The sequence below is a fragment of the Haematobia irritans genome, chromosome 3, assembly GCF_050003625.1.
Source record: "Haematobia irritans isolate KBUSLIRL chromosome 3, ASM5000362v1, whole genome shotgun sequence".
NCBI lineage: Eukaryota > Metazoa > Arthropoda > Insecta > Diptera > Muscidae > Haematobia > Haematobia irritans.
Genome location: NC_134399.1, coordinates 149,209,834 through 149,705,131, shown reverse-complemented (window position 1 = coordinate 149,705,131; position 495,298 = coordinate 149,209,834). Strand labels below are relative to the sequence as shown.

The 495,298-nt window shown below is 32.7% G+C and overlaps 2 protein-coding genes across 2 annotated transcripts; both read left to right on the top strand.

The window, feature by feature from the left end:
* The first annotated feature begins 199,466 nt into the window (after positions 1 to 199,466).
* On the top strand, positions 199,467 to 204,207 carry LOC142231241 (uncharacterized). Its single transcript, XM_075301859.1, has 3 exons — positions 199,467 to 203,458; positions 203,522 to 204,136; positions 204,198 to 204,207. The coding sequence occupies exons 1-3, from the start codon at positions 199,467 to 199,469 to the stop codon at positions 204,205 to 204,207; spliced, it is 4,617 nt and encodes a 1,538-aa protein (XP_075157974.1).
* An 801-nt stretch (positions 204,208 to 205,008) lies between these two features.
* cac (calcium voltage-gated channel subunit cacophony) lies at positions 205,009 to 494,872 on the top strand. The gene is made up of 29 exons (XM_075299357.1): positions 205,009 to 205,320; positions 213,576 to 213,715; positions 226,964 to 227,064; positions 227,676 to 227,831; positions 228,069 to 228,289; positions 238,622 to 238,725; positions 248,605 to 248,720; positions 249,059 to 249,118; positions 249,200 to 249,304; positions 269,668 to 269,865; positions 270,048 to 270,561; positions 295,153 to 295,488; positions 300,542 to 301,105; positions 319,438 to 319,581; positions 319,822 to 320,023; positions 336,829 to 336,993; positions 339,218 to 339,328; positions 349,796 to 349,879; positions 384,199 to 384,381; positions 405,595 to 405,689; positions 414,049 to 414,327; positions 420,062 to 420,264; positions 432,866 to 433,077; positions 469,551 to 469,672; positions 474,586 to 474,725; positions 480,167 to 480,358; positions 481,983 to 482,131; positions 483,111 to 483,325; positions 494,722 to 494,872. Exons 1-29 carry the CDS (start codon positions 205,102 to 205,104, stop codon positions 494,870 to 494,872), a joined length of 5,481 nt encoding a protein of 1,826 aa, XP_075155472.1. The 5' UTR covers positions 205,009 to 205,101.
* The last annotated feature ends 426 nt before the right edge of the window (positions 494,873 to 495,298 follow it).

Below are 495,298 nucleotides of genomic sequence, written 5' to 3'. Positions count from 1 at the left end.
GATAATTTCCGCAACATTAAATTTAGAAGATAGACAGACAACTGACTATGTCCACCAACAAACTGTCGAGCGCCACAGATGGCAAACGAACAATATCAACAACTGCCGGATCAAAGGAAAGCATACGAATGGTGAGACTAAAAAAACCAAAACTAAATAATAAAATTCCAAATCCTCAAAGAACACGAAGAGTGAAAGACACAATTTGAAATGGTGAAAAAAAATGAAAATCAGATAGTAGCATTGTTGTGTCGGAATGCATTGTCCTCATCCGGTGGCTCAAAGGAACCATTTGCAATAGAGTACCGAATTGCATGGAAAAAAGATTAAATTGTGATTTGAATCATTGATGTTTGCTTCGTTTAAATCTTCATTTAAAGATTTACGATTTCACCTGTCAATGAAAGACCTTTGAGTGCATACACCCACAAAGGAGTTCAAACAGTGAATTCCATAGGTCAAATATGCACTGATATGGAATATATTAATGTGATGTGCTGCAATACACAGGATATCGAAAACGATAAATTGGTACACAGAAAGAAGAGTTTTATTTTCTGAGCAACAAGATTTTAGACAAGCAAAGTTTTTTTTTGACGCTACAAAATTTTTCTTTTAAGGTGGGTATTAAGTTCGAGGTTTGCCGCTAAGGTGAAAACTAAATCAGTAAAAACCAGTAAGGAAAGTCTAAAGTCGGGTCGGGCGACTATATTATACCCTGCACCACTTTGTAGATCTAAATTTTCGATACCATATCACATCCGCCAAATGTGTTGGGGGCTATATATATAAAGGTTTGTCCCAAATACATACATTTAAATATCACTCGATCTGGAAGAATTTGATAGACTTCTACAAAATCTATAGACTCAAAATTTAAGTCGGCTAATGCACTAGGGTGGAACACAATGTTAGTAAAAAAATATGGAAACGTTTAAATCTGAAGCAATTTTAAGGAAACTTCGAAAAAGTTTATTTATGATTTATCGCTCGATATATATGTATTAGAAGTTTAGGAAAATTAGAGTCATTTTTACAAATTTTCGACTAAGCAGTGGCGATTTTACAAGGAAAATGTTGGTATTTTGACCATTTTTGTCGAAATCAGAAAAACATATATATGGGAGCTATATCTAAATCTGAACCGATTTCAAGCAAATTTGCCACGCATAGTTACAACGCTAATTCTACTCCCTATGCAAAATTTCAACTAAATCGGAGCAAAAAATTGGCCTCTGTGGGCAAATGAGTGTAAATCGGGCGAAAGCTATATATGGCAGCTATATCTAAATCTGAACCGATTTTGCTGATATTTTGCAAGTTTTTTCGAGACTCATAAAATATTCGGATGTACGCCAATTATGACCAGATCGGTGAAAAATATATATGGCAGCTATATCTAAATCTGAACCGATTTTTTCCAAAATCAATAGGGATCGTCTTTGAGCCGAAACAGGACCCTATACCAAATTTTAGGACAATCGGACTAAAACTGCGAGCTCTACTTTGCACACAAAAATACATCAACAGACAGACAGACAGACGGACATCGCTAAATCGACTCAGAATTTAATTCTAAGCCGATCCGTATACCAGAAGGTTGGTCTATGATTACTCCTTCTTGGCGTTACATACAAATGCACAAACTTATTATACCCTGTACCACAGTAGTGGTGAAGGGTATAAAAAGGCATGAAATTATAAATATTTGTTGCAAATTTTATTATAATTTGATGGGGAATAGCCCAAAGTAAATTTTCACAAAGTTTGTATTCCTTAAAATGGATTATTAAAGAAAAGTAATCGTGAAAAAATGACTTTAAAGCAAATAAAAAATTATCAGAGACAATCGTTGAACCGCTTTTAACAAATTCGGGTTTATTTGCTCTAACCGAAAATTAATCTTTCTGTGCAATAAGCTCAAATAAATATTGTAATGAAAATTATTTACATTAAATGTGAATTTCGTTTGTCAAAAATTTCGTTCCGGAAAAAAGTATTTTTTCTTTGGGTGTATTCAATATTTTTAATGGCAGCATTTGTACACAGAAAAAGTGAATATTTCAGTCAAATATAAAATTTGTAATTTTAATTATTGTTGTATTTAATTTTCAGCTTATTATCATAAATCCAATTACCCAAATTGTAAGGTAGTAATAAAGTTATTTTCAAATAAGGGAATATTTGTGTTGGCATAAGGTGGTTTCAGGAAAGAGAATTGTAAACTCCCGAAACCACAATTCCGGTGAAAATCACTTTGGAATAGGCTTAAGTCAAGCGAACTCGTCAAACTAAAAAAACTCTCAATATTATAAAGCAGTCAGCGTATGTTAATAGGGTTGGATTAGTTTGCCTACAAGCAAAATAGTTTTTGACTTCAAGCAATCGACTATTCCGCGTGAAATTCTACAATATAATTCTACTTATATATATATATATATATATATATATATATATATATATATATATATATATATATATATATATATATATATATATATATATACATATATATATATATATATATATATATATATATATATATATATATATATTATATATATATATATATATATATATATAATATATATATATATATATATATATATATATATATATATATATATTATATATATATATATATATATATATATATATATATATATATATATATATATATATATATATATATATATATTATATATATATATATATATATATATATATATATATATATATATATATATATATATATATATATATATATATATATATATATATATATATATATATATATATATATATATATATATATATATATATATATATATATATATATATATATATATATATAATATATATATATATATATATATATATATATATATATATATATATTTTTTTTTTTTTTTTTTTTTTTTGGGAGCCACCGTGGTGCAATGGTTAGCATGTCCGCCTTGCATACATAGGGTCGTGGGTTCAAACCCAGTTTCGACCAAACACGGGAGCCACCGTGGTGCAATGGTTAGCATGCCCGCCTTGCATACACAAGGTCGTGGGTTCGATTTCTGCTTCGACCGAACACCAAAAAAGTTTTTCAGCGGTGGATTATGCCACCTCAGTAATGCTGGTGACATTTCTGAGGGTTTCTCTAAGTGCCACCTAACCTAACCTAACCTTCGACTAAACACCAAAAAGTTTTTCAGCCGTAGATTATGCCACCTCAGTAATGCTGGTGTCATTTCTGAGGGCTTCAAAGCTTCTCTAAGTGGTTTCACTGCAATGTGGAACGCCGTTCGGACTCGGCTATAAAAAGGAGGTCCCTTGTCATTGAGCTTAACAAAGAATCGGGCAGCACTCAGTGATAAGAGAAAAGTTCACCACTGTGGTATCACAATGGACTGAATAGTCTAAGTGAGCTTGAAATATCGGGCTGCCACTATATCTAACCTAACCTACTTATATTTGTATACACAATACCACACTGAAAAAAATATTGTCGTGAGGTCAAAGATTTCATGTATTTAAAATACGAGTGCAAATTTTGTTTAGCATAGCAGACGCATTTCTCTAATATAAAGCTTTTTTCCTTGTCAAAAAGTCGATAAACTTTTCAATGGATTCGTATTGTCCTTATTATTAAGTGATTTGACTTCAAAATGGGTATCATAACATGAAAGAAAAACATTTTGAACTAAAGCCAACTTGACTTTAATAATTCGGAATAATTCTTTAAAATTAATGAAATTGTCTTTAAATTTGTTATCTTTTTACATCATGAATACAAAGAGGTTTTTTACTTGAAACATAGCATAATTTCTACTGGAAGTCGAGTCTGAATTTGGAAAATAAAGTTGTCGTGAACTCGTTTTTAGAGGACTTTGGTAGCATTTGATGAAAAAGAGCTGAAAAAAAACAACAACAAAAAAATAAAATTTGCTTCCTAAAAAATTAAAATTTGCTTACTAGTTTTACATCTTTCATTTGAAACTTCATCTCTCTTACATCTCTTATTCGCAACTATTTGTGGTTTGCATCAGCGAATGCGTAGCTGCAATTTTCAAAATTTTTAATTAACTGGTTGGCTGATAAGTCCCCGGTCTGACACATAGATGGCGTCGCTAATATTAAATGCATATTATTTTTATATAGTACCAACCTCCAAATGATTCGTTTCAAAATTTGACGTCTGTAAGTCAATATGTTTGTGAGATAGAGCGTCTTTTGTGAAGCAACTTTTGTTATTGTGAAAAAAAAAATGGAAAAAAAGGAATTTCGTGTTTTGATAAAATACTGTTTTCTGAAGGGAAAAAATACGGTGGAATCAAAAACTTGGCTTGATAATGAGTTTCCGGACTATGTCCCCAAGGAAATCAACAATAATTTATTGGTATGCAAAATTCAAGCGTGGTGAAATGAGCACGGAGGAAGGTGAACGCAGTGGACGCCCGAAAGAGGTGATTACCGACGAAAACATCAAAAAAATCCACAAAATGATTTTGAATGACCGTAAAATGAAGTTGATCGAGATAGCAGAGGCCTTAAAGATATCAAAGGAACGTGTTGGTCATAAGATTCATCAATATTTGGATATGCGGAAGCTCTGTGCATAATGGGTGCCGCGCGAGCTCACATTTGACCAAAAACAACAACGGGTTGATGATTCTGAGCGGTGTTTGCAGCTGTTAACTCGTAATACACCCGAGTTTTTCCGTCGATATGTGACAATGGATGAAACATTGCTCCATTCCTGAGTCCAATAGACAGTCTGCTGAGTGGACTCCGACCGGTGAACCGTCTCCGAAGCGTGGAAAGACTCAAAAGTCCGCTGGCAGTAATTTTTATCGATTATCTTGAGAAAACCATCAACAGTGACTATTATATGGCGTTATTGGAACGTTTGAAGGTCGAAATCGCGGTAAAACGGCCCCATATGAAGAAGAAAAAAGTGTTGTTCCACCAAGACAACGCACCGTGCCACAAGTCATTGAGAACGGTGGCAAAAATTCATGAATTGGGCTTCGAATTGCTTCCCCAACCGCCGTATTCTCTAGATCTGGCCCCAGCGGACTTTTTCTTGTTCTCAGACCTCAAAGGGATGCTCGCAAGGAAAAAATTTGGCTGCAATGAAGAGGTGATCGCCGAAACTGCGGCCTATTTTGAGGCAAAACCGAAGGAGTACTACCAAAATGGTATCAAAAAATTGGAAGGTCGTTATAATCGTTGTATCGCTCTTGAAGGGAAATATGTTGAATAATAAAAACGAATTTGACAAAAAATGTGTTTTTCTTTGTTAGACCGGAGACTTATCAGCCAACCTGTTATATCTAAATCTGAACCGATTTCAACTAAATTTGGCACAATTAACGATACTATTAAACGTACTCCTTGTGCAAAATTTCAAAACTCTGGATTTTGAAGCCATATAAGTCAATATCGGACGAAAGATATATATGGGAGCTATATCTAAATCTGAACCGATTTCAACTAAATCAGGACAAAACTCTGGTTTTTGTGCCAAATCGGACGAATGATATATATGGGAGCTATACATAAATCTGAATCGATTTAGCTAATATTTTGCAGATTTTACAGGTCTGGCAAAACACTCACCCAAAAAAAAAGTGAACCTACCGTGGAAGAAAATGTAGGTTTATTTTATAAAATTTTAACTAAAATAGTTTTCTAATTGCAACATGTTATAAATAAGTTAATACTTTTGGTCAAACTGCAGAAATTTTTTTTTTTAAATAATAAATTTGTTTCTGTTGTTTAAGAAAATTTCATATGTTGAAAGAAAAAATTGGATTTAAAAATTGTTAAAATGTCTTTAGCGCTGTACGAAGTTCAGGACAGGTACAATTTTAGTAAAATTTAATCATTTTAGAGACTTATGAACTCAATTTATGGGAACTTCTGGCATTTTAGGAAAATATGAACTATTTCATTTTGTAGTAAAATTGTGCACTATATTTGTATACAACTTTTTTTCTTATTTTTAGTTCACGTCATTGAAGTTAGCAAAAAATTATTCAAATAAGGAACATTTACTCATATTGTGCAAAATTTAACTAAAATCAACTAATCTTCATGAACTAAAATAAAGTTCACTTAGTTGTTAGTACCTTCATTTTTTTTGTATTTATTTTCATAATTTATTATGATTTTAAATAAACTAATAATAATAATAATAATAATAATAATAATAATAATAATAATAATAATAATAATAATAATAATAATAATAATAATAATAATAATAATAATAATAATAATAATAATAATAATAATAATAATAATAATAATAATAATAATAATAATAATAATAATAATAATAATAATAATAATAATAATAATAATAATAATAATAATAATAATAATAATAATAATAATAATAATAATAATAATAATAATAATAATAATAATAATAATAATAATAATAATAATAATAATAATAATAATAATAATAATAATAATAATAATAATAATAATAATAATAATAATAATAATAATAATATTAATAATAATAATAATAATAATAATAATAATAATAATAATAATAATAATAATAATAATAATAATACTAATAATAATAATAATAATAATAATAATAATAATAATAATAATAATAATAATAATAATAATAATAATAATAATAATAATAATAATAATAATAATAATAATAATAATACTAATAATAATAATAATAATAATAATAATAATAATAATAATAATAATAATAATAATAAATAATAATAATAATAATAATAATAATAATAATAATAATAATAATAATAATAATAATAATAATAATAATATAATAATAATAATAATAATAATAATAATAATAATAATAATAATAATAATAATAATAATAATAATAATAATAATAATAATAATAATAATAATAATAATAATAATAATAATAATAATAATAATAATAATAATAATAATAATAATAATAATAATAAAATAATAATAATAATAATAATAATAATAATAATAATAATAATAATAATAATAATATAATAATAATAATAATAATAATAATAATAATAATAATAATAATAATAATAATAATAATAATAATAATAATAATAATAATAATAATAATAATAATAATAATAATATAATAATAATAATAATAATAATAATAATAATAATAATAATAATAATAATAATAATAATAATATAATAATAATAATAATAATAATAATAATAATAATAATAATAATAATAATAATAATAATAATAATAATAATAATAATAATAATAATAATAATAATAATAATAATAATAATAATAATAATAATAATATAATAATAATAATAATAATAATAATAATAATAATAATAATAATAATAATAATAATAATAATAATAATAATAATAATAATAATAATAATAATAATAATAATAATAATAATAATAATAATAATAATAATAATAATAATAATAATAATAATAATAATAATAATAATAATAATAATAATAATAATAATAATAATAATAATAATAATAATAATAATAATAATAATAATAATAATAATAATAATAATAATAATAATAATAATAATAATAATAATAATAATAATAATATAATAATAATAATAATAATAATAATAATAATAATAATAATAATAATAATAATAATAATAATAATAATAATAATAATAATAATAATAATAATAATAATAATAATAATAATAATAATAATAATAATAATAATAATAATAATAATAATAATAATAATAATAATAATAATAATAATAATAATAATAATAATAATAATAATAATAATAATAATAATAATAATAATAATAATAATAATAATAATAATAATAATAATAATAATAATAATAATAATAATAATAATAATAATAATAATAATAATAATAATAATAATAATAATAATAATAATAATAATAATAATAATAATAATAATAATAATAATAATAATAATAATAATAATAATAATAATAATAATAATAATAATAATAATAATAATAATAATAATAATAATAATAATAATAATAATAATAATAATAATAATAATAATAATAATAATAATAATAATAATAATAATAATAATAATAATAATAATAATAATAATAATAATAATAATAATAATAATAATAATAATAATAATAATAATAATAATAATAATAATAATAATAATAATAATAATAATAATAATAATAATAATAATAATAATAATAATAATAATAATAATAATAATAATAATAATAATAATAATAATAATAATAATATAATAATAATAATAATAATAATAATAATAATAATAATAATAATAATAATAATAATAATAATAATAATAATAATAATAATAATAATAATAATAATAATAATAATAATAATAATAATAATAATAATAATAATAATAATAATAATAATAATAATAATAATAATAATAATAATAATAATAATAATAATAATAATAATAATAATAATAATAATAATAATAATAATAATAATAATAATAATAATAATAATAATAATAATAATAATAATAATAATAATAATAATAATAATAATAATAATAATAATAATAATAATAATAATAATAATAATAATAATAATAATAATAATAATAATAATAATAATAATAATAATAATAATAATAATAATAATAATAATAATAATAATAATAATAATAATAATAATAATAATAATAATAATAATAATAATAATAATAATAATAATAATAATAATAATAATAATAATAATAATAATAATAATAATAATAATAATAATAATAATAATAATAATAATAATAATAATAATAATAATAATAATAACAATAATAATAATAATAATAATAATAATAATAATAATAATAATAATAATAATAATAATAATAATAATAATAATAATAATAATAATAATAATAATAATAATAATAATAATAATAATAATAATAATAATAATAATAATAATAATAATAATAATAATAATAATAATAATAATAATAATAATAATAATAATAATAATAATAATAATAATAATAATAATAATAATAATAATAATAATAATAATAATAATAATAATAATAATAATAATAATAATAATAATAATAATAATAATAATAATAATAATAATAATAATAATAATAATAATAATAATAATAATAATAATAATAATAATAATAATAATAATAATAATAATAATAATAATAATAATAATAATAATAATAATAATAATAATAATAATAATAATAATAATAATAATAATAATAATAATAATAATAATAATAATAATAATAATAATAATAATAATAATAATAATAATAATAATAATAATAATAATAATAATAATAATAATAATAATAATAATAATAATAATAATAATAATAATAATAATAATAATAATAATAATAATAATAATAATAATAATAATAATAATAATAATAATAATAATAATAATAATAATAATAATAATAATAATAATAATAATAATAATAATAATAATAATAATAATAATAATAATAATAATAATAATAATAATAATAATAATAATAATAATAATAATAATAATAATAATAATAATAATAATAATAATAATAATAATAATAATAATAATAATAATAATAATAATAATAATAATAATAATAATAATAATAATAATAATAATAATAATAATAATAATAATAATAATAATAATAATAATAATAATAATAATAATAATAATAATAATAATAATAATAATAATAATAATAATAATAATAATAATAATAATAATAATAATAATAATAATAAAATAAAGTTCAGTTGGCATTAGAGCCCCCTTTTTCTGGGTGTTCATATGTACGAAATTTGAAGAACATCGGTTCATAAATACGTGAATTATGATCAAATCGGTATTAAATATATATTTAGCAGCTATGTCTAAATCTGAACCGATTTTTTCCAAAATCAATAGCGATTGTCTTCGACCCGAAGAAAGACGTTATGTCAAATTTGAGGACGATCGGACTTAAACTACAACCTGTACTTTGTGCACAAAATTACATATACAGACAGACGGACATCGCTAAATCGACTCAGAATTTAGTTCTTAGCCGATCGGTATTCTAAAAGATGGGTCTATGACAATTATTTTTTGGCGTTACATACAAATGCACAAACTTATTATACCCTGTACCACAGTAGTGGTGAAGGGTATAATGATAAGGATTTGTATAAAAAATCTGTGTAAGTGCAAAAATTAAAAAAAATCAAAAATTTTGTCCACATGATAATAAACTATGTCTGTGGATTAAGCTTTCAATAAAAATTATTTTTTTCCAAACAATATTCCACGAATTTTGACCCTTTAAATCCTTTCGTAATATTAAGGGATTATTGTAAATGAAAAAGTTTTCGGAGAATTTCAAGCCAATTTAAATTCCAATCTCTCACCATTTTATCAATCAACCAATCAACTTACAAGGCTATTCATTCAATCATACTGTGATTAAATTAACAAAACCCAAAATGATTTTCATTTTATTTCTATGACCCAAACACAAAACGAATGATGTGAAATGTCTTATTGCCACATATTAGACTCTTGTCCATATGTTTTGTTGAAGTGGATTAAAATGGCAAACGACATGAAAACGTGACCGCATTTCTATAATAGGGTCAAAATCCTGTTAGCAGGAAAAGTTGTAACCTTTGCCCATTTGAAATGGATCATTATAGCAAAAGCATCATAATGGGAAGCACATTGAAAATCCAGCTGAATAATCAGAAATTGTTGTTCTGATTGTGGGGCTGGGTATGAATTTTCCAGAATGAAAAATTGAATGAATCCTCATCGGTGAAGGCGAAGATACCATAGTAGATAAGACATTGAATTTGTATCCAATAAAACTTCTATAAAATCATTTGTCTGAAGGTCTAGAAAGTCACTGCAGTGGAGAAAATATCAGATGTGTATTTTGCTATACTCTCGCCCCTGTCCCCAAATAAGCATGACTACAGGACTAGCAAATTATATCACAATGGACAAATCTATCTTCCTTCAATACCAAACACTTAATCATTGGTATCCTCTATTTCTCCGTAAACACCAACAACCCTTAGAACTTTAGATAAATAATAATAATAGCTACAAATTCAACATTTCCTTTTAATTCCACCTTTGGAACATTTTAAAATCTATCTCAAATGGCAAGGAAATGGTCTTTTGTGATTGTTAGTAAAACACAATGGAGGTGTTCTTTTTTAAAACTTTTTGAAATTAGTTGGTAAGAGGATAATGGATTAAGCACGTATCAATTGAGTGAATAGAATTTTCTAGGAAGTGGGTTTCAAGCAAGCTACAGCTTTTCAATAAAGGCAATTTTCCGTATATTCGTTTAACAAAATTTCTATATGAATGTCTGTGCGTGTGATTTTTTGGTGATTATTAAAATTTAATTAAAACTTTTGTTTATTGAGATGTAATTGGAAAATTTTGTAATTAAATTCAAAAACAAAATGAATATTTTCCATATTTCATCGTGTTGGACGTTTAACTTACAGCATATATCCAAAGTATGCAATTACCGTATGTAGAATGTGATAATATGAACAAGTATATACGGCCGTAAGTTCGGTCAGGCCGAAGCTTATGTACCCTGCACCATGGATTGCGCAGAAACTTCTACAGAAGACTGTCATCCACTCTCGAATTACTTGGGTTGTGGTAACACTTGCCGATTGCAAGGTATCTTAAAACTTCCTAACACCGTATTCTAAATTACAAGGTAGTCCATACGTAGTATATATTAAACTAAAAAAGGCCGATTAAATACGTATATAATTAAGTTTAAAGTTTCTATAGAAATAAAATTTTGACAACATTTTCTATAGAAGTAAAATTGGAAAAAAATTTTTATAGAAATAAAATTTTGACAAAATTTTCTATGGAAATACAATTTTTACAAAATTTTCTATAGAAATACAATTTTAATTTTTATTTATTGAAATAAAATTTTGACAAAATTTTCTGTAGAAATAACATTTTGACAATGTTTTCCATAAAAATAAAATTTTGGTAGATTATATTTGGCTCGAGTGGCAACCATGAATATGAACCGATATCGACCAATTTTTGTGTGATTGGGGATCGGCTATATATAACTATAGACCGATATGGACCAATTTTGGCATGGATATTAGCGGCGTTATACTAACACCACGTTGCATACTTTCAACCGGATCGGATGAATTTTGCTCCTCTAAGAGGCTCCGCAGATCAAATCTGGGGAACGGTTTATATGGGGTCTATATATAATTATGGACCGATATGGACAAATTCTTGTGTGTTTGTTAGAGACCACATTCTAACACCATGTACCAAATTTCAGCCGGATCGGATGAAATTTGGTTCTCTTAGAGGCTCCGCAGATCAAATCTGGGGAACGGTTTATATAGGGTCTATATATAATTATGGACCGATGTGGACCAATTTTTGCATGGTTGTTACAGACCATATACTAACACCATGTACCAAATTTCAGCCGGATCGGATGAAATTTGGTTCTCTTAGAGGCTCCGCAAGCCAAATCGGGGGATCGGTTTATATGGGGGCTCTATGTAATTATGGACCGATATAGACCAATTTTTGCATGGTTGTTAGAGACCATATACTAATGCCATGTACTAAATTTCAGCCGGATCGGATGAAATTTGCTTCTTTTAGAGCGATCGCAAGCCAAATTTGGGGGTCAGTTTATATGGGGGCTATACGTAAAAGTGGACCGATAGGGACCATTTGCAATACCATCCGACCTACATCAATAACAACTACTTGTGCCAAGTTTCAAGTCGATAGCTTGTGTCGTTCGGAAGTTAGCGTGATTTCAACAGACGGACGGACGGACGGACATGCTCAGATCGACTCAGAATTTCACCACGACCCAGAATATATATACTTTATGGGGTCTTAGAGCAATATTTCAATGTGTTACAAACGGAATGAGAAAGTTAATATACCCCCATCCTATGGTGGAGGGTATAAAACACTCGAAATTTGACCCCTAAATTCCACATACGACCGGCACTCGCACAGGTAATTAAGAAGCCAACGTTTGGGTTCTGCGTTTTGGTCTCGATGTCCTCTGGCATGGTTGACTGTATCCAATGGCTTCGATAGGGCCGTCCTGTGACACGTTATGGGCTGGTTCAATTTGCCTCCGATAGTTCAATCGCCACGAGGACCATCGTTTGACACAGCTTGGGCTGGTTGAGTCCCATAGTTATGTAGGTGAGGATGGGAAAATTCCTTATGCACCTGACGCTGCGTCCATTTGTCACTCCGTCACAGTTGACGATACCAGCTAAAAACCCATCCTACCTCACGGCATACCTTGCCGTGAGGCAGGAATCAAACCCACACAAGGTCGTGGGTTTGATTCCTGCTACGACCGAATACCAAAAAGTTTTTCAGCGGTGGATTATCCCACCTCAGTAATGCTGGTGACATTTCTGAGGGTTTCAAAGCTTCTCTAAGTGGTTTCACTGGAATGTGGAACGCCGTTCGGACTCGGCTATAAAAAGGAGGTCCCTTGTCATTGAGCTTAACATGGAATCGGGCAGCACTCAGTGATAAGAGAGAAGTTCACCACTGTGGTATCACAATGGACTGAATAGTCTAAGTGAGCCTGATACATCGGGCTGCCACATAACCTAACCTAACCTACCTCACCCCAGGGTATACTTCCCACCTCGAAAAAGCTTTCGCATTACTTCGCTTCAGTTTATCACATCGCTAGATCCATATTGGCCTTCTGCTTTTGAAGATCGTATTCTGCATATCTACTTACAACTCCCAGTGCCTCTCATTCAGTAACATTTTGTTGATTATATTTCGGGTGAAGATACGACCGATCTCATTCTCCACTTCCCTGCGTCGTTCTCTCCATCGGCTACATTTGAAAACTGTGTGTTCTGCAATATCGACAATCTCCTCTTCCTCGTATGTTATATTAACATAACATATACGTACTCCACTTTCCCATAGGGTTCAAATATTTACGAAAATAGCCGTCGCTGGATAGCATGTGGATAATGTAGTAGTTCACTTCGCCTTGTTTTCTGTCTCGCCATATTCGAATATCTGTTATAAGCCGATGTGGCCACCTGCTGCATCTACTTTAGTTTCTCCGGCATTCTTGCCATTCTCGTTTCTCGCTGTATGTCTTCTGTCGGGCCCTTTTAGTTAGGAAGAAAAATTTTCCTCCGCTTAATTGCCCGGTCTAGTGCGGCTTCTCCCGATACTGTGCCATATTTATGGTTGGCAGCTAGAAATTTCTACACAATGTCGGTGATGCGTAGTAATTCAAGTGTCTTGGCTACTGGCGAGAGAAATGAGATCGTTCTGTACAAATCGCACTTGCTCCATTCTTTGTCTGGCTTCAGCTGTGAAATCACCCTACCCATTTTTCATAAATTCGGTATAATAAGTGATTACAAGAACAACTTGAGGAGCCTGGTCAAGTACTTAACTCCCAGTATTCCCACACTGAAAGAAGAGTTTTCTTTCGATTCGATCAGCGGGTAAGAAGTGATCGGCTGCTGCGTTGATAACGACCGACCACACCCTCTGGACAACACGAAAATGGGAGGGGATAGGAGCTTTCCGAAACGGCGATCTATGCATTCTTTCAAGCCATTCAAGTTGGTTTACGTTTGATAGATGGACGTCCGGCGTTCAGAAATTATGAAATCGGAGGGTCAGTCAATGGCGAGAATTATGAGGAGGGGATCCAAGTTAAATGACGGGTTGCTATGATACGTCATTTATCAGCTAAAGATATGTCTGGCGATCTGGTGCAATATTCGTTCACAGTGCAAACTGCCGAATCATTTATCTGTTCTGCCAAAGCTATGCCCCTCTGGTCATTACCCAGGAGAGAATACCAAAGTCCATGGTGAGCATTAAAGTCTCCTAGAAACATTCCCCAGCAAAAAAACAAGTAAGGGAAGTCTAAAGTCGAGCGGGGCCGACTATATAATACCCTGCACCAAATTTGCTTCTTTTAGAGCGATCGCAAGCCAAATTTGGGGGTCAGTTTATATGGGGGCTATACGTAAAAGTGGACCGATAGGGACCATTTGCAATACCATCCGACCTACATCAATAACAACTACTTGTGCCAAGTTTCAAGTCGATAGCTTGTGTCGTTCGGAAGTTAGCGTGATTTCAACAGACGGACGGACGGACGGACATGCTCAGATCGACTCAGAATTTCACCACGACCCAGAATATATATACTTTATGGGGTCTTAGAGCAATATTTCAATGTGTTACAAACGGAATGAGAAAGTTAATATACCCCCATCCTATGGTGGAGGGTATAAAACACTCGAAATTTGACCCCTAAATTCCACATACGACCGGCACTCGCACAGGTAATTAAGAAGCCAACGTTTGGGTTCTGCGTTTTGGTCTCGATGTCCTCTGGCATGGTTGACTGTATCCAATGGCTTCGATAGGGCCGTCCTGTGACACGTTATGGGCTGGTTCAATTTGCCTCCGATAGTTCAATCGCCACGAGGACCATCGTTTGACACAGCTTGGGCTGGTTGAGTCCCATAGTTATGTAGGTGAGGATGGGAAAATTCCTTATGCACCTGACGCTGCGTCCATTTGTCACTCCGTCACAGTTGACGATACCAGCTAAAAACCCATCCTACCTCACGGCATACCTTGCCGTGAGGCAGGAATCAAACCCACACAAGGTCGTGGGTTTGATTCCTGCTACGACCGAATACCAAAAAGTTTTTCAGCGGTGGATTATCCCACCTCAGTAATGCTGGTGACATTTCTGAGGGTTTCAAAGCTTCTCTAAGTGGTTTCACTGGAATGTGGAACGCCGTTCGGACTCGGCTATAAAAAGGAGGTCCCTTGTCATTGAGCTTAACATGGAATCGGGCAGCACTCAGTGATAAGAGAGAAGTTCACCACTGTGGTATCACAATGGACTGAATAGTCTAAGTGAGCCTGATACATCGGGCTGCCACATAACCTAACCTAACCTACCTCACCCCAGGGTATACTTCCCACCTCGAAAAAGCTTTCGCATTACTTCGCTTCAGTTTATCACATCGCTAGATCCATATTGGCCTTCTGCTTTTGAAGATCGTATTCTGCATATCTACTTACAACTCCCAGTGCCTCTCATTCAGTAACATTTTGTTGATTATATTTCGGGTGAAGATACGACCGATCTCATTCTCCACTTCCCTGCGTCGTTCTCTCCATCGGCTACATTTGAAAACTGTGTGTTCTGCAATATCGACAATCTCCTCTTCCTCGTATGTTATATTAACATAACATATACGTACTCCACTTTCCCATAGGGTTCAAATATTTACGAAAATAGCCGTCGCTGGATAGCATGTGGATAATGTAGTAGTTCACTTCGCCTTGTTTTCTGTCTCGCCATATTCGAATATCTGTTATAAGCCGATGTGGCCACCTGCTGCATCTACTTTAGTTTCTCCGGCATTCTTGCCATTCTCGTTTCTCGCTGTATGTCTTCTGTCGGGCCCTTTTAGTTAGGAAGAAAAATTTTCCTCCGCTTAATTGCCCGGTCTAGTGCGGCTTCTCCCGATACTGTGCCATATTTATGGTTGGCAGCTAGAAATTTCTACACAATGTCGGTGATGCGTAGTAATTCAAGTGTCTTGGCTACTGGCGAGAGAAATGAGATCGTTCTGTACAAATCGCACTTGCTCCATTCTTTGTCTGGCTTCAGCTGTGAAATCACCCTACCCATTTTTCATAAATTCGGTATAATAAGTGATTACAAGAACAACTTGAGGAGCCTGGTCAAGTACTTAACTCCCAGTATTCCCACACTGAAAGAAGAGTTTTCTTTCGATTCGATCAGCGGGTAAGAAGTGATCGGCTGCTGCGTTGATAACGACCGACCACACCCTCTGGACAACACGAAAATGGGAGGGGATAGGAGCTTTCCGAAACGGCGATCTATGCATTCTTTCAAGCCATTCAAGTTGGTTTACGTTTGATAGATGGACGTCCGGCGTTCAGAAATTATGAAATCGGAGGGTCAGTCAATGGCGAGAATTATGAGGAGGGGATCCAAGTTAAATGACGGGTTGCTATGATACGTCATTTATCAGCTAAAGATATGTCTGGCGATCTGGTGCAATATTCGTTCACAGTGCAAACTGCCGAATCATTTATCTGTTCTGCCAAAGCTATGCCCCTCTGGTCATTACCCAGGAGAGAATACCAAAGTCCATGGTGAGCATTAAAGTCTCCTAGAAACATTCCCCAGCAAAAAAACAAGTAAGGGAAGTCTAAAGTCGAGCGGGGCCGACTATATAATACCCTGCACCACTTTGTAGATCTAAATTTTCGATACCATATCACATCCGTCAAATGTGTTGGGGGCTATATATAAAGGTTTGTCCCAAATACATACATTTAAATATCACTCGATCTGGACAGAATTTGATAGACTTCTACAAAATCTATAGACTCAAAATTTAAGTCGGCTAATGCACTAGGGTGGAACACAATGTTAGTAAAAAAATATGGGAAACATTTAAATCTGAAGCAATTTTAAGGAAACTTTGCAAAAGTTTATTTATGATTAATCGCTCGATATATATGTATTAGAAGTTTAGGAAAATTAGAGTCATTTTTACAACTTTTCGACTAAGCAGTGGCGATTTTACAAGGAAAATGTTGGTATTTTGGCCATTTTTGTCGAAATCAGAAAAACATATATATGGGAGCTAAATCTAAATCTGAACCGATGTCAACCAAATTTGGCACGCATAGCTACAATGCTAATTCTACTCCCTCTGCAAAATTTCAACTAAATCGGAGTTAAAAATTGGCCTCTGTGGTCATATGAGTGTAAATCGGGCGAAAGCTATATATGAGAGATATATCTAAATCTGAACCGATTTGGCTGATATTTTGCAATTTTTTCGAGACCAATAAAATATTCGGATATACGGAATTTGAGGAAGATCGGTTGATATACACGCCAATTATGACCAGATCGGTGAAAAATATATATGGCAGCTATATCTAAATCTGAACCGATTTTTTCCAAAATCAATAGGGATCGTCTTTGAGCCGAAACAGGACCCTATACCAAATTTTAGGACAATCGGACTAAAACTGCGAGCTGTACTTTGCACACAAAAATACATCAACAGACAGACAGACGGACAGACAGACAGACGGACAGACGGACAGACAGACAGACGGACATCGCTAAATCGACTCAGAATTTAATTCTAAGCCGATCCGTATACTAAAAGGTTGGTCTATGATTACTCCTTCTTGGCGTTACATACAAATGCACAAACTTATTATACCCTGTACCACAGTAGTGGTGAAGGGTATAAAAATTGGAAGTTCTTCCAAAGGCACAACATTAAAAACACTTCCAGAGGATGCACTCCCAATGATGTTCTTTATTTTAACTACCCAGGATGGTCTTTTCATTAAAATTTTTATAACATGCTTTTTTCATACTTTTACTGTGTAATTTTAACTTTTTTTGTTTCAAATAGGTTAAAAACAGGGTAAGAATTCATAAAATGGTACAAATCATTCAAATTTTGTTGAAAAAAATTCTAAATCCAATCTGAAAAAATTGTGAATTTTTGAAAATATTTGTCGTCAAACGTTTTCGACAAGCGTTAAAATCCATTAAAAATTATTAAAATTATTTATTTGACAAAATATCACATAATTTTTTAATTTACATCCAAACCATTAAATTCGGATCACACCTAAAGAAGTGAAGCAAATTCAGTGCAACGGCTGTTGAAATGGAGGACTTCCGTCCTATCCTATGGTAAATTCATGCTGGGCAGCAAAAAAAGCGTCGCGAAAAAAGTAATGAAAATGTTCGTTTTGGATCCGGAAGTGGTGCAAAATTGACGCAGAAGCGATGAATTTAACATGGGCTTGTCATAGTTACGGAGCGCTTGCCAGCAAGGATATTTTTTTAGATTTGGGAACAAGTAGAAGTCACTGGGAGCTAAATCAGGAGAGTAAGGTGGGTGGTCAAGCAACTCGTACTTTAATTCGTTGCTTTTAGCCATTGTTAAAACACTTTTGTGCGCGTTGGTACGTTGTCTTGATGAAAAATTATTTTTTGTGTTGTAAGCCAGGACGTTTTTCTCGAATTTGTTTATTTAATTGATCCAAAAGGTTGCAATAGTACTCTGAATTTGATGTTTTACCCTTTTGCAGATATTCGATCAATAAAATACCTTTAAAGTCCCAAAAAACCGATGCCATTACCTTACCAGCCGATTGAATTGTTTTTGCCTTCTTTGGGGCACTTCCTCCAGCGTCAGTCCATTGTTTGGATTGTTCTTTTGTCTCTGGAGTATAGTGGTGGATCCATGTCTCATCAACAGTTATGAAACGACGCTTAGAATCCATTTTATTTCGCTTAAAACGATCCAAACAAGCTTGAGAAATGTTCATTCTTATGCGTTTTTGATCGACTGTTAACAAATGCGGCACCCATCTTGCAGAAAGCTTTTTCATCTGGAGTTCTTCATGCAAAATTAAATGGACTCCATCATTTGAGATGCCCATGATATTAACAATTCCACGCACTTTTATTCGTCGATCATTTAATACCATATCATGCACTTTGGCTACAATTTCTGTTGTTGTTGCTGTTTTTGGACGTCCACTACGTGTTTCATCTTAAATGCTTGTACGACCACGTTTAAATTCAACAACCCAATTTTTTAGTGTTGCATATAAAGGAGCACTTTCACCTAACACATTCACCATATCATTATGAATTTCTTGTCCCGATAAACCTTTTTTATGTAAATATTTAATGACAGCACGCATTTCTAATTTTTTCATTGTAAAAAAATTGCCGATGCGTCTTTTTTTGACACCTGTTTCTATATGAAGGAGTTGCTAAATCGAAACAAAATTTAACAGGTGTTCATAACAGAGATGGAAGTTTCCAAAACACTTACCTTTTTTCTGTATATACCGCGCTTTGTGTGCTAGGCTAAGACGTTTTCGAACTGCCCTCGTATTTATTTCGTTTTGTACTTATTCCATTTCATTCGCTCTTTATGACAACAGCTCTCACTTAGATTGAAGTTGCCATACCATTAATAAAGATGTAAAAACTAATCGAACCTAAATACCAATACCAACATGCTTTACAAATATTATGTATATCAGCAACATCTGTTCAATGCGAACGAATATTTTCAGCAATAGGATAAATTATAAACGAAAGGCGAACTCTTTTCCCTTAAAGTCGGAAAAATAATTTTTTACATAGTAACTAAGAAAAAATTTAAACACAATATTTCAAAGATATATGTTATATTGATCTCTGAAAAATTGTCTAAATAGTTACGCCATTATCTAATCTAATTAGTCACAAAATCTTTATTATACAAATTAATGGCCAAGAAATTTGATTAAATTCTTTGGAATTTTTATGTTTTGCTTAAATTTAGGATCCATGCATTTAATTTTCTTGCGGAGCTGAAAGAAAATTTCAAAATATGGGATTCTTTGAACACTTTTCTTATCCAGATCCAAAAGGAGCTGCGAAACTAAATGATGGAACTAGTTCCTTTTTAGGAGCGGATCCGAAAATACCAATCACTTTAGTGAGCCGGGATCGCCCAACTCTAAGTGGGTTCGGTATATTGATAAGTACCATGGTCCGTGGTTTTCCTCTATTCCGAGAGCAAAAGGAGAAAGCTCCCTGGGATACACCAACAACACGCATACTCGTGTGGCACTCGCTGAACTGAACTCCTCGAAACAATCCGGTGCTGAGAACTTGCCGCCGTGGGATAGTTCCAATGCTAATTCTACTGAACGCAAAAATGTGTTCACAGGCAAACGGACATGGCTAGATCAATTCAAAGGCATCCCTGAGCATTTTTGCCAAAATCACCATGTGACAATCTCGTCTCCTTCTGGATGTTGCAAGCATATGCACTAACTTATAATTTTCAATTTTTTTGCAAATTGTCGAATTAACTGGTCATCAATAACCCCCCATTCTGAAGGAATTTTACTCCACTAAGCATGTGACCATAAATCATTTCTTGGAAAATATGTCAATTCATCCAGTATCCTAATATTGAATGTAATTTCATTTCATTTTTCTCCTTTGTTCGTAACCGTGTGAACAAAGGTGTGAACATATTTTTGCACATTTTTCCATTTATTCATAGTTATTCTAATTGAGACAAATAGCAAGAACATTGATTAATCGCTGTTTTCCTATCCTTATTCTTCAAAGAAGTGAATTTAAATTCGAAGTATTATTATCTATTGGATATATCATTAGGAACTAAATTGAATTAAAACAAATGCAAAGAGAGCCTTTATACATTTAAAGAAATTGGTTATCAGTTTAGCTAATGTATATACTACAATTGCAAAATTTCTCTCTAAGCGAGGAAAATCACGCTGAAATTTGAAATTGGTATTAAATGCCTGGCTGAACAGAATATCCCACCGAAAACTCTCCATACCAAATAATTTAGGTTTTTTCTTGGCTTGGTAATTGTCCGGAATTGTCTCTAAGGAAGCCACAAACCTTAAAACACAAACTTCTCCCTAATCACTGATTGCTGCCCGATTCTATGTTAAGCTCAATGGCAAGAGACCTCCTTTTTATAGCCGAGTCCGAACGGCGTTCCACATCGTAGTGAAACCACTTAGAGAAGATTTGAAACACTCAGAAATGTCACCAACATTACTGAGGTGGAATAATCCATCGCTGAAAAACTTATTGGTGTTTGGTCGAAACTGGGTTTGAACCCACGACCCTGTGTATGCAAGGTGTGCATGCGTGCAGAAGAAAGTGGGATTGCGGTTGCAAGCTAATGCGGAATGTAACGTGGCTTTCTCGTAGGCTGAGGGATGACCAGTCGCCTCCAGGGTGTTCATAAGAACCCATTAAAACTTTCAAATATGAGTATAAGTATTTATTTCTCTCGAGTAAAATATAATTTATTTTGGTTCTATTGATTTATTATAATCTACTTGTGTGATATATGACAATCTAACTAATATGATCAGGCTTTAATGGGAGAAGGAGAAGACATCGCTGAAGAATGCTCTTCATAGAAGATCGATAGGTTAGATGAACTTCGATTCATCGATGGCTTGATAATTGTTCTTCGATGAGAGATTCGGTTCGTTGATGACCAGTACTTGCTTTCGATGATCGGTAGTGTATGCGAACATCGGTTCGTAAAGATTTGGTAAATTATGACAAAAGCGGATTTTGATAATCGGTTGTCGATAAGAAAATGGGTTCCTTGATAATCGGTAGTTGATGAAAACTTCAGATCGTCTATGATCGGTGGTTTATGGTTCATTGATGATCAGAGAAATGTAGCTTTTTTTCTGAGTAGTTCGGATCCTTGACGCTTAAGGAGTTTTGTATTTTTCGATTTGAAGGTGAGCAGAAACTTGTTTCTTCATCGATTTGTAGGTGATCGGGAACTACTGATGAGATCTTCGAGTTCAGATGGTTGCTAGTGTTGCTACAGTTGATTGCTGTTGCAGCGGCGCGGTATCAGCAAACGTGCTATAGTCTTCCGGGGTCGGTAAAAGCTTCGATTCGGTAATCGGAAACGGTAGGTTTTAGTATTACTGACGACTACCATGCAAATTACTCTACTAGCTAATCCACGAGCCCGAAGATCTCATTGGTGGAATTGTAGATTCGAAAATCTCAGTGGTGAACGGTAGCCCCTAAAGGCTAATAGATCTGAAGGTCTCTGCGGGGAACAGAAGGTTATTTATTTCGCGTGTTCAAAGATCCGCGCGTAGAACGATTAGCACATATCTTTTTACAGTAAGATGCTGTTATTGTCCAATATCTCCATGAGTTACCAATCTGAGTCTCGCTTTGTTTGACAAAGACCAACAATATAAACAATATATATATATATATATATATATATATATATATATATATATATATATATATATATATATATATATATATATATATATATATATATATATATATATATATATATATATATATATATATATATATATATATATATATATATATATATATATATATATATATATATATATATATATATATATATATATATATATATATATATATATATATATATATATATATATGCCATCGAAAATCATCTTGGTGTAGCATCAGACAACCATTAATCTGTTCTTTCTGATGCTGGTTTATTAATGGCATATGCCTAGTGGTGGTTCGTGTGTGTGTTTGCTTGTTGGTTGACTGTAGGACGAGTAATATGCGACAAAATTATCTAAAACAATTTTGTCCCGTTACAGGATATAAACTAGTGCAAAAGCAATTGAACATGTGTGCAAGCGATTGCGGTCACAACCCAATGCGGAGGCAAGCTAATGTGGATGCAATCTAATGTCAATGTGGAAGAAATCGGCGTGAAGCGAATACGGTTGCAGCCTAGTGTGGATGCAAGCAAATGCGGATGGGGGTTGAACTTCTTAGGCCGTCAGCTTTATGGCAAAATAATTGCCTGGTTGTTGGAATTCTGTATATTGTTGCAAAAGTTGTAATTATTGAGAGCGTAATGTTAAAATGTGGGATTTTGTTTGCGTATATCAAATTAGTTATTCACAGACTACATAATGTTATTGGGTATAACAACAAATGCAAAGTATATGTAACAAACGTAACATTCCCTAAAGAGTGATAACGTTGACCCCATTGAATTCTTGTTACTACCCCACTTATATTAAGTTTTCGTTTAATTTAAGATTTCCCACTGGCTATATCGAGTTTTTTTTATTTATTGACTTTTAGCACAAAATGCCCTAAGATGCTTCATCATCTTCAAACTGAACAAAAAAAAAACATAATATTGACATATAATCATGCAGCAAACTTAAATCTCATGTGTGCAATATTTTAATATTTTCCAGTAAAACTAAAAGCATCTGAGAAATGGATAAGCAATATCGAATAAATACATTGCAACATAAATGTCACAAGCGACATTGTACACAGAGAATATAGATGATATTGCCAACCGAATTTATTTCCAACACTTACAGCTATTATCAGTTAACAATTGTGACACCTGACTAAATTAACCGACTGAATGGTATTATGATAGATTTTTGGTTCCATATTGTATGCCTTTGACCTCTTTACATGCGTCGGTGTTCGAGGAGTCGTATTTCTCGTTGCTGTTTCTTGCTTTTAGCGTTGTTTCATTCGTGGCGTTCAGGTTCAGTACTTTCAGTTTCGCAGGTTCGACTTCGTTGATTCGGCGTTGTTGGCTAGATTGTCAATTTAGTACGGTCGTTTTACCTAGTTTGAATTCATAGATTCGTACAGCTGGGTGGATATTGGCAACTGCGGTTACATATCCAATTAGCAATTAGTGCGGAAGGAAACGAAATTCCGAAGCGATTAGAGCAACAATAAGCTATATGCCTCAGCCATTAGCCCAGAAGTACGCTAAATTCCGAAGTATTTAGCGCGAAAGCAAGCATATTGCTGAAGATGAAAGATGCGTGCTTTCGGATGCAAGATTTCTGCTGATATCATGAATTGACATAAATAACAAAAAAAAAAAAAAAAACAAGAATACACGGCCGCAAGTTCGGCCAGGCCGAATCTTATGTACCCACCACCATGGATTGCGTAGAAACTTCTACGAAAGACTATCATCGACAATCGAATTACTTGGGTTGTGGTATCTTAAAACTTCTTAACATTGTTTTCTAAATTGTGATTTAGTCCATACATGGTATATATTAGACAAAAAAAGTTATGTATAGTTAAGTCTACAAATAATTACGAATCGATACGGACTTTTTGTACGTAGAGAGCCAGAATTGAAATATGGGGATCGCTTATATGGGGGCTATATACAATTATGAACTTGATATTGACCAATTTTTGTGTGATTGGGAATCGATTTATCTGAGGGCCATATATAACTATAGACCGATATGGACCTAGTTAGGCATGGTTGTTAACGACCATATACTAGCACAATGTACCAAATTTCAACTCTCTCGGATGAAATTTGCTCCTCCAAGAGGTTCCAAAACCAAATATCGGGATCGGTTTATATGGGGCTATGTACGATTATGGACTGATATGGACCACTTTTGGCATGGTTGTTAGTGATGGGCATTGTAGTTCAATGAAATGATCGCTCACTTCAGCTCTTTTTCGGTCAGTGAACTAGTTCGGTCAGTTAGTTCTCTAGTTCATTGTCGGCCAGTGAGGGGTTTCCAGTTCTTTTCTGGTTCATTTCAAATTCATAATAAATTACAAGTATATTGCGTTGTTTTATTCATCCCACAAAAATAAATACGAAAATAATCCCGAATAATTTATGTGCAACAAAAAGCGATATGAGTTTAAGGACTGAAAACTATGACAATGCCAAGGAAAGCAAAAATAACTGAGCAAACAAACTGTTTAGCTAGCTGAACTGACATGGTGAACGAAAAAGAACGATTAATGCGATCTAGTTCAGTCCGTTCATTTCAGTGATCCGTTCACTTGAACTAGTTCGTTCGCGAACTACCCAACTTTAATGGTTGTTAAATATCATATACTACCACCACGTACCAAATTTCAAGCAGATCGGATGAATTTTGCTTCTCCAAAAGGCACCGGAGGTCAAATCTGGGGATCGATTTATATGGGAGCAATGTATAATTATGGACTGATAGGAACCAATTCCTGTATGGTTGTTGGATACCATATACTAACATCACGTACCAAATTCCAACCGAATGGGAACAATTTTGCTCTTCTCTGGAGGTCAAATCTGGGGATCGGTTTATATGGGCCTATATATAATTATGGACCGATATCGACCAATTTTTGCATGGGAGTTTGAGGCCATATATTAACACCACGTACCAAATTTCAACTGAATCAGATGAATTTTGGTCTTCCAAGAGGTTCCGGAGGTCAAATCTGGTGATCGGTTTATATGGGGGCTATATATAATTATGAACCGATGTGGACCAATTTTTTCATGGTTGGTAGAGACCATATACTAACACCATGTACCAAATTTCAGCCGGATCGGATGAAATTTGCTTCTCTTAGAGGCCTCGCAAGCCAAATCGGGGGATCGGTTTATATGGGGGCTATATATAATTATGGACCGATGTCGACCAATTTTTGCATGGTTGTTAGAGACCATATACTAACACCATGTACCAAATTTCAGCCGGATCGGATGAAATTTGCTTCTCTTAGAGGCCTCGCAAGCCAAGTCGGGGGATCGGTTTATATGGGGGCTATATATAATTATGGACCGATGTAGACCAATTTTTGCATGGTTGCTAGAGACCATATACTAACACCATGTACCAAATTTCAGCCGGATCGGATGAAATTTGCTTCTCTTAGAGGCCTCGCAAGCCAAATCGGGGGATCGGTTTATATGGGGGCTATATATAATTATGGACCGATGTCGACCAATTTTTGCATGGTTGTTAGAGACCATATACTAACACCATGTACCAAATTTCAGCCGGATCGGATGAAATTTGCTTCTCTTAGAGGCCTCGCAAGCCAAATCGGGGGATCGGTTTATATGGGGGCTATATATAATTATGGACCGATGTGGACCAGTTTTTGCATGGTTGTTAGAGACACCATGTACCAAATTTCAGCCGGATCGGATGAAATTTGCTTCTCTTAGAGGCCTCGTAAGCCAAATCGGGGGATCGGTTTATATGGGGGCTATATATAATTATGGACCGATGTGGACCAGTTTTTGCATGGTTGTTAGAGACCATATACTGACACCATGTACCAAATTCTCGCAAGCCAAATTTGGGGGTCCGTTTATATGGGGGCTATACGTAAAAGTGGACCGATATGGCCCATTTGCAATACCATCCGACCTACATCAATAACAATTACTTGTGCCAAGTTTCAAGTCGATAGCTTGTTTCGTTCGGAAGTTAGCGTGATTTCAACAGAAGGACGGACATGCTCAGATCGACTCAGAATTTCACCACGACCCAGAATATATATACTTTATGGGGTCTTAGAGCAATATTTCGATGTGTTACAAACGGAATGACAAAGTTAATATACCCCCCATCCTATGGTGATGGGTATAAAAACAATTAAATAATACAAAATTCTTAGATGCGTATTACTTAAAAACCAATAATGATATAAATTATATTGATATCGTAAATGAATTTAAAGATGTAATTAAAAGGCCCGATGGTTTCACAAACGCTTAAAAATAATTTTAAAGAACATTTGTTTTCCAATTTGTATGAATTCGCAAAATATACTTTAACTTTACCTCATAGCAGTATTTATATTTTACGTTTTTTGTTATACCCTGCGCCACCCTGTGGAACAGGGTATTATAAGTTAGTGCATATGTTTGCAACACCCAGAAGGAGACGAGATAGACAAATGGTGTCTTTGGCAAAAATGCTCAGGGTGGCTCCTGAGTCGATATAGCCATGTCCGTCTGTCCGTGAACACATTTATGTAATCAAAGTCTAGGTCGCAGTTTTAGTCCAATCGACTTCAAATTTGGCACAAGTGTGTGTTTTGGCTCAGGATAGAACCCTATTGATATGGACTTATATGGCCCCAGAAGCCAGAGTTTTACCCTAATTTGCTTAAATTTTTGCACAAGAAGAACAATTAGTACTATAGTCAAGTGTGCCAAATTTTATTGAAATCGGTTCAGATTTAGATATAGCTCCGATATATATCTTTCGCCCGATATGGACTAACACGGTCACAGAAGCCAGAGTTTTACCCCAATTTGGTTGAAATTTAGCACTAGGGGTACAATTAGTAGTGTAGTCAGGTGTGCTAAATTTTATTGAAATCGGTTTAGATTTATATATAGTTCCCATATATATCGTTCGCCCGATTTACACTCATATGACCACAGTGGCCAATCTTTTACTCCGATTTAATTGAAATTTTGCACAGGGAGTAGAATTAGCATTGTAGCTATGCGTGCCAAATTTGGTTGACATCGGTTAAGATTTAGATAATGCTCCCATATATAGCTTTCGCCCGATTTACACTCATATGACAACAAAGACCAATTTTTTTTGCTCCGATTTACAGGGAGTAAAATTAGCATTGCAGCTATGCGTGCCAAATTTGGTTGACATCGGTTAAGATTTAGATTTAGCTCCCATATATATGTTTTTCTGATTTCGACAAAAATGGTCAAAATACCAACATTTTCCTTGTAAAATCGCCACTGCGTAGTTGAAAAGATGTAAAAATGATTCTAATTTTCCTAAACTTCTAATACATATATATCGAACGATAAATCATAAATAAACTTTTGCGAAGTTTCCTTAAAATTGCTTCAGATTTAAGTGTTTCCCATATTTATACCCTTCACCACTTCTGTGGTACAGGGTATAATAATTTTGTGCATTTGTATGTTTTTTTAATAACATTGTGTTCCATCGTAGTGCATCAGCCGATTTAAATTTTGAGTCTATAGATTTTGTAGAAGTCTATCAAATTCTGTCCAGATCGAGTGATTTTTAAATGTATGTATTTGGGACAAACCTTTATTTATAGCACCCAACACATTTGGCGGTTGTGATATGGTATCGAAAATTTAGATCTACAAAGTGGTGCAGGGTATAATATAGTCGGCCCCGCCCGACTTTAGACTTTCCTTATTTGTTTTTGGTATAAGTTAATAAAACAAAATGATTGCGCCAATTTTTTTCGACGTTTGCCATTTTTTGTGCCTCTTTTTGGAAATTCCCAATGGTAACACTGTTCCAAAGACATTATTGAAGCCCTGGCATTAAAAGGACCCGCATTTCGGCATTGGACAAGCCTAGTGTTGCAATCTGCTAAATGACAGCTCTATATTAAAACTTGACATTTTGAGGTTATACGGACTCAGAACGTTTTGACATTCGAGCGACATTTGTGTTGCAGAAAGCAACTAAAAAGATTAAACCCACCCAAAAAGTCGATTTAAATCGTGAACATTTTCGTGCGATTAGTGTTTAAAACTTTCGACGTGGATTAAATCCGGAAACCATTGGTATTTTGTACATGTCCCAATCGTATTATATAGTACTAGTATAGTTCTATATATATTCTATAGTTCTAGTATACTAGAACAATGCATAACAGTCAAGTCTGAGTTGTACACAACCATTTTTTTTTTGCAAGTTGTCTTCCAAAAAAATCAGAAACACCTCAGAGAAGTGTATATTTCATTTATGGTATAAAACATTTCATTCATTCGTAGCCATTCAAGACGAGTACTTTGTAAATTTATGAAATTTGTTCATAACATTTATGAATTCCATCATTCAAAAAAAAAAAAGTTTGTAAACACTATTAATAAAATAAACAAGTTATTTGTTTGTGTGTGTGTGGGTTTTTTAAGTGTATTTGGAAATTATTTACACCTGGTGCATTCTACTTTTTGCTGTTGTATCAATTATTACAGTTGGTTGTTTACACTAACAGCAATGTTTGCAAAGAAACAACGAGTCAGTGAAGTTATGAAATTTACATAAAAATTATTTTAAACAAACTGTTAACACTTTTGATAAACTTTTCTCAATTAGTTTACCAAACAGAAATTCTTCATTCTACTCTTATTCACAATTTCTTTCACGTACTTTTCTCTTGCATAAACTCTCCTTTGGACTACAAACTAACATTGTTGTTGAGTGTTGGACATTGTATCGGTGTGTGTGTGTGTGGGCGTGTGTGAACTGTGAGTACTTGAACACTCATACAGTTACAAATGATGGTTTCCGGGGAAATACTAGCTATTATGCCAGGCAATATTTGAGAAACTTGTTTACTTTGAAAATAAGCCAACAATCCTTGAACTATTTTGATGGAATCTCAAAACAAAATTTTTAACAAACGACTTTAGAGACTAAAGATGGAATGAAAATAAAGAAAGAAGGAAATAAATAAATTGTATGTGGTGAATTGCTCAATACTTTACTCAGTGTATAGTATATATGAAAGAGAAAATAACTGATAAATATAATTCATACACCCTCAAAAAAAATCGCTTCTGTAACATACGAGTATACCCCAAACACATTTTGCTGCAAGCATATATATTTTCAGGATTTGTCCAAACAAAATATTGTTTGTATTGTTTAAACATATTATGTTTCACCTTAGCCATACACTGGTAGAATAAAATCTTAATGAAATTTTCTATATTTTTAAGGCGCCAATTGGTTACTTCCATTCCTTTACTTGCAGCTTACTCTCTAAAGGGTGATACGGTCAAAATTTGGTCAATATAAACTTGACGTATTTCTTTCAATTTTGCATTTAAAAATCCTGAATACCCCTCATTTTGAAGGTGTGTGTGTGTGTAGAATGTTGCTCCTATTTTGATTTTGGAATTCACTCTTCAGTTGTCAAAATGCCTTCCAAGCAAGAAGAGTAGCGTATCAAAATTTTGCTCGCGCATCGCGAAAATCCGAGCTACTCGCACGCAAAGCTGGCAAAATCGATGGGGAACGTTTGTCGACAGCCAGGAAGTCTCTGTCGGGGGGAAATCGAAAACCGGAAGCCGCAGAGACGACAAAGAGAGTTGCCGGTAGTTTCAAGCGAAACCCTAACCTCTCTCTCCGAGATGCCGCAAATAAGCTGGGTGTATCGTCTACAACCGTGCATCGAGCCAAAAAACGAGCCGGACTATCGACTTACAAGAAGCTAGTGACTCCAAATCGCGATGATAAACAAAATACGACGGCCAAAGCGCGATCCCGGAGGCTGTACACGACGATGCTGACGAAGTTTGACTGCGTGGTAATGGACGACGAAACCTGCGTCAAAGCCGACTACAAGCAGCTGCCGGGACAGGAGTTTTATACGGCAAAAGGAAAGGGAAAGGTAGCAGATATGTTCAAGCACATAAAACTGTCAAAGTTCGCAAAGAAATATCTGGTTTGGCAAGCCATCTGTACCTGTGGCATTTTCATAGCTTCCTGGACTGTAAACCAAGAAATTTACGTGAAAGAGTGTTTGAATAAACGTCTGCTGCCTTTCCTGAAGAAACACGGCTGTTCCGTACTGTTTTGGCCGGATTTGGCATCTTGCCATTACGGTAAAAAGGCCATGGAGTGGTACGCCGCCAACAACGTGCAGGTGGTTCCCAAGGACAAGAACCCTCCCAACACGCCAGAGCTCCGCCCAATTGAGAAATACTGAGCTTTTGTCAAGCGGAACCTAGAGAAGACCAAAAAAACTGCTAAGGACGAGCAGCAGTTCAAGGCAAACTGGCTTTCTGCGGCGAAGAAGATGGACAAGGTGGCTGTACAAAATCTGATGGCAGGTGTCAAGCGTGAGGCCCGGCAATTCGGATTTGGAAAAGCGAAAGCCTAACTGAGTATTTTCCTGAATTTTATACTAATTGAACTTGAAAAAGATATTTAATTTGATTTTTTAAATAAACGATTTCACCGATTTACACGCGTTTTCCCTCCACCAAATTTTGACCGTATCACCCTTTACATGAACTAGTCAGCTTTATTGAAAGCTCACTATCTGTCAAAGAATACACAATCGTGGCGTTTCTAGACATCGAAGGGGCGTTCAATAATGTCCATCCGAGCTCGATATTAAATGGACTGACAACTCTGAACTTCTAATGAAGAGACGTATTTCAGCAACACTAGGACAAGCAAACATACAAAGGTATGTGAACAGATACACTCCCCAAGGAGGAGTTCTATCACATCTTCTTTGGAATGTTGCTATAAATAACCTTCTGATTGCCCTAGAAAAAGAAAGGATAAAAGTGGTGGCATACGCAGATAATGTGGCTCTAGCAGTCAGGGGAAATTTCCCATCCACAATCAGAGATATTATTCAGAGGGCCCTCCGGATGACTGAAAAATGGGCGAAAGACAATGGTCTTGGGGTAAAGCCTGCAAAGACAGAATTAGTCATGTACTGCAAAGATTGCAAAACTCCCACGGTTAGGCCCATTTCCTTAGGGGGTATTTAAATTCCCTTTGGTGAGTGTGCAAAATACCTTGGCGTTATTCTGGACAGGAAGCTGAACTTTAAGCTTGATATTGAAGAAAGGGCGAGAAAAGCCACGGTAGCTTTGTACTCGTGCAAAAAGGCAATAGAGAAAAAGTGGGGACTAAAACCAAAAATTGTGCATTGGCTATACACGGCAGTGGTTAGACCTATAATACTATATGGTGTTGTAGTCTGGTGGCCGGCACTTCACCAGCCAACAAGTTTAGACAAAGTTCAGCGTATGGCGTGTTTGTGTATCTCAGGCGCATTCAGCAAGACAGGAACAAATTCCCTTAATGTCATGCTACATCTATTGCCTTTAGACATTTTGGCCAAACAGTCAGCTGCAACAACGGCTGTGCGGTTGTGCGAGCTATCGCTGTGGTCGGAAAAAAGTTACGGTCACAGTTCGTTCCTCAAAATAATGCCAGATATGCCTAACGTAGTGGATTACACTTTGGCGAGGCCACTTTGCGACAAAAAGTTTGAGACTCTAATCCCCAACAGTGAGGCGTGGTGCACACAGACCCCGGGGAATAAAGAATATATAGATTTCTACACTGATGGCACCAAATTGGATGGGCAAGTGGGTTTCGGAGTATATTCTAATGATCTGGAACTTCGAATAGCGAAAAGATTACCTAATCACTGTAGTGTTTTTCAGGCTGAAATATTAGCAATAAGAGAGGTGGCGAATTGGCTGAGAAGTAATGTTCCAAAAAATGTGGGCATTAATATATACCCAGACAGTCAACCTGCAATAAAATCCTTCGACTCTGTGTTCCTCAACTCGAAAACGGCAATCGACTGCCGCAAATCTCTCAATGAGATGTCTGAGCAGTACAACATTCACCTAATATGGGTGCCTGGCCATAGGAAAATACCGGGGAACTGCGAAGCGGATGAGTTGGCAAGGCTAGGGACTACCTTACATATTCCAGGGGAACTAGAATCTGTTGGTATGCCCCTGGCTACCTGCAAGCTCATGCTGCGTGAGAAGGCTGTTATGATGGCAAATGTTCGATGGGAGAATTGCAAGGGTTGTAACAACACCAAGCAAATATGGCCCCATTTCAACTTAAACCGCACACTAGATATGCTAGTGTTCTCGAGACGTCAGATATCACTCCTGATATCTGCTATAACGGGTTGCTGCCTGATAGACGATTTTGCAAAAACTATTGGCGCGAAGTATAATGACTATTGTATGAGCTGTCATGATGCGGAGGAAAAGGAGTCAATTAAACACCTCTTGTGTGAGTGTCCTGCATTTTGTGTAAAGCGCAAGCAACTTTTAGGAGCATATGGCTTCAGATTACTGGCGGATCTGGAAAACGTAAACTTAAGCAGTCTGCTAATGTTTTTGGAACAATCTGGTTGGTTCAACGAAGAAAAATAATCGAGAAGGTTCAGCGGTTAAAACTAGATATGTAATAGGTACTTTTAGTTAATGTGGTATCACAATGGACTGAATAGTCTAAGTGAGCTTGACTCTTAATCGGGCGGCCACTTTAACCTAACCTAACCTAAACATGCTTCTAATACATATCTATCGACCGATAAATCATAAATGCCCTTTTCGAAGTTGCCTAAAAATTGCTTCATAAATATTTAAATGTTTTCCAATTTTTATACCCTCAACCATAGGATGGGGGTATATTAACTTTGTCATTCCGTTTGTAACACATCGAAATATTGCTCTAAGACCCCATAAAGTATATATTCTGGGTAGTGGTGAAATTCTGAGTCGATTTGGGCATGTCCGTCCGTCCGTCTGTTGAAATCACGCTAACTTCCGAACGAAACAAGCTATCGACTTGAAACTTGGCACAAGTAGTTGTTATTGATGTAGGTCAGTTGGTATTGCAAATGGTCCACTTTTACGTATAGCCCCTATATAAACGGACCCCCAAATTTGGCTTGCGATTGCTCTAAGAGAAGCAAATTTCATCCGATCCGGTTGAAATTTGGTACGTGGTGTTAGTATATGGTCTCTAACAACCATGCAAAAATTGGTCCATATCGGTCCACTTTCACGTATAGCCCCCATATAAACGGACCCCCAAATTTGGCTTGCGATTGCTCTAAGCGAAGCAAATTTCATCCGATACGGCTGAAATTTGGTACATGCTATTACTATATGGTCTCTAACAACCATGCAAAAATTGGTCCGTATCGGTCCATAATTATATATAGCCCCCATATAAACCGATCCCAGATTTGAACTCCGGAGACTCTTAGAGGAGCAAAATTCATCCGATCCGGTTGAAATTTGGTACGTGGTGTTAGTATATGGTCTCTAACAACCACGCCAAATTGGATATGGACAAATTGGTCCATATCGGTCCATAATTATTTATAGCCCCATATAAACCGATTCCCAGATTTGGTTTGCCGATCCTCTAAGAGAAGCAAATTTCATCCGATCCTGCTGAAATTTGGTACATGGTATTAGTATATACTCTCTAAGATCCATTCAAAAATTGGTCCATATCAGTCCATAATTATATATAGCCCCTTTATAAACCGATCCCCGGATTTGAACTCAGGAGCCACTTGGACGCGCAAAATTCATCCGATCCGGTTGAAATTTGCAACGTGGTGTTAATATATGGCCGCTAATAACCATGCCAAAATTGGTCCATATCGGTCTATAGTTATATATAGCCGATCCCCAATCACACAAAAATTGGTCCATATCGGTTCATAATCATGCTTGCCACTCGAGCAAAAATAATCTAGCAAAATTTTATTTCTATAGAAAATTTTGTCGAAATTTTATTCCTATAGAAAATTTTGTCAAAATTTTATTTCTATAGAAAATTTTGGCAAAATTGTATTTCTGAAGAAAATGTTGTCAAAATTTTAAATATTTTGAAAATTTTGTTAAAATGTTACTTCTATAGAAAATTTTGTCAAAATGTTATTTCTATAGAAAATTTTGTTAAAGCCGTATTTCTATAGAAAATTTTGTTCAAATTTTACTTCTATGGAAAATGTTGTCAAAATTTTATTTTATCTAAATTTTATTTCTATAGAAAATTTTGACAAACTTAATTACATACGTAATTAATCGGCCATTTTAAGTTTAATATATACCACGTATGGACTACGTGGTATATATTACGGTATTAGGAAGTTTTAAGATACCTTGTCATCGGCAAAAGTTACCGCAACCCAAGTAATTCGATTGTGGATGACAGTCTTCAGTAGAAGTTTCTACGCAATCCAAGGTGGAGGGTATATAAGCTTCGGCCTGGCCGAACTTACGGCCGTATATACTTGTTTTTACTAACATTGAGTTCCACCCAAGGGCAATCGCCGACTTAAATTTTAAGGCTATAGATTTTGTACAAGTCAAGCAAATTTTGTCCAGATCGAGTCAGATTTAAATATATGTATTTTGGACAAAAACCTTTACAATACATTTGACGGATTTGATATGGTATCTTAAATGTGGATCTACAAAGTGATACAAAGTACACTGAAAAAAGCATGCTCGGTTCCAAAGATTTTGTCTTTACTTAAAAAATGTTGGTATTGATTCCGAGCCAAAGAAACGAAGAATACAAATAAGGATACATTTAATACACAATTTTCTTTTAAATTTGGGTTTTGTGAACTTGCTTCTAGGAAGCAAATTTTAATTTTTCGTTTTTCGGCTTGTTTCTTTAAAAACGAGTTGACGATAACTTTATTTTCCAAATTCAGTCTCGACTTCCAGTAGAAATTATGCTACGTTTCAAGTAAAAACCGTCTTTAAACTAAAGTGTTGAAAAACGTGTCCTATATTTGAAAAAATTTTTGCTATGTAGTCAAGATGCAAAAAGACAACAAATTTAAAGACAATTTCTTTAATTTTAAAGAATTTTTCTGAATTATTAAAGTCAAGTTGACCTTAACCCAAAAATTTTTTCTTTTATGTTATGATACACATTTTTAATTGAAATCACATGACAATATTTTTTCAGTGTGCGGATCTACAAAGTGTTACAGTGTGTAGTATAGTCGTCTCTGCCCGACTTTAGACTTTCCTTACTCGTTTCTTCTATGAGAGGTTGTAGTTTCGTGAAGTGTAGTTAAAAAGTACACAAGGACATTAAATGTTCCTGATTTTAACAAAGCTTTGTGAAAATCTTAAAATATAGAGTACAATTTAATTCAATTTTCGTAAGAGGTACACTAATAGAAAATGTTTCGTTATTTTAACGCAATGTCTCATTAAAAGTAAGCCCATGAAACAAATTTGTTAATACAACGAAATTTTTCGTTGTTATGGCGAATTTGTTTTTAATCAACGTATCGTTTTGTACTATTAACGAATATTTTCATTGTATTAATGAAAATGTATATTTGCCTCTTTTAAATTGAGGGAGCATGTGTAAAATACCTTACTCGGATAATTACTCAAAAGTTTGCTGATTTTCAGCGAAGTACTTAAGCTGGGATTACTGCTGCTAAATCTGAGACGTCGATTACTAAAGATGGTTGAGAAAGCTCTTAGAATGTCGAACAACGGATGAAAATACTGCATAGGTTACATTGGTCGCAACTTTACAAATTTTCTCAAAATTGTTTTATATTGGTCCAAAATTCTATGAATTTCTAGGATTTTATATGGTTATAAAATATTATAAAATTGATAAAATTCCTTAATCATCTTTGTCCATATAGCGTGAATACAAATTATTTATAAATTAAATCATGCATTTGGAGGCTAATATGAAAAGTAACTAACGAAACAATGTTGAACAGTTTGGAGATGGGTTTCAATTCCCGACTCCCATCACAACTCAAGTATGATGGTTGTATTGATTTTATGACAATTTCTGGAATGGGATCATTGGTTAAGGTTTTATTAATTCGAAGTTATTTTTGTTGTTGTAATTTTTATAAAAAAAAAAAAAAAATATTTATATTAATTTCCCATTCGCTTTTGAGTTCATTTACATGTTTAATAGAAGTTTAATATTATCATGTATGTATGAATTCTGAATCGATTCATTAAAGCATTCTTGAATTCATATTTTAATCAAGATATGGACCCTACCCCTCAGCTTAATTTTCTTTTGTGGTTTTATGAGTCATTTTCATATTTTCATGAAATGCACTTTTTTGCTCATGAAATATCGTGATTACATGTTTGTGGTTCACCTCAAGGGTTTGTATCATGAAATTGGTCGTTGCAGTAAAGTCAAGTTTTGGAGTTTGCATTGGCAAAGTGAATATGGTTGCCAATACTGCTGTTCGTATTCGGTTTTTTGCAAATGACATCAATCAGTTCGGTAACATTATTACCTTCTGGTTTCATGTGGCAATTTAAAACACTCCCCTCCCATCACCCCAATGAGGTGAAAGTGCGTTTTAAACACTTAGAGGTGTGATAGCATGATGTGAATTTGACTTGCATAGGGAGGTTGGTTTTTTTATAACCTCCACCATAGGATGCCCTGGGATGACATACAATGTGAGTAAAAATAATATGGGAATTATTAAAGTCGAATGCAATTTTTAGGCAGCTTCGCAAAACTGCATTTATGATTTATTGGACGATAGGTATGTATTAGTAATATAGGAAAATTTTAATCAGTTTTATTAGTTTTCGACTTAGCAGTGGTGATAGAAAATATGGTTTTCTTTTTTTGCAATTTTTGACCAAATCCGAAAAACATATATGGGAGATATCTAAATCTGAAATTATTTCAACCAAATTTGGCATGTATAGAAAGAATATTCCAAAATCAATAGGGTTTCATTCTGACCCAAACCACATAATTGTAGCAAATTTGAAGTCGATTGGACTAAAACTGCGACCTAGACTTTGATCACAAAAATGTGTTCACGGACAGACGTACATGGCTAGATTGACTTCGCCACCGGCCCTGAGCATTATTGACATAAACATCATGTGTCTATCTCGTCGCCTGCTGGGGTGTTGCAAACATATGTTCTAACTTATAATACCCTGTTGCACAGTGTGGCGCTGAGTATACGAATTGCGGTACCGGGAAGCCCAATCAGAAGATCTGGCACCTGTTAGTGGATCTAAAGTAAAGGTAGATTTCCAATTTCAGACAAATCGGATAGAAAATGCTGTGTTTAGATACTCTAGAAATCAAATCGGGAGATCGGTCTATATGGGGCTATACCAAAAAAAAAAACAAGTAAGTAAAGTCTAAAGTCGGGCGGAGCCGACTATATTATACCCTTCACCATTATGTAGACAAACATTTGTGTTACCATCTCAACTACTTCAAATTTGCTGGGGGCTATATAAAGGTTTGCATTTCCAGATAGAAATACTTTTAATGGAAACAATTTTTTGTACTTCTACAAAAACTCTAGAATTAAAATTTAAATCGGCTAACGCCCTGGGATAAAACACAATGTTAGTAAAAAAATATGGGAAATATGAAGCGAGAGAAATTTTAATGCAATTGTACAAAAGAGATTTATGATTTTTCAGGCGATACATATGTATTCGAGATATAGGACAATTAGAGTAATATTTACAATTTTTGCTACTCAGCAGTGGCGATTTTACAAGGATATTGGTTAGATCTCGCCAAGATATGTGGTCAAGTGTGGGTTGTGATATATTATTTGGTCTAGTCGGGCGACTTGGAGCCTTAATTAAAACTCATCCGTTCTGTGGAAATTTTGGCATTGCAGTGTGTAGGATATGGCTATGATATGGGGAAATCATCACAGAAATTTGTGTAGATTGTGAGAATTTTGGCCATATTTGTATTCTCTGAGGAAACTATCCAGTCAATTGGAGGAAAATCCCTTTGAAAATGGGTCTAAAATATGAAACAGTTTACCATATTTCCCCAACTCTGGTGTACGTATATATGGGAGCTATATACAATTTGAACCAATTTTGACTAAATTTGACATGCATAGTTAGAATAATAATTCTGCTATCTATGCTAAATTTCACGTAAATGGGAGTATAACTTTGGCCGCCCTGGTCATATTAGTGCAAATCGGACGGGAGATATATATGGGAGCCATATCTAAATCTGAACCGATTTCAACCAAATTTGCCACAATTACCTATACTACTAAACGTACTCCTTGTGAGAAATTTGAAGCAAATCACGGCAAAACCCTGGATTTTGAGGCCATATAAGTTTAAATCGAACGAAATATATATATGGGAGCTATATCTAAATCTGAATCGATTTTGACCATATTTGGCACATACAATAGTATCGTTAAAAATACCGCTTGTGCAAAATATGAAGTAAGTCAGGGCAAAACTCTGGCTATTGAGACCATATAAGTCCAAATCGGGCGAAAGATATATATGTGAGCAATATCTAAATCTGAACCGATTTTAACAAAATTTTACACACTTAACGATACCATTAAACGTACCCTTAGTGCAAAATTTGAAGCAAATCACGGCAAAACTCTGGCTTTTGTGGCCATATAAGTTCAAATCGGACGAAAGATATATATGGGAGCTATATCTAAATTTGAACCGATTTCAATCAAATTTACCAAGCATTGGTGGAATGTCAATTCTACCCTCTGTGAAAATTTCACGAAGATCGGTATCTAAATCTGAACCGATTTGGCTGATATTTTGCAAGATTTTCGAGATTCATAAAATATTTGGATGTACGTTATTTCAAGAAAATCGGTTGATAAACACGATAACTATGACCACATCGGGGATAAATATATATGGCAGCTATTTCTAAATCTGAACCGATTTTTTCCAAAACCAATAGCGATTGTCTCTGTCCCAAGAAACGGCCCTATGCCAAATTTGAGGACGATCGGACTTAAATTGCGAGCTGTACTTTGCACAAAATTACATATATAGACAGACGGACGGACGGACAGACAGACAGACGGACATCGCTAAATCGACTCAGAATTTAATTCTAAGCCGATCGGTATACTAAAAGATGGGTCTATGACCACTATTTCTTGGCGTTACATACAAATGCACAAACTTATTATACCCTGTACCACAGTAGTGGTGAAGGGTATAAAAAGCACGATACACACCATATTCGGTACACCTATTAGTGGGCCTATATTACATCTAGATGTTCAAGTTGAGGTGTCTAAATGTCCTGACCATGTCTAAGGGTGTCTGGTTATATGGGCGCAATATAGGCTTGTCAGATGGCCGGTATTCGCCTGGATTGTCCCAGAATTTTGTCTCCAGAAAGTTTCCCGAATCTATCAGAAAATTTGCAAAAAAAATCCCGGAATTTCAATTACTTAACGTATACATTTAATTTTTCCGTTTTTCTAGAAAAGGATTTGAAATTACATCACTTTCAAAATTATATTAGGTTTTTGGATTTTCATACATTTTAAAGGAACATTTGACTTTCAGACTTTGTTGCACTTCATTCAATCTTATCACTAACAAAAACAAATTATTTTACCATCACTGTCGTCCGAATCATCAGCTGCCACTTGTGCAGTAATAAAAAAAATCTACCCATATATCTAATATCAGTTAAATTCAGTTTTTTTTGTTTTGTACATATGTATTTTTATAAATTATAATAATTAGTTCACAGTAAAGCTGCATTGCCACACTGAAAAAAGCATGCCCTGTTGCAAAGATTTTGTCTTTACTTTAAAAAATTTGGTATTGATTACGAGCCAAGAAGCGGAGAATACAAGTAAGGATACTTTTAAGACACAATTCTCTTTTAAATTTGAGTTTTGTGTACTTGCTTCTAGGCAACAAATTTTAATTTTGCACTTTTTCAGCTTTTTTTCTTCATATGCTATCAAAGTCCTTTAAAAGCGAGTTAATGATAACTTTATTTTCTAGATTAAGACTCGACTTCCGGTAGAAATTATGCTATGTTTCAAGTAAAAAACATCTTTAAAATAAGGTGTTGAAAAACATGTCCTATATTTGAACGATTTTTTGCTTAGTAGTCAAGATGCAAAAAGACAACAAATTTAAAGAAAATTTCATTAATTTTAAATAATTTTTTTTTTTTTTGAATTATTAAAGTCAAGTTGACCTTAGCCCAAACATATTTTCTTTCATGTTATGATACCCATTTTTAAGTGAAATCACTTAATTATAAGGACAATACGACTTCATTGAATAAACTTTATCGACTTTTGGACGAGGAAAAAAAACTTTATATTTGAGAAATGCGTCTACTACGCTAAGCAAAATTTGCATTCGTATTTTAAGGCCATGAAATCTTTGTCCTCACGACAATATTTTTTTCAGTGCAGCCAACATTTCAAAGTTTGAATTTATCTCCATCGCTAACATAGATTCTTATGTGACACTATAACAATCGCCAACTTTGATGTGAAATCTACAAAAAAAAAATAAATATCAAAACGTCAAATTCAAAAGATGTTGGCGGGTCACATTCAAAATTCACAGTATCGCTTGCCACCGCGAAACCAATGTTTGTTTACCATAACGTTAGCCACAACTAAGCTAACATACAACAGCCTGAACTGCCAAGTGGAATGGATCTGAAAATATATCCCGATAGTAATATGCCAATAAATATGAGATTAGACTTTCAACTATCCATCTGGCAAGAAAGCTAACAAAAAATAGGAATTTCCCAGTCTGTTGAAAATGATGGACGTTATAACGATAAAATAAAATTATTATATAAAATTGAAACTCAAATGTGACTATTTTTGCTTGTCCCGACAAATCCCGGAATGTATGGCGCCAAGTCCCCGATTTCGGCAAGCATCATCTGACAATATCAAAACCTATACCGATGCACACCTAAATTGTGGTGTCTAGATGATCAAGACCAAAAGTGGGGAAGTCGATTCAAACCCTAACCGATATAGCCCATCTTCGAACTTGACTTGCTTGCAAAAAGGAAATTTCAGAACGGAAGCGTCATTTCGGACGGCTGTAGCATGATTACAATAGACAGACATACGAACATGGTTATATAGTCTTAGAATTTCTTCCAGATCAAGAATATATCGGAAAACGATATCTTAGAATGACAAATTTATTATCTCCCTTCATGATTCTATTTTCGTTTACTTCCATCAAGGATAGTTTTGGAATCGGAAGGGGATTCAAACCACTTTTTCGAATTATCTATATGATGGGTAGTATCATTTGATCGCGCCCTAGCGACTTTAGTTCTTTCATTGGCTATTCTGAATAAGTTTCTGTATCATAAACTCTAAAGCTCACAAGTTTTATGATCTGCTTGGATTTTCTCTTGGAATTTACTTTATGGTAGATTTCTTAGCCCATAAAACTGTGACTAACAACAAACAAATTCTATATTATTGAGAGGCATACGACTAATTGACTTACATTTACGAACCTTTCAACTATGTTAAGTGAACAAACCAATATTACTCAGCCCATTCGATTATATGTGTGACAATTATTCCATTAGCCGTACTTTCTTTTTCTTAATTCCTTTGATGATGGTATGGATAGAAAATCCTAATTGCCTTCACTTTCGTACTTGCACTGAAATATGTGACATTCCACACAAAGTTAGATTATAGACAAAAACTGTACTCTCACTCAGGAATTGAAAACCAAACAAAAACAGCCTTTTTCAATAGAATAAGGGTCTTAATGTTGCTATCAAGGAACAAGTGTATACAGCAGTAAGTTGGGCCAGGCCGAATCTTAAATACACACCATTTATATCGAAAACAAAATCATGCGATTTATAATTGCTTGTTCCGGAAATCGCGCGAAATTGAAAATCACAAAACTTCAATTCCAAAATGTGTCATAGCTGCTAAAATCAGCTGTTGAAGAAAAAACATTTTAGTCCAGCAAATTTTTTTGAAAAAGAAAACAATAAATTTATCTCTAAGTTACAACGAATGGTTTTTTTGAATGCAATTGCCTGTTTCAAAATACATCGACGCCGCAAAATTACAAAATAATTATGGCACCACGCTACACAGTCACCTAATATGGGTGCCTGGCCATAGGAACATACCGGGGAACTGCGAAGCGGATAAGTTGGCAAGGCTAGGGACTACCTTACATATTCCAGGGGAACTAGAATTTGTTGGTATGCCCCCAGCTACCTGCAAGCTCATACTGCGTGAGAAGGCTGTTATGATGGAAAATGTTCGATGGGAGAATTGCAAGGGTTGTAACGACACCAAGCAAATATGGCCCCATTTCAACTTAAACCGCACACTAGATATGCTAATGTTCTCGAGACGTCAGATATCACTCCTGATATCTGCTATAACGGGTCGCTGCCTGATAGGCGATTTTGCAAAAACTATTGGCGCGAAGTATAATGACTATTGTATGAGCCGTCATGATGCGGAGGAAAAGGAGTCAATTAAACACCTCTTGTGTGAGTGTCCTGCATTTTGTGTAAAGCGCAAGCAACTTTTAGGAGCATATAGCTTCAGATTACTGGCGGATCTGGAAAACGTTAACTTAAGCAGTCTGCTAATGTTTTTGGCACAATCTGGTTGGTTCAGCGAAGAATAATAATCGAGAAGGTTCAGCGGTTAAAACTAGAAGTGCCCATATGTAATAGGTACTTTTAGTTAATGTGGTATCACAATGGACTGAATAGTCTAAGTGAGCCTGAATCTTAATCGGGCTGCCATTTTAACCTAACCTAACCTAACCTAACCTACACAGTGTTGCATTGAGTTTCATTCTCACCAGTTTCTAAATAAAATCGTAATATTTGGAACACGATATGCCAATCGCAAAACTTCGCTTCAGTAGATTGTGTCAAAATGGGTCGATCCAAAATATACGCGATTATTACTTTACAAGTACATTATTTCGAATTTTTTTCATTTACAGCCAAGATATATAGCAATTTATTGTTAAGCATATTTTATACAAGCTTCACAATATCTTTGACAAATTGATTAATTTATGTTGAATTCGCAGAGGCAAGTCTCATCGATTTGAAATCGGAAAATTGTTGCAATTTGCGATGACCGAAACAAGTATAATCGGAAAAATCGAAACCAAATTTTTTGCGATTACGATTATGGGAACAGGCCTGATAGTTTCCTTTGAAATTTCAGAAGGGTTTGATGACAGATATTCTCCCAACTAGAACAATTCCACTAGTAAACTTTCCGAAGATCTAAATCTAAAGATTTTACCTATGAAGACTATATCAGATTCTGGATTTATAATAACCATTTAATTAAGCAATTCAAAGCCTTCAAAAGGCCAAATTAACGAATTACAATGTACTTCTCTAATTATACCCGGTGCCACATTGTGGAACAGGGTATTATAAGTTAGTGCATATGTTTGCAACACCCAAAAGGCGACGAGATGGACACATGGTGTCTTGGCAAAAATGCTCAGGGTGGGCTCTTGAGTCGATATAGCCATGTCCGAGTATGTGTTTTGGCTCCGAATAGAACCCTATTGATTTTGACAGAAATCGGTTTAGATTTATATATAGCTCCCATATATATATTTCGCCCGATATGGACTTATATGGCCCCAGATGCCAGAGTTTTCCCCTAATTTGCTTAAAATTTTGCACAAGAAGAACAATTAGTACTACAGTCAAGTGTGCCAAATTTTATTGAAATCGGTTCAGATTTAGATATAGCTCCCATATATATCTTTCGCCCGATATGGACTAATACTGTCCCAGAAGCCAGAGTTTTACCCCAATTTGGTTGAAATTTTGCAGTAGGAGTACAATTAGTAGTGTAGTCAAGTGTTGCAAATTTTATTGAAATCGGTTCAGATTTAGATATAGCTCCCATATATATCTTTCGCCCGATTTACACTCATATGACCACAGAGGCCAATTTTTTGCTCCGATTTAGTTGAAATTTTGCACAGGGAGTAGAATTAGCATTGTACCTATGCTTACCAAATTTGGTTGAAATCGGTTCAGAGTTAGATATATCTCCCATATATAGCTTTCGCCCGATTTACTCTCATATGAACACAGAGGCCAAATTTTTGCTCCGATTTAGATGGAATTTTGCACAGGGAGTAGAATTAGCATTGTAGCTATGCGTACCAAATTTGGTTAAAATCGGTTCAGATTTAGATATATCTCCCATATATAGCTTTCGCCCGATTTACACTCATATGACCACAGAGGCCAATTTTTAACTACGATTTAGTTGAAATTTTGCACAAGGAGTAGAATTAGCATTGTAGCTATGCGTGCCAAATTTGGTTGAAATCGGTTCAGATTTAGATATAGCTCCCATATATATCTTTCGCCCGATTTGCTCTCATAAGGCCACAGAGGCCAATTTTTAACTCCGAGTTAGTTGAAATTTTGCACAGGGAGTAGAATTAGCATTGTACCTATGCTTACCAAATTTGGTTGAAATCGGTTCAGATTTAGATATAGCTCCCATATATATGTTTTTCTGATTTCGACAAAAATGGTCAAAATACCAACATTTTCCTCGTAAAATCGCCACTGCTTAGTCGAAAAGTTGTAAAAATGACTCTAATTTTTCTAAACTTCTAATACATATATATCGAGCGATAAATCATAAATAAACTTTTGCAAAGTTTCCATAAAATTGCTTCAGATTTAAATGTTTCCCATATTTTTTTACTAACATTGTGTTCCACCCTAGTGCATTAGCCGACTTTGAGTCTATAGATTTTGTAGAAGTCTATCAAATTCTGTCCAGATCGAGTGATATTTAAATGTATGTATTTGGGACAAACCTTTATATATAGCCCCCAACACATTTGACGGATGTGATATGGTATCGAAAATTTAGTTCTACAAAGTGGTGCAGGGTATAATATAGTCGTCCCCATCCGACTTTAGACTTTCCTTACTTGTTTTTTTGTTTGTGTGCAAGAAAATGATAAAATAACGCCTTGATTTGAAATCTAAAATCTGTAGATTTTCATCCCCATTATTTAAATGATTACGAGAATTATGGAGGCCTTACCAAATGGACCCAATGAGTGAAATTCGCAGATCGGTCTATATGAGGACTATACCAAAACATGGAATGATACTCACCATTATTGGCACACCTCTTTGTGATCCAGTTTCCAATTTCAGGCAAATTGGATAAAAACTACACTGAAAAAAATATTGTCGTGAGGTCAAAGATTTCATGTCTTTAAAATACGAATGCAAATCTTGCTTTGCATAGAAGACGCATTTCTCTAATATAAAGTTCTTTTCCTTGTCCAATAGTCGATAAAATTTTCAATGAAGTCGTATTGTCCTTATAATTAAGTGATTCAACTTAAAAATGGGTATCAAAACATGAAAGACAAAATGTTTGGGCTAAGGTCAATTTTGCTTAGCATAGAAGACGCATTTCTCTAATATAAAGTTTTTTCCTTGTCCAAAAGTCGATAAACTTTTCAATGAAGTCGTATTGTCCTTATAATTAAGTGATTTCACTTAAATATGGGTATCAAAACATGAAAGACAAAATGTTTGGGCTAAGGTCAACTTGACTTCATTAATTCAGAAAAATTCTTTAAATGGAATGAAATTGTCTTTAAATTTGTTGTCTTTTTGCATCTTGACTACAAAGCAAAAAATCGTTCAAATATAGGATATGTTTTTCAACACTTTATTTTAAAGACGTTTTTTACTTGAAACATAAATAGCACAATTTCTACCGGAAGTCGAGTCTTAATTTAGAAAATAAAGTTGTCATTAACTCGCTTTTAAAGGACTTTGATAGCATATGAAGAAACAAATCTGAAAAAGTGCAAAATTAAAATTTGTTGAAGTTCGGTCTATATGGGGGCTATATCAAAACATGGACCGATACTCATCATTTTCGGCACACCTCTTTGTGGTCCTGAAATACCTCTAGATTTCCAATTTCAGGCAAATTGGATAAAAACTATGATTTCTATAAAACCAAGAAATAAAATCTGAAGATCGGTCTATATGGGGGCTATATCAAGACATGGACCTATACTCACCATTTCGACACACCTCTTTGTGGTCCTAAAATACCTTTAGATTTCCAATTTCAGGCAGATTGGATAGAAACTACGGTTACTATAAGCCCAAGCAATAAAATCTGGAGATCGGTCTATATGGGGGCTATATCAAAACATGGACCGACAGGCACTATTTTCAGATACCTCTTTGTGGTTGTAAAATACCTCTAGATTTCCAATTTCAGGCCAATTGGATAAAATCTACGGATTCTATAAGCCCAAGTAGTAAAATCGGGAGATGGGTCTATATGGGGGCTATACCAAAAAATGGACCGATACTCACCATTTCTGGCACACCTCCTTGTGGTCCTAAAATACCTTTAGATTTTCAATTTCGGGCAAATTGTATAAAAACTACGGTTTCTATAAACCCAAGAAGTAAAATCTGGAGATCGGTCTGTATGGGGGTTATAACAAAACATGGACCGATACTCACCATTTTCAGCGCACCTCTTTGTGGTCCTAAAATACCATTATGGTGGCTACATCAAAACATGGACCGATACTCACCATTTTCAGCACACCTCTTTGTGGTCCTAAAATACCTTTACATTTCCAATTCCTGGCAAAGTGGATAGAAACTACGGTAGCTATAAGACCAAGACGTAAAATCTGGAGATCGGTCTATATGGGGGCTATATCGAAACATGGATCGATACTCACCATTTTCTGAACATCTCTTTGTGGTCCTACAATTCCTTTAGATTTTCAATTTCGGGCAAATTGGATACAAACTTCGATTTCTATAAGCCCAAGACCCCAAATCGGGAAGTCGGAGACTATCGATGTGTTACAAACGGAATGACAAACTTCCCAGCAAAAAAAAAACGTCGCCCAAAAAGTAGTCAAAATGTTCTTTTTGGATCGGGAAGTGGTGCAAAATTGGCACAGAAGCGATGAATTTAACATGGACTTGTCATAGGACGGATGTACACCATTTCAGTTGCCGTTGCACTGAATATGCATCACTTCTTAAGGTGTGATGCGAATTCAGTGTTTTGGATATGAATTAAGAAAATATGTTTTATTTTGACAAATAAATATATTTTAATTTTTTTATGATTTTTAATGCATTCTAACGCATTGGGAGCCATCGTGGTGCAATGGTTAGCATGCCCGTCTTGCATACACAAGGTCGTGGGTTCGATTCCTGCTTCGACCGAACACCAAAAGGTTTTTCAGCGGTGGATTATCCCACCTCAGTAATGATGGTGACATTTCTGAGGGTTTCAAAACTTCTCTAAGTGGTTTCACTGCAATGTGGAACGCCGTTCGGACTCGGCTATAAAAAGGAGGTTCCATGTCATTGAGCTTAACATGGAATCGGGCAGCACTCAGTGATAAGAGAGAAGTTCACCAATGTGGTATCACAATGGACTGAATAGTCTAAGTGAACCTGATACATGGGGCTGCCACCTAACCTAACCTAACCTAACGCTTGTCTGGAACGTTTGACATCAAATATTTTAAAAAACTCACAAGTTTTCTAGAATGGATTTAAAGTTTTGCTTTAGAAGAACTTCCAATTTTTTTGCTGGGTTATTATACCCTCGTCAACATTCTATGGTGGTGGGTACAAAAGGGCGATTTTTTTCATTATAGGATATTTATTTCTGTAGCCACAAAAAAATGGAAGTTGTTCCACCAACATTTATATTTAAGAGCATTCCGGGATCTTCCATCAACTTTTTCCTCTTCCGATGAGGTTTTTTTTTGGACCAGCCTTAGAAAATTAAAATCATTTTTTTTCATTTAAATCGCTTTAATCGTCGAAATGTGAACTTATTAATTTATAAGACATACGATTTCTCATGGAATGCCTGAAATACACTTGGCTTGGTATTTATTCGTTTGTCACCTATGTGAAATGCAAACATTTCTTCTTCCCATTGACAGGCATAAATAAATAATTTTGGTTGATGTGTTGTGCTATTAACACAACACATTGCCATGTTAGATATACACTTAAGCTTTTGATTTCGTTTGTAATCAAAAGTCCAACCAAGTCCACTTAAAGTAATTGCCAACAGTTAATAGAGAGTTTCGAACAAATTCTCGGGGTGTCCAATGATTCAATGCAATTGGTAAAAGAACTTTAATGTGGTTAATTTTACATTTTATTGTAAAGTCTAAGATACACCTAAAAAATATTTACTTAAACAAAAGAAATAATTTCTCACATTAACAAATTCTTTTTTAATTTGATACACAAAGCTAACATCTAAAATAAATGTAGATTTTTTTATCTACAATAAAGATCATTGAAAATTTGGTGTTTCTATTAAAGTTTTAGGTCTTTCAAAAAAGGGAACTTGTTTCTAATGTGCAATCGTTGTTGCCATTATAGGGGATATTTCCCCGAATTGCGGTTATTTTTATTTAAAGGGAACGAAATTTTTATGTTTGGGGACATGTGGGAATTTTTGTGGGGATTTTTTTTAGAAATTGGTTCTATATAATAAATCAAGTTTACATGAAATTCTTTTTATTTCTACTTTATTAAACAAGTAAGGAAAGTTATTATACCCTGCACCACTTTATATATCTACGTTTTCCGTACCACCTCAAATCCTTCAATGGTAACAAAATGAAATGGAAACGTTCACAGAAAACCAAAATGGAATGTTCTTTGGCAATGAAAAGTCTTGGTGCAATGTAGTAAGGCGACTGTTAATGCGTATGGAGCTGACAATCCACGTTCGAGTCACGGTAGCGGATTTGTTTTCGTAAATTCGTAACCATTACGTTTGGTTGTTATTTTGACAACGCATGGTGTCATTTTATCGTTGTCAGATTGACACCTTCTGTTCTCCTTTGGACATCACATTTGTGTTGATTTACTTTCATGAATGAATCGTTTTGAAACGTGCACGTCGTTCATGATTATTTCTATGGGTGCACATACATTTGACAAACATACTTTTCCTCTACTGGTTAAGCTACAAGAGTTTTGTCAACGCATGGTTTTAAGCTGAAAACAATAATTAAAATGTTATTTCCATAGAAAATTTTATTATCTCTTATTTCTTTGCTTTCAGCTTAAAACCATTCGTTGATCAAACTACAAGGGTAGCTTAACAACGTAGAAAAAATGTTATCAAAATTTTATTTCTATGAAAAATTGTATCATTTTTTTCTGTTGTTGTTGTTGTAACAGTTTTTAATGTAGTTTCATCCATTTTGTTCTATGCCTGTGTAGTTCAGCTGGTAGCCAGATCAAGGAACTCTGCGACAAGGATGGGGTGTGTCCAGAGTGATCTGGTAGGCTTAGCTGGGCAAGCAAAAAGGTGACGAGTGTCATGTGGTCATTGATTACAGATGGGACACACGTCAGCTACGCTGTTATCAATCACTGATAAGTATGAATTGAGGCGGCTGCACTTGTTGGGCCAAAACTACCCTTGTCTGCCGTGGGAGGTCTCTCTCCTCCGGTGCTATGGGCGGCGGTCGGACTCCGAGAACAGGATTAACCTTGTAGCTTCTCACCGCTTCAGCTACAGTATCCTCATGAATCCTGTTCAGACCTGTCTGGTATGCTGCCTGCTCTAGAGGCTCTCTTTTGTAACGCTGGATCTCCGGCTCTAGAAGGTGAAGATCAACCCTTACATTCCTGGGTGGAGGTTGTCTATCCACAAGATGGTGATTCGGATGACAACTTCGATGGTAACCCAAGAGGTACTGCTTTCACAACATGTAGTTGTGTCGACGCACTGCGATGATCTTGGTCTCCGCATAAAGGTGATCCAGGGTTGTACTGCGGAGACATCCTGTTGCGGTTCTAAGGGCAGCGTTCTGACAGGTCTGTATGTCATTTCACTGCGTATCGCTCGTTTGAGGTGTCCACACTGGCGCTGCATAGTTTACCACTGACCGGCCAATTGCCTTATATGTAGTTAACAAGGTTTCTTTGTCCGCACCCCAAGTGCTGCCGATAAGCGACTTGAGGACCTTGTTTCTACCGCGGAGCTTATCACAAATTGCAGTGGCATGGGCGGACGAATTATAAAGGCTGTCGAATGTGACCCCGAGAATCTTGGGGTAATTTGTTGTCGGAATTGTTTCGCCATCAACTGTGACATTCAACTACCTGCGTACTTCCGCCGTCCATGTAGTGAATAGTGTGGCTGAGGATTTGGTGGGATATATCCTCAGATTTCTTCCAGTGAAATAACTGGTAAGATCAGCGAGGTAGACATTTAATCGATCGCAAATGTCATCAACAATGGGCCCGGATACCATGATTGCACTATCCGGAAATGGAACAACAATATTGGGTGTAAGATGCTGCGGCGGAGAATATTGTTGTACGGGAGATGTCGGGGGGTCGCATAGTAAGACGACCCACTGCTGCTATCGCTGGCACAGCATCCTGCCACGTAGTCAGTATGACTATAATCCCGCAGCGATGTTAAGCCGGAGCAGTTCCGGTAACGCACCCACTCCAAGCACCGGTTACACCTGACCGAAACCGAACGGTGGTGGATCAGGTTTCGGCAGACTGAACAATACCATTGTCCGGGGTTCTCCTCTATCCCGGCTCGGACCAACAGCAAACGGAGAAGGCTCCCCGGGATGCATCTTCTCCAACACAAAAAGGCGGACGAAACAACACGTGCACTGATGTGGCACCCGCTGGCCAATGGATGGGGCCATCGGGTCAATCCGGCACACAGAACCCGCCGCCGTGGGATTGATTTTTTCTGTAGAAAATTTTGTCAAATTTTAATTTTTATATACATTTTCGTCAAAATTTTATTTCTGTATAAAATTTTATTAAATTTTTATTTCTATAGAAAATTTTATCAAATTTTTATTTCTATAGAAAATTTTGCAATATGTTATATCTATAGAAAATTTTATATCTAAAGAAAATTTCATCATTTTTTTTTGTAGAAAATTTTGTCAAAATTTAACTTTTATAGAAATTTTTGTCAACATTTTATTTCTGTATGAAATTTTTTCAAAATTTTATTTCTATAGAAAATTTCGTCAAAATTTTATTTCTGTAGAAAATTTTTCCAAAATTTTACTTATATAAAAAATTTTGCCAAAATTTTTTCTCTGTGGAACATATTGTCAAAATTTTATTCCTATAGGAATTTTTTTCAAAATTTTATCTTAATAGAAAATTTTGTCAAAATTTTATTTCTATAAAAAATTTTGTCAAAATTTTATTTCTATAGAAAATTTTGTCAAAATTTTTTCTCTATAGAAAATTTCGTCAAAATTTTATTTCTATAGAAAATTTTGTCAAAATTTTATTTCTATAGAAATTTTATTTCTATAGAAAATGTTGTCAAAGTTTTATTTCTATAGATAATATTGTCAAAATTTTATTTCTATAGAAAATTTCGTAAAAATTTTATTTCTATAGAAAATTTCGTAAAAGTTTTATTTCTATAGAAAATTTTGTCAATATTTTATTTCTTTAGAAAATTTTGTCAAAATTTTATTTCTATAGAAAATTTTCTCAAAATTTTATTTCTATAGAAAATTTTCTCAAAATTTTAGTTCTATAGATAAAACGAGTATTATCAAAATTTTATTTCTTTAGAAAATTTTGTCAAAATTTTATTTCTATAGAAATATTTGTCAAAATTTTATTTCTATAGAAAATTTTGTCAAAATTTTATTTGTATAGAAGATTTTGTCAAAATTTTATTTGTATAGAAAATTTTGTCAAAATTTTATTTGTATAGAAAATTTTGTCAAAATTTTATTTCTATAGAAAATTTTGTCAAAATTTTATTTCTATAGAAAATTTTGTCAAAATTTTATTTCTATAGAAAATTTTGTCAAAATTTTATTTCTATGGAAAATTTTGTCAAATTTTTATTTCTATAGAAAATTTTGTCAAAATTTTATTTCTATAGAAAATTTTGTCAAAATTTTATTTCTATAGAAAATTTTGTCAAAATTTTATTTCTATAGAAAATTTTGTCAAAACTTTATTTATGTGTAAAAAAAAATATTTCTAAGTGTTTCTTTAGTTTTTGCATAAAATTTTATCAAAATTGTATTTTTGTAGAAATTTTTGGTCAAAATTAAATTTCTGTATAAAATTTTATAAAAATTTTATTTATATTCAAAATTTTGTCAAAATTTTATTTCTAAACAAAATTTTGTAAAAATTTTATTTTTATAGAATATTTTGTCATTTTTTTTATATGGAAAAATTTTGTCTAAATTTTATAGAAAATTTTATCTCTATAAGAATTTTTGAAAAATTTTTTTTCTATAGAAAATTTTGTCAAAATTTAATTTTTATAGAAATTTTTGTCAACATTTTATTTCTGTATGAAATTTTGTCAAAATTTTATTTCTATAAAAAATTTGGTAAAAATTTTATATCCATGAAAAATGTTGTCAAAATTTTATTTCAATGAAAAATGTCGTCAAAATTTTATTTCTATAGTAAATTTCGTCAAAATTTTATTGCTATGGAAAATGTTGCCAATTTTGTATTTCTATAGAAAATTTTGTCAAAATTTTATCTCTATAAAAAATTATGTTAAAATTTTATCTCTATAGAAAATTTTGTCAAAATTTTGTCTCTATAGAAAATTTTGTCAAAATTTTATCTGTATAGAAAATTTTGTCAAAATTTTATTTCTATGGAGAAATTTTGTCAAAATTTTATTTCTATAGGGAAAATTTTGTCAAAATTTTATTTCTATACAAAATTTTGTAAAAATTTTGTTTGTACTGAAAATTTTGTTAAGATTTTATTTCTATATAAAATTTGTCAAACTTGTATTTCTATAAAAAATGTTGAAGAACTCTAGTAGGAGAGGAATATTTCGCAAAAACAAAACAGTAATGGTAGAATTCATCCAGTTTTCGTTCATAAATACATAGTGACCGAGCTTCTATGTGTGAGACAATCACCTGTCCCCTGGAGATGTGTTTCGAAATCTTGATCTTGTTGGAGCTGGCAAGCTAGTGTGCCACAAAACACATTTTTTTATTTACAGAGGCTATTTCTTTTTTTTATAAAACTTTGAAAAAAATCCAAGCAAAAAATATTTTATGTTCTTCTAAAGACACAACTTTAAAAGCACTTCCAAATATTTCGTCCCAAAGATGTTAATTTTTTGTTACTACACAGGAAGCTCTCTTAATTTTTTATAACCCGATTGTTTTCGAGGGTAATTTTAACGTTTTTATTTCAAATAGGTTAAAAGAATAAGAAATAATAAAATTGTACAAATTATATAAATTTTGTAGAAAATTTGAGTGCAAACCTTTCAGACGAACGTTAGAATACATTAAAAATCGTAAAAAATTATAACAATTATTTATTTGGTAAAATTTTTTTAATTCACATTCAAAACACTGAATTCGAATCACACCTTAAGAAGTGATGCAAATTCAGTGCAATGGATGTTTAAATAGTGGATAGCCGTCCTATAACAAACCCATGTCAAATTAATCGCTCCTGTGTCAATTTTACACCAATTCCTGATCCAAAAAGAACAATTTCACTACTTTTTGACAACGCGTTTTTCTTTGGATGTTAAGCCAATTCAACAAATTTTATATGAATTTACTTTTTTATTTTTCAAATAACAACTGATATGAAACTAATTTGAATTAATACTTCAATGTGGCAACCCTTTATTCAACTTAATGCAACTGAAGTCCAGCATTCATTTAAATGGATAAAGGGTTTAATTTTCTTTAACGTAAACATCGCCAAGTAAATTGAAACCTAACAAAACTACAATTTAATTTTTTTCAATTTATGTCAGCCCACTTATAGATCCTTCCGCAATTATACAGGGGATTTTGTGCGGAATTTTAATTTAACTTAAGGATTTTTAGAGACGAAAGCGTGGTTATTTGGAAACAAGAACCAGACTGTTTGGAGAATTTTTTTCAGTGTACATTGATCATACTTTTAACACACCACTTCAAGAACCATGCAAAAAATTATAAATTACATATTTTACACAAAGCATACATGATGTATGTCATAGCCAATTTAATAAAGGTCAAAAACATGAGGTTACAACAATGTAATCAAAGGTGCAATGAAAATTAGAAAGTCATTTTTAAATGTACGAGTGAAACATCAAAGAAAACCGCCTGCAAGGCATCTTCAAATTTAATTAACTTTGTTGCATTTGGTTTCCTTCGCCTGGATGAATCCTTTTGTATGCAATGCCATTGCAATATTGCATATGTACATGTCTTCTCATTTCAACCTTTGATGTCAATCTTTAGTCATTCATAGTACTAACTAGGATTTAATTTAGTTAGATTAAATGCCAGAGAATTTAATTATTTTATATGTCCCCTCTGTCTTTCTATTTTGCAGCATGCTGGGCGGTGTAGCTGGACGACATATGTCGAATCGTCGCCGTGGATCATCACCTATGGTCCGTCTTAGTGGCAGCATGTTAAATGCTGGCAGTCTGGATGGCAGCATAGGTGGTGAGGGCAGTGGTAATGCCGGAGGACCAAATGCTCAGTACATACCAAAAATACCGCCAAGGCGAAGACGCGCTGTCACCACCAGCGATCATAAGAGTTGTGCTCTAATACAAACTAGACTGAAATTGGGTGATATAATGTAAGTACTCTTAATTATAGAATTATTTTTAACTTAAATTAAAGCAGTATTGTTGTGTGAAAAAATTCTGTAATTATTCAACTTTTCTATTACAATTCCATACCCATCAATTTTTTTTATAAAAACTCAATGACATCAACTTTGCTATAAAAATTCGATGACCATCAAATATTTTATAGAAATTCCATTTTTCTATAAAAATTCGATCACCATCAAGTTTTCTATAAAATCGAATAACCATTAAATTTTCTATAAAAATTCAGTGACCACAATATTTTCTATAAAACTTCGATTTTTTATAAAAATTCGAAGACCATTAAATTTCCTTTCAAAATTCGATGACCATTAAATTTTCTAAAAAAATCGATGACAATTAAATTTTTTATTAAAATTCAATGACCCTCAAATTTCTTATAAAAATATTCTATAATAATTCTGTGGCCACTATATCTACAATGATCTACAAATTTTATATAAAAATTCGATGACCATAAAATATTCAATAAAAAGTCAATGACCATCAAATTAAAAAAAAAAAAAACGAATATATTCAAAATTCAACGACCTCCAAAATTTCTATAAAACATGAATTTTCTATAAAAATTTGATTTTCATAATTTTTTTTATAAAATAGAATGACCATAAGGTTTTCTATAAAAATTCAATGACTACAAGAAATTTTCATAAAACTTCGATTTTCTATTAAAATTCAAATTCGCCATCGAATATTCTATATAAATTCGATGACAATAAAATTTTCTTCAAAAATTGGATTACTATCAAATTTGCTATAAAATTTAATTACCATATAATTTTCTTAAAAAATTCGATGACCATTAAATTTTTTATGAAAATTCGACGACCATCAAATTTTCTATAAAAATTCGATGATCATTAGCTTTTCTATAAAAAATCGACGACGATCAAATTTTCTACAAAAATTAGATTTGCTATAAAAATTCGATGCCTATCGATCGAATGATCGAAAAATTGTAACAAAAATTAAATGACCACCAAATTTTCTATAAAATTTCGATTTCCATAAAATATTCTACAAAAATTCGATTACCATCAAATTTGCTATAAAATTTAATTACCATATAATTTTCTATAAAAATTCCATGACCACTAAATTTTTTATGAGAATTCGATTTGCTATAAAAATTCGACGACCATCAAATTTTCTATACAAATTCGTTGATCGTCAACTTTTCTATAAAAATTCGACAACCATCAAATTTTCTACAAAAATTCGATTTTCTATAAAAATTCAATGCCAATAATTTTTTTTTGTAAAATCGAACGACCGAAAAATTTTAATAAAAAATTCAATGACCAACAAATTTTCTATACAACTTCGATATTCTATAAAAAAAATCGATGACGATAAAATTTTCTATAAAAAATCGATAACTATTAAATTTTCTATAAAAGTCCAACGATCACCAAATTTTATATAAAAATTCGATGACCATAATTTTTTTATAAAATCGATTATATAATTATGACAAATATGACCACCAACAATTGCTATAAAACTTCGATTTTCTACAAAAATTCAAATTCACCATCGAATTTATTTTTATACCCACCACCATAGAATGGTGACGGGGGTATAATAAGTTTGTCATTCCGTTTGTAACACATCGAAATATCGATTTCCGACTATATAAAGTATATATATTCGTGATCAGGGAGAAATTCTAAGACGATATAACCATGTCCGTCTGTCCGTCTGTCTGTCTGTCTGTCTGTCTGTGGTAAACACGCTACAGTCTTCAATAATGAATCAATCGTACTGAAATTTTGCACAAACTCGTCTTTTGTCTGCAGGCAGGTCAAGTTCGAAGATGGGCTGTATCGGTCAAGGTTTTGATATAGTCCCCATATAAACCGACCTCCCGATTTGGAGTCTTGGGCTTATAGAGATTGTAGTTTTTATCCAATTTGCCTGAAATTGGAAATCTAGAGGTATTTTGGGACCATAAAGAAGTGTACCAAAAATGGTGAGTATCGGTCCATGTATTAGTATAGCCCCCATATAGACCGATCTCCCGATTTTACTTATTGGGCTTATAGAAACCGTAGTTTTTATCCAATTTGCCTGAGATTGGAAATCTAGAGGTATTTTAGGACCATAAAGAGGTGTGCCAAAAATGGTGAGTATCGGTCCATGTTTTGGTAAAGCCCCCATATAGACCGATTTCCCGATTTTACTTCTTGGGCTTATAGAAACCGTAGTTTTTATCCAATTTGCCTGAGATTGGAAATCTAGAGGTATTTTAGGACCATAAAGAGGTGTGCCAAAAATGGTGAATATCGGTCCATGTATTAGTATAGCCCCCATATAGACCGATCTCCCGATTTTACTTCTTGGGCTTATAGAAACCGTAGTTTTTATCCAATTTGCCTGAGATTGGAAATCTAGAGGTATTTTAGGACCATAAAGAGGTGTGCCAAAAATGGTGAGTATCGGTCCATGTTTTGGTAAAGCCCCCATATAGACCGATTTCCCGATTTTACTTCTTGGGCTTATAGAGATCGTAGTTTTTATCCAATTTGCGTGAAATTGGAAATCTAGAGGTATTTTGGGACCATAAAGAGGTGTACCAAAAATGGTGAGTATCGGACCATGTTTTGGTATAGCCCCCATATAGACCGATCTCCCGATTTTATTTCTTGGGCTTATAGAAACCGTAGTTTTTATCCAATTTGCCTGAGATTGGAAATCTAGAGGTATTTTAGGACCGTAAAGAGGTGTGCCAAAAATGGTGAGTATCGGTTCATGTTTTGGAATAGCCCCCCATATAGACCGATCTCCCGATTTTACTTCTTGGGCTTATAGAAACCGTAGTTTTTATCCAATTTGCCTGAAATTGGAAATCTAGAGGTATTTTGTGACCATAAAGATGTGTACCAAAAATGGTGAGTATCGGTCCATGTTTTGGTATAGCCCCCATATAGACCGATCTCACGATTTTACTTCTTGGGCTTATAGAAACCGTAGTTTTTATCCAATTTGCCTGAGATTGGAAATCTAGAGGTATTTTAGGACCATAAAGAGGTGTGTCAAAAATGGTGAGTATCGGTCCATGTATTAGTATAGCCCCCATAAGAAAGATCTCCCAATTTACCTCCTTAGGTTTGTAGAAACCGTATTTTTTTTCCGATTTGCCTGAAATTTTAAATATTCTGGTATTTAAGGCTCACAAAAATGTGTATCGGATTAAGTGTTTATCGGTCCATTTGGTAATGCCTCCATATAGACCGATTTCACTTCTTGAGAGTATAGAAGGCGCACTGATCGTGAAAATTGCTTGAAACTCTATGTAAAATTTCCAGATTTTATTTCTCGGGTGAAAATCTACAGATTTAAGATTTCAAATCAAGACGTTATTTTATAATTTTCTCGCACACTTACAAGAGATGTTAATGATTCCTCTAAAACTCAAACAGAAATGGTTCTTATAAATCCAGAATCTGATATAGTCTTCATAGGTAAAATCTTTAAATTTATCTTTGTGAAGTGTACTGGTTGAACTGCTCTGCTTGATCTGTCCTCAAACCCTCTGAAATTTCAAAGGAAACCCTAATATTGGATTCATGGTGGTGGGTGTTTAAGATTCGGCCCGGCCGAACTTACTGCTGTATATACTTGTTCTACATAAATTCGATGGTGAATTTGAATTTTAATAGAAAATCAAAGTTTTATAAAAATTTCTTGTAGTCATTGAATTTTTATAGAAAATTCTATGGTCATTCGATTTTATAAAAAAAAATATGAAAATCGAATTTTTATAGAAAATTGAAGTTTTATAGAAATTTTGAAGGTCATTGAATTTTGATTTCGTTTTTATTACAAAAAGTTTATGGTCATTGACTTTTTATTGAATATTTTATGGTCATCGAATTTTATATAAAATTTGTAGATTATTGAAAATTTGATGGTCATCGAATTTTTATAGAAAATTGAAGTTTTATTGAAAATATGGTGGCCACAGAATTATTATAGAATATTTTTTATTTTTCCATCAAATTTTCTATAAAAAATCCAACGATCACCAAATTTTATATAAAAATTCGGTGTCCATAAACTTTTTTATAAAATCGAAAATATAAAAATTCAATGGCCACCAAAATTTCTCTAAGACTTCGATTTTTTAATGGCCATAAAAATTTCTATAAAAATTCAATGACTACAAAAAATTTCTATAAAATTCGATTACCATATAATTTTCTACCATCAAATTTTCTATATAAATTCGTTGATCATCAACTTTTCTATAAAAAAATCGACGACCATCAAATTTCCTACAAAAATTCGATTTTCTATAAAAATTCAATGCCCATAATTTTTTTTGTAAAATCGTATGACCGAAAAATTTTAATAGAAATTCAATGACCACCAAATTTTCTATAAAACTTCGATTTTCTATAAAAAAAATCGATGTCGATAAAATTTTCTATAAAAAATCGATAACTATTAAATTTTCTATAAAAGTTCAACGATCGCCAAATTTTATATAAAAATTCGATGACCATCAAGTTTTTTATAAAATCGATTATATACAAACTTCGATTTTCTACAAAAATTCAAATTCACCATCCAATTTATGTAGAAAATTCAATGGTGAATTTCTATAAAAATTCAATTCAATAAAATTTTCCACAAAAATTGCATTGCCATCAAATTTGCTAAATTTAAATATTATATAAGTTTCTATAAAAATTCGATGACCATTAAATTTTCATTGAAAATTCGATTTTCTATAAAAATTCAATGACCATCAAATTTTATATAAAAATTCGGTGTCTTTTTTAAACTTTTTTATAAAATCGAATATATAAAAATTCAATGGCCACCAAAATTTCTCTAAAACTTCGATTTTTGAATGACCATAAAAATGTCTATAAAAATTCAATGGTGGCCATTGAATGACTATAAAAATTCAATGGCCACCAAAATTTCTATAAAACTTCGATTTTCTATAAAAAAAAATCGATGACGATAAAATTTTCTATAAAAAATCGATAACTATTAAATTTTCTATAAAAGTCCAACGATCGCCAAATTTTATATAAAAATTCGATGACCATCAAGTTTTTTATAAAATCGATTATATACAAACTTCGATTTTCTACAAAAATTCAAATTCACCATCCAATTTATGTAGAAAATTCAATGGTGAATTTCTATAAAAATTAAATTCAATAAAATTTTCCACAAAAATTGCATTGCCATCAAATTTGCTATAAAATTTAAATATTATATAAGTTTCTATAAAAATTCGATGACCATTAAATTTTCATTGAAAATTCGATTTTCTATAAAAATTCAATGACCATCAAATTTTATATAAAAATTCGGTGTCTTTTTTAAACTTTTTTATAAAATCGAATATATAAAAATTCAATGGCCACCAAAATTTCTCTAAAACTTCGATTTTTGAATGACCATAAAAATGTCTATAAAAATTCAATGACTACAAAAAATTTCTATGAAACTATAAAATTCGATTACCATATAATTTTCTATAAAAGTTCGATGACCATGAAATTTTCTATGAAAATTTGATTTTTATAAAAATTTGACGGTTAAAAAATGTTCTGTAAAAAATCGACGACCATATATTTTTTTTTTACAAAAATTCGACTACCATTAAATTTTCTACCACACATAAATTCTATGACCATGAGATTTTCTATAAAAATTCGATGACCATAAATTTTTTTATAAAACCCCAATTATCTACAAATTTTATATAAAAATTCGATGACCCTAAAATATTCAATAAAAAATCAATGACCATAAACTTTTTTTTATAAAATCGAATATATTAATTTGCTATAAAATTTAAATATTGTATAATTTTCTATAAAAATTCGATGACTATTAAATTTTCAATGAAAATTCGATTTTCCATAAAAATTTAACGACCACCAAATTTTCTATAAAAAAATCCAATGATTACCACATTTTTTATAAAAATTCGGTGTCCATAAACTTTTTTATAAAATCGAAAATATAAATATTCAATGGCCACCAAAATTTCTCTAAAACTTCGATTTTTTAATGACCATAAAAATTTCTATAAAAATTCAATGACTACAAAAAATTTCTATTAAAATTTTTATAAAATATTCTATAAAATCGAATGACAATAAAATTTCCAATAAATCATAAAATTTGCAATAACCATAAAATTTTCTACAAAAATTCGATTAACATCAAATTTACTATCAAATTTCTATAAAAATTTGATGACTATTAAATTTTCGATGACTATTAAATTTTCCATGAAAATTTGATTTTCTATAAAAATTCAATGATTATCAATTTTTCTATAAGAAACACGACTACCATTAAATTTTCTACAAAAATTCGATTTTCTGTGAAATTTCGACTACCATCAAATTTTCCATATAAATTCGATGACTATCAAATTTTCTATAAAAATCCAATGGTCACCAAATTTTATATAAAAATTCGATGGCCATAAAATATTCAAAAAAATTCAATAATCATCATTTTCTATAAAATCGAACGACCATAAAATTTTGTATAAAAAGTCAATGACCATCAAAAATGTGTATAAAACTTCAATTTTCTATAAAGTTCGAAAACTATAAAATCGACAGATCATGAAATTTTCTCTAAAAATTCAATGACCATCAAATTTTTTATATAAAATTGGATGGCCATTAAATGTTCTATATAAAAATCGATGGCAGCCAATTTTTAAATAAAAGCTATCACTTAACTTTTCTAGCCACTTTTGTTAAATATTTTAATATCATAGAATTAGCTCAATTATTGTCCTCTTTTGATTCGAATTTGCGAACTTTTCTTCTATATTCTTCTCACCAGCATTTTTATTAAAGGATAATCTTATTTTAATTGCATGTAATTCGTTTATTACTACAGTGAATTTGTTGTTAGTACCTTCCATGGCCGACAATGTGTACTAGTGTGTAAAGACAATGTATGGGCATGTTCGACATAACTCCTTGAGAGAAATGGAGTTTCTACCAAAAGCACTTAAAAGAACTTGCACACACAGCATTTACATTTCCTTCCTCTTTGTGTAAATTTAAATTGCAGTAATGGAAAATTTACAACCTGCATATAATCCAGGTGTTGGTTTTTGCCTTTTTCGAATTCGAGGGCAGAATAATTAGTAACAGGCGTGAGAAAATGCCCTATTAGTATTATGTTATTAAAAGAATTGCAAATTTATGCCAATATTTATAAACGTGGGGCTTTGCCTATATTTCCTAAATTATGACAATCAATCTATCAATCATTGTATAATAAACTCTAGCAGAATGCCTTTGCAAGAAGAAATTGTAAACACTTATTCCCAATAGTGAACATAAATAAGAGATACTTAAATTTCTATTCCGTTGGGTTCAAACAGGACGAGCAAGTAGATTTCGTACTCAAATTACCTGGTAATTGTCGACAACTACTTCATCTATTTCATGGCCTCTTAGTATGCCACTAGCTATCTGGAGCCCATACAACGTGAGTATCAGCTTACTCTGAAAAACACAATTTCTTTTCTCATAAACGAAAACGACAATTTTTCTTTTGTCCTTAAACAGATTCTGTAAGGAAAGATGAAATAGATTTGGGGCAAATATTACTAGGCATTGAACACATTTGGATTTATTTTCTCTTGCAGCAATTGTTTGACAGCTATTGAGAATTTCTTTTGTCTAAAATTTGGTTCGAGAGCTATGTTAAGTACGACGATGTTTTTACCTTTATCGTAGCACGGTTGCCAGGGGCATTACTCTATTTTGACTATTCGGTAGGCTCCAGTGAATCCATGACTCGCTGATTATTACGATGCTACTCATAAATTTCGACACCCATTACGACCGTAGCTTCTTCCAAGCCCAAAATTGCTTACTCTCTCCGCTATTTTCCATTCTGGCCAGCAAAAAACTTTGGAAATTGTTCTAAAGACACAACTTTAAAAATAATTTAAAATTTTGTCGAAAAAAATGCTAAATGCATTCTAGAACAAGTAAAGGGTGATACAGTCAAAATTTGGTCAAGGAAAAACGCGTGTAAATCGGAGAAACGCGTGTAAATCGGTGAAATCGTTTATTTAAACAATCAAATTAAATTTCTTTTTCAAGTTCAATTAGTATAAAATTCAGGAAAAATATTCAGTTAGGCTTTCGCTTTTCCAAATCCGAATTGCCGGGTCTCACGCTTGACACCTGCCATCAGATTTTGTACAGCCACCTTGTCCACCTTCTTCGCCGCAGAAAGTCAGTTTGCCTTGAACTGCTGCTCGTCCTTAGCAGTTTTTTTGGTCTTCTTTAGGTTCCGCTTGACAATAGCCCAGTATTTCTCAATTGGGCGGAGCTCTGGCGTGTTGGGAGGGTTCTTGTCCTTGGGAACCACCTGCACGTTGTTGGCGGCGTACCACTCCATGGCCTTTTTACCGTAATGGCAAGATGCCAAATCCGGTCAAAACAGTACGGAACAACCGTGTTTCTTCAGGAAAGGACGTTTATTCAAACAATCTTTCACGTAAATTTCTTGGTTGAAAATGCTGCTTTTCAAGCCACAGGTACAGATGGCTTGCCAAACCAGATATTTCTTTGCGAACTTTGACAGTTTTATATGTTTGAAAATATCTGCTACATTTACCCTTCCTTTTGCCGTATAAAACTCCTGTCCCGGAAGCTGCTTGTAGTCGGCTTTGACGTAGGTTTCGTCGTCCATAACCACGCAGTCAAACTTTGTCAGCATCGTCGTGTACAGCCTCCGGGATCGCGCTTTGGCCGTCGTATTTTGTTTATCATCGCGATTTGGAGTCACTACCTTCTTGTAAGTCGATAGTCCGGCTCGTTTTTTTGGCTCGATGCACGGTTGTAGACGATACACCCAGCTTATTTGCGGCATCTCGGAGATAGAGGTTAGGGTTTCGCTTGAAACTACCGGCAACTCTCTTTGTCGTCTCAGCGGCTTCCGGTTTACGATTTCCCCCCGAACCCAGACTTCCTGGCTGTCGACAAACGTTCCCCAAACACTTTAATTACATTTGTAACGGTTGATTTGGTAACTTTTAGCGATTTTGCCAGCTTTGCGTGCGAGTAGCTCGGATTTTCGCGATGCGCGAGCAAAATTTCGATACGCTGCTCTTCTTGCTTGGACGGCATTTTGACAGCTGAAGAGTGAATTCCAAAATCAAAATAGGAGCAACATTCTACACACACACCTTCAAAATGAGGAGTGTTCAGGTTTTTTAAATGCAAAATTGAAAGAAATACGTCAAGTTTATATTGACCAAATTTTGACCGTATCACCCTTTATATACAGCAGTTCGGCCGGGCCGAATCATAAATACCCACCACCATGAATCAAATATAATAGTTTACTTTGAAAACTCTTCGTCGTAGCGGGTTTCTTGATAATATATAAAATTTTAGGAGGTTGGCTGACAAATTTTCTCCCAAGCAAATCAGTTCAACCAGATTCTACCTATGAAGATTAGAACAGATTCTGGATTTATTAGTTTGACTTTTAGAGAAATTATAAACATATCGTTTATATGATGAAATAACGCCTTGATTTGAAATCTTAAATCTGTAAATTTTTTCCGCCATGATTTAAATGAATACGATGAGTAGAATCTGGAAATTTTACTTCCGTTTCGAGCAATTTTCATAATCAGTGCGCCTGTTATACCCTGAAAGTAGTGTTTTCTGTTCTGAGGAACGAAGATTTCCATTTCCATGCAAATCGGAATACCTCTAGCTTTTCAATTTCAGGCAAATCGGATAGAAAATACAGTTTCTAGACGCTCAACCCATTCAACCGTCGAACTGAACGGACGTGTTTTCTAATAGCGGAGTATTTCATCGTAATAAGTACTTATTACGAATTTCATGTGTGGTGGAAATAATAAACCACCATGCAGCGAAATTCAAAGTCATCCACTGGGTTGCTAACTTCAGGGCCCAGTGGACGGGTAACGACTGAAGTTATAAATTTGGGCAGCGACCAAGAGTCAGGCCCAATTAGTCGACCTGTAGACGGGTCGACTGGCGGTGACACTTTGGCAAGTCGAACCTTTTCTAAGGTGACGACATCAAAAGGAGGCAATCCCTCTCGAAAGAGATTCAAGGAACGAAGAAATGCTTTGTTTATCCTAAAGAAATTAGGATCAGTCGACCCAAGCACGTTGTCGGCTAAGCAAAGCGATTCCTTAAAATGGGCTCAAGGAATTCTTGAAGCTGGAAAAAGGGAACGATCGCCGGATGAGCTACCATCCTCTAAACGGGATCAAAGATCGTTTGCCTCAGTTGCAAAAGACAGCCTTGTGATGGCTATTATTAATAAAGGAGCATTGGACGGTATGATTCCAAAGCAAAAATGGGGGGAAATTGAGAACGCGATGTCTGGTGTCTACTCAGAGGTGCGAAAAAAGTTTCCCGGACCAAGTCCTCGACAGCAAGATGCTGGATGGTATCAAGGACGATATAAGTTAATAGCTTTTGCAGACCAGAGGTCTATGGATTGCTTTAAAGCTGCATTGATGCTAATTGGTGAAGTTTGGGAAGGAGCCGCTTTGGAGTTAGTCGATAAAAAAGACATACCGGCTAAACCTAGAGCACATGCATGGATACCGGCAAACCCTCCTGATCCTGAGTCAATACTAGAGAGACTAAAAGAATGTAACCCAGATCTTCCAACCGCCGATTGGAAGGTTGGTCGTTTGGATGAGGTGGATGGACCAAGACGACATGCGGTGTTTATATTAAACATAGAGTCGCTGCCACATCTAGCCCAGACCCAAGGACGCGTAAGTTATGGCTTTCATGATATCCATATGAAGGTATACAAAAGCGATCAGCCAAAGGATACCGAAACGGACAAGCCACCGGTAGAGTCAGCAGTGAAAAAATCTCCTAGCGAAGCCGAAGGAGACATAAAACCGGCAGACTATGGCGAAAATCATATGCGGAAAGTTTCTACAGGCTCAAGCCTCACCAAAGCTGAACCGCGGACTGTTGCGAGAGTCACCGAGATCTGTGAAGAGGAAGCCCTTGATGACTCAATTGAAGCGGCTGATGTGACGGTGGTTGAAAATTTGGATGGTTCTACGGTTCCTCCAGATAAATCTTCACCATTGTAAGGCCGCTTGTGCTGCCTTAAAAGTTCTCCTGATGAAAGGAGACATAGATATAGTTCTTATTCAAGAACCATACATATATAAGAACAAGATCTGTGAATTAAGCACTCCGGGTTTCAAACTTTTGCATAATACCGGTAACGATATAAATCGAGCATGTATAATTGCTAAAAACGAACTAAACTTGTTTCTGCTTCCTTCATTGAGCAATGCAGATACTGTCGTAGCCAGTCTAGAGATATCCACATGCAAATATTGGGTATCTTCGGTCTACATGGGACATGATAGGGATATGCCACCCTGTGCCGTTAAGACCTTAGTTGAGGAGTCACTAAAAACAAAGACAAAGCTCATTATGGGATGCGATGCAAATGCACATCATAGTATTTGGGGAAGTAGTGATACTAATGCAAGGGGAGAGTCGCTAATAGAGTTTATTTTGCGTACTAACCTGGTAGTTTGCAATAAGGGAGATGCACCAACCTTCGTCACCAGGAACAGACAAGAGGTTTTGGACGTAACGTTGACCTCTCCGGAACTGAATGATAAGATATCTGAGTGGCAAGTTTTGAGGGAACAAAGCTTCTCAGATCATCGCTACATCAGTTTCAGATTGGCTGTTCGTACTTCAAAGACCATATTTCCGCCAAATGTTAGGAAAGCTGATTGGAATAGGTATAGGGAATCGTTCAATTTGATGATACCGGAAATGCCGGAGACAAATATGAGCACTGTGCAAGATATCGAACAAGCAGTGGAGCGGATTACGAAGGCCTTCAACATTTCACTGAAAGCTGCTTGCCCTAGGGGAAAGCCAAGGGGAAAAAATCGGCCGCCATGGTGGACTACGGAGTTAAGTAATATGAGGAAATCCTGCAGGAAGCTCTTTAACAAAGCAAAGTCCACAAGAGCTCCGGAGGATTGGGACACTTACAAGATGAATCTGAGAGAATATAAACGAGAACTGAGAAGGTCTCAACAAAACTCTTGGGATGATTACTGTAGCAGTATTGAGAATACGTCAGAGGCTTCCAGACTACGGAAGGTACTAGCATCCACTAACACCGCTCCAGGTTTCATTAAAACATCGGAGGGAAATTGGACAACGTCCAGTGAGGAGACGTTGGAGGTACTTTTGGACACACACTTCCCTGGAAATCAGACGGTTGAACCATGTTCCGGCGGTGTAACAGAGGCTCGGCGATCACTTCCTATCGAGGAAATTGTGTCGGAATCTAGAATAAAATGGGCTTTAAATAGCTTTGGACCATTCAAATCCCCCGGACCTGATGGAATTACTCCGGCGGAGTTACAGGCAGTGGCTGAAAGAATTATCCCCTGGTTGACGGTGATATATAAACAATGTGTAAACTTAGCATATATTCCAGGGAAACAAAAGTCGTCTTCATACCTAAAGCAGGAAAAGCCTCTCACTCGAGTGCGAAGGATTTCCGACCAATCAGCTTATCCTCATTCCTACTTAAGACCCTGGAGAGGATGATAGACATGTATCTTAGAACTAGCGTGGATTCAAGTTTGCTCTCGAAACGACAGCATGCATACTCGAAGGGCAGGTCTACTGAGACCGCATTGCATGAACTGGTCAGCTTTATTGAAAGCTCACTATCTGTCAAAGAATACACAATCGTGGCGTTTCTAGACATCGAAGGGGCGTTCAATAATGTCCATCCGAGCTCGATATTAAATGGACTGACAACTCTCAATGTCGATCCAGGTATACTTAGGCTGTTAGACGAACTTCTAATAAAGAGACGTATTTCAGCCGCACTAGGACAAGCAAACATACAAAGGTATGTGAACAGAGGCACTCCCCAAGGAGGAGTTCTATCACCTCTTCTTTGGAATGTTGCTATAAACAACCTTCTGGTTTCTCTAGAAAAAGAAAGGATAAAAGTGGTGGCATACGCAGATGATGTGGCGCTAGCAGTCAGGGGAAAATTCCCATCCACAATCAGAGATATTATACAGAGAGCTCTCCGGATGACTGAGAAATGGGCGAAAGATAATGGTCTTGGTGTAAATCCAGCAAAGACAGAAATAGTCATGTACTGCAAAGATCGCAAAACTCCCACGGTTAGGCCCATTTCCTTAGGGGGTACTGAAATTCCCTTTGGTGAGTGTGCAAAATACCTTGGCGTTATTTTGGACAGGAAGCTGAATTTTAGGCTTAATATTGAAGAGAGGGCGAGAAAAGCCACGGTAGCTTTGTACTCGTGCAAAAAGGCAATAGGGAAAAAGTGGGGACTAAGACCAAAAATTGTGCATTGGCTATACACGGCAGTGGTTAGACCTATAATGCTATATGGTGTTGTAGTCTGGTGGCCGGCACTTCAGAAACCGACTTGTTTAGATAAAGTTCAGCGTATGGCGAGCTTATGTATCTCAGGCGCATTTAGTAAGACAGGAACAGACTCCTTTAATGTCATGCTACATCTATTGCCTTTAGACATTTTGGCCAAACAGTCAGCTGCGATAACGGCTGTGCGGTTGCGCGAGCTATCGCTGTGGTCGGAAAAAAGTTACGGTCACAGTTCGGTCCTCAAAGTAATGCCAGATGTGCCTAACGTAGTGGATTACACCCTGGCAAAACCACTTTTCGACAAAAAGTTTGAAACTCAAATTCCCAACAGTGAGGCGTGGTGCACACAGACCCCGGGGAATAAAAGATATATAGATTTCTATACTGATGGCTCCAAATTGAATGGACAAGTGGGGTTCGGAGTATATTCTAAAGATCTGGAAATTCGAATAGCGAAAAGATTACCTAATCACTGTAGTGTTTTTCAGGCTGAAATATTGGCAATAAGAGAGGTGGTGAATTGGCTGAGAAGTAATGTTCCAACAAATATTGGCATTAATATATACTCAGACAGTCAACCTGCAATAAAATCCTTGGACTCTGTGTTCCTTAACTCAAAAACGGCCATAGACTGCCGCAAATCTCTCAACGAGATGGCTGAGCAGTACAATATTCACCTAATATGGGTGCCTGGTCATAGGAACATACCGGGGAACTGTGAAGCAGATGTGTTAGCAAGGCTAGGAACTACCTTACATATTCCAGGGGAACTAGAATCTGTTGGTATGCCTCTGGCCACCTGCAAGCTCTTACTGCGTGAGAAGGCTGTTATGATGGTCAATACTCGATGGGAAAATTGCAAGGGTTGTAACGACACCCAGCAAATATGGCCCCATTTAAACTTAAACCGCACACTAGATATGCTAGTGTTCTCAAGGCGTCAGATAGCACTCCTAATATCTGCTATAACGGGTCGGTGCCTGATAGGCGAATTTGCAAAAACTATAGGTGCGAAGTATAATGACTATTGTATAAGCTGTCATGACGTGGAGGAAAAGGAATCAATTAAACACCTCTTGTGTGAGTGTCCTGCTTTTTGTGTAAGGCGTAAGCGAATTTTAGGAGCATATAGCTTTAGATTACTGGCTGACCTGGAAAACGTTAACTTAAGCAGTTTGTTAATGTTTTTGGAGCAATCTGGTTGGTTCCACAAAAGTAAATAATAGAGAAGGTTCAGTGGTTAAGACTAGAAGTGCCCATATGTAATAGGTACTTTTAGTTAAATGTGGTATCACAATGGACTGAATAGTCTAAGTGAGCCTGAAATTTAATCGGGCTGCCACTTTAACCTAACCTAACCTAACCTAGACGCTCAAGAAGCAAAAACTAGAGATCGGTGTATATGGGCGCTATACCAAAACATGGACCGATACGGACCATTTTCAACACACCACTTTATGGTCCTAAAATACCTCTAGATTTCAAGTTTCAGTCAAATCGGATAGTAAATACAGTTTCGGGAAGTCGGTTTATATGGGGACTATATCAAAACTTGGAACGATATAGTCCATCTTCGAACTTGCCCTGCCTGCAAACAAAAAACGAATATGTGCCAAATTTCAGGACGATAGCGCCATTATTGAAGGCTGTAGCGTGATTACAACAGACAGACAGACGGACATGCTTATATCGTCTTAGAATTTCTCCCTGATCAAGAATATATATATACTTTATATAGTCGGAAATCGATATTTCGATGTGTTACACACGAAATGACTTATTATACCCTCATCACCATTCGATGGTGGAGGGTATAAAAATTGCGAATTTTTGAAAATATTTAAGGTTAAACGTTTCACACAGGCGTTAGAATGCATTAATATATATATATATATATATATATATACTTTATGGGGTCTTAGAGCAATATTTCGATGTGTTACAAACGGAATGACAATGTTAATATACCCCCATCCTATGGTGGAGGGTATAAAAACTAGTAAGAGAGTTAGAATGTATTTTACTCTATTTGCTTAAAATTGCTGAAAAGTACGCGAACGACATTCAGCGTCCCAAACAACCTTAAAAACAATATTCAGTTCGTAATCACATGAACCATTGTTCCCTTGTGTAATCAATCATTCATCAAAATATATTAAATTTGGTTAAACTTAAATGAATATTTAAAGGAGGAATACCCTATTAAACAATCATTGTAAAATTCACAAATTCAAAAGCTCATAGAAAAACTTTAGATAAGCAAATTGTTTCTGGAGGCCAAAAAGGAAATCAATAAAATGTAACAATTACATAGAAAAGTCCACCTGTTGCTTAGGGAGCTTTAACATGGCTAAAGCTTTTTTAAAGTTTCGGCAAATTGAGCCAGGGCAAGAACCATACATAAGCAAAAAAACAACCAACAAAAAACAGCTGTTATGATAAGGAATGGGGGTGGTTTTTTTAATGTTTACAAAACAATTCAAGAGTTGTTTTTATCACGAATATGGAAAAACATTCGATGGTTTTGTTTACAGGCTACATGCTTCGCTTATTATCTCTCTTTAGATGTGTTTTCTATTTTCTGTGTCACTTTAAGCTTTCACTTTGACATTTACAAGGGAAAAATTCCCTTTTTTGGGATCAAAATGTGCACACACACACACACATTTGCATTCATGTCATTCTGGGCCACTAAACAATACTATCAGCGTATCTGTGTGAATGAAGTGAGGGTTGTTTTTTTTCACTTGCTCTTTTGTATCCCAACTGACACTATATGACAGCGGGCGAAACGACTATATATAGGCCTCGATAAATAAAGACAAATATAGTGGTACAGTCAGGTACACTTCATTTGCCCCCCTTACACAAATGCTTGTTAGTGGCTGCACATAGATTTATCCCATTTACACAAAGTAAATTGAAATTCTAAATCACACTAAGGTATAATGCCGTCATTCCTTTCCATTTTGACATTTCTAAGCTCAAACATACACCAATGCTAATGTACTCACACACACACACACACACACACACACCCATGTATATGAATCGCTTACATTTATAGAGTCGGTGAGACCTGAAGTTTGATTTAATGCAGAGCAAAGCTAAAGGAAGGAATACAACCGACACTAATACATAGGCAAAATATTTTAGAGTGAGCATGTGTGCGTGTGTGTGCGTATGAGATGGCTTTCATTGGTATAAGTGCAGTGCAAAGTTTTGAGAGCGATTCGTTGAAATTTTTTCCCCAAATGGTTAGACAAAAATCGCTGGTAGCGCTGTGAAAAATTGAATAAAAATTGGTAAAATCAAGTGAAAATATTAAAAATCCATAAGAAAAAGAATCCTTGCACACTAGCGCACAAAATGATATAGAAATTTTAACGTTCTTTGAAGAAACGCATCCATAAAAAGTGTAAAGTGAAAATTTTTCGGGGTCCCAGTGATGAAAAAAACGTAATCATGTGAAAAATGAAGGGAAGATGAAAAAAAATTTTTTTTTTTTTTGAAATGAATCTCCCAGGCATAAGAAAATAATTAAAACCCAAAACCAGTGATTTTATTAAAAAGTTTCCTTTCAGGGAAAAGTCAGTGTAGCTTTCTATTTGTTTGGAATTCGAAATTTAACATAAATTTTATTTTCTATGGTCTTAAAGGAAAATTCAATACACATGTATGCAGGTTTTTGGGTCAGGGGGCTGGTGCTGGTCCTAGAGCTGCTGCTGCTGCTGGTGCTGTTTCAACTACCGACACAAGTGAATCTCAAACAAAAGTAAACGAGAGCGGGTGTGCGCGGCCTAACAAGAGGTATAGGAAAATTCCTTATACCTACATGAAATTAAACGACACAAAAAATATACACATATCCCCTCGAATTTGACAAATTAAAGTGGATTTTTGTTTTTAAAAAACCAAAAAAAAAAAATGAGTAAAACAATTTTGTAGTTTTATAACGAAAATAGTTTTCAATTGGAATCAAATGAAATTTGTGTTAAAAAATGAAAAGAAAAAATCAAACCCCAAAAAAAAAATTCATGAGTTTCAAAAGTTTCTTGCAAAAGACAAGGCATGGAAAAGTATAACAAACCCGTAACCTAATTTGAGGCAAAGGAGAATTTTTTCTCCTCTCACCACTCTCGCTTTACAACAACGAAGGCTCAGTGCCCCGGCCCCTCATATGAACCCAACACAAAAACACGCAGTTTTTAAAGGCGAACGTTAATATTTTCTAGTGAAAAATAGTGTTTGTATTATAAAAAGAATGGGACTAAATAAAATAAACCTTTAAAAAATATTAATTTAAGAAAGAAAAACGTTTTGATATCATAATGAATTGTTTGTTTTTTGTACAGAATTGATACACAATTTTTTTGAAATCTTTTGAAAACAAAAAATATCTCTCATTTTTTTTATAAAAAAACCAATAATATTTAAAAATCCACAGCAAACCCATTCCCATTATGATATCCCCTTTTCTTTGGAAAAACCAGAAAATCTTTAATTTCTTTCCTCCATAAACGCCATATCGTCGCCTCAGCCAATACAATCGTGTCGGTAGTTAGTTAGTTTTCTTTTTTACTCTCCTTGTTTTCTTTCTTTCTGTTATTCTCTATGTCTCTTTTGTGTCCAAAAAGAAAACGAATGTGGTGGAAAAATAAAAATTCGGTCAAATTTTCCTTGAGCATGACCATAAATGTATGTGTGAGTGTAAGTAGCATGTATTTCATTGTGTTAGTATGCCATTTGTGAGCCAGAAAGTGGCCACATGAGTTTATTGGCATGTCAAACTGTGTATAGCAATGTAAAGAATTTCGTTTGTTTTTTTTTTTATAAAAGAAGAACATAAAATTCGCATACAACTCAATTAATGTAATTTAATAAAAAAATAAAATTTTAATAAAAATATTTCATTATGAAAATCTCCTTAAAATTCCTTTACACATTTCTAAAGGTAAAACTCTTTGGTGTATGTATTGGACATGTGTTGTCAGTGTCGGTATTTTTATTCTACCATAATTGTGACAATTCATACATTGACTCTTGTTATTGCTCTCACATCTTTTAAGAGAGAGAGAGAGTCTTACAGTTACATAGCCAACACCAGTGTTACAAATACAAAAAACAACAAGAATTTCACAAAATTGAGGCCAAATATATAATTTCTAAAAACTAATAATTGCAATATTAGTAAAATTTCTTTTTTATTAAATTTATGATTGTGCCATTAAAGAAAGTATTGATTATGCTGTGAAAACTTTTTAAACATTTTAAAAATAGAATTAAAACAAGCATACAGGCACGCAAAAAATAACTCTTTCCTCCAAAACGAAACATTAGACAAACAAAATTCGTTTCTCATTTGCTTTTTGGAAGGAAGTTTATTTGGAAGAAAAGTATATACTTTTTGTGATAAACGTTTATTTTTTTCCAGGATGTAAAAACAATTTCACAAAGACTAACTCAAACAAACAATATTATCTGGCTAATTGCATTTTCCCTCACATTTTTCTCACTTCCACGAGGTTTTTATACCCTCATTCCGTTTGTAACACATCGAAATATTGCTCTAAGACCCCATAAAGTATATATATTCTGGGTCGTGGTGAAATTCTGAGTCGATTTGGGCATGTCCGTCCGTCTGTTGAAATCACGCTAACTTCCGAACAAGCTGTCGACTTGTAACATGGCACAAGTAGTTGTTATTGATGTAGGTCGAATGGTACTGCAAATTGGCCATATCGGTCCACTTTTACGTATAGCCCCCATATGAACGGACCCCCATATTTGGCTTGCCGATCCTCTAAGAGAAGCAAATTTCATTCGATCCAGCTGAAATTTGGTACATGGTATAAGTATATGGTCTCTACGAACCATGCAAAAATTGGTCCACTTCGGTCCATAATTAGATATAGCCCCCATATAAACCGATCCCCAGATTTGACCTCCGGAGCCTCTTAGAGGAGCAAAATTCATCCGATCCGGTTGAAATTTGGTACGTGGTGTTAGTATATGGTCTCTAATAACCATGCAAAAATTGGTCCAGATCGGTTCATAGTCATATATAGCCCGCATATAAACCGATCCCCCGATTTGGCTTGCGGAGCCTCTAAGAGAAGCAAATTCCATCCGATCCGGCTGAAATTTGGTACGTGGTGTTAGTATATGGTCTCTATTAACCATGCAAAAATTGGTCCACATCAATCGATAATTATATATAGCCCCCATATAAACCGATCCCCCGATTTGGTTTGCGGAGACTCTAAGAGAGGCAAATTTCATCCGATCCGGCTGAAATTTAGTACATAGTGTCAGTATATGGTCTCTAACACCCATGCAAAAATTGGTCGAAATCGGTCATTAGTTATATATAGCCCCCATATAAACCGATCCCCAGATTTGACCTCCGGAGCCCCTTGGAGGAGCAAAATTCATCCAACTCGGTTGAAATTGAGTACATTGCGCTAGTATAGGGCCGCTAATAGCCATGCAAAAATTGGTCCATATCGGTCTATAGTTATATATAGCCGATGGCCAATCACACAAAAATTGGTTCAAATCGCCAAAGATAATCCACCAACATTTTATTTCTAGAGAAAATTTTTAATCGGCCGTTTTTGTTTAATATATACCCCGCATGGACTAACTTACAATTTAGAAGACGATGTTAAGAAGTTTTAAGATACGTTGTCATCGGCAAGTGTTACCGCAACCCAAGTAATTCGATTGTGGATGGCAGTCATTAGTAGAAGTTTCTACGCAATCCATGGTGGAGGGTACATAAGATTCGGACTGGCCGAACTTACGGCCGTATATACTTGTTGCATACTTGATTCATGGTGGTGGGCCGGACCGAACATAATGACGTATATAATTGTTTCTATTAGAGTAGTTGCTTTTTTGTTATACATTTATTATAATTTGTAATTATAATGAAGATTTTAATAAATAAATAAATAAATAAATAGTAACATAATCAGAATGAATTTTGGTTTTCTAAAAACACTGAGAAAATCATCTTTAAATCTGATGCTAAATTTAATCGCATGAGTTTCAACACAGCCTATTTTGGATTCATACATGCACGCAGTGGTGTTTTAAAGATCAAGAATAATGATTACAGGTCGAATTTTCAGAAAGTCATATCAAATTAGTTGATTGTTTTTAGTTGTTCAGTGATTTGATAGAACACGGTTAAATGAAACTAATGACATGGTTTTTCCGTTAAGTTTAAATAACACGACTCTACATATTTTGTATATCCTCCACCATAGGATCTTTCGCTATGTATATAACGCATCGATATGTTGGTCTCAGGCCCTATAAAATAAATATTCGTAGTAGTGGTGAATCCAATATAGCTAAGTTAAGGACAACCTCATCCTATATAGAGTTTTTATGTATTTCAAAAGATCAATTGATTTCAGTAGTTCGGATTTCATTTTCAGATGAGTCTATAAAAAATTATGAACCTATTGAACCATTCTCATGGTAATTAGAGGGCTACACATGAAATTTGCACCTGCAGTAAGTGTGGGAAATTATACCTGAGGATCGGTTTATACACCCAAAGAAAAAATACTTTCCTCAGGAACGAAATTTCAGACAGGCGAAATTCCCCTTTCTTATAAAGTACTTTCTTTAAGATCAAACAAACTCAAATTTATGATATGCGTTTCAACGATTGTGTCTAATTCTTTTAATTTGCCTCTAAAGAAAATTCTTTAGCGCCAAAAGAAAACTTTGCTTATCTAAAACTTCGTTCTTCAGAAAAGAAAACTCTTCTTTCAGTGTATGGGGCCTATATATAATTATGGACAATTTGTGCATTCAACCAGATTTCATGAAATTTGTTACTTCAAGAGCCTCCGCAAGTCAAATCAGGGTTTCGGTTTATGTGGGGGCTTCTGGTCCATATTAGATACTAACAAAATGCAGTCTTACTTATTTATTTTTGTGACACACAAAAAACCTCAGCTTTCACACAAAGTAAATTACGATGATATTTTTATCCATTCAAAAGTTGCAGAATTATTAAAAAAAATATTCTATTAAAAATAAAATAAAATAATAATTTTTCTAAACTTTTTCTATTTGTATTTCTACGTAAAGACGTTTTGAATAATTTTAGCAATTTCCTGGATATACTGTTCAAACATTTTTTGAAATGTTCATTATTATTTTGTTTATCCTTAATGTTTTTTATACAGAAAATTTAAATTTATTACGAAAACTGATAAAAAAAAATAACTTCTTTTGGAGTGAAAATAAAGTCCATCTCTCTAGGGCGTTAAACACTAAGAGACATATTTCAACACATTATTTTAAAGAATCTTTGTACTTTTGAATTAGGCGTAATTTCTACTTGAAGTCGAGTTTGAATTTAGAAATTTAAGTCGTCGTTAAAACGCTTTTAAAGGAATGAATTAAATTTTGTTTTCTAGAATCAAATACGCTCAAATATAAAAGAGAATTGTGTCTTACACGTATCTCCACTTCGTTGGCTCGGAATCAATACAAAAACCAGCAAGGAAAGTCTAAAGTCGGGCGGAGCGGACTATATTATACCCTGCACTACTTTGTAGATCTAAATTTTCGATACCATATCACATCCGTCAAATGTGTTGGGGGCTATATATAAAGGTTTGTCCCAAATACATACATTTAAATATCACTCGATCTGGACAGAATTTGATAGACTTCTACAAAATCTATAGACTCAAAATTTAAGTCGGCTAATGCAATAGGGTGGAACACAATGTTAGTAAAAAAATATGGGAAACATTTAAACCTGAAGCAATTTTAAGGAAACTTTGCAAAAGTTTATTTATGATTTATCGCTCGATATATATGTATTAGAAGTTTAGGAAAATTAGAGTCATTTTTACAACTTTTCGACTAAGCAGTGGCACGCATAGCTACAATGCTAATTCTACTCCCTGTGCAAAATTTCAACTAAATCGGAGTTAAAAATTGGCCTCTGTGGTCATATGAGTGTAAATCGGGCGAAAGCTTTATATGGGAGATATATCCAAATCTGAACCGATTTCAAGCAAATTTGGCACGCATAGTTACAACGCAAATTCTACTCCCTATGCAAAATTTCAACTAAATCGGAGCAAAAAATTGGCCTCTGTGGGCAAATGAGTGTAAATCGGGCGAAAGCTATATATGGGAGCTATATCTAAATCTGAACCGATTTGGCTGATATTTTGCAAGTTTTTTGAGACTCATAAAATATTCGGATGTACGGAATTTGAGGAAGATCGGTTGATATACACGCCAATTATGACCAGATCGGCGAAAAATATATATGGCAGCTATATCTAAATCTGAACCGATTTTTTCCAAAATCAATAGGGATCGTCTTTGAGCCGTAATTTTAGGACAATCGGACTAAAACTGCGAGCTGTACTTTGAACACAAAAATACATCAACAGACAGACGGACAGACAGACAGACGGACAGACAGACAGACGGACAGACGGACATCGCTAAATCGACTCAGAATTTAATTCTAAGCCGATCCGTATACTAAAAGGTTGGTTTATGATTACTCCTTCTTGGCGTTACATACAAATGCACAAACTTATTATACCCTGTACCACAGTAGTGGTGAAGGGTATAATTATTAGTGTAAAGACAAAGAACCTGGTATGCTTTTTTTAGTGTAGTCTCAACTATTCAAAACCCAAATTTCAAAGAAAATTGTGTCTTAAATGTATGCTTATTAAAAATCTTTGGAACTGTACAAGCTTGTATTTTTTAGTGTACTTAGATAACCTTTGAAACACTCTGAAATCTTACAACATTACTGAGAGGGGATAACATACGAAATTAAGGTTTAAACCCATGACTCTTTTCATACAAGGCGAACATGCTAACTATTGGCTCCATTGTTTTTTTTTTTTTTTTTTTTTTTGGAAGGTGTAATTTAGTTAGAAAGTATACCAGGTCATTACATTTTCCTTGTATTAGTAACGTATTGCCAAAATCTCCAAAAGTAGAGTAAAATTTAATTCAATTTTCGCATGAGGTACCTCAACTTTGCCACACTGAAAAAAATGTTGTCGTGAGTTCAAAGATTTCATGTCTTTAAAATACGAATGGAAATTTTGCTTAGCATAGAAGGCGCATTTCTCTAATATAAAGTCATTTTCCTTGTCCAAAAGTCGATAAACTTTTCAATGAAGTCGTATTGCCTTATAATTAAGTGATTTGACTTAAAAATGGGTATCATAACATAAAAGAAAAAATTTTTGAGTTAAGGTCAACTTGACTGTAATAATTCAGAAAAATTCTTTAAATTTAATGAAATTTTCTTTAAATTTGTTGTCTTTTTGAATCTTGACTACAAAGCAAAAAACCGTTCAAATATAGGACATGTTTTTCAAAACTGTATTTTAAAGACGTGTGTTACTTGAAACATAGCATAATTTCTACTGGATGTCGAGTCTGAATTTGAAAAATAAAGTTGTCTTTAACTCGTTTTTAAAGGACTTTGATAGCATATGAAGAAAAAAGGCTGAAAAAAACGAAGAATTAAAATTTGCTTTCTAGAAGCAAGTACACAAAACCCAAATTTAAAAAGAGAATTGTGTCTTAAACGCATGCTTACTTGTATTCTCCGCTTCTTTGGCTCGGAATCAATACCAAATTTTTTAAAGTAAAGACACAATCTTTGGAACCGGGCATGCTTTTTTTTTCAGTGCATAAAACAATTCACTTATTTTGTGTATAATGTCACTTATTTTGTGTATAGCATAAAATTAAAAAAACTTCTAAAATTCCTGGTATATAAACAAATAATTGATGGAAAAAGCCAAATTCATTGAAAACTTCAATTTGCCGCTGCGGTAAAACAAATTGAAAAGTCCTTAAAACCAAGAAAAATTAAAAAAAAAAAACAAACTATTCGTTGAGTTGGCCTCTGCATTTACATGACTTCACTCGTCCTCAAATAAACTTTCTAACACAACTTTCTTCTCTGAATCTCACACACACACACACACACATCTACTTTTTATACATGTGTATTATACGAGAGAGAGAGAGAGTAAAAAGGAGAGAGAAATTGTGCTTAATTTACAGTTGCTACTTTACTGTTTTCTTTTTCCATTCGTATAATTTTTTCAACCTTACATTTTATCTTAATGTTTATTAGGGGTTCTCTTTTCGTATCTGGTGTACGTACAAAGTCTTGACAGGTCGTTGTATCCCCAAACACAGCTGATTTTAATTGTTTAATGTATACTACTACCAACACATTCACAATAACTGACGTATGCACAAGTAGAAGCATATACATGGTAGAATATCATATCGAACACTTATTTCAATAGACCTACAGTTATTCGTGTGTCCCAAGGAGGAGGTGAGCATAAATAAAATTTCACTCACGTTCACCGACATTCACGAAGTAAAATGTTTACTCACTTAGGTCGATTCAAGAAATGAAATGGCCATACACACATAGAAGAAATATGATCACGTCAGACATATTTCAAGAGCAAAATGTTATTTTTGGATTATTTTTTATCACAAAATTTTTGTTTTCTCACCACACATATCACACTCAAAAAAAAGTGAACTCTCTATTTCACTAAAGCCAGTTAAACTTTAATTTAGATCGTGGAATTATTATGTTTGGAGAAAGTTTCGTTTACTCTAATAATTTTTTGCGTACGTTAGGTAAATGAACTACAAAACGGGAAAAAATTATACTCAAATTAAGCAAAAAGATTTACTAAATTCGCTTTTCTCACAAAATAGTTCATTATATCTTTAAATTTGTAAATTTTACCAAAAATGCTTTCATAATGAATTTCGTACGTCACTAAAGACATTCTTGCATTTTTTAACTCCAATTTTTTCTTCAAACTACAAAATGTTCTTTGACAAGTGAAAAAAATTAATTATGTGTAATAAATTTTCTTGCATTTGTCGAAAAATATTTACTTATTTTTGTGATATCGGTGTCATGTCAGCATTTGTAATACTGTTTAGTTAAAATTTTCTAAAAATATTCAAAATTTTCTAAAATTAACTAAAAATTTTCTTCCTGGTGGGTTCACTGTTTTTCAGTGCAGATACACAAATTTCGAGAAAATAACATGGTTGCGACAAACATTTTACATGTTCTCCTTTCCTCCTTTGAAGTGATCATATTCCTTCTCTGGGTGTACTAACGCATGTTGATGCGCGAATAGCTTTAAAAAATCAAGCACGATTTCCATTAATTCACCTGACTCGCAAAAAATTCCCACAACTCACGACATTTTCAAATAAGGGACTCAAATATGAAATTAATGTCGGTTATTCAAATAATAGATGTGATTGATATATGCACTGAAAAAACCTAGTCATGAGAACAAAGATTTCAATTAAAATACGAATGCTAATTTTGCTTACCATAAAAAACGCATTTCTCTGATATAAAGTTTTTTTCATTGTCTTAAAAAACGATGACCTTTTCAACGAAGTCCTTTTACGATACACATATAGTTAAGTGATTGGAGATAAAACGGGGTATTTTTATATGAAAGAAAATGTCGTTTGACTAACGTCGATTTGGCTTTAATAATTCTGAAAATATCTTTAAAATTATTGAAATCATCTTTAAATTTGTTGACTTTTTTATCCCGAGTACAAAGCAAAAAAGCATTCACAAATAAGATATATTTTTCAAGACCAAAAATCTACCAAATTTAAAACATTTTATCAAATTATTCCTTTCTTCGAAATAAATGTTTTATTAGTTCATATATACGATTATTTCAGTATTTGCAATTTTACATATTTTAATCCCTCCTATTAGCAAACCAACCAGAGAAAGGTACAACTTTTTAATAGTATGACCAAACTCGAAAATTAAATTTTTTAAAGATATTGACTTTATAGAAATTCGTCACAATTTTATTTCTCTAGATAATTTTGTCAAAATTTTATTGCTATAGAAAATTTTGTCAAAATTTTATTTCTATAAAAATTTTTGTCAAAATTTTATTTCTATAGAAAATTTTGTCAAAATTTTATTTGTATAGAGAATTTTTTCAAAATTTTATTTCTATAGAAAATTTCGTAAACATTTTTATATCTATAGAATATTTTTGCAAAATTTTATTATTATAGAAAATTTTGTGAAATTATATTACATGTTAGCCTGATACCGAAACAGGCAATTGACGTCCAAATGCATTATATCTAATTATACAATTATTTTTCGAGCTTTATGGACAGATATAGATTAAGGAACATGGTTAATAGAGCCATTGAAAAGAAAACGCCAGATACCAATCTATACACGCCTGGACTGTACATGTTTCGGTTCGGGCGAATGAACCTTTCCACAGCCTTTAGTATAGATCTGGCTGGGAGAGATAACTCAATTTTGGGCCCTTTATGCTAACTCCTTATGGAGAAAACATTTGGGAAATTTCCTCTTACAAATTGAATCATCTTTTCTCCCACTGTACATCATCTTTTCATATAACTTACAAGTCCCTTAATCTTATTTTTATTTCGTTTTGTTACATAGTAATGCAACAACACGAAATTTATTTTTAGAAAGCTAATTTGTTAGAATTCCCCTAAGTGGTGAACAGTCGAACAATGCTTATTGTTTCTACAGTCAACTACAACATATGACAATTAACAGAAACTGGTTTCCAGGATACAACAACAATTCTAACGCGTACATTAGTCGTGTTTTTCCTAGTTTTACGACGGGCTCATCGTTGCTTATTATATTACATGTTAGCCTGATACCGAAACAGGCAATTGACGTCCAAATGCATTATATCTAATTATACAATTATTTTTCGAGCTTTATGGGCAGATATAGATTAAGGAACATGGTTAATAGAGCCATTTGAAAAGAGTTAGGAGTTAGCATAAAGGGCCCAAAATTGAGTTATCTCTCCCAGCCAGATCTATACTAAAGGCTGTGGAAAGGTTCATTCGCCCGAACCGAAACATGTACAGTCCAGGCGTGTATAGATTGGTATCTGGCGTTTTCTTTTCAATGGCTCTATTAACCATGTTCCTTAATCTATATCTGTCCATAAAGCTCGAAAAATAATTGTATAATTAGATATTTTGTGAAATTTTTATATCTATAGAAAATTTCCCCAAAATTGTATTTCTATAGAAAATTTTGTCAAAACTCCATTTGTATAGGACATTTTTCCAAAAAGTTATTTCTATAGAAAATTTTGTCAAAATTTTATTTCTATAGAAATCTTTATCAAAATTTTTATATATATAGAATATTTTCTCAAAATTTTTATATCTAACATATAGAAAATTTCCTCAAAATTTTATTTCTATAGAACATTATGTCAAAACTTTATTTCTATAGAAAATTTTGTCAAAATTTCATATCTATAGAAAATTTTCTCAAAATTTTATTTTTCAAAATTTTATTTTTATGGAAGGGATACCAAGCATTATTTTTATACCCACCACCATAGAATGGTGACGGGGGTATAATAAGTTTGTCATTCCGTGTGTAACACATCGAAATATCGATTTCCGACTATATACAGTATATATATTCTTGATCAGGGAGAAATTCTAAGACGATATAAGCATGTCCGTCTGTCTGTTGTAATCACGCTACAGTCTTCAATAATGAAGCCATCGTGCTCAAATTTTGCACAAACTCGTCTTTTGTCTGCAGACAGGTCAAGTTCGAGGATGGGCTATATCGGTCCAGGTTTTGATATAGTCCCCATATAAACCGACCTCCCGATTTGGGGTCTTGGGCTTATAGAAATCGAAGTTTTTATCCAATTTGCCTGAAATTTGAAATCTAGAGGTATTTTATGACCATAAAGAGGTGTGCCAAAAATGGTGAGTATCGGTCCATGTTTTGGTATAGCCCCCATATAGACCGATCTCCCGATTTTACTTCTTGGGCTTCTAGAATCCGAATTTTTTATCCTATTTGCCTGAAATTGGAAATCTAGAGGTATTTTCGGGTCATAAAGAGGTGTGCCGAAAACGGTGAGTATCAGTCCATATTTTAGTATAGCCCCCATAAGAACGATCTCCCGATTTAACTCCTTGGGTTTCTAGAAACCGTAGTTTTTATCTGATTTGCCTGAAATTGTAAATATTCTGGTATTTTAGGCTCACAAAAACGTGTATCGGATTAAGTTTTTTCGGTCCATTTGGTAATGCCTCCATATAGACCGACTTCACTTCTTGAGGGTATAGAAGGCGCACTGATCATGAAAATTGCTTGAAACACAATGTAACATTTCCAGATTTTACTTCTACAGATTTAAGATTTAAAATCAAGACGATATTTTATTACTTTCTTGCACACTTACAAGAGATGTTAATGATTCCTCTAAAACTCAAACAAAAATGGTTCTTACAAATCCAGAATCTGATATAGTCCTCATAGGTGAAATCTTTAAATTTATCTTCGGGAAGTGTCCTCAAGTCCTTAAGCCCTCCTGAAATTTCAAAAGAAACCCTAATATTTGGTTCATGGTGGTGGGTATTTAAGATTCGGCCCGGCCGAACTTAGTGCTGTATATACTTGTTTTTTTATATTTATGTTATAGAAAATTTCCTCAAAATTTTATTTCTATAGAACATTTTGTAAAAACTTTATTTATATAGAAAATTTTGTCAAAATTTCATATCTATAGAAAATTTTCTCAAAATTTTATTTCTATAGAAAATTTTTTCAAAATTTTATTTCTATAGAAAATTTTCTCAAAATTTTATTTCTATGGAAACTTTTTTCAAAATTTTGTTCCTATAGAAAATTTTCTCAATTTTGTTAAAATTGCTCTCAAATACATTCTACTTTAAGCATATATATTTTCAGCATTTATCCAAACCAAATATTGTTTGTATTGTTCAAGTATATTATGTTTCACCTTAGGAATATATATTTGGAAGGCGCCAATTGGTTACTTATTTTTTTTTAGTTGCAGCAGAATACCATAAACATATTTGTTTTGAATTAAAAATAAAAAAATTATGTTTATAATTTATTTGAATGTTAACTTCAAATGTTTATTTATAAACAAAATTTAAAAGTCAACAGCAATCACGAACATTTACGTTTTACATATTCCTTCATTTTGGACTTTTCGCCTCACTTTAGTTTTCCTTTACACTCTCTCAGTCTCCCTTTCTAAAAACATATATGTTTATAGGCAATTTCTAAATTTATATATGATTGCATCCACACATATTATATTAAAACAAGTATATACGGCCGTAAGTTCGGCCAGGCAGAATCTTATGTACCCTCCACCATGGATTGCGTAGAAACTTTTACTAAAGACTGCCATCCACAATCGAATTACTTGGGTTGCGGTAACACTTGCCGATGACAACGTATCTTAAAACTTCTTAACATCGTCTTCTAAATTGTAAGTTAGTCCATGCGGGGTATATATTAAACAAGAAAAAGTCGACTAAAGATGAATATAATTCAGTTCGACTAAATTTTCTTTAGAAATAAAATGTTGACTACATTTTCTATAGAAATAAAATGTTGACATAATTTTCTATAGAAATAAAATTTTGACTAAATTTTCTATAGAAATAAAATTTTGACAAAATTTTCTATTGAAATAAAATTTTAAGAAAATTTTCTATAGAAATAAAATTTTGACAAAAATATCTATAGAAATAAAATTTTGATAAAAGTTTCTAAAGAAATACAATTTTGACAAAACTTTCTATAGTAATAAAATTTTTATTGTTGTTTTTGATCTCAGCTTAAAGCCATGCATTGACTAAACTACAAGTGTAGCTTAACCAACAGAGGAAAAGTATGCTTGTCAAATTTATTTGGGCAAAGCCCTATAGACTGCAAGATGGTTGGATGTACAGCTGTTTCGGAATTACCACATTCCTCATCAGCATCCTCTACTTGCAGCAAAACTATCAACCAATTATCAGAATAAAATCGGGTAATTCACTCAACCCCAAGTGAAATACACTTGAACCTTCCGAAAAAGGGTTTAATAGTCGGCTACTGCCTAAACAAATTTGCAAGCATATCTCTTTTCCTTTGCCAAACTCAAATCATCGATTTGTATTTAGTTGGCTGGGTTTGTTTTTGAGCGTGCTTCCTCTATCTTCATTCGTTTTGTTTGTTATTGTTGGCTTCTCTTCAATCGTTATTGTTGTTTTTGATCTCAGCTTAAAGCCATGCATTGACTAAACTACAAGTGTAGCTTAACCAACAGAGGAAAAGTATTTATTTTGACAAAATTTTCTATAGTAATAAAATTTTGACAAAATTATCTATAGAAATAAAATTTTTGTAGATTATTTTTGGCGATATCGACCAATTTTTGTGTGATTGGCCATTGGCTATATATAACTATAGACCGATATGGACCAATTTTTGCATGGCTGTTAGCGGCCATATACTGGCGCAATGTACCAAATTTCAACCGAATCGGATGAATTTTGATCTTCCAAGAGGTTCCGGAGGACAAATCTGGGGATCGATTTATATGGGGGCTATATATAATTATGGACCGATATGGACCAATTCTTGTATGGTTGTTAGAGACCATATACTAATACCACGTAACAAATTTCAACCGGATCGGATGAATTTTGCTCCTCTAAGAGACTCCGGAGGTCAAATCTGGGGATCGATTTATATGGGGGCTATATATAATTATGGACCGATATGGACCAATTTTTGCATGGTTGATAGATACCATATACTAACAGCACGTACTAAATTTTGACCGGATCGGATTAAATTTGCTCCTCCAAGAGGCTCCGGAGATCAAATCTGGGGATCGGTTTATATGGGGGCTATATATAATTATTGACCTATATGGACCAATTTTTGCTTGATTGTTAGAGACCATATACTAACACCACGTACCAAATTTCAACTGGATCGGTTGAATTTTGCTCCTCTAAGAGGCTGTGGAGGTCAAATCTGGGGATCGGTTTATATGGGGGCTATATATAATGATGGACCGATATGGACCAATTTTTGCATGGTTGTTATAGACCATATACTAACACCACATACCAAATTTCAACTGGATCGGATGAATTGTGCTCCTCCAAGAGGCTCCGGAGTTCAAATCTGGGAATCGGTTTATATGGAGGCTATATATAATTACGGACCTATATGGACCAATTTTTGTTTGGTTGTTAGAGACTATATACTGACACCACGTACCAAATGTCAACTGGATCGGATGAATTTTGCTCCTCTAAGAAGCTCCGGAGGTCAAATCTAGGGATCGGTTTTTATGGGAGCTATATATAATTATGGACCGATATGGACCAATTTTATGCATTGTTGTCATAGACCATATACTAACACCACATACCAAATTTCAAGCGAATCGGATGAAATTTGCTCCTCCAAGAGGCTCTGCAAGCCAAATCTGGGGGTCGGTTTATATGGGGGCTATACGTAAAAGTCGACCGATATGGCCCATTTGCAATACCATCAGACCTACATTAATAACAACTACTAACAGCGTTGCCAATTTAGCTTTTTTCCCGCTAGATTTGGCTTTTTTTGAAGACGTTTAGCGGGAAAAAAATGCATTTAGCTTTTAGCTTTTTTCTGGCTTTTTTTCATGACCCTTTTAGCTATTTTTGGCTTTTTTTATTTTCGACATGTTTCTATTGAAATATGGATAAATCGGCGTTTTTATCTAAAGGGCACCTTATACGGTCGGATAAACCCTGCGACACAACACGTTGCGGCGACAAATCCGGTAGTATAAGGCCATGTTCGCGTGTTGCAGGGACGTTTTGGTATAAAATCAAAACAACTTTGATTTTTTCCGGTTGGGAGGCACAAATCTTCACGTGTAAGGGGATGTTCGCCAAACATTAGCAAAAACAAATTTATTTTCATAATTAAAACAAGCATTTCTGGAATGAAATTAATGAGGGATCGCTAATTAGGCTTGGAATTTTTATTGTTTCTTCCATTTTTACTAAAAAATGGCTTTACACCTAACTTTTCGTCCATCTTCATTGTTTGTGTTTATGCTTCTTCTTATTTCTTCATGTTGTTATCATAATTGTTCGCACAGTGTGAGGGTAAAACTTGAACGAACACACAACAAATAGGCGAACCTCTGTCGTAGTGTTTATCCGACCGTCTAAGGTCCGCTTAAGCCTTGCTGCAAGTATAAGGGTTTCCACATATTTCAAAGCTCAGTTGAAACATTAATAATGAGTCCAGCCATTATGCGGGCATTTTTGTAGCAAATACACCTTGTTGTAAAGTTTTTTCATTATATACATAAAAGTTATCGTAAACTTTAAATCTACTATTACCATACAAATTTGTTAGATACTCTGTCAGTAAATTATTGGGAATATTATCATTTGAGTCGTTTATCCTTTTTATGTTATTATAATATTCTAAAGTTATTACGATATTACTAAATTAAAATAGTAGATGTGAATAGCTTTGTGCACTGAAAAAATATTGTCGTCTCCTTAAAATACGAACGCGAATTTTGGTTATAATAGCATTTGTGAATTTCTTTTATATAAACTGTTTTCCTTGTCCAAAAGACGATAAAGTCGTTTTGTCCTTATAATTAAGTGATTCAACTTAAAAATGGGTATGTTTCCATGAAAGAAGGAAGAATTAATGAAATAGTCTTTAAATGTGAGGAGTTTTTGCATCTTAACCACAAACCAAAATAGCGTTCAAAAATAGAAGATGTTTTTCAACACTTTATTTTAAAAACGTATATATACAATAATTTCTACTTGAAGTCGAGTCTGAATTTGGAAATTTAAGTTGGCGTTAGCACGTTTTTAAAGCACTTTGATAGCTCATGAAGAAAAGGAAAATGTTTTTACTGGGAAATGTAAACTATAGGTATTTTCTACAATTTAAATAAAATTAATGTATTTCGAATTTTTCACAATTTCAAATCCAAACTAAAATTTTATTTAAAAAAATGACAAATCATTTTTTTTTACCAAATCCAAAGCATGCTTAGATCATTTAATATTTTAAAATAACAAGTAAATAAAATAGAGGTGTTGGGAAGGTAGCTCCCACAAAACGAAGGACTTCCAGTAAAAAATTTGTGATAGTAATCAAAATGTATCGAATACTCAAACAGAGCTAATATGCCTTAGATATTGTTACAGTCTCACAGAAGTGGAATTAAAATGAAAATAATATGCATTGTAAGTGAAATAAAGCCTTTAAGTTTGTTAAATTTCAATCAAAAATGTGACTTTTGATACAAAAAAAATTAGCTTTTTTTCTAGCTATTTTTTAACATTTTTTAGCTTTTTTTTAGCTATTTTTTTGGGCAAATCTAGCGGTTTTTGGTGAAACAATTCTGGCAACGCTGACTACTACACCGAAAGAATTCTCTTCGTTAATTTTACGAAGAATTCTTCATTAACTATTCTTCCTGAATTCTTCATTAAAATAACGAAATTTTCATTCATTTTCGTAAATTTTACGAAGAACATTTTACGAATATACGAAACTTCTACGAAACATTCTACATTAACTTTTCTTCGTAAAAAGTTCGTACTTTTAACGAAACTTTCTTCATATTTCATGAATTTTGTGAGGAAGTTTTTACGAATATTTTACGAAACATTCTGCGTTAAAATTTCTTCATAAAAAGTACGAAACATTTTCTTTGAAATAACGAAGAAGTTTCATTGAAGTTGTAAAATTTCCGTTCGCGGCATTAAATTGTCTTTTATAATGTGCTTGAGTGTATTCCTTTATTCTATTTTTTATGCAAGTCCACGATACTTCTCATTTGGGTGATAGCGCGCTATGAATAAAAGTGAAGCAATAAAACTAAAAATTATTCAAAAACTTAAGATGTAAAGTAGTGATGTCATTTTTCACACTTGCAACTACAACCAAATGCATTTTCGACTATAAATTTTTTTTCTAAAAGTTCGAACATTTTTCAGAAAAAAGTACGAAAGTTTTTCATAAAAAGTACGAACATTTTTCATAAAAACTACGAAAATTTTTCATAAAAAGTACGAAACATTTTCATAAGAAGAACGAAATTGTTTCATAAAAAGTACGAAGATTTTTCATAAAAAGTACGAATTTTTTTCTTACAAACTACGAAAATTTTGGAAGAACTTTTCTTCGTAAAAAGTACGAAATATTTCGTACTTTTAATGAAAAGTTTCTTTGGTTGTAAAACAATGACAAATTTCGTACTTTTAACGAAATTTTTCGTTATTTTTACGAAGAAAATTCTTTCGGTGTAATGACAAGTTTCAATAGCTTGTTTCGTTCGGAAGTTAGCGTGATTTCAACAGACGGACGGACAAATCTCAAATCGACTCAGAATTTCACCACGACCCAGAATATTTATACCTTATGGGGTCTTAGAGCAATATTTCGATGTGTTACAAACGGAATGACAAATTGAATATACCCCCCATCCTAAGGTGGAGGGTATAAAAATGTTATGTGTCAAACATAATATGTTCCAACATATTAACATATATGTCGCAAACATTTAATGCTAGTTTATGAACATTATATGCTTGCATTTAAAAATAGTGTGCTAAAAATTGGAGTTGCAAACATATAATTTTTACACCGAAACATATGAAAAACAGTATTTTTCGTCCGTGCGTGGTATCAATACCAAAATCATTAGTGGAAATCTTTAGAACCGGGTATGCTTATTTTTTTTTTTTCAGTGTGACCAATAATTCAATCTTGACCCTGGACCTGATTTTCCCGAAATTTTATTCGCTCACATTCAGGAGCCGGCTTTCACTCACGCTCACGAGTGTCACATTTATTTCATCATTGACAAGAGTTTCTTTGAAGTATTCACGACTCACGCTCATACCTTTACTTTGACTATTAAAAAGTGAGTGGGTTACTGTGTGTGTGTATGCTCCAATAAACAACAAACAAACAAGAAAATATATCTCTTCAATAAACAATCCACCCTAAATTTTTCCTGTTTTCAACCGAATGTCAATTGAGTTCTAGTTATAGGTGAGTGTGTGTATGTGCGTGTGGGTATAGGAATGGTGGTTCTTTATTCGAATGTGTTTTAAGTGAATTTATTAGCTCTCTAGAGCACTCAACATAAATTGAGTACGTAGGTACGAACGTATGTGCGAGTTGTTTTCTTTTTCGATTTTCGCTTTTTTTACTTTCTTCGCTTTTGTTTTATGTATTTTATTTTTTAGTTGATTTGTTTTGTCGTTTTGAGTTTTACACCTCGACTCTCCGGTATTCGTCAATTGTTTATTCCCAATTTGTTTACAACACATCCATATATACATTCGTTCACTCGACCTGTGTTATTCTGTCATCCAATGTAAAACATTGGACTTGTTTATGAACATTCCCATGCCTCGTGAAGGGTAGTTTTATTTTGGTGTGTTCTGTTTATATTGCTTTGGTATACTTTTTATTTTGATTTGAGCTCTTGGATTCCACAAATTCAGTTCAATAGGGATACGACTTTACCAACTTTTGAAAATGTCAAAAAAATTACTTTTTCAAATTTTTTAATGTTTGGCATTTTTGTATTGATTTCGAGTCCACAATGCTGCTTCTTTGATATAAAACATTTTTATGAAGCTATATAGCTTTAAATCTAGGCTCTATAAATTAAAATATAGGATAAAGATGATATGTATTGAATTTTTATTCTTTGATTTCGATATATTAACAAAAATATTCTCATACAAATAAATGCCAGTTTCAACATCCATATTGTATACTTCAGAGTAAAAAAATTGTTTTTAATTTCTGGAAGGAGAAAATCTTTTTGAAACAAATATGCCAATTCCTCAATGATCCAAGATTATTTTATTAAATCAAAAATATTTCGCTTTATATAGATGACAATTTGTCTTACTTCAAAGGCACACGACCTAACGCAAGGAAGCAAATTTCAAAGATTCACGTCCCCAATTTAGTGAAGAAATTAAAAAGATATTTAAAATCATTTTAGTATTTATTTTTTATAAATAAATATACATAACAAATCTTCAATACTCTTTTCCAAATTTTGAAAATTTCGGAAAATCAATTTTAGCAAGCCGAAAAATCGATATTTCGACATTAGGTTAGGTTAGGTGGCAGCCCGATGTATCAGGCTCACTTAGACTATTCAGTCCATTGTGATAGTACATTGGTGAACTTCTCTCTCATCACTGAGTGCTGCCCGATTCCATGTTAAGCTCAATGACAAGGGAATTCCTTTTTATAGCCGAGTCTGAACGGCGTTCCACATTGCAGTGAAACCACTTAGAGAAGCTTTGAAAGCCTCAGAAATGTCACCAGCATTACTGAGGTGGGATAATCCACCGCTGAAAAACTTTTTGGTGTTCGGTCGAAGCAGGTATCGAACCCACGACCTTGTGTATGCAAGGCGGGCACCACGGTGGCTCCCCATTTCGACATTACAAACTGTACATATGAATTTACAAACTCTACATATGGATTTACAAATTGTACATATGGTTTCCGAAGCAAAGATGAGGATTCTTTGAAATTAAGAGTTTTGTATGAAGCTATTTTTAGATCTGGAATCCATAACATACATTCAAATTAGGATACAGAAGCAATGAATTTTACATGGGATCTACTAAAGACTGTCACACCCAGAAAAAAGTGACCACTTCTTTATGATAAAATGAACTCATTGTGAAGAAAGTTGAACTTCGTATAGCGCCAAAGACATTTTTATTTGTTTGAACGATATGATTTTCGTAGAAATTAGATAGAATGCATTCCATATATTAGTTAACATTTTCCTCTATTTATGTAACACTATACTCCAGGATGAAACTTTTTCATTCATTTGGCCAAATCGTACATATTTGTGGTAAACCTCTTACTTCAAAATTCGAACTGCTTACCTTCGTTTTTAAATACAATTTTATGTATTTATATAAGCAATGTTTTCTTCAATAAAAGACATATTTTATTAATATATTTAATATATTTATTTAGAATCAACAGCATCGACTGGCCTTGAAATATTAAAACACATTTTTTTCTTCTTCACTTTGAATAAGTTCCTGCCTAGCAATTTTGTCCACCTTTTACAATTTCAATACCTACAAATATAAACAAAAAATCCTAAACCAATTGAAGATTCCAAAATGAAGACGAATGAAAGGGTTGTTATTCTGCTGGTGTTTTCTTTTTTTACTTTTCAAAAAACGAACATTTTTTCTCACTAATTTAAAATAACAAATATTTTATATATTTTATTTATTTTTTATTATATTACTTTACTATATTATTTTTTAACAATCTCTCCGTATAACAACGCGATTCCAACTAAAAAAACAACCCACGCGCAAACATATCGATTACATCGATGGCAGATATCGATTACAGGTAGATAAAAGAAATGTAGGAACTTTTCCTATATTCTAACAAGTGTGTTTCCTTAAGTTTTGAAAGGATTGAATACTTCTTAGTACGAATGAACTAAAATATTTTTATATGCCAAATGTTATTCGTTTGTATGATAAGCTTTCTATAATAAAGGAAATTTTACTAAATTTGAGGAAACTTGGTTTTAGTTCGGTTTTTGTTTATTTTAACGAATGCTTTGTTATCAGTGAATAAAAATTTCTTCCTCAGTAGAAAATTTTATACCCAGCGAAGAAAACAGTATTAGTAAAATTCCATGCCTTATTCTATTTAATGAACTATTCCTAACTGCTTTCAGTTTAGGATTTTTTTTACTGAAACAAGTAAATTTTATTATTTCACACAAAAATTTAACTGAATGAAAATAAAATGGCTTAACTAAATTGATGAACATTTTTTCCTTTAGTTTCGAAGACACTTTTTTCTGGATGCATCCACAATCGAATTACTTTGGTTGCGATAACACTTGCCGATGTCAAAGTATCTTAAAGCTTCTAAACATCGTCTTCTAAATTGTGTATACGTGTATAATTTAGTTTGACCAAATTTTCTATAGAAATAAAATGTTGACAAAATTTTCTATAAATAAAATTTTGACAAAATTTTCTATAGAAATAAAGTTTTGACACAACTTACTACAGTAATCAAATTTGGACAAAATTTTCTATAGAAATAAAATTTTGGTAGAAGTCAAATCTGGGGATAGGTTTATATGGGGGCTATATATAATTATGGACCGATATAGAACAATTTTTGCATGGTTGTTAGAGACCATATACTAACACCAGATACCAAATTTCAACCGGATCCGATGAAATTTGTTCCTCCAAGAGGTTCCGGAGGTCAAATCTGGGGATAGGTTTATATGGGAGCTACATATAATTATGGACCGATATAGAACAATTTTTGCATGGTTGTTAGAGACAATATACTAACACCACGTACCAAATTTCAAACGGATCGGATAAAATTTGCTTCTCTTAGAGGCTCCGCAAGCCAAGTCAGTTTATATGGGGGCAATATATAATTATGGACCGACGTGGCCTAATTTTTGCATGGTTGTTAGAGACCCTATATTAACACCATGTACCAAATTTTAGCCGGATCGGATGAAAGTTGCTTCTCTTAGAGGATTCGCAAGCCAAATCTTGGGGTCCGTTTATATGGGGGCTATACGTACAAGTTAACCGATATGGCCCATTTGCAATACCATTCGACCTACATCAATAACAACTACTTGTGCCAAGTTTCAAGTCGATGGCTTGTTTCGTTCGGAAGATAGCATGATTTCAACAGACAGACGGACTGACATGCTTAGATCGACTCAGAATTTCATCACGACCCAGAATATATATACTTTATGGGGTCTTAGAGCAATATTTCGATGTGTTACAAACGGAATGACAATTTTAATATACCCCCATCGTATGGTTAGGTTAGGTGGCAGCCCGATGTATCAGGCTCACTTAGACTATTCAATCCATTGTGATACCACATTGGTGAACTTCTCTTATCACTGAGTGCTGCCCGATTCCATGTTAAGCTTGATGACAAGTGACCTCCTTTTTATAGCCGAGTCCGAACGGCGTTCCACATTGCAGTGAAACCACTTAGAGAAGCTTTGAAACCCTCAGAAATGTCACCAGCATTACGGAGGTGGGATAATCCACCGCTGAAAAACTTGTTGGTGTTCGGTCGAAGCAGGAATCGAACCCACGACCTTGTGTACGGTGGCGGGCATGTAACCATTGCACCCCCATCCTATGGTGGAGGGTATAAAAATATTGTCCAGAAGCCAAAAATTTCATGTCCTTGAAATACGAATACAAATTTTTCTTAGAATAGAATCGGTATTTCTCTGATATAAAGTTTTTGACCTTGCCCAAAAGTTGATAAACTTTTTAATGAAATCGTTCTCTCCTTACAATTGAGTGATTCGTTTTGGAAATTGGTATCTTGAAATAAAAGAAAATTTCTCTTGACTAAGAAAAACTTGGCTTTCCAAGCAAAAAATACTTCAGCAGTAAAAGTTTAGCTGCGCTTTTTGGTATATATACAAGGCAGTGCATCCATGAATCGATGGCAAAAACGTAAACGGGTAATCAAACCATTTATGCACTGAAAAAAATATTGTCGTGAGGTCAAAGAGTTGATGTCTTTAAAATACGAATGCAAATTTTGTTCACGCATTTCTCTAATATAAAGTTTTTTCCTCGTCCAAAATTCGATAAACTTTTCAATGAAGTCGTATTGTCTTTATAATTAAGTGATTTGACTTAAAATGGGTATCATAAAATGAAAGAAAAAATGTTTGGGCTAGGGTCAACTTTAAATAATTCAGAAAAATTCTTTAAATTTAATGAATTTATCTTTAAATTTGTTGTCTTTTTGTATCTTGACTACAAAGCAAAAAATCGTTGAAATATAGGACATGTTCTTCAACGCTTTATTTTAACGCTTTTTTTATGAAACATAGCATAATTTCTACTGGAAGTCGAGTCTGAATTTGGAAAAGAAAGTTGTAATTAACTAAAGTTGTACTTAACTAAAATATTAAAATTTGCTTCCTAGAAGCAAGTACACAAAACCCAAATTTAAAAGAGACCCAGCAAAAAAAGAGCTTCCAAAGAAGTAGTTTGGATCCCCAATCTGTGATCCGGAAGTAGTGCAAACTTGGATCATCTCCAATGAATTTAACATGGGCTTGTCATAGGACGGAAGTACTTGCTTTTTGGATCCTTTGCATTGCTTTAGAAGTTGTGCCCTGGAAGTTAATTTGAATGAAGGAATTTAAAAAGCGAAAAAAAAAATTCAACCAATTTCACTTTTTTTTCATCTATATGTTTTATTACACAATTATTTTGCTATTATCTAATTTTTACAATTTGAAAAACTTTTTCGCTCCGACCAGGGGTTGAACCTGGGTTTCCTGGCACCATAACAGAACGCCTTAGCACACTCAGCCACAAACGCCAGTGAACATATAGCGTCGAAAGGTCAATTCAAATGTTTGTGATATGATCGTAATACGACACCAAGGAATAATATTCTAATTGCTTCTCGAGATGTTCTTTATTAGCATGAACGAAAAAATAAGAAACGCAGGTTCAAATCTCACCAGCGGCAATTTTTTATCAAATATTTTTTTAAAAAAATTATTTTTTTATGTCATGCATCGTTTTTTATTTTCGGCATATATTTTCCTATAAATATATTTTTGGTCCATAAAAAAATCAACAAAAAATACTAAAAATTCTAGTAATTTGCAAAACCTTCTCAAAAGAACTTCCATGGAAGCGAAAAAGTCGAACGGCACAGGTTCAAAATTTTGAAATTTATTTTGTTATTATTTTTTTACTTTTTTTATTAATTTCTATTTTTTGTAAAATTTAATTGTACAAAATTTGCACTTCAAATAGCCTGATTGCATTCTTTCTAATACTTGTCCACAAGGACTGCATCGGAAGTAGAAAAAAATCATTGGGGGATCCCAAGATGCGCTTTAGAAGAAATGTTTGTGCACTTGCCCAAAAGGACTGCATCGGAAGTGGAAAAAAATTATTGAGGGATCCCACGATGCGCTTTAGAATAAATGTTTATGTACTTGTCCAAAACACACAAAATATTTTCACGATTTGTATCTGGCGTTTTCTTTTCAATGGCTCTATTGACCATGTTCCTTAATCTATATCTGTCCATAAAGCTCGAAAAATGATTGTATAATTAGAAATAATGCATTTGGACGTCAATTGCCTGTTTCGGTATCAGGCTAACATGAAATATAATAAAATTTTTCAAATTAAAATTTTAATTGAGTTTTAAAAAATATTCAATTAAAAATTTAATTGATTCAACAAATTTTTTAATTGAAACAAAAATCAATCACAAAAATAATAGTATCAATTAATTTTTTAATTGGATCAATTAACATTTTAATTGACCTTCAATTAATTTTTTAATTGATACTATCATTTCTATGATTGAAGACATTTCAATTAAAAATTAATTGGATCAATTAATTTCGTGATTGAATCAGAAAAAAAAAATTTTTGTGTGAAGGACTGCATCGGAATTTGAAAAAACTCGATGGGTGATTCTGGGATGGACTTTAAAAGAAATGTTTGTGGAACAACTTCCATTTTTTTTTGCTGGGGAACTGTGTCTTAAAAGTATCCTTACTTGTATTCTCCGCTTCTTTGGTTCGGAATCAATACCAAAATTTTTAAAGTAAAGACAAAATCTTTGGAACAGGGCATGCTTTTTTTTCAGTGTTTTTCAGTGTGATCATTCGTTTACGTTTTGGCAACCAATTCGTGTAGTATAGATGCATGAAAAGTAGTGCTGTTTTCCTTCATACCAACAATGCTATAAAATAGGAAACTCAAGATTATATATCACTTCTGAGCAATATTGCTATTAAAGTGCGATATGTAAAAGCTCCTCTAAATTCTAGTCAAAACGACTCCAGCAAAATCCAAGACTCCGGCTTCGAATCCTACTCCACAGCCCTGGTGCTTACTACAATATTTGTTTCCGTAGTTATACCATTTTGGTATTCAAAAGTCAATGACATTTAACCAGCCTATTTTTTAGTCTGGTCATACGAGGAAAATCAAGTAAACTAATGTATAATAGTATTTGGCATAATTCAATGTCACGCTCTAGTAATTCAGTTGTCTCAATGAGTGATGGTTCCCACATAGGCGAATCCAAAAGTTCAAGAATAATATTCGTGTACAACGACAATGTTGTGTGTCATTGATATTTCTTCTTTTACGTAGTTTTTTTTTCATACATTTGCGAATAAATTCAATTATTGGTAGTCAATTTAGGCAAATCATTACTAAAGTGATTACATTCACATACACACATAAGATGTCTATGAGTAATTACTAAAAAAAAAACAGCTACAGCAATTGGCCAAATGTAAACGATTTGAAATGAACTGAAACCCCCACCTCTGCCCCGAACAAACAAAAAAAAAAAAGTGAACCAAAAATAATAATCCATAAATACAAGTATAATTCAATTTAGACATTTGTAAGAGTCATTGGGTGGGGAAAAAATCATAACGCCAAGAAAGCCATAGGCAAACACTTGTTAGGGCACATTACAAGTAGGTTACACAGATATTGCACAGTGTACTCAAAAAAAAAAAAAAAAAAAAAAAAACAAAGAATGTGAACCCAATAGGAAGGAAAATTTTCGTTATTTGTAGAAAAATTTGATTAACTCAATTATATTACAAACGCAGATGTCCCGCCGATTTTACAGAAATACATAAATATTTTTCGACAAATTCAATTGGAGTTCAAGAATGTCTTCAGTGCCATAGGAAGTTCATGATGGTATCGTTATTGGTAAAATTTACAAATTTTAAGAAATTCTTAACTATTTTGTGGGAGACACGAATTTAGTAAAACTTCTTTAGCGATGCTTAATTTATGAATAATTTCCCCCTTTTTTGGTTAATTTAATTAACGTACGCAAAAAATTATTAAAGTTAAGTAAAATTTATCAAAACGTAATACTTCCATGAACTAAAATTGAATTAAATTGGCTTTAGTAAAAGTAAGTCTGGAAGCAGTTTTGCACTTTAAGGTTGAGTTACTTATCATGCCTTAATCCGTGCGTTAATGGAAGGGTTAATATTTTTATGTTTGAAGCAGTCTAACAAAACTGTTGCTATCAAGGAGAAAATTCAACTCTTCAACCAACCGACGCATTAACGCATACACTGAAAAAAAAAGCATACTCGGTTCCAAAGATTTTGTCTTTACTTTAAAAAATTTGGTATAGATTCCGAGCCAAAGTAGCAGAGAATACAAGTAAGGATACTTTTAAGACACAATTCTCTTTTAAATTTAGGTTTTATGTACTTGCTTCTAGGAAGCAAATTTTAATTTTTCGCTTTCTCAGCTTTTTTTCTTCATATGCTATCAAAGTCCTTTAAAAACGAGTTAACGGCAACTTTATTTTCCAAATTAGGACTCGACTTCCAGTAGAAATTATGCTATGTTTGAACTAAAAAACTTCTTTAAAATAAAGTTTTTAAAAACATGTCCTATATTTGAACGATTTTTTGCTTTGTAGTCAAGATGCAAAAAGACAACAAATTTAAAGACAATTTCATTAAATTTAAAGAATTTTTCTGAATTATTAAAGTCAAGTTGACCTTAGCCTATAAATTTTTTCTTTCATGTTAAGATACACATTTTTAAGTCAAATCACTTAATTATAAGGACAATACGACTTCATTGAAAAGTTTATCGACTTTTAGACAAGGAAAATAACTTTACTTTAGAGAAATGCGTCTTCTATGCTAAGCAAAATTTGTATTCGTATTTTAAAGACATGAAATCTTTGACCTCACGACAATATTTTTTTCAGTGTAGTATGTAACTCAACCTTTATGCATACCACGTTAAAATCAAATGTCTTAGTAATTAGCCCATAATCCTTTATTTAGCCCATAAATCCTCCTGCAAATGGGTCATATCGGTCCACTTTTACGTATAGCCTCCAATTAAAAACTGACCCCTAAATTTGGCTTGCGGATCCTCTAAGAGAAGCAAGTTCCATCCGTTCCGGCTGAAATTTGGTACATAGTGTCAGTATATGGTATCTAACAATCATGCAAAAATTGGTCCATATAGGTCCATAATTACATATAGCCCCCATATAAACCTATCCCCCGATTTGGCGGAACCTCTAAGAGAAACAAATTTCATACGATCCGTCCGAAATTTGGTACATGGTGTTTGCATAGGGTCTTTCACAACCATAAAAAAATGGTCCAAATCGGTCTATAATTATATATAGCCCCCATATAAACCGATCCCAGATTTGAATTGCGGAGCCTCTAAGAGAAGCAAATTTTATCCCATCCGGCAGAAATTTGGTACATAGTGCTAGTATATGGTTTCTAATGACCATGCAAAAACTGGTCCACATAGGTCCATAATTATATATAGCCCCCATATAAACCGATCCCCAGATTTGCTTGCGGATCCTCTAAGAGAAGCAAGTTTCATCCGATTCGGCTGAAACTTGGTACATAGTGTTAGTATATGGTCTCTAACAACCATGCAAAAATTGGTCCTCATCGGTCCATAATTATATATAGCCCCCATATAAACCGATCACCAGATTTGACCTCCGGAGCCTTTTGGAAGACCAAAGTTCATCCGATTCGGTTGAAATTTGGTACGTGATGTTAGTATATGGTATCCAACAACCATGCAGGAATTGGTTCTTATCAGTCCATAATTATATATAACCTCCATATAAACCGATCCCCAGATGTGACCTACGGTGCCTTTTGGAGAAGCAAAATTCATCCGATCTGGTTGAAATTTGGTACGTGGTGGTAGTATATGATATTTAACAACCATGCCAAAAGTGGTCCATATCAGTCCATAATCATATATAGCCCCCCAATATGAACCGACTGGAGTCTCTTGGAGGAGAAAATTTCATCCGAGTCAATTGAAATTTGGTACATTGTGCTAGTATATGGCCGTTAACAACCATGCCTAACTAGGTCCATATCGGTCTATAGTTATATATAGCCCTCATATAAATCGATCCCCAATCACAAAAAATTATTAAAGTCAACATATTTTCCATGAACTAAAATATAGTTAACTTGGCTTTACTGCCCTGGAGGGCTTACTGTTTTAAGTGCAGCAAGTTGTTTTTATACCCTTCACCATTGCATGGGGGTATACTAACTTTGTCATTCCGTGTGTACCAATAAAAAATAGGGGTCATAAGTTAGGTTAGATGGCAGCCCGATGTATCAGACTCACTTAGACTATTCAGTCCATTGTGATACCACAGTGGTTAACTCCTCTATCATCACGGAATGCTGACATCTTAACCTCAATGACAATGGTCCTCCTTTTTACAGCCGAGTCCGAACGGCGTCCCACATTACAGTGAAACCACTTAGAGAAGCTTTGAAACCCTCAGAAATGTCACCAGCATTACTGAGGTGGGATAATCCACTGCTGAAAAAATTTTTGGTGTTCGGTCGAAGCAGGAATCGAACCCACGATCTTGTGTATGCAAGGCGGGCATGCTAACCATTGCACCACGGTGGCCTTTAGACCCCATAAAGTATATATATATTGTACCCAAAAAAAAAAATTTGGAAGTTCTTCTAAAGGCACAACTTTAAAATCGCTTCCTCCCAAAGTAGTTCTTTATTTTAGCTGCACAGGAAGTTTTTTCATTTTTTTTTTAATGAAAAATTTAAAATTTTTTGTTTCAAATAGGTTAAAAATAGATTAACAATTAATAAAATGGTAAAAATTGTTTAAATTTTTCTGAAAAAAAAAAATACCAAATTCATTCAAAAATTGAATTTTTGAAAATATTTGATGCCAAACGCTCCACACAAGCGTAAGAATGCATTAAAACTCAATTTTAAAATTGTTTATATGTCAAAATATCACAAAATTTCTTAATTCACATCCAAAACACTGTAAAAGTGATGCAATTCCAGTGCAATAACTGTTAAAATGGTGGACATCCGTCCTATGACAAGCCCATGTTAAATTCATCGCTTCTGCGCCAATTTTGCACCACTTCCGGATCCAAAAAGAACATTTTCATTATTTTTTTGGCGACGCTTTTTTTTTGCTGGGTAGTTATAATTGATGTAGGTCCGTCACTGTTATCCATAGCCCTCTATAAACCGATCCCCAGATTAGTCTTTTGCGAAGGCTCTTGGAAGAGAAAATTTCATCCGTTCCGTTTGATGTTAGTATATGCCCTCTAACAATCATGCAAAACACGGTCCGTATCGGTACATAACTGTATATAATCCCATAAAAACCGATCCTCAGATTTGAACTCTTAGAGAAGTAAATTTCATCCATTCCTGTTGAAATTCGGTACGTGATTGCCCTTTAATAACCATGTAAAAAATTTGCCTATATCCTCCGATTTGACTTCCGAAACTCTTGGAGGAGTAAATTTCATCCATTCCGGTTGAAATTCGGTACATGCTTGTAGTAAATGTACTTTAATAACCATGTAAAAATGTGCCTATATCGGTATATCTATATCTGTATAGCCCCCATATAAACCAATCCACAGATTTGGAGCCAATTTTATCCGATCCGGTTAAAATTTGGTGCGTGGTGTTAGGTTAGGTGGCAGCCCGATGTATCAGGCTCACTTAGACTATTCAGTCCATTGTGATACCACATTGGTGCGTGGTGTTAGTATATGCCCTCTAACAACCGTGTAAAAATTAGTTTATATTAGTCAACCGTGGTGCAATGGTTAGCATGCCCGGCTTGGTTCGATTCCTGCTTCGACCGAACGCCAAAAGTTTTTCAGCGGTGGATTATCCTACCTCAGTAATGCTGGTGACATTTCTGAGGGTTACAAAGCTTCTCTAAGTGGTTTCACTGCAATGTGGAACGCCGTTCGGACTCGGCTATAAAAAGGAGGTCCCTTGTCATTGAGCTTAACATAGAATAGGGCAGCACTCAGTGATAAGAGAGAAGTTCACCAATGTGGTATCACAATAGACTGAATAGTCTAAGTGAGTCTGATACATCGGGCTGCCACCTAACCTAACCTAACCTTATAATAGTCCATATATGTTACTATAAACCGATCCCAACATTAGTGTTCTCCTCAGCTCCACTGAGGTACAAAAATTCATCCGACCTTCTTAAAAATTACAGCTCTACTCACCATATGGGGATTGACTCATATCGGTTCTTAATTATTTACAAGCTCCGCTTTATAAACCGATCAAGAATTTATAGAGGTATTTAATAGGTCGTTTTGTCTAACATAGACCCACATGAACTACCCTACAATTTAGAAGACAATTTTAGGAAGTTTTAAGATATTTTTCCTTCGGCAATTGTTACCACAACTTTTATAAGATTTATAAGATTCGACTGTATATATTTGTTTTTATTAATTTCATTAACATTTTAAACGAAGGTTGCCTCAACTAATGTTGGAAAACGTTTAAGTCCGAATTTTTGCTTTTGTTTAAAACCCAAAACTTCTGTGTTGAATGCACTGTAACCGAACGTTTTATGTGTGTGTGTGTGTGGAATATTTGGTGACGGCACAAAAGTAACTCGGATATCAAAAGGAAATATAAGAATTACAAATGCATATTTTACACGCATATTGTACTAATTCTCATAGTAAAAACTAATGTTCACAAACAATAAAGCAAAAACACTGAACTCTACCGGAAATATAAGTAATATTACTTGAATAACATAATCTATAGAATGGGCGTTTAGAGAAATGTGTTTCAGGTGTGCGATATATTTCCCATTTGAAGTCATTGTTATAGAGAAAAATATAAAATTTTGATTTTTTTCACATTTCTAAAGATTTATTCCAAAACTATTCAACTGGACAAAATCTTACCTACCATATAAATAACAAGGTGCATTTTTATGTCATAGTTAGGGTATTATCCAGCAAAAGTTCTCATTACCCAATTATTTTGATTTTATCTTTTTACATCTTCGAAAAATACTTAGAGGAAAAACTTGATAACTTTTGTACCGATACGAGGATTCGTTTTTTATATTTCAGGATTAGAGAACAAAAACAAATATTAATTATCGAAAAAAAAAAACATAGGTTTTTCAAAATATTCCCCTTTATTATCTTTAGAGTTTTGCATGGATTTGAATCAATGGTCGAAGCACTCTGATTGCCTCTCTGATTGAGGTATATCCAAAACAGAGTTTCCCAATCCCACCAAATAAAAGGCAATTCTTGTAAGTTGTTTGTGTATAGTTCTGCCCTTCCCTTTAATTCATTTAACTAGCGTACATTGAAAATATATTATCCTGAGGTCAAAGATTTCATGTTCTTCAAATACGAATCCGAATTTTGCTTGGTATAGACGATGCATATCTCTGATATAAAGTTTTTTCCTAATCCAAAAATCCATAAACTTCGCAATGAGGTCGGTTTGTCCTTATAGTTAAGTGATTCAACCTAAAATTGCGTATCCTAAAATGAAAGAAAATTTTGTTTGGCTCAGGTCAACTTGGCTTTAATTATTCTGAAAATACTTAAATCATTAGTGTAAAGACAAAATCTTGAACTAATATAGAGTTATATTGGGAGCCACCGTGGTGCAATGGTTAGCATGCCCGCCTTGCATACACAAGGTAGTGGGTTCGATTCCTGCTTCGACCGAACACCAAAAAGTTTTTCAGCGGTGGATTATCCCACCTCAGTAATGCTGGTGACATTTCTGAGGGTTTCAAAGCTTCTCTAAGTGGTTTCACTGCAATGTGGAACGCCGTTCGGACTCGGCTATAAAAAGGAGGTCCCTTGTCATTGAGCTTAACATGGAATCGGGCGGTTAGGTTAGGTTAGGTGGCAGCCCTATATTTCAGGCTCACTTAGACTATTCATTCCAATGTGATACCACAGTGGTGAACTTCTCTCTTATCACTGAGTGCTGTCCGATTCCATGTTAAGTTCAATGGCAAGGGACCTCCTTTTTAAAGCCGAGTCCGAACGGCGTTTCACTTTGCAATGAATCCACTTACACCGAAAGAATTCTCTTCGTAAAAAGAACGAAACATTTCATTAAAAGCGCGAAGTTTTTCATTGTTTTACAGCCAAAGAAACTTTTCATTAAAAGTACGAAATATTTCGTACTTTTTACGAAGAAAAGTCCTTTTGTACTTTTTATGAAAAATGTTCGTACTTTTTATGAAACAATTTCGTTCTCTTTATGAAAATTTTTCGTACTTGTTATGAAAAATTTTCGAATTTTTAGAAAAAAACAAGTAGGGAAAGTCTAAAGTAGGGCAGGGCCGACTATATTATACCCTGCACCACTTTGTAGATCTAAATTTTCGATACCATATCACATCCGTCAAATGTATTGGGGGCTATATATAAAGGTTTGTCCCAAATACATACATTTAAATATCACTCGATCTGGACAGAATTTGATAGACTTCTCCGAAATCTATAGACTCAAAATTTAAGTAGGCTAATGCACTAGGCGCAGGGTATAAAAATATGGGAAACATTTAAATCTGAAGCAATTTTATGGAAACTTCGCAAAAGTTTATTTATGATTTATCGCTCGATATATATGTATTAGAAGTTTAGGAAAATCAGAGTCATTTTTACAACTTTTCGACTAAGCAGTGGCGATTTTACACGGAAAATGTAGGTATTTAGACCATTTTTGTCGACATCAGAAAAACATATAAATGGGAGCTATATCTAAATCTGAACCGATTTCAACCAAATTTGGCACACATAGCTACAATGCTAATTCTACTTCCTGTGCAAAATTTCAACTAAATCGGAGTAAAAAATTGGTCTCTGTGGTCATATGAGTGTAAATCGGAGGAAAGCTATATATGGGAGCTATATCTAAATCTGAACAGATTTCAACCAAATTTGGCACACATAGTTACAATGCTAATTTTACTCCCTGTGCAAAATTTCAATTAAATCGGAGTAAAAGATTGGCCACTGTGGTCATATGAGTGTAAATCGGACGAACGATATATAAGGGAGCTATATCTAAATCTGAACCGATTTCAATAAAATTTGACACACTTGACTACACTACTAATTGTACTCCTATTGCAAAATTTCAACCAAATTTGGGGTAAAACTCTGGCTTCTGGGACCGTATTAGTCCATATCGGGCGAAAGATATATATGGGAGCTATATCTAAATCTGAACCGATTTCAATAAAATTTGGCACACTTGACTGTAGTACTAATTGTTTTTCTTGTGCAAAATTTTAAGAAAATTAGGGTAAAACTCTGGCTTCTGGGGCCATATAAGTCCATATCGGGCGAAATATATATATGGGAGCTATATCTAAATCTAAACCGATTTCTGCCAAAATCAATAGGGTTCTATTCTGAGCCAAAACACATACTTGTGCCAAATTTGAAGTCGATTGCACTAAAACTGCGACATAGACTTTGATTACAAAAATGTGTTCACGGAGAGACGGACATGACTATACGACTCAGGAGCCCACCCTGAGCATTTTTGTCAAATGCACTATGTGTCTATCTCGTCTCCTTCTGGGTGTTGCAAACATATGCACTAACTTATAATACCCTGTTTCACAGTGTGGCGCAGGGTATAAAAATTATAGTCGAAAGGGCATTTGGTTGTACACACAAAAAAAATTTTTTCTGATTCAATCACGAAATTAATTGATCCAATTAATTTTTAATTGAAATGTCTTCAATAACAGAAATGATAGTATCAATTAAAAAATTAATTGAAGGTCAATTAAAAAGTTAATTGATCCAATTAAATTAATTGATACTATTATTTTTGTGATTGATTTTTGTTTCAATTAAAAAATTTGTTGAATCAATTAAATTGTTAATTGAATATTTTTTAAAACTCAATTAAAATTTTAATTGGAAAAATTTTCGTGAAATTTTTTTGTGTGTAGTAACAATTGAGAAAAATGTCTTCACTATTTTACACCGTAAGTTTTTGAATAACTATACCCACCACCATAGAATGGTGACGGGGGTATAATAAGTTTGTCATTCCGTTTGTAACACATCGAAATATCGATTTCCGACTATATAAAGTATATATATTATTGATCAGGGAGAAATTCTAAGACCATATAACGATGTCCGTATGTCTGTGTGTCTGTTGTAATCACGCTACAGTCTTCAATAATGAAGCAATCGCTGAAATTTTGCACAAACTCGTCTTTTGTCTGCAGGCAGGTCAAGTTAGAAGATGAGCTATATCGGTCCAGGTTTCGATATAGTCCCCATATAAACCGACCTCCCGATTTGGGGTCTTGGGCTTATAGAAATCGAAGTTTTTATCCAATTTGCCTGAAATTTGAAATCTAGAGGTATTGTATGACCATAAAGAGGTGTGCCAAAATGGTGAGTATCGGTCCATGTTTTGGTATAGCCCCCATATAGACCGATCTCCCGATTTTACTTCTTGGGCTTATAGAAACCGCCGTTTTTATTCAATTTACCTGAAATTGGAAATCTAGAGGTATTGTAGGACCACAAATACGTGTGCCAAAAAATTGTGAGTATCGGTCCATGTTTTGGTATGGTCCCCATATAAAACGACCTCCCGATTTGGGATCTTGGGGTCTTTTATCCTATTTGTCTGAAATTGGAAATCTAGAGGTATTTTAGGACCATAAAGAGGTGTGCCGAAAATGTTGAGTATCGGTCCATATTTTGGTATAGCCCCCATATAGACCGATTTCCCCATTTTACTTTCTTGGGCTTCTAGAATCCGAAATCTTGAGGTATTTTCGGGTCATAAAGAGGTGTGCCGAAAACGGTGAGTATCGGTCCATATTTTGGTATAGCCCCCATATAGACCGATTTCCCGATTTTACTTCTTGGGCTTCTAGAATCCGAAGTTTTTATCCTATTTGCCTGAAATTGTAAATATTCTGGTATTTTAGGCTCACAAAAACGTGTATCGGATTAAGTTTTTATCGGTCCATTTGGTAATGCCTCCATATAGACCGAGTTCACTTCTTGAGGGTGTAGAAGGCGCACTGATTATGAAAATTGCTTTAAACTCAATGTAAAATTTCCAGATTTTACTGATACAGATTTAAGATTTCAAATCAAGACGTTATTTTATAATTTTCTTGCACACTTACAAGAGATGTTAATGATTTCTCTAAAACTCAAACAAAAATGGTTCTTATAAATCCAGAATCTGATATAGTCCTCATAGGTGAAATCTTTAAATTTATCTTCGGGAAGTGTCCTCAAGTCCTCAAGCCCTCCTGAAATTTCAAAGGAAACCCTAATATTTGGGGCCGAATCTTAAACACCCACCACGTATTTAAGATTCGGCCCGGCCGCACTTAGTGCTGTATATACTTGTTTTTAGTTCTATTGCTTCACTTTTATTCATAGCGCGTTATCACCCAAATGAGACTATGCTATTTCTTATTTGAGTGATGACGCGATTTCATGTTTAGCTCAATGGCAAGGGACCTTTAAAGTCCGAGTCCGAACGGTGTTTCACTTACACCGAAAGAAGAAAGAAGAAGATTCCACTTACACCGAAAGAATTCTCTTCGTAAATAGAACGAAAAATTTCATTAAAAGCACGAAGTCTGTCATGGTTTTACAGCCAAAGAAACTTTTCATTAAAAGTACGAAATTTTTCGTATTTTTTTCGAAGAAAAGTTCTTTCGTACTTTTTATGAAAAATGTTCGTACTTTTTATGAAACAATTTCGTTCTTTTTATGAAAATGTTTCGTACTTTTTATGAAACAATTTCGTTCTTTTTATTAGCATGTTTCGTACTTTTTATGTAAAACTTTCGTACGTTGTTTGAAAAATGTTCGAACTTTCAGAAAAAAAAATATAGTCGAAAGTGTATTTGGTGTGTAGTAACTAGTGTGAAAAATGTCGTCATTGCTTTACATCTTAAGTATTACATGTTAGCCTGATACCGAAACAGGCAATTGACGTCCAAATGCATTATATTTAATTATACAATTATTATTCGAGCTTTATGGACAGATATAGATTAAGGAACATGGTTAATAGAGCCATTGAAAAGAAAACGCCAGATACAAATCTATACACATGTTTCGGACTGTACATGTTTCGGTTCGGGCGAATGAACCTTTCCACAGCCTTTAGTATAGATCTGGCTGGGAGAGATAACTCAATTTTGGGCCCTTTATGCTAACTCCTTATGGAGAAAACATTTGGGAAATTTCCTCTTACAAATTGAATCATCTTTTCTCCCACTGTGTATAGATTTGTATCTGGCGTTTTCTTTTCAATGGCTCTATTAACCATGTTCCTTAATCTATATCTGTCCATAAAGCTCGAATAATAATTGTATAATTTACATCTTAAGTTTTTGAATTATTTTTAGTTTTATTGCTTCACTTTTATTCATAGCGCGTTATCACCCAAATGAGAAGTAACATAGACATGCACAAAAAAATAGAATAAAGGAATAAACTCAAGCACATTTTCAAAGGCAATTTTATGTCGCAAACGGACATTTTACAACTTCAATGAAACTTCTTCGTTGTTTTAAAGAAATTGTTTCGTACGTTTTATGATGAAATTTTAACGCAGAATGTTTCGTAATATATTCATAAATTCCTCGTAAAAACATATTACAAAGAAAAATTAATGTAGAACATTTCGTAAACGTTTCGTTTATTCGTAAAATGTTCTTCGTAAAATTTTCGAAAAAGAATGAAAATTTCGTTGTTTTGTAAAATTAACAAAAAGAACTCTTTCGGTGTAGAGAAGCTTTGAAACACTCAATAATGTCACCAGCATTACTGAGAGGGGATAATCTACCACTAAAAAAACTATTGGCGGTCGGTCGAAGCAGGTTTTTTATGCAAGGCGGTCATGCTAACCACGGAACCAATTACTTTTTCATAGATGATCTCATACCAATTTCAAATATTCTATTTATTCAACTTTGATCCACCTACAAACTGACATTGTGTATAAATTTCAAATACACAAAACCTACGCTATTCAAATAAATCACGAATTTAGTATAGTTCTCAATTAATTCTAGTCTAAGAGAATTATTGCAATATTCTCCGATTTTCTTCCATGCAGTTTGACAATACAAAACACCCACGACTTATGCAAAAACAAATATCATAAGATATCAGACTACCACTCAAATTCAGAGTACAGTGAGCATAAGAAACTCATGAGTTTGTGTGTCGATGCATTTGTATTTCTTGTGTGTAGACTCCTCATTGTAAGGGTAGCCGAATACACAGACCCTTACAATGACAAAACTTGTTGCCTTTGCCAATTACAATGGCACTTGGTCGCCCACTATGTATAATTACTGGCACATGTCACATTCTCCATACATAAACATACATACAGCTGCGGTTAATATAATAGCACCACGCCTTAAGTTATACTTACTACGTTTGCATCGGGACAACTAATGGGCCAATTCAGCTCAAAAGAAGATACTAAATTCGTTATTGTTTCCGGTTTAATATCATAAAAATTTTTTTGATTTTTTCATTAATTTTTAATTCACTAGTTGACAAAAACAAAAAAAGCTTACAAACTCTTTGCTCATATCTTACGGCATTTATTATCATCCTATTGGAACAGTCTAGCAATTCCCTTATTTGGGAATACGATTTGCCCTCGGACACAAACTTTTTATCAACTCACGTTTTTCCGGCGTACAATGCTTTCCGCGACCCATACCTAGATAATTTTTATGAAATGTGATTTTACAGAAAGCGCATTAAAAAATATTTATTACCTTTTGTTTCCACTTTTTTTCTCGAAATTTTGCAAAATAAATTTAAATCACGTTACCGGTGCTATTTTAATGACTGCACTGAAGTAGACCTTTTTGTAAATGACTGTTCATTTCTAAAGAACCGTTAACTAAATTGAGAGAAAAATATTTCTCTTAAAAAGAGTAAATAGAGTACTACGTCACTGCTGAGTTATGTTAAAATAATAAGCACAGAATTTTTTTATGGAATGAAAAGTATGTTCGACGTTGGTGCTATTTTATTGACCGGCACTGTACCTCTGTACATTCACATATCCTCATTACCCAAAATTATTCTACATAAGGTTGTTCACTGATTTTCTTGAATCATAAACATTTAATTTTATGGAACTTCATGCAATATAAAATATTTTTCTTCTTCTCTTTGAAAAGTGAAAGTTTTGTATAGAAATGCTTTTGATTTCTTTGGTTGTCTAAGAGAACGTCCATATGTATTTCCATTAGCAAGAACTGTCGGCCCTCAGTTTATGTAGCTCATGAACGCAGACTATTGTGATACCTTCAGATAGCTACAATGGGGATTATGCATGTAGCACATGGCCCTTGCAGACAAATGCAATTACCGATGCAACATAAACAAATAAATTGATTAAATACTTTCTCAATACGTTGAAATAAATGAACTTATAGAGGGAGAAAAAGAAGAAATCGTTATTTATATATTAGATCTAAACAAATCAGCATGGGAATTCGAGTTCCCTTGTTTAGTTTAGTAGTGATTTCAATCACTTTAGACTTTATGAAGTTCATTGTCATACTATATTTGATGATGATCTCTATATTAATCAATGATTGTTGTTGCACTTATCACAATGAAAAAGACCTACACAGACCAAAAAAAAATTAATCATTTAACTGATGCTATTGATATTTGGATTCCAAAACAAATTATTTTGTTTGAGTTAATTTATAGTTTTTTTTAAGAAACTTTTCCCAACATAGTGCAATTTTCTTTATTCCAAGTATCTCTAAAAAAGTGTATCAACTAAACGTGGTTATAAGTTGCTATGAACTTACAAATAAGCTCAGAACTACACCCTCAAAAAAAATCGCCTCTCTAACATATGTTCCAAACATATTTTGCAGGAAGCACATATATTATTGGATACTGCCGAAACATTAATATGTTTGTTTTATGTGAACATATAATATGTTTGGAAGCATTTTGAGCCCAAAAATATTATATGCTTGGAAGAATTTTCCCCAAAGAAGATTGTGCTCATTCCCTAACATAATTTTCACTTCCACGAAATTTTTTAGTTCTTGGCACCTTTTTCTGTAATACAAATAATGTTGAAGAAATTATTCAATTTTATAATTTTTTTTAAATTTTACCTTTCGCCTGGACGGAGAATCGAACCGAGGACCATACAGTTTGTAAGCCAACACACTACCACTGAGCTACGTAGCTGTTATAGTCACCAGTAGACAATTATCGTTATAAGTTACATTTATATAGCATAGTTTGCAGCGCCCACGAGCCCATGCAAACATAACATTATTTAACAGAAACATACATGTGTTGGCAACGTGGAGCAGTGGTTAGCATGTCTGCCGTACATGCAAAGGGTCGTGGGTTCAATCCCTGCTCCGACCAAACACCATTTTTTTTTAATTTACACATTTATATTTATACTATATTAAATTTTTATAATGAAACTGCGAAATGTGGGTTATTAAAGATTTACAGTCAGAAACAGTGCTTGATATAAACGAAATGGACTGAGCTTTTGGCTAAGATATTATTGCAAAAATAACAATTTTGTAATAAAAAACTGGTTTTGGTATAAAAGTTTGAAATTTTGGAAGGAATTCAAAAACTCTAACAAAGGAAGAACGTGGGGTCGAGTATAAACATACATAAATAATTTTATAATATAAACAAATTAAATAATAATTAGGCTTAAATTAAATAATATTTAGACTTCAGCATATACAATTTTTGGCCGTATCATAAAGCAGTTTCCGAAACAACATATAAGCGGTTTCACAGAAATTGCTCTCTTTTGACCCTCCCGGTTTTTATCTCTATTTCTTTCTCTATACTCTCTCTCTCTCTCTGTCGCTCTCTGAATAAAATATCACAACATATATATGTTTACTCGAAATTTATAAATGTATATATGTTTACATTCACACATATAATTTTTATGAAACATGCATGCCCCAAACATAATATATTCTAACATATTAACATATGTGTTCCAAACATTTAGTGTTAGTTTGAGAACATTACATGTTTGCACTTAAATATATGGTGTTTAAAAATTGTGCCCGAAACACATCTTGTTTATTTCGAAACATATGAGAAACATATTTTTCTAACAGTGTAACTAAAGCAGAAGAAAATGTTCATACTTATCTAAAAAGTCCCGAACCCTTCACAAGATTGAAGAGAAAGGCTCCACAAGGTTTGTTGATATAAGTTCTAAATTAAAAACGAATTTAATAGGCATACTAATATCTTGAATGATGTAAATATCACATATAGATAAATAGCATTAATAAAATTCTAAAAAATAGTAAGAATGACTTACTTACCTTAATATGGTAAGTAATAGGAGCCAATGATTTATTTTCTTAATTTTTGTTCATTTTTGCTTTTACGAAAAGGATAAATTTCGTAAATAAAAAAAAATTCCAAAATAACAGTAAATTGTCGTTATTTTAATAATGCACTACGAAAATTGCAAACAATTAAGTTAACCCAACTGTTAGGTTAAGCCAAATTGGTCAATTTACACCCAGAGAAGGAATATGATCACCTCAAACATTTTTTTTTTTTGGGTGGTGACCATGTAACATGGTTTTCGCAATCATGTTATTTTCTCGGAAATCATGTATCTGATTTCGGCAAACAAGTTATATTTGACGAGAAAATAACATTTTAGTGACAAACATGTTACATGGTCACCACACAAAAATAACATTTTGCTCTTGAAACATGTTTGAGGTGATCATAATCCTTCTCTGCGTGTATGTACTGACTTAGTTTCATAGTTCATGTGGTATTTTGCTGAGAGAATACTATTTTAAAAAATCGACATTCTGAATCGAAACAGGATTGAGAAAAGAATAATAAAACAAGTATAAACGGCCGTAAGTTCGGCCAGGCCGAATCTTATGTACCCTCCACCATGGATTGCGTAGAAACTTCTACGAAAGACTGTTATACACAATCGAATTACTTTGTGGTATCTTAAATCGTTTTCTAAATTGTGAGTTAGACCACACGTGGTATATATTAGACAAAAATGTATGTAAGTCTACGCATAATTACGAATCGATATGGACTTTTGCACGGTACGTAGGGAGCCAGAATTGAAATATGGGTGTATGAACTTGATATGGACCAATTTTTGTGTGATTGGGGATCGATTTATCTGAGGGCTATATATAACTATAGACCGATATGGACCTAGTTAGGCATGGTTGTTAACGGCCATATACTAGGATAATGTACCAAATTTCAACTGACTCGGATGAAATTTGCTCATCCAAGAGGGTCCAAAACCAAATCTCGGGATCGGTTTATATGGGGGCTATATATGATTATGGACTGATATGGACCACTTTTGGCATGGTTGTTAAATGTCATATAGTAAAACCGTGAACCAAATTTCAATCCGATCGGATGAATTTTGCTTCTCCAAAAGGCACCGGAGGTCAAATCTGGGGATCGGTTTATATGGGGACTATATATAATTATGGACTGATATGAACCAATTAATGCATGGTTTTTATAGACCATGTACCAAATTTCAGCCGGATCGGATGAAATACTAACACCACATATCAAATTTCAACCGGATGGGGTGAACTTTGCTCTTTCTAGGGGCTACGGAGGTCAAATCTGGGGATCGGTTTTTATGGGGGCTATACATAATTATGGACCGATACGGACCAATTTTTGCATGGTTGCTAGAGATCATATAATAACACCACGTACCAAATTTCAACCAGATCGGATGAAGTTTGTTCCTCCAAGAGGCTCCGGAGATCAAATCTGGGGATCGGTTTATATGGGGGCTATATATAATTATGGACCGATGTGGACCAATTTTTGCATGGTCGTTAGAGACCGTATACTAACACCATGTACCAAATTCCAGCCGGTTCGGATGAAATTTGCTTCTCTTAGAGGCTCCGCAAGCCAAATTTGGGGGTCCGTTTATATGGGGACTATACGTAAAAGTGGACCGATATGGTCCATTTGCAATACCATCCGACCTACATCAATAACAGATACTTGTGCCAAGTTTGAAGTCGATATCTTGTTTCGTTCGGAAGTAAGCGTGATTTCAACAGACGGACGGACGGACATGCTTAGATCGACTCAGAATTTCACCACGACCCAGAATATATTTATGGGGTCTTAGAGCAATATTTCGATGTGTTACAAACGTAATGGCAAAGTTAATATACCCCCATCCTATGGTGGAGGGCATAAAAATACGAATTTTAAGTTAAAAGACCACAGTATATTATCTTAACATTTACTCTCTAAAAATTGGGAGGCACCGCGGTGCAATGGTTAGCATCGCCGCCTTGCATACACAGGGTCGAGGGTTCAAACCAAGTTTCGACCAAGCACCAAAAAGCTTTTCAGCAGTGGATTATCCCACCTCAGTAATACTGGTGACATTTCTGAGTGTTTCAAAGCTTGTCTAAGCGGTTTCACTGCAATGTGGAACGCCGTTCGGACTCGGCTATAAAATTTAGGTCTCTTGTCATTGAGGTCAACATAGAATCGGGCAGCACTCAGTGATAAGAGAGAAGTTCACCACTGTGGTATCACAATGGACTGAATAGTCTGAATCGGACTGCCACTATTCCTAACCTTCGATTAAACACCAAAAAGTTATTTTGTTTGTTTGTTTTTTATTTGAAGTCTATAGATACTCGTATGTATATTGTATCGGTCTAGCTACGATCTATGAAGGCGTGATTTACCAGCCATGTAAATTCGAAAATGTTTGAAATAGTTGACCAAAATCCGTGCTGAACAAGAGCAAAGTATAGACGAAACCGGTAGACTATCCCCTCTCAATAGAGCTGGCGACCAGCGTTGCCAGTATTGGGATGTGTGCCCAAATTGGGAATTTTGGGGACGACATTTTTGAGTTGGGGTTTTTTGAGTGGTTTCATTTGTGAGTTTTCAGATATTTGGATATAATAAACCCGGTTTATAGCAATATGATGTAAGATGCTATACATGTTAGATGCACTTGTCTTTTCCGGCAGTCTATTGAAATTACTCTTATTTTCTTATAAGAAACTTCGCCATCTATTTTCAATTCCGCATTACCAATTTGCACCCAATACCAAAAGTCCATTCAGTCCATTGTTATCACGATTGCCACAGTTAGTAGAATGATACCAAAAATGGTCGATTTTTTACTGTTTAATAAATTTGTATAATTCTTGATGTTTTGGTAGATTTTGTCAAATATTCCTCTCCACAAAAGAGGTATTTTACAAATTTTCTAAAGAAATAAAATTTTTAAAAAATGTTCTATAGAAATAGAATTTTGACAAAATTTTCTATAGAAATAGAATTTTGACAAATTTTTCTATAGAAATACAATTTTGGCAAAATTTACTACAAAAATAAAATTTTGACATTTTCTATATAACTAAAATGTTGACAATATTTTCCATAAAGCAAAATGTTATCCAAATTTTCTATAGATATAAAAATTTATCAAAAACTGAATAATATATTTTTTTTTTTTGGTAAAATTTTCATAAAATTTTGGTAGACTATTTTTGGATCGAGTTTGTGATACTACAGTGGTGAACTTCTTTCTTATCACTGAGTGCTGCTCAATGACAATGGTCTTTCTTTTTATAGCCGAGTCCGAACGGCGTTCCACATTGAAGTCCAACGACTTAAAGAAGCTTTGAAACACTCAAAAATGTCACCAGCATTACTCAGAGGGATAATCCAGCGCTGAAAACCCCTTTTGGTGTTTGGTCGAAACTAGGTTCGAACCCACGACCCTGTTTATGCAAGGCGGTTATGCTAATCGCTCCACCACAGTGGCTCAAGGAAACTTATTATTCGAATTGCTGTGACTTCTTCATTTTTAGAGAACAATTTTTGATTATTTGCACATTTAGAGAACAATTTTTGATTATTTGCACATATTTATTAATTTCCTATTAAAACATCGTTTTGGCAGTAGCAACATTTGTTAGAATTTGCTAGCTTTTGTGTTTCAATTGAAATTGGCAATTTGCCTCGAATTTTTGCAAATATAACAAATAAAATTGGCAAGAAATTAAAGGGTGATTTGTTAAGAGCTTGATAACTTTTTTTAAAAAAAAACGCATAAAATTTGCAAAATCTCATCGGTTCTTTATTTGAAACGTTAGATTGGTCCATGACATTTACTTTTTGAAGATAATTTCATTTAAATGTTGACCGCGGCTGCGTCTTAGGTGGTCCATTCGGAAAGTCCAATTTTGGGCAACTTTTTCGAGCATTTCGGCCGGAATAGCCCGAATTTCTTCGGAAATGTTGTCTTCCAAAGCTGGAATAGTTGCTGGCTTATTTCTGTAGACTTTAGACTTGACGTAGCCCCACAAAAAATAGTCTAAAGGCGTCAAATCGCATGATCTTGGTGGCCAACTTACCGGTCCATTTCTTGAGATGAATTGTTCTCCGAAGTTTTCCCTCAAAATGGCCATAGAATCGCGAGCTGTGTGGCATGTAGCGCCATCTTGTTGAAACCACATGTCAACCAAGTTCAGTTCTTCCATTTTTGGCAACAAAAAGTTTGTTAGCATCGAACGATAGCGATCGCCATTCACCGTAACGTTGCGTCCAACAGCATCTTTGAAAAAATACGGTCCAATGATTCCACCAGCGTACAAACCACACCAAACAGTGCATTTTTCGGGATGCATGGGCAGTTCTTGAACGGCTTCTGGTTGCTCTTCACTCCAAATGCGGCAATTTTGCTTATTTACGTAGCCATTCAACCAGAAATGAGCCTCATCGCTGAACAAAATTTGTCGATAAAAAAGCGGATTTTCTGCCAACTTTTCTAGGGCCCATTCACTGAAAATTCGACGTTGTGGCTCGTTAGTAAGTCTATTCATGATGAAATGTCAAAGCATACTGAGCATCTTTCTCTTTGACACCATGTCTGAAATCCCACGTGATCTGTCAAATACTAATGCATGAAAATCCTAACCTCAAAAGAATCACCCTTTATATTGAAAATATGTATTAAACCATAAAATATAACATCCATGTAATTTCTACAAAAAAGCAAAAAAAAAAATAATAATAAATTACACATACGCACCAATGACGGCACCAAGATTTCCGAAAGCCCCCAACTAATAAAAGAATCTTCTTTAGAAAAATAAATAATATCTCTTTCTCTCTCTCTCGCCCCATGTTATTCTCTCTTTATTCTCATTTCACTTTAAGACCCAAGAGAGCGAGAATAGAGTTACCCAAAAAAATATGCAATTACAAAGAATTAAATAAACACCAATCACCATAAAAATACCACCACACATTGTAGACCTTTAGAAAAGAAGGCAAAATAAAGAAAGAAAATACAAGAAGGAAGGAAAGTAAAGCTCTAAAAATATATGTATGTTTTTCAATAAGGAAGAAAACATCGCTTTTACGAAGAAAAACACAAACGAAACAATAATAAAAACTATGTTAGAGTGTACGAGCATTTGCTCTCTTTAGTAGGAAAAACCTAACGAAAGATTATTCGGCGGCTGCTGACATACACATGTCACAAACACCCTGACATACAGCTCTACATGTGTACTCCTGTGGCAGCATAAACATTTCACTTGTTTCAATGTTGTAGCCTGCTTGCAAATAGCTTAGTACACAAGCACAAGCACAGTACATGCAACCCACTACACCATACCACACCACACCCACCTCACCACACCACAATGTATGGGGTTTTCTATTTCATTTTGTATTATTCACTTGTCACTAATGTATGCTATTGAGAGCACTATGGTGACTAGAGAAAAACAAAAAGAAGGGAACAGTGTTGCCATTATTTTTGTAGTTGTTGTTCGAAATTCTTCATGAAAGTAGCCCACAGCCAATTTTTGACAACTTTTTTAAGAAAAAACTAACCTCCATGTTCGGGTAATCGGAATCTTAAATCACAAGAATTTATTTTTCGAATAATGAAAGAATCGAAATAATCTTTGACTTAAATCTGTATTTAATTTGAACTTTTCCATAGAGAGAATTATGTTGCCAAGTTTTAGGTTTAGGATTATTAAAATATTGCCAAACAAAAAATTTTGCGATTTGGAACATGAGGGAAAGGAAACCTATTTACTTACTGCTAATTAAATTTATGGACTAGAATGTGGTATGTTATAATAAATAGAGGATTATCGATATCGATAGTGTCATTATTTAAAATGAGTTTCAAGGAAAATTAAAAATCTAATAGAACACAAGTAAGTAAAGTCTAAAGTCGGTCGGGGCCGACTATATTGTACTCCTATGTAGGCCAAAATTTGTGTTACCATCTCAACTACTTCACATTTGCTGGAAGCTATATAACATAAAGGAGACAATTTTTTATACCCTGCTCCACACTGTGGAACAGGGTATTATAAGTTAGTGCATATGTTTGCAACACCCAGAAGGAGACGAGATAGACACATGGTGTCTTTGGCAAAAATGCTCAGGGTGGGCTCCTGAGTCGATATAGCGATGTCCGTCTGTCCGTCTGTCCGTGAACACATTTTTGTAATCAGAGTCTAGGTCGTAGTTTTAGTCCAATCGACTTCAAATTTGGCACAAGTATGTGTTTTGGCTCAGAATAGATCCCTATTGATTTTGGAAGAAATCGGTTCAGATTTAGATATAGCTCCCATATATATATTTCGCCCGATATGGACTTAAATGGCCCCAGAAGCCAGAGTTTTACCCTAATTTGCTTAAAATTTTGCACAAGAAGAACAATTAGCACTATAGTCAAGTGTGCTAAATTTTATTGAAATCGGTTCAGATTTAGATATGACCACAGAGGCCAATTTTGTGCTGCGATTTAGTTGAAATTTTGCACAGGGAGTAGATTTAGCATTGTAGCTATGGGTGCCAAATTTGATTGAAATCGGTTCAGATTTATATATAGCTCCCATATATAGCTTTCGCCCGATTTACACTCATATGACCACAGAGGCCAATTTTTAACTCCGATTTAGTTGAAATTTTGCACAGGGAGTAGAATTAGCATTGTTGCTATGCGTGCCAAATTTGGTTGAAATCGGTTCAGATTTAGATATAGCTCCCATATATATGTTTTTCTGATTTCGACAAAAAATGGTCAAAATACCAACATTTTCCTTGTAAAATTGCCACTGCTTAGTCGAAAAGTTTTAAAAATGGCTCTAATTTTCCTAAACTTCTAATACATATATATCGAGCGATAAATCATAAATAAACTTTTTCGAAGTTTCCTTAAAATTGCTTCAGATTTAAACGTTTCCCATATTTTTTTACTAACATTGTGTTCCACCCTAGTGCATTAGCCGACTTAAATTTTGAGTCTATAGATTTTGTAGAAGTCTATCAAATTCTTTCAGATCGAGTGGTATTTAAATGTATGTATTTGGGACAAACCTTTATATATAGCCCCCAACACATTTGACGGATGTGATATGGTATCGAAAATTTAGATCTACAAAGTGGTGCAGGGTATAATATAGTCGGCTCCGCCCGACTTTAGACTTTCCTTACTTGTTTACTTCTACAAAATCTCTAGAATTAAAATTTAGAATGTGTAACAGTCTACCATATTTCCCCAACACCGGTGTACGTATATATGGGAGCTATATATAATCTGAACCGATTTTGACTAAATTTGACATGTATAGTAAGAATAATAATTCTGCTATCTATGCGAAATTTCACGTAAATGGGAGTATAACTTTGGCCCCCTGGTCATATGAGTGCAAATCGGACGGAAAATATATATGGGAGCCATATCTAAATCTGAACCGATTTCAACTAAATTTTGCACAATTACCTATACTACTAAACGTAGGTTAGGTTAGGTTAGGTTAGGTGACAGCCCGATGTATCAGGCTCACTTAGACTATTCAGTCCATTGTGATACCACATTGGTGAACTTCTCTCTTATCACTGAGTGCTGCCCGATTCCATGTTAAGCTCAATGACAAGGGAACTCCTTTTTATAGCTGAGTCCGAACGGCGTTCCAAATTGCACTGAAACCACTTAGAGAAGCTTTGAAACCCTCAGAAATGTCACCAGCATTACTGAGGTGGGATAATCCACCGCTGAAAAACTTTTTGGTGTTCGGTCGAAGAAGGAATCGAACCCACGACCTTGTGTATGCAAGGCGGGCATGCTAACCATTGCACCACGGTGGCTCCCTACTACTAAACGTAACTCTTGTGCGAAATTTGAAGCAAATTACGGCAAAACCCTGGATTTTGAGGTCATATAAGTTCAAATCGGACGAAAGATATATATGGGAGCTATATCTAAATCTGAATCGATTTTGACCATGTTTGGCACATACAATAGTATCGTTAAAAGTACCGCTTGTGCAAAATTTGAAGTAAGTCAGGGCAAAACTCTGACTTTTGAGACCATATAAGTCCAAATCGGCGAAAGATATATATGGGTATTTCCAGGATCGAAAACGTGACATTCGTACGCCTTTAAATGTAAAAAAAACATGGTAAAAACCAATATTTCCACAAATGTTTTTTTACGTGAATAAAGTATTTCATCAACACTATTTTTGTTACAAAAGACAAGCATTGGGAACTTGTCGTTATTAAAGAATTTTTGGAAAACATTGGATAGATAACGTGACAAAAAATGGAAGTCATTTGTGACTTAATATTGAAAAAATCAAAATTCTGCGAAATGTGGCCATTAATTTGTAAATAAATACTCTTAAAGCATAATAAAGAAATGTAGTTTTCCATTTATAACAGTTATTTTTATCTAAAACTATTGCTTTATATATTTATAATGTTTTTTAGTGATTCGTAACGTGACATCGGTAACGCGACAAAATTTCCACATAGAATTTTTCTCATCAAATTTTATTTGGAAAATCAAAAAATGGTAATTCTAATGTTTTAAATGTATAAATAATAATAAAAATTAAGAATACATGTATAAGAATCTAAAACAGATTAAGTAATAACAATTTTGTTTTTTGAATATGCAGTTTGAGCTACTTGTGTTCTAAAATGCTCATCGTAAGAAACATGATGTATTTTCCTTATCCATGGAACATTTGGCGACTGCTCCCATTTTTTCTTCAATGTGTTTGAAATCATAATTTCACGTTCATCAACATACATAATATGAATTCCAGAAACGTTGTTTTTCGCGCATTCGTAAAAATCAAATGCATTATGAAACAAGACTTTATTGGTTTTCGTCATTTGCCAATACGGCTCCGACCCCATCGACTGCACCCTTGCCATGCGACGATGCAAAATAATTCCACTCAATGTTATCGCTGCCTTAGACGATCCTTTTCCCGCTTACTTTATTGTTTTTGTTCTCCAGTTCCTTCAACTTTGCCCGATGTATTTTCATTGCAACATTTTGTAGGTACTTCTGGCGCTTGACGGGGTCCGACTTAATTTTTTGTAGATATCGTCGTGATGCTTCTTTATTTTTTTTTTAGCCATCTGCATAAAAAGTAAGCATAATGCGTATGTATATATATGAAAACCAATACTTTTTGTTATATTTCCCACTTACGATGAGTAACGTGACAAACTTTTAATTGAGATTAAACATTCTTCAATACCAAAAGCACACTATTTTTTTATTTATGTTAAACACGATTAACTTTATTTAAATAATAATTTTCAGCTTCTTTCTTCGACGGGATGATATTTACCGAACTGATAAAAAACAGTGTTTTGGCATCGATAACGTGACACAGAAATAGCAGGACAAAAAAAGACAAAAATATACGGTTTGTCAAAGCCTAATATGTGTCTATTTATATTTTCTTATTAGTTTATCGTTGGAACAAAATTGTTGAAACAAGATTGCAATAATAAAACATATATATAATAAATAACAACGAAAAGCAAAACCAGAGGAAAGAGCCACAAAAAAAGAAAAAGAAATATTGTAAGTTCTGGTATAAATTTTTACAACAAAAACAAAAATATGCTTTAACGCATTATATTCCTTAAATTCAAATAGTTCTTTAGCAATATAAATGGCAAAAATGGCGGTTTAAACAATTTTAATTTTTTCGTCATGGTTGACCTTTTTCTGGAAATAGCCATATGTGAGCATCTAAATCTGAACCGATTTTAACAAAATTTTACACACTTAACGATACTATTAAACGTACCCCTTGTGCAAAATTTGAAGCCAATCACGGCAAAACTCTGGCTTTTGTGGCCATATAAGTTCAAATCGGACGAAAGATATATATGGGAGCTATATCTAAATTTGAACCGATTTCAATCAAATTTACCGAACATTGGTAGAATGTCAATTCTACCCTCTGTGCAAAATTTCACAAAGATCGGTAGTAAACTTTGGCCTCTGTGGTCATATGAGTCTAAATCGGACGAAAGCTATATATGGGAGTTATATCTAAATCTGAACCGATTTGGCTGATATTTTGCAAGATTTTTGAGATTCATAAAATATTTGGATGTACGGTATTTCAAGATAATCGGTTGATAAACACGCTAACTATGACCAAATCGGGGATAAATATATATGGCAGCTATATCTAAATCTGAACCGATTTTTTTCCAAAACCAATAGCAATTGTCTCTGTCCCAAGAAACGGCCCTATGCCAAATTTGAGGACGATCGGACTTAAATTGCGAACTGTACTTTGTGACGGACAGACAGACAGACGGACATCGCTAAATCGACTCAGAATTTAATTCTAAGACGATCGGTAGACTAAAAGATGGGTCTATGACCACTATTTCTTGGCGTTACATACAAATGCACAAATTTATTATACCCTGTACCACAGTAGTGGTGAAGGGTATAAATATAATAAAACCAAACAGTTTAATGAAAATTAAAAACGTATTAAGAATTTCATCACGACCACGAATATATATATGAAATGCTAGAGAAATATTTCAATATGCTACAAAGAAGAACTATACAGAAAAATTTGACAGAAAAAAACACCAAATTATTTCCACTTGAACAGTTAATTGAAGTTGTAAACGTAGTCAATTAAAAAAATTTGAATAAATAAGTTGTTAATCAAATTACAAATAAATTATATTAATAAAACGTTAGAACATTTTTATGTTTTTAATTATAATATTAATTAAAACAATTAATAAAAATTAATAGAAAATATTTCAAATTAATAAAAATTAATAGAACTATATTTCCAATTAAACATATATAATTGAAATATTAATAAAACGATAGAATATTTTTTATGTTTTTAATTACAATATTAATTATAACAATTAATAAAAATTAATAGAAAATATTTCCAATTAATAAAAGTTAATAGAAAAATATTTCCAATTAAAAATATAATTGAAAATTTTGTTCGAAAATAATTAAATTAGCTTAAATTCAATGAAAAATCCAACTGTTGTTACAATCGGAAAATTTATAGAAAAGTATAAAACCTTATAAAATTACAAGAAAATTATTTTACCTAAAGGTGGGTATTAAGTTCGAGTTTAGCCGCTAAAATCGTAATTTTTTTCACTAAATTGAAAACTAAATCAGTAAAAAAGGCATACAATTATACATATTTGTTGCATATTTCATTATAACTTGATGGGGAATAGCCCAAAGCAAATTTTAGCAAAGTTTGTATTCCTTAAAATGGAGTATTAAAGAAAAGTAATCGTGAAAAAATGACGATTTTAGCGGCTAAAGGTGGGTATTAAGTTCGTGTTTAGTCGCTAAAATCGTCATTTTTTCACGATTACTTTTCTTTTATAATCCACTTTAAGGAATACAAACTTTGTGAAATTTTGCGTTGGACTTTTCCCCATAATAAAATTTGCAACAAATATTTATATTTTTATGCCTTTTTCTTACTGATTTAGTTTTCACTTTATCGATTTTAGCGGCTAAACTCGAACTTAATACTCACCTTAAACTCGAACTTAATACCCACCTTAAAGGAAAAATAATTGTACGTGTAAAAATACAACAAATACTCGATTACCTCAATTAAATAATTTATTGAAAGTTACATGAAAATCAATAAAGCCTAGTACTAAGATCACGTTTTCGCACGAAAAACTGTTATACTCCATATAAAAAACGTTAGCGCGGAATAAATGCGAAATCTTTGTTTTGAACATTTTCAAACAAATATTTATACAACCCTGGATTGCATAAATATCCAGGGTTGTAGGTATATTATTTCGCATAAATAAGTTAACATCCTTGGGTTTGAGAGCCTATTTACGGAGATAGATGAAGATATTCGTTTTTCGCAGAAACGAACTTAGCATTAAGGACGAATTTTTTCAATCTTTGAAAAATACGTTTCCTTAATTTAAGGAAAATTTGCCTTTGTTAAAGAGTATACGACTTTAACGGAGGGACGCAACTTTCCAAAATTTAATGAAAAAAAAATTAAAGAAAAATTATAAACTTTCTTTTAATTAGAATTTCATTACTTTAACGAAATTTTTTAATATTGTTAATATTGTGTAAATTGTGTCCTAAAATTTAGGTTGCGTATTCTTTAATAACACTTAAATATTTTTTTAAGTGTATAACGTGTATACTTTGCATTTTGAAAAGAAAAGTTTTTTAAGTCTCTCTAGGAAAAGTAGCAAAAAGTGTATAGATATAGTCCCATACGTCTCATATAGTCTCATACGGGCGCCACTACTATGAAAATCATAATTACTCGCAAAACATTTTTGGTATATAATACTATTCGGCTGAATGATAGTAATATTGAATAGATTTCGATCTCCAAAAAAAATTAAAATGTCTTAAAATTACCCCATCAAATCTCCAAGACCATAACAATTAAATATTGCTCCCATTCAAGAGAAAAAAGAATTCCCAATGCTGGCAACACTACTTTCGAAAGAGAGATATTATCAAAGGAGAGTACATCTGAGAGAACTTTATGTGTGTGTGTGTGTTAAATATGACCAACTAGAAAGTAACCCACCAGTCATTTTGGGGATTTCCATGATGTTCCAAGAAAAAATTGAAATCATAAAACTCAGTGTTGAAAAAAACTTCAAAGCGTTCGTGTGTGTGCAAGGATTTCTTCGTGTAACAAACAAACAAAATAATAGCTTAAGGGAAAAGTGAAAATGAAGTGTTGTAGGAAATTTGAAATATTTAGATTTTTTAATGAATTCCATTCATTTTTTTTCGGCATAGGCTTGCCTTGAATGAATTGCATGAGAAAAGCAAGTGTAGAGTGAAAATTTGCTAAATAAAAATTTACGAAAAAAATATAGACTTAGCAAATTAAGTGCTGACTGGAACTTGAGTGAAAAATTGCCAAACAAAATTATTTGGGAAAAAATTTGACAAAAAAAAAAAATAAAAAATAGAACAACAACATTTCAAAGTTTTTGACAACAAATACCATTAAAACAACTAACCAAAAATTCATAAGGTTCCAAGGAACACTTAATGGAGTGCCTAAAAAGGCCTTCATAGAAAACAAAATTTAAAAAAATTCGTAATTTTTTAAGGAATTTCATCAACAAAACAAAAAAAAGTGTATGCATGAATAAAACTAACACCAATACATACATATGTAAATAAATCAAACATAATTGAAGAAAAAACAAAATCTCAAATCCAGTAAACCAACTACACTAGCACCTTTATTATTTACCGGCAAACTGAATTGAATATACTCACTATAATCCTCATCGAATGTTAACACAGAAATTTTTAAAAATAATTTTAACGTTAGAAGAAAAGCAAAAAAACCCAAACTCAAAATATATACCAAACAAAATTTTATCTGTGATTTTTGTGATTTATTTTAAAATTAATTTTTTCCATCACTTGAAGACCCACGCAAATTTGAATCTCGACATCATTTGAATCTTTTTAAATCCAGTCTCACTCACTTCAAATAAAAATATTCAAAATCACCAATGTGTATATAAAATCATAATAACAACAAATTAAAAAATATATAAATAAAAAAAGAAAACGCCATATATAATCAAAAAATCTCAAACGAAGTAGAGTTCGCAAAAAATTAAAAGATATTAGAGAAAACAAAACGGAAATAAATAGAAGAAAAAGAAAAAACGCGTCCAAAAGCCACAAAAAAAACAAAGCAAATCGAATAAACGAAAAAAAGCTTAACTTTTAACTAAAGCGCCCTAAAGAAGTCAATATCTTCGGTGCAAAACACAGCAACAAAACAAAAGGAAATCAACGCAAACACCGAAATCTACGAAAAAACCCCCCGAACCAACGTTTTTTTCTTCTATATGGTGACGATTCTAATACCAACTTAAAGAAGAAGCATTTAACACTTCGTCAACAGCGTCGTCGTTGTCGTCGTGTTTACGCATCTATATAGTCTTTGCTGGTGGCATTGTTGTAGTTGTTGTCGTCGTCATCATCATCATCATCACCGTTATTGTTGATGGTGTACTCTTACATTTCCTGTTATCTCTCCGATTCTCTCACAATTGAAATAACACCAATTACTCTAGTGTAGTGCTTTGGTAATTTGGTAATCGTTACAAAGAGAGTGTTTGTCATATGTGTGAGTGTGCTCCTCGTCTATAAGAGTTAACAAAAAAAGCGTGGTCGTCGTCCTCGACTTGCTTCAAAGTGTTGTGTGTGTGTGTGTGTTTGATTAACAACATCAATCGTTAGAAGTATTATAACAGTAACGACGATATAGTGTGGAGTAACGAACCGACAAAAAAAAGCATATAGCAAACAAAAAAGAGAAAAAACACGCTATCCACCAAAAACAAAAATAACACAAAAATAAAAGAAACTCTCAAAACAACAAAAAGCCCCCCTTTTTAAGGAAATTCATTATCTGTGTCATCATCGTCGATTGCATGCCATGTGTATGACGTGTCAATCTACACAAATGTGTGTGGCCGTACATCTGGTGTAACACAATTATGGCCGAGCGGTCGTCCTATCAATATCAGAAATTGGATACACTGACGGTAGGTGATGTTGTTTTTGTTGTTGTTTTAATATAAACGAAACACGATTTTAAAATTTTTATTTATAGTCTTTTATATGTGGTTAAATATAGATGTTTATTACAACGATTATTTTATCCTATATTCATGAGAGTATTGCATTTATCTTGATTAACATAAAATGACGAACTCTCAATTATTTAGTATAGTGCACTGAATTCAAATTCATACTAGTACTTAAAATAGAGCCACTACTCAAGAGGGCTTAAATTAGAGTCGAATCTTTTAGATCTCCAGTATATCAATTTTCCGTGGAATGTCCCAAGATTTATTGTTGAGAAGCCCTGCTATATTTAGTGTTTAACTGTTGGTGTGGTTTGGCAGGGGTTCTTGTACTACTCTTTAAAAAATGTGATTAGATCAACTATCGAGAGATAATGATTTTTTTATGGTCGGAGTTGGAGGTTGTTGCTGTGTACACTAATTTTTGACACATACTTGAAAATCAAGATTTCATTGGGCTGGGTAAAATTTCTCCAAAAGTTTTAAAAATAAAATAAAACAAAATAATGTGTATGCAATAAACATAAGCTAATTTTGGCATCAGTTTAACAGTGGAGCCACCGTGGTGCAATGGTTAGCATGCCCGCCTTGCATACACAGGGTCGTGGGTTCGATTCCTGCTTCGACCGAACACCAAAAAGTTTTTCAGCGGTGGATTATCCCACCTCAGTAATGCTGGTGACATTTGCCAAAATTTTATTTCTATAGAACATTTTATCAATATTTACCTTCTATAGATATTTTTGTCAAAATTTTTCTTTTTATAGAAAATTATATTTCTCTAAAAAAATGCAAAAAAAAAAAATAATTCCTCTGAAAAATTTTTATTTTTATAGAAAATTTTTTCAAAAGTTTATTTCTATCGAAAATTTTGTTTTATTTGTATATTGGTTGAAAAAAAATTTTCAAAATTGTATTCCTATAGAAAATTTATGAAATATCCCTAGTTGGAGAGAAATATTTTACTAAATCTTACACAACATCAAAAATTCTACCATTCCAATAAACAGTAAAAAATGTACCATTTTTTGGTAGAATTCTACCAACTGTGGAAACCGTGTTAGAGAACCATATCTTTTTCATGAAGATTCGCATAAACAAATCGCAAAGAGGGAGTACTCGATACCCTCACGAATTCTATCTGTGGGGTCATGAATCGAGGCAGGGCTCTTGGTGTAGACCATATCTTAATATATTGTTCTCGATTCTAAAGAAAAAATTTTTTGACAAAATTTTCAATATAAATAAAATTTTGATAAAATTTTCTATAGAAATAAAATGTTGATAAAATTTTTTATAGAATTAAATTCTGATAAAACTTTCTATAGAAATAAAAATTTTGACAACATTTTCTATACGAGTAGAAGTTACATTTTTACAATTTTTTTTTTATAGAAATAAAATTTTGACATGATTTTCTATAAAATTAACATTTTGACCAAATTTTCTATAAAATTAACATTTTGACCAAATTTTCTATGGAATAAAATTTTGACACAATTTTCTATATTTAAAGAAAAAAAAATTTCACAACATTTTCTATAGAAATATAATTTTGATAAAATTTTCTAAAGAAATAAAATTTTGACAAAATTTTCTAAAGAAACAAAGTTTTTACAAAGTTTTCTATAAAAAAAAGTTGACAAAATTTTCTATAGAAATTAAATTTTGACGTTTGTTTGGAGGAATTAAATTTTGAAATTTTTTTAGAGAAATAAAATTGTTTATAGAAAGAAAAATTTTGACAAAATTTTCTATAGAAATATAGAAAAAAAAATTATAGAAATAAAATTTTGACATGATTTTCTATAAAAATAAAATTTTGACCAAATTTCCTATGGAATAAAATTTTGACACAATTTTCTATATTTATAGAAAAAATTTTCACAAAATTTTCTATAGAAATACAATTTTGATAAAACTTTCTAAAGAAATAAAATTTTGACTAAATTTTCTAAAAAAAAACAAAATTTTTACAAAGTTTTCTATAAAAATAAAATTTGAAAAAAATTTTCTATAGAAATAAAATTTTGACAACGTTTTTTTGGAACAATTAAATTTTGAAATTTTTTTAGGGAAATAAAATTGTTTATAGAAAGAAAAATTTTGACAAAATTTTCTATAGAAATATAGCAAAAAAATTTATAGAAATAAAATTTTGACAAGATTTTCTATAAAAATAAAATTTTGACCAAATTTTCTATGGAATAACATTTTGACACAATTTTCTATATTTAAAGAAAAAAATTTTCACAAAACTTTCTATAGAAATACAATTTTGATAAAATTTTCTAAAGAAATAAAATTTTGACAAAATTTAAAAAAAAAAAACAATATTTTTACAAAGTTTTCTATAAAAATAAAATTTGACAAAATTTTCTATAGAAATAAAATTTTGACAACGTTTTTTGGAGGAATTAAGTTTTGACATTTTTTTAGAAAAATAAAATTGTTTATACAAAGAAAAATTATGACAAAATTTTCTATAGAAATATAGAAATAAAATTTTGACATGACTTTCTATAAAAATAAAATTTTGACCAAGTTTTCTATAGAATAAAATTTTGACACAATTTTCTATATTTAGAGAAAATACTTTTCACAAAATTTTCTGTAGAAATACAATTTTGATAAAATTTTCTATAGAAATAAAATTTTGACAAAATTTTCTAAAGAAATAAAATTTTGACAAAAGTTTCTATAGAAATAAAATTTTGACAACATTTTCTATAGAAGTTAAATTTTGACAAATTTTTCTATAGAAATAAAATTTTGACCAAATTTTCTATAGAATAAAATTTTGACCCAATTTTCTATATTTAGAGAATAAAAAAATCACAAATTTTCTGTAGAAATACAAGTTTGATAAAATTTTCTTCAGAAATGTTGTTGTTTTTTGACAAAATTTTCTATGGAAGTTAAATTTTGACAAATTTTTCCATAGAAATAAAATTTTCACATAATTTTCTATAAAAATAAAATTTTGACCAAATTTTCTATAGAATAAAATTTTGACACAATTGTCTATATTTAGAAAAAAAAAAACAAATTTATGTTAGCTTGATATCAACGCAGGCTGGTTTTTCGTCCAAATCAATGACTTTCATGTCCAGCTCGCATTTAAAATTGTAATTAATGTAAAGAAAAAAATGTTCACAAAATTTTCTGTAGAATACAATTTTGATAAAATATTCTGTAGAAATACAATTTTGATTAAATTTTCTATAGCAATAAAATTTTGACAAAATTTTATATAGAAATAAAATTTTAACAAAATTTTATATAGAAATACAATTTTGACAAAATTTTTTGGAGGAATTCAATTTTGACAACTTTTTTTTTAGAGAAATGAAGTTTTCTATAGAATGAAAAATTTTGACAAAATTGTCTATAGAAATAAAATTTTGACAAAATTTTCATTTTAATAAAATTTTGATAAAATTGTCATTTTAATAAAATTTTGATAAAATTTTCATTTTAATAAAATTTTGATAAAATTTTCATTTTAATAACATTTTGATAAAATTTTTACAAAATTTCTATAGAAATAAAATTTAAAAACAAATTGCTATAGAAAAAAATTTAAACAAAATTTTCTATAGAAATAAAATTTTGACAACATTTTCTATGAAAACAAAAGTAAGATTTTATTTTTTGGTATTGTGATGGTAAAATTTTCTCTAGATAGATTATTTCGGCTAGAGTGGCAACCGCGTTCTGTTAGCATGGTCGTGTCCAGCAAACACTGGACAACCATTAGTGATTCCTCCAGCATTACGGGTAATCAAAATCTTACTACTTGCAGCATTGCAGTGGATGTAAAAATACTAAGTTACCTTGGTAGACTTGGGAGCCACAGAGGTGCAATGATTAGCATGCCCGCCTTGCATACAAAGAGTCGTGGCTTCAATCCCAGCTTCGACTGAACACTAAAAAGTTTTTCGTCGGTGGATTATCGCCTTTCGGTAATGCTTTCATCTCATGAAAACATCCTATGAATATGCTTAATTTAAAAAAAAAAAGATTATTCTGATAATTGTATTTAAGTAAATGTGTACATCCAATAAGATTTTCATATAAAGAGAGAAATCAATAAATCTTATGAAAATTAAAAAATTGCGACAAACTGGAGGTCTAGTACCAGTATTGTAATAGATCCGTTAGAAACAATCGAAATACCCGGAAATAAGTTCAGACACAAATGGGTAACATTCGGTATCGATAGTTACACAACCCAATATTAACGTTACACAACCCCAATAAACGTTTGACATGATTCTGTTTGAAATTCTATCTCAATTTGTATAAACAATTTTCGGTTTTAACTTATTCGCTAAAAAAATACATCTGATGAAGTATTTGTGGCTCCCCTAAATAAAACCAAAAAATTCATGCTCGTGAATAACCATTAAATTTTGTTACAAGGGCGGTGTATGTCAACCCTTACACTAATCTAAAAATAATACACATTCTGTTGTTTTTGTTTTTTTTTTGTCTTGTGAACAAATTCATTGAAGTGGAATAATGGTATATAGGCGAAAACAGGTCAGTTTTTGGGGTAATGGGGAAATTTAAAAATGGGCATTAATTCATCCGTTTGAGTTAAATTATTATGCTGTTTAAAGCATTAAATAGAGTTAGCTTTAACATTTTTTTCGTCCAAAACACATTAACATTTTGCGGTTTCTCGGCAAAAATACTGTGAGTAATAGGTAATTTTACTGGCTTCTCTTGAAGCCAAATTTAATCTTTACTTTTCCCAGCCGAGTGTGTGGAAGATATAACTCATCAACAAATCTGGTAATTCTTTTCACTTTGCTAACTTATCTGAATGTATGATTTCTTTCCAATCGCCAAAAATCTCAGCATAACCTTTTGAGACGTCGGTCCTGGTTTTGCAAGCATTGCGTAGAACAAACGATTTTTATATATCACCTCAAAAAAATTAAAAATTCTGCTGAAGTGAGAATGAAGCCATCTCTAGAGGAGTTTGTTGGGATGTACATTAAAAGCAATTTCATAGAAAGAACATGCAATTTTTTTTTGCTGGTGTATGGAATCCTAGGAATATCAATATCGAAAAATGCATTGATATTCGAAATACTTACTATTCTACATCATTTGTTTTTTCGACGACATTCCTTATGTCATATACGCAATCGTTAGTTTATATTATAGATATCAAATAAATAAAATTGCCATTGTTTACGTATTAATCATAATAAAATGCCTAATGATACTAATTTATATGGAAATATTTCTATAAAATAATTTTCCATTACTCCATGTTTAATTGTCACAATTTATCTAAGCCCAGTCTTGGCATATAAAATAAACCATTTAAAATTAATTACATGTCGCTTTATATGCAAATAAGTAATTGTAAGGCCTATTAATAGATAGGGCAAGTGTTTTATAAGGCAATTTTCCCACCATTAATTCCATTGGACCAAAACAAAAGTAAAAAAAAGAAAAACTAAAAACTCCCCTTGCTGCAAAATGTTTTCATTATTTCTTATTATTGGTGCATTTGGGTCAACCACAAATGACTTTCATCACTTACATATACATTTATGTTTGTGGAAAACAACCCAGCTAGCATTTGGGTGATTGTTTTAACAAAAATCATGTAAATGAGTCATATTCGAGTACTTTAGGAGATCAAAAACTGCTATGTCAGTTATGTGATTATAATACGATACGAAAATGACTCGCGCTAATGGGCGTAAAATGAGTTCGTTATAAAATACAACAAAAAATAACAAAAATCTAACAAAAACCGTCTAGAGGAGTCATCTTCGAGTACTTTTGGTAATCAAAAACTGCTTAAACAGTTACGAGACCAAAAAATGGCACGAAAATGACTCGCGCTAATGGGCATAAAATGTGTTCGATTTAAAATCGTCTAAAGGAGTCATCTTCGAGTACTTTTGGTGATCAAATAATGATTTTACAGATTTATTGCAAGTGTTTTTTTTATTTAAATCACAATTTTAACGGGGCAATCTCTATAATATTGTCAGAAATATTGTCAGAAACTTCCATTTAATAATAAAAACGATTTAAATGAATTTTAGAATTTGCTACAGGAAAATGAAGAAAAGCTGAAACAAATTGTAAGTATGAAAGACGATGAAACAAACTAACAAATAAAATTGATAATTTATAATTTTTCTTAACACTGTTTACATTTTTTAGAAAGAGGTTACAGCAAAAACCGGCGTAGAAGGACACGCACAATTTTTAAGATATTCAGTTCGGAAAGTATATTCCGATGAACTGGCTACATTATATGGCTGGAAGGGGACTAGCACTACGCCCAGTGCTGAAAAATCTGTCATAATAACTTTAATTAAAAGTAAGTAAATATTTATAATACAAATAATAATTAAATTTTATTACAAGAAAATCACTTATATATTTTTAGATATATGTCATCTTAAATACGAAACGACAGACAGGGAAATGAATGTCATATTACAAAAACATTTTGTCCATGCTAAGGATCGTTTGACAAAAACGAAAAGAAGTGATTAAGTATATATATTTTTTTATTTAATTTAAAATTAATTGTTTTTTTTTTTCATTTAAAGAAATATTAACAAATGATTGTTATTTATAATTTTGTTATTAAATACTAAGTATTTTAATTAAAATAATTATAATACAAATATTAATAATAAATATTTATATTAATAAAAAAAACACGTATTATTAATTAAAGGGAAAGGGTTCAGAAAACCGACTCAAAAATGCACTTAGAAGAGTCATTTGCGATTAGAAATATGGCTATTAAATGACTCATAAGTGACTCATAAATAGAGTAATATGTGATCCATTAAAGACTCGTAAGGGATTATAATCATAATTGAAAAACGACTCGAAAAAGAATCGCAGATGAGGTATAATAAGACTAAAACTGATCAAAAAACGATTCAAAAAAGACTTTAATGCTACTAGAAAATGAGTCGAAAAAGACTCTAAAATAATATAGAAGAAGACTCATAAATGATTTATAAAGAAGAGTCGCGGGCAGTCACGTTTTTCTCCCGACAAAAGAGTCTTTTATGTTCATAAAATGAGCTCATATTCTGCCTTTTTAATCGCCAAGTAGACTCGAAAAAGACTCGAAAGTGCTTAAAAAACGACAAAAATGCTAGCTGGGAAAAACCAAGGATTGATGTTTCCTCATCTTCTGTCATTTCTTTTTAATGTTGACCCCATTGTAAGCCCCTATGCCATTAGGCTGGAAGGTAACCAACTAACAAGTTCCAAGGGTTTAAACTTCTCGTGTTTGTTCTTCTTACCACAGGAGGGGGGAGGTCTAATAAGAAGTTTGCCATTCTCTTTGTAACACTTCGAAATATCGATTTTCAAATAGTGTATATGAAGTCTATTAATAAAATGTGAAATTATATCGAGTGATCGGATTCTTAAAATACTGGATAGCCCATACGCTTAGGAATATAAGGGTAAGTTGTGGCATGTCGCATGATATAACCATAACGGCCAATTTAGAGCAAAGAATTGCACAACTCTCCACCTAAGAGGTACTTGACAAATTTCCTAGAAATAAACTTTTGACAAAGTTTGTCTATGAATAAAATTTTGACAAATTTTTCTATAGAAATAAAATTTTGACAAATTTTCTACAGAAATAAAATTTTGACAATATTTTCTATAGAAATAAAATATTGACAAAATTCTCTCTGTGTATAAAATTTTGACAAAATTCTCTCTGAGACTAAAATTTTGACAAAATTCAAATTTTACGAAAAAATGAGTGAGGTTTTGATATTTATACCAGGTTCCTAATTTTTTAATAAAAATAAAAGGACATAGGGAGACATTCGGTTTTCTTAAGTAACTACATACAGAGAAACAATTAAACTTTACCGAGTTACTTGAAATTTACAGAGGACTGGGGAGAGGTTACGATATTAATAGTTGATACCTGATTTTGTGATATTTGGACGGAAGAGAGGCCGCCGCTTTAGGCTTATAATTTGCTTGACATTTTCTGCGACGTTTTCGAAAGATACGATACATCACTTTTCGCTATTTGGTCGGGGAGGAGGTCCTCCTCTAAAACTGCAAAAAAAAAATTCTTAAGTTTTCTTGAAATTTACAAAGGCAGGGGGGGAGGTTATGAACGAAGAGGCAATCTTCCTTGCCCCACACTTGAAGGAAAGTTTCAAGAATTTTCAGGGAAGGTTAGGGGTGCTATTCACTACGTTGTTTGTCGATATTGTATCGGGGAAAGTGACGTCCCTTTAAAACAACAGAGCAACATTTAAACATCTCCGATCTACTTGAAATTTACAGGGAACGTGGGTGGAGGTGATAAAATTTATACATGATTTTTAAATTAGTATATGATTTTTCGATATCTGGTTGGGGAAGGGGAAAATTGAAATAAACTTTGTCGATTTACTTCCATAGAATTTATAGGGACCATTGAGTAGTTGTGAAATGAATATAGGGTACGTGATACTCCGATATCAGGTCGGAGTGGAGCAAAGGTTCCCTTTTGTCGTTTTTTTTTTTCTTAGATTGAAAGTAGAGGGTTGTCCGTAAATGCGAACTCGGTACATAATTTTATGATTTTTGCACAGGCTTCTGCCAGACTTCGTTTTAGTAAAGAACTTAAATTTACATGAAATTGGCAGCCAACGTAGAGGGTGCATCATTTTCCAACATTTTAGCAAATGTTAATGTGGTAAAATTTTTTACTACTTTTGCATTTTCCGATTTATTGGATGGGAAAGAGTAATTCTTTGTATTTTATTATAATATAGTGCTCAATTTTCAGATATGTTGGGGAGAAGAATACCTTTCCTTGACAAACCACACTTAAAATTCACAAGAAATATAGAAGATTGTCCAACTACTTGAATACAGAGCATTATTTAAAAAATTTGGAGGAAAGGGTACACCCACTCCCCGACATTTTTTTAGACGAACCGTTTTACATATGCATATCCGCCGTATTTGTACCTATAAACGAAAAACAAAGTAGTCCGATTTGTTTGAAAGAATTCAAATCTTTTCGAATTTGTTTTCAGCACGAAGGATATGGTTGACTACGTAAACGCAAAATGTTCCTACAAATACGCCTCGGAAGGCGCAGCGAAGCGGGCCGGGTTACGCTAGTAATATAATAAAATGTTATACAATAAAATAAAAATAAATAAATTTTGACAAAATTTTCTATGGAAATAAATGTTTGATGAAATTTTCTACAGAAAAGAATATTGTCTATAGAAATGAAATTTTTAACAAATTTTTCAATAAAAATAAAATTTTGACAAAACTTTCTATAAGGCCAATATTAAGTCAAGACCGTTACAAATGTTAATTCTCGTTTTAGGTCATATTATTAAAGTCCATTGCTGGAAAATTCTTCATTTTTGTAGAAATAGCAATTTTCCCTTGATGTTGGAAGCCAAAAGTATTTAAAACTTCGACACATTTATAACTTAAGGGATATGTCTATACCCAAATAAATTGTCGCTATTAGGTTAGTTTAGGTTAGATTATGCAGCCCGATGTATCAGGCTCACTTAGACTATTCAGTCCATTGTGATACCACATTGATGAACTTCTCTTGTCGCTATCAGGAGTGATCATAAAATAATAAAAAAATTTATAAATTAAGATAATAAATCAATTCTTTCGAAGAATCATTTTTTTCGTAAAACCACAAAAAATATATCAAAAACTTCAACAATGTTTTTTTTTATTTGGTACTTTTTTGGTAAAATTTTCTTCAAATTTCGGTAGACTTTTTTTGGCTCGAATGGCAACCGCGATTTAAACGCGTCTCTTATGCAGACGATGCTGTAACACCATCGCGGGACACGGATCCTAACAGAATCTGCAGGAGGGCAGACAGATTTCTAAGGATGGCAAGACCCAGGCGCCCCAATGTTAATCCGGAGAAGTTAGAATTATGCCTATTTACCAGAAGGACTAAAATTGACTAATATACCAATTGCTACTCCTTGGATATTTGAGAGCGCAATTGGTCAAATCCTGGAAATTTTAAAAGGACCCTGAGATTGATATTTTTGGGTGAGACGGTGTGTGTAGTAGTGGATGTCGCAACAATTCATGATCCTACACCTGAGGTGCTCATAGCTACACAGTGTGACATTCTGACGGTAATAAGACGGGCATGGGAAAATGGGACCCCGGCCCCAGATACCAGAGGGAAATACCTGATACACCGACGGATTTAAGATGGGTGAGAGGACAGAACTGGGAGTATATGTGGAGGATCCACACCTATATCCTATTCCGATTGTAGAACCACAGCACAATTTGTACGCAGAAGTGCGTGCCATAACAAAAAGTTTTAAATGGCAATGGAAATAATTCGAGGCCACAATGCGTGAATATTTTCTCAAATTGGCGGAGGACAATGAAGACAATTGCACACACTATAGTTCGGTCGTGAACCTTATTTTATTGAAAAAGCATGATACAAGAATACTCATCATATGGGTGCCGGAATAAGAGGAAATCTACAGGCAAGTGAACTGGCCATAAGAGCTAGGACATACAGGGAACTTAACGTAGAGCACGCAAAGCCAATAGAGGCAATGAGGGCCTAGTTGAACGAATGGCCATGTAGACATATTAAGCGAAATGGAGCATTGCGGAAGCGTGACGAAAATACTATGGGGTGACTTTGATAAGAAAAAGATTGAAGAACTACGCAAGAAGAGTAGGATGATAGTCAGCAGGACCATGGGAATAATGACCGGCCATCTAGAATTGAATTGCCGAATAAATCTTTTTAATAATATCCTATATTTAAATCTAGATAGGTCCCTTAAAAATGTCTTTATTTTAATGATGCTGCATCTTTGGCTCGGAATCAATACAAAAATTATCACGGGAAAGTCAAAAATATGTTTTGAGTGTACCTATGTATGTTCAAACGCTTCAAACAATACTAGCACATGGTTTATGGGAAATTCGATGTCAGCCGAGAAATCAATCGTTCATTTTTATACCCTCCATCATAGGATGGGGGTATATTAACTTTGTCATTCCGTTTGTAACACATCGAAATATTGCTCTAAGACCCCATAAAGTATATATATTCTGGGTCGTGGTGAAATTCTGAGTCGATCTAAGCATGTCCGTCCGTCCGTCTGTTGAAATCACGCTAACTTCCGAACGAAACAAGCTATCGACTTGAAACTTGGCACAAGTAGTTGTTATCGATGTAGGTCGGATGGTATTGAAAATGGGCCATATCGGTCCACTTTTACGTATAGCCCCCATATAAAGGGACCCTCAGATTTGGCTTGTGGAGCCTCTAACAGAAGCATATTTCATCCGATCCGGCTGAAATTTGGTATATGGTGTTGGTATATGGTCTCTAACAACCATGCAAAAATTGGTCCACATCGGTTCATAATTATATATCGCCCCCATATAAACCGATCTCCAGATTTGGCTTGCAGAGCCTAAAAGAGAACCAAATTTCATCCGATCCGGCTGAAATTTGGTACATGGTGTTGGTATATGGTCTCTAACAACCATGCAAAAATTGGTCCACATCGGTCCATAATTATATATACACCCCATATAAACCAATCTCCAGATTTGGCTTGCGAAGCCTCAAAGAGGAGAAAATTGCATCCGATCCGGCTGAAATTTGGTACATGGTATTGGTATATGGTCTCTAACAACCGTGCAAAAATTGGTCCACATCGGTCCATAATTATATATAGCGCCCATATAAACCGATCCCCAGATTTGGGTTGCGGAGCCTCAAAGAGAAGCAAATTTCATCCGATCCGCCTGAAATTTGGTACATGATATTGGTATATGGTGTCTAATAACCATGCAAAAATTGGTCTACATCGGTTCATAATTATATATAGCCCCCATATAAACCGATCCCCAGATTTGGCTTGCGAAGTCTCCAAGAGAAGCAAATTTCATCCAATCCTGTTGTAATTTGGAACATGATGTTAGTATATGATCTTTAACAACCGTTCCAGAATGGGTCCATATCAGTCCATAATTATATATAGCCCCCATATAAAACATTCTCCAGATTTGACCTCCGGAGCCTCTTGGAGGAGCAAAATTCATCCGATCCGGTTCAAATTAGGCACGTGGTGTTAGTATATGGTCGCTAACAACCATACCAAAATTGGTCCAATCACACAAAAATTGGTCCATATCGGTTCATAATCATGGTTGCCACTAGAGCCAAAAATAATCTACCAAAATTTTATTTCTATAGAAAATTTTGTCAAAATTTTATTTCTATAGAACATTTTGTTTAAATTTTATTCGGTTCATAATCATGGTTGCCACTCGAGCCAAAAATAATCTACCAAGATTTTATTTCTATAGAAAATTTTGTCAAAAGTTTATTTCTATAGAAAATTTTGTTAAAATTTTATTTCTGTAGAAACTTTTGTCAAAATTTTATTTCTATAGAAAATTTTGTCAAAATTTTTATTTCTATAGAAAATTTTGTGAAAATTTTATTTCTATAGAAAATTTTGTTAAAATTTCATTTCTGTAGAAAATTTTGTCAAAATTTTATGTCTACTTTGTCAAACTGAATTATATACGTATTGGATCGATCTTTTTTGATTTAATATATACCACGTATGGACTTACATACATTTTAGAGGATGGTGTTAGGAGGTTTTAAGATACCTTGCCATCGGCAAGCGTTACCGCAACTTAAGTAATTCGATTGTGGATGGCAGTGTTTAGATGAAGTTTCTACGCAATCCATGATGGAGGGTACATAAGCTTCGGCCTGGCCGAACTTACGGCCGTATATACTTGTTTTCTAATAATTTTTCCTATTATTTATACTCGGTAAAATTTAGAAATTTTAAATTTATTACGCAAACTGCATAAAAAAGAATTTCTTGTGACATGAAAATTAAATCCATGTTTAGAACAAATCCTTGCTAAGTCATTGCATTAAAAGTAGTGATTTAGGAAAAACTTAATTTTTTTTGTGCTGAGTTGTTATGACAACTCCAGCGGTGGTGCGATGTGCCAAGGAGACTGTTGACACGCACAGAAAAAAATTCACGAAAAATTTTCCAATTAAAATTTTGATTAAGTTTTAAAAAATATTCAATTAAAAATTTAATTGAATCATCAATTTTTTTAATTGAAACAAAAATCAATCACAAAAATTCATGTATCAATTATTTTTTAGTTGGACAAATTAATTTTTTAATTTGACCAATTAATTTTTTAATTGACCTTCATTAATTTTTTAATTGATACTATCATTTCTGTTATTGAAGACATTTCAATTAAAAAATTAATTGGATCAATTAATTTCGTGATTGAATCAGAAAAAGTTTTTTTTTGTGCGTATGGAGCAACTAATCCATGTTCGAGCCATGGTAGCGGAAATAATTTTAGATCTATAAATGCATCAGTTTGTAATGTAAATTAAGTGTAAAAATAAAGGAGTGTCTCCAATAACTACACTGAGAAATGGCTGACCGGATCCAAAGAAAAAATCACTAATGCTTTTGGTATTGATTCCAAGCTAAAAAAGCGGAGAAAATCTCTAAGACACAAATCTCATTTAAATTTGAGTTTTACGTTGATACACTGACCTAATATGTGCATCCTAAATTTTAGGTCACGAAATTTACACAATTTAAAAGACAAATTTATTTAAAATAAATAAATTTTAATTAAAGGAAAGTTTATAATCGTTGCTTTAAATTGTTTCTTCTTTAAATTTAGGACGCAAATCTTTGAAATTTGCATCCCTCGACTAAAGTCGCACATCTTTGAAGTAAAGCATAATTTCTAAAGAAAAACATTTTTGATTTAAAGAAATAATCGTTAAAATCATCAAAAAAAACGGTTCGTGTGGAAGCGTAAGCGTATAGCGTATAATTCTCGGGCCAAAACATTCTTGAAATTGTGTTTTTGAATGTGGGTTTTAAAAAATCGAAATTTTCTTCCCGTATTAACTTATTTGTTTTGCCAAATTTGTAAAAGACAATTATCAAATAAGTTTGTTAAAGACTTTCAAATATTAAAATATTTTGTTAAAACTATTCTTCCATAAATCTGATATCGGCTAAAAACGGTATTCAGAAAAGGTACTAAATCATTGGCGGCGGTACTACGGTACTGACCAGGATGAAAAGTTTTGAAAAAAAAAGTACTTTAGTACTGCATTTGCCATCCCCGCTCTGGAGTAAAAACTTACCACAACCCAAACACCAATACAATCACATATGACACATTAAGTTTTTATAGTTGTTTTGCTGTTTTTCATCACTCTTCATTTCTTTCTGCTGTTGTTCGGTTCTGTTTTTTTTCGCTCTTTTTCCATTTGACCATTTCCCCTCAGTCAATGGTTGTTTTTTCCGGCAACACGCACATGGATGAATCGTTTCTTAAATATCAAGTGACAATATGAGCAACATGCCTGGGTATACAAACACTGCACACAACCACATAAGGAGATGGGGAGAGCGCATAAAGGATTTTATCTGTAGTGTGTAAATGAGGACTTAAATTGTAAAAGGCCTTTGATACAATTGTTTAAAGTTCCAAAAGAGATATTGTATCACAATTTTGCATAAATTAATTTTTATATACCCACACTGAAAAAAACCATGCCCTGTTCCAAAGTCTTTACACAGTAATGATTTTGGTATTGATTCCGAGCCGTTGAAGCGGAGAATTGTAGTAAGGATACTTTTAAGCCACAATTCTCTTTTAAATTTCAGTTTTACGTACTTATCACTAGCCAACAAATTTTAGTTTATTCGGTTTTTCAACTTTTTTCTTCATATGCTAAAATTCTAAATTCAGACTCGACTTTATGTAAGCGATGTTTCAAGTGAAAAAGACTTAAACACAACGTGTTGAAAGACATATCCTATTTTGCTTTGTAGTCAAGATGCAAAAAGTCACCAAAACAACAAACAGACGATTTATTAATTTTCAGGAATTTTTCATGATTATTAAGGTCAAGTTGACCTTAGTCAAATTAAATTTTCCTTCATGTAAATATAGCCATTTTTTAAGTCGAGTCACTTAATTCCAAGGACAAAATGACTTCATTGAAAAGCTTATTGACTTTTGGATAAGGAAAACAACTTTATATCAGAGAAATGTGACTTCTATTCAAAAGAAAAATTCGAATACGTATTTTAAGTACATGAATCCTTTGGCTTCACGACAATTTTTTCCACTGTACGCAGAAAACAACATTGCCTTCTGTTTATGCCTGTGCCATGGAGAAGACCGCATGTCTTTACAAAAGGCCTTGACCAATTATCCCGCTGACACATAGAAGAAAGTTCACATTTTTATGGGCATATACGAACGTGTGTAAGTCACATGCTTCTTGTTGCTGTTTCCATGAGTTTTTGTTGTTTTCGGTTTTCTCAATTTTTTTTTTGTCTGCCATATAGTCCTAGTGGCCCAGTATTTATGGTTTGCATGTTTTTAATAAATGACTCTCGGAATACAATATTAACAACAGCTGCAGCAGCAACAACAACAACAACAACAACAAGAACAACTACAAGAGCAGCACAAAAAAGCCCAATATTATCGTCATCACGAAGGGTTAAATGAATGCAAGCAACATTGTTACACGTAATGATACATGGACGACAATATTCAGAAGGACTCTGAGTGGAATAAAATGACATTAAATTCACCACATGCTACCGCACCAGTAACACAACCACAAAAATGACAATGTCAAAAAAAAAAAAGAAACCAAAAACAAAAACAAACATCGTCCTCTCTGGCCCATGGCAATTATCACAATTGAAAATATTGGGAGTTTCATTTTTATTACTTTCTTTGCTTCTGTTGTTATTGTTGTTTTTTTTTGACATTTTGATGGCATTGGACAAAACTTCATTGAATTTCAAAATAAAAACGTAGATTTGATATTTTTCTCTTGAAATATTCATGAATATTTGATATAAACGTTTTTTTGCAATACTAAATCATAGAATAGTTAATGTACATGTCCAGTGGTCCCGTGGGTTAACACATATAGGGTAGCTGATATGTAAAGCACACTGAAAACAGAGCTTGCCCTGTTCCAAAGATTTTGTCCTTACATTAATGATTTTGATAGTGATTCCCAGCCAAAGAAGCGGAGAATTGAAGTAAGGATACAATTCTCGTTTTTTGCGTACTTGGATCTAGAAAACAGATTTTAATTTATTCGTTTCTTCAAGTCACTGCCTTTGATCGTTAGGTTATTGAAATGTACCTTCCCATCCACCCCACAGTGAGTAGGCATCCAAATGATTCGAGTGGTGTCATACTCGGAGTAGGAGTTTATTATACTTTTGCATGCCAAAACAGTTCGTGATTTAATCCTATTGAATGCTATAGCTCGTATTTAAGGAAAATTTGCCTCTTTTCAAAGACATTCGATCTAAATGGAGGGATGCAAATTTCGTGTCCTAAATATAAAGAAAAAAAGGTTTAAAGAAAAGATTAGAGACTTTTTATACCCTTCACCACTACTGTGGTACAGGGTATAATAAGTTTGTGCATTTGTATGTAACGCCAAGAAGGAGTAATCATAGACCAACCTTTTAGTATACGGATCAGAATTACATTCTGAGTCGATTTAGCGATGTCCCTCTGTCTGTCTGTCTGTCCGTCTGTCTGTATATGTAATTTTGTGCACAAAGTACAGCTCGCAATTTCCGCAAAGTCCGATCGTCCTCAAATTTGGCATAGGGCCGTTTCTTGGGACAGAGACAATCGCTGTTGGTTTTGGAAAAAATCGGTTCAGATTTTGATATAGCTGCCATATATATTTATCCCCGATGTGGTCATAGTTAGCGTGTTTATCAACCGATTTTCTTGAAATACCGTACATCCAAATATTTTATGAATCTCGAAACTCTTGCAAAATATCAGCCAAATCGGTTCAGATTTAGATATAGCTCCCGTATATATCTTTCGTCTGATTTAGACTCATATGACCACAGAGGCCAAAGTTTACTACCGATCTTCATGAAATTTTGCACAGAGGGTAGTATTGACATTCTACCAATGCTTGGTAAATTTTATTGAAATCGGTTCAAATTTAGATATAGCTCCCATATATATCTTTCGTCCTATTTGAACTTATATGGCCTCAAAATCCAGGGTTTTGCCGTGATTTGCTTTAAATTTCACACAAGGAGTACGTTTAGTAGTATAGGTAATTGTGGCAAATTTGGTTGAAATCGGTTCAGATTTAGATATGGATCCCATATATATCTCCCGTCCGATTTGCACTCATATGACCATGGGGGCCAAAGTTATACTCCCATTTACGTGAAATTTCGCATAGATAGCAGAATTATCATTCTAACTATGCATGCCAAATTTAGTCAAAATCGGTTCATATTATAAAGGGTGATTTGTTAAGAGCTTGATAACTTTTTTTTTTTAAAAACGCCTAAAATTTGCAAAATCTCATCGGTTCTTTATTTGAAACGTTAGATTGGTCCATGACATTTACTTTTTGAAGATAATTTCATTTAAATGTTGACCGCGGCTGCGTCTTAGGTGGTCCATTCGGAAAGTCCAATTTTGGGCAACTTTTTCGAGCATTTCGGCCGGAATAGCCCGAATTTCTTCGGAAATGTTGTCTTCCAAAGCTGGAATAGTTGCTGGCTTATTTCTGTAGACTTTAGACTTGACGTAGCCCCACAAAAAATAGTCTAAAGGCGTCAAATCGCATGATCTTGGTGGCCAACTTACCGGTCCATTTCTTGAGATGAATTGTTCTCCGAAGTTTTCCCTCAAAATGGCCATAGAATCGCGAGCTGTGTGGCATGTAGCGCCATCTTGTTGAAACCACATGTCAACCAAGTTCAGTTCTTCCATTTTTGGCAACAAAAAGTTTGTTAGCATCGAACGATAGCGATCGCCATTCACCGTAACGTTGCGTCCAACAGCATCTTTGAAAAAATACGGTCCAATGATTCCACCAGCGTACAAACCACACCAAACAGTGCATTTTTCGGGATGCATGGGCAGTTCTTGAACGGCTTCTGGTTGCTCTTCACTCCAAATGCGGCAATTTTGCTTATTTACGTAGCCATTCAACCAGAAATGAGCCTCATCGCTGAACAAAATTTGTCGATAAAAAAGCGGATTTTCTGCCAACTTTTCTAGGGCCCATTCACTGAAAATTCGACGTTGTGGCAGATCGTAAGTCTATTCATGATGAAATGTCAAAGCATACTGAGCATCTTTCTCTTTGACACCATGTCTGAAATCCCACGTGATCTGTCAAATACTAATGCATGAAAATCCTAACCTCAAAAGAATCACCCTTTATATAGCTCCCATATATACGTACACCAGAGTTGGGGAAATATGGTAGACTGTTTCATATTTTAGACCCATTTTCAATGGGATTTTCCTCCAATTGACTGGATAGTTTCCTCAGAGAATACAAATATGGCCAAAATTCTCACACTTTAAGGTGAGTATTAAGTTCGAGTTTAGCCGCTAAAATCGCTAAAGTGAAAACTAAATCAGTAAGAAAAATGCATGAAATTATACACATTTGTTGCAAATTTTATTATAACTTGATGGGGAAAAGCCAAAAGCAAATTTTCACAAAGTTTGTATTCCTTAAAATGGATTATTAAAGAAAAGTAATCGTGAAAAAATGAAGTTTTTAGCGGCTAAACTCGAACTTAATACCCACCTTTGCACAAAATTCTGTGATTATTTCCACATATCTTAGCCATATCCTACACACTGCAGTGCCAAAATTTCCACAGAACAGATGAGTTTTAAATAAGGCTCCAAGTGGCCCGACTAGACTAAATAATATATCACAACCCACACTTGACCACATATCTTAGCGAGATCTAACCAATATCCTTGTAAAATCGCCACTGCTGAGTAGCAAAAATTGTAAATATTACTCTAATTGTCCTATATCTCGAATACATATGTATCGCCTGAGAAATCATAAATCTCTTTTGTACAATTGCATTAAAATGTCTCTCGCTTTATATTTCCAATATTTTTTACTTACATTGTGTTTCATCCCAAGGCGTTAGCCGATTTAAATTTTAATTCTAGAGTTTTTGTAGAAGTACAAAAATTTGTTTCCATTAAAAGTATTTGTATCTGGAAATGCAAACTTTTATATAGCACCCAGCAAATTTTAAGTATTTGAGATGGTAACACAAATGTTTGTCTACATAGTGGTGAAGGGTATAATATAGTCGGCTCCGCCCGACTTTAGACTTTACTTACTTGTTTAATTATAATTTCCTTATTTTAAAGAATTTTTTCTTTAATATTGTGTAAATTGCATGCCCTAAAATTTCAGGTTATATATCATATTGGGTAACTTTTTTTGCACTTGCATTCTATCACGAATAACTATATTTCTGAATACATTAGATCAAAATGACTTTGTAAGCTTGTAAACAATAAAATGAATTGTTACTGACATAAATCTGTCAGGTGTCAGGCGAGCCCTTTAGAAAAAAATACACTCAACAAGCAGTAAACCCACCAGGAAGGAAGAAATTGGTTAATTTTAGATCATTTTAGCTAAAAGGTATGTACCAAAATTTGAAGAAACTTCTACCTAGGTTAGGTTAGGTATAGTGGCAGCGCAATATTTCAGGCTCACTTAAACTATTCAGTCCATTGTGAAGAACTTCTCTCTTCTACCTACAATCTACCAATTTAAAAAATCTCATATTGAAATTGTTGATCAAATTTTGGTGGTTGGTATGAAAATCATTTTTTTTCTTCCAACTAAATGCTTTCTTGTTTTGTTTCATTATTTTAAATTATGCTATGATCGCTCCCAATAGTGTATAAATAAATATTCCTTGGATTGTAAATCTGTCAAAGTTTTATATATTTTTACGAAGGAAAGTAGTAACTTCTACAAAATGGCAGAACTTACAATAGATTTTATAGTTTCTTACTGTATAAAAGTTACCTAACATAATTTTTTTTGTAATAGAATATTTTGTCAAAAATTTATTCCTATAGAAAATTTTTTCAATATTTCAGTTCTATAGAAAATTTTGCAAAATTTTACTTCTAAAGAAACTTTTGTCAAAATTTTATTTCTATAGAAAATTTTGTCAACATTTTATTTCTATAGAAAATTTTCTCAAAAATTTATTTTTATAGAAACTTTTCTAAAAATTTATTTTTATAGAAAATTTTGTCAAAATTTTATTTCTATAGAAAATTTTGCCAAAATTTTATTTCTATAGAAAATTTTGAAAAAAATTTATTTCTATGGAAAAATTTGTCAAAATTTTATTTCTATAGAAAATTTTCTCAAAATTTTATTTCTATAGAAAATTTTCTCACAAATTTATTTTTATAGAAAATTTTCTCAAAAATTTATTTTTATAGAAAATTTTGTCAAAACTGTATTTCTTTAGAAAATGTTGTCTAAATTTTATTTCTACAGAAAATTTTGCCAACATTTTATTTCTATAGGAAATTTTCTGAAAAATTTATATTTATAGAAAATTTTCTGAAAAATTTATTTTTATAGAAAATTTTCTCAAAATTTTATTTCTATAGAAAATTTTCTCAAAATTTTATTTCTATAGAAAATTTTGTCAAAATTTTATTTCTATAGAAAATTTTGCCAAAAGTTTTATTTCGATAGAATTGACGTTGATATGCCACCAAAAATTATTTTCCACTTGAACGCCTTCTTCGTCAGCCGAAGTCGTCCATTGAGCATTCAAAGGTGACTTTCTAACAGTGCGCATCATTTCAAACCCATGTACTTGCACCAATAACAATCTGCACTTTTATTCCTTATTTGTCGCCGAATTATTTTATATTAATCTCATCCGTCAATTAGAATTCGGAGGAATGTAAAAAGAGATATGAGTCCATAAGATATAATGCAATATAATTTACATTTTACTTTGAAATCTTCAAAAAAATGTGTTTTTCTCCATTCTATTTTGTGCCGCTAACTTAATTTTGTCATTTCATTTTGTTTTGCTTCGTTTTTTTGCTGTTGGCAATGCTAGAGAAATTGCATAAAATTTCGATCGAATGCCGTGATTCAAACTTTTAACATTTTATTTCTATAGAAAATTTTGCCAAAATTTTATTTCTGTAGAAAATTTTGTAAAGATTTTATTTCTATGGAAAAATTTGTCAATTTTTTTTTTGTAAAGAAATTTTTGTCAAAATTTTATTTCTATAGAATATTTTGTCAAAATTTTATTTCCATAGAAAATGTTGTAAAGATTCTATTTCTTTTTTTTTGCGTTGGAGAGCCGGTCCTATAGAGTCAGTCCTATAAAAAACTGGACTTTTCTAGAGGACTTGCATACATAAACAATCAAAACTCTATGGAAAACATGATGTGGATATTTAAAGCGAGATGTGAAGTTCTGTAGCTCAATGGAAATAAGTATGGAACTACGGACCATGAACAACTTTGCAATATTTGCAGTTTGCAAGAGCGAGAATCAACAATTCATTATATAGGCATATGTCCTGGCTCCAAAGAATATCGAATCGCTTGTTTTCAGAAACACACATTAAGCGAGTCGGAATTAATCTTTATTTTAAATGGCGAAGGCTGCGACAATTGGAGCAATTTAATTAATATTTGAAAACTACATGGAAATATAGACAAATAATGAGAACAAATAGTGAGAACTTTTAAATAAACCTACTTGGAGGCAGACGTTTTTTTAAAACATTGCCTAAATTAAAAAAAATATTCATATTGATATAATTTTATGTAAGAATGGATCAATTAATTTCGTGATTGAATCAGAAAAAAAATTGTTGTGTGTAGTGAGAAAGCGCACAAAAACGTTGTTTGCCGTCGTCATCATGCACTATGCAGTATACTGTTTGAGTTGACAATTTTTTTTCTGGCCTTATCTGTACATATATCACGAAATGCGTAACATTAGACTTTTTGCAAATAAAAGCTTACACTGAGACTCGGCCTCAGGGAAAATAGTAGAGATAACACAAACACAAATAAACAACGTAAAACTATGTCATGGTTCAGTTCAATGAAATTAAAGTTATGCTGTTTTAAACGTTCTTACAATTAACAAGAACATATCTACGTTTATTGCATTTTTTGAAATGCGATTGATAATACAAAAGTCAATATGCATTTTGCGAATAGACCATAAAAAGACAAAGGCGAATGAAGCCAATAGACTTAAGTGAGTGAGGAAACCTTCACATTAGAAATAGTTGAGGCATATAAGATGTTGTTTTGAAGATAATAAAGAGAACACCTTTACAAGATATTTTTGTCCAAACGATATTCTAAAAATATTCTTCAAATTTTACCCAGGAGTTTTTATTAATCTTTTTTTTAAATCCAATTTATCGTAGTTATATTAAGAAGGTTCATCGTTATAGTAGCTGCAATCAGCCCTTAGTAGTAGACAATACCTACTACCATTCATTGAGTCCAATCTCTGATTGTAGTCAATGTGAAAATCCCCATTAGTTCATACTTGTGTCCGAGTGTGTCTGAGTACCTTTCTCTGTGTACATTATGAACGTGTTTGAGTGTTTGCATTGTGACACAGTTTTGTTGTACATTTGGAGTGTGTTGTGAGTAAATGTATGGGAAAGTGTGTTAGAATGGAGAATCAACTCTCATTCACCCATAAATTCAATTTAGCTTTAATTTTAGCTCTACTCTGGTGTCAAACGAAAAGGAAGAGAAACTAAATGAACTCTCTGGTTCCTCTAGCACAGTTAGGTCGATGTTTGTGCCAATAAAATTGTATTGCAAAAATGTACATAATTGCATTGTTAACTTCCCATTGTTTAAATTCTAATAGATTCTTTGCTTCTTTTAATTTTATTGGATAGCAGTAAAGATACTGTTCTCATGTGAGTAGAAAAACTCATGAACGGCGTGTTGATTTTAGAACGATTCGTTCATAAAAAGTGAATCAACACACATGTGGTGTAAAACGGAGAACAGACGGTGTCAATCTGACAACGATTAAATGACACGATGCGTTGTCAAAACACCAACCAGCGTCCATGATCTGAAAACGTAAAGGTAACGAATTTATAAACAAAAATAAAAAATCTTAACAATTTCAAATTTGTTAGGAGCTATCGAAAGGTCTATACTCCCATATATAAATATTTAAATATGAACCGATTTGGACAGCATTTTTTAAACTTTCCCAAACTCTCTAGACTTTAAATTTAAATTGGTTAATGACCAGGATAGACCACAATGCTAGTAAAAAACAAGTATATACAGCACTAAGTTCGGCCGGGCCGAATCTTAAATACCCAGCACCATGAACCAAATATTAGGGTTTCCTTTGAAATTTCAGGAGGGCTTGAGGACTTGAGGACACTTCCCGAAGATAAATTTAAAGATTTCACCTATGAGGACTATATCAGATTCTGGATTTATAAGAACAATTTTTGTTTGAGTTTTAGAGGAATCATTAACATCTCTTGTAAGTGTCCAAGAAAATTATAAAATAACGTCTTGATTTGAAATCTTAAATCTGTAGAAGTAAAATCTGGAAATTTTACATTGAGTTTCAAGCAATTTTCATGATCAGTGCACCTTCTACACCCTCAAGAAGTGAAGTCGGTCTATATGGAGGCATTACCAAATGGACCGATAAAAACTTAATCCGATACACGTTTTTGTGAGTCTAAAATATCGGAATATTTCCAATTTCAGGCTAATAGGATAAAAACTTCGGATTCTAGAAGCCCAAGAAGTAAAATCGGGAAATCGGTCTATATGGGGTTATAACAAAATATGGACCAATACTCACCGTTTTCGGCACATCTCTTTATGGTCCTAAAATACCTCTAGATTTCCAATTTCAGACAAATTGGATAAAAACTACGGGTTCTATAAGCCCAAGACCCCAAATCGGGAGGTCATTTTATATGGGGACCATACCAAAACCTGGACCGATACTCACAATTTTTGGCACACGTATTTGTGGTCCTACAATACCTCTAGATTTCCAATTTCAGGTAAATTGAATAAAAACTGCGGTTACTATAAGCCCAAGAAGTAAAATCGGGAGATCGGTCTATATGGGGGCTATACCAAAATATGGACCGATACTCACAATTTTTGGCATACGTATATGTGGTCCTACAATACCTCTAGATTTCCAATTTCAGGTAAATTGAATAAAAACTGCGGTTTCTATAAGCCCAAGAAGTAAAATCGGGAGATCGGTCTATATGGGGGCTATGCCAAAACATGGACCGATACTCACCATTTTCGGCACATCTCTTTATGGTCATAAAATACCTCTAGATTTCAAATTTCAGGCAAATTGGATAAAAACTACGATTTCTATAAGCCCAAGACCCCAAATCGGGAGGTCGGTTTATATGGGGACTATATCAAAACCTGGACCGAACTTGACCTGCCTGCAGACAAAAGACGAGTTTGTGCAAAATTTCAGCACGATTTCTTCATTATTGAAGACTCTAGCGTGATTACAACAGACAGACAGACAGACGGACATCGTTATATCGTCTTGGAATTTCTCCCTGATCAAGAATATATATACTTTATATAGTCGGAAATCGATATTTCGATGTGTTACAAACGGAATGACAAACTTATTATACCCCCGTCACCATTCTATGGTGGTGGGCATAAAAAGTTAAAATTACCCATTAAAAGTATGGAAAAACCCAGTTATAAAAATTTTAATTAAAAGAACTTCCTGGGTAGTTAAAATGAAGAACATCATTGGGAGTGCATCTTCTGGAAGTGCTTTTAAAGTTGTGCCTTTGGGAGAACTTCCAAATTGTTTTGCTGGGTGTATATATGGGGGCATTTTCTATCCAGCAAAAAAAAATTGGAAGTTCCTCCACAAACATTTCTTTTAAAGCCCATCCCAGAATCCCCCATCGAGATTTTTCAACTTCCGATGCAGTCCTTTTGGAAAAGTCCACAAATATTTCTTCTAAAGTGCATCGTGGGATCCCCCAATGATTTTTTCCACTTCCGATGCAGTTCTTTTGGACAAGTATTAGAATGAACGCAATCAGGCTATTTTAAGTGCAAATTTTGGACATTAAATTTTACAAAAAAAAAAAAAAATAGAAAACTAATAAAAAAATAAATAAAAAAATAGAAAAATAATAAGAAAGTAAAAAAATAATAATAAAAATAATAAATTTCATTCTCGCTGGGATTTGAACCTGTGCCGTTTGACTTTTTCGCTTCCATGGAAGTTCTTTTGAGAAGGTTTTGCAATTTACGAGAATTTTGTTGTTGATTTTTATGGAAAATATATATGTCGAAAATAAAAACGATGCATAACATAAAAAAATTGCCGCTGGTGAGATTTGAACCTGCGTTTCTTATTTTTTCGTTCATACTAATAAAGAACATCCCGAGAAGCAATTAGAATGTTATTCCTTGGTGTCGTATTACGATCATATCACAAACATTTGAAATGACCTTTCGACGCTTTATGTTCAATGGCGTTTGTGGCTGAGTGTGCTAAGGCGTTCTGTTATGGTGCCAGTAAACCCAGATTCAATCCCTGTTCGGAGCGAAAATATTTTTCAAATTATAAAAATTAGATAATAGGAAAATAATAGTGTAATAAAACATATGGATGAAAAAAAAGTGAAAGGTGGTTGAAAAAAAAATTTCGCTTTTTAAATTTCTTCATTCAAATTAACTTCAAGGGCACAACTTCTAAAGCAATGCAAAGGATCCAAAAAGGGAGTAATTCCGTCCTATGACAAGCCCATGTTAAATCCATTAGAGATGATTCAAGTTTGCACTACTTCCGGATCACAGATTGGGGATCCAAACTACTTTTTTGGAAGCTCTTTTTTTGCTGGGATATTAAAGAACTCTCCCTTCCAGCAAAACAGAGCTTCTAAAATAGTAGTTTGGATCCCCAATTTGTAATCCGGAAGTAGTGCAAACTTGGATCACCTCCAATGGATTTTACATGGGCTTGTTATTGGACGGAAGTAGTCCATTTTTGGATCCTTTGCATTGCTTTAGAAGTTGTGCCTTGGAAGTTTCTTCTTCAATTTCACTTTTTTAATAGGAATAGTGATGGCCTTAGCACTCAAGGATTCTTTCTTACCACTCAAGGATTCTTTCTCTTTTTTTGTCACATATTTACTGTATGATTAAAATTAACAATAAATAAATATTTTTCCAAAAAAATATTTTTGTATGTTATGCATTGTTTTTATTTTGCTATTTTCGGCATAGATTTTTCAATAAATATATTTTTTTCCATTAAAAATCATTCCATTAAAAAAAATTAATATTATCTCAGAACCTCCTCAAAAGCACTTCCATGGAAGTGAAAAACTCAAACGGTACAGGTTCAAAATTAATAAAAAATATTTTTTTATTAATTTTCTATTTTTGTTGTCAAATTTTTGTCAAATTAAAACAAAATTTTCACTTAAAACTGCGCTTTAAATAAATGTTTGTGGACTTGTCCAAAATGACTGCAACGGAAGTAAAAAACAAGTTTATACAGCAGTATGTTCGGCCGGGCCGAACCCACCACCATGATTTCCAATTTCAGGCAAATTTGATAAAAACTACACAGAGAATACAGATTGGTTGTGACAATCGAATTTATTTCCGACCTCCTTTTGACAGTTGTAGCAACTACCAGTTGGCAGTCGTTTCACCCGACTGATTCGGTCGACACAACCAATATCTCATGTGGTGTTGGTTGGGTCTGCCGACGACATTGGTTGTTACCACCGTCATCATTCGGTTGTGTTGCCCAACTTTGATAATACTAATGACCGAATTAAAAACCAATTTCGTCCCAGTTAAATATTATATATTATTTTATTAAAATATATGTATATAAATAATAAATCTAAATACAAAGTAGGTGACATCGGAAGATGAAAATGGCACTAAATCAACTCATGTACCTTCTGCCATGAATTGGCGAAATCATTCTATACGGCAAGAAATCGTTACTAAAAATAAAATAAAAATTTATTAATAAATTGAATGGTATATGTTATGTTCGTGTCGAAATCAACTAAATACGATAGAACATCGGACGGGCCTTATCTTAATGGTGAAAATCGGTTACTACACGCAAAGAAAAAAACGTTTGGAAAACGTGTACCGAAAACGTTTTTCTTTTGTTAGAGTTTTTTGAATTGCTTCGAAAATTTTAAACTTTTATCACCAAAAAAATTCGTTTGTTACAAAATTTTTATTTTTTCAATAAAAAAAGTTATTTTTGAAACAACAACACAATCCATTTCGTTTATATCAAACACTGTTCTTTTCTGACTTTAGGTCTTTAATAAGACACATTTTACAGTTCAAAATTTAATATAGTACAATGTAATGTTGAACATTTTTTCGGAATCTTCCGAACATATCTAGAATATATGTAAAAAAAAAACAAAAAAAAACTTTGGTCGAAGCAGGGATCGAACCCACGACACTTGGCATGCAAGTCGGACGTAGCAACCACTGCTCCACGGTGCCAAACTAAATGTTTGTTTCTGTTAAATAAACTTTGTTTATTCGGTTCGTGGGCGCCGCAAGCTATGCTATATAAATATAACTTATATGGATAATTATCTATTGATGACCATAACAGGTACATAGCTCAGTGGTTAGTGTGTTGGCTTACAAAGTGCATGGTCCGCGGTTCGATTCTCCGTCCAGGCGAAAGGTAAAAAAAAAATTATAAATTAATGGTTCTTCAAGCTCGAGGTCTTTTTAAAATATTTTCTTTATTATTCCCAATATTTCGCGATTACGATATTGAATCGCTTCCTCAGGGGTCTACAATAGATTTATAGAAATTACATTTCATAAATATCACAGTATTAAACATTTAATAATTTAAATAAGTGTAAATCTTAATTACTTTTAGTTAATAATCTCAAATGGTATTATAGGATAATATAATTATACAAAAATCGGACAGACATATCCTAATCTCATTTTTCAAGTATCAGGCGAACAGAAAAATTAAAACAGCAACACAACCAATGACTTACATGTATAGTATCCACAACACAAAATACTTAAAGCTACAGTAGATTCACTACCCTCGTCAGCTGTCTGTATTGCACTGAGTTGTTTTTACTATTGCACGATGATCACTACCATGTATTTGTTGTTTCCTTTTCCGAAGCAAATGCCTGTAACAGTGAGCGATGTTTTCTGTATCAACTTTGAAGTTCATTCGTTTGCTTGCAGGTACATTGTTTATGTGAAGTGTTTCTAGTGTAAACCTTTTGCTGTAATTATTCTCTCTTTCTAATATTCTTACGTCGTCAAAGTTTGGGGTATGATTGTTTCTCACACAGTGGTCTGCTATTGCCGTTTTTGTGGTATTCGAGTTGGTGCGTAATTTAATATCCGATTTATGTCCTGAAATTCTTGTTTTTAATTTGTTTTTGGATGTTCCTACATAAACTTTTTCACATTTTTCTTTATTATTTCCACCGCACGGTATTTCATAAATCGTATTATGTTTTTCCATAGTGGGGATCTTGGTTTTCATGTTGGAAAATAATTTTTTGAGAGTATTGTTTGACTTGTGTGCTAAAGTGTATTGTCCTTTATCAAAGATTTCAGAGTTTGTAATTCGTTCTGATAATTTGTTGACATATACTAGTGACTTGTATATTGTTTCCTCGTTTTTATTTTCGTTTTGTTTTTTCCCCTCCGGTTTAAATTGTGATATTAAGTCATTAATTAAATATTTTGGAAAATTATTGTTGTGTAGAATATCTCTAATAATGGATTTGTTTTTAGAATGATATTCTTTGTCACTTATGTTTAACACCCTGTTTATAAGATTTTTTGCTGTGTTAATCACTATCCTTTTTGGGTGTTGTGAAAAATAATTCATTATTCTCCCCGATGCTGTTGGTTTTTGGTACCAATCTAAACCAAGTTTATAATTTTCCTTCCTGATAACCAGCGTGTCTAAGTATGGAACTCTGCCGTTTTTCTCTATTTCTACCGTGAATTTAAAAAAAAAAAAAATTTTTTAAATTTATAAAATAGTATAATTTCTTCAACATCGTTGGTATTACAGAAAAAGGTGTTAAGAACTAAAAAACCTCGTGGATGTGAGAAAGATGTGAGGGAAAATGCAATTAGCAAGAAAACAATGTTTTTTTTGTTTTGAGTTAGTCTTTATTAAATTGTTTTTACATCCTGGAAAAGAATAAACGTTTATCACAAAAAATATATGCTTTTCTTCCAAATACACTTCCTTACAGCGAAAAGCAAATGAGAAACGAACTTTGTTTGTCTAAAATTTCGTTTGGGAGGAAAGAATTATTTTTTTGCGTGTAGCAGATTGCAAATAATTGTGAACATAAATTCACAATTCGCCAAATGTCTTGGAGAGGTCCAGCCCATTTGTAAAATTGTAAAAATGTCTCAAATATACCTACACATCTAATTATAAATCATAAATGTTTTCGGGAACCTCCTCAACCTCCACGATTATTTTTGATACATGCTAGATATTAAGATTGTTGAGTTAATTTGAGTCCTCTAAAAAAATTTATTTGCAATACAAACCATTGTTTTGAATTTTTTGCCCCGAGAATACATTTCTGATACCATTCATGCTGTACTGTGATCCCATTCATGACGAAAAGATGATAAAATTTTATATTTTTGTTATTGTTGCCTCTATTTAAAAATTTTAAATAAAATTCTTTATTCTTCTTCCAAAAACAAAAAAAAAAAAACAAATGACATTTTATAAATATTTTAAATGATATTCGGCTATGAATAATATATGACATTGGTGGTTACTAAATGATAGTTAAAAATTTTCCTTACGGATGGTCGTATCAACCAATACAAATCAAAATTATTCAAAGGAGGTAAATTTGGTTACTACAACCATTTATAATGTGGCACAACAGAAAATCTGTTGAAAATCTCATCAAATGGTTACAGCTATGAATAAATATATGTAAATACAGAAAATTGGTATAAACAACTAATATTTATTTCTAAATATAGAATGTTCATAAGAACAACCGAATACCAACCATTCTCTTCTCTGTGTGTACGCATTATATAAGTCCAAGAACTAAAATTTGGAGATCATGGGCCGATACTCACCATTTTTGACACATCTCTTTATGGTTCTAAAATACACCTAGATTTCCAATTTCAGGCAAATTGGATAAAAACTACAGATTCCAGAAGCCCAAGAAATAAAATCGGGATATCGGTCTATATGGGGGCTATATCAAAACATGGACCGATACTCACCATTTGTGGCACACTTCTTTATGGGCCTAAAATACCTTTAGATTTCCAATTTCAGGCAAATTGGATAAAAACTATGAATTTTTTCACGTTTCGCTTTCGTTACTATAAGCATATCCTATTTAGAAATGTTTTCTTTCTACGTCTACATGTTTTGTTCGTAGCTAACACTGGCTTTTTTATCTACATATTGCGCATACGGTTTGAACTAACCAGCAGCAATAGCAGCATATTTTTTTTTTTTGCAAAAAAAACTGAGAACCCAAAGAAAAACGAAACAATACAAATAGACGTTGATGGAAAACAACAGAGAAAACCGGGTCGGCAAGGAACCTTTAAAGGAAACACACACACACACACACAAACTCTCCAGCATGTATACAACGCAAACTTCTTGCACACACACAAACGAAGTATACAAATTGTATTTGCTTAGCCCCTGCTGTTGTACTTTATGAAGAGAATCTCTATTGTTTTCATGTCCATGCGAGAGGTTGTGTAAATGGGTTTGGGGCATGGATCTGTGCGCTTGTTGGTTTGTATACACACAACACATGCAAAAGCTTGAAGCTTGTGTTTGACATGAAAACTCAAGGTAGAAAACATTGCCCTTAATGGTCAACAATTAAGAAGAGAGGAAACATAGAAATGAGGTCACATTCCGCATTTGACCGATATTTCGGCTCTTTTTTTTCATCGTAATGTATTTTTAATACATTAAACAGAACCCTATTCACTACAATCGTTTGTTGCTGGTGTTGTTGCTGTTGTTTCGTTTGCTTTGCAAAATAAATCGCCAAGAGAAATGCAATTAAAACAAGTGAACAATGGCAACGAAAACAAAGGCAAGAGAAATAAAGAAATCACACAATTGAAATGAAAATATAGTTTGAGAATGACTACAGTTTGATTACATGGGAAATAAGATGAAAACGAAAAGAATTTTATACAAAAAGAAAGGAAATTTATCCGTTTAGTGTTTGTTGTAATAAAAATAATCAGAATTTTTCCTGATAGGATCCAATCCAAGAGAAGGTTGGCTATGGTGGTTGTCAAATACACTTAGACACACGAGCCCATTGTGAGAACACACTCAAAAATTTTTTATGATTCAATCACGAAATTAATTGTTCCAATTAATTTTTTAATTGTAATGTCTTCGATCACAAAAATGGTAGTATCAATCACAGTTTTAATTGGGCAGTAAAAAATATTTGATTAACAAATTAATTGATTTGATTTGAAAAATTCAATTAATTCAATTAAAAATTTAATTGATGTTAATTGGAAAATTCAATTAATTTCTTGAATTAAAAACGTTACTATTTTCAATTACTATTTTATCTGACTTTGTGTTTTTATTTTGATTTAAAAATTTATTGTTTGACATACATTTTTATTAAAAAATTTAAAAAAATCAATCAGTTGTTTAACTGACTTAGTCTTCCTAGACTAGTAAAAAGTTAGTTATATCAATTAATTTTTTCAATGCAAAATGTAAAAATTTCCAATCATTAAATTAATGCTTCCATCATGCCTAAACAGATGATTGTATTAATTAATTTTATACTTGAACAATGTTTGAATTTCAATCAATTTTTTCATCGGAAATATTTTGGTGATTTTTTTCTGTGTAAAGATAATGAACTTCTCCTTTACTTATGAATGAGAAAGTACACTAAAAAAAAACAAGTTTACTTTACATATTATTTCAATTGTAATACGATCTTATTAGACATGAAGACGAAGTAATTGATATTATGAAGTTATTGAAAAGGAAGACTTAACTAACTCGTGCGAAAATTTAACTAAATTGTACTCCACATTTTAAGGTTTCCACAAAGCATTGTTAAAACCACGAAATTTATGGGACCACTTTTCATTTCAAGAGTAAATGATTTTGAAATTTTACTAATAGTGATGAAATAATTAATCCTGGTCGCCTTTGTAGAAATGTATTTTCTTCATACTACTACAGCATTTCACAATAAATTCATTCGTTATTTAGAAAAAAAAAAAACCCAACAACTGATTGATTTATATTATATATCAAAAAATCCTCTTTTTGATAGTGAATAACTACAAAACTGAAATGGTCAGTCATACGAAAACAAAAGACCATGTACTTGTTTGGTTCATGGTTATTTTTAGATTTGGCGATAACAAAAGCATTTTGTTTTGGTTGCCACGTCATTTTAAGGATTGTTTACAAATATTTCGGCTTGCTTTTAAAGGATAATAATCGTTAGATGTTTCCCACTTGATTACAAATAACAAATGCGCAAATGAAAAAATGATTTCATGAACTATATTCGATTGAATGATAATTTTCATAATGGGATTTTAAGGTCAATATGTTTTTCTTTTGTATTACACTTAAATTTTGACAAAATTTTCTATAGAAATAAAATTTTGACAAAATTTTCTATAGAAATAAAATTTAGCCAAAATTTTCTATAGAAATAAAATTTTGACAAAATTTTCTATAGAAATAAAATTTTAACAAAATTTTCTATAGAATTAAAATTTTGACAAAATTTTCTATAGAAATAAGAATGTGACAAAATTTTCTATGGAATTAAAAAAGTGACAACATTTTTTATAGAAATAAACTTTTGACAACATTTTCTATAGAAATAAGCTTTTGACAAAATTTTCTGTAGAAATAAAATTTTGACAAAATTTTCTGCAGAAATATAATTTTGACAAAATTTTCTATAAAAATAAAATTTTGACAAAATTTTCTATAGAAATAAAATTGTGATAAACTGTTCTTTTGAAATCAAATTTTGACAATATTTCCTATATCAATAAAATTTTGACAAAATTTTCTATAGAAATAAAGTTTTTAAAAAATTTTCTATAAAAATAAAATTTTGAGAAAATTTTTTCTATAGAATTAAAATTTTGACAAAATTTTCTATAGAAATCACATTTTGACAAAATTTTCTATAGAAGTACAAATGTTGCAAAATTTTCTATAGAAATAAAATTTTGACATTTTTTATAGAAATAAAATTTTGATAAAATTTTCTATAGAAATAAAATTTTGACAAAATTTTTTATAGAAATAAAATTTTGACAAAATTTTTTATAGAAATAAAAATTTTGATAAACTGTTCTATAGAAATCACATTTTGAAAAAATTATCTATAGGAGTAAAAATTTTGCAAAATTTTCTATAGAAATAAAATTTTAACAAAGTTTTCTATAGAACTAAAATTTTGTCAAAATTTTCTATCGAAATAAAATTTTGACAAAATTTTCTATAGAAATAAAATTTTGACAACTTTTTTATAGAAATAAAATTTTGGCAAAAATGTTCTATAGAAATAAAATTTTGATAAAATTTTCTATAGAAATAAAATGTTGACAAAATTTGTTATAGAAATAAAATTTTGACAAAAATTTCTATAGAAATAAAATTTTTACAAAATTATCTATAGATATATAATTATGACAAAATTTTCCAAAAAATAAAAATTTTATAGCATTTTCCAAAGGAATAAAATTTTGAAAAATATTCTATAGAAACAAAATTTTGAGAAAATTTTCTATAAATATAAAATGTTTGGAAAATTTCTATAGAAACACAATTTTGACAAAATTTTCTATATAAAAAAGAGTTTTGACAGAAAGAATTTTGACAAAATTTTCTATAGAAACAAAATTTTGACTAAATTTTCTATAGAAATAAAATTTTGCCAAAATTTTCTAAAGAAATAAAATTTTGACATAATTTTCTATAGAACTAACATTTTAACAAAATTTTCTATAGAAATAATATTTTGACAACATTTTTTTTAGAAATAAAATTTTGGCAAAAATTTTCTATCGAAATAAAATTTTGATAAAATTTTCTATAGAAATAAAATTTTGACAAAATTTCGTATAGAAAGAAAATGTTGACAAAATTTTTTATAGAAATAAAATTTTGATAAACTGTTCTATAGAAATCACATTTTGACAAAATTATCTATAAAAGTAAAAATGTTGCAAAATTGTCTATAGAAATAAAATTTTGACAAAATTTTCTATAGAACTAAAATTTTGACAAAATTTTCTATAGAAATAAAATTTTGACAACATTTTTTACAGAAATAAAATTTTGGCAAAAATTTTCTATAGAAATAAAATTTTGATAAAATTTTCTATAGAAATAAAATTTTGACAAAATTTGTTATAGAAATAAAATGTTGATAATCTGTTCTATATAAATCACATTTTTACAAACTTATCTATAGAAGTAAAGTATAGAAGTAAAAATTTTGCAAAATTTTCTACAGAAATAAAATTTTGACAAAGTTTTCTATAGAACTAAAATTTTGTCCAAATTTTCTATTTCAATAAAATTTTGACAAAATTTTCTATAGAAATAAAATTTTTACAAAAATTTCTATAGAAATAAAATTTTAAGAAATTTTTTTCTATAGAAACAAAATTTTGACAACATTTTCTATAGAAATAAAAATGTGACAAAATTTTCTATAGAAATAAAATTTTGACAACATTTTTTATAGTAATAACATTTTAGCAAACATTTTCTATAGAAATAAAATTTTGATAAAATTTTCTATAGAAATAAAATTTTTACAAAGTTTTCTAGGGAAATAAAATTTTGACTAAATTTTCCAAAGAAATAAAATTGTGACAAAAATTTCTATAGAAATAAAATTTTGACAAAATTATCTATAGATATATAATTATGGCAAAATTTTTCAAAAAATAAAATTTTTATAGCATTTTCCAAAGAAATAAAACTTTGAAAAATATTCTATAGAAATAAAATTTTGAGAAAATTTTCTATAGATATAAAATGTTTGGAAAATTTTAATAGAAACACAATTTTTACAAAATTTTCTATAGAAAAAGAGTTTTGACAAGATTTTCTATAGAAAAAACATCTTTGACAAAATTTTCTATAGAAACAAAATTTTGACTAAATTTTCTATACAAATAAAATTTATCTATTATCTGTAGAAATATTATTGCGACAAAACTTTTCAAAAAATAAAATTGTTATAACATTTTCCAAAGTTTTATTTCTATTTTATAGAAATAAAATTTTGAGAAAATTCCCACCAAAAAAATTGGAAGTTATTCCAAAGACACAACTTTAAAAGCACTTCCAGAAAATGGTATCCCAATGATGTTCTTTATTTTAACTACCCAGGAAGTTCGTTCAAGGCAATTTTTTATAACTTGTTTTTTTCATACTTTTAATGGGTATTTTTTACTTGTTTTGTTTCAAATAGGTTAAAAACAGAGTAAGAATTCATAAAATGGTACAAATCATTTAAATTTTTTCGAAAAAAATGCTAACTCCAATCTGAAAAAATTTTTAATTTTTGAAAATATTTGAGGTCAAACGTTTCAGACAAGCGTTAGAATTCATTTAAAATTATAAAAAATTATAAAAATTATTTATTTGAAAAAATATCACAGAATTTTTTAATTTACATCCAAAACATTGAATTCGGATCACATCTAAGGAAGTGATGCAAATTCAGTGCAACGGCTGTTGAAATGGAGGACTTCCATCCTATGACAAGTCCATGTTAAATTCATCGCTTCTGCGTCAATTTTGCACCACTTCTGGATCCAAAAAGAACATGTTCACTACTTTTTTGGAGACCCTTTTTATTGCATGGTTTCTATAGAGACACAATTTTGACAAAATTTTCTATAGAAATAAAATTTTGACAAAATTTTCTATAGAAATAAAATTTTGAAAAAATTTTCTATAGAAATAAAATTTTGACAAAATTTTCCATAGAAATGAAATTTTGACAAAATTTTCCATAAAAATAAGATTTGGCAATAAGATGTTGATAAATTTTTCTATTGAAAAAAAAAATGGCAAAATTTTCTATAAAAATAAAATTTTGAGAAATTTTCCTATAAAAATAAAACATTTTTTCGATGAATTTTTTTTACAGAACGAATATATTTAAAGTATTTTCGTATAATCCATTACGCAAAACTCAAATTTAAAATAGAATTGTGTCTTGAAAGTTTCTTTACTTCAATTCTCCGCTAGGTGGACTGGGAATCAATACCAAAATGATTACGTAAATATACTAAAATCATAATGGATCAGGGTTTACTTTTTCAGTTGCCCTTTCGGCAACATTTTCTAATTGTAGAAAATATTTTTTTAATTCAAATCGTATTTGAATTTAAGAAAACAAACAAAATTAATTGAATCTATTATTGGTTTGATAGGAAAAACTAAGTCACATCATTTAATTCAAATTTTATCTTTTTAATGGACATAATAGTTGAAGTTTGTCTGTAATAAATTTGAAACCCTCACACATCAAACCTAACATAACCCTCTGATGATTTTGGATTTTATTTTTGTAATTTCTTCCAATAACAAATAAAAATACAATTCTGTAAGTAGTTTTATGGTATCCTGTTATTGTTTGTCTAAGTCCTTAAACTGTTTCCGATAAAAAAAACAAAAATGTGATACATACAAAAATCAAAGTTATATTTATACACCAACAGACCGGCTGATAAAATTGTCATAGATACTCCTACACACACATATACAGACAAATCCTGTATTCTATATTTGTGTGTGTATGTGTGCAATAGTATACAAAAATAAAAATTTCATCTTACTATCTGCCACATCGATAAATGTCATGGGGTGGTTACTAAAAAGTCACGTCTTCCACCTCCCCGGAAAAAAATTTCTAGCACCAACTTGGGATTTTTGTACATGCCAAGAATTTGTGTATGGACCACCACACTGTTTGAATAGTAAATGACCCAAAACTGAAAAACTAAATGTCACAAGTCGTGAAAGTTTATTTAGTTATTTCATTTAGTTTAACAAATATTTAAATTACAAAGATTATTGTTATACAAAATGCCTGAATATGCTTTGATAACAATTGTTTGGTCATAAATATTTACTCCAAAGTTCGCAAGAGTAGATTACAATGGTATTTATTTGTAGATCAAAAATTAAATAATTGAACTTGAATGAAAAGGATACTTAGCCATTCAAGGTGTATACCGGTAATAGGACATACGGCGATTTTCATGTTGCATTGTTGGGCTTTAATTATCAGTTGACAAACATTACATTACAATTATATTAATTGACTTCATTTTTATAACCTCCACCATAGGATGGGGGTAAATAAACTTTTTCATTCTGTTTGTAAAACATAGAAATATTTGTCTCAGACCCACGGTTGCCACAGTTGGTAGAATTCTACCAAAACTGGTAGATTTTTTACTGTTTGCTAGATTGGTAGAATTCTAGAAGTTTTGGTAGATTTTGCAAAATATTCCTCTCCAACTAAGAGGTACTTCAATTTTCTATAGAAATAAAATTTTGAGAAAATTTTCTATAGAAATAAAATTTTGAGAAAATTTTCTAAAGAAATAAAATTTTGACAAAATTTTCTGTGGAAATTAAATTTTCACAAAATTTTCTTTTGAAATAAAATTTTGAGAAATTTTTCTACAGAAATAAAAATTTGAGAAAGTGTTCTATAGAAATAAAATTTTGAGAAAGTATTCTATAGAAATAAAATTTTGAAAAATTTTCTATAGGAGCTAAAATTTTCTATAAAAATCAGATTTTGACAAAATTTTCTATAGAAGTAAAATTTTGAGAAATTTTCCTATAGCTATAATTTTGACAAAATTTCCTATAGATATTTAATATTGACTTTTTCTATAGAAATCAAATTTTGACAAAATTTTATATGGAAGTAAAATTTTGAGAAAATTTCCTTTAGCAATAAAATGTTGACAAAATTTCCTATAGAAGATAAATATTGACTTTTTCTATAGAAATCAAATTTGGACAAATTTTTCTATAGAAATAAAATTTTGAAAAAAATCTATAGAAATAAAATTTTGACAAAATTTTCTATAGAAATAAAATTTTGACAAAATTTTCTATAGAAATAAAATTTTGACAAAATTTTCTATAGAAATAAAATTTTGACAAAATTTTCTATAGAAATAAAATTTTTACAAAATTTTCTTTAGAAAGAAAATTTTTACAAAATGTTCTACGGAAATAAAATTTTGACAAAATTTTCTTTAGAAAGAAAATTTTTACAAAATATTCTATGGAAATAAAATTTTGACAAAATTTTCTATAGAAATAAAATTTTGACTAAATTTTGTATAGAAATTAATTTTTGACAAATTTTGCTATAGAAATAAAATTTTGCGAAAATTTCCTATAGCAATAAAATTTTGACAAAATTTTCTATAGAAGTAAAATTTTGACAATTTTTTTTTTAAGTTAAATTTTGACAATATTTTCTTTAGAAGTTGAGAATGTTTTCTACAGAAATAAAATTTTGAGAATGTTTCCTATAGAAATACAATTTTGAGAAAATTTTCCGCAGAAATAAAATTTTGGCAAAATTTTCTTTAAAAGTAAAAATTGTTATAAAATTTACTATGGAAAAAAATGTTGACAAAACTTTCTATACAAGTTAAATTTTGACAAAGTTTTCTTTAGAAGGTAAATTTTGACAAAGTTTTCTATAGAAGGTAAATTTTCACAAAATTGTCTATAGAAGTAAAAATGTAGACCCAATTTTCTATGGAAGTAAAAATTTTGACAATGTTGACAAAATTTTATTTCTATAGAAAATGTTGTCGAAATTGCCTTCAGAAAAAAAATAATAATAATTTTCTTCTTAAATTGTGCTATCAAAATTCACTGTAAATTCTCCCCTTTTTTAGAAATACTAACTTTTCCTTTTGGTTCAAGCTAAATTCGTTGTAACTTTTAAAATTCTACACAGACGAAAAAGACTGTTCTTCATATGTTTGGGTGTAAAAATTATATGTTTGGAACTAAAAATATATTTTTAAGTGCAAGCTTATAATGTTCATAAACTAGCATAACATGTTTAGGACATATATGTTAATATGTTAGAACAAATTATGTTTGGGACATAAAATGTTTGTAAATATAATATGCTTAGATGCAAATATATATTAATTTGGAAATAGCCTATAAACATATATGTGTTTAGAAAGAGGGACCTAGAGAGTATGCTGCAAGTAAAATAATGGAAGTAACCAATTGTCGCCTTAAAAATATATCCACCCAAAAAAAAAAATTCAATTAAATTTTTTTACTACCAGTGTATGCCCTAAGGTGAAACATAATATGTTGGAACAATACAAACAATATTTTGTTTTGACCAATTCTGAAAATATATATGCTTGAAGCAAAATATGTTTGGGGTATATGTTACAGAAACTATTGTTTTTTGAGGGTGTACACATTTAGAATTCAAGTTTATAAGAAATGCTACTTCTATGCTAGGCAAAATTCGTATTTTAGGGACAGGAAATCTTTCTTCTGATGCATATAAGTCGCTTCAAAATTATAATAAATGCACTTTTGCAAAATTGCCTGAAAATTACCTTTAAATATTTAGCATATTTGTTTTAATAACATCCTTTGCGAAATGAATTTTCTTGAATTTGTCGAAAAATATTTACTTATGTTTGTAAAATCGGCATGACATCTGTGTTTGAAATACAATTTTATTAAAATAATCTAAATTGTCTAAAATTAACCAAAATTTACCTTCAATCAAAAAACAATGAACTGGTAATAAAAATGTTTGGAGAATTTTCATAAATATCATTATTTCCTATCGACTAAAATCGACTAATCTAAAACACTTTCGACCCACTTTAATGTACGCATATCTGATTTGATTCACAGTTTTCATTCATGTTAACCAAAACAAATTGTATTTCGGTGTTTGTGTGTGTATACACACTCATGCAGTTTACATATACCAAGAAACATCCCTGCAATATATCAAGAAATTCCAAGAATTTGTCACAAATTATGACGTCATTTCCATGACCATACAAACACGTCTACGCTAAAGAATACCCAGAGTTAATTCAAAGGAACGAAAACGTTCAACGAAAACAATGCAATGCAAGAAGAGTGTAAACAGTGGCAATTAATATTTATTTACAAAACGAATGTGGGTGTCTGATATAAAAAAAACCTACCGTCAAAACAAAATTTCTAGTTGAGGGAATAACATTATTAAAAATTAGAGAATAAAGAAAAAGAGGCAAACATAAATTTTAGATAATTTGAATCATAATGAAAATTGTAAACGTTACAATTATTTGCTAATTTTCCATACCCCTTAATTTTAAATGACTTCTTACACATAATGCATTCAGGGAGCCTAAATCCAATAGCTGTAGCATATTCGTTTATATACTGAAAAAAAATGTTTCTATAAAAATAAAATTTTGAAAAATGTTTCTTTAAAAATAAAATTTTGACAAAATCATGTATTGAAACAAAATTTTGACAAAATTTTCTACAGAAATATAATTTTGAAACAATTTTTTAAAGAAATAAAAATTTCTATAGAAATAAAATTTTGACAACAAAAATTCTATATAGAAATAAAATTTTGATAAAATTTTCTATAGAAAGGGGGTTAATCTGTGCTATAAACACAGAAAAATAATGTTTTTTTGTCTTCAGTCACCAAATTAATTGATACAATTAATTTTTAATTGAAAAGTCTTCAATTACAGAAGAGATAAGATCCAGTGTTGCCAGTATTTTTATGGCTCTTGTCACCAAATTATGATATTGTCGTCCCTAAAAATCGCCAATTTAAACTTAAATACCTAACAAAAATTCCCAATACAAAAAAAAAAAAAAAAAAAAAAAAAAACAAGAAATAAAACGAAAAGCGCTGCTGTAGAAAATCAGTAATAATTTAAAAGTTAAAATTTTGTCAAATCCAGCAAGCTGCAATAAGACCAAGATTTCGAAACGCAACTCCAAGAGATTGGTTATCGTCTTCCAAATGGTGGAGATATTAAAATGAGAGTTCGGTCACTTTGTTATAAATAATAAATATTGAAGAAGTAAAATTGGGTGGTAGGCATGTTGCCAAAGTTGGTTGAATTCTACCAGAAATGGTAGATTTTTTATTGCTTGGTAGATTGGTAGAATAGAAAATATTCTAAAGAATTAAAATTTTGACAAACTTTTCTATAGAAATAAAATTTTGACAAAATTTTCTATAGTAATATAATTTTGAAAAATTTCCTATAAAATAAAATTTTGACAAATCATCTATTGAAATAAAATTTTGATTTTTTTTTTGTGGAATTAAAATTTTGACATAATTTTCTATAGAAATATAATTTTCAAACCGTTTTCTATAGAAATAAAATATTGACAAAAAAATATCTATATATAAAGAAAAATTTGGCAAAATTTTCTATAGAAATAAAATTTTGACAAAATTTTCTATAGAAATATAATTTTGAACAATTTTCCTATAAAAATAAAATTTTGACAAAATAATCTATTGAAATAAAATTTTGACACAATGTTCTATAGAAATAAAATTTTGGCAAAATTTTCTATAGAAACTAAATTTTGACAAAATTTGCTATAGAAATAAAACTGTGACAAAATTTTTTATAGAAATAAAATTTTGCCACAATTTTCTATGGAAATAAAATTTTGGCAAAATTGTTTTATAAAAAGAATTTTGACAAAATTACCTATAGAAATAAAATTTTGACAAAATTTCCTACAAAAGTAAAATTTTGACAACATTTTTATAGAAATAAAATTTTGCCAAATTGTCTATAGAAATAAAATTTTGAGAAAATTTTCTATAGAAATAAAATTTTGACAAAAAAAAAAATTCTATATAGAAATAAAATTTTGACAAAATTTTCTATAAAAATACAATTTTGACAAAAGTTTCTATAGAAATAAAATTTTGACACTATTTGCTACAAAAATAAAATTTTAACAAAATTTTCTATAGAAACAAAATTTTTACAAAATTTTCTATAGTAATAAAATTTTGACAAAATTTTCTATAGAAATAAAATTTTGACAAAAAAGAATTCTATATAAAAATAAAATTTTGACAAAATTTTCTATAAAAAAATTGTTGACAAAATTTTCTATAGAAATAAAATTTTGGCAAAATTGTCTTTGTAAACAGAATTTTGACAAAATTTCCTATAGAAATAAAATTTCGAAAAAATTTCCTACAAAAGTACAATTTTCACAACATTTTTCAAAGAAATTTCTATAGAAATAAAATTTTGACAAAATTTTCTATCGAAATATAATTTTGAAAATTTTTTCTATAAAAATAATATTTTGACAAAGTCATCTATTGAAATAAAATTTTGATTTTTTTTGTAGAATTAAAATCTTGACAAAATTTTCTATAGAAATATAATTTTGACAAAATTTTCTATAGTAATAAAATTTTGACAAAATTTTCTATAGTAATAAAATTTTGACAAAATTTTCTATAGTAATAAAATTTTGACAAAATTTTCTATAGTAATAAAATTTTGACAGAATTTTCAATGGAAATAAAATTTTGACAAAATTTTCTATGAAAATAAAATTTTGACAAAATTTTCTATAAAAATAAAATTTTGGCAAAATTGTCTTTATAAACAGAATTTTGACAAAATTCCCTATATAAATAAAATTTTGACAAAATTTCTAACAAAAGTACAATTTTCGCAACATTTTTTTATAGAAATTTATAGAAATAAAATTTTGCCAAACTTTTCTATAGAAATAAAAGTTTGACAAAATTTTGTATGGTGATAAAGTTTTGACAAAATTGTCTACAGTAATAAAATTTTGACAAAATTTTCTATAAAAATACTATTTTGACAAAAACTTCTATAGAAATAAAATTTTGATACTCTTTTCTATAGAAATAAAATTTTGACAAAATTTTCTATAGTAATAAAATTTTGACAAAATTTTCTATAGTAATAAAATTTTGACAAAATTTTCTATAGTAATAAAATTTTGACAAAATTTTCTATAGAAATAAAATTTTGACAAAATTTTCTATAAAAATAAAATTTTGACAAAATTTTCTATAGAAATAAAATTTTGGCAAAATTGTCTTTATAAACAGAATTTTGACAAAATTATCTATAGAAATAAAATTTTGACAAAATTTACTACAAAAGTACAATTTTCGCAACATTTTTTATAGAAATTTATAGAAATAAAATTTTGCCAAACTTTTGTATAGAAATAAAATTTTGACAAAATGTTGTATGGTAATAAAATTTTGACAAAATTTTCAATAGAAATAAAATTTTGGCAAAATTGTCTTTATAAACAGAATTTTGACAAAATTCCCTATATAAATAAAATTTTGACAAAATTTCCTGCAAAAGTACAATTTTCGCAACATTTTTTATAGAAATTTATAGAAATAAAATTTTGCCAAACTTTTCTATAGAAATAAAAGTTTGACAAAATTTTGTATGGTAATAAAATTTTGACAAAATTTTCTATAGTAATAAAATTTTGACAAAATTTTCTATAGAAATACAATTTTGACAAAAAAAATTCCTATATAGAAATAAAATTTTGACAAAATTTTCTATAAAAATACTATTTTGACAAAAACTTCTATAGAAATAAAATTTTGACACTCTTTTCTATAGAAATAAAATTTTGACAAAATAGTCTATAGTAATAAAATTTTGACAAAATTTTCTATAGCAATAAATTTTTGACAAAATTTTCTATAGAAATAAAATTTTGACAAAAAAGAATTCTATATAGAAATAAAATCTTGACAAAATTTTCTATAAAAATAAAATTTTGATAAAATTTTCTATAAAAATAAAATTTTGACAAAATTTTCTATAAAAATAAAATTTTGACAAAATTTTCTATAGAAATAAAATTTTGGGAAAATTGTCTTTATAAACAGAATTTTGAAAAAATTTCCTATAGAAATAAAATTTTGACAAAATTTTTACCAAAGTACAATTTTGACGACATTTTTTATAGAAATAAAATTTTGACAAAATTTTCTATAGTAATAAAATTTTGACAAAATTTTCTATAGTGCTCGTAATAAAATTTTGAAAAAAATTTTAATATAAATAAAATTTTGACAAAATTTGCTATAGTAATAATATGTTGCCAAATTTTCTATAGAAATAAATATTTGCCAAATTGCCTATAGAAATAGAAATTGACAAAATTTCCTATAGAAATAAAATTTTGCTAAAAAATATTAAACCGATTTCTCGAAAAATCTCCAAACTTCCCAAATTTAATGAAATTCTCCACCAAAAATATTTTTTTTTCTTCCTTTATTTGAAGTCTATAGATATATACATCCTTACAGACTAATATGTACATTATTACTTATCTATTTAGATGTAAAATAATATTTCTTTTTAACGATTCTCTCTTCTCAGACAAGTTTATTATACCATAAAGTTGATTAAATTGTACGCATAATCGACGAAAGGGGTCGTTATTGGCATAATTGGCTCCAAAGTAAGAAATACGCAAAAGTTCAAAATTTCTGCTCGGTCTGATCGGAACGTTGATCAGAATTCTACTAAGAAGAAATTCTGATTCAATTTTTCCCTGAATAATATTCATAACAAAAGTCACATTTAACATCGTCCTCCTACTTGACAATGAGGGTAATCTTATAATATTTAGTCTATATTCGTATGACGGAAGTGAGCTGTGGTTCCACCCACGTCCACGAAGACAAAATAGAAGGAATTGCTTCTGAACAGATTCAATCATATTCTTAAAAATGGCGTAATAGGGGTCCCAAACTACGGAACCGTATTCCAGGTTCGGTCTTACCAATGAAGTGTATAAAGTTTTCGTGACTAAGGGATCGTTGAATTCTTTGCTCCACCGTTTCATGAAGCCAAGGGCAGTGTAAGCTTTACTAACTACCATTAGAATATGCTTACGAAAGTTTAGACGTTGATCCATAAGTAAACCTAGATCCTTATAGGAATCGACAGCTTCTAGTTCATTAGATCCGAAAAAATAATTAGTATTTAGAGGAGTTCCTCTTGAAAATCGCATTAATTTACACTTAGATATGTTTAATTCCATCAAATTAACATCACACCATTTATAAAAGTCGTCGAGATCAGCTTGAAGATAGCATTGTTCGTCAGAATCAGAAAATGATCGGAAAATCTTTATATCGTCCGCGAACATCAAGACATTAGAATGTCTTATTACTGTTGGCAAATCATTAATAAAAAGACAAAACAATATGGGACCTAGATGACTCCCCTGAGGAACCCCCGATGAGACATATATAGGCCTAGAAGTGGCCGTACCAAATTTTACTCTTTGTGTTCTACCAATTAAATAGGATTTCAACCATTTTAATAATGAATTTCCAAAACCGCATAAATCAAGTTTAATCAATAGAAGGGAATGGTTTACCTTGTCGAATGCTTTGCTGAAGTCCGTATATATTGTATCGGTCTGGTTACGACCTCTGAAGGCGTCATTTACCAGACATGTAAATTCTAAAATGTTCGAAATCGTTGACCGAGACTTTCTAAATCCGTGTTGACAAATGCAAAGTATAGATGATACCTGGTGAGAAATTGATTCAGTCAATATTTTCTCCATAAGTTTTGGAATAGCGCAAAGATTTGAAATACCTCTGTAATTACAGGCTACATTTCTACTGCCTGATTTAAACAAAGGTATTATAAAAGATTCTTTCCATATCTGCGGTAAATATCCAGAAATTAAAGAATTATTAAACAATATAGATAGGGGATAAGAAAGTTGGTCAGCACACTCTTTCAATACACATGAAGGAATGCCATCGGGACCCGCATTATATGACGACTTGACTGTTCTCAAATTTCTTAAAACCGTATCTTCATCTATAAAAGAAACGTCTATTAGGTTGGAATTTCTTATATCGTAGGGGTAATCACTATTTTGATTAAAGGATTTATCAGAGTAGGTGGTTGCAAAAAATCCGCGAAAATATTAGATATATCAACATCATTATCAGCTGACATAGAACCATATTTCATATAACTCGGTATACAATTCGAACGACGTTTAGAATTTACAAATTTATAGAAGGATTTAGGATTAACTTTCAACTCATCTCTCATCCTATTTAAATAATTATTGTGAGCCAGCTTATTTTCCAAATTGTATCGTGATTTAGCAACTGAATAATTTGTAAAATCTCGAGTGGATCCTGATTTTTTAAATTTTTTTTTCTTCTTATTCTTTAATTTTGAAAGGTTTCTAGTACTCCAAGGAGGACGTGAAGTACGATCAACTGTAAATCTAGGAACTGATTTAGAGATACAATCTAATAAAATTGAGTAGAAGCAAGATGACAACTCGTTTATCGAATTTGAAGTTAATATGTCACTCCAATTTATTTCTGAAAGTAATGATTTAAGTTTAGAAAAGTTTGCCTTCGCGAAGCAATATTCTTTCCTCACTGTGGTGCTTTTTAGTGGTGTGAGGTTCGGGGTAGATATATTTACACTCAGGGTAGGATGAAAAGTATCTACTGGAAGGGTTATTGGTTCACATGATTTAAGGTAAGTATCCGATGTATGATTGACAAATACTAGATCAAGTAGTTTGCCATAGGAATTAAATATATTATTAATTTGAAAAAGCCCGAAATTGAACAAGGAATGAAGAAAATCGTTAGAAAGTCTATTAGAAGTTATTGGTAGAAGACTATTAGAGTCTGAAGAAAATATCTACGATACTGATGTCAAGTTGAAGTCACCCAAGACGACTAAAACATCGGACGGTAAAGAAGAATTGAAAGCAGACTTAATGGCCGAAAGCTGTTGTGAATAGATTTCATTATCAGAAGAAGGAGGTACATAAGAGCAAGATATATATAATGAAAAGTTAGCCAAATTTACTTTTAGAATCAAAATTTGATGTTTTTTTTTTTTTGGGTGCACAAATCTAATTGCACTTTCAGCACAATGGGATGCCAAGATTCTTGGAAACCCACATGTTGTGCTTGTGGCGACACCAATGACAATTGTTATTGGAAAAACTTTGTTGCATGGAAGGAGAAAAGCAAATGAATCATTACCATCAATCATAATAAAAACTTTTGTGTAATATAAGATTTCCTTTTTTATATCCTAGATTGAAGATTATTTTCTACATATCAACAATTCTAGACGCAACCGACCAGGATTTGCCTTCCAAAAGAAGAGGATATGACAAACATATATTTATAATAGATATGACAACAGTTTCTACTGATATTCCTAGTCTTGAATATGGATAGAGTGGAGTTCTTCTATTGTTTTACAAACTCTGAGTCAACATACAGTGGTAAATTCTTGGCCAAGAGTAATGCAACAATAAAAACTTCCTTGAAGAACAGAGGATGTGTATCGCACAGAGACCCTTATCGAATACGAAGAAGATGCGTGATGTTATGTTACTTACTACTGATGCCAGTAAGGATAAATTTAAGCCACACATTGACACTTCATACATGATTGCTTGCCTTGGAGTCTTGAGATATTTTCGAACGAGGGGAGTATGATGAGTTGAGACTTCAGGGCTCCTTACGCACAAGCGTATACCATATTTTATCGATGCTAACTGAGGCATATTTCATGTTCACTTCACCATTTGAAATCTTCAGATTTGTTTCGAGAGCTCTGGTGTCCTTGAATCCCCTATGAAAACGCGTAGAGGAATAAAATATCTATGGCATTTTGTCGTCTTTGATGTCAATGGCTTAGCGCCAATGTAACGCGCCACTATGACGCTTTTTCGATTATAAATTTTGTTCTATTCGCAATCTCACTATGATGTCTTAACAACAATTCTGGGTATTTGAAGTTAACATAGTAAATTATATGGCTACTTAAAATACAGTAGAAACCATAGGATTTCTAAGGCAAGAGGTAGTGATTTCAATTTTGCTTACATTGCTAAAAGTGTGATTTGAAATGAACCTATAAATTATTTTCATAATATTCTTAGTTTGTGTAATTGTTTGTAGGTAGTGAAACATGTGCAAAAGAGTTGGTTGGTTCAATGATTAATATTAGTTTCTGATCTCCAATGCCGAAATATATAGAAGACAATTCTCGTCTTCTCTTTATCTCAAGGATATTTTATCCTTCACCAAAACAATTTAAATTAGAACTGCCTTTGAGAAGCATTGACCTGTCATATCTACAAAAGGGAATGTATTCAAAATTTCAACCAAAACATTTGACCTAAATGTTGAAATGAAAATTCAAGTATGTAAAATGTGTTGGAAGTGTTGATAGCCTTGAAAATCCAAACGAAAAAACGAAAAGAATTTCTCTTGCGGCCTCTAGGAACATTTAAAAATTTATTGATCTCATAATCCGCATACAAAGTAGCTGGCACATCCTATAAATAGTCATAAACCTAATTTTATTTCTACCAGCATCAGATCTCCAATGAGGATTTCTTTTATATAGAATGAGACAATGGAAGTTACCAGCATGGATGTCATCATCATCTTCCGCCAACCGGCAAACCGTATCACTCACCAAACTCACTTCACAAAGTCAGCAGAAATGGTGCTAAACATAAATGTCATAGCCGCAGTATCGCTATGCAGCAACATCGTCGTCCTTACGGCAACTGTGGTAGTGAATGGGGCAGGGTAGCAAATGAGTGAAAGGACATAAAAATGTTTACAGTAAACATATGATGATATTGTGCTACTGTTATTGTTGCTGATGTTAGGTTGTTGCTGATTTAGCGTCAAATTGCATATTTCATGCACTGTGTCACTGATGATGATGAGTATTATGGCACGTTTCTATTGATACTCTCGCTATTGTTATTTGAACTGCTTTTTGGAGATGTTTTATGAAATCACCGATTTTAGAAGGAAAGACATGTCGCAAATGCGACATTAGAATTTCATTAGTTTCAGAGCCCTTGGCATGCTAGCTAGTGCCCAGAGTTATGACTTTCATCAATGAAGAAATTCAAAATGAACGAAATCGCTGCTAAGCACAGGTAAAAAAAAACGTGTTAACATTAAGGAAATATGTCATTAAAATTGAGCCAATGAAACAATTTGTTAATATAACGAAACTTTTTGTTAATGTAATGAATTGGAGCCACTATGGTGCAATGTTAGCATGCCCGCCTTGCATACACAAGATCGTGGGTTCGATTCCTGCTTCGACCGAACACCAAAAAGTTTTTCAGCGGTGGATTATCCCACCTCAGTAATGCTGGTGACATTTCTAAGGGTTTCAAAGCTTTTCTAAGTGGTTTCACTGCAATGTGGAACTCCGTTCGGACTCGGCTATAAAAAGGAGATCCCTTGTGATTGAGCTTAACATGGAATCGGGCAGCACTCAGTGTTAACAGAGAAGTTCACCACTGTGTAATCACAATGGACTGAATAATCTAAGTGAGCCTGATACATCGGGCTGCCACCTAACATAACCTACCTCCTGAAGCAAAATATATATATTTTTTTGGGACATTCAACATGTAACATGTTTGTCTCAGCTATGTTATTTTCTCGAACATTATGTGTGGAATTTGGAAAAAAATTTTTGCTTGGCGAGAAAACAACACTGTTGCTTTAAAAATTTTCCATGTGCCCCATCAGAGAACTGCAACCGGTGACTTTTTTATACCCTCCGCCATAGGATGGGGGTATATTAACTTTGCCATTCCATTTGTAACACATCGAAATATTGCTCTAAGACCCCATAAAGTATATATATTCTGGATCGTGGTGAAGTTCTGAGTCGATCTGAGCAGTCCGTCTGTTGAAATCACGCTAGCTTCCGAACGAAACAAGCTATCAACTTGAAGTTTGGCACAAGTAGTTGTTAATGATGTAGGTCGGATGTTATTGCAATTGGGCGATATCGGTCCACTTTTACGTATAGCCCCCATATAAACGGACCACCAAATTTGGTTTGCGAATCCTCTAAGAGAAGCAAATTTCTTCCGATCCGGTTGAAATTTGGTACATGATGTCAGCATATGATCTCTAACAACCATGTAAAAATTAGTCCACATCGGTTCATAATTATATATAGCCCCCATATAAACCGATCCACCGATTTAGCTTGCGGATCCTCTAAGAGAAGCCAATTTCATCCGATCCGGCTGAAATTTGGTACATGATGTCAGCATATGATCTCTAACAACCATGTAAAAATTAGTCCACATCGATCCTTAATTATATATAGCCCCCATATAAACCGATCCCCCAATTTGGCTTGCGGAGCCTCTAAGAGAAGCAAATTTCATCCGATCCGGCTGAAATTTGGTACATGGTGTTAGTATATGGTCTCTAATGACCACGCAAAAAATGGTTCACATCGGTCCATAATTATATATAACCCCCATATAAACCGATCACCAAATTTGACCTCCGGAGCCTCTTGGAAGACAAAATTCATCTGATTCAGTTGAAATTTGGTACGTGGTGTTAATATGTGGCCTCAAACACCAATGAAAAAATTGGTCGAAATCGGTCCATAATTATATATAGCCCCCATATAAACCGATCCCCAGATTTGACCTCCGGAGCCCCTTGGAAGAGCAAAATTTATCCGATTCGGTTGAAATTTGGTACGTGATGTTAGTATATGGTCTCTAACAACTATGCAAAAATTGGTCCACATCGGTTAATAATGCAATGATTATAACCGCTATGTTCATCGTAATTAAAAGAATAGGAAAAACAATTAGGAAATATGGGGAAAATCAAAAGTAAATTTATTTTTGTATTTTTTGTCTGTTTTGTATACCATCCACCATTGGAAGGGGGTATATTAACTTTGTCATTCCATTTGTAATACATCGAAATATTGCTCTAAGACCCCATAAAGTATATATATTTTGAGTCGTGGTGAAATTCTGAGTCGATCTAAGCATGTCCGTCCGTCCGTCTGTTGAAATCACGCTAACTTCCGAACGAAACAAGCTATCGATTTGAAACTTGGCATAAGTAGTTGTCATTGATGTAGGTTGGATGGTATTGCAAGTGGGCCATATTTTATCAAAATTTTATTTGTATAGAAAATTTTATCAACATTGTATTTCTATAGAAAATTTTATCAAAATTTTATTTCTATAGAAAACTTTGTGAAAATTTTATTTCTATAAAAATTTTTATCAAATTTTTATTTCTATAGAAAATTTTATCAAAATTTTATTTCTATAAAAAATGTTGTCATAATTTTATTTCTATAGAAAATTTTGTCAAAATTTTATTTCTATAGAAAATGTTGTTAACATCTATAAAAAATTTTATCAAAATTCTATTTCTATAGAAAATTTTGTCAAAATTTTATTTCTATAGAAAATTTTGTCAAAATTTTATTTTTATAGAAAATTTTATCAACATTATATTTGTTTAATTCGGCTTGAGGTCATATGAATAAAAACAGATGTTGATGTTTTTTGGAGTTGTATTTTTATTTAATATTATCCAATATTTCGAAACATCTCCGATGTTCGTTTTCAGGGAAATGTTTTTAGAAGTAAAGAACAATGAACTTATTCGCAAACGAGTAAATCTATAAAAAATTTTGTAAAAATTTTATTTCTATAGAAAATTGTTAACATTTTATTTCTATAGAAAATTTTGTCAAAATTTTATTTCTATTGAAAATTTTGTCAACATCGTATTTCTATAAAAAATTTAATCAAAATTTTATTTCTATAGAAAATTTTATCAAAAATTTTATTTCTATAGAAAATTTGGTCAAAATTTTATTTCTCTGGAAAATTTTATCAACATTTTATTTCTATAAAAAATTTTCTCAAAATTTTATTTCAATAGAAAATTTTGTCGACATTTTATTTCTATGGAAAATTTTGTCAAAATTTTATTTCTATAGAAAAAGACAAAATGTTTTATTTCCTTTAAATACGAATGCCCCTTATTTTTTATACGAAAAAGTGAATTGCATTTTTAACGATTACTTACTATAATGCCCCAAAATATCATCCCAAATGTTTCTCCTAAAAACTAGAGCAATATTTTGTTTTGCTGTTAATACCTTTTTACATAGAAATGCAGAAGGTTTTGTCCACTTTATGTTATTTTTTTTACTTCATACACAAACGCCTTTCCATCAACTTACAACTAAACAAACGTACAATACATATAAAAGTTGTTGTTATTGTTACTACGTGAGGGCAAAAAAAGATTCGAAATCCTCGATTCCTTCACTATGTTTTCGACAACAATTTGACTCGTTGTGTTTGATCCCGAAGACTGAAGTTGTTTGATTGACCGTTTCATACAACACAAACGAGAACGAGTTATGGTTGTATTCGAACTTACAAACATCGGTCCAAACGGGAACGACTACAAATCTCTACCTTACTAGTTGGGCTTCGAGATGTTCTCGAACACAAAAATATATGACCGATGCAATGCTCTAGTGTGTATTACTAAAAGCTTCCTCGTTTAACGAAGACCGCCTAAAGGCGGGATTGGGCATTAGAGCGTTAGAGTCCCCGCAAGCCAAATTTGGGGGTCCGTTTATATGGACCGATATGGCCAATGTGCAATACCATCCGACCTACATCAATAACAACTACTTGTGCCAAGTTTCAAGTCGATAGCTTCTTTCGTTCGGAAGTTAGCGTGATTTCAACAGACGGACGGACGGACGGACATGCTCAGATCGACTCAGAATTTCACCACGACTTTATGGGGTCTTAGAGCAATATTTCGATGTGTTACAAACGGAATGACAAAGTTAATATACCCCCATCCTATGGTGGAGGGTATAATAAAATGAATTCTATTGGTTTGTTTTCAAAACACTAACAAACACCGACAGTCGTCGGTTGCATTGGATATTAGTGGTTGAATTTTTTTTACCAATTGGTGTCTTAAGATTGCAAACATTGGTGTTCACAAAATACACTGGTCGGTTGCGGTAGATCGCAGCCGTTCTCTGTTCCCCATCTAAAAATAATAAGTAAATTTTAAATGTAACGTGGATTCCAATTGTACGGAACCGATTTTGTAGAGGAGGAAGTTTCAAAACTTGAAAATGTCCGTGATTTTAGGCCCGACCATATGTACTTGCTTCAATATAATCTAAAATTAAATACCAAACCCAGTGCCATTAAGTTGAAGAAATAAAATTTCAGTCTCAAATGTTCTATTTATAAAGTCCCTCATGTGTGTGTCTGTACATATTGTCAAATTGCAAACAAAAGGATTTGAAGTATACATATCCTTTCGCTCTCAAAAGTGCAATTAACAATGATTTATTGTTAAATGATGTAATGTGTGTGTATAACATAAGCTTTATGAATGCCACCAAAATGCACCAAAAACAGCATCAAAAGCATTTTTGGAAAAAAAACGAAACTGGAAAATATATGTGGTGAGGAAATATGCCAAATTGTCCATATATGTGTGTGTATGTAGCCGTAACAAATTATGGTATATAACGCCATGCTTTTTTTTTTGCTCTGCTCTTTATAAAAAACCAAATAATGTAGAGAATTCATTTTATTATCATTACTCTTACAAATTTTGTTTTATTGTTTGGCCTGTGTATATGTGTTTGTATACACGCGACATAGAATCTATGTCACTCCATTTATCTAGGACTCTTTAAACGGATGTTTGAAAAGACACACACATACACATATGCAACCACTGCTCTATATAAGTATGAATATGTGTGATTATAATGTAATAAAACAAATACAAACAAATAAAAAACTCAATGAGTTCATATACGTGCATTCATTGATGTATCTATCTTTCTATCCATCTAAGCATGTTTGAATCATGACAGTATCGTGATGCTAATGAGGATGATGATGTTGATGATGATTTGGTACACAAGTATTGTTCTATTCTTATGAATGATGTTTGCTTAATGGCAGCTTAGCATAAAGTAAAAACCCCAACGACTATAGATATGCTGAATTTCATATAGATTCTATTTTATTTTTTAGAAATTTTATTAATAAATTACATAAAATATTAGACATATACATACATACATACATATGTATGGTAATTTCATAAGAAAGTACACACAAAAAAATAATTCGTTTCTCCCAAACGAAACATTAGACAAACAACCATCGTTTGGCATTTCCCTTAAAAAAAAGGAAGTAATTTCACAAACATTTCTTTTTACAAGCATCCCGGGATCCTCCATCAATTTTTTCACTTCCGATGAAGTTTTTTGGACCTGTCATAGAAAAAACAAGTAATTAAAGCCTAAAGTCGGGCGGGGCCGACTATATTATACCCTTCACCCCTATGTAGGCCAAAATTTGCGTTACCATCTCAACTACTTCACATTTGCTGGAAGCTATATAAAGGAGACATTTTTTTTATTTCTACAAAATCTCTACAATTACAATTTAAATCGGCCAGTTAATTGGAGGAAACTTCCATTGAAAATGGGTCTAAAATGTGTAACAGTCTACCACAACATATTTCCCCAACTCTGGTGTACGTATATATGGGAGCTATATATAATCTGAACCGATTTTGACTAACTTTGACATGTGTAGTTAGAATAATAATTCTGCTATCTATGCGAAATTTCACGTAAATAGGAGTATAACTTTGGCCCCCTAGTCATATGAGTGCAAATCAGACGGAAGATATATATGAGAGCCATATCTAAATCTGAACCGATTTCAACCAAATTTGGCACAATTACCGATACTACTAAACGTACTCCTTGTGCGAAATTTGAAGCAAATCACGGCAAAATCCTGGATTTTGAGGCCATATAACTTCAAATCGGACGAAAGATATATATGGGATCTATATCTAGATCTGAATCGATTTTGACCATATTTGGCACATACAATAGTATCGTTAAAAGTACCGCTTGTGCAAAATTTCAAGTAAGTCATGGCAAAACTCTGGCTTTTGAGACCATATAAGTCCAAATCGGGCGAAAGATATATATGTGAGCTATATCTAAATCTGAACCGATTTTAACAAAATTTGACACACTTAACAATACTATTAAACGTATCCCTTGTGCAAAATTTGAAGCAAATCACGGCAAAACTCTGGCTTTTGTGGCCATATAAGTTCAAATCGGACGAAAGATATATATGGGAGCTATATCTAAATTTGAACCGATTTCAATAAAATTTACCAAGCATTGGTAGAATGTGAATTCTACCCTCTGTGCAAAATTTCACGAAGATCGGTAGTAAACTTTGGCCTCTGTTGCCATATGAGTCTAAATCGGACGAAAGATATATATGGGAGCTATATCTAAATCTGAACCGATTTGGCTTATATTTTGCAAGATTTTCGAGATTCATAAAATATTTGTATGTACGGTAGTTCAAGAAAATCGGTTGATAAACACGCTAACTATGACCAAATCGGGGATAAATATATATGGCAGCTATATCTAAATCTGAACCGATTTTTTCCAAAACCAATAGCGATTGCCTCTGCCCCCAAAAACGGCCCTATGCCAAATTTGAGGACGATCGGACTTCAATTGCAAGCTGTACTTTGTGCACAAAATTACATATACAGACAGACAGACAGACAGACAGACGGACATCGCTAAATCGACTCAGAATTTAATTCTAAGCCGATCGGTATACTAAAAGATGGGTCTATGACCACTATTTCTTGGCGTTACATACAAAGGCACAAACTTATTATACCCTGTATCACAGTAGTGGTGAAGGGTATAAAAACCAGAAAGGAAAGATTTGGATCCTCAATCTGTAATCCGGAAGTAGTTCAAGCTTATAATACCTCCAATGAATTTGACATGGGCTTGTCATGGGATGGAAGTATTTTGGTTTTGGGTCCTTTGCATTGCTTTAGAAGTTGTGCCTTGGAAGTTCACTTAAATGAAGAAATTTCAAAAAAAAAAAACAAAAATTTTTTCTCTAATTTCAGTTTATATTTTTATCATTATTTTTATTGTACTTTTATATTCTAATTATCTAATTTTTACAACTTGAAAAACTTTTTCGCTCCTATCAGGGGTTAAACCTAGATCTGTTGGTACCACAACAGAAAGCCTTAGCATACACACAAAAAATTTTTTCTCTGATTCAATCACCAAATTAATTGATCCAATTAATTTTTTAATTGAAATGTCTTCAATCACGAAAATGATAGTATCAATCACAGTTTTAATTGGGCATAGACAAAATTCTTGATTAAAAAATTAATTTATTTTTTCAGCAAAATTCAATTAATTTTTTAATTGATTTAATTAAAAATTTAATTGATGTTGATTGCAAAACGCAATTAATTTATTAATTAAAAAAAGTAACTATTTTTAATTACTTAGTTAGATTGGCTTAGAGTTTTTATTTGGATTAACAAATGATTGTTTGAAATACATTTTTAATTAAAAAAGTAAAAAAAAATCAGCACTTTTTATACCCACCACCATAGGATGGGGGGTATATTAACTTTGTCATTCCGTTTGTAACACATCGAAATATTGCTCTAAGACCCCATAAAGTATATATATTCTGGGTCGTGGTGAAATTCTGAGTCGATCTGAGCATGTCCGTCCGTCCGTCCGTCCGTCTGTTGAAATCACGCTAACTTCCGAACGGATCAAGCTATCGACTTGAAACTTGGCACAAGTAGTTGTTATTAATGTAGGTCGGATGGTATTGCAAATGGGCCATATCGGTCCACTTTTACGTATAGCCCCCATATAAACGGACCCCAAAATTTGGCTTCCGAGGCCTCTAAGAGAAGCAAATTTCATCCGATCCGGCTGAAATTTGGTACATGATGTTAGTATATGGTCTCTAACAACCATGCAAAAATTGGTCCACATCGGTCCATAATTATATATAGCCCCCATATAAACCGATCCCCCGATTTGGCTTGCGAGGCCCCTAAGAGAAGCAAATTTCATCCGATCCGGCTGAAATTTGGTACATGGTGTCAGTATATAGTCTCTAACAACCATGCAAAAATTGGTCCACATCGGTCCATAATTATATATAGCCCCCATATAAACCGATCCCCCGATTTGGCTTGCGAGGCCTCTAAGAGAAGCAAATTTCATCCGATCCGGCTGAAATTTGGTACATGGTGTTAGTATATGGTCTCTAACAACCATGCAAAAATTGGTCGACATCGGTCCATAATTATATATAGCCCCCATATAAACCGATCCCCCGATTTGGCTTGCGAGGCCGCTAAGAGAAGCAAATTTCATCCGATCCGGCTGAAATTTTGTACGTGATGTTAGTATATGGTCTATAACAACCATGCAAAAATTGGTCCACATCGGTTCATAATTATATATAGCCCCCATATAAACCGATCACCAGATTTGATCTCCGGAACCTCTTGGATGACCAAAATTCATCTGATGCAGTTGAAATTTGGTATGTGGTGTTAATATATGGTCTCAAACTCCTATGCAAAAATTGGTCGATATCGGTCCATAATTATATATAGGCCCCATATAAACCGATCCCCAGATTTGACCTCCAGAACCCCTTGGAAGAGCAAAATTCTTGCCATTCGGTTGAAATTTGGTACGTGATGTTAGTATATGGTATCCAACAACCATGTAGGAATTGGTTCCTATCAGTCCATAATTATATATAGCTCCCATATAAACCGATCCCCAGATTTGACCTCCGGTGCCTTTTGGAGAAGCAAAATTCATCCGATCTGCTTTAAATTTGGTACGTGGTGGTAGTATATGATATTTAACAACCATGCCAAAAGTGGTCCATATCAGTCCATAATCGTACATAGCCCCATATAAACCGATCCCGAGATTTGGTTTTGGAACCTCTTGGAGGAGCAAATTTAATCCGAGTGAGTTGATTGTGCTAGTATATGGTCGTTAACAACCATGCCTAACTAGGTCCATATCGGTCTATAGTTATATATGGCCCTCAGATAAATCGATCCCCAATCACACAAAAATTGGTCCATATCAAGTTCATAATTGTATATAGCCCCCATATTTCAATTCTGGCTCTCTACGTACAAAAAGTTCATATCGATTCGTAATTATTTGTAGACTTAACTATACATAACTTTTTTGTCTAATATATACCATGTATGGACTAAATCACAGTCTTTCGTAGAAGTTTCTACGCAATCCATGGTGGTGGGTACATAAGATTCGGCCTGGCCGAACTTGCGGCCGTATGTACTTGTTTTAACTGGATTAGTCTTCCGAATTTGATTAAAAAGTTAATTGTATCAATTAATTTTTTAATTAAACATTTTAAAAATTTCAATCATTGACTTAATTAACTTAATGTTTCTATCATAAAAAGTTAATTGTATCAATTAATTTATTAATTGAAAAAATTTTCAACTTCAATTAACTTTTTAATTGGAAATATTTTGGTGATATTTTTTTCTGTGTACCCAGTCACAAACGCCATTGAACACGAAGCGTCAAAACGCCAAATCAACTTTTTTTGTTCCACAAATATTTTTTTTTTAAGTGCATCCCGGGATCCTCCATCAATTTTTTTCCACTTCCAATGAAATTCTTTTGGACCAGTCTTAGAAAATACTCGAGCAAAAAAGCATTGCCAAGAATGTGGTGAACAAGTTATTTTTGGATCCGAAAGTGGTGCAAAGTTGACCCAGAAGCGATGAATTTAACATGGACATGTCATACGACAGATGTCCAGCATTTCAACAGCCGTTGCATTGAATTTGCATTACTTCTTAAGGTTTGATCCTAATGCAGTGTTTTGGATGTGAATTAAGACATTTTGTGATATTTTGTCAAATAAGTAAATTTTAATTTTTTTTATGATTTTTAACCCTTTCACTACCGAAATAAACATAGCGTTAAAAATTTTTATTTTTCTTCTGTTTTTACGTGTACTAACAGCATGTAGAACAAAAATTGTCATTTTGAAAACCTACCTCAATTACTTCAAGAGCTATATGAGCTAGTTCTGAAAACTTGATTCTTGTATTGTGACCCAATGGCCTTACGAAAATAAGCGCTATTTGGCCTGTAATATCTTTCAAAGTGTGAGAAAAAATACAAAAAAGAACCCGAAAAAGTATAAGCTATAGTTTTTGTATCCACTTATTAGAAACATACAGTAGAAAAATTTTCTCAGATTTTCATATTTTTCGTTTATTGTTAAAGAAGTTTTTAAAAATTCATTTTAGTGCTCACCAATATTGAAAATATTTATAGCCTATTTAGATTAAAGCCTCTACTTTAAAATAAAATTGAGAAATAAATCGAAACTAAGTGGGAAAATAGAATTTGGCGTCTTTTTCGAATATCCTTCTAAGTGGACATCGGTAGTGAAAGGGTTAATGCAGTCTAACGCTTGTCTGGAACGTTTGACATGAAATATTTTCAAAAATTCGCAATTTTTCTAAAACGGACTTAGCATGATTTTCGGCAAAATTGAAATAATTTGTATCATTTTATAATTTCTTAGTCTGTTTTTAATCTATTTGAAACAAAAAAAATTAAATTTCTCATTGAACATATGGAAAAAACGACTAAAAGCAACTAAATTAAAATAATTAATTTACTTAAATTTTTTATAACTCGATTTTTTCATATTTTTTATGCGTACTTTTCACTCTTTTAATTAATAAAAGGGTAAAAATTATTCAAATTTTGTCGAAACAAATGCTAAACCCATTTTAGAAAAATTGAAAATTTTTGTGGTCAATTGTTTCAGACATGTATTAAAAATCGTAAAAAATTATAAAAATTATTTATATGACCAAATACAACAAAATTTTTTAATTCACATCCAAAATACTGAATTCGAATCACAACTTAATAAGTGATGCAAATTCAGTGCAACGGCTGCTGAAATAGGGGACATCCGTCCTAGGACAACCCAGCAAAAAATTGGAAGTTCTTCTAAAGGCACAACTATAAAAGCACTTCCAAAAATGCCCTCCCAAAGATGTTCTTTATTTTAACTACACAGGAAGTTCTTTTGATTTAATTTCTTAATTTATTTTCCATATTTTTAATGAGAAATTTTAATTTTTTTGTTTCAAATGGGTTAAAAAGAGGGAAAGAATTAATAAAATGGTACAATTTATTTAAATTTTGTCGAAAAAAAAAATCTAAATCCATTCTAGAAAATTACGAATTTTTGAAAATATTTGAGGTCAAACGTTTTATACAAGCGTTAGAATGCATTAAAAATCATAAAAAAATATAAAAAAATATTTATTTGTCAAAATGTGACACAATTTTATAATTCACATCCAAAACATTGAATTCGGACCACACATTAAGAAGTGATGCAAATTTAGTGCAACGGTTGTACAAATGGTGGACATCCGTCCTATGACAAGCCCATGTTAACGTCATCGCTTCTGCGCCAATTTTGCACCACTTCAGGCTCTAGAAGAAAAAAAACATTTTCACTTCTTTTTTGGCGAGCCAATTGTTGCTGAGGTGTTAAGACGTTCTGTTATGATGCCACCGAACCCAGGTTCAACACCAGCGTTGCTACAATGAATTTTTATTTTGGACCAAGAATTTTTCCAAAATTCCTACCAGCGGACAATTTTTCCAAATTAAATTAATATCATTTAAAAGTTAAATATTCCAAAATTTTACTTCGATAGAATTTTTTGTCAAATTTTTATTTCTATTCAAAATTTTTATTTCTATTTATTTCTATAGAAAATTTTGTCAAAATTTTATTTCTATAGAAATTTTTGTCAAAATTTTATTTCTAGAATTTTTTGTCAAAATTTTATTTCTATAGAATTTTTTGTCAAAATTTTATTTCTATAGAAAATTTTGTCAAAATCTTATTTCTATTAAAGAAAATTTTGTCAAAATTTTATTTCTAAAGAATTCTTTGTCAACATTTTATTTCTATAAAAAAAAATTGTAAAAATTTAATTTCTATAGAAAATGTTGTCACAATTTTATTTCTATTGAAAATGTTGTCAAAAATTTATTTCTATAGAATTTTTTGTCAAAGTTTTATTTCTGTAGAAAACTTTGTTAAAATTTTAGTTAATTAGAAGTTTTTTTTCCAAATTTTATTTCTATAGAAAATTTTATTAAAATTTCATTTCATTAGGAAATTTTATCATAATTTCATTGCTATAGTAAATGTATCCAAAACTTTATTTCAGTAAAAAACTTTATTTCTGTAGCAAATTTTGTCAAACTTATATTTCTATAGAAAATTTGTCAAACTTTTATTTCTATAGAAAATTTGTCAAACTTTTATTTCTATAGAAAGTTATTGCACAATTCTATTTTTATTTTTACAAAATTTTTGCATTATTTTGTATCTATACACTTTTTTTTAATTTATTTCTGTGCAAAATTTTATTTCTGTAGAAAATATTGTTAAAATTTTATTTCTATAGAATTTTTTGTCAAATTTGTATTTCTAATTATTTTGAAAAATACCGGTTTAACGAAAATGAATCAAAATCAACCAAATTCCATTTGGTCCGACCATCGGAATGATAAAAATTATAAAATTTATAATTTTTTGGACCAATTTTGGTCAGATCGGACCAAAATGGCAACCCTGTTCAACACCCAAACATTTTTCAAATTGGAAAAATTATATAATAATAAAATAAACTAGTAATAAAAAATATTGATAAAAATAAAAATTAAAATTGGTGGAACATTTTTTTTCGTTTATTTTTTCTTTAATTTTTTCACTCAAATGAACTCCCAAGGCATAACCATTGAAAGGATCCAAAAACGGAGTACTTCCATCCTTTGACAAACCCATGTAAAAATCATTGAATCATTGGATCAAATTGGATCACAGTTTTCACTACTTCCGGATCACAAATTGGGGATCCAAACTACTTTTTGGGAAGCCCTTTTTTGCTGGGTTATAATATTCTCTTTTCCAACGATCCATCCTAATGTATTTGTACATACTTATGTCTGTTGAAGACATGCAACTGTAAGTAATTTACTGCTAAGTACACAAATACTTAGAACCCTGTCGCAACAACATTAACCGACATTTATAAGAGGCCACATTTATAGGAACATTGAAAGGATCATAACAAAGGCTGTTGGTGGTTATCCATAATGAATTTAATATTAGCTTCTACTAAATATCCTTATTGTTGACATTTTAATTCAGTCAAATCCAAGGAGTATGGAATGAAACAAAGGAATTGTATTAATGTTACATATGTCTATATATGCTCCACATACACATATATTTCACATGCTCATTCGTGTCACTTACATATATGAGTGTCTACTCACCTCCTCCTGGAATAGGTTGGCCAAACAAGAATTTGTAGAATTTGGTAATGGGCTACTTGCATACGATTAAGTTCAGCCTCTGCGTATTACAAAAATATTTATTTGGCATTTCTTATTGTAATAGAAAATAAATTAGGTTATCTTTATGCAATGTTGATGTCTCTAAAATGGGGGTTAGTTTATACCCAGAATTATTGTGGGGAATAGAGTATTAAAATAAAGTGCATATGTTTCCAACACCTAGAAATGGATGAGAAATAGCCACATGGTAAAGAAAACTCGACTGTTTTTAATCTTCAAAAGCGATTAATCGACGTTTGATTATTTGGCTCAGAAAATAATTGACTTTACTATATCAGCACATTCCCTTCACATATTATGGTGGATTTCAGAGTACATGAAATATTTTAAAGAAAATGTCTATAGTAGTTAAATTAGGTTACCCCCTTTCACTGTTAGTTTTAGAGTCTTAAAATGATATACAGTGAAACCACTGTAAGGTGGACACTCACCATTGCTTAAATTTTGTCCACATTTGGCATGTTTACACTTATGAGTGGTTAATTTTAATGTGTTAATATAGTAAAGGTCCCTAGACAACTGTTCACATTTGAGAAGTGTCCGGTTTTCAGAGTGTCCAAGTTGGAGAGGTTTCACTCTAATTTGAGATGAAATGTTTACAACACTGTGGGTGCCAAGGGCCTATGTTTTCTGAGTGTCCAATGATTCGTAGACCGTTAGGTATTTAATTGTAGCCAATATTTTTTTGTTTATTCTAATCAGATTCGAGTGAATAAAATTATGACAACTAACTGACTAACAATATTTTCTATGTCTATCTGTTACAAAATAAAAATATTTGAATTTAAATTCTAAATAAGAAAACAAAGTAGCTACAACACCCAGATGGAGACGACAAATTCCTGAGTCGACTTTGCCATGTCCGTCTGTCTGACTGTAGACACATTTTTGTAATCAATTTAACTCCGATATACTTCAAAATGTTGTACACGAAGCATTCTTCTTTAACGTTAAAGGTTTAAAGGTTTGTTTGGAAGACAATTATGTGATAATATTTGAATTTTTTACAAGGTTTAAAAGCCACTTAGTTTAGGCTAGGTGGCAGCCCGATGTATCAGGCTCACTTAGACTATTCAGTCCATTGTGATACCACATTTAACTAAAAGTACCTATTACATATGGGCACTTCTAGTTTTAACCACTGAACCTTCTCTATTATTTTCTTTTTTTGAACCAACCAGATTGTTCCAAAAACATTAACAGACTGCTTAAGTTAACGTTTTCCAGGTCCACCAGAAATCTAAAGCTGCATGCCCCTAAAATTCGCTTACGCCTTACACAAAATGCAGGACACTGGCACAAGAGGTGTTTAATTGATTCCTTTTCCTCCGCATCATTACAGCTCATCCGTAATCATTATACTTCGCACCAATAGTTTTTGCAAATTCGCTTATCAGGCAGCGACCCGTTATAGCAGATATCAGGAGTGATATCTGACGACTTGAGAACCCTAGCATATCTTGTGTGCGGATCAAATTTAAATGGGGCCATATTTGCTTGGTGTTAACAACCCTTCTTCCATCGAACATTTGCTATCATGAGAGCCTTCTACCATCGAACATTTGCTATCATGAGAGCCTTCTCATGCAGTAAGAGCTACCTGCAAGCGAGAGACATACTAACATATTCTAGTTCCCCTGGAATATGTAAGGTAGTTCCTAGCCTTGCTAACTCATCTGCTTCGCAGTTCCCCGGTATGTTCCTATGGCCAGGCACCCATATTAGTCGAATATCAGCGTTGCCACTACGAAATTTTATTTTGGACCAAAATTTATCCAAAATCGGGCAAAAATTGCCTCCAGTGGACTAAATTTCCAATTTCGAAGAAAAATGCATTAAAAAATATTTTATTGTTGTACATATTGCTTTTATTAAAAAAGTAAAATACTTTTCAATTTTTTTATTTAAATTTGAAAAAAATTTACTTTTTGAAAAGGTCGAATTTGAAAGTCAAGAATAGAAGTGAGGACACATTTACGTCACAATTCTCTTTTACTACAAGTAAAATTATTTTATGTTTCAAGTAAAAAACGTCTTTAAAATAAGGTGTTGAAAGCCACCTCCTATTTTTAAAAGCTTTTAGTTTTAAAGTCAAGATGCAAAACGTCAACAATATTTCATTAATTTTAAATATTTTTTCAGGAGTATTAAAATGACTTTAGTAAAACGAAATTTTCTTTCATGTTAGGATACCCACCGGGAGCCACCGTGGTGCAATGGTTAGCATGCCCGCCTTGCATACACAAGGTCGTGGGTTCGATTCCTGCTTCGACCGAACACCAAAAATTTTTCAGCGGTGGATTATCCCACCTCAGTTATGCTGGTGACATTTCTGAGGGTTTCAAAGCTTCTCTAAGTGGTTTCACTGCAATGTGGAACGCCGTTCGGACTCGGCTATAAAAAGGAGGTCCCTTATCATTGAGCTTGACATGGAATCGGGCAGCACTCAGTGATAAGAGAGAAGTTCACCAATGTGGTATCACAATGGACTGAATAGTCTAAGTGAGCCTGATACATCGGGCTGCCACCTAACCTAACCTAGGATACCCAATTTTATGTCGAATCACTATGTCTAATCGATCTATAAGGACAAACCGACTTCATTGAAAAGTTTATAGACTTTGGACAAGGAAAAAAACTTTATTTCAGAGAAATACGTCTTCTATGCTAAGCAAAATTCGCAGTCGTACTTTAAGCACATGAAATCTTTGGCTCACGGCAATATTTTTATATATATTATTGAATATGTGATAGATTTTTAAAATATAAAAATCATAAATTTCACCAAATTTATGAAAATGGACCAAAATGGGCCAAATTCCGGTTGGTCCGACCATCGGACCAAACTTAACAAGTATATACGGCCGTTAGTTCGGCCAGGCCGAAGCTTATGTACCCTCCATCATGGATTGCGTAGAAACTTCTTCTAAACACTGCCATCCACAATCGAATTACTTAAGTTGCGGTAACGCTTGCCGATGGCAAGGTATCTTAAAACCTCCTAACACCATCTTCTAAATTGTATGTAAGTCCATACGTGGTATATATTAAATCAAAAAAGATCGATCCAATACGTATATAATTCAGTTTGACAAAGTAGACATAAAATTTTGACAAAATTTTCTACAGAAATAAAATTTTAACAAAATTTTCTATAGAAATAAAATTTTCACAAAATTTTCTATAGAAATAAAAATGTTGACAAAATATTCTATAGAAAGAAAATTTTGACAAAAATTTCTACAGAAATAAAATTTTAACAAAATTTTCTATAGAAATAAACTTTTGACAAAATTTTCTACAGAAATAAAATCTTGGTAGATTATTTGTGGCTCGAGTGGCAACCATGATTATGAACCGAATAAAATTTGAACAAAATTTTCTATAGAAATAAAATTTTGACAAAATTTTCTATAGAAATAAAATTTTGAAAATGATGATAATTTTATTATGAACCGAATAAAATTTTAACAAAATTTTCTCTAAAAATAAAATTTTGACAAAACTTTCTATAGAAATAACATTTTGACAAAATTTTCTATAGAAATAAAATTTTGGTAGATTATTTTTGGCTCTAGTGGCAACCATGATTATGAACCGATATGGACCAATTTTTGTGTGATTGGACCAATCTTGGTATGGTTGTTAGCGACCATATACTAACACCACGTTCCTAATTTGAACCGGATCGGATGAATTTTCCTCCTCCAAGAGGCTCCGGAGGTCAAATCTGGAGAACGTTTTATATGGGGGCTATATATAATTATGGACCGATATAGACCAATTCTGGCCCGGTTGTTAAAGATCATATACTAACACCATGTTCCAAATTACAACCGGCTTGGATGAAATTTGCTTCTCTTGGAGACTTCGCAAGCCAAATCTGGGGATCGGTTTATATGGGGGCTATATATAATTATGAACCGATGTGGACCAATTTTTGCATGGTTGTTAGTGACCATATACCAACATCATGTACCAAATTTCAGCCGGATCGGATGAAATTTGCTTCTCTTTGAGGCTCCGCAAGGCAAATCTGGGGATCGGTTTATATGGGGGTTATATATAATTATGGACCGATGTGGACCAATTTTTGAATGATTATTAGAGACCATATAGAGACCAACACCATGTACCAAATTTCAGCCGGATTGGATGAAATATGCTTATCTTAGAGGCTCCACAAGCCAAATCTGGGGATCGGTTTATATGGGGTTATATATAATTATGGACCGATGTGGACCAATTTTTGCATGGTTGTTAGAGATCATATACCAACACCATGTACCAAATTTCAGCCGGATCGGATGAAATTTGCTTCTCGTTTAGGCTCCGCAAGCCAAATCGGGGGATCGGTTTATATGGGGGCTATATATAATTATGGACCGATGTGGACCAATTTTTGCATGGTTGTTAGGGACCATAAACCAACACGATGAACCAAATTTCAGCCGGATCGGATGAAAGTTGCTTCTGTTTTAGGCTCCGCAAGCCTAATCTGGGGATCGGTTTATATGGGGGCTATATATAATTATGGACCGATGTGGACCAATTTTTGCATGGTTGTTAGAGACCATATACCAACCCATGTACTAAATTTCAGCCGGATCGGATGAAATATGCTTCTGTTAGAGGCTCCACAAGCCAAATCTGAGGGTCCCTTTATATGGGGGCTATACGTAAAAGTGGACCTATATGGCCCATTTTCAATACCATCCGACCTACATCGATAACAACTACTTGTGCCAAGTTTCAAGTCGATAGCTTGTTTCGTTCGGAAGTTAGCGTGATTTCAACAGACGGACGGACGGACATGCTTAGATCGACTCAGAATTTCACCACGACCCAGAATATATATACACACAGAGAAGGAATATGATCACCTCAACCATGTTTCAAGAGCAAAATGTTATTTTTGAATGGTGACCATGTAACATGTTTGTCGCAAGCATGTTATTTTCTTGAAGATCATGTGTCTGATTTCGGCAAACATATTATTTTTGGCGAGAAAAGAACATTTTTGCCATAAGCATGTTACATGGTCACCATCCAAAAATAACATTTTGCTCTTGAAACATGGTTGAGGTGATCATATTCCTTCTCTGCGTGTACTTTATGGGGTCTTAGAGAAATATTTCGATGTGTTACAAACGGAATGACAACGTTAATATACCCCCATCCTATGATGGAGGGTATAAAAAGGACGATTAAATACGTATATAATTAAGTTTAAAGTTTCTATAGAAATAAAATTTTGACAACATTTTCTAAAGAAGTTAAATTTTGACAAAATTTTCTATAGAAAAAAAAATTTGGAAAAAAATTTCTATAGAAATAAAATTTTGATTATTAATTTTGTTCGGCTTGAGGTCATAGAAACAATCGATTATTGATTTGTTTTAATATTTATTTCCAATATTTCGGTTAGTGCCACTAACCATCTTCTGGGATTTTGTATCTACATAAAATACAAAAATTAAATTACATTTAATGTTCACAAAAATCACAATTGTTATTGAAAATATATTTTATCGAAAAATAACTAACTTGAGTTCTTGTGCTGCTGTTTGTTTCGCAATTCACCGTACACTAAACTTCGTTTGTGTCGATGCTTGTTTATAATATGTCGATACATTCTGGCGCATTCTTCCGTGTCTTTTTTGAAATTCATTCTTTTGTCAGGAGAGAGATCTGTTATATTGAGCATCTCAAGAGTGTATCTTCGTCTATGATTATTCTCTTGAGCAAGTATCTCGACGTCTGTAAAGTTGGGCTTGTGTCCTGTTGTTGTACAGTGAGCTGCCAGTGCTGTTTTTTGTTCTACCGACTTGTCTGTAGCTTTATGGTCTGATTTATGCGACGAAAGTCTTGTCTTAAGTTTAGTCATTGTAGTGCCAACATATGCCATTGGACATATGTTGGACTTGTCCCCATTTAATTTTGTATACTATATTACTCTTGTCCTCACTCTTTATTTTTGACTTTGTATTGCTGAATAATTCTTTTACTGTTCTTGACGTCCGTGATGCAATTTGAATTTTGTCCTTGTTATATATGTCCGATTTTAAAAAACGTTCTGAGAAACCCTCGATGTAAGTCATGGGCTTATAGGACTTATCTTTTTTATGTTCCAGCTTTTCAGTTGTTTTATTTTTAACGCGATTAATCAGTCTGTATATTATTCTATTTGGAAACTCGTTTGCGGTCAATATTTGTTTTATTTTTATTTCATTCTCCCTGTGAAATTCTGCATCACTTATCCTTAGAACCCGATCTATAAAATTAATTGCTGTCATATGTATTATACGTTTATTGTGTTTTGAATTATAATTTGTAAGTCTTCTAGTTGCAGTTGGTTTTTGATACCAATTCGGCCTCAAATCGTTACCATCTCTCAATATGTTGCAGTCCAAATATGACAATTTGTTGTCTTTTTCAAAAATACGTAATAAAATTTTGACAAAATTTTTTATAGAAATAAAATTTTGTCAAAATTTTCTATAGAAATAAAATTTTGACAAAATTTTCTATAGAAATAAAATTTTGACAAAATTTTCTATAGAAATAACATTTTGACAATGTTTTCTATAAAAATAAAATTTTGGTAGATTATTTTTGGCTCGAGTGGCAACCATGTTTATGAACCGATATGGACCAATTGTTGTGTGATTGGGGATCGGCTATATATAACTATAGACCGATATGGACCAATTTTGGCATGGTTATTAGCGGCCTTATACTAACACCATATTCTAAATTTCAACCGGATCGGATGAATTTTGCTCCTCCAAGAGGCTCCGAAGGACAAATCTGGGGATCGATTTATATGGGGGCTATATATAATTATGGACCGATATGGACCAATTCTTGTATGGTTGTTAGAGACCATATACTAATACCACGTAACAAATTTCAACCGGATCGGATGAATTTTGCTCCTCTAAGAGACTCCGGAGGTCAAATCTGGGGATCGGCTTATATGGGGGCTATATATAATTATGGGTCGATGTGGACCAATTTTTGCATGGTTATTAGAGACCATATACTAACACCATGTACCAAATTTCAGCCGGATCGGATGAAATTTGCTTCTCTTAGAGCAATCGCAAGCCAAATTTGGGGGTCCCTTTATATGGGGGCTATACGTAAAAGTGGACCGATATGGACCAATTTTCGCATGGTTGTTAGATACCATATACTAACACCATGTACCAAATTTCAGCCTGATCGGATGAAATTTTGCTTCTTTTAGAGCAATCGCAAGCCAAATTTGGGGGTCCGTTTATATGGGGGCTATACGTAAAAGTGGACCGATATGGACCAATTTTTGCATGGTTGTCGAGGCCATATACTAACACCATGTACAAAATTTCAGCCGGATCGGATGAAATTTGCTTCTCTTAGAGCAATCGCAAGCCAAATTTTGGGGTCGTTTATATGGGGGCTATACGTAAAAATGAACCGATATGGCCCATTTGCAATACCATCCGACCTACATCAATAACAACTATTTGTGCAAAGTTTCAAGTCGATAGCTTGTTTCGTTCGGAAGTTTGCGTGATTTCAACCGACGGACGGACGGCGGGCGGACGGACATGCTCAGATCGACTCAGAATTTCACCACGACCCAGAATATATACTTTATGGGTTCTTAGAGCAATATTTCGATGTGTTACAAACGGAATGACAAAGTTAATATTCCCCCATCCTACACAGAAAAAAATTTCACGAAAAATTTTCCAATTAAAATTTTAATTGAGTTTTAAAAAATATTCAATTAAAAATTTAATTGAATCAACAAATTTTTTAATTGAAACAAAAATCAATCACAAAAATTAATAGTATCAATTAATTTTTTAATTGGATCAATTAATTTTTTAATTGACCTTCAATTAATTTTTTAATTGATATTATCATTTCTGTGATTGAAGACGTTTCAATTAAAAAATTAATTGGATCAATTAATTTCGTGATTGAATCAGAAAATTTTTTTTTGTGTGTATGGTGGTGGGTATAAAAACACAACAGTGACTAGGTAATCTTTTCGCTATTCGAAATTGCAGATCTTTAGAATATACTCCGAAACCCACTTGTCCATCCAATTTGGATCCATCAGTGTAGAAGTCTATATATCGTTTATTCCCCGAGGCCTGTGTGCACCACTCCTCACTGTTGGGAATTAGAGTTTCAAACTTTTTGTCGAAAAGTGGTTTTGCCAGTGTGTAATCCACTACGTTAGGCACATCTGGCATTTTTTGAGGACCCAACTGTGACCATACATTTTTTCCGACCACAGCGAGCCGCAGAGCCGTTGTTGCAGTTGACTGTTTGGCCAAAATGTCTAAAGGCAATAGATGCAGCATGACATTAAGGGAATTTGTTCCTGTCTTGCTGAATGCACTTGAGATACACAAGCACGCCATACGCTGAACTTTGTCTAAAGTTATCGACTGGTGAAGTGCCGGCCACTAGACTACAACACCATATAGCATTATAAGTCTAATCACTGCCGTGTATAGCCAATGCACAATTTTCGGTTTTAGTCCCCACTTTTTTCCTATTGCCGAGTACAGTGACTTTTCTATAATGACTAACTTATAATGACAATAATAAATACTTCTCGGTCATTTGTGATGATTTTTTTTTTTTTCAAAATGTAATAATAAAAAATAGAAACAAGTATGCTATTTGTTATGTGTTTATTCTGTTCTTTAGTATGTATTATTTAAAAATCCACTTTGTCGAAAACGACTGTGGCATTTATACAAAATTTAAACGAAGTAGACATAGATTTAGAAATTCTTGTTAATGAAATTATGTATAATTTTTCTGGAAGTTGAAATAAAGCATTCTACGTCAACAGTTTTAAATTTTCTTGTCGCAGTCAATTTTGTGTGGAACAATTTTTTCCAATAATTTGTGATTGCTTTCAATTGGAGTTTTTTAATAAAATATGTCTCGTCCATATAATTTACGGTCAAATCGGGAGGAACCGATATCTCCCATTCCCATTCCTATTGGAGATGGTGCGTTTAATACTACGATGGTGGAAGTCTCTGCGGAAGCCTCTGTGGAAAGCCAACTGAAAGACATTGTGGAGGGCCTTCAAAAATTGACAAGAGCAGTTGTGGCAAGTCGTGGCGACATTGCAGTATTGAAAAACCAACTCCATCAAGTCGAGGTCAGAATTGACCAGAACAATATCCAAAATGCAAACGAAAACGTTATTGCCAACAGAGAAGAGGAATCCGCAGCTGCACCCCAAGGTAATATAAATCCTCAATTGATACAAAATGAGAGAGTATCCGGACAGGATTTGCCAAATCCTGAGTTTTTAGTGAATGCAGATTCGGTTTGTAAGCTGTATGATTTGCCGCTATTCTCAGGCAATGCCGACGAATGGCCACTGTTTATAGCCAATTTTAAGGACACAACGGTCGCATTTAAATACAGTTTTCGGCAAAATTTGATGCGTCTCCAAAAATGCCTTTGTGGTCCAGCGAGAGAAGCAGTCTCTTCCATGCTTATATATCCCAACGACGTACCAAAGGTAATTGAGGAATTGGAATTCCGGTTCGGTCGACCGGATATATTGGTACGTTCGCAATTAAACAAAGTTAAACTATTTCCAAGCATCACGAAAAGGAAGATGGAACAAGTTATTACATTTTCCTCGATGGTTCGTAATGTGGTCGCATTTCTTACGTCTGCTGGATGTCAACAGCATCTTATGAGCCCAACTTTATTAGAGGAAATGATTTCCAAGCTTCCTATAGAGCAACAGTTTGAATGGACAAAGGTAGCTGCAAATATTAGACCTTTTCCAAATGTCGGCGACTTTTCTACATGGCTTGCAGATTTGGCAAAAGTAATAAGTATGATGCCGAATAATTCTAACCCGATTACACAACAAACAAACCAAATGATGGTGCTTGACAAATCGAAGAATCCGAAGTCTAGGTGTGACATTTGCAGTGGTGAGCATGCAGTCGCAAAATGCAAGCGATTTGCCGAAGAAATGTCGTTATCTTCACGGTGGAAAAATGCTAAACAGCTGAAACTATGCTTTTGCTGCCTGTACAAAGGTCATAGCTCCAATAAATGTCGGTTTAAGAAAGTTTGCGGTATAAATAATTGCAAATTATACCATCATAAGACGCTTCACGACGAAACCGATCTTCCCGAAGCAAATGCATCAAATCAGTTGCTAAATTGCAGACACCAACAGTTGCAGGCGAGTAAACTTTTTAAAATTTTACCCGTAAAATTGTCTGGCCCTTCTGGTTCTCTTACAGTGTATGCTATGTTCGATGAAGGATCGTCACTTTCCTTAATTGAAGAAAATACCGCTCGTCTCTTGGGACTAAAAGGAAAATCATCCAATCTGACTCTACAATGGTACGGGGAGAAGGTTGTCAAAGAAAAGTCTTTTCTTGTAAATTGTGAAATTGAAGGTGTGGGTAGTGGTACAGCCAAGTACTCATTGCGGAACTTACACACAGTGAAGTCATTAAATTTACCACAGCAATCCTTTTTCAAATCACATCACCCTGAATTGTCAACCTTACCGATTAACGATTACATGAACGTAACCCCAATGCTGCTGCTTGGTTTGGACAACGCCATACTTGGAGTGCCATCCACAGTCCAGCAGGCGGGATGTTTGATTGCAATGCAATGTAAACTTGGATGGCTTACCTACGGAACGATAGGTAATGATTCTGACCAGCCTATTGTTTTGCATATAAGAGAAGATGATCTTAGTAACATTGTTCAAGAATTTCTTGCAACGGAGAACTTTGGTGTAAACCCGAGTTTACCCCCACTTTTGTCAGTTGAGGAACAAATCGCTAAAGATATATTGGAGAAAACTACGAAGAGGATAGGAAATCGGTTTGAAACTGGGCTCTTATGGAAAAGTTTTCCACCGAAAATGCCACCTAGTTATGAAATGGCATATAAACGGCTAGAGGCAACTGAAAGAAAGATGTCCCACGATGTACATTATGCAGAAAGATATAAAAATGAGATTCGAAAATATATCGAAAAAGGATACGCCCAAGAACTTAGCAGCGAGGAAGTTTCTAACAAAAATTCTCCTGTATGGTACCTCCCACATTTTGGGGTGGTCAATCCCCAAAAACCTGAAAAATTACGTGTTGTTTTTGATGCTGCAGCTAAATCTTCTGGAGCGTCATTGAATTCATTTCTATTAAAAGGACCAGAGCAGGTGAAGCCCTTACTTGAAATTCTGTTGAAATTTCGTGAAGGAAATATTGCCGTTGCCGCAGATATTCGTGAAATGTTTAGCCAAGTTAAAATCCGCAAAGAAGACCAACATTCGCAAAGGTTTCTATGGAGAAATGGCGATACCAAACAGCCCATAAAACATTACGCAATGACTTCCATGACCTTTGGTGCTATATGCTCCCCATGTAGTGCAGAATACGTAAAGAATATTAATGCAGAAGAATATGCGCATGAATATCCAGAAGCATGTGCAGCTATTTTAGAGAAACATTACGTGGACGATTTTGTGGCCAGTTTTCAAACTGAAGACGAAGCTATCAAGATTTCTCAACAAGTCGTTAAAATAAACTCAATGGCGGGGTTTGAACTAAGAGGTTTTATATCAAATAGCCAAAACCTGGAAGAGATTATGAACGGTCAATCCTCACCTAGTATGGAAGAAGTCAATATGGAAAAACAAATATTGACAAGCAAAATTTTGGGAATGTATTGGAACAAATCAAGAGACGTCTTCGAGTTCAAAACAAAGTTCCACTCACTTCCCCAAGAAGTTCTCGTTGGGGAAAGACCTCCAACAAAGCGTGAACTTTTGAAAATCACGATGTCTGTATTCGATCCTTATGGTCTGATAGCAGACTTTTTATTGTATTCGAAAACTCTTGTTCAAGAGACATGGAAATTTAAAATCGATTGGGATGACCCGATTCCAAATCATATCTATAACAAATGGGATATGTGGTGGAAAGAATTTAAGAACATAGAATGTTTCCATATAAAACGCTGTTTGTCACCAACGTTATCCACCATGAAAGTACAGCTACATGTTTTTGTTGATGCAAGCCAGGAGGCATATGCAGCTGTCTGTTACTTTAAAATTGGAAATGACATTTCTTTCGTTATGGGAAAAATTAGATGTGCTCCTCTGAAACATATGAGTATTCCGCGTCTTGAACTGCAGGCTGCTGTACTAGGAGCACGCCTAAGTAAAGCTGTTGTTGATGGACATGAATGTGAGATAACATCCGTAACTTTTTGGTCTGATTCCCAAACGGTTCTCCAATGGATAAATTCGTCCAATAGGCGATTCAAATCCTTTGTTAGCCATCGCATTGCAGAAATTTTGAATCTTTCCCAACCAAATCAGTGGAGGTATGTACCAACCAACCAAAATCCAGCAGATTCTGGTACAAGAACTGTTTATCCACCGAAGTTCACGAATGAAAGTCTGTGGATAAAAGGTCCGGAATTTTTGAGAGAGAACGAAAGTTACTGGCCGCCTAATAATATCGTGCTATGCAACCCTTCTTTAGAAGAAGAAATTAAGCCAAACTATCTTATATCCACGAATCAAAAGGATTCATTGGTAAATTATCAAAAATTTTCTTCCTACATCAAATTAAAAAGGACTGTAGCATGGATACTACGATTTGCCAAACTAGCGCCGAAGAAAACCACGTATTTAATCGCCACGGAAATTGATCAAGCAGATAGAGAAATTTGTAAATGGGTTCAACTGGAACATTTTTCAGATGAGATCAATTGCTTAAGACATGGTAAGCCAATTTCCAAAAGAAGCTCCATATACAAGCTAGTTCCTTACCTGGATGTGGATGGTTTACTACGCGTTAAAGGACGTCTTGATGAAGCACTTTATTTGCCATATGGTGCACGCAGACCCATAATACTGCCTCACAGCCATTGGGTCTCACAATTAATAATGACACATTATCATATCAAAAACCATCACCAGAATATGTGTCTCACAATAAATGAATTACGTCAGAGGTACTGGATTCCACGAATCAAGACCTTATATAATAGAGTCAGAAGAAACTGCTCTGTCTGCAGGATGGATGCAGCGAAACCAACAATTCCTCAAATGGGCCAGCTGCCACCAGATCGAATAACACCATATGTTAGACCATTTACGTATACAGGAGTTGACCTCTGTGGTCCGTTCAATGTCTCAATTGGTCGTAGAAGGGAGAAAAGGTGGGCAGTAGTCTTTACGTGCTTAACGGTCAGAGCTGCCCACATTGAACTGGCACACGATTTGTCAACCGATGCCTTAATTTTGTGTCTAAGGAATTTCATTAATAGACGAGGAATTCCCATAAGACTAAGAAGTGACAACGGGACGAACTTCATTGGTGCCCAAAAACTTTTGAAGCGACATGAACGGCTTATTGATATTGACAGAATCAACGACGAAGTTGCTAACAAGAATATCGAATGGATTTTTAATTGCCCTGAAAATCCAAGCTCTGGAGGTGCTTGGGAACGTCTTATAAGAATAATAAAGAGGATTTTGTCTAAAACGCTTCAAAATGATGCTCCCAGATTGGAGACGCTTAATAGTTTATTAATTGAAGCAGAAAACATAATCAATTCCCGACCTCTTACAGAAATTCAACTATCTTCTGAGGATGATGAACCGCTTACACCTAATCATTTTTTGCTGGGGTGTTTAAACTCGACCCAAACTCCAACCAGTTCTGAAGAAAATCTATGTCTTCGCAAACAGTGGAGAATAGCCCAAAATTTAAAGGATCGTTTTTGGAGACAATGGGTGACCGAATTCCTGCCCCAACTTCTTCAAATATCAAAATGGAGAGATAAATCAAAACCCGTGAAAATAGATGATTTTGTAATCATAGTGGATGCAACAATGCCAAGAAGTCAATGGTTAAAGGGACGAATTATAAAAGTATTTCCAGCCAAAGATGGACAAGTACGTTCCGCCGAAGTAAAGACGTCGTGTGGAATTAAACGACGTCCTGTTTCAAAATTAGCTGTATTTGCTACGAATGATGGTGAATCAGCCTGATTCACGGGGGGGAGAATGTTATGTGTTTATTCTGTTCTTTAGTATGTATTATTTAAAAATCCACTTTGTCGAAAACGACTGTGGCATTTATAAAAAATTTAAACGAAGTAGACATAGATTTAGAAATTCTTTTTAATGAAATTATGTATAATTTTTCTGGAAGTTGAAATAAAGCATTCTACGTCAACACTATTATTAGGTATAATTAATAACGTTAATTAATTCGTAAAAGGGGACGGACATTTTATTTGGGGACTTAGGAATTTTTTTTTCGAATCTCCTACCATTTAAATCAATATGGGGAATCTTTATCTTAATACATATCTAATTTAAAAAATTTTGGCCAAAAATCCAAACGAAATCCTTTTAAATTGAAAACTATCATTTGCCAACTACCATTCAATTTTTAATACGTTGATTTCGCTAATTTTGCTAATAAGAACTTGTAATATAGAATAAATAAGTAAATTTATATTAATTATCCTTGTTTTTGTTTTTCAGGTTGGCAGCGGCTCAGGAAGCGGCGCTAGCAGGGCATCAACAGGGCTCCACAAGCGGGGGGCACTCGGGTCGAAGGGGAGCCCATCGCTTAGCTGATAGAATGGGTGGCCCAAAGAAAGAAGAGACACCACCTGGTGGTGGTCCCACATCATTATTTATCCTCACCGAGGATAATCCAATTAGAAAATACACACGTTTCATAATAGAATGGCCGCCCTTCGAGTACACTGTGTTATTGACAATCATTGCCAACTGCGTTGTGTTGGCATTAGAAGAACATTTGCCTGAGTGTGATAAAACAGTATTGGCCCAAAAGCTGGTAAGTTTCAAGTGCCAAAAAAGCATACAAAAACACAAAAACCCCATATTCTCCCACCACCCGCCCACCCCCTAGCCAAATAGTGAATGCAAGCCAAACCAAACACTAAAGGATATGTGGCTTGCCAGACAGTAATGAAAGCCATGTGAGCCGAAAATTTTACTTTTCTAGAAACCGCCTACGACCAGCTGTTGCAATAATTAATGTTTAATTGAATCCTTTTATGTTTGGTTTGTTGGTAAGGCTAATAAATAGAACTACATGCGGTTTTTGAGTTGATGACGGCAGTGTTAATATTGAAAAGCAAAAATCAGAGTTTTTTTCTTTTAATTTTGACAGTTAATTTGATTTCCATAAGTATTACTACACTAAAAATATATTGTCGTGAGCCCGAAGTTTTCATGTCTGTAGATATGAAATCATCACAGAATTTTGTTGTAAAATATGGGGAAACCAGAAGAACATAGATATACACTGAAAAAAAAAACACACACACACACACACACATCCAATTCCAAGGATTTTGTCCATATACCAATGACTTTGGCGTTGATTCTGAGTCAAAGAAGCGGGGAATTGAAATAAGGATACCTTGTCGACACAATTCTCTTTAAAACTTAAGTTTTACGTACTTGATTCTAGGAAACAAATTTTAAATTATTCGTTTTTTTCATCTTTTTCGTCGACAACTACAATTTCAAAATTCAGACTAGATTTCAAGTAGAAATTATGCTATGCTTTAAGTAAAAACAGCTTTAAAATAAGTTCTTTAAAGTCATCTCCTATTATTAAAGGCTCAAAAAAAGTTCACTTGGATCCAAAGATTTTGACCTTCTTTAAGGATTTTGGTATTGATTCTTCTTTACGAAATTTTTTAGGGACCTATCTGGCTTTAAATCTAGGATCAAGAAAATTAAGACCCCATAAAGTAATGGCAATATCGTCCTGAAATCTGGTGTGTTCCGGTCCATATTTTTATACCCTCCACCATAGGATGGGGGTATATTCTGGTTCGTGGTTAAATTCTGAGTCGATCTAAGCGTGTCCGTCCGTTCGTCTGTTGAAATCACGCTAACTTCCGAACGAAACAAGCTATCGACTTGAAACTTGGCACAAGTAGTTGTTATTAATGTATGTCGGATGGTATTGCAAATGGTCCACTTTTACGTAGAGCCTCCATATAAACGGACCTTCAGATTTGGCTTTCGGAGTTCTTGGAGGAGCAAAATTCATACTATTCGGTTGAAATTTGGTACATAGTGTTGGTATATGGTCTCTAACAACCATGCACAAATGGGTCCACATCGGTCCATAATTATATATATTCCCCATATAAATCGATCCCCAGATATGGCTTGCGGAGCCTCAAAGGGAATCAAATTTCATCCGATCCGGCTGAAATTTGGTACATGGTTTTCTAACAACCATGCTAAAATTGGTCCACATCGGTCCATAATTATATATAGCCCCCATATAAACCGTTCTACAGATTTAACTTCCGGAAACTCTTGGAGGAGCAAAATTCATCCGATCCGGTTCAAATTTAGTATAGTATATGGCCGTTAACAACCATACCAAAATTGGACCATATTGGTCTATAGTTATATAGCCGATCACTCAAAAATTGGTCCATATGGGTTCATAATCATGGTTGCCACTCGAGCCAAAAATAATCTACAAAAATTTTATTTCTATAGAAAATTTTGTCAAAATTTTATTTCTATAGAAAATTTTGTCAAATTTTTATTTTTATAGAAAATTTTGTCAAAAATTTATTTCTATATAAATGGTGGAGGGTACATAAGCTTCGGCCTGGCCGAACTTACGGCCGTATATACTTGTTTTTGTATAGCCCCTATTTAGACCGATTTCCCTATTGGAGTTCTTGGGCGTCTAGACACTTTAATTTTTATCCGATATGGCTGAAATTAAAAATCTAGACATATTTTAGATCCACAAAGAGTTATGTCGTATAATGGGTGTGTATCGGTCCATGTTTTGGTATAACCCGCATATAGACCGGGGGTTTCTTGAGCGTCTACACACCCCAACTTTTATACGATTTGGCTGAAATTCAAAATCTAAAGGTTTTTTAGGTGCACAAAGAATTATGTCGAATTCGATGTGCATTGGTCTACGTTTTGGTATAGCCCCCATAAAGACCGATCTCCAGATTTGACTTATTAGCCTTCTAAACACCGCAATTTTTATTCGATTTGCTTGAAATATGAAATCTGGGGTTACTTTAGGTCCACAAAGAGATATGCCGAATATGGTGTATACCAGTCCAGGTTTTGATATAGCTCCCATATAAACCGGTTCGCCGATTTGGGGTCTTGAGCACCTATATACAGCAATTTTCATGTGATTTGCCTGAAATTGCAAATCTAGAAATAAATTAGCTCCACAAAGAGGTGTGCCGAATATGGTGTGTATCAGTCCATATTTTTATATAGACCCCATATAGGCCAATCACGAGTTTTAACTTCTGGGGCTTCTATACACCGTAATTTCTGCTTGAATTTGGAAATCGGGAGATACCTTAGGTGTATTGTATTTGGGTTTTATCGATCCATGTTTTGGAAAAGCCCTTATATAGACTGATTTCCCGAAATTCGAAATCTAGTGGTATTTTAGGTCCACAATAACATGTGGACCAGATTTGGTTTACAGCGGTCTAATAGACGATAAGTTTATCGACTTTGAATCTAATAAAAACTCTTTGGCATGGTTTGGATTACGGTTGCCATAAATAATCTACCAAAATTTGAAGAACATTTTACCAAAAGTCTTCCAAATTTAAAAGAAACAAGTAAGGAAAGTCTAAAGTCGGGCGGGGCCGACTATATTATACCCTGCCCCACTTTGTAGATCTAAATTTTCGATACCATATCACATCCGTCAAATGTGTTGGGTGCTATATATAAAGGATTGTCCCAAATACATACATTTAAATATCACTCGATTTGGACAAAATTTGGATAGACTTCTATAAAATCTATAGACTCAAAATTTAAGTCTAATAATGTACTAGGGTGGAACACAATGTTAGTAAAAAAATAATGGAAACGTTTAAATCTGAAGCAATTTTAAGGAAACTTCGCAAAAGTTTATTTATGGTTTATCGCTCGATATATATATGTATCAGAAGTTTAGGAAAATTAGAGTAATTTTTACAACTTTTCGACTAAGCAGTGGCGATTTTACAAGGAAAATGTTGGTATTTTGACAATTTTTTTTCGAAATCAGAAAAACATATATATGGGAGCTATATCTAAATCTAAACCGATTTCAACCAAATTTGGCACGTGTAGCAACAATGCTAATTCTACTCCCTGTGCAAAATTTCAACTAAATCGGAGAAAAAAATTGGCCTCTGTGGTCATATGAGTGTAAATCGGCCGAAAGCTATATATTGGAGCTATATCTAAATCTGAACCTATTTTAACCAAATTTGGCACGCATAGTTACAATGCTAATTCTACTCCCTGTGCAAAATTTCAACTAAATCGGAGCCAAAAATTTTCCTCTGTGGTCATATGAGTGTAAATCGGCCGAAAGCTATATATTGGAGCTATATCTAAATCTGAACCGATTTCAACCAAATTTGGCACGCATAGCTACAATGCTAATTCTACTCCCTGTGCAAAATTTCAACCAAATTGGGGTAAAACTCTGGCTTCTGGGACCATATTAGTCCATATCGGGCGAAAGATATATATGGGAGCTATATCTAAATCTGAACCGATTTCTTCCAAAATCAATAGGGATCTATTCTGAGCCAAAACACATACTTGTGCCAAATTTGAAGTCGATTGGACTAAAACTGCGACCTAGACTTTGATTACAAAAATGTGTTCACGGACAGACGGACATCGCTATATCGACTCAAGAGCCCACCCTGAGTATTTTTGCCAAAGACACCATGTGTCTATCTCGTCTCCTTCTGGGTGTTGCAAACATATGCACTAACTTATAATACCCTGTTCCACAGTGTGGCGCAGGGTATAAAAATCGGGCTGCCACCTAACCTAACTACAAAAATGAAATTTTTATACCCTGCTCCACACTGTGGAACAGGGTATTATAAGTTAGCGCATATGTTTGCAACACCCAGAAGGAGACGAGATAGACACATGGTGTCTTTGGCAAAAATGCTCAGGGTGGGCTCATGAGTCGATATAGCGATGTCCGTCTATCCGTCTGTCCGTGAACACATTTTTGTAATCAAAGTCTAGGTCGCAGTTTTAGTCCAATCGACTTCAAATTTGGCACAAGTATGTGTTTTGGCTCAGAATAGATACCTATTGATTTTGAAAGAAATCGGTTCAGATTTAGATATAGCTCCCATATATATATTTCGCCCGATATGGACTTATATGGCCCCAGAAGCCAGAGTTTTGACCCAATTTGGTTGAAATTTTGCACTAGGAGTACAACTAGTAGTATAGTCATGTGTGCCAAATTTGAGTGCAATCGGTTCAGATTTAGATATAGCTCCCATATATATCTTTCGCCCGATATGGACTAATACGGTCCCAGAAGCCAGAGTTTTACCCCAATTGGGTTGAAATTTTGCACAGGGAGTAGAATTAGCATTGTAGCTATGCGTGCCGAATTTGGTTGAAATCGGTTCAGATTTAGATATAGCTCCCATATATAGCTTTCGCCCGATTTACACTCATATGACCACAGAGGCTAATTTTTTGCTCCGATTTAGTTGAAATTTTGCACAGCGAGTAGAATTAGCATTGTAGCTATGCGTGCAAAATTTGGTTGAAATCGGTTCAGATTTAGATATAGCACCAAAATATAGCTTTCGGCCGATTTACACTCATATGACCACAGAGGCCAATTTTTTGGTCCGATTTAGTTGAAATTTTGCACAAGGAGTAGAATTAGCATTGTAGCTATGCGTGCCAAAGTTGGTTGAAATCGGTTCAGATTTAGATATATCTCCCATATATAGCTTTCGCCCGATTTACACTCATATGACCACAGAGGCCAATTTTTTGGTCCGATTTAGTTGAAATTTTGCACAAGGAGTAGAATTAGCATTGTTGCTATGCGTGCCAAATTTGGTTGAAATCGGTGCAGATTTAGATATATCTCCCATATATAGCTTTCGCGCGATTTACACTCATATGACCACAGAGGCCAATTTTTAACTCCGATTTAGTTGAAATTTTGCACAGGGAGTAGAATTAGCATTGTTGCTATGCGCGCCAAATTTGGTTGAAATCGGTTCAGATTTAGATATAGCTCCCATATATATGTTTTTCTATTTTCGACAAAAATGGTCAAAATACCGCAATTTTCCTTGTAAAATCGCCACTGCTTAGTCGAAAAGTTGTAAAGATGACTCTAATTTTCCCAAACTTCTAATACATATATATCGAGTGATAAATCATAAATAAACTTTTTCGAAGTTTCCTTAAAATTGCTTCAGATTTAAACGTTTCCCTTATTTTTTACTAACATTGTGTTCCACCCTAGTGCATTAGCCGACTTAAAATTTGAATCTATAGATTTTGTAGAAGTCTATCAAATTCTTCCAGATCGAGTGATATTTAAATGTATGTATTTGGGACAAACCTTTATATATAGCCCCAACACATTTGACGGATGTGATACGGAATCGAAAATTTAGATCTACAAAGTGGTGCAGGGGATAATATAGTCGGCACCGCCCGACTTTAGACTTTCCTTACTTGTTGTAGTTAGGTTAGGTGGAAAGCCCAATGCATCAGGCTCAATTAGACTATTCAGTCCATTGTGATACCACAGTGGTGAATTTCTCTCTTATCACTGAGTGCTGCCCGTTTCCATGTTAAGCTCAATGACAAGGGACCTCCTTTTTATAGCCGAGTCCGAACGGCATTCCACTTACACTGAAAAAAAAGCATACCCGGTTCCAAAGATTTTGTCTTTACTTTAAAAATTTTGGTATTGTTTCCGAGCCAAAGAAGCGGAGAATACAAGTAAGGATACTTTTAAGACACAATTCTCTTTTAAATTTAGGTTTTGTGTACTTGCTTCTAGGAAGCAAATTTTAATTTTTCGCTTTTTCAGCTTTTTTTCTTCATATGCTATCAAAGTCCTTTAAAAACGAGTTAACGACAACTTTATTTTCCAAATTAAGACTTGACTTCCAGTAGAAATTATGATATGTTTCAAGTATTAAATGTCTTTAAAATGAAGTGTTGAAAAACATGTCCTATATTTGAGCGATTTTTTGCTTTGTAGTCAAGATGCAAAAAGGCAACAAATTTAAAGACAATTTCATTAAATGTAAAGAATTTTTCTGAGTTATTAAAGTCAAGTTGACCTTAGCCCAAAAATTTTTTCTTTCATGTTATGATACCCATTTTTAAATGAAATCACGTAATTATAGGGATAATACGACTTCATTGAAAAGTTTATCGACTTTTGGACAAGGAAAAAAACTTTATAGTAGAGAATTGCGTCTTCCGTGCTAAGCAAAATTTGCATTCGTATTTTAAAGACATGAAATCTTTAACCTCACGACAATATTTTTTCAGTGTAGAGAAGCTTTGAAACCCTCAGAAATGTCGCCAGCATTACTGGGGTGAAATCCACCGCTGAAAAACTTTTTGGTGTTCGGCCGATGCAGGAATCGAACCCACGAGGCGGTCAAGCTAACCATTGCACCACGGTGGCTCCCAAATTTTTGTAGTTAGTATGAAAAAATTTTGTTTTAGAAGTGCGACAGTTTTTGAATGTAAAAATATACTTTGAACTGTAAGTGTGTGGAATTTTAGATGTTTTTTTCAACAAAAAGAGAGTACTTACTAACAATGGACTTTGATAGTATGATCTAATATTAAATTTACGTTCTTGAAGATATTGAATTTAAAGAAAATTTTGACAAATTTATTTGTATAGATTTTTTTTTTTTAAATTTTATTTCTCTAGAAAATTTTGTTAAAATTTTATTTCTGTAAACAATTTTGTCAATTTTTTATTTCTATTGAAAAATTTTCAAAATTTTATTTCTGTCGAAAATCTTATCAAAACTTTATTTCTATGGAAAATTTTGGCAAAATTTTACTTCTATAGAAAATTTTGGTAAAATTTTATTTCCATAGAAAATTTTGTCAAAATTTAATTTCTATAGAAAATTTTGGTAATATTATTGCTATAGAAAATTTTGGTAATATTTTATTTCCATAGAAAATTTTGGCAAAATTTTATTTCTATAGAAAATTTTGTCAAAATCTTATTTTTATGGAACGTTTTGTTAAAATTTTATTTGTATAAAAAATCATTTGTAAAAATTTTTGTAAAAATTTTCTTTCTATAGAAAATTTTTTGAAAATTTTCTCTGGAAAATTTTGTCAAAATTTTATTTCTATAACTAAGTTTGTCAAAATTTTATTTCTAACTCTCAGATAAAGGTGAATAGTTTAAAATATGTATCAAAACATTAAGAATTCTACCACTCTAGCAATTACTAAAAAATCTAACGTTTTTATTAGAATTCTACCAACTGTGGCAACCCAGCAAAAAAGCGTCGCCAAAAAAGTAATGAAAATGTTCTTTTTGGATCCGAAAGTGGTGCACAATTCACGCAGAAGTGATGAATTTAACATTGGCTTGTCAGAGGACGGAAGTCCTCCATTTCAACAGCCGTTGCACTGAATTTGCATCACTTCTTTAGGTGTGATCCGAATTCAATGTTTTGGATGTAAATTTAAAAATTCTGTGATATTTTGTCAAATAAATATTTTTTATAATTTTTTTATAATTTTTTTATAATTTTTTGTCGGAAACGTTTCACCTCAAATATTTTCAAAAATTCACAATTTTGTCAGATTGGATTAAGCATTTTTTCCAACAAAATTTAAATGTACCATTTTACGAATTCTTACTCTGTTTTTAACCTATTTGAGACAAAAAAATAAAATTATCCATTAAAAGTATGAAAAAGTCAAGTTATAAAAAATTGAATTAAAAGAACTTCTTGGGTAGTAAAGAACATCATTGGGAATGCATCTTCTGGAAGTGCTTTTAAAGTTGTGTCTTTGGAAGAACTTCCAAATTTTTTTGCTGGGAACCGTATATGATATTAAAATTTTCAGGACATAAAATTTTTGGGCTTATGACAATATTTTTTTTCAGTATTGAAATATTATTTTGAGAAAACTCTTTAACATAATGCCACAACATTTTGTGTTTAGTTTAAACGAATTTGCAGATTTTTCTAATATTTGTACTCCTTATTTTTTTTTCAGGAAAAAACGGAGACCTATTTTTTATGCATTTTCTGTGTAGAAGCATCGCTCAAGATCCTTGCCTTAGGTCTAGTTTTGCATAAACACTCCTACCTCAGGAATATTTGGAACATCATGGATTTCTTTGTAGTAGTGACGGGGTAAGTTGGTTATGCACAGTGTTTCACATTTGATAACGTTTTTCCTGTATTTTGATTTTCGATTTTTGTTTCGTTTCGTTTAAATGTCTGCGCTTCTGTTTTCTAATTTCTGTGGTCAAATCTGAAAATTTGCCATGAACATAAATTTTGGCCAAGAAAAAATATTACAAAAAAAAAACCAAAATAATTTTAATTTCTGATTTGTTTTGATTTTGTGAGTGTTTGTGTGTTGTTAACCTACAACTCTCCATCTCTGAGTCTGCGTTTTTTGAAAAATCGATACTTTTTCTTTTACTTCTTTTTTTCCTTTAAAGAAACATTTTTTCAAACTTCACAAACATTTTTTGTTTGGTTTTATTTCGAGCCGTTTCTAACGCTTTCTTTCTTCTCTCTTACTGTCTCTTGTTTTTTGTTTGGTCAATGATCGATCGATCCTCTTTGTTGTTGTTCTTTATCCGTCTATCTTTTTTGTTTGTATTGGTTTCTATTTCCATTTCCTGTTTGACTTTAACTCTACGTATTATTAAATGTGCATATATTGTGTTTATTTATTTTCTTTAACTTCCTTTTGTTTTGTGTTTCTTTTTAAATTTCGTTTATTTTATATTTGCGCATTTTGTTTTTTTATTTTCATTTCGTTTTCTTTTTATAATTTTCACAACTTTATCTCGACGCGTGGTTGATTCCGTAAAAAAAAAAACAATTTGACCGCATATCCTTGATGGGACATCCACTCTCTCTCATACACACACATCCACCCCATTAGTGCCATGACAATCTTTGCCGAGGCCAACATAGATGTCGATCTGCGTATGTTGAGATCGTTTCGTGTCTTAAGGCCCTTGAAACTTGTTTCAAGAATTCCAAGTAAGCTTCAAATTCAATTAACTTCAAACTACGATTATCAAAATTTATGTGTAGTGGATCTACATTAGTTTTGAAAATTTCAATGAAATCTAGGACATCTTTAACCTAGGCTAGTTTTCATATAAATATCTAATTATTTTTTTTTTAATATTTTCTCATAAATGTCTAGAAAAAAAAACCGCTAGGGTATTTCTAGTTAAACATCCGTCTACAGTCTAGTTACATCTTAATTTTCTATCTCGTCGTTTATTCTTCTCAAGGATGAAATATACGTATATGTCTTACTTCAGTCATGGTAAACATATTATCTTATGAAAAAAGTTTAGACTTTTAGATAGTTTTTTTTTAACATTTTCATTTTTGATTTTATTCCAACCTTATTTTTAATATCTGCCAAATAGGATGTGTGTAACACTTATGTATTTTTTTATATCTTATTTACATTTAAATATTTATCCACAATTAGAGTGTAGTTTAAAACGAACAACAATTTGAGTTAACCCTTAAAGGCGCACTGTATCTTTTAGGATACAACCAGAAAAAAATTCTTACCTATTAAAATTTTAACCGAATTTTACGAAATCAAATCTGTTATATTTAAAACACCATAGCGGTATTTCTTAAAAAATTTCGGAAAATTGGTAGTACTTCTGAGTAATCGGCAGTCAAAAGTGAAAATCAAATTTTGACCAAAAATTCAAAAAACTGCAAATTTTAAATTAAATGGTATTTAACAGACTTGACAGTAATATTGGTAAAAAAAATTGTGTATTGTAAATAAAAACTCAGTTTAATGCGCACTGTAATTTTTAGGATACACCACTATTAAAAAAAAACACATATTTTTTTTTTTTTTTTTGAAATCGGTGATCTTCCGCTTTTAAGGGTAGTTATAAAAATTTAAAAAAAAAATCTACTACAATTTTTATACAAATTTTCAAAATTTTTGCTATAAATGGTATGGTAAAATACGAATTTAGATGAAAATTATGCAATGGAATGAGTCCAAGACGTGTTCTAAAGTGTAAATTTACCTCGTTAATGACCTTCCATATTAAAGTGGTGGGGCCCAAATTATCCCAGACTAGTTCATGGGGATCTGTAATCCTGTAATCGTACTAAGATGTCTCAAGACGTGTGGTTTGGAATGCGTTTAATAGATGCACAAAAAAATTTAACGAAATTAAAGCGTTAATTGATTTTTAAAAAATATTCAATTCAAAGTTTAATTGAATCAACAAATTTTTTAATTAACAGAAAAAAAAAAAACAATCACAAAAATTAATTAATGACAAACCCATATTAAAGTGACCGGTCCCTTCCATACGTTTTGACCAGAACTAGGACTGTTCCATACACACCAGGAACTAGTCGTGTACCAGTGCTAGGTTTGACCCATTTCCCGTAGAGTAATTAGGAATAGGTAATTATACAGAAAAAAGTTCTAGAGCAGGTTTTGCACAGTGGGCACGGGTGTCCTATATTGTAACTTCGTGCAAACTAAGTTTCTTTTTGATAAAAATCGATATTTCTGTGATGCTTTCGAATATAGCAACCACTTGGATTTATAGTACTCATCAAGAGCTTTCATTTGATACCAAAAAATCTAGAGCAGGTATTGCACAGTGGGCCCGCGTGCACTATATTTTAAATTCTGACATATTAATTATATTTTTGATAAAAATCGATATTTCTATGATGCTTTCGAACATGAGAACCACTTGCGTTTATAGTACTCGTCAAGAGCTTTCATTTGATACCAAAAAATCTAGAGCAGGTTTTGCACAGTGGGCGCTGGTGCGATATTTTCTAAAATTTCGCAAATTAATTTTACTTTTGCTTAAAACAATTTTTTTTGGGAAACTTTCGAAAATAAAAACCACTTGCATTTCTAGTACTCATCAAGAGTTTTCATTTGATACCAAACACCGTAGAGCAGGTGTTGCACAGTGGGCCAATGTGCACTTTTTTTGAAATTCTAAAAAAGTAATTTTCTTTTTTATAAAAATCGATATTTTTATGATGCTTTCGAATATAACAACCACTTGGATTTATAGTACTCATCAAGAGCCTTCATTTGATACCAAGTAGGTATTGCACAGTGGGCGTAGTTTAACTTTATTTCAAGTTGGACAAACTGACTTTTAAAATATAGCTGCAAAACTAACATTTATGGGACGCTTTCGAACATGACAACCACTTGCATTTATAGTACTTGTCAAGACCTTTCGTTTAATACCAAAATATTTTGCGCAAATATGTTGGAAAGTGCTGATTTTCATTAAATATTTTATCTCCCCAAATTGTAATTAACCCATTAGGTGCGCAGGCAAAAACTACCTGGTTTGTGTCTCGACTAGTTAAATTTACAATTTATCTTCACGCACATAAGTTTCCTTTGAAAATTGCAGGGGTGTGAGGGGTTGTTTGATGACAGATATTCTCCCAAGCAGATCAGTTCAATCAGTACGCTTCCCGAAGATAAATTTATAGATTCTATCTATGAAAACTAGATCAGATTCTGGATTTATTAGAACCAAGTTTGTTTAAGTATTAGAGAAATCATAAACATATCGTGTAAATTATGAAATAAAGCTTTGCTTTGAAATGATTACGAGGAGCAAAATCTGGAAATTTTACTTTTTTGGAGTCTAAAATACCAGTATACTTACATTTTCGGGCAAATCGGATAAAAATTACGGTTTCTAGATGCCCAAGGAGTTAAATCGGTAGATCGGTCTATATGGGGGTTATACTAAAACATGGTTCGATACACACCATATTTGGCAGACATATTTGTGGTCCTAAAATACTTAGGTTTCCAATTTAAGGCAAAGTGCATAAAAACTACAGATTCTGGCAGTCCAAGAAATAAATTCGGGAGGTAGGTCTATATGGGAGCTATACCAAAACATAGACCAATTCTCACCATTTCCGACACACCTCTTAAAGGTCCTCAAATACCTCTAGAATTCAAATTTCAGACAAATTGGGTAAAAACTACGAATTCTACAAGCCCATGAAAAAAAATCGGGAGATCAGTCTATAAAAGGGCTATACAAAAACATGGACCGATACGCACACCCTTTCCTAAAATACCTCTAGATTTCTAATTTCTGGCAAATTGGGTAAAAACTACGGATTCTAGAAGCCCAAGAAGTAACCTCGGGACATCGGTCTATATGGGAGCTACACCAAAACATGGACCGATACACCCCATTTTCGACACACCAACTTTTATATCCTCCACCATAGGATGGGGGTATATTAACTTTGTCATTCCGTTTGTAACACATCGAAATATTGCTCTAAGACCCCATTCAAAAACCATGCAAAAATTGGTCCACATCGGTCAATAATTATATATAGCCCCCATATAAACCGATCCCCCGATTAGGCTTGCGGAGCCTCTAAGAGAAGCAAATTTCATCCGATCCGGCTGAAATTTGGTACATGGTGTTAGTCTATAGTCTCTAATAACCATGCAAAAATTGGTCCACATTGGTCAATAATTATATATAGCCCCCATATAAACCGATCCCCAGATTTGACCTCCGGAGCCTCTTGGAAGACCAAAATTCATCTAATTCAGTTGATATTTGGTACGTGGTGTTAATATATGGCTTCAAACACCCATGCAACAATTGGTCGAAATCGGTCCATAGTTATATATAGCCCCCATATAAACTGATCCCCAGATTTGACCCTTGGAAGAGCAAAGTTCATCCGATTCGGTTGAAATTTGGTACATGATGTTAGTATATGGTATTCAACAACCATACAGGAATTGGTTCATATAAGTCCATTATTATATATAACCCCCATATAAACCGATCCCCAGATTTGACCTCCGTTGCCTTTTGGAGAAGCATAATACATCCGATCTGGTTGAAATTTGGTACGTGGTGGTAGTATATGATATATAACAACCAATGCAAAAGTGGTCCATATCAGTCCATAGTCACATATAGCCCCCATATAAACCGATCCCTCGATTTGGTTTTGGCGCCTCTTGGTATATTGTGCTAGTATATGGCCGTTAACAACCACGCCTAACTAGTTCCATATCGGTCTATAGTTATATATAGCCCTTAGAAAAATCGATCCCCAATCGCACAAAAATTGGTCCATATCAAGTTCATAATTGTATACAGCCCCCATATAAGCGACCCCCATATTCCAATTCAATGTACCGTGCAAAAGTCCATATCGATTCGTAATTATTTGTAGACTTACCTACACATTCCTTTTTTGTCTAATATATACCACGTATGGACTAACTCACAATTTAGAAAACGATTTAAGATACCACAACCCAATTAATTCAATTCTGGATGACAGTCTTTCGTAAAAGTTTCTACGCTATCCATGGTGGAGGGTACATAAGATTCGGCCTGGCCGAATTTACGGCCATATATATTTGTTAGTCTTAAAATACCTCTAGATTTCCAATTTCAGGCAAATTGGATTGTAAGTACAGTTTATAGACGCCCAAGAAGCAAAATCGGGAAATCGGTCCACATGGGGGCTATACCAAAACATGGACCGATACTGACCATTGTTGACACATCTCTTTATGATCCCAAAATACCTCTAGATTTCCAATTTCAGGCAAATCGGATTGTAAATATAGTTTCTAGACGCCCAAGAAGTAAAATCGGGAGGTCGGTCTATATGGAGAATATACCCCCATTTTCGACACACCAATTTGTGGTCCTAAAATAACAGGTTGGCTGATAAGTCCCCGGTCTAACAAAGAAAAACACATTTTTTTGTCACAAATCGTTTTTATTATTCAACATAGTTCCCTTCAAGAGCGATACAACGATTATAACGACCTTCCAATTTTTTAATACCATTTTGGTAGTACTCCTTCGGTTTTGCTTCAAAATAGGCCTCAGTTTCGGCGATCACCTCTTCATTGCAGCCAAATTTTTTCCCTGCGAGCATCCTTTTGAGGTGTGAGAACAAGAAAAAGTCGATGGGGGCCAGATCTGGAGAATACAATGGGTGGGGAAGCAATTCGAAGCCCAATTCATGCATTTTTGCCATCCATCTCAATGACTTGTGGCACGGTGCGTTGTCTTGGTTGAACAACACTTTTTTCTTCTGCATATGGGGCCGTTTTACCGCGATTTCGACCTTCAAACGCTCCAATAACGCCATATAATGGTCACTGTTGATCGTTTTTCCCTTCTCAAGATAATCGATAAAAATTATTCCATGCGCATCCCAAAAAACAGAGGCCACTACTTTGCCAGCGGACTTTTGAGTCTTTCCACGCTTCGGAGACGGTTCACCGGTCGCTGTCCACTCAGCCGACTGTCGATTGGACTCAGGAGTGTAGTGATGGAGCCATGTTTCATCCATTGTCACATATCGACGGAAAAACTCGGCTGTATTACGAGTTAACAGCTGCAAACACCGCTCAGAATCATCAATACGTCGTTGTTTTTGGTCAAATGTGAGCTCGCGCGGCACCCATTTTGCATATCCAAATATTGATGAATGATATGACCAACACGTTCCTTTGATATCTTTAAGGCCTCTGCTATCTCGATCAACTTCATTTTACGGTCATTCAAAATCATTTTGTCGATTTTTTTTGATGTTTTCGTCGGTAACTACCTATTTCGGGCGTCCACTGCGTTCACCGTCCTCGGTGCTCATTTCACCACGCTTGAATTTTGCATACCATATTACAGACGTCAAATTTTGACACGAATCATTTGAAGGTTGGTCTATATACAAATAATATGAATTTAATACTAGCGACGCGATCGATGTGTCAGACAGGGGACTTATCAGCCAACCTGTTGCCTCTAGATTTTCAATTTCAGGCAAATCGGATAAAAACTACGGGTTTTAAAAGCCTAAGACGCCAAATCTGGACTATATCAAAACTTGGACCGATATAGCCCATCTTCGAACTTGACCTTTCTGCAAACAAAAAACGTATCTGTGCCAAATTTCTGGACGATAGCGCCGTTATTGAAGGCTGTAGCGTGATTACAACAGACAGACAGACGGACATGCTTATATCGTCTTAGAATTTCTCCCTGATCAAGAATATATATACTTTATATAGTCGGAAATCGATATTTCGATGTGTTACAAATGGAATGAAAAACTTATTATACCCCCGTCACCATTCTATGGTGGTGGATATAAAAAATATTCATTTCAGAAAATTAATTGATTCAACAAATTTTTTATTTGAGACAAAAATCAATCACAAAAATTAATAGTATAAATTTATTTTTTTAATTGACTTTCAATTAATTTTTTTAATTGACTTCAATTAATTTTTTAATTGATACTATCATTTGTGAGATTGAAAACATTTCAATTAAAAAATAATTGGATCACTTAATTCCATGATTGAATCACAATTTTTTTTTTATGTAGAAATAATATAGAAAAAGAAACCAAAGGGGTTCCAATATATACGTTTTAGGGGTGGCTGATATGTAATGCGATAAGGGAAACCGCTATATTTTTATACCCTGTGCCACACTGTGGAACAGGGTATTATAAGTTAGTGCATATTTTTGTAACACCCAGAAGGAGACGAGATAGACACATGGTGTCTTTGTCAATAATGCTCAGGGTGGGTCCCTGAGTCGATATAACCATGTCCGTCTGTCCGTCCGTCCGTCCGTCTGTCTGTGAACACATTTTTGTGATCAAAGTCTAGGTCGCAATTTAAGTCCAATCGCCTTCAAATTTGGCACATGTTCCTAATTTGGATCAGAATAGAACCCTATTGATTTTGGAAATCGGTTCAGATTTAGATATAGCTCCCATATATATATTTCGCCCGATATGAACTAATATGGACCCAGCAGCCAGAGTTTTATACCGATTTGCTTGAAGTTTTGTACAAACATAATACTTAGTCGTATAGTCAAGTATGCAAAATTTCATTGAAATCGGTTCAGATTTAGATATAGCTCCCATATATATCCTTCGCCCGATATGAACTTATATGGCCCCAGAAGCCAGATTTTTGGCCGAATTTGGTTGAAATTTTGCACTAGGAGTACAATTAATAGTGCAGTTAAGTGTGCCAAATTTGATTAAAATCGGTTCTGATTTAGATATAGCTCCCATATATATCTTTCGCCCGATATGGACTAATATGGTCCTAAAAGCCAGAGTTTTGGCCCAATTTGTTTGAAATTTTGCACTAGGAGTACAATTAATAGTGCAGTTAAGTGTGCCAAATTTGATTGAAATCGGTTCAGATTTAGATATAGCTCCCATATATATCTTTCGCCCGATATGGACTAATATGGTCCTAAAAGCCAGAGTTTTGGCCCAATTTGGTTGAAATTTTGCACAGGGAGTAGATTTAGCATTCTAGCTATGCGTGCCAAATTTGATTGAAATCGGTTCAGATTTATATATAGCTCCCATATATAGCTTTCGCCCGATTTACACTCATATGACCACAGAGGCCAATTTTTAACTCCGATTTAGTTGAAATTTTGCATAGGGAGTATAATTAGCATTGTAGCTATCCGTGCCAAATTTGGTTGAAATCGGTTCAGATTTAGATATAACTCCCATATATATGTTTTTTCTGATTTCGACAAAAATGGTCAAAAGACCAACATTTTCCTTGTAAAATCGCCACTGCTGAGTCGAAAAGTTGTAAAAATGACTCTTATTTTCCTAAACTTCTAATACATATATATCGAGCGATAAATCATAAATAAACTTTTGCGAAGTTTTCTTAAAATTGCTGCAGATTTAAATGTTTCCCATATTATACCCTCCACCATAGGATGGGGGTATATTAACTTTGTCATTCCGTTTGTAACACATCGAAATATTGCTCTAAGACCCCATAAAGTATATATATTCTGGGTCGTGGTGAAATTCTGAGTCGATCTAAGCATGTCCGTCCGTCCGTCTGTCCGTCCGTCCGTCTGTCCGGCTGTCCGTCCGTCTGTGGAAATCACGCTAACTTCCGAACGAAACAAGCTATCGACTTGAAACTTGGCACAAGTAGTTGTTATTGATGTAGGTCGGATGGTATTGAAAATGGGCCATATCGGACCACGTTTACGTATAGCCCCCATATAAACCGATCCCCAAATTTGGCTTGCGGAGCCTTCCAGAGCAGCAAAATTCATCCGATCCGGTTGAAATTTGGTACGTGGTCTAAGTATACGGTCTCTAACAACCATGCAAAAATTTGTTCATATCGGTCCATAAATATATATAGCTCCCATATAAACCGATCCCCAGATTTGACCTCCGGAGCCTCTTGAAGGAGCAAACTTCATCCTACCCGATTGAAATTTGGTACGTGGTGTTAGTATATGGTCTCTAACAACCATGCAAAAATTGGTCCATATCGGTCCATAATTATATATAGCTCCCATATAAACCGATCCCCAGATTTGACCTCCGGAGCCTCTTGGAGGAGCAAAAGTCATCCGATGCGGTTGAAATTTGGTACATTTCGTTAGTATATGGCCTCTAATAGCCATGTAAAAATTGTCAAATTTTATTACTATAGAAAGTTTTGTCAAAATTTCATTTCTATAGAAAGTTTTGTAAAAAGTTTATTTCTATAGCAATGTTTGTCAACATTTTATTTCCATAGAAAATTTTGTCAACATTTTATTTCTATAGAAAATTTTGTAAAAAATTTATTTCTGTAGAAAATTTTGTCAACATTTTATTTCTATAGAACATTTTGTCAACATTTTATTTCTATAGAAAATTTTGTAAAAAATTTATTTCTGTAGAAAATTTTGTCAACATTTTATTTCTATAGAACATTTTGTCAACATTTTATTTCTATAGAAAATTTTGTCAACATTTTATTTCTATGGAAAATTTTGTCAAAACTTCCATAGAAAATTTTTTCAACATTGTATTTCTATAGAAAATTTTGTCAAGTTTTTATTTCTATAGAAAATGTTGTCAAAATTTTATTTCTATAGAAAATTTTGTTAAACTGAATTATATACGTATTTAATCGGCCTTTTTTTTATTTAATATATACCCCTTATGGACTAACTTACAATTTAGAAGACAGTGTTAAAAAGTTTTACGATACCTTGCCATCGGCAAGTGTTATCGCAACCCAAGTAATTCGATTGTGGATGACAGCCTTTAGTAGAAGTTCCTACGCAATCCATGGTGGAGGGTACATAAGATTCGGCCTGGCCGAACTTACGGCCGTATATACTTGTTATACCCACCACCATAGAATGGTGACGGGGGTATAATAAGTTTGTCATTCCGTTTGTAACACATCGAAATATCGATTTCCGACTATATAAAGTATATATATTATTGATCAGGGAGAAATTCTAAGACGATATAACGATGTCCGTCTGTCTGTCTGTCTGTCTGTCTGTTGTAATCACGCTACAGTCTTCAATAATGAAGCAATCGTGCTGAAATTTTGCACAAGCTCGTCTTTTGTCTGCAGGCAGGTCAAGTTCGAAGATGGGCTATATCGGTCCAGGTTTTGATATAGTCCCCATATAAACCGACCTCCCGATTTGGGGTCTTGGGCTTATAGAAATCGTAGTTTTTATCCAATTTGCCTGAAATTTGAAATCTGGAGGTATTTTATGACCATAAAGAGGTGTGCCAAAAATGGTGAGTATCGGTCCACGTTTTGGTATAGCCCCCATATAGACCGATCTCCCGATTTTACTTCTTGGGCTTATAGAAACCGCAGTTTTTATTCAATTTACCTGAAATTGGAAATCTAGAGGTATTGTAGGACCACAAATACGTGTGCCAAAAATTGTGAGTATCGGTCCATATTTTGGTATAGCCCCCATATAGACCGATCTCCCGATTTTACTTCTTGGGCTTATAGAAATCGCAGTTTTTATTAAATTTACCTGAAATTGGAAATATAGAGGTATTGTAGGATCACAAATACGTGTGCCAAAAATTGTGAGTATCGGTCCATATTTTGGTATAGCCCCCATATAGACCGATCTCCCGATTTGGGGTCTTGGGCTTCTAGAATCCGAAGTTTTTATCCTATTTGCCTGAAATTGGAAATCTAGAGGTATTTTCAGGTCACAAAGAGGTGTGCCGAAAATGGTGAGTATCGGTCCATATTTTAGTATAGCCCCCATAAGAACGATCTCCCGATTTAACTCCTTGGGTTTCTAGAAACCGTAGTTTTTATCTGATATGCCTGAAATTGTAAATATTCTGGTATTTTAGGCTCACAAAAACGTGTATCGGATTAAGTTTTTATCGGTCCATTTGGTAATGCCTCCATATAGACCGACTTCACTTCTTGAGGGTGTAGAAGGCGCACTGATCATGAAAATGGCTTGAAACTCAATGTAAAATTTCCAGATTTTACTTCTACAGATTTAAGATTTCAAATCAAGACGTTATTTTATAATTTTCTTGCACACTTAAAAGAGATGTTAATGATTCCTCTAAAACTCAAACAAAAATGGTTCTTATAAATCCAGAATCTGATATAGTCTTCATAGGTGAAATCTTTAAATTTATCTTCGGGAAGTGTCCTCAAGCCCTCCTGAAATTTCAAAGGAAACCCTAATATTTGGTTCATGGTGGTGGGTATTTAAGATTCGGCCCGGCCGAACTTACTGCTGTATATACTTGTTTTTTTACTAACATTGTGTTCCACCCTAGTGCATTAGCCGACTTAAATTTTGAGTTTATAGATTTTGTAGAAGTCTATCAAATTCTGTCCAGATCGAGTGATATTAAATGTATGTATTTAGGACAAACCTTTATATATAGCCCCCAACACATTTAACGGATGTGATATGGTATCGAAAATTTAGATCTACAAAGTGGTGCAGGGTATAATATAGTCGGCCCCGCCCGACTTTAGACTTTCCTTACTTGTTATTTTTAAATTTCAAAAGAAACAAATGCCGACAAATCCATCTCCCGCTGGCTCTGTGGTATTCCAGTCCATTCCCAGCGAAGCCGGTCTTGATGTGATCGATATATTTTGTGGTGCCAACCGATTAAAATCCCAAGATTTTGGTGGTCATTATGCTGGAAGCGTATAAGGCAGTGTAATGGTGCTTAGTCTCGTTGGAATGTCCATGGTCTGCCGGTGAAATATTTGTCAGCAAAGGCTACAATATTGTCTTCAACACATTTCCCGATAATATTCCGCATTAATTTTAACCCAACCCTCGGCCCTCATCATTAACACTAGCGAGGCTTAGTTATAGTAGCGAATCGAATATGTAACTTTTTACAAAACTGCTCAATTTAGAATGACATACCATCGGATAAAACGGAATTCGGTAATTGGCCACCTTTAAAGCAACTTCTTGGCTCTTTCCAGTCTTAACTTTCTTTGTGCACCGATGAGCTCTTGTACTTTTTGCAACCTAAATGGCTTACGTCTAAGACCAATTTTAATATGTGTTGCAGCCTCACTTGCGTTATGTTCAATTCACGAGCTAGTTTTCTACCGTTACGGCATGGACTTTGGATCATTTCTGGAAAAATATTATTTATACTTTTTCGGTGTTGTGTAATGTTAACTGGGAAAGCAATTAGCCAATTCCTTAACTCAAAGTAAATTCTTCCTTTAAAACCAGTAGTTCAGGGTAAACAAAGAAAAAACAATAAATAAATAAAATACAATGATAAAATTATTTTTAGTCTCAAATTGTTGTTTGTTATATAGTAAAACAAATTTTATAGATAGTTAAATATAATTATTTTAATATTTATAGATTAATTTAGAAAATGGCAAATCCAAGAAAGTGTGTGTCTCAAACGAAAATAGAAATTGCTACGTAAAAAAAAATCGACAAAACTTATTAGTAACAAAAAAATATATTTGTATCATCTATATATTGAAATCGATTCAATATTAATTATATTAAAGTATTTGCTAAAGGCAATCTAGTAAAATCTGCTTGGGTCTCTAGAACGCGAAATGTGTGGAATTTATTTAGTTTAATATTCATTTATGTTTCCTCATTTTGATTTATGATTTTCCGTTTTGTTTCGCTTTAAATGTAGCTTTTTGTTATTAAATTCCAATAAAATCACAATACTATTTTCATATCTTCATTTCTATAATTATATGCAAATTAATGAAATTTTTGATTTCATTAATAATATGCAATAAAATTTTTTTTTCTATTTGTAGTCAATGTATTCTACTAGAAAATAATAGTAGCAAAAATTTACCATAAATATTTAACTACATAAATATATGTCTATTTCTTTTTTTTTTAATTTCTCTTTTCATTTTTGAAATTGTATTTTTTTGTGTGGAAAACAAAACGAACAAAAATAATCGAAATTATTGCTAAAATAAATTGAAAACCCAAAAAACACAAACTGAAAATCTGAAATAAATCCATCCTCATAAATGAGCAGATTCATGACACAATTCCCACAATTAGGGCCCGAAGTAGATCTAAGAACTCTTAGGGCCATCCGTGTGCTAAGGCCCTTAAAATTAGTCTCTGGAATTCCTAGTGAGTAGTTAATTAGTATATATAAAATAATAATTGTGTTTTATTTTAAAATAGATAAATCTATATGTAGTTTTAATTAAAAAGAATAGAAGTTTTTTTGAGTTGTATTAAAAAATGTATTAAAAATTTGTTTTTCTGTTTTTTAAAATAATTTTTATGAAAAAAAAAAAATTGGAAATTAGCTGTTCCTTAGAAAATAAAAAAAAAAATAGAAATTATTACATATCATTTTATTTATTTTTTTGTAGATGACTATGTAAAGGAATGTTTAGATTTTTTCTTAATTTTTAGTTTTAATAAATATTTAGAAAATCTATTTTTATTTATTTGGTAGATAAAAAAATATATATATATTTATATATATAGAAATTATAAATTGATGCTTATTTTATTATCACTATTATTTAATATTAGAATATATATTGTTTAGCAAAAAAAAAAAAATATAGTTAATATAAAAAAAAAATATTTTTATTATTAAAATTTTTATCATAAAACTATAATAAAAAACAATTTTTTAATATATTTTAAAAATAATATAACATTCCTTCATAGATTTATGATATATCTTTTTTTTTTCTTCATTAATTATTTCTCTTTTCCCCACACAGGTTTACAAGTAGTTTTAAAGTCCATAATAAAAGCAATGGCACCGTTGCTGCAAATCGGTCTCTTGGTGTTGTTTGCCATCGTTATATTTGCCATCATTGGACTCGAGTTCTATTCGGGTGCTTTACATAAGACTTGTTATAGTTTAGAAGATCCAAGTATTTATCGTCCAATAATTTCATCAAACCAAAAAACTCAATTTTTAATAAGTTTAAAATTTAAGTCCACAAAACCGAAGAAGAAGAACAAGTTAATCAAAAATTTTCCTTAGATTCCATGCCAAGGGAAATTTTTGTGTGGCCTCTTCTGGTTACAAAGGCCAAAGGAATATAAAAAAATCTCAATATTCTTCACTTTTTGTTTTTTTTTTTTGTTTTATTTTACTTCAATTCCAGATAAGCCTGTTAAAGAAGGTGAATCAGAAACACCGTGTACTTCGGATAATGGCACAGAAAAATCAGGTGGTTCATATGTATGTAATGATACGACGAGTATGTGTTTGGAAAAATGGGATGGACCAAATTCTGGCATTACCAGTTTTGACAATATCGGTTTTGCCATGTTGACTGTATTCCAATGTATCACTATGGAAGGCTGGACAGCAATACTGTATTGGGTAAATGACTTTTTGAACAAATAACAAAAAAAAAAAAAACTCCCCCTTATAATATCTCCACAACATATAAGAGTTTTACAATTCGTCATCTGTCCTTTACTATCACTTCGCTATGTAAAAAAAGTTATGTAAAAAAATAAGCTTGTTAATTAATTATCCTTCCTTCAATTCATACATTATCCCAAGAAATTTGATAAAATTTCTTATACATTGTAAAGGCTTTTCTTAAGCTTTTCCAAAGCTTATACATGAAAGCTTTCTCCTATGCCCGAATTTCATACATCATTTAGTATACACTGTGAGAAGCTGAAATATAATTAGGCTAGCAATAAAATCGCGTTGTAGTTTGGCCTTCTATTCATTAAATTCACTAAGCCTCGACTGCAAATTCTAAACATATTGAAACAGTAAGCTTTTGCTTAAAAATAATTATACTTTTAAACTAAAAGATATAAATTAATATAAATATATTATTTTTTCAAATATACGGATCTCACATACTCATAATTGCTACAAACCATTTGTATTGAAAATTAAAATTGGTCACACAGAAACAGGGTATAAATTTTGTATAGCCTATAAATAAATTCAATGCAAACAACACTAGAAAAAAAAATTAACAAAATTTTTGGATATAAATAAAATGTTGACAAAATTTCTATAGCAATAAAATTTTGACATTTTCTATAGAAATAAAATTTTGACAACATTTTCTACAGAAATAAAATTTTGACAACATTTTGTAGAAATTGACAAAATTTACTATGGAAATAAAATTTTTGAAAAAATTTACTATGGAAATAAAATTTTTGACAAAATTGCAAAATTTTATATCTATAAAATTTTGACGAAATTTTCTATAGAAATAAAATTTTAACAAAATTTTCTATAGAAATAAAATTTTGATAAAATTTTCTATAAACTAAAATTGTGACAAAATTTCTATACCTAACAAATTTTGACAAAATTTTCTACAAAAATAAAATGTTGACAAAATTTTCTGTAAAAGTAGAATTTTGACAAAATTTTCTATAGAAATAAAATTTTTGCTAAATTTTCTATTGAAATAAAATTTTGACAAAATTTCTTATAGAAATACAATTTTGACAAAATTTTCTATAGAAATAAAATTTTGACAACATTTTCTATAGAAATAAAATTTTGACAAAATTTTCTATAGAAATAAAATTTTGATAAAATTTTCTGTAGAATTAGAATTTAGACAAAATTTTCTATAAAAATAAAATTTTGATAAAATTTTCTATAAAATAAAATTGTGACAAATTTTCTATACCAAACAAATTTTTACAAAATTTTCTATAGAAATAAAATTTCGAGAAAACTTTCTATCGGAATAAAATTTTGACAAAACTTTCTATAGAAATAAAGTTTTGATAAAACGTTCTACAGGAATTTTATTAAATTTTCTACAGAAACAAAATTTTGACAAATTATCCCTAGAAATAAAATTTTGACAAAATTTTCTATAGAAATAAAATTGTGAAAAAATTTTCTATACAAATAAATATTTGACAAAATTTTCTACAGAAACAAAATTTTAACGAAATTTTCTTTGGAAATAAAATTTTGACAAATTTTCTATAGAAATAAAATTTTACCAAATTTGCTATAGACATACAATTTTAATAAGATTTTAATATAGAAATACAATTTTGACCCAAAAAAATAAAATTTTCATAAAATTTTCTATAGAAACAAAATTGTAACGAACATTTTCTATAGAAATAAAATTTTAACAAAATTTTCTATAGAAATAAAATTTTGATAAAGTTTTCTTTCTATAGATAACATGAAGTTTTATTTCTATAGAAATAAAATTTTGATAAAATTTTTTTAAAAAAAATCCAAAACTTCTGAAATAAAATTTTGACAAAATTTCTATGGAAATAAAATTTTTGTCAAATTGCTATAGACATAAAATTTTGACAAAATTTTCTATAGAAATAAAATTTTGACAAAATTTACTATGGACACAACATTTTTGTCAAATTTGCTATAGACATAAAATTTTGAGAAAATTTTCTATAGAAATAAAATTTTGATAAAATTTTTATAAAATAAAATTGTGACAAAATTCCTATACCAAACAAAATTAACAAAAGTTTTGGATATAAATAAAATTTTGACAAAATTTCTATAGCAATAACATTTTGACAATATTTTTTAGAAAAAATATTTCCAAGACTTCTGAAATAAAATTTTGACAAAATTTACTATAGAAATCAAATTTTTGCCAAATTTGCTATAGACATAAAATTTTGACAAAATTTTCTATAGAAATAATATTTGGACAAAATTTTCTAAAGAAATAATATTTGGACAAAATTTCTATAGAAATAAAATATTTACAAAATTTCTATATACATAAAATTTTAACAAAATTTTCTATAGAAACAAAATTGTGACAACATTTTTGGATAGAAAAAAAATTTTGACTTAATTTTCTATAGAAGTAAAATTTTCAAAAGAAGTAAAATTTTGACTAAATTTTCTATAAAAATAAAATTTTGACAAATTTTGCTATAGAAATAAAATATTTACAAAATTTCTATAGAAATAAAATTTTAACAAAATTTTCTATATTTTGACAAAATTTTCTATATTTTGACAAAATTTTCTATAGAAATAAAAATTTGACAAAATTTTCTATAGAAATAAAATTTTGGCAAATTTTGCTATAGAAATAAAATATTTACAAAATTTCTATAGAAATAAAATTTAACAAAATTCTCTATAGAAACAAAATTGTGACAAAATTTTCTATAGAAATAAAATTTTGACAAAGTTTTCTATAGAAACAAAATTTGTTGTTTTTTTTATTTCAGCTTAAAACCATGCATTGACTAAACTACAAGTGTAGCTTAACCAACAGAGGAAAATAATGTTTGTCAAATTTATTATTTTCCTCTGTTGGTTAAGCTACACTTGTAGTTTAGTCAATGCATGGTTTTAAGCAAAAATCAAAAAACAGCAACAATTATTAAAAGAAAAAACCAAAAATAACAAAACAAAACGAATGAAACAAAATTTTGACAAACTTATCCGTAGAAATAAAATTTTGACAAAACTTTCTATAGAAATAAAATGTTGACAAAATTTTCTATCGAAAAAAACCAACAATAACAAAACAAAACGAATGAAACAAATTTTTGACAAAATTATGCCTAGAAATAAAATTTTAACAAAATTTTCTATAGAAACAAAATTTTGACAAAATTTTCTATCGAAATAAAATTTGACTAAATTTTTTATAGAAAAAAAATTTTGACAAAATTATCGCTAGAAATAAAATTTTGATAAAATTTTCGATAGAAATAAAATTTTGACAAAATTTTCTATAAAAATAAAATTTTGGCAAAATTTTCTATAGAAATAAAATTTTGAGAAAATTTTCTATAGAAATAAAATTTTGATAAGATTTTCGATAGAAATAAAATTTTGACAACATTTTCTATAGAAGTAAAATTTTGACTAAATTTACTATAGAAATAAAATTTTGACAAAATTATCCCTAGAAATAGTTTTGACAAAATTTTCTATCGAAATAAAATTTTTACAAAATTTTTTATAGAAATAAAATTTTGACAAAATATCCCTAAAAATAAAATCTTGACAAAATTTTCTATAGAAATAAAATGTTGACAAAATTTTCTGTAGAAATAAAATTGTGACAAAATTTTCTATAGAAATAAATATTTGACAAAATTTTCTGTGGAAACAAAATTTTAGTAAAATTTTCTATGAAAATAAAATTTTGACAAATTTTCTATAGAAATACAATTTTCTATAGAAATAAAATTAAAAAAAAAAATCTATAGAAATAAAATTTTGACAAAAAAAAAAGAAATTTTCTTAAAATTTTCTATAGAAACAAATTTTGACGAACATTTTCTATAGAAATAAAATTTTAACAAAAATTTCTATAGAAATATAATTTTGGTAAAAATTTTTACAGGAATAAGATTTTGATACAATTTTCTAAAGAAATAAAATTTTGATAAAAATTTCGTTAGAAATAAAATTGTGACAAAATGTTTGGATAGAAATAAAATTTTGACAAAAATTTCTGTATAAATAAAATTGTGACAGAATTTTCTATAAAAGTAAAATTTCGATAGAATTTTCTAAAAAATTAAGTTTTAACAAAATGTTCTATAGAAATAAAATTTTGATTAAATTCTCTATAGAAATAAAATTTTGACTAAATTTTCTACAGAAATAAAATTTTGACTAAATTTTCTATAGAAATAAAATTTTGACAAAATTTTCTATAGAAATAATCCACTACCATCTGCGGCAATTGACTTCTGTTGGTCAATCGAAGGTGTACATTTTCAGTTGACATCTTTGGCAAGTAAAGCCGATCATGTCAATTGTTCACAAGGTGCTCAATTTTGAATGGTTTCTCATCGAATAAAACCAAAATTCATTAACTTGCCACTTTCATTCAATCGATTCAACTCCTTGCCTATTTCCCATCTATCTTTTTTATGCATCGGTGAGCTCTTTCACTGTTAGGTTAGGTTAGGTGGCAGCCCGATGTATCAGGTTCACTTAGACTATTCAGTCCATTGTGGTACCACATTGGTGCTCTTCTCTATTATCACTGAGTGCTGCCCGATTCCATGTTAAGCTCAATGACAAGGGACCTCCTTTTTTTATAGCCGAGACCGAACGGCGTTCCACATTGCAGTGAAACCACTTAGAGAAGCTTTGAAACCCTCAGAAATGTCACCAGCATTACTGAGGTGGGATAATCCACCGCTGAAAAACTTTTTGGTGTTCGGTCGAAGCAGGAATCGAACCCACGACCTTGTGTATGCAAGGCGGACACGCTAACCTCTTTCACTGTTGAGAACTTCAATAGCTTTCGTCCAAGCTCATGTGTGTTGCATCCGTTCTCGCGATATGTTAAGTTCACGAACAAAGTTTCTACATCTGCGGCTGGAATTTCGATCAAATCTGGTCTTCATTTTCGGTTACTGTTTTTTTCGTTAACACTTTTTCGATGCCATGCCACACTGCCAGTATCACAGTAACGATAAAGAGTACGAGAAACAAATGATTTATTCAAATTGAAATGCTGGAGTGCTCCAACAATAGCCACATGTAAATTTCCAGCCAAATATAAAGCAACACACTATCATGCTTGAATTCCATTACGAATAAATTTATTTATAAATGCGATAGATTAAAATGCTTTTATAAACTTGTAAACAATAAAATAATCTATCACTGGAATAAATCTGTCAGCTGTTTAGAAATTATAGCAACCAGAAGTTGGTTTCAATACCCATCAGCTGCTCTCTAAATAGGTCTGTTTGTGCACTTTTACTGTAAAAACTTGAAAAATTTAGATGAGTTTTACTCGCTTTGTTATAATTTGCAGAAATGTCCGCAAACGCCTTCCAGTGTCAGTTTACAATGAACTAATTAGCAGCATTTAAACCAATTAAAAAAATAAACATATTCATATTTTTACTACGCCTCTAATTTACTTCTTCTAATTATATGCTACTTCTTGCAAATTGTTGCTTAACAAACCCAGCAAAATCTTGCAACTTCTCTATTTCTCAAATGTGAAGTATGATCTCTCAATGGCTCTCTTTTGTTGGCTGTTTGGTGCAAACGAACAACTTCCAGTTTGTGATAATTAATGAGCTAATGATTTATTTATGATTTATTTGGATTTCATACGATTCTCTTTGTAAATAATAAACACTTTCTTCGACACCACCGCAAAAAATTGTGCAAGTACTTTTCCCGGCCTATAAACTAGTACTAGTATCATGTTTTCGCAAGAAAAACTGTTATACTCTATATAAACAGCATCACGAACAAACTGGATATTACATTCTTAATGAATTGACATCCAAATAATATTTTTTTAACAATACATTATTAGTGTCCTGGTGGCAGTTTAGATATGATGAAAATGTAAACATAGATCTTGAACGTGGAAAAAACCTAAAATCCATTTTACATATTACATTTACAGATATATAGTATATAAAATTACGAATTTTATTAGCATTTTTGACCTATATAAAATCAAACTTTTAGCTTCTCAGTGTATGCAAATGATGTTCTTCGTATTACAACTTCACATTATCCGTCTGTAGCAATATGCAATTACACAATTTCTTTATAATGGGCTCAATGTATTATACTCAACTACTATTATTCGTCTCTCACTCTCTCCCGTAATACATAATCTCTTTGTAATGGGCTCAATGTATAATAATCAACAACAGTTATTCGTCTCTGTCGTTTCTTAACCACCAACAAACCTCAAAAACAAACATCATTTCTATTCAATCAATGAAAATATTATCTCTCTCTTATATTTATCTCTCTCTTTATCTGTCTTCAATTGTGGTAAAATCGAGAAAAATAGATCAATAGAAATTCTCTTGCTATTGATCAGTTTTTCCTTTCCATACTAACTGAGAATAATTTTGTACGTATGATTTAAATTTAACGTCTGTTTTGAAATTGTGTGCCTTTATTGAACGTACAATATGAATGTAAATCTTTGTCCCAACCCCCAAAAAATATGTAAAGAGTAAAAAAGCTGAGTTTTTAGATTTTAGGATGGAAAATAAATGTCTCTTTAAACGCGAGAGTGTGTATATGTGTGCATAATAATTTACCTAATACAGAATTGCCTATCGTTTATCGGTAGTAAATCATATCTATTGAAGTGTTCAATACGCTTCATATATATTTTAAGATTTTAGATCACTTATTTTTATATATAAGTGTAAGAAAAAAAATTCTCCTTGATGCATTTTCTGAGAAGAAATGAATTTTGATAATAAATTTTTACTAACAAAAAAATTATATATATAATATAATAAAATAAAATAATTTTAATTGGTTACACAATATTTTAGAAATTATAACATTATTGTTAAGAACAGTATATTATAATTTATATAGTATATTATAATTCAGTATATTGTAATTCGAAACTTAAGAATATGAAACGAAGTCTTAAATGTCTGCAAAAAAAAAAAAAAAAAAAAAAACAAATAGGTATTAGGGTATTTTTTCCTTGGATATTCAGGAAAAAAAGCGTCCCCAAAAAATAAAAGACGATCATTTTACCTATCTAGCGCACTCGAATTTTAATTTCTCCTTCTTCATGTGAAATTTCGTTATAACTACAGAGCTAAACTAACTCCACACTGTATCAGAGTATTACTCCGACTAACATATTTTAGTCGATCAATCAATATACACTCCCCAAAAATAAAACTGAAAAATGCTTCAAGTTTATTTCCTGCCAAAAATAATTAATCTTTCCTCCAAACCTATTCAGTACTACGATTCTATAAAAAGTTCATAAATATCATGCACATAACATGTGAATAAAAATGTAAATTTAATTTTAAATTTAAGTATATTTGACCGACACCAAGTCGACATGTTTGCGTCAATTCAGCTAGCAAGTTGCCGTTACCGATAAAAAAAGGCTTTAATCACTGGTTTGTATGTGCTCACTATTAAGTATTAACACGATTTTCCTTCAAACGTATCTGAAATCTCATATTGGAATCCCTATCATTTGTAACATCGAAGTAGTTATAAATGAGATGATAATTGATGTGAGAGTAGGTTTTCTTTTTGTTTGTTCTTTGAGAGAAGGTAGCCAAAACCAACAGATGTTTCTAATATTAACAACTGTTAATTGTTTTTAATATTAATAAAATATCTTTAAAAATTGTGAATATCCGTTATCTATACTTTTTTACAGTCAGCTGTTTGCAATACATCATAACAGGTTGGCTGATAAGTCGCCGGTCTAACAAAGAAAAACACATTTTTTTTGTCAAAATTCGTTTTTATTATTCAACATAGTTCCCTTCAAGAGCGATACAACGATTATAACGACCTTCCAATTTTTTGATACCATTTTGGTAGTACTCCTTCGGTTTTGCCTCAAAATAGGCCTCAGTTTCGGCGATCACCTCTTCATTGCAGCCAAATTTTTTCCCTGCGAGCATCCTTTTGAGGTCTGAGAACAAGAAAAAGTCGCTGGGGGCCAGATCTGGAGAATACGGTGGGTGGGGAAGCAATTCGAAAACCAATTCATGAATTTTTGCCATCGTTCTCAATGACTTGTGGCACGGTGCGTTGTCTTGGTGGAACAACACTTTTTTCTTCTTCATATGGGGCCGTTTTGCCGCGATTTCGACCTTCAAACGCTCCAATAACGCCATATAATAGTCACTGTTGATGGTTTTTCCCTTCTCAAGATAATCGATAAAAATTATTCGATGCGCATCCCAAAGAACAGAGGCCATTACTTTGCCAGCGGACTTTTGAGTCTTTCCACGATTCGGAGACGGTTCACCGGTCGCTGTCCACTCAGCCGACTGTCGATTGTACTCAGGAGTATAGTGATGGAGCCATGTTTCATCCATTGTCACATATCGACGGAAAAATTCTGGTGTATTACGAGTTAACAGCTGCAAACACCGCTAAGAATCATAAACACGTTGTTGTTTTTGGTCAAATGTGAGCTCGCGCGGCACCCATTTTGCACAGAGCTTCCGCATATCCAAATATTGATGGATGATATGACCAATACGTTCCTTTGATATCTTTAAGGCTTTGAGGCTATCTCGATCAACTTCATTTTACGGTCATTCAAAATCATTTCGTGGATTTTTTTGATGTTTTCGTCGATAACCACCTCTTTCGTGCGTCCACTGCGTTCACCGTCCACCACGCTTGAATTTTGCATACCAATCAATTATTGTTGATTTCCCTGGCGCAGAGTCCGGAAACTCATTATCAAGCCAAGTTTTTGCTTCCACCATATTTTTTCCCTTCAGAAAACAGTATTTTATCAAAACACGAAATTCCTTTTTTTCCATTTTTTTCACAATAACAAAAGTTGCTTCACAAACGACGCTCTATCTCACAAACTAATTGACTTACAGACGTCAAATTTTGACACGAATCATTTGAAGGTTGGTACTATAAACAAATAATACGCATTTAATAGTAGCGACGCCATCTATGTGTCAGACCGGGGACATATCAGCCAAATTGTTATTTGTTCACATGTGGCAGTTGTTTCTCTCTCTCCCTACAAAAGATCCAATATTGAAATATATATTAAAGGTCTACGCAAATCTCCATTTTACGGATGTACATCAAAAATTACAACAACCGGACATATAATTGGTATTAATTACCTACGAATCTAAATTGCAAACAATTCATTTTTGAATGTAAAGTGCATCAAGGATAGAATTTTGAAAAACAAAAATATTTTTCTGTTGTAGTTGATCATCAAAAATACATTACTCATTTTGTAGATGAAAAACTAATCATTCTGAAATTGGTAAATTATTTAAATAAAAAACATAATTATTTCGAATTCAAAATTGCATCATTTTCTACACTCAGCGCACACAAAATAAATTCGTTTTGTTCTACTAATATTAGTATAAAGAAAAAATTAAATGCAAATTAATTCAAAAAAAAAAAATCTTTTTTGTTTCGGTTAATTGCAAATTTGACATAAAATTGAGATATAATTCAATTTGATCATTGAATTTAAGTTTTACCACAATTTGTAATTTTCCACCTTCTCCTCTTCCACCCTGTCAACACCTTAACACTCAGCCTCTTTGTAAGACACTCACTCACACAAACACTCTATTCTAACCACCCCACCCCAAAAAAAGAGACACCAAAGAAACAATACTGGCAAATTTTTGTATTTTGTTGCTAGAACAAAAAAATTAATTTCGATCTTAGATTTCATTATCAATTCACTTCACATGTTAATTGAGCTTTCATTTGCAAAATCAAAAAAAGTCATGTAATTTTGCTACGATACATTGGTTAAAATAAAAGTGTTCAAGAAATTCCAAATACTCCGGGATTTCTGTTAATTCTCATATGTATCTCTTAGTGTAAAATATTTTTATTCCATGAGATTCTATAATGCTTACTCTCAGAGTAGTTTTCTCTTTTTGCACAATGCAACACTTTACCCCAATATATCTCTGGTGTTTACTCTTTTATTTGAGTAATGCTTTAAACACAGTGGTTATTGTGATTCAAAGTGTTGGTATTTTAAGATGAATGGCTTACGGAGGGCATTATAGAATTTCTTTTGTCTATAAAAGTTGTTTTCACCCCTTAATACATATATATGTGTGTGTGTGTCTATAAAAGTGTCGTGTTATAAATTATCATGGTATTAATATTCTTGTTCTTCTTCTTCATATTTTTTGTGGTCATCTTTTGTTTGCTTGGGTCGATGGATGGATGGATGTTTCTTTACAGACCAACGATGCTTTAGGTTCAACATTTAATTGGATATACTTCGTGCCTCTTATAGTTATAGGCTCATTTTTTATGCTCAACTTAGTTCTTGGTGTTCTTAGCGGGTAAGTTGGCAATAAACTTAATAAATTTTTATAACAAAAATTATGTTTTTTTTTTTAAATAAAATTTTTTTTTTATTAATTTTATTTAAATGTACACTTGGTTCTCTTTTATTATATTTTCTTAACAACTTAAACGTTTTTGTATGTGTATAAATTCAATTTTCTTTTGTATTGCAATTATTTTTTTTTTCAAGTGAATTTTCCAATGAACGTAATCGCGTCGAACGTCGCATGGAATTTCAGAAATGTCGTTTCAAAACCATGTTTCAAACGGCCATGGTCTCATACCTTGATTGGATAACACAAGCAGGTTTATATAAACAATTCTCTCTTCAAAAAAACAACAACAACTACCAAACAAAAAAATGCAACAACAACAAAAGAAACAATAAAACATCCATTCTTATTCAGATACAATTCCAATTTTTTTTTGGTTATTTAGTAACCAGAAAATACAACTGCAACCAATACCAAACTTTAAGCTAATGTCCATTCCCCAGCCCCTAAAGAAAATTCAAATGTGTCATTACCCCTCTGCCTACCCATGCGTAAATCAAATAATCCAAAGACATGTGTTTCAACTGAAATAAACAAACACTTGCTATAAATATCAAACAAATGTTTATCCATATGTCTCCATTATCCAACAACAGATTACGTCCCAATCCTACCTTAAAAATATAGATAGATAGTCCAACCCTTATGAAAAATAATTATTGCTGCTATATATTACACTCGAAAAAATGTGATTTCTTTAAGATTTCAAATGTTTTTTTCTTCTTTTTTTTAACAAATTGTAAGACTACGCCAAAGTAAAATTTGTGTTAAATATTCCCATGCCAATGCTAGGAATTAGGTTAGGTTGAAAACAGAATCCATATTTCCTTGTCTCAAGTTGGCTGACGCACACATAAGCCAAAATTCGACTTTTCATATACAAATACTCCAATTTATTTCCACACTCTGCTGCCAATCTGCGACACGATCACCTTTATAGGATGGCTGATATGTAATGCAACATAACAGAGCTCTATATTTGTCCAAGAGCAAAAAATGTCGGAAATAACGGAAATTTTAGAATCAGGAAGTTCCCCAAGGTGGAGTGTTCTCTCCGCAAGCGTTTAAACATTAAAATTATTGATCTTTCCGGTTATTTAACTGCTCGAAATTTGAAGCTCTCCGCCACCAAGTCCTTCGATCCACCGTGGTGCCATGGATAGCATGCCCGCTTTGCATAGAAAGGGTCACGGGTTCAATCCCTGTTTCGATGAAACAATTTTTTTGCGGTGAGTTATCCACTCTCAGTAAATTTGGGAACATTTCCAAGTATTTCAAAGCTTCTCTAAGTGGTTTCACCGCAATGTGGACCGCCGTTCGGACTTGGCTATAAAAAGGAGGTCCCATGTCATTGAGAATGAGGCAGCACTCAGTGACTCAGTAAAAGAAGTTCACCACTGCGGTATCTTAATGTACTGAATAGTCTAAGTGAGTCTGCCTTTTAAGTCGTCTGCCCACGCCGTGCAATTTTTGATTAACTTCTCCGTAGAAACAAAGTCCCCAAATCGCATGCCGGCAGCAGTTAGAGTGCAAACTTTCCAATTGAACGGTCAGTGGTAAACTCTGCAGCGGCAGTGTGGATGCTTCCGTCAAGTGATGCGCAGTGGAATAACATACAGACCTGTCTCCGCATTATAACCCTGGGTCATTTTTATATTGAGACCAAGATCGTCCCCATGCGTAGACACAATATATTGGATGATTGTTTAAGAGCTAAAGGGTGATACGGTCAAAATTTGGTCACGGGAACACGCGTGTAAATCAGTGAAATCGTTTATTTAAAAAATCAAATTAAATTTCTTTTTCAAGTTCAATTAGTATAAAATTCAGCAAAAATATTCAGTTAGGCTTTCGCTTTTCCAAATCCGAATTGCCGGGCCTCACGCTTGACACCTGCCATCAGATTTTGTACAGCCACCTTGTCCACCTTCTTCGCCGCAGAAAGCCAGTTTGCCTTGAACCGCTGCTCGTCCTTAGCAGTTTTTTTGGTCTTCTTTAGGTTCCGCTTGACAATAGCCAGTATTTCTCAATTGGGCGGAGCTCTGGCGCGTTGGGAGGGTTCTTGTCCTTGGGAACCACCTGCACGTTGTTGGCGGCGTACCACTCCATGACCTTTTTACCGTAATGGCAAGATGCCAAATCCGGCCAAAACAGTACGGAGCAACCGTGTTTCTTCAGGAAAGGCAGCAGACGTTCTTTGCGGACTTTGACAGTTTTATGTGCTTGAAAATATCTGCTACCTTTCCCCTTCCTTTTGCCGTATAAAACTCCTGTCCCGGAAGCTGCTTGTAGTCGGCTTTGACGTAGGTTTCGTCGTCCATTACCACGCAGTCAAACTTCGTCAGCATCGTCGTGTACAGCCTCCGGGATCGCGCTTTGGACGTCGTATTTTGTTTATCATCGCGATTTGGAGTCACTACCTTCTTGTAGGTCGATAGTCCGGCTCGTTTTTTGGCTCGATGCACGGTTGTAGACGATACACCCAGCTTATTTGCGGCATCTCGGAGAGAGAGGTTAGGGTTTCGCTTGAAACTGCCGGCAACTCTCTTTGTCGTCTCAGCGGCTTCCGGTTTTCGATTTCAGAAAAATGCATGCAATCTTTATTTGAATCAATAGTACGTTCCCTATAATTTAATGTTTGAAGATTATTTTATGCAAAAGTTGACGGCGACTGCAGCTCAAATGGCCTATGCAATTAGTCCCATTTCGGCAAGCTCTTGCATTTTGGGCTAAAAAAGAACTGGATAGATCTCAAGGTTACGTTGCAATTCACATCATGTTTTAGGAAGTACGGCCTAATGATGCCACCAGCCAATAAACCGAACCAAACTGTGACTTTTCTGGATGCAATGGTAGCTTTCGCAATACTTCTGGCTTATCATCACTCCAACATCGATAATTCTGCTTATTTACGTACCCAGTGAGCCAAAAAAATATTTGGTCACACGTCAAGCAAGCGATGAACTTTCTAAAGACAGCGCGAACAGCTCAGATAACACCTAAAAAATCAACGATTATGTTGTCAAAGCCATATCTCCTGGGTTGTTATCGCAATTACCACCCAAACCAGGCAACCTTTGGCACGAACCGACAAAGCCAACACACAATGTACGAACGTAGTTCTGCGATATTTTGACCCATTCCTGGCGAAGCGCCGTTTTGAGTCTATCGACATTTTGATATATTTTTAGGTTTCCAAAATACCACAGGAGCAAATGTCCAACGGATTGAGATCCGGATTTGGTGGCCATTGTGCGATAGAAATGAAGCGACGAGCTTCCATTTTAAGCCATTCTTGGTTGGCGCGTGCTGAGTGCGATGCCGCTAAATCTTGTCACAATCTGCGGCCGAGATATTTGTTAGCCTAGTACTTCAATACTGTCGTTGGAACATTTTCCCCGTAACATTCGGCATTTACGGCATCGACGGTTATGGCGTACCATTGCCATCGGTGGCGTTGCAGATCTTTTTGGCAATTAAACCCGACCATTGCGATCATACAAAAAGTGGTCAATTTATAGTGGCTTCTAATCGGAAAAAAACCCACATTCCATAACTGGCCACTTTCTTTTTTGTGCATCGATGAGCTCTTGGACTTTTCGGAATTCCAATGGCTTTAGTTCAAGCTCATTTTTCAGTAAGTGTGGCATCCGTTTTTGTTTTGTCCATTTTTTGGACGCGATGCAACATTGCCAGTATTAACCGATAGCCACTTGTTCTGGTGACCAGCGATAATATTGTCATGCTTGAATTCTATGACGAATAGCTTTATTTCTGAATAAAATGCCTCAACTATTAGATGAGCGTATTAGAAATAATAGCAACCTGAAGTTGGTAACAATACATATCAGCCACCCTGTATGGAAGCTCCTATTAATACTACACACAAAGAAAATGTCATTAAAATTTAGCCAACGACATTCTTCCATTGATATAGCAAAATTTTTTTCATAAAAACCATGAACATTTTCTACTTTTTATGTTAACCTGATACCGAAACTGGCGATTAATGGCCAACGAAGATTAAGGAACTTGATTAACAAAGTCATTGAAAAGAAAACGCCCGATACGTGTACATAGCCTGGCTGTCCATGTTTCCGTTCGGGCGAGTGAACTTTTCCTCAATTTTTAGTACAGATCTGGCTGGGAATGATAATTCGATTTGGGTCCTTTATGCTACCTCTAATTTATACATACTATGAATCATTTCGTAGTTCAATCGGAAATCGAAATTTAAAAATTAAAAACGTTTGTTATAATAATGAATTTAATGTCACATTTCGTTCATATTACAAAGTGTATATTACACCTGTGCAACGAAACACAATTAGACAATAAAGTGAAAACACGTAATTTAATTAATTAAAATTAATTCGAATTAAATTATTTAAAAATAATTTAAGTAAAATAAATGCAATTTCAAAGATTAAATAAATTAAAAACAGCTTCAAGTGAAAACTCTCAAGTGAATTGCCACTTGCCACATATATAACATTTGATATCCCTATTTACCACATAATAAACTAATTTGAATCACATACCTTTGTTAATCCCTGTGTTTTTTTTCGAGTGTAATACAGCAGCTTACAGTTCTAGTATGTTAGTGTGTATGCTCTTAATGTTTAGTTTATAGTGTGTTTTTTTTTTATAATACCAGCTGAAAAATACGTTTGTATGATAACAAATATTTGATTTTGATCGTGATATGATTAATTAACTAATTGATTGATTGATGGATGATGATTAATATTGAAAAAAAAAGAGTAATGTTCATATGTTTTGCAATGTGTTGTTTTCTATTCTGAAATGCGGTTCACAGAATGTGAATGTGTACAGTAGAATACAGATCGTGGTAAAGATATCCTCCCAGATGAAAATACCTCCCTTTCCAAAAACCAAAACATTAGGAATGTATATGTTTCAGCAGATCGTCACAGTAAATGCACCGAATAAATATAGTGTCGTAATTTTTTAACAAATCAACCAACAACAACAACAACTAATACAGTTCTCTGTAATGCACTTTACCAATTTATTTAGTATTATACTAACTAATCTACCTACACTGTCAGGATGAATTCCCTCAATCAAAACCATCACAAACACTCATTTCAAAATCATCTATCATCGTCATGAACGGGGATGTTTACTATGAGAAATTTTTGTACTTGTCCGAATTAATTCCAAATATCTGCAAAGAATGGATTGAAAAAAACATAATTAAAATTTTTCTAACAATTCAACCGTAAAAAAAAGCTTGATTTAGCTACAAAATATCTAAAATATCACTGCTCCTACACGCATACAAATAATTCTTTCATACTAAACGAAATGTTGTAGAAACAAAAATCGTTAGTTTTCGCTGTAAAGAAGTTTTTTAAAAGAAAAGTATAGACTTTTTGTGATAAACTTTGACTTTTTTACAAGAAGTGAAAATAATTTATACCCTGTTCCTGTCTATCGAAAGAAAACTCATTCGAATGAAAGACAGTCACTCGAATTCGAATGAATTTGGGTTCTTCTATTTTTATACCCTGCGCCACACTGTGGAACAGGGTATTAACCCAGCAAAACAAAGCGTCGCCAAAAAGTAATGAAAATGTTCTTTTTGGATCCGGAAGTGGTACAAAACTAACATGGGCTTGTCATAGGACAGAAGCCCTCCATTTCAACAGCCGTTGCACTGAATTTGCATCACTTCTTTACACAGAAAATTATCACCAAAAAATTTCCAATTAAAAAGTTAATTGAAGTTGAAATTTTTTTCAATTAATTGTATAAATTAACTTTTTAATCATGATAGAAACTTTAAGTTAATTAAGTCAATGATTCAAAATTTTAAAATTTTTAATTAAAAAATTAATTGATACAATTAACTTTTTAATCAAATTCGGAAGACTAATTAGTTAAAAAAAGTGCTGATTTTTTTTGTAATTTTTAATTAAAAATGTATTTCAAACAATCATTTGTTAATCCAAATAAAAACTCTAAGCCAATTCAGAAAGTAATTAAAAATAGTTACCTTTTTGAATTAATAAATTAATTGAGTTTTGCAATCAACATCAATTAAATTTTTAAATGAATCAATTAAAAAATTAATTGAAATTTGCTAGAAAAAAATCAATTAATCTTTTAATCAAGATTTTTTTCTATGCCCAATTAATACTGTGATTGAGACTATCATTTTCGTGATTGAAGACATTTCAATTAAAAAATTAATTGGATCAATTAATTTGGTGATTGAATCAGAAAAAAAAATTTTGTGTGTAGGTGTGATCCCAATTCAATGTTTTGGATGTAAATTAAAAAATTCTATAATATTTCGTCAAATAAATAATTTTTATAATTTTTTATAATTTTTAATGGATTCTAACGCTTGCCACAAACATTTGACCTGAAATATTTTCAAAAATTCACATTTTTTTCAGATTGGATCTAGCATTTTTTTTCGACAAAATTTAAATGATTTGTACCATTTTATAAATTCTTACTCTGTTTTTAACCTAATTGAAACAAAAAAAGTTAAAATTACCCATTAAAAGTATGGAAAAAAACAAGTTAAAAAAGTTGAATTAAAAGAACTTCCTGCGCAGTTAAAATAAAGAACATCATTGGGAGAGCATCTTCTGTTTGCAACACCCAGATGGAGACGATATAGACACATGGTGTCTTTAGCAAAAATGCTCAGGGTGGGCTTCTGAGTCGATATAGCCATGTCCGTCTGTCTGTAAACACATTTTTGTGATCAAAGTCTAGGTCGCAGTTTTAGTCCAATCGACTTCAAATTTGGCACAAGTTTTTGTTTTGGGTCAGAATAGAACCCTACTAGGGGAAATCGGTTCAGATTTAGATATAGCTCCCGGGAGCCACCGTGGTGCAATTGTCAGCATGCCCGCCTTGCATACACAAGGTCGTGGGTTAGATTCCTGCTTCGACCGAACACCAAAAAATTTTCAACGGTGGATTATCCCACCTCAGTAATGCTGGTGACATTTCTGAGGGTTTCAAAGCTTCTCTAAGTGGTTTCACTGCAATGTGGAACGCCGTTCGGACTCGGCTATAAAAAGGAGGTTCCTTTTCATTGATTTTCATAGGTTGGGTGGCAGCCCGATGTATCTAGACCATTCAGTCCACTGTGATACCACATTGGGTGAACTTCTCTCTTATCACTGAGTGCTGCCCGATTCCATGTTAAGCTCAATGACAAGGGACCGCCTTTTTATAGCCGAGTCCGAACGGCGTTCCAAATTGCAGTGAAACCACTTAGAGAAGCTTTGAAACCCTCAGAAATGTCACCAGCATTACTGAGATGGGATAATCCACCGCTGAAAAACCTATCCCCAATCACACAAAAATTGGTCCATATCGGTTCGTAATTGTATATGGTTCCCTTATAATTTCAATTCGGCTCTCTAATTACCGCTCAAAATACCGGGTCAAGAACTGAATTATATACGTATTTAATTTTTTTTTGTCTAATTCTCGTATATACCACGTAGGGACTAACTTACAATTTAGAGGACGATGTTAAGAAGTTTTAAGATGGCAATGTCATCGGCAAGTATTACCACAACCCAAGTAATTCGATTGTGAATGACAGTCTTTAGTAGAAGTTTCCATGGTGGAGGGTACATAAGATTCGTCCTGGCCGAACATACGGCCGTACATACTTGTTTATGGACGTAAAATACTTTTATATTTTCAATTTCAGGCAAATCGGAAAAATATGTCGGATGTCTATATGCTCAAGACCTCTATTAGGAGGGTCGGATTGTATGGGGGCTGTATTAAAATCTGGGCAATTAGTTTATGCAAAATTTCCACATGATAGCTTCATTATTGAAGTCTGTAGCATTATCTTTATATCGTCTTTGAATTTCTCCCTGATCAAGAATATATAACAGGTTGGCTGATAAGTCCTCGGTATAACAAAGAAAAACACATTTTTTTGTCAAAATTCGTTTTTATTATTCAACATAGTTCCCTTCACGACCAATACAACGATTATAACGAACTTCCAATTTTTTGATACCATTTTGGTAGTACTCCTTCGGTTTTGTCTCAAAATAGGTCTCAGTTTCGGCGATTACCTCTTCATTGCAGCCAAATTTTTTCCCTGCGAGCATCCTTTTGAGGTCTGAGAACAAGAAAAAGTCGCTGGGGGCCAGATCTGGAGAATACGGTGTGTGGGGATGCAATTCGAAGCCCCATTCATGAATTTTTGCCATCGTTCTCAATGACTTGTGGCACGGTGCGTTGTCTTGGTGGAACAACACTTTTTTCTTCTTCATATGGGGCCGTTTTGCCGCGATTTCGACCTTCAAACGCTCCAATAACGCCATATAATAGTCACTGTTTATTATTCCATGCGCATCCCAAAAAACAGAGGCCATTACTTTGCCAACGGACTTTTGGGTCTTTCCACGCTTCGGAGACGGTTCACCGGTCGCTGTCCACTCAGCCGACTGTCGATTGGACTCAGGAGTGTAGTGATGAAGCCATGTTTCATCCATTGTCACATATCGATGGGAAAACTCGGGTATATTACGAGTTAACAGCTCCAAACACCGCTCAGAATCATCAACACGTTGTTGTTTTTGGTCAAATGTGAGCTCGCGCGGCACCCATTTTGCCCAGAGCTTCCGCATATCCAAATATTGATGAATGATATGACCAACACTTTCCTTTGATATCTTTAAGGCCTCTGCTATCTCGATCAACTTCATTTTACGGTCATTCAAAATCATTTTGTGGATTTTTTTGATGTTTTTGTCGGTAACCACCTCTTTCGGGCGTCCACTGCGTTCACCGTCCTCCGTGCTCATTTCACCACGCTTGAATTTTGCATACCAATCAATTATTGTTGATTTTCCTGGGGCAGAGTCCGGAAACTCATTATCAAGCCAAGTTTTTGCTTCCACCGTATTTTTTCCCTTCAGAAAACAGTTCTTTATCAAAACACGAAATTCCTTTTTTTTTTTCATTTTTTTCACAATAACAAAAGTTGCTTCACAAACGACGCTCTATCTCACATGCTAATTGACTTACAGACGTCAAATTTTGACACGAATCTTTTGAAGGTTGGTACTATATAAAAATGATATGCATTTAATACTAGCGACGCCATCTATGTGTCGGACCGGGGACTTATCAGCCAACCTGTTATATTCTTTATGTAGTAGAAAATTGATATTTCGGAATGATAGACGTATTATACCCCTATCCCCATTCTGTGGTTGTGGGTATAAAAAAAAACTAAGAAACAATAAAAAAAAAATTTCTTTTAACTTTTTGGAAACTGCTACATCGTTAGTATATCAATTTTCTTTATTAATTGAATTTGAATATACTCACATGATTATAATGGGAACTATATTACTCGTAACTATCTTTTTAAGCATACAAACGATTTCAGTTGAACAACAGGAATCTCTATCTCTCTCACTCTAAATTTCAATGCTTAATTCCCTGCTAAAAAAAATGTCAAGCTTGGATAGTATACAAGTGGCGCCTCATATCATTTGCTCATGTCAAACCTCAAAGCCGTTTATCTATTCGCTAAAGAAGATTATAATTTTGCTCATTTTGCTGCAATTAATTTTACATTTAGTTTAGGTTTTTTGGTTTTGCTTTTATTTATATCATTTATTTATGTTCTAACATTAAACATTTACATTCACATGCTTTCATGCTTTTTCCAGTATAATTTTAATTAAATTTTTATGTTTGTCAATATGTAATCGAATATGTTTTTTTTCATTTGTATTATAATAAATACCAAATCCAAACCAAATCAACCAAACAAAATATTTCATTTTGTAGTGAATTCGCAAAAGAACGTGAAAAAGTAGAAAATAGACAAGAGTTTCTTAAACTTAGAAGACAACAGCAACTAGAAAGAGAATTAAACGGCTATGTTCAGTGGATATGTAGAGCTGGTATAGTATTTTGTTAATAAAGAAAAATTACACAAACACGAACACTACACTAAAACACAATACACAATTACTAATTTATTAATTTATGCAATTGAATTTATAAAAAAAAAACACCAATACAAATAACACTAACATATAACACATATACACACAGTTTCAGACTTACACCATAACACTTATATACCAATAAGCTAATGATCCCTAAGTATATACATAAAAAAAAAACAGTATTTTAAATATTTATAAAATAGTTTATAAATGTTTTTAAATTTTTTTGTATCTAATAAAAAAAATTAATCCAATTTTTTATTTATATTATTTTGTCTTATAAACCACAGAGGAAGTGATATTAGCCGAAGAGCGTACTACAGAAGAAGAGAGAATGCATATTATGGAGGGTATTTATAAATTAATTTAAATTTTTCTTTATATTAATTACAAATAAACAAAATTAATTTTTCTTTAATTTGTGTTTTTAGCACGAAGACGAAATGCTGCCAAAAGAAAAAAACTGAAAAGTCTGGGAAAATCCAAGTCAACCGATACAGAGGAAGAAGAAGGCGAAGAAGATTATGGAGATGATGGTATGTGTTAATTATAATAGATCAATTTATTTTTTGTTATTTAACACTTAAATGGTAAAGAGAAAGCTAAAAACACCCTGTCTCACATAAATTCAAAAAAGTTGTATTTAATGTTTAATATGAGGGGAAAAACACTACCAAAAAATCAGTATTTGACCAATATTTATGACCCACCTAAATGTTATATAAGGCAATATTAGAATACTATGCAAAATTCTAAATGGATATTCACGAACTGATTAATTAAACAAATGAAAAAAGCACATGTTATAAAAAATTAAAAAAAAAAATAATTTTTCGTCTAAAAAATTAAGCCACCCTATCACCGCTAAACTAAAACACAAAGTTTTATTCTAACGTATTACTTGATAATGTAAAAAAAAAAACTCAAAATTACAATTTCACTAATTTATATATTTAACATCTCTCAAATGTGAGTGATCTTCAAAGCATTTAAATGTTCGAGTTTTATAAAAAAAAGAAACAAAAATCTTTACACCTATGTGTGTGTGTTATGTGTTTTTAAGGAAAATTTTTTTATAAATTTTTTTTTCTTACATCCTAAAATAAATCATATTTGGTATATGAAAAACGAACTCTCTTTATGTAACCACTGTATATAATTTTTTTTTATATAAGAGTACTTGGATAATATTTTCCTTTCCACTCTTTTTTTCTTTGTGTAAATTTTTGTATGAATTTTTTTTTTCTTGTAATAAACTATGTCCACAGAGGGTGGCGAAAAAGCCGAAGGTAATTTCGTTTTAATTTTTTTTTTCATATTTTGTTGCATTTTTAATCCAACTACTATATAGTTTTGTTAAAATTTCTTAAATATGTTCCTTCTTTAAGTTACCTTGTTCGCTATAATATACACATATATAGTTCACTTTATAAAGCCTATATTATGAAAAAAAAACTGGTTTTAACTCCAAAAGGTATTTAAATATTTGGAAATTTGAAATCTTAAAATTCTAAGAAATCTCAAAATTCTAACCTTGAACAATTTAATGTGTAGCTATATTTTTCAAATCTTAGGTGGCCATTTGTGCTTTTTATATATTTATAAATTATCCCCATTTGGCCACGATGAGGCCATCGTTGCTACTATGTGCTACACCTTCAAAAAACTCGCTTCTGTAACATTTACCCCAAACACATTTTGCTTCAAGCATATATATTTTCAGGATTGGTCCAAACAAAATGTTGTTTGTATTGTTCAAACATATTATGTTTCACATTAGGACATACACTGGTAGAAAAATTGTTTAATGAAATTTTCTTTGTGTGGATATATATTTTTAAGGGGTCAATTGGTTACTTCCATTATTTTACTTGCAGCATACCCTCTAGGTCTCTCATTCTAAACACATATATGTTTATAAGATATTTCTAAATTAATATATATGTTTGCATCTAAGCATATTATATTTACAAACATTTTATGTCCCAAACATAATATGTTCTAACATATTAACATATATGTCCCAAACATGTTATGCTAGTTTATGAACATTATATGCTTGCACTTAAAAATATTGTGTTAAAAAATTTGAGTTTAAAACATACAATTTTTAAATCCAAAAATATGAGAAACAGTCTTTTTCGTCCGTGTAGTGCCAAGAGATATCGTCAGAATAGTCTAAATTTTGCAGAAATTCTTGTGAAGAACATGCGACAACTTTCTTGTAGTTATTGGCAAATCCTTTGCATCTTATAGCTGTCCATATTGCCTCATGGGTTTTTTAAAGTCTTTGGTTTGAGGGTTAAGTCGATACAAAATTGTCTACTCGGCGTCGGTCAATTATGCACTAAAAACTATGGAATCTGAACCACTATGAAATTTGTTCTCAAAACCCGTATAAGATAGAAATTTCCTTATTTTCGGTCTTCAAATCATATTTTTATACCCACCACCATAGGGTGGTGGGTATAAAAATACCCACACATCGAAATATTGCTCTAAGACCCCATAAAGTATATATATTCTGGGTCGTGGTGAAATTCTGAGTCGATCTGAGCATGTCCGTCCGTCCGTCCGTCCGTCTGTTGAAATCACGCTAACTTCCGAACGAAACAAGCTATCGACTTGAAACTTGGCACAAGTAGTTGTTATTGATGTAGGTCGGATGGTATTGCAAATGGGCCATATCGGTCCACTTTTACGTATAGCCCCCATATAAACGGACCTCAAAATTTGGCTTGCGAGGCCTCTAAGAGAAGCAAATTTCATCCGATCCGGCTGAAATTTGGTACATGGTGTTAGTATATGGTCTCTAACAACCATGCAAAAATTGGTCCACATCGGTCCATAATTATATATAGCCCCCATATAAACCGATCCCCCGATTTGGCTTACGAGGCCCCTAAGAGAAGCAAATTTCATCCGATCCGGCTGAAATTTGGTACATGGTGTCAGTATATGGTCTCTAACAACCATGCAGAAATTGGTCCACATCGGTCCATAATTATATATAGGCCCCATATAAACCGATCCTCCGATTTGGCTTGCGAGGCCTCTAAGAGAAGCAAATTTCATCCGATCCGGCTGAAATTTGGTACATGGTGTTAGTATATGGTCTTTAACAACCATGCAAAAATTGGTCCACATCGGTCCATAATTATATATAGCCCCCATATAAACCGATACCCCGATTTCGCTTGCGAGGCCTCTAAGAGAAGCAAATTTCATCCGATCCGGCTGAAATTTGGTACATGGTGTTAGTATATGGTCTCTAACAACCATGCAAAAATTGGTCCACATCGGTCCATAATTATATATAGCCCCCATATAAACCGATCCCCCGATTTGGCTTGCGAGGCCCCTAAGAGAAGCAAATTTCATCCGATCTGGCTGAAATTTGGTACATGGTGTCAGTATATGGTCTCTAATAACCATGCAGAAATTGGTCCACATCGGTCCATAATTATATATAGCCCCCATATAAACCGATACCCCGATTTGGCTTGCGAGGCCTCTAAGAGAAGCAAATTTCATCCGATCCGGCTGAAATTTGGTACATGGTGTTAGTATATGGTCTCTAACAACCATGCAAAAATTGGTCCACATCGGTCCATAATTATATATAGCCCCCATATAAACCGATCCCCCGATTTGGCTTGCGAGGCCCCTAAGAGAAGCAAATTTCATCCGATCCGGCTGAAATTTGGTACATGGTGTCAGTATATGGTCTCTAACAACCATGCAGAAATTGGTCCACATCGGTCCATAATTATATATAGGCCCCATATAAACCGATCCTCCGATTTGGCTTGCGAGGCCTCTAAGAGAAGCAAATTTCATCCGATCCGGCTGAAATTTGGTACGTGGTGTTAGTATATGGTCTTTAACAACCATGCAAAAATTGGTCCACATCGGTCCATAATTATATATAGCCCCCATATAAACCGATACCCCGATTTCGCTTGCGAGGCCTCTAAGAGAAGCAAATTTCATCCGATCCGGCTGAAATTTGGTACATGGTGTTAGTATATGGTCTTTAACAACCATGCAAAAATTGGTCCACATCGGTTCATAATTATATATAGCCCCCATATAAACCGATCACCAGATTTGAACTCCGGAACCTCTTGGAAGACCAAAATTCATCTGATTCAGTTGAAATTTGGTACGTGGTGTTAATATATGGCCTCAAACTCCCATGCAAAAATTGGTCGATATCGGTCCATAATTATATATAGGCCCCATATAAACCGATCCCCAGATTTGACCTCCAGAGCCCCTTGGAGGAGCCAAATTCTTCCCATTCGGTTGGAATTTGGTACGTGATGTTAGTATATGGTATCCACCAACCATGCAGGAATTGGTTCCTATCAGTCCATAATTATATATAGCTCCCATACAAACCGATCCCCAGATTTGACCTCCGGTGCCTTTTGGAGAAGCAAAATTCATCCGATCTGCTTGAAATTTGGTACGTGGTGGTAGTATATGATATTTAACAACCATGCCAAAAGTGGTCCATATCAGTCCATAATCGTACATAGCTCCATATAAACCGATCACGAGATTTGGTTTTGGAACCTCTTGGAGGAGCAAATTTCATCCGAGTGAGTTGAAATTTGGTACATTGTGCTAGTATATGGTCGTTAACAACCATGCCTAACTAGGTCCATATCGGTCTATAGTTATATATGGCCCTCAGATAAATCGATCCCCAATCACACAAAAATTGGTCCATATCAAGTTTATAATTCTATATAGCCCCCATATTTCAATTCTGGCTCTCTACGTACAAAAAGTCCATATCGTTTCGTAATTATTTGTAGACTTAACTATACATAACTTTTTTGTCTAATATATACCATGTATGGACTAAATCACAATTTAGAAAACGATGTTAAGAAGTTTTAAGATACCACAACAAAAGTAATTCGATTGTGGATGATAGTCTTTCGTAGAAGTTTCTACGCAATCCATGGTGGTGGGTACATAAGATTCGGCCTGGCCGAACTTGCGGCCGTATATACTTGTTTACAATTTTTTTGTTATGTACCAACTCAAAATAGTGATAATAGAACATGGCTAAAAATGACGTAGACCACTTTAGACCGATCAAAGCTGAATTGACAGGATGCAATTCACATCAATCCGAATAAAAAACAGCGAACTCCATCAAAACAGGCTAAGTCGACTTAGAGTACTTTGGAATGAGGGCATCGACATGATTATTGCCAAATTATTAGATAAAAATTTGAATTAGTTTAGGTGGATGAAAAAATTTTTGGTAGCAATATTTTAGATTTTAATAACTATACTTTGAATAATTGGCGGCACAATGCCCATGGAATGGCGGCACAATGCCCATGGAATCCAATAAATGTTGCCATCTTTCACCTTTGATAGAACTTCAAATTTTCTGTACAGCCTCCTAAGGCGTTTAACGCTAGTTGGTTTTTTTTGCGGATACACCATTCTTTAGGTTTATACATAATTTTTTGGTATGGTTCAAATCAGAGGAGTAACAGGTTGGCTGATAAGTCCTCGGTCTAACAAAGAAAAACACATTTTTTTTTGTCAAAATTCGTTTTTATTATTCAATATAGTTCCCTTCAAGAGCGATACAATGATTATAACGACCTTCCAATTTTGTGATACCATTTTGGTAGTACTCCTTCGGTTTTTGCCTCAAAATAGGCCTCAGTTTCGGTGATCACCTCTTCATTGTGCAGCCAAATTTTTTCCCTGCGAGCATCCTTTTGAAGTCTGAGAATAAGAAAAAGACACTGGGGGCCAGATCTGGAGAATACGGTGGGTGGGGAAGCAATTCGAAGCCCAATCTATGAAATTTTGCCATCGTTCTTAATGACTTGTGGCACGGTGCATTGTCTTGGTGGAACAACACTTTTTTCTACTTCATATGGGGCCATTTTGCCGCGATTTCGACCTTCCAACGCTCCAATAACGCCATATAATAGTCACTGTTGATGATTTTTCCCTTCTCAATATAATCGATAAAAATTATTCCATGCGCATCCCAAAAAAAACAGAGGCCATTACTTTGCCAGCGGATTTTGAGTCTTTCCACGCTGCGGAGACGGTTCACCGGTCGCTGTCCACTCAGCCGACTGTCGATTGGACTCAGGAGTGTAGTGATGGAGCCATCATTTTGTGGATTTTTTTTTTATGTTTTCATCGGTAACCACCTCTTTCGGGCGTCCACTGTGTTCACCGTCCTCCGTGCTCATTTCACCACACTTGAATTTTGCATACCAATCAATTATTGTTGATTTCCCTGGGACAGAGTCCAGAAACATTATCAATCCAAGTTTTTGCTTCCACTGTATTTTTTCCCTTCAGAAAACAGTATTTCATCAAAACACGAAATTCCTTTTTTCCATTTTTTCACAATAACAAAAGTTGCTTCACAAAAGACGCTCTATCTCACAAACTAATTGACTTACAGACGTCAAATTTTGACATGAATCGTTTGAAGGTTGGTACTGTATAAAAATAATGTGCATTTAATACTAGCGATGCCATCTATGTGTCAGACCGGGGACTTATCAGCCAACCTGTTAACAGAAAATAAAAATGTATTCACCGGCTACTCTTTTCCGGGTTGTGAGATGAAACTGAAATGAAAACAAGATGAGAAATAATAGAAATTCAATAAATAATATAGATACTAATTTGTACTAGAGGTGTGCACGTGACACGAAATTGTCGTGACTCACGAAAATATTCGTGACTCACGCTGATCATAACGGCGTGAGTGTGCGTGGTTAACCAACCAAATTTCGTGCGTGAGCGTGAGTCACGAAAATAATATCTTCGTGAGTGTGCGTGAGTGTGCGAATTTCAGAAAAACACGCTCACGAAAATAATCCCGCCTACGAACATAAAATGCTTACGAGTTCAATTCATTTATCATTTTAGTGATAATTCAATTCATTTATAATTTTAGATTTTAATCATACTCATATTTTCAGTCAGGTTCTATAGGTAAATTACTCATAAAATTATTCATGAGTCACGAGGCTTCTCGTGTGTCACGACACTTTTCGTGAGTCATGATATTTTTCGTGAGTCACGACATTTAAAAAATTTTCGTGCGTGAGTACAAATTTTCTTTTTGTGAGCGTGCGTGAGCGTGAGTCCTACCAAAAAATATCGTGCTTGAGTGTGCGTGAATAAGATTTCTCCGTCGTGAGTGTACGTGAGCGTGAGTAAAATATTACTCACGTGCACACCTCTAATTTGTACTCCTGCAAAAAGCAATAGCGGGGTGTTACCATGGTTGCCACGGTAGAAATCCACCAAAAATGGTAGATTTTTTAATGTTTGGCAGATAGGTAGATTTTTTGATGTTTTGGTATATTTCGCAAAATGTTCCTCTCCAAAACATCAAGAATTCTACCAATCTACCAAAGATTAAAAAATCTACAATTTTTGGTAGAGTTCTACCAAGTATAAATAAAATTAAAAAAAAAATATTCCATAGAAAGAAAATTTTCCAAAAGTTTGCTATAGAAATATAATTTTGGCAAAATTTTCTATGGAAATAATTTTTTTGAGAAATATTCTATAGAAATAAATTTTTGAAAAATATTCTATGTTAATAAAATTTTGCAAACATTTTGATAGAAATAAAATTTTGACAAAATTATCGATAGAAATATAAATTTTCTATAGAAGTAAAAGTAAAAAAAATTGCATAGAAATAAAATTTTGAAAAAAATTTCTATAGAAATGAAATTTTGACAAAATTTTCTATGGAAATAAGTTTTTGAGAAAATAATCTATAAAACTAAAATGTTGCAAAAATTTTCTATAGAAATAACATTTTGCAAAAAATTTCTATAGAAATACAATTTTGATAAAATCTTCGATATAAATAAAATTTTGAAAAAAAAATTCAATAGAAATTGAATTTTGAATTTGTAATGATATTTTATTGGTTATGCCAACCTTCAGAAAACAGAAGTAACTTATACATGGTCCATACAACTAGATATGATTGGTATCAATTATAGTTTTATTATCGTCATCGAATTCCAACCAACCATTTCTCTGTGGCAGTCACAATATACATATGTCTATGTTTCTAGAACTCATTCTCATCTTTAGTAGCGTATTCCTGCACCAAGTCTCTATATGAATCGCAAGACTGATCATTGGATTGGTGTCTTAAAATACTTGAAATATTTCTTGAAGCCATATCCAGTTTTCAAATTCAAGTCCAATGGCTTATGACTATTTTATAGGCGATTTTTTTGCTGTTGCTTCCAGAAAGCATTGACGCTAGGTGCCGTTTTTAGTTTATTGTATGTTTGTATTGTCAATCACCAATGGGTTATTGTTCGTCACCAATTGTTTCTTGGGCACCTAGACATTATGATTCTTAGGGTTTTCACTCAAGAGGAATCATTGTTATGCTCGAAATATTTCATCCACCTCTTCGTTAGGTTTTATACTTCAGGGATAGTTGCGGTACAAAGGTATACGATCCTGTACAAGTTATTGATGTATTTCCACCTGTTGATTTCACTTAATATATCTATTGAAGATTAGCGTGATAGAAATTCCTTACCGTTATCAAATTTAAGAAAAGGGACAAAAGTAATTTATGTGTGATAAATTTAAATTAATTGTATTTGGAGTTAAAACCTTTTACAAAATTTCTTTTCCTAATTATTAATATTTTAAAGTTTACAAATATTTCACTTTCAATTCAAGTATATCGCTTGCTTCTGTTTTCGATGTTATTTTTGTTTTTGTTATAACCAAATGTATTAGAAAAGAAATGTTTCCAAGAAATATATAAACAAAATTGTTATATAAAAAAATTCTTACAAAGAAAAAAAAAATAGATTAGGAAAATTGTTTAATTTAAAACAAAAACTAAAAAAAAAAAACAAAAAGAAAAATACATAGTATTAATTATCTTTGGCCGTTGTTATTGTTTTGATGTTTGTATAGTTCTTCCCTCTTTCTATACTCTTTACTTCAAATTTTCTGTTTTAACATTAAAAAAAAAAACTACACGACGATTTCTTCTACTAAGTTTTATTTTAAAACTATTTTCTTGTTCAATTTTTCCTGTAAATGTTTTTGTTTCTTTGTTCGTTATTTTCGTTCGATAACTTTTCAATGTGTTGTTCAAAAAACCCAGTTGTTTTCACTTCTAAAACTTACAACAAAAAAAGTGTTAACTTCAAAAATCATACAACTGAAATTAATACTCTATAATTTCTTTTAATTTCTTTGTCGAAAAAATAAAAATAAAACAACGAATCTTTTTTATTGAAATTATGTAAGTAAATTTTTGATTTTATCAAAATCAATTTTCCAATTTTTCGATTATCGCTAAACAAAAAGTATATATCTATCATATAATATTGCAAATACACAATTCACATATGTTTTAATTTAGAATTAGATCAAAATTGTTTGAAAAACAAAACCAATTTGAACATTTGCAGTCACATTTATATGAGTAAAATAAAATAAGCACAATAAAATTAGTTTAGTGTAAAAAAAGTTTAGTTATGAAAAGTGTTGGATAATATGTACATATATTGAAATAATGAGTAAATATTAGAAACTTTTGTTAAAAAAAATCTTAGTATACAATTCGTAATTATTTAAATATTAGGCTCATTTTTCTTTTGGTATTGTATAGCTAAACCCCGATGGACTAAACGAAAACACAATAGTCCTTTATCCGACATATATACTATGATATGTATGTTAAAACTGGTTCCCGTTCTTGTAATAAAATCCTAAAGAGTAAATTAAATCTGAAATTTGATTTTTCTGTACACTTCACCATACGATGGGGACAGAGTAACTTTGTCATTGTGTTTATAACGCATCGAAATATGTGTCTCAGACCCCTCTTCTTGATCCTGGTGAAAATCTGGGTCGATCTTACTATGACTGTCCGTCTGTTTGTTGAAATCCCGCCAACTTCCGAACGAAACAAGCTATCGGTTTGAAACTTGAAACACAAAAAGCAGTTACTGATGTTAGTCTGATGGCATTTACGGTTGCCACAGTTGGTAGAATTCTACTAAAAATGGTAGATTGTTTACTGTTTGGTAGATTGGTAGATGTGTATATGTTTTGGAAGACTTTCCAAAATATTCAACTCCAACGAAGAGGAACTTCACAAATTTTATACAGAATATAATTTTGACAACATTTTCTCTAGAAATAAAATTTTAACAAAATTATCCATAGAAATAAAATTTTAACATAATTTTTTATAGAAATAACATTTTGACATAATTTTCTATAGAAATAAAATTTTGACAAAATTTTCTATAAAAATACAACTTTAACAACATTTTCTATAGAAATACAATTTTAACAAAATTCTCTACAGAAATAAAATTTTGACAAAATTTTCTATAGAAATAAAATTTTAACAAAATTTTCTATAGAAATAACATTTTAACAAATTACTTATAGAAATAAAATTTTGACATAATTTTGTACAGAAAAAAAAATGTTGACCAAATTTTCTATAGAAATAATACTTAACAAAATTTTCGATAAAAATAAAATTTTGAAAAAAATTTTGATAGAAAATCCTGTTGATGTATTATTGTTAGTATATTAATGTTAGAAATAAGAGAATTGTTTTGAGTAGTATTTAAAATGTTGATTTAAGTAACTGTATAAGGCCTTTGTAAGGCTTAGTTACATATGAAAATGAATTAAATTAAATTAAATTAAATTAAATAAGTATTGAAATGAAAATTTAGAAATAAAATTTTAATAAAATTTTCGATAGAAATATAATTTTGACAAATTTTTCTATACAAATAAAATTTTGAAAAAAATCTATTCAAGTACAATTTAGACAACATTATCTGTGGAACTAAGTTTTGACAAAAGTTTCTACTGAAATAAAATTTTGACAAAATTTTCTTTAGAAATACAATTTTAACAAAATTTTCCATAGAAATAAAATTTTAACAAAATTTTCTGTAGAAATAAAATTTTTACGAATCACGTGTAAAAATAAAATTTTAACCAAATTTTCTACAGAAATAAAATTTTAACCAAAATTTTCGATAGAAATATAATTTTGACAAATTTTTCTATACAAATAAAATTTTGAAAAAAAATCTATTCAAATACAATTTAGACAACATTATCTGTGGAAATAAATTTTGACAAAATTTTCTAATGAAATAAAATTTTGCCAAATTTTATATAGAAATAAAATTTTAACAAAATTTTCCATAGAAATAAAATTTTAACAAAATTTTCTTTTGAAATGCCATTTTTACGAATCCCGTGTAAAAATAAAATTTTAACCAAATTTTCTACAGAAATAAAATTTTAACCAAATTTTCTAAAGAAATAAAACTTTGACATAATTTTCGATAGAAGTAAATTTTTGATAGAAATAAAATTTTGAAGAAAAAATTATAGAAATAAAATATTGAAAAAAAAATTTTCTATAGAAATACAATTTTGAAAAAAAATCTATAGAAATACAATTTGGACAAAATTATCTATGGAAATAAATTTTTACAAAATTTTCCATAAAAATAAAATTTTAACAAAATTTTCCATAGACATAACATTTTAACAAAATTTTCGATAGAAATAATATTTTAACAAATTACCTATAGAAATAAAATTTTAACCAAATTTTCTACAGAAATAACATTTTCACCTAATTTTCTATAGGAATAAAACTTTGACATAATTTTCGATTGAAATAAAATTTTACAAAATTTTCTATAGAAATAAACATATGACAAAATTTTCTTTGAGAAATAAATTTTTTGACAAAATTTTTAATAGAAAAAAAATTCTGACAAAATTTTCGATAGAAATAAAAATCTGATAAATTTTCGATAGAAATAAAATTTTGATAAAATTTCCGATAGTAATATAATTTTGACAAATTTTTCTATAAAAATAAAATTTTGAAAAAAATACTATAAAAATAAAATTTTGAAAAATTTTCTATATAAAAAAAAATTGAAAAAAATTCTATACAAATACAGTTTGGACCAAATTATCTATGGAAATAAATTTTGACAAAATTTTCTACAGAAATACCATGTTGACAAAATTTTCTATAGGAATACAATTCTAACAAAATTGTCCATAGAAATAAAATTTTATCAAAATTTTCTGTAGAAATAACATTTTAACAAATCACCTGTAGAAATAAACTATTAACCAAATTTTCTATAGAAATAAAACTTTGACAACATTTTCGATAGAAATCAATTTTAGATAGAAATAAAATGTTGAAAAAAAAAAAAACAAATCTATAAAAATACGATTTGGACAAAATTATCTATGGAAATACATTTTGACAAAATTTTCTATAGAAATAAAATTTTCCGTAGACATAAAATTTTAACAAAATTTTCTGTAGACACAAAATTTTAACGAAATTTTCCATAGACATAAAATTTTGACCAAATTTTATACAGAAATAAAATTTTAACCAAATTTTCTATAGAAATAAAATTTTGACAAAATTTTCGATAAAAATAAAATTTTGATAGAAATAAAATTTTGGCAAAATTTTCTATAGAATTAAAATTTGATATTCGATAGAAATATAATTATGACAAATTTTTCTATAGAAATAAAATTTTGAAAAATAAAAATATTATTTAAAAAAAATCTATACAAATAATATTTTGGACAACATTATCTGTGGAAATAAATTATGACAAAATTTTCTACTGAAATAAAATTTTGACAAAATTTTCTATAGAATTACAATTTTAACAAAATTTTCCATAGGAATAAAATTTTAACAAAATTTTCTGTAGAAACACCATTTTAACAAATCACCTGTAAAAATAAAATTTTAACCAAATTTTCTACAGAAATAAAACTTTTAACCAAATTTTCTATAGAAATAAAACTTTGACATAATTTTCGATAGAAATAAATTTTTGACAAAATTTTTGATAGAAATAAAATGTTGACAAAATTGTCTATATATAAAGGGTGATTTGTTAAGAGCTTGATAACTTTTTTTAAAAAAAAAACGCATAAAATTTGCAAAATCTCATCGGTTCTTTATTTGAAACGTTAGATTGGTCCATGACATTTACTTCTTGAAGATAATTTCATTTAAATGTTGACCGCGGCTGCGTCTTAGGTGGTCCATTCGGAAAGTCCAATTTTGGGCAACTTTTTCGAGCATTTCGGCCGGAATAGCCCGAATTTCTTCGGAAATGTTGTCTTCCAAAGCTGGAATAGTTGCTGGCTTATTTCTGTAGACTTTAGACTTGACGTAGCCCCACAAAAAATAGTCTAAAGGCGTCAAATCGCATGATCTTGGTGGCCAACTTACCGGTCCATTTCTTGAGATGAATTGTTCTCCGAAGTTTTCCCTCAAAATGGCCATAGAATCGCGAGTTGTGTGGCATGTAGCGCCATCTTGTTGAAACCACATGTCAACCAAGTTCAGTTCTTCCATTTTTGGCAACAAAAAGTTTGTTAGCATCGAACGATAGCGATCGCCATTCACCGTAACGTTGCGTCCAACAGCATCTTTGAAAAAATACGGTCCAATGATTCCACCAGCGTACAAACCACACCAAACAGTGCATTTTTCGGGATGCATGGGCAGTTCTTGAACGGCTTCTGGTTGCTCTTCACTCCAAATGCGGCAATTTTGCTTATTTACGTAGCCATTCAACCAGAAATGAGCCTCATCGCTGAACAAAATTTGTCGATAAAAAAGCGGATTTTCTGCCACTGATTTTGGTAATAAAATTCAATGATTTGCAAGCGTTGCTCGTTAGTAAGTCTATTCATGATGAAATGTCAAAGCATACTGAGCATCTTTCTCTTTGACACCATGTCTGAAATCCCACGTGATCTGTCAAATACTAATGCATGAAAATCCTAACCTCAAAAGAATCACCCTTTACAATTTTGAAGAAAAAATTATAGAAATAAAATATTGAAAAAAAATTCCTATAGAAATAAAATTTTGAAAAAAAAAATCTATAGAAATACAATGTGGACAAAATTATCTATGGAAATAAATTTTAACAAAAATTTTCTATAGAAATAATATTTAAACAAATTACCTATAGAAATAAAATACTTACAAAATTTTCTATAAAAATAAAATTTTGACAAAAATAAAATTTTGACAAAAATAAAATTTTGACAAAATTTTCTAGAAAAATAAAATTTTGACCAAATTTTCTATAGAAATAAAATTTACTGTAGAAATAAAATTTTTACACAATTTTGTATAAAAATAAAATATTCATAAAATTTTCTATAAAAATAAAATTTTGACAAAAAAAATCTAGAGAAATACAATTTTGACAAAATTTTCTATAGAAATAAAATTGAGCAAAATAAGATTTGTTTTTGTAGCATTTTCTTCAAATTTTGGTTGATTATTGTTGGATCGATGGCAACCGTGATGGTATTGCAAATAGGCCATATCGAGCCATAATTATCTGTAACCCCCAAATTAACCAATCCCCAGATTTGACCTCCTGGAAGATCAAATTTCATCCGATTTTAGTATATTTGTATATGTCTTCTAACATATATGTAAAAATTGGTTGTTAGCAGTCTATAACTATATATATCCCCCCATATAAACTGATCCCCAGTTGTGACTTTCGCAGGGGCAAATTTCATCACATCTGGTTGAAATTTTGTACGTGATGTCCGATGTACCTTCTAATGCAAAAATTGGTTCATATAAACGGTGACTCTCCTATAGAAGCAATGATATGATAAATGGACATATCTTCTTAAATATGCGTACTAGAGCAAAAATGACGATAATTCGTGACCACCCCCAAAAAGTTGAAAAATCCACCCAAAACCTAAAAAAAATTTAAATTTTTATATGAAAATCTTCTTTTGCCCATATCTTCTAAACCACCCCCAAAAAGTTGAAAAACCTACCCAAAACCTAAAAAAATTGAAAGTTTTATTTGAAAAACTTCTTTTATCCATATCTCCTAAACTAAGCGTCCTAGAGCGAAAAGGACGATAATTCGTGACCATTCCCAAAAAGTTCAAAAATCCACCCAAAACCTAAAAAAATGAAATTTTTATATGAAAAACTTCTTTTGCCCATATCTCCTTAAATATGCGTCCTAGAGCGAAAATGACGATAATTCGTGACCACTCCCAAAAAGTAGAAAAATCCACCCAAAACCTAAAAAATTGAAATTTTTATATGAAAAACTTCTTTTGTCCATATCTCCTATTGCAACCAATTTAAGGTTGATATCATTTCCATTATAATTTTACAAACTTACGAGAATATTTTGCTCTACGATATTCAGAAATAAAATTATTCGTGATAGAATTCAAACGTGATTGCTTTATACTTGGCCACCTTTGGAACGATTCACGGCCGACAAAGCCCTAAAAGGCTATAGTGAATAAATGAAACCAAACGTTAAATTCATCCATCATGATATGGGTGGCTCATAAAAATACTTATTCAGTATCAAACGAAAATAGGCTAATATATATCTTTTTTTGAGATCTAATACCTCACTTGCATTACACCTCCAAAATCCACTTTAACTAGATTTCAACTGTCATTTGACTTATAAATAAGGGATTTCAAATCCATTTTTAATAGATTTCGAGCCTAATGGAATGAGGTATTAGATTTTATTTACAATTATAATTATTTATTACTAACTCCAACACTTTTCATGACTAAATATGAAAATACAAATAAACCACAAATGTTATCATTCATAATCTTGGGGGCATAGATATTTGCAGCTATTAAAAATTGTAGCAATACTTAATCCTATTCGAACACACTATGCAATTACTCCCCCATAGTGAGCAAGCGTGTAAATGCTTACATATTCCAATGTAAATATTGTCTCTCATATAACCAATTAAAATAATGTTTACTCCAAAAAAGTTTACTTGGATTCCAACATGTTGACATTCCCTTAAAGATATTTGTATAGATTCCAAATAGCCAAAGATGCGGCTTCTTTAAAATAAGAAAAAAATTTAGGGAACTTTGTAGCTTCAAATGTGGGACCAATAAAATAAAAAATAGGATACAAATCTCATTTATGGAATTTTCATTCTCGAACACACAATTTTGACCCAGATAAGACAAATTAGTGTAAACTTAACTTCTGCAAAGCGTCGCACGCAAGAGTCAGTCATTTATAATAAACTGCGTTAAGATTCGTTGTCGTCGGGAAAAAGATGTATGCTTCACAAAATTATTTGTTTTTATTTATTCATAGAAGCATAAAATGCAAAATAATCCGCAATTTTGGATTTTTCAGACGATGAAAATTCTTAAATTACTCTTGCAATAGATTTTAGTGCGAATATCAATATATTTTTTTTTTTTTGTACGAGGGCAGTTCGCAAACTTCTTAGCCTAGCATAAAAAGTCGTTAAATGTTTTGTGTACGGTCGTAGTTCCTCAAATTTGGAGCTTGGCTCTGAACTCTTAAATAGTAAACAAAAGATAATTGGCCAAAAATGTAAGATCGATTTCATGATTTTTATAAATATTTTACAAATTTAGTAGTTTTTCTTTAGATGAGTTTCTTCGTATTTCCTTCACATTTTGCCACAAACTTAGAAATAAACGAATTGTACCACATATGCGATTACATATGTTTACATTTTCCTCTGCAAATCATATGATTTGAAGACTTTCATTTTTCGGCAAGCAATCTTGTTTCACGGGAAACCAAAAACAACCAAAAATTTTTGGGGGAAATTAAAGTGGAAGGTGAAATCTATTTGTAGGGAAATCCAGAACATACCCGATTGAAATACAAATAGATGTAATGCGAAAAAGTGTAAATTTATTAAATTAGAAAACAATAATCAAGAGTACTTTACAACCGGTCTTTAGCAATAAAACAAAAATAAACAAGTATATCAAAAATGCAAAAATATTCAACAATATAAAACTGAATAAATAATATGAAAACTTTTTTTAATCGACCTTAATTTAAAAATATTTTTTTTTATATTATATTTATTTTTCTTTATTTTATTTATTAAATTGATAATGTAAAGAGGGTACTAGCAATATATTATAGAAGAAGTAAAACGCTATATATGTTATAAACGCTAGAAACATAGGCAGCTTTAAAATGAAATTTAAACATAATCTGAACATTACTGCTATTTAGGAATATTATTATTATTATATAAAAACCACACTCATTAAAATAAAAATCATTAAATTAGAATTTAAAATAAATTTTGTAAAAAAGAATTTCATTACATTAAGTTTCATCCATTGTCATGACCAATACATAGAAATATAATGAAAACCTTTTTCATGATATCACAAAGCCTTTAAATTTTACTAAAAAAATTTTAAATATCTTTAATTGAAATATAAGTTTTAAATTTTGTAAAATTCTATTGAATATATAATATAATTGAATCTTTTTTAAACTGCCACAATTCGCACAATGTCTGCCTACGTAAGATGTTTCGAAATATCATCTGCTATCGTATTCGTATCAATACAGACACATATCGATTACAGCTATAATCAGAATCCTTTCCAAAAATTCAAAAACATATTAAATATATACATACATACAGGATATAGAAAAAGAGTTATGTGCATGACATGAAATGGTGGTATTGGACGAATATGCTTTATTCACGTAACGGTTGGCTGATAAGTCCCCGGTCTAACAAAGAAAAACACATTTTTTTTGTCAAAATTCGTTTTTATTATTCAACATAGTTCCCTTCAAGAGCGATACAACGATTATAACGACCTTCCAATTTTTTGATACCATTTTGGTAGTACTCCTTCGGTTTTGCCTCAAAATAGGCCTCATTTTTGGCGATCACCTCTTCATTGCAGCCAAATTTTTTCCCTGCGAGCATCCTTTTGAGGTCTGAGAACAAGAAAAAGTCACTGGGGGCCAGATCTGGAGAATACGGTGGGTGGGGAAGCAATTCGAAGCCCAATTCATGAATTTTTGCCAACGTTCTCAATGACTTGTGGCACGGTGCGTTGTCTTGGTGGAACAACACTTTTTTTACTTCATATGGGGCCGTGTTGTCGCGATTTCGACCTTCAAACGCTCCAATAACGCCATATAATAGTCACTGTTGATGGTTTTTCCCTTCTCAAGATAATCGATAAAAATTATTCCATGCGCATCCCAAAAAATAGAGGTCATTACTTTGCCAGCGGACTTTTGAGGCTTTCCACGGTTCACCGGTCGCTGTCTGGAGCCATGTTTCATCCATTGTCACATATCGACGGAAAAACTCTGGTGTATTACTAGTTAACAGCTGCAAACACCGCTCAGAATCATCAACACGTTTTTGTTTTTGGTCAAATGTAAGCTCGCGCGGCACCCATTTTGCACAGAGCTTCCGCATATCCAAATATTGATGAATGATATGACCAACACGCTCCTTTGATATTTTTAAGGCCTCTGCTATCTCGATCATCTTCATTTTACGGTCATTCAAAATCAGACCGGGGGAGCCACCGTGGTGCAATGGTTAGCATGCCCGCCTTGCATACACAAGGTCGTGGGTTCGATTCCTGCTACGACCGAACACCAAAAAGTTTTCCAGCGGTGGATTATCCCACCTCAGTAATGCTGGTGACATTTCTGAGGGTTTCAAAACTTCTCTAAGTGGTTTCACTGCAAGGTGGAACGCCGTTCGGACTCGGCTATAAAAAGGAGGTCCCTTGTCATTGAGCTTAACATGGAATCGGGCAGCACTCAGTGATAAGAGAGAAGTTCACCACTGTGGTATCACAATGGACTGAATAGTCTAAGTGAGCCTGATACATCGGGCTTCCACATACCTAACCTAACCTATGTGTCAGACTGGGGACTTATCAGCCAACCTGTTATATGCCGATTCAAACCAATTAAAGATAAATCTAACGGTAGTGACCATCAGAAAAATAAATCTCACTCATCGGAAAAACCTTTTCTTCACACGTACCCTATATTATATTCACAAACTACCCAAGGGTCCCTATAAATTTCAAGTAGATCGACAAAGTATATTTCACTATTTCCCGTTTCTAACCAGATATCGAAAAATGATGTATTCATTTAATGATATCCTCCCACGTTCCCTGTAAACTTCAAGTAAATCGGAGAAATCGGTTAAATTTTGCATTTGCTACGGCCTTTTTAAATTTCAAGATAACTTGAGAATTTTAGTTTTTCGGTTTTAGAGGATGTCCCCCCTTCACGACCAAATTTCGAAAAGTGATGTAGAGTATCTTGTGTAGACGTCCCAGAAAATCTGAAGCAAATTAATTTATTTTTGAAAAACAGGGCAAGGAACGGCCTCTTCCCGACCAAATTCCCGACCAAATACCACAAAATCAGGTATCCAATATTAATTTCTCCCCACGTACTTTGTAAATTTCAAATAAATTGGAAAAGTTTAATTGTTTCTCTGTATGTACTTAAGGAGAAGCCGATGTCTCGCTATGTTCTTTAATTTTTCCCCGACCAAATATTAAAAAATCAGGAACCTGATATAAATTTTATAACCTCACGCAGTTTTTCCGTTAAATTTCAGTCGGAGGACTTTAGTTTTGTTTTCACTGTACTTTAAAAAAAAGTCGGGCAAAGGGAAGGTCTCCCTTTTCGACAAAATACCGAAAAATAAAGTGACCGTTCTTTGTCTAGACGCAGTACTTTAAAAAAAGTTGGACAAAGGGGAGGTACTCCTATCGAAATATGTGTGCCAAATAACGTGTGTTTTGGTATAGTCCCCTTACAAACGCTTCGACTTCTTGGGCTTCTAGAAACGGCAAATTTTTATTAGATTTGACTAAAATTGGAAATCTATGGGTATTTTAGGTCCATAAAAAGGTCCAATATGGTGTCTACCGAATCATATTTTGATATAGCCCCATTTATACCGATCTTGGGCTTCTACACATCGTAATTTTATTCGATTTGCTTGATTCAAAATCTAGAGGTTTTTCGACCCCCATAAAGAGATATGTCAAATTGGGTTTATATCGGAAGGGGTTTAATATAATTCTTATATACACTCGTCTCCCAATTTAGCTACTTGAAACCGATCTGTCATAGACCGTTGCATTTGAAACGATCTGCTTGGGAGAGTATATGTGAACAAATCCACCTGAAATTCTATATATTTCCGAGTTACCCACTAAGACGTCAAAGGAAACTATTATATTTGATTTATAATGGTTCGGTCTGGCCGAGGGTCAGGTCATATATACTTGTTTTCTTCTTATCAGCTATAATATATATTAATATTTTATGGGTCGCGAGTACAGGATTTTTACTCGAAGGTGGAAAATGGTCACACATGAGCTTAAGTAGAATTTCATTCATGCATATATCTCTTTTTTTTTAGAAACCCATTAGTAGAGTGATTGGTTAGAAATATTTTACTAATCCACATAATATTATACCAAATTGCGACGTGTGAATATTTACCCCATTAATCATTCTGTTTTTTAAAGAATATCATCATTGAATACAAAATTCTGCATTCATATATATTCCATAGATAGTTTAATTGGTGATTAGGAGAGAAGCCAACATAATGACATTTCCATATTAATACAGTGAAACCTCTCAAATGTGGACACTCTGAAAACTGAACACATCTCAAAAGTGGACAGTTGTCGTAAAACGTTTGCTATATTCGAACATTACAATTAAACTCTCATAACAGAACATCTGTCAAATGTGGCCAAAATTTAGACGGCCTTGGGTGTCCACTTTAGAGAAGTTTCACTGTATAGAAAATCATCATTAGCTTTAGTGCTGTATAAACAAAAAACCAAAAAACTTATTTACTTATATATATTTAAAAATTTTTTAATGATATTGAATTAAAAAAAATATATATTCTTTCCCCCTTTATCTAGGCTATTTGAAAACTCGTTCAAAACCTCAAGGAAGCTGTACGGGTTTCTGGCGTATAGAGAAAAGTTTTCGCTATTGGATACGAAAAACGGTGAAAAAGCAATGGTTCTATTGGTTTGTCATAGTTCTGGTGTTCTTGAATACAGTGTGTGTAGCAGTTGAACATTATGGACAACCGCCATATCTATCGGATTTTTTATGTAAGTTAAAAATTGGAAAAATTAAAAATTATATTTACACTTTTTTTCCCCTAAATAAGGTTTGAATATCTAAGGACATTTTTAATCCATTTCTCTTATTGTCTCTTTTTTATTTATTTCTCTCACAAAAAAAAAAAAACGGAAAAAACCAAACAAATTGTTCTTTCCTATTTCTTTCACAGACTATGCTGAATTTGTATTTTTGGGCCTATTCATGTCGGAGATGTTCATTAAGATGTATGCGATGAGCCCCCGGATATATTTCGAATCGTCGTTTAATCGTTTCGATTGTGTCGTCATTAGTGGTTCGATTTTCGAAGTTATATGGTCTGAAGTTAAGGGTGGCTCATTCGGTTTATCCGTTTTGAGAGCGTTACGTTTGCTGCGTATATTCAAAGTGACCAAATACTGGTCGTCATTGCGAAATCTTGTGATTTCGCTATTGAACTCGATGAGATCCATCATTTCATTGTTGTTCCTGCTCTTCTTGTTCATACTGATATTTGCCCTACTTGGCATGCAATTGTTTGGCGGGCAATTTAATTTTAGTACGGAAACCCCCGAGACAAATTTCAACACATTTCCCATAGCCTTATTGACTGTCTTTCAAATTCTAACCGGTGAAGATTGGAATGAAGTTATGTATCAGGGTATTATATCACAAGGTGGCGCTAAAAAAGGAATGATTTACTCTGTGTAAGTTTTTATTTTTGTTTTGTATTTTTTCTCTTTTTCTCTCTCTCTCTCTGCTCTCTGTATAACTCTCGCTTTGGTTTGAACCCTTGCCCGCTCCCCCAGTTTAAATCCCATTCCTTGGATTTTTCGTATATATTATTTTATTTTATTATGTTATTATTTTTATTTTTTGTTTTTAGTTTCAAATTCTCTTTGTACAATATCGACCGAATTGAAAAAAAAAAAAAAACAAACTTAGCTAAACATAATGGAGATTATTGCTACAAATCAATATCAATCGCTTTTATCTTCCACCATAAAATTCCCCTTAATATGAAAAGAAAAAAAAAAACAATTAGTTTAGATTGATTTAAAAATATTTAAAAATCAAACAAATATCCGTAGCTTTTTTTTCAACATATATATTAAACAAAGATATTTTACTGTTATCAATTTTTAGTTTTAGTTTTAGTTTTTGTTTTCTTTTTTTTGTTTTTCTTCCCCTTTACATTTTTTTTAATATTCTATTCGTATTATAAATGTGGTGTCGCTTTTTTTAATAACAAAAAATCAATTTTAAAAGATAACAACAAAAAATATATCGCTCTCAAATATTTGTTTAGGATAATTTAGTTTAGTTTCTCTTTTTCAATGATATAGTCTAGAAGCTATTAATTCCACTTCAAAATATAAAAAAAAAATTAGTAAAACTTTCCTTTTTTACAATTTTCCAAGAAATTCAATATAGTGAACTTTATTAGAAAAAATTTTTAAAATTAGAATATCCGTTAGATTTTTTACGAAAATTTAAAACCACAAAAAATATTATTGGGGTCTAGATTTTTTTAAAGTAGAAAGATCTCCGTATATCTTAGCTATTTGAAGGGTAGTCTATATTTTTCGAGGAATGTATACTAAACGGGTAAATGGTAGCTATTAAGGATATTGATTTTACCAGCTTTATTTTGCGATACTCAGGTTAATAATCTGGATCTTTTTTTACAAGTTTTCCGACGTATGTCGACATTTTCAAAGGATTTATTATTACGTCGGGAACTTGTTTTTATTTACATCAATGCGATAGGCCATATTAGCTAAAGGAAGAATATCAAAAAACATAACATAATACTATTGGCCAAAACTAAAAAATTAAAAAGATAAAATATATACTTTTTAATAAGCCATAAAGAAATAATATCTCCATCACAAAAAATCTACTAAACATTGAGTACACAGAAAAAATAAAATATTTTTTATATTCAATCACAAAATTAATTGATCCAATTAATTTTTAATTGAAATATCTTTAATCAGAAAAATGATAGATTAAAAAATTAATTGAAACAATTAATTTTTGTGATTGTATTTTTGGTTTCAATTAAAAACTTTGTTGAATCAATTTAATTTTTAATTAAATATTTTTTTTAAATCAATTAAAATTTTAATTCAAAAAATGTTGGTAATATTTTTTGTCTTCAATCATGAAATTAATTGATCCAATTAATTTTTAAATGAAATTTCTACAATCATAGAAATGATACACACAACAAAATTTCACGAAAATTTTTCCAATTAAAATTTTAATTGAATTTTAAAAAATATTCAATTAAAAATTTAATTGATTCAACAAATTTTTTAAATTGAAATAAAAATCAATCACAAATATAATAGTATCAATTAATTTTTTAATTGGATCAATTAACTTTTTAATTGACCTTCAATTAATTTTTTAATTGATACTATCATTTCTGTGATTGGAGACATTTCAAATAAAAATTAATTGGATCAATTAATTTCGTGATTGAATCAGATTTTTTTTTGTGTGTAGACAAAAGTAATGTACAAAATTAAATTATTTATTATTATTATTATTATTATTATTATTATTATTATTATTATTATTATTATTATTATTATTATTATTATTATTATTATTATTATTATTATTATTATTATTATTATTATTATTATTATTATTATTATTATTATTATTATTATTATTATTATTATTATTATTATTATTATTATTATTATTATTATTATTATTATTATTATTATTATTATTATTATTATTATTATTATTATTATTATTATTATTATTATTATTATTATTATTATTATTATTATTATTATTATTATTATTATTATTATTATTATTATTATTATTATTATTATTATTATTATTATTATTATTATTATTATTATTATTATTATTATTATTATTATTATTATTATTATTATTATTATTATTATTATTATTATTATTATTATTATTATTATTATTATTATTATTATTATTATTATTATTATTATTATTATTATTATTATTATTATTATTATTATTATTATTATTATTATTATTATTATTATTATTATTATTATTATTATTATTATTATTATTATTATTATTATTATTATTATTATTATTATTATTATTATTATTATTATTATTATTATTATTATTATTATTATTATTATTATTATTATTATTATTATTATTATTATTATTATTATTATTATTATTATTATTATTATTATTATTATTATTATTATTATTATTATTATTATTATTATTATTATTATTATTATTATTATTATTATTATTATTATTATTATTATTATTATTATTATTATTATTATTATTATTATTATTATTATTATTATTATTATTATTATTATTATTATTATTATTATTATTATTATTATTATTATTATTATTATTATTATTATTATTATTATTATTATTATTATTATTATTATTATTATTATTATTATTATTATTATTATTATTATTATTATTATTATTATTATTATTATTATTATTATTATTATTATTATTATTATTATTATTATTATTATTATTATTATTATTATTATTATTATTATTATTATTATTATTATTATTATTATTATTATTATTATTATTATTATTATTATTATTATTATTATTATTATTATTATTATTATTATTATTATTATTATTATTATTATTATTATTATTATTATTATTATTATTATTATTATTATTATTATTATTATTATTATTATTATTATTATTATTATTATTATTATTATTATTATTATTATTATTATTATTATTATTATTATTATTATTATTATTATTATTATTATTATTATTATTATTATTATTATTATTATTATTATTATTATTATTATTATTATTATTATTATTATTATTATTATTATTATTATTATTATTATTATTATTATTATTATTATTATTATTATTATTATTATTATTATTATTATTATTATTATTATTATTATTATTATTATTATTATTATTATTATTATTATTATTATTATTATTATTATTATTATTATTATTATTATTATTATTATTATTATTATTATTATTATTATTATTATTATTATTATTATTATTATTATTATTATTATTATTATTATTATTATTATTATTATTATTATTATTATTATTATTATTATTATTATTATTATTATTATTATTATTATTATTATTATTATTATTATTATTATTATTATTATTATTATTATTATTATTATTATTATTATTATTATTATTATTATTATTATTATTATTATTATTATTATTATTATTATTATTATTATTATTATTATTGTTATTATTATTATTATTATTAATTTTTGTGTTTGATGTTTGTTTTTCGTTAAGAAATAAATTGAATCAATTATTTTTTTTTAATCAAATTCATTTAAAATTTCATTTGGAAACATTTTAGTGATATGTACGATTTTTTCTGTGTATGGAAAGGTTGATATCTATCCAGTTTTTACTCAAGGTATTTATTTTTTATCAGACAAAGGAGATGGGACTTATAGCTTCGATGATATAAGGGATTGCAAATATCAAAAAAAAATTGCTCTGGGTCACTCCAGGAGAATAATTTAATATATCGAAATATTATGTCCATATATAAAATTGTGCCAAATATTAAAAAATTGCCACAAGAGAATTACATTGGCTTTAGATATTTAAGCATCTACATTCAGTTTGAGGAAGCACACTGTCTCTACGGGGAGAGTTCAGAGTGAAGTAAGTGTTAGGTCTTTTGGATTCGCTCGTTATGTGAAGCGAATGTCCACAATTTGGGCGAAAATTCCAGCCAATACAGCGCTAGGAAGATATTGGCTTCTGAACCGCTGCAGCAGTACGCTGCTGCACGGCATCCAATGCCGCCCTTATCCATCATCACTCTCATTACCGATCAGGTGCTTGGGGTAACCTTTCAGGTATCTGGAGATGACAGATCGTAGCTAAGATAGCACCGATCTGGTCCCTCTCATCGTTGGCAGGTAGTGGTCTTCGACTCAGCACAACGCTGAACTGGTGGGAAGATATTGGCTTCCGAACTGCTGCTGTATGCACAGCTTCCCATGCCACCCTTAATCCCTCACCACTGTCATCACCAATCAGGTGCGCTTAACTGATTTCAAGTGTTTTTCTGAAGTCAAAACGGATGGTTTCGGCTCGGTCCTCAGATGGTGTCCTATTGAGTGTAAAACACCATCATTGTTACCTCATCAAGAGCAGTTTGGACTCATGCTGCAGATGCTGATCCAGTTTCTTGGTGAGACATCCAGTGGCAAACCGCCAGCCTTTTCTGAAGACGAAGCGGATGGCGTGGTGAGGAGGTCAAGGTGTTGCCTCACCGAGAGCATTTTGCACTCAAGCTGATCCGGTGTCTTGGAGTTAAAGCGGTGTCTTGGAGTGGACACCGTTTAAAGATTTCTCCATTGGTTCACTCTTAGACTGGTAGTCCAGACGAGTTGGCCCACTTAATCTATAAGGTGAAGACCAATCGATTCATTCTTTTGTCAATGATGTGCCCTCGATTTCGGGGCATAAAGTTTCAAATAACAATTCCATAAATGCGGGAAGGTGGTCATGAAATCTTAATTTAAGCACCTTGATGTCTCTACCTGCAATAACGAGGGAATAGTCGTGCGTATGGGTAGCAGATGGACATGCGGTGGGGGAAAATTACCCCGTAGTTGTTGACATTTAAAGGATCTAAAGTGCAAAACAATAATAAATTTTTCGACTTTTCGATTATTGACTTTTAATCAAATATCGATTTCGGCTATTTTTACGAATCAAACTTCGAATATTCATATTTTTTCGAATATCAATATTTTTCATAAGCGAATTTCATAGAAATAATGATTATATAAAATATTCGGTTTTATAAAATATATTTGTCTTTCTACGCATTTGTTTAATATATTTTTAAAATGTTAAATAAAAAATTTTTAACATGTTTGGTGATTTAATGATTCATTATTTCGCACTTAATCTTATAATGAAAGATCCGAATAAATTAAAGGAAATTAAAATTACAGAGAATTCAGTTCCACGAATTTGATTTTTTTATTCAATCAAATCAGAATTTGTATTCTTCTTGGTAATGGAATTCTATTAAAAATAAAAATTAAGAAATGTGCGTTTTTCCTAACATATTAAAACATTTCGATTCAATTGAAACCAATAAATTTGAAACTCGATTTTTGATAGTAAAAATTAAGAAAATACAAAATCGATGTTTTTTGGCTAATAATCGATTTCGACTTTTCTAAATTTTTATGGAAAAATTCGATTTTCGATATATTGATCCCTAAGACATTTTTGCCTACAATTTATAGACAGTTTATCGAATGAATTTATATGGCACAAGTAGGCTTGAATTTTGCGTTAACTTTTTTGCATATTTTCAGGATTGGTCCAAACAAAATATTGTTTGTATTGTTCAAACACATCGTGTTTCACCGCTGGGCTTACACTGGAAGTAAAAAATTTTAATGAAATTTTCTTTGTGTATATATATTTTTAAGGCGCCAGTAGGTTACTCCCATTCTTTTACTTGCAGCTTACTCTCTAGGTCTCTCTTTCTAAACACATATATGTTTATAGTCTGTTTCTAAATTGGTATATGTTTGCATCCAAACATATTAACAAATATGTCCCAAATATGTTATGCTAATTTATGAATATTATATGCTTGCACTTAAAAATATTGTGTTAAAAATTTGAGTTCCAAACATATAATTTTTACACCCAAACATATAAAAAACAGTCTTTTTCGTGCGTATATATACAATCACAATATATTTGAAAATTTTTATTAATTTTTTAGAAACGACGAACATGTTCCAAGTCAGGGATGTTCGCAAGGAAGGGCAACATTTAGGTCCTGTAAAATTATTCCCCAATGGAAAAATAGTAATTTGAAAAGAGGTTGAGGTATTCGAAATTTAAAGTCAGTTGTAGTTCATTGATAGTTTGTTAAAATATAGCAAGAGATTGAATGTATCAGAATTCTATGGTGTGGTCTGATTTTTATATTGGGCCAAGGATTATTTCTAGGATTATTTATTCTTTCATCTAGGAGCAGGCGGGTACGACAATTTTTTTACACCAGTATGTATTTGAAAAATTAGAAGAAAATGTCCTACATATAGCAATTATGCTTATTTCGTATTGTACCTATGACCCAATAGAGTATACTTGCTATTTACCCTTATATAAATTAAGAGATCCAGATATTATTAATTAAAGTTTCGTTAAGATGTAAGTACAGTAATTTTTGGTTTTGTTGTCTTAAAAGATATTTTAATCGGAGGCAATTTGTTAAACTATATAATATTGTATATAATTAAAAGTATTTTCTAAAAAAAAAGTATGGCTAATTTCGATGCTCTATAAAACAGTTTATTTAATGTTCAACATTTGGCAATATATTGGTAGATCAAATCACTTGAAAAAATTGTAATCACGCCATTAAAATTAAATATCAGATTATTTTAAAATTCATAAAAAAATTCATAAATTTTTAATAAATGTTCTGATACAAAAAAATAGCTACAAGTAAATTTCAAATTCAGTGAATCATACAAATTATATATTTTTTTAATAAAAAAAGAAATACCTACAAGTAAATTATAAATTTAAAAATGTGAAAATTTATTTACAAGTAATCAACTCTTTTGACTCAATATATAATTACAAAAAAAGTTTCTTTCATAATCCAGTTAGCTACATTTACTCCAGTATACATTCCTTCACGTTAGTTATACAAAAGAAACCCCGAAAAACTTCGTTTAAATCATAGACCCATATGTCAAGTATTTATCAACAATATATATATATAGACATACTAGTGTATTACCTGCCCAAACCCAACCCCACTTAGAAGCCAAAACAATACATACCCTTAACATCGAAAAGTTGTACTTAATACCATATAACATTACATCGGGTATTAAATAGAGCTTTTCATTTACTCTACGGAAAATGATGAACTTTGAAAGGGTAGTGATTCCATGTTGTCCCATATTGTCAACAACATGGACAGCAAAACAATCACTTTTATTTAACCCATGCTACGATGTTTAGATCGTCGAACCATTAATGTGTACAATCCCATGCTAGTAATCTCACCATTTTTTCCCTTCGCATAAGGATAAGTAAGCGCGTTAATCATTCCTTATTCCTTAGAAAGAAAACATAAAAGTTGAAAATCATGTTGTATACAATAATTGTATCAATCGTGTAAAGCTTTAAAAAGTTTCCTCAATTTATCATAGATCAGGAAACTGTGTATTATCAACTTACTTCAGACCTAAGGGTGAACACTGTAAGTAATTATGGTAAATTGAGTAAACTTTTAGGATTGAAAGCTTTAGAGACCCATGTTTCAGGTACTGTTAGTAGTTAAACAAATAACAACAAAGTTAAACAATTTTTGTATAGCAATTTAAACTAACATTTAGTTCAATTGTTCTCAAATCAAAGTTTCTCGTTCAATTCAAATGTATCTCTATAAATAATCCATAATCACATATATCGTTAACTATATAGATAGCATTCATTTTGTTCAATCTTAATCAAGAAAAACAAAAATTCATTTGTAGTTACAACATTGTGTTATCATAGAACTCAACAATTTATCACTATAAATAGAATTTTTTGTTGTGTTTTCTTCCACAAGGGAAATACTACATAGTTACTTAACTAACATTGAAGTAGAATTTACATTCTATTTTCATTAGTAAGAATAATTCTATTAGATTATTTATTAGATGCATGATCATTAATAGATAAATTCACAAAACAAAAACCAACATCAATTGTAGAAACTTATAAACATCAATTACCAAAAAATTATTGGGAATAAAAATTTCTTATGTGAAATTGTTTACACTTTGATATTGAAATCCTTTGATTAATATTCAAAATCAAATTACTACAAAGAATTTTATTGTAAAGTTGTTGATATTGAAGTATGAAATACAATTATTATTTTGATATTTTTTTAATCCCAATATTTCATAAACTATGCAACTATTGAAGACAATTACCAAGACTCTACCTAATTTGTATTCGTGGTAAGGAATATGGCAAATAAAAAACAATACTATGTGATTGATTTTCGATTTTGTAAATATTTTTCTTATTTTCAAAACTATTTGCGTCGCTTGACAAGACTAATACAATATTGACATCTAGATTTTCGGGTTCATGCCCTTTTGTTTTAGCAATGAATCATCTGCTTATGGTATCTCTAGTGAATCATCTTCCCTATAGGAAGACATCGGAACTCGAATGAAATTGCAGGGAATAATTAAAAGCGGCAAAATATGACAATACAAGCCAAAAAATTATATCAATCTACTAAATAACAGGTTGGCTTATATGTCGGGGGCAAAACAAAGAAAACACATTTTTTTTGTCAAAATTCGTTTTTATTATTCAACATAGTTCCCTTCAAGAGCGATACAACGATTATAACGACCTTCAAATTTTTTGATACCATTTTGGTAGTACTCCTTCGGTTTTGCCTCAAAATAGGCCTCAGTTTCGGCGATCACCCCTTCATTGCAGCCAAATTTTTTCCCTGCGAGCATCCTTTTGAGGTGTGAGAACAAGAAAACGTCGCTGGGGACCAGATCTGGAGAATACGGTGGGTGGGGAAGCACTTCAAAGCCAAATTGATGAATTTTTGCCATCGTTCTCAATGACTTGTGGCGCGGTGCGTTGTCTTGGAGGGACAAACACTTTTTTCTTCTTCATATGGGGCCATTTTGCCGCGATTTCGACCTTCAAACGCTCCAATAACGCCATATAATAGTCACTGTTGATTCCCTTCTCAAGATAATCGATAAAAATTATTCCATGCGCATCCCAAAAAACAGAGGCCATTACTTTGCCAACGGACTTTTGAGTCTTTCCACGCTTCGGAGACGGTTCACCGGTCGCTGTCCACTCAGCTGACTGTCGATTGGACTCAGAAGTGTAGTGATGGAGCCATGTTTCATCCATTGTCACATATCGACGGATCATCAACACGTTGTTGGTTTTGGTCAAATGTGAGCTCGCGCGGCACCGATTTTGCACAGAGCTTCCGCATATCCAAATATTGATGAATGATATGACCAACACGTTCCTTTGATATTTTTAAGGCCTCTGCTATCTCGATCAACTTCATTTTACGGTCATTCAAAATCATTTTGTGGATTTTTTTTGATGTTTTCGTCGGTAGCCACCTCTTTCGGGCGTCCACTGCATTCACCGTCCTCTGTGCTCATTTCCCCGCGCTTGAATTTTGCATACCAATCAATTATTGTTGATTTCCCTGGGGCAGAGTCCGGAAACTCATTATCAAGCCAAGGTTTTGCTTCCACCGTATTTTTTCCTTTCAGAAAACAGTATTTTATCAAAACACGAAATTCCTTTTTTTCCATTTTTTTTCACAATAACAAAAGTTGCTTCACAAAAGACGCTCTATCTCACATACTAATTTACTTACAGACGTAAAATTTTGACTTGAGTTGACGAACTAGTTCAATTGAACGGATCACTGAAATGAACGGGCTGAACTAGTTCGCATCAATCGTTCTTTTTCGTTCACCATGTCAATGTATGTAATGAAGAACATTGTATTAGTTTCTTCGCTCAGTTATTTTCGCTTCCCTTGGCATTGTTTTTCGCACTGAAATTATTCGCGATTATTTTCGTAGGTGTTTCTGTGGGATGAATAAATCAATGCAGAGGTAATACTTGTAATTTATGATGAACTGGACAAGAGCAACAAAAGAACTTGAAGTAAACCAGTCACTGACCGACAATGAACTAGTGAACTAACTGACCGAACTAGTTCACTGATCGGAAAAGATTTAAAGTGAGCGATCATTTCATTGAATTAAAATGCCCAACACTAAATTTTGACACGAATCATTTGAAGGTTGGTTCTATATAACAATAATATGCATTTAATACTAGCGACGTCATCTATGTGTCAGACGGGGGACTTACCAGCCAACTTGTTACAATAAAAACATTTAATTTCAATTTATTGAAATATAATTCATTTAAACATAACAAATAGGTTCATAACATAAACATATAATAACCAACTTTCAACTGAAGCTAATTTTCTTACAATATTTTGTAAGTGTACATTTAGAACAGAGTAGAAAGTGAAGAAGCTATTCTTCGACTCTGATATATAAAGTAACACACTATTTAATTAGAATATAACGGCGTAGGAAAATCTCGTAGAGTGAGATTTACGTATGTTCAGTTTACTTTTACCATTTTTTGAATCGCGTTGGAGTAAAATTTGTTGTGATGCATAAAAAGAGCACTGAACTAAAAATAGAGCACTTTTGCGTGCTCTTTTGGCCTATCTTGTTTAAGAACACATTTTGTAAAACAGAGCACATGTGCTCTTTAAAAAAGTACGTCTGGCATCCCTATACCACAGTGGACTGAATAGTCTAAGTGAGCCTGAAATATTGGGCTGCCACTATACCTAACCTGAGGCCTTAAATATGGACCCCAGGAAGATTAGCCATAAAACCTATATGAAATAGCAGCGCTATGAATATGGACCCCATGAAAATTGGCCCAAATCCTAAATGATGTAGGACCCTCAAAAATTATATGGAAAACTACAACACCATCTTTTTAAGATTTTTGGGGATTAACTTCATTTTATTTTTGGGGCCAGCTTGCATTATGAAAATAAACCCCAATATTTCAATTGAAAATAAACCCCAATCTTCTCATTGGGATTGTGATTGTGATTTGTTTTTAAACGGGGCTTATTTTCGTATTCTGGAATTTGAGAATAGTGGCATCTATGCACACTTTTGTTGTCCTAATAACATTGTGTCGCATCAGATTTGGTTTTTACGTGGTTTAAGGCTTTCTCCTATGGACAGAGTCCAAAGTGAGGTAACACGATACCCAAAAAATTCATACACGTCCGGTATCCCTATACCACAGTGGACTGAATAGTCTAAGTGAGCCTGAAATATTGAGCTGCCACTATACCTAACCTTGAATATGGGCCCCATTAAAATTAGCCATAAAACCTAATTAAATAACGGCGCCATGAATATGGACCCCATGAAAATTGGCCCCAAATCCTAAATGATGTAACATAGAACCCCAAAACCATCTTTTTAAGATTTTTGGGGATTAACTTCATTTTATTTTTGGGGCCAGTTTGCATTATGAAAATAAACCCCAATATTTCAATTGAAACTAAACCCCAATCTTCTCATTGGGATTGTGATTCGTTTTTAAATGGGGCTTATTTTCGTATTCTGGAATTTGAGAATAGTGGCATCTATGCACACTTTTGTTCGCCTTAATAGCATTGTGTCGCATCAGATTTGGTTTTTATGTGGTTTACGGCTTTCTACTATGGACTGAGTCCAAAGTGGGGTAACGCCATTCCCAAAAAATTCGTATTGAGTAGCACTTACAAAATGTTTTTAAGGGGTTTATTTCGACACGGTCGAAAAAAATGAGCCTACTTTTGTTTTGGCGTTGATTTTCATGCTTCAGTAACATTTTGTTCATATTCATTATGAAGCGTTGCCCACATTTGTGACCCTGTTTTAATTGGGGTTTGAGACTCATTTTCCTGGGACCCATTTTTATACCGCCTGAAGTAGGACCCCAAAACATTATATGAAGAACAACAACACCAAATCTTTATGTTTTCTGGGTAGTAATTTCATTTTATTTTTGGGGATCGTTGTCATTATGAAAAATAAACCCCATTTTCGAGAGGGGCTTTTTTTCACTTTCTGGCATTTGTTAATAGTGGCAAGTATACACACTTTTGTTCCGAATAGCATTGTTTCGTATGGGAATTATCTTTGGTGGGATTAAAACTTTAATTTTTTCTCCATCAGTTAAGTTCACTTGCCCACGGTCCTTTTTTTGTGGTCGATTTTCATGCATCAGTAACATTTTATATCAGAAATAACTTCAATTTTTAAAATCAATTTCGATTTGCTCGAAATGGCTACCTGTTCACCAATTATGGCCTTTGCACATTCAACAAAGCCTACATGAAAGTGAAAGTGCGGTCTTCCGGCCCATACCAGGCTAATCGCCGTTTTGAAATAATCATCAATTTTATGGACCATGAAGCGAGAAGGCTCACTTCCTGCCAGGGATGGAAAATACAATTTTTAAGGAAGTATTTTTTTGAGCGAAAAGGTACTTTTTGAAAATTATTGTCAAGAGCTCCTTTAGAAATAAAATTTTCATAAAATTTTCTATGAAAAAAATTTTCATAAAATTTTCTATGAAAAAAATTTTCATAAAATTTTCTATGAAAAAAATTTTCATAAAATTTTCTATTTATGAAAAAAAAAATTACAAAATTTTCTATAGAAATAAAATTTTGACAAAATTTTCTATAGAAATAAACTTTTGACAAAATTTTCTATGAAAATAAAATTTTGACAAGTTTTTTTCAAAATTTTCTATAGAAAAAAAATGTTGACAAAAAATAATAAATTTTTGACAAAATTTTCCAAAAGAAAACATTTTGACAATATTTTCTGTAGAAATAAAACTTTGACAAAACTTTCTTAAGAAATTAATTTTTGCAAAATAATATTTTTTGATAGTTTTTGGTAAGATTTTCCAAATGTTGGTAGATTATTTTTCTCTCAAGTTTCGACCGTGACTGTAATGGCTTTTATAAAAATCGAGATTTTCTTCCCGCATGAACTTGTCAGCTTTGCCAAATTTTAAAAAGACTATTAGCAAATAAGTTTGTTAAAGACAGTCTCAAAATTTGTTATCGGCTCAAAAATGTCTACACAAAAGGTACTAAATCATTCGCGGGGGTACTACGGTACTGACCAATGTGAAAAAGTATTGAAAAAAGTACTATAGTACTGCATTTTCCATCCCTGCTTCCTGGCCCATACCCAACGAAGCTCCGTTTTGAGATAATCATCAATTTTGTGGACCACGAAGAGAGGAACCTCATTTTTAGGGCCTATTTGGTTGACGCGTGATTCTGAGTCCAGTTGAAATGCCAATGGTCTGCGATCAAAATGTTTCAGAATCACTTAGATAATTCAGTCCTTTGTGATAACATAGTGGTGAACTTCTCTCTTATCACTGGATTCTGTCCGATTTTATGTTTGATCTCAATTTTATAGCCGATTCCGAACAGCGTTCCACCACATTGCGATGAAACCACTTTTGAAACACTCAGAAAATCCATCCCTTCTCACGAGATATTCATCCCACGAGCAAGTTTTCGACCAGTGCGGTGTGTTCGCTTCGGATTATTTCTGATGTTGACACCGTTTTCTTCGTCCACTTTTTGGACACGGTGCAACAATGGAAGTGTCACAGTAACGGGCAATGGTACGAAAAACTAGATTTATTCACATGTAAATAGTGGAGAGCACTAGCGATAGCCACTTAAGATTTTCTAATCAAATATAAAGCAATCACCCAATCACGCTTAAATTCCATCCTGGAAAATAAATAAATTAAGCCCAAAAGTATAGTGTACGAAAAAAAAATGCAATTTGCCAACATTTTTGAACAATCTTCGCTGGAAAATATTTTTATATTTGTCTACTTCTTCAATGTCACGACGACCTAAAGAAAACGCAAGCGAAAAACGGCGGTGTATACCAAGATTATAGATTTGAGGAAGATGGGAGATTGGCTTGCGTCATACCAAATGTTGCATTTACGAGATTAGTTTAATACATGTTTGTAATCTTTTAGTTGTTTTTAGTTTTTATTTCTTAAATAAAATATTTAATTTTTTTTTAATGAAACAATGTTAAATTTTAGGCAACAACAAAAAAAATTACATTTTCCCCTTTATGGAAATTTATTTCGTGCTCTTAATTTCTTTTTATTTGCATTTTAATGCTATGTCAATACTTGTCGTATACGCGTTTGGTTCGAGTATTAAACTAATGTGGTAAATGGTTTGATGTGCTCAGTAGCCAATCTCCCATCTTCATCTTCTATAATCTTTGGTGTATACTACATAAACATTGTAGAAAACTTTCGTGGGGGAAAATGCCCTTATATTTTGCTGTATTTCGAAATGTCTGCTGCTACATTGCGGCAAACGCAAAATATTAGAAATTTCCACTACTTTTGAAAACACTAAAATAAAATAAACTGAGACTACTGCAACGGACATCAACCCCATTTCATACAGAATATAATGTTTTAAACGCTCAATGACTTGTGGAATTTCGTTTCTCTCTTGAAAACATAATAAAATACTCTTTGATCTTGTCAATCGGATAATATTTTAAAAACAATATCTAAAGGGTGATTTGTTAAGAGCTTGATAACTTTTTTTTTAAAAAAAAACGCATAAAATTTGCAAAATCTCATCGGTTCTTTATTTGAAACGTTAGATTGGTCCATGACATTTACTTTTTGAAGATAATTTCATTTAAATGTTGACCGCGGCTGCGTCTTAGGTGGTCCATTCGGAAAGTCCAATTTTGGGCAACTTTTTCGAGCATTTCGGCCGGAATAGCCCGAATTTCTTCGGAAATGTTGTCTTCCAAAGCTGGAATAGTTGCTGGCTTATTTCTGTAGACTTTAGACGTGACGTAGCCCCACAAAAAATAGTCTAAAGGCGTCAAATCGCATGATCTTGGTGGCCAACTTACCGGTCCATTTCTTGAGATGAATTGTTCTCCGAAGTTTTCCCTCAAAATGGCCATAGAATCGCGAGCTGTGTGGCATGTAGCGCCATCTTGTTGAAACCACATGTCAACCAAGTTCAGTTCTTCCATTTTTGGCAACAAAAAGTTTGTTAGCATCGAACGATAGCGATCGCCATTCACCGTAACGTTGCGTCCAACAGCATCTTTGAAAAAATACGGTCCAATGATTCCACCAGCGTACAAACCACACCAAACAGTGCATTTTTCGGGATGCATGGGCAGTTCTTGAACGGCTTCTGGTTGCTCTTCACTCCAAATGCGGCAATTTTGCTTATTTACGTAGCCATTCAACCAGAAATGAGCCTCATCGCTGAACAAAATTTGTCGATAAAAAAGCGGATTTTCTGCCAACTTTTCTAGGGCCCATTCACTGAAAATTCGACGTTGTGGCTCGTTAGTAAGTCTATTCATGATGAAATGTCAAAGCATACTGAGCATCTTTCTCTTTGACACCATGTCTGAAATCCCACGTGATCTGTCAAATACTACAAATACTCAAATACTAATGCATGAAAATCCTAACCTCAAAAGAATCACCCTTTACAAATCAATCACTTTATATATTAAAAAAAAAAAAAAAAAAAGTTGCCATTTTCATGACCAGGGCATCGAATTATGGTAGAGAAAATTTCAATGAAATTTTTTTCGTTGCATAGTGTAAATTAAATTAAAAAAAAAAAATCTCTGATCTTTTTATTTCATCACGCAAATTGTCAAATTGACATCATTAAATTTTTCAACACGCCACGATAAGATTTCCATCACAAATAGTTTTTATATGCAGTAACAAATGTTATATGCAAATGTTATAACTTGCACGTTGTTAACGATAACTACAAATATTTTTTAACACAATACTCGCTATCTTTTTCCACTATAAAAGCTTTTTTTATGATAAAATAACACAACAATTTTTCTTTAGTTGCTTTGAAAAAGCTTTGTTTTATACTTTTTTCAAGCTTTCCCAAGGATAGATGCTTAAAAAAAAAAATATAATAATGAAAAAAATTAAAAACCTTTGGAAAATATGATTAAATGAAGAATAGCTATAGTTTTAGCATAATTTTGCTAAAAATTATTTTCCCATAAAATCCATCGTTTCTTATTTGATTTACTTATTATGAGATTCCAAAGGTTATTCTAAAATTATTTAAATTAGAGTTTTATATTCTAGGAATAATGAGAATATAATTTAGATAGAAGGACTTCTATTACACCCAGGATTAAAATATATAGTAAGAGCGACCAATAAGCTTTAGTAAAGATTTTTTATTAATTCAAAAGTCGTTAATGCAGTGTGCTTTCAACGGAGAAAAACTCGTCTTATTATATTTTTATTTGTACCCTGCGCCACACCCAGTAGGAGATAAAATAGACACATGGTGTATTTGGCTATAATGCTCAGGGTCGGCCCTGAGTCGATCCAGGTTAGGTTACGTTAGATGGCAGCCCGATGTATCAGGCTCACTTAGACTATTCAGTGAATTGTGATACCACATTGGTGAACTTCTCTCTTATCACTGAGTGCTGCCCGATTCCATGTTAAGCTCAATGACAAGGGACCTCCTTTTTATAGCCGAGTCCGAACGGCGTTCCACGTTGCAGTGAAACCACTTAGAGAAGTTTTGAAACCCTCAGAAATGTCACCAGCATTACTGAGGTGCGATAATCCACCGCTGAAAAACTTTTTGGTGTTCGGTCGAAGCAGGAATCGAACCCACGACCTTGTGTATGCAAGGCGGGCATGCTAACCATTGCACCACGGTGGCTATAATGCTCAGGGTCGGCCCTGAGTCGATCTATCCATGTCCGTCTGTCTGTACTCAAAAAAAAAAAAGTTCATTTGGATCCAAAGATTTTGACCTGCCCTTAAGGATTTTGGTATTGATTCCGAGCCAAAGAAGCGGTTTCTTTAAAATAAAGAAATTTTTTAGCGATCTATCTGGTTTCAAATCTGTGACCAATAAAATAAAAATAGGATATAGATCTCATTTATCAAATTTTCATTCTCTTTTCGAGGTACTCAAGTACAAACAAATGCCTGGTTAAAAATCCAAATTATGACTGATACTTCAAAGTAAAAAATGTTTTCTTAATTCCAAAAAAAAAAAAACTTTAACCCAAAGACACTAAATCCACAAAATAAGTCTTAGCCTATATTTGAAGCGTTTTTATCTTAAATCTAAAGTTTCAATATTTCAGTTAATTTAAGGACAATTTCTTTAAATCAAAAATGTGTTTTTTTACTTTAAGGAAAATTAGCCTTAGTTTAAAGACATGCGATTTTAACGGAAGGACGCAAATTTAAAAAAATTGTGTCCTAAATTTAATGAAAAAATTTTGAAGCAAAGATTATAAACTTTATTTTAATTAAAATTTCATTAGAGAAGTTCACCACTGTGGTATCACAATGGACTGAATAGTCTAAGTGAGCCTGATACATCGGGCTGCCACATAACCTAACCTAACCTAACCTATGGCTGTTAAAAACCATGTCTAACTAGGTCTATAGTTATATATAGCCCTCAGATAAATCGATCCCCAATCACACAAAAATTGGTCCACATCAAGTTTATAATTGTATATAGCCCCCATATAAGCGACCCCCATATTTCAATTCTGGCTCTCTACCACGTATAGACTAAGTCACAATTTAGAAAACGATGTTAAGAAGTTTTAAGATACCACAACGCAAGTAATTCAATTGTGGATGACAGTCTTTCGTAGAAGTTTCTACGCAATCCATGGTGGAGGGTACATAACTTTCGGCGTGGCCGAACTTACGGCCGTATATACATGTTTTTTTTTTTACTAAAATTCTGTTCCACCCCTGGGCATTAGACGAATTAAATTTTAAGTCCATAGATATTATAGAAGTCTAACAAATGTTGTTCGATCGGATCGGCTTTAAATATATGTATATGGGAATATAATTCTTTATATATAGAACCCAACAAATTTGAAGAAGATGGTATAGAAAATATAGATCTACAAAGTGGTGCAGGGTTCTATTGTAGTTGGCCCCGTCCCACTTTAGATTTTTTTAATTGTTTTAAACTTACAATAATTTGTATGTGTATAGCATTATTATAACCCAAACCGAAAATAAGAATTCAAAAAATGATGCCAAATTTAAAGATCCATAAAATCCATAAAAAATGTCTTTATTTTCAAGAAGTTGCATCATTGGCTCAGAATCAATATCAAAACCTTTAAGGAAGGAGATCACGGGACCCATTAAAAATTTAATTTCCTAATTTTAGGACGAAACTTCTACATTGAGACATTTATAGGCTTTTAGTGAATGAAAACAGTTCTATCAGAGAATATATCAACCAAAAGATATGTAATTCTCACAATAACTCTAGTTCAAAAGCACACCTGCATTATCGACAGAAATTGATAAAAAAAAAGAAAATAATAAATAACCAAAAAAGCACAGACACCATTAATTTACTTAAGTTTATTTGTTTGGATTACCACAAATAATGTCCAAAAATATCCAATTTATTATAAACACAAATTTACAACACCAATACCTAAGAGAGCATGAATTCATTTATATATTTAAATGATATTATCAAATGCATGATGAGTTAGAAACAAAATATCAAAACAAAAAATTATTAATGACAACTTAAAGAAAAAATAATTTTAAGGTTCCAAATGGATTTCGTAATTAAAAGAAGACTGGGAAACAACGTACAACGTTTAACAAAGCATTTTTATAATCTTTCTGCTCTCTACAGGAATTTAATGGAATATTTTAAGATCTCTTGGAAACTTATTGAGAGTCTTAAAATTTTTCACTTAAATTCTAACTTCCAATAAAGATTATTCGAACTTACGTAAAAGTTTATAAAAATGTTTTCGTATAATTTCAAGTAAATTTACAATTTACTATTGAAATTAGGTGATGGATTTTAATCGAGTTCTGGCGAAAGCTCATCTATATTTAAGTTCAACTCTCAAATAATTATAAAGAAAACAAAAAAAAAAAAAACATATGCAAATATATTTTATGATATTTTTTTTCTTATTTTATATATAAGTTGCAGCTTCAGTTTGTGGACTTCTACTACGCTATCTGTCTGTCTACTTCTAACAGAATCTCTAAAACAGAAAAAGACGAGTTTTGTATATAACAATGGAAACTTTGCTTCAATAATAGCTAACTACTGCGTTACTACTTTTTCTTCGTAATCAATTTTTTTTGTTTGTTTTTTTATTCTTTTGGTGCTAAATGCGTAATTTCTCCGTATACGGGATATAAATCTTTTGGCAAGACTAACGTTAACGAACAACAGAGTGTATATATATTTTCATAAAAAAAAAAACAAATGAAATTCGTATTTATCTTTATAGATGATATGAAGATTGAATTTTAATGTCTTCGAAACAAAAGAAATTTTTAGAAAAACTATTAGATTTTTTGCTAACAACAAAAAATAAATAGATTTTCTTTAGATTTCTTTTTATTTAATATTTTAATCTTTACTTTCCTAACTCATACTTTTTGTATCATATATATTGTCATTTCCATTTTTCTTAGAAAACCAAAAACTAATATTCATAAGCCATCATATGCCTTTAAATATATTATAATTTAATTATAATCTTATAGTACAAAAAGAATAACCCATAAATATTTAATAAAAATGTTATATTGATAAGTAAAAGGCAGAAGCTCTGTAATGTGCTAGTCAAAAATTAATGCAAATGAAATTTAAGTCACAAAACAATACAGCTTTGTATTAGTTTTTAAAGATAAAATATATAAAGGAAAAAATAAATCCAAATACTCGCTGATAAATGAAACAAGAATTGGTCTTGATTTCCAAGACTAAACAGATGATATGATAATGTCCTTTGAAAAAAATTAGTTCAGTTTACTATACGATTAACGTTTTGTCAATATTATTTGGTGTGAATACATCCGAAAGTAAATGTAATCTCCTAAGCTTCAGGAAATGCTGGGGACAATGTACAGTTTCTATATAATATTGACTATTATCCAACATAGGTGAACCAACTTCTGATTCACAGAAACGTAGCTAACATCATCCTTATAATAGTAAAGTGTTCTACGTGAAAGTGTAAAAAAAATTGTCCTACCTACCGTCAATAGTCACCGAAACCAATCACAGTCTAGTCCTTTACAATTCTACGGCTATACTTAATAAGTATAGAATTTAGAGGAGATTTCTATGTATCTCCTACTGGGCATAGTAAAGGAATGTCCTACGGTTTCCTTAGAAGTCCAGAAAAAACAGGCTAAGAATACTCCCTTTTAATAACCCATACGTCTCCTCCTATCATATACCATAGCTGAACCATGACACGACATATATGTTCGTCACGGCCCCATACCACATGCTGGTCCTATCATTCAGTGAACAAAAACCTCTCTATGCCCTAACACCCCCTCAATTCCTAACTAGGACCATTATCATTGCCGTCACAGCTGTGATCAATCCGAACCGTGACAGACACATCCTGGGAACACTCCTCTATAGCATATAGAAGCCCTATAATCTTAACAGCTTAGGTTAGGTATGATGCCAGCCCGATATTTCAAGCTTACTTAGTCCATTCAGTCCATTGTGATACCACCGTGGTGAACTTCTCTTCTATGACTGAATGATTCTAAACACACACAAAAATCACAGAAATGTTAGTATCAATTAAAAAATTAATTGATCCAATTTAAAAATTAATTGATTCGATTAAAATAATTTGTGTGATTGATTTTTGTTTCAATTAAAAAATTTCTTAAAAAAATTGTTGCATCAATTAAACTTTTTTTTTAATATTTTTTAAAACTCAGTTAAGATTTTACTTGGACAAATTTTCGTGAAATTTTTTTCTGTGTATTTATCGCAATGACAAGGAATCTCCAATCTTCTCCAGAGAAGCTTTGTAATACTCAGAAATTTCCCCAGCATTACTGGGAGGAGATAAACCACCGTTGAAAAATTTTTTGGTGTTCGGTCGAAACTGGGGTAGAACCCACGACTCTATGCTAACAACTTCTCCACGGTGTTTCCCCCTATAACCCTTAGAACTAAACAAAGCACTCACTCAGCCTCAACCAATGAACAAAAATGTCCCCAATTCTGATTCTCTATCTACCTCAAAGAATAGCCGTTCCAACGCCTAACTGGCTTGCCTATACCGCTTTCGACTTACGCGAACGGGTCTCATCAGTAGGCTTCTAAAAAAAATTAAAAATAAATATAAAAATCATTCCGACAGACCATGAGCAAAGACCGGACTCAAAAGTTCAACGGATTTAGATCCGAAGCTTTTGGTGGCCATTGTGCAGTAGAAATGAAACGAGGAAGCTCCTTTTTAAGGCATTATTGGTTGAAGCGTGCTAAGTGCGATGGCATTGAGTCATGTTGGAAAGTGCATGGTCTGCAGCCAAAATGTCTGAAGTGTCTGTCCAGGGCTTCAATAGAGTCTTAGGATATTTTAGGCATTTATTTTAACCCCATGGTCGATGAATATGAGCGGTCGAGCGAACGATTCGGCCTTTACGGCTGGCACATTTCTATGTGAACCCGATCATTTTGTTTGGTCACAAACTAATTCGTATCAGAGAAAACCGAATTCAAGCGAAGCACTTCATTGGCTTTTTCCATACTAAGTTTTTTGTTTATCGGTGAGCTCTTGCACTTTTTATAACTTCATTGGCTTTAGTCCAAGCTCATTCTTCAACAGGTGTTACATCCTTTTCTCGAGCACGTTTTTATACCCTCCACCACAGGATGGGGGTATATTAACTTTGTCATTCCATTTGTAACACATCGAAATATTGCTCTAAGACCCCATAAAGTATATATCTTCTGGGTCGTGGTGAAATTCTGAGTCGATCTTAGCATGTCCGTCCGTCTGTTGAAATCACGCCAACTTCCGAATGGAACAAGCTATCGACTTGAAACTTGGTACAAGTTGTTGTTATTGATGTAGGTCGGATGGTCTTGCAAATGGGCCATATCGGTCCACTTTTACGCATAGCCCCCATATAAACGGAACCCCAAATTTGGCTTGCAGATCCTCTAAGAGCAGCAAATTTCATCCGATGCGGCAGAAATTTGGTACATGGTGTCGGTATATGGTCTCTAACAACCGTGCAAAAATTGCTCCACATCGCTCCATAATTATATATAACCCCCATATAAATCGATCCCTCGATTTGGCTTGCGGAGCCTCTAAGAGAAGCAAATTTCATCCAATCCGGCTGAAATTTGGTACATGCTATAAGTATATGTTATCTAACAACCATGCAAAAATTGCTCCACATCGGTCCATAATTATATATAGCCCCCATATAAACCGATCCCCCGATTTGGCTTGCGGAGCCTCTAAGAGAAGCAAATTTCATCCAATCCGGCTGAAATTCGGTACATGGTGTTAGTATATGGTCTTTAACAACCATGCAAAAATTGGTCCACATCGGTTATTAATTATATATAGCCCCCATATAAACCGATCCCCCGATTTGGCTTGCGGAGCTTCTAAGAGAAGCAAATTTCATCCAATCCGGCTGAAATTTGGTACATGGTGTTAGTATATGGTCTTTAACAACCATGCACATTGGTCCATAATTATATATAGCCCCGATACAAACCGATCACCAGATTTGACCTCCGGAGCCTCTTGGAAGACCAAAATGCATCTGATTCAGTTGAAATTTGGTACGTGGTGTTAATATATGGCCTCAAACACCCGTGCACAAATTGGCCGAAATCGGTCCATAATTATATATAGCCCCCATATAAACCGATCTCCAGATTTGACCTCCGGTGCGTTTTGGAGAAGCAAAATTCATCCGATCTGGTTGAAATTTGGTACGTGGTGGTAGTATATGAATATGATATTTAACAACCATGCCAAAAAAGGTCCATATCAGTCCATAATCATATATAGGCCTCGTATAAACCGATCCCGATATTTGGTTTAGGAGTCACTTGGAGGAGCAAATTTCATCCGAGTCAGTTGAAATTTGGTACATTGTGCTAATATATGGCCGTTAACAACCATGCCTAAATAAGTCCATATCGGTCTATAGTTATATATACCCCTCAGATAAATCGATCCGCAATCACAAAAAATCGGTCCATATCAAGTTCATAATTGTATATAGCCCCTATATAAGCGATCCCCAAATTTCAATTCTGGCTCTCTACGTATCGAGCAAAAAGTCCATATCGATTCGTAATTATTTGTAGGCTTACCTATACATACCTTTTTTGTCTAATATATACCACTTATGGACTAACTCACAATTTAGAAAACGATGTTAAGAAGTTTTAAGATACCACAACCCAAGTAATTCGATTGCGCATGAGAGTCTTTCGTAGAAGTTTCTACGCAATCCATGGTGGAGGGTACATGAGATTCGGCCTGACCGAACTTAAGGCCGTATTTACTTGTGAATATTTCTTACATCCGTACTCGCAATATGTTCAACTTATGAAAAAATGTTCTACCACTGTGGCGTGGATTACATTCAAATCTGGCACTTTTCTGTTCATTTCTGGGGTTTTTCTTTTTTTGATACACTGCCAGTATCACTGCTCCAACGACAGCCACTTTTGGTTTTCCAGCCAAATATAAAGAAATCACCCTGTCTCGCTTGAATTGCATCTGAATGAACTGCCACTGGAATAAATCTGTCAGCTGTCAGACAAGCGATTTAGAAATGATAGCAACCTGAAATCGGTTGCACTACACATCAGCCACCCTGTATATATAGAATATTTCATCATAGAATTACTCTTACGATTTATCTTGGGTGACATCTTCTTTGGTAATGACACATTATGATATCACATTTTCTCGGAAGTTATGTTTGGAATACTTAAATATTTCATAAAAAAAAATCTAAGCTTTTGCCTTCATACAAATCAAAATTTTCTTTTCTTCTTGTACTATAAGATATATTCAAATCGTTTATGTATAATTAAACATTTTTAAAAAATATCATTTTTAAATAACTCTAATATTTAGCTTTCATTCAAAAATAATTTAGCTTAAAGCAATATAATATAAAGTATTAAAAATCTCCACCTCATAAACCAAACCCCCATTTAAAATATCTATTTTTTCTCTAATCAATATTGAAAATTTACCCCCCCAACTTTTTTGTTTCGTTTTTTAATTGCCTATATATTATGACTTTATAATTGAATAAGATCACACGAAAATTTCCTTATAATAAATATTCCCCAAAATTATACCCTAATAACAATAACAATTTAAACCTTATGCAAAACATATTTGTATTTCTTTCTTTCCCAAATCAAATAAAAAAAAAATAAATAAAATAAAAAATATTTATACACAAACATTAATTGCTCCGGATTGTATTATGACATATACGTCGTCGTCATGTCGCTGGTATGGATTGACCCTCCGTTTCAAACAATATGTCAATGCTTATAATAATGAACAACACTGGTGCCCTCTATATATATATATCTACAATTTTCTCTTACTCTCGCTCTCTCGACTCTACGCCCCTATATACATTTGAATGGATTACAATAACTACAGTTACTTTATCGTTTTGGTACTCTTCGGTAATTATACATTGCTAAACGTGTTCTTGGCTATCGCTGTTGATAATTTAGCAAACGCCCAAGAATTAACTGCTGCCGAAGAGGAACAAGTCGAGGAAGATAAAGAGAAACAATTACAAGAATTAGAAAAGGAAATGGAAGCGCTACAAGGTGATGGTGTCCATGTGGAGAATGGTGGCGATGGTGCTACAGCAGCCAAAGCGAAAAGCAAAAAGAAGGAAGAAGAAAAGAAAGAGGAGGAAGAAGTTACGGAGGGTCCAAAACCAATGTTGCCATATTCATCAATGTTTATATTATCACCAACAAATCCGTAAATACTCTTTTTTTACAATTCTCACTATCACCTATCTATCCCTGTCTGTCTGTCTCTCTTTCTCTCTATATATATATAAGTATCTGTATACATACCTATCTATAGTATATATGATCCATATTCATACCAAAATGTTTCATAATAAGCCTTTGACTTTTTCACAGAGAAAAACTTAATCTTTTAATATTTTTTTTTCACGAATTAAGAGAGTATATGTGTATATATAAATACTAACATTTTTATGTGTGTGTGCGTGAGAAAAGGGTTAAGTATTTCGTATAGCCAGCTTCGATCATAAAAACGATATATACAAAAGGATCTGGAAATTGATATATGAAAGGATGGATTTGAAGCCTTTCGCCATAGATTAGAAATCCCTTTTAAAAATTTTAGTTTGATGTTTCAAGTAAAAACAAAATGACTAATAACAAAAATATTGAGTAGTATTTGTCAGTATTAGATTTTCCTTTTATACAATTGGGCTTAAGTTTCCATAGATTTTCCCTGATATCAAGAATGTTTAAAGCAAAATTTTTAAAATTTTTCTTTTTTTAAAATACTTTCAAACACTTCTCTTATTCTCACAAATATATGTCAAAAATTAACGTCCTGAAGTACTCGTCTATTTGTGATTATTATATTTATATTATGATGGTTTTCAGTGATATCCCCTATTTAGATTCCTTCGATCTTAAGGCTGGTATTTAGTAATTTTGAGAACATTTCGAAGGCCTACTACCTCATTGTTTGATCTTACGATGGATTTTATATAACTGCTATCGTCAACATATTTGTGGACTTAGCAGCTCCATTCCCAATTTCTCTTGAATTCTGATGTGATATAAAAGATGGGTAAAAATTAACCCCTTTAAGCAGGTCCATAGTCTTTTCGTAATTATTCTATAAAGCGATATTCAAATGTTTTTCTCTAAATGAAAGTTCATAAGCTACTTGGCCCTTATTTAAAGGGTGATACGGTCAAAATTTGGTCAAGGGAAAACGCGTGTAAATCGGTGAAATCGTTTATTTAAAAAATCAAATTAAATTTCTTTTTCAAGTTCAATTAGTATAAAATTCAGGAAAAATATTCAGTTAGGCTTTCGCTTTTCCAAATTCGAATTGCCGGGCCTCACGCTTGACACCTGCCATCAGATTTTGTACAGCCACCTTGGCCACCTTCTTCGCCGCAGAAAGCCAGTTTGCCTTGAACTGCTGCTCGTCCTTAGCAGTTTTTTGGTCTTCTTTAGGTTCCCCTTGACAATAGCTCAATATTTCTCAATTGGGCGGAGCTCTGGCGTGTTGGGAGGGTTCTTGTCCTTGGGAACCACCTGCACGTTTTTGGCGGCGTACAACTCCATGGCCTTTTTACCGTAATGGCAAGATGCCAAATCCGGCCAAAGCAGTACGGAACAACCGTGTTTCTTCAGGAAAGGCAGCAGACGTTTATTCAAACACTCTTTCATGTAAATTTCTTGGTTGACAGTCCCGGAAGCTATGAAAATGCTGCTTTTCAAGCCACAGCGAACTTTGACAGTTTTATGTGCTTGAAAATATCTGCTACCTTTCCCCTTCCTTTTGCCGTATAAAACTTCTGTCCCGGAAGCTGCTTGACGTAGGTATCGTCGTCCATTACCAAGCAGTCAAACTTCGTCAGCATCGTCGTGTACAGCCTCCGGGATCGCGCTTTGGCCGTCGTATTTTGTTTATCATCATTATTTGGAGTCACTACCTTCTTGTAAGTCGATAGTCCGGCTCGTTTTTTGGCTCGATGCACGGTTGTAGACGATACACCCAGCTTATTTGCGGCATCTCGGAGAGAGAGGTTAGGGTTTCGCTTGAAACTACCGGCAACTCTCTTTGTCGTCTCAGCGGCTTCCGGTTTTCGATTTCCCCCCGATACAGACTTTCTGGCTGTCGACAAACGTTCCCCAAACACTTTAATTACATTTGTAACAGGTGATTTGGCAACTTTTAGCGATTTTGCCAGCTTTGCGTGCGAGTAGCTCGGATTTTCGCGATGCGCGAGCAAAATTTTGATACGCTGCTCTTCTTGCTTGGACGGCATTTTGACAACCGAAGAGTGAATTTCAAAATCAAAATCGGAGCAACATTCTACACACACCTTCAAAATGAGGGGTGTTCAGGTTTTTTAAATGCAAAATTGACAGAAATACGTCAAGTTTATATTGACCAAATTTTGACCGTATCACCCTTTAGATGGTATTATTATACGTCCCAAAAACTACTACCGAACCTTCAGCGAATTTGCCATTTTGTCTGGACCATATAATTTCAAAAAATAGTGTTCTCTCCATTTTTTGTGATACTTTTACCACTAGACTGATCTTCCAATTTCTAATCTTGATTATCTAGAGATCAAAAATTAAATGGTATTTCTCTTTTTCGATATGGTAAAAGTAGTAAAAATTAATACTTTTATTTCTTCAGCATAATAATTTTAAACTAGTATTCTGAAGATCCCCTATTAGGTCTACTTTCCCAATTTTTTGTTTTTTATAGGTAAAAAACACAATTTGAAATAAATTTGAAGTCTGGTTTTCTCCTGAATCCACTACCGGGCTGATTCGATAAGTAATAAATAAAGCAAACATTTTTTTATAACTCTATACACTTGATCCAGCGATCTCTAATTATTTTAATCCTTCCGAAAAATATGCTATCTTGAGGCTGGAAAATAAGCCTCCATGGGATGATGATCATTACATTCGAGCCACCGTGGTGCAATGGTTAGCATGGTCGCCTTGCATACACAAGGTCGTGGGTTCGATTCCTGCTTCGACCGAACACCAAAAAGTTTTACAGCGGTGGATTATCCCACCTCAGTAATGCTGGTGACATTTCTGAGGGTTTAAAAACTTCTCTAAGTGGTTTCACTGCAATGTGGAACGCCGTTCGGACTCGGCTATAAAAAGGAGGTCCCTTGTCATTGAGCTTAACATGGAATCAGGCAGCACTCAGTGATAAGAGAGAAGTTTACCAATGTGGTATCACAATGGACTGAATAGTCTAAGTGAGCCTGATACATCGGGCAGCCACCTAACCTAACCTACTTCTATATAAAATTTTCTCAAAATTTCTATCCAAATTTTACTTCTATAGAAAATTTTTTCAAAATTTTATTTCTACAGAAAATTTTCTCGAAATTTTTTTTTCTATGGAAAATTTTCTCGATTTTTTTTCTATAGAAAATTTTCTCAAAAAAATTTTTTTGCTATAGACAATTGAAGTACCCCTTAATTGCAGAGGAATATTTTGCAAAATCTGCCAAAACTTCAAGAATTCTACCAATATACCAAACAGTAAAAAAATCGACCATTTTCGTTAGAATTCTACCATCTGTGTCAACCGTGTTTGTGATCGGAAAAAACCAAATTCTGTAACTGGCTACTTTCGTGCAAGCGAAGTAACTCGTTGGCTCTTGCCAGTCTATCGTATTTTTGAGCATCGCTTAAGCTCTTGCTCTTGGAACTTCAGTGGCTTTAGTCCAATCTCAATTGTCAATATGTGTTGGATCCGTTCTGAGGATATGTCAGTTATCGAGCAAGTTTTCTACCACTGCGACGTGGTTTCTGATTAAATTCGATCTTCATTTTTCGGACCATTTCTGGTGTGGGCGTTTCAACACTGCCAGTATCGCTGTAAAGAAAAATAAAATGCTTATCCACATTTAAATAGGGAGAGCTCTAACGACAGCCCCTTGTGGTTATCCAACCAAATATAAAGCAATCACACTATCACCCTTGAAATCCACCACGAATAACTTTTGTTTCTGAATGCAATAGATCAAAATAACTTGTAAGTTTGTAAACAATGAAATGAAGTGTCACTGAAATAAATGTGTTAGATGTCAGGCAAGTGGCTTAGAAGTGATAGCAACCTCATCCAAAGAAGGAATAGAGTCATACCCGTGTCTTTAATTCTTCCTTGAGCGCTGCAAATTTCAATTCTTTAATATTTGTAATGGTAGAAGAAGAGGAGAAATGTTTGGTAAAAAATTTGGAAATAAACTGATAGCCTTACGTTATGGTAGTTCATTTTCTCTTGTATATTCTTATAATTTCAAGTTAACAGATAATTCCCATATATTTAAAGTTCAAGTTTTTTTTTATGAAAACACAAAAATTTGGAAATAACTGATATTCGTTTTAGTTCTCCCTATATTCAAATTCGTTATTTATAGTAATGTGGGATAAAAATATTCCCTATATTTAATTATATAGTTTGTTGTTATAGCCCATTGTGGATATTCCCATGGCAATTTCCAGATCCTTTTCCCCACACTAAATCAGAAAACACAGCACAACACCTCATTATTCATTCACACAACAATCAGAAATCTAATCTAATTTATATGTAGTAAATAAAATCTTTAAGTTAGTATAATAAGATTTTCATAACAATCCTCAAAATATGACTTAAACAAAAAAGGTAATCGAAACAAATGATTAATATAAACTTTTTCTCTTTTTTATATCCTTTTTTATGTTCATTAAACAATGTTAATTTTTGTTTTATTCTATTATTATTATTTTTTTTTTTATTTTGTTGGATCAACTTTCTTTTTAAATGCGCTTCAAACATATCATCAAATGCTTACTTGCATGATGCACGATAACAATCATCCTGTGTTAAATGCTAAAAATCATGAAAAATCCTTCAATATCACCACAAATCAATCACCAACAATGTGTGAATAAACTCAAAACCCTATGAAAAAACAACAACAACAACAAACAAATCACCAAATCAAAATCATCAACCAACCAAAAATCGAATGCGCCCACAACACCAATATTGCTTCAAAATTAATTTTGCAAAATTAACACACAAAATTACAAAACACAATTGGATCGAAATAAAAAAAAATTGTAAAACACGAAACAAAAAACCAAATGCTATTGGATATACTTGAATTTTGGAAAAAATCGCTAAATGAAAATTGCAAAAATATCGCAAAAATATTCGATTATTTAAATTGGAAAAAATCAAAAAAAAAAAACTATATACAAAACAACCAATCAATATACAGCATAAGACGTGGCGCCCATTGGGTCGTTAATTTACGTTACTTTGATTTTTTCATTATGGTCGTCATCTCATTGTCATCGATAGCGTTAGCGGCTGAAGATCCCGTTCGTGAGAATTCACCACGAAATAAAATTTTGAATTATTTCGATTATGCATTTACCGGCGTATTCACAATAGAAATGTTACTGAAAATTGTAGATTTAGGTGTTATATTACATCCTGGCAGCTATTTAAGAGAATTCTGGAATATTATGGATGCTGTGGTCGTTATATGCGCTGCTGTTAGTTTTGGTTTCGATATGAGCGGTAGCAGTGCTGGACAAAATTTATCAACAATCAAATCGTTGCGTGTCCTTCGTGTCCTGCGACCATTAAAGACCATTAAACGCGTACCCAAATTGAAAGCCGTCTTCGATTGCGTAGTGAATTCATTGAAAAATGTTGTTAACATTCTAATCGTGTACATATTATTTCAATTTATATTTTCTGTCATTGGTGTACAATTATTCAATGGGAAATTTTTTTATTGTACGGACGAAAGTAAACATACTGCCGATGAGTGCCAGTAAGTAAAACAAAATATATTTATTATTATGTTTTTTTCTTAATTTTTTTTGAATTAAAAAATATTTTTATTTGTTATTTTTTTCATAAAAATTTTTGTTTTAATTTTATTTACAAAAATTAAAATCTTTCTATTTATAATTTTCTATCGTATTGCTAACAACAATCAAAACTCTCTAGCTATGTTTAGGTACATATTTGTTGTCGTATTTCTTCATTTCTCTATTAGAAAAGCTAATAAAAAAAAATAAACAGATCATAGATTAAAGGAGAATAATATTCAGATTTTTCGCTATATATTTGTGTGTTTGTTCTTTTCGTTAAAACAAAAAAAAAAAATCAAATAATTCGCTAAAACACTTATATGTTTTAGATTATATTCCAAAACAATAACAAAAAATATTTACTCTCATAAAAAAATCTTTTACTCACCTCAATTGGAAAACAACAACAAGTTCTCGTATTGTAGTTATTGTAAACGTAAAATATCAAACCACACAAAATATACCACAAACACTCTCCACATATACTCCTACTATATGTCTACTGTGTTCGTAATAGAAGAATATTCTTCGTCTCACTAATATTGCTACTACTACTACTACTACTACGTTAAAGGTAAACTCTTTGTTTAGTTCACTTATGTACTTGATTGTGTAATAATTTCGTTGTTCTTCTTCTTCTTCTTTATTCATTCGAACGCAACGTAATAGATTCGCGAATATCTTTTGTCTCGTCTGCCTATATCCATATTTTCCATGATATATTCCAATAAACTAGAACGCTCTTTTCCTCCCGAAAACAAAATTATCCTTAATCCTATTATCCTTTTTACTATCAATAACAAAATTAGTATATCTTCCATTTTACAAATTCCTATGTTATGTGTGTGTGAACATTTAGCAAGTTCTTTATTGGTAGTCCAAAAAAAAATTAAATTAAATAATCAAAATTGCTAAGTTATCTATATGTGTTGTCATAAACCAATTGTATATATAACCATTAGATATCTATATATATTTGATCGATACAATTTTAATTTGCCAAAATTATTAGTTGAATTAGTTTTTAGTCTAGTGACGGCATTGAGAAATATTATTTTATTTTTTTACTTATAAACATTATTCTATACTGCTAAGTATAGCTTAGCTAAAATAAGTATTAACTTCCAAATGCAATTTGTTTAAAACTATTTGGAAATATGTATAATTTTATAGTGTCTTTTTTGTATACAGTTTACACCAGACAAAAACGTAAAATGATTTTGTTCATTATCTGAAATATATGAACTCTTACATAATAAATTGATTTCGTAAATACTTCTTATTAAATTATGAATTCTTAAATAATGTGTATGGATTTCATAAAACCCATGAATCTTTACATAATATCCTCGAAAGTACTAGTTTTCTCATGGCTTGAGAGAGCCACCACATAGTGTTGCTCTCATATGTGTACAATACAAGCATACGACACGAACAATACAAGCATACGATACAAGATAGCAAAATCGAAACATAAAGTTTTTATACCCATCAACCATTCCGTTTGTAACGCATCGCAATATCGATATGCTACGCACAAATTTTTTTTCTGATCCAACCACGAAATTAATTGATACAAATAAGTTTTTAAATAAAATTTCTTCAATCACAGAAATGATAGAGTCACTTAAAAAATTAATTGAAAGTCAATTAAACATGTAATTGATATTATTAATTTTAGTGATTGATTTTTGTTTTAATTACAAAATTTATTGAATCAATTAAATTTTTAATTGAGTATTTTTTTTATCATTCAATTAAGACTTTAATTGGAAAAATGTTCGTGAATTTTTTTTTCTATGTACTATCAATAGACAGCACAAAAAAAAATAATTGTATATGATTAAAAAAAAAAATACGAAGATCCTAATAAAATATTTTCCAATTTTCCTACGACAAAGTTTTTTTTTAAGATTCAACGTGCTGAGTTGTAGGTGTTTTATCGAAAATATTTTCCAATTTTAATTTATAAAAAAATGCACTCATTCAATAGAAATATCGTAGGCATTTTATCACAAAGCCGATAAAGAAGTCCACTATTCAACAATTATGTCGTAGAAGATTTTTAAGTTTAATATCGATTCAAAAATCCACAATTTGTTACAAAAACTATCGTAAGCGATTCATCAACATAAAATTGATAACAAATTCAACAATTTGATAAAAAATGTCATACGATATATACTATTTTCCCTGCCCTTAATTCGATAAAAAAATTGTGTACGATTAAAAGTTTTTTTATCTTTTTTTTCTTAATTTTAATTAAAGAATATATCCGCAGTTTTATAAAAATATCGTTTTTACAGGTTGGCTGATAAGTCCCCGGTCTAACAAAGAAAACCACATTTTTTTGTCAAAATTCGTTTTTATTATTCAACATAGTTCCGTTCAAGAGCGATACAACGATTATAACGACCTTCCAATTTTTTGATACCATTTTGGTAGTACTCCTTCGGTTTTGCCTCAAAATAGGCCTCAGTTTCGGCGATTACCTCTTCAATGCAGCCAAATTTTTTCCCTGCGAGCATCCTTTTGAGGTCTGAGAACAAGAAAACGTCGCTGGGGCCCAGATCTGGAGAATACGGTGGGTGGGGAAGCAATTCGAAGCCCAATTCATGAATTTTTGCCATCGTTCTCAATGACTTGTGGCACGGTGCGTTGTCTTGGTGAACGAAACAAGCTATCGACTTGAAACTTGGCACAAGTAGTTGTTATTGATGTAGGTCGGATGGTGTTGTAAATGGGCCATATCGGTCCACTTTTACGTATAGTCCCCATATAAACAGACCCCCAAATTTGGCTTGCGGGGCCTCTAAGAGAAGCTAATTTCATCCGATCCGGCTGAAATTTGGTACATGGTGTTAGTATATGGTCTCTAACAACCATGCAAAAATTGGTCCACATCGGACCATAATTATATATAGCCCCCATATGAACCGATCCCCCGATTTGGCTTGCGAGGCCTCTAAGAGAAGCAAATTTCATCCGATCCGGCTGAAATTTGGTACATGGTGTTAATATATGGTCTCTAACAACCATGCGAAAATTGGTCCACATCGGACCATAATTATATATAGCCCCCATATGAACCGATCCCCCGATTTGGCTTGCGAGGCCTCTAAGAGAAGCAAATTTCATCCGATCCGGCTGAAAGTTGGTACATGGTGTTAGTATATGGTCTCTAACAACCATGCAAAAATTGGTCCACATCGGTCCATAATTATATATAGCCCCTATATAAACCGATCACCAGATTTGACCTCCGGAGCCTCGGAAGACCAAAATTAATCTGATTCAGTTCAAATTTGGTACGTGGTGTTAATATATCTCCTCAAACTCCCATGAAAAAATTGGTCGAAATCGGTCCATAATTATATATAGCCCCCATATAAACCGATCCCCAGATTTGACCTCCGGAACCCTTGGAAGAGCAAAATTAATCCGATTCGGTTGAAATTTGGTACGTGATGTTAGTATATGGTATCCAACAACCAAGCAGGAATTGGTTCATATCAGTCCATAATTATATATAGGACCCATATAAACCGATCCCCAGATTTGACCTCCGGTGCCTTTTGGAGAAGCAAAATTCATCCGATCTGGTTGAAATTTTGTACGTGGTGGTAGTATATAATATTTAACAACCATGCCAAAAGTGGTCCATATCAGTCCATAATCATATAGAGCCTCCATATAAACCGATCCCGAGATTTGGTTTTGGAGCCTCTTGGAGGAGCAAATTTAATCCGAGTCAGTTGAAATTTGGTACATTGTGCTAGTATATGGCCGTTAAAAACCATGCGTAACTAGGTCCATATCGGTCTATAGTTATATATAGCCCTCAGATAAATCGATCCCCAATCATACAAAAATTGGTCCGTATCAATAATTGTATATAGGCCCCATATAAGCGACCATCATATTTCAATTCTGGCTCCCTACGTACCGTGCAAAAGCCCATATCGATTCGTAATTATTTGTAAACTTACCTACACATACTATTTTTTGTCTAATGTATACCACGTTTGGCTAACTCACAATTTAGAAAACGATTTAAGATACCACAACACAAGTAATTCGATTGTGGATGACAGTCTTTCGTAGAAGTTTCTACGCAATCCATGGTGGAGGGTACATAAGATTCGGCCTTGCCGAACTTACGGCCGTTTATACTTGTTTCTTCTTCATATGGGACCGTTTTGCCGCGATTTCGACCTTCAAACGCTCCAATAACGCCGTATAATAGTCACTGTTGATGGTTTTTCCCTTCTCAAGATAATCGATAAAAATTATTCCATGCGCATCCCAAAAAAAGAGGCCATTACTTTGCCAGCGGACTTTTGAGTCTTTCCACGCTTCAGAGACGATTCACCGGTCGCTGTCAACTCAGCCGACTGTCTTTTGGACTCAGGGGTGTAGTGATGGAGCCATGTTTCATCCATTGTCACGGAAAAACTCGGGTATATTACGAGTTAACAGCTGCAAACACCGTCCAGAATCACCAACACGTTGTTATTTTTGGTCAAATGTGAGCTCGCGCGGCACCCATTTCGCACAGAGCTTCCGCATATCCAAATATTGATAAACGTTTCTGTGATATCTTTAAGGCCTCTGCTATTTCGATCAACTTCATTTTACGATCATTCAAAATAATTTTGTGGATTTTTTTGATGTTTTCCACTTTCAGGCGTCCGCTGCGTTCACCGTCATCCGTGCTCATTTCAACACGCTTGAAATTTGCATACCAATCTATTATTGTTTATTTCCCTGGGGCAGAGTCCGGAAACTCATTATCAAGCCAAGTTTTTGCTTCCACGGTATTTTTTCCCTTCAAAAAACAGTATTTTATCAAAACGCGAAATTTCTTTTTTTCCATTTTTTTCACAATAACAAAAGTTGCTTCACAAAAGACGCTCTTTCTCACAAACTAATTGACTTACAGACGTCAAATTTTGACACGAATCATTTGAAGGTTGGTACTATATAAAAATAATATGCATTTAATACTAGCGACGCGATCTATGTGTCAGACCGAGGATTTATCAGCCAACCTGTTATTGGATTGGTATACATCGGTTTATGTCTTGACATAGCCCCCATATAAACCGATCTCCTTATTTGACATCTTGCGGTCATGGAATCCGCAGTTTTCATTCGATTTACTTGAAATTTTAAATTTAATTTCGGAAACTTTTTCATTTGAGCCAGTTGTCTTAAGATGTACATGCCCCAAAAATTTACTTGAAGTTCCTCAAATTTTCATAAAAAATTCCCTTACTATCTACAATATAAGTACATTTGCTCGTATATACAAAGAAAATTATTGTATGTGTTCCATGGCGGTGGGTGGATATCAAAGATTCGGGCTGACCAAACGTTTGGCCTCATTTACTTGTTTCTTGACACATATTGTATATTCTCGATCCATACACCACAGCAAACTATAAAGAGTTCCAAATAGAAAAAAAAACGAAATCAATTAAATGTATATTTCTTAATGCCGTCACACAAGAATAGCAAAATTTTCAAAAATCATGTAGCCAATCAGATACAATATTATTAAAAAAAAAAACGTGTTTACATATGATAGAATGAATTAGAATTGCAGTTGCACTGATAGAAAAAAATTTAGTTTTAGATGAAAACTCAATACATAATTTATTTTAATATCAATATTTATAATCAATGCTAAATACAAAAGTAGCAAATCCCACTTTGAGCTCAGTTTTAATACTCTATGCCCTATAGGAGGCAGAATAACTTGATCTGGCTGGAAATCTAACTATCATAAATATTGGTGCTAGGCTTAGAGTGATCAAAACCGGTGGACCGGTTTTTCGTTTTGTACCGATTGTCGGGTTTGTATAAAATTACATTTTCGGTGGACGGGTGTTTTTTTAATAACATAAAAACCGGTTTTCGTTTTTTTTATTTTCAATGTAAACTGAAATAAGAAATCTTCCCAAATGTGTTTTCTGCACACTTCCATCTCTTTTCTGAACGCTTCCTACATAGTATTCGTCCAAACTGTCGAATAAAATAGGTTAGTTTCTATAGAAATTCCAGAGATAATTCAATGAAATATAAACAATTCGTGCCTGTTCAATTAGAGACGTATAGTTTGTCAACAAAATTTATGAGATTTAAGTTATTATTATTATAACACCGTGGTGCAATGGCCAGCATGGCCGCCTTGCATATTATACTTAATTTGGTATTCTTTTCTGTAGAAAATTAGCTCTGTTTCACGCAGAGAAGGAATATGTTCACCTCAAACATGTTTCAAGAGCAAAATGTTATTTTTGGATAATGAACATGAAACTTTTTTGTAGCAAAAATGTTCTTTTCTCGGCAAACATTTACGTGGTGGCCGAAATCAGATACATAATTTTCGAGAAAATAACATTTTTGCCACAAACATGTTACATGTTCCCCGTACAAAAATAACATTTTGCTCTTGAAACATGTTTGAGGTGATCATATTTCTTCTCTGTGTGTTGTGAATATTTTGAAAAACAAGAAAATGATTCTTTGAAAGCCAAATACAGTATCGTATATACAATAAAATTTTTAGTTGTCGAGGATCTTCAACATCGTCTTTAATATAACATATCCCAGCAAAAAAATTTGGAAGTTCTTCTAAAGGCATTTTGTTCTTTATTTTAACTGCACAGGAAGTTCATTTGAGTAAATTTTTTTATAACTCGTTTTTTTTTCATATTTTTAAAGGGAAATTTAAAATTTTATTGTTTCAAAAAGCTTAAAAACGGATTAAGAATTAATAAAATAGTGCAAATTATTTAAATTTTACGAACAACATGCTATATCTTTTCTAGAAAAATTGCGAATTTTTGAAAATATTGGAGGTCAAACGTTTCCGACAAGCGTTAGAATCCATTAAAAATTATAAAAAAATTATAAAAATTATTTATTTGACAAAATATCACAGAATTTTTTAATTTACATCCAAAACATTGAATTCGGATCACACCTAAAGAAGTGATGCAAATTCAGTGCAACGGCTGTTGAAATGGAGGACTTCCGTCCTATGACAAGCCCATGTTAAATTCATCGCTTCTGCGTCAATTTTGCACCACTTGTGGATCCAAAAAGAACATTTTCATAATTTTTTTGGCGACGCTTTTTTGCTGGGCATTTTAATGTTTGTCTACGGTATTGTCACCGCAATTACAGCCAAGGAATTTAATTTTTACATTACAACATTGGAGTATTTTTCCTTCATTTATATTAAATTATATTAAATTAAAAAAAAACCGGTTGGATCGGTTATACCGGTTATTTATTTTTTAAAACACTGCCCACTGGTTATAAAAATGGTCTGGTTTTTTAGAACCGCGTAAACCCGACTTTCAAAAAAAAAAAAAAACACTTCCTGATCCAAAAAGAAAATTTTCATTATTTTTTTGGGGATGCTTTTTTTGCTGGGCATTTTAATGTTTGTCTACGGTATTGTCACCGCAATTACAGCCAAGGAATTTAATTTTTACATTAAAACATTGGAGTATTTTTCCTTCATTTATATTAAATTATATTAAATTAAAAAAAAACGGTTGGATCGGTTATACCGGTTATTTATTTTTTAAAACACCGCCCACTGGTTATAAAAAATGGTCTGGTTATTTAGAACCGCGTAAACCCGACTTTCAAAAAAAAAACCACTTCCTGATCCAAAAAGAAAATTTTCATTATTTTTTTGGTGACACTTTTTTTGCTGGGCATTTTAATGTTTGTCTACGGTATTGTCACTGCAATTGTAGCCAAAGAATTTAATTTTGACATTAAAACATTCGATTATTTTTCCTTCATTTATATTAAATTATATTAAATTAAAAAAAAAACGGTTGGACCGGTTATACCGGTTATTTATTTTTTAAAACACCGCCCACTGGTTATAAAAACTGGTCCGGTTTTTTAGAACCGCGAAAGACCGACTTTAAAAAAAACCGATTTTTTGATCACCTTGTGTACTTTTTAATGAATACTTTGTGTACTTTTTACGAAAATATATCGTGTTTTGTATGAAAAAGTTTCGTACATCTTTAAAAAAAGAGGTGAGAGCGGTTTCTCTACTATGGTGAAAGATCATATTTTTCGTCGCCAAATTGGCTAATTCTTTCTTCAATGCAGCGTGAAATCAGCAACGTGCATTTTATACTTCTCCAGATAGTCACACAATGGGGAACCGACGGCCATCATCTTTTCAGTCGATGCACACAGAGAAGGAATGTGATCACCTCAAACATGTTTCAAGAGAAAATTTTTATTTTTGCCGGCAAACATGTGATATGTTTGTCGCAAAAATATTTTTTCTCGCCAAACATGTACATGGTTGCTGAAATAAGATACCTAATTTCCAAGAAAATAATATGGTTGAGAAAACTATGTTACATGTTTGTCGTCTAAACATAACATTTTGCTCTTGAAACATGATTGAGGTGACATTATTCTTTCTCTGGATGTGTAACAGTCATCAACATCAGCGTTCGCCAGATGCAGACCTCAGTTTCCACTACTCTTTGGTTACCGTGTGTGCCACTGGATCTACCTTTTTTGGATGATTCGCCAACCAATACACCGTAGTTGTCCTAATATAAATGGGGTGAGTAAAATTTGGGTATTTTAAGAAAAACGTAGAAATATATAAAAAATTAAATAAATTATAAAATATTTTTTTTTTTTATAATCCAAATCATATTATATAACGACGATAAAAACTTAAACATTTTTTTATTGGTTTCTAAAAGATATGTGTTGTATTTAACAGATATAAAGGGATAATTTAACCCCTTATACTTTATAAGACTTAATGGAATTTTCGGCCACACTAAGGATATTGGAAAAACAATGTTTTAAAGTTTTATTGCAAAAAAATTAATGTTTTTTTTGAAATTATACAAATTTCTTGTAAACACAAATTCAAGTACCTGTATTTATTATGTATTGAGTTTTCTGATAAATTATTTTAAAAAACACACACAATTTCAGTAAATTTGTTGATGTTCTATGTATTAGTAAAAAAAATAGTTTAGTAATATTAAAATGTTATATGCTATCATATGTAAACATTAGAAACAAAATTCCAGAGAGAAAAACTTTTCAAAATTCAAAAATAAGAAACAAATATGACAAAGAGAAAAGAGCGCCAGGTGTTTTAGATTGTTTTTTTTTTGTCACTAGGGATCTACAAAATAGAATAATAACCAGGATAATAATAAATATTCAGGATATTTCTATTTTTTCGCAAAAAAATAATTAAAACAACAAAACGGTGACGCCAAGTGTTAAAGTTAAAAACTTCAAAATAATTACTTTTGATTGCACTGCAAGTCTGTACACTAACAAATTCAACACAGGAAGAAAAAAAATACACTTGCCATAGCAGTCAATCAGATATTCATGGCATAGATAAAAAAAATTAAACGGAAGTACAAAAATCCATAACCCTAAGCTGAGACTTGCACACATTCAAGCCAAAACAACAATAATACAATAAAGAAACCAACACACTCTCTCACACATACACCCAAGGCAAAGACTTTGGATTACTCACTCTTACTCTTACTCTTACTCTCAATAACAAGAAACACACAATGCTACAAAAATAATCAAATTCAAAAAACAAAAAATATAAACACCAACCGAAAAGAACTTAACGTGCAATAAAAAGTTAGAAATTTCCCATAATTGAAAGAACATGAGTAAATGTGTTTCTTAGTTTCTTTTCGTCCATCTTAAGTTTTTGGTTTTCTCAATTTTTATTTCAAATGTTTATAATTTTTTTTTGTTTGTTAAGAAAAATAAATGCGTGCACAGATTTTACAGAATGTAAGAGTAGCATTTTAAAGTTTCCCCGCTTGTTTATTTGCCTGATTACACTTTTGCCCCAAAAAGTTGCTAAAATCATGCAAGCAAACAATGCTGAAAATGAACCTAACCAAAAAAAAAAAACAAAAACAAACGAAAAAAAAAAAATACAAAAAAAAAAACACAGGCTTCCAATGAAAATCAACGAAAAAAAAAAACGCCATACTATTTGATGCTAACAAATTAAGCGAATTATTGACCAAAATAATTAGTTTCAACCCATTAGATTAGCTTGGAAAAAAAATGAAAGGGAAATATCTAGAAAATCTATGCTAGAAAGCTATAACCCATTTAAGGGAATCCAATAAGTCTTTAAATTTTCATTTTTGGATTTTGAGTAGTAAGAGGACTTTAAATAGTTTTTATCACCAACTTTGCGTGTTCTCTTTTGTGAATTGGGTATTTTATTTTTTGTTAAAATACCAAAGGTCCATACTACTGCCAGAAGATTTCTTAATAAGCTTTACATTCAATACGCGCTCTAAATTCCAATTCACAATATTTTGATATCATACATTATCATAGAGATATGCATATCATACAAATATATATTTTTTAACAAAACACTTGCATATCTCTATAAGCAAAATTTTTTATTAAAAAAAAAACAACGCAGGAAATTCTCAAGTCTGGATTTAGTCAAAATCTATAAACTATATTACTACTCATAAACTAACTAATAGACAAATATCCTAACTACTCATTAAACTTAATTCAATAATAAAATCCTCCTACTCATCCTTTAAAACAAAAAGCTACTAGCAAATGGTAACAAACAAAAAACAAACGAAATTATTTATCTAAAGCCATTAATTAGTTCCAAATTTTTAGAAATTAAAAACCATAGAATTCTTATAATCCAAATTTTTGTTGATTAGTTCAAATAATCCTATATAAAATTTTAGACACAAGAAATTAGTTAATCAAAATCCCTAAATCATTCAATAAAATAGGCTACAGATTTGTTTTATTCTAGTTTTAGAAAATTATAGTCGTTATTCGGTGTTTTAAAAACAAAACTAAAAATTATCCAAATTCCATTAATTGGCGACAAAAAAAAAACAATTAGTGTTTTTGCCTTAGATTAAATCGATCAAATGCTAGCCATTCCAACAAAACAGCTAACTGATATTTGTGTTCAATGTTTTTTTTTTTTTTTTAATATAATAAAAACAAAGCAAATATTTATCTATACGTCTCCACCTATATTTATATATAGCCTCTATATATAATTTATTTCTTCTATTGATTTTTATTTTTATATATGTATTAAACTCAAACAAAAACCGATCCAATTTAATTGTCTTACAACACTCGCAATAGTTGTTTGTAAATAATTTTATTTAGAATTATTTATGCCACAAAAGATTTGTAATCTTTTGACTGTTTGCCTTCGTGTGCAATGAAACTTTTACAAAAAGCCCTAAAGATAGCCCGAATATTAGTATGCACAGCTATTGCTGCAAATGATACAGTGCTTAAATTAATATGCTCTTGTTATTTTTTTATTTAACATGGTAAAATTTTTTTTAGTATAGAATATTTATATTAACTATCGATAACAGTGTAATTTTTACCACAATCTCAAATTAAAATTTTATGATTAATAAAAGTTTGCAATTGTGTTCTACATTCGGATTAAATAAACAAAATTAGAGACACTAACATTCGTTTCACATGATTTGCGTACAAATTTTGCATAAACGGTCTAACTGTTAGGCTAATATCCAAAATAAGTTCACTCCACTTTAACCCGAAAATATGAACAGATAGTCTTCAACAGTGTTACCAGTATTTTTCTGGTTCTTGTCCCCAAATTAAGACGCTTTCGTTCCCAAAAGTCCCCATTATAAATTAAAATTCCTCACAAAAATCCCCAATTAATTTTTGGTTGTAGAAGATCAGTAATAATATAAAAATTGAAAAATATATAAAAATTTTGTCATACCAGTCTGCGAGCTACAATAAGATCAAGATTTCGAAACCAGTACCAGAAGATCGGTAATGGTATTCCAAATGTTCGAGGTATGAAAATGGGACCATGTATTTATGAACGAAAATTTACTTCTAAATACTCAAGTAATAATATTTTTGTGGTAGATCAATATTTCATCATTTCCATATCTATGGGATATATTTCCAAATCTGCGATGGACACTGATGAGGGCGAGACCTCACCAAATGATTGCACTTTCAATTCTAGAATGATGTCTTAGCTAAGATGGGTAAAATTACAAATTAGCGCTTGTAAAATCCTGTGTCCGTTTCTAATCCAAATATTCCAGTTGCACTTTTTCGTATACCGTGGAATAATGATTTTTTTTTTAAAATTTTGACGAGTCTCTGTGCTTCTTTTTTGATAATGTAGAAATAAAAACAATTTCATGTAAACCTTTATCGTGAGTCTGATTTATTATACAGAACGGGTTTCGAAAACAAAAATTCCCAAATTTATAGAAATTCCCCACCAAACCCCCAAACCCCCAATCACCCAACTCAAAACCACGAAAAAATATCCCCCATTTGGGGAAAAAATCCCCAATACTGGAAACACTAGTCTTCAAGCAAGCCAAGCCTTCAGTCTTTGTATTTACTATGGCAAATCGTTTTTGTCTCCCTTAAACTAAATTCATTAAATGTCATCTCCGGACAGAATTCTTTCGTCCGAAAATGGTACTACAGTCACCATATATTTATGAACGAAAATTTACTTCTAAATACTCAAGTAATAAAATTTTTGTGGTAGATCAATATTTCATCATTTCCATATCTATGGGATATATTTCCACATCAGCGATGGACACTGATGAGGGCGAGTCCTCACGAAATTATTTCAATTGCAATTCTAGAAAGATGTCTTAGCTAAGATGGGTAAAATTACAAATTAGCCCTTGGGCCCCCAATATAAAAACCTGTGTCCGCTTCTAATCCAAATGCTCCAGTTGCACCGTGGTGTAATGGTTTTTTTTTTTTATTTTGGCAATTCGCTATGCTTCTTTTTTGTAACCTTTATCGTGAGTCAGATTTATTATACCGAACGGGTTTCGAAAAAAAAAATCCTCCCAAAAATTCCCAAATTTATAGAAATTCCCCACCAAACCCCCAATCACCCAACTCACAACCACGAAAAATTATCCCCCATTTGGGGAAAAAATACCCAATACTGGCAAGACTAGTCTTCAAGCAAGCCAAGTCTTTTGTATTTACTATGGCAAATCTTTTTTGTCTCCCTTTAACTAAATTCATTAAATATCATCACCGGACAGAATTCTTTCGTCCGAAAATGGGACTACAGTGAGCATGTATTTATGAACGAAAATTTACTTCTAAGTACTCAAGTTATAAAATTTTTGTGGTAGACCAATATTTCATCATTTCCATATCTATGCGATATATTTCCAAATCAGCGATGGACACTGATGAGGGCGAGTCCTCACGAAATTATTTCAATTGCAATTCTAGAAAGATGTCTTAGCTAAGATGGGTAAAATTACAAGTTAGCGCTTGGGCCTCCAATATAAAATCCTGCGTCGTGCGTTCGATTCCTGCTTCGACCGAACACCAAAAATTTTTTTCAGCGGTGGATTATCTCACCTCAGTAATGCTGGTGACATTTCTGAGGGTCTCAAAACTTCTGTAAGTGGTTTCACTGCAATGTGGAACGCCGTTCGGACTCGGCTATAAAAAGGAGGTCCCTTGTCATTGAGCTCAACATGGAATCGGGCAGCACTCAGTGATAAGAGAGAAGTTCACCAATGTGGTATCGCAATGGACTGAATAGTCTAAGTGAGCCTGATACGTGGGGCTGCCGCCTAACCTAACCTAACCTAACCTACACCCTCAAAAAAAATCGCTTCTTTAACATATGTTCCAAACATATTTTGCAGGAAGCACATATATTATTGCATACTGCGGAAACATTAATATGTTTGTTTTATGTGAACATATTATATGTTTGGAAGCATTTTGAGCCAAAAATATTATATGCTTGGAAGAAATTTTCCCAAACACGATTGTGCTCATTCCCTAACATACTCGTAATTTTCACTTCCACGAAATTTTTTAGTTATTGGCACCTTTTTCTGTAATACAAATAATGTTGAAGAAATTATTCACTTTTATAATTTTTTTAAATTTTACCTTTCGCCTGCACGGAGAATCGAACCGAGGACCATACAGTTTGTAAGCCAATACACTATCCACTGGGCTACGTAGCTGTTATAGTCACCAGTAGATAATTATCGTTTTAAGTTACATTTATATAGCATAGTTTGCAGCGCCCACGAGTCCATGCAAACATAACATTATTTAACAGAAACATACATTTGTTTGCCACGTGGAGCAGTGGTTAGCATGTCTGCCTTGCATGCAAAGGGTCGTGGGTTCAATCCCTGCTCCGACCGAACATTTTTTTTTTGTTTTTGTTTTTTTTTTTTTTTAATTTACACATTTATATTTATACTATATTATTTTTTTTTTTTAAATGAAACTTCGAAATGTGCGTTATTAAAGATTTATAGTCTGTAACAGTGCTTGATATAAACGAAATTGACTGATTTTTGGATAAAATATTATTTTTTATTGCAAAAATAACAATCTTGTAATAAAAAACTGTTTTTGTACAAAACTTTAAAATTTGGAAGGAATTCAAAAACTAACAAAAGAAGAACGTGGAGTCGAGTATAAACATACATACATAATTTTATAATATAAACATAAATTTATTGAGGCGTGAACAATTTTTTACTAGCATTTAACACCATCGCTCTAAAATTCCTTTTATTTTTCTTTAATAATTAATTTTAAAGAAAATAAACTTTTAAATTATTTTAGCTGTAAAACTCGAACTTAATGCCCGCTTTTATATTTGATGGTGTCCGTGAACTCCTCGTGGACTACTAAAGAGGAACTAAAGTTTGTTTTTTTACATTTTACTGTGTAATTTTTCACTATTCCCTCCTTATTTCATTTTACTGTCCCAACTCTAAAAAGAGTATAGTGGCCTTTCGTTATTTTTATGAAGACCCCTGATTTCTTTTAACGAACCAAGAAAAAAATTGTGCCCATAATGCCAAAATGATAAACAAAACACATGTCCACACATACATAAAATGCTGCTCTCAAGGCGAAAACATAAGCTGTTTGTTTTTCAAATGTCTATTCTCTTGGTTCAGAATGTATATTCTCTTTATTCAAATTAAATAATATTTAGACTTAAACATATCAAATTTTTGGCCTTATCATAAAACAGTTTTCCGAAACAACATACAAGCGGTTTCACAGAAATTGTTCTCTTTTGACTCTTTTGCTGTGTTATATTGATATCTTTCGTCAACTCTCCCGGTTTCCATCTCTATTTCTCTATATACTCTCTCTGTCGCTTTGAATAAAATATCACAACATATGTATGTTTAGTCGAAATTTGTAAATTTATATATGTTTGTATTCACACATATGATTTTTATGAAACATTCATGCCCCAAACATAATATATTCTAACATATTAACATAGATGTCACAAACATTTAGTGCTAGTTTAGGAACATTACATGTTCGCACTTAAATATATTGTGGTTTAAAATCGTGCCCGAAACACATTTTGTTTATATCGGAACATATGAAAAACATATTTTTCTAACAGTGTATGCATGTCAAATTTGGTTGAAATCGGTTCAGATTTCGATATGGCTTCCATGTCTATGTTTTTCCGATTTGGGCAAAAATGGCCAAAATACCCACATTTACCTTATAAAATCGCCACTGCTAAGTCGAAAACTTGTAAAAGTGACTCAAATTTTCCTTTATTTCTAATATATATCTATCGATTGATAAATCATAAATACACTTTTGCGATGTTGGCTCTAAATTGGTTCAGATTTAAATGTTTATCATATATTTTTACTAACATTATGTTCCACCTAAGGGCAATTATTTGTTTTTCCCGCATTTAGTGTAAAACTTCTTACAAATTTTGGCATACTTTTTAATTCCTTAAATTTTCGCTATATTTTTTTTTTTGCATATCCGTTGATATTATGGATATAATTGGTATCTTAACAAATAATCGAGTTTTTAGAGTGGAATCTTTTTTCCCATAATGTTTGCAATGGACACATGTATCGCCTAAAAGTATGCAAATCAAATTCTTAACCGTAACTCTGTCTACTATATTTCATCGAGTCACTATAGATTTGTATTATCGTTTTAACCACGTATCGTGGGTTTTTACGGAGGAAGATGATAGGAGCACATTAAAATGGAAACTCCATCTCTCGGAGGAAGACGTAATGTCTGAGTTTTATATCCACATTAAAACTAGAAACTCCACTTATTGGAGAAAGCCATTACTGGCCACCTTTCTGCCAATTTTGTGTGTGACACTTTTTGAACCACTATTCAGAAGTTCTCAGCCGTAACGCTGCCTACTATATTTCACCATGTATCGTGGGTTTTTACATCATGATAGGAGCACATTAAAGTGGAAACTCCATCTCTCGGAGGAAGACGTAATGTCTGAGTTTTATATCCACATTAAAACTAGAAACTCCACTTATTGGAGAAAGCCATAACTGGCCACCTTTCATCGTGTCACTATAGTAGTCTATTATAGTTATCACAACATATCGTGCATTTTTACATAGGAGCACATTAAAATGAAAACTCCACCTCTCGGAGGAAGACATTACTGAGTTGTATACCCACATTAAAACGAGAAACGCCACTTCTTGGAGAAAGCCATAACAGAGATTTCTACGCAAATACAAAACAAATAATTAAACTATGTAATATTTTTTTTTTTATAAAAAGCATATAAAAGTTACAAATAATAATTATTTTAATTAAAATTTATAATCAAATATATTAAAAATAATTTAAATGAATTTAATGTTAACCAAACAAACAATGCACTGTATCATTTTGCTGGCTTTTTGTCAAGAGTAATAATAGATATATAAACAAAACCTAATGTCGGACAGAACCGACTATATTATACCCTATACCATTCACTATATTAAAAATTTGAGTTAAAATGAGATACCAACCGAGTTTAAGAGTAAGTGAGTCCAATAACATTGTACAATATTTAAATGATGTTATTTAAATTAGTCAGAAGGAAATAATATTGAAATATAATATTATATAGATTTTGGCAGTTTCGAATTTATCCATCTAGATTATAAGTCATAGCCGAAAATGCTCCACATAAATGAGTAATATGGGGCAAATGAAATATATAATTCCACAGAAGAAAGTAATCAAGTCCAGTTCACTTTAAGTCAATAATTTTGAATTTAAAAAAGAAAATTTAGATTTTTCTATGTAAAATATTAGAAAAAAGATTATAAAAATTCGTTGCATAGTTACAACACTTATATAAAACAAACTAAGTCTTAGTCAATCCAAAAAATTGTAATCAAAAAACTACTTTATCTGAATTTATATTAATTTATTTCTTGTGCAAAAATTTGTTGTGCATCCTTTTCACAAATGTGATTTATAAAGAACACCAACTTTATAGTATATTTTTTCACTAAACCCAATTTATCTTTACAACTTATTGGTGATGGTATAGGGTAAAAATCCTAAATTCAAATTCCATGCTGTTTTAATGTTTCGTAAAAACCAAACAAAAGAATGCTCACAATATTAGAAATAAAAAAAAAAACAAACGAAAAGCAAGTAATAAAAACATCTTGTTTTCTTCAAATAGAAGAGTCGATAAACAAAACACGATTTTAACAGAATAAAAAAAAACAACTCCAAACTTCTAAAACAACACAAATTCTCACAGCTGTCATTTGAAAAAAACACTCAGAAAAACATGCGATTTTCTTTCAAAATTAAGCAAAAAAAAAGCATAACAAAAAACAAAGTCACAGTCAAAATAAAAACTCCACTCCGCTTCTATAAACTTGCTTTTTTTGTAAATTGTCTTAGTATCGATTTTGTAACATTTGCTATTTCTTTACGCCTTATTTGTGTAAAGGAACCCAAACATGCAAAACAGCTTCCCTCACATTTACCAACCCCAACCCCCCCAACCTACCATAAAGTAACCCAATAAACATTATGTCATACACCACATATATTTTCATAGAAAACACATATTTCACTCATATAGCAACTCATAGTCATTTAGTAGAATTAGAATTTCAATGCAGTTTTTTTAATTTTTAGATTTTTTTATTTTATTTTATTTTTTTTTTTTTGTTTTATTTTGTATTTTTTGTTTTTAATTTTTAACCAATTTTTATATTTTATTATTAAAAAAAAATTATGAAAAAACCAACAATTTTCTTACCAAATCCATCATACGTTTCCAAAAAAAAAATCTCATCTTGATTGATACAAAAAAAAAAAATCAAAAAAATAACCAAATCACCTCATCAATGAACCAAATCAGGGGTTCGTATTTTAAATTCGAAGAAGGAGAAATACTGCCAAGACAAGAGGCTCGCATGTGGAAGGCGCGAAGTTTTCACTACGACAATGTTGCAGCGGCAATGTTGACATTATTCGCAGTACAGACCGGTGAAGGATGGCCACAGTAAGCTAAAAGTTTTTCCATAATTATTAGAGAATTAAGTTTGAACACCACCACCACCACCTCCACCTTCAATTATCTCACAATCAAGAATATATTTTTAAACACACATACACTAAACTAATTTTTATATATATTATATATAAAACAAAAAACAAATTTTGTAAAATATCTATAACTAAAATACGTTTTTTTTATTACAAAAAAAAAATTATTATTATTATAATAATGAAAATAATTTAGAGTACTGCAACACTCCATGGCTGCCACATATGAAGATAGGGGTCCAATACAAAATTTCCGGATTGAAATGTCCATATTTTATATCGTTTATTTTATCGTATTTCCATTCTTCTTTGTAAACATATTCGTGGCCTTGATTATCATTACTTTCCAAGAGCAAGGCGAAGCTGAATTACAAGATGGTGAAATTGATAAAAATCAGGTGAGATTAAAACGCCACAATACTCTGCTCTAAAAGAAAAATAAAAACTAAAAAAACAAAAAACAGAACAGACTCTAGTTAAAAGAATTTTAAAGCTATAATTGGTTTGCTAAATACAAAATTTTTGTTACTACAACTATTGATTGATCATAGATGTGTATATTTCTGTTTATATGTTTGTGTGTGTCTAAACTAACAAAACAAAAAATTTAAAATGCTAACAAAATTATTAGAATATAGTATCGCAAAACAACTGCCTCCAAAACTTCTGAAATCTTTTTTCCTATAACGTTTTAAATTTTATTTTTTCTGATTGTGTAGTTTTAAGTGAAATGTTTCAATATATTAAATTTAGTTGCATATATATAGAAAAAATTTAGGCTAGCTAATATATGCTTTTATTATGTTTATTTAATATTTTTTTTTTGTTTTCCTTTTTCCTCTATTTACAAAAATTAATTTTATCAAAAAAAAACATAACATAACATATTGATTCGTTATTGATTAATTGGTAGTTACTCTTCCTGCAACTCACGTATAGAGCGATATCAGTTATAACGTTCTAAATCTATATTACTTATATATCTTGAAGATCATTTTGAACTGGAAAGGGATTGCTCTCTTATCACCGCGAGTACAGGTAGATGACATTGAAAGTCGCTATAAAATTCATTTAGTTTACACCTCACGTATTGTGTGATATGAGTCATAATGTTCTACATCAATATTATTACTTATATATCACCAAGATCCTTATTAGAGAGAGCATATGTAGATTTCACAGAAAGTCGAAAGAGTTTTTAGTTGTCTTATTCCCTAAAACCAATATATCTACACTCATAGAAAAAATCATGCACGGCGTGCTCATTTTAAAACGATTCGTTCATGAAAGTGAATCAATACACATGTGGTGTCAAACTGTGAACAGGCGGTGTCAATCTGACAACGATAAAATGACACCATGCGTTGTCAAAACAACAACCAGCGTTCATGATCTAAAAACGTTATGGTTACGACTTTATAAACGAAATTAAAAAAAGATTTTCGCTAGGGTGACTCGAACCTGTGTTTTCTGCACCATACGCGTTAACAGTCGCCTTAGCACATTGCACCACCGAGGGAGTTGCCATAATAACATCTAACAATTATTTTAAGAGTTTTCGTGGCCATAGAAAAACGAATGCCGTTCATGAAATCGTGATTTTTACATGGTTGTTGCGAACGCCCGTGGACGAAATTGTGAACATTCCGTTTTGATTTTTTGTGAACGTTTCCGTTTCATTTTGTCACCGTCCGTTCACGACTGTGGAACGTAATTATTTCTATTAGTGTATGAATGGCAAGATATCGTCTTTTTTACCATTTTTCGAAATTGAAAATTAAATGTATGACATATACTTTTAAAAACGTTGCCACCTTTTTGTCGTACTGTGCCACTTTTTAATTACATTCATTAATACTGTAATATATTTTACACATTTCGATTGCAAATAGTGTCAAGATTTTAGATATTTTTCGATTCCTAACCAATAATCAAGTTGATGAGTCGAATATAAAATTTATGAGCAATTTTTCCTTTTTTTTATAACCTTCACCATAGGATGGGGGTATATTAACTTTGCCATTCCGTTTGTAACACTCGAAATATTGCTCTAAGACCCCATAAAGTATATATATTCAGGGTCGTGGTGAAATTCTGAATCGATCTGAGCATGTCCGTCCGTCCGTCTGTTGAAATCACGCTAACTTCCGAACGAAACAAGCTATCGACTTGAAACTTGGCACAAGAAGTTGTTATTGATGTAGGTCGGATGGTATTGCAAATGGGCCATATCGGTCCACTTTTGCGTATAGCCCTCATATAAACGGACCCCCAAATTTGGCTTGCGAGGCCTCTAAGAGAAGCTAATTTCATCCGATCCGGCTGAAATTTGGTATATGGTGTTAGAAATTTGGTACATGGTGTTAGTATATGGTCCACATCGGTCCATAATTATATATAGCCCCCATATAAACCGATCCCCAGATTTGGCTTGCGGAGACTCTAAGAGAAGCAAATTTCATCCGATCCAGCTGAAATTTGGTACATGGTGTCAGCATATGATCCCTAATGACCATGCAAAAATTGCTCTGTATCGGTCCATAATTATATATAGCCCCCATATAAACCGATCACCATATTTGTCCTCTGGAGCCTCTTGGAAGACCAAAATTCATCTGATTCAGTTGAAATTTGGTACATGGTATCAGCATATGATCTCGAAAAACATGCAAAAATTGGTCCACATCGATCCATAATTATATATAGCCCCCATATAAACCGATCCCCAGATTTGGCTTGCGGAGCCTCTAAGAGAAGCAAATTTCATCCGATCCGGCTGATATTTGGTACATGGTGTTAGTATATGGTCTCTAATGACCATACAAAAATTGCTCTACATCGGTCCATAATTATATATAGCCACCATATAAACCGACCCCCAGATTTGACCCCCGGAGCCCCTGGGAAGAGCAAAATTCATCCGATTCGGTTGAAATTTGGTACGTGATGTTAGTATATGGTATCCAACAACCATGCAGGAATTGGTTCATATCAGTCCATAATTATATATAGCACCCATATAAACCGATCCCCAGATTTGTCCTCCGGTGCCTTTTGGAGAAGCAAAATTTATCCGATCTGGTTGAAATTTTGTACGTGGTAGTAGTATATGATATTTAACAACCATGCCAAAAGTGGTCCATATCAGTCCATAATCACATATAGCCCCCATATAAACCGATCCCGAGATTTGGTGTTGGAGCCTCTTGGAGGAGCAAATTTCATCCGAGTCAGTTGAAATTTGATACATTGTGCTAGTATGTGGCCGTTAACAACCATGCCTAACTAGGTCCATATCGGTCTATAGTTATATATAAAGGGTGATACGGTCAAAATTTGGTCAAGATAAACGGGTGTAAATCGGTGAAATCGTTTATTTAAAAAATCAAATTAAATTTCTTTTTCAAGTTCAATTAGTATAAAATTCAGGAAAAAGTATTCAGTTAGGCTTTCGCTTTTCCAAATTCGAATTGCCGGGCCTCACGCTTGACACCTTCCATCAGATTTTGTACAGCCACCTTGTCCAGCTTCTTCGCCGCAGAAAGCCAATTTGCCTTGAACTGCTGCTCGTCCTTAGCAGTTTTTTTGGTCTTCTTTAGGTTCCGCTTGACAATAGCCCAGTATTTCTCAATTGGGCGGAGCTCTGGCGTGTTGGGAGGCTTCTTGTCCTTGGGAACCACCTGCACGTTGTTGGCAGGATACCACTCCATGGCCTTTTTACCGTAATGGCAACATGCCAAATCCGGCCAAAACAGTACGGAACAACCGTGTTTCTTCAGGAAAGGCAGCAGACGTTTATTCAAACACTCTTTCACGTACATTTCTTGGTGGACAGTCCCGGAAGCTATGAAAATGCTGCTTTTCAAGCCACAGGTACAGATGGCTTGCCAAACCAGATATTTCTTTGCGAACTTTGACAGTTTTATGTGCTTGAAAATATCTGCTACCTTTCCCCTTCCTTTTGCCGTATAAAATTCCTGTCCCGGAAGCTGCTTGTAGTCGGCTTTGACGTAGGTTTCGTCGTCCATTACGACGCAGTCAAACTTCGTCAGCATCGTCGTGTACAGCCTCCGGGATCGCGCTTTGGCCGTCGTATTTTGTTTATCATCGCGATTTGGAGTCACTACCTTCTTGTAAGTCGATAGTCCGGCTCGTTTTTTGGCTCGATGCACGGTTGTAGACGATACACCCAGCTTATTTGCGGCATCTCGGAGAGAGAGTTTAGGGTTTCGCTTGAAACTACCGGCAACTCTCTTTGTCGTCTCAGCGGCTTCCGGTTTTCGATTTCCCCCCGAGCCAGACTTCCTGGCTGTCGACAAACGTTCCCCAAACACTTTAATTACATTTGTAACGGTTGATTTGGCAACTTATAGCGATTTTGCCAGCTTTGCGTGCGAGTAGCTTGGATTTTCGCGATGCGCGAGCAAAATTTTGATACGCTGCTCTTCTTACTTGGACGGCATTTTGACAACTGAAGAGTGAATTCCAAAATCAAAATAGGAGCAACATTCTACACACACACACACCTTCAAAATGAGGGGTGTTCAGGTTTTTTAAATGCAAAGTTGAAAGAAATACGTCAAGTTTATATTGACCAAATTTTGACCGTATCACCCTTTATAGCCCTCAGATAAATCGATCCCCAATCACACAAAGATTGGTCCATATCAAGTTCATAATTGTATATAGCCCCCATATAAGCGACCCCCATAATTCAATTCTGGCTCTCTACGTACCGTGCAAAAGTCCATATCGATTCGTAATTATTTGTAGACTTACCTATACATACCTTTTTTGTCTAATATATACCACGTATGGACTAACTCACAATTTAGAAAACGATGTTAAGAAGTTTTAAGATACCACAACCCAAGTAATTCGATTGTGGATGACAGTCTTTCGTAGAACATACGTCCATATATACTTGTTTTAACAATAATATTATCAGCGTATACTTTTATCGCCTAAAAGTATGCAAGACAAGCTTTCTATATTAGAAAACCGGGTCAATATTCTTAATATTAAGAAGTAAATGGAGATAAAACTAATGTTAGATTAGTTAAGATCTAATAAACAAAAGTTATTTCACTACGCTATATAATACACTGATATAAATGTGTTTATTTGTTGAATTTTCTTTATGATTTTTAAAATGAGCGTGCCATATTTTATGGATTGTGATACTTTGTATGCCATTCTCCAGAAATTTTCATCAGCAACGTTGTTGCTATACTATAGTTTAGGTGACTATTTTCCATTAACTTATCTGATATCTATGATGTGATATCTCACCAAAAACTCTCATTAATAAATAATCTTGGATTAAACAATAACTAAATACGTTTGGAGGTAATTGGTAAACATTTACCATTGAGAAGCTTATTTACCTTTACATGTCCTCTAAAGGAAATACTTCTCTGCAGCAATACCCAGATCAAAATTTTAAGCGACTGTACTTCAGTCGCGTCAAGTGGGCAGCGAATTTGATGATATCCAAAATGATGATATTTTCGAAAAAGTTTAAACGCTCAGGAATGTTCATAAAATTATTAACGGATCTAACAAAACAACTTTTTTCTTTTCAAAGAGAGAAATCTATAAAAAAAAACGTTTGTTAACTTATTAGAGATAATTTCCGTACTAATTAAATACAAACTCTATCTAGTCATTCGCGGATGTAAAAAAAAACGAGTGGATGCACATTATGGACCACGCATACCCAGAATAGTTTGAAGTTGCGAATGTAGAAGATTTAAAGCTAGTTGAGTTTTTAATAAATAAAAACCTATGTTTCTTATAAAATATAAAATAAATAAATATGTAAGTCGATAAGCAAACATGAACGTGTATTAAGCAACCTATATCCGTCGCAATCTTTATCTTTTTATACCCTCCACCATAGGATGGGGGGTATATTAACTTTGTCATTCCGTTTGTAACACATCGAAATATTGCTCTAAGACCCCATAAAGTATATATATTCGTGGTGAAATTCTGAGTCGATCTGAGCATGTCCGTCCGTCTGTTGAAATCACGCTAACTTCCGAACGAAACAAGCTATCGACTTGAAACTTGGCACAAGTAGTTGTTATTGATGTAGGTCGGATGGTATTGCAAATGGGCCATATCGGTCCACTTTTACGTATAGCCCCCATATAAACGGACCCCCAAATTTGGCTTGCGAGGCCTCTAAGAGAAGCAAATTTCATCAGATGCGGCTGAAATTTGGTACATGGTGTTAGTATATGGTATCTAACAACCATGCAAAAATTGGTCCACATCGGTCCATAATTATATATAGCCCCCATATAAACCGATCTTCCGATTTGACTTGCAGAGCCTCTAAGACAAACAATTTTCATCCGATTTGGCTGAAATTTGGTGCATGGTGTTAGTATATGGTCTCTAACAACCATGCAAAAATTGGTCCACATCGGTCCATAATTATATATAGCCCCCATATAAACCGATCCCCCGATTTGGCTTCCGGAGCCTCTAAGAGAAGCAAATTTCATCCGATCCGGCTGAAATTTGGTACATGGTGTTAGTATATGGTCTCTAACAACCATGCAAAAATTGGTCCATATCGGTTTATAATTATATATAGCCCCCATATAAACCGATCCCCCGATTTGGCTTCCGGAGCCTCTAAGAGAAGCAAATTTCATCCGATCCGGCTGAAATTTGGTACATGGTGTTAGTATATGGTCTCTAACACCCATGCAAAAATTGGTCGATATCGGTCCATAATTATATATAGGCCCCATATAAACCGATCCCCAGATTTGATCTCCGGAGCACCTTGGAAGAGCAAAATTCTTCCCATTCGGTTTAAATTTGGTACGTGATGTTGGTATAGGGTATCCAACAACCATGCAGGAATTGGTTCCTATCAGTCCATAATAATATATAGCTCCCATATAAACCGATCGCCAGATTTGACCTCCGGTGCCGTTTGGAGAAGCAAAATTCATCCGATCTGGTTGAAATTTGGTACGTGGTGGTAGTATATGATATTTAACAACCATGTGAGTTGAAATTTGTGGATGACAGTCTTTCGTAGAAGTTTCTACGCAATCCATGGTGGAGGGTACATAAGATTCGGCCTGGCCGAACTTATGGCCGTATATACTTGTTTCTCTCTCGCACTCTCTGACGTTTATGATCATATATATGTTTCCACGAAATTTCCAAATTAATATACGTTTGCATCCATATCTATGGATATTTAAAAATGAAATGTTCCAAACATAATGTGTTCTAACATATCAACATTATATGCTTGCACTTAAAAATGTACTAAAAATTTGAGCTCCAAACATATAATTTTTACAAAGAAACATATTTTTAGTATTTTTCGTCCGTGTAGAGAACGGACGATATAACGAAATCTAGGTTTCTGGAAATTATTATGGTTGCTCTATTACCTTTTTTATTAATTCAGATCACAGTCATTGAGATGACCAGCTGACTTTTGTTCTTCTTTAACCCTTTCACTACCAAATTAAACCTAATGTTAAAAACTTTCATTTTTCCTCTGTTTCTACTTGTACTAACAGCAAGTAGAAAAATATTGCAATTTGGCCTACCTCAATTATTTATAAAGCAATATGTGTTAGTTCTGAAAACTTAATTCTTGAATTGTAACCAACTGGTCATACGGTCATACTAAACGCTATTTGGTCTGTAATATCGGTTGAAGTGTTGAAGAAAAAAATCAAAAAAGAATTTGAAATAATATAGGCTATAGTTTTTATATGAATATCGATTTACTAGAGACGTATAGTAGAAGAATTGTCTCAAAATTGTGTATTTTTTGTTTATTGTCAAGAAATTTTATGAAAATACATTTAATGGCCCAGCAATATGGAAAATATTTATAGCTTATTTAGATAAGAGCCTCTACTTTTAAATATCATCGAGAAATAAATCGAAACTAAATGGGGAGTTAGAGTTTGGAGTCGTTTTCAAATGTCCTCTGTAGTGGACATTGGTAGTGAAAGGGTTAATCGGAATAAAAAAAAAAACAAGTAAGTAAAGTGGAAAGTCGGGCGGGGCCAACTATATCATACCCTAAACCACCATTACAGAATTAGTAATCATAAGCATTTGTGGGGTAGCATATAGGTCTGGGAGATAAACCGCAGTTGCATATTTAAGAAAATTAAGGGGTACATGTTTATGGGTGCTTTGTGTCAATCTGACTATAGCTCATAGTCAATGTTGCCACGGAAAATGTTCGGTTTACCCTACAAGGACAAAAAAAAGTTCCCTACTTCCCCATACATTTCCAAACAATTTTCCCTACTATATTTTTCGTTAAATTTAAAAAAAAATTACAAAACAAAAATGGTTCTAAATACTTTATTATCTTAAAACATGAATATACAATGTATATAACTTAGAATATACATTTGTATTACCACCACGGTTGCCACAGTTGGTAGAATTCTACCCTAATTAGTAATCTTTTTTGTTAAATCTCTACAAAAATAAAATTTTGGAAAAAGTTTCTATAAACAAATTTTTGTGAGAAATTTTTCTATAGAAATAAAATTTTGACAATAAATTCTATAGAAATAAAATTTTGAGAAAATTGTTTATAGAAATAATATTTAAAAAAAAATCTATAGAAGTACAATTTTGACTAAATGTTCTATAGAAATAAAATGTTGACAAAATTCTCTACAGGAATAAAGTTTACCACACATTGTTAAAGATCAAGCCTTGCCGGCTTCTAATTTCCTCCTCTAGAGCTACCAAAATGTACAAATTATTACAAATTGTGTTGAGTGAAAATGTCCTACATTGTGGCCCTACGTCCCTACAAGATGCTAAATATTAGAAAAACCCTACATATAGGGAATTTCCCCTACTTCTAGCAACACTGGCTGTATTGATATTGCGCCTACGGGGTTAGTATGCCACTAATATTGAGCCCATTATTAAAAAAGAGAAAATCGTTTAATTAGTGTGGGTAATAAATACAAATTTGTAAAAAATCGAGCAATATTCTTATGTAAGAGCTACAAGTACGTATAAGTACGATCGGCTAGTACATCAAAATTTGAAATTTGAGTAACATTGGTTAATAAATAAAAGTACTATGGCCAAATTTGGGAAAATTGAGCGATGCATATATATGGAAGCTATATCTAAATCTGAACCAATTTGCATAATATTTTTCGGGTTTGATTAATACCACAAAAGGATACCTTGTGCACGATTTGCGTAAGATCAGTTATGAAATGAGGCCTGTATGGTCAAAAATAAGGTTATTAGGGGCGAATTTTTCAAAATCGGGTGATACATATATGGGAGCTATATCTATATCTGAACCGATTTCGATGAAATTTTGCACATACAGTTAGTACTATAGAGGACTGGATCTAGCCAACTTTTAGTAAGATCGGTTAATAAATAAGGGTTCTATGGCCAAATTTGGGATAATCGGGCTATACATATATATGGGAGCTATATCTAAATCTGAACCGATTTCGATGGTTTTTTTCACATATAGTAAGTGCTAGAGAAGACTACATTTAGCCAAATTTGGGTAAGATCGGTTAATAAATAAGGGTTTTATGGCCAAATTTAGAAAAATCGGGTGGTACATATATATGGGAGCTATAGCTAAATCTGAACCGATTTCCATGATTTTTTACACATATAGTTAGTGCTATAGAAGATTATATTTAGCCAACTTTGAGTAAGATCGGTTGATAAATAAAGGCTTTGTGGCCAAATTTGGGAAAATCGGGCGATACATATATATGAGAGCTATATCTAAATCTGATCCGATTTGGATGAAATTTTGCAGACTTCAAGGGCGATGGAAAAGATAACCTTTTGCCAAATTTGGTGATGATCCGTTTGAAAAAACGCGCAACGTGACCCCATTTGTCGAAATCGGGCGATACATATATATGGGAGCTATATCTAAATTTGATCCGATTTCTTCAAATTCAATAGGGTTCGTCCTTGTGCCCAAAAAACTCCCTGTACCAAATTTCATCAAAATCGGTTAATAATTCCGACCGGAATCCTGTGAACAACAAATACATGGACAGACGGACGGACGGACACCAAGCGCTAGATCGCCTCAGGAGGTGATTCTGAGTCGATCGGTATATATTTTATGGGGTCTAAAATCAATATTTCTGGTAGGCACATTTTTTGGCCGATCAAACTTATTATACCCTGACCACTATGTGGGTTAGGGTATAAAAAAAGGATTTACTTCTTTCCAAAGCCTGAATAAAATGAGTTTTCAGTTTACAACTTTCAATTTGTCACCAATTGAAAAGTAGTAAAGTATATTTATTGGATAGAGTATTAAGAATAAGTGAAAATCCGAATGGATGCTATTAAAATTCATAATAATTGAAAGTTTTCAGCTAGCTAATAATGAAAATACTCGTGGGATGTGGGACATGCATACCCAAGCATATATTCCTTCTGGTTTGAAATACAAAATTTGTTCTAAACGGATTGTCAGACATGTCTTGAAAGGATCGACATCAATGATCTCTTTTAAATGAAGATAGATAGCGAAGATTTTTTTTTGTTTTTTTTTTTGTTGATCAAAATTTATTAGCTAATATTGGTCTATATAAAAGCTCGATTTTGGCCACATAGAAAAGTTGAAGAGTCGAACATTCAAAAATCGATTGTTAGAATTGTTATATTGGTGTCCAAAAGGATTTATTAAATTAAAGATAATCATATAAAACGATTTTAAATAATTTATAATATAGTACTAGTGTAACATAATACATAGTGGATTATATACATTATATTAAATAATATTACATTTTAGTCAACTTTTGAAACATTTCACTTAAAACTATAACTAATCATAATAGACAATATCGAAAATTTTCATAACATGACTCCTTTAGTAATCCAAAAAAAAAAAAAAAAAAACAAATAGAAAAACAAAATTATTGTGCATAGTTTTAGTCTCTTTATTAAACAACTGAAAGTCATAAATAGTCTATGCAAATAGAACTCATGTATATAAATATGCATATAAACGCTAGATCACTTAGATCCCAGCCAATCCCTATAGACCTTAACGGTCGTCAGTTGTTCATATCATAGAAACTTATTTTATTTTATTCGTTCAGTTGATTTCATTTTATTCATATTTCAGTTCATTATAGTTTTATGGTTTGATGTGTATAAATGTTGAACATTTTCCGGAAGTTGCTATAAAAAAACAAAGTTTTTTAAATTATGTTACTAATTTTAAAGAACAAAACAATTTTACCATGAACATTTTATTGAGTTTTTTATTAAACGATATAAAATGTTTTTGGTAAAATATATAATAGTTTATGTATTTATGCATTAAATAGGACAAGGTTTGTATAATGCTTTTAGATGCAAAAAAAAAAAAAAAAAATAAAATAAAGATTGAGGAAATGGGCGCACATTTGAAATGCTCTCGCTTTAGTTATTATTTAATTGCTAACTGCTAATTTAGTAATGTGAATGAAATATCTTATTTTAAGTGCACCACAATGGATTTTTGTTTTAGTTTATTGGCTCAACAAACCAGATGTTAAACATGTAAATTACATAATTTAATAAATATTTATAAGAGAAATAAGTCCAAAAAATATTGGAAACGTTTGTTATGTGCTTTAAAGGTCTCAAAATGTGTATACTGAACGTTTCTAGACCTTAGGTTAGGTTAAAGTTGCAACCCGATTAAGTTTCAGACTCACTTAGACTATTCAGTCCATTGTGATACCACATTAACTAAAAGTACCTATTACATATGGGCACTTCTAGTCTTAACCACTGAACCTTATCTATTATTTTCTTCTGTTGAACCAACCAGATTGTTCCAAAAACATTAGCAGACTGCTTAAGTTAACGTTTTCCAGGTCCGCCAGTAATCTAACATAAAGCTATATGCCCCTAAAATTCGCTTACGCCTTACACAAAATGCAGGACACTGGCACAAGAAGTGTTTAATTGATTCCTTTTCCTCCGCATCATGACAGCTCATACAATAGTCATTATACTTCGCGCCAATAGTTTTTGCAAAATCGCCTATCAGGCAGCGACCCGTTATAACAGATATCAGGAGTGATATCTGGCGTCTCGAGAACACTAGCATATCTAGTGTGCGGTTTAAGTTTAAATGGGGCCATATTTGCTTGGTGTCGTTACAACCCTTACAATTCTCCCATCGAACATTTGCCATCATGACAGCCTTCTCACGCAGTAAGAGCTTGCAGGTAGCCAGAGGCATACCAACAGATTGTAGTTCCTCTGGAATATGTAAGGTAGTTCCTAGCCTTGCTAGCTCATCTGCTTCACAGTTCCCCGGTATGTTCCTATGGCCAGGCACCCATATTAGGTGAATATTGTGCTGCTCAGCCATCTCATTGAGAGATTTGCGGCAGTCGATGACCGTTTTCGAGTTGAGGAACACAGAGTCCAAGGATTTTATTGCAGGTTGACTGTCTGAGTATATATTAATGCCAATATTGCTTGGGGCATTACTTCTCAGCCAATTCACCACTTCTCTTATTGCTAATATTTCAGCCTGAAAAACACTACAGTGATTAGGTAATCTTTTGGAACTATTCGAAGTTCCAGATCTTTAGAATATACTCCGAAACCCACTTGTCCATCCAATTTGGAGCCATCAGTGTAGAAATCTAAATATCGTTTATTCCAGGGGTCTGTGTGCACCTCGCCTCACTGTTGGGAATTAGAGTTTCAAACTTTTTGTCGAAAAGTGGTCTCGCCAGAGTGTAATATACTACATTAGGCACATCTGGCATTATTTTGCGGACCGAACTGTGGCCGTACATTTTGTCCAACCACAGCGATAGCTCGCGCAACCGCACTGTCGTTGTTACAACTGACTGTTTGGCCAAAATGTCTAAAGGCAATAGATGCAGCATGACATTAAGGGAATCTGATCCTGTCTTACTGAATGCGCGTGAGATACCCAAGCACGCCATACTCTGAACTTTATCTAAACCTGTCGATTGTTGAAGTGCCGGTCACCAGACTATAACACCATACAGCATTATAGGTCTAACCACTGCCGTGTATAGCCAATGCACAATTTTCGGTTTTAGTCCCCACTTTTTTCCTATTGCCTTTTTGCACGAGTACAAAGCTACCGTGGCTTTTCTCGCTCTTTCTTCAATATTAAGCTTAAAGTTCAGCTTCCTGTCCAGAATAACGCCAAGGTATTTTGCACACTCACTAAAGGGGATTTCAACACCCTCTAAGGATATGGGCTTAAACGTGGGAGTTTTGCGATCTTTGCAGTACATAACTAATTCTGTCTTTGCAGGATTTACTCCAAGACCATTCTCTTTCGCCCATTTCTCAGTCATCCGGAGGGCTCTCTGTACAACATCTCTGATTGTGGATGGGAATTTTCCCCTGACTGCTAGAACAACATCGTCTACGTATGCCACCACTTTTATCCGTTCTTTTTCTAGGTAAACCACACTGATAGAAAAAGTTTCGTTATATTAACGAAATGTGTCATTAAAACTGAGCTAATGAAACAAATTCGTTAATACAATGAAATTTTTCGTTATTATAACGATCTTTGTGTTAATCAACGTAACGTTTCGTACTGTTAACGAATATTTTCATTGTATTGATGAAAATGTTCTCTTATATCAACGAAAATTTTTCGTTGGCTCAATTTTAATGAAATTTTCTTTGTGTGCAGAAGGTTGTTTAAAGCAACATTCCAAAGAAGAGGTGATAGAACTCCTCCTTGGGGAATGTCTCTGTTCACATACCTTTGTATGTTTGCTTGTCCTAGTGTGGCCGAAATACGTCTCCTCATGAGCAGTTCATCTACACACAAAGAAAATTTCATTAAAATTGAGCCAACGAAAATTTTTCATTGATATAAGGAAACATTTTCATCAATACAATGAAAATATTCGTTAATGGTACGAAACATTACGTTGATTAACAGAAGATTCATCATAATAACGAAAAATTTCGTTGTACTAACGAATTTGTTTCATTGGCTCTATTTTAATGACACATTTCGTTAATATAACGAAACTTTTCTATTAGTGTAGCAGCCTAAGTATACCTGGATCAACATTCAGAGTTGCCAATCCATTTAATATCGAGCTCGGATGGACATTATTGAACGCCCCTTCGATGTCTAGAAACGCCACGATTGTGTATTCCTTGGCAGATAGTGAGCTTTCAATAAAGCTGACTAGTTCATGCAATGCAGCCTCAGTAGACCTACCCTTCGAGTATGCATGCTGTCGTTTCGAGAGCAAACTTGAATCGTCGCTAGTTCTAAGATATATATCGATCATCCTCTCCAGAGTCTTCAGTAGGAATGAGAATAAGCTTATTGTTCGGAAATCCATCGCAATCGAGTGAGAGTCTTTTCCCGATTTCGGTATGAAAACGACTTTTGTTTCCCTCCACTTTCCTGGAATATATGCTAAGTTGATACATCCTTTATATATCGCCGACAACCAGGGGATAATTCTGTCACTCACTGCTTGTAACTCCGCCGTAGTGATGCCATCAGGTCCGAGGGACTTGAATGGTCCAAAGCAGTTTAAAGCCCATTTTATTCTAGATTTCGATAGGAAATGACCGCTGAGCCGCTGTGGCACCACCAGAACATGGTTCAACCGTCTGATTTCCAGGAAAATGTGTGTCCAATAGTACCTCCAGCGTCTTCTCACTGGACGTTGTCCAATTGCCCTCCGATGTTTTAAGGAAAACTGGAGCGGAGTTGGTGGATGCTAGAACCTTCCGTAGTGTGGAAGCCTCGGACGTATGCTCAATACTGCTGCAGTAATCATTCCAAGATGTATGCTGAGCCTTTCTCGGTTCTCGCTTGTATCCTCTCAGATTCTTCTTGTAAGCGTCCCAATCCTCAGAGGCTCTAGTGGACTTTGCCTTGTTAAAGAGCGTCCTGCAGGATTTCCTCATATTACTTAACTCCATAGACCACAATGGTGGTCGATTTTCCCACCTTGGCTTTCCTCTATGGCATGCAGCTTTCAGTGAGATGTTGACGTCCTTAGTAATCCGCTCCACTGTGTTCGATATCTTGAACAGTGCTCATATTTTATTCTGGTATTTCCGGTACCATCATATTGAACGATTCCTTATACCTATTCCAATTAACTTTCCTAACATTTGGCAGAAATATGGTCTTGGTGGTATGAACATCAAGTTTGAAACTGATGTAGCGATGACCTGAGAAACTATGTTCACTTAAAACCTGCCACTCAGATATCATTTCATTCAGGTCTTGCGATGCAAAGGTGATGCCCAATTATTGCAAACTATAAAACTAGTACGCAAAATAAACTCTAGGAGTGGCTCTCCTCTTGTATTAATGTCACCACTTCCCCATTTACTAGGATGTGCATTTGCGTCGCATTCTAGACCTTGATGTCCGTCCGCCAGAGATAGTCTGTATCAAACTTTTTTAGGTTTGCGACTGTCGCAAAGTTGTAAACATCGTAAACGTCACATACGCGTCGTAAATGTAGAAAAAGTAACAAAAGTCGCAAACTGAAAATACTTTAGTCGCGTCAGCTAGGCGGCGAATTCGATGATATCCAAGACGATGGTATGTGCGAAGAAGTTTCAATTCTTAGGAATGTTCACAATTTTTGGTTCTAGTCCCCACATTTTCGCTATTGCCTTTTGCACGAGTACAGGGTAACCGTGGATTTTCTCGTCCTTTCTTAGCTTTGAGTTCAGTCTCCTGTCCAATATAACCCCAAGGTATTTTGCACACTCTTCAACGGGAATTTCGATACCACCTAAGAAAATAGGCTTGAACATGGGAAAACTTTCACAAATTTCTGCAGAAACTCACAGCGAATGCTGTCAAACTAAATTAACAAATTTTCAGGATTTCTTCTATTCAAAATTTGGTTTTCTACAGTAGGTTTACGACTTTTGCGACATACGTATTATACCGTCGCAAATGTATGTCGCAAAAGTCACAGTTTGTGACAGGCCAACCCTGCCGTCCGCCTGTCTCTAGCCATAAAGGTCAGTCGCTATGAAAATTCATATAGAAAAGGTTTCTAGCACTAGGGCTAATCTGAATAGTCTAAGTGAGCCGGAATCTTAATCGGACTACCACTTTAACCAAGGGCTAGATTAACTTCAAATGTAAACGTATTGTATATTTTACATACGGTAGTTTTTTTATCCGATTTGCTTAAAATTATAAATCTAGAGGTGTTTATGACCAGGAGGAGGTGTAACGCATATGGTGTGTTGGTCCATGTTTTACTGTAGCCCCCATATAGGCCAATCTCCCGATTTGACATCTTGGGCATCTAGAAACAGCAATATTCATCCGAAATCTAGAGCTATGTTAGGCCCAGAAAGAATTATGTCCAAAATTTACTTCTCGTCCTCTTTCGATAGTGTAAACGTTCTTATAAATCCAGAATCTGCTGTAGGTCCCATATGTAACAATTTTGTTTGTTTATAACTTGAACTACGGGAAGCGTACTATTCAAACCGATCTTCTTGATACAGTAGTATATAAGTTCATGAACGTAGGCCGGCCTACGACAAGTATATATGGTTAAGGCCATATATACTTATTTTTACTAATATATGAATTATTCTGTTTCATACCATTGATGGGCACCATAAGAGTATTTTTTTAATCAGTTCTTCCGTTTTGAAAAATCTTGATTATTAGAAATGTTAGTCCTAATTTCAAGTTTATAGATTAGCCCCTGCGCCTGGGGCTCAATAAATCAATATTTCTTGATAATTAACTCTTGTATTAACATCTGGTTTGTGAGTTATATATTTTATGTCTTAGAACTTAATATCATCACAAACTTGCTATACTGCTTTAATTGTCTGTTACACTTTTTAAAACAAATTAACTTAATATAAGAAATTAGAAGTAAAATGCAAAATAACAATTACGCTTACATCTAGATTAAGTATTTTATTTTTTTAATAAATAACATTAGAATTTGTAAAGATTTATGTATGCATATGTATAAGTGTCTGCCTGCTGGAACTGCTCTAACAACAAATCTTCAGTACTGAATTTTGTCTACCAACGAAAACAAAAACAAACAAAAAAAAACATGTGTCTGTTTCTTCGACGATTTAGAGTGTCAAAACTCCTTAACTCTTATCTCGATTTAAATTATATGGAATTTAATTTATTTTACAGAAATCATGTATAGACTTTACAATAGGAGCGCGACCATTAGAACGTTACATGCCCAAAAATCGTAATACATTTAAATATAAAGTATGGCGTATTGTCGTATCGACACCCTTCGAATACTTTATAATGATGCTTATTGTGTTCAATACTTTATTGCTGATGATGAAGGTAAGTAAAGACAAATATGAAAAAACTTTCCCCTGTCCCTCTGAATACAGTGAAACAAACAAACAAACACATCATAATATTTTGGATTTTCATAATGCATTCTTTATTTGATATCATGTTATTGTTTTTTACTTAACTTCAAATATAAGGTCTTTATTTTTTTTAAGAAGATTAGAAGATGCTTTCGCTATAAACTATTTATTAATTTTTTGTTGTTTTTTTTTTTAATTGCTTATTTTTGTTATTTAAAAAATCTGTAAGATTTGTTCATCTATGTAAAATTCTTGTTAAAAAAAATTGCATGAATTTTAAGATATCAATAAATGATGTATTTAAAATGATTTCACACCATTTAAAATTCATATATATGTATATTTCTTTCTTTTTTTTCTAAATATTAATTTTAAGTTAATTCTATACATTTTATAATTTTTTACATAAATTGATTATTTATTAAAATAAAATAAATAAATTCAATTTATTGTTTTATACTCGAATTAAATAATTCTCGAAGGTTTTATATATAGAGTATGTGACATCGACAATTTTCTATAAGCTCCATGCAGTAGCAAGAAGAGATGGTCCGAATAACAAAATTTTCGGCTTTCAACTGTCGAAAAGTTGTAAACATCATATATGTGTATAAAACCTAATAAATTTAAGAATTTCTTTCATACATATTTAAGAAAGAGAAGCTTTTCAAACATCTGAAAACAGGCATTAGAAAAATATTTGAATCCAACTCGTTTTCAAATGTTAACACCTTGCTAAACATAAGGATTATCATGTCCTTATGGAGCATATTGTTTATTTATTTATTTATTTACACGGCTAATAGCAGCCGGGACATTACAAAATATATTAAATATAATTCAATATTCCAAGTGGGCCAGAAGGGACCCTATAGGTCAGTAAGGACCACAGCTAGTCAAAAAGGACTCCCAAGCTAGTTATTCGAGATGGATCAGAAGGGACCCCCTTGAGTCAGTAAGAGCTCCGCAGTACTCAATAAGATTCAATATATATAAGCAGATGGGTCAGGAGGGACCCCATTGAACCAGACAAAGTTTAAAAAGTGCTACCATGGACGGTAAGGGCGCGAAAACAGGATAATTGAAGCAGTAATTGGATAAGCTGGATCAAAAAATTTTTTATAATGCAGCTGGAAATTTAGAAAGCAACACCCCCTTAGATCTACAAAGTGGTGCAGGGTATAATATAGTCGGCCCCGCCCGACTTTAGACTTTCCTTACTTGTTTACTTATGAAAGAGATCCCCTAGCATAAAATGGTTAGCATGCCCGCTTGTCATAAAAATTGTCATGATTTTCTTGTGGTACACGCAAAAACATAATTCGTTCCTCCCAAACGAAATTTTTGACAAACAAAGCTCGTTTCTCATTTGCTTTTCGCTGTAAGGAAGTTTATTTGGACGAAAAGTATATACTTTTTGTGATAAACGAACATTCTTTTCCAAGATGTAAAAACAATTTCATAAAGACTAAATCAAAACAAAAAAAAAAAAAAACAATATTTTCTGGCTAACATAATTGCATTTTCCCTCACATATTTCTGTCTTCCATGAATTTTTTTAGTTCTTATCACCATTTTCTTTAATACAAACATTTAGTACAAACATGTGTCGTTTTTATAAAATTTTTAAGTTTTACCTTTCGCCTGGACGGAGAATCGAACCGCGGGCCAATTTGTAGCAGGGCTACGTAGCTTTTATTGTCATCAATAGACAATAAGCGTTATAAGTTTTATTTACATATAGCATAGTTTACGGCGCCCACGAGCCGATTAAACAAATTTTTTGGTGAAAGTGTTAATTACTTATTAAGGGTAATTATGAGAAGGAAACTCCTAGGACTTTAAATTTTGGCGAACATAGAAAATAAAAGGGGTTTCCACAATTTGGGCAAATAATTGTGAAGGGTAATTAAGCGAGTAATAATGTTTATCATCTTTTCGTTTTGTATAAAATTTTCTTTCAATTTTTCTTACTATTTTTTTATTTATATTTTTATTATGTACATTTTCATTGTAATACATTCACACAACACACATAAATCAACATTTAACAAATATGAACATAAACATAAACATAACTCTTTTTCTACTTTAACTCCTTCTATATGTGGCATCAATTAAAAAATTATATATGTACTAATATATGCTAATATTTAAATAAAAATTACGCAAATTTTTACCTATTATACTAGTATCATAATCAAGGTGAGATGTATGAAAAATCGCTGAAATATATCAACATGGGATTTACGGGGATGTTCAGTGTTGAAACTGTACTGAAGATCATTGGATTCGGTGTTAAGGTAAGTGCATGAATGATTATTTGAATTTATATAATACATACAAATATACATTTATAAATATTTCCTTTAATACGGCGATTAAGAATTTTTAAAATAAAAACGCTGTAGAAGAAAATGCTGAAATTTACATTGTTATCCTTTTCAATTTTATTTTATCTTGTATACAAAATTAAGCCTTATTATATATACATATTGTATAATAAATAATTTAAGTGTATTTAAGCTTGCAAAATGTTGCATATAAACTGGTATAACATTCACTCTATATATGTATAATATATTTTTGATCTTCCGGCTTTCAAGCGATTTATTTTTGGGGGCTACAATATTCGATAATGTTTCTTTTACTGGATTTTTTCTTTACGACATAGTTTCCGATACAAAGATAGATTATAACAATTCAAGTATTGTTGTTGGATCTTTAGGTTGACTTTGAGTAATTGAAAGTTTTTTGAAAAATTTTAATCAAGAATTATTATTAAATTTTACATTTTATGTGCTTATATTAAATGCCCAGCAAAGAAAAAAAACGTACCCAATAAGCAAAGAAAAAAGTTAATTAAAAAAATGAATTCTGATTTAAGTTAAATTTTATTATTTTTTGAAATACTCCACAGTCCAATGAATTTTCCTTATCCTAAGTATGTTTCAAAAAAATTAATAAACGAAACGTTGGTGTAAAATTCATTGAACATACATAACATATAAGTTCAATGTGAACTACACGCAGAGAAGGAATATGATCACCTCAACCATGTTACGAGAGCAAAATGTTAGTTTTGGCCGAAGTCAGACATATGCTTTTTGAGAAAATAACATGGTTGCCGCAAACATGTTACATGTTCTCCGTCCAAAAATAACATTTTGCTCTCGAAACATTTTTGAGGTGATCAAATTCCTTCTCTGGGTGTAAGCAAAAGACAATTTTCGTAAGATTAAAAAAAACAGTAAGAATGAACTACTGTATCGATCAAATGGTCATGATTTGGCGCCAATGATTGTTTTTTTTATTTTAGTTTAGTTTTTCTTCTATGAGATGGTTTAATTACATACACTCAAAAAAAAGTTTACTTGGATCCAAAGATTTTGATCTTCCCTTAAGGATTTTGGTATTGATTCCGAGCCAAAGATACGGCTTCTTTAAAATAAATAAATTTTTTAGCGACATATCTGGCTTTAAATCTAGGATCAATAAAATTAAAATTAACATACAGATCTCATTCAGCAAATGTTCATTCTCTTTTCGCGGTTTATTAATAACTAAAGGTACTCACGTACAAACAAATACCAATTTAAAAATCCAAATTATAACCGACACTTCAAATTAAAAAAAAAAAAATTATTAGTTCTAAAAAAAAATGTTGAACCTAAGACGTTAAATCCTCAAAATAAATCTTAGCCTATATTTAAAGTATTTTTATCTTAAATCTAAAGTTTCAATATTTCAGTTAATTTAAAAACAATTTCTTTAAATCAAAAATGTGTTTCGTTACTTTAATGAAAATTAGTCTTAGTTCAAAAACATGCCACTTTTACGGAAGGACGCAAATTTACAAAATTTGTGTCCTACATTTAATGAACAAATGTTTGAAGCAAAGATTATAAACTTTATTTTAATTAAAATTTCATTATTTTAAAGAAAATTGTCCTTAATATTTTGTAAATTTCACATCCTAAAATTAAGGTTGCGTAATCTTTAATATCACGTAAATATCTCTACTTAGACCAATATAGGTCCATTGTAATTCCTCGATGTAATCTTTACATCTTCTTCCTTCCGATGCGGTCCCCTTTGGAACTCTCCGTTTTCTTTAAAAGAAATCTTGAGAACAACTAACCAGAGGCCCTGATGAATGTACGTATGTTCTTTAAGTTGGACTCCCGCGGATCAGACAGGGCCTGAAAGAAAAAGGAGCCCAGTATCTTGTTCATTCTAAAGGATAATGCTGGACACTGGCAGAGGAAGTGGTACGAGTCTTCCGTAACTTCCGGGTCCAGGCACCATCTACATATCATCATCTTTAAGGCCTATTCTTAGCAAGTGTTTCCCAAGTGTGTTATCTCCGGTTATGATGTCAATCATCATTAAAGTTTCGCAGTTCCTACGGTTCTTTTCGTCCCAGTTCAACTTGGTTTGCTCGCAACCATCCGAAGTGACACAACGTCATCGCTATAGTTCATCATATTTGACCTCTATCCTGTAATGATAAGAATATAGTGGAGGAAAAACATCCGATAGGACATTATTCGTTCCACGAGCGCCCTCCTTAGCCAGCTTATCCGCTTCTCCATTTCCTATTATCCCACAGTGCCCAGGTACCCAGCACAGAGTTATAAAGGGTGGTTAAAATTTCAAGCGTCGATGTTGATTTTGAATAAAACACTAACTATTTAGGAAATTATTGTAATTTTACTTTAATATGATATATTGGTATTACTCAATTACGTGTGGAACAAAATATCGGCCAAATGGGCGCCGCGATCTAAGTGGCACACCTTCATCCGATGGTCCAAATTTTCGATGACGATGAGGCATAATGGAGGTTCTATGCCGTTAATGTGCCGAATTATCTCATCCTTTAGCTCTTGAATTGTTGCTGGCTTATCGACGTACACCTTTCCTTTCAAATAACCCCAAAGAAAAAAGTCCAACGGTGTCAAATCACATGATCTTGGCGGCCAATTGACATCGCCATTACGTGAGATTTGTTGCGCAAAAGAGCCATTGTTTCATTAGCTGTGTGGCAAGTGGCACCGTACTGCTGAAACCACATATCGTCCACATCCATATCTTCCAATTCGGACCATAAAAAGTTCGTTATCATCTCACGATAGCGAACACCATTCACAGTAACTGCCTGACCGGCCTCATTTTGGAAAAATACGGCCCGATGATGACGCCAGGCCATAAACCGCACCAAACAGTCACTCTTTGCGGGTGCATTGGTTTTTCGACAATCACTCTTGGATTCTCATTCGCCCAAATGCGGCAATTTTGTTTATTGACGAATCCACTGAGGTGAAAATGTGCCTCATCACTGAAGAGGATTTTCTTTGAAAATTGATCATCCACTGTTGCCATTTCTTGGAACCATTTAACACGTTGTTGGATTGTGTATCTCTCCATGGTTCAAATTGAGTAAGTCTGAAATAGAGAAATATCAAATAAAATTCCGAAAAAAAAACTTGGCGTTTAGGTTCACATTCAACATCGGCCCTTACAATTTAACCACCCTTTATTATGCTGTTCAGTGAGAAACTTGACAGCGGCTGACTACCTTAGACCTTATGTATGTCAGCACTGCACAATGCTTTTAAAGCTGCTTGACTGTCGATTAGGAAACTGATATCGCTTCTGAATAACGACCTACATAACTGGTAGTTAGAAATTTAAAATTTTCAGTAAATTTTCGTTATTTTAACAATTCATTAAGGAAGTGTCATAAAATTTAAAAAAATAAAAAATTTCTTAACTCTTTTGACATTTATCTCTATTTAAAGACGTTTTGAATAAAACTAGCAAATATTTTATGGCGAATTCCGCCTCTACCGAGAAATGGATCAGTACAATTTTCAAATATTTTTTTTATTTCCATTAGTTTGTCTTTGTCTTTGCTGTATACAGTAAAATTCCGAAAATTTATAATTAATATTAATATTTATATTTATATTAATTTATATAAACTGCGAAAAACAAATGTTTTTTATATATATGTAATATTAAATTAACTTCTTGTGAAGTGAAGTCCATTTTTGGAAAAGTATTTTTGGATGTACAAATTGTTTTTTGCTGGGTAACAATAATTATTAAAAAAAAACTTACAAATTATTAAAACCTTCAATGTATGCCACCCACTATTTATGGAAGAAATTATTATATGTTCACATCATAATATCATAATGTTTTTTTGCTGATTCAACGAATTCAATTTTGTGGAATTTTGTGCGATTAATGAGGGCTTGTGTTAAGGTTTCTTTTGCAAAAGCATTTATGAAAAATCCAAAAAAAAAATGACCCTTATACTTATTTTGATTTTTGTTTTCCCTCTTTCATGTCAAAAAAATCCTAAATTTATTTTTATTTTATAGGCTTATGATGAGCCACCACATTACAAACCAATAAGAGGCCGCATAAATTTGACTTTAACGCTTTTCTTCTGTTTGGAAACACTCATGAAAGTGATAGCATTTGGTATAAAGGTAGGTGGAGCAAATAGAGATGTGCGCAAACGTAAGGATATTGGGAATATTGAAGTTTAAAATCGAATTTTTGAATAATCGATAAAAAGTCAATAATCCACTTTCAGACTTTGAAAAATATTTTAAATTTGATTTTTTGTTTTTTTTTTTTTGTTTTTTTTTTTTTTTGTTAATTTTGGGAAATCGTCTTTCTGATTTTCTCCTTTTATAAAGGTCGATATATGGTGTGGTAACACTAAACAAATGAAATAATATAAAATAAAAATCGATGTATTGATATTTGGAAAGCTCGATTTGCCGACTTGTTAATGTTTTAAAAAACTCATTACGGGAAAATTCGCTAATATTTAGAAGTCGAGTTTTAACATATCACTCCATTATGATGCTACATTAACTGAAAGTGTTCATTTGAATTAATCTCCATCTTCGATAAATATTGAACTGTTCATTGAGATATGTGTTATGATCGTTTTGGAGATGAGGAACGCAGAGCCCAAGTATTTAAGTACAATTTACCTGCTTGAGTATGCAATCATGACCGTGAGTATGTACTCATGACAGAAGATTACCTAATATCATAGGTTAGGTTAGGTATAGTGGCAGCCAGATATTTAAGGGTCACTTAGACTACTCAGTCCATTGTGATACCACAGTGGTGAATTTCTCACGGCTAATAGCAGCCGGGACTTATTACAAAATATATCTTTATACCCACCACCATAGAATGGTGATGGCGGTATAAGTTTGTCATTCCATGTGTAACATATCGAAATATCGATTTCTGACTATATAAAGTATATATATTCTTGTTCAGGGAGAAATTCTAAGACGATATAAGCATATCCGTCTGTCTGTCCGTTGTAATCACGCTACAGCCTTCAATAATGGCGCTATCGACCTGAAATTTGGCACAGATTCGTTTTTTTGTTTGCAGGCAGGTCAATTTCGAAGATGGGCTATATCGGTCCAAGTTTTGATATAGTCCCCATATCAACCGACTTCCCGATTTGGGGTCTTGGGCTTATAAAAACCGTAATTTGCCTGAAATTGAAAATCTAGAGATATTCTAGGACCATACAGAGGTGTACCGAAAACGGTCCGTATCGGTCCATGTTTTGGTATAGCCCCCATATAGACCGATCTCCCGATTTTTCTTCTTGGGCGTCTAGAAACTGTATTAGCCGATTTGCTTGAAATTCGAAATCTAGAGGTATTTTGGTACCACAAATAAGTGTGCCGAAATTGGGGTGTATCGGTCCATTTTTTGGTATAACCTCCATATAGACCCATCTCCCGATTTTACTTCTTGGGCGTCTAGAGACTATATTTTCTAGCCGATTTGCTTGAAATTGAAAATATGGAGGTATTTTAAGATCACAAATAGGTGTGTCGCAAATGGTGCCTATTGGTCGATGTTTTGGTAAAGCCCACATATAGATCGATCTCCCGACTTTATTTCTTGGGCTTCCAGAATCCGTAGTTTTTATCCAATTTGTCGGAAATTAAAAATCTAGAGGTATCTTAGGACCATAAAGAGGTGAGTCGAAAATGGTCCGTATCGGTCCACGTTTTGGTATAGCCCCTATATAGACTGATCTCCCCATTTTTCTACTTGGGCTTCTAGAATTCGTAGTTTTCACCCAATTCGTCTAAGAGTGGAATTCTAGAGGTATTTGAGGAACATATAGATGTGGTGAGTATTGGTCCATGTTTTGGTAGAGCCCCCATATAGACCTAACTTCCGAATTTATTTCTACGACTTCTGGAATCCGGCTTACCAAAAATAGGTCTGCCGAATATGGTGTGTGTCGACCCATGTTTTAGTATAGCCTCCACATAGACCGATCTACCGATTTAAATCCTTGGGCTTCAAGAAACCGTTGTTTTTATCCGATTTGGACAAAAATGTAAATATACTAGAATTTTAGACCTTCAAAAATCTGTATCGCATTTATTTTTACCGGTCCATTTGGTAAGGCATCGATATAGACCGATTTAACTTCTTGAGTGTACACCCAAAGAAAAAATATTTTCCTCCGGAATGAAATTTTAGACAAACGAAATTCCCCGTTCGTATAAAGTATTTTCGTTTAGAGCAAACTAATCCGAATTTTTGATAAGCGATTCAATGACTGTTTCTAAAATTTGTGTCAAAAGAAAACTTTGCTTGTCTAAATGTTCGTTCCTCAGAAAAGAAAACACTTTTTCCAGGGTATAGCAGGCGCACTGATCATGAAAATTGCTTGAAACTGAAAGCACAATTTCCAGATTTTACTACTCGTAATCATTTAAATAATGACGGTAAAAATCTACAGATTTAAGATTTTAAACCAAGGCGGTATTTCATCATATACACAATATGTTTATGATTTCTCTAAAACTCAAATAAAAGGGGTTCTCATAAATCCAGAATCTGGTCTTCATAGGTAGAATCTTTAAAGTTTTTCTTCGGGAAGCGTACTGGTTGAACTGATTTGCTTGGGAGAAGATGTGTCATCAAACCCCCTAAAATTCTAAATATTGTCAAGTCAACCGCTACGACGAAGAGTTTTCAAACTAAAATATTAAATTTGATTCATGGTATTGGGTATTTAAGATTCGGCCGGGCCGAACTTACTGCTGTATATACTTGTTTTTAATTCAATTAAATATAATTCTATATTCGAAATGGGTCAGAAGGGACGCTATAGGTCAGTAAGGACTACAGCGGGTCAGAAAGGACTTCCAAGCTAGGTATTCGAGATGGGTCAGTAGGGACCCCGTTGAGTCAATAAGGGCTCCGCGGTACAACATATATAAACAGATGGGTCAGAAAGGACCCCATTGAACCAGACACAGTTTAAAGAGTGCTCGATTCTATGTTAAACTCAATTGCAAGGGACCTCCTTTTTGTAGCCGAGTCCGAACGTTAGGTTAGGTTATGTGGCAGCCTGATGTATCAGGCTCACTTAGACTATTCAGTCCATTGTGATACGACAGAGGTGAACTTCTCTCTTATCACTGAGTGCTGCCCGATTCCATGTTAAGCTCAATGACAAGGGACCTCCTTTTTATAGCCGAGTCCGAACGGCGTTCCACATTCCAATGAAATGTCACCAGCATTACTGAGGTAGGATAACCACCATAGAATGGTTATGGGATTATTATAAGTTTGTCATTCCGTTTGTAACACATCGAAATATCGATTTCCAACTATTTCAGGGAGAAACTGTAAGACGATATAAGCATGACCGTCTGTCTGTCTGTTGTAATCACGCTACAGTCTTCAATAATAGCGTTATCGTCCTGAAATTTAGCACAGATTCAGTCTACCGTATTTCCCCAACTCTGGTGTACGTTTATATGGGAGCTATATATATAATCTGAACCGATTTTGACTAAATTTTACACACATAGTTAGAATAATAATTCTGCAATCTCTGCAAAATTTTATGTAAATGGGAGTATAACTTTGGCCCCCGTGGTCATATGAGTGTAAATCGGGCGAAAGATATATATGGGAGTTATATCTAAATCTGAACCGATTTCAATCAAATTTGGCAAACTTACCGATACTATTAAACGTACTCATTGTGCAAAATTTGAAGCAAGTCAGGGTAAAACTCTGGCTTTTGAGGCCATATAAGTCCAAATCGGACGAAAAATATATGTGGGAGCTATATCTAAATCCAAACCGATTTTAACCAAATTTGGCACACATAGCGACACCGTTAAACGTACATCTCGTGCAAAATTTGAAGCAATTCAGGCCAAAACTCTGGCTTTTGAAGAACATCGGTTGATAAACACGCCAATTATGACCAGATCGGGGATAAATATATATGACAGCTATATCTAATGGTGTTTTCTTTTCTGAATAAAGTGATTTGCCTTCATTTTGTTTGTACAGAATGCCCATTTTTAAAATGTTACCAGCAACCTAAAAAAATGCTATCATTTCAGCGGGCAGAAAAGAATTCAAAGAAGGAGACAGGGCAATCGCAGCACTCTCGTTTGTTGGCAGTGCTGAAAATGCCCGTAAGTTGCCTCTATGCGTGGCGCTATTTTCACAACAAAATTCGAAGCCCTTTCGCACTTTTGCCTGTTTTTTTTAGAAAAGAACCTAAAAAGTACATTTTCCGGGTAAAATACAAAAAAAGTGCGCATTTTTTACAAGAAAAGAAAGCGCCATAAATCTGAATCGATTTTTTTTTCAAAATCAATAGCGATTGTCTTTGTTCCAAAAAACGACCCTATGCCAAATTTGAGGACGATCGGAATTAAACTGCGACCTGTACTTTGCGACCAAAAATACATGAACAGACGGACGGACAGACAGACAGACAGACGGACATAGCTAAATCGACTCAGAATTTAATTCTAAGACAATCGGTATACTAAACGATGGGTCTCAGACTTTTCCTTCTTGGCGTTACATGCAAATGCACAAACTTATTATACCCTATACCACAGTACAGAGAACGAAGCCGCCGAGTCGCACCGCCGATTTTAGCCGCCGTCGACTAGTTTTTACCTGTCGAAGACGTCGCCGAATTTGTCGACTCATCTCGACTCAAAGTTAGCCGCCAATTAATCAAAAATATTGATTTGAATCAGAAAAAATATTAATAATGGTTGCATTTTTTGTCAAAATGTTTAACTTTCCACCCAAAATCCGTCAAAATGTTTAACTTTCCACCCAAAATCCGTCAGTATCAAGTATTTTTGTATTTATTGAGTTTGGTTCCTGCACGACAAAACTCAAGGTCCTATAATTTACAGTACAGGCATTTGATTGTATGCGAACAGATTTATATCATAACAAAATTTAATAAAATTAATTTAACTAAAACGAAATTTAAAATTATCGTTTAGATAGATAAATGAGTGACACATGAGGTAAAAAGAATTGATTGTTTGCTACGAAAATAAAAAGCATAAATAAATAAATAAAATATCAAAATTGAAAGTTAACTTAAACAGGGTCAATTAATAAAAGTTTCTGGAGATTATATGAATCTTATTGCCAATTAAAATACAATTAAAATACAAAATATAATTATGATAAGTACAATGAAAAGAAGTGAACGGATAGTGTAGTTTACTTATTATTGTGGAACATGTCAATATTAAAGAAAATATATAAAAAGTTTGCTTTTGAATTGTGCTCTGCTTGTAATTGCTATAATAATTTTGCAAAAATTTGGGTCAGAACATTTGAATTATGTGTAAATGTGATTGTAAGATAAGTTGTACAACTAATCTCATTACCATTCAGATAACATCAAATTGATTGTAATTTTCCGCCGTCGATAAGACAAATTTCTATCGGCTTAGCCATCAAGCCGCCGCCGCCGGAGGTAAAAAATTAGTGTTAGCCGCCGCCGACAAAAATGGGTCGGCTTCATTCTCTGCCACAGTAGTGGTGAAGGGTATAAAAATCAGAGCACATCCCAGCAAAAAAAAAAAACTTCAGCAGTAAGAGTTTAGTTGCGCTTTTTGGTATACAATAAAGTAGGCAATGCATCCACACTGAATGAATCGGTGGCAATAACGTAAACGAGTAATCAAACTAGTTTCTGATCAGTCGTTTACGTTATTGCAACCAATTCATGCAGTATAGATGCATGAAAGGTAGTGCTGTTTTACTTCGCGCCAATAATGCTATACTCAAAATTTTATACGAGTATCAGTTCTGAGCAATATTTCTATTGAAATGATCAATTATATCAGCGCAATGTAGAATCTGCTTTAAATCGGGACATCGCCCACATAAATCAGCGCTGATTCGGTGGTTTGGTAAGCAGTTGCTACTGCCTCTCTCTCTCTCTCTCTCTGCTGTAATTCTGCTGAAATAGTGCTCCATTTTTTGCTGGGATGTTTTGTAGCTAATTGTATTTACAATATGTCTAAAGGCAATAGATACAACATGGCATTAAGAGAACAACAAACACAAACGTGCTGGCCTACAGACCACAATATCATAAGGCGATGTTGGTTGGTTTGCTAATTAATTCCTGGATCTTCTATTCCCACGAAATTCATCAAAAGTTTTTATAGATAGGTTTAGATAGATACTATAAATTTTATCAAACTATTTATTACATTAATATTTAAAATATATTTACAGCTCGTCGAGAAGGATATACATATGAAAATTTCAGCAATGGTTTTAAATAAAAATTAAAATACTTACACAAAACATTACTTAGTAACACAATATTTAAATATCTATAAAATTTAAAGAATATAAACTAATTTTTTTTTATGTCACACCCTTCATTTTAGAATTTCTTTAAAGATCCCTGGAACATCTTTGATTTAATCACAGTCTTGGGCAGTATAGTCGATGCACTATGGATGGAATTTGGGGTAAATATTGTTATAATTATCATTTCTAGTTTTGTCTAAAATAATATGCTGTGGCTAAAAACATGTTTGTATAAACTTAGGTATTGTTTGATATAACAAACAAAATAAAAAAGGACAATTTAAGATCAAACATCAGAAAAAGATAATATCTATTGAAATCAAAAAAAAAAAAAAAAGTGAAAAATACACTATCACAGGAGATGAGTTCAATTATGTTGCTTTTAAAGGTTTAACTTTAATTTACATATATACGTTTGTATATTATTTTTTTTTTTTAAATCACACACTTACACCACAAATGAAAAGAAAGTTTCGCTTAAAACAAAGTATTTTCATTATTTGATATTTAAACATGGCCAAATGTTTTGAAATGTAATTGTGTTTGTTGAGGGTTCTTTTACATATTATTTAACATATAAATAATAAATATATATTTATCACCAATTTCTTTGTGAGATGATTATGATAATGATGATGATGATAATGATAATGACACACGAAAAATTGCATTAACTTAATGGAGCTTAAGCTTAATTTTTTTCTAAGGATTTGAATAGGTTCATATTTCTTATATTGCAATATATATATATAAATACTTACTTAAACAATATATATAAATAGAGAAATACATTACATATATAAACCAAAAATTATATATAACATACATTTATATTAATTTATTAACAAAAAATTAAATGGAATCATATATACACTTGTTAATGAATCAAGATTTATTACTGCTACATATCAGCCAATATTTATATTGTATTGAAATTATATTGAAATATACTTATATACATATTTATATGCTCATTTATAATCATAAGCCATTTTTCGAATATTATTAATCTCATATATTTCTTTTTTTAATTTTCCTTTTTTTCATATAAATTATTATGTGTGTACGATTGACAAAAAAAATTGAACAACCCATTACGATTAAAAAAAACACTTTACGAAAATGGGGTCTGAATATCGCAAAACAAAAAAAAAAAAATCTGATAAAAATATGCAAATACCACAATATAAACTGAAACACCCTACAACACATCACCTGTAAAAACACTCATGGACACAACAATCTCCAATGCCACCAACACTAACCAATTTCAATTACCACCACCACCTCAATCACCCCTACACCTTTCAAAATTTGTAAATGAAATTTGCCAATTTGACAACACAAAAAAAATGAAAAAAAAAATATTTTGCCTTTTATAAACCCCACCGCCCTGCTACTTTTTCTCTCTTTGAATCGCCATTAAAATTTTGATTATAATCTCCATTCGATAAATGGAATCAAATCAAAATTGTTCTCTTCTACAACATGAAAATCTATCAAATTCATCATCAACAACAAAATCCATCAACCACGAATAAACAAACAAAATCTCATCATCACCACCACCACCACGAACTCTATATTTTCTGAACAAAACTCTCAACTCTACAACAACAGCACGATGTAAGTACTAAATTCACACAAATTTTAAAAATGAAATTCGTAATTTTACAAAAAAAAAAAAAAATCAACAAATATCCAAAAACACTTTTTCTCGTTTATCTATTGCTCCTTCTGTATTTCGAGCTATATCGGCCTAAAATCTATCTCTCTCACTCACTATCTAACTATCTATCAAACCACCTCATTTACATATCTCTTATATGCCAAACTCAATTGATGTGTGTATTGAATGTTATCCTTATTTGTATGTATAGGTTGTCTATATTTTTTTTTTTATTTGTTATTAACTAACCCCCAATTATTTGTAAATGCATTGCTATGGATATTAAGGAGATATCTTCCAAATTAAAATGACTTAGTTTATAATTTGGCCCACGAAATTGTATACAACATTGTCGTTGTTAATGTTGTCTCCCCAAAAAAAAATGTTTAGTTTTGATGTTCTATTTTATTTATTCGCCAAATATGTATATTTTATTCTATTAGTATTATTTAATTAAGAACTTGTGAGAATTTTGGTCAAAAAATAAAACGATTACTGTCTAATACCATAAATTCCCATACAACCATAAGTATTTGCCAGTTGATTGTTTCGTCTTTCGCTAAGGTGTCGCTACCAGTGTTACCAGAATATTTCTGGCTCTTGTTCCCAAATTTGTAACTTTTCGTTCACAAAAATATCGAATTAAAATTAAAATTCCTAACAAAAATTCCCAATAGAGTTTGGACAAGTTTCCGACAAAATCCGCAATAATTTACAAACTGAAAATAGATATAAAATTTTTGTCATACTAGCGTGCATGTTTCAATAAAATCCAGATTTCGAAATACAAGAACAGGAGACCAGTGATCATCTTCCAAATGCTCGGGCTTCGATGTGAGGAGGAGGAGGAGTGAGGAGACGCTGGATGTACTATTGGACACACATTTTCCTGGAAATCAGACGGTTGAACCATGTTCTGGCGGTGCCACAGTGGTTCAACGGTCATCTCCTATCGAGGAAATTGTATCGGAATCTAGAATAAAATGGGCGTTAAATAGCTTTTGGCCATTCAAATCCCCCGGACCTGATGGAATTACTCCGTCGGATTTACAAGCAGTGACTGAAAGAATTATCCCGTGGTTGACGGTGATATATAAAGGATGTATAAACTTAGCATATATACCAGAAAAGTGGAGGGAAACAAAAGTCGTTTTCATACCGAAAGCGGCAAAAGACTCTCACTTGAGTGCGAAACATTTCCGACCAATCAGCTTATCCTCATTCCTACTCAAGACTCTGGAGAGGATGATCGCTATTTATCTTAGAACTAGCGTCGTTTCAAGTTTGCTCTCGAAACGACAGCATGTATACTCGAAGGGCAGGCCTACTGAGACTGCATTTATTGAAAGCTCACTATCTGTCACCGTGGTGCAATGGTTAGCATGCCCGCCTTGCATACAAAAGGTCGTGGGTTCGATTCCTGCTACGACCGAACACCAAAAAGTTTTTCAGCGGTGGATTATCCCACCTCAGTGATGCTGGTGACATTTCTGAGGGTTTCAAAGCTTCTCTAAGTGGTTTCACTGGAATGTGGAACGCCGTTCGGACTCGGCTATAAAAAGGAGGTCCCTTGTCATTGAGCTTAACATGGAATCGGGCAGCACTCAGTGATAAGAGAGAAGTTCACCACTGTGGTATCACAATGGACTGAATAGTCTAAGTGAGCCTAATACATCGGGCTGCCACATAACCTAACCTATCTGTCAATGAATACACAATCGTGGCGTTTCTAGACATCGAGGGGGCATTCAATAACGTCCATCCGAGCTCGATATTATATGGACTGGGAACTCTGAATGTTGATCCAGGTATACTTAGGCTGCTAGACGAACTGCTAATGAAGAGACGTATTTCATCCACACTAGGACAAGCAAACATACAAAGGTATGTGATCAGAGGCTCTCCCCAAGGAGGAGTTCTATCACCTCTTCTTTGGAATGTTGCTATAAAAAACCTTCTGGTTTCCCTAGAAAAAGAAAGGATAAAAGTGGTGGCATACACAGATGATGTGGCTCTAGCAGTCAGGGGAAAATTCACATCCACAATCAGAGATGTTATATAGAGAGCCCTCCGGAGGACCGAGAAATGGGCGAAAGTGAATGGTCTTGGAGTAAATCCTGCCAAGACAGAATTAGTCATGTACTGCACAGTACCAACACCATGTACCAAATTTCAGCCGGATCGGATGAAATTTGCTTCTCTTAGAGGCTCCGCAAGCCAAATCGGGGGATCGGTTGATATGGGAGCTATGTATAATTATGGACCGATGTCGACCAATTTTTGCATGGTTGTTAGAGACCATATACTAACACCATGTGCTAAATTTCAGCCGGATCAGATGAAATTTGGTTCGCTTAGAGGCTCCGCAAGCCAAATCGAGGGATTGGTTTATATGGGGGCTATATGTAATTATGGACCGATGTGGACCAATTTTTGCATGGTTGTTAGAGACCATATATTAACACCATGCACCAAATTTCAGCCGGATCGGATGAAATTTGCTTCTCTTAGAGGCTCCGCAAGCCAAATCGGGGGATCGGTTTACATGGGGGCTATATATAATTATGGACAGATGTGGACCAATTTTTGCATGATTGTTAGAGACCATATACTAACACCATGTACTAAATTTCAGCCGGATCGGATGAAATAGGCTTCTCTTAGAGCAATCGCAACCCAAATTTGGGGGTCCGTTTATATGGGGGCTATACGTAAAAGTGGACCGATATGGACCAATTTTTGCACGGTTGTTAGAGGTCATATACTAACACCACGTACCAAATTTCAGCTGGATCGGATGAAATTTGCTTCTCTTAGAGCAATCGCAAGCCAAATTTGGGGGTCCGTTTATATGGGGGCTACACGTAAAAGTGGATAGCTTGTTTCGTTCGGAAGTTAGCGTGATTTCAACAGACGGACGGACGGATGGACATGCTCAGATCGACTCAGAATTTCACCACGACCCAGAATATATATACTTTATGGGGTCTTAGAGCAATATTTCGGTGTGTTACAAACGGAATGACAAAGTTAATATACCACCATCCTATGGTGCAGGGTATAAAAAGTGGGGACTAAAACCGCAAATTGTGCATTGGTTATACACGGCAGTGGTTAGGCCTATAATGCTATATGGTGTTGTAGTCTGGTGGCCGGCACTTCAGTACAATATTCACCTAATACGGATACCTGGTCATAGGAACATACCGGGGAACTGGGAAGCAGAGGAGTTAGCAAGGCTAGGAACAACCTTACATATTACAGGGGAACTAGAATCTGTTGGTATGTCTCTGGCAATCTGCAAGCTCTTACTGCGTGAGTAGGCTGTCATGATGGCAAATGTTTGTAAAATTTTGACGAAATTCTCTCTGGGAATAAAATGTTGACAATTGTTTTTCCAAGGAATAAAAATTTTGACAAAATTGTGTATAGGAACAAAATTTAAAAAAAAAATTCTCTAGCAATAAAGTTTTGACAAAATTTTCCCTAAGAATAAAATGTTGATAAAATTTTCCCTAAGAATAAAATTTTGAAAAATTCTATGTATATCGAAATACAATTTTGACAAAATTCTCCCTGGGAATAAAATGTTCACAAATTTTTTCCTAGGAATAAAATTTGGACAAAATTTTCTATAGAAATAATATTTGTGGCACATCTGAGTGTTTCAAAGCATTTCTAAATGGTGAAACTCCGTTCGCATTCGGCTATAAACGAGGTCCCTTTTCATTGAGCTAAACATAGAATACGAGAGAAGTTTACCATATACTAACACCATGTACCAAATTTCAGCCGGATCGGATGAAATTTGCTTCTCTTAGAGGCTCCGCAAGCCAAATCGGGGGATCGGTTTATATGGGGACTATATATAATTATGAAACGATGTGGACCAATTTTTGCATGGTTGTTAGAGACCATATACTAACACCATGTACCAAATTTCAGCCGGATCGAATGGAATTTGCTTCTCTTAGAGGATTCGCAAGCCAAATTTGGGAGTCCGTTTATATGGGGGCTATACGTAAAAGTGGACCGATATGGCCCATTTGCAATACCGTCTGACCTACATCAATAACAACTACTTGTGCCAAGTTTCAAGTCAACAGCTTATTTCGTTCGGAATTTAGCGTGATTTCAACAGACGGACGGACGGACGGACATGCTCAGATCGACTCAAAATTTCACCACGACCCAGAATATATATACTTTATGGGGTCTTACAGCAATATTTCGATGTATTACAAACGGAATGACAAAGTTAATATACCCCCCATCCTATGGAGGAGGGTATAAAAAGTATATTTATATGTTGCCTTGGTACTTTTCCCACTGAGTCCATTATTGCTGTAAGGGAATTATCAGTATATTGTTTAATATACGAAATAATTTAGCTCTTCACCAATTTTGTATCAACAAATTTGTCAATGTCGATGGAATAAGTGTGTTTACTTAGCAAGGAGAAAAATATAACTTTCTGTTCTAGGTTCATGACCATGTTTGTTTAATACTGGATCTTATAATAAACCCTTACTGTCTAAAGTCTTTTAAACTGGAGCCTCCCCCCCCAGTATGTATTGTCTTATGGACTTTTCTGATTTGTATGGGAATTCAAGCAGACTAATAATTCTCACAAATTCTTAGATTTTTATTTTTAATTTTACAAAATCAAAAGTTTTACACAAAACCAATGCACCTAACATAACCAAACATAATCATCATCAACATATTCGAAGAATTGACATCATTCAAAAAACCAAAAAAAAAGAGAAAAATTCAACCATACATTTAAACATTTTAAACAATTAAAGAAAATCAACAGAAACCCAAAAACACTAATTGAAAATACAATTTCAAACAAAAACAAAACTCTTTTAGAATATCTCAATGTTGAGTTTCTTTCAAAACAAACAAACAAAACAATTATCTGATTATTTCTAGTAAACTTGGAATGCTCTTTTTCAGTATAGTTATATTACAAAAAAAGCTATTGTTTTTAACCAGTAGAAAGAAAACATCAAGCAAAAAAAAAAATGACAAAAACAAAAAAAAAAACGAGAAAAAATGTAAACCCATCTAAAAAAAAGGTTTATAATTTGTTTTTTTTTACGATATTTTTAAATATTTTTAATTTTCGTTATATAATTTATTTAAACAAGATTTATAATTATTTTATTTATATTTTAGTTTATTTAAACAAGATTTATAATTATTTAATTTATATTTTATATTTAAATTATATTTATCTGATTTTTATTTTTAAGGAATAAGTGATACAATTTTAATTTTATTTATTACTTTTTTTCTTGTGTTCTTAAATTTTTTTATTAATTAATCTCTACACACTTTTTACCACCACTGATCTATTTAATACCAAAAAAACTTTCTTGTTTTTCTTTTCCTGCGTTTTATTTGTGTTACCACACAATTCAACAAACACCTACCTTAACCAAAAAAATATCCAACACCACAATTACCACGAAATCCACCACAACCTCCATTATCCAACAACAAATTGACACTGTTTGAAAAACAAAACTATATGAAATATTTCTCAACTGCAACTATTAAAAAAAAAATAAAAACAATCATATATGAATTTATAAATTTTTTCCTTTTAACTATTAAACTCGAAAACGTTCGAATATGTTTGGCAAATCTTTTGAAATTCAATTTAAAAACCCAAAAAAAAAAAAAATAAACAACACTCATCGTTACCCGAAACACATCATTGAATGTTACACTGAACCAAAATCAAATCAAACAAAAAATACTCTGGCAAATATTCATCATCTCTGTCTGTTTAAAACACCAACCAACCAACCAATCAACTACACCACCTACAAAATCTCTACAACAATTGAAACTGAAATATGCAACAATATAACATCTTCAAATGACCTAAAAACAAATGCCTGCCAATGAACAAAAATATACAAAAATTTCTAAAAAATCGAATGAATGACTTTGACAAAAATAAAACCAAACAAACCCGATACTAAAAAATCCAAACAAACCACACAACATCATACTATAAAAAAAAAAAAACAAACTAAACTACCACAAACTCTAAAAAAAAAAACACCAGCAAACTCCTCCAGTTATAGAATACCATTACACCTACAACCACTATATCAGTTCCAATCACACCGCAAGGCAATTTACAGTCCATATCGACCATCAGCAAACTTTAACTGTAAGTAAAAAACAATCAATTACCAATGAATCTATTGAATTTTTATTAAAAATAATTTACCAAAAAAAAAGAAATACATTCGAAAAAAAATTACTTAAAATATTTTTGATTAAGTAATTCAGAAAAAAATATAATAAATTCAAATTCAAGTAAATTATGTAAAATTTGAAATCACCAGAAATTTTAGGTATCATCTGAGATTTCATCTACTCTTTATTCCTGATTAGTTGCATTTGAAGAAAACTTCTTTTCCTTTTGGCTTTAAATATTTGGGAGTTTCTTGCGTTTCCCATTTCTTATTTATTTTGAATATTGCAAAAAAAAACACATCTATTGTTTGCCAGAAGTAAAAAATTTAATTACACCTCTGTCCCTGTTTGAAAATCTCTTTGTAATGGCTTTATTTCACTTCACTCAGTTATCACACTTTCTCTCTTATGCTATGCCGATATAAAAAAAAAAAAAACAACCACTAACTTTTTGAAAAACATTTTTTTATATATTATTTATTTCTATCACATATTTAAATATTCTATCTTGGTCCTTCAAAAGAAAAAGGATTATATTCACTGTTTGTCTGATATTTATTACAAGCACCAAATTTAATTTTTTGCCCTCACCCCAAAGCAAAGTAGCTTCGAATTGCATACATTCTACAATTTCTTAACGAAACTAAGGCATGTTTGATATAAACCCAAAAAAATATTAATAAGTAAAATCACTTTTCTCTTGAATTTTCTAACAAATCCTTAACGCAAAGTATTTTTAAACTGAACCCCAGTATGTATTGCCCTATGAACTTTATCGATTTGTATGAGAATCCACTCTTTTTAATTTTTTTTTCTGTTTCTATTTCTAACACCAATCACTTTTTACAAATATAAATACACTATAATCCAGTTATAATTTCATTATATATATTTTATAATTTTGTATTAAATAGTTTTTTTCTTTTTATTTTCCTGAGTTTTCAATTTGCGAAAAAAAGAAAAATATCAAATAAATGAAAATAATGATACAAAATGATGGGTTAACATAATTATGTAAAACTACAAGAAAAAAAAAAACAACTAAACAACATATGATGAATACTTGAAAAGTGTAAATCGTTGATATATATATTAGTGTAGTAGTTGTAAAGTGCCACCATATTTCAAATTAGTTGAAAAGAAAATCTATGTAAATTGGAATTTACCCTAAATTAGCTATATGAACATGTTAGGATAAAATATCCTTAAGTTTGAAAATAATGATATACGTACCGATTTTCTACAATGCATGATCTTAAGAGCAATGTCGGCTATGAACTATGAACACAATACCTAATAAAAAGAAAGTAACGGCTCCACGAAATAACGCCCAATAAATTAAAGCCCCCAAACGTATATGAAATAAGTCCTCAAAATTGGGGTCTATTTCTCACTGAAATAAATCCCCATTTTACGATTTGAAATGAAGTCATAAAATATTACTAAAAACCCTTCGAATATATATATGAAATATTGCACCAATTGTTTTAATAGGAAACAGATAATAATTCCTAATTAAAAAAATAAGATGTTATTTATAACAAAAATTTATTGAAATTCATCCAAATAATCTGAATCGCCGGCAAGGTGACTTAAAATTGTCTTCTAAATTGCATGTTAGTCCATATGGAGTCTTTGATAGAAAAAAGGCAGACAAAACATCATTTTAATTCTTGATTGGTTTATATAGACGAGCTTTTACACAGAATAAATGGAAATTTAATTTAATTGTTCAATTTTTAGAGGTTTCATAGTGCGTACCAATGACGAAATTCTTCCTTCTCATATAATGAACTAAAAGTAAAGAAGTAAATCATTACCGACAAATCATTACTAAAATATTTTAATTTTTATACCCACCACCATAAAATGGTGACGGTTTGTCATTCCGTTTATAACACATCGAAATATCGATTTCCGACTATGTAAAGTATATATATTCTTGATCAGGGAGAAATTCTAAGACGATATAAGCACGTCCGTCTGTCCGTCTGTCTGTCTGTCTGTTGTAATCACGCAACAACCTTCAATAATGGCGCTATCGTCCCGAAATTTGGCACAGATTAGTTTTTTGTTTGCAGGCAAGTCAAGTTCGAAGATCGGTCCAAGTTTTGATATAGTCCCCATATAAACCGACCTCCCGATTTGGGGTCTTGGGCCTATACAAACCGTAGTTTTTATCAGATTTGCCTGAAATTGGGAATCTAGAGGTATTTTGGGACCATAAAGAGGTGTGTCGAAAAAGGTCCGTATCGGTCCATGTTTTAGTATAGCCCCCATATAGACCGATCTCCCGATTTTGCTTCTTAGGCGTCTAGAAACAGTATTTTCTATCCGATTTGTCTGAAATTGAAAATCTAGAGGTATTTTAGGACCATAAGGAGGTGTGTCGAAAATCGTTCGTATCGGTCCATGTTTTGATATAGCCCCCATATAGACCGATCTCCCGATTTTGCTTCTTGGGCGCCTAGAAACTATATTTACCATCCGATTTGCCTGAAATTGGAAATCTAGAGGTATTGTGGGACTATAAAAAGGTGTGTCGAAAATAGTCCATATCGATCCATGTTTTGGTATAGCCCCCATATAGACCGATCTCCCGATTTTGCTTCTTATGCGTCTAGAAACAGTATTTTCTATCCGATTTGTATGTAATTGAAAATCTAAAGGTATTTTGGGACCAAAAAGAGGTGTGTCGAAAATGGTCCGCATCGGTTCATGTTTTGATATAGCCCCCATATAAACCAACCTCCCGATTTGGAGTCTTGGGCCTATAAAAACCGTAGTTTTTATCCAATTTGCCTGAAATTGGAAATATAGAGGTATTTGAGGACCATAAAAAGATGTGCCGAAAATGGTGTTTTGGTATAGTCCCCATATAGACCGATATCCCGATTTTGCTTTTAGGGCTTCTGGAAACTATATTTACCATCCGATTTGCCTGAAATTCTTGAGCTACAATATTTATTACATGATTTGCCTGAAATTCGAAATCTAGAGGTATTTTTAGACCACAAATAAGAGTGCCGAAATTGAGGTATATCGGTCCATTTTTGGTATAACCCCCATATAGACTGATCTCTCGATTTTTACTTCTTGGGCTTGTAGAGACTATATTTTCTGGCCGATTTGTTTGAAATTGAAAATCTGGAGGTATTCTAAGATCACAAATATGTGAGTAGCAAATAGTGCCTATCGGTCCATGTTTTGGTATAGCCCCCATATACACCGATCTCCCGGCTTTATTTCTTGGGCTTCTAGAATCCGTAGTTTTTATCCGATTTGCTGGAAATTTGTAATCTATAATAAAATTTTAGACAAACGAAATTTCTTTTTTTATAAAGTGTTTTTGTTTATTCAAAGATTGTCTCTAAAATTGGTGTCACAAGAAAACTTTGCTTGTCTAAAATTAAGTTTCTCAAAAAAGAAAACACTTCTTTCAGGGTATAGCAGGCGCATTGATCATGAAAATTGCTTCAAACTGAAAGTAAAAGTTCCAGATTTTACTCATCGTATTTGGGAGCCACCGTGGTGCAATGGTTAGCATGCCCGCCTTGCATACACAAGGTCGTGGGTTCGATTCCTGCTACGACCGAACACCAAAAAGTTTTTCAGCGGTGGATTATCCCACCTCAGTAATGCTGGTGACATTTCTGAGGGTTTCAAAGCTTCTCTAAGTGGTTTCACTGCAATGTGGAACGCCGTTCGGACTCGGCTATAAAAAGGAGGTCCCTTGTCATTGAGCTTAACATGGAATCGGGCAGCACTCAGTGATAAGAGAGAAGTTCACCAATGTGGTATCACAATGGACTGAATAGTCTAAGTGAGCCTGATACATCGGGCTGCCACCTAACCTAACCTAACCTAACCTACTCATCGTATTTAAATAAATGCGGAACAATTTACAGATTTAAGATTTTAAATCAAGGCGTAATTTCAACATATACACGATATGTTTATATTTTCTCTAAAACTCAAACAAAATTGGTTCTCATAAATCCAGAATCTTATGTGGTCTTCATAGGTAGAATCTTTAAAGTTTGTCTTCGGGAGCTGGCTCGTTTGGGAGAAGATTTGTCATCAAACCCCCTACAATTCTATATATTATCAAGTAACCCATTACGACGAAGAGTTTTCATAGTAAACTATTATACTTGATTCATGGTGGTGGGTATTTAAAATTCGGCCCGGCCGAATTTACTGCTTTTATACTTGGTTTTTAATAAGTTGTATATCCATAGGAGAAAGATTTTAAATCCGACAGAAGGCCGCCCACTTATACTATTTTGGCCCACTATCCATAGGGCAAAGGTTTGAATCTCTACCCAGCGACGTCCACCCTTATCGATTTAGGGTGGTATGCGTTAACCCTTTCACTACCAAAATAAACCTAATGTTAAAAACTTAAATGTTTTTCTGTTTTTACTAGTACTAGCAGCATGTAAAATAAAAATTATCATTTTGAGATCCTACCTCAATTACTTCAAAAGCTATATGAGCTTGTTCTGAAAACTTGATTCTTGAATTGTGACCAAATGGCCTTACGAAAATAAGCTTATTATGGCTGGCTTATAATATCTTTCAAAGTGTGAGAAAAAATACAAAAAAGCACCCAAAAAAGTATCAGCTATAGTTTTTGTATAAACGTAAATTTGCCAGAAACATACAGTAGAAAAATTGTCTCAAATTTTCATATTTTTCGTTTATTATTAAAGAAAATTATAAAAATGTATTTTAGTGCTCATCAATATGGAAAATAATTATAAATTATTTAGATTAAAGCGTCTACTTTAAAATAACAGGTTGGCTGATAAGTCCCCGGTCTAACAAAGAAAAACACATTTTTTTTTTGTCAAAATTCGTTTTTATTATTCAACATAGTTCCCTTCAAGAGCGTTACAACGATTATAACGACCTTCCAATTTTTTGATACCATTTTGGTAGTACTCCTTCGGTTTTGCCCCAAAATAGCCCTCAGTTTCGGCGATCACTTCTTCATTGCAGCCAAATTTTTTCCCTGCGAGCATCCTTTTAAGGTCTGAGAACAAGAAAAAGTCGCTGGGGGCCAGATCTGGAGAATACGGTGGGTGGGGAAGCAATTCGAAACCCAGTTCATGAATTTTTGTCATCGTTCTCAATGACTTGTGGCACGGTGCGTTGTCTTGGTGGAACAACACTTTTTTCTTCTTCATATTGGGCCGTTTTGCCGCGATTTCGACCTTCAAACGCTCCAATAACGCCATATAAAAGTCACTGTTGATGGTTTTTCCCTTCTCAATATAATCGATAAAAATTATTCCATGCGCATCCCAAAAAACAGAGGCCATTACTTTGCCAGCGGATTTTGGGTCTTTCCACGCTTCGGAGACGGTTCACCGATCGCTGTCCACTCAGCCGACTGTCGATTGTACTCAGGAGTGTAGTGGTGGAGCCATGTTTCATCCATTGTCACATATCGACGGAAAAACTCGGGTGTATTACGAGTTAACAGCTGCAAACACCGCTCAGAATCATCAACACGTTTTTTGTCAAATGTGAGCTCGCGCGGCACCCATTTTCATATTGATGAATGATATGACCAACACATTTCTTTGATATCTTTAAGGCCTCTGCTATCTCGATCAATTTCATTTTACGGTCATTCAAAATCATTTTGTTCACCGTCCTCCGTGCTCATTTCACCACTCTTCAATTTTGCATACCAATCACTTATTGTTGATTTCCCTGGGGCAGAGTCCGGAAACTCATTATCAAGCCAAGTTTTTGCTTTTACCGTATTTTTTCCCTTCAGAAAGCAGTATTTTATCAAAACACGAAATTCCTTTTTTTCATGTTTTTCACATTAACAAAAGTTGCGTCACAAAAGACGCTCTATCTCACAAACTAATTGACTTACATACGTCAAATTTTGACACGAATCATTTGAAGGTTGGTACTATATAACAATAGTATGCATTTAATACTAGCGACGCCATCTATGTGTCAGACCGGGGACATATTAGCCAACCTATTAACATCGAGAAATAAATCGAAACTAAGTCGCAAAATAGAATTTGGTGTCTTTTTCGAATGTCCTTCTATGTGGATATCGGTAGTGAAAGGGTTAAACCACCTCGCCAAACATATCAAATGTGGTGTAATACAATGTTATTCGGAATAACAAAAGGATATAGAGTTGCCACCATTGCAAAATCCTTGCCAGTGAAAAAGTATCCCACTTTAAAACGAAATACAATCACGATTCCCACAATTGGTAGCATTCTACTAAAAATGGTAGATTTTACTCTTGATGTATTTTGAAAAATCTTCCTTTCAAACTAAGAGGTACTTAAATTTTATACATATAGAAATACAATTTTGACAAAATTATCTATAGAAATAAAATATTGACAAATTTTTCTATAGTAATAAAAATTTTCTATAGAAATAAATTTTGACAATATTTTCTATCGAAATGAAATTTGTACAAAATGTTCAATATAAATAAAATTTGGACAAAATTTTCTATAAAAATATAATGTTCATAAATTGCTCGATAGAAATCAAATTTTGACAAATCTGTCGGTAGAAATAACAGTTTGAAAAAAACTGTCAATAGAAATAAAATGTTGACAAAATTTTCTATAAAAATAAAATGTTGACAACATTGACATGATGTTGACAAAATTTTCTATAAAAACAAGTAAGGAAAGTCTAAAGTCGGGCGGGGCCGACTATATTATACCCTGCACCACTTTGTAGATCTAAATTTTCGATACCATATCACATCTGTCAAATGTGTTGGGTGCTATATATAAAGGTTTGTCCCAAATACATACATTTAAATATCACTCGATTTGGACAGAATTTGATAGACTTTTACAAAATCTATAGACTCAAAATTTAAGATGGACTAGGGTGGAACACAATGTTAGTAAAAAATTATACCCTGTACCACAGTAGTGGTGAAGGGTATAAATATGGGAAACTTTAAAATCTGAAGCAATTTTAAGGAAACTTCGCAAAAGTTTATTTATGATTTATCGCTCGATATATATGTATTAGAAGTTTAAGAAAATTAGAGTAATTTTTTCAACTTTTCGACTAAGCAGTGGCGATTTTACAAGGAAAATGTTGGTATTTTGACAATTTTTGTCAAAATCAGAAAAACATATATATGGGAGCTATATCTAAATCTGAACCGATTTCAACCAAATTTGGCACGCATAGCAACAATGCTAATTCTACTCCCTGTGCAAAATTTCAACTAAATCGGAGAAAAAAATTAGCCTCTGTGGTCATATGAGTGTAAATCGGGCGAAAGCTATATATGGGAGCTATATCTAAATCTGAACCGATTTCAACCAAATTTGGCACGCATAGCTACAATGCTTATTCTACTCCCTGTGCAAAATTTCAATTAAATCGGAGTAAAAGATTGGCCTCTGTGGTCATATAGTGTAAATCGGGCGAAAGCTATATATGGAAGCTATATCTAAATCTGAACCGATTTCCACCAAATTTGACACGCATAGCTATAATGCTAATTCTACTCCCTGTGCAACTAAATCGGAGCAAAAAATTGGCCTCTGTGGACAAAGGAGTGTAAATCGGGCGAAAGCTATATATGGGAGCTATATCTAAATCTGAACCGATTTGGATGATATTTTGCAAGTTTTTCGAGACCCATAAAATATTCGGATTTACGGAATTTGAGGAAGATCGGTAGATATACACACCAATTATGACCAGATCGGTGAAAAATATATATGGCAGCTATATCTAAATTTGAACCGATTTTTTCCAAAATCAATAGGGATCGTATTTGAGCAGGAACCCTATACCAAATTTTAGGACAATCGGACTAAAACTGCGAGCTGTACTTTGCACACAAAAATACATCACCAGACAGACGGACAGACAGACAGACGGACATCGCTAAATCGACTCAGAATTTAATTCTAAGACGATCGGTATACTAAACGATGGGTCTCAGACTTTTCCTTCTTGGCGTTACATACAAATGCACAAACTTATTATACCCTGTACCACAGTAGTGGTGAAGGGTATAATAAAATTTTGACAACATTTTCGGTAAAAATAAAATTTTGATTTTTGGTAAAATTTCCATACAAGTTTGGTAGATTATTTATGGCAAGAGTGACAATCATGAACACTAGAGTGACCGCAACTTATATGGGGCAAAAAAAATGTCCAAATCTTATTCGCCTCCCCACCCCACAAAACGAATCCCCTTTCCAGATATTGGGATAGCCAAAATTTGAGCCCGATTAAACGACGTTAACACGTGCCGCCAAACTTTTTGGCCAAAAAACAAAGTTGATTCGTTGAATTTGAAGACATTATATCGAAACCGGTAAAAAAATTTCTACTTTTGTATATTTATGCCCATATGAAAAACAATTTATTGACTGTTTATCAAAGGAATTTCTACACTGAAAAAAAAATATTTTCGTGAGGTCAAAGATTTCATGTCTATTTTGCTTAGCATAGAAGACGTATTTCTCTAATATAAAGTTTTTTTCCTTGTCCAAAAGTCGATAAACTTTTCAATGAAGTCGTATTGTCCTTATAATTAAGTGATTTGACTTAAAAATGGGTATCATAATATGAAAGATAAAATGTTTGGGCTAAGGTCAACTTGACTTTAATAATTCAGAAAAATTCTTTAAATTTATTGAAATTGTCTTTAAATTTGTTGTCTTTTTGCATCTTGACTACAAAAATCATTCAAAAATAGGACATGTTTTTCAATACTTTATTTTAAAGACGTTTCTTACTTGAAACATAGCATAATTTCTACTGGAAGTCGAGCCTTAGTTTGGAAAATAAAGTTGTCGTTAACTCGTTTTTAAAGGACTTTGATAGCATATGAAGAAAAAAAGCTGAAACAAAATTAAAATTTGCTTTCTAAAAGCAAGTACGCAAAACCCAAATTTAAAAGAGAATTGTGTCTTAAAAGTATCCTTACTTGTTTTCTCCGCTTCTTTGGCTCGGAATCAATACCAAAACTTTTCAAGTGAAGACAACATCTTTGGAACCGGGCATGGTTTTTTCAGTGTATGATAAAAATAGGCTTGAAGCTTTCTATAACTTTTTTGTATATGGGTGTTACATTGTACGCAAAAGTTACCTACAAATATTGAAACTAATGATTCTTGCTATACGAATCGTAATCTGGACTTTCTTGAATTAGATATTTTTGTACTACTTGTTTAAAATAGTAAATTTGAATCAATTTTAAATTCGAATTAAATAAATTTTATATGGCTATTTGTTACAATATTTTTTGCCATAAATTTAGTTTGATCTTGGTATTTTTTTGCTTCTCAAACACTGGCAAAAACTGATCAATAAAGTATAAAATTCTAGTTGGCCGGTTTCATTGGTACTTAGGCTTAATAGAAACTATTTCACAAATGGTGATATTAAAATAATAATAAAAATTAAAAAAAAAAAAATAAATTAAATGTTCATATAGCTAATTTGGGATTGCATCCACTAGTGAAAAAAACCAAAATAATTAGACCCAAAAGTTAAATAATATGTGTGATCGATGTTTATTGAATAAAACCTATAGGTTATATGTCATCCAAATATAAATGGCAATTTACACAATTCATTCGCTCTTCATAATGAAACTGTGGTTTTCACGATGTGTTATCAAGAAAATGCAAATGAAGCAAAACAACATTTAAGCAAATATTTCAAACTTGAAATTTTTTAAACAATATCAATTAATCGTGAAGTCCGCTGAATTTAATTTTTAAATATGTTTGCACGTATCCGGAATTTATCTTGCTTATAGGTAGTTAAGAGATAACTTCCGGGAGTGCTACACAATTGAAAATTATAAAACAAATCAATAAACTCATTATTAAATTCATTTCAAACCAAATTCTAAGTAATTCATACCCTATAATCAGTGTGCATAATTAGAATTAGCTTTGAAAGAGTTAAGAAAGCTTACACTACCAACGACAACACTAAACATTCAAAAGAGACTAAATATATTTTTGTTTGCAGTAAACAAACAAACAATACACTTACCAACACAACCACACATACACACACCGGCACATAAACAAACCTGGATGTTACCGAGGATGTTACTCAACAGACAAACCAAAGTTGTACCATACCCTAGCTGTAAAAAACGTTTTCAGAAAAAATCCCAAAACAAAGAAAACAACAATTATTACTAGAGGATTGAACCAAATGCTATTTGAATACCAAAAAAAAATTAGCTAATGATTTTTCCATTTTACAGTCATGTTGTTGTATTTTATTTAAACGAAAACCAAAATGTTGCTGCTTGTTCGTTAAATTAAATGAGAAACCACCAAAATACCACTACAATCACCAAATATCTATATTATTTCCCATTGTTTTGATGTATTTGTTTGATCTTAAAAAATCAAATAAAAATTGAAGGCTTTTCTCTATTTGGTATTTAAAAACACACACACACAAAACAACTTTACATATATACATAGATTTATTTCTTAATGTTTATTAATTTAATGTTTTAATTTGCCTATTGTTGTTTACAGACAAAATAAAATCAATGTTAATCCTAGTGTTCTAGCCACTAAACAGAAATCTTAAAACAGTCCTAGTTTTGTTATAATTTTGACCAGAAAGCCGATCTTATCACAACAACTATACCAAATTCTTATCTATTGACTTTTGAATTAAAAAGAAAAAATCTTTAAACAAAAATTTTCTATATCTTTCTTTTTCTTCTACTTGTTTGTTTTTTTGATCACAAAATATGTATGGTAAATCTATTCACTGTCATTTTCAAAACGATCACTGAACACCGGCAACATCTTGAATGATAATCTAATATTATTGCAAAATCTCAAATTGCTAACGAAATTTCCAAAAATCAACCTAACTAACAAAAAAAAAACTATCCCGAAAAAAATAATCTTCTGGGGCTGTGTGTGTATGGGCAACTTGACAATGAAAACCGAAATAAAATGACTACACCGAACCATATTCTACTACGTTTCAAAATCTTCAAATAACCTAAACTGTGAATGATTGTGTTGTTATTTTGTCTCAAAAAAAAAAAAAATCGTGAAAACTTCTAACAAACAAAAAATTATCTCAACCATTAAATAATCAATCGATCATCCTAATAATCAAAACATTACTATCACCACAACCACATCTAACTATTGCTACTCTATACAACCCAATTCATCACAACAACAACTACTACTACTACCTACAAAATATCTCTACCACTACTATTCGCAACCATCACCACTATCAAAAATAAATGCCAACAAAATGGTAAAAATTTACATCCAATTTGCATTTATTCCAAAATAAACAATAAAACCAAAATTATTTCACACTACAACTTTACAAAAATTTGCAAAAAAAAAAAAAAAAATAAACTAAATAAATAAACAACTACAACATTATGAAATCGAAAATTTGATATAACAAATCCAAAAAAAAAATCTTTTATCACACTCAGGATGTAAGTACTGGTAGTCAAAATTTATTTCTTTGTATATAACTCAAAGTACCCAAAACATATTTCTTTTTGCCAAATTCAAATCTTTCATATTGCTTTTCTGTATTTTATGAAAATTAAAAAAAATAAATAAATAAATAAATAAAACCCATTTGATCTGTTCGCTTAAAGCATTCAAATCTTTTTTCTTCTACTATATTAGAATTTTTTTATTTAATTTGATTGTTAGTTTTTTTTCTCTCTCTCTCTCTCTATCTCTATACCCTAAATAGTTTTGTGAACAGATCTAGGCATTACTAATGAGCGACTTCTTACAATCTCCTCTCTAGTGCCTTCTCAATGTAGTTGGATTTGCTATTTTGTTTATATTATAAAAAGATTTTTCTAATAGTCTTCGCATTTAGCTCTTGCTAGCCGAATTTCTCTAAGTAGTATCGAAATTAAAACATGGGTTATAGTGCTCACATTGGCACGAAAACACACAGATTCATATAGAAAAAAGCATCATATTACCAAAAACTACGAATTGATGATGTTTCTAAAAATAATTAGATTTTTTATTTAATTATTCTATTGCACAGAAAAAAGAAAACTCTTATATAGGAAAAATCGACTACCTTGTGGGAAAATTGATTTCCTAATGCGTTGTTAAAATAACGAAAATGTACTTAAATATTTTGAATTTTTTTCTTTTTCTTCCTTTTCATACAAGCAACAATGAACTAAACGTAAATAAAAAAAATCATTGGTGTCATATTAATACCATCCCAGCAAAAAAAAGTTGTTCTAATTTCACAACTTTTAAAGAACTTCCAAAAATGTCCGCCTAAAGAAGTTCTTTATTTTAACCACCCAAAGGGTTCTTTTGATTCAAATTTTTATAAAAAGCTTTTTCATATTTTCAAAGGAATAATTTTTATTTGTTTTGTTTCAAATAGTTCTTCCTAAACCATTAATTTTATCATACATCCAAAAATGCTTTTCTAGAGATGGATTTAATTTTCACTTAATAACAATTTCTTTAGATTAATTAATTTTTAATTGAAATGTCTTTAACCACAGAAATGATCAATTAAACAATTAATTGATCCAATTAAAGAAATTAATTGATAGTATTAAGTTGTGTGATTAATTTTTGCTTCAATTAAAAAATTTGTTGAATCAGTTAAGTTTTTAATTGAACATTTTTTAAACTCAATTAAGACTTTTATTGGATACATTTATGTAAATTTTTTTTTCTGTGTACATACACTTTGTTCACACAGCAAGAACAAATACAATAAAATCAGTTTTCTAAAAACATTTGAAAAGTGTACCAATCCATTTCTCGTCAAACTTCGACAAGGTTAAGAAAAATTTATTTTTTTAAGCTTATCCTTATTTTGTTATACCCTCCACCATAGGATGGGGCGCATATACTTTGTCACTCCGTTTCTAACACATCGAAATATTGCTCTAAGACCCCATAAAGTATATATATACTGTGTCGTGGTGAAATTCTGAGTCGATCTCAGCATGTGCGTCCGTCCGTTGGTCTGTTGAAATCACGCTAACTTCCGAACAAAACAAGCTATCGACTTAAAACTTGGCATAAGTATGTTAGTTGTTATTGATGTAGGTCGGATGGTATTGCAAATGGGTCATATCGGACCACTTTTACGTATAGCCCCCATATAAGCCGATCCCCAGAGATTAACTTGCGGAGCCTCAAAGAGAAACAAATTGGATCCGATTCAGCTGAAATTTTGTACATAGTGTTTCTATAAAGTCTCTAACAACCATGCAAAAATTGGTCCACATCGGTCCATAATTATATATAGCCCCCATATAAACCGATCCCCAGATTTGGCTTGCGGAGCCTCAAATAGAAGCAAATTGAATCCGATCCGGCTGAAAGTTTGTACGTAGTGTTGGTATATGGTCTCTAACAACCATGAAAAAATTGGTCCACATCGGTTCATAATTATATATAGCCGCCATATAAACCGATCACCAGATTTGGCTTGCGGATCCTCTAAGAGAAGAAAATGACATCCGATCTGGCTGAAATTTTGTACATAGTGTTGGTATATAGTCTCTAACAACCATGCAAAAATTGGTCCACATCGGTTCATAATCATATATAGCCCCCATATAATCTGATCCGCAGATTTGGCTTGCGGAGCCTCAAAGAGAAGCAAATTGGATCCGATTCGGCTGAAATTTGGTACATGGTGTAAGTATATGGTCTCGAACAACCATGCAAAAATTGGTCCTCATCGGTCCATAATTATATATAGCCCCCATATAAACCAATCCCCAGATTTGATTTGCGGAGCCTCAAGGAGAAGCAAATTGGACGTAGTGTTGGTATATGGTCTCTAACAACCATGAAAAAATTGGTCCACATCGGTTCATAATTATATATAGCCGCCATATAAACCGATCACCAGATTTGGCTTGCGGATCCTCTAAGAGAAGCAAATTTCATCCGATCTGGCTGAAAATTGGTACATAGTGTTGGTATATGGTCTCTAACAACCATGCAAAAATTGGACCACATCGGTTCATAATTATATATAGCCGCTATATAAACCGATCACCAGATTTGGCTTGCGGATCCTCTAAGAAAAGCAAATTTCATCCGATCCGGCTGAAATTTGGTACATGGTGTTGTTATATGGTCTCTAACAACCATGCAAAAATTGGACCACATCGGTTCATAATTCTATATAGCCCCCATATAAACCGATCCCCCGATTTGGCTTGCGGATCCTCTAAGAGAAGCAAATTTCATCCGATCCGGCTGAAATTTGGTACTTGGTGTTATTACATGGTCTCTAACAACCATGCAAAAATTGGACCACATCGGTTCATAATTCTATATAGCCCCCATATAAACCGATCCCCTGATTTGGCTTGCGGAGCCTCAAATAGAAGCAAAGTGGATCCGATCCGGCTGAAATTTTGTACATAGTGTTCGTATATGGTCTCTAACAACCATGGAAAAATTGGACCTCATCGGTACATAATTATATATAGCCCCTATATAAACCGATCACCAGAGATTGGTTTGCTGAAATGTTGTACATAGTGTTTCTATAAAGTCTCTAACAACCATGCAAAAATTGGTCCACATCGGTCCATAATTATATATATATAGCCCCCATATAAACCAATCCCCAGATTTGGTTTGCGGAGCCTCAAAGAGAAGCAAATTGGATCTGATCCGGCTGAAATTGTGTACATAGTGTAAGTATATGGTATATGACAACCATGGAAAAATTGGTGGACATCGGTGCATAATTATATAGCCCCCATATAAACCAATCCCCAGATTTGGTTTGCAGAGCCTCAAGGAGAAGCAAATTGGATCCGATACGGCTGAAATTTTGTACATAGTGTTGGTATATAGTCTCTAACAACCATGCAAAAATTGGTCCACATCGGTTCATAATTATATATAGCCCCCATATATACCGATCCCCAGATTTGACCTCCGGTGCCTCTTGAAGGAGCAAATTTCATCCGATTCGGTTAAAATTTGGTACATTGCGCTAGTATATGACCGATAACAACCATGCCAAAATTGGTCCATATCAAGCTGTAGTCATATATAGCCCCGAGATAAACCGAACCCCAATCACAGAACAATTGGCCTTTTCGGTTCACCCACTCGAGCCAAAAATAATCTGCCAAAATTTTATTGCCATAGAACATTTTTTCATCATTTTATTTCTTTAGAAATTTTGTCAAAACATAATTTCTATAGAAAATTTTGCTAGAAATATATTTCTTTAGAAAATTTTGTGAAAATTTTATTTCTATAAAAATTTTTCCAGAGTTTAATTTCTGTAGAAAATTTTGTCAAATTTTTATTTCTATAGGAAATTTATGAAGCACCTCTTAGTTGGAGAGGAATATTTTTCAAGATCTTCCAAAACATCAAGATTTCTACCAATCTACCAAACAGTATAAAATCTGCCATTTTTGGTACAATCATGTTCATAATTGTATATAGCCCCCATATAAAGCGACCCCCATATTTCAATTCTGGCTTTATAATTACCGCACAAAAGTTCATATCGGTTCGTAATTATTTCTTCCCTGTATATACCGATCAAGAATTGAATATATATGTATTTAATCGGCCTTTGTTTTGCCTAATATATATCCCGCATGGACTAACTTACAATTTAGAAGATCATGTTAAGAAGTTTTAAGATGCCTTGCCATTTAATTTAATTGTGGATGACCGTCTTTAGTAGAAGTTTCTACGCAATCCATGGTGGAGGGTACATAAGATTCGGCCTGGCCGAACTGAAATAGCATCACATCTGAAGAACTAATGCTGTTGAACTGGTGGGCATGTGTCCTATGACAAATCTATGTTTAATTCATGGGAGCCACCGTGGTGCAATGGTTAGCATGCCAGTCTTGCATATACAAGGTCGTGGGTCCGATTCCTGCTTCGACCGAACACCAAAAAGTTTTTGGATTATCCCACCTCAGTAATGCTGGTGACATTTCTGAGGGTTTCTAAGCTTCTCTAAATGGTTTCACTGCAATTTCGAACGCCGTTCGGACTCGGCTATAAAAAGGAGGTCCCTTGTCATTGAGCTTAACATGGAATCGGGCAGCACTCAGTGATAAAAGAGAAGCTCACCAATCTGGTATCACAATGGACTGAATAGTCTAAGTGAGCCTGTTACATCGGGCTACCACCTAACCTAACATAACCTATGTTTAATTCATCGCTTCCACGCCAATTTGGCACTACTTCCGAATCCAAAAAGAACATTTCACTACTTGACGCTTTTTCGCTGGGATATTAACCACGCAGTAATCCTTACGTTTTAACTACAATTCACGAAATACCCGCTCCCATAGAAGGAAACAGGAACTACAAGTAACGAAAAAATCATTGGAGCCAAATCATAGTCATGTTAACCATATAACAGTTTTTGAAAATCGTACAAAAGTTTTCTTCTGCTTTAGTTCATATTGAACTTTTGGGTACGGTCATTGAAATTTGTACCCACGTTTAGTTCATAAAATGTTTGAATCACACTTAAAGAAAGGAAAATTTCATTGGGCTGTGGAAAATGTCACCAAAAATAATAAAATTTAACTACGAACAAATGAATTTTTTGGAATGAAAATAAATTAAAATTAGAGTTAAGTAAATATTTTGCGACAAATTCAAGAAAATTTATTCTACATAATTATTTTTTTGTTTACTTATTAAAAAAATTATTTTGAAGGAAAAAATTAAAAACAAAGGAAACTCTATACTTTTGGGGGAAATTGAAGTTTTTAAAATTTTATGCTTCATGCATGAGTAATTTTTTTCTCTGCTTTAGTTCATTTAACTAAAGTAAATAAAAACTTATTAATATGAAGAAAACTTTAAACAAACCTATTAATTTTCATGAACTAAAATGAAGTTAAATTTCCTTTAGTATCCTCTTTTGTTGAGTATAATGACTATATTAATTACCCAGCAAACAAAGTGTCGCAAAAAAAGTAATAAAAATGTTCTTTTTGGATCCGGAAAATTGACGCAGAAGCGATGAATTTAACATGGGCTTGTCATAGGACGGAAGTCCTCCATTTCAATAGCCTGTGCACTGAATTTGCATCACTACTTTAGGTGTGATCCGAATTCAATGTTTTGGGTGTAAATTAAAAAATTCTGTGATATTTTGTCAAATAAATAATTTTTATAACTTTTTATAATTTTTAATGGATTCCAACGCTTGTCTGAAACGTTTGGCCTCAAATGTTTTCAAAGATTCACAATTTTTTCAGATTGGATTTAGCATTTTTTCGACAAAATTTAAATAATTTGTACCATTTTATGAATTCTTAAACTACTTTTAACCAATTTGAAACAAAAAAGTTAATGTTACCCATTAAAAATATGAAAAAAACATGTTATAAAAAATTTAATGAAAAGAACTTCTTGTGTAGTTTAAATAAAAAACATCATTGGGAATACATCTTCTGGAAGTTCTTTTTAAGTTGTGCCTTTGGAAGAACTTCCAAATTTTTTTGCTGGGTAAAGATAAAAAATAATGCAAGAATAAATGAAATATTAATTTCATTTAATAATTTTTTAGATGCCATGATTTTTATATTCGCTAAAATTATTACGATATTTTCATAACGTATCCTAGAAATTCTGTGTGTTTTCGTGACTAACCCAAAAATTGCAATAAAAGTTTTTCGTATACATTTTTTGTTTTTCATTAAAACAACGCTCTTCCTCATTTTCATTAGACTAGAATCAATGGGTGGGGTTTGGTCCTTAGAATATTGATTAATAAAAAAAAAACAAAAACATTCAATTTCATTTTTATTTTATTAGAAGTAATATCTCCTACGACCTTTTTAGACTCTTGAAAACTATTGACCTACACATCACCAAATTAGATTTAACTATCATAATTAACTATCAATAATTTTAAGTAACAATTCATAATATATTTTGGTTTATGCTTTTTTTGTAATATTTAGTTATCTTAGATAATAATATGATATCACCCTTCTATGCAATATTCTATCAAAAAAAAAAACAAAAAATCATAAAAAATATATATGCCTATAATTAGAATTAAGTGAAAAAGTTAAAAAAAAGAAACAAATGAATATTATAGAATGATTGAAGTACATTTTTGAAATAATACTTCAATTGCTTGACTATAAATAAAATAAAAATCTAACTATAAATAAAGCTGTGAGGCCATACTGCGAGGCGGTATACGTCCTATCATTAGTTGACATCTGACATGATATGATGAGATATTATGTAAATATCGTCGGATAGCTGCTGATGTGTAAAATATTTTGGTCATTTCTGAAACATTGACGATTTTTAATATCATTTTCCGTGCGTGTATGTGAACGGGTGGTACTACAAATAATCACTCATTATGGCATACATTTTAAAACTTTTCCGATGAATGATATTACAAATCAAACAAACTCTAGCGAAAATAGAAATATCCTATCTAATTACTATTATTATGTTTTATTGATGGTGTATTTTAGTGATAATTTAATATATTTTATTTCTATTATGAAATAAATCACCCGTATAAAATAATATAGTTTCCAAATAATTGGCATAAGAAAGTATAAAATAAAGTGTATATGGTGAATTGCTTAGATGTATCTCTCAAGGCGAGGATCTACACAGAGCCTCAGACGCATATTTTTTATAAAGAAAGAAATTCAAATAATTGCTTGTAACATAATTCTGAGCACAATATAATCGTCAACGTTAAACTTTATTATTAATTAGCGATATTCCAAGGATTCTGAAGATATGAAGTAATCGGCTTAAATGGTTACCGGTTCTAATCGGTTATTCATCATTTGTTCAATTTTATTTTATTTTCCATAGTTAAAATAACATCTATTTTAAATATAACTTAGCAAAAAAATTTTGAAGGTCTTCGTAAGAGTATTGTCAAATTATTTAATAATGTTCTGATGTTAAATATCCAAATTGAGCTACAAATGTTTGTTTGCTGTTAAATATTTGACAGTACCGTAAGTTTTTTTGTAATGAACATTTAAAAATGCTCGTCTTATTCGACTGAAAAATGGATATGTTAACATAAAAGGAAAATTAGTTTGTGTAAGGTTAACTTGGTTTTTTGCAAAATGGAAAACTGATCTTACGAGTAAAATTAATTGACATTTTCTATCTGACTACAAAGCTGAAAAGCATTCAAAAATAGGAGATGTCTTTTGACATGTTACTTGAGACATAGCATACTACTTGAAGTGGATTCTGAATTAGGAAACTCAAGATGAAGCAAAATGAGAAATAAACAAGTAAGGAAAGTCTAAAGTCGGGCGGGGCCGACTATATTATACCCTGCACCCTTTGTAGATCTAAATTTTCGATCCGTCAAATGTGTTGGGTGATATATATGAAGGTTTGTCCCAAATACATACATTTAAATATCACTCGATCTGGACAGATTTTGATAGACTTCTACAAAATCTATAGACTCAACATTTAAGTCGGCTAATGCACTAGGGTGGAACACAATGTTAATAAAAAATATTGGAAACATTTCAATCTGAAGCAATATTAAGGAAACTTCGCAAAAGTTTACTTATGATTTATCGCTCGATATATATGTATTAGAAGTTCAGGAAAATTAGAGTCATTTTTACAACTTCTCGACTAAGCAGTGGCGATTTTACAAGGAAAATGTTGGTATTTTTACCATTTTTGTCGAAATCAGAAAAACATATACATGAGAGCTATATCTAAATCTTAACCGATTTCAACCAAATTTGGCACGCATAGCTACAATGCTAATTCTACTCCCTGTGCAAAATTTCAACTAAATCGGAGTAAAAAATTGGCCTCTGTGGTCATATGAATGTAAATCGGGCGACAGCTATATATGGGAGCTATATCTAAATCTGAACCGATTTCAACCAAATTTGGCACGCATAGCGACTATGGTAATTCTACTCCCTGTGCAAAATTTCACGTAAATCGGGGTAAAAGATTGGCCACTGTGGTCATATGAGTGAAAATCGGGCGAACGATATATATGGGAGCTATATCTAAATCTGAACCGATTTCAATAAAATTTAGCACACTTGACTATAGTACTAATTGTTCTTCTTGTGCAAAATTTTAATCAAATTAGGGTAAAACTCTGGCTTCTGGGGCTACATAAGTCAATATCGGGCGGAAGATATATATGGGAGCTATATCTAAATCTGAACTAGGGTTCTATTCTGAGCCGAACACATACTTGTGCCAAATTTGAAGTCGATTGGACTAAAACTGCGATCTAGACTTTGATTACAAAAATGTGTTCACAGACAGACGGACATGACTATATCGACTCAGGAGCCCACCCTGAGCATTTTTGCCAAAGACGCCATGTGTCTATCTCGTCTCCTTCTGGGTGTTGCAAACATATGCACTAACTTATAATACCCTGTTCCACAGTGTGGTGGAGGGTATAAAAAACGACAAATCCATATCTGTTTCCTAGTGTCAAGTATGCAAAACTAAAATTTGAGAGAGAATTGTGTCTTAAAGGTTTTCTTTACTTCAATTCTCGTTTTTTGCCCAGAGTCAATACCACACTTATTGGTGTAAAGACAAAATCTTTGGAACCGGCCAAGGAAATGGAAATAATTTAAAAATTCTACTGATCCATTTCTAGGCTTACTAGGAATTTTTCAATTAATATTGAATTGGAATATTTTAATTAATACCGACACGTCTTTACATGGGGAAAGGAACCGTAAAAGTAAAGAAAAAGTTTAATATCTAAAACTGCAGTCCGAAATACTCAAGTAATATCACATCGGATCAAAGGCGCGGTTGCCTGAAATGAAGATATATGACCTATGAAGATCCGATGAAAATCTCATGATCTGAATCTGCACCACTTCAGGATCCAAAAAGGAACATTTTCATTCCCTTTTCTCGCAACACCTTTTACGGGGAAGTTAATAATATAATCAGATTACTAGTACGTCCTGCTACCATATCTTATATCAAAAGTTATTGTCCCATTCAATTTCTGGTTTAGTATTGTCCGTCTGTCCGACTCTCTCTCTGCATAGTTTAGTCTTGAATAAGCCAAATAATTCGATATAAAGGGTGATTCTTTTGAGGTTAGGATTTTCATGCATTAGTATTTGACAGATCACGTGGGATTTCAGACATGGTGTCAAAGAGAAAGATGCTCAGTATGCTTTGACATTTCATCATGAATAGACTTACTAACGAGCCACAACGTCGAATTTTCAGTGAATGGGCCCTAGAAAAGTTGGCAGAAAATCCGCTTTTTTATCGACAAATTTTGTTCAGCGATGAGGCTCATTTCTGGTTGAATGGCTACGTAAATAAGCAAAATTGCCGCATTTGGAGTGAAGAGCAACCAGAAGCCGTTCAAGAACTGCCCATGCATCCCGAAAAATGCACTGTTTGGTGTGGTTTGTACGCTGGTGGAATCATTGGACCGTGTTTTTTCAAAGATGCTGTTGGACGCAACGTTACGGTGAATGGCGATCGCTATCGTTCGATGCTAACAAACTTTTTGTTGCCAAAAATGGAAGAACTGAACTTGGTTGACATGTGGTTTCAACAAGATGGCGCTACATGCCACACAGCTCGCGATTCTATGGCCATTTTGAGGGAAAACTTCGGAGAACAATTCATCTCAAGAAATGGACCGGTAAGTTGGCCACCAAGATCATGCGATTTTACGCCTTTAGACTATTTTTTGTGGGGCTACGTCAAGTCTAAAGTCTACAGAAATAAGCCAGCAACTATTCCAGCTTTGGAAGACAACATTTCCGAAGAAATTCGGGCTATTCCGGCCGAAATGCTCGAAAAAGTTGCCCAAAATTGGACTTTCCGAATGGACCACCTAAGACGCAGCCGCGGTCAACATTTAAATGAATTTATCTTCAAAAGGTAAATGTCATGGACCAATCTAACGTTTCAAATAAAGAACCGATGAGATTTTGCAAATTTTATGCGTTTTTTTTTAAAAAAAAGTTATCAAGCTCTTAACAAATCACCCTTTAGTATGAACTCCTGAGAGCCATCGAGGGGCAATGATGAGGATGCCCGTCTTGCCTACCAATTTTTCAGCGTTGCATTATCTCTAGGGTTTTTTTTCGGGAACAGGATCCCGGGAATTTCTATTTTTTCGCTCCCGCTTTCCCGGGAATGAAGTGCGGGAATTCTTCTTTACAATATTTTATGTATAATAGAGGATTTTATATGGCAAATGACAGTTGAAATCTAGTTAAAGTGGATTTTAGAAGTGTAATGTGAATAACTATGGTAACAAGTCGTAGTAGTTGCCGTTTGGAATATACATAGTTGTGGGTTCTAATCCAGAATTGTTAAAAATAAGTTTGCACTTCCTAATTTATGATTGTCATATTTCTGTAAACCGACATTCCGATAGACTTGTAGACTGAGTAAACTTTTAAAAACGACGGGACATTTAACCTTATGGCAACCCACGTTGGCAATTGCATAATTTCAAAATTATTGCAAGGATGTTTTTTAAGAAATAAGAAAATTCCAACCTTTTTTGAGATAGTTACTTTAATTTCAAATTTATACCTTATGCACATTAGGCTTGAAATCTATTAAAATTGGGCTTTAAAGCCCTTATTTATAGGGCATACGACAACTGAAATCTAGTTAAAGTGGATTTTGGGAGAGTAATGTGAATGCCGTATTACATGGTAGTGTTTCCCTTTTGGGAATAATGACTGAACATGTGCATTTATTGACCCCGTTTAACGATGGTGAAATCGAAATAAGTTTCTTTTATTTCCAAACAGTTTTTTAGTGTTCCAAAAAAATACCACTATATTAATTGTGTTCTTCCGAAAACTATACCGAAAGAGACTGCCTTAACCATTGTCAAAATGTTTTGTATTAAAAATATTTCGTATTTTAGTATGATTTATGGCTGATGTAAGAGAACAAACATAATATATATTGTTAGTTGTCCAGGGAGAGCCTTATAACCGTAGCTTTAGGCGATTTCTAATTTATTCAAATGTCTAAATGTATTTCATATTAAAGCAGGTTTCCATTTGACCGGGATGCCGGGAAGAAATTCCCGCTTTCCCGGGAATGCAAAAAGTCCGGGAAAAAGAAAACCCTAATTATCTCCTCCCAGTAATACTGATTACATTTCTGAGTGTATTAAAACCAGGGATGGAAAATGCAGTACTATAGTACTTTTTTCAATACTTTTTCACCCCGGTCAGTACCGTAGTACCCCCGCGAATGATTAAGTACGTTTTGTGTAGACATTTTTGAGTCGATATCAGATTTATGGTACAATAGCTTTGACAAAATATTTTAATATTTTGAGAAAGTCTTTATCAACCTTATTTGCTAATAGTCTTTTACAAATATGGCAAAACAGACATGTTCATGTGGGAAGAAAATCTCGATTTTGTAAAAGACATAGTCAAAACAGGATTTTATTGAACTTCAAGAATGTTTTAGTCGAAAAAAGAATGCGATTCTATATTATCGATTTTTTATTTCGGTAGAAAATGTTGTCAAAATTTTATTTCTATATAGAATTTTTGCAAAATTTTATTTTTATAGAAAATTTTGTCAAAATTTTATTTCAATTGAAAATTTTGTACTAATTTTATTTCTATAGGAAATTTTTGCAAAATTTTATTTCTATAGAAAAAATTTTGCAACATTTTTTTTCTACAGATTTTTTTTGCAAAATTTTATTTCTATAGAAAATTTTTGTAAAATTTTATTTTCTTTAAAATTTAGTCTCTTGACAATAATTTTCCAGTGAAATTTTTGTTGAAATTTAGTAAAAAGTACCTTTTTTGTACTTTCTTAAAAATTGTATTTTCCATCCCTGATTAAAACTCGTATGTAAGTGGTTTGAGCGCAATGTGAAACGCCGTTCAGATTCGGCTATAAAAAGAAGGTCATTTGTCAACATGGAATCGGGCAGCACTTGGCGATTCGACAGAAGTTGAGCACTGTGGTATCGCAATGGACTGAATAGTCAAAGTGTGTCTGAAACAACCTAACCTTGTCATAGATGATCGATGTAGATATACCAGAAAAAAATGATAATCAGTTTTCGACCGATAGGACCTTCTTTATAGCATGTTGATAGTCCACTGTTACTTGATATTTGGTGTATACCAGTGCACCGTCGTCTCTACGGAGTATCTACATGCTCTACGATGTGGAAACTCCCTAGGATTATAATTAAAAGCCATTAAATACTACTCTGATATCATCTTTGATTTCCCAAGTACCAAACTCACACATCCTCGAAGATTTTTGTCTCTTTTAACCTTCATGACATCCAGAAACCAACTCAAGTTCAACAAACTAGCCTTAACGAAGTATTAATACATGCAGTACAAAATATTTTTTTTTTTAATTCGAAGTCTCAGTGGGGGAACTACAATTTGAAGTTCTAATTAGAAATAATAAGCCAAAGTCTTTGAGTGGGAGTATAGATCGACACTTTAGCTGGGGAATAATACATCGAAATCTCCCTGCCATAACTTAATATCAATTGAAGACAAAAGCTCCATGGCAATTAACTGAAAAAGGTGCTAAGAACTAAAATGATAGGAGGGGTGAGGATCCAATTAGCCAGAAAATTAATAAACCAATTTGTTGAGTTAGTTTTTTATGAAATTGGTTTTAGATCCTGTAAAAGAATCAACATTTATCACAAAAAGTATATACTTTTCTTCCAAACAAATATCCTGACTACGAAAAGCATGTAGAAAACTCTATTTGTCTAAAATTTTGTTTGGGAGGAAAGAATTTTTTTGCGTGCAGCATATCTTCTTTTGAATTTCTTAATTGACCTGCAACAATTTTAGTACCTGACTTGTCAATGAACATCTCTGATGGGAAAGTTTAATTTGGTTCCTCAAGATGAAGGCCGAGAAAACTTGTATCTAACTATCACCAATGTAAATATAAAATCCCTAAACAGTTCACCATATATACAATAGAAAAGCATTAGTTAAAAATTAGGTATTTATTTTAAAATAAAATTGGCATAAATTGTAAATTAGTGTAAAAAAAATTATGTTTTATATTTTGCTCAAAGCAATTATTTCCAAATCAGTTTTTGTTTTCTTTAAAATGAATTTTATTATAATATTTTTTTTTGGAAAATAATCCTTAGTTTTGATAAACATTAGTTAAGAAGAAACTCTCTTGCATTGGCCCTACATATGATTTTTATTTGGATCTGAATTTTAAAGCTTAATTGTAATTTGTGATCTTTTGTAAGAATTTTTTTAACAAAGAAAACCCATACTAACCCCCCTTTATCTCTCTCTGTGACTGTTACGCCTCTGTAAAACTAACCTAACTTCTTCCTCTGTCACCACTAATTTCTAAGCTATACTACTTCTCTTACTACTATTACTACTATTGAATTGCAAATGGCAAACTGTAATATTGATGATAATAAAATCCTTCCTATCCCATTATATTCTATAACTTCTTCTTCTACTATTACTACTACTAATTCTGTTCTTAATTGTACACATATTCCCCCCTGAAGATAAATGAAATTTTTGTTCTTCAAAATATTTTCTTAAATTTTGATCAATGATATCCCATATAACCTTAAGCCTTTCCCGTTTTGAATAATTCCTCTATAGGATCCCATTGTACAAAAACTGTTTCCTATTACAATATCCATTAGTCCTTTATTATAATTTTATAAAAATTTTATTTTTTTTTTTTAATATTATTTGTTTTTTTTTTTTTTTTTGAAATCAAACCAAATCTCGACAATTGATGTTGACAATTGATATTAGTTGAAAATTAAAAAAAAAATGAATTAGAAATTATCTTATTTTTTATAATTTTAATTTAATATTAGTTTCCATTCAATTTATAGACCACTATAAATTGATTTTAAATTGATATTAGTTGACAATTGATATTAGTCGAAAATTAAAAAAAAATTAATTAGAAATTATCTTATTTTTTATAATTTTTATTTAATATTAGTTTCCATTCAATTTATAGACAACTGTAAATTGAAGTTCGAAAAAAAATTTAACATTGGATTTAATTTAAATAAAACATCGTTTGATATTTTTTTGTATTATTTTTTTGCCCTTGCCCCCTCTAAGAAAAAATTCTTTGTATAACATTTCTTCCTAATTTCTTGTGTTATGCCTTAATTAGTTAAAAATTAAAAGTATAGTAAAACAAACTATTGAACCAAATCCAAAATTCAAACCAAAAACTTTTCTTATCAAAATCTTTAACTAACAGTAATTCTATTTTTGAGACAATTTTCTTTTAATGTAAAAAACCAAAAAAAAAAAACATTTTAACACTTGCAAGAAAAAACACACCAACAATAACAGAAACAAAAGAACACTTAACCAAAATTAAAATCGGCTAATTGTTTGTATTCTTATTTCCTTTTCCTTTTTCTTCTTCATTCAATTTTCTACAACAAAACAAAAATGTAATATTTTCCCGATACCTCTCTCCTTTGCGTACGCGTGTATGTGTATGTGCATACACTTGCAATATGACCAAAAATATTTTACAGTCGAACTCAATCAACGTTGGCTTCCTGCGTTTATTTCGTGCGGCGCGTCTTATCAAACTGCTCCGTCAAGGATACACGATACGTATTCTGCTGTGGACATTCGTACAATCATTCAAAGCACTTCCATATGTCTGTCTTTTGATAGCCATGTTATTTTTTATCTATGCCATTATTGGTATGCAGGTAAGTTGTTGTTCCATTATTGTAATTAAATTAAAAATCTATTGATATTTATATATAAAATATGACAAAAAAAAAGAGAAATATATTTTTTGTTTGTTTATAATTTCCTATAACAATGGGGAGTATTTCTTTAAATCAAATAATTACTACCATTAAAATTAAAATTTATTAAATAAAAATTTTAAAACTAAATCTCTTTATTTTAATGAATTGTTTACTTGATCTTAACTTAAAATTTATTTGGTTTAATGAAATATTCCCTTATGATTTATTTTACATTTAAATTTATATTTTTTCAACATATCTTCTATTATATTTTAAGCATTTCAGTTTTGCTTTCTTTGGTTATATTTCCAATATAATTTTAAAGAAATAGAATAATAATGAAAATATTGAATATAGTTCAATGAAAGAAAAAAAAAAAATATATATATATATACACATTATTAGTGTCTAGGGTTAAAATTCTTTAGCGATATATTATTCAACGAGTTATTTATCGACTCTAGGTGTTAGCTATATCTATTCAATTTTGACTAGCAAAATTGATATAGTTTTATTTTTCTAATAAAGGGCATAGCTTATTTTTTCATTAGCTATATATTTTTGGAGACCACTATTAACGGAAATATTTTCAATAGGAAAAAAACACGATTAGTTTATAATTTTATTACTTAGATATATATTGTGAATAATATGGGAATGAACACAAGGATAAAATGCGCATTTTAAAACTGTCGAATAAAAATAATTGATCCACAGATATTATAGTATCAATCACTAAGTCCAATTAAAAAATGAATTGATCCCAAGAATTGATTAAAAAAAATTGTTAAAATAATTAAATTTGTAACTGTAAAATTTTTTACCAATCAATTAAAATTTTAGTTGGAAAAATATTGGTCATATTTTTTTCTTTATATGTAGTAGAAATGTACAGTTTTAATCAATAGTAAATTTTCCAAATTCAAATCGTTTTAGAATTTTTCTTACAATAACATATGCAGAACCAGATAGATAAAAAAATATATAAAAAAAAAACAAGTATATACGGCCGTAAGTTCGGCCAGGCCGAATCTTATGTACCCTCCACCGTGGATTGCGTAGGAACTTCTACTAAAGGCTGTCATCCACAATCGAATTACTTGGGTTGCGATAACACTTGCCGATGGCAAGGTATCGTAAAACTTTTTAACACTGTCTTCTAAATTGTAAGTTAGCCCATACGGGGTATATATTAAACAAAAAAAGGCCGATTAAATACGTATATAATCTAGTTTGACAAAATTTTCTATAGAAATAAAATTTTGACAAAATTTTCTATAGAAATGAAACCTTGACAAAATTTTCTATAGAAATAAAATTTTGACAAAATTTTCTATAGAAATAAAAATTTGACAAAATTTTCTATAGAAATAAAAACTTGACAAAATTTTCTATAGAAATAAAATGTTGACAAAATTTTCTATGGAAGTAAAATGTTGACAAAATTTTCTATAGCAATACAATTTTGACAAAAATTTCTATAGAAATAAAATGTTGACAAAAATTTTGTATAGAAATGAAATTTTGACAAAATTTTGTATAGAAATAAAATGTTGACAAAATTTTCTACAGAAATAAATTTTTTACAAAATTTTCTATAGAAATAAAATTTTGACAAACATTTCTATAGAAATAAACTTTTAACAAAACTTTCTATAGAAATGAAATTTTAACAAAACTTTCTATAGTAATAAAATTTGACAAAATTTTCTATGGAAATAAAGTTTTGGTAAATTACAAAATTTTCTATGGAAATAAAATTTTGACAAAATTTTCTATGGAAATAAAATTTTGACAAACATTTGTATAGAAATAATCTTTTGACAAAACTTTCTATAGAAATGAAATTTTGACAAAACTTTCTATAGTAATAAAATTTGACAAAATTTTCTATGGAAATAAAGTTTTGGTAGATTGTTTTTGGCGATATGGACCAATTTTTGTGTAATAAGTCATCGGCTATATATAACTAAAGACCGATATGGACCAATTTTTACATGGCTGTTAGAGGCCATATATTGACAAAATATACCAAATTTCAACCGTATCGGATGACTTTTGCTCCTCCAAGAGGTTCCGGACGTCAAATCTGGGGACGGTTTATATGGGAACTATATATAATTATGGACCGATATGGACCAATTTTTGCATGGTTGTTAGAGACCATATACTAACACCATGTACCAAATTTCAACTGGATCGGATGAATTTTGCTCTTCCAAGAGGCTCCGGAGGTCAAATCTGGGGATCGGTTTATATGGGGGCTATATATAATTATGGACCGATATGGACCAATTTTTGCATGGTTATTAGAGGCCGTAAACTAACATCAGGTACCAAATTTCAACCGTATCGGATGAATTTTGCCCCTCCAAGAGACTCCGGAGGTCAAATCTGGGGATCGGTTTATATGGGGGCTATATATAATTATGGACCGATATGGACCAATTTAGCATGGTTGTTAGAGACCATATACTAACATCAGGTACCAAATTTCAATCGGATCGGATGAATTTTGCCCCTCCAAGAGTCTCCGGAGGTCAAATCTGGGGATCGGTTTATATGGGGGCTATATATAATTATGGACCGATATGGACCAATTTTTGCATGGTTGTTAGAGACCGTATACTAAGACCACATACCAAATTTCAACCGGATCGGATGAATTTTGCTGCTCCGGGAGGCTCCCCAAGCCAAATTTGGGGATCGGTTTATATGGGGGCTATACGTAAACGTGGTCCGATATGGCCCATTTTCAATACCATCCGACCTACATCAATAACAACTACTTGTGCCAAGTTTCAAGTCGATAGCTTGTTTCGTTCGGAAGTTAGCGTGATTTCCACAGACGGACGGACAGCCGGACAGACGGACGGACGGACAGACGGACGGACGGACATGCTTAGATCGACTCAGAATTTCACCACGACCCAGAATATATATACTTTATGGGGTCTTAGAGCAATATTTCGATGTGTTACAAACGGAATGACAAAGTTAATATACCCCCATCCTATGGTGGAGGGTATAATAAAAATTTTTCGTAAAATTGAAGACTTTAATTACCATAGTTAGAAAAATCTAATGTACATAAAATAGACCTGCGTTATACTAGAGGCACGAAATTGTCGTGACTCACGAAAATTTTCGAGTCACGCTGATGGTAACGGCGTGAGTGTGTCACGAAAATAATATTTTCGTTAATGTGCGTGATTAACAAATTACCCTCACGAAAATAATCCCGCTCAGCAACATAAAACGTTTAAGAGTTATATTCATTTACAATTTTACTGACACCTAGGATATTAAGAGTTTAATAATGTTCTCGATTTTAATCATGCTCGTGTTTTCATGAGGTAAATTACTCATAAAATTATTCGTGAGTCACGCCATTTGCCGTGAGTCACGATATTTTTCGTGAGTCACGGTATTTTTTGTGAGTCATGACATTTTCGTGTGTGAGTGTGCGTGAGTACAAATTTTCTTTTCGTGAGTGTGCATGAGCGTGTTCCATTCTGTGGAACAGGGTACACTAACAAAAATTATTGGGATCCCAAGATTTGGACCTTCCCATAAAGGTTTTGATATGAATTCCGAGCCAAAGATGCGGCTTCTTCAAAATAAAGATATTTTTAGGATACAGATTTCATTCTCTTCTTGTGGTATATTAAAAAAGGTATTCACGTATAAACTAAAGCAAATTTCTTAACTAAAAAAACTTTAAACCAAAGATGCTAAACCCTCAAAATAAGTCTTAGCCTATATTTGAAGCGTTATTATTATTAAACTAACGATATATAATATTTCAGTTAATTTAAGGATGAGTTCTTTAAATCAAAAATGTGTTTCTTTACTTTAAGGAAATTTGCCTTAGTTCAAAGACATACCGCTTTAACGGAGAAACGAAAATTTCCAAAATTTGTGTCATAATAAATTTTTTTTAATAAAAAAAATTTTATGCAAAGATTATTACCTTTATTTTAATTAAAATTCCATTTTGTTAAAGATTTTGTCCTTAAATTTTTGGTAAATTTCGCATCCTAAAATTTAGGTTGGGTAATCATTTATATCAGGTAAATATTTTTTCAGTGCGTTATACCATGTTTTGCCAGAAATCGGGTCAGATTTAGATATAGCTTCCATATATAATTTTCTTCCAATTTACTCTCATATGAGCATAGAGGCCAAAGTTGTAATCCTATTTACGTGAACTTTAAAATATCGGATCAGTTTTAAATAAACTTGTATACACTGAAAAAAAATTTGTCGTGAGGTCAAAGATTTCATGTCTTTAAAATACGAATACAAATTTTGCTTAGCATAGAAGACGCATTTCTCTAAAATAAAGTTAATTATGTCAAACATAGCATAATTTCTACTGGAAGTCGAGTCCTAATTTGGAAAATAAAGGACATTGATAGCATATGAAGAAAAAAAAAACTGAGAAAGCGAAAAATTAAAATTTGCTTCCTAGAAGCAAGTACACAAAACCTAAATTTAAAAGAGAATTGTGTCTTAAAAGTATCCTTACTTGTATTCTCCGCTTCTTTGCCTCGGAATCAATACCAAATTTTTTAAAGTAAAGACAAAATCTTTGGAACCGAGTATGCTTTTTTTTCAGTGTATATGAGATGGTATCGAAAATGTAGATCTACAAAGTGGTACGGCGTATAATATAGTCGGCCAACCCGACTTTAAACTTCCTTTACTTGTTTTTATTTTCAAACGAATTAGTAGATCCACCGTGGTGAAATGTTTAGCATGTCTGTCTTGCATATAAGGAGTCACGGGTTCAATTCCAGCTTCAACCAAACGCCAATAAATTTTTCAGCGGTGTACTAGCCCCTCTCAATAATGCTGGTGTTATTTCTGAGTGTTTCAAAGCTTCTCTAAGTGGTTTCACCGTAATTTCCCTTATCATTGAGCTAAACATAGAATCGGCCAACACCCATTGATAAGAGACAAGTTCGTTACTTTTGGTATCACAATGGACCGAATAGTATCCGTTTCAGTGCGAGTGCTTCCTTCAGACAGTTACATTGTGACAGAATAGTCACGAGTTTAAAGTTTTGCCGTATGGGAGCATTTCATGGTAACCCCCATTAAAATAGAACAAACCCTTCCTGACCGTCAATAGTGCCCACCAGAGAATAAGCCGCTGAGTAGTACTGCCGACACCTTTTTATACCCTCCACCATAGGATGGGGGTATATTAACATTGTCATTCCGTTTGTAACACACCGGAATATTGCTCTAAGATCCCATAAAGTATATATATTCAGGGTCGTGGTGAAATTCTGAGTCGATATAAGCACGTCAATTCGTCCGTCCGTCTGTGGAAATCATGCTAATATCTGAACGAAACAAGCTATCGACTTGAAACTTGGCACAAGTAGTTATTATTGATGTAGATAATGCAAATGGGCCATATCTGTTCACTTTTACGTATAGCCCCCATATAAACGAACCCCAAGGTTTGGCTTGCGGATCCTCTAAGAGAAGAAAATTTCATCCGATCCGGCTGAAATTTGGTACATGGTGTATGGCATGGTAACAACCATGCAAAATTTGGTCCACATCGGTTCATAATTATATATAGCCCCCATATAAACCTATCCCCAGGTTTGGCTTGCGGAGCCTCTAAGAGAAGCCAATTTCATCCGATCCGGCTATAATTTGGTACATGATGTTAGTTTGTGGTTTCTAACAACCATGCAAAAATTGGTCGAAATCGGTCTATAATTATATATAGCCCCCATATAAACCGATCCCCAGATTTGACCTCCGGAGTCCCTGGGAAGAGCAAAATTCATCCGATTCGGTTGAAATTTGGTACGTCGTGTTAATATATGGCCTAAAACACCCATGCAAAAATTCGTCGAAATCGGTCTATAATTATATATAGCCCCCATATAAGCTGATCCCTAGATTTAACCTCCAGAACCCCTTGGAAGAGCAAAATTCATCCGATTCGGTTGAAATTTGGTTCGTGATGTTCGTATATGGTATCTAACAACCACGCAAAAATTGATCCTCATCGGTCCATAATTATATATAGCCCCCCTATGAACCGATCCCAAGATTTGACCTCCGGAGCCCCTGGGAAGAGCAAAATTCATCCGATTCGGTTGAAATTTGGTACATGGTGTTAATATATGGTCTCTAACTACCATGCAAAAATTGGTCCTCATCGGTCCATAATTATACATAGCCCCCATATAAACCGATCCCCAGATTTGGCTTGTGGAGCCTCTAAGAGAAGCAAATTTCATCCGATCCGGCTGAAATTTGGTACATGGAGTAATTATATGGTCTCTAACAACTATGCAAAAATTGGTCCACATATGTCCATAATTATATATAGCCCCCATATGAACCGATCCCCAGATTTGACGTCCGGAGCCTCGTGGAAGAGCCAAATAAATCCGATTCGGTTGAAATTTGGTACGTGGTCTTAACATATAGCCTTAAAAACCCACGCAAAAATTGGTCGAAATTCGTCTATAATTACATATATCCCCCATGTAAACCGATCCCAAGATTTGACCTCCGTAGCCCCTTGGAAGAGCAAAATTCATCCGATTGGCTTGAAATTTGGTACGTGATGTTAGTATATGATCCCGAGATTTTGTTTTGGAGCCTCTTGGGGGAGGAATTTTTCTTCCGAGTCAGTTGAAATTTGGTACATTGTGCTAGTTCGTATATGGCCTACCTATGTCCATATCGGTCAATAGTTATATATAACCCTCAGATAAATCGATCCCCAATCAAACAAAAATTGGTCCATATCAAGTTCATAACTGTATAAACTGTATAAACGATCCCCATATTTCAATTCAGGCTCTTTAAGTATCATGCAAAATTCCATATCGATTCGTAATTATTTGTATACTTACCAATACATACCTTTTTTGTCTAATATAACTTTCAATTTAGAAGACGAGTAACTTTCAATTTAGAAGACGATGTTAGGAAGTTTTAAGATACCTTACCATCGGTAAGAATTACCACAACCCAAGTAATTCGATTGTGGACGATGACTTGTGGCACGGTGCGTTGTCTTGGTGGAACAACACTTTTTTCTTCTTCATATGGGGCCGTTTTGCCGCGATTTCGACCTTCAAACGCTCCATATAATAGTCACTGTTGATGTTTTTTCCTTCTCAAGATAGTCGATAAAAATTATTCCATGCGCATCCCAAAAAACAGAGGCCATTACTTTGCCAGCGGATTTTTGAGTCTTTCCACGCTTCGGAGACGGTACAACAGTCGCTGTCCACTCAGCCGACTGTCGATTGGACTCAGGAGTGCAGTTATGGAGCCATGTTTCATCCATTGTCACATATCGACGGAAAAACTCGGGTGTATTACGAGTTAACAGCTGCAAACACCGCTCAGAATCATCAACACGTTGTTGTTTTTGGTCAAATGTGAGGTCGCGCGGCACCAATTTTGCACAGAGCTTCCGCATATCCAAATATTGATGAATGATATGACCAACACGTTCCTTTGATATCTTTAAGACCTCTGCTATCTCAACTTCATTTTACGGTCATTCAAAACCATTTTGTGGATTTTTTTGGTGTTTTCGTCGGTAACCACCTCTTTCGGGCGTCCACTGCGTTCACCGTCCTCCGTGCTCATTTCACCACGCTTGAATTTTGCATACCAATCAATTATTGTTGATTTCCCTGGGGCAGAGTCCGGAAACTCATTATCAAGCCCAGTTTTTGCTTCCACCGTATTTTTTCCCTTCAGAAAACAGTATTTTATCAAAACATGAAATTCCTTTTTTCCATTTTTTTACAATAACAAAAGTTGCTTCACAAAAGGCGCTCTATCTCACAAACTAATTGACTTACAGTTGTCAAATTTTGACACGAATCATTTGAAGGTTGGTACTATATAAAAATAATATGCATTTAATATTAGCGACGCCATCTATGTGTCAGACCGGGGACTTATCAGCCAACCTGTTAATCAAAAATAATGTTTTAATCATAAAAATGAGTTTATCAGTGTTGTATTTTAAGTCACAATATCTAGTTGCTATAATCATTTAGCAAAAATATCGTTCAGCAGATATTAATGAAATATACATTAGATTATGAGACTGATTCTGCAACACCCCTTCAATCTGACGTTGTCGTAAGTGATCTACTTTTAATGGTCAATCACCAAATGATTAGATTAGAGACAATTGTTGCATACAGGTTTATTTAACCATAATGAAAATACTTTATAACTAAGGGAAATTTAGTTTATCTTAAGTTTCGTTCGAGAGGAAAGTATCTTTTCACGATTTATCTTTGGAAGTAAAAACTTTAAAATAATAGATATGCAATTTGTAAGAAGTAAACTATAAATTACACTGCAAAATTTCCAACTTCCCAATATGGTATCACAATGGACTGAATAGTCTAAGTGAGCCTGATACATCGGGCTGCCACCTAACCTAACTTCCCATATTATTCACAAAACCCATATAAGTAGGAATATTTCAATGGTATTTTTATTACTATAATAATATTACTAGTCATCTCTTATTTTTTTTCTTCTTTTTTAACTATCAACAACAACAAAAAATAAATAAATAAAATAAAATAAAATCAACAAACAAAACAATTATTAATGATGAATCGTATATATGTCTATTATTTATGTAAAATTTACACAAAATCATAACGATATATCGAAATCCCCCCAAATGAAACCGAAACTAAAAATACCGAAATCCCGTTTACGTTACCGAAAATCCTCCTTCAAACTGCAAAAATGCAAAGGTTTTCGGCAATATTAAATACGATCCAAGATCTGAGCTAAACCGGCACAATAATTTTCAATCGTTCTCCGGAGGGATCATGCTGCTTTTTCGGTAAAAACCATTGTTGATTTTGAACAAGTATTTGCAAAACAAAGTAATTATTTTTTTAAAAAGTATATTTCGTATCAAATACCTTTCCTACCTCTAACCCCCCAAAAGAAAACATATATCCACCAAATAAAACAATACAAAATTATTTGTTTTTTTGTTTGTTCGTATTATTAGAGTAACTACTAAACACCCACCACACCGAAGTAATACTTTACTAGATCGAACATACTATTAACCTCTTGAATTGATTGATCACGCCAAAAAACAAAAACATAAAAAGAAAACGCCAACGCCCAATTGATTGAAATTTGTATACTATACAACATACTATAATCTATATACTATATACAATGTATGATAATTTAACCAAAACAAAACAAAAAAATTAATAATAATAATAATAATCCAACGTCTTAGAAGTTGTTTCATATAAATATACATACATATATATTTTCTATATACATATATTTATTAAAACTTCTATTAAAACAGTTCTAATTACCTAAATTTTAAATAAACAAAACAAAAAAACCGTTAATAATTTTGAGGGTTTTTTTCTATTGAAAAGTAGTTAGTGATTTGAATTGAAAGAGCAAAATTTAAGAACTTACATTAGTACATTGTTGAAGCTAACATATATAAAAGTGTGTTGTTGATTATTTCTATTTTTTACCTTAGAATGCTTTTTAAACTTCATTTTTTTCCGTTTCCTGTTTTCAAATTTCGTTCGTTTCGGTTCGTTTGTATGTTTGTTTTCGATTATTTTTAATGTGTATAAAGTTATGGAATTAGTTTATTGTTTCTTGTGAAGCAAAATAACAAAAAAATATATAAAGTTAAAGTGTACATGTAAAAAGAGTTAATTATTATTGATGTTGAAATATACAATTCGAGTATTTTTGCAATCCTTCTCCTTCAAACAAAACAAAAAAGTAATGCCAAAAATACATTTTAATCAAAATAAAATCCCTTCCAATTGTTAAACCCCCGAGTTAATTTTAGATTAGAAGTAAAAAGGACATTTTCGCTAAAAGTGTATATGATATAAAATGTACGATTTCCGAATAAAATTATTTATTTGTAGTTGCGCATTTTGTAAAATATGTTAACATTATTATTTTTGTTTAAAGTACTATTTTGTTAAAAAAAACTAGTAATTTTGTAAGTAAATCGTTTGAAGTTCTACCATCTCTAGATCTCATAACTACATACAATGAACAATAAAATATCCTTGATATCTCTCTTCTTCTGAATTCGCACAATCTTCCTTTTTTTCGTCTATAATGTCAATTCGGGAATAAAGCATATCACGCAATCTCGCATAATTTTTATACCCTCCACCATAGGATGGGGGTATATTAACTTTGTCATTCCGTTTGTAACACATCGAAATATTGCTCTAAGACCCCATAAAGTATATATATTCTGGGTCGTGGTGAAATTCTGAGTCGATCTAAGCATGTCCGTCCGTCTGTCCGTCCGTCCGTCTGTGGAAATCACGCTAACTTCCGAACGAAATAAGCTATCGACTTGAAACTTGGCACAAGTAGTTGTTATTGATGTAGGTCGGATGGTATTGAAAATGGGCCATATCGGACCACGTTTACGTATAGCCCCCATATAAACCGATCCCCAAATTTGGCTTGGGGAGCCTCCCGGAGCAGCAAAATTCATCCGATCCGGTTGAAATTTGGTACGTGGTCTTAGTATACGGTCTCTAACAACCATGCAAAAATTGGTCCATATCGGTCCATAATTATATATAGCCCCCATATAAACCGATCCCCAGATTTGACCTCCGGAGCCTCTTGGAGGAGCAAAATTCATCCGATCCGATTGAAATTTGGCACCTGATGTTAGTATATGGTCTCTAACAACCATGCAAAAATTGGTCCATATCGGTCCATAATTATATATAGCCCCCATATAAACCGATCCCCAGATTTGACCTCCGGAGACTTTTGGAGGAGCAAAATTCATCCGATCCGGTTGAAATTTGGTACCTGATGTTAGTATACGGCCTCTAACAACCATGCAAAAATTGGTCCATATCGGTCCATAATTATATATAGCCCCCATATAAACCGATCCCCAGATTTGACCACCGGAGCCTCTTGGAGGAGCAAAATTCATCCGATCCGGTTGAAATTTAGTACGTGGTCTTAGTATACTGTTTTTAACAACCATGCAAAAATTGGTCCATATCGGTCCATAATTATATATAGCCCCCATATAAACCGATCCCCAGATTTGACCTCCGGAGCCTCTTGGAGGGGCAAAATTCATCCGATCCGGTTGAAATTTGGTACCTGATGTTAGTTTACGGCCTCTAATAACCATGCAAATAATTGGTCCATATCGGTCCATAATTATATATAGCCCCCATATAAACCGATCCCCAGATTTGACCTCCGGAGCCTCTTGGAAGAGCAAAATTCATCCGATCCAGTTTAAATTTGGTACATGGTGTTAGTATATGGTCTCTAACAACCATGCAAAAATTGGTCCATATCGGTCCATAATTATATATAGTTCCCATATAACCGTTCCCATATAAACCGTTTCCATAGAAAATTTTGTCAAATTTTATTACTATAGAAAGTTTTGTCAAAATTTCATTTCTATAGAAAGTTTTGTCAAAAGTTTATTTCTATACAAATGTTTGTCAAAATTTTATTTCCATAGAAAATTTTGTCAAAATTTTATTTCTATAGAAAATTTTGTAATCTACCAAAACTTTATTTCCACAGAAAATTTTGTCAAATTTTATTACTATAGAAAGTTTTGTTAAAATTTCATTTCTATAGAAAATTTTGTAAAAAATTTATTTCTGTAGAAAATTTTGTCAACATTTTATTTCTATACAAAATTTTGTCAAAATTTCATTTCTATACAAAATTTTGTCAACATTTTATTTCTATAGACATTTTTGTCAAAATTGTATTGCTATAGAAAATTTTGTCAACATTTTACTTCCATAGAAAATTTTGTCAACATTTTATTTCTATAGAAAATTTTGTCAAGTTTTTATTTCTATAGAAAATTTTATCAAATTTTTATTTCTATAGAAAATTTTGTCAAACTAGATTATATACGTATTTAATCGGCCTTTTTTGTTTAATATATACCCCGTATGGGCTAACTTACAATTTAGAAGACAGTGTTAAAAAGTTTTACGATACCTTGCCATCGGCAAGTGTTATCGCAACCCAAGTAATTCGATTGTGCATGACAGCCATTAGTAGAAGTTCCTACGCAATCCATGGTGGATGGTACATAAGATTCGGCCTGGCCGAACTTACGGCCGTATATACTTGTTCTTATGTCATCTTGCTATAACACACTTCTTATTTTATCAAATTCAGCCACCTACATGGTGCGAATACTGCCGTAATCTAAGTTATAATTCAACCACCCACTTGATGCGAATACTGCCGTATTCTAAGCTATAATTGTGAATTCCAGCAAGTGTTGCCAGATATCTTTAGCGAAAAAATGTAAAAAATCATGAAATCTGCACATTTAATCAAAAAAAGTAAATAAGTTGTCCTTTTAATCCTCAACCTCTTGCAAGAGCACATTTCATCCGATGAATCCATTAAGGGCATATAATCATAATTAGATATAGTCCCCATATAAAACGATCCCCATCATATACTTATTGAGTACGTGATGTCAGTGTATGATAATAATGCAAAAATCGGTCCATACACACAAAAAAATTTCACGAAAATTTTTCCAATTAAAATTTTAATTGAGTTTTAAAAAATATTCAATTAAAAATTTAATTGAATCAACAAATTTTTTAATTGATACAAAAATCAATCACAAATATAATAGTATCAATTAATTTTTTAATTGGATCAATTAACTTTTTAATTGACCTTCAATTATTTTTTAATTGATACTATCATTTCTGTGATTGAAGACATTTCAATTAAAAATTAATTGGATCAATTAATTTCGTGATTGAATCAGAAAAAATTTTTTTTTGTGTGTACTTATAAAGGGTGATTAAAATTCCAAGAGCCGATGTTGATTTTAAATAAAACACAAACTATTTAGGAAATTATTGTAATTTTATTTTATTATAATATATTGGTATTACTCAATTATGTAAGGAACAAAATATCGGCCAAATTGGCGCCGCGACCTCGGTGGCACACCTTCATCCGATGGTCAAAATTTTCGATGACGCTGAGGCATAATGGAGATTCTATGCCGTTAATGTGCCGAATTATCTCATCCTTTAGCTACACACAAAAAAATTTTTTCTGATTCAATCACGAAATTAATTGATCCAATTAATTTTTAATTGAAATGTCATCAATCACAGAAATGATAGTATCAATTAAAAAATTAATTAAAGGTCAATTAAAAATTTAATTGATCCAATTAAAAAATTAATTGATACTATTATTTTTGTGATTGATTTTTGTTTCAATTAAAAAATTTGTTGAATCAATTAAATTTTTAATTGAATATTTTTTAAAACTCAATTAAAATTTTAATTGGAAAAATTTTCGTGAAATTTTTTTGTGTGTATTGAATTGTTGCTGGCTTATCGACGCACACCTTTTCTAACCCCAAAGAAAAAGTCCAACGGTGTCAAATCACATGATCTTGGCGGCCAATTGACATCGCCATTACGTGAGATAACACGGCCATTGAATTTGTTGCGCAAAAGAGCCATTGTTTCGTTAGATGTGTGGCAAGTGGCACCGTCCTGCTGAAACCACATATCGTCCACATCCATATCTTCCAATTTGGGCCATAAAAAGTTCGTTATCATCTCACGATAGCGAACACCATTCACAGTAACTGCCTGACCGGCCTCATTTTGGAAAAATACGGCCCTATGATGCCGCCAGCCCATAAACCGCACCAAAGAGTCACTCTTTGTGGGTGCATTGGTTTTTCGACGATCACTCTTGGATTCACATTCGCCCAAATGCGGCAATTCTGTTTATTGACGGATCCTCTGAGGTGAAAATGTGTCTCATCACTGAAGATGATTTTCTCTGAAAATTGATCATCCACTGTTGCCATTTATTGGAACCATTCTGCCCATTCACGACGTCCATGGTTCAAATTGAATAAGTCTGAAATAGAGAAATGTCAAATAAAATTCGGAATAAAACTTGCGGCATTTCTGTTTATTGACGAATCCACTGAGGTGAAAATGTGCCTCATCACTGAAGATGATTTTCTTCGAAAATTGATCATCCACTGTTGCCATTTCTTGCAACCATTTTGCCCATTCACGACGTCCATGGTTCAAATTGAATAAGTCTGAAATAGAGAAATGTCAAATAAAATTCGGAAAAAAACTTGGCGTTTAGGTGTGGTTCACATATTCAACATTGGCCCTTACAATTTAACCACTCCCATATAAATCGAACGCGATCCCCTCTAAAAACTGTCCAAAAATTGTTTCATATCGGTCCGTAGTTTCATAAAAACTCTATCTACACGGATCCCCAGATTGGACAACGTAGCCTCTTGGAGGAGGAAATTTTATCCGATACGATTGAAATTTGGTGCATGATGTTAGTTAGTTGGGAGCCATCGTGGTGCAATGGTTAGCATGTCCGCCTTGCAAGGTCGTGGGTTCGATTCCTGCGTCGACCTAACACCAAAAACTTTTTCAGCGGTGGTTTATCCCACCTCAGTAAAGCTGGTGACATTTCTGAGTGTTTTAAGTGGTTTCACGGCAATGTCGAACGCCGTTCGGTCTCGGCTATAAAAAGGAGGTCTCTTGTCATTGAGCTTAACATGGAATCGGGCAGCACTCAGTGATAAGAGAGAAGTTCACCACTGTGGTATCATAATGGACTGAATAGTCTAAGTGAGCCTAATACATCGGGCTGCCACCTAACCTGCAGTTATGCCCTCTAACGGTCATGCAGTATTGGCCAATATAAGTCTATAATTATATAGGCTATTAAAAACCCGATCCCCAAATTGGGCCTCCGGTGCCTCTTCGATGTGCAAACATCGGGCTGCCACGTAACCTGTAGTTATGCACTCTAATGATCATGCAGTATTGGCCAATATAAGTCTATAATTATATAGGCTATTAAAAACCCGATCCCCAAATTCGGCCTCCGGTGCCTCTTCGATATGCAAATTTCATCCAATCCGATCCGGTTGAAATTTGCTACATGATGTCAGTATATTCACTCTAAAAACAATGGAAAACTTGGTCCACATCAGTCCATAATTATATATAGCCACCCTATAAACCAAGATTTGATTTTTGAAGCCTCAAATTTCATTTGGTCCGGTTGATATTTGGCCTTCTATTTACCTGGCGGAAATTGGTTCATATCGGATGCTGAACATCAGCTTCTTCGCCTTCACCATCGTCGTCATCACTAATTTCTTCATTGATTATGTTTCCGTTTAAGAGATGTATTCAAACAATAACAAAGCGAAACGATTTCTTGGAATGTCAGCGCAAGGTACCAGAGGAACTTTTCATACGTTCCCGTGATAAACACATTCAAATCTCAAAGAAACTGAACTGTATGAACCTTTTTATACCCACCACCATAGAATGGTGACGGGGGTATAATAAGTTTGTCATTCCGTTTGTAACGCATCGAAATATCGATTTCCGACTATAGAAAGTATATATATTCTTGATCAGGGAGAAATTCTAAGACGATATAACGATGTCCGTCTGTCCGTCTGTCTGTCTGTCTGTCTGTCTGTCTGTTGTAATCACGCTACAGTCTTCAATAATGAAGCAATCGTGCTGAAATTTTGCACAAACTCGTCTTTTGTCTGCAGACAGGTCAAGTTCGAAGATGGGCTGTATCGGTCCAGGTTTTGATATAGTCCCCATATAAACCGACCTCCCGATTTGGGGTCTTGGGCTTATAGAAACCGTAGTTTTTATCCAATTTGCCTGAAATTTTAAATCTGGAGGTATTTTGTGACCGTAAAGAGGTGTGCCAAAAATGGTGAGTATTGGTCCATATTTTGGTATAGCCCCATATAGACCCATCTCCCGATTTTACTTCTTTGGCTTATAGAAATCGCAGTTTTTATTCAATTTACCGGAAATTGGAAATCTAGAGGTATTGTAGGACCACAAATACGTGTGCCAAAAATTGTGAGTATCGGTCCATATTTTGGTATAGCCCCCATATAAACCGATCTCCCGATTTTACTTCTTGGGCTTATAGAAACCGCAGTTTTTATTCAATTTACCTGAAAATGGAAATCTAGAGATATTGTAGGACCACAAATACGTGTGCCAAAAATTGTGAGTATCGGTCCATATTTTGGTATAGCCCCCATAAAGACCCATCTCCCGATTTTACTTCTTTGGCTTATAGAAATCGAAGTTTTTATTCAATTTACCGGAAATTGGAAATCTAGAGGTATTGTAGGACCACAAATACGTGTGTCAAAAATTGTGAATATCGGTCCATGTTTTGGTATGTTCCCCATATAAAACGACCTCCCGATTGGGGTCTTGGGCTTATAGAAACCTTATTTTTTATCCAATTTGTCTGAAATTGGAAATCTAGAGGTATTTTAGGACCATAAAGAAGTGTGCCGAAAATGGTGAGGATCGGACCATATTTTGGTATAGCCCCCATATAGACCGATTTCCCGATTTTACTTCTTGGGCTTCTAGAATCCGAAGTTTTTATCCTATTTGCCTGAAATTGGAAATCTAGAGGTATTTTCGGGTCATAAAGAGGTGTGCCGAAAACGGTGAGTATCGGTCCATATTTTAGTATAGCCCCCATAAGAACGATCTCCCGATTTAACTCCTTGGGTTTCTAGAAACCGTAGTTTTTATCTGATTTGCCTGAAATTGTAAATATTCTGGTATTTTAGGCTCACAAAAACGTGTATCGGATTAGGTTTTTATAGGTCCATTTGGTAATGCCTCCATATAGACCGACTTCACTTCTTGAGGGTGATGATGAAAATTGCTTGAAACTCAATGTAAAATTTCCAGATTTTACTTCTACAGATTTAAGATTTCAAATCAAAACGTTATTTTATAATTTTCTTGCACACTTACAAGAGATGTTAATGATTCCTCTAAAACTCAAACAAAAATGGTTCTCATAAATCCAGAATCCAGAAACCTCATGGATGAAATCTTTAAATTTATCTTCGGGAAGTGTCCTCAAGTCCTCAAGCCCTCCTGAAATTTCAAAGGAAACCCTAATATTTGCTTCATGGTGGTGGGTATTTAAGATTCGGCCCGGCCGAACTTACTGCTGTATATACTTGTTTTAAGCTATTCTAGATAAATTTTTCTTGGAGTACGTGTGTGGTTCGGGTATAATTCCCTTGGACTTCTATTTACCTGGCGGAATTTGGTTCATATCGATTGCTGGGCATCAGTTTCTTCGTCTTCACCACTAATTTCACTAATTTCTTCATTGATTCTGTTTCCGTTTCAGAGATGTATTCAAAAGAAGGGAATTCGTGAGTTTCTGACTTTTATGCGTTAAGCTTGATGGCTAATTGTGACCACTATATCCAACTCGGACCATTAAAAGTCATTAGTCATCTCATGATAGATCAATATATTAATCGTAACTATTTCAAATCCCACTGGGGCATAAGCCCAGTAGGCACAAGTTGAGGATGAATAGGTTTAGCAACAATAACTGCTGGATTTTCTGAGCCCTAAACGTGACACATTTGTTTATTGACGTATCCACCGAGAAGGAAACGAACAAGCGCAAAAAAAAAATCGGGATCCACTATCGACCCAATTTTTAGTTTCTTTATAAGGACGTGATCAGCCTAATTATGAGTTACCAATCGCAACAAGTGTCAATCAGAAGTAGCAATGTCTAGGCTATACAATCACGACACCGTGGTACATTACATAGGGTCGTGGGTTCAACCCAGCGGTATATTATTCCCTCTCAGTAATGTTGCTGAAATTTCTGAGTGTTTTGAAGCTTCTCTAAGTGGTTTCACTCTAATGTGAAACGCCGTTCCGACTCTGCTATAAAAAGGAAGTCTCTTGTCAATGACATACACTTATTGATAAGAGAGAAGTTTACCACCTATGACATTACAATGGAATGAAAAGTCTAAGTGGGCCTGGCATATTGGACAGCCACTATACCTAACCAAACCTCTGATAGGACTTCCCATTTGAGGGTCTCCAAATAAGTTTTTGGAAACTCGGCTTAAAAGGACTTCGCTCTAAAACTCCTGTGATTGTTACACTCGATTGTAGTAGATCATAGTGCTCCAGATTAGTCGTTAGTCGTTGTGTCCATTGGCTTCCCCCTTTGCATCCTTTCTGTTCCCCAATAATCAATAAAATGAATATCAAGTCAAATCACAATGAAATTAAATCAATATAATAATTTTTCTGCTCCGGCGGTATGTCCAAACTTGCGAGTTTGGTCTTTTGAATTAAGTACTAATTATGTATTTAGTACTAAGATGTTTCGTGGAAAGTAATTGAACTGTCAAAGAACTTAGCCACTTGCTTTATACCAAATAAACCCAGTGATGCCAATTTAGTGCTTTTAGCACAAAATTTAGTGCTTTTTCCAAAAAACAACAAATTGCCCTTTTTGTGCCTTTTCAAAAAAAGCACCAACTTGATGCTTTCTGGCAATTTCATTTAGTAAATTCGGATTAGATTATCAAAAGGTTAAACTCAACTACATTGCCAAATGTAGAATTAGATTGTTATGAATCTAATTCTAGTTTTGCCATCGTTCTCAATGACTTGTGGCACGGTGCGTTGTCTTGGTGGAACAACACTTTTTTCTTCTTCATATGGGGCCGTTTTGCCGCGATTTCGACCTTTAAACGCTCCAATAACGCCATATAATAGTCACTGTTGATGGTTTTTCCCTTCTCAAGATAATCGATAAAAATTATTCCATGCGCATCCCAAAAAACAGAGGCAATTACTTTGCCAGCGGACTTTTGAGTCTTTCCACGCTTCGGAGAAGGTTCACCGGTCGCTGTCCACTCAGCCGACTGTCGATTGGACTCAGGAGTGTAGTGATGGAGCCATATTTCATCCAATGTCACATATCGATGGAAAAACTCGGGTGTACTACGAATTAACAGCTGCAAACACCGTTCAGAACACGTTGTTGTTTTTTGTCAAATGTGAGCTCGCGCGGCACCCATTTTGCACAGAGCTTCCGCATATCCAACTATTGATGAATGATTTGACCAACACGTTCCTTTGATATCTTTAAGGCCTCTGCTATCTCGATCAACTTCATTTTACGGTCATTCATTTTGTGGATTTTTTTGATGTTTTCGTCGGAAACCACCTCTTTCGGGCGTCACCGTCTTCCGTGCTCATTTCACCACCCTTGAATTTTGCATACCAATCAATTATTGTTGATTTCCCTGGGGCAGAGTCCGGAAACTCATTATCAAGCCAAGTTTTTGCTTCCACCGTATTTTTTTCCCTTCAGAAAACAGTATTTTATCAAAACACGAAATTTCTTTTTTTCCATTTTTTTTCACAATAACAAAAGTTGCTTCACAAAAGACGCTCTTTTTCAAAAACTAATTGACTTACAGACGTCAAATTTTGACACGAATCATTTGAAGGTTGGTACTATATAAAAATAATATGCATTTAATACTAGCGAGGCCATCTATGTGTCAGACCGAGGACTTATCAGCCAACCTGTTATTTGCTATAAATTCTCCAGTTCCGGGCAGATCTACTCTCCATTAAGGATCTATAAGCCATATCCCTTTTCTCGCACGCTATGCGGATTGATAAATGGTGCATCCAATGAATGGGGTTGGATTTCCTCACAGGTCTAAGTGGGACATGTCTACTAAATAAATCCATGATATGTTGAGTCATAAATTCGACTTGATAGTTCACATCCTGCCTATACATTTCCGAGAAATCTATTCTTCCGAAGTCCCTTTTGCATAGTTCCTGTTATCACGAACTAATAATATCTCAGAATCTTTTTCGGCGACGAAAAAGGAATTTAAAGCTGGGAACTGAAATTGACTAAATTTAGTAACCATTCTAGGATCGGAAGCCAAAAAATAATCGAATAAAGAACATCTCTGTATACACAAATTGAAATGAGTTGGCAAACAGTTATGAATTATTTCCAGTCCCATCCTTCTACAAACGCTCCTCATATAACTGCCCTGTTGGAATAAATCAATATTGTAATCACCCATCAAAACTACCTTATTCCTTCCCAAAATCCCTTCCGCAATACCCTCATCCAATATCTCGGGCACAACCCTGACTCTTATATCCGAGCGGATATACATTCATACACCACCTCCTCTCCTTACAGACCAGTTATTCTTATAAACCCTGTATCCGTGGATCTCTATAGCGCTATCCAAAGCACAATGGTTTAGCCATGTCTCCGATACCTTGATAATGTCGAACACCATACTTCCAAAAAAGTCTCGCAATTCAATTCAGTTTTGACGTGGAAGCTCTTGGCACCAAGCTTTGTGCATTTAAATGGATAATGTTCAAATCCCTGCTATTTAAGCTCAAATTATCAATTATGCTTTTGTTGATAATGGGTCCTAAATTATTATTCATTAAATTTGTATAGAGAAACCCCCCATATCCATGATTTATTATCCATGTACAAAACATTTACACATCTAATGGTTTACATAGCTCTCTCTCTCTCCATTTACAAATCATCCTCATATTAAAATAAATAAATTAATTATATTAAAACGGTAACTTCTAATTTTATAAATTATTGGAAAATATTGTGAAACCAATAGATCGGCTAGTTCCACAAACAAACAAAAACTCATCTTATATCATAAAACTAAGCGAAAATTGTCTTTAGAAAACAAACAAAATAATATTAATATACAATTTGTTGAATTTTGTTTAGTAATATTAAAATTTGTTACATATACATATGAAAATAAAACAAATAAATCGTTATTTGAAGAGTTGTTATTTGTAGTTAAAGTTCTTCTTTGTATTTACATTTAGAACGCTTTTCTATATAATTTCGTTCTGATCATTTACATGAAACACTCCACAACTTGAGATATTTTTTTTTCTTAAATTATTTTAATTTCGATTTATTTGATTTATTGGTAATTTTAAACTAGATTTTTTTTTTTGTTAGTTAAGTCTATTTATTATTATTTTATTTGTTATTTTATAAAATGTTATTATTTTTATTAAGTTTCATTAAAATAAATTCATTTAATTTTTATAATCACAAAAAAAACTAAAACTCTTTGACATTCGTTACGCTACGTGTGTCGCTGTGTGTGTATTGTTGTTATTGTATCGCAAATAGGTATTCGGAAATATCAAACTAGGGACAGTGGAAAATACCATTACTAGGCACAACAACTTCCAATCATTTATACAAGGTGTCATGCTCCTGTTCAGGTATGTAACGATGTTTTAATTCCAACGAACCAACCAACAACAACAACAAAAAATGAACAACAAAAAAAAAACTCTAAAATTATCTACTTTCGAAAAATAGTACAAAAATGAAATGTCAACTAATTAGCACTACCAAAAAAATTATATATATAGTTTTCCATTAAAAAAAAAAAAACAAGAAATATTTTTTTCCGTCATAGGATATTTCTTAGAATATCTCTCATATTTGAGATTATTAATATTTAGCTAAAATCAAAAAAAAAATTATAGCAAATCATGAATACTCAGCCTTAGGCTTGGGTTTCTTGAATACCCATCATAAATAAAGCATTAGGTGAAAATTTTCTTTACTAGCAGGTTCATGGATTTATTCCGTATATAAACGTTAAATCTATGTAATTTTCTTTAGTAAATCAATTAAAAAAATAATGATAATAGTTTTTTTCTCGCTTATAATCACATTAAAATTTGTTTGGTGTTTTTTTTTTGTTTATTCTTCGTTTCACTTAGCTTTCGGTTTTTCTTTTCAGTGTATTTTTTGTGTTTCCAAAAAATATATATTCTATATATTTTAGATGTTTTCAATGAAACAAGAATACCACCTTTATGAAGACCACACATAAACTCACACTATTACAGCATATTCATATAATGATGATCATGGTATTGTTTCTTCTAGCGTTAATTTGTCAATTATTTTTGTTTTTCGAAACAGAAGTATCTGTTGAGTTTATTTGTTCATAAAGCTTGCATTGTTCAATAAGTTACAATTTGTGTTTTAAATATGGTTTATAAAAAAACAAAACATTACTCAATATATTTAATATATATCGATTATATGTAATAAGAAAATAAAATTGGAAAAGGCTATTAATCCATACAAAATTTGCACTGTTAATAGTTGTGTGAAAAGACGTTTTTCGTTTTTTTATTGCCTTTTTGTTAATTATTATACATATCTATATATGAGCTAAAACTCTATTTTAAAATAAATACTTTTACTCATATTCATATATACATAATCATATATAATATAGTCAAATATAATCAAATGTTGCAGTAGATTATTTTTATGTAGTTATATTTGAATTTATCTTGTTTTAGAATTTCATACAGAAAAAAAACCTTGTCCAGATCATAACCAGATTGTTTTTATACTAATGAGTTTGGTGTTGATTCCGAGCCAAAGAAGCGGAGAGGTGGATTTAAGACACAATTTATTTAATTACCCAGCAAAAAGTAATGAAAATGTTCTTTTTGGTTCCGGAAGTGGTGCAAAATTAACGCAGAAGCGATGAATTTAACATGGGCTTGTCATAGGACGGAAGTCCTCCATTTCAACAGCCGTTTCACTGAATTTGCATCACTTCTTTAGGTGTGATCCGAATTCAATGATTTAGATGTAAATTAAAAAATTCTGTGATATTTTGTCAAATAAATAATTTTTATAATGTTTTATAATTTTTAATGGATTCTAACACTTGTCGGAAACGTTTGACCTCAAATATTTTCAAAAATTCACAATTTTTTCAGATTGGATTTAGCATTTTTTTCGACAAAATTTAAATGATTTGTACCATTTTATGAATTCTTACTCTGTCTTTAACCCATTTGAAACAAAAAAAATTTGAATAACCCATTAAAAGTATGAAAAAACCAAGTTATAAAAAATTGAATTAAAAGAATTCCCTGGGTAGTTAAAATAAAGAACATCATTGGGAGTGCATCTTCTGGAATTGGTTTTAAAGTTTTGCCTTTGGAAGAACTTTCAATTTTTTTTGCTGGGTAGTTTGTATTCTTCATAAACGTGTTAACCACGAAATTTCCAAATTCATACTTAACAGGTTGGCTGATAAGTTCCCGGTCTAACAAAGAAAAACACATCTTTTTGTCAAAATTTGTTTTTATTATTCAACATAGTTCCCTTCAAGAGCGATACAACGATTATAACGACCTTCCAATTTTTTGATACCATTTTGGTAGTACTCCTTCGGTTTTGCCTCAAAATAGGCCTCAGTTTCGGCGATTACCTCTTCATTGCAGCCAAATTTTTTTCCCTGCGAGCTTCCTTTTGAGGTCTGAGAACAAGAAAAAGTCACTGGGGACCAGATCTGGAGACTACGGTGGGTGGGGAAGCAATTCGAAGCCTAATTCATGAATTTTCGCCATCGTTCTCAATGACTTGTGGCACGGTGCATTGTCTTGGTGGAACAACGCTTTTTTCCTCTTCATATGGGGCCGTTTTGCCGCGATTTCGACCTTCAAACGCTCCAAAAACGCCATATAATAGTCACTGTTGATGGTTTTTCCCTTCTCAAGATAATCGATAAAAATTATTCCATGCGCATCTCAAAAACAGAGGCCATTACTTTGCCAGCGGACTTTTGAGTCTTTCCACGCTTCGGAGACGGTTCACCGGTCGCTGTCCACTCAGCTGACTGTCGATTGGACTCAGAAGTGTAGTGATGGAGCCATGTTTCATCCATTGTCACATATCGACGGAAAAACTAGGGTGTATTACGAGTTAACAGCTTCAAACACCGCTCAGAATCATCAACACGTTGTTGTTTTTGGTCAAATGTGAGCTCACGCGGCACCCATTTTGCACAGAGCTTCCGCATATCCAAATATTGATGAATGATATGACCAACACGTTCCTTTGATATCTTTAAGGCCCCTGCTATTCCGATCAACTTCATTTTACGGTCATTCAAAATCATTTTGTGGATTTTTTTGATGTTTTCGTTGGTAACAACCTCTTTCGGGCGTCCACTGCGTTCACCGTCATACGTGCTCATTTCAATACGCTTGAAATTTGCATACCAATAAATTATTGTTGATTTCCCTGGGACAGAGTCCGGAAACTCATTATCAAGCCAAGTTTTTGCTTCCACCGCATTTTTCCCCTTCAGAAAACAGTATTTTATCAAAACACGAAATTCCTTTTTTTCCATTTTTTTCACAATAACAAAAGTTGCTTCACAAAAGACGCTTTATCACACAAACTAATTGACTTACAGACGTCAAATTTTGACACGAATCATTTGAAGGTTGGTACTAGATAAAAATAATATGCATTTGATACTAGCGACGCCATCTATGTGTCAGGCCAGCCAACCTGTTAAATTATTCCAATCGAGCACAAATCGATTTGCATGGTGTGTAGCGGTATTATTACCAAATCCGTACTTTAGATTTCTTTAAATTAAATGGGCTCGATCATATGAGATGCCCATGATATTAGCAATTTCACACACTTTTATTCGTCGGTCATTTAATACCATATCATGCTCTTTGGCTACAATTTCTGTTGTTGTTGCTGTTTTTGGACGTCCACTACGTGGTTCATCTTCAATGCTTGTACGACCACGTTTAAATTCAGCAACCCAATTTTTTACTGTTGTATATGAAGGAGCACTTTCACCTAACACATTCACCATATCATTATGAATTTCTTGTCCCGTTAAACCTTTTTTATGTAAATATTTAATGACAGCACGTATTGCTAATTTTTCCATTGTAAAAATGTAATTGCGGATTCGTCTTTTTTGAACACCTGTTTTTTCCACTTTAAAAAAATTGCGGATACGTCTTTTTTGAACACCTGTTTCTATATGAAGGAGTTGCCAGATCGAAACAAAATTCAACATGTGTTCATAACAGAAATGGAAGTTTCCAAAACACTTAATTTTTTTTCTGTTTATACCGCGCTGTTTTGTGCTAGGCTAAGAAGTTTCCGAACTACCCCCGTATTACAGGAAAAATGTCTTAAAGACAGTATTCTGCCGCAGACCAGGACCAGCACCATCGCACCCAACACGCGAAGCACCAAGAATGGGTTAACACGGACGTACCTCTCTTAATTTCTACCGCCACCAAAATCTCCGTATCTCAAACCGTTGAGTTGATTTCGTCCCGTTTTTTTTTCACATTGTAGTGTTTGAGCACTTTACCCTGGAATACCTTCACAAATAGCTTTCGTTTTAAATACACTCTGACTGGTCGTAAATTTTATCCGCCATCAAAGCAAGTTTCTCAATTCTCTCTCCACTTACCGAAAGTATTGCTTTTGTAGTTGAGGGAAGACGTTGAATCCATAATGTTCTTAGCAATTATTCAGATATCTTACCGCAAGACAATTCACGCATTTCTCTTAGCAATGCCGAAGGTTTTTTTGTCACCAATACTTACATTTTCCAAAAGTTGTCGTAAACGCTTTTCTTCAGATTCCACAAATTCATTCAATAATGCATCCTTAAGAGTCCTGTACTTATTTTCCTCTGGGGGATTTTCTACAATATGGCTTACATGGTTTAGAATGTTGCTCTCGATTGAACCTACTACTGTGTGGAACTTGGTATCATCAGCAGTAATTCCAGATGTAATAAATTTGGGACTCCAATTGCCGGAACCTTTACCGCAACGCGAGATATTTCTAAATGGTGTTGTCGCCAGGCATTTTGCAAATTTAAATTGATATAACAACGATTTTCGTCGGGGTCGCCAATGTAAAAGCAATAATTTAATTTTTTTACAAATTATGAAAGTCAATTGTCTTGAGAAAATCGTACATAAGTCCAAGGCTACTTAGTTAATCCTAAATTTATATAAAGTACAAACAAATATCACTTGAAATGAAAATAGATAATTTAAAACAAAAAACAAAAGTAGGATTTGAAATAGTGTCGGCACAAGCTTTTTATTAGATAAATATCATGTTTGTTTGACAGAAGTAGCAGTGTGAATTTGGTAATATTTTATCGTCATAATTGCCACAACGTATAAATCCTGTTTGTTTCGGCCCTAGCGTTCGTCTACTCAACTCTCTTTTAGTCCTGACAATAGTTTAGTGTCTGAGTGTACCCTAACCAAACTGACTCTGCGGCACACGCATGTATAAATCTGATGGCAACAAATTTGCTGAACTTTTTGCAGTATTTTTCCATTTGTTCCTCCACCTCTAGAAAAATTGGTAGTAAATATTTTAGATCAAACGTTGACAAGCATTAGAATGCATTAAAAATCATAAAAATTATACAAATTGTTTATTTGGCAATATATCAGAACATTTTTTAATTAACCTCCAAAACAAACTCTATGCAACGGCTGTTGAACTGGTGGACATGCATTCTTTGACAAGCCCATGTTAAATTCATCGCTTTTATGCCAATGTTGCACCACTTCCGGAAACAAAAAGAACATTTTCATTACTTTTTTGGCATCGCTTTTGTACTGGGATACTACTTTATTCAAATGTGACTTAAAATCAGAAAAGAACCGTGTTTGATATAAACTAAATTGGCTGAGTTTTTGGATGAAAAACTATTTGTTTATTGCAAAAATAAACATTTTGTAAAATTTTTTGTTTTTGGTGATAAAAATTTGAAATTTTCGAAGAACTTCAAAAAACTCTAACAAAAGCAAACGTTTTCCAAACGTATTTTTCTTTGCGTGTAAATTGTGAAAATGACTGCTAAATGGGACGCTAAGTAGTCAACCTTTATCAATGGAAAATATTATGGGTTATCCCTGGTAATTCACGCAGAGATGGAGTATGATGACCTCGTACGTGTTTCAATTATTTTTGAATATGGAACATGCCTTCGCAAATTATGTACACATAAAACAAAATTTACGAAAAATTTTTCAATTAAAATCTTAATTGAGTTTAAAAAATATTCAATTAAAAATTTAATTGAATCAACAAATTTTTTAATTGAAATAAAAATCAATCACACAACTTTATAGTATCAATTAATTCTTCAATTGACTTTCAATAAATTTTTTAATTGATACTATCATTTCTGTTATTGAAGACATTTCAATTAAAAAAATAATTGGATATTTTAATTTCGTGATTGAATCAGAAAAATATTGTTTGTGTGTACTTGATTTCGGCAAGCATATTTATGTTTTGCTCTTGACTCTATTATCTGATTATGGGAGTAGGAAAATGTCCTCTCTGATTGGTTAGATTTCTGCTTATATTGTTATACTCGTATCTGATACTTCTTCTCCAATACTATTTACAAGAAAATCTTGGTAAACCTAAATTACAGCGAAAACTCTCAAAATTTGACACTCTGAAAAGTGGACTAGTTTCATGAGATGTTTGCTATGTTATCATATTAAAATTGACCTCTCATAAGTGGACAAAGTTTAGGCTTTTTTCGCCAGTTGGTTGCTGACTCTACCAACTTCGAAGGGCAAATATACAAATAAATCTCTCATTGCCAGTGAGGAAGTGTCCTTTCCCTGTCATGCGAAATATAAAGGGTGGTTAAAATTTCAAGGGCCGATGTTGATTTTGAATAAAACACAAACTATTAAGGAAATTATTGTAATTTTATTTTATTATGATATATTGGTATTACTCAATTATGTATGGAACAAAATATCGGCCAAATGGGCGCCGCGACCTCGGTGGCACACCTTCATCCGATGGTCCAAATGTTCGATGACGCTGAGGCATAATGGAGGTTCTATGCCGTTAATGTGCCGAATTATCTCATCCTTTAGCTCTTGAATTGTTGCTGGCTTATCGACGTACACCTTTTCTTTCAAATAACCCCAAAGAAAAAAGTCCAGCGGTGTCAAATCATATGATCTTGGCGGCCAATTGACATCGCCATTACGTGAGATAACACGGCCATTGAATTTGTTGCGCAAAAGAGCCATTGTTTCGTTAGCTGTGTGGCAAGTGGCACCGTCCTGCTGAAACCACATATCGTCCACATCCATATCTTCCAATTCGGGCCATAAAAAGTTCGTTATCATCTCACGATAGCGAACACCATTCACAGTAACTGCCTGACCGGCCTCATTTTGGAAAAAATACGGCCCGATGATGCCGCCAGCCCACAAACCGCACCAAAGAGTCACTCTTTGTGGGTGCATTGGTTTTTCGACAATCACTCTTGGATTCTCATTCGCCCAAATGCGGCAATTCTGTTTATTGACGGATCCACTGAGGTGAAAATGTGCCTCATCACTGAAGATGATTTTCTTCGAAAATTGATCATCCACTGTTGCCATTTCTTGGAATCATTCTGCCCATTCAGGACGTCCATGGTTCAAATTGAGTAAGTCTGAAATAGAGAAATGTCAAATAAAATTCGGAAAAAGCTGGGCGTTTAGGTGTGGTTCACATTCAATATCGGCCCTTACAATTTAACCAGCTACACCCAGAGAAGGAATATGATCACCTCAAACATGTTTTAAGAGCAAAATGTTATTTTTGGGTGGTGACCATGTAACATGGTTTTCGCAACCATATTATTTTCTCGGAAATCATGTATCTGATTTCGGCAAGCAGGTTATATTTGACGAGAAAATAACATTTTAGTGACAAACATGTTACATGGTCACCATACAAAAATAACATTTTGCTCTTAAAACATGTTTGAGTTGATCATATTCCTTCTCTGCGCGTATGAACTTAAAAATAGGAAATAAAAGTTAAAATTCTATTGATGGTAATCTCATTTTTCTCAATGGCCTATCATCATTTAAAAAGCTCAAGTATCTAAAAGAAAGATATTTAATTGTGAAAATCTGGTAAGTTTTTAATAATCTTAAAATAATTTACTGCAACAATAATCATAATTTTCAAAATTACATACAATTGGTTAAATTCAAATTCTTTTCAATAATAATTAGAACAATTAAAACTAACATTGGCAAATTTTATAAATCATAGCGAAAACATTAATTTAGGTTACAAAATTAGGCTATTACTTTTCTTCCTTCCTTTGTTCTCTTCTTTCTCTCCTCTCTCTCTCTACTACTACTACTACTATAACCTTTGACATAAAAAAACAAGATGTTTGACAAAAACAATTCAAGTACTAATTAATGTTAGTGTGTAAATAATTAAATATTTTTCAAGTAGATAATTTGAGTTTTGAGAATATTTAATAAATTAAACTATAACAAAAGTAATAATAAACAAAAAAAAACCTATAGTATATAGTAATATAAAAATTGTGTAGTATAATTGAAAAATTATTGCAAAAAAAAATTTTTTGTAAATTTTCTAGATATAGAAAATTTATGGAAATTCCACAAATCCAAACAAAACCAACATTAAAATTTAATACAAAATTTCACTAACCACAACAAAAAACGAATATTAAGAAATAAAAACAACATTCATACGTAATCTCGTAATTAGAGTTGACATATATTTGACATACTTTAAATATTCCAGTATTGAACATTTTTTTTTTTAATTTATAAATTTTTGACATATCCTCTTGACTACACATATATACTAACATACATAGATATTTATAATTAAACTAATATTTTCTATAACTTTTATTGTTTTTGAGATCATACTAATACTGTATCATTTTAGATGTGCAACGGGCGAGGCGTGGCCGAACATTATGCTGGCGTGCCTTAAGGGGAGGCCATGCGATGAAGAAGCCGAAAAGGGTGACGAAACTTGTGGCTCCACATTGGCCTATGCCTATTTTGTATCGTTTATATTCTTTTGTTCATTTCTAATGTTGAATTTATTCGTGGCTGTTATTATGGATAATTTCGATTATCTAACAAGAGATTCCAGTATATTGGGCGCCCATCATTTAGACGAATTTGTTCGGATATGGGCTGAATATGATCCAAATGCGACGTAATTATCAATTTAATATAATTAATACAATATATTTCTTAATTTTTTCTAATTGTTACATATATCATAACTATTGTTATATTATAATTATTATTATTATTATTGAATATTATTGTTATTCATTGTTCATTATAGTTATTTATAATTTTGCGATTGTTATTTTTTAGGTTTGCTTTATTACGGCCATTTTCATATAGCTCCGTTAGTCTTTAAATATCAGTTAACAGAAAGTAAATTGCAAATATCTTCTCTCCGGTTAAATTTAACTGAAAAAATTTTCTGCAGCTAAGTTCCTAACTGACATATGGAATATATAGGCAAGATGACAGATCTGTCCATAGTACGTTTTAAAAGTTCGTTAGCTAACGAGCACTAACGGAGCTTCATGAAAATGAGGGTTAATAACATTTTGTTTTTTGTATCATTTGCAATATTGATATTTTATTTAAAATGATTTATGTTTTTAGTTTGCAATTATTAAACTATGAGATAGAGGAGTTCAAATACTAAGAGAATCAATAGTTTGCTATTACTAAACGACAATCAAATAATCCTCCATTTTATTTAATATTTTTGAGGTTTTAAGGGCTATTGTCCCACTTTAGTGTTAAATTTACCACGAGCTTTGATAACGATTCTCACTTTCTGATTATACCTTAAAGTATATAATCTAATTAACCTTGTAAATAGCAAAGAGTATTTTTAGAAAGAGCTAATGCAAAATTTAAAAAAAAAAATTGTTAAAAAGTAGCATTTGCAATAAAATATGCCACATTAATATATGAAAAGCAGCACAATTCTTCATTATGAAAAGATACTGATTAAATGAATTTTATGTTCGTTACTAAATCTCTTTTTAAAGAGTTTAACAATTATTTTAATTCCTTTTCATCGAAAATCTTGCCTTGAAATTAGCTCAGCGGTGTATCTTGGTTTAAACACCATAGACAAGTTTCTTTGCATACTTTAAGGTGTTACATTTCTACTCTCCATTATAGCCTAGTACTAAGATCACGTTTTCGCACGAAAAACTGTTATACTCCATATAAAAAACGTTAGCGCGGAATAAATGGGAAATCTTTGTTTTGAGCATTTTCCAACAAATATTTATACAACCCAGGATTTTCCGAACGAAAAAATAGGCAGGCATATTATTTCGCATAAATAAGTTAACATCCCTGGGTTTTGAGACCCTATTTACGGAGATAGATTAAGATATTCGGTTTTCGCAGAAACGAGCTTAGTACTAAGCATATATGAGAAATGAAAAGTGTTCAAAACAGTGAATGCTTAAAGTATACTATTTCTTAATGCGCCTATTTCGTATACCATTTTAGAAATAATATAAAAGAAATTAATTAATAAGTGGCACAACATAATCAAATAGTGGCAAACAAATAAAAACAAAAAGCATGACATTTAGTGTCATGCTTTTTGTAATAAAATCTTTGGACTCTGTGTTCCTCAACTCGAAAACGGCCATCGACTGCCGCAAATCTATCAATGAGATGGCTGAGCAGCACAATATTCACCTAATATGGGTGCCTGGCCATAGGAACATACCGGGGAACTGCGAAGCAGATGAGCTAGCAAGGCTAGGACCTACCTTACATATTCCAGGGGAACTAGAATCTCTTGGTATGCCTCTAGCTACCTGCAAGCTCTTACTGCATGAGAAGGCTCTCATGATGGCAAATGTTCGATGGGAGAATTGCAAGGGTTGTAACGACACCAAGCAAATATGGTCCCATTTAAACTTCAACCGCACACTAGATATATTAGTGTTCTCGAGACGCCAGATATCACTCCTGATATCTGCTATAACGGGTCGCTGCCTGATAGGCGATTTTACAAAAACTATTGGTGCGAAGTATAATGACTATTGTATGAGTTGTCATGATGCGGAGGAAAAGGAATCAATAAAACACCTCTTGTGTGAGTGTCCTGCATATTGTGTATGGCGTAAGCAAATTTTAGGGGCATATAGCTTCAGATTACTGGCGGACCTGGAAAACGTTAACTTAAGCAGTCTGCTAATGTTTTTGGAACAATCTGGTTGGTTCAACAGAAGAAAATAATCGAGAAGGTTCAGCGGTTAAAACTAGAAGTGCCCATATGTAATAGGTACTTTTAGTTAATGTGGTATCACAATATCACTGAATAGTCTAAGTGAGCCTGATTCTTAATCGGGCTGCCACTTTAACCTAACTTAACCTATGACATTTAGTGTTTCAAAAGTGTCACAGAAAAGGGATTATAATCAGAATCAAAAAATTCGAAAACCTTACGAATTTTTCAAAATTTAAAAACATCGAGTTTTGGACTTTTTAAAAACTTAGGTTAGATTATGTTTGGTATAGCGGCAGCCCTATATTTAAGGCTCACTTCGAATAATCGGACCATTGTGATACTCTCTTATCAATGAGTGCTGTCCGATTCTATGTTAAGCTCACTGACAAGGGACGTACTTCTTATAATCGACTATTTGAAAATATGGAAGGAAAATCGGAAAAGTCGATTTTTTGAAAATTTGGAAAATGCAACTTTTCGTATTTTCGAATTTTTTAGAAATTGGAAAAATCAAGTTTCTCACTTTTTTACAAATTCGTATTAATTGTATGTCTATACATACCTTTCAAAATAATTTCTTAAATCAATTATAACGTCTACAGACACACTTAGATTTATATTTGCATAACATTCCCTTTTTAACCCAATATCGAATTTTTCCTTGAGTCGATAAGTCGAATTTGAAGATTATTGAATTTAAATCGAATTGGAAAACTTCGATAGGTCGAAAAGTCGATTTTCGACACTGTCGTAAAAGAAAAAATAGGAACTAAATCCACTTGTAACTGATTAAAAAAGTTTTAAACTTTTTATGGAAATTTAATTTAATTTAACCTAACAATTATTTTACAAACAAACCTCCCAAAATCACTCCCCGAAGTTGACAGCCCTATGTACGTCCAAATAAAACAAAAAATCTTCCGAAACGAAATTTTAGAGAAAACAAATTTCATTTGGATATAAAGTATTTCTTTAGCAATGGTTAGCATGCCTGCCTTGCATACACATGGTTGTGGGTTCAAACCCAGTTTCGACCAAACACCAACAAGTTTTTTTAGCGGTGGATTATCTTACCTCAGTAATGTTGAGTCATTATACAAAGCTTCTCTCAGTGGTCTCACTCCAATGTCGAACGCCGTTCGGACTCGGCTATAAAAAGAAGGTCCCTTCTCATTGAGCTTAACATAAAATCAGGCAATACTCAGTGATAAGATAGAAGTTCACCACTATGGTATCACAATGGACTGAATAGTCTAAGTGAGCCTGAAATCTCGGGCTGCCATTATACCTAACCTAAAGTATTTCTGTACACTGAAAAAACAGTGAACCCACCAGGAAGAAAACTTTCGGTTAATTTTAGAAAATTTTATTTTTTGTTTTTGCAGTATTACTAACGCTACCATCACGCCGATATCACAAAAATAAGTAAATATTTGTCGACGAATTCAAGAAAATGTATTAGACATAATTAGGTTTTTTCATTTGTTAAAGAAAATTTTGTAGTTTGAAGGAGAAAAATTGGACTTCAAAATTGCAAGAATGTCTTTAGTGACATACGAAGTTCATCATGAAGTCGTTTGTAGTAAAATTTACACATTACAAGAAATGAGAAATACGAATTTAGTAAATCTTTATGCTTAATTTGTGTTTAATTTTTTTCCCGTTTTTAGTTAATTTAACTAACGTACGCAAAAAATTATTAGAATAAAGGAAACTTTCTCCAAACATAATAATTCCATGAACTAACATAAAATAAAGTTAAATTGGCTTTAGTGAAATAGAGAGTTCAATTTTTTTGAGTGTAGGAGCAAAAATAAAACGAACGATTATATCTAATATTCTTTGGAAAGGAAAAATCTTCTTTCAGTGTAGTATCGCAGTTCACCTACTACAGAATGTTGTCATAACGACGTTTGCATACTTTCAGGCGCCACATGTGTTAAGGCACCAACTACGTCCGAAATCTATTGGGGAATCTGGATAAAAATTAATAAAATGTGTGATACAAATTTGTCGAAAAATATTTACTTATTTATGTGGAATAGGCGTGACATCTGCGTTTTATAAAATTAACCTAAATATTATAAAATTTACTAAAATTTTCCTTCCTGGTGGGTTCACTGTTATCTTATGACTTTGTACGATATTTTGGAAAAAAACTGAAAATGCCGTCTAAACTGCCAAGAAGATAAATGTCAACATTTCTCTGTAATGAGCATACACAGCACAAATCGAAAAAATTTTGTTTTGAGAATATTTTCTTAGGCCTAAAACATATAAACTTGAAATTAAATTTCCACTCACTTTGATGAGAAGCTAAAATTGAAAGTCGGAATATGATTTTTTTTCGTTATAGGAAAAATAAAGGGGGGGATAAATATTGCAAAAAATCGTATCACGGTTTTTGATGAGAAGCTAAAATTGAAAGTCGGAATATGATTTTTTTTTCGTTATAGGAAATATAAAGGGGGGATAAATATTTCAAAAAATCGTATCACGGTTTTTCAATGGACTCCTAATCTCTATTTCTTACTTGTGTTCATAGTTATTTGGTGTTGTAATTTGTAGATTGTTGTTTAACTAAATTTAAATGTTTTATTTGTAATTGGCGTATTTAAAAAAAAAATGTAAAATCTATTTATTTGCTTATCATAATTAAATATTGTTAAGCTTCTTTACAAAAACCACAATACACTTTATTTTCACACTTTTAAGTTTCATTAAAAATCAACACAAAATTTTACACTTAAAAGAAAAGCAATGCTGCAAACTAAGCTTTCAAGCGTTTATATTAAATGATTATTATTTGATCGTATTTGTTTCATATACACAAAAATAAAAACAACTAAAAAAAACAACCAACGTCACAAAATACTAAACTCCAATAAAACCAAAAAAGGTAAAAAAAAAACTTTTACGCTCAATATGAGCTTAAAGAATAAGCTTAAGTAACTCCTCAAAAAGCCCAAACCGATTCCTTTACTAAAAGCTAAAAACCTTTATGACAAGCTCTAGCCTACCTATAATAATCCTTCAAGTATTTAAGCTTTTATTGCTAGAAAGTTACCACTCCAATAATGAATAAAAATAGCAGCCTATTAAACAAAAACCTTCAAAATCCTTTCGTATCTCTTATCGTAATAAGTAATACCACATGCACTATCACAAGCTTAAAGCTTTTCCATAACAAACAACCAAAAAAAAAACTTGCCACAAAACACGAAACTTGTTTTTTTTCCTACTACTTAACGAAACTTTTAAATATTACAAAGCCTTCCTTAACTACTTGCCACAATAACAAAATACAAATCGTATTTGTACTGTATCGTACTATATCATTATTCGTTTTATCAGTACTTTTTTTTTAATTTGTAAATTAACATCTCGATGTTGTTGCAAATATCTGTGTGTGTGTGTGTATGAGTTTTTGTCTATCTGTCTCTGTATGTCTTTTGTGTATACTTGCTAATATTTGATTTGTTCCACAATGAGTATCAAAACAACAAGAGATGCATTTTTTCTTAAAAACCAAAAAAGAAAAACAACTACCAAAATTCTAAATTTGTCTCTTTAATTTCAAATTTATCTCCAAATTTTTGCTATGGGGTTTTCTACTACGGCTCATCTTCGATATCGTTTTATCGATTACTATCTCTGTATATAGTGGTCGAATACTCTATACGGAAATGTATGACATGTTGAAAAATATGGATCCTCCATTGGGGTTCGGTAACAAATGTCCCAACCGCCTCGCCTTCAAGAAATTAATACGTATGAATATGCCCCTGGATGATGAGTTGAGAGTGCAGTTTACGACGACGTTATTTGCATTGATTCGTGAGAATCTTAGTATAAAAATGAGAGCGGGTAAGTACAACTTTAAATTGCATAAATATTAAAACTAGCTGCCCCATAAATATGCGTGCTATTCAATAAGTCAGACAATATTATCGAGGACAAATTTAACTTTTCCAAAAAAATCTATAGCAAATGCGTCTTTCCCAAATTTTAAAAGTAAGCATATTTTTTTTTTTTTAACCATACACAATAAAAAGTGAACCCTACACGCAAAAAAATAATTCATTCCGTCCAAACGAAATTTTAGACAAGTATATACGGCCGTAAGTTCGGCCAGGCCGAATCTTATGTACCCTCCACCATGGATTGCGTAGAAACTTCTACGAAAGACTGTCATCCACAAATTCCAACTCACTCGGATGAAATTTACTCCTCTCCAAAACCAAATCTCGGGATCGGTTTATATGGGGGCTATAAATGATTATGGACTGATAGGAACCAATTCCTGCATGGTTGTTGATACCATATACTAACATCACGTACCAAATTTCAACCGAATGGGAAGGTGGTCAAATTTCAGCCGGATCGGATGGTTGTTAGAGACCATATACTAACACCATATACCAAATTTCAGCCGGATCGGATGAAATTTGCTTCTCTTAGAGGCCTCGCAAGCCAAATTTGGGGGTCTGTTTATATGGGGGCTGTACGTAAAAGTGGACCGATATGGCCCATTTGCAATACCATCCGACCTACATCAATAACAACTACTTGTGCCAAGTTTCAAGTCGATAGCTTGTTTCGTTCGGAAGTTAGCGTGATTTCAACAGACGGACGGACGGACGGACATGCTCAGATCGACTCAGAATTTCACCACGACCCAGAATATATATACTTTATGGGGTCTTAAATCAATATTTCGATGTGTTACAAACGGAATGACAAAGTTAATATACCCCCCATCCTATGGTGGAGGGTATGAAAAACAAAGATCGTTTCTAATTTGCTTTCCCTGGTAACTTTCCCTTAAGTATGAAAGAGGTCCAATTAGAAATGGGAAAGGACACTATTCTGGCAAAAGTTACCTTACTACAGTAAACGTAATTCATTGGCTATAGAGGATGAGTGCATTTTTTATGGGAACAGGCTAGTTATACCTAATAGGTTGATTGAAAAGGTATTAGATATGTTGCATGAGGGTCATGTGGGTGTTGTTAGAATGAAGCAAGTTGCTGGTAGCTATGTTTGGTGGTCGGGGATCGACAGCATGATTGAGATATTTGTTAGAAACTGTCACAGTTGTCAGGCTATGCAGAACGCACCCAAACCAATTTTGAATAAGTGGAAGGATGCTGAATATCCATTCCACAGAATTCACATAGATTTCTGTAAAATCGCGAACATAACGCTATTGGTTTTAGTCGACGCTTATAGTAAGTGTATAGAATGTGTTATTTTGGAAAGGACGACGCAAAGACAGTATGTCAGTCTTTAAGGAATATTTTCGTAACTTTTGGCTTACCAACAATTTTAGTAAGTGATAATAGGCCACCCTTTGGCTCCGACCAATTCATTAGGTTTTGTATATGTATATGAAATATATGATTGATCAAAAGACTGCGAATCTACCTTGGGAACTCAAATTGAACAACTTCTTGATGAATTATCGGAATAAACCCTCAAAAGCAACAAAAGCATCACCAGCAAGCTTGATGTTTAAATTTAAACCTAGATCACTGCTAGATATTTTAATTGAAAAAGAGAAAGAAGATAGTTGTATCAATGTGACAGATAGAGTACAAAATCCAAAAACGACTAAGTTATTGCCTCAGAATAGAACTTTTAAAAAACGAGATAATTCTGTATCGAAATGTGTTTTCGAATGATGTTAAGTGGATTCCTGGAAGGATATTTAAAAAGCTAAGTAATTTAAGATATATAGTTATTGTTAATGGCACCCAAAAACACGCTTATATTGATCAGATACGAAAATCCAATACCAAAAGGGCACCAGGAAAGCCTTTAACTTTTTGTCAAGGAATAAAGAGTAAAAAGAGATTAAGATCAGAAAGTGATTCCACACTGTTAGAAAAATATGTTTTTCATATGTTCCGATATAATCAAAATGTGTTTCGGGCACAATTTTAAAACACAATATATTTAAGTGCAAACATGTAATGTTCCTAAACGAACACTAAATGTTTGGGACATCTATGTTAATATGTTAGAATATATTATGTTTGTGGCATGAATGTTTCATAAAAATCATATGTGTGAATGCAAACATATATAAATTTACAAATTTCGACTAAACATACATATGTTGTGATATTTTATTCAAAGCGACAGATAGAGTATAGAGAGAAATAGAGATGGAAACCGGGAGAGTTGACGAAAGATATCAATATAACACAGCAAAAGAGTCAAAAGAGATCAATTCCTTTGAAACCGCTTGTATGTTGTTTCGGAAAACTGTTTTATGATAAGGCCAAAAATTTGATATGCTTAAGTCTAAATATTATTTAATTTGAATAAAGAGAATAGACATTCGGGACCAAGAAAAACAAACAGCATATGTTTTCGCCTTGAGAGCAGCATTTTATGTATGTACATGTGTTTTGTTTATCATTTTGGCATTATGGGCACAATTTTTTTCTTGGTTCGTTAAAAGAAATCAGGGGTCTTCATAAAAATAACGAAAGGGCACTATACTCTTTTTAGAGTTGGGACAGTAAAATGAAATAAGGAGGAAATAGTGAAAAATTACACAGTAAAATGTAAAAAAAAACTTTAGTTCCTCTTTATTAAAAAGTAGTCCACGAGGAGTTGACGGACACCATCAAATATAAAAGCGGGCATTAAGTTCGAGTTTTACAGCTAAAACAATTTAAAAAGTTTATTTTCTTTAAAATGAATTATTAAAGAAAAATAAAAGGCATTTTAGAGCGATGGTGTTAAATGCTAGTAAAAAACTGTTCACGCCTAAATAAATTTATGTTATTATTATAAAATTTTTTATGTATGTTTATACTCGACTCCACGTTCTTCTTTTGTTAGAGTTTTTGAATTCCTTCCAAATTTTAAAGTTTTGTACCCAAAACAGTTTTTTGTTACAAAATTGTTATTTTTGCAATAAAAAAATAATATTTTATCAAAAAATCAGTCAATTTCGTTTATATCAAGCACTGTTACTGACTATAAATCTTTAATAACCCACATTTCGAAGTTTCATTATAAAAATTTAATATAGTATAAATATAAATGTGTAAATTAAAAAAAAAAGTGTTCGATCGGATCAGGGATTGAACCCACGACCCTTTGCATGCAAGGCAGACATGTTAACCACTGCTCCACGTGGCAAACAAATGTATGTTTCTGTTAAATAATATTATGTTTGCATGGGCTCGTGGGCGCTGCAAACTATGCTATATAAATATAACTTATAACGATAATTATCTACTGGTGACTATAACAGCTACGTAGTCCAGTGGATAGTGTGTTGGCTTACAAACTGTATGGTCCTTGGTTCGATTCTCCGTGCAGGCAAAAGGTAAAATTTAAAATATTTATAAAAGTGAATAATTTCTTCCCAAGAACTAAAATATTTCGTGAAAGTGAAAATTACGAGTATGTTAGGCAATGAGCACAATCGTCTTTGGGAAAAATTCTTCCAAGCATATAATATTTTTGGGCTCAAAATGCTTCCAAACATATAAAATGTTCACATAAAACAAATATATTAATGTTTCGGCAGTATCCAATAATATATGTGCTTCCTGCAAAATATGTTTGGAACATATGTAAAAGAAGCGATTTTTTTTGAGGGTGCATGAGTCCAAGATTAACAAGAAGCAAATCAATAAAATTACGAGAAGAGGAACTAGATGTTATGATGAATGATTTATTTTTGTAGTGTATGTTGTCAATGGACATATTAGCTGGAAGTTTATCTGGAAGAAAAATATTTACTTTTTATGATTAACGTTTATTCTTTTCCAGCATGTAAAAACAATTTCATAAAAACGAACTCAAAAAAAAAAAACATTTTTTTTCTAGATAATTGCCTCACATGTTTTTCACTTCCAAGAGATTTTTTTAGTTATTAGCAACTTTTTCTGTAATACGAGTATGTGTCTGGTACATGAACGAGGCACACCAAAAATTGTATATGTTTACATCTAAACATTATTGAATTTACACATCCATGTTGTATTCTTTTTGTGGTTGATATTTTCCGATTAGGAAAAAGTAATAAAATAGCGGAGAGCATTAACATTTTATGAACAGATTTATTTAAAAAACTAACTTATAATACCCTGTTCCACAGTGTGGCGCAGGGTATAACAACTAAGGAAAGTCTAAAGTCGGGCGGGGCCGAATTTGATAGACTTCTACAAAATCTATAGAGTCAAAATTTAAGTCGGCTTAGTGCATTAGCCGTGGAACACAATGTTAGTAAAAAAGAACAAGTATATACAGCAGTAAGTTCGGCCGGGCCGAATCTTAAATACCCACCACCATGAACCAAATATTAGGGTTTCCTTTGAAATTTCATGAGGGCTTGAGGACACTTCCCGAAGTTAAATTTAAAGATTTCACCTATGAGGACTATATCAGATTCTGGATTTATAAGAACCATTTTTGTTTGAGTTTTAGAGGAGTCATTAACATCTCTTGTAAGTGTGCAAGAAAATTATAAAATAACGTCTTGATTTGAAATCTTAAATCTGTAGATTTTCACCCGAGAAGAAAAATCTGGAAATTTTACATTGAGTTTCAAGCAATTTTCATGAGCAGTACGCCTTCTATACCCTCAATAATTGAAGTCGGTCTATATGGGGGCATTACCAAATGGACCGATAAAAACTTAATCCGATACACGTTTTTGTGAGCCTAAAATACCAGAATATTTACAATTTCAGGCAAATCAGATAAAAACTACGGTTTCTAGAAACCCAAGAAGTTAAATCGGGAGATCGTTCTTATGGGGGCTATACTAAAATATGGACCGATACTCACCGTTTTCGGTACACCTCTTTATGACCCGAAAATACCTCTAGATTTCCAATTTCACGCAAATAGGATAAAAACTTCGGATTCTAGAAGCCCAAGAAGTAAAATCGGGAAATCGGTCTATATGGGGGCTATACCAAAATATGGACCGATACTCACCATTTTCAGCACACCTCTTTATGGTCCTAAAATACCTCTAGATTTCCAATTTCAGACAAATTGGATAAAAATACGGTTTCTATAAACCCAAGATGTAAAATCGGGAGATAGGTCTATATGTGGGCTATACCAAAACATGGAACGATACGGACCATTTTCGGCACACCGTTTGATGGTCCTCAAGTACCTCTAGATTTTCAATTTCAGGCAAATTGGATAAAAGCAACGATTTCTATAAGCCCAAGACCCCAAATCGGGAGGTCGATTTATATGGGGACCATACCAAAACATGGACCGATGCTCACCATTTTTGGCACACCTCTTTACGGTTCTAAAGTACCTCTCGATTTCCAATTTCAGGTAAATTGGATAAAAACTGCGTTTTCTTTAAGCCCAAGAATTAAAATCGGGAGATCGCTCTATATGGGGACAAAACGTGGACCGATACTCACCATTTTTGGCACACCTCTTTATGGTCATAAAATACATCTAGATTTAAGATTTCAGGCGAATTGGATAAAAACTACGATTTCTATAAGCCCAAGACCCCAAATCGGGAGGTCGATTTATATGGGGACTATATCAAAACCTGGACCCATATAGCCCATCTTCGAACTTGACCTGCCTGCAGACAAAAGACGAGTTTGTGCAAAATTTCAACACGATTGCTTCAGACAGACAGACGGACATCGTTATATCGTCTTAGAATTTCTCCCTGATCAAGGATATATATACTTTATATAGTCGGAAATCGATATTTCGATGTGTTACAAACGGAATGACAAACTTATTATACCCCCGTCACCATTCTATGGTGGTGGGTATAACAAGCAAGGAAAGTCTAAAGTCGGGCGGGGCCGACTATATTATACCCTGCACAACTAGATCTAAATTTTCGATACCATATAGAAAGGTTTGTCCCAAATACATTTAAATACCACTTGACAGAATTTGATAGACTTCTACAAAATCTATAGACTCAAAATTTAAGTCGGTTAATGCACTAGGATGCAACACAATGTTAGTAAAAAATTCTGGGAAACATTAAAATCTGAAGCAATTTTAAGGAAACTTCGCAAAATTTTATTTATGATTTATCGCCCGATATATATGTATAAGAAGTTTACGAAAATTAGAGTCATTTTTACAACTTTTCGACTAAGCAGTGAAAATTTTGCAAGGAAAATGTTGGTATTTTGACCATTTTTGTCGAAATCACAAAAACATATATATGGGAGCTATATCTAAATCTGAACTGATTTCAACCAAATTAGGCAGCCATAGCATCAATGCTAATTGTACTTCCAATGCAAAATTTCAACTAAATCGGAGTTAAAAACTGGCCTCTGTAGTCATATGAGTGTAAATCGGGCGAAAGCTATATATGGGATATATATCTAAATCTGAACCGATTTCAACCAAATTTGGCAAGCATAGCTACAATGCAAATTCTACTCCCTGTGCAAAATTTCAACTAAATCGGAGTAAAAGATTGGCCACTGTGGTTGTATGAGTGTAAATCGAGCGAACGATATATATGGGAGCTATATCTAAATCTGAACCGATTTCAATAAAATTTGGCACACTTGACTATAGTACTAATTGTTCTTCTTGTGCAAAATTTTAAGCAAATTAGGATAAAACTCTGACTTCTGGGGCCATATAAGTCCATATCGGGCGAAATATATATATATGGGAGCTATATCTAAATCTGAACCGATTTCTTTCAAAATCAATAGTGTTCTATTCTGAGCCAAACACATACTTGTGCCAAATTCGAAGTCGATTGGCCTAAAACTGCGACCTAGCCTTGATTACAAAAATGTGTTCACGGACAGACGGACATGGCTATATAGATTCAGGAGCCCACCCCAAGCATTTTTGCCAAAGACACCATGTGTCTATCTCGTCTCCTTCTGGGTGTTGCAAACATATGCACTAACTTATAATACCCTGTTCCACAGTGTGGCGCAGTGTATAATAACGAAATAGTGCTCTAAGACCCCATAAAGTATACATATTCTGGGTCGTGGTGAAATTCTGAGTCGATCTGAGCATGTCCGTCCGTCCGTCCGTCTATTGAAATCACGCTAACTTCCGAACGAAACAAGCTATCAACTTAAAACTTGGCACAAGTAGTTGTTATTGATGTAGGTCGGATGATATTGCAAATGGGCCATATCGGTCCACTTTTACGTATAGCCCCCATATAAACCGATCCCCAAATTTGGTTTGCGAATCCTCTAAGAGAAGCAAATTTCATCCGATCCGGCTGAAATTTGGTACATGGTGTTAGTATATGGTCTCTAACAACCGTGCAAAAATTGGTCCACATCGGTGTATAATTATATATAGCCCCCGTATAAACCGATCCCCCGATTTGGCTTGCAGAGCCTCTAAGAGAAGCAAATTTCATCCGATCCGGCTGAAATTTGGTATATGGTGTTAGTAACAACCATGCAAAAATTGGTCAACATCGGTCTATAATTATATATAGCCCCCATATAAACCGATCCCCAGATTTGGTTTGCGGAACCTCAAAGAGAAGCAAATTTCATCCGATCCGGCTGAAATTTGGTACATGGTGTTAATATATGGTCTCTAACAACCGTGCAAAAATTGGTCCACATCGGTCCATAATTATATATAGCCCCCATATAAACCGATCCCCCGATTTGGCTTGCAGAGCCTCTAAGAGAAGCAAATTTCATCCGATCCGGCTGAAATTTGGTACATGCTGTAAGTATATGGTCTCTAATGACCATGCAAAAATTGGTCAACATCGGTCCATAATTATATATAGCCGCCATATAAACCGATCCCCAGATTTGACCTCCGGAGCCCCTTGGAAGAGCAAAATTCATCCGATTCGGTTGAAATTTGGTACGTGATGTTAGTATATTGTATCCAACAACCATGCAGGAATTGGTTCATATCAGTCCATAATTATGTATAGCTCCCATATAAACCGATCCCCAGATTTGACCTCCGACGCCTTATGGAGATGCAAAATTCATCCGATCTGGTTTTGTAAGTGGTGGTAGTATATGATATATAACAACCATGCCAAAAGTGGTCCATATCAGTCCATAATCATATATATCCCCCATATAAACCGATCCGAGATTTGGTTTTGGAGCCTCTTGGAGGAGCAAATTTCATCCGAGTCAGTTGAAATTTGGTACATTGTGCTAGTATATGGCCGTTAACAACCATGCCTAACTAGGTCCATATCGGTCTATAGTTATATATAGCCCTCAGATAAATCGATCCCCAATCACACAAAAATTGTTCCATATCAAGTTAATAATTGTATGTAGCCCCCACATAAGCGACCCCCATATTTAAATTCTGGCTCTCTACGTATCGTGCAAAAAGTCCATATCGATTCGTAATTATTTGTAGACGTACCTACACATAACTTTTTTGTCTAATATATACCACGTATGGACTAACTCACAATTTAGAAAACGATATTAAGAAGTTTTAAGATACCACAACCCACACGCAAAAAATAAATCTTTCCTCCCAAACGAAATTTTAGACAAACAAAGTTCGTTTCTCATTTGCTTTTCGCTGTAAGGAAGTGTATTTGGAAGAAAAGTATATACTTTTTGTGACAAACGTTTATTCTTTTCCAGGATGTAAAAACAATTTCATAAAGACAAAAAAACATTGTTTTCTTGCTAATTGCATTTTCCCTCTCATCTTTCTCACATCCACGAGGTTTTTTAGTTCTTAACACCTTTTCCTGTAATACCAACAATGTAGAAGAAATTATACGATTTTATAATTTTTTAATTTTTTTTACCTTTCGCCTGGACGGAGAATCGAACCCCGGACCATGCAATTTGTAAGCCAACACACTAACCACTGAGCTATGTACCTGTTATGGTCATCAATAGATAATTATCCATATAAGTTATATTTATATAGCATAGCTTGCGGCGCCCACGAACCGAATAAACAAAGTTTATTTAACAGAAACAAAAATTTAGTTTGGCACCGTGGAGCAGTGGTTGCTACGTCAGACTTGCATGCCAAGAGTCGTGGGTTCGATCCCTGCTTCGACCAAAGTTTTTTTTTTTTTTACATATATTCCAGATATGTTCGGAAGATTCCGAAAAAATGTTCAGCATATGTGGTATATTAAATTTTGAACTGAAAATGTGTCTTATTAAAATCACAAAAAACCGATCCCCGTATAAACCGATCCCCCGATTTGGCTTGCAGAGCCTCTAAGAGAAGCAAATTTCATCCGATCCGGCTGAAATTTGGTATATGGTGTTAGTAACAACCATGCAAAAATTGGTCAACATCGGTCTATAATTATATATAGCCCCCATATAAACCGATCCCCAGATTTGGTTTGCGGAACCTCAAAGAGAAGCAAATTTCATCCGATCCGGCTGAAATTTGGTACATGGTGTTAATATATGGTCTCTAACAACCGTGCAAAAATTGGTCCACATCGGTCCATAATTATATATAGCCCCCATATAAACCGATCCCCCGATTTGGCTTGCAGAGCCTCTAAGAGAAGCAAATTTCATCCGATCCGGCTGAAATTTGGTACATGCTGTAAGTATATGGTCTCTAATGACCATGCAAAAATTGGTCAACATCGGTCCATAATTATATATAGCCGCCATATAAACCGATCCCCAGATTTGACCTCCGGAGCCCCTTGGAAGAGCAAAATTCATCCGATTCGGTTGAAATTTGGTACGTGATGTTAGTATATTGTATCCAACAACCATGCAGGAATTGGTTCATATCAGTCCATAATTATGTATAGCTCCCATATAAACCGATCCCCAGATTTGACCTCCGACGCCTTATGGAGATGCAAAATTCATCCGATCTGGTTTTGTAAGTGGTGGTAGTATATGATATATAACAACCATGCCAAAAGTGGTCCATATCAGTCCATAATCATATATATCCCCCATATAAACCGATCCGAGATTTGGTTTTGGAGCCTCTTGGAGGAGCAAATTTCATCCGAGTCAGTTGAAATTTGGTACATTGTGCTAGTATATGGCCGTTAACAACCATGCCTAACTAGGTCCATATCGGTCTATAGTTATATATAGCCCTCAGATAAATCGATCCCCAATCACACAAAAATTGTTCCATATCAAGTTAATAATTGTATGTAGCCCCCACATAAGCGACCCCCATATTTAAATTCTGGCTCTCTACGTATCGTGCAAAAAGTCCATATCGATTCGTAATTATTTGTAGACGTACCTACACATAACTTTTTTGTCTAATATATACCACGTATGGACTAACTCACAATTTAGAAAACGATATTAAGAAGTTTTAAGATACCACAACCCACACGCAAAAAATAAATCTTTCCTCCCAAACGAAATTTTAGACAAACAAAGTTCGTTTCTCATTTGCTTTTCGCTGTAAGGAAGTGTATTTGGAAGAAAAGTATATACTTTTTGTGACAAACGTTTATTCTTTTCCAGGATGTAAAAACAATTTCATAAAGACAAAAAAACATTGTTTTCTTGCTAATTGCATTTTCCCTCTCATCTTTCTCACATCCACGAGGTTTTTTAGTTCTTAACACCTTTTCCTGTAATACCAACAATGTAGAAGAAATTATACGATTTTATAATTTTTTAATTTTTTTTACCTTTCGCCTGGACGGAGAATCGAACCCCGGACCATGCAATTTGTAAGCCAACACACTAACCACTGAGCTATGTACCTGTTATGGTCATCAATAGATAATTATCCATATAAGTTATATTTATATAGCATAGCTTGCGGCGCCCACGAACCGAATAAACAAAGTTTATTTAACAGAAACAAAAATTTAGTTTGGCACCGTGGAGCAGTGGTTGCTACGTCAGACTTGCATGCCAAGAGTCGTGGGTTCGATCCCTGCTTCGACCAAAGTTTTTTTTTTTTTTACATATATTCCAGATATGTTCGGAAGATTCCGAAAAAATGTTCAGCATATGTGGTATATTAAATTTTGAACTGAAAATGTGTCTTATTAAAGACCTAAAGTCAGAAACGAACAGTGTTTGATATAAACGAAATGGACTGTGTTGTTGTTTCAAAAATAACTTTTTTTATTGAAAAAATAAAAATTTTATAACAAACCATTTTTTTGGTGATAAAAGTTTAAAATTTTCGAAGCAATTCAAAAAACTCTAACAAAAGAAAAACGTTTTCGGTACACGTTTTCCAAACGTTTTTTTTTTCTTTGCGTGCAAGTAATTCGATTGCGGATGACCGTCTTTCGTGGAAGTTTCTACGCAATCCATGGTGGAGGGTACATAAGATTCGGCCTGACCGAACTTACGGCCGTATATACTTGTTTTTTTTTTTTTTAATAACCTAATTTTCTTTCACTTTTCTGGGTGTACATAAAAGCAAATTTCTTTAAATCAAATGCGTTTTCTTTACATTGATGAAAATTTGTCTTACTACCAAGACATACGACGTGAACTCTGATGAGGGGGCAAAATTTAATTTCACAATTGTAAAAAAATGTCATAGCCAAGCTAAGAAAAATTATAAGTTAGTACTTGGGACCCCTCGAAAAAGTTGTGAGGCCGTTTCTAGTCCAAATGTTGCTCCCTATTGTATGCCGTGAAATAAAAATGAGCAAATTTATCTATTTCAAATTATAAGGGTGTGCTGTGCTCTTTTAATAATGTAGAGGAAAAAAAAAGAATTTCTTATAAACCATTATTTTAAATTCCCACAAAAATCCCCATACTTGCTACACTGCAACAAATAATTAAATTCAAGAAAACTTTTTCATAATGCAGAAATAATTTCCATGCCAAGGAGGGTTCACTTCATTTGAGTGTATGATGCAGATCTCATGTATTAGTTTTTGTTTATTTTAGGTTATATATTGACAAAGCTATTAGCATACAAATTTTTACAGACACTTCAAAGTTTTCGCCTTTTTTATCTTAAATCGAAAGATTCAATATTTCAGTTAGTTTAAGGACGATTTCTTTAAATCATTTTTTTTCTTTACTTTATGGAAACTATGCCTTAGTTAAAAGACATACGACCTTAACGGAGGGACGCAAATTTTAAAAATTTGTATGAAACCAAGTTTATCAACTTTCTTTTAATTAAAATGCCATTATTTCAAAGAAATTTGCACTTAAAAGTGTATAAAAGTTAGGCTGCAAATAAAAATTCGATGAATGAGATCTCTAACTTAATTTTAATTTTATAAAGTTTAAATTTAAGGATAGATAGCTCCATAAAAGATATCTTTTAAGCAGCGTCTTTGGTTCGGAATAAATACCAAAATCCTTAAGAGAAGGCTAATATCTTTGAATGTAACAAAATAAATTTAAAATATCTATGTATGTCCAACTTAAGATGGGGGGTGCAGCTAAACTATATTAAAAAGTTAATAAATTTATAAAAATATTATTTTCATTGAAATTCTATAAATGATATCCAATATTTGACGCTAACTAATTAACTTTAATTTTTATAGCGGAGGAAATGGACCAAGCCGATTCTGAACTTAGGGAAACTATAGAAAAAATCTGGCCATTGCAAGCCAAAAAAATGCTAGATCTACTGGTGCCGCCCAATGATCAATTGAACAAGGGCAAAATGACAGTGGGTAAAATCTATACAGGATTGTTGCTGTTAGAAGGATATCGCATAAGACGCGATGGCGGCGGCGTACAAGGAGGAATGCCGGTAAGTTTTTCCATTATCCTTATAAACATTTTTTAAAACTATAAAAAAAAAACTTAAAACAAATTTTTTACACTTCAAAAAAGTTTTAAAAGTAAATACAAAAGATTATAGGGATTATTCAAAAAATTACTTTAGGACAAAAGAAAAAAAATTGAAATTTTTTACGTTTAAACCATTTTTTTCAAACAAATTCAGTCAGGGTTTTGAACAAACCAACAGGCGAAAAACATTTTGTAAATAAATTTTAGTTAAATAAAAAAAAAAAAAACTAGTAGAAATTGTACAAAGATATTAGGATGAAAATAATAAATATGTACAAATTAGGAAAATTATATAGATGTTAATTGGCACTGATGTTTATTTTTAAGAAAATAGTATGTTTTAACAACAACAATGAAATTGAAGGCTAATATATAATAATATTAATTAATTATTACAAAAAAAAAATAATAATAATTTGTTTTTGTGCACCAAATTATGTAATTTGTTTTTGAAAAAAAAAATAGATGAACAAAAGAAGTATATTAATCCTAACTACATACTAGGTTTATTTACTAATTAAGCTATTTATATATTAAATTTTGACATTTGTGTTAATTATTTATTTAACCTTCTTTTCACTTATACATAAAATTCGATAATGTCACCAAAATAAAAAAAAAAAACAAAAATTGTTAAATTTCAACAACAATTTAAACAAAAAAAAAACTAAAACAAAATAATCGCAATTTTTACAAATAGCAAAATTGGAAAGAGGTACTTAATACTCTCTTAAGCCAAGTTCTTTTTATTACATTTTAATAATATATATTTATACAATATATAGTTATTTGTTGTAATTCCATATAAAAGTTATAATTTAATGTTTCCACTTAGTACTTTTTATCTTGGGGAAATATTCGTTAATTTTTTATATGTGCAGGCAGTGCAAGCTTATAGCAAAATCATACTTCTACTCATAATAAGTTTAGGACAATTTTGCAAAAAAATAATTTTACTTGCGTTTCTCCCATACCCTTATATTATTAGATTGTGGAATTCCAATCACAATTTTTTTATGGATCGATGAGCTCTTGTACTTTTTGGAACTTCAAATTATAGTTTTCATAATTATATATACAATAAACCGCCTTTCTATTTGACTGTCAACTTGTAGTTTGATCTTCAAGAAAATTTCCAAAAGTAATATTTGCTCATATGTTAACTACAAAACATTTGTAGAAGAGTCGAACTGTAGAATCCAAAAAAATATGGAAGAGACTTAAAAATATTAAATCAGATTGTTTTTATACACAGAAAAAAATATCACTTAAATTTTTCAAATTAAAATTTTTATTGAATTTTAAAAAATTGTCAGTTAAAAATTTTATTGGTTCAATAAATTGAAACAAAAATTAGTTGTATCAATTAAATTTTTAATTGGAACAATTAATTGTTTAATTGATTTTGTTTGTTATTTCTGTGATTGAAGACATTTTATTTAAAAATTAATTGGATCAATTAATTTCGTGATTGAATACAACAAATATTTTTTTCTGTGTAAGAAGGATACAAAGATTAGGAGAGCTATGCTGAATATATCGTACTTGCACATTTGCCGATATTACAAGTTTGAATATTCACAAAGTGACTTTTTGATATTTTCAATTCACAATAGCAGTTTATTGTGAATTATGAGATGCATTTACAAGTTGTAAAATGAGATAATGATATTTAGTTTGGCATAAATTATGCATAACATTGGCTACACTGAAAGTAGAGTTTTCTTTTGTGAGAAATAAAATTTTTAAAGCTAAAAAATTTTCCAAAAAAAATAAAAAAATAGCCAAAACTTGCATCGCTTGGTACAAAATTGGATTTATGTGCTCTTAAAGCAAATACCTAATAACAAATGGGAATTTAATTTGTCTAGAATTTCGAATATTTTTTCTGTATAAGAAGGGTACAAAGATTAGGAGAGCTATGCTGAATATATCGTAGGTGCACATTTGCCGATATTACCAGTTTGAATATTCACAAAGTGACTTTTTGATATTTTCAATTCACAATAGCAGTTTATTGTGAATTATGAGATGCATTTACAAGTTGTAAAATGAGATAATGATATTTAGTTTGGCATAAATTATGCATAACATTGGCTACACTGAATGTTGAGTTTTCTTTTTTGATAAAAATTTTAAAGCTAAAAAAATTTCCAAAAAAAATAAAAAAATAGCCTAAACTTGCATCGCTTGGTACAAAATTGGATTTATTTGCTCTTAAAGCAAATTCCTAATAACAAATAGGAATTTAGTTTGTCGAGAATTTTGTAAAGCAATTCTTCATTGTGTGTTTTTATTATTATTTGGATATTTCAAATTTGAAGATTTTACTGGGTTCCTGTGATTATATTCGATGTTTGAGTTGTATTATACCCATATCGTCAAAATAATAAGTACACGTTGGCATTTTTTCTTCTTTGTCCTAACTCTAACATATTTTTTTAATTTGGTGTTGTAACTACGTCATGTAACTAAAGTTCAATATTGGCAGCACTGATTCAATCAGAAAAAAAAACGCAAAAATTTCATTATGTTTTTTTTCCTGTATTCTCTTTGTGATGAAGCGCTTTATTTGGTTGGTCAAAAAATAAGTACATTGTGCGTTTTTATATGAAAATGTTTAAATTTTACAAATTTTTTTTTATTGTGTTTTTAGTGGCGAGGAATTGAATACAAATAATAAAAAATTAATAAAAATTAGTTACTAGATGAACCGAAAAAGTCATTGTAGTAGAAAAGACTGGTTTTAGCTCAAAGAATTGAGGGAAAATCTCTTTGAACGACTGTCAAATCTTTTAAGAGATCGTTACTTTGTGTCCAAAAAGCCCTAAAGAAAAGAAGTTCGGCGAAAACACGTGCTAAACCAAGAAAGACACTTCGAAAAACAGATAATCTTTTTGTCACTCTCCCAAAAAGAAAACCCTTTAAATCATCCAGACAAATTTCTGCTGAAATGGGGAATGTGATATATGCACGATCTATTTGGCGGTGATTAGTGCATGCCAAATTACGCGGCCGAATAGTCGGAAAAGTTCCTATGCCAAGGAAAAGAATTTCATATGCGCTTCACAAAAATGACGGTAAAGCATGGGAGAGAGAACATAGTTGTATGGGGCTGTTTTTTCTGGTATGGCCTAGGTCGGACTCGGCTATAAAATGGAGGTCCCTTGCAATTGAGCTTAACGTGGAATAGGGCAGCACTCAGTGATAAGAGAGAAGTTCACCAATGTGGTATCACAATGGACTGAATAGTCTAAGTGAGCCTGATACATCGGGCTGCCACCAGAGATGGTCTGTATCAAACTGTTTTAGGTTTGCGACTGTCGCAAAGTTGTAAACGTCGTAAACGTCACATACGCGTCGTAAATGTAGAAAAAGTAACAAAAGTCGCAAACTGAAAATACTTTAGTCGCGTCAGCTAGGCAGCGAATTCGATGATATCCAAGACGATGGTATGTGCGAAGAAGTTTCAATTCTTAGGAATGTTCACAATTTTCGGTTTTAGTCCCCACATTTTCCCTATTGCCTTTTGCACGAGTTCAGGGTAACCGTGGATTTTCTCGTCCTTTCTTAGCTTTAAGTTCAGTCTCCACACTCACCAACGGGAATTTCGATACCACCTAAGAAAATAGGCTTGATCATGGGAAAACTTTCACAAATTTCGGCAGAAACTCACAGCGAATGCTGTCACACTAAATTAAAAAATGTTCAGGATTTCTTCTATTCAAAATTTGGTTTTCTACAGCAGGTTTACGACTTTTGGGACATACGTATTATACCGTCGCAAATGTATGTCGCAAAAGTCACAGTTTGTGACAGGCCAACCCTGGTTGCCACCTAACCTAACCTAACCTAGGTCGAATTTATCGCATTACTTATAAAATGACCCTGTTCGAATATAGGTTGGTCAGGTTAGGTTAGATGGCAGCCCGATGTATCAGGCTCACTTAGACTATTCAGTCCATTGTGATACCACTGATATCACTGAGTGCTGCCCGATTCCATGTTAAGCTCAATGACAAGGAACCTCCTTTTTATAGCCGAGTTCGAACGGCGTTCTACATTGCAGTGAAACCACTTAGAGAAGCTTTGAAACCCTCAGAAATGTCACCAGCATTACTGAGGTGAGATAATCCACCACTGAAAAACTTTTTGGTGTTTGGTTGAAGCAGGAATCGAACCCACGACCTTGTGTATGCAAGGCGGGCATGCTAACCATTGCACCACGTTGGCTCCCATATATTCGAATATAGAAATATATTGGAGAACACAATGCTGCGGTACGCAGAAGAAAACATACCTCTAAGGTGGTTGTTTCAACAAGACAACGATCCTAAACATACTTCTCCCTTTATTAAAAATTGGTTCCAAGACAATGACATAACCCTTCTATATTGGCCTACTTAGCCACCAGACCCTAAACCCATTGAAAACCTTTGGGGAGAGTGAAAACACAGAATTGGGAATGAAGCATTTAAAAATAAACAACAACTTTGGAATTTTGTGCAGATTACATGGTATGAAAACTCAGATGAAACCAGTCGGAAGCTTGTAACAGGTTGGCTGATATGTCCCCGGTTTAACAAAGAAAAACACATTTTTTTGTCAAAATTCGTTTTTATTATTCAACATAGTTCCCTTCAAGAGTGATACAATGATTATAACGACCTTCCAATTTTTTGATACCATTTTGGTAGTACTCCTTCGGTTTTGCCTCAAAATAGGCCTCAGTTTCGGCGATCACCACTTCATTGCAGCCAAATTTTTTCCCTGCGAGCATCCTTTTAAGGTCTGAGAACAGGAAAAAGTCGCTGGGGGCCAGATCTGGAGAATACGGTGGGTAGGGAAGCAATTCGAAGCCCAATTCACGAATTTTTGCCATCGTTCTCAATGCCTTGTGGCACGGTGCGTTGTATGGGTGGAACAACACTTTTTTCTTCTTCATATGGGGCCGTTTTGCCGCGATTTCGCCATATAATAGTCACTGTTGATGGTTTTTCCCTTCTCAAGATAATCGATAAAAATTATTCCATGCGCATCCCAAAAAACAGCGGACTTTTGAGTCTTTCCACGCTTCGGAGACGGTTCACCGGTCGCTGTCCACTCAGCCGACTGTCTATTGGACTCAGGAGTGTAGTGATGGAGCCATGTTTCATCCATTGTCACATATCGACGGAAAAACTCGGGTGTATTACGAGTTAACAGCTGCAAACACCGCTCTGAATCATCAACACGTTGTTGTTTTTGGTCAAATGTGAGCTCGCGCTGCACCCATTTTGCACAGAGCTTCCGCATATCCAAATGTTGATGAATGATATGACCACCACATTCCTTTGATATCTTTAAGGCCTCTGCTATCTCGATCAACTTCATTTCACGGTCTTTCAAAATCATTTTGTGGATTTTTTTGATGTTTTCGTCGGTAACCACCTCTTTCGAGTGTCCACTGCGTTTACCGTCCTCCGTGCTCATTTCACCACGTTTGAATTTTGCATACCAATCAATTATTGTTGATTTCCCTGGGACAGAGTCCGGAAACTCATTATCAAGCCAAGTTTTTGCTTCCACCGTATATTTTACTTTCAGAAAACAGTATTTTATCAAAACACGAAATTCCGTTTTTTTCCATTTTTTCACAATAACAAAAGTTGCTTCTCAAAAGACGCTCTATCTCACAAACTAATTGACTTACAGGCGTCAAATTTTGACATGAATCATTTGAAGGTTGGTACTATATAAAAATAATATGCATTTAATACTAGCGACGCCATCTATGTGTCAGACCGGGGACTTATCAGCCAACCTGTTAAGCAGTATGTCAAAACGAGTATAAAATGTTATCAAAATAAAGTTGGATACACTGGTTATTACATTATCAATTACCAGTGTATCCAACTTTATTATGTTCAATTTAAACCAAAAAATTAAAGTAGACCTGTATATTTCACGATTTAGAAAATGTACTTATTGTTTTGTCCATGACTATTACTTTGCCTTATTTGTATTACCTTTTCATTTCACTTGTCTTTTCCAGAAAATTATTTACTTTTAAGTTAAATGTATATCATTAATATGAATTATAGACTTTATTTTACTTTTCAATAAATATACTTCTTAAATTTACCATGGAACATAAAAAAAACTCTACTGTACTTATTAATTTGACCACATGTGTATGTTTTCAATTAATATTCCTTAAAGAGAAGAAAAATTTCGTTTCTGAGAGAAGAATTAATATCTTGCGTGCCGTTGATTTCAGCACATTGAAAATTCATAAATGTCAATGTTCGCCTCACATTTTCTCCTATTTACAAACAATATGCTCTCCAAATTTCAATTCATCATATGAAAAATTCTGCCGCTTCTCGCTGTGCCTCTGCTTATGATAATATGTACAATAATATGGCCAATTAAAATTGCGAAAAAATCCCCTAGATAAATATTATATATTATTAAGTGGAAATATTTAAAGATAGTTATTTCATATATTTATGCCGTTAAATAATGTTAATTTTTTCTAGAACATTTGAAATAACAATATTCTAAAATTCTATTTATTGTTACCAGTTTAGACCATAGCAGAGTATATTCAGAATTTGTTGTATATTAAAAAGACTATATCGTATACATATTTAGTTTTTATTGTAATACCTATAACGAGGTTAAAGGCATGTTTATGTTAACTTATTGATATATAAATACATTTTTGTTGTCAATATTTAATTTAGTTGTATTATAACCGAATTAATATATAGACGTTTCAATAATTATAAAAAAATATCAATTATTCATAAATAGAGGAAATGCAAGTTTAATTATTTTTTTATTAAATTTAAATTAATAAGTAAATTAGTTGTTTGTTAATTATGAAACTTTTAGAGAGTACTTGTCACAATACTCTAAATATATTGGAAAATCTTAAATCGAATTATACCCCCCTGTTCTGATTTACGAATTCGAAAAACGCAAAATTTTCTTCTATCGCTAGTGCCCGAACCACAATGATATATGATAAGAAATTGTTACATACTGTTCCTATGAATAAGAAAATTAAATGGAAGAAATTTCTTGGCAAAATATGAAGTGGCTCAGAAGTTATTTGCAAATAAAAATTTTAGGTTTTGCGAATTCGTAAACCAGAACATGGGCGATAAATCGATTATTGAAATTGCTTCTAGTGTCAAATAAGTGAATTTACAAACATAGAATTTTATACTTAACATACAATAGAATGTCTATATATTAATCGGTTAATTTTTATATATAAATAGGTATATTTTTCTTTCAGGACTTCATACAAAAATCTTTGAAAGGATTACCCTTAAACCTTTTCTATAAAAACCAAGTAAGGGAAGTCTAAAGCCGGGCGGGGCCGACTATATTATACCCTTCACCAATATATATACCAAAATTTTTGATACCATTTTAACACCTTCAAATTTAGGAACCATGTAAAGGTTTATGTTATACAATATACAAATATTGAAATATGAACCGATTTGGACAAAGCTTTTTAAACTTTCACAAAATGTCTAGACTCAAAATTTAAATTGGGTAATGACCAGGACGGACCACAATAATTTTTGGAAATATTTAAATTGCATTAAATTTCGCAAATCTGCATTTATGATTTATAGATCGATATGTATGAATTGGATTATAGGTAAATTTGAATCATTTTTGCGAGTTTTCGACTTAATTGTGACGATTTTACAAGGAACATGTGGGTATTTTGGCCATATTTGCTAAAATCAGAAGAACAAATATATGGAAACTTTGTCTAATTCTGAACCAATTGTGATAAAATTTGGCAAAGAGTTTTGTTTTGCACACTCTCAGTGCAAAACTTCAAAATTTTCGAAATGAAACTTTTGCTTCGTGGTCATATGAATCTAAATCGGGCGAAATATTGTAACGTGGTTTTGTCGTCGGCTGAGGTAGACCAGTTCTCGTCCAGGATCAAATTTAAGGACCCACAAACCTTAAATTAAGATCACACGATTTGGTGGTATTTATACAATAATATTAGTACGAACTTTATTTATTTGACCTTATATACGTATAATGCTTATATTTGCAAGGTATGCTGGGGAGTCGGTGATTTATTATGTGGCCTCTTAGTAAAAAAAGTCGACGGATCGGTTGTTAACGATTTGGTTCGGCTAAAGTCGTTGATACGGTGTCGGTGATGATCGGTTGGTGATTCGGTTGATGGTTCGGGATTGTCGTTGACGATTCGGCGTCGTTGACTATTCGGTTGATGATTCGGTTGATGGTTCGGCTGATGATTAGGTTGATGATTCGGTTGATGGTTCGGTTGATGGTTCGGTTGATGATTAGGTTGATGATTCGGTTGATGGTTCGGTTGATAATTCGGTTGTGGGTCGGTGGCGGTGATGGTGATTTACTGGTGAGCCGTCGGTGGCTGTCCGGTGTCGATGAGTCGGTTGTGTTGGTTTGGTCGGATGTCGATGGTTGGCCGATGTTGATGATTCGGGTGATGCGTTCGTATGTTGATGATTCGGGTGATGCGGCGATTCAACGTTGATAGCGATGTTGACAATCCGGGTGATGTGGTGATTCGGTGTTTATTGTTGTTTCGTTGTTAGGTTAGTAACAAAACTACAAACTACTTTCCGAAACTACTAGTGGAAGCAAGCTACTAGCCGAAGCTGTTAGTGCGGAAGCAAGCTAATAGCCGAAGCTATTAGTGCGGAAGCAAGCTAATCGTCGGGAAACGATTAGTGCGGAAGCAAGCTAATTGCCAAAACAATTAGTGCGGAAGCAAGCTAATAGCCGAAGCTACTAGTGCGGAAGCAAGCTAATAGCCGAAGCTATAGTGCGGAAGCAAGCTAATCGTCGATGAAACGATTAGTGCGGAAGCAAGCTTATAGCCGAAGCTACTAATACGGAAGCAAGCTAATAGCCGAAGCTATTAGTGCGGTAGCAAGCTAATCGTCGGTGAAACGATTAGTGCGGAAGCAAGCTAATAGCCGAAGCTATCAGTGCGGAAGCAAGCTAATAGCCGAAGCTATAGTGCGGAAGCAAGCTAATCGTCGGTGAAACGATTAGTGCGGAAGCAAGCTAATTGCCGAAACAATTAGTGCGGAAGCAAGCTAATAGCCGAAGCTATTAGTGCGGTAGCAAGCTAATCGTCGGTGAAACGATTAGTGCGGAAGCAAGCTAACTGCCGAAACAATTAGTGCGGAAGCAAGCTAATAGCCGAAGCTACTAGTGCGGAAGCAAGCTTATAGCCGAAGCTATTAGTGTGGAAGCAAACTAATAGCCGAAGCTACTAGTGCGGAAGCAAGCTACTAGCCGAAGCTATTAGTGCGGAAGCAAGCAAATAGCCGAAGCTATCAGTGCGGAAGCAAGCTAATCGTCGGGAAACGATTAGTGCGGAAGCAAGCTAATTGCCAAAACAATTAGTGCGGAAGCAAGCTAATAGCCGAAGCTACTAGTGCGGAAGCAAGCTAATAGCCGAAGCTATAGTGCGGAAGCAAGCTAATAGCCGAAGCTATAGTGCGGAAGCAAGCTAATCGTCGGTGAAACGATTAGTGCGGAAGCAAGCTAATTGCCGAAACAATTAGTGCGGAAGCAAGCTAATAGCCGAAGCTATTAGTGCGGTAGCAAGCTAATCGTCGGTGAAACGATTAGTGCGGAAGCAAGCTAATTGCCGAAACAATTAGTGCGGAAGCAAGCTAATAGCCGAAGCTATTAGTGCGGTAGCAAGCTAATCGTCGGTGAAACGATTAGTGCGGAAGCAAGCTACTAGCCGAAGCTATTACTGCGGAAGCAAGCAAATAGCCGAAGCTACTAGTGCGGAAGCAAGCTACTAGCCGAAGCTATTAGTGCGAAAGCAAGCTAATAGCCTAAGCTACTAGTGCGGAAGCAAGCTAATAGCCGAAGCTATTAGTGCGGAAGCAAGCTAATTGTCGATGAAACGAATAGTGCGGAAGCAAGCTTATAGCCGAAGCTACTAGTGCTATTAGTGCGGAAGCAAGCTAATCGTCGGTGAAACGATTAGTGCGGAATCAAGCTAATAGCCGAAGCTACTAGTGCGGAAGCAAGCTAATAGCCAAAGCTACTAGTGCGGAAGCAAGCTAATAGCCGAAGCTACTAGTGCGGAAGCAAGCTAATCGTCGGTGAAACGATTAGTGCGGAAGCAAGCTAATTGCCGAAACAATTAGTGCGGAAGCAAGCTTATAGCCGAAGCTATTAGTGCGGAAGCAAGCTACTAGCCGAAGCTATTAGTGTGGAAGCAAGCTAATAGCCGAAGCTACTAGTGCGGAAGCAAGCTATTAGTGCGGAAGCAAGCTAATTGACGAAACAATTAGTGCGGAAGCAAGCTATTAGTGCGGAAGCAAGCTAAATTCCGAAACACTTAGTGCGGTGGTAGAGTTCCTGTCGCTAAATGTGCACTGACTGCGGTCGTGTTCAATACCTTCAGCTGTCGGGACTCTTGCTCGTTGTCCAAACACCGAGTTTATATTCTCCCACAGCCACAACGTAGACGAGAATTATGCTCATAGCAAGCAAAAGTAAATGTTTCTCATAGTCAGATTGCCACATAAATTATTTTTCCCATACCCACCCAGACTTCATTGAATAACAGTGGGTATGTGGAGAGTAGGACAGTGGGTATGTGACCATAAAAGGCACACATACATTAAACAACAGGAGGCACAATCAAATAAATCTTTGTACGGACGAATACAATACAAAAATGTATTTCGTTTTGTTACAATATATATGGGAGTTATATCTACATCTGAACAGATTTTGACCAAATTTGGCATGTGTATATTACTGTTATTCTCTGTGCAACACTTTAAGTAAATCGTAGTGAAATTTTGACCTATGGGGCCATATAAGTGCGTGTATCGGACAAAAAATATATGTGGCAGCTACATTTAAACATGGACCAATTTCAACTAAATTTGGCATACATGTTATTTCCATTCCCTGTTCCAATTTTAAGTAAATCGGAGGGAAATTGGTCATATGACTGTAAATCGGATGACAGATATATATGGGAGCTATATCTAAATCTGAACCTATTTTAACCAAATTTGTGCAAATTTATAATGTTAATTCTACTCCCTGTGCAAAATTTTACGTAAATCGGAACAAAATATTGGCCTCAGGGGCCATAGGAGTGTAAATCGGGGAGCTATATCTAAATAAATATGGGAGCTATATCTAAATCTGAATCGATTTGACTGATATTCTGCAAAATTTACGAGACTCACAAAATATTCCATTATACGAAATTGGAAGGAGATCGATTGATAAATACGTCATTTATCGGTTTTAAATATATATGGCAGCTATATCTTAAGCTGAACCGAGAGCTCACAAAGAGCTCTATGCCCACAAAGAGCTCTATGCCAAATTTGAAGACGATCGGACTTAAACTGCGAGCTGGACTTCGCACACAAAAATACATCAATAGACAGGCAGACGGAATCGCTAAATCGATCGGTATACTAAAATTTGGGTCTATGACTAGTCCTTCTCGGCATTGTATACAAATGGACAAACTTGTTATATCCTATAGTTGTAGTTGTGAAGGGTATACATTTGGGAAATATAAAGTAGGAGCAAGTTTAATGCAATTGAACATTAAACTTGCTCTCATTTCACGAAAGCCCCAAAACATTTGGGTGTGCGAAATTTTACGCAAATATATTGATAAATAAGTTAATTAGGACCAGATCGGTGATAAATATAAATGGCACCTATATCTAAATCTGAACCGATTTTTTTTTTCAAAATTAACAGCGATTGTCTTGGAGTCAAAGTAAAACTCTTTGCCAAATTTGAGGACGATCGGACTTAAGCTGCGAGCTGTACTTTGCACACAAAATTACATTTACAGACAGACGGACATCGCTAAATCGACTCAGATTTTAATTCTAAGACGATCGGTATACTAAACGATGGGTCTCAGACTTTTCCTTCTTGGCGTTACATTCAAATGCAGAAAATTATTATACCCTGTACCACAGTAGTGGTGAAGAGTATAAATAAAAAAACCCAAGCAACTAAAAAAAAACTATAATAGTTGTTATTTTTTATTAAAATGCTATTTTTCCATCGCACCCCTATAACGCATATGCCTTTGAGACAGTTTGCTTCCTATAACCAGGTATTTGACTGGATATATATTTGACTGACAGAAAAAAAATCTACCGATTTCTGCTCGGTTTATCATCCTCTGAGTAGTACCTAACCGCAGGATAACCTCATACTAATTTATTAACACAAGAAATTCAAGGTTAAGGAAATCCTTTCAAATGAACATTACATTGATGTAATAATTTTATTGTAAAATAAACCTAAAACTAGGCATTTTAGCAAAATCGTTTTGCCTTTACATTTATACATATTATACTTGTCTATTTAATCATTAAACACATTTCTACAGAAGATAAAACCAATTATTTATAATATATATCATTCAGTTACTAAACGCCATTATTTTTTTTATATTCAAATTATATCCTCTTGGTGTGTTTTGTGTGCGTGTATGTAAAAAAAAACGATCAAAATCTAAATAGCGGAAAAATCGTGGTGAAGATGACGAAGAATTACTTAGTCCTACGGCTGATGAAGAACCGGTATAAAAATTAAACCTTATAGGTTCACGTACTTAATTTTCTTTGAAATCCCCCCTTTTTTGCTATGTATGGTTGTGCTCTTAGAAACTCCGCAAATTTGCTAGAAGAATGTATATAGTTTGCATACCTTGTAAACAGATGATGACTTGACCCACAAAAACTTGCTCGTTTCCAATTTTTCTACAATCGTGCTACAGAGAATTTAATTTTACAATGCCTTGTCCCAAAAATAAACGTGGAAGCTTATCCACCACCACCCAAAGTACCAGAACAAAAACACACCTTTGCCTTTCTTACCGCTAAAGTATTGAACTGAAATACCTTTCTTTAAACGCTTTTATGAAATAAATGCGCTCTTTAAAAAAAATCATTTGAATGATTAAAAACATGAATGCCTTTTTTTTAATTTTCAACAAACTATGCATCCCTTACCATTCCATACTATAATTTGATTTTTGTGGATAAAATGCATGAATATGGTCGATAATTTTCAAAAAAAAATATATGTTTCAAATATACATTTTTATTTTTCCAATAGAATACATTTTATTTTTATTATTATTATTATTTTTTCGAATAGTATACATTTTATTTAGAATAGATGGGCATTGGTACCACCACAAACTATACTACCAAAAATATTATGGGCGACAGTACAATCTTCACTAAAATCTTTATGATGTCGATAAAAGTGTTTTACACTTAAATCTTCTCTATATAAACCTGCCCTAAAATATGCTATACAGTTAATGTCATATGTCACCGACATTATAGTCAATGGCATATCGATAGTAATGGACTCTATTTTGTAGAGAAAAACTATAGCATATGTTAGGGAAACTTAGTCCTAATAAATAATACATTGGTAATGGATATAAATAAGTACATCTCATATAAAAAAGAAATATAAAAAAATTTTTATTGAAACATTACTTCGTTTGATTGAAAAATTAAATAAAATTTTATAAATTACCCTTTAAAAGTTTGTGGATCATTTTCATAGCAATGTTTACGCATATTCAGCAGCATATTATTATTATTTTTTTAATATATCCATTTATGAAAATGTTTCCATACTAGTAAAACAGTCGAATTTTTATTGTAAATGCTATTTTTGCTCTACTTTGAAAATCGTGTTTCGTTTTTAAAAATAATTGGTAATCTGCGATATCCTTTTGTTGCTCGCTGTTTTTATCGACTTCAGATTCATCAGAATCTTGTCGCCTGGAGCGTTTGAAAAATTTTGTATTTTTCTGTCATTACTTTTTCTCACTATTTCAAACTTATTACGTTTTATAATAACAGGTTGGCTGATAAGTCCCCGGTCTAACAAAGAAAAATACATTTTTTTTGTCAAAATTCGTTTTTATTATTCAACATAGTTCCCTTCAAGTGCGATACAACGATTATAACGACCTTCCAATTTTGTGATACCATTTTGGTAGTACTCCTTCGGTTATGCCTCACAATAGGCCTCAGTTTCGGCGATCACCTCTTCAGTGCAGCCAAATTTTTTCCTTGCGATCATCCTTTTGAGGTCTGAGAACAAGAAAAAGTCGCTGGGGGCCAGATCTGGAGAATACAGTGGGTGGGCAAGCAATTCGAAGCCCAATTCATGAATTTTTGACATCGTTCTCAATGACTTGTGGCACGGTGCGTTGTCTTGGTGGAACAACACTTTTTTCTTCTTCATATGGGGCCGTTTTGCCGCGATTTCGACCTTCAAACGCTCCAATAACGCCATATAATAGTCACTGTATATTGTTTTTCCCTTCTCAAGATAATCGATAAAAATTATTCCATGCGCATCCCAAAAAACAGAGGCCATTACTTTGCCAGCGGACTTTTGAGTCTTTCCACGCTTCGGAGACGGTTCACCGGTCGCTGTCCACTCAGCCGACTGTCAAATGGACTCAGGAGTGTAGTGATGGAGCCATTTTTCATCCATTGTCACATATCGATGGAAAAACTCGGCTGGAAACACCGCTCAGAATCATCAACACGTTGTTGTTTTTGGTCAAATGTGAGCTCGTGCGGCACCCATTTTGCACAGAGTTTCCGCATATCCAAATATTGATGAATGATATTACCAACACGTTCCTTTGATATCTTTAAGGCCTCTGCTATCTCGATCAACTTCATTTTACGGTCATTCAAAATCATTTTGTGGATTTTTTTGATGTTTTCGTCGGTAACCACCTCTTTCGGGTGTCCACTGCGTTCCCCGTCCTCCGTGCTCATTTTACCACGCTTGAATTTTGCATACCAATCAATTATATATATTTTGCACATATTGTCATTATATATATTTTGCACATATTGTCAGTACTATAGAACATTAGATTTGACCTATTTTGAGTAAGATCGGTTGATAAATAAGGGTTTTATGGTCAAATTTGTCAATATCCGGCGTTACATATATATGGGAGCTATAGCCAAATCCTAACCGATTTCCATGATATTTGGCACATATAGTCAGTACTATACACTCATAGAAAAAATCATGCACGGCGTGCTCATTTCATAACGATTCGTTCATGAAAGTGAATCAACACACATGTGGTGTCAAACTGTGAACGGGCGGTGTCAATCTGACAACGATAAAATGACACCATGCGTTGTCAAAACAACAACCAGCGTTCATGATCTGAAAACGTTATGGTTACGACTTTATAAACAAAATTAAAAAAAAAAGATTTCCGCTAGCGTGACTCGAACCTGTGTTTTCTGCACCATACCCGTTAACAGTCGCCTTAGCACATTGCACCATCGAGGGAGTTGCCGTAATAACGTCTAACGATTATTTTAAGACTTTTCATGGCCAAAGAAAAACGAATGCCGTTCATGAAATCGTGAACGCCTGTGGACGAAATTGTGAACATTCCGTTTTGTTTTTTGTGAACGTTTCCGTTTCATTTTGTCACCATCCGTTCACGACTATGGAACGTAATTTTTTCTATTAGTGTAGAAGATTAGATTTGACCTAGTTTGAGTAAGATCGGTTTATAAATATGGGACTTATGGCAAAATTTGGCAAAATCGGCCGATACATATATATGGGAGCTATATCTAAATCTGAACCGATTTCGATGAAATTTAGTACACTTGCAGGGAAGTGAATTATATTACCTTCTGCCAAATATGAAGAGAATCGGTTAGAAAAGGGACGCAACATGAACCCATTTGTCGAAATCGGGCGTTATATATATATGGGAGCTATATCTAAATTTGATCCGATTTCTTCCAAACTCAATAGCGTTCGTCCTTGTGTCCAAAAAAAAACACCCTGTACCAAATTTCATCAAAATTGGTTAATAATTGCGACCGGAATCCTGTGAACAACAAATACATGGACAGACGGACCGACAGACACCAAGCGCTAGATCGACTAAGGAGGTGATTCTGAGTCGATCGGTATATATTTTATGGGGTCTAAAATCAATATTTCTGATAGGCACATTTTTTGGCCGATCAAAGTTATTATACCCTGACCACTATGTGGTTTAGGATATAAAAAATGGATCCCTTTTCTAATACAAAAGAGTTTTCTGCAGTTTTTTTAAAAATCCAAAGGTTCTATGGTTCAATTTTCCAAACTGTTTTTGTGCTATTCTTTCATTCCAACGCTTTTCATGGCAGGGCTGCCAAGCACAACACAGCTTAAACAACAATTCTCAATCATTACTTGCAGAATGACCCAAACGTTAGTGCAAACAATTTTTTTCGTTAACAATGCGATTATCGTAAAGAAATACAGAATCTCACTACTGAGTATATATTATAAATAGCATTGTCATTTGCAAAACACGATTACTCCTAAAAATATACTTGGACATTAATATATATTTCTCGTTACATTCACTGTGTTACCGGTCATGTTAGTTGCGACAAGAGTTTGAACGTTTTACTGTTGCTCCTAAAAGTATGCTTTATTATATGAAAAGGACACTTCTTGCTATATATCAAAAAAGAGAACTGTTTTCGATTGGGTATTATTCCCTGTATGTCGAAATGTTTTAACCACTTTTGTTTCACATTGAATAATCATTTTAAAAATAACCTAAAACAAAAAAATTGCAATAAGCGTCCATCTAACAAGGGTCTGCTTACTGCGTACCTTCAAAAACTTGCACCGATATTCCTCGATTGTTCGGGTTGGATTTGGACATGTTTTTTATTTATTAATAATTTAAATTATTTCCATTTCTTAATTTTATTCTAATTTAATTTTTACTGAAAATCAATCGACCATATTTATGGAAATCCATAAAAAAACAAATAAAATACACTATAATCGTAGATGAAGTACTACACCTAAATAATTCAACGCAACTGCACAAAATTAAATATTGGCTAAGTAAAATTGATTACACTGAAAATAAAAATTGGTTTATTACAACAATAGAAGCATTTGCGTAGGAAATTTGCATATGCATTACATACCATAAACAATAGCTGAAATACATCTCATAATAAAACAAATAAGCACATTTCAAATCTATTTTAGTATTGAAGCACAATTTAACATTTTTATATTTAATGATATTTATATTTAATGTATATACATATTTTAATATATAATTTTTGTAATGTTTCAAGCTATGGTCTCTTTGTTATAGAATGTTAAAAATATTGTATTTATTTTATATTTATAAACTGTTGTTCAGATAGTTAAAAAAAAAAAATAAAACAAACCAAAAACATCAACTTCATTTAGCTGTGACAAGGTTTACAAAGTAAAAATCAACGAATCTAAATTAAACTAAATGAAAAAAATAATAGTAAAAATTAGGAGAAAAAATAAATGTGTCCTATATTTAATTAGTTTTATAAGAAGATTTAGTATTTTAATTATTTAGTTTTATTATTGTCTATTTCTGATTTAGATTTTTTTTAGTTTCTAATTTATATTTTCTTTATATCCATTTTTTATCAATAAAAAAAACACATTAGCATGTATATAAACCAAAAACATTTTTTTTTTTTGGTTTATCTAAGAAAAAGAAGACAAGCATGATTTAGTTTTTTCCTATTTTCTTATAATTATAATATTTTAGTTTTTTTTAGATTTGTAAAATTGGTCTAAATTTGTCCTTCAAAATCACCTTGTTTGTCTTTTAAATAAAAACAAAAATATATAATTTTTCTCTTTTTTCCTACCTTTTTGTAAACAAAAATAACCAATTACTTTTCAGCATGATTTTCTTACATTTCTTCTATAGTTTTTCTTATAAAATTTCTTAGGAAAGTAAATGGAAATATAATGCAAATAAATCAAAATTAACAAATAACTGAAATCTAGGTTCCATAAAATCCAAATGAGGACAGATACATTAAACAAAAAGTGAACCCTATATCTTAGTAAAGCGAATTTAATTATATTTTATTTTTCCATTAATTCTCTTGGTTTGTATGATGTAATGATGCGTAAAATGATATGTGGGTTTATTACATTTCGATTCCAATCTTATATTATATTTTGTTTATACCCTCAGAAAAAAGTGAACGGAATTTTTTATAGCCGATTTAACTTTATTTTAATTCATGAAAGTTAGTTCATTTTAGTTAAATTTTGGAAAATGTGTGAAAGTTTTCCTTATTGAAAAAAAAAAATAAAAAAAATATATAAATGAAGCACACAATTTTACTAAATTTGAGAATAGTTCAAATTTTTCGAAAATCTGTGAAGTTTGCTTAAATTGCGTTCACAAGTTTCTTAAATTGAACTTCATATAGCGCTAAGGACGTTTTAACAATTTTTAACTCCAATTTTTTTCTTCAAAATATGAAACAACTGAGAAATAATTATTATATATAATAAAATAAATATTTAAATTTTCAAAAAAAAAAGAAAAAAAAAAAAATAACAAGTATATACGGCCGTAAGTTCCGCCAGGCCGAATCTTATGTACCCTCCACCATGGATTGCGTAGAAACATCTACTAAAGACGGTCATCCACAATGAAATTACTTGGGTTGCGGCCGATGGCAAGGCATCTTAAAACTTCTTAATATCATCTTCTAAATTGTACGCTAGTCCATGCTGGATATATAGTAGACAAAAGAAAGGTCGATTAAATACGTACATATTCAGTTCTTGACCGGTATATGTAGGGAAGAAATAATTACGAACCGATATGAACTTTTGTCCGGTTTTTATAGAGCCCGAATTGAAATATGGGGGTCGCTTTATATAGGGGCTATATACAATTATGAACACGCGTGTACCAAAAATGGCGGATTTTTTACTAATTGGTAGATTGGTAAAATTCTTGATGTTTTGGAAGATTTTGCAAAATTTTCCTCTCCAACTATGAAATGCTTCATAAATTTTCTATAGAAATAACATTTTGAGAAAATTTTCTACAGAAATACAATTCTGACAAAATTTTCTATAGAAATAAAATTTTGACAAAATTTTCTATAGAAATAAAATTTTGACAAAATGTTTTTATAAAAATAAAATTTTGAAAAAAATTTTCTATAGAAATAAAATTTTGAAAAAATTTTCTATAAAAAAAAATTAAACATTTTCTATAGAAATATAAAATTTTGGTAGATTATTTTTGGCTCGACTAGCAATCGTGATTTTTCTGTGATTGGGGATCGCTTTATTTGGGGGCTATATATACTATAGATTGATACGGACCTATTTTGGCAACGTTGTTATCGGCCATACACTAGCGAAATGTACCAAATTTCAACCGGATCGTATGAATTTTGCTCCTTCAAAAGGCTCCGGAAGTCAAATATGAGGATCGGTTTATATGGGGGCTATATATAATTATGGACCGATGTGAACCAATTTTTGCATGGTTGTTAGAGACCATATACCAACACCACGTACCACATTTCAGCCGGATCGGATGAAATTTGCTTCTTTTTGAGGCTCCGTTCGGATCGGTTTATATGAGGGCTATATATAATTATGAACCGATGTCGACCAATTTTTGCATGGTTGTTAGAGACCATATACCAACAACACGTACCACATTTCAGTCGGATCGGATGAAATTTGCTTCTCTTTGAGGCTCTGCAAGCCAAATCTGGGGATCGGTTTCTATGGGGCTATATATGGTTATTAAAGGGAGCCACCGTGGTGCAATGGTTAGCATGCCCGCCTTCACTGGAATGTGGAACACCGTTCGGACTCGGCTATAAAAAGGAGGTCCCTTGTCATTGAGCTTAACATGGAATCGGGCAGCGCTCAGTGATAAGAGAGAAGTTCACCACTGTGGTATCAAAATGGACTGAATAGTCTAAGTGAGCCTGATACATCGGGCTGCCACATAACCTAACCTAACCTAGCATGCCCACCTTGCATACACAAGGTCGTGGGTTCGATTCCTGCTTTCACCGAACACCAAAAAGTGTTTCAGCGGTGAATTATCCCACCTCAGTAATGCTGGTGACATTTCTGAGGGTTTCAAAGCTTCTCTAAGTGGCCATGTGGGACGCCGTTCGGACTCGGCTATGAAAAGGAGGTCCCCTGCCATTGAGCTTAACATGGAATCGGGCAGCACTCAGTGATAAGAGAGAAGTTCACCAATGTGGTATCACAATGGACTGAATAGTCTAAGTGAGTCTGATATATCGGGCTGCCACCTAACTTAACCATGGTTATTAAAGACCATATACCAACACCATGTACCAAATTTCAGCCTGAACGGATGAAATATGCTTCTCTTAGAAGCTCCGCAAGCCAAGTCTGGGGGTCCGTTTATATGGGGCTATACGTAAAAGTGAACCGATATGGCCCATTTGCAATACCACCCGACCTACATCAATAACAACTGCTTGTGCCAAGTTTCAAGTCGATAGTTTGTTTCGTTCGGAAGTTAGCGTGATTTCAACAGACGGACGGACGGACATGCTTAGATCCACTCAGAATTTCAATAACGGAATGACAAAGTTAATATACCCCCCATCCTACGGTGGAGGGTATAATATTGAATATTGCAATTACTAAAATATTTTAGTTAAAATTTTCTAAAATAAGCCTACATTTTTTTTTCATTATGGGTTCACTTCTTTTCTGTTTAAACATTTTTGTTTATATTTCTAGGATCAGTCAATGATTTCAATATAATAATTAAAACAAAATAATGCATTGTATTTTCATTTCTACTTCACATACATATAAAAATGCACTTAGAAACTTTTAGAGAAAAATAAAAATCATATAACTAAAAAAACAAAATCTTAAAAAACCATTTGCTTGTATTATAAATAAAACATTATAAAATTTAATTCCAATATAATTTAGATAACATTGTCATAGTCTTAAAGCATATAATATTAAACAGCTAGCAATATTAGCGATTTTATTTTGTTGTACAAATTTATTAGAAAACCAGACAACTATATTCGCATAACACTTTTTTCTACTTTTCTAAATATTTTAAGCATTATTACGCTCTATACTCTTATTTATTATATTATAACAAAAACAACAAAAAAGCGAAAAGCAAAATTCAAAGAAATCATATTAATCATAATTATTTTTCATTTTTCTTCATTCAAAATAAAACAAAAAAACGTTGTTATTTTATGTTTTTGTGTAAATGATTGGGTGCCTATTTGAATCGAATATCGCTCGAAATTTATCTTCGTACAAAAACAACAATCAATTGCAAAACAAATTTGTATTATACAAAAACAAAACACGAATGGTAACAAACAATTGTGTGAATTGTTTGCGTCTGCAAATTACAAATTAATCGAAATCAACTCAACTATCACCAACAAACAAACAATCAATCAATCAATCAATGAAATTAATCACCTACATGGAAAATTTTACTATCACCAACAACCTAACTAATAACTACTGCACTGTACAAAAAATGTCCTGTCTACTATTGTGAATGAATCTCGAATCTATCTATACACTCACCTATTGCAAATGTACATTTTGTTTTTGTAAATAAACTATTCATACGAATATGATCAATGGCGAACAACGTCAAACGCAACATTTGAATTCGAACCACACATATTTTGTACAGAAGCAATCGTTTTTCGATTGTTTACTCGATATGACCGCCATGGATAAAGGAGGATCACGTCAGGGTTCTATAAGCTACGAACATAATGGTCATGATGCTGCCAATTCGCAAACACATTTATTGGCGAATGTTCATCATCAGACCAATGGTGATTCCGAACATGGCAGTTTGGCAACACTGGCCCGGCGCAGTACAATGCGAAAACGTTCAGTTAGGTAATATTTTGTGTTTTTTTTTATGCACATATTTGATTTAAATTCATACATGTATTGAACTATACCAATTAGAAATGATGAATCTATGAGGATGTAATGAACTATAAAGCCTTGATTTAACAAAATAATTAAATAATATAGTGAAGTTTTAAAAATATTAAAATCTCTATGATTAGGAAACATTCTGATATTTATCACTAATATATTGGGAAAATCCCTAGCAACGTCAATGTCTAGATCGCACCTTATATAAACTGAATAAAATTAATTCCCGATGCCCGTCCATCTGTCTGTCGTATTTTTATTTTCGCTTTAAAATTTAAAAAAAAAAACTTGGACCGCGGGTGCTGAATAATAGCCATATCGTCTTTAGTATTAGAATAACCCAAAGAAGTGACGAAAATTTCCGTTTTGGTGGAAGTAGCATCTTTCACACCAAAATTTTACTTGGAAGTAAATAGAATTTCCTCACCAAAATCTGTTCAAACGGTACTGCTTACATTCCCCCAGGTAAATTTCCACATATGAAAACTACATCAGATCCTGGATTTCTTAAAAATAAGCGGGAGAAATTTTACTTTTAGTTCCGGAAATATGGGTGATCAGTGAGCCGTCTAGAAAGTTAAGTCGCAAGATAGGTTCATATGTTGGATTTCATTTTCATTTTATTTATTTATTTTGCTTTCCTAATACAAAAGGAAACCAAAGTCACAATGGACTGAATAGTCTAAGTGAGCCTGAATCTTAATCGGGCTGCCACTTTAACCTAATACAAAAGATATATATCTTATAATGAGTACTAGAATCAATAATGTTATAATAAGTAGAGAGATAATATAATAACAATAATAATGAATACGATTACCTATAATATGATACTAAATTAGTTAGTATTAATACGATCAGACCAAGTTAAATTCTCACTGAAAGTTACTCCAAGATTCTTCACATTCTTGACAAGTTCTAAATTGGCAGTTACCCAGAAATATGTTAACATTGCCCACACTTGTGGACTTCTTATGAATCAAAATTGCCTTCGATTTATTGGGGTTTAGAGCCAGACCATTGCCATTCGCCCAATCCAGGATCTTGTTGAGATCATTGTTAACATTCATTACACACCTAACGATTGTATCAGTAGTGGCAGATGTATATAGCTGGACATCATCAGCATACATTCTTATGTTGGTATGTTCTAGCTGGGTCGGTAAATCATTTGAGTACATCGTATATAGCAAGGGTCCAAGTATGGACCCCTGAGGAACACCCCTTTTTGTTGTCATCTGTGACGATGCATTGTTACCAGAAAGTGTTAGTTGCTTTCTGTCTTCCAAGTAGCCAGACATTAATCGTACAGTAGATTCGGAGAAAGAAACAAGTGGATGAGTTTATGTTATAATACAAAGTGGGATAGTGGACAGTGTCAAAAGCTTTCGAATGATCTAACAGTACCCAAATAGAAACTTCATTTTTGTCAAGATTGTTACGTATCGATTGTTACGTATCTACTAAGGCGGTGAGACAGCTATGCCTCGGTCTGAATCCAGATTGACGGTCAGTTATAATCTAATGTTCAGTTAAATATTGGAGAATATATAGATTAACAAGTCTTTCAAACACATTCGAGATAAATGGTAAAATCGCAATAGGGCGGAATTCGTTGGCACCCTTTGGAACAGGTATAATCTTGGCCAGTTTCCACAGTGTTGGAAATGAACTAGTTGTTATAATACGAGTAGTATTTATAATACGAATAATGTATTTAAGTATACTCGGAATAATATGCTTGACAAATTTTGGACAGATTTCGTCAGTACCTACAGCGTTTGACTTTATTGTCATGATACTATTGAGCACCTCATTATCAAATACATGCCTTAGACTAAAATCACGTTGAGAGATGGAAGTTACAGTTCGGGAACTATAGAAATCAGCATTCACCTCAGGCATCGGTATATTTACAAACTTTTCCTTAAGTACGTTAAAGTTCGAGTTATAATTAATAGTCTTTGTAATGCCAATTTTCTTTATTTCATTCCACGTCTTCCTTGTACTCGTAGCATTATTGAATTTTTAGTATAAAACAAGTATATACGGCCGTAAGTTCGGCCAGGCCGAGTCTTATGTACCCTCCGCCATGGATTGCGTAGAAACTTCTACGAAAGACTGCCATCCACAATCGAATTACTTGGGTTGTGGTATCTTAAAACTTCTTAACATAGTTTTCTAAATTGTGAGTTAGTCCATACGTGGTATATATTAGACAAAAAAGTTATGTATAGGTAAGTCTACAAATAATTTTTGTGTGATTAGGGATCGATTTATTTGAGGGCTATATATAACTATAGACCGATATGGACCTAGTTAGGCATGGTTGTTAACGGCCATATACTAGCACAATGCACCAAATTTCAACTGACTCCGATGAAACTTTCTCCTCCAAGAGGCTCCAAAACCAAATCTCGGGATAGGTTTATATGGGCGCTACATATGATTATGGACTGATATGGACCACTTTTGGCATGGTTGTTAAATATCATATACTACCACCACGTACCAAATTTCAACCAGATCGGATGAATTTTGCTTCTCCAAAAGGCACCAGAGGTCAAATCTGGGGATTGGTTCATATGGGGGCTATATATAATTATGGACTGATATGAACCAATTACTGCATGGTTGTTGGATATCATATACTAACATCACGTACCAAATTTCAACCGAATCGGATGAATTTTGCTCTTCCAAGGGCCTCCGGAGGTCAAATCTGGGGATCGGTTTATATGGGGCCTATATATAATTATTGACCGATTTCGACCAATTTTTGCATGGGTGTTTGAGGCCATATATTAACACCACGTACCAAATTTCAACTGAATCAGATGAATTTTGGTCTGCCAAGAGGCTCCGGAGGACAAATCTGGTGATCGGTTTATATGGGGGCTATATATAATTATGGACCGATGCGGACCAATTTTTGCATGGTCATTAGAGACCATATATTAACGCCATGAACCAAATTTCAGCCAGATCGGATGAAATTTGCTTCTCTTAGAGGCTCCGAAAGCCAAATCGGGGGATCGGTTCAGCCGAATCGGATGAAATTTGCTTCTCTTAAAGCAATCACAAGCCAAATTTGGGGGTCCGTTTATACGTAAAAGTGGACCGATATGGCCCATTTGCAATACCATCCGACCTACATCAATAACAAGTACTTGTGCCAAGTTCCAAGTCGATATCTTTTTTCGTTCGGAAATTAGCGTGATTTCAACAGACGGACGGATGGACGGACATGCTCAGATCGACTCAGAATTTCACCACGACCCAGAATATATATACTTTATGGGGTCTTAAAGCAATATTTCGATGTGTTACAAAACGGAATGACAAAGTTAATATATGCCCATCCTATGGTGGAGGGTATAAAAATCAGTTTTTCTTGTTTAACTTATCGAACTACATCTTTTCTGGCAGATTGAAAGGTAGTGTAGAGCTCAGGAGTTTTGTATCTTTTCCACCTCTTGTATTCCCGTTCTCTTATATGGATAAGTGTATTCACCTTACTCGTGAACCATGGTTTCAAGCCAGTTTAAATATTCTCTGTTACCATGGGTACACGTTGATTGTATAGATAAACTATATTATCAGTTAGAAAGGTGACCTTGCTGTCCATAGAACTAAGATAATAAATTTGATTCCAATTAATTCAATTCACATCTAGTTCCAGATAAGATATGTTTTAACGTCCAAAGTCGCGGTATGTATAGGTTTCAGCTATCAGATATGTCGTATGATAGAAATATGAGGTCATGCCTCGAGAAAGCTGATCCATCAAGTTGATCGTAGTGTAATATTTTGTGACCATTGCTTATAAAAAACTGGTCTAGCAAGATATTGCAGGTTGTGGCAAAATGGATTGGTATACTATTAACCAGCCTTAAGTTCATACCAGCGATGGCATCCGTAAGTTGCTGTTAAAATCACCAACTATTATGACATCATTATATACACACAAAAAAAGTTTTTTCTGATTCAATCACGAAATTAATTGATCCAATTAATTTTTTAATTGAAATATCTTCAATCACAGAAAGGATAGCATCAATTAAAAAATTAATTGACAGTCAATTAAAAAAATAATTGATCCAATTAAATATTTCATTGATACTATTAATTTGTGTGATTGATTTTTATTTCAATTAAAAAATTTGTTAAATCAATTAAATTTTTAATTGAATATTTTTTAAAACTCAATTAAGATTTTAACTGGAAAAATTTTCGTGAAATTTTTTTCTGTGGTTTCAAGATATGGTTTCAAGCTTAGTTATCAAAGGATCAATATTTACAAAACGATTCGGCCTATATACACAGCCCATTAACAGTTTTTCATGGTTAACACGAAGTTCTAGGAACAAGTGTTCAGTGCTTTCACCAGGTTCTGAGTTTATAACAGTTCTACCAGAAATGCCATTGCGAAGATATATGGCAACTCCACCTGCATTGGTTTGCCGATCAGTTTGTTTAGTTTGTAAATATTATCATTTCTGTCCGGATGGAACCATGTCTCCGATATACAGATTACGTCAAGTGATGAGTTCTCGAAAAGATATCGGAACTCGTCAAGTTTATTGTTTAGGCTCTGAGCATTTAAGTGACAAATGTTAAGGCCAGTTGTGCGTTTAGCGATAATTCGAACCATTAAAAAGTTGTTATCTCTGGGACCATAATTATCAATCAATGAATCCATTAGGGATGAATAAATTACTAACAGTGCAGCACGTAACGATTAGAGCAGATTTATAGTATGAACAATAAGTATTCTTACGGACATTTTCTTGTAGCACCGTTTCTCTTTAACTGCCAGTTAACAGAAAGTAAATTGCAAATATCTTTTCTCCGGTTAACTTTAACTGAAAAATCTTCAGCAGTTAAATTTCTAACTAACATGTGGAATATATAGGCAATATGACAGATATGTCCATAGTACAGTTTAAAAGTTCGTTAGCTAACGGAGCACTAACGGAGCTTCATGAAAATGGGGGTTAGTGTTATACGAGAAATGTTCTTTGTTCGAAAAAGTTCTCTTGACATATATAGAGGCCAGATTAGTGGTATTAATAATGATGTCCATAAATTCGGACGTGTAAAATAAGGTTAAGCAGATTGTAGTTGAGGGCGAAAAAACTTATCGATTTCATCAGGAAATTCAATCAATATTTGTATTTCACATATTGACATATTTAAAAAAAAGGCGTGTGATGTACATGCTAATTTTTGAAAGTTTTTTCTGCAACTTGTTGTGGGTGGAATCATATTTCAAAAAAAAAAAAAAAAAAAAACAACAACAACAACAGCGTAGAAAGTTGAAGGCAAGTACAGAAAAACATAGATTCATCATTTCTTATGGTAATTCCTATATTTAACATTCTCATCCAAACAATGTCATCGCAAGAACACTTCAAATCATGGAATAACCATTTTTTCCAGAAACTTTAATTTGAATTTTATTATTAAAGTACCCACACCAAAATATTACATCAACCAACAAAGATCAACCATTTTTTTTTTTTTTTTTTTGTAAAAAAGACAAACATAACATTGTGACATCATTTAATTTGATTTTATAATTTTTTTTTTCAAATTTCAGAAACAATAAAAAGGTGAATAAAAAGATTGTTATAAGTAAAAACGAAACAGCTATAACTGGTAACACGTATTACAACAACCAATTCCAATTAACCATTGCAAGTCCAAAACGAGTCAAATTATTAAACTATGCTCCAAACTGTATCTAATCAATTAAAAAAAAAAATTAGATTCAACACAAATCCACTTCCCTTAAATTAAAAACACATATATACTTGTATATATGTATGTGTAAATCCTCCTTTGTATACCATCATATATACTCGTATATACATATATGTAATTTTATGTGTGTATGTGTGCGTACTTATAATTCAATGTGGTTTTAATATGTGTGTCCTAATTTTTGTGTTGTAAAAAAGATTAAATCGTCGTTGCTATATTGTTTTATCGTTAATTAATTACTGACCATTCACTAAAAAACTGTGAAATGAATCGGTAATTACTTACTAAATAGATTAATTTTTGCGTTTTTGGTGTATATGTATTCCTAAGACACTTAAAAAAGATAATTATTAGGTATATAAATAGTTCTCGAATGTCAATTTAGATCAAATATCTTGAAGAACAATCCTGTTGGATTTTGTTTTTGAACACATTTAAAAAATAAAACAAAATTAAAATTAAATCGATAAAATAAGAGAAATTTCTTAGATGTATTTTAATTTCTAAACACATAAATAATTCAAAAAAATATTTTCACAAGTTTTTAGAATTCTTATCTTTTCTTTATATGTTGTATTGACTAGGTTTCAACTACTTAGTGTATGTAGTTCTTCAAGTGTTCTCTTCAGATTTGTTACTGCAGTGTGCCTACCAGAAAATATTCCATTTTTTTTAAGTTCATGATACATTTAATAGTTGTCAACATTTATTTATAGGCAGAAGGTTCTTTTCTAACTACAGGTAATACTGATCTGAGGTCCCACAAAGTTGCAGTTGCAAACTCCACCTGTTGAGGTCATGCAAACTTTAAATTTTGTCAATATTCCACCAATATCAATTTATAATCGTAAATAGATTCCCTACAGGATAAAAGTCAACCACAATACCAGTACTGGATTAGTGTCTGTCCACACTAGTTGTATGGAATGGACCTGTCACTTCAACATGGGATTGTCATGGTAATTCCCCCTGGTAAATTTACCATTTAAGACACGAATTGAACACATTTCAAAGGGCACATCCTTGGACAGTTGAGTAGGACCACTCCATGAACCAATCTATGACAGGTTTTTAAGAACTTCCTTCATTTTGAGTATCCCAAAGGGACCAGAGAGAATAAAACCTTTGACATATGTATGTTATTAAAATATATAGACATGAGGTCTTTCAATGCTCTTGATGGTCGCGATATTCTAATTCAATTTTGCCCCGCCCGCTCGTATATTAAGATCACGAAAACTTATGAGTTTTATGTAGCAGAGTATGGGAAACATTCCTTAGTTTTCAATTCACAAAAAGTTACACAATATTTGCAATAAATTAAAATTTTAGAAAGTGATGGAATTTTTCAGAAAGTATTTGAAAAGTTTAGCGATCCGTTTCTCGGCATACGTGGAATTTCCGATCAAATATTTGATGGGATGTTAATGCTCGGTTTAGGATTAATCAGTGACAGGAAATTGAATTGGTGGTATCACATCAAGGAGAGTGAAGCCCACAGATGCTGGGCAACACACCGAGGAGCCATTGGCCCTAAAATCCGGACTAAATCCAAAGTGCCGCTGTGGACATACACTTGCGTACTAAAACCTATACTTATATACGTATCTGTTTTTTGGTGGACTTTGATGGCGAAGAAATTGAATATAGAAACCCTGCATCTTGTCTTGGTGTAAGCGGGGTTATAAGGACCACTTCAACTATAGCGCTAATCGTACGATTATAATTCTGCCTATAGAGATACAAATAAAAGTCGAGGCAATTATGACGGCGATGAAGCTCAAAATGATTGTAAAATAGTACCAGATGAGGAACAGATTAAATCATTGCAGGATAATTATTGCAAGATAAGGGTGATACGGTCAAAATTTGGTCAAGGGAAAACGCGTGTAAATCGGTGAAATCGTTTATTTAAAAAATCAAATTAAATTTCTTTTTCAAGTTCAATTAGTATAAAATTCAGGAAAAATATTCAGTTAGGCTTTCGCTTTTCCAAATCCGAATTGCCGGGCCTCACGCTTGACACCTGCCATCAGATTTTGTACAGCCACCTTGTCCACCTTCTTCGCCGCAGAAAGCCAGTTTGCCTTGAACTGCTGCTCGTCCTTAGCAGTTTTTTTGGTCTTATTTAGGTTCCCCTTGACAATAGCCCAGTATTTCTCAACTGGGCGGAGCTCTGGCGTGTTGGGAGGGTTCTTGTCCTTGGGAACCACCTGCACGTTGTTGGCGCTCGTGCCACTCCATGGCCTTTTTACCGTAATGGCAAGATGCCAAATCCGGCCAAAACAGTACGGAACAACCGTGTTTCTTCAGGAAAGGCAGCAGACGTTTATTCAAACACTCTTTCACGTAAATTTCTTGGTTGACAGTCCCGGAAGCTATGAAAATGCTGCTTTTCAAGCCACAGGTACAGATGGCTTGCCAAACCAGATATTTCTTTGCGGACTTTGACAGTTTTATGTGCTTGAATCTGCTACCTTTCCCCTTCCTTTTGCCGTATAAAACTACTGTCCCGGAAGCTGCTTGTAGTCGGCTTTGACGTAGGTTTCGTCGTCCATTACCACGCAGTCAAACTTCGTCAGCATCGTCGTGTACAGCCTCCGGGATCGCGCTTTGGTCGTCGTATTTTGTTTATCATCGCGATTTGGAGTCACTACCTTCTTGTAAGTCGATAGTCCGGCTCGTTTTTTGGCTCGATGCACCGTTTGTAGACGATACACCCAGCTTATTTGCGGCATCTCGGAGAGAGAGGTTAGAGTTTCGCTTGAAACTACTGGCAACTCTCTTTGTCGTCTCAGCGGCTTCCGGTTTTCGATTTCCCCCCGATCCAGACTTCCTGGCTGTCGACAAACGTTCCCCAAACACTTTAATTACATTTGTAACGGTTGATTTGGCAACTTTTAGCGATTTTGCCAGCTTTGCGTGCGAGTAGCTCGGATTTTCGCGATGCGCGAGCAAAATTTTGATACGCTGCTCTTCTTGCTTGGACGGCATTTTGACAACTGAAGAGTGAATTCCAAAATCAAAATACGAACAACATTCTACACACACACACCTTCAAAATGAGGGGTGTTCAGGTTTTTTTAATGCAGAATTGAAAGAAATACGTCAAGTTTATATTGACCAAATTTGACCGTATCACCCTTTAGGTAGAGGTGAGCACACTGCAAATTCAAGTAATTAGTATAGAATATAGAAATTTTGGAAACTATAAGTTATTAATATATAAAATTAATTTTTAATTAAAACACAAACAATAAAACCGCAATCTAAATTAATAGTAAAGAAACATTAGTTAAAGATTGAGAAAAATATCTCCCTTTAAACTGCACAGTAATATTCCTGTATTTATGATTGCACATCCCTATCGCTATTATGCAGCGGGCCGTATAAGAAAACATTAGATTATGAAATTGTAAAATAACAATTATTTTTCAGAGGATTAGATATATAATACTATACTGAGGAAACCTCAATGAACTGGGTCAATAAAGAAAAAATTAAAGAATACATTTTCATTTCCAATGAAATATACTTTGAGTATATAGAATGGCTGAATATGATCTTACTACTTTGCGAAAAAAAAAAACAAACTACAGAAATTGGAAATATTACTTCCTCTATTTTTGAACAGATAATCCACTAAATCAGGAAGTTTGCTGCCAATAATTTGGAATAATTTGCTCATATTTTCACTCACAGTGCTTATATTACGGTTATAATTGTACAGAATAGAGGACACATAGAGGACGTTTTGAATCCAATTTTTGTTAACTTCTCGGGGGCTAGAACATTATCCCCCATGCTCCGATATTCGGAAACGCAAATCGCAAGATTTTTTTTTTCAAAAAATTCGAGATACACAGAGACATAAATACAAATTCCATTTGATCTTCTTATTAAACAGACTTTACATGCCAAATTTTACGTGTATATGTTTTAGGATTATAAAGATATCGTCAAACGAATATTTTGCTATTTGCTATTCCGAATTTCGGAACATGGGGGTATATTTTTCTTCATACTTCACTATGGGATATTCACGTATTGGATGCAATAATAATCTCCGACGCAGAATATAGGTCTTGTTAAAAAAAATCGAAGTGCTGGACTATAGTACTCTTCTATACATTTTCAATTTGTCTTGTAAAGAGCAAAATTTTGATGTCTTAGTTTTTAGTGTTTCCTATATTACTAAAAATGTTCGTTTTTGTCTATTAACAAAATAAAAAATTAAAATGAAGCCTAAAGCACAGAATGAATGAATATTTCTAAAATGTTGCTTTATTTCATAACGAAACATTATCCCAAAATCGCAGCTTTTTCAAAAAATAAAATGAGCCCCAAAAATAAAAAAGCGACAAAACTTTTTATAATAAAATTTCAAATAAATATCAAGAAAATTCCCAATTTTCCAAATACTTATTCAACGTTGTTAATATCGGATTATTTTTTTATATAACTGGATTAACAATCGTATTAGGCTGATATATAGAATCTAAAGTACTTTTAGTTCAGATGTCGGATTCCAACTGAGTACTAGGTATTCGATTTAAATTGCGTATTATGATTATTTCCTATCCCATTTAACCACAATGAAAAAACAAGTAAAGTCTAAAGTCGGGCGGGGCCGACTATATTATACACTTCACCATTATGTAGACAACTCCTTCAAATTTGTTGGCAGTTATTATCAAGGTTTATGTTCCCGATTTGGAGTAAATTTTTTTTACTTATAGAAAATCGCTAGAATTAAAAATTAAATCGGCTAACACCCTGGGAGGAAACACAATGTTAATTAAAAAAATATGGGAAATATAAAGCTAGAGCAATTTTGATGCAATTGTACAAAAGAGTATTTATGATTTATCGGGCGATACATATGTATTCGAGATATAGGACAATTTGAGCAATATTTACAATTTTTGCAGTGACGATTTTACAAGAATATTGGTTAAATCTCGTCAAGATATGTGGTCAATTATTTGTAAAATGTGGGTATTTTGGCCATATTAGATCAAGATGACACACTTAAATTGCATATTAAATGTATTCTCTGTGGAAACTATTGAGTCAATTGGAGGAAACTCCCATTGAAAATAGGTCTAAAATATGAAACGTTCTACCATATTTCCCCTATTCTGGCGTACATATACAGTATGTCAAGAAAGTCTTTTGACATTGCCAACTATTTCAAATTCTAGAAATAATTGAAATATTAAATATTTTATTAAATTTTTAATTCTGTGTACGTATGTATACTTTGCAAAATACATAATAAAATATTTTTTTTAAAATTTCATTATATTTAATTTTAGAACAAAACATAATTTTTATCCCATTGTCAAAACACTTTCTTGACAAACTGTATACGGGAGCTATATCTAAATATGAACCGATTTTGACCAAATTTGATATGCATAGTTAGAATAATAATCCTGCTATCTGATCAAAAAACGTAAATGGGAGAATAATTTTGGCCTCCGTGGTCATATGGATGTAAATCGGGCGAAAGTTATATATGGGAGCTATATCTAAATCTGAATCGATTTCAACCAAATTTGGCACGCTTAACGGTACTATTAAACATACTCCTTGTGCAAAATTTGAAGCAAATCAGGACAAAACTCTGGCTTTTGAAGCCATTTGGGTCTAAATCGGGCGAAAGATATATATGGGAGCTATATCTAAATCTGAACTGATTCTAACCAAATTTGGCAAGATATATATGAGAGCTATATCTAAATCTGAACCGATTTCAAACAAATTTAGCACAATTAACAATACTATTAAACGTACTCCTTGTGCAAAATTTGAAGCAAATCAGGACAAAACTCTGGCTTTTTTGGTCATATAAATTCATATCGGACGAAAGATATATATTGGAGCTATATCTAAATCTGAACCGATTTGGCTGATATTTTGCATTTCTTACGAAAGCCCCCAAATGTTTGGCTTCCAGAAATTTTGAGAAAATACGTTGATAAATACGTCAATTATGACCAGATCGGTGATAAATATATATGGCAGCTATATCTAAATCTGAACCGATTTTTTTCAAAATCAATAGCGATTGTCTTTGAGCCAATATAAAACTCTGTGCCAAATTTGAGGACGATCTGACTTAAATTGCGAGCTGTACTTTGCACACAAAATTACATATACAGACAGACGGACGGACAGACAGACGGATGGACGTCCGTCGACTCAGAATTTAATTCTAAGACGATCGGTATACTAAACGATGGGTCTCAGACTTTTCCTTCTTGGCGTTACATACAAATGCACAAACTTATTATACCTTGTACCACAATAGTGGTGAAGAGTATAATGATTTTGGTATTGATTCCGAGTAAGGTGAACTACACAAATTTCTTTTAAATTTTAGCTTTGCGTTCTTGATTCTAGGAAACAAATTTCAATTTAACTTTCATCGTTCTTCGAAAACGTCTCAATGACAAAATTTCCATATTTCGACTCAAGTAAATACGTCTCTAAAAAAAGTCTTGACCCGTTTAGCCATATAAACCAAACCAAGATTGTCCTAAAATTGGGGTTTGGTTTCTGGTGATGCTAAAGATTGCGGCTATAACGGCCACCAAGTCGATGAAATCCAAAGTTTTGTTTTTTTTTGTCCACGTTTGTCTTCTTCAGAAACAAAATTGATGGATGTTAAATTGAAATGTTCGTTTCAAGTGTCTAAACCGTTGAAAATGATCCTTGAAGATTTTCAACTTTTCTTCTGTAAACATTAGATTGTTAACAACACTAGTTTAGATTTTTTTCATGTACCATTGATGAGAGGCAACTTTTCTTATGTAGTTTGATTTGCTGAATTCGAAAAAAAAAATTTTGAGATATCCCGTTATATTTAGTTTTTCGCTCTTTTTTCACTAAACAAATTATATGTCGAGTTAGAAATATCCGATTATTTCGTCCCTAAAATTCTCATTCGAAAAGAAATCTTTTGGCCTCATTGCATACTTTTTTCAGTGGATGTAATGTCGGCTTTTTTTCAACAGTTCATGGTTTTTATAATTCGGCTTAAAATTACCATATTTCGATTTGGTCTCCATATAAACCAAACCCAGATTGTCCTAAAATTGGGGTTTGGTTTCTGGTGGTGCTAAAGGCTGCGGCTATAATGGCCAATACAGAAAATCGCCCAACAAGGACCAATTACAATGGGCCGAATAGTCCAAGTAAGGCTGAAAATCGGATTGCCACTATATCTATTCGTCAATAGTTCAGACCGTTATATGCACCTGATTTTAATTCACGAGTACTTAGAATTTTCGAAAGTGAATTTATGCATCCACCAAGACAATACTGGTGCCTTTCTGATACAAATTTAATGCTACACGACTTGCGAATGCTGATGAAATTCAATGTTTTGTTTTTTTATCCATGTTTGTCTTCTTCAGAAACAAAGTAGATGAATTTTAAATAGAAATGTTCGTTCCAAGTGTCTAAACCGTTGAAAATTTAACTTGAAGATTTTTAACTTTTCTTCTGTAAACATTAGATTGTTAATAATTGTTGCCATAAGTGTCTAATGATTGAAGGCTTTTATGCAATTTTGTCATTATTTAATATTGAGACCCATATAAATATGGATCTTTTTCTATAAAAAATTTATTCGCCGTTGAAAATGTGTGCAGGTTTTTTTTTCTATCTCGAAACAAATTTCTCCTTTCGTTCTTCGTTGGGTTTTCCAATTTTTTGGTTTCTACTAATAACTCAATTTGTTGGTGAAATAGATTTTGTAATAATTAGAAGAAAAAAATAATAATAAAATAATAAATGTTAAATATTTAGGAAGTCTTTTCATTCATATTCACCATGAATATAATGTAAATACTTACATTTTCGCACCATGCTGTAAATATGCCACAAACCTATCATTGTTTTTTATTTTGTTCATTGTATCATTTCATAAATAAAATAACAATCCAAAATGGTAAGTATAGCTTTATTTCGCTTAAAAACTGACTTCAAAATAAAAAAATATAAAAAATGTATATATTTGTAGATAGTGCATGTATAATTACAATATCTGTCAATATGTAGATACAATTAGAAATTCACATCACAATTAGTGTGATCATTTTTTTTTCTTTTTAAGAATCACCTAAAAAAAGTAGCACTCGTTATAAAAAAAATTGTTTTTGAGTTTTTAAAAAATTATTTAGATTGACATTTTTGTTTAAATTTTTGATTTTAAATTTAAAATTTTCGGTTTACTTTTATTTTAAATTCAGTTCTTAATATAGGACAAAACTACAAGTTATAAGAACAAATAATTATAGCTTCAAAAATTTATTATTGTATTAAATATTAATGTAAATGAAATTAGCTCAGAATTCAAAATAAATACAAGAACGAGTCAAAAATTCATAGATCAAAGAAATAGAAAATTCTGAAATTCCATATGGATTTCATTTTTTGGAGTAGGGGTTCCCTTAATGAATCGTATATCATCTATAGTTTATCTATATATATACTATTGTTCTAAGTAGAGTTATTTATTGAATTGTTTAAATGTTAATGGATTTTTATTATACTATATCTAATATATTAATCCCAAGTTCGTTCCCCTTATCAGATCCTGCATTGTAATTTCATTCAGTTGTGATAAGAAAACCACCACAGCCTTACCCACCATTTATTATGATTTTTATGCAAAAACCTTACGAAAAAAAAAACAATCCATAAACCCAATACTAATTAATTGCATTTTCTTTTTATTTAAAATTTAATTTAACTTAATTAAAGATGTTGGAATTAAGGGATGCACCTAGGCATCCATCTCAGGAATCATTAACCGGTGCCGATGCTGGTCATTTACATCCTGGACACGCCTATCAAAATGGCCATCGAAGATCACCTAGTTTAAGGTAACCTCCTCAAATATTCCATAATGAAATCAAATTTCTTCTGCTTACAGATTTCAAAAAGTTTTCAAATAATCTACGAGCTGCTTAATCTCTATCTATCTATATCTAACTCATCTATCTATTTCATCATCAGAGTTTTGAAGCAAAGATCTCATGGCAATTATATCTCCTATGAATTGGTATATCTAAGGCCGTATGATACAGGTTTTGTGAAATTTGAAAATATTTCGAAATCTCAATGTTGCGAGGCTATATGTCTTCACTTTGCATGTATTACCACTGAGAGTTTTCAATCAGTTCAAGAATTTTGTTTAAGCAGACCCACAAGCATATTTTCTTCCCTGAGCATATATACCCGATACGTATTCCCAATAAATGTTTTTTAATCTACTGTTTCTTTTTTGTGATAGTCCCATTATTATTAGTGTTGTCCTCTTACTAATAAAAGAGTATGCCATGTTGGTTTACTACTATATTTTAAAAACCTAAATATTTTCAGGAAAATAGAAAATAATGTGTTTCAAAAATAATATTAACCAGTAATTGAATCTTCATCAAATGTTTATCGAATTGTCCCGAAACAGTCCCTTAACGTAAAGTATTACCGTAATATTGTGGATTAGAATGTTATTAGAATCTGATATCGTGATAAAGGTAAAAAACAATTATTTTCAGAAGAATATTATCTTTCAGAAAAAAATATTAATTAGGACCCAACAGCCCAGTTCATTTTCATCAATTGTTTGTTCTACCACTGCTAAAAAATCCCATTAAAAATTATACATTACTACTATTTATCTGTCTACAACTCGTTTTTAAACAAAGATATAGACAGAGTTCTTAAATAACAGCAAAAATTAGGTGCTTTCTAAAACATTACCAGTAATCAATATTTTTCTATTACCACTAGCTATAAATATCGGTTACTCGTGGCCGACTACAAATCACGGTTGCCACAGTTGGTAGGATTCTACCAAAAATGATAGATTTTTTTACTGTTTGGTAGATTGGTAGAATTCCTGATGATTAAGTAGATTTTGCATTCCTCTGATAAAATTTTTACAAAATTTTCTATATAAATACAATTTTGACAAAATGTTTCTATAGAAATAAAATGTTGACAAAATTCTCTATAGAAATAAAATTTTACCAAAATTTTATAGAAATTGTCTATAGAAATATTTTTTACAAAATTTTGTATAGAAATAAATTTTTGACAAAATTTTGTATAGAAATATTTTTTACAAAATTTTCTATGGCAATAAAATTTTGACAGAATTTTCTAGAAATAAAATTTTGGCAAAATTTTCTATAGCAATAAAATTTTGACAAAATCTTCTATAGCAATAACATTTTGACAGAATTTTCTATATAAATAAAGTTTTGACAAATTTTCGATAGAAATACAATTTTGACAAAATTTTCTATATAAATAAAATGTTGACAACATTTTCTATAGAAATAAAATTTTGACAAAATTTTTCTATAGAAATAAAATTTTGACAAAATTTTCTATAGAAATGAAATTTTGATAAAATTTTCTATAGAAATAAAATTTTGACAAAATTTTCTATAGAAATATTTTTTTACAAAATTTTGTATAGCAATAAAATTTTGACAAAATTTTCTATAGAAATAAAATTTTGACTAAATTTTCTATAGAAATAAAATTTTGACAAAATTTTTTATAGAAATAATGTTTTGACAAAATTTTCTATAGAAATATATTTTACAAAATTTTCTATAGCAATACAATTTTGACAAAATGTTTCTATAGAAATAAAATTTTGACAAAATTCTCTATAGAAATAGAATTTTGACAAAATTTTCTTTAGAAATAAAATTTGACAAATTTTTCTATAGAAATAAAATTTTGACAAAATTTTTTATTGCAATAAAATGTTTACAAAATTTTGTATAGAAATAAAATTTTGACAAAATTTTCTATAGAAATAAAAATTTGACAAAATTTTGTATAGAAATACAATTTTGACAAAATTTTCTATAGAAATAAAATTTTTACAAAATTTTGTATAGAAATAAAATGTTGACAAAATTATCTATAGCAATAAAATTTTGAAAAAATTCTCTATAGGAATAAAATTTTAACAAAATTTTATAGAAATAAAATTTTCTATAGAAATATTGTTTACAGAATTTTATATTGAAATAAAACTTTGACACAATTTTCTATAAAAATAAAATTTTAACAAAATTTTCAATAGAAATAAAATTTTGACAAAATTATCTATAGCAATAAAATTTTTAGAAAATTTTCTATAGAAATCAAATTTTGACAAAATTTTCTATAGAAATTAAATTTTGTATAGAAATAAAATGTTGACAAAATTTTCTATAGAAATAAAATTTTGACAAAATTATCTATAGCAATAAAATTTTGACAAATTTTTCTATAGAAATAAAATTTTGACAAAATTATCTATAGCAACAAAATTTTGACAAAATTTTCTACAGAAATAAAATTTTGACAAATTGTCTATAGAAATAAAATGTTGACAAAATTTTCTATAGAAATAAAATTTTGACAAAATTTTCTATAGAAATACAATTGTGACAAAATTTTCTGTAGCAATAAAATTTTGACAAAATTTTCTATGGCAATAAAATTTTGACAAAATTTTCTATAGAAATAAAATTTTGATAACATTTTCTGTAGCAATAAAATTTTTACAAAATTTTCTATAGAAATAAAATTTTGACAAAATTTTCTATAGAAATAAAAATTTGACAAAATTTTATATAGGAATAAAGTTTTGACAAAATTTTCTATAGAAATAAAATTTTTACAAAATTTTGTATAGGAATAAAATATTGACAAAATTTTCTATAGAAATATTTTTTACAAAATTTTGTATAGAAATAAAACGTTGACAAAATTTTCTTTAGAAATAGGATTTTGACAAAATGTTTCTATAGAAATAAAATTTTAACACAATTTAATAGAAATAAAATTTTGACAAAATTCTCTATAGAAATAAAATTTTAACAAAATTTGTAAAAATAAAATTTTAGCAAAATTTTCTATAGAAATATTTTTTACAGAATTTTCTATAGAAATAAAATGTCGACAAAATTTTCTATAGAAATAAAATTTTGCAAAATTTTCTATAGCAATAAAATTTTGACAAAATTTTCTATAGAAATAAAATTTCGACAAAATTTTCTATAGAAATTAAATTTTGACAAAATTTTATAGAAATAAAATTTTTACAAAATTTTGTATAGAAATATTTTTTACAAAATTTTCGATAGCAATAAAATTTTGACAGAATTTTCTATAGCAATAAAATTTTGACAAAATTTTCTATAGAAATAAAATATTGGCAAAATTTTCTATAGAAATAAAATTTTGACAAAATTTTCTATAGAAATACAATTTTGACAACATTTTCTGTAGCAATAAAATTTTTTATAAAATTTTCTATAGAAATAAAATTTTGACAAAATTTTCTATAGCAAAAAAAAATTGACAAAATTTTCTATAGCAATAAAATGTTGACAAAATTTTCTATAGCAATAAAATTTTGACAAAATTTTCTATAGAAATAAAATTTTGACAAAATTTTCAATAGAAATACAATTTTGACAACATTTTCTATAGAAATAAAACTTTTATAAACTTTTGTATAGAAATAAAATTTTGACAAAAATTTTTTAAGAAAAAAACTGCAAAACACGATTGTTTTGTTTGCCAAACCATTTTAACCATACAGTAGTTCATTTTTAGAGTCATTTGTTTTTTTACTTTGGCTGTTACAAAATTGAGATATTCTTCTCACATGAACTCGCTTATTTCCAAATTTGTAAGCATATATGTTCAGAATGCTGCAAACAGCCTTTAGTAAATAATTTGTTGAAGACTTCCTACAATTTTTAAAATATTATGTTAAAATTATTGTACCAAGGAAGATACTAAATCTTTCTAATTGACTTTCAATTAATATTTTAACTGATACTGCCATTTCTATGATTGAAGATATTTCAATTAAAAAATTAATAGAATCAATTAATTTCGTGATTGGATCAGAAAAAAAAAGTTGTGTGTTTTGTTAAATTACCCGTCGTTTTTTTTGTAAAATCATATTGAGAAAGGTGTTTTTTTATTTTATTTTTAGAGTGAATTTTTCGTAATAGTAATTAACATCCCAGAGGCCATTTGGGATCATGAGAGTGTTTAAACAGTTGAGCTTGGGAAGTTAATTTTCTCGTGGGCTGGAGTTAAAGTTTATTTCGGTTATTATTAGGTTATTGATGTACATTTTACCGTCAAAGATTCATGCTTGTAAGATAATTTCTATATGAAAGAAAAAGTTTATTATTTTCTTAACAATATTGGTATAGAAAAAGGTCAATTTCGAATTGTTTGCTGGTGCAGAGAACAGCAAGATTCGGAATAAAATAATTATAATGTCGACCGATTTTTTCAGAACAACTTAAGAAGTAATCTTTGAGAAAGCATACGAATCTAAAGATTGTAGAAATAGAAATTTTAATGGAATATTTGGAATTGAGTATAAATTAAATTGCCTTGTAAGAGATCTTTTCTTTAAATAACTCTAAGCAATCAATATCATCCAATACTATTCTTCAATTCTTGCATCATCTATCTAACTCCATTCGCCTTTACTATGTGTGTAAATATACATAATACTTGAAGCTAAATCGCAAAAGAGCTTAAATGTCTTCTACTTCTACTACAATTACGCAATCGCCTAATGATGGAGGGTTCGAAAACCAAAGATCTACGATTCTAAGGCTATGAACGAACGAAATTTATTGTGGGTCTAGAATCTGAGATCTTTGGTTTCTCTATTGCTCTCTATCTCCCTCTTGCTGCTGCTATAACCTGTGTGGACATAGTGAATTCATTGAATCAATCTTCTTTTTTATAGATCACCAAGTCCTCGACGGCGTGGCCATCCATACACACATCATGATATTGGGTTCTCTGATACTGTATCTAATGTGGTGGAGATGGTCAAGGAAACCCGTCATCCAAGAGGATATGGTCATCATGCGCGTTATCCAAGAGGTATTTATTTATTTCTACATTTAATTAAAAAAAACGAAAACAACTCTTTCAATATCTTGCTTTAAAACTATACAAAGAAAAAACATTTTTTTGTAAGAATTTTTTCCTTTCAATTATTTATGTATTATAATTATTTTATAAAAAAATTTCCTCTAAAGCTTCTTATGATCAATATCAAATCAATTATACAATACCAAATATTCTTTTTTTTATTTTTTATTTTCGTGTTTAATTTATGAAGCATGTTTATATTTTTCTTCATCATTTTATTTTTTTTTAAATTATTATTTACAAAAGTAAAGTAATTCGATAAAGTACACAATGAATATGAAACAAACAAAGAATAAATATTAAACACACAAACGTCATACAGAAATTGATTTTGAACCATAAACTTGAAATGAAAACATTTGCATGACACTGTTAAATGTTGTCTGTTGTTGTAATTAAGCAACAAAGAAACAAAAATACAAATACACAACAAAATTAAACAAACAAATATACCTATAATACTATGTGGGATCAAAAAAAAGTGTCAATAGAAATTATTTTTATACATAAAAAGATCTGGAAATAAATTCCCTTAACACACAATAAATATTAAACAGATATTTACTTCTACTCCAGCACAATTCATTAAATTATTTTTCCATAAATTCGAAAAAATATATTTTATATTTTTCTTTCTTCTTCTTCTAAATCTAATCGGTGTATTTGTGTTTTCAATTTATTTGTATATTAAGTTAAATTTTAAAACTTCTATGTAACGAAGTTATGTACGTCGATTATCTGAAACTCATAGTTTTGAATTTAATTATTTTATACAAATTTGCCTGCTATTAAAATATTTGCAAAGAAATAATTAAAATTAAATTAAACAGTTAGATAATTTGTTTGTGTCCATCAAGGCATATTGATGAAGGTGCTGAGAGTAATGCACAAGAACAAGAAAAATCCGCCTATTGCCAGTTTGATAGTCAGTCAAATTCAAGCATGGTTCAACAAGTGGGAAATATAAAACAAAATAAATCTGGAAATTTATCCATGTTTGCTTCGAAATATAAAAAAATGTGTTATGGTTCACAAGAATATTTGAAGTAATTCTGTCAAATTTTAAAATAATTTTATTTTGAGGCCCGTTTGAGACTGAAACTTTGTACTACCCAGCAAACAAATTTGGAAGTACTTCTAAAGGCACAACTTTAAAAGCACTTCCAAAAATGTCCTTCCACAGATGTTCTTTATATTAACTACTCAGGAAGTTCTTTTAATTTAATTTTTATAACTCTCTTTTTTCATACTTTTAAAGAGCAATTTTAACATTTTTTGTTTCAACTATATTAAAAACAGGGTAAGGATTAATAAAATGGTATAAATTACTTAAATTTTGTCGAAAAAATTTTGAAAATTTGAAAATATTTGAGGTCAATGGTTTAGGACAAGCGTTAGATTGCATTAAAAATCATAAAAAATTATAGACATTAATTATTCGTCAAACTACCACAAAATTTTTTAATTCACATGCAAAACACTGAATTCGGAACACATCTAAAGAAGTGATGCATATTCATTGCAACAGCTGTTGAAATGGTGGACATCCGTCCTATGACAAGCCCATGTTAAATTCATCGTTTCTGCGCCAATTTTGCACCACTTCCGGATCATTTTCACTACTTTTTTGGCGACGCTTTTTTGCTGGGTAGCTGTAATAAAAATTCGACGGTAATCGAGTGGAGTACAATATCACTAGCCCAAGGGGCTAGTAAGAAATTTATGAAAATTCTTGACATCTCAAACACATAAAACGTAGTTTAGGGTTTATAAATAATTATGAACGAATTTCCAAATGTCTAGTGGATCGGATGAAATGTGTTCATCTATGAGGCTCCGGAAGTCAATATTGCAGCTATATATAATTATGAACCAATATTTTCGTGATTATTAGAGATCATATATGGAATCAGATGCAATTTGGAGGAGCAAATAATTCCCGAATTAAATTTGGCGATCGATTTATACGAGAACTTTGTATAAGTAACAGGTTGGCTGCTAAGTCCCCGGTCTGACACACAGATGACGTCGCTAGTATTAAATGCATATCATTTTTATATAGTACCAACCTTCAAATGATTCGTGTCAAAATTTGATGTCTGTAAGTCAATTAGTTTGTGAGATAGAGCGTCTTTTGTGAAGCAACTTTTGTTATTGTGAAAAAAAATGAAAAAAAAGGAATTTCGTGTTTTGAAGGGAAAAAATACGGTGGAAGCAAAAACTTGGCTTGATAATGAGTTTCCGGACTCTGCCCCAGGGAAATCAACAATAATTGATTGGTATGCAAAATTCAAGCGTGGTGAAATGAGCACGGAGGACGGTGAACGCAGTGGACGCCCGAAAGAGGTGGTTACCGACGAAAACATAAAAAAATCCACAAAATGATTTTGAATGACCGTAAAATGAAGTTGATCGAAATAGCAGAGGCCTTAAAGATATCAAAGGAACGTGTTGGTCATATCACTCATCAATATTTGGATATGCGGAAGCTCTGTGCAAAATGGGTGCCGCGCGAGCTCACATTTTTTCCGTCGATATGTGACAATGAATGAAACATAGCTCCATCACTACACTCCTGAGTCCAATCGACAGTCGGCTGAGTGGACAGCGACCGTTGAACCGTCTCCGAAGCGTGGAAAGACTCAAAAGTCCGTGGGCAAAGTAATGGCCTCTGTTTTTTGGGATGCGCATGGAATAATTTTCATCGATTATCTTAAGAAGGGAAAACTATCAACAGTGACTATTATATGGCGTTATTAGAGCGTTTGAAGGTCGAAATCGCGGCAAAACGGCCCCATATGAGGAAGAAAAAAGTGTTGTTCCGCCAAGACAACGCACCGTGCAACAAATCATTGAGAACGATGGCAAAAATTCATGAATTGGGCTTCGAATTGCTTCCCCACCCACCGTATTCTCCAGATTTGGCCCCCAGCGACTTTTTCTTGGTCTCAGACCTCAAAAGTATACTCGCAGAAATAAAATTTGGTTGCAATGAAGAGATGGTCGCCGAAACTGAGGCCTATTTTGAGGCAAAACCGAAGGAGTACTACCAAAATTGTATCAAAAAATTGGAAGGTCGTTATAATCGTTGTATCGCTCTTGAAGGAACTATGTTGAATAATAAAAACATATCGACGGAAAAACTATGTTGAATAGTAAAAACGGTTGTTAAAACTTATCAGTCAACCTGTTATGTATAGATGTTTCAAGATGAGTCAAATACAAAAAATTGCTCGCGCAGCACTTCCTAGCAAATGATCGATTCTTACCTTTCCCAAAAAAAAAAAAAAAAAAATGGACATGTCGTAATGAGAATGCGAGGTTGCACGCATAATTATTTTAATTTCAGCACTCAAAATATCAATTTGGTATTTTGTATATTCCTGACATTTATCCCCGTACGTAAAAACTAAAATTAGACGTCAACGTGTTTCGCATCAGAATACGTGTTTTGGAGATAATGGGTGGTTAAAATTTCAAGGGCCGATGTTGATTTTGAATAAAACTGAAACTATTTAGGAAGTTATTGTAATTTTATTTTATTATGATATATTGGAATTACTCAATTATGTATGGAACAAAATATCGGTCAAATGGGCGCCGCGACCTCGGTGGCACACCTTCATCCGATGGTCCAAATTTTCCATGACGCTGAGGCATAATGGAGGTTCTATGCCGTTAATGTGCCGAATTATCTCATCCTTTAGCTCTTGAATTGCTACTGGCTTATCGACGTACACCTTTTCTTTCAAATAACCCCAAAGAAAAAAGTCCAACGGTCACATGATCTTGGCGGCCAATTGACATCGCCTTTACGTGAGATAACACAGCCATTGAATTTGTTGCGCAAAAGAGCCATTGTTTCGTTAGATGTGTGGCAAGTGGCACCGTCCTGCTGAAACCACATATCGTCCACATCCATATCTTCCAATTCGGGACATAAAAAGTTCAGTATCATCTCACGATAGCAAACACCATTCACAGTAACTGCCTGAACGGCCTCATTTTGGAAAAAATACGGCCCGATAATGCCGCCAGCCCATAAACCGCACCATACAGTCACTCTTTGTGGGTACATTGGCTTTTCGACAATCACTCTTGGATTCTCATTCGCCCAAATGAGGCAATTCTGTTTATTGACGAATCCACTGAGGTAAAAATGTGCCTCATCACTGAAGATGATTTTCTTCGAAAATTGATCATCCACTGTTTCCATTTCTTGGAACCATTCACGACGTCCATGGTTCAAATTGAGTAAGTCTTAAATAGAAAAATGTCAAATAAAATTGTGGTTCACATTCAACATCGGCCCTTACAATTTAACAACCCTTTACATCAAACAGAGTGGCAAAAGTGCTTCGAAAATGGGTCCATAGATCTTAATGGGTAATATTCGGTGATTAATATTTGTTTTTGTTTTCTAATCGAGAAATATACAAGGTAACGCTCGTATAAGGTAGTTCCTAGCCTCGCTAACATCCATCGTGCTGTTCCCTTGTAAGTTACTGTTACTTATTAGGTGAATATGTTACTGCGCAGCCATCTCGTTGAGAGATTTGCGATAGTATATGGTCATTTCCGATTTAAGAAGTCAACGAATTTTATTGCAGTTTGACTGTCTGAAAATATGTATATTTATGCCTATATTTGTTGGAACATTACTTCTCAGCCAATTTACCACACCTTTTAATGCTAATATTTCAGCCCGAAAAACGCTATAGCGATAAGACAATCTTTTCGAGATTTGAAGATTCAGGTCTTGAAAGTATACTCCAAATGCCACTTGTCGATCTAATCTGGAGCCATCGTTGAAGAAATCTATATAAATTTAAAATATACAGACATTTCTTCATCTATAATTCCATCTCTTCAGTGTTTCAGATAATCGACTTGATAATCGACACACACTCACATACATATAAATTAACATTTAACACTTGCCGTGAAAAATAATATTTGGCTATAAATGTATTTTAGAATTACATATACTATTTTTTTTACTATACACTCTCCAATATATTTTATTATTATCTCTATGCTCCGCTTGTATACTACTTCTATACGAATAATACTATAATTATATTTTTATCTACTTTTTTTTTTGTTATTAATTTATTTTTTTGTGACAATATTATTTGAATTATTTTTTTTGCTAAAATCTCAATGAAACGACTTTGATGACAAGCAAGAGACAAAAAACGAGAACAAAAAAACAAACAAAGAGTACAAAATAGAAGAGAACATATACCGAACTATTCTCTTTTCTTTCTCTCTTTGTTTAATCCTAAAATACACACTTGTTCGTAATTCTGTATCTTTTATTTATTGCCTATTTGTTGTTGTTTGTTTTTTTCTTTTTTGATATTAATGTATTACCGAATATAATACAGGTTCATGGTCAGCATCGACAAGTCCGGCCCGTTCGCCTTCACCGTCACGTTATGGTGGCCACACCAGACGCCCTGAACTGCCTTATCCCGCATATGGGACAACAAGTCTATGTCAAAGATCACGATCACCGAGTCCTGCTAGAATACAGGAGATGCGTGAACGAGATAGACTTGGCTATGGGATTGATATGGGTACTTTCTCTCTCACACACTGAAAAAAAACTCACACACAAACAATCAAACAAAAATCTAATCAAAAACATTAAACACCACTAAAACAACAGTTATCGTTCGTTCTCTCTCAATCGCCTGAAACAAAATTTCTATGTCTATATTTCTCTCTATCTCGCATTCGCTCTTCAAATACATACATTAATACATTACATTACAACTCTCTCTGTCTCTTTGTTTTCTGTTAATCGAAAAACAAATCTACAATCAACGCCAACATATATACTGTCCGTGTTGTCTGCCTATGTCTATCTTTTTCTCTCAATCATATTTCAAACCAATCGAATATTCATCTTGATACTCTCATTTAGCTTTGAAATAGTTCTCTCTCTCTCTGTGTTATAAAATGAAAACAACTACACTTTTGAATTCGTACACTAAAAATAATCAGTCAACTATTAGCCTTAGAGGTTGTTATCACAATAGAGCAACAAAACAAACTCATATACAACCAACAACACTAACACTAGAGAATGTAGCAGCGTCTCATCATTTAAACTTACAGTCATTCTTTGTTGTTTTCTTAGTGAAAATGTTCGATTTACAAAACAAAGCCCATAACCAACCAGTTGAAAGTCTCATTTCATTCAGTATGCATTTTCTCTATAAGGCCATCATCGTGATCATCCTTAATTAAAAGACAAAATCTTAAAACTTAAATATCAGTGACATTTTCTCCAATGGGAAATGTTTTTAATAATAGAAAAGTCTATTCGAATGCCCATTAAAGATTTAATTTAATTTAACCTATAACAAATATTAAACTAAAAGAACCACAAAACAAACCTAGTCTACTAACAATCAATGTCAATGTGTGCGCCTTCATGTCATATAAACCTAGCAAAACAATCAACGTCATGCGTCATATGTTGTATTCTGTGTTAACTTACATATTTTTGTTTCTCAGTGGGTCATGCGTTTCACTTCACACCTAATAATTCTCATCAGCTCGATATGGTTTATGAACATAAATATAATCTTGATTTGTTTGTGTTGCTTAATTATCGAGCTTTCTTCTATGGACAACCGTTTGTTTGTTTTTGTTTTTGCTTGAGTTCGTATTGTTTTTTGGTTTCTTAAATTTCTCATATTTTATATTTATCGCTGTCTATCTGTTTGTTGTCTTTTTTGTGTTACAATTGTGTTGTAAAAATAAATTATTTTCTATAACTTCATAGTCTCTTTAGTTTTTATTTTTAATCAATAGCATTTTTTTACTATCATTCAAAAAAAGAAAAACTCACATTTTTATTTTCAACAATGTCATGCATGTACAGTATATACCATTTTATAAGTAATAATGCTGTGGAGCACAATGTCTCTATATATTTTAGTTGATCAATGTCTAAATTAATCAAAATGTGACTCAAGCCAAAACAAACTCCCTATTTTTATATCAGCCTATCTACACATTTGTCAATAATACCTATTCATTATTCAATAATTCTGTTTAATCACAAAGAATAAAGAATATTTTTATTTTATTTCATTTTCGAAACACTCACAAATACACATTGTGTACATGTTTCCCTTGAGCGGAGAGAAAATTTAGTGAATTTAATTTCGTATTAATTTCTTGAATTAGGTGGACCCCATGGCCAACATAGTTACCCAAATCTAAACCATCGTCGAGGTGTTGGTAGAAGACTGCCACCTACACCCAGTAAACCATCGACTTTGCAGCTAAAGCCAACAAATATTAATTTTCCAAAACTAAATGCAAGTCCAACACATGTAAGTATATTCCAAATGCTAGCATTTAATCATCAAACCCAAGAATTTCTTAAAATCTGCGAGAGAGAAAAAAAGAACAAGACAATGACAATGTGAGGGTCATAAACAATAATCAATAGCCAACTATTGTTTTGCCAACATTTTCCATAAAACGTACAACTCAAAGCATGTTCTGGAAAGAAATACATAATCCATAATGGTCGTTGATTATTTTCCCAGTGAAAATACAAATGTTAACAACTAGACTAGATATTAAAATTCAATATCGATCAACTTCATTCATATCATGAATGCTTAATCATAAAACTACAAATTGACATGAAATATCGGTAAAGCACACTCTATATACTCAGAATAATGAAAAAAAAACGAAAATATACCAAACGAAACATTTCGACTTGCAAACAAACATACCCGGCATAGATTTAATCAAAATATTCATCAATAAATTAGCTTAGAAAATTCGAAATCACAAAATACTTTCCACGAGTTATATTACTGGTGCTCCTCTCGAGTGCATGCTCTGCTCGAGAAAATAATGTTTGTCTTATCAATTACATATATGTATGTGTGTTTGTGAACATTATCTATTTTGTTCGAAATGATCTGAGATCAAATCAATTTTAATTTTTATTAGTGATCAAATTGCTACGCAACTTCACTTTCCAATAAAAAAAGACCCCACATCCTTACCGAATAGAGAAAATTTACTAAGACCCGAGAAGTTCTGGATGTATATGTGTTTGTACATGTAAAGCAACAAATTTCAAAGCAAACATCGAACTTCAAACCTATGAACCCCTAATAGAAAGAAAGAACTCGACGGAAAAAGGAATAAACGACAACATGCTATGTCTACATTCCAGCTCGTCCCCCCAAATTTTTCGATCCAACAAAAGTTCGTTAAATTTTTTTTATCTCTGCTATGAGAATATGTTGCGATTAATTTGTTTCCTCTGTCATCCTTGGCATTTTACAGACACATCACTCAACACCTCATAGTGTTCACTCGTTGGTAAACCACCGCGATCTAATACCGGACCCAAGAGAGTTGTATTATAGCAGTAGAGAACGTGAGCGAGATCGCGCTCGTTACAGGGACCGCTTGCGAGACTATGATCCACGATATGAATATCGGGATCGAGAGCGTGAGCTATATGAACGAGAACGTGAGTTGGAGTTTGAAAGAGAAAGGTAAGTAAAATTAAATTCGATTATTAGAAAAATGAAGGATATAAAATAATTTTATATGATGCGATCTGATTAGATTTTAGAAATGTTTCTTTCGACCCATTTCAAGAACTGTTGAATTTACTAATATATATGTTTCCTTGCCTTGGAAACGACTTCCCGGGAATTGCGAGGATTTTACCATACTCCCGAAAAATTCACCATGGAAAATATTACTAAAAACAAGTATATACGGCCGTAAGTTCGGCCAGGCCGAATCTTATGTACCCTCCACCATGGATTGCGTAGGAACTTCTACTAAAGGCTGTCATCCACAATCGAATTACTTGGGTTGCGATAACACTTGCCGATGGCAAGTTATCGTAAAACTTTTTAACACTGTCTTCTAAATTGTAAGTTAGCCCATACGGGGTATATATTAAACAAAAAAGGTCGATTAAATACGTATATAATATAGTTTGACAAAAAAAAAATTTTGACAAAATTTTCTATAGAAATAAAAACTTGACAAAATTTTCTATAGAAATAAACGTTTGACAAAACTTTCTATAGAAATGAAATTTTGACACAACTTTCTATAGTAATAAAATTTGACAAAATTTTCTATGGAAATAAAGTTTTGGTAGATTATTTTTGGCGATATGGACCAATTTTTGTGTAATAAGTCATCGGCTATATATAACTAAAGACCGATATTGACCAATTTTTACATGGCTGTTAGAGGCCATATATTGACAAAATGTACCAAATTTCAACCGCATCGGATGACTTTTGCTATATATAATTATGGACCGATATGGACCAATTTTTGCATGGTTGTTAGATACCATATACCAAACACCATGTACCAAATTTCAACTGGATCGGATGAATTTCGCTCCTCCAAGAGGCTCCGGAGGTCAAATCTGGGGATCGGTTTATATGGGGGCTATATATAATTATGAACCGACATGGACCAATTTTTGCATGGGTGTTAGAGACCGTATACTAAGACAACGTACTAAATTTCAACCGGATCGGATGAATTTTGCTCCTCCAAGAGGCTCCGGAGGTCAAATCTGGGGATCGGTTTATATGCGAGCTATATATAATTATGGACCGATATGGACCAATTTTTGCATGGTTGTTAGAGGCCGTATACTAACATCAGGTACCAAATTTCAACCGGATCGGATGAATTTTGCTGCTCCGGGAGGCTCCCCAAGCCAAATTTGGGGATCGATTTATATGGGGGCTATACGTAAACGTGGTCCGATATGGCCGATTTTCAATACCATCCGACCTACATCAATAACAACTACTTGTGCCAAGTTTCAAGTCGATAGCTTGTTTCGTTCGGAAGTTAGCGTGATTTCCACAGACGGACGGACAGCCGGACAGACGGACGGACGGACGGACGGACGGAAATGCTTAGAACGACTCAGAATTTCACCACGACCCAGAATATATATACTTTATGGGGTCTTAGAGCAATATTTCGATGTGTTACAAACGGAATGACAAAGTTAATATACCCCCATCCTATGGTGGAGGGTATAGAAATTATATATTTTCCTTAAACCGTTGGGTTAAATTAGTTTTAATAGTTTAATTTAATTATTTTTATACCCTCCACCATAGGATGGGAGTATATTAACTTTGTCATTCCGTTTGTAATACATCGAAATATTGCTCTAAGGCCCCATAAAGTATATATATTCTGGGTCGTGTTGAAATTGTGAGTCGATCTAAGCATGTCCGTCGGTCCGTCCATCTGTTGAAATCACGCTAACTTCCGAACGAAACAAGCTATCGACTTGAAACTTGGCACAAGTAGTTGTTATTGATGTAGGTCGGATGGTATTGCAAATGGGCCATATCGGTCCACTTTTACGTATAGCCCCCATATAAACGGACCCCCAGATTTGTCTTGCGAATCCTCTAAGAGAAGCAAATTTCATCTGATCCGGCTGAAATTTGGTACATGGTGTTAGTATATGGTCTCTAACAACCATGCAAAAATTGATCCACATCGGTATGTAATTATATATAGCCCCCATATAAACCGATCCCCAGATTTGGCTTACAGAGCATCTAAGAGAAGCGAATTTCATCCGATCCGTCTGAAATTTGGTACATGGTGTTAGCATATGATCTCTAACAATCATGCAAAAAATGGTACACTACGGTCCATAATTATATATAGCCCCCATATAAACCGATCACCCGATTTAGCTTGAGGAGCCTCTAAGAGAAGCAAATTTCGTCCGATCCGGCTGAAATTAGGTACGTGGTGCTAATATATAGCCTCAAACAGCCATGCAAAAATTGGTCGAAATCGGTCCATAATTATATATAGCCCCATATAAACCGATCCCCAGATTTGACCTCCGGAGCCCCTTGGAAGAGCAAAATTCATCCGATTCAGTTGAAATTTGGTACGTGATGTTAGTATATGGTATCCAACAACAATGCAGGAATTGGTTCATATCATTCCATAATTATATACAGCCCCATATAAACCCATCCCGAGATTTGGGTTTGGAGCCACTTGGAGAAGCAAAATTCATCCGATCCGGCTGAAATTTGGTACATGGTGTTAGTATATGGTCTCTAATAACCATGCAAAAATTGAACCACATCGGTATATAATTATATATAGCCCCCATATAAACCGATCCCCGGATTTGGCTTGCAGGCCTCTAAGAGAAGCGAATTTCATCCGATCCGTCTGAAATTTGGTACATGGTGTTAGCATATGATCTCTAACAATCATGCAAAAAATGGTCCACTACGGTCCATAATTATATATAGCCCCCATATAAACCGATCACCCGATTTAGCTTGAGAAGCCTCTAAGAGAAGCAAATTTCGTCCGATCCGGCTGAAATTAGGTACGTGGTGCTAATATATAGCCTCAAACACCCATGCAAAAATTGGTCGAAATCGGTCCATAATTATATATAGCCCCATATAAACCGATCCCCAGATTTGACCTCCGGAGCCCCTTGGAAGAGCAAAATTCATCCGATTCGGTTGAAATTTGGCACGTGATGTTAGTATATGGTATCCAACAACAATGCAGGAATTGGTTCATATCATTCCATAATTATATGCAGCCCCATATAAACCCATCCCGAGATTTGGGTTTGGAGCCACTTGGAGAAGCAAAATTCATCCGATCCGGCTGAAATTTGGTACATGGTGTTAGTATATGGTCTCTAATAACCATGCAAAAATTGATCCACATCGGTATATAATTATATATAGCCCCCATATAAACCGATCCCCAGATTTGGCTTGCAGAGCCTCTAAGAGAAGCGAATTTCATCCGATCCGTCTGAAATTTGGTACATGGTGTTAGCATATGATCTCTAACAATCATGCAAAAAATGGTCCACTACGGTCCATAATTATATATAGCCCCCATATAAACCGATCACCCGATTTAGCTTGAGGAGCCTCTAAGAGAAGCAAATTTCGTCCGATCCGGCTGAAATTAGGTACGTGGTGCTAATATATAGCCTCAAACACCCATGCAAAAATTGGTCGAAATCGGTCCATAATTATATATAGCCCCATATAAACCGATCCCCAGATTTGACCTCCGGAGCCCCTTGGAAGAGCAAAATTCATCCGATTCGGTTGAAATTTGGCACGTGATGTTAGTATATGGTATCCAACAACAATGCAGGAATTGGTTCATATCATTCCATAATTATATACAGCCCCATATAAACCCATCCCGAGATTTGGGTTTGGAGCCACTTGGAGAAGCAAAATTCATCCGATCCGGCTGAAATTTGGTACGTGGTGTTAGTATATGATGTTTAACAACCATGCCAAAAGTGGTCCTTAATCATACATAGCCCCCATATAAACCGATCCCGAGATTTGGTTTTGGAGCCTCTTGGAGGAGCAAATTTCATTCGAGTCAGTTGAAATTTGGTACATATGGCCGTTAACAACCATGCCTAGGTTAGGTTAGGTTAGGTGGCAGCCCGATGTATCAGGCTCACTTAGACTATTAAGTCCATTGTGATACCACATTGGTGAACTTCTCTCTTATCACCGAGTGCTGCCCGATTCCATGTTAAGCTCAATGACAAGGGACCTCCTTTTTATAGCCGAGTCCGAACGGCGTTCCACCTTGCAGTGAAACCACTTAGAGACGTCAGAAATGTCACCAGCATTACTGAGGTGGGATAATCCACGGCTGAAACACTTTTTTGGTGTTCGGTCGAAGGAGGAATCGAACCCACGACCTTGTGTATGCAAGACGGGCATACTAACCATTGCTCCAGGGTGTCTCCCATGCCTAACGAGGTCCATATCGGTCTATAGTTATCCTCAGATAAATCGATCCCCAATCACACAAAAAATATTAAGTTCATAATTGTAGCCCCCATATAAGCGACCCCCATATTCCGATTCTGGCTCTCCACGTACCGTGCAAAAGTCCATATCGATTCGTAATCATTTTAGACTTACCTATACATAACTTTTTTGTCTAATATATACCACGTATGTACTAATTCACAATTTAGAAAACGATGTTAAGAAGTTTTAAGATACCTTGCCATCGGTAAGTATTACCACAACCCAAGTAATTCGATTGTGGATGACAGTTTTTCGGAGAAGTTTCTACGCAATCCATGGTGGAGGGTACATAAGATTCGGCCTGGCTGAACTTACGGCCGTATATTCTTGTTGTTTCCCCTTTGGCAAAAATCCAGGGGTGTAATTAAGGTATCTGGTGGAGCACCGTGGAAGCCAATTACAAACCAAACACACAAACCATATAGTCCAAACCAAATGGTTCAGAGAAATCTGTGCTTAATGAGAACACAAAGTTTTTCAGTTCACAGGTATGATTTTATTAACACCATTTATATTTTTATAAATAATACCGATTTCAAGTTTAGATTTTTCTATACAATTCAAAAAGGTATTTAATTCAAAATGTCTTCCACACAATTCAGAAGGTTAGTTCAACAATACTTAATCAAATTCATACAATAACAACAATATATAAAAAACAAGTATATACAGCACTAAGTTCGGCCGGGCCGAATCTTAAATACCCACCACCATGAACCTTTGAAATTTCAGGAGGGCTTGAGGACTTGAGGACACTTCCCGAAGATAAATTTAAAGATTTCTCCTATGAGGACTATATCAGATTCTGGATTTATAAGAACCATTTTTTTGAGTTTTAGAGGAATCATTAACATCTCTTGTAAGTGTGCAAGAAAATTATAAAATAACGTCTTGATTTGAAATCTTAAATCTGTAGAAGTAAAATCTGGAAATTTTACATTGAGTTTCAAGCAATTCTCATGATCAGTGCGCCTTCTACACCCTCAAGAAGTGAAGTCGGTCTATATGGAGGCATTACCAAATGGACCGATAAAAACTTAATCCGATACACGTTTTTGTGAGCCTAAAATACCAGAATATTTACAATTTCAGGCAAATCAGATAAGAACTACGGTTTCTAGAAACCCAAGGAGTTAAATCGGGAGATCGTTCCTATGGGGGCTACACTAAAATATGGACCGATACTCACCGTTTGCGGCATACCTCTTTATGACCCGAAAATACCTCTAGATTTCCAATTTCAGGCAAATAGGATAAAAACTTCGGATTCTAGAAGCCCAAGAAGTAAAATCGGGAAATCGGTCTATATGGGGGCTATACCAAAATATGGACCGATACTCACAATTTTTGGCACACGTATTTGTGGTCCTACAATACCTCTAGATTTCCAATTTCAGGTAAATTGGTTTCTATAAGCCCAAGAAGTAAAATCGGGAGATCGGTCTATATGGGTGCTATACCAAACCATGGACCAATACTCACCATTTTTGGCACACCTCTTTATGGTCATAAAATACCTCTAGATTTCAAATTTCAGGCAAATTGGATAAAAACTACGATTTCTATAAGCCCAAGACCCCAAATCGGGAGGTCGGTTTATATGGGGACTATATCAAAACCTGGACCGATATAGCCCATCTTCGAACTTGACCTGCCTGCAGACAAAAGACGAGTTTGTGCAAAATTTCAGCACGATTGCTTCATTATTGAAGACTGTAGCGTGATTACAACAGACAGACAGACAGACAGACAGACAGACGGACAGACGGACATCGTTATATCGTCTTAGAATTTCTCCCTGATCAAGAATATATATACTTTATATAGTCGGAAATCGATATTTCGATGTGTTACAAACGGAATGACAAACTTATTATACCCCCGTCACCATTCTATGGTGGTGGGTATAATAAACGAGTAATAATAGCCTTATAACTAATAGAAAAAATCCCAAGCCCAAATGAAGTGGCCATATCTCAAGGATACGTAGACACGCACTATTCATGAAGTTTGAGTACAGGAACTTTCACAGATGGCGGTAATTTTTCGGGACATTGGCTTACAAATGTTAACATCCCGGCCCCCTTGCAGTAACCTGCAATAAAAAATAATAGTAATTTGCAAAAGAGTATACCTGATCCCATTGTCCATCAAGCGAATCTCTAATTTAAAAAATTTTCTCCAATTTACTTTAGTTAACTTTATCCATCCAGTATAAATAATTGAAAAGATTTTAAGGTCCACGAAATGCTCCAAGTTATTTACTTAAGGTGAGCACCCTCCGGATATAATATACCCAAAAATGGTAAACTGAGCAAGTGGCTTTCCAAATGTTCCACCAGCAATGCCGTTTCGGATAATTTTAGAATATACATCACCCCCTAACGAAAGGTGTATGTAACCCGAATAATAGAAGGTAGGATCAGCTAGTTGCAATCCAGGGTACTCATCAACTATATTCATATCAACAGACTGTCTCGGTGTCAGTACGGCAAACTTTTTACGTACTTCTGCATAAATTTCGACGGAGCTGCCTATTCCATAACATCCATGCAAACGCAAAGCACACTTATAGGAGTTTCCAACGCGAATAATTTTTTGACATATGCGATGCACTAACGACTCCTCTATTATAGATACCTCTGACCCTGGATCAATAAGAACCCTTTCATTGACGCAACGATTGCCACTCACAATTTTTACCATCGCCGTCGGTCGGATCATTATGGTTTCTTGAATGGTGTAGGTCGTGGGCGGACCCCATCTACGTTCTTGAAATCCACCTTTTACCTCATTTCTGGATTTGTATGGAACTACTTGTTGCGATGCATGTTTATTTCGTCTACTTCTGTCTGGAGAACGAGTACGTTTTCTCGAATTGAGAGCTGAACCTTTGGCTATTTTGTTACCTTCTGTGGACGAACTTGGTCCAGCTACAGAAGACAAATTGGACGAACGAGGTCCACTAGTTGAGGGGCTTATGGACGAACGAGGTCCAGATCCGGTTTTAGGTTGGGACGAACGAGGTCCTAACCTCTTTACGACGCTTTTTACTACCCTTGCAGACGAACTAGGTCCGGGTTTATGTAGCAATGTATGATGCATATCACCACATTTTTTGCAACGTCCCTCACTTTTACATGTACGCCATGTATGGTCATGAGCCAAACAACCAGCACAATGTCTATATATCGACACTATTTTCATTCCCTCCGAATAACTCATAGCCAGAAATTTACTGCAAAAGCGAAGTGGATGGTCCTTTAAACATATTCGGCAAACAAATTTCTGTTTACCTTGGCGATTTTCTGGAAGATATCTCTTTGCTTTTACCATGATTCTAAAATAATAAACAAAACAAAAAAAAATACGAAATATTATAAGATATTAGTCCGTCGGAAGCAAAACAAGTTTAACGATAGGTCTAACTAGAAGACCTCGTGCTGTTTGGATCTCGGCTACTCTGACCTTTTCGTCTACGCCAGGAAAAACCTTGGTAATACGACCCAATCTCCACTCGTTTGGAGCTAAATTGTCGTCACGCACAACAACCATAGGGTATATCAATGTTCCAGTAAATTGAGCTGCGCCAAGTGTCAATCGAGACATAATACATTGTTACATCGCGAAGCTCGTGTAGCTTTAAGTACGGATGTAAAAGAGACTGAACCAAACGACCCTATTTTGATTTCTGAAGTTTCTACAGTTGATCAGGAGGTACAGAATTGTTTTGCTAGATCTCAACGGCAGGTATTACTAGGAACTGCTCTGGTGAACATTAAGGTTAATGGAATTATGTATATTGCAAGGGCGTTACTCGACCCGGGTTCTCAGGCATCTTTTATATCTGAGAAACTTCAGAGACGCCTTGGCTTGCCAACTACGACGATAAGCGCAAGAATTTCAGGATTGAACAATGCGCTGGCGGGATTAACCCAGAAACAATGTACATTTGAATTAGCTTCCACATATCGAGATCATTCAGGAATTCAGATGTGTGGCTTGGTACTTCCCAAGCTGACTGGGAAACTTCCTAGTTCATCTATTTCTATTCCGAACAGCTTTTCTCTGGGAGATCTACAATTGGCCGATCCTAATTTTTCTAAAAGCAATCAGATAGATATCCGGTTCGAAGGACCTTGTTTCCCCTTTGGCAAAAATCCAGGGGTGTAATTAAGGTATCTGGTGGAGCACCGTGGAAGCCAATTACAAACCAAACACACAAACCATATAGTCCAAACCAAATGGTTCAGAGAAATCTGTGCTTAATGAGAACACAAAGTTTTTCAGTTCACAGGTATGATTTTATTAACACCATTTATATTTTTATAAATAATACCGATTTAAAGTTTAGATTTTTCTATACAATTCAAAAAGGTATTTAATTCAAAATGTCTTCCACACAATTCAGAAGGTTAGTTCAACAATACTTAATCAAATTCATACAATAACAACAATATATAAAAAATAAACGAGTAATAATAGCCTTATAACTAATAGAAAAAATCCCAAGCCCAAATGAAGTGGCCATATCTCAAGGATACGTAGACACGCACTATTCATGAAGTTTGAGTACAGGAACTTTCACAGATGGTGGTAATTTTTCGGGATATTGGCTTACAAATGTTAACACTTGTTATTATTTGATTTAAATACGAGGGATGCCTTTTACATTACGGGATTTGGTAACCCTGATGTTGCAATCTCTCAACTGAGAGCTCAATCGTAAAGCTTCCCATTTTTGATGTTATTCGTACCACCCAGAAAATTGTATTAAATCGAGAACATTTTCGTGCGATTATTTTTTTATAACTTTTGACTTAGATTAACTAAACAACAGTGCATCGATGAAATTAATTAAATTTTTGCGATGAAATTCCGTCAAGGGCCAGCAGGCGTTCTGAGCCAACTGGTACTACAACGTCGTCGTCATGTGATCTATCATGCGACTGAGATAGCCTTAGTGGGATCAGCATACATTCAATATTATATGAACATCTGACCGTAAAAATTTTTTGTTCGCTTGGATTCCCAAGGCCCAACAAGGCTCGTGGCGATTGGTCGAAAGAAATGCTATAAAAGTACGACCGCGGTGCTTTGAAGCACGTATATGACGTCGCACAGTGATTCCAAATCGCTCTTTTAGAAATAATTTTTCACCTTTTGAACCGATAAAGATTTTTTTGTGTGAAAGCTGAGTTTTATTCCTCTAAGTCAAGTTTGTGAGGCCACGGGAGTTAAAAGTTGGTCACCTCGCGGATATGAAATTTTGTTTTAGCTGTCAAATCCGCAGTTATGAACCGATTTCAATGATCTTTTCTTTGCTGGATAGAACTTGTAAAACCCCCCCAAAAAAGTATTAGTTTGGGTTTTTTTTCAAGAATTAAAAAAAGTGGGCCAGTATTTTGAACCTAGAAAGTCCGTTTTACGCATTGTGTACACTGAAAAAATATTGTCGTGAGTTCAAAGATTTCATGCCTTTAAAATACGAATGCAAATTTTGCTTAGCATAGAAAACGCATTTCTCTGATATAAAGATTTTTTTCCTTGTCCAAAAGTCGATAAACTTTTCAATGAAGTCGTATTGTCCTTATAATTAAGTGATTTCACTTAAAAATGGGTATCATAACATAAAAGAAAAAATGTTTGGGCTAAGGTCAACTTGACTTTAATAATTCAGAAAGCAAAAAATCTTGTCTACAAACCAAAAAATCGTTCAAATATAGGACATGTTTTTCAACACTTTATTTTAAAAACGATTTTTACTTGAAATACAGCATAATTTCTACTTGAAGTCGAGTCTTAATTTAGAAAATAAAGTTGTCCTTAACTCGTTTTTAAAGGACTTTGATAGCATATGAAGAATAATAGCTAAAAAAGCGGAAAATTAAAATTTGCATCCTAGCAGCAAGTACACAAAACCCAAATTTAAGATAGAATTGTGTCTTAAAGGTATCCTTACTTGTATTCTGGGTTTCTTTGGCTCGGAATCAATACCAACATTTTTAAAGGAAAGACAAAATCTTTGGAACCGGGCATGCTTTGTTTTCATTGTACCTATGTGCTTTACACTCCACAAATTGGATTTTCAAAACAAAAAAAAAAAAAAAAAAAACCGAATTTTGACCAATTTTTTTTGGAAATGGCACCAACATTCTTTCTATCGTAACATGTTTTTCCAGACTTCTCACAATTTTTTTCTTGCTTGTTTCTCATTGAACAACAAATAAGGATATGTTTTAAGATTTTATCGGCCATTTTGTTCTCCTCAGAAAAAATTTTATTTTAAAAAATTTTCATTTGTCAAAGGATTATTATCTTTTTTTCAAAAAGCCTCATGTGTGTAAAAGTTTCCAACTCCCTACCGGTAAACAGCTGAGAAATATGCAAATTACAAAAAATAACATTTTTTAACATATGGGAATGGCATATTCAGCAATATTTCTTAAAACATTTTCCCCTACAAAACTGAATAAAAATCATAGTGATTGAATTATAATTGTTTAAAAAGTTAGAAAAGGTTTCAATTAATGTTTTTAATTCTCACAAAATCGGAACTTAAAAATAAATTGTTCCTTGCCCTAAAAACTTTAAATTTTCGTAGATTTTGATTTCGATTACATAAGAAGAAAGTTCTCTCAAATAGCTTTCCAATGTTACTTCATTTGTAACTTGTCACAGCCATATTATTTTCTCAGAAATTATGTATTTGTTTTCGGCAATCATGTAAATTTTTGGCGAGGAAACAAGATCCGTCTAAAAATAACATTTAGCTCTTGAAATATGTTTGGGGTGATCATATTCATTCTCTGTATAGACCATTAATATTTTCTTAATGATTTTTAAATCGTTCTTAATTTTAGTAATTTTTCAGTGAATTGTTGTTAATCATTAAAATCCCAAAAATTGAAAATATTTCCTGGTTGCAGCAGAAAAATTTATTACATACGAAAAATTATGGAAACCCCTATCCTTCATTTTTCTATTTAACCTTAAAAATATTTAAATATTTCTAATTTAATATTTTCGTATTTATTTAGACTGGAATACATACCACCCTTGTCGTTTGAACAAGCGGTCGCTATGGGCAGAACGGGGAGAGTGTTACCCTCGCCTGTTATGAATGGCTATAAGCCAAAGGGCAGCCACCATGCACGCCATTCCGATTCCGATGAGGAGGATTGGTGCTAGCAAAGGCTTTGATTGCGATCGCGTGATCGAAGGGAACAGATCTGGGTATAGCATCAGGCCATACTGCAACACACACTGTCCGCACCAGATTTAGATCATAATTTTGATACAATACCAATGCAACATTTTCATCCACACCGCACACAACGGTCACATATAACCGCCGCCAAGTCATATAACGATCTATTCCAATTACAAACCATACTCGATGGAAACCAAAGACTTATGATGCCACCACCACCAACATCACCAACAACACCATCACCATCATTGACAGCAACAGGCAATAATATCAATGTAAAAGGACCAACTGCAAGGGTTTTGAATTTATTACGCTATGGCTATGATCCGCATGATGATATAGAAGCTGCAATGGAGCGTATCATAGCGGAAACGACATTTATGGAGCCAAATATAGCCACAACC

Coding starts and splice junctions, on each gene's coding strand:
- LOC142231241 (XM_075301859.1), top strand. CDS start 199,467: ATGGTGGAAGTCTCTGCGGAAGCCTCTGTGGAAAGCCAACTGAAAGAC. Junction 203,459..203,521: donor ATAAATGAATTACGTCAGAG/GTACTGGATTCC, acceptor CTCTGTCTGCAG/GATGGATGCAGCGAAACCAA.
- cac (XM_075299357.1), top strand. CDS start 205,102: ATGGGTGGCCCAAAGAAAGAAGAGACACCACCTGGTGGTGGTCCCACA. Junction 474,726..480,166: donor TCATGCGCGTTATCCAAGAG/GTATTTATTTAT, acceptor AATATAATACAG/GTTCATGGTCAGCATCGACA. Junction 483,326..494,721: donor TTGGAGTTTGAAAGAGAAAG/GTAAGTAAAATT, acceptor GTATTTATTTAG/ACTGGAATACATACCACCCT.